The 576,716-nt window shown below is 37.8% G+C and overlaps 5 protein-coding genes across 10 annotated transcripts; 3 read left to right on the top strand and 2 right to left on the bottom strand.

Moving 5' to 3' along the window:
* The first annotated feature begins 125,249 nt into the window (after nucleotides 1-125,249).
* On the top strand, nucleotides 125,250-394,790 carry DAB1 (DAB adaptor protein 1). Of its 2 annotated transcripts, XM_063298018.1 has the most exons (18): nucleotides 125,250-125,481; nucleotides 155,098-155,218; nucleotides 191,558-191,760; nucleotides 270,727-270,866; nucleotides 277,602-277,700; nucleotides 327,421-327,552; nucleotides 329,388-329,507; nucleotides 329,984-330,022; nucleotides 332,876-332,941; nucleotides 341,276-341,335; nucleotides 368,394-368,450; nucleotides 374,280-374,342; nucleotides 374,938-375,046; nucleotides 378,742-379,290; nucleotides 380,505-380,632; nucleotides 382,372-382,470; nucleotides 389,172-389,222; nucleotides 391,326-394,790. In XM_063298018.1, exons 3-16 carry the CDS (start codon nucleotides 191,694-191,696, stop codon nucleotides 382,453-382,455), a joined length of 1,713 nt encoding a protein of 570 aa, XP_063154088.1. In that variant the 5' UTR covers nucleotides 125,250-125,481; nucleotides 155,098-155,218; nucleotides 191,558-191,693; the 3' UTR covers nucleotides 382,456-382,470; nucleotides 389,172-389,222; nucleotides 391,326-394,790. The 2 variants fall into 2 exon arrangements, with proteins under 2 accessions (XP_063154088.1, XP_063154087.1); XM_063298017.1 differs by lacking the exons at nucleotides 329,984-330,022; nucleotides 332,876-332,941; nucleotides 382,372-382,470; nucleotides 389,172-389,222 and having other exon boundaries at nucleotides 125,252-125,481.
* Nucleotides 394,791-401,899: 7,109 nt separating this feature from the next.
* On the top strand, nucleotides 401,900-428,963 carry C8B (complement C8 beta chain). Its single transcript, XM_063298015.1, has 12 exons — nucleotides 401,900-402,142; nucleotides 404,004-404,160; nucleotides 407,762-407,900; nucleotides 409,442-409,583; nucleotides 413,574-413,706; nucleotides 414,711-414,908; nucleotides 415,543-415,783; nucleotides 418,269-418,397; nucleotides 419,284-419,447; nucleotides 421,812-421,965; nucleotides 426,740-426,808; nucleotides 427,967-428,963. The coding sequence occupies exons 1-12, from the start codon at nucleotides 402,054-402,056 to the stop codon at nucleotides 428,110-428,112; spliced, it is 1,761 nt and encodes a 586-aa protein (XP_063154085.1). The 5' UTR covers nucleotides 401,900-402,053; the 3' UTR covers nucleotides 428,113-428,963.
* Nucleotides 428,964-438,415: 9,452 nt separating this feature from the next.
* Nucleotides 438,416-471,732, bottom strand: C8A (complement C8 alpha chain). 2 transcript variants are annotated; one of them, XM_063298019.1, is made up of 11 exons: nucleotides 471,551-471,732; nucleotides 467,857-467,950; nucleotides 466,270-466,414; nucleotides 465,485-465,623; nucleotides 459,368-459,557; nucleotides 458,152-458,352; nucleotides 457,279-457,519; nucleotides 450,299-450,430; nucleotides 448,677-448,834; nucleotides 442,045-442,267; nucleotides 438,416-439,494 (listed from the first exon to the last, which is right to left on the bottom strand). In XM_063298019.1, exons 1-11 carry the CDS (start codon nucleotides 471,664-471,666, stop codon nucleotides 439,343-439,345), a joined length of 1,791 nt encoding a protein of 596 aa, XP_063154089.1. In that variant the 5' UTR covers nucleotides 471,667-471,732; the 3' UTR covers nucleotides 438,416-439,342. The 2 variants fall into 2 exon arrangements, with proteins under 2 accessions (XP_063154089.1, XP_063154090.1); XM_063298020.1 differs by having other exon boundaries at nucleotides 450,299-450,435; nucleotides 457,284-457,519.
* A 19,956-nt stretch (nucleotides 471,733-491,688) lies between these two features.
* Nucleotides 491,689-523,221, top strand: FYB2 (FYN binding protein 2). 3 transcript variants are annotated; one of them, XM_063298012.1, is made up of 17 exons: nucleotides 491,689-491,802; nucleotides 495,563-496,328; nucleotides 499,636-499,773; nucleotides 501,086-501,119; nucleotides 504,266-504,360; nucleotides 505,265-505,296; nucleotides 507,387-507,504; nucleotides 509,597-509,729; nucleotides 509,847-509,887; nucleotides 512,363-512,438; nucleotides 513,778-513,867; nucleotides 515,707-515,735; nucleotides 516,445-516,505; nucleotides 518,509-518,608; nucleotides 521,960-522,119; nucleotides 522,393-522,426; nucleotides 522,572-523,221. In XM_063298012.1, the coding sequence occupies exons 1-17, from the start codon at nucleotides 491,794-491,796 to the stop codon at nucleotides 522,579-522,581; spliced, it is 1,926 nt and encodes a 641-aa protein (XP_063154082.1). In that variant the 5' UTR covers nucleotides 491,689-491,793; the 3' UTR covers nucleotides 522,582-523,221. The 3 variants fall into 3 exon arrangements, with proteins under 3 accessions (XP_063154082.1, XP_063154083.1, XP_063154084.1); XM_063298013.1 differs by lacking the exon at nucleotides 522,572-523,221 and having other exon boundaries at nucleotides 522,393-522,430; XM_063298014.1 differs by lacking the exons at nucleotides 509,597-509,729; nucleotides 509,847-509,887.
* An 8,103-nt stretch (nucleotides 523,222-531,324) lies between these two features.
* Nucleotides 531,325-554,680, bottom strand: PRKAA2 (protein kinase AMP-activated catalytic subunit alpha 2). Of its 2 annotated transcripts, XM_063298011.1 has the most exons (9): nucleotides 554,552-554,680; nucleotides 547,990-548,131; nucleotides 546,214-546,307; nucleotides 542,000-542,144; nucleotides 540,770-540,857; nucleotides 540,087-540,311; nucleotides 538,338-538,839; nucleotides 535,719-535,845; nucleotides 531,325-534,249 (listed from the first exon to the last, which is right to left on the bottom strand). In XM_063298011.1, the coding sequence occupies exons 1-9, from the start codon at nucleotides 554,652-554,654 to the stop codon at nucleotides 534,014-534,016; spliced, it is 1,662 nt and encodes a 553-aa protein (XP_063154081.1). In that variant the 5' UTR covers nucleotides 554,655-554,680; the 3' UTR covers nucleotides 531,325-534,013. The 2 variants fall into 2 exon arrangements, with proteins under 2 accessions (XP_063154081.1, XP_063154080.1); XM_063298010.1 differs by lacking the exon at nucleotides 554,552-554,680 and having other exon boundaries at nucleotides 547,990-548,143.
* Between the last annotated feature and the right edge of the window lie 22,036 nt (nucleotides 554,681-576,716).

Below are 576,716 nucleotides of genomic sequence, written 5' to 3'. Positions count from 1 at the left end.
GTCAGAGGCTCATTTATCTCAAATGCAAGAAAGGTTTTTTTTTTCTTTTTCTCTTTCAGAAAAGGCATAACAATTAATTTCTTATGCTAGGCTTTGATTAATTTTAGTCTTAATTTTTATTTTTAAAAAAATATTTTTTTTAACCTTTTTCTAACTGATCATTTATTCTTATCTGAGTACAGGTAGTCCTTGGTTAACAATGGTAATTGGGATTGAAAACACCATAAAGTGACACAGTCATAAAGCGTGATGTCATGTGATTGCACTGACTTATGATGGCAATTCTGGCAGTCCTGGCTGCCATTGTTAGGCAAATCCCATGCAGTCGTTAGGCGCGGTGTTACTTGATCACCATTTGTGACTTCCCCCTGGCTTCCCCATTGACTTTGCTTGTCAGAAGCTAGCAGCAAAGGTCACAAAAGGTGATCACTGGACTGTGGGATGCTGTGACTGTTGTAATTGCAGGCTGATTGCCAAGCTCCTGAATCGCAATCAAGTGACTGCAGGGATGCTGCGACAGACACAATTTCGAGGACTGCCTGTAAGCCTCCTTGTTCAGCACTCTCATAACTTTGAACATTAACTGAGGACTACCTGTATTTATCATTAAATATTCATCTAGGTAGAAGTAATATCAATTGAAATAATAATAATAATAATAATAATAATAATAATAATATCTGAAAAAGCATTCAAGATACTACAGCCTGAGTGTCCCCTTAGACACACATTCATTTATCAGGTTTGTGGTTGATACATAATACTAATGAGGCAAAGAAGAACATGCTAGAGGGCTGGGTACCAGCTCCCATCCATAGACCTTTTCAGACCAACATGGTATGATGAGAATAATGAAAGGGATATTTTGCAATCAAACCAATTAATACTGTCTATCCCTGCAGTAGCTTAGGTGGCAAGATCCAGTTATGCTAAAACAGTTTGAGGGGCTCATTTATATGTACAAAATGCCCTTTGGGAATGTGTGTAAAGCTGCCAAAGAGATTGCATACATTGTCTGCCTTCCAATATTATTTCCCTTTTCTTTTGTAAGCAGTGCATTTGATTTGCTTGGGCAACATCTTGTTAGCATCTCTCAACAGAAACTATGTGACCTTTTATGGAGAATAATAAAAAAAAGAACTTACATTCAACAGTGCTCTATGAATAGGTTGTGCTGGGCTCCTCCTGAGTGAATAACTTTATGACAAAATAAATAATGCAAGTATCCACTGATCACAAAGCTGGCAAATGTAAGGAACAAATAGGCAGAGTACTGGGTTTACCCTGATTGATTTAAAAAAGATATGTTCCTCACTCTTCTTATTCACTGTAATTCCGCAGACAACACTTTTTCAGCTTTGCAGCCATGTACTCCACAGTACTTAATCTTTCTGAAACTTTTGAATAGTGTCTTATGAAAAGGAAGTTGATCTCTTGTTATAGAATATGTAGAAGCCAGAATGGCAGAGTAAGATTGCATGAGCCCATGTCAGGCCTCTGGGATTATTACATTTGTATTCTGTGTAATTAGGGCCATATTCCTGCCTGTTTTACTCTATAAGTCATAGGTACAGAGATTGACCCGTTCTGTGGTGATCTGAGTTTTCTAAAATGATATTCTTTCCTTTAGGGCAGGATTGTGGCTCTGGAGCAGAACCACACACACTTTTCATTTTGCAATGTCTTTTTTTTTTTTACCATTTCAGATGATGTTTTTAGTGAGGAAGCTTGGCTTTCCCTTCATTTCCGCAGATCTTCCCATTTTTATAAAGTTAAGGATGAGCTCAGCCCCTAATGAATATATAAACATAACCATGCAATTTTCTTGGCATCAGCTTGGAAGTGGTTAGCATTTGTCTTCTTTTGGCTTGTTTGTCAACTTCATAATTTTTGACTAGTTATACTTCTGACTTTCCTGGCAGTCTCCCCTCTCAGTATTAACAAAGCCCAGCACTGCTTAGCTTCCACACCTAGTCAAGGTCAGTGAGGTGCTGCTACTGCTAATACTTCAGCTTTCTAGCAAGAGCATTAATATGCTGGAATCTACCTTCCTTTTTCCCAGCAGTTTTCTTCCTCTGAAAACAGAGTTCTGGTTTTTCTTTAAAAAAAAAAACCTAATTCTCAGGCTTCTTTAGAGTTTATTTCAAAAGTCTCTTTGATGGACAGCTCCTGTTGTTTTTCTGCTAAGTATCACTCCTTCCTCCCATTACTCTGCAACAGCTAAACCAGGGACTCTGAAGACCATAGGATATATACATAATGGCTGAAAGTTGGAAGAGTGCCCTGTTTTCATCATACTGAAAGTTAAACACAAGTACCCCACACCCTACTCATGAGAATTCAACCAATCTTTTTTATTATTATTATTTTAAAAAAAACATTTTCAGAAGAAATTTTCCATCTTGTGAATTGAGAATAACAAAATAAATCTAAAATAAATTGTTGGTAAAGCTCTATAAATTATAGTATATTTTACAGATTTTATCTTTAAAAAATCTTTATCTGTAGTTTTATCTTTTGCTTCAGCATTGGTAGGTCTTCCATTATATATGAAATGCCCACCTCTGGGAATCAGACAGGATGTAAGTCCTTTGGGAGTTCATCCCATGAAGCACTGCTTCCTTGTGTCATTACACTGGGTTCTTAACTATTACAAGAGACTCACTCAGGAAGAACAGAGACCGAGATTTCTGTCACTGGTTTGTTGTTATATTTTTTCTCCACTGGGGAAGAAATTTATTACATTGGTGGTGTCCTTGCATCCCACATTCCTTCTGTCAATTTTTTTATGAATTGGGAAAGCCTTGTGCCCCGGAGATGTTAAATGTGCTCTTATCATCTAGAATGTCTTAAAAAGTTATTCATCTTCCATATGATGAAAGTTAGTATTTGGCATTTCAATCTCATGGAAGTCTACCTATGTAGCGGGTGTCAGGCAACTCCTCAGAGTTCACAATTTCTTCTAAAATATAAGCACTGCCTGTTGTAAACAGTACCCAATGGCTCTTAGTAAGACAAAACATGTTAAAATGTACAGTTGCTAACACAAAATCAATAAAACAATATTAATAAGGCATTGTTTATGACAGCAATTGACATTAAAAATATCAAATGGCATGACAATTTTTGAAGAAGGCATTTTCCTAGTGAAGGCTCAAACTGCCTCATGCTTAAACAGGATTCATCTGAATTGTGAAAATAACTCTTCCAACACTTCCAGAACTTTCCTTCCATTTTTATTTTTAATTTCTGAAAGGGTCCTTTGGGCTGATATGCATTTCCATCTCAGTATGTATATACTCCAAATTTTGGTCTAATCTTGTTGAAGCAACAACAGGAGGAAACTCAACTGTGCAAGCATATTAGCATATAAATTCACTCTTATGAGATTACAGTTTCAAATATCTCGGGTTAACAATATATTAACAAACCTAAAGTATGAGAAAGTCCTGTATGAAAGCACAGAGAAACATCTTCGCTTCTCATGAAAAATGACAAAATCTAGAATTCTGCTGACTGTTCAAGTACAATGATAACATTAGCAAAAAAAGGGATCCATTGAGAATGTAATCAAAATTCTCATTTTGATGTGGATTTGTGGAAAATAATTCTGTATTGACTATGTGATGTAACTGTGTGTGATAAATTGAAGGCTGTTATGAAAATGCAGTATTACATGACTGCCATAAACTCAACAGAATCAAAGGGATGCTTTTGATCCATACTCCTAGTGTGTTCTATTACATAATTAGGAAACATATTCATAATAAAAGTAGTGCTTTTTCCATCATGTTAATGTGGCCATCAGTGTGGTCACATAGCCAGATCCCAATGACAGCAAGGTAATATTATTTGATTAATGTTATCCCAAAACAGTGGAATTATCTAGGGAAGATGGCCTAGCTAATTACAGTCTATTAAACTAAGACCAACAACTAGTTTTTAATTCAAACCAATTATCAATTTAATTATTTTAGCATATTGATTGAAATCCACACACAATCATTCATGTCTTTGATTCATCTAATTCAGAAACAGCTGCTCTGGAAAAAAAATGCACAAAGAATACATTGGTTTGAGATTCTTTTTGAACAGGAAAGAGGTAGAAATAAAGAGTAGTGGTCCCACATTCATTTTCCCATTTTGTACTGTTCCTTCACTGTGCTTATTACTTCTACTCCAGAGCTGAACCTTAGTACTGAGGTGTGTGTTTGGGGGTGGGGGGGAATGGACAGATTGTCTCAAGTTATGCTTGACTGTGGTGACGTGGCATTCATATAGAAGTGGCTGGCTCTTGAATTCTTCTGAGATGTTTTGTCTTCCAACTCTAAAGCTTTCATTCTAGTGAGCTGCATGGCTGAAAGAGGAGGAACAAAAGAAAAGGGAGGAGGAGAAGGAGGAGGAGGGAAAATAAGACAGGAATATGAATAAAAGGAAAGGGCAGCAAAGAAAGTGGAGAACAATACCAAATAGAAAATAGGTGAGAAATATTTTTCTGCTGTCTTCAGCAGCTTAGTTCTGGGCTGGTAAATGATTTTCACACTAACTGATTTCAGAGAAGCGAATACTCTACAGGCAGTCCTCATTTAGTGACTGCCTTATTTAGCGACTGTTCGCAATTACTATGGTGATGAAAAAGTAAGTTTGTAACCAAAACTTGCATTTACAACCTTTGCAGGCCTGTAAAGCAAAGGAAAGCTGAAGTCAGATCGCAAGCACAGTCATGATTTCACGTAGTGACCACTTCACTTAATGACTGAATTGCTGGTACCAGTTGTGGTCACTAAACAAAAACTACCTGTAATTAATTAATCAATCAGTGGAAACATGTATATGCCACCTTTTAGAACCAAAGATATCTTACAGATATTTTAAAACAGCCCCTGGACAACTGAAATCAGTAGAAATAAAACTGATTTGTGGTATAAATGAAAAGTTGCCATTAAAAGGTTTGGGACAATTAAAACATCTTTGCCTGGTGTTACATGTTTGACAAGCCACTTTGAAAAACGTATTTTGAGCTGAGGGGCCATCAGTGAGAAGAAATACTCCTGGGCATTGGGGGCATCAGGATTATGCAAACTCTTAGACATCATTGAAATCACAGGACTTCCATGTTGAAGTGTGGTTATTTTTCTTTCAGCATTGTTTGCATGCAATATTTAATGTGTCCTCTTAATAGACTTTAAGCTATCTAGCTGGACTATGTGATCAGACTCCTTTTTTTTTAATTGAGAAAACCTCAAAATTAACTTTAGATATCCTGGTGGGTTTGGCTATTTGGAGTTTGTTTATTTGCAGTCTTTCCTGATGCTCCATATGTTTCTATAATCTTATGGAAGATAATATTCATTAGACAACTTGTCTGCAAGAGTACTCATTTCAGTACACAGCTTTACAAAGAGATTTATGTTGTGTTGCATATTATGGGACATGAATAATCCATTCTACAGGTTAATAAAGTTTAACATATTTGTGGAGGCTTTTTTCCACCGCACGTCATTCACTTATGAGAAAATTTGTCTGTGTATACTGAAGATGATGTACATATGGCTCTTATTCCTTTCGATAGGATGGTGGTTTGACATTCAACCATGTCATCTCTCAAAATAAACACAGGGACAGATGTGAGCTTTTACAAATGAACAACTAGGAAACTGACCCAATTAGGCAGGTAGTTCTTAGCAATTAAGACAATTAAGCAGCAACGAGATGAAGAAAACTATGAAGCACCCCATGCAAAGTATGGTTTAGAATTTGAACTCATCAAATGAATCAATACTTGTCAATTCAACTATAATCCAAGGAGATAGTTATGTATTTAAGATTTTCTAACACACTCCTATTTATCGACCATTGATTTTAGTGGACCAAAGAAACAAAAATGTAGAAGAAAAATACTCTGGTATAGACGCAGGAAGAAGAAATGTGTGTGGTAGGAGGAAGGTTCAAATAAACATCCTGTCCCCGAGCTTCTCAAAATCTTCAAAAGGCCTGCCATATTTACATTCTAATTAGATAGTTTTGAACTTAAGTAATATTGCTCCTGTACTGAGACATTGCTTGGACACTGGACCTAGAATGTTTTAAACTAGGAATCTTCAGATAGGTTAGTCAATCATCAGCTTTAATAGTGCTAGCTACCTGCTTTGACCAATTGTTGTGGTCATTTCACACCCCATATAATACAGAGGAATACTGCATGCTGTGAAGGGCTGTCAAAATCTTCTGAATTATTGTTTCATTGTATTTCTTCTAATCTCTCAACTTGTTGCAGAAATGCTAGATATAATTCCTATGTACAGTTAGGACAGTAAGGTGTTATTGGTACTCTGATCTCAGTACTTATTTATCCCTGATGGGTTTTTGTGATGCTGATGATCTTGTTGAGAACTTCTGTCAAGTATACCATGTTCAGCATTAATAGCAGCAGTGAGAACAACAGGGCACTCCAAACAAACCTTATTGAATATAGTCATCTCTCGTTCTGTTCCGACAAACATTAAAGAGTGCGAGAGACAGCCCAGTAGTTGAAGTAAAACGAACTGCCTTTGTACTGAGTCATTGAATTAAGCCTTGGGATTTGTCTTGCAAGCAAAGTGAATACTTTCAGGATAAAATGCTTTCTAGAGTTGAATCTTATTAATTGAGAGATTTTCTTCATTTCCTAAGTGGCAAATATTATTACAGAGTGAAACCTCCTTTCACTGTAATGCCATTTTCTGTTTTCAAAGAAAAGTATTCTCCCTAGTATGTTCATTTTGTGATATTTACTCTCAAGCCCAATTTGCATTCCTCTTAATTTTAAAAAAAAATCTCAAAATTCTATTTTAGACAACTGTTCCTGCACAAGTTTTCTGTTCATAATGAAGAGAATTACAATATAGAGTAATGAATGAATAGATTACTTTACACTGTATCTGCTAATCTTAATGAATAGGTAGGGTATCTCAAAGCCTGGGCTACTTAGATCATATTTTACCTTAGAAATGGAGCATCCATTGGTGCAGTTATTTTAATATATATGCATAATAACTGCAAGATATGTGTATAAGAGAGTATCTATTTTATGTTGTGCTGTGATTTGGCAAGCTCATGACAGTCCTTAGGCAATTTTTTGAGCAGTGCAGTTGATGACTGCAGATTGACTGGATGCAGATCTCAATGAATTCAATTAAGATTCCCTTCGATCTTCACCAGTAATTGTGCAGGTAGTATTGCTGCCTTAATAGACAATTGAATTGTTGCAAATTATGCAGCATTACCATCACTGTGAACTAGCAACCTGCCATGTGTTATATTTTTATTCCTTTTTCCCAGTAGTGTACAGTATGTAGCAAACGTTGTGTTTTCTCTTTTTATCCTATCGGCATGCCTATGATGTTGTTTAGGCAGGGAAATAGTAATTTAGTCAACATCACACAGTAGCAAAAAAAGGGATTGGAATCTGCATTTCCATTATTCCAAACTCACTCAGGCAACTATACCACATCAACTCCAGGTTTCCTGTGCTATTTATTTTGTAATAACAGATTATATATAATTTTATATATAATTTTTGGTCTAGTGGTTAAGGTGCTGGGCTAGAAACCAGGAGACAGAGTTCTAGTCCCACTTTAGGCATGAAAGCTGGCTGGGTGACCTTGAGCCAGTCACTCTCTCTCAGCCCAACTCACCTCACAGGGTTGCTGTTGTGGGGAAAATAGGAGGAGGAAGGATTATTAGGTATGTTTGCCGCCTTGAGTTATTTATAAAAATAATAAAAAGGCGGGATAGAAAATAAATAAATAAATAAATAAATTATAAAAAGTGTATGTAAAGAAACAGAACAGTACCTGTGAAATAAGAGTTTCCAAATTATTATGAATAATCATATTAATGTTGTGAACATACTCACTGTGAAGCTTGAATTGCTGTTACAGAGTGGGGTGGGGAATTTTGATTTTCCAGATGTTACTAGATTACAACTCCTAGCAGCCCTAGCTGGTAAGGGGAATTGAAACTTGTAAATCAGTCATATATGAAGGACTTTCCCAACAGATCCCAAATCAGTTTAGCCTAAAGATTTTACCAGAAAGAAGTAGTCCTCATACATATAGTTCTCTTTCAAAGTAATTTCTGTTATTTTTAGGACCTTGGTACAACTCTTTTCCTCTTACTCAAATGGTTGTACTTTATTCTTCTATGCTGGGGCAAGGTTAGGCATCAATATGTAATGTTGTTTCTATGCCAGCATTGTTAAACCAGTGATATTGTCCCACCATTCATTCATACTAATCTGTGATATGCAAGTATTAACTCTTGTCTACAACTGCTAGAATATCTCATCTTCGTGTGTGTGTGTGTGTGTGTGTGTGTGTGTGTAGTACTGATAGATTATGTGACATCAAGTCAGTGTTGACTCACAGTGACCATATAGGTAGACTTCCTCTAGGATGATCTGTCTCTAACCTGGCTCTTCAGTTCTTCCAATGGTACACCCATTGCCACTGTAATTGAGTCCATCCACCTTGCTGCTGATCACTCTCTTCTCTTTCTTTCCTCCTTTCCCAGCATTATGGACTTCTCAAGGAAACTGGGTCTTCTCATAATGTGTCCAAAATATGATAATTTAAGTGTGATCATTTGTGCCTCAAGTGAGAACTCTGGATTGATTTGTTCTATGATCCATTTGTTTGTTTTCTTGGTTATCCATGGTGTAGTTCAAGTTCAAACACATCAATCCTCTTTCTATTCTGCTTTTTCAAAGTCCAGCTTTTGCATCCAAAGTGAAATATAGCCACTACAAAGTGCAAATTAATATTTTTAAAATAGTAAATTTGTAATTCCAAAATGAATGCATTTGAATAATGGATAATGGACATCTGTAATTTTTCATCTTAACAGATTTTTTTACACTTGGAGACAGCTGTGATGAAATTATATTTATAGTTTTCTTGATGCCTAATTTTCAGCCCAGAAGCAGACTTCAGATTCAGCTGCCAACAGGTGTCATCTTCTGGTGCGTGAGAATAATCCTATTTTTGGCAAAAGCAAAATATTATTTTCCCTTCTTTTGCTTGCTTTAAGACAATATACAGAAAAATGTTTATTCTTTACTGAACAACCTCTACACACACCAGAAGCTTAATTATTCTGACACTGGGATTATCTTCCTCACTTTTTTAATCATTGGACCCCTTGGAAATTTATACGGTTATATACCAGGGCAACACATATTTCAACCATGAATTTTGGCATGTGTTGGTGGGGCTGCTGTAGGAAGCCAGATTTATTTATTTATTTTAACAAATCCACAAAGTTCATTAGAAATGTAGACACTAATGTTTATTTTAACCATTGATTGGAAGAAATTAAGCTGTTTTTGTCCAAAGTGATAAAATCAACTAGAACTGCACTTAGACTGTGATTAAGCAAGGCTGTTAATCAGGCACTTACATATAAGCATGAGTAGTTCTGTTCCCTCCTCTGGGGTTGCTTGTGAACTTAAATGAAGAGAAAATATGCTTAAGTATTCTGTTGGGTCCTGTCAAGATTTTACTTCTCTCAAATCTTTGTAGATTATGGAAAATGTTACCTGCAAAATCACTGTTGTAGACACTGTTAAGGATTTCCAGATGTAAACAGTGGGGTCTCACTCCTGATGCTCAGTGTCAATGACTGTAATATGAATGACTATATTTCAGAATAGTTCTGTTGTCCCATTTTGTTTTATGTTTAAAAAATCTATCTAATTTCCCTATATCAATAACTCTTTAAAGATTATTTTAAAGATTATTTTAGGCTTATCAGAGCTTTAGATTTCTGGGCTGCCAACTCAAAATGATAACATTTTTGAAAACAATTCTATTTTTTCTAATGTAGTTCAACACTGGGGGTTATGCAGAACTTGATGGGGACTGATGTGGGAGCCAAGGACAGTCATACATCTATGTCTTTGCAAACTGGGGCAGATGAGCTAATTTGGTTAGTCATGGACGACTGTGAACATAAATGTTGACAGGGTCAGGACCACTGTGAATAAATAAGATGGTTGTAACTAGAGCTGTGGTAAATATTCCCCACTTGTGTATTCAGATTTTAAAAACAGCTGTTTCAGGGAACTGAAAGCTTGCTTCGCCTTCAGGCCATGTGAACATTCATCTGTCTTGTGCCATTATTTGCCCTGGCTGCTGACCAATGTTGCCATGGGTTCCTGATTTACTCTGTTTTGGGTTAGGTTTCCCATGGGCTGTTTTCTCCCACACAGAGCTCACAGCAATCAAATGATGTCGTTGCCTGTCACATTGCACAGCACAGTGCCATTGGGTGCAAGTGAGAGTGGGGGCAAGAGAGAGTAACTTAAAGAAATAACTCCTCACCCCAAAACCCCGCAAAATCAGAGAGTGAATAAGAAAAGACAGTTGTGGTATTTTTGTTTGAAGAACTTGAGAAATTTGGGATCAGTGTGTTTTCCTGAAATGTTTAGCCATCTCCTCACAAATATAGGTAGTCCTCACATACTGACTGCTCGTTCAGTGACCGTTCAAAGATACAACAGTGTTGAAAAAGATTTATAACCACTCCTCAAGCTTGCAGCTGTCACAGCATCCCCATGTCATGTGATCATGATTTGGGCACTTGGCAACCGGCGTGCATTTATGACAGTTGCAGTGTTCCAAAGTCACATGATTGCCATTTGCGACCTTCACAGTTGGCTTCACAGTTCCAATAAGCAAAGTCAATGGGGAAGCCAGCAGAAAGTTGCAGGTTGCAGTCATGTGATGTCGCACTTAACAACTGTGGCTGATTGGCATCATAACCACAGCCAGAACTGATGCTGTAAATTGGGCATGGTCACGTGATGTCTCACTGTTGTTTAGCGACAAAGTTGCTGGTCCCAATTCAGTAAGTGAAGACTACCTGAACACCAATATCCCAGTTAGAGGTTCAAAATTTAAAAGACTGCAGCAGGAAGGCTCCTACAAATTTATCTTACCCAAATGAGAACAGCCTCCTGAGGACATTTATCAATAAAACATGGACAACTGCAGACAGAAAGCTTGTGGGGATATTAGTTTTCACATTAACCTCAATATGATCAAATATGGAGCAGTACCTAAGTTCTCAGATGGTATTTCTTCTTTTGACTGTATGAATACAGCTAAATGAAATAAATAAATCCTATGTCATCTTCTCTTTTTTTAAAATCCATCTTTACATGCTCCTCCTGCATGCGATATTCTGGAAGCTATGTTGATATGATTAATAGAGTAAAGCTTTTTTTTATGGCACAATAAAAATTAAACAGGCTCTAAGTGTAAGGGCAAGTGTTTCTGCTTCATCCTTCAGCATATATCACTTGTCAGCTCACAGAAACACAAGCCTGAATAGTTACAGGTTGATAGTATCAAATTTGCCGACCAGGATTTCAAAGAGAATACATTTTAATTCATTTTTGTTCTCCAAGAGCTTCTTAAAAAAAGTAAGTCTGATGGGGACCCCATAGGATTTTGATCTACATTTTTAAAATCTTAGACCCTGAGGCTTATATTCCAAAATTTGAGATGCTACATAGGGATGAAATATGAGAGATAAGATGAGATGCCAAGCTTATGTTAGACTTTTGTCAGGTTCTCTGAACTTTACTGAACAGAAGTAATAGATTCATGAAGGAAATGGGGCTTGTGTGTAATTAACATTCCAAATGAAGCAGATGGATGGAGGAACATGTGCTTCCATCATGATGAAATGTGGCTTTTTGAGGCCCTGGAGCCATCTTAAGGATGTGGGCCGGCAGAGTTTCATCTCTGTCAGCTTTAATCTGATTTACCAAATGAGCATGTGAGATGAATTGCTAGTCTTGAGGAAAAAGCAAAGTACTACATACAATTCTGGTTTTGCTAGTAGAAATTGTTTAAACAGATCATTTAAAACAAACTAATTAACTTTAGGTAATGAAAGGTGAAGAGATATGCCAAATTTAGTATTACTAATAATGTCAAAAAAGAGGGAAATATTTGTATGTGTAGTGTGTGTGTGTAATTCTTGATTGTATTTAGCTGATATTCTGCTTTACTGAATATTCATCTACTCGACTGAACCCCAACTGAGCCCAATCCTTTTGTTATAATGTAATGCTTATGTGGAGCAACCTTCTTATTCTTCCATTTTCAAATGAGGTGCAAGGTAATGGCACAAAAAGGAATTAATCAACACATAATGATAATACATGAAATTGGGCAGAAAATGACGAGCAATGAAAGTAACGATCTTTAACAAAATGACCTTGAAAATGTGTTGATCTCTGAGAAACAGTTCAAATCTTTTTTTACTTGTTCAAGATACTGCCTGAGGCAATGGTTTAAAGAAAAGATCGAAGTCCAAGTTCCTTTACTTGGAGTCTAAGGGTATTTTTTTCAAGGGCTTAAGCTTTGACATGGAAAGAGATGGGAGTCCTTGTGCAAGATAAGCAAAATATACTTGGGAGAACAAGGCACACACATGCGTACACACACACACACACACACCACACCACACAAATTAGTATGAATTATTTGGAGGAAAGATCACAGAAGCAGTGGTTGGTTCATAAAAGTTAACCAAATAATATTGCACTAATATCGACATTTTGAACTTCCCTGAAATGTTTTGTCCTGATTTTACTTAGCACAGAACTTTTTCACACAATTAGGGTGTTTAAAATAGGAAAATATTTAAATAGGACCACCACCACCCCAGTGAAATCCCAGTGTTTTTAACAAAGGCTACCAAATTGGCACCTGTGCATGATTTCTCAGGATGGCTCACCATTGGAAATGAAATACATGTATGTCAAGATATAATCTTACAAAGAACTTATCATTTATTCATTTAGAGTTATTTATAAAGAATATATCTTGATTTCTCATCTTTAATAGCAATTAATGCTCCTTGCTGAGAAGTTTCCCTGTCAGAAATTTTAGCTAGTAACTCAGCTAATGTCTGCAGTTACATTCGTGCTTCTTTTTTAACCTTCGGCTGAACCCTGGCATTTTCAAATAGGAGGATTAGAAAGAGTTGTACTTGAAGCCTTGCAGGTCTGCTGGCAGCCTGGGTACGCAGTACAAGGTCACAAAATCTTTGACTAAATATAAGGAAGCTTCACTCTCTCTTTTAGTTTTTCCCTCTGTGTATGACATTATGCTATGAAACGTTGTTGTGAAAATATGGTCCTTATGTTCTATTGTCACTAAATTTGGCTAGAAATACATTATTCCATCTTGAGTGGAATTCAAGTGAATCAGAATATTGTATCTGATCCCTGATTATATCTACTTGAAGAAAATCTCTTAATTGTCATCCATGCTAGGGAGGAGGAAGAAACTTGCTTGGTTTGCATTTTACTAATTTGCACTGCCCAAATGAATCATAACAGTTCACTGAATATTTGTGATGCTGTCCTCAATCAAAAGCTGTAAACAAGAATGTCTATGTGAAAAAAAGAGAACAGTCTACAGAGAATTGCAAATAGAGAAATTTGGTTGAATTTAAAACTAACTTGTTTGGATGGCAAGTATGGATTAATACTATTCTTTTTATGTAACCTTTCAATCTAAGATTTATATTCATTTCTCCTGAGCAGACTTGTCTGGTCTTTAAAACTAAACCAAGTCGAGCCTTGTTAGCCAGTAGATGGGAGATCACCAGCATTTTCAAGGCTTTAGGCTAAATTAGAAATTCAAAATGATATTCTAGAAGAAGGCAATAACAAGCTACTTTTGTAGCATTGTCAAGAAAACTGCACTGATATGTCCATGCAGTCAGTGAGAATTGAGCTTGATGAGACAGGCATCTTTATCTTTTAATTATTGTGTGTGTGTTTGTTTGTGTGTGTGCGTGTGTGTGTGTGTGTGTGTGTGAGAGAGAGAGAGAGAGAGAGGAACAAGTGAGGAATTTAATAGTTTTGTGTTATGTTTCAAAGTTGTTACCCACCCAGGGTCCTGGAATAGAAATTGAACTTGTGCATATTAGAATTATCTCAAACCTAGTGTTTCAAATTGATTTTAATCACCTCCTATTTCTCAAACATACAGATTAGTTGACTGGAACATCTGTTCATTTAACATGTCTTCTACTGCAAATTATGGCTTCATTAATTTAATTCAAAGGCATGTCATAGTCAGAACCACTATGACAATTTTTCCTAAGCCTAATGCACAACAGTGGGTCACAGTTCTTCACAGATTAAAGATATTATAGTAACTGATTGTTGTAGTGGAGTAGAAAATTCTGTTGTTTATTTGGTTCCCTTCTGATTTGAGCATTAAAATACTACATACTGACCTGCACAAGGGGATCAATATAATCAACCACCACATACATTTCACCTTTTGCAATGTAAAAACAGGATGAAATTATAAAATTTTGCTGTCACTATTGCTTTCAGTGATGCACAGTGATCATTTTTTGCCAGCTAATTGGCAACTCATAGCATTTACATCAGTGTGTGTATGTTTTAAATGTAGTTTATGCTCTAGGCAGTTGCTCATTCATGAAATAAACATCTGTTAATATGTCAGAGATATAGTGTGCTGCAATGGTTAAGATGTCCAATTAAAACTTGAGATTCCTCACTCAGCCACAAAATTAAGTGGATGACTTTTGATCACTTATTATTTCTCATCTTATGGTATTTTCTGGAAAAAATGGGGATGGGGGTATCAAAGCCTTTGAAGAAAAGACAAGCTGAATGGATGCAAGATAATATTTTGTTCATGTTCTCACAGATTAACCACAAATGTTTGATAGCTGTGTGTGAAAATCAGTGAAACTCTTTCTCTGAAGTAACATTAGACACATTACACCCAAGTGATATTAGATAGCTTACACTGCAACTTAATTCCAAAGTGACATTAGATACCTTACACTGCAATTGAAACTAGTTGGTCTGCAGAATTGAAATAAAAAAAAGGTCAGTTATGGCTGAAAAGATACAAGAAAATGTGTCTGTTTTGATGGTAAGTAATCATTCAACTTTAAATTGCCGCAGAAATGTCAATAATATGGAGGAATTGCCATGAAGAGAAGTGGCCCAAGCCATCCCTAAGAGCTGCAGTTACCAATGCTCATTCAGTTACACGGATGACTACCACCTTGAGGTCTGTGCACATAAAAGTGTATTTTCCAGTGGGGAAGCAGATTGGATTTGGACTTGTTTCAGTTTACTAACTGAGGGAATTTCTTTCAGCTCAGAGTAATTCCTGATCTGTTCAGCCCAACAAGTCTGTATCAAGATCTGGTTTAGACTGGAAATCCAATCTAGTATACATGGAATCAAGACGAAAGGGACAATACATTTTGGGTTCAAGGCAGTGATGATGAGCAGACTAACATCCCCAGATTTCTAAGAACATTCCCAGTGGTCCTGTTAGACTTAAACTGCTTTGTGGGACTGAGGTCTAGTTGATAATGCTTATAATTGGATAGCTCCTAATGAAAAGACATTTAACTGGATTGTTACTTGAAACCAATGCTGCCCATGAGAGATTTCAATATGTTTCTGTATAATGGGATGGTATCTGGGTGAGCAATGATCATACAGCAGTTGCCTGTACAAAATCTAAGGTAATTTAAATACCCACTTTTAAGCTCCACCAAGCATTTTAATATAAGAAGTGTTTGTCTAATTCCTACTTCAAAAACATGGAGCCAAACTTTAATGTAACATTCCTTTCTCTATAATTCCATATCTTGTTGCTGAATAAGCAAATAGAAAGAACTTTTGAATATATTTCAGCCACTTCATCTTTTTTATATTTTTACTTTACATGCTTTAAGACTCTATGATTTTTTTAAAAAGACAGATACTTTAGAAATAAGAGATGAATAAGGGCTATCTACTTGAGATAGTGCATATTGATTATACAGTATGCTCTTCTTTTTACAATTTAGTCACATTTTTTGCAATCCAGAATGGAATAGAAGAAGCAGAAAGAGAAAGAGGTTTAAATTCAACCACTTTTTAAAAATGACCAAAGTGCACAAAATGAAACAATGTAACTGTTTCCAGACCCGCTCTGTTCTTGCCAAAAAGAACTAGAAGACTTAACATGGATTTAGGAAACAACAAATATTTGGAGATGGTATTTAACAGCAATCTCGGACAAACAGTGGCTACTAATGAAAAGCTAAGCAGCCTCATGTTGCCTTCTATTCTCTTGGGTTGGCACTAGCCAGATGGAAGGCAGCACAAGCAATCCGTCAATATTTAACTTAGGAGTTTTTAACAACCCTTATTCAAATTTCATTTTTTATCAAGAAACCGAAAATAAAGAACTTCAGATGGGACATTTTTAATGTACATACGTATAAACCTAAAGTTACATGTTTATTTGCTCCCCTTCCCCCATGAAGTTCAAGGGAACATTCACACGGGAAAAAAAAGAAGAACTAGGGTAGGTTGAGTGAGTGTATTGGTAGGTTGAGTGAGAGAGTAGTAGTAAGCCTTTCTGAGTCCACTGGCTCCTGATAAGCCAGATGGATGAGTGAAGTTTTGATCCTGAGTCTTTGCAATTCCAGTTTCATGCTTCCATCATTACACCACACTGATTCTTTTATATGTATATTAGTGTGTATAACCCTCATTTCTATTTGAATATATATACTGTATGTGTATGTGTGTGTATGTATGTGTGTGTGTGTATATACACACACACACAATATATATATATATATACGTGCACACACACACACAAACATACTATATTATTCAGAGATTTATATATATAATATGCAAATAAAATGATTGTATATATATCATTATAAAATATATAACTTATTATTATTTATTAAATTTATATGCCAGCTGGCTCCCAATGACTCTGGGCAGCTCACAAGTAAAATCATTAAAAAAAAGTACAATGAGAAGCAAAAATGAAATAATAAAAGAGACAAAGGTGACAGGAACCAAACAGGATTGAAAAAGAAACAAACCCACACAACTCAAGGTATATACTGTATGTATGTATGTGTGTATATATATATATGTACTGTATATATGTATATGTGTGTGTGTGTATTGTATTCAAATATAAATGAAGGTTATACATATACACACACAAATTTAAATACAAATGTTTCCCAAATATATTAGCAAACATAGAAATTGCATAAGTTAATGGCCCTAGCTATCAGCATTGCTTAATTTCCTGGATGTGCAAAGAGGGCTTTGGCCCAGAATCTGTGATTCCATGGAAATGAAGGAAATTTTGGGGGTCTGAAGTACTAACAGTGATTTAAAAACCTGGGAAACAGGCAACCCTCTTTTGAGTTTTATATTCCAAGCAGCCCTGAACCTGTCCACAAATCTGAAAGAGCAAAGTTGTTGGAATCAAGAAGAAATTTTATTTATTTATTTATTTCAAATTTTGTCACCACCCATCTCACATGAAGCGATTCTGGGCAGTTTACACTAAAACTAAAAATAAATACAGATTAAAATACACTAAAAAAATGTACTTCTAAAATACAAATATAAATACTTTGTAGGAGGGGTCCTGGCTTTTATTTGAAAATGAAAGGGTTAAACTAATATGGTAGCTGTCTTGTCAGCCCTGGCCACATTGCTCACAGGAGCTTAGGGCAGGAGAGAAATGAGAATAATAAACAGTAAAGCACACAGGTGAGAACAGCACCAAGGAATTCTGATTGGCTAGTTTCTCATTCTCTCAGGCTGTGACCACCTGACCACACAGTAGCCAATCACATTTGAGTTTTGAATATTATATAAACCCACCCAGAGTGGGCATATCTATTTTTATATCACCCTCACCCATACCCACCATTGTCCTTCCCAATTCCTATGGCTCTTTTTTCAGATTTTTTTTCTTTTTTTTGTATTCCAATCCTATGGTTTAGACTTTCCCACCCAAGGCCACTCCCCACCAATCAGACAATTTTCTGACAGCTTTGTTCTGAAGGGGACTTAGAATAGAGGAGTAGCCCAAGTAAAATGCTATGAGTAGCATTTCTCATAAAAATGGTTTGGGGAAATTTTATGGATTTTCTTCCTCAGCAACCCATGACTGGTTTTGGCCCATTTTTGTACTTGACTTTTCTTTCTTGCCACACCAAATTTGGTCCTGTTTGGTATATTTTCAGAGAGTCATTCTGCTGATGGACAGGCCATGCCCTGAGTGTTTACATAATTTCTTTCCAACATTTCTGTGGACTGGAAAGAATAAAAAGCAGTGTAAGAATTCTTAAAATATCAGAGAATATGCTGATATGAATATTTAACCCTGCAATGATACAATGCATTTGGCTTTAAATGTTGGACAGAAATAAATTTTGTAACCAGAGCAACGTTATGAAGCATTATGTAATATAGCTGTGATTTTGAAAAGGATCTTCAAAGTGTGCAGGAGTGCAAACATAGTACTGTTGGAGAGAAAACTCAAGTATCATAGCTCCCTCTCCCTTTTCAGCTGTTTTTACAGAAGGTTCATCCTGGTTCATTCATCTACTCAAGACCACAAAGCCAATATTCAGTCTCCAAAATAGTTTATTTGTAAGGGTCTGCAGAGCCTGGTCAGTCACACAAAGGAGACATCAGCAATGTTCCCAAGTTGAAAGACCCACTCCCATCACCAAACACAGGCTATATCTACTTTATAGGAACAAAAAGACTCAAATTACAAAAAAAATATTGGTTATAAGGTAGGCACCAAGCAACTCGTACTGAGATACGGATAAAGTCATAGTAACATTAGCATACGTATTAGAAAAATATGGACTAAGCAATTTCTTATCTCTGCTGTGCTATGTGCTAGGCTGCACCATGTGCACAAACTTCTCTATTTTCCTACAGTAGCCCTCTTCAGTACCTTAAAGCATCTGCACAACTGTTTTGGAGACTAAACTGGAGACAATGCATGGCCTAGTAAATACTTATTTTAAATCAGAAATGTAAGCAGAGGGAGCAAAAAATAAAATAAAATCAAGGCTTTGCTTAAGCTTATTAATTAATCTTTTGCATACTGCGAATTAATTCAGTGATTGCTTCTTCCAAAGGCTTCTCTGGCACCTACCAAAAATCGTTTCAACACCAGGAAAAAATCTCCTTATTTTTTTCCCCATGCCTTGTGATTCCTAGTCTGTGTGTTTTTCTGGCTGTTGATAGCTTTTAAACTGTTCATTTATATAGCCATATTATATGTACTCTGTTAGATTTGGTTTTTATTATGATGTCAGCATTTGAAAGTCATTCTCATAACCGCTTGAAACATGGGGCATAGATCCCTTAAGTCAGAATGAATGAATGATACCTTGGAGCTAACACAGACTGCTTAAAACTAAGCCTTTGTCTTTCATAATGGGACAAAGAGGGAATCTGGTCTCAGCAGATGGCAGCACCGCCTAACCCTTTTGGACTAAAACCCTTAATTTGTGGCTTCGAAATTAAGCAGGATCAAGCATGGTGAATGTATGGATAGGGGTCAGGTTAGACTGAGAAATTTTTAAAAGTCCAAAACAAGACAGTGGTAAGGGTCTTCTGTATTGTTGCCAAAATAAACCCCACACAAACATGTCCAGGACGTCAGCAGGAGTTAAGCTCAACTCAAAAGTGTATTTAATTTACTACGATTAGGGGGGGGGGGGAAATCACAATCAGTAAAATTCTCATGTTTAGAACAATACTGAGCAATGCAAGGGCGCTGTCTTGTTTGCCTCTTGTTCTATTCCATAAACTTGCAAGGAACAGCAGAGAAAGTGAAAGTGCCGGACAACAGTGATCAAGAAGACTCATTGGTCAACATAAACAATGAGGAAAATGATGATCGAAATCCAGTCCCAAAGTCAAAAGTACACTACTATATCAAAAAGAGGTTGGGCAAGAAGTGTGAGTGGGGTGGAAGTGGAAGTTGAGAAATCTGAGTAGCAAAGCAGGAGTTCTGATGCAAACTAGAATGTGAGGTTTTTCAGACAAAACTTTTGTAGCAATTAGTTTCACTTTCCAGGTATGCTTTTATTTCTCATTCGCTCTTTGTGATGATTCTAAATGAGACTATCACCTGCAAGGAGTCCACTCTTATAACTTAAAACTCCTGCAGCAACTCTCAGCTTGCTTTTGCATCACTTGATAGCATCAATGTGGCTTAGGATTCAAAGGATGGGATGTCAGTTCAGGATCACGGGCAAAAGAGTTGCTAGAGACAGAAAGAGGATCTCATTCCTATCTAGTGCTACAGGCCCTGCTTTTCCATTTTCTACTTCAATTTCCCCTTTCTTTTCCTCCTGGGAAGCTGACCTGAACATTATACAACTGGCCACCAGAGATGAATGTGGTTAAGGCTGTACACAACTAAATTGTGTATTATGCCAGTAAAGTCTTTTTGTCCATAAAACCAAAACAGCGCTCCCATTTTGAGCATTGAGAGGCTCTAGGACTAGAGCTTTGTGAAGGCTTTTGAGTAATTACAGGGCAGGTTAGAGCTGTCTACTGTTACTTGGATAAAATAAAATCTGTTCAGATTTAGCCCAGGCTGCCTTGAAATTTAGACTTTGTCTGGAACTTAGGATGTAGTTTTAGCCTGCCTGTATGCCTTTTTGACTGAGTACTGACATGAAGGCCTCCCTTCTCCATCATGATTGCCTGAAGAATGCTGAGATTCAGGGCCGCAACTAGCGTCTGTGTCACCCAGAGCAAACATGGATTCCACGCCCATTTTGGTGACTCCCGGCGCTCATTTTGGTGCCCCCCCCCAGTGCGGCACCCAAGACACATGCCCCACTCACCGCCACCACCACCCGCCCTCAGTTGTGGCCCTGCTGAGATCTAGGACAGAATTTAGTTTTACAGTAATGGTAATTTTTAAAGAAATAGAAATCAGAATGCACATTTTCAATACTCACTAGGATTTCTCTTTAAAACATATCACTGTGTTTAACTTATAATTATTTGAAACTGCTGTCATTTAGCATTAAGATTAAAACAATATAAACATATTTGCTGACAGAAATATCTATAAAAATATCAAAACATAGAAATGAATCCAACATATTATTAGCTAGGTATCTTTTATAAATCAGTATTTTGTCATTTCTGCAATGGATGCCTATGTAATAGATCACTTAAAACTTGCAAGAAAGTTAATTCTGCACCAGTCAAAGCACCACAGTAGAATGGTTAGGTAGCTTAAGTGGTTCTGAGTACACAGTGATTTTTTCATCTTCCCTTGCTGGAGATCTAAGTGGCAAGTGGCAGCTAGACTGACAGCATTACCATTCTCCTTCCAATGAATTCAACTGTTATTCTTTTTATGGTGAATTTATGCCTCCATGAAGAGTAAATATAAGCTCAGAAATAAAGAACCATAATTTATTAATGCAAATTTGCCAATCTAAATCCAATTTACTTTTTAATGATTTGTTGCTAAGACAAAAAGTGGTGCTAAGTGCTCTATTCCCCAAAACACTTTCTATGAGTACTGGGAGTGGTGGGAGTTGGGGGTGGGTGGCAGGGGGTGGAGGGAAAGGCAATTCTCGTGGTCCTTCACACCTAGAGAGGCCAAACTAAAATAAGGTAATTCTTGCTCAACAGCCACAATTGGGACTGGCAACTCCATCACTAAGCAAGTCATTAAGCGAGAAATCATGTGACTGTGATGGACTTATGACCTCACTTCTACTGTGGTTGTTAAGCAAATCATCTGTGGTTGTTAAGTGAGACATCATATGACCATAACTTACAGTTTTACTGCCGGCTACTCCATTGACTCTGCTTGTCAGAAACCAGCTATGAAGTGTGTAAATGGCAATCACGTGACTGCAGGGATGCTGCAAGGGTTGTAAATGTGAGGACCAGTCATAATGTTACTTTTTCAGTCATTAAACAGGGCAATCATTAAGCAAGGACTACCTGTATGGTTCGTTATTTGAGATGATCGAAGTATGGTTCATTATTTGAGATGATCAGATATACTGAAACTTTTGATTGAAGCAGTAGTGGTAACAAGTAATTTAAGAGTTACTTCAGTATTTTGGGTTTCTCCACATTCTGCCATTTATTAGACCATTCACCTTAGTGGATTAAAAGCAATAGAGAACAAATTACAGAGAATGCAGTGCAGAGTTGGACATCTCAAATGAATATCTCAGATTATTTTTAAAAAATGGAGATTGATTTTGGGTATGTGTGTTTTAAGAATAAGAATTTAAGATTTTAAGAATAGTTAAGTCATATATCACAAAATAAATCAGACAAATGTTTAAATTAATACATTTTAAATATATTAAATTAGCATTTACTGTACATAGTTAAACATAATATATTAATACTAATTAAATAAACAGTGTGTGCATTCTTATTTGTTTCAAGAATGCTCTAGAATCTGAAATGAAAGTTACTCTTAAAGAAGAGAAAACTTGACACATGCAAATGTGTGTCTGAATTATTGATCGGCATTTCAGCATTTGATTGGACAGTATCTGTGTGAAGACATTTATGCTCTGCAATAATAGTTGGCTAAAGACTGTAGATAAGTAGCTAATTTCAACTGAATTCTCCCTATTTCAAGTAAGATTTTATAACCTTTGTAACTTGCAGCTAACATAATTGCTAGTTTAGAAGATGTATTTTAAAATTTATTTATTTTAAAATTATATTTATTTTAGATTAGATGTTTTCCATAGCATTCAAGATATATGTATATACACAGACACACAAAGACACACACACACACAGACACACACACACATAGTATATATATCCATATGTATGTATGTGTGTATGTGTGTGTAGTACTTTGGGTTCGAAGAAGACACACTGTTGTGCAGTTCATCTGTGCACATGGAGGTGCTCTGCAATCCCAGTCTGGAAGCACAGAGTCTAGCACAATGGGGGCACTAGAAGTCCATTGTTGTAATAACTGTGGGTGTTATTCTGTGATGCTGCTCACAGTTTCCTATCAGTTTTTAGTGGCACTTGTCTTCAAAGCTGCTGGAGGCTTCATAGCACAGGGCTTGCTACGGGTTCTGTCAGCAGCCACAGCTTCTAGTTCCCTTGGCTGGGTATCACAGTGATGTACGGTTTCCTTCACCGCATCTTTGTAGTGCTTGTATGGATGACCTCAATGTCTCTTCCCAGTTTCCAGTACACCACAGAGCAACTGGTGAGGCATACAGTGGTTCTTCATTCTGATGACATGTTCCACCCACCGCATCTGGGCTCTGATAATCAGGGACTCAATGCTGGTGGACTTCACACAATCAAAGACCTCCAGGCTGGAGACACAGTCTTGCCAATGAATGCCAAGGATGGAGCGGAGAAAGTGCATGTGAAATTTCTCCGACTGTTTGATGTGTCATCAGTATAGAGTCCAGGGCTCACATCCATATAGGAGAGAAGGGATAACCACAGCTCTGTAGAATTCCAGTTTTGTGGAGATACAGATGTTGCATTGCTTGAGCACTCAAGTATGCAGCTGCCCCAGAAGCTGGCTGGCCTTGCTGATCCTGGAGTCAATTTCTTTGTCCAAAGACCCATCGCTCAAGATGATGCTTCCCAGGTATTTGAAGCTGTTTACATTTGTCAGCTGGGTGTCATCAACAGTGACTTTTGGTTCTTGGCCTGGAGGGCTGCTGGAATGGTCTTGTGGTTTTCATCAATCCAGTCTTGATGCACCCAGGTTTTCAGTCCAAGTACAATTTTAGCAGTCTGCATGATGATATCTTTAAACTGCATCCACTTTTCAGAACAGGTTCCTACAAGTGGTAAATTGCTGGAGAGTTTTTCATTAATCATATCTTGAAAATGTTGAACTTGGCCTGGACTTTGCAGTCTGCCAATGTTGAATGACATTCTGACAGTCCTTGGTTGCTTACGAAGTAAAGGGTCCATGTCCAGGTTAAGGACTGACTGGACCAGCCTGTGATCTGTCCAGCATGCAGTACTTCACATAGCTCAAGTGATGGTGACATCTTTAAGGTCATGCTGACATACTATGACATAGTCAAGAGGGTGCCAGTGTTTGGATCTGGGATGCATCCAGGTTGTTTTGTACTTGTTTGCAAGTCTGAACATTGTGTTAGTGATGTACAGGTTGTGCTTGGCACACTTGCTCAGAAGCAGCAGGTCGTTACTGTTTTGTTTTCCCACCCCATGCCTCCCAAGGACTCTGTCCCAGTTGTCACTGACTGCCCCCACCCTAGTGTTGAAGTCACCTAGAATGATGAGTTTGTTGCTGGCAGGGGTTGTTTGAATAATCTGGTCCAGGTCCTCATAGAAACCTTTGTTGTCTTTGTCTGGACTCATAAGAGTTGGTGCGTAGATACTGACAATGGTGATGTTCTGGAACTTGCTAAGAAGAAAGTGGAATTTCATAATACGTTCATTTATTCCAGTGGGTAGAGTAGAGATGTTCCTCAGCAGAGCAGTTTTGATTACAAAATCTACTCCATGAGTCCTGTTGTCAGTCTGTGGTTTTCCTTTCCAAAAGAATGTATATCCACTTGCTGCTTCCTGTAACGAAACCTCATTTGCAAGCCTTGTCTCACTGAGAGCAGTGATGTCAATGCTATAATGACAATGTTCAGCTGTATGAGCTCTGTTCATCTTTCAGGCCTTGACACCTTGTCTCTATCCAGCAATGTGCAGATGTTCTAGGCTCGAAAGATGAGTTTTCTTTGATTTGTTTTTCTTGATACTTGACTGCTAGGAGATGATCTGCCAGCTGCAGTTAGCTAGCCAGACGTTGTGGGGCAGGCAATGCTAAGGGTACCTTTTCTAACACCCTCCCTCATGTGAGGGTGGGAAGTGCTATCCTAAAAAGGGCTGCCCAGTCACCCTGGATGCTGCTGGATATCTCTACTGCCCTGGGTACTGAGACAATCGACCACTGCTCCAAAGGCTGTCCATGTGCAAGTTTGTGACTACAACGCCAGCAGTCATCTCTACTTGTTGTTTCACCATTCACCAATTGCTGCAGGGCTCAATGAATTAGATTTGGAGCTGAGATGAATTGCAAATGGGTTATAAATGAAAATGAATTGCATAAGAGAAACCTATGTGTGATGGAGTTTTAAGTGGAACAGCTGTTGCACAGAGGCAGTCCCACCCTCTCGGCAGATGAGACCTTAATCCAGTGGCACAGGCAACCATTACAGCTGGAGACCTCTCCTGCTGTAGTGAATGACCAGGACATCTAAGTGTCTTGTTGTGCTCTTAGCACTACACAATGCCTGCTGGATCTGCCTTCTTGACCATTGGACCATTGATCGGTCCCCTTTGCTCAATCTGCCAGGGCCAGACTTCACTTGCTGGGATAGACAAATCCCCTATCTCACCGAGGGCTGAAGAATCTCTCACCTGGTTTGGCCCATCTGCTGAGATGGTTTACTGGGGTGTGGCTGCTGCACATGTTACAGCTACTTGGAGCCACAGTTGAGAGACGAGCACCAGGTGGGGACCAAAAGTGAGCAAGCAGCCCTAAAAAGGGCATGACAGGCCCCTCCACCAGAGGTCCTACTGCCCCCCCCAGGCACCCCATACACCCCGAGTTCAAGATAAATGCATGTTATTTTCTCCAAAGCATTCTTTTGGACTTTCACAACAGAGAACATTGGTTTGTTTCTTAGTATCTATGGAACAGATGTTTGCCTTTGTAATAGGACCTTGCAAAGCTCAAAATCAAAGATTTGATGGTGATTTCATGAAATCATCCATTTGAATTAAATCTTCAAATGGAATATCCAGTTAGATTTGTAACTTCAAGTTCAATCAGATTCAAATATTTAATGAACTTTTGCATGCGTGAACGTGCTCTTTTTATTTAATCAAGTCACTTAATTGATTTTATGCAATTTATTTATTTCTCACATTTCTGCACCACCCACCTCACAATTATTTAAATTGATCATTTGATCAATGGGTTCTTACTCTTTCCTGATTCTCACACCCCTACTTTTTAATGTCAAGGTCAAATATTAGATGAGTATGCCAGATAGTGAAGCAAGGTACCAAGCAAGTTTGGGCCTGAGGGAATGTGAAAGGAAGAAGGGGGAAACTAGAAAGTTGTCTTTCCCACATATCTGATGTTGTGTTCTTCAGAGCATTCTAAAGCAATGGGCAAGGGGGAATCAGGGATATTAATACTCTTCCCCAGTTGGATAGCAGGATATGATATTTCTCTTCCCAGTCCAGTTTTTCACATCTCAGGTGTTCTGCTGAAAAGTACAGCACTGTTTCCCTTACTCAACATTCTTGGGCTATTAATGTTTTAGAATGCTCTGTGACAAGTCCTATAATATCTATCATGACTTCCATGAAGAACTCCTCTATTTACCGTAACTGGAGAGAAAACCAAAGTTGTCTGTGTTTTAATAAAATTATGTCCATCTAAACCTTCTGTAATGAAGAGCAAGCTCCATGAAATGTACGCTTTGAGTTTGCTTATGTTGTATTTCAGGCCTGAATTTTATTTTATGAGGTTTTTTTCACAAGTCAAAAGTAAATTTTGTTTAAAGCACCATCTCCAATGAGCAGGAAATAAATAAATACATATTGTGTGTGAGACTTTTTTTCCTTCAAAAGGAAATGTGAGCAGTCCTTTCCTGACTGCATGTGCTAATGGAAGCATATTATCATTTCCTAATGGCCCATTAATGCAGGCCATTCTGAAAGCACAATACATGCTCTCTCTCATCCTCAGAAATGAAGATATGTTTGGCATTCTACTCCCACAAAGAGTGCAAACTGTGCATAACACCAGTATGCATGTTTTTACTTTTGTAAGATCTTAGTAATATCTATCAATATTTTATAATCATTTAACAAAGCTGAAGTATCAAAAACTCTTCATGGGTCATAGAACAATCTGTGGCAAAAGAAAAAATGTTCAGACTTCTATTCATATCTCAGGTCCCCTGAGATTCTTGAATACTTTGTTGGTGCATTTCCATCTTCACATACATTTTTCCCTGTCTGAAAATATTTTTGTCAGCACTGGAGATTATGGAAGTGCAGTGATTAATGCTTTGGGCAAAGATATAGGAGTTTTCCCTGAAAATGCTGATGACCAACAGATGTGTGATTTCATACAGCAGAATTGGGGGATTTGTGGTCATCCAGATGTCTTTAAATTAAAGCTCCCATTAGCCCCAGCCAGCAGGGTGAATGAAGATGGGAGTGATAGTTTATTGACATTTGAAGGGGTGCTGCTTCCCAGGGTTGACTTTAATCTTTACAAAAGTCCTCTTAGAGCAAACTAAGGTTTATTCACTTTTTTTTTTCTATTAAAACTAATATTATATTCAACATTGGGGTGAAAAATTATGCCATCAATGAAAATGTGTGTTCAGAGTAGAACATACTCTGGGGTAGAAATAAAGTTAATAAACAAATGTCACATTAATCAAGAAGATGGAATTTTCTACACAGTGGAAACTGGGTGAGATGCCTGACTGAGCTAAAGAGGTTTCAACTGTTCTTTGGTGTCTGTATTCTATCCTTGTATCTTGCTTATCCTTGCCTTTTGTGAGTGCTGTCCTCTCCCCATCCTCTCATTTTTTGGTTTGAGTCATAGTATAGTTTACTGTTTCATCCAGATCAATAAACTATTTTTTGCACCTGCACTGGAAACCAGTGCCAAGTTTTCAAAACAATAACTCAGAAAAATAGAACAAGTAGATCTTTATTCCTTCCTCTCCAAAATCCTCTCTATCCATTCAGTACAGACATCTGTGCCCTAGGTGTCAAACTACACCATGAATAACAAATAATATATTTATCATATTTTGATTAATCATTTATATAGCACTTCAAAAGTGTAACCTATTTTCTAATATTTATTTCATTCTTGCCTGTAAAATGTCACTTTGCCACTCTGTCAATATTCCATTGTTAACGTAGTAGCTAGTTTGACCTTAAAAAGGTTGAAAATGTTAGTGATTTTAATGTTATAAACTTGGATAATGCAGTAGAGTCAATCATATTTATAGTTATTACATTTTCTACTCAATGAGAGTTAGACTTTTTTTACCCAAAGAGGTACAGTGAAAGAAACAGTTTTGATCAAGATGAAAATTTAGCTGGTATAAATATGATACAGAAAATGAGTACTGATTAATATATCCCAAAGTACTAAACATAATACAACCCAATTTCAGCAATTTGAAATATTATTTACTTGAATATAAAGTTAAGAACCCATTTTGTTTGTTATACTAATATCCTGCATTTCCTGCAGGAGTTCAAGATGGTGTATAAAGCATTCTCCCTATGTTGTCATTATACTCACCTTGTTGAGTAGATTAGGGTAAAAAGAGACTGAATTGCCCAAAGTACCACAGAAATTACATGGCTGAATTAACATTTAAATTTAGAGCTCCCTGGCACAGTACAACATTCTAACCTTTACACTGCACTGATGCTTTCCCATGACTTAGATTGAAAGCTGTTGAAACAGAAGGATCTGTCTCCTCTTTTTATCTGTCTCTTCCTCTTTTCCTCCATGAAGCCCCAGAAGAGCTTCATAGTAGGCCAGATACCTCCAAACAGTACAGATTGCAGTGGTATATGGAATCAGGAGCTATGATTGTTGTTTATTCGTTTAGTCGCTTCCGACTCTTCGTGACTTCATGGACCAGCCCACGCCAGAGCTTCCTGTCGGTCGTCAACACCCCCAGCTCCCCCAGGGACGAGTCCGTCACCTCTAGAATATCATCCATCCATCTTGCCCTTGGTCGGCCCCTCTTCCTTTTGCCTTCCACTCTCCCTAGCATCAGCATCTTCTCCAGGGTGTACAGATTGCAGTGGTATATGGAATCAGGAGCTATGATACAAAGGAAAAAATGCTGTTGGGGAGGGGGGCAATGTGCATTCTGTTTGCTTCTGCAATTTTGGATCTAATCCATTTAGTCAGTGAAACTTGAAAATGCCTGCTGTGATCTCAAACTTTTAGCAAAAGAGAAACCCTACCTTGCTTCTTTTAAATGATATTTTTTTCTTTCCAAATCTCTCTAAATGTATTGTTTTTTCCTTTGCTAATGAGAACTCCATTTACTTTCTCTTATACTTTTCATTCTCTTTAATCTTTCTGTCATATTTCTGGACTATTTGAGGAAAGATAAATTAATCCAGTAGCCCAGAATGGTGACCTTGGCTCTAAACAGAAGCAATCAATGATCTTTCTCTAGACAACTCTATGACCACTGTCTTCATTAATTTTCTTTGTGGTATGTCTAAAACTAGAGGGGACGCGGTGGCGCTGCGGGTTAAACCGCTGAGCTGTCGATCAGAAGGTCGGCGGTTCGAAACCGCGCGGCGGGGTGAGCTCCCGTTGTTAATCCCAGCTCCTGCTCACCTAGCAGTTCGAAAACATGAAAATGTGAGTAGATCAATAGGTACCGCTTCGGCGGGAAGGTAACGGCGTTCCGAGTCGTCATGCTGGCCACATGACCCGGAAGTGTCTATGACAACGCCGGCTCCAAGGCTTAGAAACGGAGATGAGCACCGCCCCCTAGAGTCGGATTCGACTGGACTTTACGTCAAGGGAAACCTTTACCTTTACCTATGTCTAAAACTAGACTGTTTTAAGTAATTTATTTACATTTTTCAGTATTGTGATGCCTCTTTTAAAAGTGCTGATGGTAGAATATAGGAACCATTAGCTAGTTAATTCAAGCTATATATTTTATTTTCATGTGAGCTTATGGATTAATTCCTTTGGCCCTTATTTACCAAGGAAGTCTGCAGGAACTCAGTATATAGAGCACCTAATCTAGTCTTTAGACTCCTGTTGTATATTTTCATTAATCATAATACTGTATGTGTATCTTGAAGGACTTTCTGCTGCAACTCTGTGTTAGAATCCATCACTGACTAAAATTGGGAATCAGGTTTTTCCCCCCAGAACAGGGGCATTTTAATATGCCTAAAACTCACTTGAACAGAATATTATACATTGCAATACTTGTTTTACCTATTCTTGCTTAAGACTTCAAACCTACCAAATCTTGTTTTGTAGAACTCCAAAGTGGCTAACAGAATAGTGTATGACAACGTAACAATATTACATATACAGGTCACAGCTCAACAAAAGAGCAACAAGTAATGCATAAATCCAACAGACAGGTCAATCAAAATACGAAACACCAACCAATTAATTTAATAATGCTTATTTCATTCACTTTCCCAAAGACCTTCTGCAACAGTGGGGAATCTGTGGCCCTTAAGATATTACTGGACTGTAATTCTCAAACTGGCTGGAGCCAATAGAAGTTGGAATTATAAATATAAATGGAACCATATATGATCTTTGAGCTAAAAGTCTTGTCATGTAATCAGGCCATTATTTTCATAGAAGAACAGCAATTTTATAGAGAACATATATTTACTAATTGTGATCCAAGCCTTCAAGAACCAATTCCATTTCAGTCTACATAGTTCAGGCTAAAAGACTGCCAGTGAATTCAGTCCAGAATGTGCTAGTGAGGACATAGAATGGAATGTTGAGAACTGATTAACGTAGATTGATAGATCACTTTTCCTGTGAACTCAAAATTAATCAATCTCAAGGATGAACCTTGATGAACCTATAGCAGTTCCATCACAGAAACATGTAGCACTCTTTCCCAAAGTCTCTTCACTTTTAGTATGATCATAGGCAGCTTAATGGAACAAATAAGGGCCAAATAATTTGGTGCATTGGTTAAGGCTCCAGGCTAGTAACTGGGAGACGCTGAGTTCTAGTCCCACCTTATGTACAAAGCCAGCTGAGTGATCTCAGACCAGTCACTTTCTATATGCCCTAGGAAGAAGGCAGTGGCAAACCACTTCCAAAAATCTTGCCAAGAAAACTTCATGGACTTGTCCAGGAAATCACCAGGAGTCAATACTGACTCAATGGCACTAAATAAATAAATAAATTGTAAAATAAAATACATTTATTTCAGTAATATTTTCTGCCCTTATTATTCTTTTACTAAGGGAAAAGTTATTTTTTTATTTTAAGTGATAATATAAGTAAAAGAAGTTCCTAAAATATGGCTTTTGAGCAAATGTAAAGGGTGTCATCGAATAAAATAATGGATTGGATAATATATAAACAATAGTGTAGATGGGCTTCCAGCATGCCAAAAACTGGTACTTTAATGTTATATTAGAGTTATCTAAAAAGTTAATGGTGCACTTACAGCTGCCAAAGGCATATTAAATGGCCTCGAACCACCTTTTAGAATCCTGAGAATTTCAATTTAAAAAAAGAGAGAGAATAAGAGTCTAAAGAAGCATTTCTAACACTTGTGGTTGCAGAAAAGGATAAAAAGGGAACTGAAAGATTACAGTGTGCTTATTTAATTATTTATTAAAAATAATAGTCCTGCCATGTTTTTTGTTTTTGTTTTTTTTAACCTCATGGTAATTGTTTGTTCTTCTGGGAACAACTGAGGTTCTTGCAAGGAAGGAGAGGAATATTTCTGTGAGATCATTCCATCTGGACAAGGTGATGCTTTTATACTCATCTCTGGGAAGTAGTAGAGTTTTCATCAAACTTTATATCTGACAACTTTGCCAACTATCCAAAATATCTCAATAATGTCCCTTGGGATAAAAATGGGATGCTACTGTTGTTGTTTTTCTTAGTGTTCATCCTGTGTGGTTGTAAGATCCATTTGTTTTTGCACTGCACTTGCCTAGTTCTTACAGCAAAGCTATCAATACACACTGCAACAAGGGCTTTTGTGCTGGTTAGGGTTGAAAGGAAGTGACTGTTCCAAGGTCACCCAGCTGGCTTCTGTTTCTAAGGTAGGATTAGAACCTGGTCTCCCTGCTCCTAGTCTAGCATCTTAACCACTACATCACACTGGCTCTTTAGCAACATTACTGTGGACCCCTTTATTTCAGACTGAGGACATCAACAGTAGCCTACCAATAACAAACAACCCAGAACAATCTTCCCCAAACTGGTGCTTTCCAGATGTGCTAGACTGCAAAGCTCAGAATTCTCAGCAAAGCCCAACAATCTAGAAAACTTACTTAGAAAGACAATTTGTATACTACAGTGACCTATAATCCATCTTTTTCATGCAAATTATGTTATCAGTGTATGGGCAGAGTAGGCAGGGGATGGAACATTTAGCTAGTCTGGTTCACATAGTTTTATTTAGCAAATGCAAAGCAGTATCCTATTGGCTCTGATGTTCAGCTTGGGTGCCTATGGATGGCTAGCATTCATAGATTTACTTTTCTTATGTAAGCATTATCTTAGCATGAAATACCCATATTTAAGCCAATGACCTGAGAAATGCCTTTTACTCTAGCCTGACTTCCCCTCACTCTCCTCCTATGCCATTTAATCTTTCTTAATGTTATTTACATGTCCTATCTCTCTTGAGAGACAATATTAATTAATAGTGTATCTTATTAATTCATGCTCTGTCCCCATCCTAATATTCTCCAAATGAACCTGATGCTGTGGATCAGGTTGCTGCATGGCTGCTTTTTATTTCAGTAAAAAGACACACATGACAAGTGGTGCATTCCAGGTGATTATGCCTTCAGGATTGTTAGGGGACACAAGGTCAAAAGGCTGAGTGATTTTAACTACCTGAGAAGAGCACTATAATCTTCTCAAAATAGGTTGTCTGGAGTGTGTTATGACTGCTGTGTGGAGCCATAATAGTGTGTGGGGGGGAGGATGTGTGTGCCTGTGTGTGTGTGTGTGTGTGTGTGTAATAAGGAGATAAGAGACAGTTTCAGATGCTTTCTTAGTCTCTTAATGGAAGCACAGAAAACAAAACAAAAATATTTACAAGCTGAAGCAGGATGTTGAGAACATAAAGCATATTACAAGTACAGGCTTATTTACTGTTTAAAGCATGCATAGCCCTGATGTTATAAAGCAGGCAAATAAAACAATATCAAGCATTGGAAGTTATTTGCTCTAGAAATTTATCATTCAGGGTGTTCCTTTCTCTGGAGGTGGACTGATTCTGGTACATGCTACAAGAGTTGGGTAACATCTTGCAACAGACTCTATGGGCACATTATATTTTGTTATTTAAACTTGGAGGGAAAAAATCCTCCCAAACCTGGTGTGATAGAAATATTTTTAAAAACCAGGTGCATCAGGTTATTGCTAATGAGCCAATTAACTCCAAGATTCTCTGAAATAGAATAAAGTATAGAGACAAATGAACTGCAGTAAGGATGAAATTCCAGAGCCTTGGTACTACCAACTGTGTCAAGGAGATACTCATAGCAACTCATAGCATACTATCAACCCAAACAAATACCTAGTCTTATTATGATAGCATGATTGAGAAGGTAAGTGCATTTGGAAGCAAGTGGTCCTTAAGGATCTGGCTACAATTTCAGTACTTTGAATTAGAGTGAGAACTAATTTAAAGTTGGTGATGGGAAAGGTTCCCTGTGCAAACACCGAGTCATGCCTGACCCTTTGGGGGGATGCCGCTTTCACGATGTTTTCTTGGCAGACTATAGCGGGGTGGTTTGCCATTGCCTCCCCGTCACCTTCCCCAGCGAGCTGGGTGCTCATTTTACCAACCTCGGAAGGATGGAAGGCTGAGTCGACCTGAGCCGGCTACCCCAGAATCCAGCTTCCGCCGGGATTGAACTAGGGTCACGGGGAGAGTTTTGGTTGCAATACTGCTGCCTACCACTCTGCACCACACGAGGCTTCTGTAACTTAAAGTTACAGAAACTATTTTTAAAAGCCAAGTAACATAATCCACTCACTAGCAGAACACTTCATCATTTGTTGTCTTGGACACATTTTCATGGGTAGCATGACACAAAAAGTTTAAATTGTTGCCATTGTTTTAACATATTTGACATTTTTTCTTCCTAAAATGTTTGCCACAACATGTTGACTTCTAAAGAGCTAACTACATTATGAAAAAGTCCCTGAACATATATAACATGCAATGCTGTGTGTGCAAAAGGAAGGGTGGGAACAGCCCATAGTTTGGGGCTACTTATTCTGAGTCATACAAAGACACCCTGGGACACCTCTGGATATGCTAAGAAGGCTGCAGGATCCTAGCAAAGCTTAAAATTTAAAATAAAAAAGGAATGACTTGTTTGCATGGAAGAATGGAGCAGCACTTAAAAATGCTAGCAAGAATTTGAGATTAGCTCCCTCCCTCGTGGACTTTAGGAAACAGCTAAAGACCTGGTTCTGTAATTATGCCTGGGGCAGGAGAGAGAGTAGCCATTCCTGGGGATGGTTAGTTTCTTAGAAGGACCCAGCTCTGCCTGAAAATCATAAAGAACTTCTAGCCATTGAGGTTTTTATTATATTTATTGTATTATGTATTATAGTGTTTCACAGTTTTATATTTTTATTTATGTTTTATTGTAAACCTCCCAGAGTCCCTTTTGGGAGATGGGCGGTGATAAATTAGATAGATAGATAGATAGATAGATAGATAGATAGATAGATAGATAGATAGATAGATAGATAGATAGATAGATAGATAAAAATGCTGAACATAAGAGTTGAGCATACTGCTCCATACCCTTATTGTCTTCCTGATTTGGACTGTCTGCCTCTATACTTTATTTTATATATCTATATCTATATCTATATATGGTAATGTAACTGGTTAGAATGTGAGGAAGATATAAAATAGCACAGTTTACTTTAGCATTTATACCAAAATCAAATTAACTGTTATTATATAACTTAAAATGAGTTGTAAACAGATTCCTTTAACATTACGGTTTAGATCAACTTCTTTAAAGTATTCTCTTAGCTCTTACAGCAAGATGACTTCTACTAACTTGTATTTTACAAAGTATCTCTAGCTGCTGATCCTTGCCTCCCCTTGCAATAAATATAGATCCCTAAACCTGCCATTCTGTAGGATTTCCTTGAGCTAAGACTTCAAACTCCTTTCAAACCCATCCTTCTACCCACAGCTTCCAAACCCATCTCCTTCAGTCTTCCTTCCTGTGGAACTTAAACTGGGAGGAGGTTCCTATGCTGCCATTATTTGAGTGACATTTCTAATGCTAAATCTTCTCATATACTGACCTGATTCTAAATGCTGTCTGTTTACTTGATTTTTGTACCTAGTGTGTAAGTCACACCTACCTACAGTATATCCCAGCAAAGGATAACTATAGAATGAAGGATGAAAATGTGTCAATGTTTGCTCCTGAAAGTTTGCCTGTCTGAATATTTGGATGAAAGCTACTGTGAATTGAGAGGCTGTTGGGATTGGGAGAACAGTTTTACCCCCAAAATTTAAATATGTCATTGTACTTTTGGCAAACATGTTTAGGTCTTCTTTCTCCATCCTAAAGACATCACAGTTGGAGAGGCAACACAGATGGCATGATGTAGCCAGTTGTATTTATCAAAATGCTGGTATGACACCAGCCAATTGGAATCATGTAGTGAATGTGATAATACCACTAGCCCTATTCAGGTGCTTGTCTGTCTGCTCCTGGTCTGGTGAGATGAGAATATGGTATGTATGATGTATGTATGTGTATGATGACTTCACCCCTTCAGATCCCAAATCAACATTGAATAGAGAGATATGAAGCTGAGCTGTACATGGTTTTGCTTAAATATAAGAGGAACTGTAGCCATGATTAAAGGTCCCAGAAGAGGATGGCCTTTCTTTTATCAATTCTGAATCTTCCTCCCGCTATCACTATCTATACTCATAGTCTGGGTGTTTCCCAGGTAGATTGCTGAGACGCATCCATGCACTATGAGATAAATGCTATTGTGCTTTAATTAAAAGACCTACAACTTAATAAATTAGCAAACTAATAGAATGAAAATCAAAAAAAGAACAGTTTAGAAAAGAGTCTGCCTGCTGTTTCTCTGTTCTTCCTGGCCTCTTTGTCCCAGTGATGTGTAAATTTGATTTATTTTTAATTGGGTGTGATTACGTTATTCAGTGATTCAGCTTATCTCAGATTAAGCTACACTTTGCATCCCTGAATGAATCAAATACACATCTCAAAACATTAAGAGTAGGAACTGAACAATGGTCTGATTTTATACTTTAAAAACAAATTTTTGATGGAAGAATGAAATATTTATAATTCTAATTACATTGCAAAGATAGTATCATGATATATTATATTAGCCTGATTTATATAATAGCAAATACCAAAATATGTCTAAACTAAACTATCAAATATATGCAAACTTTTATATTAAACTTAAAGGTCATAGCCTGCTATATGATTTTTGTTATAGAGGGGGCAGTTGAAGATATACAGATGTATCAAAGGAACTTATTCATTTATGATGGCAGCATGATTCTTTACAACCCAGAAATTTAGCATTGTAAAGTTTCTCTGTTTCTAAACAGAAGACACTCAATGGGAGCTAAATTTAGTTTAGTTGCTATCATTTCAAGAATCTTATATTTACTTTCACATCAATTATTTCACTTCAAAATTACTGAGGCATTACACTTTCTCATTAACCTAACTGACTCCTTAAACTGTTATGGAATCTTCCAATATCCACTGGAAAGAAGTGCAAGTTTATAGATATAATTAGATAATCACTAACCCTGCAGAGAAATATTTAATGTGACCCAGGAGGTATGGATCTATGGGAAAGTTTGCAACAGTGACTCTTATGGGAAAGTTGGACAAATGTAAATTAAGCTGAATAAGTGACCATATTGCAAGCAACCCTCACAGTCTGTAACATGATTACTTGGACACTTGCTCTGTTTCAACATAGGTATTGACAATAGACTTTCAAATGATGAGTGAAGTGATTGCAAAAGTCTGTATGTTAGCCCATTGTCCCCAAATTGCTCAGTTTTCAGCTGCTTCATTTGTAAGGACTTAAACTTTGAGCTCTCTGTGTTCATGATACAAGGCATTTAAAAAAAAAATCTATGAAGTGGTACTGGTGAATTATACTAATTGCAATGCTAGAGAAGATTCTGGAAAGCTTGTGTGGCTTTCTTAGGCTTGGTTTTCACCAAGAAGATAAATCTGAATCTTCATTATGTTTATAGAGAATAGTCCATAAATATTTTTATGGGGGAATATTTTTAATACTTTATGATAGAGGCCTGTGCCACATGGCTTGGATTTAACTTTGATGATGAGCTTTGTATCATACACATCCATACCTAAACACGATGATGCCCAAATGATGAAATGTGCATTGTAAAGTCACAGTATAAGCTTCTTCCTTTCAAAGTTGCATTACAATGTTGCATGCCATATGTAAGAGATGGAGCTTGTGTTGCAATGCCATGATGCCCATTTCATCAATTGTGGCCCTTATGCCCCCTGCCAGCTCCAGACTTTGTATTAGTTCATTGCTGTTCTGCCAAGTGTCCAAACAGTGATCAGATACTCAGGCAATTGATTCTTTTAGATCCAGAGATAATGAGCACACCAGTGGATAAAGAAACTTTAGCTTTATTATAAACTTAAACAGATTCAAACAGAATCACAGTTCAAACAGAAACACAGTTTAGGCAGATTATACAAAAGCATAAAAAAGCATAGCATAAAGATATAAATCATCCATACCAAAGCAAGGTGACACCCTATCTCCATAGGCTGCCAGGAGCTAATAAGGACAGTGGAGATACCCCAGGGCGGTGCTATTTCCACAGCTCCCAGTGCTCAGGTGTGCAGAAGCTCCCAAACTGCAAAACAATTCTAAGGATTTTATCCAAATCTGGCCCTCAAACCTCGTGACTATGTTTCCATGGTACCAAGGCTCTATGGCCTGACCTTGACTGGCCACTTCTCAGGGCGTACAACACCTGTTTCCAAGACCCTGGGAAGTCTTACAGATAAGCAATTGCTTTACAAAAACAACTGGGGGGGGGGGTGTCTCTCATCTCTCCCCTCCTCCTCCACACTTTCAGGAGGGCTGTTGGAGGAGTGGACTTATTCTCAAACTAACAATCTTGTGGTTTTATCTCCCCCCTCATGCCAAACAGAAATAAAAACAAGCCAATTAAACCAGCATAATTCAAAATAAATTCTAATCTTATTTGTGTGAGGGAGAAAATCAACATATGTCACTTAACTCCTAGAAATTACAAAGGTCTTCCACGTATTTCCACTACAATCACCTCATGCAGCATTTGCAAAAGCTGTTAAGAGTTTTCTGCACATATCCAACACATGTGCAGAAGCCTCTTCTGGTTATTGCAAGTACAGGTAGTCCTCATTTAGCGACCACAATTGGGACCGGCAACTAGGTTGTGAAACTCTGGTCGCTAAGTGAAAAATCCCATGACCACGACTGTGCTTATAATTTTACACCGGACAACGTGTACTAACTGACTATAATGGCAAACATATAACTGAAAGAGAGATACTGTGAAGGTCATAAATGCAGGCATTGGTTGCAAAGTTTCTTTTTCATCACTGTCATAACTGTAAATGATCACTGTCCAAGGCAGTTGCTAAATGAGGACTACCTGTACCAGTTAGGAAAGGTGAAGCCAACTATTGCAATTGCCTCACTTTGCCACTAGGGTTAAAAGCTGAGGTGAAAGCTACCCACCCATCTTGAAAACTACACTGCCTCTATTGCCAGTCTGTACTCTGCCTCTCATGTGTCTGTTTCAATTGATTACTGTCCTGATTATGCCAAGATGATGATGATTTTAGAGAGATCAGAGGTGAACCACAAGCAGCACTTTTAGGATTCCTCTCCTTCCCCCGCCCCCACCTCTTATATAACTAACAAATGTCGATTTCCAGATTTCTCAGTATTCTGCTTGGGAAGCAATTGGGAGGGGGTTGGTCATAACACTCACTGCCAAGTTAGTGAACTAGTAAATGGCATAAAGTAAAGGGGCTTACAGTACACTGCTGGCTGAGCAGTCTAGTGCAATTGCACGGTTCTGATAGACCACTGGCCCAGAGCTGCGGTGTCTAGCTCTTTAGGGAAAGCACAGAATGGCAGAGGAGGGTGCCACCTGAATTGGTCAGTGAGTACTTCCCTGATTCCATGAGCTACTGTCATGAGACATTGCCTCCAACATAAAAGATGGTAAGCATCTATGAAAAAGTATTTTCTCCTTTCTGATTTTCTGAAATTTTGCATATCTTTGCTATTGAATATTGTCAGAATTCCATGTGGCTTCCATTGATACATAAAGGGAGTCTCAGTGATCAAATAACATCAAAGTTTATTGCTTGTTTCATTTATTCCATAAATAAAGACTTCCAACATATGATGTGCCAGGGTAAGAAACTAATCCCCTTCTCCAGTTCAGTCAGTTCAGTTAAAGCAATAGCTAGGCTAGTTTTGTGAATACTTCATTAAAACAAACAGGGTGGATTTGGGCCAACCCTGCCCAGATTTTGTCTCCCCTTATCACAAAGAAGTTTTCACCACATCGTTTCTAGAAACACATCACAGATTATCCAAAAGAAATTTCTGAAGAGCTTTGTAAAAAGTAATTATTGATTATCATTCTGGAAAATATTACAAAGCCATTTCTAAAGCTCTAGGGCTTCATCATTTCATAGACACATGATCTTGAAATGAAGACAATTTGGGCAATAATAAATCTACCCAAGAGTGGCTGACCTGTTAAAGTCTGTCCAAGAACATAGCATACAATTTCCACCAAGTAACAAAGAAACCAGAAAAACCTCAGGGATTTGCAGGCCTTGATTCCCTAGCTAAAGTCAGTGTTCAAGGTTCCACCATCAGGAAAACACTGGGTAGAAATGGAAGTTATGGAGAGTAGCAAGGTAGAAGCCACTACTCACTAAGAAGAACACTAATGCTTATCTAAAACTTCTACACCTGGAATTACACTTCACATTTTTGGAGAAACATTCTATGCATAGATGTGCAAAAGTGGAACATTCTTGTTCTTCCACTAAAAGTGTTATACTAGTGTTATTTTGTTTGCTCAAAACCAAAGACTGAATTCCTCAATAAGAACCTCACACCAATTGTCAAACATGGAGATGGAAGGTGTCATGATTTGGGAATGTTTTGCTGCCTCAGGTTCTGGATGACATTCCAGAACTGAATGAAGCATGAATTCCATTTTGTATCAGCAAATACTTCAAGAGAATATCAGCCCATCCCTACATCAGCTGAAGGCAAAGAACAAGTGGGCTACAAAGCAAGACAGTGATTCCCAAAACACAAGCAAGTCTAAAAGAGAATGGATGAAGAAAAACAAATGCAGTATTTTGAATGGTTGGATCAAAGTCCATACCTAAATCTCATAGAAATGTTCTGACAGATCCTGGAATGAACAGTATCTGAATTGAAGCTGTTTGCCATGGAAAAGCAGGCCCAAATTTCTACACAGTGATATCAGAGGTTGGTTAGTTGGTTGTTTTTTCCATGCATCCATCCAATTTCAAGGCCTCCTGACTCCTTAACAACTCTGGGCACTTACAAATAAAAAAGGAAAACAGTACATATAAAAAATGTCATAGCCAACCAGAAGAGCAATACAACTAACTGTAAGAACCAACCTTAACTAATGGGGACTCCAAAACCACCCTCTCTCAAGTCCTGGGAGAGCAACCAGATTTTGAACAAGTCCTGAACATCATTAGTGTGGGAGCTATGTGAACCTCTGGAGGGACGTCATTTCAGAGGGCAGGCAGTGCAACAGAGAAGGCATGCTTCCAGGGTGTGACACTGGATGACACTGTTTAATCATTGGGACCCACTGTTCTTGAGTTTACTGGAAAGGCAGAATCAGTTGGAAATAAGCAGCTTTTGGATCATTTTCAAGGACAGCCCCATGTGGAACACATTTCAGTAATCCAATCATGAGGCGGCCAAGTCATGAGTGATTGTCTGAAGGCTTCCTGGTCCAAGAAAGGGCACAACTAGCATCCTAGATGTACCAGAGCAGAGGCTGTTTTAGCCACAGCTGCCACCTGTTATTCAAGAAGGAACTGTGAGTCCAAAATGACCCCCAAATTACACAGAAGTCTCAAATGCAACCCCATTGAAGACTAGCAATGGAATATCCCTGGAGTTTGGGGGCCCAAATAAATACAACCACTTGATCTTGTCAGGATTGAGCCTGAGTCAGTTCTTCCACATCCATTTCCACTACTTACCGGAAATGTTTAATTGAGTCTATTGCAGCTGAAGGTGGTACAACCAGTTATTGAATCTAAGGAATTTTTTTACACTAGCATAACTTATATTGGATAACTTTATTCATGAAATAACTTAAATATGTACCAAATGTTGGTGTTACTTGTTCACTGAGATACCCTTTATATATCAATAGGGCCCACAAGAAGCCCTGTCAATATTTATAACAAAGATATTGTATGCTAAAATGCAGAAAATCCCAAAGGCACCTAGTACATTTTCAAAGAGTTGTAACAGACTTTTAAAACTTTGTAGCTGTAGTTGGTTACTGCTGACTTAGGAGGGTTGTAACAGTGGTACAACCAAGAACAACTTAAAGTTGTCTCACACATGGGCTGGAACTGAGATGCAGGGAACATCAGGGGGAACATGTCAGAAAAAGATGTTGTCTGGGTACATTTGAGTTGTGGTTAGATACAAGTGAGGGTAGCCTCACAAACTCTCCTTACACAAAGCCTAAACATCTTGATTCATGTTTTTAATTGCTCTCTGAAATGGCATAGCCCAGATTTAGTACTGAAGTAGAATGAAGGCCTTAAAGAGACACTTGATACTGTTTCCTATTCCTGTCATTCCTCTTAGGTATATTTGAAGCCTGGCTAGGAAACTTGTGGCCTTGCAAATATTGTATTCTATCAACAGTACTGAGTATTATCACAGCTACCATAATAGTCAAAGAGGATGCATGTTTTAATCCAACAACTCTCAGATTGATTGATCGATTGATTGATTGATTATGTGACATCATATCATTTTCGACTCCTAGCGACCACATAAACAGATTTTGTCTGTGATGATCTATCCCTAACATGGTCTTTCAAGGGCTTCCAATGGTGTACTCATCAACATTGTAACTGAGTGTAACCCAGATACAGTAGCCATAATCATATATTTTGAACAAACCACAATAGCAGATAAGAAAAATATATCACTGACAAGAAATTCACAAAACCATAAAAGTTATGTGATAACTATACCTACTATAAGTTGCTTGCACGTATTATCATGAATCAGTGACACAAAGTCTGTGAAAGCTAGCTTATCAATAGATAAACTAATCATATGATTATGTGAATTGTCTATAACTGTTTTTCTTTCTTTTACATTGCTCTATCAGTTTGCTTCATGTTCCAAAACAAACAGACATCTACTGAAACCCGCTTCTGGAGATGCTCTGTAAAATTCTCTGACTTGCATTTGTTTCTTTTAAATAGCGACCAACATTTGGTACTAGCAAGGTGGATCTAGACTTCATGAGGAGAAAAAGATTGGCTTTTCCTGAAGTACTGAGGTCATTGGATTAATCTTTTTAATTATAAATCAAATCTACCAAATGTGGTTTTAACTACCAAATGTCACCCTGATGTCAGCAAGCAACCTGGGATAGGGAAGGGTTGCATTTCATGTTAATACACACTGGCAGAAAATATTATATTTCTTAATATCTTAATATTAAGAAACTATTTCTTCATATGTTCAACTGTAAGTGTGGTTTAATATAACTTTTTTTTTTCAACTCATCATCCTGCCCCTTCTATCTTGCTTCTGGTTGGAGATCTATCTATCTATCTATCTATCTATCTATCTATCTATCTATCTATCTATCTATCTATCTATCTATCTATCTATCCTCATCTCCAGAGGCTTTCTCCACTGCCATTTTTCATTCTCTTACAATTTAGTTGCATGACACGACTATTAGAAAGCTATTATTACAGATAGCACTTTGTCACAAGCTACTATTGATCAATTTAGGGACATTGTGGTAGTTTTCTACATTTGCCTGTGGTGAGATGTACTGTTCCCAGTGCAGAAATAAATGAAGTTTTATGCTTGTTTTATTGTGACTTTTAGGATGACTTTAAACATCTGGAAATTGGCACTGAGGTTATACTCTTTAGTAGCCTAGTCATGTTTTATGATATTGCACTGAATCATCTTCCATGCTGGGAGAGTGGTAACAACTTTTTTGGTGGCTATGAAAATATCTTTATAGTGATGGAAAACAAATTTATTCAGGTTGCATTTTATTGCAAAGAAAGCTAAATCATATTTCCTAAATCAGAAAGCAAATCAAATTAAAATTATTCTTCCATTTCCATCATGAGAGCCAGTTTGGTCTAGTGGTTAAGGGCTAGAAACCAGGAAACTTGGGGTTCTAGTCCCTCCTTAGTCATGAAAGCTGGCTGGGTGAGCTTGGGCCAGTCCCTCTCTCTCAGCCCAACTCACCTCACAGGGTTGCTGTTATGGGAAAAGTAGGAGGAGGAAGGAGTATTAGGTATGTTCACCGCCTTGAGTTATTTATAAAAATAATAAAAAGGTGGGATAGAAAATAAAATAAATAAAAATTTTCGGAATGTTGTGATGCAATTTTTGAAGTCATTCTAAAAAAAGATGTGTGCTCGGACACACAAAATATGTATAAATGTTAATACATTTTTTTTAATTGCAAATGGACTCAGAAACATACGTAAACCAGTTTAAGTCGGAAAAACAATATACTGAGTGAAACCAAACTCCAGATACATTCATGCATTTCTTCTGTAACAAAGTGTGTTCTAAGATTTGATTTTTACAGGCCACTTAATTTGAGAAATGCCTCAGCCTGCTGAATTTTCAGTTGCTATTTTATTTTATCGGTATTATTACAGTTTTATTGAATATTTTAGTTTTATTATATCTCTAGTGGTCACCACTTTGGAACCTATTTGATGAAGAGTGCTATATCAGTGTTTTAAAATAAGCCAATAAATTAAAACATGAATAAAGTCTCATTCTTAATGAGTTCAGTCTTCCTGGATATGTTTTCCTAAGGACAGAGATAAATTTGCCTAAGGTTTTAGCCAACTGTATTTTTTTTTTAAAGTACTCAGGTACCATGAGAATCACAGGTTGCAAGGTCATCGTTAGGGCTACCATACTTGTGCTGCAGACATCTGGATATCCATAGAAGGGAGCAAAAAGAATGTTCTGTATCTCTTTGCTGCCATCTGGTTCTAACCCTGCCTCAGGCACGAAGCCAGCTGGGTGACCTTGGACCAGTCATTTTCTCTCTCAGCCCTAGGAAGCAGGCAATGGCAAACCACTTCTGAAAAACCTGCCAAGAAAACTGCAGGGACTTGTCCAGGCAGTCTCCAGGAGTCAAAAATGACTGAAAGGTACCAAAAAAAAAAGTGATAGTCATTCCCATGTTATGGGAAACAGCAAAGGAGGAATTTAAAGGTATTGTGCTCCTCTCTTCTTTGTTCCACTGAAACATGGGAAAATAAGATCTGTACTCCAACAAACTAAGAAGCACGTTCCCAATAAAGAAGCCTTGTCAAATGCCTTTTATAGTTTTCTATTTCTTCGTAGTGTAGGAAGTTGTAGGAATTGTATGTAGTCCTTTACCTTAAGGATAGGCAACTTTTTCAAGTCCAGAAGGTGACCTGCACAATGCTTTGGATGGCTGAGGGATGCATCTGGAGGAAAGTGAGCCAGGCTGGGTTTGGGTTTTTCTAGTTCTTCCTTCTCCCATTCCCATTTTTTAATTATTTTTTTTAACATAGGTTAATCCATAATTGTTAGGATTCACATTAGCATTTGTGAGTGTTTCCAATTCCAAAATGTGGAAATTGCAACAAGTATTTTGGTTCGAGGGCTACAAAAAGAAGGGATCTGGAGCCACTGCAGATTGCTGAGCCCCACTCTAGCCAATGGATATGATCATGATCACCATTATCTATTTATTTGTTTATATATTTATCAAATTTTATCACCGCCCATCTCCCTTCCAAAGGAGGGACTCTGGGCAGTTTACAATAAAAACATAATCTATGCTATTCTTTTTTGTTAAGATGTCTATAACTGCCTCAAGTCATGTATCATACTGTATAGCTGTTCATCTATTACAGCTTCGGAGAAAAGGCATATGAATGATGTTGTTTTGTTCATTTTTTTTCCTTCTTCACTGAGATGTGTCCTATTAATAATGTCCTTGGCATCCTTTTCAACAGAGCTCATATTGCATAAGGTGAATACAGTATATCCTTATGCTGCAATTCAGTTGTGCAACAAGCACAAATAATGCTGAGTATATGTGATGATGATCTGAATGCATTTTGCAAAATAAAATGGTGGATAAGCTGCCAATAAAAGATTGAAATGTACTGAAGGAATTGAGGGAAGCTCAGGAAGTTTATTGTATAAGAAGATAAAAGCTGTAAAGCCTAGCTTGAAAAATGAAATAACTATGGGGTTATTATGTATCTATGCTTTTTTTGATAAAAATGTATCTGGCTGTAACTTTCTATAGCTTTTTAGATTTTTTTTAATTTTTATATCACTCTTTCACAAAGATTTCCAAGTAACATTCAAAAGTAATTTGATTGATGAAATTATTGCTGAAGTAATGTAAGGCATTTTCAAAGCATTTGTGGAGCTTTAGATAGCAAGCCAGATCAATTAATTTAATTCCATAATGAAGTTAACACCTTAGCCCTCAAAGAAGCTTACAGTAAAGATGAAACAAAATCAGGCAACATGAAATATGCAATATATATAAAACAGGAGAAATTATTTTGGTAACATAGTCACGAGCTCTCCCTATTGTACCAAAAATTAAATAAAAGTTTGCATATGTAATTAGCTATTTATTCTTCCCTCTCTCTTTCTCTTTATTGTTTATTGTTCTAATTTTTTATTTAAAACATATTTTTTCAAGAAAGGTAATATCTATAAATGGACACATAATTTCTGAAGTTATACAATTAATGTTCAACATAAATTAGCAAATTATTCCAAGCAGAGTACACTGAGTTGATAGGTAGGTAGGTAGGTAGGTAGGTAGGTAGGTAGTCAGACAGACAGACAGACAGACAGACAGAAGATGGGTGGCCAAATAAATTGATTTAAGTAAATAAATATATATGTAACCTCCAACCCCCCTCAAAAATTTACTTTTTTTGCAACCATTTTCACTCAGGTTAACAGAATTTGTTTTAATTAGATGTGATTTTTTTTAAAGGAGGAGATATTGATGAAGTATTCATCAGTGGGGTGCACTTCTCTTTGTTAAAAAATAGGTGAAAAAAAGTATCTATGACCATCCTTCTTTCACTGTACAGTTCTTTCTCCATTGTCCTGAAGCCTCCCTGGCTCCCTGCACTTCAGTTAAGTCCCAGAGAAGACATCAGGAATGATAACTCCTTCCATGGGACTTTTACAGACTGAAAAGTGCAAGTAGTTAGGGGCAGTGCAGGGTGACAGAGAGAGATGAAAACCAGCAACAGTATTTTCTGGCATCCAACTGCAATAAAGTATGATAAGTTTAGAAGCTCCATGAAAATAAATGAGATACAAAATTGGAAACCTCTTTTGTAGTGGAAGAAAGCTTTCAGGAAATTGGGAAAGTGTAAGTAACAACAACAACAATCCAATAAGTTTGTCCAGATGGACTGTGCAACTACCTCAATACAGCAGATTAAAAAAAAAATTCTAGCACTCGGATTGCTTCCACATCCATTTTTATGATTTATGATTCTTCTGAAGGCTACACACGTTTAAATTAATTATTTATCCAGATAAATTTGACACGGCACTCCACACAGTATCTGAAAGGAATCTAGGGCTAAACTCTTAGATCAATCCACCCTGAGAAATCTTCATGATTGTTTTCAAACAAAAAGAAATATTTTTGTTATCATCTGATTTTATATCGTATCATCTGATTTCTTTTTGTTTGAAAACAACCATTATGATTCATGTGTGGACTTCAAGGGGGGAGGGATTCAGCTAGATGAGTAGTTAAAGCCGATCTGTGCTAAATTGATTGATTGCAAATTCCTAGGAAGTATGCATCAATTTCATCCAAGGAGCCATGTTTTCCTCTCCGCTGTCATTGGATGATGGATTCTTGACTTGGGGGCAAGGCAGAAGTGTCAACAAATCCTTAAAGGAGTTACTTGCTCTGCTTTCTGGTCCCAGATTGTTCCATTTGGATCAGAATTGAAGAGAAAAAAATGGCTTGATGGTTTATGACTATACATTAGTTCTCAAGCATATGAGTACCTAATATATAAATATCTCATAATACCAGCAAAAGAATGATACTGTAGATAGATAGATAGATAGATAGATAGATAGATAGATAGATAGATAGATAGATAGATAGATAGATAGATAGATGCTTTAGGGAGCATGATTATCATCTGATAGTAATGACTGAAATAAACTGGATTTTTGAGAGTGTTACTGGTACATGTATGCGAACATCCATAAAACATTGCCCTCTCTCTCTCTCTCTCTCTCTCTCTCTATATATATATATATATATATATATATATATATATATATATGTTTATTTGTTTGTACATTATATTTGTCTGTCATTGGAATGCATGGTTTTTCACAACAATGTATATTTAGCAAATATAATTGAAGCAGTTTTATTTCTATAAGCCAGTACTCAAGGATATTAATAGCAGCATTATAACTGTAATAAAAATGTGATTTTTGCAATCTTTAAGTATAAGTACAACTACCACCTAAGCTGGTTTAAGATGTGTAATCTTTAAACAGTACCTGCTTATATTTGATCTATAAAATATTGTGGGAATAATGGGCTCATCTTCTCCTTGACTACTCTGGTGAGATACTCTGCTTCCCAGAGATCAAAGGTAAGGCTGATATCTGCCTACTTCTCCTGGTTCAAGATAATGGCTAGTTCTTTGTTTGGTTTCCCAATGTGCATTCATGGAAGAATGTTTTCCTTCCACTAGAAGCCAAAGATACAAGGATACCTGAATACTTAGATCACTGTAGCTAAAATATATCTGATGGAAAATTGGGATAACAAAAGAAGGAAGATACAATGGATATAACTGTAGATGTATTCTACATTGTGCTATTGTTGGACAGTCAGATCTGCTAAAGATAATAACTGCAGGCTAATTCACATATTATATATTGTAATCAGGGTGATATTCTCCATAAATAATACTTAGGTGAGTGTCCATTAAAATGTATAACATGTAAATGTGTAATACAAAATTGCCAGAGTAATCTAGTTTAAGTAACTTTCCCAACTTGATGCTTTCTGGACTTCAGTTTTCATAATCCCTAGCCAGTTAAACTTCTGTTCCTGTTCACACAACATTCAGTAAAGCAAATGCCACATTTTTGTTGGAAAGTATTCTGTTTAATTCAGGGATGACATCTCCCATGCAGATACCAGATCTTGATGAAAACATCAGAAGAATCTGTTTATGGACAGAAATTATTTTATGGAGACAGCAGTAAGTTGTTTTTCTGTCTTCTTTCCTGAAATCCTCAGACCATTTGTGCATATATAGTGAAATATATGGGTATCACTACTCATAGCCATTTAGTATTGAAAAAGATGCTTTGCAAAGCACACTGGCACTAGTTTAACACCTCTACACCTATCCTCAAAATGTTAAAGCAAGCTGTAATCTTCCAGAAGCCTTGGCACAATGGCCTGGAAAACTTTCATCTCACGTGTGTATTGTCTTCACATATATACACATGTTCAATACTTACACCGACACTGGTATAATTGGTGAAACAATGCACAGTCAGCTGGGGAGAGCCTTTGAAACACCTGTGAAAGATTCCAAAGGATGTAGCTGCTCTAATGCTTCAAGGAGAGATGCTCGGCAATGTACTTCTTTTCATGGCCCTAAAAACTGAGAATGGGCAGCTACATTTAAGGCCATGTGCAGAGAGAAACTGAGAATGTAATTATAACTTAATTGCATTTATAACCCCTTAGCTGAATTCGTGTTTAATTCATGTTCAATTTTGCATGTAAACTGTTAGGCTAGTTGGCAGTGGTGGTTAGGAATGTTGATTTCGGCTATAGTGTAATGCTTATATTCATTTTACAAAGTGCGTGGCCCCTAAACTTCCTTTCTAGAGGCCCTAGGACCCCAAGATTGCTAAATTTTTGCAGCAAACTGCTAAATAATGGCAGGATGGAACTCAGAAATAGATTTTGGGCCCTCACTGAAGAAACAGTTCTGAGACTTCAGGAGAAGAAAAGGAGATGCTGGGAGGTAGGAGACAGAATGGTAGATCCATGAAGTGTAAGAAGATAAAGAGAAGAGTCATAGTTGGTGACTCATTGCTATAGTTGGTGACTCATTGCTATAAGGGTATGAAACAGATCCGTGCATAATCCATTGGCTCACAAAGTGTGCTGTCTCCACTGACAATTATCCCTTCTTAGTAATACATATGGGGACAAACAGTACTGCAAAGAAGAGCTGTGACCAGCTTTTACGTGGGGTCTGAAGATTAGGAAAGACACTCAAGACCTTGAGGGCTCAGTTGGTGTTCTGCATATTTCCATTCTATGGAAAAGGACCAGAAATGGAAAGAAGAATTATTTTAATGAGTAACTGGATACCCAAATGGTATATATGGGTAGGATTTGGTTTCTGGCTCTGTGGCCTGAATTGCCAAGGTGGTCAAGATGCAAAAGAAGGGTTCTAAGTCCACCTAAGAAGGACTGGTAAAAATGTTCTTGACTGAGTCATGGTATGTCTGATTAGGAGGGTTTTAAACTGAATCCTGTGGGAGTTTAAGACAAAACCCTGAAGTAAATATCTCAGATGAAGACTTGAGTGTTGCAGAAAGAAGTGGGAGTGTTGGTACCATTGGGCCTATTAAAGTACACAGTGAAAAAAATGGAAATAACATTGCCTTATAAAATTCATGGTCTTTGGTCTTATACGTTAATGCTCAGAAAATGGAAATAAACAAGCTTAGCTTGAACTCTTAGCACTGGAATGGTTAGAGTTAGGATGCACAACAAAGAATAATGGATTTAAATAACCAGAAGGTAGATTTCAATCTAACTTTAGAGAACACTTCTGAGTAAGAGCAGTTTGACATTGAATACAACTAGCTAGAATGATGATGGGGTCCTCATCATTGGCTGCATTGAAGCAGAGGCTAGACCAGCATTTCTCAAGGATATTTTAATTGCAGGTAGTTAGACCCAAAGGCATAAATGGCTGCCTCCAACTTTATGTCTTCTAATGGATTTTTGAGAGGAAATCAAATAAAATGGGTATATTAATTCTCCAATAGGTATTCTCCAATACATGCAATTATTTTATTGTTTAAAAAAGCTATTCCTTCTCCCAGCAAAGACAAATATGTGAAAAGGGGCAAAAAAGTCTTCTCCTGCCCCCGTAGCAATCACCATTATATCCCACGTGGCCTTGGCCACTGAAAAAATAATAAAAGGATGGATTGCCTTAATTCTCTAAAATAACCTAAAATAGTTTGAAAGATTAGACTCCAGAACTTGCATAGAAACTAATGTTGAATATATTTGGGGTGACTATGTTACCAATGAAATCTATACTGATTTTTTTAGTATGTTAATATTTCTGCTTCTTCTTTAGATAATATGAATAACTACAGGTAGTCCTTGAGTTACGACCATTCTTTTAGTGACTGTTTGAAGTTACAATGGTGCTGGAAAAAGTAATTTACAACCACTCCTCACACTTATGACTGTCACAGTGTCCCCATGGTCACATGATCAAAATTCAGGCACTTGGCAACTGGCATGAATTTACGACAGTTGCAGCATCCCAGGGTCACATGATTGCCATTTGTGACCTTCCCAGCTGGCTTCCAACAAGCAAAATCAATGGAGAACTGTGTGATTCACTTAATGATCACATGATTTGCTTCATGACCATGTGAATCACTTAATGACCACCACAAAAACAACATAAAATCAGGTGCATTCATGTGATGCCTTGCTTAATGACCGCACCACTTAACAATGAATTTTCTGATCCCTATTGTGGTTGTAAGTCAAGGACTATCTATACAGGACACTGATAATTACTACAGGTCAGTACTCCTATACCTGTGAAGTATATTCCATATTTTTTCCTTGTAGAAGTCTTCACTAACCTGGTACTCACTCAAGATTCCCAAGTAGGATGGCTGGGATGTGAATTTTACTTCAGCACATATGGACTTCAGCAAGGTAGTGAAAGTTAGGTGACAGAAAATATTTTTATGCTTCATTCTCATACAAAAATGTGATTGGACAATTAGAAGGTCAGTGGACAAACTATAAAAGATCGTTGTTTGGGGCAGCCAAGATATGTATATTGGCAAAGTCTAGTACATTTCAATAAGGAAAGTTAGAAAGACATTTTTAAAAAATTACTAGCTAGAAAACTATGAAGGTGATTCATGTATTATATTTAACAATATTTGGTTGAACAAGCCATAAAGCATTACCTACAAAATCAAATAGATCCCAGCATGCTTAGTGTGATGTGTGAATCCAGGTATCATCTTGGAAGGGCACAAACAGACTTTGATGTTTCAGTAAATAAGGCAAGGGTTCTTCAACATATTTATACAGTATCATCAGGTAGTAAAATAAGCAGTATTGCCCAAAAAGAGTAAGCTGAAATTTTACAGAAATGAAAAAAGGGAATATATGTAGAAAAATTGAGTTGAAAGGAAAAGGTGAAAAGTGACACAGAGATTTCAGTTAGTATTGCCTGGAAGAGATGAAGAATGGCCAGGGAAACAGTAAAATATAGATGTCAGGAGAACGACCTTCAGTGGGAAGGTATTTCAGACTATGAAGCTGTTGAAATGCAAATTTTTAGCCTGCTGTTTGCATTATAGCGGATTTATCTATAAAAGCCCACTGATTTAGCAGAAAGTTTGTGTACTCAAAATATAAGCACTGTACCTAAAATAGGCAGCAGACGGCACAGAACATTGGATAGTGTAAGCATTTCTGGCTGTTTCTATAACACATTCATAACTTGCTGGGAAAAATCACACACAGTTATAGCAGCATGGATACACACATCCATATACATAACACACAAAGACTTGTATAAGATGTGATATTGATGGAGCAGCTTCTGCCTTAAACACCATATTATATTGTCTAAAAGAGGAGAAGGAGAATTTTGTATTGAAGATTACTATGTCATTCTTTAGACATTCTTTAGAATCAGATTTCCACGTTCTTGGTTTGACAATATTATATTGGAGATCTGAGAAGAACTAACACCAATTTCCGTAAGAGCCTGTTGAAGACCTGGATTAGACTTCAATAGATGTGCCTATCCTAATGATGTATGGTAGCATCATAAACTATCCAGGATTGTTTTCAAGATGCAGAAAAATAGAAAAATAAAACTTCTACAGCAGTTAACAGCTGTGGCTGTAGGATGTCTACATGGATATTACTGTATTCAGGTTCTCTGCATCACCAGCAAAGACAGCTGGAAGGCTGTGAGTTTGGATGTCACATTACAGAGTCCAATGACTAACATTTATTTTACCTTTTTCGTCTTAAGGTAATGAGTGCCCCCCTCAATCCCACCCTTTTTTTAAAAAAATGAAATAAATATCACTGAATCCAGGACTTTCTTCCTTTAAGAATCTGATTTTTAGGAAAGCTACACCATGGAGGGGTTTATCTGGGGTACATCAATAGCCCTTTTTCAGAGGCAGAAAGATCTTGCCCTGTTACACTTTGCCATCCTCTTACATCTTATTTTCACACCCAAAACAAATGGAACAGTTTCATCATGAATGACTCTCAGTAACCCTCCCCATCAGGCACCTCTCTGAAGGAAAGTGCATCACTTTACATTAACTTTTTCTCATTCAGTCCATTAGAAAAAGCAAATATGATGTGACTGCACATGCAAATGTATGAACAACCTCTTTGTAATATTTTAAGAAATAACAGAAAAATATTCAAACTCACGGAATGAAGATACATGATACAGTAAGTTAAGTAAGATTAAAGACTACCTGGGATCTGTCTCTCTGTTTCTCCACTGTTATGAGTTCCATGATGAAAAAAGTGGCCTCTCATACATGCATGAATAAAGCATGAAGTGTGTGTGTGTGTGTATGTGTGTGTGTGAGAGAGAGAGAGAGAGAGACTAATTTTTGCAATGTTTTATTAATATATTAATAATGTGCAAAGGCAAAAATATATAATTTACTGAAGGAAATGAAAGTTGAGACCAGTGAAATATAATGCCAAATAATAAATAGAGAATTAGAAATTATCTTAGATAAATCAAACTTCAGAAGAAATAAATCACAGGAGCTTGATAGAATAATAAAGGCATGGGACAGAAAGGATCTATTCATTCGAAGTGAAAACCAAACTAGTTTTAAAAAGCTAATCACTACAAGGAATAACATTTTTATTTTTTTTACTGAGGGCCTAATATAGATGACCTAGTTACCTTGTAAAAGCATTATCATGTAAACCTCAGCTATGTTAAGTATATTCGCATCCTGTTCTGTTAAAAATTCCCATACTAAATTTTAAAAGGAGCAGGAGAAATAATGATTGCTTTCTATTTTTTAAGCACACATTATTCTGCTTAATTATGAAAAGCCAGCAGTTTGTAAGGCTCCTGTTCTCACATTGTTTATCCTGGAATAGATCTATGAAACCATGATTATCTGAGGTCAATGAATCTGTTTAAGAAAAACAATTTACAGAACTATTTTCAAAAGTTGGGTTAGTGAGTGTGTGTAACATTGTACAGAGTGAGACAACCCTGTAGGAAAATGGTTGTTTAATATTCTCCAGTAGGAATTGCGTTACTGATGCTGAGATGCCACACCCATACAATTGCTTTGTTATACCTGATGAAGTTCTTTTATGATCTGAAAAACAAACGTAAAAAATTGTTTCAGAGACATTTCTGGCTGAAAAATAGACATGCTGTTGCAGAACTCAGAATATAAGCCAACAACAGAGCAGAAGGCTTTAAATAAATAATTTACTCTGCAAAAATAAAACAGATTGGAATTATTATTATTATTATTATTATTAAGCTGGGTAGCAGACTCTAATTCAGATTTTTCTTCTCAACTGTGTTTGTGGTTTCTTGGGTATCTCACTAAAAATGGCACTGATTTGATGCTAAGGATCCAGTTTTTATTATGGTTGTTTCAGTTAATAGAGAAGATGGGTGAGAAGAAGAGACACACTGCTTCAAAGAGAATATAATCAGATTTTCTTAATTTGTAGAATGTTTCTTCTTCCCTTATCATTTTGAAAGCTACTAATTGGAGTCAGTCTGGGGCAAGTTTAAATTTAAAGGACCCTTAGTTCTGAGCATATTTAAGTCCAAAACTAAAGCCACTCCTTTCAAAAAAAAATCTATTCCCTATCATCTACTCAGTGTTTCTTCATTTCAGCTTTAACAGGTAGTCCTCAACTTACGACCATTCATTGAGTGACGATTTGAAGTTATGCCAGCACTGAAAAAGTGACTTAGGACCAATTCTCACACTTATGACCATCACAGCATCCCCACGGCCACATGATCAAAATTCGGGCACTTGGCAACCGGCATGTATTTACAAATGTTGCACCATCCTGGGGTGACATGATCACTATTTGCAACCCTTCTAACCAGCTTTCAACAAGCAAAATCAATGGGGGAAGCCAAATTCGCTTAACAACCATGTGATTCACTTAAGAACTACGACAAAAAAGGTTGTAAAATTGGGCATAGTCACATGATGCCTCACTTAACAATTGCATCACTTAGTGACTGAAGTTCCAGTCCCAACTGTGGTTGGAAGTGCACAAAACCCTCAAATTCCCAGGCCTCGAGATTGAGAAAGACACATACCACCCATAGGGGTGAGAAGGGAATTTAAAATCTCTCTCCCTCTCCCTCTCCCTCCCTCTCTCTCTCTCTCTCTCTCTCCTTCAAGTCGCTGTTGACTCCTGGTGACTGCCTGGACAAATCCTGTAGTTTTCTTGGCAAGATTTTGGAAGTGCTGAGAGAGAGTGACTGGCCCAAGGTCACCCAGCTGGCTTTGTGCCCAAGGCAGGGCTAGAACTCTCAGTCTCCCAGTTTCTAGCCTGGTGCCTTAACCACTACACCAGACTGGCATGTGCACTCTCGCGCTCTCTCATTCTATATGTATATCCCTTCCATTTATAATAAAACCTACACCTTTACTTCCCTGCATATATTTTGCAACTTCACTGCACAATAGCAGAACACCCTCATACAGATCTACTGTATTACTTCCTTCCCCTTTCTCTTAATATCACAGACATATAATCTGTCTGTTTCTTTATTTCTTCCGTTACATTAATTAATTCACATTCCTTACTATTTACTCTGTCACAAACTTTCATATGCAATTGTCATCAACGGGTAATCTCCACCTCTACTAAGATTTTCACATAACATTCTAAGAGAAAGCAAAGACTAGGTTTCCAGCATTATCTTCCTGTTTTAGAATTCCTTTCCAGAATTTTTTATTCTCCAGGACAAAGAAGCAGCTTAGTAACTATTAGAACAAGTTAGGAAAAGCTAGAAGAGCATGGCTTCTGGAATTCTTTCCAACACCTTTTCCAGAAGTAGCCAAAAGAAGTACCTGCATTTTTTGTATAACAAAGTAACATGTGCATCTGTGTGTGTTTGTGAGCATAGGGAACCCTGGAGAAGGCTCCACTCTGATGGAGTGGAGGGAGAAAGAAGGGATGCATAGAATGGATATTAGCAGCATTTTGAGCTGCCGTCCAGCTGTCTCTTGCATTTGGATTCATTTGGATACATAATATTTTTCTGAAGTATTTTTTCTGCGGCCTCCAGTCAGATACAGCCCATTTTTGAACTGGATTTTTCTTTGCTAGCTTCTCCTCCAACACCACCACCAAATTTGGACCCATTCCAGTTTGTTTTCAGAGAAGTCTCCTGGACAGACAGGTGGATGGACATACATACAGATGGACAGATAGAATTCTGATCCTCTTTCTAACATTGCATTGAGTTAGAAAGAAAAAAAAATGGTGATAGGGCAAGAAACAACACTTTTTGCTTGTGAAAGAATGGCTATTTTGGTTCTCTGATCTCACCTATTGCTCCTTCGATAACTGGTGTCAAAGGACCACATCTTTCTCCTCCCCTGAGCTCTCTTTATTGAAAGAATCTGTGTGCTTTGGTTACTGAAGCAGAATAGGAGTCCAGAGTCCACTTCTCTGAGCTGGCATATTTTTGTGCTGGAAGCTACACTGGATAGCAGACTTTAGTTCTTCTATGAGGAAGAATGTTAAGTGGCAAATCATCTGGGATGTATGTATGTATGTATGTATGTATGTATCTATGTATGTATGAGAAAACAAATTATCTGTTATCCTGATCACTGACACCCACATTATACCTACTATTTAAACAGTAAAAACCAGACACATTTACTGCAATCCTAGAATTTCCAAGACAAATGAAATAATTAGGGATAAGACCATTTCCAATCCTCATTGTCTTGGTAGTCTCTTTTTTACAATCTTACATATCACAATGTAACACATTTTATCCTCCATCTGTGCAAAGGCAATCCATTACTTCTATTTTGCTTTTTGGTTTGAGATGATTATCTTTGACTCCAGCAGCACTTTTATCTTTCACTTTCCATTTCTACTGCCCACTCTTTTTTGTTTAATAGAATGACACAGAACATCTATATTGTTTTGAAGTCATTTGATGGCTTGCTGGTGGAGGATTAAACGCCAATTACTGTGATGTGAGTTACAGATTTAGAGATGGAAGGGAGGAGATGATCGCTTAATAAATTTATTATGAAGGCAAATGAATCCATCATAAATCATACCACCTCATTAAGGAAGGCATTCAGTCTTCTAAATACACAGGTGGCAGAGGTTAACTTTGCTGCCTTGACATCAACTTTGGCATCATTTCTTCGCAACTAAATGGGGAATCATTACTTCCTAATGTCCTGGATTCCCATTCTTACATCGCACAGTATTTGTTTACATCAACCTCAAGATGTGACAACTGAAATGAATGCTAGTGAAATGTGAAGACATGTAATAGAAATGGTGATGATAATAAATATGCAAGCTTATTATCTGGATTGGTTAATGGACATTATGCCTGAGTTCTGCAGTTAATGTGCAGCATGAATTAGGTGCCAAAGCCAGAATGCAAGAGGAGGAGTAGAAAGAAGGGACAGAGAGGAAGGCTTGGCCCCTACACTAATTTCTCATTTATAAAGCCAAAAAAATATATATTTTTTAATCCTGATCATTCTGTCACAGAATTTATCATCCACTAGGACAGACTCTCTCTAAATATACAGAACTAGAATACGGAGTGAATAATTGAAAGTAAGATACATTCATTTGTAGTTACACTGACTCTGTGTCAAATAATATACTTTCTTTTTGAAGAAGGAAAAGAGATCCAGTGATGGTTCCTTATAAAACAAAGCCTCCAGACATCATATGAATTATACAATGATTACAACATGTTAAAAAATCCAACTCACATGACTTCAAAGGTCTTCAGATTCAGTACGGGCACAATATAACCAAATATGCACAAATCATGGGCGCTAAATTGATGGTGAATGGCAAATGTTAAATATTACAATGGAACAAAATATTTGTTAATATTAATTGCATGCATTAAATGACTTAAGTACGTAATAAGATAGATTAAAAGGCTTGGGAAGATTTTTTTTTTTTTTAAATAGTGTTGAAATAACATGTATATGCCTGGCAAACATAGCAGTCCATAGGTGATGCCACCATAATTTTTCCCTCCCTTATTAAAACTCTCTAACCTTTACATAGAGGAGGCAAGGACTACTCAGATGACCCCGGAATAGTAAATATTGGATTCAGTTTCATTCTGACTGTTCTTCCTGTTGCCATTAGTCATTTCCAGAACTTGGCCAATTGCCCAAGTTATTCTATATTACACAAAATGACTTTTGCACGAGTATCAGGCATAGAATCAGTTATCGAAGCTAGGAAAACCTGTAGCTCTTAGGAATCATTCAGAATCTATCAACTTTGGGGAGTGGATTATCCTTATAATGATATTTTTTTTCATTTCTGCAAAACCAAATAGCCTTTCAGCAGGAAATAATCAGACCATGACAAGGGACAGGTTGTATATTTCCTTACCTTAAGACCTTTATCTTCATGCACTGTGGAAAAAGGAAATCAATTATGTGTTATGCTACAGATGCCGGGCCAAATACAAGTTGGGATAACCTCATTACAACATGGCAGTCGTAAATCCTAAGCTACCTTGATCCAATTGCCTTGGAATAACCTGGTGAAAGAGAAGGAATCAGTTTAAAGCAACCCTCTCATTGTAGCCAGAAAATGAGGAAATATAGGATCCTCATCTTATTTAGATTTCAAAATCTATCTGTACATGTAGCTTAATGTATGCAGTTCTATGTCTCAAGATTACCATAACACATCAACACACTGACTCTCAGTCTTAATTTAGTTAAGCCTATGGTGAAAAATATCCAGTCTCTGCACGACAACACAAACAACAAGGTACCATATGTTGTACATAATGACTTAGGCTAATGGGTGTGTCTGTCACTCTCCCCGCATATTTCTAGGTCCAAATGCCTTTAGCAAGACAGCTGTTATGCCTGGATTCCTCTTTTTGTTTTCCTTTTAGCTTCTGCTTTAGTCAGAGCTATTGTGGTACTGTCAAAATGCAGATGAGAATGAAATTGCTGCAACCTACTGTATCTTGAGCTAAAGATAACCTATAATAGTGTTAGGCTACAAGGAAAGCTGATGGTCAAAAGTTTGAACCTCTTTCCATTAAACAAGAGTGTCTCCTCTCATAACATGTTCCTGATCAAAAGAAACCTACAGTGCAGTCTTACTGTCTTTTTGCAGTGCAGGACATATTGTCTCCTGCAAAGGTATTTTGTTCTCACACTAAGACGCCTTATCCCTCCTAGCATGACTTGCTTTGCTAGACCCTTCCACTCTACAGGTAGTCCTCATTTAATGAGCATTCATTTATTGATGGTTTGGACTTATGACCGTGCTGGAAAAAACAACTTGCAACCGGTCCTCACACTTACGACCATTGCAGCATCCCTGTGGTCATGTGATCACGATTTGGGCACTTGGCAACTGATTGACATTTATGACTGTTGCAGCATTCCATGGTCATGTGATCGCCTTTTTCGACCTTCCCAGCCAGCTTCTGGCAAGCAAAATCAATGGGGAACTGCATGATTCACTTAACAACCACATAGTTCTCTTAACACCTGCTGTGATTCACTTAATGACCACTGCACAAAAGGTCGTAAAATCAGGTCAGCTTCACTTAATAACTGCTTTGCTTAGCAACAAAAATTCTGGTCCTAACTGTTGTTGTTAAATGAGGACTACCTATAGAAGTCTGATAGGTAGCCAGATCATTCCTCTTGTCATTTTTTTGCTTGAAGGCAAATGAGGGATCATTGCTTGTTCTATCTTGCCCTGCTGGTTAACATCATTCCCTGGGGTTCAAAGATGGTTTTTGACTCATTCCTTCAAGCCAGTTGACAATGAAGGGTAGACACACATGGCAACTCCTTACTTTCTTGTGCCTCATGAATTAAACTAAATAGCAAGGGTGATCTCTTGCCAGCTTTGTTAAAAGCCAGATCATCTGAATAGACCTACTATATATGAACTTGATAAGGAGAAGGCAAAAAAAGTACTACCAAAGCCAATCCAGAGATACCCTCCAAAAATTCTATGCTGCTTCCAAAGACAGAAATCTCTGCAAGAAGAAGGTGCAAGGGGAGCTGCACCAAATGAAATTAGAAAGAAAGAACTGCTCCTTGCTGTTTCTAATAAGGCAGGAATAGTTAGACCCCATGCACTCAGTGCAAGCAAAAAGATATGTCCTCCCTGACAAGTAGAAGAAAAAAAAATCTCAACTTTAATAGAGGATATTGATTGGCCAGTTATGAAAAGTGACCAAAAATCTTTCCACTCACCCCAAAAGTAAATGGCTAAGAAGCAACTTGTTACTGGGAAACATACAGAAATTATTGGCAACACAGTCATACTGTTTGAAAGAATCTCCTCCTGGTGTTTTGTGATGCTTCATTCCAAAGCAGGCATAGAATAAACCAGAGCAGAGAGTAGCATTTCTGCAGTACAGCCTACGTCTGGATAGAGAGTTCATCTTTTTGATTGCTTTCCTTGCTATTTTTGTAATCGTAGAACTAGGGGTCCCCAGAGTTTGTATCAGAGATATTGAGTTGTACAAAGGAAAACATAGACAATCCAGGAAGCACGTCTTACCTGCTTCTTTCAATAAAATATTGCTAACCCAGCTTTCATTTTTAAAGTCTGTTTCCAAAAGAAAAAGAAAAGAAAACTAGTTTCCCCCAAGAATATTCACTAGTGAGCTGCAAATCCTAAAAGAAAGTAGAAGGCATTTTCATATGTTGAAATAGATTTCTATATTCTTGTGATACAGTGCTTAATCAAATGACAACCTATCAAATGTAGGTTGTCATTTGATTAAGAATTAGAAGCTTGAAAAGAATTAGAAGTTTCTAATTCCGCTTAAGAATTAGAAGCTTGCAAACACTGTTGGGCAATTCAAAATGTTTGTTTATTGTTGCTTATTATTCCCAGGCCTGGGTTTGATGTTTGTCATTGTTTAATGACCCCCATTTTGTTTTGTGGGTTTTGTTAGCAGAGTATTTTAGTTTGGTCTGCCTGTTGCTTTAATGTTTCTCACTGTTTTTATGTCTTTTTTTTTTAGAGTCCACTGGAGTTGGGCGGCCAATAGGTTTAAATAAATAAATATTATTTCCGTGCCACCCTACTCCATATGTTAGCGGTAGTGAAAAACCAAAAATAATCATAACAGAAAAATGGAACAATACAAAAATAATAATGCTTAAAATTGTTTGCAAGTATTATAATAATAGTAATAGGCATACCAATGGCAGAACTTAAATAAATGCCCTTCTCAATATTTCAGATTTTAAGGCTTTTCTAAGGGTCAGGAGAGAGTTCTGGTGTGGTGCCATTGCTAAGGAAATTATGCTCTTACTTTTAATGTTCATACAAACAGAAAATAAATATATGCCCAGTCATGATATACTTAATGATATTTAACTACAGGCTATTGCATTATACAGCCCATGGACGGCATTATACAACCCAATACAAAGAAGCAAGCTATATCAAAATAGATCTGTTGGCCTATATTAGTATGAAATTCAAACTGATGAGCAGGATTTCTTTAATGTAAGAAGTTAAGATAACATGGCTATGGAAAACTAAAGTTCAGTAGTTTGGTTCTGGTTGAGAACTTGATTGATTGATTAATTGATTGATCATTTATTTATTTATTTATGGTAGGAAAATGAAGTTTTTTCCATAATGGACTGGTGCTGAACATTCAGATCCTTATAATTAAACTATTTTTTTCTTTTTAATAATGTTTTTTACATATAACCCCAGCTAAGTTATATGTATCCTGGCCAAAATCTAAGCAGAATCAGTGCTGATTGGTCCTTGGATAGGAGATATACCAGGGTTGTAAGATAGATTTGGAAGTAAGAAAAGAAATATCCTGAAAGAAAAACTGCAAAGAAACATTATTTTATAAAAATGATAGAACTGTTGAAAAACAGAACTTTAAGCAAAATGCTTTTTCTTTAATTGGTTAAAAGCATATGTGCTTCATGGATTTGGTTTATTTCTTGCAATATTGACTTATTTCTTGCAATATTTTCCAATATTAGTCACTTCTCCAAGGTTTTATACCAAAATTCCTTAAGGTTGTTTCAATTTTTAAGCAAGTTTTCCATTCCTATTGATCTGCCATTAATTTATGCATATCAAGACACTAAAAATTATATGCCCTCCTTTATAGGTTAATAAATCCAATTTCTGATAAGTGCATGCCACTTTGGATTGAAAACAATGTGATTTTTTGTTTCCTTTTCAAACTTTTGAAAATTTGAATTTTTGATGAATTTTTGCATGAAAACAAACATTTTGCTTTAATGTGTGCCTAGCTGATTACTCAAATATCCACACTAGGTTTCTCATGTGGAAGTCAATAACATTTTGATTGGGCTACTGCTGATATGTAAATACTTGTGAAAAAATGGGAACGCACAAAAAAGCTATGTGGAAATGAGCAAGAGCATCCCAAAGGGATTAAGATTAAAAGGAAAATGAAGCTGAAATTAAGTTCTGCAGAAACATGGAAAAAAAGATCTGACATCTTATTCTCAGATGTATTTTAAAGGATACTGTGAAATAATTAAGTATGGAGTCCTGAATTGTTCAAAATTGGTTTGGGAAGTCTTTTGTTCAGAATCACATTTGGGCACATAAGAAACCTAGGAAACTATTTATATTCTCCACTTCTTCCTGCCTATGCTACGGAATCACATCAAAGATGTAAAGTGATTTACATATGAGCTGTAACTTGACTATCACAGATTTCATCTTGTGAGAAACTGGGGCAGAGTTTACTACAGAGATTCAGCAGGCCCTGCAAAAGGTTCAAAGAAGAATGAAGCTATTTTAGATGCATCTCTACAAATGATCGAGCCACAGCAAGAACCACATCATATTGTAGGAATGGGAGGGACAGAAAATAGATCCAAAACAAAAAATATTAATAAATTATCAGAGTGGGTGAATAATCTGTTTAGGATTCAGACCATTCCAAAAGGTAAGGAACACTAAGCTATCCAGGAGTTTCAGCAGAAATCCAGCCCTCTGTATTTAATCTCTATCTGTGTGCCATCATGCAAAACACATATCTTCTTGCTTGAAGGCTTACAAATATGTAAGAACAAGCTTTTCAGAGAATTAATTTGTAGTTTAACAAAGCTAAGAAAAAGAAAAATGGGTGAAAGAAAATGTGTAGAGACTGAATAAAACTAAATTGAAAAAACAAGAATTTTGTTAGTGATGTAAAATGGTCTAAGAGGGTGTTTCAAATACTTGTATAAATATTCAGTTTCAGAATTCCTTTTTCAATAAATAATTTTAAAATGTTATGAAATACACCCTTGCTTTTTGGAATTTAAGCCATATCTTTGTGCAAAGATGATTTTTTTTATGGATGCTAATAGACACTGCTGTATATACAACTATCTTTGTTGTTGTTTATTCGTTCAGTCGCTTCCAACTCTTCGTGACTTCATGGACCAGCCCACGCCAGAGCTTCCTGTCGATCGTCAACACCCCCAGCTCCCCCAGGGACGAGTCCGTCACTCTAGAATATCATCCATCCATCTTGCCCTTGGTCGGCCCCTCTTCGTTTCGCCTTCCACTCTCCCTAGCATCAGGATCTTCTCCAGGGTGTCCTGTCTTCTCATTATGTGGCCAAAGTATTTCAGTTTTGCCTTTAATATCATTCCCTCAAGTGAGCAGTCTGGCTTTATTTCCTGGAGGATGGACTGATTTGATCTTCTTGCAGTCAGAGGCACTCTCAGAATTTTCCTCCAACACCACAGTTCAAAAGCATCTATCTTCCTTCTCTCACCCTTCCTTATGGTCCAGCTCTCGCAGCCATGTGTTACTACAGGGAACACCATTGCTTTAACTATGCGGACCTTTGTTGTCAGTGTGATGTCTCTGCTCTTAACTATTTTATCGAGATTTGTCATTGCTCTTCTTCCAAGGATTAAGCGTCTTCTGATTTCCTAACTGCAGTCAGCATCTGCAGTAATCTTCGCACCTAGAAATACAAAGTTTTTCACTGCTTCTACATTTTCTCCCTCTATTTGCCAGTTATCAATCAAGCTGGTTGCCATAATCTTGTTTTTTTTAAGGTTTAGCTGCAAGCCAGCTTTTGCACTTTCTTCTTTCACCTTCATCATAAGGCTCCTCAGTTCCTCTTTGCTTTCAGCCATCAAAGTGGTATCATCTGCATATCTGAGATTGTTAATGTTTCCTCCAGCGATTTTAACTCCAGCCTTGGATTCCTCAAGCCGAACATGTCGCATGATGTGTTCTGCGTACAAGTTGAATAGCTAGGGTGAGAGTATACAGCCCTGCCATACTCCTTTCCCAATCTTAAACCCGTCCATTGTACCGTGGTCTGTTCTTACTGTTGCTACTTGGTCGTTATACAGATTCCTCAGGAGGCATACAAGATGACTTGGTATCCCCATACCGCTAAGAACTTGCCACAATTCGTTATGGTCCACACAGTCAAAGGCTTTAGAATAGTCAATAAAACAGAAATAGATGTTTTTCTGAAACTCCCTGGCTTTTTCCATGATCCAGCGGATATTGGCAATTTGGTCCCTAGTTCCTCTGCCTTTTCTAAACCCAGCTTGTACATCTGGCAATTCTCGCTCCATGAATTGCTGAAGTCTACCTTGCAGGAGCTTGAGCATTACCTTACTGGCATGTGAAATGAGTGCCACTGTTTGATAGTTTGAACATTCTTTAGTGTTTCCCTTTTTGGGTATGGGGATGTAAGTGGATTTTTTCCAATCTGATGGCCATTCTTGTGTTTTCCAAATTTGCTGGCATATAGCATGCATTACCTTGACAGCATCATCTTGCAAGATCTTGAACTTCGATGCCGTCATCTCCTGCTGCCTTGTTATTAGCAATGCTTCTTAAGGCCCATTCAACCTCACTCTTCAGGATGTCTGGCTCTAGCTCACTGACCACACCGTCAAAGCTATCCCCGATATTTTTATCCTTCCTATACAGGTCTTCCGTATATTCTTGCCACCTTTTCTTGATCTCTTCTTCTTCTGGTAGGTCCTTGCCATCTTTGTTTTTGATCATACCCATTTTTGCCTGGAATTTACCTCCAATGTTTCTAATTTTCTGGAAGAGATCTCTTGTCCTTCCTATTCTATTGTCTTCTTCCACTTCCGCGCATTGCTTGTTTAAAAATAATTCCTTATCTCTTCTGGTTAACCTCTGGAATTTTGCATTTAATTGGGCATATCTCCCCCTATCACTGTTGCCTTTTGCTTTCCTTCTTTCTTGGGCTACTTCTAGTGTCTCAGCAGACAGCCACTTTGCCTTCTTGGTTTTCTCTTTCGTTGGGAAGTATTTTGTTGCCGCCTCCTGAACAATGTTGCGAACTTCTGTCCAGAGTTCTTCCGGGACCCTATCTACGAAGTCCAGTCCCTTAAATCTATTCTTCACGTCCACTGCATATTCCTTAGGAATATTAGTGAGCTCATATCTAGCTGATCTGTGGGTCTTCCCTAATCTCTTTAGTCTGATCCTAAATTGTGCAAGAAGAAGTTCGTGATCTGAACTACAGCTCCAGGTCTTGTTTTTACCGACTGTACAGATGTCCGCCACCTTTGGCTGCAAAGGATGTAATCAATCTGATTTCGGTGTTGTCCATCTGGTGAAGTCCATGTATAAAGCCATCTCTTAGGTTGTTGGAAGAGAGTGTTTGTTATGCACATTGAGTTGTCTTGGCAAAATTCTATCAGCCAATGTCCTGCTTCGTTTTGTTCTCCCAGGCCATGCTTACCTGTAATTCCAGGTGTCAACTGACTGCCCACCTTAGCATTCCAGTCTCCCATGATGAAAATAACATCTCTTTTAGGCGTGTTGTCCAGCAGGTGCTGCGGATCCTCATAGAACTGCTCTACTTCAGCTTCTTCAGCATCTGTGGTTGGGGCGTATATTTGGATCACTGTGATGTTAGATGGCTTGCCCTGAATTCAAATTGAGATCATTCTATTGTTTTTTGGATTGTATCCAAGCACTGCTTTAGCCACTTTACTATTAATTATGAAGGCTACTCCATTTCTTCTGTGGTCCTCTTGCCCACAATAGTAGATCTGGTGGTCATTTGATGTGAAGTGGCCCATTCCAGTCCATTTCAGTTCACTGACACCAAAATGTCTATCTTTAATCTTGACATCTTGCCAATAACCACATTCAATTTGCCCTGGCTCATAGATCTTACATTCCAGGTTCCAATGGTGTGTTGATCCTTAGAACATCAGATTCACCGTTCACCACCAGCACCGTCGGCCACTAGCCATCCTTTCGGCTTTGAACTAGCTGCGCCATCACATCTGGGGCTAGTTGAACTCATCCTTTGTTCCTCCCCAGTAGCATTTTGACCATCTTCTGACCTGGGAGTCTCATCTTCTGATGGTATACCAACACATCTCTGGTTGTACTGATCCATTCAGTTTTCATGGCAAAAATACTGGGGTTGGTTGCCATTACCTTCCCCAGGGATTGCATTTAGTCTGACCCCTCTGTCATGACCTTCCTGTCTTGGGTGGCCCTTCACAGTTTAGCTCATGGCATCATTGAGGTGCTCAAGCTCCAGCACCACGGCAAGGTAACGATCCTTTGCTGAAGACACAACTATCTATTATGTTTTATTTTATACAGTTTTCTTAACTATACTTTGTTTTGCAAATTTTGTTCAGAACATCAGACATCAACACTGTTCATAGCTGCCCATCTATACCATAAAGGTGTTATGAATCCACACAAGATCATAGTAATTCATGCTTTAAATTATTTTAATAGTTAAGTTAAATTAAATTATTTATTATTTTAAATTCAAGGCAGGTTTATGAAAGATCCACAAAGTGATGTAGTTATTTGAATATAACCTTTTTGGCCAGACAAAGCTCTTGGATGTTCAAACATCCTTTTTAGTTATACAACCTGTAATGTTTATGATATCTACTTCCCCAAAATATTTCAATGTATGAATTTGGTTTGTTTACTTACATATACATTATGAATGCTTTTATGATGATTTTATGCTTATTTTGACTCCCACAATATTGCCTGACAATACTGAGTTGCCCCATTAACATGTGGGCTGCTGCATTTTGCCCTATTTGCAGTTTTCAGATGGGCTTCAAGGGAAGTCCCATGTAGAGTACATTATAGTAGCCCCTGTATGAGATGATGAAGACATGAATGATTATTCTCCATACCTTCTGCTGAAGAAATAGTTAGAATTGGCACACCTGATGAAGATGTGACCTGCTGGCCACAGCTGTTTCAGCAAGAACTGAGAGTCTAGGAGTGCTCCAAGATTGCACACCAGCTTTTAATAACAATACAGAAGTGGTTGTCATTGCTTTCTTCTGGGCCATTTTTTAAATTCCCAGTTTAGCTATAGCCTTGGGATTTTGGGGGGTGGTTTCTCATTGAAGTGCTAATGGGACTAGAAATTTGTTAATGAAGAGTATGTAATATGTTGCCAGTGAATATCTCTAATGCTCACCAGCCTCCCAGTCAGATCTGACTTTAATTACAGGAATAAAATGGAAAGTAAAGGACCAGTTTCAACCAACATCTTTATTTAGAAGAATACCCTTGGGTCCCATAAGAATTTTAGAAAATAAAAATGGCTAGAAGATAGGCACATTTGCCCAGGGGAAAAAAAAAAAAAGAAACCAAAGGGAGCTGAGATGAGAAAAATGATGGTAGGGAGCAACCTAACTAGATTTTGTTCTGTTAAGTGCACATTTTGAGAGTATGACATATGCCAGAATGCCAAAGGTGCCCATTGGCTATGTACCCTGCATCAATTACTAAATATTTTTCAACCCCTGCATCAAATGAATCATTGTTATAGTAGGTGAGACATTCCTACAATGTGATTTAATATCTCACCATGCCTATGGATTGATTTCATCTAAGTATATTTGATTATCAGCATATCTCACTGCATGTGTTGATTTTTTAAGAGTGCAAACAAGGACATGATGCAGAAACTACTGTTGCTGAGAGAATGGTGGCTGCTGGTTGTTCTGTGGAGAATTAAGGAAAAAACTTAATCTGGTCTCTTGAAGCCAGAGCTCTGTCAGAAGGTTCTAGATACAGCATAGTACCTGACTATTTGCAAGTCAGGATCTTTGAAATCACATAATACCTTTTCATAAAAAGGTAACTGAAATTTATTTATTTGTCATATTTCTTTACTGCCCAACTCATATTATAACAATGTTATAATCCATGTTTCTATAAATAACAATAGTATTTTGTGAACTGGGCCCAGTTACTTCCTTAAAAAAAGATTGTATTTCTTTTTATAAACAAGATGAATAATATAATTCTTCTTGAGTAGATCTGAAAACTATTTTAGGATAGGTCAGTAATCATATAATTTGTCATAAAAATCTGATGCTGGTTACTTCACACTTTTATTGTTCTCTATACTTTTCATCATTATGAAATAATTAAATTATTATTTTATCATTGTTATTATTATAATGGTCCTATATTTTTTGCCTCACCCACTTCATAATTTGATGAAAATTCACAAAGCAAATGGACTCATACATTCTCATCCAATGTGTATGCACTTACAGAACATTCAAAACTTGTTCCTGAGTAGGGAATTTTCCTTGTATGGAGTGGCTTTGATTCCTTTAATCACATGCTGGCTGGAAATTTTGGGATTTATACTTCCAACATATCTGGAGGGCATAAGATTGAGAAGGCTATACTCTGCACTGATTGTTGGTTTGGAGCCAAATACATTATAACATTTAATTCTTCTTTCTTCCTTTCTGAAGTAAAACTTCAGATCTTCAAGGTCAGCTGTTAAAAAGAAAGGATTCCCTTTGTAACAGCTAGAGGCAATATTTGCCAGAAAGAAGCCAGTTCTTTATTATTTTTCTGAAGGTTATTTACTGGGAAGGGAGAAATATTGTTGACAAGGGATGCCCTCTGTGAACAGAGATAGAAATAAACATACCTCAAGTTGAGCATGCCTTTTGATTACCATATGGACACAACCATGCAGCTCTATTGGCAGCAGTACAAAAGTAGTTTGCCACTGTTTTCCCCTACACACACACACACACACACACACACACACACACAAACACACGGTATATTTTCAGCATCTAGTTTAGCCTACAAGCCCAAATATTCCTAACCACGTCTGAATTCTGAGCTTCTTGTCTGAAGCTCAGATGAGATTGGCCACCTGATAAGTACCACAGGTACAGCTTTAAAAGCCTGTATTAATAAAGAGGAGGTCATTCCAGTACACAAATGCTTGTTTTGTAATAAATTATGTCATAATTCATAAAATCTCATCCATATGCATTGCATATTAGAAGCTTTAACAATAAAGGATCCATCTTCTTTACTGACTTCATAACTATTTTAATGATTAGACTACTGCAAAGACAGATATCTAATGAGATTTTTCCATGTCTTAGAACAAGATGACAAGTTCCTTCAGCTGTTTCCAGCATAGTCCAGTAATATATTTATTCAGATCTGTGACCATTGAAGTATGGAGTGACTGTGTTCATGTTTCAGCTGGGACATATTTTCTCACAGGACATTCCATTTACTTTTTGTCCCATTTTCTATCCCTCGTCCCATATCATTCCACACTCAGCATTCGGTGACCTTTGAGAATGAGTTTGAATGTTTTTTCGCCCCAGGGTTTTGAGCCTGTTTGTGTATTTTGGACTGCTGCAAATCTTTTCGTTCATCTCAGCCCAATAACATCTATTCCTTGCTTATGAATTATATCATTGTAATAGTATAATACCCTGCATTTGTAAAGTGAACATACTATCATTATATATTATGCTAGAATGCTAGATATATTGTGTGATACAGTGAGAAGCATGGAAATTAACAAAAATTGTATTTCACCTTGTATACTATAGTCTCACACACACCTGGACACATATTATATCAAAGATGCACATACAGTATATAAATCTTCAAACATATGAAATGTGCATAAAAATGCATCTAAATTTTGGTGCATGTACACATCCTTAAAATTTCAAAACCTTATATAAAGCAAAATTGACAGATTCATTTCTACTTAGCAGGGACCAAAAGTATAACATTTTTTCTGCCAAACAAGCACATATACAACAGAGAGGGAGAATTATCTACTACAAAATTACTTCTAAAACTCTAGCAGTTAACTTCACAGACTTAAATCTGTTTATTAATAATACTTTGCTAAATCAAACTGACCATCCTTCATATTTATTTTTTATTTTATTTATTTTTATTCTGCCTATATTATTTTTATAAATAACTCAAGGTAACAAACATACCTAATACTTCTTACTCCTCCTATTTTCCCCACAACAATCCTGTGAGGTGAGTTGGGCTGAGAGAGAGTAACTGGCCCAAGGTCACCCAGCTGGCTTTCAAGCCTAAGGGGAGACTAGAACTCACAGACTCCTGATTTCTAGCCCAGCACCTTAACCACTAGACAAAACTGGGTCTCCATTTTATATATTTTATTTTATATATTTTATTTATTTTAGATTTGAATCTGGCATTTTAAGACAGAGCCTCTTACTGAAGTTAAGTGACTGGATACCATGCAGTAGAGAATGTTAGCTTTTCCATTCCATGCACAAAAAGATTACATAGGACTGTCATTTATTTCAGCCAAAAGATTGCAGTAGGATAAATCCTAAAACTTACATTAGTGAGTTTAAAGATTTCTATAAATCATTGTAGAGATCCAAATAATTAGCCCAGGTCTTCCTTTAATAGTTGTGTAGCAAGTTTCAATATAACTGTTTTGCTGAAGAAGATACAGAAGTTATTATTCTTCAGACATTTTAATCTGTCCTACATCCTAGCCCCTCCCCCAAAAAAAGAAAGAAAAGAAAAGCAAAAAAAGAAGAAGAACAAGTGCATTTGTTATATACATATGTACACAAACTCTCTTGTCTTGCATGATCAAGGGGTCTAAATAAATAATGTCTTAGCAGGCATTTAGGAAGCAACAGTAACCTGAAAGAAGATCTCTTCTGAGTTTTGCTCATCTGTCTGAGACCTTTTGTGTTGCTTTGGCACTGCATCCTGAAGGAACAGGAAACTTCTGAAATAATGAACCCACACAAATGAGTTTACCAAGACACTGAAAGAGATGGGCTCCAAACATAAGCCTTAGCAGTTTCCACCAAATAGGCCATTATCTGTTTCATTGAGCAAGCCAATATCTTTTCTCCAGAGATGTATGAAACTATTTAGCCATTCAAGGAATGCAACTAGCTGAACATTTTTAGGTGCTCTTTAACTTGATTTATCAGTCTTTGAAAGTGTTGCCTGTATGCCATATAGGGTTTTTCCTTTTCCTTTCCCCTGATAGCTATAATTCCTGGTGATCTTCAATTACTAGCACAGTCATAACTAAACCATTGTTCTTTACCATTTCCGAAATTTAGATGACAACTGGCCATTCGGCACAGGTGAAGTGGTCTAAGTATAACCAATCAACAGAACTGAAAAACTACGCATCCCAGTATAGAGAGAGAACAACCAAAGTATTGCAGAAAATAGTGTAAAAAAAGACATCTCAGATCCAAAGTGCATTTACATTGTCAATGTTCATCAACTCATCTATGGTAGCATTTGTGGAATGCAGATAGCTGTGATGCAAAATCCTAATGTATTCAGTGTTTACATATGACCCCTTGGTTATGAAAAATCCTGCATGTCTGATTTATAATGATTATCTCAGGTTCTGATATTTTAAATATTGACATTGTCTAAGAACAACGTGGTGACTGATCTACCCAGATAGATCTCTGCTCTGAAAGAATGATTATCTCAAAACAGACAGGTGGCATTTTGAGATAAATCAATGTTATGTATTAGGCCAACTCATATCAATGTTCATATCTCTAAAAACATAAACATGAGTTGATAGATGAACTCCCACAGTTGAGTTTAAATGTGCAGTGAAGTAGGAAATGTTGTTTCTAACCATATTATTTTAACCAAATCCTGAGTATCTCCCTTGTAGATCTGGTAGTGGGGATTTTAAAAGAAAAATAAACAAATAAGAGTAAACCAAAGTATCACTTTGTTTGCTGGTATATAGTTTAACAAAACAGGGATTCATGTGAAAATGCTCTATGCGCCAAAGAATATGAAAATAATCCAAAATATTGCTACTCATAATGAATAACTGAGCTGCAACTCACAACACAATGGAAATCATTTGAGTGTAAGTGCTCAGTGCCGATAAACAGGATATTAGCAGTTGTGATAATTTGAGCCTGGAATTTAATCTCCCCTTTTCATTTCCATACCATGAAATTGTACTGCATGACACAGTCCCTGTGTGGGTTAATCTCCTGAGACTGGAGAAGAAAATACAACTTCCCCCCTTTCCAAATATTCAGTATAAGCTTATTGCTTCTCTTTTTATTATTAAAACCACAAACTAGCCATTCACATCTTCCGGTGCCACATTTATAGTCTCAGTGCTACAGCATAAACTAAAGTAATGGACCAAGCTTTGACATTTAATGAGCTATCTGAGAGGTGACAAAATCCTGCAGCTTTGACTATGAGGAAATATCTTCAATGATAATTTTCTGAATAACCTTTAATATTCTGAATGTAACTGTACTTCCTTTTTCAACTTGAATTAAGTCAAAGTGTTTTTATTTTTGTTGCACAAATATAAGAAACAAACACACCCACTAGACTAGTCAAACACTGGAAGTATTTTTCCTGAACAAACCTGTCACACTTGGAACTAAAAATACTTCTTCTGATAATATTGATCAAGATGGAGATGTGTCCTGGTTTGTATGATATCTTAGAGAATGATTTAGTTCAGTAAATGAATGACAGACACTGGCTGCAAACTGTAGTGAAGGTGCTTATTTTTAATCGATATTTAATGCATTGTTCAGGTTCAGATGTCACATGCTAGGCCTAATCATAAGATGGCTTAAGTCCTGCATCCTATTTCATTGGACTCTTTTGGCTTGTATGATAGAAGATCTATATTTGTTTACAGGTATTATGATTGAAAGTGTATACTGTTAACCAGATGGTCTACAGTTCAAGTTTCTCATCAGTCATGAGCATGAAAAGCTTTAGAAAGAACCACCATGTCTTTCCCCCATCTTAGGAGTCTGTGTGGGCAGGTAGTAGATTGCCTATCACCCAAAGCAAGATCCTAAAAATCCTAAATATATAAATACAGATTTAATATAATCTGATGTATCCTTACTGTCAGACTACAGTACTTGTTTTGCTTTGTCAAGAATGTTCAGTAATCATGCAATTTGGACATATCTTTTAGAGATCATTTCCTGGTGCTGTTAATTAGGCTCATGAGAAAAGCAGTGGATGTCTTTAGCCTAGGCCTTCCTGAATGCAAATGCTTATTTGTTCTTTTATTTTAAATATTATTTGGTCACTAGGTAATTTAAACTGAGATGTTCCGATACTTGTTATATAACAGCTGAATGGAGAAGTGCATCATTTTCAGCTCTTTGGCAGTATTCAGAAGTAAATAAAGGCAATGAGTGTCTTAACACACTGAGGCCCCCATGCAAAGGGAAGAAAGGATCCATCCTTAAATTTTATGGCATGTGAAATCCCCAGCAGTTTCATCCACCATCAACCCTCCTTGGAATTTGCACTTTTATTCTCCGCTGCCAGAATGGCACCAACTTTAATCTGGATTTACTCCCACTTAATGGAGAACTCTTTGTGTTGATTGAGGCATTCTCTTCTCTAGATGTGCTGGAACAGGAACTCCCAGCATTACCAACAATATGGCCGGTGCTTGGAATTTGAGGAGTTGCAACAGTGTATGGATTCCTGATGTAGGACTAACTCACCAGGTAGCTGAAATAAGTGAGAAGTGAAGATTTAGTTTCCTTCAGGCCATACAATTACATGACAGAACTGGGAACTATACAAGACTAAAACTGTGTCATATGAGGAACTAATTGAAGGTTGATCAAGCAGATTATCATACCTTCCATCTTCCTTTGTTTCTCTGCTTTTGAAGCCATTGTAAGTTTTGAGAAGAGGCACAGTACTCAGAGACAATCCAGTTATTTCTAGTATCATTCCATTTTCAACAAAGGGATTTAATTCTGACTTTTGCAGGCAGGAGATATAAGGAAGCCCTCTCAGTGAATGTCATTGAGGAACATCATGTAATGTCTTCATAATTAATTAGACACAGTCTAATCTGCATCTGATATTTTAAATCTTGCCAACACTCAGCCCAGTTCCAAAAGCACTTTGCCAGAGCATGTCCCAGCCAATTCAATAGACCTTGTGCCTGTGAAGCACTTCGAAGAATCTGCTTGAGCTAGTTTCCCATGGACTTCTTTGGGCATCAGATCAAAGATTGCAGTTTTGTCATCAGAGTGGGGCTGAAGGACACTGTAGTTAATGAGGTTCCCTACAGGTGACCTAATCATTTCTGCCCACAAGGATTTTTTTTTGAAAACCAACATAAATCCATAGCTATCAAAACTATCATTGAAATATTCATTATGTGAACATTGCATCTTCATTATTTCTGCATGTCAGAATTTTATTATAATTAGCTGCTTTCCCTATTTTCTTTCCTAGTAGGTGGTTAATTTTAGAAAAAAATAGTAAATTACTGAATAAAATAGTTTGTAGATCTTTAATCAAATACTGTGCGGCATACTGAAATCATTCATCATCAGAACTACATCAAGGCTTTTGCAAATGAACCTATCATAAATTGTCTTACCTAACAAAGAGAAAACATCAGCTGTCATCTAATTATGTCTCTATATAAAGCAGAGATTTTAAATTATTTCTCTTTATTTTGCCTGACTCTGGGAAATGGATGTCCATTGTCCTGGTTAATTGGTGCCTAAATCAGCAGAGTAGGGCTGGTTACAATAGTGCCATTTCACTAGAACAAAGCTTCTATCACTTCTAATAATTCTGTTTTCATAATCCAGCATGTGTCAAATCAATTGCTTTGCAGGTGAACATACCATTGCATAACCTGTTTATATGCCATAACACTAGTGGTTGCACAAATTGTTCCAACTCCTATCAATTGCATGCCATCCTTTAGGAGGCACCATGGTTAGCATCACCCTTAACAGTTCTTGATGACATGGAGAAGGCTGCATCCTCCCAATACAGACAGATAACACCAATAATACTGCCATCTTCCAGACAATACTATCACAGGCATGTTTTATTTGTTTGCTTGTTTATCTAATTTATACAGGCATCCAACTCACGGAAGAGATTCTGAGCAGCTAACATGAAATTACAATCATAAGAAACAATAATCAATAATAGCAAAGATAAAGCAAAACATATGCTCAGGACCACCAAATCCAACATTCATGACCCAAGATGGGAACATCAAACCATATAGCTGAAACACCCAGGGAAAGAACCACATTTTTAATGCCATTTGAAAGGTTAACAAGATCGGGGCAAATTAAATGGGGGGTGAGATCATTCCAAAAGCTGGTCTGACCCATGCTTCTTAAGTCCTACTAGATGACATTGATACAGGGGACCTAAAGCATACCCAGCCTGGAAGAATGCGTGGGATGACTTAACATAACTGGAGAAATGTAGTCCCACAAATACTTGGTCCTGGGTCTTGCAGGGCTCTATGGGTGATAACAACCACACTGAATTGTACCCAGAAGCTCAGGAACTAGTGATGTTACCTGGACATAACATGTTACTCTCATAACTACCTGTGGTTCAACTGAAGTTTCTGGGTGGTCTTCAAGGGAGATATGAGTGACCAGGGTGATTCCAGTCCAAGAATGGGTACAACAGGCAGGAAGAAGGTGGCAGCTTCAGGATGTACCTTATCAGATGGCATACTAATCCTTAGCAATAATCTGTGTTCAGATGACACATGGAGATATCCTTTGATTAGTAAGCCCACTTTAAAAACTGTTTTCTGACTGAGATTAGGGCTTGCATTATGGAATGTATTATGATATTGTATGAAAGTGTTCATTTTTATCTGGGGTCACAGCACCATGAAGACAGCTACTGTCTCTAAATTAGATCTGAGGCCAATCTTGATGCCTCACTTACTCCTACCCCAAGTTTGTACCATCAAAATTCAGCAATTTTTGTTGAATTTGCTGGTTTGATTTCAACCTGCTTTCAGCCTTATAAGAGGCCTGTTGCTCTCATTCTCCCTTAAAGCCATATTCTTTCTGGTGATGCCACTGTATCTTTTTATGGTTTATCAAACATTCTGTGTATGTATAAAATAGGTAAATAACACTCCAAAATCGAAGTGAATATTTGTAGCTCAGGATTGAACTGTGGAGTCCTTGGTGCTCTCTGAGCCTTGTTGTTTTCTTGCAGATGTTTCATTGCCAGACTAGTCAACATCTTCAGTGCGAACAGGGAGAGGGCCTTGCTCTCTGTTTATATACTGTGGCTTGCCCTGCTTGTGTTGGTGGGGGTGTTGTTCTCTCCTTGGGAGTTCTTTGATTGGGCTGTTGTTTGCTGCTTGGTTGATTGACTGAGTTAATAGTTCCTTGATTAGGGTGTATTGTGCTGTTTGATTGTTCATCTGGTATTAATCCTAGTGTTGATTTTTGCATATCTGGGTGCATATCTGCTGGCGAGGAGGTATACTGGTCTTTTGGCTTTTCTGTTGTCTCTTCTGAATGGTATGTAAATGTTGTTTACCTCTATATGTCTGTTGATGGCTGCTTTGTCTGAGTGCCAAGCCTCCAGGAACTCTCTGGCATTTTTGGATTTGGCTTGGTTTAGGATGCTCACAGTTTTCCAGTTGAAACTATGGTGGAGTCTGTCCATCTGTTGTGAGATTAAGAAAACATCTCAGAAACTACCAATAGACTGTTACAACCACATGGCATCACCGTAGCACATAAACCAACTAAAACTCTTCAAAACATATTAAGTAACCAAAAAGACCCAATAGCCTAAGAAGAAGAAACAGGAGTTATTTACAACATACAGTGCAAAGACTGTAACAGCCACTGTATTGGACAGACAGGCAGAAGACTAGCAGAATGCATCCACAAACACCAACTAGCAGTCAGAAGACACAATGAGAACTCCTTAATCTCACAAACTGACCATCCTTTATATTTATTTTTTATTTTAGTTATTTTTATCCTGCCTATATTATTTTTATAAATAACTCAAGGTGGAGAACATACCTAATACTCCTTCCTCCTCCTATTTTCCCCACAACAATCCTGTGGGATGAGTTGGGCTGAGAGAGAGTGACTGGCCCAAAAACATGCAGCCAGCTTTCATGCCTAAGGTGGGACTAGAACTCTCAGTCTCCTGGTTTCTAGCCCAGCATCTTAACCACTAGACCAAACTGGCTCTCTATGGCTTGATGTCTGGATACCTGCAGGATTACCTATTCCAACCAATACTAGGGTGGCTGATTAGAACAATTAGGGAGAAACTGCTCCAAATCTCACACTTTGGGGAGGTTTGAGGCTGAAACGAGAAGCCACTACTTTTCTGTGGCACTGCTGTCACTGGGCAACAGCTTCCTTGTGGAGATCAGGCTAGGTGTCTCTTTGCGGTCATTTCAGAAATTGTTGAAGATGGACTTGTTACAGAGGGCTTTCCCTTGAGCTTATTTATGATGTCATTGTTCATCCTCCTTTTTATGGCCTTTGTTTTTGTGTTCCTTTTGGGTGATAGTTGCTTTTACTGCTGTCATGTGTTGTTTTATTGTTTTAAATGTTACTGTGGATGTCTCTATTTCTGTGTATTCTGTGTAAACCAGCAAGAATCATTTTGACTGTGGCAGGGTAGAAATGTGGTTAATAAATAAATAAAAGGCAAATAAGAAGTCTGCTGAGAATTCTCTCTTATGCTATTACATATATCTGATAGAAGACTTTTAAGGGAAGAAAACAGGATACCAGTTCCATCAACCTCTGTCAGACTAATATGGGTTATTTGACTTTCAATTTTCCATTATTGAGTTTGGCAGTCATAAGACTTCTAGAATTAAAAGCTTTTGATCAAAGGATGGGAAAAGATTTCACAGTTCTTTTCTTAGCACCACACTGCAAATGAGCCAAAGATGTCTTGTGACTAGTAAGACCTACTTAATGTGTTAAGTCTTGTTTCCTAACTAATGCCATGTGAAAAACATTATTTTAGTTCCAGACAACAAAATATCAAGAAGCTAATTAGGTGTCACTACATAGACTCAATTATCCCAAAAGCTTGATAAACAGACAACAAAAAAAAGCTAATCAAATATTAAGAGTGTTTTATTTTAAGCTTGACATGGCCAATTTTCAAACACTGAATGTATGAATATGAGTAAACCAATTCTGGATTCCACTAAATTTCTTCTCAGAGGATGGGTTTCCCAACCCCAATGATGATTCAACCTTGTGTTGCTAAAGATTTTTCTTAGTGCTTTATAATTTTAAAAATAGCTTAAACTTCTGCACTTCAAAATAAAATATGACTGGCATTTAATTATGTCTTATGAAACCCCTTCTATGAGGAAAGTCAGATATAGATTTCTCTCCTAAATTTATTTCCGAATATATGACATTTATTTTCTTCCTGAAATCTTTGAGCTATTCTTTTCAACCTAGCAAGAAATGTTTCATATATATTTTAAAATGTTTGATCTGTGTAATAGTCCTTACATAGTTGTCTATCATTAAAAAAAATTAACAGTTCAAAAAGGATGTTAGGAAAGAAATTATATTTCTTTTTATTAGCATCTTTCATGAAGGAGTCTAGCTGAAGTTTAAGACTTCTTTTAAAAAAATAGTATAATTTAACTTAATAAAAATAGAGTCTAAATAACTAGCTATTCTCATAGGAATTTGCCAAATGCTAAGATAATCCTCTGAGACCTGATGGCAAGTATCCTAGATGTTTTGGGATACCTTGAGAATTCTGGGAATTGTAGTTCTTGCATTTCAGGAGTCATGAATTTGACAAGGCTTTATTAGACAGATGGCAGTAAAAGAATTGTCATTTGTGTAATTTTAGAAAGTTCTTCTCAATATTACAGCTTTCTGATAACAGGAAAAAAATGGAAGTCCCCATATCTTCTATTGCCTTTCATCCAATTTTACATAAATAATTGTATTTCCCATATCTTGTACAATATTTTCTTTCGTTCTCTCTTTTTCCTGTCCCTTAGCTAGGCCTCAAATCCTCTCCAGAGGATCCTCCTTATGATGAGTATGCAGAGTAGTGGAGGTGAGAAGAAGAATCCATATTGCTAGTTGATGTCAGCACTAAATACAATCTATTTTCTTTTTTGTAAAGTTGCTTAATAATATATTAAGCTTTCCTCAAGCTTAATATATTAAGGGGATTGACACTTTAATCCAATACACAGACATTGAAAAGTAAGTGACAGTGCATCCACTTCAATTTATTCTATGATTGCAGTCTTACGTATCCTGGCCTGCGACTCCTAGCAAGTCTCACTGAAGTTAGGATAATTGATTCTGTCCTGTCCTATCGTACAATATACTGGCATCAAGCTGCACTTACCTATCTTTCCCAGGTGCAGAGGCCTGATTCGTTTAGTTGATTGTACACATGATTTCTGCCTGGCCTGTATCTTTCTGTATGCCATTTTATTTGGGACATTTCATATAAAACTTTTGTTACTATTTGTTATGAGATGGCTTCACTGATGTGTAGGGTTACAAAAGGTGGCATATTTTACATGAATAAAATAAAGGAGCAGAAATACAGCACTTGAAGCATCTTGTTCCATATAAGATCATAAGATGCCATATAGAAATAGCACCAAAAGGCCCTCCCAATATTTCTGCATCAAGTGACAAGTGGTGATCTTGTTATAGTTTTCCAAAATTGTATTTTTTATTTAAACAAGTGACACAAAAACAGAAATCCTGTCCTGACATTCTATTTCCTATTATCTTTTTGTTGAAAAATATAATTTGTATTTATAAAAGTCAAGTTTAATAATGAATATTTTATTGTAAACCGCCAAGAGTCCCTCCTTTTTGGGGGAGGTGGGCAGTGATAAAAATCTGATAAATAAATAAACATTATAAATTGGCACAACAGAGACTAGGACAGAATCGATCTAATTATTATTGCACCATTGTCCAACATAATATTGCAAGATTAGTTAAGACACTTCTTGCTTTAATGGGAAACTTCACTAAGGTCTATATCAGCTTATTGATTGTACAAATCATATTGTTCCCACCCATATCTACATTCTTTTAAAGGATAGCTATTTATTTCAGTAATACATTTTCATTGAACAATCATGTTCTGCACAATGTCATTTAATTTAAACCTGAAACAAAAAAGTCAACATTTAATGAATGGATCCTTTGGAAGAAAGAAAAAACACTTAGGATATTTTTGTTTCAAGTTTAAATTCAATGATTTTCTGTAATATAAAAGAATGACTTGCAGCATAACTTTTTTCATCAAAAGCCTTCAAAAACTACTGAGGCAATTCACACAAAGAAAGCATAATTGAAGAGCCAATTATATCTAGACAATTATGATGCGCTGCAAATGAACAAACCGATGGTTTTCAAGGACCTTGAAAAATAGCATCCAGCTATCTGATTTTCAGTTACTAAGGTCATTGTGACATAAAAGCAGTTAAGCAAATGTCAACCAACCCCCCCCCCCCCAGTGATATCTGTATTAAGTCCCACGGTGACATTTGCAAACATCAGTTTAAACCACCCTTCTGTAATCCGATAATATGCAGATGCCTTCCCAACAGAACTGATGGACTCCAGACTGGGACAGTTGATTTAAAGAAGTGTGGTGGGAAGAAAGAAAAATAATGTGAAGAAGAGGTACCACCAGATCTTTAGAGAGCAAACATTAGAGGCTGGAAGTAAGCAACACACAGCAGCAAGGCATGTTATATCTCCATCAGTTGTGTGGAACCAAATCTGAGCTTTAACACATCTTTAGTAAAGAAATGTTTATTCTTCAGAAGCTGGGGGCATAGTCTTACAGTTGAGGGGTGTTCTCCTGCAACACAGAGAACTCTGAGAAGCCATTCACAAGAATAGTAAAGCATACAAAGCTATGTCCTTCAGCAGAGCAGGATAATGGCTATTAGCAGATGTTTCTTCCCTGGCAAGGCAAGTATTTCTGGAGCCCAAAATTGTTATACAATCTATTCTGGGCATTTCTATCTCATATAAATGTCTCTGTGTGCATTTTAGATCATATTTGCTATTTGGCGCATTGTCATTTACAGAATCAATAAGCCAAAATATTGGTAATGCTCAATATTGTATCTATTCATATCTAATGAATTTGAATAACATTTTGCTGCAGATAACCAAATATAATCAATGTCTATTGATCTGGACTTCCGATGACAGATAATTCTACTATTAAGTTGGCAAGTCAAATACACCACATTTTTTAAAAAATTGAGAGCTCCCTTTTATTAATGCATTTTGTATAGACTTGGTATATTTATGATTTCTAACAAAAAAGAAACAAATGAAAATCAATAGTGGTTTATTAGTACTTTTAGTAATTTAAGTATTGCAAAATTGATATAATGAGGATAGTATATTTCTTACATTTTATATGATGATTATTCACTGATTTCCAGTATATATTTATAATACCTAATACAATTGAAGTTTGTTTTTACTATTAATGTTATTTTGCAAAACAGGGCACATTCAGATTCATAATTAGTGTTTGTGATATATTATCATTTTTCTTTAAAAAGAGATTAAAAGGACTGTCAATTACTTTATGGAATTCATTTCTTTGGTGGATTCTTTCTTGCAATGTTCAAATATACTAGTCATCTCTCCTGATTAAATGGCTCATTATTAAATGGAAAAACTTGAAACAGTACATTCATTTGCAGGAATTCTTACTTTCAATTCTCAACAGAACTTTTTCACTGCACGCATGGAACACATCAAGATTAATGGTTTGGAAAAGCTTATAGAGGGGAACCAACAGATTTTTCAAAAGCTCAGTTATTTCTAAAGAGAGCCCCAAATGCTTTTGTCCTTCATAAATGTAGATATCAGATATATACAGTACAAGGTAAGCTGTAATTGTCATTAAAAAAATAATTCTTTAAAGACACGGATCACTTCCCCTTTTAAAAACCCAGTTTCTTTGACTTCAATATCTTCTGTGATTTTAAAGAACTGACCTCCTCAAAATGTGGGTTTGTGGTATCATAGTTGAAAAGCATTATAGTGATGCACAATTGACTTGATTAGATAGATGCCATGAGTCAAAGATTTAATGGGGTGCTCTGGTGTGTAATCAACCTCACTAATGGGTACTCACTTTGAGTGTATTATTCAACAAAGATGAATTACTTACAATAGAAGAGTACAAAATGTAATATTTGTAACATTGTACAACTAAAGACTTAATGAACCAGTCCTGAAGCCATATCTTATTGCAATAACAACTATACTAGCTGAGGAGAAATTTGAAAGCTTGGTTTACTTTGCATATACCTTGTTGGCTGTGATTTGAACATCAACAAAATTTGGTTTAGTATGAGCAACAAGATCAATATTTTGATTTTGTACTGAATTCATATTCATTTAAAAAGCTGGACAAAATTATGTCAGAGAGCCACAGGAATAGTTTGATCAGATCACATCACACATACCCTGAGAAAATCTTAAGGGATTCATACATACAAGTCAGTCTCCTTAGGACATTTGTAATGTAGCAAAATCCTGTGCAGAGCTACTTGGAGGCAAATCCCATTATGTTCAATGAAATTTATTCCCACATGAAATGTGTAATGGGATTGGAGTCTGAGATTAACTTCATTATGTGTATAAAGTTTTGTATATATGATAACATAGTTCACAGGTGAAACTAGGCAATAATTTATGTACACATTTATTTAAAGTTCATAAGATGGGCACTTCCTTCACAAAAGCTTAACAACTAAAGGTTACAACAAGAAATGGGGGAATAAATGAGAAAGCAGTCAAATGGAAAATTCAGGCATTGATCCTTAACTTACAGTTATTCCAATAAGCAGTTAGAATGAAAAATACTCAGTAGCTTTTTCATTTTCTCTTCTCTTACCTATCGATTATGAGATGTCATGCAAGAATTTTATACATACTTACTGTTTTATGTACCATTAAACTAGATCTTTATATTACCTAAGCTATAGATTAGTCAAACATATATTTTTGAGGTAACTGACTAGCTTTACCCAGTCTGTTGTCTTTTAGATGTACTGTTGCCAGAGGAGGAATTGGTTGGGGTGAATGGGAAGGAAGCCCTCAGCCAGCTGGTGGGAGCAACAGGGGAGGGGTGCCTGTGAGTGCTAATGGGTGTGTGTGTTGTAGTGTAGTGGGGAGGTGGTTGCTGGGTACCCTGTTGATGCTGAAAGCTAGTGAAGCTAAAGTGCTCCAACCCCCCAGGGATGGTTGGAGAGGACAGTGGGATGTGGGGACAGGGCTCCCATCAGGCGGATGGGGGCAAGCCAAAATATTAAGATGGTGTTGGGCATGGGGAGATACAATGGGAGACAGGGAGCTGGCTGTTCTCAGGGAACGCAGGACCATTGTCTTACACCAGTTTCGCATTCTAGATCCTTGGTCTCAGCCCCGGTACCCTATCAGCAGACCTTCAGAGGCCCTGGCTTTCAGCTGCTGCTACTAAATGCCAGGTCAGTCTCCGTCTGGAGATGTGATTATGAAAGTCTGAGCATGATGTGCATTGTGTGACTGATCATGCAGCCTGGATTCTGGTAAGCAGGCACATTTAGAGCAGTATGAATTCTGGCTATCTAAACGAGACTCAGTAAGAGCTGCTGCTTATTCAAGTATTCCATGGGCTAAATTGAGCTTAGGGACTTACTGGGGAAATGATTTTTTTCCCCAGCATCCATTAATATTGTATTATTGAGAACAATCATTTTCTGCACTTCCTCTTGTTGCTAAGTCCAATTCTGCTTAGCTTTTTTAATCAGCCAAGTCTGGCTGGGTGCTGCTGTGATGGATACTTTTTGAATATCTAGTATAGGAAAAGATAGGAAGACCATACAACACAAAGTTTTTGTTATGATGATTATTAATTTTTGTTTTGCCATCTAGCAATGACCTTAATAAATATGTGAGACTGATAATTATTTCTGAAAAGTTTTCAAATCCTTTAAGCTTTTCTATTAATGTATAGTTTATACAGCCAAAAGGAAAGGCAAATAATCTAATAAAAATATTTTTGGGGGTAGTGGAATTAATCCTTCTGTGCCAAACTTTAGTTATAGAGTAACTTAATATAACTCAGAGGAAAAGTGAAGTTAATCTTGATAATTTAGAAGTTCTGCTTGAAATAGAAATGATTTCATCTTATCTCTATAGTCAAGGGATCTAATGAAATGAAGAGATGACTAAAATAATATTGAGGAGAAAGTCATATGAAGAAAATCGAGTTCCTAAGAATCCAGCTAGATATTTATTATTTTTCTTCATTTCTGCTGGCAGTTAACCCTCATGTACTTCACCATTTTTTTTTTATCTAGTCTCTTATTTCCCAACAGTTTTCTTTTGATCATTTCCTTTGGTTCTTACTCTAAGACTTTAGCTATAGTCACAGATGACATTGCTGTCAGTCACCCAACTGATTTCAGTAGAATTAGGTTAGGACACTTACAGCAGAGTCTTATAGTTGTCTATGTAGAAGTATGCCCCACTATGTAAGCACAGAAGAGCCACCTTTATACTAAGTGGACACTTCTGCTTTCCTATCTTTACACTGAAATTTGCACTAGCCCATTTTCCCTCTCACCCTTTATTTCTGATTAACATTCAGAGTTGCCTACCCATCAGGAAGTTACTAAGGTGAGATATACTGTTGTAGAGAAAGCAAAACTATGATATAACAAAAACTTGATGTGATCTGTTTTTCTGGAGAAATAAAAGTTAAATAATCTGATTGATTAAATTTGGAGACTTCACAGGGGATGTGGAAGAAGAGACATACAGAGTTTGCATTTGCTTTTGAGTCTTAAATTATATTTATCCAAGCTAATTATTTATGAAACTTTATCTTGGGTTGCTCAGAGGGAGGACAGAGAAAAAGAAATAGCCTTGCAATTGAGCTGAAACCCCCACAAGTAAACCTGGTTATGGTACTGTATCAGCATACCTGAAGGTTATACCAGAATGTATACATGTGAGCTTTTAACACTGCCTTTGGAGATTACAACTGAACACAAAGAAATTAGAAGTTTGTGAAGTGTGGTACATGAACTAGACAGTTTTCATCCAGAAATATTTTGAAGAGAGAATCTGCAGTTTCAAACTGTGTGTCATGTTCCCGTTCCGATGTTTATGGTTCCTCGTAACGTTTCACATGTCATATCTGCAGTTGCGTGCCTGCCTGGCCACGCTGGTAAATTTCCTTTGTGCTGACTTGTGATCTTCTGGAATGTATGTTTGGGTTATCTCTGCTGTTCAAGGTTACTTTCTCAGGCCGATTCTAACGGTTGCTAGCATCTGGGGTGGGTGGTTGCTATGCTAGCCTGAGGGGAGGGTTCGCAACGGGAGCAAGGCTTTTTAAGTTTGTAATTGGCGCGCTTTTGCTCATTCTCAGCTTTCTTCGTACTTTGCATACTATTCATTCAATAAATTAGTTTTCTCTAGTAATTACTGATGAGACTCCTTTTATTGGAATAGGCAATCATTACACTGTGCCTTTAAAGTAATAGCTTCTTCTTTGTAGAGCTTCTGTAAGCACTTACACAAAGATGTTTATAAACTCAATCGATGTAGGAAAGGCTCAGGTACTGAAACAAAAGTCTTCACTAGAGACGGCTACAAACCAAAGGGGCAGTGAAGATATTGATGTGTACATTAAATCTCAAAAAAAAAAAAAATGATTACCGACTTCTTCTCTAGAATTGCACCCCCAATAAACTCAGGTGAAAGAAAATGGAACAGAAAACAACATGCCATGTGAATGATCTTTTGGTCCTTACAGTTCTTGAGCTGATATTGCTCTCAGGGGAATAGGTGAAGAAATCACACTGAGTCATAGCTGCAACTCTAGTTACTTTATTGGTCACACCATATACAGAATTTTGCCAGACTAAAGTTTCCTTAACTGAGCTACAGGGAAAAATACTGTTGGGAATCTAGGGTGGTGCTAGTCTAACTTTCTTCCTTGCCACCCCTCCCCCCATCACCACTCTCCAAGCTGTGCAAGTTGTGAGAACATTTATCTGCCTGGTATGTGCTGTCTTCTCCCTCAGCTCCAAGCTACATCACATCACCCACCTCTTCAGGGACACATTCCATCACAATTGCCAACATTATAGATAAGAGGACCTCAAATATTGCAAATATTGTGGAGGAAATAGCTATTTCTGAGCAACAGCTAAACTCTGAGACCACACATGGACAGCTAAACTCTGAGAAAAACACATTGACAATAGCACATTTGCAGTACAACCATGTACAATAAATCTATAACAATAAAGCCCCATACCAAGGCAACTTCAACCCTTTCCAGCCACATGGCTTGGGATTCCTAATTGGCAAATGAGGCAAATGATCTGAAAGGTTCATAAGATTCATTTTTGCAAAGCCTTGGGAGACAACATGTAGCTTTTAACCAGTTTGCCATGAAGTGGTCATCTGATTTTTGTAACTGAAAGAATCTCTATCTACTTCAAATGATCCACTGATGACTCCTACCAAATTGGTGTCAAATGAGATTGGACCACAGAAAAACATAGTACTTGATGATAATACACTAATGCACAACCATTTATAAACTCAGACTCATCTTATAAATAAGAAGAGGAAAAATAAAGTACAGCCCCAGGTGAAGCCCAAGAGAGGGGAAAAAAAGGCACAAGTGGCAAACCAGGTAAGGAAAAGTAAGAACTGGAAGATCACTGTATTCCTAAGCAGGCATCTAAACTGAAGTATAGTAATCTTCTAAAACTTTTGGGAACAGCTGACAAAATAAACAACAGACCAACCAAAAAGCCACACAGAAGGAAGATGGAAGTAAATGAAGTACTTTATGAAGGAAGAAAGGTCTTTAATAAGATTGAAAAGACCAATCAGGTCTTCTAATTCAGCAATGTCCAATTGCTGCAGGGGAGTCTATAAATGAACAAAATCATCCAGGAAGTAACTCAACAAACTCTGTGGACTAATAGAGAAGTTCCATGCAGAAGATGGGCCCTGCAACTAATGAAAGTTAAATTGTTTTTTATCAACTTCCCAAAACCTAGAGGCTTACTCTCACAAATGGAAAGAAGATTGCATCCAATGCATCTGTTTCAAACTCTCTCACGCACAAACTCTTAGACTTCTTTCAGAAGATATTTTAAAGGTGGAGTACAGTAGTTGTATTATAGTTGTGTGACAGCAAGGGCACAGGTAACATTTGACTCTGTTAATAAGGCATAAATGGCTTATTAATTTAAGTACCTTCTTCAGGCAAGAGGTCTTGGAGTAACTAGAAGTTTTAGCAACATTTTTGTAACTCCTCTAAATAAACCTTGTTTACAATCCAATAGTAGACAGGAATTTCTTACCTGAAGCTTACAAATACTTTTAATGAATTTCTTACCTGAAGCTTACAAATACTTTTAATGAATTGCGCCCTATGGAACAAAATTGTGTCATAGCTAAACTGTCCTGGTTGAGAGAAGAATTGATTAATAAACAGCCACAGTTACCACCTATAACTTCATCCCTCCTAACCTCAAAAGCTCTGAAAAGGAGGGAACAATTCATGAGATGGTAGCAAATGTAAAAAAAGGGGAGGAGAATAAAGGCAAGCCCTGCAACATGGGACAATGCAGCCAAAAATAAAATGATCATCCTCCAAGGGAGGATAAATAGACCTTATAATCTTGACAGGGAAACAGGGAATAGCAGAGATTAATCCATTATATGAAAACAATTTATATGTCTCCCTGTCTCAAGGGACAGCAAATCATATAGCTTCTTGCCATAGAGATCTAGACCGTCACAATCACCTACATTTAATTCTTTAAGATCCAATCACAAGCAGGAGATCTAAACTTGCCTGGTGGATTTAATTAGCAAACAATGTGATCAGACTAAACATCTCAGATGGAATAACACCATGCCCTAATCCAACGGGAAACCCAAGACACAAAATTATTGGTATTCAAAGAACAAATAAAAACAATCCTGCCCATGTGTTAAATCGAACTAATACTAATAGTGCCCAAGTTATAAATGAGAAATGTTGACTGAACGTAGTGACAACTAAGTCTGGAATCTGTAGGTAGCTTATCCATCCCAATGTGGCATAGAGCAGGATGGAATGTTCAAGCTACTGACACAGATTCTCTATTTTCTTATACTGAAATTTATGATAACAAGTAAGGTTGTCCCAATAATATGAAATGCTTATTTGCCTCCCAGAGATGCTAAATTTCAAAATCAGGAGCACTGGGCTAGACTCAAAAACACAACTGATGCTATAGAAGACAAATTCCCACTGGATACTATTATCTTAGTGGGAGATTTTAATGCAAGAATAAGGGGTGATAAGCATGAAATAGCAAAACAGTTGAAACTTGACATTGATGAACTCCACCTTAGCTTCCCTTATACTCTGAAGGACTCCAAAGTAAATCTGGCAGGGCTTAAACTCCTAAATTTACTTTACAAATGGATTTTTCAAATTTTGAATGGCTCACACCCAAGAGATTCTCCCTACATACATTCAACAGATGGAACCCACAATAATAGACTGTATATACAGTATGTCCTCTGCCAAAATACAAAAATTTCAAAATATGGAGGTTTTTGCATGAGCCTGTACCAGCCTCTCACATTCCAGTTTACTGGTTTTTAGATCAGTGGAATGCTGAAAATATATAATGACCATATACCTGCACTAAAACTCTCAGGCCAAAAAAGAATTAAATGGTCCATTAATTTAGTTGATAAAATCACTGCAATACTTCACTCGAGCCATCTGGCAAATATTCAGCTTAAATTGACTATGCTGACCCAGCTTCTCCGGCTATCCTGAGCTACTATCAACAAATAGTTGAACAGTTAAACCAGAATTAAGGCAAGATGGCCCTAAGGTCATTTCAACAACATAGCTGCTGGTTTGATGTAGAATGTAGAACAGCATGTGGCATGGTTAGAAATTTGGCAAGGAGAACAAAAGATAGTTGTTCCCCATGGGTAATCACGGAACTGCTTAGGAAGAAAAGGGAATATAAACTTCTCCTAAAGCCCAAGAAAACATTATATAAAATGACTCTTTGGCACTCACTTCTGACAGCCATAGATTCTAAAGATACAACGTTCTTCTGGAAGGTGGCAAATGTCAATTTGGGCAAAGATAAGAATATCCTAGAGGCTAGAGTATCCAAAGATGTATGGAAGAACCATTGTGCTAGATTGTTGCTCCCTACTCCACTCCTGTTAATTGTCTAATTAATCTAAATCTTAGTAAAGTTTATTTATTTTTATTTTATTTATCTCTTTTCTATCCCACCTTTATTATTTTTATAAATAACTCAAGGCAGTGAACATACCTAATACTCCTTCCTCCTCCTATTTTCCCCACAACAACAACCCTGTGAGGTGAATTGGGCTGAGAGAGAGGGACTGGCTCAGGGTCTCCCAGCCAGCTTTCATGCCTAAGGAGGGACTAGAACTCACAGACTCCTGGTTTCTAGCCTGTTGCCTTAACCACTAGACCAAACTGGGGCCCTGTCTCTCTATCTTTTTTTTAAATAGAATCTCTGATCCTGGCTTTGCCATCAGGCAATGCCCAAGGAGAAGACTGTATCCCTGGTGATCTATTAAAAGCTAATATTGTTTGGTGGAAGCCCATTTGGGTTACATTCTTTAATAACATTAACTCCTCTGACCAACTTCCCCAGGAATGCAAACATTATCTAAGATGTGTTACAGTGCCACCCTTCTGAAAGGCACTCACGAAACTATGGTTCCGGCAGATGATGTCAGCAACTAGAGGGTCAATTTCTTAATATCCCATATAATCTGCACTTCTAAAGAAATTATATGAGATTTTACACTTTATTTATTGTACTGTCTTATTTCCAGTTCAGCACACAGAAAAATTTTGGAGCCTCTTTTGATAGGAAAATCATTCTGGCCTGATTCACATAAAATAGAACATTTGCAGAAAGTCCTCATTTAGCAACCACAATTGGGACTGGCAACTTGATCATTAAGTGAAGTGGATGCTAAGTGAAAAATCACGTGACTGTGACTGTGCTTATAATCTTACTTCAGCTTTCCTTTGCTTTACAAACCTGTGAAGGTCATAAATTTGGGCACTGGTTGCAAAGTTACTTTTTCATTACCATTGGAACTGCAAATAGTTGCTGTCTGAGGTAGCTGCTAAGCGAGGTCAACCTGTAATGAATGTAGACAAGGAGACACCATTATGGACGTTAGCAAGCTTTGCACAGGCTGCTGCTAAACAGAGAGATAATTTTATCAAAAGTTCCTAATGTTACTCCATTACTTTATCTGCTGTAATAACAATGTTTTAATGTTCTTACTGATTTTTGTACACTTTAGTGTATTTTATTAATGTTTGGTCACTTTAATATAGGTTTTATCTTATTTGTTACAACTGGCACTCAAAATAATAAACATATGCAACTGATTAACATTCACGGAAAGGATTTCAGTGGGATGACCCAAATGTTGGAACCGTTATGGTAACAGAAACAGTCCTCCAACATTCTAAAAGGTTTTCTTCTCATTTAAAAGCAGCTTCTGTTTTTTTTTTTTCTTGTCCTTCTCAAGTGCTTCAGAATTGCTTCAGAATCCTTTTCAATCTTTTTAAGCTTACTTTATTGCTGTTAAGTAATGGGAGATGCTGCTGGTGTTTTCTGGTAGTCATTTCTCCCTCACTCAGAGTCTCTAATCACTCTGGCTGGCTTGCCTTCCTGATCTGAAAAAGCCACATAGGATGAATTGTCTCATAATATTGTCTGTGTTGATGGAGTTGAAGAGTTGGAAGCCAAGGAAGTTGCAAGCTGCTAGAGCAGTGTTTCTCAACCTTGGGAACTTTAAGATGTGTGGACTTCAACTCATGCTGGCTGGGGAATTCTGGGAGTTGAAGTCCACACATCTTAAAGTTCCCAAGGCTGAGTAACACTGAGCTAGAGTAATGATTATACAAGGAAAAACATTTACTGCATTGTCCAGAAATCTCAGAACTGTGCTAAGAGCAAAAATCCTAAAACTCCCTTTTAGGAATATAATGGACATTTTCTTTCAAGTATTTTTCTCTCATATAATTGAATGAAATCCGTTTAAAAAGTGCTGAAGTATTTTTTTCCTCATAATTTGTTTTATTGTATTATTATAAAACATAAGTAGTACATTAAATTATTTGAGTACAGGTAGTCCTCACTTACTGATGCAATTGGGATTGGCAACTCTGTCACTAAGCAACACAGTTGTAAAGTGAAACATCATGTGACCTTGCCTGACTTACATCAGTTCTGGCTGCAGTTGTTAAGTGGATCACCCATGGTCATTAAGTGTGACATCATGTGACCGCAGCTTGCAACTTCCCACTGGCTTCTCCATTGACTTTGTTTGTTGGAAGCTGGCTGTGAAGGCTGCAAATGGCAATCACATGACTGCAGGATGCTGTGACCATCATAAATGCATGCTGGTTGCCAAGTACCTGAATCGTAATCATGTGACCATGGGGATGCTACAATGGCCACAACTTCAAGGACCAGTCATAAGTCTCCTTTTTCAACACCATTGTAACTTCAAATGGCTGCTGAATGCATGGTTGGTGAGGACTACCTGTACAGTGGTATGTATTCAATATTGACTAGAGATTATTAGCACTCTAACGTTTAAATAACTTAAACCTTTAGATATAAAAAAAAAGAAGAAATTATGATTTCTAGAATGTCAATGCTGATAAGCATAAATTGATTTAAATTTTGCATCCAAAGCTAAATGTGGCATTAATAAGTGCTGAAGGAATTTCTGGCACTACAATACTTGAAATTCTAATTCCAGATATGTCCTTATACCTCTTAGATATTAAGTGAATCATGTTTTCTTCTCATATATTCTAATAGTTGTTAATGGAATTTGGAGTTCCAGTGACTTGTATTTTATCTTCTGTGGTTTTTTTAAATTGTTTTTTCAACTGCTAATTTTATTAGCCTATTTCAATAGATTTATATGATATTTTTACTGTTACATGTCAGTGTGAGAATGATAATGTAAAAGCATGCTGAATAAACCTATAAATTCACACTGGTCTAAGAGCACGTCTGAAAATACTTCCTTAGTTTTGCTTGAATTTTCCCAGTATTGTTCTTGTCATTAAATGATCTCTATTCAGCAATAATAAAACCTCAATTATCAGCAGTAAGAAGAAAATTACGCATCACATTAATTCCAAAGCCTTCAATGGTAAGTGATAGCAATTAAAATATATCTCATACACCTAGACAGTTTCCTCCTGAATCAATAGAAAGCAAGTCTGATATGAATCACTGTATACAGTGAGTAACACAAACTCAATTATTGTCAAAATCCTTGTTCAGTTCTTCATACAGTTACCCATTATGGTTGTCTTCCTGGGTTCCCCTTTGTTTAACTAAATTATATTATTTTCCTACCGGAGTCTCTTCTGTCCTTGCTTGTTATGGACATGTATTAATAGTATCACTTGGTTGATTAGTTGTTATTTTTAATCAAGTTTGAATTTGATTATCTATTTACTTGTCAAGGTGTACATTCTTTTATCTCTGTGTGCTTTTTACAAATTCATTTCTTTCATCTTCCTTCCTCAAACTGCGGGTCACCATGGACTGTAAGAAATAGTTTTTTAATGCTCAGAAATAAAAGGTATAAGAAAAGCAAAATAGTGAATGAAAAGCTAAAATACAAAGTTTTTATATCTGCAACATAAAATGTTCCCTTATCAAAGTAGCTATCCTTTCTGCAAAAACTCCAGATTAAATCTACAGAATTATGGGTTTGAGCAGTTGCAACAATTTAAATTAGTTATAATAATGTCATACACAGCAAGCAGTTTCAAAGCTTGGGTATTCAGCAGTAGCAAAGAGCTATTGGGAATTATCAGTTTGGGCCATCCTCCCCTCATCGTGAAACTGTGAGCCTCTCCAAGCATTTATTTATATTTTAAAGCTTTTTTGTAGAAGAACCATCTGCAACAGTACTGCAGATATTGAACAACACTTAAAAAGCAGAACTTCTGCATCAGAGTCAAGATCCTTATAGGTGATGTATGGAAGCTTTATGGAAGTTAGCTTTTAGCTTATTCCTGTTTGTTTGTTTTTAGCAAGTTGTGCTACAGAGTTCTCAGTTGTTGGTATGGAAATTTTTTGCTTCAGACAAATATGAAGCAGTTTAGCAGAAGCTGCCCTCCATCTGTACCCAGACCTGAGGTGGCTGCATTTAAACATCCCTTTATCTGATTCTAAGCAAACTGATTGTTTGCTCAATAATCTAAGCAACAACAATTAAAGAAAAAACTGAAGTTAACCCTAAGCAAACTTAGCATATTGTGGAGAAGAAGCCAATATGTCTTTAACTGATTGGTTTTGAGCGCTGTGTGAATACAGTTGGTGTTCAGACAGCTTTAGTGGGAGAAGGAAAGTGATGTCATAGCTAGTGATTTGTTGCACCTCCTGTATATTTTTGAGTAAGATTCTTACATTGTTCTGTTTTGGGGATTAAGACTGCAATCAGTAACTTCTACAGGAGGAAGTCAAAATTGGCAAGATGGCAGATGGAACATTGCATTGCACAAATGGACGGGGCTTTCATCACAACGTTCTGTCCACCAACTTGCCAGTTTTGACCATTCCAGCAGAGACCACTGGCTGCAGTCCAAACTATCCTCGCTTAAGAAAAGGCCCCACTCAATACTTTAATAGAAAAGGCCAGAAGACAGCAACCTCATAACTATTAAGAGTGGAGTAACTCCCAGTAATCTCAGAAGCACTTCCAAATGTATCTTCAGAGGATCCTGTACATGGCTACCTTGTTATGCAAACTTACAGGGAAGAAAATTATGTTGAATACACTGAGACTTACATCTGAATAAGCCTGCATATGACTGCACTGTTATTTTAGGTTTGATTTAGCCTAACCTGCTTGATAAAGAATAAACTGAATGTTTATAAACTGAATTTTAAAATTGTCAAAAATAACATTTAATCTATCAACCTTAAAAATTACTTAGCATAATTACTTTTGATATTTTCAGTGTTGTAATTTTGACCTTAGCATTGAAATAATCACTTATTTTAAAATATCATATCAACACTTCTTGCTTCCTGTTTTTCTTTTAAGAAAAAAAATTACTGTGTCCTGGAAATCTGCTGAGTTGGTTTTTATATGGGCTTTTCTTGATAAAATTTGGGCACAATTCAGCAGATTTCTAGGATGCAATAAAAAAACATTTCAGAATTTCAGAAACTATCAAACTTTCATTTTTGCCCTCAGTTATTGGGGTCATCACTGAAAGCAAGTTGTATTAGCCAAATATAATATTTATTTTATATCTATTTATGTATATGCAAATAGCTGTCTTGTTTATCCTAACTTTTTTTAGGATGCTAACAAGCCATCCAAGTAAAAGAGATTACACAGAACAGCAACTCTCTTCTGGGAAAATAAAGTGTTCTGAGATTTAGATAAAAGCAATGAAAAACCCTAACGATGGTTTCAATTAATTGGCTTTAAATAATAAGAAATCTGAGCCTTAAGATGTATATAGTGTTCTAATGAAGTATGTATACAATAACTTCATTTTCAATTCCATCCAGTTTCCAGAATGCTCAGATGTTATAATAACTAGGAAATTAGAAGGCATAAACCAGGCAAGTAATTCAGCTGTTTGGAAATGAGAGTTTGGCAACACTGTATCCTCTAAATTTTTGTGTATTTAAAGCAAACTTATTTCTTTCAATAATGTAAATAAGTAAAGGCAAAGTTTCTTTAGCTCAACCGCTGGTGAACTTCATGGATAAATCCACGTAGTTTTCCTGGCAGCAATATGGAAGTGATTAGCTACCTCCCTATTTTTGTTTTTTGTTTTTATTTTTTTACTTCCTAGTTTAGCCAGTTGCTCTAGGATTTCCTGATAATCTCTTATCTAAATATTAACTAGGTTCAACCCTGCTTAACTTTCTGAGATCACCCAAGGTTATTTAGGTGCTGAAGATTAAACAGTTTAGTTACATTTGTAAGAGCAGGTTCACTTAAGTAGCATTCTGTAAATTTCCTATGTATGGTGGGATTTCATTGTCCACCAGAACACAGTATCTGATATTACAAAATATAAATGCATTAGATCCTGCATTTAGTTGTCTGATTCTGACATTTTGTGATACATATGGAGACTAGTAGGGCCTGGCACCTGCTCTTCCCAGATGGAGAATATTGTAAAATCTCTGTCATTCAACTGGATATCACAAAGAATGGGAAAGATGGAAATCAAGGAACATGGGAGTAACTAATAAACCTCTATATTCTTGTATGTTGCTAATTTGCTTATCTTTCTTCTCAGTAAAAAATCAATAGTGTAACTAAGAAAAGGCAAAGTGATATTTTCCTAGAGGTCACCCGCTAGGTTTTCTGACACCTGATAAAACTAAGACTGTTATGCTGCTGTTGACAGAATGTTTATCTCATGTATATGTCAGGAAAATAGATAAAGTGTCATTTTTAACCACAGTTGCTTTGGAAATGGAATATATATTAACCCTGTCATATCTCCAACACAGTAACTACTTGCTCATCATCCCCCTGTTTATTCCCACTTTTGGCGGGGAACATTTGAAAGGAGACATAGCGCTGAAATCTGTAAATATTTTCCTTAACTTTTAGCAAAACTTTTCCCTTGCAGTACTTTGTGAATTAATTAATTAAGTTTTGAAATAATTGGGGGCTGCCCCACCATTAGTCACAACTAGAGATGGGAGATACTGGGAGAGAGGGAGTGACACTGAGGTACTGAAGGGTGTGGCTCTTTTTGTACAGTCTTTGGAACAGCCCTGGGCAAAGGACACTGTCCCATTAGCAAGGCTGAAGTAAGGTGGGGAACTAAGATGGATATATTTTGCCCTTTGATTCAGGAAACAAAGTACCTGAAAATCAATTGCAAAACACTGAACTAATTTGCTTGACATAAAAACAGAGCACTCAGTCCAGTTTTGTTAATTAATATTTTCTTCTGAGCTTTGAATCCCATATTAACAGCTATAATTCTCCAAGCACTTTTTCATGCAGAGCATGATTAGAATTAGTTGGAATATCCTGGGAGACATCCAATGATCTGAATATAGTCTGGATAAAGAGCTATTTATAAAGAAATACAGCAATAATGGGCAGTGAAGCGCAGGTAACAATTAAATTGTGGAAGAAAGCATCTGCTGATCCACAACAGGAGCCTATACCTTTTCAGATTTCTTTTCTTGTAAAAAAAATGATTAATTTTGCTTTATTAAGCACTGTCTTTTAAAACTATTACAGTGTCTACTGAGCTGCATTCCTAATAAGACTACTGAGCTCCAATGTCACAAAATACTAAAATGAACTGGATCAGGAGGGCTTATATAACTAATGGATTCCAAACAATTCTGCTCCACCCTGAAATGCTCCAATACAAGGAGAACCTGACCTGTTCTAGTGTATTTTCTTCCTCTGGCAGAGAAGTGAACAGAAGAAAATTACTTTACTTCTAACTTGCTGGGACCCAGCGAAGCTTTAGATTCCGCAGAGACTGAATTTGGAGTTTTCTTAAATTATACATAGAATTACCCTGCCAGACACCTGGCCTGTTGTTGTCAAATCTGACTGTTAGCAAATCTTCTATCTGGAAGGAGATTTCCCCAGCCTTGCTAGTCAGAGTATTAAGGGATGAATATGGGACAATTTGCATGCGCTCCACCCTGATCTTTTACTCTCCCAGATATGAGCTTCTTTTCTTTTCTGTTGTGCAATATCACAGATTCCTATGATAGTAGTTAGGAAATGATCCCAGGATATTTCAGGCCAAAAATCAAAGATAGCATCACTACAAATATCTCAAAAAAAAAAAAAAAACCCTTAGTGACTCAGCTCCATGATTCTTCACTGTTACACATGTATTAGTGTCACTCACTCCCCAGGTCTTTTTGCAAATATTTAAGATAAATATAAGAGCTAGTTTGGTGTAGTGGTTAAATTACCAGGCTAGAAACCAGGAGACTGTGAGTTCTAGTCCCACCTTGTGCACAAAACCAGCAGGGTGACCTTGGACCAGTCACTCTCTCTCAGAAGAAGGCAATGGCAAACCACTTATCAAAAACCTTGCCAAGGAAACTGCAGGGACTTGTCCAGGCAGTCTCCAAGAATGAGATTGAAAGGGGGTGGGGGTGGGGGTGGGGAGATGATTTGACTAATCCTTCTAGTTTTTCCTTCCCTTAAACCAAAGGAGGATTTCTTGACATAGTTTTCCCCCTTGACATATTTTCCACCGTTAATAGATACTTGACCAAGAGAAAATCGATACTAGTATATAAGATTTCTCCCATGTGGATATAAGAGGGATGGAGCAGAGCATAAGATTTGCGTGGAGAAGATTGCCAGCCAAAGTAACTGGTTCAATAGACAGTCTGAGTTAGTTTCCTGTCTTCCTCCATTAAAGATTTTTTTTTTTTATCGTATGGCATAGCAGTTCGGTGTTCATGCTGCTTTTTCTTGCTGGGAAATCCTTGTGAGGTCCAGCAGCCAGATGTGTAGACTATTTAGCCGTGACAAGTCACGTTGCCCAGGGTGTACCATGAAGAGGCTAGTCTACATTGCACTGAGTTGGGCTGAGAGAAAGTGACTGGCCCAAGGTCACCCAGCCACCTTTCATGCCTAAGGCTGGACTAGAACTCACAGTCTCCTGGTTTCTAGCCCAACGCCTTAACCACTAGACCAAACTGGCTCTCTCCATTAAATATATAACAATGAGAAAAGCACAGCATCTTCCATTTCAAGCTTTTGTCAGGGAAAGTGGTCACTCCTGTAACACATTCCTATAGCATTCATTCACAGGAAGTTCTATCACTGAAGATCTATCAAGCCTTTGGGGACCATTGCAAGGCTTATCTGGGATATCCTTCTGGTCCTTTGGCCTATCTCATTTTTTATTTTAAAAAGACAGATTTATTTTTTTCTTACATTAATATTACTTACTTTCAGGGAGATATGCATAGAAATAAAAGCTGAAAAGGAAAATGAGATATGGTTTCTGATACCTTTTAAAAATCTTAAATCCTGCAATTAAATATTCCTTTAGCTTTTGGCCATGTAATAAGAAAAGAATAATCTGTCACTTTTACCCTAAGAACAAAACATTACTTCACCCTTCATTGTTTGATCTAGTAGCATTGGCATCATGTCATTATATATTTCTTACATATGTGGAAGAATTTGGAAGAATTTAAGGAAGATATTTTTTTAAGAAGAGCTTCAAAGATTTCCCTGGCAGTATAAACACTGACATTAATATCCAGCCAAGTTATAGGTAAAGGTAAAGGTAAAGGTTTCCCTTGACGTAAAGTCCAGTCGTGTCCGACTCTAGGGGGCGGTGCTCATCTCCGTTTCAAAGCCTTGGAGCCGGCGTTGTCCATAGGACACTTCCGGGTCATGTGGCCAGCATGACTCACGGAACGCCGTTACCTTCCCGCCGAAGCGGTACCAATTAATCTACTCACATTTGCATGTTTTCGAACTGCTTGGTGTGCAGAAGCTGGGACGAGCAACGGGAGCTCACCCCGCCGTGCGGTTTCGAACCGCCGACCTTCCGATCGACAGCTCAGCGGTTTAACCCGCAGCGCCACCGCGTCCCTTATATAGCCAAGTTATACTTTATGTTTATTTTTAAGTAGGAGGAACTGAGGGAAGTTAGAAGTTAGATATTGGTTTTTAAAGTGCAGTCACTTAATAATCAAATGTGACTTTGACAAATAGAGGTCTAAACCAAAGGGATGTTATGTATTTCCCTGAAATTGCTTTGAGTCCTTTCAGATGGAAAAGTGGCCTATAAATATAAATAACTAAAAGAAAAGAAAACCTCATAGTATATCTGGCACCGGAAACACTACTTGCTGAAGTGGGATTGATTACAATTTTAGGATATTACAGCTGCTAAATGAGAGGAATTGAGTTACCATTAAGTAGAGTGAAAGGGGCAGCACTGACAGCCCTTGAGGGGAAAAAAGTTCATGTTTTTGTGACAAAGAGAAACGTCTTCTATGAAAAGGGATCAAATATGAAAGGTCTATTTGCTTAAATGATGGTGTGAAGTGGAAAACACCATGGATTTGTGGGTTGCATGTGAAACATATCACATGGAAATATGTGAAAGAGCCTTCAAATGTCATTAAGAACCTCTGCGTATACTCAGTGACAACAGTTCCTGCCACGATCCTCATAAATTTGAAGGTAACTTGTAACTTGTATGACAAGCATGTTGTTGTTGTTTATTCGTTTAGTCGCTTCCAACTCTTTGTGACTTCATGGACCAGCCCACGCCAGAGCTTCCTGTTGGTCGTCAACACCCCCAGCTCCCCCAGGGACGAGTCCGTCACTCTAGAATATCATCCATCCACCTTGCCCTTGGTCGGCCCCTCTTCCTTTTGCCCTTCACTCTCCCTAGCATCAGCATCTTCTCCAGGGTGTCCTGTCTTCTCATTATGTGGCCAAAGTATTTCAGTTTTGCCTTTAATATCATTCCCTCAAGTGAGCAGTCTGGCTTTATTTCCTGGAGCATGGACTGGTTTGATATTCTTGCAGTCCAAGGCACTCTCAGAATTTTCCTCCAACACCACAGTTCAAAAGCATCTATCTTCCTTCGCTCACCCTTCCTTATGGTCCAGCTCTCACAGCCATATGTTACTATGGGGAACACCATTGCTTTAACTATGCGGACCTTTGTTGTCAGTGTGATGTCTCTGCTCTTAACTATTTTATCGAGATTTGTCATTGCTCTTCTCCCAAGGGTTAAGCGTCTTCTGATTTCCTGACTGAAGTCAGCATCTGCAGTAATCTTCGCACCTAGAAATACAAAGTCTTTCACTGCTTCTACATTTTCTCCCTCTATTTGCCAAGCTGGTTGCCATAATCTTGGTTTTTTTGAGGTTTAGCTGCAAGCCAGCTTTTGCACTTTCTTCTTTCACCTTCATCATAAGGCTCCTCAGTTCCTCTTCGCTTTCAGCCATCAAAGTGGTATCATCTGCATATCTGAGATTGTAAATGTTTCTTCCAGCGATTTTAACTCCAGCTTTGGATTCCTCAAGCCCAGCATGTCGCATGATGTGTTCTGCGTATAAGTTGAATAGGTAGGGTGAGAGTATACAGCCCTGCCGTACTCCTTTCCCAATCTTAAACCAATCCGTTGTTCCGTGGTCTGTTCTTACTGTTGCTACTTGGTCGTTATACAGATTCTTCAGGAGGCAGACAAGATGACTTGGTATCCCCATACCACTAAGAACTTGCCACAATTTGTTATGGTCCACACAGTCAAAGGCTTTAGAATAGTCAATAAAACAGAAATAGATGTTTTTCTGAAACTCCCTGGCTTTTTCCATTATCCAGCGGATATGGGCAATTTGATCCCTAGTTCCTCTGCCTTTTCTAAACCCAGCTTGTACATCTGGCAATTCTCGCTCCATGAATTGCTGAAGTCTACCTTGCAGGAGCTTGAGCATTACCTTACTGGCATGTGAAATGAGTGCCACTGTTCGATAGTTTGAACATTCTTTAGTGTTTCCCTTTTTTGGTATGGGGATATAAGTTGATTTTTTCCAATCTGATGGCCATTCTTGTGTTTTCCAAATTTGCTGGCATATAGCATGCATTACCTTGACAACATCATCTTGTAAGATTTTGAACAGTTCAGCTGGGATGCCGTCATCTCCTGCTGCCTTGTTATTAGCAATGCTTCTTAAGGCCCATTCAACCTCACTCTTCAGGATGTCTGGCTCTAGCTCACTGACCACACCGTCAAAGCTATCCCCGATATTGTTATCCTTCCTATACAGGTCTTCTGTATATTCTTGCCACCTTTTCTTGATCTCTTCTTCTTCTGTTAGGTCTTTGCCATCTTTGTTTTTGATCATACCCGTTTTTGCCTGGAATTTACCTCCGATGTTTCTAATTTTCTGGAAGAGATCTCTTGTCCTTCCTATTCTATTGTCTTCTTCCACTTCCGCGCATTGCTTGTTTAAAAATAATTCCTTATCTCTTCTAGCTAACCTCTGGAATTTTGCATTTAATTGGGCATATCTCCCCCTATCACTGTTGCCTTTTGCTTTCCTTCTTTCTTGGGCTACTTCTAGTGTCTCAGCAGACAGCCATTTTGCCTTCTTGGTTTTCTCTTTCTTTGGGATGTATTTTGTTGCCACCTCCTGAACAATGTTGCGAACTTCTGTCCATAGTTCTTCTGGGACCCTATCTACTAAGTCCAGTCCCTTAAATCGATTCTTTACCTCCACTGCATATTCCTGAGGGATATTAGTGAGCTCATATCTAGCTGATCTGTGGGTCTTCCCTAATCTCTTTAGTCTGATCCTAAATTGTGCAAGAAGTTCGTGATCTGAACTACAGTCAGCTCCAGGTCTTGTTTTTACCGACTGTACAGATGTCCGCCACCTTTGCCTGCAAAGGATGCAGTCAATCTGATTTCAGTGTTGTCCATCTGGGGAAGTCCATGTATAAAGCCATCTCTTAGGTTGTTGCAGAGTGAGTTGTCTTGGCAAAATTCTATCAGCCTATGTCCTGCTTCATTTTGTTCTCCCAGGCCATGCTTACCTGTAATTCCAGGTGTCATTTGACTGCCCACCTTAGCATTCCAGTCTCCCGTGATGAAAATAACACCTCTTTTAGGCGTGTTGTTCAGTAGGTGCTGCAGATCCTCATAGAACCACTCTACTTCAGCTTCTTCAGCATCTGTGGTTGGGGCGTATATTTGGATCACTGTGATGTTAGATGGCTTGCCCTGAATTTGAATTGAGATCATTCTATCATTTTTTGGATTGTATCCAAGCACTGCTTTAGCCACTTTACTATTAATTATGAAGGCTACTCCATTTCTTCTGTGGTCCTCTTGTCCACAGTAGTAGATCTGGTGGTCATCTGATGTGAAGTGGCCCATTCCAGTCCATTTCAGTTCACTGACACCCAAAATGTCTATCTTTAATCTTGACATCTTGCCAATAACCACATCCAATTTGCCCTGGCTCATAGATCTTACATTCCAGGTTCCAATGGTGTGTTGATCCTTAGAACATCGGATTCGCCGTTCCCCACCAGCACCGTCGGCCGCTAGCCGTCCTTTCGGTTTTGAGCTAGCTGCGTCATCACGTCTGGGGCTTGTTGAACTCATCCTCTGTCCCTCTCCAGTAGCCTTTTGACCATCTTCCGACCTGGGGGTCTCATCTTCCCATGGTATACCGACATATCTCTGGTTGTACTGATCCATTTAGTTGTCACGGCAAGAATACTGGGGTGGTTTGCCATTACCTTCCCCAGGGATCGCATTTAGTCTGACCTCTCTGTCATGACCTTCCCGTCTTGGGTGGCCCTTCACAGTTTAGCTCATGGCATCATTGAGGTGCTCAAGCTCCAGCACCACGACAAGGTAACGATCCTTTGCTGAAGTTGACAAGCATACAGAACAAAATAAAGTGGCCCATTCCTAGAAAGCTTTGAAAAGAAGAGGCTATCTTGTATCACTATTTAGAGAACAGCATTTAATTACACAGGTATCAATATTCAGTCGATTGCAATAGGTTTTAAGTTATAAGATAGACAGACTGGCAGGCCGACCAACAGACTGTGAGTATGTGTTTATAGGGATGCAGAGAAAAAAGAAAGAAATTGCACAACAGTATTAACAACCTTTCAGTATACTTATTTTGAAGAACAAGAGAAAAGATAACTCAGAATTTTGTACTGCAAGTAAGAACATGAAATGTCTTTCTATTTTTTCCCTGGAATAGGTAAAACTTCTTGAAGTTTTGCACATTTCTTTTTTCTCTGGCACTGCAGTCAGAAGATGTTAGCAAGAAGATGTTAGCAATCAGGATTACCACTGTCCTCTGAAAATACTTTACCTCTGCCTGAAAATATTCCTGTGCCTTCTTCAAATGCAATTGAAGTTCTTGACATTCTGAAGAAAACACTGAAATAGCAAACGATAAAAGTCATGAAGCACAGCTGGGACAAATGTAAATCCATAAAATTTCATTTGGTTTTTTAGCCTATGTGGAAAAAAAATCACTAATGTTTTCACATCTACCCATAAGAGAAAAATTTCCTGGTAAAACTTGTCCGTCACAGAAAATTTGAAGACTGTGCATTGCCTTGCACAAAATATCACAAGCAAAGAGTTACTGGCCAACAATGCTGTTACAGAATGCAATCAGTTAAAAACTCTTTCATTACAAGATTATAATATTTTTACATTGTAGCCTATCTTCCAATAATTTTATTAGATGATGATGATGATGATGATGATGATGATGATGATGATGATGGTGATGATGATGATGATGATGATGATGAATCAAATTTATCACCGCCCATCTCCCAAAAGGGACTCTGGGCAGTTTACAATTAGATGCATATCACATTGCTCTCAGCATAATTGGCACACGTATTATTCTTTTACTGAGATTACCAATGCAACTTGTAGATCTTTTTGTTTAGTTTGAATACAATAGGCAGTGGGCATATTTTTTTGTGTGTGTGTTTTTGGTTTGATCACAACAGAATTGTGAATAAATATATTGTTTCCCAAAAATGGGTTTTGTTTCCTGAAGGCAAGTTCTAAATAAAGATTCATGATGACGAATCATTCATTGTCAGAGTCTTGGCAGAGTATTCCATTTTGCAGTTACAATGACTGTAATTCAGAAATTTATTTATTTATTTATTTACCAGATCTATGTCCTGCTTTTCAATGAGGAACTCAATGTGTCTTATACAGTGCTCTCTCCTACAGGTTTTCGTTACAACAACCAAGTTGTGGGGTAGGTTGGACTGAGAGAGAAAATAAGTCATGCAAATGGGTTCCATATGCATACAGGTTCCTAGGGATATCTATGTGCATATAAGCCATCATGACATCTTGTGCATCATAACATCATCACACAATAACATAAATTATGTAATTTGTATCAATTGCATGTCTGATGCAAACTGCCTATTTCAGGTAATTTATATGATGCTGTCATGACATACATACAGTACATACATACATATAAAATCTTCATTATCTTTACTTACTATCCCTTTCTTAATAGTGTAACTCTGAGCCTCCTTTATTGCTGCAAAGTGATAAAGGTGCCTGTATTTTTCTGTTATATATTTCTCCACAGAAGGAGTCATTTCATGAAGACATCCCCTGTAATTTAATTGTAGAAGGGAAAACAAGCGAGATTGCTGGAAATATTATTGTATTAGGAAAGACAGGACACTTGCACAGCACCAATCAACCTTCGCATAAGGTATGAGCAAGAGCCCCATTCAGTACCCCATGAGAATTTGTCAAATTTTCTTCTCCTTTGAAAAAAAGAAAGCAATTTCTTTTTCATCAAAACGAATACAGTAATGGACCAAAAGAAAAAAAAGAAAAAAAAAATCAGGATAGCATTAATTTCAAGAAAAAGAAGCTCATGCATTTCCATTTGCAAGGGATGCCATTTTAAATAAGAGGAGAGAGAGAGTGCGCAAGCTACTGTATAGGTGTAGCTTGCAGAGCTGTCCATTTGCTCCAAATACTTAGAAGCCTGGAAAGACTTAATCTGTTTCTAACGAAGCATTAGATAAGACGCTCAGTGCTACACAGTGTAAAACAGCACAAAGCAAAGTATGCAGTGTACTCTGTAGAAAATAAAACATAAATCAGTTTAGGCCTAGCTGAATCTCATCTTAAGCTACTTTAGGAGTAATTTGAGTCCTTCCAAACTCCTTAGCTACAGCTTCCTGATGCTTCTTTGGTGACCAGCAAACGAAATCTATCTGCATTAATACATGCCAAGCTATAGATTGTTTCAAAGTAATTTCTTGACCAAACCATAATTGGCAGATTCAATAAAATACAAAGCCAAAACCAAATAAACCAAACCGTGAATTAGTGTGAAGTGTGAAATTGGCACTCTGCTATTTTGTACTCTGTTGTGAGTTTTCCATCAGTTTCTTTTTCCCATGTTGCTATCATTTGAAATATGCTATGCATGTACAAATAAACATTCAAAATGATAGCTGGGCAAATAGAAAGGAATGCCAAAGAAATGAATTTGAAGAACTATCGAAGCAATTCAGCTTATTATGACTTTCAGCTTCCAATCTGTGCCATGCCTATTGCTTTCATTTTTGCCATTCCCCTTGTAAATATAATATATAGAAAGCTTCCCCAAAGTGGGGATCTCTAAAGAAGAGGAGTTGCAGCTTAAACAAACAGCTAAGGGAAATACAACAAGCAAAGTAATCTTTATAAAAGTGAATAACTTTATTGAATGAAAATAAATTTCACTTTTGCAAGGAAAAAAGAGTAGACCCACTAATGATGCATGAAAGTTTCATGCATTGGCCATTAGGAAGAAGCATATAGAAAGCAGATTTCAATAAGCAATGCCATTTCTGAATCTAAAACAAGACAACATTGTAGATGGAGACCTGCTTTAATTTTGTGAATATCTTCTTGTGGGTAGAAGGAATTTCCCTAAAAATATCCCTTCTGGCCTTCTTTCAAACAATAAGCTGTTAGGAGTTTGGAGATCAGCCAATAGAGGAAACCAGGTTGTTATTGGCATAATTTTAATCATGATAGGCAATTAGCAAAGCTTAATTATGTTAAAAAAGAAAGCAAGCATGAGTGGCAATAATGAATTTCTCTAGTAAGTCTCTTGTGCTTCAAAATAAAATACTTGACCTATAAATAGATTGAAATTAGAAGAGATATTTGCCCAAATGGCCTAGCATTGTTTACTTCATATCAAGTGGAACTTTCATAGTGAAACCAGTGAGGAATCTAAAAGAGCAGGAATGAATAGATAAATACAATTATTTATTAGTCTTCTAAGGTGCTGCAACATTTTTTGGAATCTTCTTTTGTGTGGACATATCACCCTTGTGTTACAACAATCTTCTCCCATTGAATGAATTGAACCTTTGAATACAACTGGAGTTCGCAAATGTGTCAGTTTTAGTTTTTGGCAGTATAGCCATTTTTCCCAGTGTTAATTTTGCTCCCCCTCATTACTGCATTAGTTTGCAATCTTTTTAAACAAAATCTGCATGATTTCCAACCCTTACTGTATGATTCTCTGAAGGCAAATATCAGTTGAATGCTAGCAAATCTTACTAATAAGAACGTTCAGTGACAGCCTCCCTCCTTTAGCTGGCTCTAGGATATTTAACACAGTGTGGCTAGATAAGCATCTTTATTGCATACTAGAATAAATCAGATGATTGCCCTCTATAAACATGATGCTCAAGTCTTTTTTTATATCCTCTGTAATTTAAATCCTGTTCTCATATTCCTGATGTTCCCATAACTTTAGAGGTACCATGAGAGCCAATTTGGTGTAGTGGTTAAGGCATCAGGCTAGGAAGCAGGAGACTGTAAGTTCTAGTCTTGCCTTAGGCACAATGCCATCTGGGTGACCTTGGCCCAGTCCCTCTCTCTCAGCCCTAGGAAGGTGGCAATGACAAACCACTTCCAAAATCTTGCCAAGAAAACTTGCAGGAACTAGTCCAGGCAATTGCCAGGAGTCAAAACCTGATTTGAAAGCACAACAAAAGGAGGAGGAGGAGGAGGAGGAGGAGGAGGAGGAAAAGAAGAAGAAGAAGAAGAAGAAGAAGAAGAAGAAGAAGAAGAAGAAAGAAAGAAAGAAAGAAAGAAAGAAAGAAAGAAAGAAAGAAAGAAAGAAAGAAAGAAAGAAAGAAAGGCATCTTGCTTTAAGTTTCTCAGGCTTAGTACTAGGTGGCAGTTGGTCATTTACAGAATCAGCATTCCTATCCTAAAAAAAAAAAACTGTAACTCCCAAACATATCTCCTACTTCATCCTCCTCCTCATCTCCCAACCTTCTGAGAGCTATTTTGGGCAGCAGGAAAGAGAGTAATTTTCCCCTTCCTTCTCCATTGCTAAAGGCCCTTCTTTCCAATTTGGAGTGGCAGGAATGGGTATCACTTTTCATTTCAGAAGAACCCTCATTGGCTGGAGCCAAGAGAACTTATTATTTCAGAATTCTAATTCTCTCCTTCTGGTGATGAAATATCTTCCAATTTGGGGATCTGAAAGACAGTAGTATTTATCCCTGCACCTTCTTCCTTAGTGACCCAACCCATAACTCCCCCCACCTCCAAGTTCCTATCCTCCTCAATATAAGAATTGCTGGTAATAGTGGAGTCAGATGCCTCAGCCTGTATACCAAAGTGGGAAGGAAGTGAATGTCTGATCAAACTCTTCCTGGGCTTTGGAATCCCTTTGAAAGGAGACATCCCTTGCAGTAAACTGAGTCAGAGATTTGGCAAGAGCTGCAGAATTAGGAGTGAATTTATGATAAAAAGTGAAAAAGCCCAAAATGACTGTACATCTCTAACAGTATGAGTAATGTTGATAAAGATGTTGAAGAAGTGCACAAATATGATTGCCATGATGGGCATGGTCTTCAAAGTAAATAAGTAAATTGTCATCATTACCAAAGACCTCCAAGAATTCATGGAAAACATGATTCCTGAATCTTTGGAAGACCAATAGTTCCTCCAAGAAGGCAAAGGGCATTACTTTGTATTGAAACTTTCCATGGTGACAGACAGGCAGTCATGGCCCTCCTTCATACAGTATGTATGGAATTATTCCTTGCCCCCAGGTCCAAGTGTATGAAAACTCATGCCTTCTGCAACCTTTATAAGACTTTCAAAATCAAAGGGAGAAAATAGTGAACTGTACTGGAACCTTCCTGATAAAAAGGGGAGGTTCAGTGTTGGGTGGTGGGGGAGGAGAATCATATAAATCCCTTCTGTAGATTTGTGTTGATGAATTCTTTTAGACAGGCCAACTTTGCCTCTGAAATGAATAGGACAAAGAGCATGAATTTGAGTCCCAGGAATAAAGTTAATAGTGCAATAATATAACTGATGGCAGGCAAGGTCTGGGCCTTTTCCAAATAAATCTGCAGGGCCTACTATTTGGAGGGCAAGGGTGGAGAGTTTCCCCTCTTGCATAGTGATAGATAATGAGAACCTGAAGGTTTGCAGGATTGAAACAGAGGCTGTGCAGCATCTGTTGTAGACAGCTCACTTTGGATTCTTTCATAAAATATGACAGTGGCCCATTCCATATTTCCAGACTTAGGAAATGTAAAGTAATTACTGCTAGCTCCAATCCATGCTAGTTATGTTTGATCATGTTTTCATTTAGTTTCCCTCAGGTATTCTCATTTAGAAGATGAACATCTGCAGGGAGAAGAACTATGAACTGTGTTGAAACTCCTATTGGGCTTCCTGCTTGCATGGAAGACTCAACTTAAATATACTTCTTCATTCTTTCCTGCAGATGTTGGCACTTTACAAGCAGGCACCTGGAAGATTAGCTAAATGATTCATGTGAGTTCAGGAAGTAGAACCTTATCCCAGTTGATGTGTTGTTGCAGGCTCTTTAAATAACAACCAGGTAGGCTGGAGTCTATGAAAGAAGTCTGCTTAGCTGTTTTGTAGAGCTGTGCGATGCTTTGGATTTGAAGGCAGAAAGGTGTTATGGGAAATGAACATAGCACCTGTCTGCAATGTCTAAAAGCTACTGTGCTATTTCCTGGGATTACTCCAGTAATAGTAAGACTGTGCAGTGCTCAAAAACTTTTTTTTTTTTGCCTTTCAATCTGAAGTATTCTGCAATCCAGTCTCACTTCTTGAACACGTCATGCTGAACTGAATATACAATGTATAGTAGTGATGAAATGTTTTCATTTTGTGGTATTTAAAACTCAGATTCTTATGTCACAATGCCTATGATTATAAGGAAAGACAGTAGCTCACTCATATAAAACTTCTCATGCCCTCATTTTGTGAGCCAAGCCTGGATTGATGGTTATTATGCTTCTTTAGCTACATGGCTCATTTTAAAAAAATGTGAAATACTGTATTGTCATAATGAGCCCTGAGTTAAAATCAGAGCAATTACATCAAAGCATAAGTCCATATACTGTAAGCATATAATAAGCTTATATCTGGAGTAGTTTATGTGAATAAGTTGAAATTTTTAAAGCAAAAATAAGTCAAATCCAAAAATGGACAAATTGTGCAGAACTCATTCTGAGAAAACAGGCCTATGATACCTTGTGCAGTGTTAGATTCAGTGCTCCTTATGGTTTATGGGGATGGTGTCCATTGATTGATTGATTGATTGATTGATTGATTGATTATGTTCCAAGTTGGTGTCAGTCTTGGCAACCACATATAGTAGATATATTTTCTTCATGACAATTGTCCTCATGGTGTCCATAGCCAGGGAGTATTTAAGCAGCTTCACATCTGTTCTTTTTCCTAAAGAGAGTTGAAGTCAGTTCCACACAGGCCAGAGTATTTTATTGTACTGTGGACTGAAAGTTTATTTTAACTATAGCTTGCTGAAGATGACACAATGACAGATTTTCACATGATAAGAAGACATAAATTGTGGATTGCAGTTGTACATGCTTGATTCCTGCAACGTGCTAACAAAGACACGCTGCACCTGAGCTGCAAAAATCCAGTCAGCCAGTAAAGAACAGCAAAAAAATACAAAACTTCTGCTCTATGAAATAGTATAATACTCACCCATTTTTGCTTCTGATTTCTGGACCTAATTTTAAGTGCCAAACTTCATCTTGAAATTCTAGCTCTGCTTGCTTCCATATGAGCTACTCAGATATTAAGATTAGCAGTCAAAGTCAATTTTATGCTTGGAATTGATGACCTTGATTTGGAAGATATTTTAAATGGCAAATATGTATTTTTCAATTTGAAAACAAGGTCAGATCTGTTGGATTTGTCAGTCCTATTGCTGTTTCTGCCAGTTGGCTCAAAGTTCTCCTCGTTAGGTATCACTTTCTTCTTCACTGGTCCTGATTCATGTGCCCTCTTCACCAATAATTTGTGATGATCCAGGACATCTTCCTCAACTATAACATGTTTTGTTCAGATGTGGGTTAACTTAGCATGCTTCATAGGTCCAATCTGTGTGAGAATTCCCTCACGTATCAATAGGAGATGTGGATATGCCGATTCCAAGCATACCCTTTCTGATATAGTCTGACTTCACAGAAGAAGAAGACACTGAAAAATGTTTTTAAGCTAACATCTGAATGCAAATTTCTAAAATTTCTAAAAGTTTAAAAGTTGTTCTAGGCTAATATTTGAAGATAAAGTGAGCATATATTTTTATTTTTTTAATTAATAAATTATCAGAAATTACTAGTGGAGTAATGTTATCAAAGGGACGCGGTGGCGCTGCGGGTTAAACCGCTGAGCTGCCGATCGGAAGGTCGAAACCGCGCGGCGGGGTGAGCTCCCGTTGCTCGTCCCAGCTCCTGCTCACCTAGCAGTTCGAAAACATGCAAATGTGAGTAGATCAATAGGTACCGCTTCGGCGGGAAGGTAACGGCGTTCCGTGAGTCATGCTGGCCACATGACCCGGAAGTGTCTATGACAACGCCGGCTCTAAGGCTTAGAAACGGAGATGAGCACCGCCCCCTAGAGTTGGATTCGACTGGACTTTATGTCAAGGGAAACCTTTACCCTTTACCTTAATGTTATCAAATTTAACAATGAAGAATATGTAATGCACCCCTGTCAGCTATGAATAATAGCTACAATATTAGGCTTCTTATGTTGTGACTAATTAAATACATCAAAATATCTATACATGAATAAAGGTTGTAGAATTTACAGTAGGTTGAAAATCCTCCAAGCTAGGTAACTTATTTTTGGTATCTTCTTTATTGGTTTTATCAGTGAAGCATTTTTAGATAATGACTTGTATGTCTTTGATGATTCTTCATTTTGAAAGATGTCATTGTAGGATTTTCTAGAAGCTTAAAAACTATTCTATTGGAGATCTGATCTACACCAGAATGTCATTTCAGATTCTGGACTTCATATTTCACTGGAATATTCCTTTATAAATGTTTCAAATCACCTGCATTTTTTATTACTGCACTTTCATATGAATAGTAAATTCCTTATAGCTAACCTACAATGCCTAGTTAAAATAGACAGTAATTCAGGAGAAAAGAAGAAACAAATTACTTTATTGCTCTGTCAAAAAAAATAAAATCACCTAATAATTTCCTGCTGCCCAGTATATAAATAATATTATTCATATTTGTACAAATGCAGCTTTTATATTTTAACAAATGGAATCTTTACAGTGTAATTTATAAATCTCTATATTATAATTAATTCATATTCACTGAAAGGAGTGTAGTTTCTGTTTGCTACTCTATGAAATAATAAAATTATATGTTAATTCTCTAGTATCCTAAAACTTTATCAAACTGTCAAAATAATAACATCACTAATAGTAATATGAATATCAGTCTCCATAACTTTGCTCGGGAAATGCCCTTTCACGTTACTAGAAGTAAAATGGGTTGGATTAGCAAGGTTTGAGGACTGAGCTTCTATCAGACTTACAATGAAGAGAATGTGCCACCAGCACTGTTCATATTCATTTGGGCAAACAGTGGTAACTTTTGCATAGCATAATGACAGAGACATTTCTAAGCCATTTCTCACCCAACACAGGAAATCTGAGTGCCCTGGATAAAAAATGGCTGTTTCTGACACAATATTTCCTCTCTGTGGATGAATACTCATTTGAAAATTGTACATTAGGATGCAGCAGGATGCAGATTCCACAAAAAGGATTTCAAAGCATGAAGTTAATCTTCTGCTTATAATTTGTCTTTCAGATTTATTATACAAACAAGCAAATGACTGAAGCATCTTAACAGAACCAATCCTTTGGGTAGGGAAGGAGGCTTGGCAATGTGCAACTTCAGTAGATTTACCCAGTTGCTTGTATAATCACCACAAGGCCCAAGACGAGAAAGCCATTATTTTAAACTTATTACAGTTTGCGAGCTTTTAAAAAATTAAAATAGTGGTGCCTTGACCCAAATGCCTTGCATCTATTGGGAAACTACAAAAATAATAGATTAAAAAACAACAACATATCTTTGTATAGTGTAAATAGTAACATTTAATAGTAATATATATTTCATACAACTATATTACATATATTAGAATAGTAATATTGAAGTGTTAAAACAAAAATGGTGTGTAATTTAGTTCCACTTTTTATTTTATTTTATTTTATTTATTATAGTTCTGTATTAATTTTTTGGGTATACATTCTATTGAAAACATTGGCATCCTAGCATAGGATTACATCAGTTGTTTGTAATATATGATACCACTAAATTTAAAAGCATCCTAGGAACTTGCTTCATGTGTGTGAATGTATGTTTTCCAAACGAATTGCTCTGGAGGACCTGCACAAAATTATGTTCTATAACTACTTTGATCAACTTATATACTATATAATTGGCCTCTAATTTCCACTGACAGTTCCAAAATGCAACTTGATAAAATGTTACTTAACAGGAATAGTATGCGTTAAAATAACCTTGAGGACTGTACTTTTCTCCCTATGAATGAAATCCATCTTTTCTGAAAACACAAGACAACAACAACAACAACAAAAAAAGGAGAATTCCAAAATTAGCTGTAACTACCTATAAATGGCATTGACCAATTGCTTTATTTTCATGTGCCGATTTATACAAATCTAGTTTGAATAATGAGAGGCCCAGCTGGTGCAAATCGTTAAGAAATGCATTTCAAAGCCATCTCTAACAGAAGCACATTCATTCTATTTTAACCAAGAACAAATTGTTTCAAATCATGCTTGAGTCTCTCAGATGTACTGAACACAAATCCAAATGGCTGCTTGGAAGGGACAATTAATTTATGTGCTTATCTCATGCCAGATGTGAGCACTGACAGGTTGCTCTAAAACCATTCTCTGAGCATCTCCCAAGTGAGTACAATTTTGGGGAAGAAGGAACATCTCACTACCCTCATAATGCAACCTTGGCAAGCAAAGTTGCTCAACAACCTGTTTATTAGTTGCTCTACTCCTCCCCTGCTGTTCTATTAATATAACGAATTGTTCACAGGTGCTCCAAATGAGGTTTAGATGATCATTGGGAATGTTCTTACCAAGCACGCCAAATTAGGCGGAGCAGATGCATCGAAACCACAACAATCCCCACAGAAAAAAGTACAAAACATTTATTCATGAAGGTCATTGAATACAAATGGCTTGCTAACCCCAGGAATAACAGGACAATTTAAAATAATGCCTTTAAATTGTTTTGTGGAAAAGGACCTTTCCATATGCCCTGTTCAATGCTGGAGGTACCACAAACTATTATATCTTTTAAGAAAGTAACTTATTTCCCCTAGGGGACAGTACTGCAAACTTTTATTATACACATTTATTTTTTTCACTGCTTGAGCAAAAGCAAACAAGGAAATCAGTGCTAAATATTAGTGGGGAAGAAACATGTTCTAATACAGTTGATTCCACAAATCATATTTTAGTCTTAGACTGGTCTTCCCAGCTTTGTGTCTTCCTGATAACTCTCAGCATTCCCAGCCAGTATCAGTCTTCTGTCATAGTCATATAATTGGTAGAGTAATGACAGAGTAAATTGACAAATTACTGAACTGCATATTGCAGTATGAACAGGAAGACAGTATAAAACCCAAAAATCAGATCCAAAATCCAAAACAATAAAATATGCAAAGCAATTAATTTTATGAGACTTGAGAATTGACTTATATGGAACATGCGCTCATCCCTTGTTTGATTACCATTTAGGGCTCAGCAAACAAACCAACACAAGCTCTCAAAAATAATCCCAGATTAAAATAAGAGAAGAAACAGTCAGTACATTTTCTTCATTACTATGTACAAACATGAAAGAAGCATGGATAGAAATAGCAGAGTGGCAATGAGGAAGCTACGGTAAGTCGTCCCTGTCTCTCCACCATGTTTTGTGACAGTGGGGGAATGGCCACCTAATCAAGTTATAGGGCATATTTAAATTTAAACACATTTTAAACAAATAAACACATTAATGTAAACAAATTAAAATAGTGGAAAACTTAAAATTCACTCCTTTTTTAAAAAAAAAATTAACTTTTTTTTACTTAATTTGGGGTTACAAAGATTCCATTTGTAGGGTTGCAGATGCTGCATTGCCAATCTTTGCCTAATACTTCATCTTAATTTCATTATTTTTTCGGTGAAGACCAAATACTAAAACAAATACAAAATTGCATATGACATTGAGTACATCACCTTAATTTCTCCTGTATTGTTGAGGGGAGAAGAAGCCAGTATTTGTATCAGAGCTGAGAAAGACCCCCTTAATCTTTTCCTTTGCTGAATTTCCGATAAAAAGCTGGTGTATCTCCCGAGCTTATTATTTACATTGGGCGAAACACTTCAATTATCACTAATGAAAGCTTCCATTCCAATGAAAATATCAGCTTCTGAGAACAATTTGCCACCCTATTCTCTTAGGGATGCAGTCTGCAGTTTTAAAAAAAGAAAAACAAAAAGCAAAACCAAAGAAATCTTAGCAGATCATGCAACTTAATGTAACATGTTTAGAATAATCATTAGCATGGTTTCACAGTGTATTTCTAAAATTAGTCTCTGAAAGAGGAAACAAGTTTATAAAGAAATCACAATAGCTGGAGAGGGTTTATTAAAATTTGCCTGGATTACACTTTCAATATGGGATAAATCGCATTAGCAATATCTTGATGACAACCTGCTTTTGCTAAAATTCATCAGGTTGGCAACAGGAAATACAACTCTAGAACCAAAACAGAATGATTATATCAAAACTAGAGAATATTACAAATGCAGGTATATTTTACAAAGAAAGAAGGACATGTAGGATGCAAGAGAAAAAACAGTGGAACAAGCTAAAAGCAAGAGTAGAGAGAGAGTATATCTTCCTAAAAATTTACAATTTGTCTGTGTGTGCTATGTGTGATAATAAATACTCTATTTATTTATTTATTTATTTATTTATATCAGAGTTATGTATACTTAAATTATGTTTGGATGTGAAAGGGGTTTGAACCCTGTAAAAGCACAGCAATAAGAAAATATTAATAAAATATTGCAGCAGATGAAGATTCTGAAAAGTCACTTTTCATCTAGCAAGGAACCAGAAATGAGAAAGATGGGAATTTAAACTGATTCCTTTCACATTTGAGGCTAAAAAAGAGAAAGTGGGGAGTTCTTATAACCAGTTGAGATTATCCCATACACAGCCAAGACAGATAACATAATGGATAGTTTAAGTTGTCTTAATTCATCAGATTATAGCCAGACAGACAATTATCCTATCAAGGTGAGATACAAAATTCTCTTTTTAGAACACTCTGGTAAACAGGGGGAGAACTGTATAATTCTGTGTTTGAGCAAAAGCTGCTGGCTTTGGTCCAGAAGTATATTGGGACTGGCTTTTGTTAGTACTGTGCTGAAAATTTGTTCTGCAATTTCAATTACAAGGGAAGTTAAATGGCAGGCACTATATTTTGCTCATGGGAATGGCGTGTATTTGCACAGTACAAAGGGAGGCTTTAGGGGTGAAACGGATGGGTGCATAGAAGTACCGCTATGCTATGGCTGTTGTTGCTTTTAACTTGTGTGAATGGTGGTGATGGAGCAAACCTCTTCATCACACTGCTGCCTCCCTATCTATCCTTGTCTACCCTAGGGATGGGCTTAAAGCTCTTTAGTCCACCCTCCTGGAGGTGGGACTTCAAGTTGTAATTACTGAATTAGTTCACGTACTAGAAAGGAACAGTTTGTAAGTACTGCATACTTTAACCACAGCCTGTTTATTGGAACAAAACAAGGTCTCTTCATCACTGCTCCATTCGCAAAGTAAAAGATTTCCATGAAAGTGCAAGAAATCGTATTTCAAGTACTTGGCACAGAAATGCACAAGTAGATATAATGAACTTCTTAACCACAAGGAGCAAACCCAAGACAAACATTGTGTATCAAACTGACAGTGTTGTGAAATGTCAGGTTGTGAATAATCTTACAAAATTACATTTGATATTGTATTCTGTGGCAGACATGATATTGCTTTCCCGGACAAAAGCAGCACAACTGAAAATGTGAAAAGCCTTTTTGTTTTTTTCAATTGAAGCAGCAGATAAGATGCTATGAAAACATTGGAAACATCTCCAAGTAATGCTTGTTATACATCAGTCCAAGTGGAACATGAACCAATTACCTGTGTGAAGATGCCATTAGAGAAGGTATAGTTTCTGCAGCCAACATGTCAACCAGATTTTCAGTTATTGTTGATGAAACTGCTGACATACCTGGAAATGAGCAAATGTTACTAGGTGTACATTTTACACACTTCTGGTACTGAAAGCATTATTTGAGAGGAGTTCCTAGGTTTTGCTAGATTCAAGGAATTGAATGCTATCTCCATTGCCAATCTAATTAGGTATGAGTGCACAAACTCTTTCCTAAGTCTAGAGGTTACTTGGTTTGGTCTAGTGGTTAAGGCAATGGGCTAGAAACCAGGAGACTGAGAGTTCTAGTTCTGCCTTGGGCATGAAAGCCAGCTAGGTGACCTTGGGCCAGTCATTCTCTCTCATCCCAAACCACCTCATAGGGTTGTTGTTGTGGAGAAAATAGAAGGAGGAAGGAGTATTAGGTATGTTCACTGCCTTGAGTTATTTATAGAAATAATAAAGGCTGGATGGAAAACAAACAAATAAATGATGTTCTCCTATGGCAAGAAAAGACATGGTGCACAGCTATAATAAGGAACAGATATCCCATAGCTGCTTCTGTTCACTATGCAAACATAGATTTGATCTGGTGGTGAATGATTGCAGTGCTGCATCTGAGGTAAGGCATTCACTTGGCACAGTCAAAAGTATCATCTTTTTTTTTCAATGAGAATGCAAACAGAAAACACCTTATTCCAAGTGTGCTATTACTAAGTTAAACATGGTAGACTGCAAAATACAAGAATAACATATTTTTTTCCAGCATCTTTGAAAATATTTTTGATTAACTGAGCAGAGTAATTGCTACATCTTCAGGGAAAACATGCATAGGAGTTGCAGTTGTCTTCAAGCATTTCAGCTTTCCATTTCTTTCTCATTATAAGTTCAACCTATTCATCAAAATGGAAGTCAGTGACAAAAGTTCTGCAAGCTATTCAGCTTAATTCCATGCAAGTGTACAAACTTCGCCAGGAGTTCTTAAGTGTCTTTCATAGCCACAAGGAAACACAGAGGAGCATTTCAAATTAGCTGTTACCAAAATTCAAGAGTTAGCAGACAAGTTGCCCATTGACTTTTATATTCCCAGATGATGAGGCCTGCAGAAATACCATTCAAATCATGTGATTCAATGGTGGGAGAATACTTCCATCATTCAATCTATATACCATATTTGGACTGAATAATATCAGTGGAACACCAGGTTTCTGCAGAAAGCAAATAAGTCTTCAGTCTTTTCTCAGTTCACGCAATAAAGATAGCAAATCCTGGAGATAAAGAATTCAAAACAAAGATTGAAAAAATATTAATGAAATTATGGATTTGAAAATTTGGAAGCTGAAGTATTCACCTGGTTTGAAGGTCAAATAAGGTCAAAAGGTCAAAGAAGGTAAAAAGGTCTTCTGAATTTGCTGCAGCACACTCACCTATTTCCTTCAGTCCAGCAAGCAGTTCTGATCTCTTTGACATTACCAGTAACAAACTGTACAGTGGGAAGGTCACTTAGTACAACCAGAACTGTGAAAACTTGGTTGAGATCGACAATAGCAGATGGCCCATTATCTGGACTTTGTGTGATGAATGTTCGCTGAGGAAGATTAATGAAAGCAAGGACAAACTACTTCAAAAACTGATTGACAAATTTGGGCAAGATCCCAGGCATTTGCTTTTTCTCTTTCAGGAATAGTAAAGTATGTACACAATTTGATCACAGATTTGAAAAGAGATGACAATACATACCCTTCATACTGGTGCAGCTTTAAATATTTCATAGTGGAAATCCAGGCTGATTAAGCAGTGATTAAGTTTTCAGTTCTTGTTCAGTGACTTCAAAGATCCTGAAAACTGCTTAGGGACAATATATCACGTGTAAATGACTGAGAATAGGATCTCCTCCAGAAGACATTGAAGCCAATTTAAATATGTTATCATTTGCAATGATATTGTGAAACCTGTCAAAAAGCAAGAGTGACTATGTACTACTATTTTGTATTTTATAGTTTTATCTATGATTGCTTTAATCCTAGCATGTAAGATGCCTAGACGTGGTAGTAGGTAGGTAGGTAAAGTGTCCATATAGTTAAGGTATGAGATAGTTTTATGCGCTTCTAGTACCTTTATTGTACAGTTATGATGATTTGTAAACCTTATTATTATAGAAAACTGTCAGGTTTCCTAGTGATGCATTGCACACATTTACAGTCCTTACTGCATCCTGAGAAGTTCTTTGAGGTGTAGCAGTAACTTAAAAACATCAGCAATATCTTAAGTTCTCAGCCACCCTGAGAAAGGCCAAATTTACTTTTTGGCTGAGATTCTGACCTTTCATATTCAGTCTCCTACATCCGCTTCAGTATTTTAGTACTTCTACTGGTTGATGGCCTAAAAATACACGAGCACAAGAGGGATGGGAATGCCCTCTTAATACCTAGCAGTGAGGAATACACTGGGTTTAGATAGTAGTAGCATATAGAAAATGATATCACATGTTGCATGAGAGACTTTCCCAGCTGGAATACAAGCCCTATGCTGACACAGAATTCTACTTACTGAATAATTAAGAACCTTCTGCTTCCAGTTTTCCTTAGAGGTCTCCCATCCAATTACTGACCACTTCCCACCATGGTTAGCTTATGAAGTCTGACAAGAGCAGAGCCCAAGGTAGAACACCTACTTAAACATTTATTTGGGTCAATGACACATTTAAAACCTACTACTCTTGACTAAATATAAAAGGAGCAAATATGAAAATGGAAAATTGAATTTGACACAAGTGGAAGCAGAAGCCAATTTATTGCTAAAGAAAGACAATTGTTTCTTTGAAATATCATGTCTTTCATGGATGTGCAGTGTCCTGTTCAGACTATGAGATGGCCAGACAGAAGTATTATCAAACTCTTTATTTGAAACAACTGTTTACAACAGTAAAAGTCTATGAATAAATAAGGCAAAGCAATTTCAATCAAGTCCACCCAGGCAATGACGGATGAACAGGCAAGGCTGCAGGATCAGACTGTGGCAGAACAGCAAGGCAGAATTCAGCTAACTCTCTGGTCGAAGCTGTCAGACTTGGTGAAGCTAGAGTGCGTGGCAAGGCAGAAGCTGAAGGCGAGGTCCCATAGACTGGCATGCAGACAGGATCAGTCTGGAATGTGGAGGCTAGGCAAGACTGAACTGGAACCCTTAGACAAGGCTTGGCTCTGGAGGCTAGGCTGGACTGGACTGGAGAGTCAAGGCAATGCTGATCTCTGGAAACAAGGTTGAACTTGACTGGAGAGTCTAGGCAAGGCTGAGGACTGGAAACAAGGCTAGAAGCACACCTGGATTACACTGAAGCTCAGCAACAAGGTTTGGAGCTAAACGCAAGACGGTGCTCAGCAGGGACGGCAAGGAAAGACTTGACTGGAGCAGCTTGTGCAGAAGGCAGTTCCACAGAGGTAGAAGGTGCTGGCGCTGGTTCCACACTGGCTACAGGCAAGGCTTCTGATGCAGTAAGGACTCTTCCGCAAGTGCTGTGAGCTCAAAGGATCAGTTGCCCCCAGCAGCTTGCTCTTTGTGCGTCTGCCTTTTAAGGTGATCCTTCCTCCACCTTTTCTCTCCAGCAGCTAATTGGGCTGCTTTCTGATTCGCACGCTTCTCTGCTCTCCTGTCTCAAGCACTGATTGGAGAATTCAAATCCCCCTCCAGAGTTTGACCAATCCACATCTGCAGATTCTCCCGTTCTGCTGAGTCACTTTCTGGTTCTGCTTCTCCGAGTCTCTCCTGGTGAGTTTCGTTTTCCCCTTCTGACTCTGGATGAGTTTTGTTTTCAGAGTCAGAAGCAGGCTGAAACCTCACATGCAGCAAGAAGATTACTAATATTCTTATATCTGTTCTTTTTTATGCAATCTGATTTTTGTAAAAACTGTGTTGGCAAAAATGTTTTACAATATCCTATCATTTTAGGATCATATGTCAAATCTGAAATGTTCAAGTGACCAAAGTAGCCACAATATTTATGTACTCATTATGATATTTATATACCATCAACTCCACATGCTTTCCCAGCAGTTTATAATACCTTCATAAATCCATATAATAAACAATTAAAATCATTCAGCCCTCTCTTAGTATCCAAAGTTCTAGCAACAACATAAAGTAAGAACTCTATGAAATAGGTCCATCTTCACTGCTTTCCTAAATGCCACCAGGGAGGGCACTCTCTGGATCTCAGGGGGCACCAATCATCCAGTCCTGTAATCATCAAGCAGAAAAGAGACTTTGGTAGAAACCAAGAGCGAGAAAGAACAAAATAAAACATTACTTTGGTTGTGAAAATATTTGAAGAACAAACTGAACCTAATGTTGCCCCTGATATGGCTTTGATTGTGTGAAAATTATTTTATGAATGTATTGATCAAGAAAATGCCATTTTAATCTCTCTCTCTACAGACTAATAAACTGAATCTGTGATTATTTGTTTGTGTATGTCTCTACAAAATAATGATTTCTGTACACAAACCACTATCCTTCCTCAAAGTTTCTTTTAGGCTGCAATTCCACACATGTTCCTTAGAAATCAAATTTTATTAAATTAAAAATGTTACACTTGAAAATCAACATATATAGACTTTCGTAAGAGAACTGTGTAAGTGTAGTGCTTGTTTCTCCTGCTTTTGGGAGAAATATTCATGTGCATGTAAATGCCCTCATTCAATTATCTTCAATGTAAAGTTATGAAGTAAAAATATTTTGCATTAAATTGGAACAGATTGCTTATGGTATCTCTTGCATAATGAAAGGGTACAATGAAAAATTGCAATTCAAATTACTTTTCAAGTCTGTTCAATTTTATTTTAATTTTTATATAGAAAATTGCACAGTATAATTACAGCATGTTCATTTATTCATATGAAATCTCACGAGCAAATATGAAATATATTTATAAACTGTATAAAATATATATTATATATTGTGTGTGATTTGAATCAATGAATTATAATAGAGAACATCAAATTGACTATCCTCATTCAAACTTTTTATTCCTATTCATAAATAAGGTCTGGCATTGCTTTGTGTAACAAAGTTACAACGTATAAAAACACCACAATAACAACTGAAGATCCAAAGACATTAAAAATCACAGTAACAACTTAGTAAATAGCATTGCATTATATAATCACTGTCTAAAGCAAAATTAGGCACATTTAATTCAGTTATAGCTTGTATATAATAACAGGACTTTATTAAAACATAGGTGGGCAAGCTGGGCCCTACATACACAGCATGTTTTTATGTGTATCCTGCCTTCCTCAGGAACCATCCTGGTGGGGATGCTTAAAATGGCTGGTCCCAAATTTCAGTGGCACATTCATTGCCATCACTGACTCTTCCTCACATGAGGTAGAAAGTGGCATCACACACCACTCTGGACTTGGAGAGAAGAGATGCATCACAACACTTTGGGGGGGGGGGGGCGGGTTTTCAAACTGGACCTGTCAGCAACAACTTAAAGCAACTGCATCTTTTCCTCGGATTGCACAGTGCTGTCCATACCTGCAGCACAATCCTCGGAAAAGATGCATTCGGTTACCAACAGAAGTTTTATATGCAGCTTGTGTGGACTCTGAAATACCGTTTTGTCTGACTCTAAAACACTGTATAACCATCGAACAAAGGGCTGGCATCACTTATTACTGTGAACAGCATATTCTTCAACTTCTACTTTTAGTGTAGAAAGCTAGGACTAGCAATTGCTTTGGCTTCTACATTCAGAATCAGTCTTATATTAAAGCAGCTAGTAAGTAGTAAAATAAAAACAATTTAAAAATATTTCTAGAGTAGACAGATGGAGGAAAAAGATTAAGTCTTTTTCAAGTCATACTTGGTTCATACTGACTTTGTGGACATGTCTGTATAGTTTTCTTAACAATAATACAGTTTGCCATTACCTTCTTCAAAGATGTTTTTTACTTACCTGTCTCGTGGATAGCCCTGGGATTTTCTTATGGTCTCCCAACCAAGTACTAGCTAGGTCTTACTCCTTTTAATTTTCTGAGACCAATCCATGTCAGCTACTAAAAGATTAGTGAGTAAATGTGTACTGTAAAATGAATCTTCTAACAGAAAGTAGTTGAAGCTCTGGAAAAAATATTATAAAGTCAGAGAAGATGGAATGGAAAGAGTAGAATTCATGTGCAAAATCTGTTTGTTTGTTTAGTAGAGATGGTGAAAGAGGTAGATGCAAATGGAAACAAAGTTAAATGCAAATTAAAGAAATGCTTACTTTACCTGTAACTTTTCACAGACCACATTTCTTTTTAGATTTTGGCCAACCCCATTTTTGCATATAACATCTGACATATTCCTCAACACTAATGGAATCTCTTTTTTTTTCCCCTTAAGTTGCCTACTGATGATTAGAAGAATTAGGAACATCAGCTTAAGGTTTGGAAGACTCAGGTTTAAAACTTCGGTCATCCTTGAAGTTCCCTGAGAGACTTTTGTAAGTCATGCTTTTTTTTCTTGGAGGAAGAAAACATCTATTTTTTACAGGAAACATACAGTGGAATCTAGTCTCTGGGCTATATATTTATTCTTGCATGGGGAAAAGCATAGACAAAAAGCAGAATCATTCTAAAATGGCTACTGTCCATATATTAGCAATATATGAATGATTATTTCTGTTGGGCAATGACTTTCGTTTTACTGTTATGTTATGGTAGCACTATTACAATTTCCTTCAATAGCCAAATGCTACCATCTAAAAGAACCCAAAACAATGTCCCTTGTAAGACTGGATTTTAGGTTTCCCAAAATTCTTTTCCTAGTGACCATAAGTGTCTATCTATGGTAGGGCTGAAAAGGGGGCCTTTTCAGTTGCTGCTCTGAAACTTTAAAATTCTTCACCTGTCTCGCTTTCCATTTATGAACTTGCTCTGACTTACAGATTTATTTATTTATTTAATCAAACTTTATCACTGCCCATCTCCCTCCCAAGAGGGACTCTGTGCGGTTTACAATAAAAACAAAATTAAAATCAAAACAGTTATAAATACAATAAAGATAAAACTGTGATGGAATCTAGATGACTGAGAGTTCTTTATCAGTCCATGAGTGTAATAGGTCCATCAAAAGTCACTCTAGGGTGCCAGCCATCCCCAGATGTGGCTATTCCCCTTCCTGTTCCAAGCCTGCTGGCAAAACCAGGTCTTTAATCTTTTTCAAAAGTCCAGGAGCGAGGATGCCTGTCTCACCTCTGGGGGAAGAATGTTCCAAAGGGCAGGAGCAATAGATATGTTGTTATTTAGATAGGATTTTTATTTATAAGTTGAGTTACTTCTGGGGTACATGAATGGTAGAGTACTGTCGCACACAATTCCTGCAATAGGCCCTCTTTGAACTGGCATAAATATTCTTTTAAAAAAATAATAGTTTTTTAAAAAAAATATCCCTAGACTTTGCAGGAGCTGGAATATATTGCTTGAATGTTGAGAGGAGGGGAAGCTGGCAGACCTGCTACTCATTTAATCCTTTATGTAGCACTTGAAGGGTATGTGCATTTGGCAATGCTGGAAATTTCCATGTCTCTGAATTGGTAGTCTAAGATATGAAAGTGGTGTCATATTTTGCTACTTCAGAAGAAATTTGCTCCAAATTCATAGGCATCAGGTTAACTCCTTGTTAACCTGAAGATGCTTTTGATACTTTTTTTTTTTTTGCGTACTTTCTTTAGTACAGGTCCTTTCAGGAAGTGATAGGAACACACATCTTTTTTCCGCCTGTAGGGAACAGAGAAGGTGCTGTTTGTAGAGAAGCTGCTATAACAGAATAGGTTTAATGGGTCGTGAATTCTGCGTTGAAAGGATAGCTTCCCTCTGACTCCTGATCTGCTTGCTCAGGCCCAGTGCTGAGCTACAGATCTATACAGTAGACCTACTGCCTCAACAGCAAGTGCATTAGGCTACATATGCTCAGCTCTTTGACTCTGAAGGTAGCAGCCCTAAATGCCTCATTAAATTTTCATGGATGACTGAGAGAAGCCCGGAGGAAACAAAACAAAACAAAACAAAAAATCCCTTCAGTTTATTTGTTCTTATATAATGTTTTCTAGAAAAATAAAAATAAATAAATAACAATGCTCACATGTACAGCGACAATCCACTTCCCAAGAGTTGTTCCATTGGGAGGTTGTTTTTTTTTATCTCCACTCAAAATTTTATCTTTCTTCAACATGACTCATTAATGAATAATGACTGACTTGTTACCAAAAAGTGTACAAAGTGCAAGACTGTGAAATGGTGAGTCAGAGATCTGACCCCCCCCCCATGGAATATGTTCAGAATCAATAGATTTTCTCAACAGATCTCTTCAGAAATTTAGCTTTCTTTAGACATCACTGACACATGTGTGTGCAGGTGAATTCATTGTGGAAAGAAATAATCTCATTGAAGGAAATAGCATTCATTCTGTTTTCGTGTTGTAACACAGCATGTGTGACTATATATAATTTTCCAGCAACCCTCTTTAACGCCACTGCTTAATGAAATTGGCAAATTAAAGTTAGTTTTTTTTCCAGGTGTTATTAACACCTCCCCCCCCCCCTTTTTTTTTTCTTGAGTGGAGGGAGAGGGAGACAGAATGAAGTACATGCATTTATGCGGCCAGATGCGTCGGCAATTTGCTGTTAAGATGCCAGGCGGATGGAGAGTTTAGAGAAAAGTCTGTGTCCGCCGGCAAATCTCCCGCATGCCCTCCCCTCCGCCACTCCAGCGCGTTTCCCTCTACAGAACGCGGGTGGGGGGGAGAGAAGGCGAAGCTGCAATTTCTTGCAAAGTTTGTCCTCCGCTTAACATTGGGGCGAAAGGAAGGCGCTCAAACCGCTCGTGGTTACCAACAGGCTGGAGATAAGAGGAAAGACTAAAAAGGGTGGCGCGAGCTCGCTCGGAGGAATGCCTTTCCGGCATAAGGAAAGCGGAGCGGTCGCGTAATGGGAATCCAGCGTGGTTCTCTCCCTCCCTACCCCCACCCTTTTCACACGCCGGGGACATCCTCAAATCGCTTCACAAGAGGAAAAAAGGTGCTAAGCCCCCCCCCCCCGCATTTCTCAAAGGGGAGGAGGGGACATTAGCATCAGGCACAACAAGGGATCCTTCTTCGCCTCCCCTGCCTTCTTCCCCTCTTTCAGGCTGGCTTCGGCTTAACGCCGCCGTCCGTGGCCTGAGAGGGCAGAGGAAGCAGGGGGCGGATGCGCCCGGCGAGCGGAGGGGGATGGCGAGGCTGGCGGAGCGGCGCGCGAGCTGAGCCTCCGAGGCGCGCGAGGCGAGGGAGCAGGCGGACAGGGGCCACCTCGCTCGCCGACCCTACGCGCCATGGCCAGGAGGGAGGGCTTGGCGGGGCGAGGTGAGTCTAGGGGCGAGGACAGCGGGCGCAGGAGGGGTCGGGGAAGCCCGCGTCGCATTCCGGAGGGTCTGGCTGGCTGCTGGTGGGCGCGGATGTACCGTCTGGGCAAGTCAGGCTGCTCCCTGACCTTTGGAGTCTCCAGCGCGAGGTCAGCCCCCGCTCGCCTTTTGGGCCTCGCGGGGGAAATCTTAAAAGTCGAGAAGCCATTGTCCGCGTAGGAAGCCTCCCACCCCCAGTTCCCCGAGCCAGCCCCCTCCCTTTGCGGGACTTCGGTGGCAGATTCAGCTTCTGAGGAGCAGGTGCTGAGTGGCAAGCAGAAGGGCTCCCTTCTTCTGAATAACAGGTGTTGTTCTTTCTACCCTTTACTTCTTTTTCTGTATGAAAACAAAGTGGACACGTGTACGCGGGAGTGTGTGTGTGTGTGTGCGTGCAAGCAAGCGCGGATGTAACAACATAGGAAATGCATTTCATCTCTCCCCCCCCCCCTTCTCTTCCCCTCCCTCATTGTATTTCTTAGTGTGCTTTGAAGGTTTACTCCACTGGTTAAATACTGGTTGATCTCTCCCTCCCTTTGTGATAGCCGTTCCCTCTTTTCTCGACCTGCCTGCTTTGCTTTAGAAATGTGGGTGGCAACCGCGTTCTCGTGCGAAGCTATATAGTTGAGAGACTAGTTTCTTCTGGAAGGACACCCATCCTACAAAGTAGCTTACTGTAGTAATGTGCCGTTTCCGTTTTAATGTGTGGCAACTTAAAAAAACAAAAACAAAACAAAACTGGGAAATGTCTTATTTCTGCTGCCTTGAACTGCTAGCTCCCCAGCATAGGCATGATAGGGAGGAGGGTCCCCAGTAATTGCTCTGGTGAGGAGAAATGCTTCAAGCTGCTCATTATTTCCCCACTTCATTACAAAGCAGAGATTCTACAGGCACTGACAGCAGTGTTCATTCCGTACTCATTTCCAACTTGACTCTGTATTCTCTGTGCTCCCGCCCCTGCAAAGGAGGACTTTCTGCTGCTCATCTCTTTAAACTGAACAGTGGAAGCTTTCTCCCGGATATGTGACATGTATTTGTAATAAGGCAGATTTGTATGCTTTGTAAGACAGACTTCTTATTCTGCTCTATCTGTGAAGCTCCTGTGAAAATCAGCCTCATCTCCATAATTTTACTCCCAACTAAATGGCACAAGGGAGAGGCGGAAACAAAAACATGTGATTGTGTGATTAAAAGAAAAAGTCTTCAGCATCCAGGGTTCCTCTTAGAAGGTTGATGAGAGTGGAGTTTGTTGTGTGACTGAGTAATAGCTTCTTTTGTAGCCTTATAGCTGTACACAATGCCATGTTATTGTGACAGCCTGCAAAAATATGCCTTTCCTTCTTTTGTGTTTACTATTATGTACAGTTATGTTGCAGATGCTTTAGTAGTTCCCTAGGGTTGTTCATAAGGTAATTGCATATCAGCTAGTCAAGCAATCTCTCTCATTTCTGTAGCCCCTCCCATACAAGGAGTTCCAGGTACAAATAAAAAAAAGGAAAGAAAAGAAAAGAAAAAGCAAGTCCTTATTATTTGAAGTTGTGCTCATTTCTGATTTGAGCCAAAATTGATATATACTTAGGGATGATGTCGATTTGCAATCTGTCATTTTTATAATGCATCTCCTGTGCATCATTGTGCTGCTCCCTACTGTTCATTTTTTTAAAATATCCAGGATTGTGGAGACTCATATTTTTAAAAACAATGTTATTTGCAAATTTCCCTCTTTTACATGATATATTAGGGCATCTGTGTCTTCATTTTCTATATCAACAGGAAACATGAGGCACTTCAAGCTTCAAAACTAGGGTTGTCATGTTGCAAATGACTATGTCTTTAAGAACATTCCATTGCCTAAAAGTGAGTTGTTTAACCCTGTGTCATCAGAATAATGAAGGAGTGAAAGGAAAGCCCTTTGAGGACATGGCAGCTTGCCCTGTTCACCATTCACAGCTATTTAGTGATTTGCATAGACCAAATATCAATACTGAGACATGCCGTTTGCTGTACACACAGACCATGAGATATTTTTCTGCAGGTGAAACTCTCAAAGGGAGAACCTAAGTTCTATGTGTGCCGCTTTCTAAAAATATAGGCTTTATCTCTGGTTATATTCTTAGACTCAAAGTTACATTGTGTACAGTTATGTTGCAGATGCTTTACATCTGCAGGAAAACTGTAGAGAGTCTCATAATGGTAATTTGACTTCATGAACTTGCTAAGAAAAAATGTTCCAGGGATGATCTAATCAAAAGTAGGATTTGAGGGCTGGATCCAGCAGTTCATAATCAAACCATTCACTGTAGGTGATTTCAGTCCATTTTTTAAAATTTATTTTCTATCCTGCCTTTATTGTTTTTATAAATAACTCAAGGCAGCGAACATACCAAATACTTCTTTCTCCTCCTGTTTTCCTCATAACAACAACCTTGTGATTGGAAGTGTGATTCAGAAAAATGGAGGTCTAATCTGTATGGGGAGGACTCTCCCTGTATCAAAAAGTATGTTGTTCAGGGTTTGGTTTCTCTCTTCTTTAATTGAAAAAATATTTGGAATACAGAAGCCCTATACAGAGGCCTGACTACAAGCTACAAACTGCTGAAGGTCCTATCCAAATCTCTGTGATGCTTTGCGTAAGGAAGAAATGAATGGTGTATATTCTTCTTGCAAAGCATCATTTTAATTCTTTCCTGGCTTCTTCACTGAGTCAGTGTGGCCACTGACTCCCAAGCTAGTATAGTCCTTTGTCTGGCTATAGTACAACACATCATAGGCATTATAGACTATATATTTTGACTTTAGATCTTAGAAATCACTTGGTCAGACCACTTGTTCCCAAAGCTCTTGACAACTGCAGTTTGGCTGAGATCCTGTCCTGCCCTTCTTGATATTTCTGATCAAGGTTCTGGGAGGTTCTGTCACCATGATATTATCACTTATCCAAGATTAAGTGACTGGAGTGAATGATGGTAGTCTGATCACAAGGCTCATTTTAGAGCATTTGATGAAGACACGTTTTCATGGTCTCTGCCCATCCTAGACAGTGCAATCTTATAGAGTCAGCATGTTCCCAGTCCCACTGATTAAACAGTGTCATCTGATGGGACCTAGGAAGCTGTTGTGGTACTTGCCCTCTAGAACAACATTCGCCTTGACATTAATTGGGCCCCACTCTGATTTTATTTAAATGAGCTCTTACAACCTGGCTGTTTCCCCAGGCCTTGGGCTAGACAAGAATGAAACTAATGTTCTAAGCTAAGATTGGGCTTGGAACTACAAAACGGAGAGTTTAAAGAATTTTATTTTATTTTGAATATCACTCAGGGTTGATCCACTGATGTTACTAGCATCCTTGCCAGTTATTCTCAGTGTTATTTCATAAAATGCTCCAGATTTATTCAGTTTTCATATCCTGAATTGGAAGGAGTACAGTATTATGGGAAATTATATTTATGAAATCTGCACTTCACTGAAGAAGGCATATATAATGGGAGTAAGGAATGGAAAGGTTTAAGTAGGAGAATGCACCTAATTATGACTCATAAACTATATTTTCTTATGACTAAGGTTGCTGGGCACTGAATTCAAATATATATATTTTTAATTCACACAATCATGTCCGATTCTCAGTGACTGCCTGGACAAGGCCCTGCAGTTTCCTTGGCAAAGTTTTTCAAAAGTGGTTTGCCATTACCTCCCCTCTAGGGCTGAGAGAGGGTGACTGGCCCAAGGTCACCCAGCTGGCTTTGTGCCTAAGGCGGGACTAGAGTTCATGGTCTCCTGGTTTCTAGCCTGGTGCCTTAACCACTACACCAAACTGGCTCATATGGTAAGGAGTATTTAAATAATTCAACCGGAACAAGCAACTTTAAGATCTTGATGGTTCTGAGTAGCAGTATAGTTTATCGTGAACAGTCTCTGGAGAGCACTTGACAATTCTTATTAGGAAAAAGCTTTAATATTATGTCTTTCCCTGATACAACATTACATATTGTTAGAATTAAATCCCTGTTTCATAATGGGATATCCTAGCCACTAGGGCTGTGATTCAGATTGAATGCAGATTCAATTTTAAAAAGATTCTTCAATGCCAGAAAGGTGCAGGAAGCACAAATGTAGCATCTGCCTATAGCTCTTTAAAGTAGCAGTGTTTTTTTCCCTGGAATCTTCCATCTGCCTTCCCCAGTTAACATGTGATGGAAGTGATGTGCAGTCCTGGGAAAATACATGGCCACTTTAAAGAGTTGCATACTGGTGCTGTGTTTGTGTTCTGAATGATTTTTTGGCAGAGGTATGCTGTATTCAGATCCAGGCAAGGATCTGTAGGTGAGAAAAATGTATTTGAGTTAAGGAGGCCTTAAAGAGAGAGCAGGGTGATGACATGTGGTCATAACCCCCTGCTGGCTCCTTAACACCTCCTTAAAGCAAAATATGGGTCCAGCCCCAGAAACGAAAAGTCCCAAAAGGCTGCCTAACCTTTACCCATTTGGGAACCAAATATTTCACTCTTCTGTGTTTTGGAATTAAATCCAAAGCACTGCACAATCCTATCGGCTATAGTGTTCTTTACTAAATTTAACTGAATTATCTGATGATACAAAACACCTAATGGTTTAAATATTTGGTGATAATGATAAGATTTTAAACACAGAAATATGATGTCTTTAATAATACGTTAGTTTAATACTCTCTTTATGCAGTTTATCTACCGTCTTAATCCTCCTGGATTTTAGGTATTTAAAGTTATTAAAATAACAATAAGAAAAATACATTATAAAACTTCAGTACAAAAATACAACAAATAATATTTTACTTTAATTATTTGCATATGCTCCAACCATAATGCCTAAGTAAGATATCCATGATTTTTTACTTACGTTTTTTTTTTTTTTGGTAGCTATAAAGTCATTACAGATTTAGGTGGAATGGAAGTCCTTCTGGATTTATCTGGAACCAACTGCTTTGGGGCTGATGCAGACATACAGAGAAGCCTCTAATCTCTAAAGAAAAAAAAGTTTTTATTTCTCCATCTTCTCTAATAGCAGAGAACTTAAGATGTAGGCCTTTGCACAACTGCGTGTTGTATGCCAGTTGTGCCCATTCCTGAGCAATGTGCCCTTCTCACAGTCACCCATGCCATAGTCACCTCCCATTTGGACTATTGTAATGCACTCTACATGGGGCTGCCCTTGGAAAGTATCTGGAAGCTTCAGGTGGTTCAAAACATAGTGGCCTGCATAGTTTAGCACAAGTCTAGACTTGCCCATGTGTCACCTCTTTTGCGGGAGCTGCATTGGTTGCCGATTTGCTTCCAGGTCCAATTCAAGGTGCTGGTTATCACCTTTAAAGCCCTACATGGCTTGGGGCCAGGTTATTTGCAGGACTGCCTTTCCCCAGTCACATCCACCTGGCCCACCAGAGTGGGGAGGCAGGGCATGTTGTGAGTCCCTTCAGGTACCTCTAGTGGGACCAAGGAAAAGGGCCTTCTCTGTAGTGGCTCCCTCCCTTTGGAACATTATTCCCCCAGATATAAGATTAGCCCCCTCCTTGGTCCTGTTCCGGAAGGCCTGAAGACATGGTTCTGTCAATGGGCCTGGGGATCCCAAGCTGCTTCGGAGCCAATCAAGTGGCTGGTATGAATGTGTTTGTTGCCACCGGGGAGTGTCTATTGCATTTTTATGGTTTTTGATTGTGTAAGCTGCCCAGAGTCACCATGTGTGAGTTGGGCAGCCTTATACATTAATTAATTAATTAAATCTTCTTGTCTGTACCTGTTAAGCATATGTATGAACCTCTGTATGTATATGTGTTGATTAGGACTTCCCCCAGACTCCCCCCATCTGAAAGTAAGATGAAGTTAGGGCTTAAATTTCTTTTACTTGTATCTCTTTGGAGTCTATAGCAGAGAAATAATTGGAAAAAATAAATATAAAACAAATAAAAATCTCTAAAAAATTGTGTGGAATATGAGAAGAATTTCATCCTATGGTTTGGTTTATATATCATACTCAATTAAGCTTACGTTACTATCATTTATTGAATAAGCCATACTGTAGTTGGCTGGGTTTGCATGACATTCTATGTGAGTTTTGAACAAATCATATTATGGCTTGCACAGTGGGCTCTTGTTCATTTTTTGCTTGCCACTAGTGTTAAAGTCTCATGTCCAAAAAGTTTTTGCCTACCCTGAACATAATCAACTGGGGCAATATCTTTGTTGTGATATGGTATGGGAACATAAATTTGCATAAATAACTGTCAGCCATCAATTGATAACCCTAACCAATTCGGCAGGAAAAAAAAAGTGAGACAGATAAAATAAACAGACATAATCAATTAGTGTGCAAAATTCACTGGTGGGCAAAAACTTTTTGGTGGGCTAAAAAGGAACAAGAGCCACACAGTGTTTGAATCCAGTTTATATCTGACAATCTGAAAGGGTTTAAAAGGCTTGTTTTTCTTCTGAATCAGGAATTTTCCCTCAGTGTGGTCATTTAAGCATTCAGATAAAGTTTTATTAAAAAAAACTTTTTATCAGAATGCTCACTCTAATCAGGGTTTGTTCTAGTGACCAAGTTGAACAGTGAGTAAGTATGTTCATCTGAGGTTCTCAGTGTGTATGTGTCTGGAAAAATGGAAAAGGTACTTGTCTTAGAAACCGAGGATGGTTGTCAAAAACATTAAGAGAACTATTCCAGGATCTAGGTTTTCACGGAACTCTTAATTCTTTGTATACTCTAGAAGTTTTGCAAATAATCAATTGGTGGCTTTATGCTTGTCTGCTTTAAAATAGAGTAGAAAACAAAAAGAAGTGGAATTAGGACAATAAAATCATAGTGCAGATCCACCAGTGCCTTTTCTATTTTCTGAATAATGGTTCATCAAAGAAAGAGGAATACTGATGATCTTCTAAGAAAAATGAATTGTTTTAGAACAATACCATTTAAGGCCCTCTTCCCATTGGAGTATTTGAAAAAAATTAAAACTTTTTTCAGAAAATGTATAATTGGAAATGTGCATGAAGCCTGAATGCAGACCCGAAACAAGTTACTCTGAAAATATTGAAACCTCTGCTGAAACAAAGCAGATATTTTTTTTTTGAAGCAGTATTTACAAGGAGTCAAGCTTGAAGAATAGTGTACCGTTACTCTATGGCAAAGAGGGCTACATCTAAAGTTTTATATTCATTTTAAAACTTTGAAAGACAGTTTTAATGGTTTTTAACCGAGGCTCTCTCATGTTTCTGTGGAGTAAACTGAACTCACATTAAAAAAAAAGTCCCAAAGTTTCACTATTTTTTTTTTGCAGATTGATTCTGTTAGGAGTAAAATGGGTTAAGAGTTAATTGCACTTGCTAGAATGACTTTCTGTTCAAAATCTTGCAAGATGATGCTGTCAAGGTAATGCATGCTATATGCCAGCAAATTTGGAAAACACAAGAATGGCCATCAGACTGGAAAAAATCAACTTATATCCCCATACCAAAAAAGGGAAACACTAAAGAATGTTCAAACTATCGAACAGTGGCACTCATTTCACATGCCAGTAAGGTAATGCTCAAGATCCTGCAAGGTAGACTTCAGCAGTTCATGGAGCGAGAATTGCCAGACGTACAAGCTGGGTTTAGAAAAGGCAGAGGAACTAGAGACCAAATTGCCAATATCCGCTGGATAATGGAAAAAGCCAGGGAGTTTCAGAAAAACATCTATTTCTGTTTTATTGACTATTCTAAAGCCTTTGACTGTGTGGACCATAACAAATTGTGGCAAGTTCTTAGTGGTATGGGGATACCAAGTCATCTTGTATGCCTCCTGAAGAATCTGTATAACGACCAAGTAGCAACAGTAAGAACAGACCACGGAACAACAGACTGGTTTAAGATTGGGAAAGGAGTACGGCAGGGCTGTATACTTTCACCCTACCTATTCAACTTGTATGCAGAACACATCATGCGACAAGCTGGCCTTGAGGAATCCAAGGCTGGAGTTAAAATCTCTGGAAGAAACATTAACAATCTCAGATATGCAGATGATACCACTTTGATGGCTGAAAGTGAAGAGGAACTGAGGAGCCTTATGATGAAGGTGGAAGAAGAAAGTGCAAAAGGTTATCTTTTTCTGTGGGCATTGGTACCCCACCTTAGCAAGATCAAGTACTTGATTTGTAGAAAAAATGATGTGAAAGCTGAAAGGTCCCCTGTGCAAGCACCGAGTCATGCCTGACCCTTTGGGGGGATGCCGCTTTCACGACGTTTTCTTGGCAGACTATAGCGGGGTGGTTTGCCATTGCCTTCCCCAGTCGTCACCTTCCCCAGCAAGCTGGGTGCTCATTTTACCGACCTCGGAAGGATGGAAGGCTGAGTCACATAATGAGAAGACAGGACACCCTGGAGAAGATGCTGATGCTAGGGAGAGTGGAAGGCAAAAGGAAGAGGGGCCGACCAAGGGCAAGGTGGATGGATGACATTCTAGAGGTGATGGATTTGACCTTGGGGGAGCTGGGGGTGGCGACAACTGATAGGAAGCTCTGGCGTGGGCTGGTCCATGAAGTCACGAAGAGTCAGAAGTGACTAAACGAATAAACAACAACTGCTTGAATAGCATTACCATAAGAACAGCAAAACAAAACAAAACAAAACAAAAACCTAGCATGGACAGAGTGAATGCACACATTGAAGTTCAAGAAACAATCCAACAGTGAGTGCACTCTTAATAATCTAGAAGCTGATTAAGAGTGCACACAGAGTGCCTAGAAACTTTATTTGATATTTTTGTTTTGATCAGAGATATATTTTGTGGGTGGGGAGTCCTCAAGTTTCCTTCCCATCATGGACAAATCACTACCTAGTTAAGGTTGGATTAGCAGCTACACCTCACCTCTGTAGGGATAATAGATTTATTAGAGTGTTCTGTCTGAGATCTAATTTTATTTATTTATTTATTTTCTATCCCGCCTTTATTATTTTTATAATTAACTCAAGGCAGCGAACATACCAAATATTCCTTCCTCCTCCTGTTTTCCCCACAACAACAACCCTGTGAGGTGAGTTGGGCTGAGAGAGAGAGAGACTGGCCCGATCAATGTCCAATGTCCTGACAGGTGTCTGGGACAGAGTGTGTGTTAGGAGATTTGACATAGTTGCTACAAAGCTCCTGCTCTGACCTGTGTGACCTGAAGTAGCAAGTTAGCTAGAGCACAGCTAGAGCACAGGACGAAGAAAAACAGTTCTGCTTTGGATTCAGAAAGTTAGTTCTTCCCTGCAGCAGTTAAACTAAATTACTCCCCTATCCCAAAACACTGAATCAGTTTCCAAAGATGATTTTTTTAAAAAATAGGGCACTATGCAGATTGTCTGATTGCTGGTTAGAAATTCATGTAGGGTGCAGAGGTTTTGGGTCTCATCTACTGGTTTCATTTCTAATCTCCACACGTTGATTGTGATTCATGCACAGGCCTAGGGACTCTGCAAAAGCATTCCAAAGATCAGAAAATAGTCTTCAGGATTAAGCCCTGCAGTCTGCAAGAACTCCCCGGTGATCCCCAGAAGTGGAGAGTTGTATCTATTGTTGCTGAACTGCACTGTCAAGTACTGTACTGTTTATCTAAATGGCATTGGATGGCATTTTAAATAAAACAACTTGCCAGAATACAATTAACAGCTGAACTAATCTCATTCTGACTTGTATAGCCAATGATAATACCAGAGCAGTAAAAAGTCTGCTATTGTGCCATTCTAATCTGTTTGTTAGCCATATGCTTTCAAAGACAGTGTTTGATTGGTTGATGCTTGGTATTCATGTTTTGGACTTGACTACCTAGAATGCTGTATTAGTAATGTTCAGGTACAGATAGTCCTCACTTACTGACCATTCATTCAGCGACCATTCAAAGCCACAATGGTGCTGAAAAAATAACTTTATGGCCAATTTATGACCATTTACAACCTTCACAGCATTCATTGAGCATGTGATCGCCATTGCAATTAGTACATGTTGTCCTGTGCCTGAAGTGTGTTTTTTTTTCCCTTCCCCCCACCCCCTTGCAGAGCAGAGAGATTGGAGAGAAGGGGATTGCAGCAAAGTAAGCTGTTTGCTCTTCTACATGTTGAAAGCATTGCCTGGGGTTGGGAACCGCAGGTGCACTATGGAAACAGTTTACAATACTGTCTTGAAATCTCTCTCTCTCCAGTCTCTCTGCTCTGTAAGCAGGGGTGCAGAGAAAAAGCAAGCAATTTCTATAGTCAATCTCTCCATTGCCTGACCACCACCCCCTGCCCAGAGCAGAGAGATTGGAGTGGAAGAGATTTCAAGAGAATAAGCTGTTTGCTCTTCTACACATCGAAAGCAATGTGATCATGCCAGCAGTAAAGGGTCAAAGGAGAGATTGCCTACAGAAATCACTTGCTTTTTTTCTCCTCCCCACCTGCAGTAGAGTGATTGAAAAGAAAGGGATTTCAAGAGAATAAGCTCTTTGCATAGCACACCCATGGCTCTCAGCCTTGAGCTGTGGTGCAATCGCATTACTTTCAATGTGTCCAAGACAGTAAGCAGGCATTCGAGCATTCCAAAGAATGGGGGAATGATTAGAAGGCAAACAAAAGCCTAAGGTGTGAAACTGACCAGTTTTGTCTCTTTCCAGCCAGAAAGGACAGTAGGACAGCATACTTTATTGATTGGTCAATTGACCATATCAAAGCATAAGCATCAGCCACAGTAAGATACAGTAAAATGAAATAAACTAAGATATAATAAAATGAGATAAAATAGGCTATGGTAATATAAAGTAATGATAAAATAGTATAAGATAAAATAGAGTACAGAGATGTCTAATAAAATGAATATTAAATTCAACATTTAATTTAATTCAATATGTGTTTAGGTGAATTCATCACATGCAACCCCAATGTGTTTTGTTCCAGCTGGAAAGCACAGTCATAGTCACATGATTTCCCACTTGGCAACCCCTTCGCTTAGTGGTGGAGTTGCCAGTTCCAATTAGGGTCATTAAGCAGGGACTACCTGTACTTGTATTCAAAACAGGAAAGGTGCTGCAAAAGGGTATGGGTGTGGTTGCTTTACCAGTTGACACCTATTCCTGGGTTCACATGGTAGGTGCTGTTGTATGAGCACAGGAAAAGTCATGACTTCTTTAAGGAGATACGAGATTGCCCATATCCGCTCTGAAGCATCTTTTCTACTGTAAATCCTTAGGTGTTTTATAAGGCCTTATATTTCCTCAAGCACCAGGCTTTCAGTTCTGGAGTTATGGCTTGGATGTATGGCATGGGTTTCCTTTGAGGGGGCCTCAATCTATGTTTCATTGTTGTTGTTGTTTTCTGTTTGTGTAAGTGTGTATATGTTTGTGTAAGTGTGTATAGGCTGTCACTATTTTATACGTCACCATGCAGAGTTTTGTTGAATAGATGGGCAGCCTTATACATTTGCTTAATAAATATAATAAATTAATAATACTGTTTGTAAATAAATAATACTGTTTGGATGCTGGTCAGTTGCCAATGTGAAGGTGGGGGTACTGGGCCCAGCATGGTAGCCTGGACATTGAGAGAAATACCAGAAGTTAATAGTTCCGAGAAGGTACATTGTCCAGCACCTTCTTGATGCTGATGCCTACATGAGTAATTTGGATGTGTCATTTGTCACTGATTTGATTTGAATACAGGTAGTCCTCATTTACGGACCACAATTGGGACTGGCAACTTGTTAAGCAAATGAGATGCTAAGTGAAACCACGACTGTACTTACAATCTTACTTCAGCTTTCTTTTGCTTTACAGACCTACGAAGGTTGTAAATGTGAGGATTGGTCACAAAGTTACTTTTTCATCACTGTTGTAACTGTGAATGGTTGCTAAGTGAATCAGTCACTAATCAAGGACTATGTAATTGATCGTTGGTTCGGTCAAAATCATAGATTTTAGAGATTTGATTATATTGCTTTTTAATTGCGTCTCTGAATTGAACATTTGCACAGCCCTAGTAAATAGATGTTAAACTTCCATTGCTAAAATGGAATTCATGTGTTCATACACTACAAGTATTAATCATGTCTTTTAGCTTTATGAAAATAAATGACTACAAAGTAATATATGAAATCCATAGTTTTGCTTGATTGGGTGAAAATAAATTATTTTTGAGAGAGAGGAAAAAAAGAAAAGAAAAAAGGAAATAGACCATCAATATATTCTAATAAATTTGTTAGAATGTTTGGTCAAAAGGTTTTAACCTACAAAATAGCTAAACCTTTATTTCATAAAGGACTATTTTTATTTCTATAATTATTTCGCTAATTTCCTAAATTCTGACTATATGTCTGCAGTATTTAATCATCTTCATTGTTTTCAGCCATTTAAACAGAATAGAAATTACTTATTGTTGATGAAACTTATAAGCTGTTGCACAGTATGTTTCTATCGCTGGATTCAGAATTGTGGAAGCTGCAGAGAATATATAATGGATTCATTAAAAAAAAAACAGTATCGATCTGCTTCTCATATGATTTGCACTTAAAGAGAACTAATAAAATAGTCATAACTTCTTCTGTTAATCAGTACTTGAACTTTTACTTACTGCATATAGTATTTAATATTTGCCATTTACTGACTATTAAAGGTATAATAATTCATTAATTGTCTCAGAAGTGCTGGGTATTTCACTGACATGTGGATTTCGGCACTGCCACTGGTTCTCAGGTAAGCTGCCATGGGTCCATAGAAGCACCGGCTGAGCTGCTGCCGCCGCCGCTGGTTATTGGGCGTTGTGCCCGACCTGCTGCAACATCTGCATCGCTGCTGCTTGCAAGTTATTGACTTGTGCATCCACTTGCTGCTGGTGCTGCAGTAAGGCTGCCACCACATGCTGTGGAGTAACTGGTGGCCCCTGGGGATCCGAAGCCATGCTGTAAAAATTCCTCCCTCTTAAATGGGAGTTAGGAGTCTGGCAAGATAGATGCCAGGACCAGCCCAAGAACAAGGATGAGTCAGTGCATTCAGAACTCCAGTTCTTTGTTTGCTCTCACTGTACAGACAGAATCTTGCCAGACTAAAGCTACTGTAACTGACCTAAGGGGAAATAACCAGGGAGACTCTGGGTCGGGGCTATCCTGAAGCTCTTTGTTCTTCCACCATTGCTTTCCGGACTGTGAGTTCGCTTATCTCCTCCTTGCCTTGGAATGCGCTTCCTCCTTCCTGAGAACCAGTGGCAGCGGTGAAATCCACCACATCGCCCCCCCTCCCCTTTCAGTGACACATTTCATGACACGACATCAAATAATATACTTGCCATCAAATAATTGTTTTACTTTATAAAAAATAAAAGGTAGCCAATAGGATATTTATATATTCCATATAAGCAATAAGCACTCAATCTAAGTCACATTCACCTGCAATAATCTTTACTATTAGAGGAAAAATGATTTTAATATACTTTCTGTGTATATTTTCTTTGGGTTTGCATTTTAGAACAGCAAGGAGGCAGACTGCTGCTTTAATATTTCCTAGTGGGATATATTTTTCTTATTTCTGTGTGCACACATAACCAGTAGTTTCATTTTATGATGATTGAAATTGATTTTTCTTTTTTATCTCAGCTGGTGAAAGATCCAGTGGGTGCCCCTTGACCTGTGACCTCATATGATGAAGTGATACCAAAGATTGAGATTATCATCTAGAGATAGCAGCTATAGGGCACCAAGAAAAGAGCTATTAGATGAAGCAGTACGTGTACTTTGTTGAGGCTGTAAGTGTGCTTAAATGTATTTACAATCCATACCCATTAGCAAGTAGAATTGAGCTAAAAGAAGAGCTAGTGTTGATTAGGATTAAAGCTAGATCTTTCCTATGGAGGCCTGAAAAATGCTTAGAAAACTAACATACTAGGCGGGGAGGAGGGGGAAGAGAAAGACACGGGGGGAGAGAGGGAGAGAGAGAGAGAGGGAGAGAAACTAAAATATGTTCTTTCCAGTTCTCATGATGGAAGCAATTATGTATAAAGAGTAACTAATATTATTTATATGTAGATAATTAAAATTATCACCCACATTCTTAACAGTTACACACAATCCCAGACAATAAGGCTGCTTCAGTGTCTTTGGAAAGCAAGTGAAACTCTCATCAGATGAATTCTAGTGGTTCTAATTTTAGGGATATTGACAAAGAAGTCTTATCTTTAAGCAATACATATTTAATGTATTGCTAATACAGTTAAAAGTTACTCCTTCTTTGGCCTGCAGTAGATCTGCAGTAGAATGTAAAAACAAGGTAGTCCTGGGGAACCAGGGACAATCAAATATTTTGTATTATAACCATAATTCATTTAGAACAGCAGCAATGCTTTAAATGATTTGACATTGGTACAGTCTATGCCACAAGTGAACTTTTTTTTTGTTTTGAGGCTTAAGACTGGGTCCATCATGTTTGATGATCTTTGACTGCAGAGGATGGGAAGAGAATTTCATATCATTAAATCATTTTGATGGGCATGGTTATGTTTTGGGGGGTTGGGGGTTATGCAAGATGTATAGTATAGAAATTTTGTTTAATTTTTAGCCATTTAGTATAGGAATTACAGTATTGATTTATTTATATTTAAGAGGCTTATATGTCCTCCCATCTTATGTGCCATAACTCTTGGTGGCTCACACTAAGCAGTAAAACAACAACAACAACAACAACAACAACAAAATAAAAATAAAAACTCACATCCAAAAATGTATGTCTTAGCATGTGGCAGGGCATAAGCAACCCTGGCTGATCTCAGAAACTAAGCAAGTCCTCGGTTATATTAATGGAATATCCCCTGAGAATTGCAAGGCTGTAAGATAGACTGAGAAGTTTTTTAAAAATTGGAAAAAGGCAATGGCAAAACATTTTCATAACCTTGCCAAGAAAACTGCATGGATGTAGTAGTCACTGAGAAGTGAGGGTGTCTTAACCTTGCTCGGCTAAATAACAGTAGCTTGCTAATCTTGGCTGATTTCAAAAGCTTAGAGATTTGGATATGATTAATACTAGGATGGGTTGCCACCAGGAAATTTTAAGGTGTAAACTAGACAGGAAGGTGAAACCTATGTGGGAAACATTCCTGTATTGTAGCCAAGAAAACTATGTGGACATGTCTATGAAGTCACCAGGAGTTGACCTCAGGTTGAAGGACAATTTACTATATCTCATTGCTATGCTTCCTTGTATTTTGAGTGCCAGAAACTTCTAAAATGGCAGGTGAACTTGAGATAATTCTAGGCATAACTTGTAATCATCATTGTACCCACTGAATCATTGCAATTTTATCTCATGTTTTATCTTTAGGCTGTTACTATATGCAAGACTCTGGTTTCAGCATAATCTAGGTTTTTCTTTTCATTCTCCCTTGGGGGGAAGGGATGATAAACATTTTATTAATTGTTTTCCTTGCTATGGGAAATAAACACAAGGATTTAGGTCAATATCCCTTTGGAATCTTTGAGTTTGGCTATTGTTTTTCGGTGGTGACACATGTGAAATATGATACATATGTATAATTCTTCTGCAAAGCAAAATTCTGAATATTATCAAAAACACTAAAACACTATTCTGTGAACCCTGAGCTCATATTGCACTAAAATATATTTGGGGCTTTGCTCTAGAATAGAAATTGCACAGTGTAGATAAAAAGCATCATAGTTATGATCCTACCTAGAGGGGAAGACCAAACTTGATAATACCATTATTAAGATATTCAAATTATTAAAACATCATGTTTTGAGTTTTATCTAGAACATTTTCATACTCAACATTTCTGAAACGAGGCATAGAGAAGATGGAATAAATTAGCACAAAATTAGGCCAGATGCTTAAGGCCATGTCCACCTTGTCCTTTACCACTGAATCTTAAATTAGTGGACTGCAGATTATGGCCAGAGAATAACATCACAACTCCAACAAATAATTGTGGAAAAATTGTAATATAATTTTGCCTGTACTTACTCATTTAAGTAGTCATTATAGGCAGTATCAGATGAGAATTGGTAAAATAAGCTACTACCTTACTTTCTTATTCTTTGAATTGCATCCACCATTCAGTTTGGCATCAGGGTAATTACAGAAAAATATACTCCTATTTAAAATTTCATGTCCAATTTATCTTCATAAAAGCGAACTTCTGATTTCTTCATCAACAGCCATTGTGGCAAATAATTTATTAATATTTCAATTTTTAGTTCACTGTTACACAATAAAATATGCATTAAATTATATTATTTCTTCCTGTCCTTGCTTCAAAGTACAGAAGGAAATAAAGCCCACTACTTTTCATATATACCATTATTGTCCCTCAAGATGTGACATGTAAAGTACATCAGCAGCAAATAAATACTTTTCCACAAATGAAATTTACCTGTTAGGCACAATTTCATCTGGTGTGCTAATTATGCATCTGCCAAACTCTGAAATTAAGAATCTTTCCTGAATATATATTTTCCCCTTTTTATTCTGGAAAATACAACAAGGATGCTTTTCTTTTCACTGAAAGTACATCCTTATTTTCAGGTAAAATTTAGCCAGTCACTTTCTGATTTACAGTAACATACTGTCATACAAGTATCCTATTTTTCAGTACCTTGTTCGCCTATCTGGGAATTAATTGCTGAATGTATTTTTTTTTTCTTTTTATTAAGCTCTAATTAGTGCAAGATAAGATTGGAACAATCAGAAGCCATTTTTATCCACTAAGTTTGTAGTTAACTTGCAGAGGATTATCTCCTGTGAAGTTTTTAAAAGGATCGCTTTCTTGATTAGAGTAACTTTTATGAATCTGTTTAGTTTTATCAGATTTTTCTTTTTGATCAAATGTTATAATACAAAGTTACAGATTCAAGCTACACACTAAAGAAGCTGCTCAATTCAACAGCCTTATTAATCCAAGGATTTAGGTAAATATCCCTTTAAAGTCTTGGAGTTTGGCTATTGTTTCTCAATGGTGGCACATGTGAAATATGATACATTTGTATAATTCTTCTGCATAGCAAAATTTTGAATATTATCAAAAAGTATAAACAGCCTCCAGATGAAATCCTGGGATTTCAAGAGAGCAAGCTGTTTGTTCTTCTACACATTGAGAGCAATGAGATTGTGCCAGCAGCCCAGGGCTGGGAGTCATGGAGACACTATGCAAACAGCTTACAGTACTCTCTTGAAATTTCTTCCTCTCCAATCTTCCTGCTCTGCTGGGGTGGTAGGGTGGGAACAAGCAATTTCTGTAGGCAATCTCTCCTTTGCCTGACCCTTTCCTGCTGCGGCATGATCACATTAGTTTCAATGTATAGAAGAGCAAACAGCTTGCGCTCTTGAAATCCTTCTCTGATCTCTCTGCTCTGCAAGGTGAGGGGAACAATTGATTTCTGTAGGCCATCTCTCCTTTGCCAGACCCTTCCCTGCCGTCACAGAGTGGAGAGATTGGAGAAGGGGTTTCAAGAGAGTACTGTAAGCTGTTTGCGTAGTGTGCCCGTGGCTCCCAGCCGTGGGCTGCCAGCAAAATCCATTGTTTTCAATGTGTAGAAGAGTAAATAACTTACTCTCTTGCAATCACTTCCTCTCTAATCTCTCTCCTCTGCAAGGGGGGTGGGGAAGGAAAAAAAAAACACAGGTCAGGCCAGAAACACGCATACTGACTGTAATGGTGATCATGTGACTGAGGAACACTGCAAAGGTTGTAAATGGTCATAACATGGCCATAAAGTTATTTTTTCAGCACCATTGTAACTTTTAATGGTCGTTGAACAAGTGGTTGGTAAGTGAGGACTACCTATAGTTCTGTGGCAGGTTTGGAATCACATCACATGAATTGCTTTATGGACTTTTTAAGTCCTTTTAAAAGGACTTAAGTCAATGTGGACTCCTGGTGACTGCCTGGAGTAGTCCCTGCAGTTTTCTTGGCAAGTTTTTCAGAAGTGGCTTGCTGTTGCCTTCTTTCTGGGGGTGCGAGAGAGCAACTGGTCCAAGGTCACCCAGCTGGCTTTGTGCCTAAGGCATGATTAGGACTCATGGTTTTTGAATTTCAAGCCTGTGCCTTAGCCACTACACAAAACTTTCCTTTGTGGTTTAGATAAATATAAAATAAAACGTTTTAATTAATGTTACTGTGAAGTTGGATCACATTTTCCTTTTTTCACCCAAAGTGGTCATTCCCAGCAAGATACTTGTATTGCCATCTAAAAATCAGGTGAATTGATTTACAAGAAAAGCCTGACACTTTTTTTTTTTTTTTTGAGTAGCAGCATTCATCTCATTATGTTGGATTGAGTATGTCTGATAGGCTACCATCAAATTCAGTGATTAATCTTAGTCTTCATGAATGATAAATTACATCTTGAATGACAGCTTCATTAAAGATGCAGCACTCATATATAAAGTTTAGGGAAGTTGTGGAATGATTGTAATTTAGATCGTTATGTCATAAATACTTCTTATTTCCAAATCACTGAATATTTGCAATATATTCATTATTAATATCTGCAATTAGAATATGTATATTTCCACCTAAACTGGAAGAAAACTTCATGCATGTATTTTTTTCCAGTAACACTAGATCTAATCCTGCCTTCAAATTATGGAACAAATAATTTCAACATTGCTCCTGCCAGGAGTCATTTTGATTGTGGCAGCATAGAAATATGTTGAATAAACAAATAGATGACAGACATCATCCATTCTTCTTAATAATATAAATCAGTTTAAGCATAAATGTAAATGTTTTAGTCCAATAAATTTCCAGTATTAGTATTATTTTATGGAATAGGAATATTCTGAAATGTGGTATATTTCCTTAATAATTATTCAAAAACTAGAACTTGTGGTGTCTCCAGAAGCTATTAGAAATGTCATCGGCATTTTTTCCGGCAATCGAGTGGTAAAAAGTGTCAGCTTTTAAAGAGATACTGAAATCAACCTCTCTTTTAGTTATCAGGGTTAAGGAAAGGAGCCTTTCTTATTTTTATTTTTAAAAGGATTGATGTGGTGTCTTTTATTGATCAAACAATGTTATATTAGTCAGAGTAAGTTTTTTCAGCTTCTTGCTTTCCTGAAACTTCTAGAAGCATTAACTCCAGTGAGTGTGCAACAACAGGAATGCCAAAAATTGTGACCGAGTCAGGTGACTTCTTCATGCAATAAATAAATACATAACTGTACAAGTTCACTGGCATGCTTAATCCTCCATAACCAAAGCAAATAACCCCTCCCCATATTTAAAAATGTAAGTGCTGTGGTACCATTTGTATGCTAAGAGGATAAATCTCTTACCATGAACAGGAATGCTCAGTGTATCTGGCCTTATTGGCAATTGCAGAGTAACTACCAGTTGTGTGTCTGCTTTGTGGATAGATGCTGTTGGTGGTAACTCAGAAATTACGTCTGAATCTCCAACCACATCAGTTGCAACTTTTTTCTATACCTTTGTTCTCTTCAGCTGCTCAGTACATCTTAAAATGTTATCAGGAACGTTTTCTATAGTATGAGAGAGAGGTCTAGTTCTTTCTTTGATCTTTCTGGTTGTCCTCTTACACTCCCTTCGGTAGTGTAGTTTGTTCAGTAGAGAAATGTTGTGTTTCTCTGAATCATCTCAGCTGTGATGGGAAAACTCTCGGTCCCTGTGGGAGAAAACAAGTCAAAATAATCCATAACTGATCTGGATTTTTCAGTTTGTTTTCCCTGTAAAGAAAACAAGACAATCCATCTGCATCTGCATGATTGTGTGTCCCTTTGAATTCTATTTTGAGTCTGTGCCCTCCAAGGAACAGAGTCCAATTCTGCATTCGAGGAGGTACTGTAAATGGAATCTCATTTTCTGGGTTGATGATTGACAGAAGTGGCTAAAGAGCAGTGATGAGAGTAAACTTCGTTCTGTGTAAATACTGGCAGAAATGTTTGATGTCCCAAACCAAAGTCAGTGCTTCCCTGTCTATTTGGGCATAATTTTTCTTCTCAGCCATAAGCAAGCATGGTGCAAAAGTTATCAGGTGTTTGCTGCCTGTCTTCATGACGTATGTCAAACTAACCTGAGACTATATTGGGAGGCTTCCCAAGCCAGTTTCACTAGTAAATTCAGATTATTCAGATTATAATGTATGAGCAGTATGTCTGATGTCACCATTTTCTTTGGTTTTGTGAAGTTTTTTCGCATTGTTTTGTCCATTGCCATGTTCTTCCTACTTATTGCAAAGTGTTCAACACATGAGCATGGTGGCTAAATTTGGCAATAATCTATTACAGTAATCTTAAAAAGGGCCCAAGGTATGGCATTCACAACTGCTTGAACTTTGTCTGTGCACTTGTCTAGTCCTTATACATCAATGGTGTCACCCCAGTATGTAATGCTAAGTTTAAAGAACTTGCATTTCTTGCATTATGCCCCCAAACCATAATCTGCCCAGGCTGTGCAGGGCTGCCTTGAGATGTTTCAGATGCATCTTATTTTCTCTGGTGGCAACAGCACAGGTGTCTGGAGGTAATTGTTGCACTTGGTTTGTGGTTTCTACCAGTACTGATACTGATCCTACTCCAAAACCAAATCTCTTATAATGATATGACTCTTTGTGTGTATTTACGGTGAGAAACACCTTGAAATATTCCTCTATTTCCATCCGCTTGGTCTATTTTGCTGAAATTTGTCTCCCAGTGAAGACAAATGTCTCATCAATTCTGGACAAATGGTTTTGTTCAACCTGCAACAGTAAATTAATGGCAACTTTAAAATTGCCATGGATCTTGACAGCTCCATGCTTCTTAGCTTCTTAGAATCACAGGAGCACCTCCTGGGTGGCAGCCAATTTTTGTGAAACTGGGTGTGGCATTCTCCTGTATGTTGTCTTTGATGTCCTTGAGTGTGCTGATATTATCCTTGAATACAGGTGCAGCAACACCTAACCCCTTTTCAGTGTATTCTCTGTGTTCTCCATGAAAGAAAGTGTAATACATAGGCTGTTTATAAAACTTCAGTTCAGCAGCAACTTCCATAGCCATGCACACCCCCAGTTTGCTGCTTGACCCGTTTTCACAACATGTATGTCCTTCTTACTCTACTAATTATTGTATTTTGCTGTTACAAATATCAGATAAGTTCAGTATTGGTTTTTAATTGCATTTCTGTCAGTTGACTTGCCAAAATTAACGTCAGGGTCTTTGGCATCTGCCTAAAACTGAAAGTAATTCCTTTTCCAAGCGTAATTCTTACAGCAATTCTTTAACAAGATTTGTAAAGATGAAGGATGTGGCGTTACAAGAATTCTGGCAACTGAACTATTTTCCATCCACAACCAATATATCTCAAAGTACATCAGGGCAAAGTTTTCCTCAGTTTTTTTTTTTACTGCCTTTCTTTGAGCCAGCACTGGCAAATCTATTTATTAATAATGAAGGAGCCTGCAGGTAATTGTTTATAAAACTATCTCCTAAATCCTTATCAGTCTGGGAACAAACCATTGCATTTGTCCTTAGCCACATCAGTCCTCTAGGAGTCCTTAGAGATTACCAAGAATGGTTCTGCTAGTCCATTTAGTCCTGAAGACTTAAATTCATTTAAATTAGCTAACTTCTCTCCGATCCTGTCTTATCTAAGCTCAGTTCTCTCTCTTTCCCCTACTGGCGTAACAGTGACGATCTAATGCTCCATATCCCTTCTAAGAAGACAGGTGCAAAATAGGAATTAAGAAGTTCTGCCTTTTCACCATCACCAACACTTTTCATACTGTTTTAGTCACAATTACATCCCACTCCTATACAATTAGTTGTGTGCATGTTTATTATTTATTTTATTACAGCAATTTATAAAGGTGCCCAAGTCTACAATCATAAAATCCTTTTTTTTTTAAAAAAAGTCACCCAAAAAAGCATTAAAAGGCAAACACAGAGGACCTACCACCAGCTCTTAACAAAGAACCATGTTTTCAGAATACGGCCAGGGTATTCTGGCCAAGCATAACTCAGGGGAAATGCATTCCAGAAGGCAGATGCTGCAACAAAATGCCATAAAGGGCTTTAAAGGTAATAGCCAGCAACTTGAACTGTACCCAGAAGCCTATTGGTAATCAGTGCAGCTCATGGAACAAAAATGCTACATGGGCTTTATGAGATATACCCATAATTTCCTGTACCACTGAATTCTGGACCAGCTATAGCTTCTGAGTGGCTTTCAAGGACTGTCCCATGTAGACTCCATTGCAGTAGTCAATATATGAAGTGACCAAAGCATGATGGTCCATGTAAGGACATAATTGGCACACAAGATGGATTTGTGCAAAGGCTTTCTTAACCACATCTGCTCCTGAAGTAGGAGCTATGAGCCCAAGAAGACTTCCAAATTGACTACCATTCCTGAAGTGGATAGCACAAACCCATTGAGAATTAACAATGAAACATTCCCACTCAGTCTTGTCATGGTTGAGTTTAAGCTGGTTCCTCTCTATTCAGTCCTCACAACCTCCAGGCACTGAGAGAAGTCTCTGACAGCAGCCCATGATAGGTCTCTGTTGAAATGTATAATTGGGTATGATCTGCATATTGATGAAATCTGATCACAAACTGGTGAATGACCTCACCCAGCAGCATCATGCAGATGCTAAACAGAAGCAGCAAGAGTGTAGAGTCCTGAGGTAACCCATACACCAGGGGCCTTGAGCTCAATTGCTTCCCTCCAGCCAAATTGACTGGACCTAATCACAGAGAAAGGAAATTCTGATCTCTTCAGAAGCTACTAGGTGACTCCCCTTTAGCCTATTTTTGACTGTAGTTGACTTCTTGATAGTTTAAAAACGTTATGGAAATGAACTGCTTATTCAGATGAATGAAGTGGCATAAATGCATTTGTAATAAATAAGGTGAATCCCAATTTGATATTTCAAACTGTCATTTTGGATTAATAGATACCCTTCAATTGAAATACTGTCCAGTGAGGGCAGGATTATACTGTAACAATTTTTAAACATGTAGTGTCCACATCCATTCTAACTTATTTATTTACTCAATTTTTAAGGCTACCCTATTTTTATTGACTCTGGACTTTTCTTACCAGTTGGACCAGCTAAATTAATTAAAAATAGGAAGCTTAGCTTGTTATTAAATCAGAGTGTCTATATAGTTGTACCAGAAGTCCAGGCTGGATTTAGAAGAGGACGTGGTATGAGAGAGATCATTGCTGATATCAGATGGATCTTGGCTGAATGTAAAGAATACTAGAAAGACGTTTACCTCTGTTTCATTGGTTATGCAAAGGCATTTGACTGTGTGGACCATAACAAGTTATGGCTAATATTTTGAAGAATGGGAATTCCAGAGCACAATTGTACTCATGTGGAACCTGTACACGGATCAAGAAGTAGTCATTAGAACAGAAAACGGTGATACTGAGTGGTTCAGAATTGGAAAAGGTGTGCTGCAAGGTTGGTGGAAGACTCATTAACAACCTCCAATATGCAGATGATACAACTTTGCTTGCTGGAAATGAAGAAGACTTGAAGTACTTGCTGATGAAGATCAAAGATTGTAGTTAGCAATACGGACTACACCTGAATGTGAAGAAGACGAAGATTCTCACAAATGGACCAGTAAACAATGTCACAATAAATGGAGAAGAAATTGAAGTCGTCAATGATTTCATTCTACTCGGATCAATGATCAATGCCAAGGGAAGTAGTAATCAAGAAATCAAATGACGTATCGCGCTGGGAAAATCAGTCATCAAAGACCTATCTAAAATTTTCAGAAGTAAAGATGTCAGTTTAAAAACAGAGGTCTATCTGACTCATGCCATGGTCTTCTCAATTGCCACATATGCCTGTGAAAGTTGGACATTAAAAAAGGAAGATAGAAGAATTGGTGCATTCAAATTGTGGTGTTGGTGAAGATTATTGAAAATACCATGGACTGCCAGAAGAACAAACAAATCAGTTTTAGAAGAAATACAACCAGAATGTTCCCTAGAGGCGAAGATAACTAAGCTTAGACTCTCATACTTTAGGCACATCGTCAGGAAAGACCAATTGCTTGAAAAGGTAATGTTTGGTAAAATCGAGGGCCAGCAGAAAAGAGGAAGATCTCCAGTGCGATAGATTGATACAATCACAGCAACAATGGATGCAAACATTGGAACAGTCAGGCATATGGTGCAAGATTGAACAGCGTTTTCTGTTATACATAGGGTCGCCATGAGTCATAAACGACTTGACGGCAACTAACAACAACAACAACATGTAGTTGTACCCATTACAAAACAGGATAATATGAATTTTGGCTTGTTTGCTTAATTGTTGATCCATATGCCTTGAAAAGCCTGTAATTTCATGTAGCTTCAATCTTTGAATAATTTCTTTTAAATATGTGAGATGTTTTCCTTTATTACATTGTGCATTATACTGATTTATTCTGTTTTATTTTCTCTTATTTGAAACATTAGATTCAAAACTAATTTGAAAAACTAAAAACAAAACATGAGAAAAAAGTGTTTAATTCTATATTTATTGCATTGCATTTCTGTCCCACTGTTCTTGGTATTTAAGCAGCATAGATAGGAGTCTTCCCTTATTTTATAGCTACAGTTGCCAGAACTCTGTGAAATCTGTTGGATGGAGACTTGGGCAGCTCCTTGTTTGAATGAGGTCTTGAACCTGGCTTTTCCAGTCTGAACCCAACACTTCAACCATTACATTGTGCTTTTAGCAGAGCCGTCTTCAGTTTGCCATTTCTTCCCCGGGAGTCCCCCCCAGCCTGTTTTCAAAGCAATTATGATTTTTTGATTTTTTTCCCCTCAAATACACTTCAACAAATGATACCACACAACCTCTTTTGGTATTTGCTGGATATATTAATTTTTGCAAGATAATAAACATTGTTAATGTTACCTTTTTAGAAATTTAGAGCATAAATTTAAAAGAAAAAGAAATTTGAAGAACCCCTTGTGAGTAGCTGCCCCCCAGCGTTCATGTGGGCAGTCTCACGGCTTCTCCTTGCCCGGAGAAGCTCTGTTAGCTCTGGCATATCACCCAGCTGTGAGTCTTTGCCTCTGCATCACCCCCACTATTCTACGAAGATGTGCTAGTCTGCCATGTTTCCACCAGGAAGTCGAGGATCAATATTTACTCATTTGTTGGATAATTTAGTTTAATATGATCAGAGACCAAAGCATCAAACAAATTACAGTCAAATTTTAAAAGAACTTGGGGGGGGGAGGGGGGGAGTGCCCAGGAAATTAATAGGATTGCATATTATCCTGGCAGAGATATATCAGTCATCAGACATTGCCAAAAAGAAATCCAAAGTCTTTTTACATAATTGATTACATAAATGATTATTCATCATCATCAAACAAAATTTGGCATTTCTGTAGACATGCCTGCTAAGACACATAAGAACACTGTCCTTATGAGACCACCCAAGTGTTAAGTTAATAGGAGCACTATTAATTCAGAGTTCCATGGTTGATAAAAAGTACAGCACAACAGAATGTGCAAAACTCTCTTGATTGCCCTGTCTGGACAAGGGTACCAGCTATCTTGTGGTGGTGTACTGTTGAACTTTCCTTCTGTGACCATAGATGGACTAAAGGCCAAAATAATTTAGGCCTAGGGTTAATTATTTGAATGAATGATTATTCAAACTCTCATTTGGTGTTTAGGCTGTAGGGAATATGTGCTTGCCCCTAATGGTGCACACATTTTAGGCTTCAAAAGAAAGAGTAGTGGCACAAGTATGTAATGGCAAGTAGAGAGGGATGGACCTGTTTAACTTTGACCCAAATTAATTTTGTATATATTTATTCAGAGATCTCTTAGATGCTATTTCCACCTTAATCTGATTTTTTAAAACTAAATAAAAAATGGCATTTTAACTTTTTTTTAAAAGATAAATATTTCTTGCCCGGGTTCAGAAGCACTGGTTTCTGCCTTAGCGCAATATACGACTCCATAGTAGCGTACCACTGTTATCGTTTATACTGGCACAGTATTTTCAGTATAGTAAAACTTGGAAAACCATTGGAGTCCAAAAGTGAATAATTATTATGGTTTTTAATTTAATAAATTTTCATCAGGTTAAATATCATTTTCTGTTTCTTTTGGTTATTTAGTAGAACCGAGACCTAATGTGAGAATAGTTTTCTCCATAACAAGGCTTTGTTGCCAACAATTATTTACTGTTTTCATGCCTGACATAAGGTTGAAATAGTTCACCTAGTTAATGGCAGAACGGTCAGATGAGATCCTTACTAAGCACCTGTCAGTCTGGTTAAAATGTTAATATGCAAACCTCTTTGTAGTAATCCACATATGTTTTGCTTGCTGGCTGACAGAATTACAGCTGACCTCTTGCTCAGAATATCTGGAATGGTTAGCAAATGGGAGTGATGTTATCTGCCAAGGAAAAGATCAAAATAGGCCTTTAAAAGATTAAATTCCAGGATTATTTGAAAGTAGAGGATTTGAGTGTGGTTTTCCTTCAGTTGATATTTACCAGGGAAAGAGACAGATATACTGTGTTTTAGTCTATTATTACAATGGTTTGACTACTGACAAAGAATAGATACGAGATTCACAGAAAGAGGTCACTTTGAAATGATTCCAAGCAGTGTTCTCGGAATGCCTTAGATTTTAGCACCCAATATATCCCTGATTTAAATGATCTGAGCTCATGATTATTATTTCAAGATTTTTAATATGCAGTCAATGCACCAAAGTGTGATCTACCTTGCAGGGATGCAAATAAAGGCAAGCTAGGATTTTACCAAAAGTTCTTACCTAAGCTTCTCTCTGCAACTGTTTTTATTGTGAATGCTAATTGTATCACTCTCATTTATTGTTTGCTTACATCCAGATGTACCCTCAGTGTATTTTTTGTATTGCAATTAAATTAAAAGCATAATTTAGATTCCTTGATTTTATCAGATACTATTTCTTAAAGAAGTAGAATATAGTGAAGATAATTAGAAAGCAGATATCAGAGTTGGTCCCCAAAGATCACACAGAAACATTTTGAAGGGGCTTCAGTTTTAGACCATGCACTTGTTTCAGGAAATCCAATATCTGTTTGAAGATCCTAGAACAACCCAATAGGTGCATGAGCTTAGCTCTAGGCTCACTATATAAATGAGAAATGCAGGGAGAAAAAAAGGGAAAAGACATTTTCAGGTAAATTATTTCTTTATTATTGCCCTATGTGTTAGAATTACATCCACATAAAGGCTGCTTCTGGACCAGCTTCAGAGTCTAAGAGTGAATGGCACTGTGTTGTGCTGTTTTTCTTCCTTCCTTCCTCTGAGGCTGGTTCCAGTTGATGTTGATGGGAAGGGAAGTGTTCTAGCACACAGCCCCTGATTTCTGGATTGCCTCAAGGCTCGATATTCTCTGCACTGCTAAGATCTACATGAAGCTGCTGGGTGAGGTCATCCCATGGCACAGGGTGAGATATCATCAGTATGTTGATGATACAGCTTTACGTTTCTGCCCTGGGCTGAACAAGTGATGCCATGGAAGCTCTGCTTGGTGTCTGGAGACTGTGGGGGTTTGGATGGGGAAGAACAGGTTTCAATTCAACCCTAGATCTGAATTTTAAGTGTCCTTGGTTCTAAGAATTTTTCCCTTCTTGTTCTGAATGGGGTTGTACTACCCCAAACAGAATTAGTGTGCAATTTGGGGGTCCTCCTGGACTCATGGCTCCTGTTTGATGAACTGGTGGTGGCTATAGCTAGGAGAGTTTTTGCACAGCCATTTGTACCCTTTCCTAGACCAAGAGGCTCTGCACACAGTCCCTCATGCTTTAGTCACCTTCTGATTGGGTGACTGCAATCTACTCTGTGTGGGTCTGCCCTCAAAGAACATATAGAAGCTCCAGCTGGTCCTAAATGTGGCAGCGTAGGCAGTTAAGGGCTCCCCTTGGTGTGCACGTGTTACACCTCTGCTCTGTGAGTTGCATTGGTTACCAGTATGCTTCTGAGTGCAATTCAAGTTTCTGGTGGTTATCTATAAAGCCCTTCATGGCATGGGGCTGGGTTATTTGTGGGACTGCCTCTCCCTGATGTTTCTACTCATCACATCTCACAGAAGAGGCATGTTATGAGTCCCATTAATGGAGAAGTGTCATCTGGCTGGCCCCAGGAAACAAGACTTTTCTGTCATGGCACCTTCCCTCTGGAATACCATTCCCCCTGAAAGTAATTGGCCCTGATCCTGCTGGCCTTTTGCAAGGCTCTGGAAACGTGGTTGTGATCCCAGGCATAGGAGTTGGATTTTCAATTAGAGCCCATGGAATGGCTGTTTTAATTGTCATTTGATTGGTTTTTACCGTGGATGCTGGTTATATATTTTATTTTGTTGTTTGTGTTTTTAATTGCTATTAGTAGCTAAGAATCATCATGAGATGGATGGCCATATACATTGAATAAAATAAATAAATGATTGGCTGAAAAATTAGTTGGATTTTATTTTGGTTCAGAATATGGAGTAAATATTTAGCATTTAAACTGATGCTTAAATACTAGCATTTAAACAAGAGAGTGATTTAATTTACATCACCTTGTTTGCCAGCACCCTTTCCATCATGGCCCTTGTTCAAAGCAATTTTTTAAAGAGATGCCTGTGCATTCTCTGGGCTAAAGTTGCATTAATTCCTGAAAATGTCATTTTATTGGGTATTGATATCAAAGTATACTTAGCTGTCATGCTATAGCTTATCTATCTGGCCAAATGTAGAAAATGGGATTGCACTAAGAAACCACTGTAAACAGTTTATTAAATGATGACTTGCGTAATATAAGCACACTTTCATTCTTTGAATTCACATTAAATAGACTTGAAAACCTGAAGAATTATGTCCTCTTTTTGAAATTATTCAGATGTTCTAAATGCTATGATTATATTTAAAATAATTTTTATGACATTCTGCCTTTGCAAATAAAGTTACCTTATATTTATGTTAGTTTCAGGGTCCCAAAGTTAGAACTTTTGCATAGATATTCCATGTGATTGTCTAAAAGAAGGATGGCAATCCTGAAGAAGGAATACAGTCCCATGGAAAAAAACAAAACAAAAATACTCCTGAGTCTTTAATCCTGTAAAATTCATCTCAATACATAAATAATTTTTTACAGTGAAATCAATTTATTACAGATTTTTGTGCCTGTAAATGAAAACAGACAGCGATATTTTTCTGCTATACAGTCTGCTTCCTCCTCTTTGCTGTAAATCTGTGCTTTAAATGGAACTGAACGAGCTCCCCGCTCCAGCCCCTGAGTCTTAGAAACTTACTGATATGCTAATATTAGAGGAGGGAGAGAAATAGTGAAGGAAGATGTCTGTTAAAAAGAAAAGGGGGATAACCCATCATTCCTTCCTGAGTAACATGATGAATTGTGGAAACTCTGATTGAAAATTCTAATCACAGCCTTGCAGTCCTTCAGATTTCAACTGCTGACAGTTGATTCACTCCTTTTCATGCCCGCTGCTCACACTGCTTATGGTGTCTCTTATGCATGAATCTATCATTAGCACACAAAGCATGATGGATTGGTTAGAGTACCTCTGTCCTCAAAACCTGGGAAATGCTTCTTTTTCAGAATTGCAGAGCCTGTATGTGACATCGTCATGAATGAAAGAAGAAAGTAATACAGCTTTGGATGCGCCTGCTTGCTGCCAATAACAAAAAGAGAGGGGAGAAAATGATGCATTGTGGGGAATGTGAGTATATGGCCTGTTCTGACCTCACTAGCAACCGGTGCAGAACATCATTTTCCATAATCAGGGCAAAGTACTCCAGGCAAAAATATTGGGACTCTGATGTTCACTCAGAAGTAAAAAAAGTAAACTGCATCCCCTTGCTACATGAAATATATTCAAACATTTGGAGTTTGAGAGCAACCTTGGGGCCAGAAAGACTAATTGATTATAATGTAGATGAGATTTTTTGTCAAAACTCTTTTACCTGACTTTACCACCTTCCTATATTTAGAGGCTACTTTTTAGTTGTGCGCTGTTCTGGTTGGTATGCCGTGTCTTGGAGACAAACATAGCTATATTTTGGCTGAGAGGGAAGGCTAAATTTTCAATGAAAACAGTAAAAAATATGTTCTGCTTCATGCTGCACTGAACTGTCTTGTAATAAATGAATCTGCAGAGTTGACAGAAACTTGTTTTAAAGTTTAGCACTGTGTACTTAATCTCAAAATTCAGTAAGAAAAAAAAGATTGTTAAAGAATAGAAAATAGGGTACATACAACTGTTCTGCAGTATTTTCCAAAAATATAGGATTACATTGTAGAGAATGGATATCTCATTCCTTTAATTGTAATGTTGAAAGTCTCTGTTGGTACAACCAAAATAAGGCCCCATCTCTCTGTCTTATGTTACTGGGTTTCTTGTTCTGCTTGTTTTAAATCTGGTCATGTAGGAGACATTGGGATGTACATTAGCGGACAATTTGAAAATAGGTTTTTTGTGGATTGATTATTCCTATACTCACTGACAGAAAGACATATCTACATTCATGTATAGACTAGATAAAATATTTCATATGAAAAACAAGGAATCAACAAAGTCAAATGTATAACGATCTCTGATGCCTGCTACTGCCTCAGACTACCACTATAATGATTACTTTTTAGAATTGCAGAAAACTTGGAGAGGAAAAAAAATCTTTCACACCAAGCTTTCACCAGGAGAAAGAAATATTTCTGCTTCATCTATGCTCTGCAAAAGCCCAGTGTAAAGTGAGAGTAGAGTCACCCTTACTATGAAAGGATCTAGCACCAAGCAGAACATTTGAGGAACTGCCAAATTGGGATGGATTTATGTTATATTTTCCGTTATTTACCTACATAGATGCATAGCAAACTTTTTTTAATAAAAACCCCAGAATTTCCAGTCTGAATGTACAGTATATAGCAGCTTGTTATGGATGATCAGTGGTTTGAAATGTAGACAAATCAGAGGTAGACAACAGGATTGTCTTATGAGTACCAATGTGTACACAAACATTTCCCTTGATGCCTATCAAGCTTCATACCTCATATGACTATTATTATTGATTCTTAAGTTAACATATATAAATGGGAAGCAAAGGTGCTGCAAAACAAAGCAAAGCAACATATTTGTTGCCTCTAGCATCATATTTATACATCTCCATCCCAGGTGAAGTAAGTGATGCTGTGACCACTCTCTCTAGGTACCTGGGGGCTGTGGGGGTCTGGATGGGGAAGAACAGGCTTCGGCTGAACTCTGGTAAGATGGAGTGGCTGTGGGTTAACAGCTCCTCTGTATCCAGGAATTTGCCATCTCTAGTTCTGGATGAGATCACACTGCCCCAAACAGACCTGGTCTGTAACTCGGGGGTCCTCATGGACTCACGACTCCTGCTCAAAGTGCAGGTGGCAGTCGTGACCCGGAGGGCCTTTGCTCAACTTTATGTTGTGCGCCAGTTACACCCTTTCCTGGATCAAGAGGCCCTTTGAATGGTCACTCATGCCCTGGTCATCTCCCATATAGACTATTGTAATGCTGTCTACATGGGGCTACCGTTGAAGAATATCTGGAAGCTACAGCTGGTCCAGAATGCAGCCACATGGGCAATTTTAGGTGCCCCAAGATTGGCACAAGTAATAGCTTTGCTGCGCAAGCTGCACTGGGTTCCAGTCTGCTTCTGGGTCCAATTCAAGGTGTTGGTTATCACCTTTAAAGCCCTACATGGCATGGGTCCAGGCTACCTGCGGGACCGTCTCATGCCCATTACATCGACCCATCCCACCCAGTCATGCAGAGAGGGCATGTTATGGACCCTGTCTGTAAAAGAATTCCATCTGGCAGGGTCCAGGAAGCGAGCCTTCTCTGCAGCAGCTCCTGCTCCCTGGAACATTCTCCCTCTGAAGGTGAGACAAGCCCCCTCTTTCCTGGACTTCCATAAAAAACTGAAGACCTGGTTTTGTCATTGCGCCTGGGGCAGGGATGGGAAGTCATTCTTGGGGATGGCTGGTGCCCTAAAATGGCCCCTTACATATTCATAGACTGAAGTAGGACCTTACTGCCATCTGGAATTTATTGCATTTTATATTTTTACCTTCTATTTGTATATTTATTGTATTATTTATAGTTTGCATTGAATTTTAAACTTTGTTTCTATTGAAAGCTGCCCAGAGTCCCTCCTTAGGGGGGAGATGGGCAGTGATAAAACTTGGCAAACAAACAAACAAACAAATAAAATAATGTTTTTTGGCCTCACGTAGCCCCCACAGCCTATATGAGACTTAATTTATGTAATAGAACTTTGTTTAGAAGTAAGTCTACATGCCAGAAGACAAAAAAGCCTCCGCTGTCCCTGAAGTGGTAAAGGAAGTGTCAGGAGTCTCTCTTTTGGGAGATGTGATTTTTATCTTCCTTTTCATGGCAATCTTTTTATGAATAGTCATGGACTATTCATAGTCCATAATAGCCGTTTTGAGAAAATAGCCATGGTATGCTCTCAACATTCCACTGGGCTATAAAGGTTACCTCCTGTCTACAGCATTCACTGCAGAGGGAGTATGTTCATGGTAGGAACAAAGGAGAAATATATAAAGAAGTAGAGCATCTAGTAAGACATATGTTTTTATGGCATATTAATGATTCACAGATTGAGTATGAAACATTAATTTGTGTCCATTTACTTGGCTGGGGTGAAGAAGAGTGTTCTGCAGTTATTTACTAATTGCAGTATGTACATATAATAACTTTTTGTAATTACAAATAATATATTTAGTCTCATATGTCAGCTTGCCAGTGGTGGAAGCAAAACTAAAACTATAATAGCTTGGCCATCATTTAAGTGTAAACTCACCCTTAAATTATCTTGGAACATGGAGTAGGAAGCTGTTTATAAGTAAGATCCATTCCCATTAGCCTCAGCGTGGTAAACATCATATTTTCTAATACTGCATTTGAAACACCAGGGATCTATGGCTGTATAGTCAGAATGTTCAATGATTGCGTGTAACAAAATGTCGGAAATTGGAAGTTGGAATTCCTCCCATCTAGAAAATACTATGAAAGATGAACATGCATTAATCACACAGTGAATAATAGCCACATTCTACAGTGACTGTGATTACCTGAATCGTTTTGCCTAAATTTTAGGGTTAGCAATAGAGAAACTTTCTACTTTCCTACCTTTGAGGGCAGTTAAATAAATAAATACAAGGAGCCAACCCTATTCTATTGTACCTCTCATTGTGGTATATAAAATGGATAGTCATTAACAATCACATTTTAAGAAAATCCCAAAAACTCATTTTCTGCTGTCTTTTCTTCCTTGGGTTTTATTCTAGGTTCTAAACTGAATTTCAGTGTTATATTCCACTGCTATCTGGGTTGTATATTCATTAATTCTGTAAATATTACTATTTATTTTTCCTTATTTTTGAAAAAAAATAGGATTATATTTTGAAAACTGTCTTGGGAATGATTTTACCTTTACTGTATATATCTCACATTGCTTCCTTTTGGGATAAGCAGTGTTATGCAAAGCACAGAAGTAAGACAAAGAAATTAAAGTTATGAGATAAGAAAAATAAAAGGAAATAACTAAATCTAGTTTATACCAATATAATTCACTAGACACCTTCATACCTTTCTGTCCTTGAAAGTCACCCTGGCTTTCACTGTGTACATATATCACTCTGTATGTTATCTTTTGTTCTTTAAACTTCTCATCTCTATCTTTATGAGAAGCTTTACAACTCTGTATAACCATGTCTTTCTCATTCTTCTCCTTCCTCTTGACCCATCCACTTTTCCTTTATATTCACTTTTCCTTCATATTTAGTTGTATGTATGTTTGTATGTATGTACTGTATGTATAAGTGATTCGTTCATCATTCATTATCTGTATATGACCAAACCACTTCAATATTCTCCTTTGGTACCTGTATATATACAGTATATATATTTGGTCCACATTCATTCGGTACCCATTCAATCTTGACACTATCTCTTCTTCTTTTATCAAACACAAGTTGATAAAACTCCAAGTTCTGAAGTACCTCATTCCCATCTTATTCTGCTTAATATGTTTTGCCTGATAACAAACCCAACTCTTTTATAAAAAGTAGCCAGAAGCTTACTGTTATACATATTATACATAGACTATATTTTATCCACTATATTTCTTCCAACATTTGTATATCGTAGAATTTTTCAATCCATTTTCCCATTTTTAATAAGCATTGTACTAAAGTATGCAAATTCACCTACTGTACGTGCTCTGTTTTTTTGCCATTTATTTATAATTATTCACTCCGGTTAGCCTGTCTAACACAACTACATTGGATTTTGATATTTCAATCTTCAGATTCATCATACAATCCAACATTTGCTGCAAATTAATCAGGTTCTTGGCCAAATAATATCACACTGTCTGCATACAAAATATCACCACAAATGTTCCTTATAAGATTGTCCATAAATATATTCAATAACCAAGGGAACATCACACATTCTTGTCTTATTCCCTGCTCAGTGTTTAAACTATTCACCAAGCACTAAGTTCATTCTCATATGTATCTTATTTCCATTGTATACATATCATGTTATATTCTGTATACAGAACGTATTGCATTCAGCAACCAACTGTCAGCTCCAGATTAACACAAAACATTCCATAAATAAAGCCTATTCACTTTATCATATGCTTTCTCTAAATAACAAGCATACTATATATTTCCTTCTTACAGTCATGTGTTTTTCAGTGACCTGAAGAGTAAAAATTAGGTTTGTACCTACCCTTAGCATAAAGCCATACTGAACTTCCTATACTTGCTCATGGTACCCTCTCATATGTTGTATGATGAACACCTTCTTAGGTATAATAAACTTAATGAACTAATACTACTGTATATTTTGCATTTGCTAGTGCTATCTTTCCCATTCCAGTTGTCATTCAGTCATCACATACACATTAAACAAGTCTCTACAGCCACTCCATAAACAAACAACATTCATATTTTAACATTTATTCAGTTAATACCATCTACACCTTTAGTCCTGTCATCTTTCAACATTCTCATGGTATTTGATGACTTCATTTTTTGGACGTTAATATTTGTAGCCTTCATTTCAGTGCCACACTTTGACATATCACCCATTCCCATACAGCTCTCTAAAATACTCCTTCCAACATTTGTTCACTTCAAGTTCATCCCAAATAATTACATCACTTTTATTTTTATTTTCATTCATTCTGTGGAAGTTCTTGTTTAAATGTCTTCACCCCCTTTAAAATATTTACTTCCATCTAAATTATCTGCATTTTATCTGCCTATTTTAATCTTGATCATTCCTTGCTCTCCTCAGTAAATGCTTTGTAAATATATTTTCTTTCCATACATACTACATAGAGTACTCTCTTTCTGTCATCTTTGTTTTTGTAGCAACTCTTCTTTTATATGTATTTTCTGTCATCCAAACTCTTTTACTGCCTCATTTTAACAAACATCCTTTTTCAATTTCCCATTAGTATAATTCCATTCCAGTGTAACTTCTTTATACTTGATAACATTTTTTACTCTATTCCTTATGTTCACTTTCATTCTGTTGCAAGATTAATCTGTTTTCTGATTTTTTTTTCCACTTAGAACTCATTCTTTCCCTTCTTTTCATTGCTGTATTTTTACTTTAGTTGTTTCAATTTTTTCTCTTTTCTTGCGTGTCCATTTTTCCAAAAGACTGATCCTGATACTAGCAATGGATAGTCTATTTCATATTCAGAACCTCTAGTCATCCTTATATTCTTCACTAATTCTCTCAGTCTTTCACCATAAATAATCAAATCAGTCATGTTTTTAGATTAATATTCATTATTTTACTATGTGTGCATATGAATAGACTTAATGCTTAAACACCTATTCAAAACAATGAGACCTTTTTTTAGGCAAATACTCCCTCATCATCAATCTATTCAATTTGGAGTTAATGAATGTCCCAATCACTTTCTGAACCTTCTCATCTCATGCCAACTCATACAGTCAAGTCATCTAACCAATCCCCCCCCCCCGCAATTCTACTGTTTTCTCCAAAATTTATCCTTACTGGAGAGTAATATATAGCTATCATCAAGTTATGCACTCACAAGAATCCATACGTAACAATTCATACTTTGCAACATACATTTTAGACCTCTTATTTATACTTATACCTATAGATTCCCTTCCCTTCATGTATTCATCAGCTCCACTCCATAAATTCAAACCACTTCATTTAGATTTATTACATCCTTAAACCACTTCATTAAGATTTATTACATCCTTCCCTTTTGTCTTAGTTTTACAGAAACACAACATAATCTTTTTTACATACCTTCATTTCATGTGTTTATTCATGATCTTTATTGTTTTACATCTCTTATGATCCAGGTTGCAGTGATCCATAGGCTTTGGTCATCACCAGATTGGCTGATAGATTTTTTTTTTTCCTAATCAAGGCATAAGTAAGACAGAGAAGGCATAGCTTAGGTTGCCAGCTTTAGTCCTGCTTGTGCCACATGCATCATTCCCTGTTAACATTAGGGATGGTACCTGTCGCTTTGTGCTTATTGCAGACAAGCCTAATTTGCCCAATCAAAAGACAGTTTTACCCCAAGCATGTCCATGGTTTCCTATACCAATTAGGATTGCTAATCTAGAGAATAACTTGCAAGGCAACATACCTCTTGGTCATGTCCTGCTAAGTAGGATGTACAGGCAGCATATAAACATATTAAAAAGCAATAAATGAATTGCAAAACATTTATTTGAAGGAATTGTCTTCCTTGTAAAAACTTTATAATATATGGATAATTGAATAACAGTTTAGAATTATTCTTGATCCATCAGCATGCTTTAAAAGGGTAGAAAATCAATTTTAAGCATGCTGATTGCACGTACAATGGATGGTTAAAGATAAATTCATAAACATTAAATGGTTATGAATAAGTGCCTAGAATTTCTTTCTTGCCCATAAACCTTGTATAATCTCTGTATTGTTTATTATTTTTATATTTGTTCTTATTTTCCTCATGAATTTAAAATTCATGTGTTACCAGATTTTATCTAACATAAATGTCATGGAACCATACTTTTCCCCCCTTTCTGTTGCTATTTTTATGTTGCATAGAAATGGGATTGTATTAAAATTGTATAGAATTTATTCTAAACTTCCTAAAATTCCTTTGGGAAAAAGTGGGATATAAATATTTTTCAAATAAAAAAAATACTAAACGATATTTAGCAAATTGTATGTTATTCAGCCAAATGGAACAAACAAGAAATCCTAATTTTAAAAGTTTCTATGGCACCATGATTTCTGTTTATACTTCTGGTCCTGTTCCAATCAAGTATTGGCACGAATGTTTCTGACTTTGATTTGGTTTATATATATACAATCTGTAAATAGTGAGTTTCTCTTTAGACTTTTTTGTTTCTTACAAAAGCATGTTTTTTAAAAAATGTGATAACACTTTGGAAATACCTAGCTTAAATCTGACAGGGCTAAAATTCTTTAAACAGTCTTCTACCTCTTATTTTCATTCTGTTCTGCCAAAGTGTGTAGCAGTTTCAAGTGTTTTGAAGTACCCCATATACTTTGGTTATGACGGTTGAATGAAAAGTTATGCCTCCAATGTCATGAATGAGAGTAGATGGTGATACTGAGATGGCAGTACTGATGTGCTAGAAGCTCTGACATATTTTTTAGCATCTCTTCTTTAACTTCAGTTGCCAGGAAGTTGCTGTGAGAAAAGGTTATATCACTATTGTTTGTGAAATGGAAACCTGCAGTGAGTAGTCATCAGTGTACTTTAAGCAATATGTTGTGACTAAATTCACTGCAAATGCAGGTGGTTTATAGTAATGACTGTTTTAATGTGAATACTGTGCATTGCTGGGCCAGAAAATGTAAAGGTGGTGAATTGGGAAAAGATGATTTACGTGTTCTAAGAATGAAGTGAATGGCCTGTGACAGCAACCAACAAGCTTCACATGATAAAGGTTGATGAATTGATTAATGAAAATTGGTGGATCACTCAGAGGTAAATTGCTGTCAGGCTTAGCACTTCACAGGAAAATCATCTTACTGATGTTCTTTCATATCAGAAAGTTTATGCAAGATAAGTTCCTTGAATGCTGATGGTGAAGATGAAAGTTTTGGATGTTGAAATTTGCCAGCAGTTGTTATCAAACTATGAGAACAAAGGTGAAGATTTTTTTCACAGCATTATGACAGCCAACAAAACATAGGATTATCAGTTTTGGAAGTACAAGAAGGCCATTTTATTGCAATATGATGATGCTAAGCCTTAACCTCATGAGCCACCCAAGAGGTAATTGCAAAGTCTCACCATCTTACCCCATTTGCCATATAGTCCAGACTTGGAATGATGTGACTTCCATCTTTTCTCAAAATTGAAGGTATATCTTCATGGACATCTGTTTGACTGAAATCAAGAATTTGAAAGGACAGTCAGAACCTGATTGAAGAGACGAAATGTGGTGTTCTTTCATAATATCTTTAGGAAGCTTGTCCATCTTTGGCAGAAATGTGTAGCAAATGACAGTGATTATGTGGAGAAGTAAATAGAGGTAACAAAAAAGCTAATTTCAAGGATTATTGTCTTGTTTCTTTTATTCAAATATCCGTATTTAAACTCTAGTTATTTAAACTAAAGTTGGAGATGGAGGCATTACTTTTCATTCTACCCTCATACATGTTTTCTTCCTTTGTTTGCCTGCATTTTTAATTTTGTTTCAGAATTAAAAACTTAGGATATATGTATCAACAAGTGTGTGCAATGACAGGGCTGAACATAATATTTCAGGCAGTGGCTCACCATTAAGAGGTCTCATATTAAAAGTGAAACAGTATCAGTAGGCATACATTCCAATCTAGTTTTCAGATGATGCATTTTTACTAGAGATGCAAAAGAACATTGCTTATTTGTCACTAGCAAAATGGGTAATGATATTTCTGATTACTATTGATTTTCCTAATAAGTCTAATCAGACAAACTCATTACTGTGCTCCACAAACTTCTTTTTCCCAATGTTTGCATTTCTTCCTTCAGCTCTGTGGCTTGACTCTTTTAATTCTCCTTTGCTTCTCTTAAGAATAAGGAATGCCTATGGCCTTTCCCTGCCTCCTTTCCTGGTTCAATACTAGGAGTAGAATTAATTTAATGCAAGCAGACATTGGCATATGGAAATGAGATTGCAGACACAATACAAGCATTGAACAGTTGTTAGGTGGTCACAATTTCTGAATCTGGAAGGATTACAGTGGTGACCTAAGGTGAAAGGTTGTGGATCTCATTACAGATTGCCTGACCACTCGTTTTCATTAAAAAGTTCTTTAAAAATATTAAAGATTTTTAAATTTAGGGATTTTAGTATGAGAATGTTTGCATGCTTGTGAAATACATCTGTTCTTATAGAAATCAACTAGTTAACTGCAAAAAATCTCTAACAAGACATACTATATACTAAATGGCATGGCTACGCATAATTTGTCTATTCTTCTGAGTATGCACCAGTTCATGATATATCTGGTATGCAAAAATTGTTGTTTCATTCATTATTCAGAGTCCTAGTTGCCTAACAACTGTTTATCCATTGATTGCTTATTAAACATTATACAAAATGCTAACCATAAACTGTGTTTCACAAATCTGTTTGGTTGGATTCACACATGATGCTAAGCCAAAGCCACTTACGTTACAATAATGTAATGTGTGAATCTGGTCAATGCAGTAAGTCAAATTTCTTTGAACCAGTCTTCTTAAATCTGGTGCTCTTCAGATGTCATAAGGGATGGAGGAATTCTATTGTAAGTATCAAAGTCCAACAAATCTGGAAAGCACCAAATTGGGGGAAAGCTATCCTAAGTCATAAGTAATAAAATTCAGAGATTTTTATGTCAGAAAAGTATGCCTAATGGTTTGAATATTATTATTTGTGAGTTCACACACTGAAGTAATTTTCAGTGTTTGTTCCTAGGCTCTGGAACTCCCAAAGTACATCTGTTTATCTTGCTCTGAAGACCTATTTAATGATCTTCTGTCAAGCCATGCAGACTGGGCCTTTGCTCTGTTAAGTTGAATTGTGCTGCATCAATTATACGTTTTCTGCCTCTGAAGATGGGGTTTGTTATATGCTGTTTATTATCTTCTGTGTCAAGGTATAAGCTAATAGCTGGTGCTGAGACAGCTTTGTGTATGCAGTTCTATTATGCCATAGTGGGCTTGCCACTGAATCTGATTAATCTTTGTGTTCTTATTCAATGTGGATCATTATGCACACAAATCTTGTTCACATTTGTGATTTGGTCATTATGCTTCAGATTACACACACACACACACACACACAGACACACACACTTGAGGTAGAATAAAGGACAAAAGACTTGTAATTCTGTTACTTTGTGCATTTAAAACCACTGGTGGGAGGACACCACTTTGAAACCAGTCCATGTGACAAACTCAGAATTAATTCATTGTCTTATTTTGGGCTGTTTACTAGCTTTCCTCGTCTAGTTTACAGTCCTGGATTTTCCAGATGGACCCTATTCAAGTATTAACCAGGACTGATGCTGCTTAGATTTCTGATCTGTAATGATGCTCCTATTGTTTCTGATTCTTACCAGTTCTTTCAGTTTATTGTCATTTATATCTGACATTGTTGTTGTTTATTCGTTTAGTCGCTTCCGACTCTTCGTGACTTCATGGACCAGCCCACGCCAGAGCTTCCTGTCGGTCGTCAACACCCCCAGCTCCCCCAGGGACGAGTCCGTCACCTCTAGAATATCATCCATCCATCTTGCCCTTGGTCGGCCCCTCTTCCTTTTGCCTTCCACTCTCCCTAGCATCAGCATCTTCTCCAGGGTGTCCTGTCTTCTCATTATGTGGCCAAAGTATTTCAGTTTTGCCTTTAATATCATTCCCTCAAGTGAGCAGTCTGGCTTTATTTCCTGGAGGATGGACTGGTTGGATCTTCTTGCAGTCCAAGGCACTCTCAGAATTTTCCTCCAACACCACAGTTCAAAAGCATCGATCTTCCTTCGCTCAGCCTTCCTTATGGTCCAGCTCTCGCAGCCATATGTTACTACAGGGAACACCATTGCTTTAACTATGCGGGCCTTTGTTGTCAGTGTGATGTCTCTGCTCTTAACTATTTTATCGAGATTTGTCATTGCTCTTCTTCCAAGGATTAAGCGTCTTCTGATTTCCTGCAGTCAACATCTGCAGTAATCTTTGCACCTAGGAATACAAAGTCTTTCACTGCTTCTACATTTTCTCCCTCTATTTGCCAGTTATCAATCAAGCTGGTTGCCATAATCTTGGTTTTTTTGAGGTTTAGCTGCAAACCAGCTTTTGCACTTTCTTCTTTCACCTTCATCATAAGGCTCCTCAGTTCCTCTTCACTTTCAGCCATCAAAGTGGTATCATCTGCATATCTGAGATTGTTAATGTTTCTTCCAGCAATTTTAACTCCAGCCTTGGATTCCTCAAGGCCAGCTTGTCGCATGATGTGTTCTGCATACAAGTTGAATAGGTAGGGTGAGAGTATACAGCCCTGCCGTACTCCTTTCCCAATCTTAAACCAGTCTGTTGTTCCGTGGTCTGTTCTTACTGTTGCTACTTGGTCGTTATACAGATTCTTCAGGAGGCATACAAGATGACTTGGTATCCCCATACCACTAAGAACTTGCCACAATTTGTTATGGTCCACACAGTCAAAGGCTTTAGAATAGTCAATAAAACAGAAATAGATGTTTTTCTGAAACTCCCTGGCTTTTTCCATTATCCAGCGGATGTTGGGAATTTGGTCTCTAGTTCCTCTGCCTTTTCTAAACCCAGCTTGTATGTCTGGCAATTCTCGCTCCATGAACTGCTGAAGTCTACCTTGCAGGATCTTGAGCATTACCTTACTGGCATGTGAAATGAGTGCCACTGTTCGATAGTTTGAACATTCTTTAGTGTTTCCCTTTTTTGGTATGGGGATATAAGTTGATTTTTTCCAGTCTGATGGCCATTCTTGTGTTTTCCAAATTTGCTGGCATATAGCATGCATTACCTTGACAGCATCATCTTGCAAGATTTTGAACAGTTCAGCTGGGATGCCGTCGTCTCCTGTTGCCTTGTTATTAGCAATGCTTCTTAAGGCCCACTCAACCTCACTCTTCAGGATGTCTGGCTCTAGCTCACTGACCACACCGTCAAAGCTATCCCCGATATTGTTATCCTTCCTATACAGGTCTTCTGTATATTCTTGCCACCTTTTCTTGATCTCTTCTTCTTCTGTTAGGTCCTTGCCATCTTTGTTTTTGATCATACCCATTTTTGCCTGGAATTTACCTCCAATGTTTCTAATTTTCTGGAAGAGGTCTCTTGTCCTTCCTATTCTATTGTCTTCTTCCACTTCCGCGCATTGCTTGTTTAAAAATAATTCCTTATCTCTTCTGGCTAACCTCTGGAATTTTGCATTTAATTGGGCATATCTCCCCCTATCACTGTTGCCTTTTGCTTTCCTTCTTTCTTGGGCTACTTCTAGTGTCTCAGCAGACAGCCATTTTGCCTTCTTGGTTTTCTCTTTCTTTGGGATGTATTTTGTTGCCGCCTCCTGAACAATGCTGCCAACTTCTGTCCAGAGTTCTTCTGGGACCCTATCTACTAAGTCCAGTCCCTTAAATCTGTTCTTCACCTCCACTGCATATTCCTTAGGAATATTAGTGAGCTCATATCTAGCTGATCTGTGGGTCTTCCCTAATCTCTTGAGTCTGATCCTAAATTGTGCAAGAAGAAGTTCGTGATCTGAACTACAGTCAGCTCCAGGCCTTGTTTTTACCGACTGTACAGATGTCCGCCACCTTTGGCTGCAAAGGATGTAATCAATCTGATTTCGGTGTTGTCCATCTGGTGAAGTCCATGTATAAAGCCGTCTCTTAGGTTGTTGGAAGAGAGTGTTTGTTATGCAGAGTGAATTGTCTTGGCAAAATTCTATCAGCCTGTGTCCTGCTTCGTTTTGTTCTCCCAGGCCATACTTACCTGTAATTCGAGGTGTCATTTGACTGCCCACCTTAGCATTCCAGTCTCCTGTGATGAAAATAACATCTCTTTTAGGCGTGTTGTCCAGTAGGTGCTGCAGATCCTCATAGAACTGCTCTACTTCAGCTTCTTCAGCATTTGTGGTTGGGGCGTATATTTGGATCACTGTGATGTTAGATGGCTTGCCCTGAATTCGAATTGAGATCATTCTATCATTTTTTGGGTTGTATCCAAGCACTGCTTTAGCCACTTTACTATTAATTATGAAGGCTACTCCATTTCTTCTGTGGTCCTCTTGTCCGCAGTAGTAGATCTGGTGGTCATTTGATGTGAAGTGGCCCATTCCAGTCCATTTCAGTTCACTGACGCCCAGAATGTCTATCTTTAATCTTGACATCTCACCAATAACCACATCCAATTTGCCCTGGCTCATAGATCTTACATTCCAGGTTCCGATGGTGTGTTGATCCTTAGAACATCGGATTCGCCGTTCACCACCAGCACCGTCGGCCACTAGCCATCCTTTCGGCTTTGAACTAGCTGCGTCATCACGTCTGGGGCTAGTTGAGCTCATCCTCTGTTCCTCCCCAGTAGCATTTTGACCATCTTCCGACCTGGGGGTCTCATCTTCCGATGGTATACCGACATATCTCTGGTTGTACTGATCCATTTAGTTTTCACGGCAAGAATACTGGGGTGGGTTGCCATTACCTTCCCCAGGGATCGCATTTAGTCTGACCTCTCTGTCATGACCTTCCCGTCTTGGGTGGCCCTTCACGGTTTAGCTCATGGCATCATTGAGGTGCTCAAGCTCCAGCACCACGACAAGGTAACGATCCTTTGCTGAAGATATCTGACATTGCAATTTAGGATTTTACCAAATAGGTACATTTGTTTCTGCTGCATATATGACCAGGTTTAAATTTAAGGTTATACCGTGAGCAACCAGAACTTCTAATACCATTTTTGTGGTTTTTCTGTAGCCCAGGATATAGTAATAAATATATGTTGTAAGTCCACAAAGTATACAGTGAAGGCTAGAGCATTTTGTGACTTGTACTAATTGCATGTAGCAATTAGAAAGTTCTTAGATATTTGAACCAGCTCACTGGGCTTAATTAATCCTGCATGCATAATATATTACTAGACACTTATGCAAACTTTCATGCAGAGTTATGATTGTAACTTGACCCTACATGTTGAAATGGGACTCATATATTTGCATAGTGGGAATTAGTCTTTTTTTTTTTTTTTAGAGCTAGAGGGAATTATTGCAGCTATTTTCGAATACGTAGTCCCCAACATCTGGTGGATTGTGAAAGTAGGTACACCGGTATCTCGGATCATGGGACCTTTAGTCATTTGGTATAGGAGTCAGAAAAGAGCAAAGTTTGGCAGCGCCATCTGTGCCTCTATATTTGTGGTACAAAAACTTCATTCCTGTTCGCAGCCCTGGACCCATTAAAAAGCTACATTCATCCCTTCTTGAATTCAAGCTATTATATAGTTACATACAACACTAAAGTCAGCAAGATTTCACTGATACAAAGTAAGGTACGGTATGCTTTGAGTCAAGCTCAACTACTGACAAGCCCATGTAATTTTGTTGGGCAGCAGTACTGAAGTGTTCTGCTACTGCTGTCTTCTAGAAAGGACACAATACCCAACTTGTATTGTGAATGCTCGGTAATAGTTAAAATAAATAGCCTTTGGATTATTCTAGGGCCAGGTTGTTGTCAGGGAGGAAAATAAATCCAGTGCCAGTCTACATTTGTTTTGCATGAATCAAACTGTGAAACTAATTTAAGAACTTTCACACTTGGCTTGAATGAAGACTGCAAGTACTTTGATCATATTAAATTGTACATGATTAGTTCCAAAAAGTCCTGGCTTAGATAGTATTCATCAGAATCAGAGTGCCAAAGCACAATGAATGCTCTGATCAGCTAGCACAAAGGTGACCAATATGCTGAGAGAGTTTAAGGTTAGAGTTAATCTTTAAAGCAAAATTAATGCATTTTATAAGTATTGCATGCTGGAGGATAGAAAAATAAAATAAGATTCTCAGGCTTTGTGTTGCTTAGACATCCTAGTTCTTTGGGTATTTCTTTCATGGCATGTTTATATTTATTCTTTTTTCCTGTTTGAAAATAGTTTTGGAAAACATCCCAGACACTATTAACTCCTGTCTCATGATTGAGATGATTAAACTTTCACCTACATGTTCTTAATTAGCTGTGCTTTGTTTTACATATTTCATATGCAGACATTCAGAGGAATAAAATTGTTGTTCATCGGCTGTTATAAAGGATATTCTGAACAATCTGACAATGGAGTAACAGTGATCTAGGGTAGCCGGAGAAGCAGTGTGGTCAATTCTGCCTTTGGAGTGATAGTAACATTTTATCTATATCAAATGGAAGATAGGAGCACTGTGCCTTTCTGTCAAGAGGACAATTCCTCAAACCACTTAGTTTTAATCTGAGGCTGATACAAATTATCCCAAAGATGGAAATTGAGTCATGTGCAAATGCAAGCCAAAATAATACCCCCTTCAAAATTGTATTATTAAAAAAAAAACAATGTAAGACAATAGGATGTGCAGTGAGTTTCAATATTAGCCGTATGGGTGGAGATAGGAATAATTTTCTTTTTAAGGTAACATTTCTCATGACATTATACCTAAATGTCCTCTTTCCCTTATGTAGCTGCAAAATGCCATATAAAACAAGTGCTATAATTGCCCTGCCTCACACAAACATCAGAAAAGTATCAAATGCCATTTTATAACTTTTAAGAGCATTTCTGTTTATGGTTCTTTTTTGTATAAAAATGAACAGCTCACATAAATTGTACTGTTTCTTGGAGTTTTGGATTGATTGATTACGTGGCATCAAGTCATTCTTGACTCTTAATGAGTACATAGATAGATTTTCTCCATGATGATCTTGCCATAACCTGGTCCTTCAGCTTTTCTAATGGTGCACTCATCGCCACTATAACTGAGTCTATCCACCTTGCTGCTGGTCGTCCTCTTATTCTTTTTCCCTCCACCTTTCCCAGCATTAGAGCCTTTTCCAGAGAGCTAGGTCTTCACACAATGGGTCCAAAGTAGGATAATTTGAACCTGGTCATTTGTGCCTGAATGCCTCTGATTTGTTCAATGATCCATTTGTTTTCTTGGCTGTCCACTGTATTCTTAAGAGTCTTCTCCAACACCAAAGTTCAAAACCATCAATAATCTTCCTATCTTGCTTCTTCAAAGTGGACCTAACCAAAGTACAGAGTCTATATAGAATAGAGACATCTATTTAAGAATAACTCACTATGAAGTTTGCTTGCTTGTTTGTCTGTTTGTTACAATAATTTATTGTCCAGTTTATTTATTATGATAATTCTGTTCTTTGTATCATCCTTTTAAGGATAAAAGGTACATAAAGTTGCAGGTCCTTGAAGTAGTAACATAGGTATCATGATTCTAGGAATTTTAAGATTACTGGGTTGTAAGATTGGAAAGGTGGGTTGTTACAGACTAATATGACTACCATTCAGGAAATCTTTACATGATACATAACTGGGCAGAAGAACAGATAATAATACATATAATTGTTACAAATTGTTATTGTACTGATTCTTTATCCTAGACAAATGCCTACTGGAAACTACAGTATTTGATATTTTATATATTTATTTATTTTTTATATTTTTTATCCCGCCTTTATTATTTTTATAAATAACTCAAGGTGGGGAACATACCTAATACTCCTTCCTCCTCCTATTTTCTCCACAACAGCAACCCTGTGCAATGAGTTTGGCTGAGAGAGAGAGACTGGCCCAAGGTCACCCAGCCAGCTTTCATGCCTAAGGTGGGACTAGAACTCACCGTCTCCTGGTTTCTAGCCTGGTGCCTTAACCACTAGACCTAACTGGCTCTTATCTTGAACCAAGATATCCACTTGGTTTGGAAAAGAGAACCTTTAGGCATTGGCTTTTGTAGTTATTGTTGTTTTAAATGATAGAAGGGACTGCTTTAAGTGCCAGGACATTAAAGAAAAAGACATTATTCTAGAAATATTTTTTTAAAAGCCTGGAATAAATAAGAACTGATGGCAAGTTTTTCAGACTTTGACATTATTAAGCCTCATTAAATTGAAAGAGCAAACTCAGTTATGTCCAAGACCATAGAAGAATGAGTAGGCTATCTAATATTCACAAAGAGGACTCCATTTACCTCAAGCAGTTAGTCCCCACAAATGCAGAAACATTCAGATTGCTTGAGTTACAGTTGCTACAGGTCTAGGGAATGAGCACAGTGTTGGAAAATAGAAAACGTACAGTGACAGAAGATTAAACTTTTCTTAGTAACTTTGAGCTTAAATCATTAAGGACTTTTTAAAAATCAGTCTGAGTTTTCTGTGGGTGTGCACACGTTTATATACTCATGTAACTTTTATATTCAGGAGCTAATGTTACTTATATCACCTGTAGCACTGTTGAAAACCTTTGATTCCCTCATTCCTAATGAGTCTTTGAAGCTGACTGAAATTGAGTAAAGTCTCTGTAGTGCACTGCAATTAGTATTTTAAATACAGACTACCAGTTTAGTCACTTCAACCCTCCATTCTGTTCATAGTTGATTTGAAACGAATAGATATAGTAAGTAACAGTATAGTGCTGAGTTTAACCCTTAGAGATATTGAGATAAAAAGTTAACTTTTGGAGATGGTAATCACATCAGGATAATTGGTTGCTATTTAATAATGCAAAAACAAATGAATGTAGGTCATCAAAAGAACAATGAAGAAAAACTATAAAGTGAGATTACTACCCTGCTATCAATTTGAAATAATCTGGAATGTAAAATCAGGTTTCATAGCAACCTTATGTGCTTTGGAATGACATATCTCGATATATTTTTATAATAGTCATTCATATTCCTAAAAATAACATAAATCTTTACTACTTAGTTATAAAACTAGATTATAAACTAAGCAGTAAGGATTTATGCGGTTCTAGGGCAAAATATACATATATGAAATTTCTAATCTGATTTGGAGTAGTGCTTCCTTCATATAGTGTAATCATGCACAATTTCCATTAACTGCATTTTGCATTATTATAATATTTTTCATTAATCTCTGTCCAGATTCAATAGTAGAGTCAAAGAGTTGCATCAATCAAATGAAAGCACAGATCACAGTCTTGGATGGTAACAAAGGAAGACATTGAATAAAAACAAATAATTAAATAACATGCTGTTAATTAGATTTTTGAACTAGTGCAATGTTCTGCATGTAATGATGAAGACTACTTTTTAAGCCAGAGCAGATCAGACTGTTCTGTGAGCCATTGGCTAAATGGAAAATACATTTTAGGCTTAATAAACAATTTAGATCAGATCAGATTAGTCATTCTGTTTCTGCTATGGAATACTATTTCCTCTTAAAGTTTCCTTGTGCCCTTGCATGCCCCCCAAAGGCCTTTTAAGTCAACACTTTCTGAAACAGACCATTCATTTTAATTCCTTAAAAGTAAACCATATGGATCATGATATCTAGGAAGAAGGTGCAGCCAGAAAGCTTATGCAGAATATTATTGTGACTGACACCAAATTCTTAATTCTTCAGCTGTCAGTAAATTGCCCAGGGAATCTGCCAAGAGACCAGATGCTGCTGCCACTGTTGGGGCGGGGGGAGCAAACTATACCTTGACATTTGTCCTGTAATTGTTTTCCATCAGAAAATAAACTGTGACATGACAGAAGGCAGTAAATGTCTCCTCACTGCAAGCTACCTCGGTGACCTAAAAATGTGTTCCGTTTTTTATGTCATGTTATCATCCCATACTGTATCATTTTGTAAACTACTCAAGCTGGCTAGTTCTTGATTTCCACTACAGTTAGTTATTTCTGTTGATGATTGTAGCCTTGTGCAGATGTTCTTATTAAATGGACAGCTTCTGCTTGTTCTTATACCTGCAAGTTCTAAAGTTGATCAGAATGTCTACATAAGAGCCGCAAACACACACACATACACACAAACAAATTCTTTGATCTTTATATTGGAGAAATAGAAAACATACAGTGTTTGCATATTTATACAATATGCATTGTATAAATAGAAACAAGTATCCATAGATGTTTAAGCAGGTGTGTGTTTGTTTTTCAACCAAAAATGCTGGCTGTGTATATAGCCATGGCCACAACTGTGAGGATACAAATTGGCCTTACTGTTGCTAAAAAACAAAAACAAATCATAAGCATAAGGTAGGTGGCAGTGAGTTTTCTTTGGGTTGTCAATATATTTTTAATTGTAACTATTTAAAGCAGTACACATAAAATAGTGTCAGGGTAAGTTTTTTTTAAGAAACTTGAAGCTGCCACTTTTCCGCCAGTCTAAAATAAAATGGACTAATAGCTGTTGCACTGACCATGGATAATATTATAAAGCCAAACAGGGTTGGACCTGGTAAATATTTGGATGGAGACCATCAATAAACCATTAGGACAATAGGCTAGACTGGAATATTGGGGAAAAAAAATAATATAGAGGTGGTTTGCCACTAGATGACAGTGGCAAACCACCTCTATATTATTGCCAAGAAAACTTCATGGATATGTCCATGGTACCCCCTTCTTTAATAAGAAGACTTTATTAAAAGGAATTTTCCTCATCTAGTGTTTTACCTATATAATGCTGTGCTAAATATTTCCTCAGCATTTTTCATCCTTCTTCAATTTAATAGATTATTTTTTATTTTATTTTTATCCGTTACATCATGCCTAATTCTTGGAGACTGCCTGGACAAGTCCCTGTAGTTTTCTTGGCAAGGTTTTTCAGAAGTGATTTGCCACTGCCTCCTTCCTAGAGCTGAGAGAGACTGGCCCAAGGTCACCCAGCTGGCTTTGTGCCCAAGGTGGACCTAGAACTCATGGTCTCCCGGTTTCTAGCCTGGTGCCTTAGCCACTACACAAAACTGGCTCTGTAATAGATTATAATTTGCTTTTAATTTATTTTCAGAGTGAAATTCTCAGGACAAAAAACCTGGACACTTGTATATTCTTGTCTATATTGTAACAAAGGACAAAGAACTCATAACAAGGAACAAGGAATCCTGCTTCTTATTAACCATTTCTTCTAAAAATAAAAACTTAATGCAATTTCTTTTCTGTGAAATTGAAGAAGGTCAAAAAGGTGGAATAGTTTGGGCTCATTACTTATTCAAATACTTAACTTAACCTTAGTAAAAGTATCCCTCTACTAAGTAGAACAGCCATTACTGAGAATAGTTGATGATTCTCAGTAGTGGATCATAAAGAAGAATGAATTGAAATATAATATTGGCAGAATCATAATATCACTGAATCATTTTGTATTATTCTAAAATTATGTTTTGTTCTGTTTTTGAATCATGATCTTAGTAACTTTTTAAAATAATGCAGCAGTGGAATGGGGTTGTACTTCAGAAATGGATAGACAGGACAAAATGAAATTTGATGAAATTTACATTTAAATTAAATTGATCAAATACAGTTATTCTCTTTGACTTTAATTTCACTGTTTGTCACTTTAAAAATTTAACATATTGTTGGCAACTTTGGTAGTGGACATGGAGACCCCATGTAGGCTTTGGGATGCTGCTGTTTAAGCTGGGGCATCTGGTTGTACACCCATACTATAATGGTTATATCAAATACCCCAGCAGCAGGTATTTATTATGAAAACCACAGGAAATAAGTTTGCATTTTTAAAAAGTTGACTCTTCCTTCTCTATTAGTCTAGCAGCTAAAAAGGAGAAGCAATGAAACAATATTTAACTTTAAAAAATGATAGAGTTGTGATACAAAAAAATTAAGAACTTTGCTGCCCTTTGTTTTCATCTCACATGCTATTCGAAGTACAAAAAGCTTCTGATACTTATATCCTATATTCTCTTGAAGATTATTTTGTGTCCCTGAGATAACATTCATGTTTCTGTAGCACAGGTTCACTTTAGTAGACATTTAACAGCCATAATTACAATACATTCTGATCTCAGCTGTGTACTTTGTTCCCTCTAGTTTCCTTGTGTTGCTTTCATTTTTTTCCAGTAGTATCAAGAGCTTCCCAGGAGAGGAAAAAATAGTGTCGGCTTGTCACAATAAATTCCAATAGCACAGATTTGGTAATGTACAAAATTGTTTTTCCTTCGTACTTGCTTTAATGTTCTTCAGGCATTTTAGAGCAGGAGTTCACAATCTGGGTATTCTAAGACTGTTTTTCTGTTTTTCTTTCATGTTCAAGTTCATAATGTATTTCCAGACTAATGCAGTCTTTAAAAGTCTGTGGATGGCTGATATACGTATACTATAACTACAAGATGCAGGGCTTGATTTATATTTATGCAAGCACTTGTCTCTGTGTTGCCCTTTTTAAAATAACAGGTTCTTCTCTCATAAACACATATATCTAACCATCCACACTTATTAAAATTACTGAGTAATTACTATACCCCGGAGCCAAATGCCTGAAGCCCAATGCCTGGATAGGTAAGCTATGGGAGAAGTATGTGAAGGCAATGGCATTAGGTAATATGAGCTGTCTAAATGGGTTGTGAGTAGCATTGCAGAATGAGCTCTGGGAATAACAGGCCAGTATCACAGAAACAGGCAAGTGTATAGGCAGTCTTCGAATACCACATTAAACCAGTTTTGTTCTTGATTTATGACTTTGGATTGTTAAGAAAAGAAAAGCTAGACTTTCAGTTTCACATAACACAATAAAAACCTTAGCAGAGTTTCTGGGTTCATTAATTACTTCTACTGGCAGACAAAGCCAGACGTGAGCAGTACAGTGTGTGCACCAGTCTGCTTTATGTTCATCTTGTAAAATATGTTGTAATGTGACATCCGAACAATAATTTAGTAGCAAATACATAGTTTCCAGGAACGAAGGGATACCAAAGTTCCAAATCAGGAAATAAGGGAAATTTAGAGATAAGCTTCATTCAAGGGATTCAGGGCAGGAATACTTGACTCAGGTAAGAGTTTTATCTTGTTTTCAGTTCAGGAACAACCTGAATAAAACCAAATTGTGCATTCTGTCCTTTGGTTGCTTGAATTTACAGCAGGATTAATTTACTAGATGTAACTTACAGTTTAATAAACCAAGTATTTTCTCTCTAGAGGTGTTAGTCTAAATTGCTACATTGATGGTGATAACTGGACAACAAAGAAAGTGTAATGTCTGCCTACCCCAAACACTCAGACTCACAAGAGGTTACTTAAATGAAATCTGATTTATTAGGGAAATTATGGCAGATACAGAGAAAGCTGAGAATGACTAAAAGCATGCCAAATACAAACTAAAAACCCTCAGCTCCCAACGTAATCCCTCCCCTCTACCGGCCATAGCAACCACCCCCCTCCCAAGTGCTGGTAACTGTTTTCCACACATCCTGGGAAAGTAACCTTGAACACATGAGATAACCCAAACACATTCCAACCCGGCAGCCAACAGATAACAACTCCCCAAAGAGGAATCTTCCTCCCTCCCAAGATCAAACACGTATCAGGGAAATGACATGCGAAACGTTACGATGTACCAAGCACATTGAAACGGTGAACATGACAGAAAGGAACTGAACTGTTGATTGAGAATGGAATTAGAACAAGCTGGTGAGCGATAGGTTGAGTATGCTTGGGCAATTTGATAAGTTGTAAATAAACAATACCATGTTCACTCTCTGAGATCATCATTGATCTTAAATATTTCATTTTGTTTTATTCATTTGGCTTAATTGTTTTTATTCTGGTATGAAGAGTTCTTGGACAAGGTTTTATTATCCCATTTCTTTTTTCTTTAAGGATGATTTTTTTAATTGTTAAAATAATAGAATACAAAAGAAAGTAAGAAAAAGAATACGATGGAACAAAAAAATAACTACTGAATGTAGATTTAAAAAAAAAAAAGCACAGTGAGAAAACTTTCTGGTAACACATCCTCCTCATCCGTTCTATTTGTGTCCTCAATTGCTAACCACAGTTTAAATATTTATTATTTACTATTTATTTATTTTGTTAAATTTATTATAGCTGCCCACTCCAGCAGACTCTGGGCAGCTTGCAAAATCTAATACTAAAAACAATTAAAAACATAGAACAAAGCAGAACAGCCTGGACTAAAAAACAGCAGTTAAAACACAGTATGACAGGGACCCTCAAAACACATTAACTCCAAAGCCAGGTTTACAGGCTTTTGGGAGCCCCAGGAGAGTGGGCTCCATCTGCATCTATGGAGGGGTGCTTTTCCAGATGGTGGGGGCTACCACAGAGAAGGAATGCTTTATGCTTTACATTGAACATTAATGATTGTTGTTGGTTTCCGTTTTAAGTCCTAGATAACAATCCCATTTAACTAAATCTGCCATGCTGTGTAAATTGTTCTATCAAAGGGAGCCATTCCTGCTTTAATTTGGTTAAATTTCTATTATGGATATATACTGTCAATTTTGCTGTTGCAGCGTATTCTCCAATTTTGGCCTCCCAGTTTGATATGACCAGCGAAGTTACTGTTTTCCAGTGTTGTGCCAGATTTATTCTTGTTCCTGTCAACATATATCTTAGTAAATTATGGTATTATTTATTTATGTTTTCTGTAATTATACCTACTAAATATATCTGTGGTTTAAGCTCAAATTCTATTTTTAGGACTTTTTAAAATATTTTGGTGTATTTCTTTCCAATATTTTTGAGTTTTTTGCATAGCCACCATATGGTAAAATTTTCCTTCTTTGTTATGGCATTTCCAACAATTGTTGTTGCATGGTTTGGCTATCTTGGCAATTGTTGACAACATTATGTACCATCTATAGAAGATTTTATACCAATTTTCTCTTCAGCTTAAATTTAAGTTTAATTAAATTTATTATTTTTTCCATAACTCTTCCCATTGATCCACTGTGATTACTTCTCTCAAATTTTGCATCCAATATATCATTCAGTTTTTAACTTGTTATTCCTCCATATTTCAATAACAATTTATAAATCTGTCCTATGGATTATCTTGATTTTGTATAAGTGTTTCAAATTCTGTCATCTTTTTCAAGGTCCCTCCTCTTTTAAGATCACTTTTTATTTTCCAGTTATTTGCAGATACATTAAACATGATAGATTTCTTCCTTCATTGAGCAGTTCCTGTTGTGTCTTTAACTTGTTTTCTGAATCTGGATATGTCATGTTGTCATGTGTAATTAAGTCTTTTTTACTACAGCTGTCCTTGGAGTAAAAAGCATTTGATTGTAATGCTAATGGTGGGATTGCCAGCCTTATCCTTGCTTTTAGAAGATTTCAAATTTTTAATAAACTTTGTCTTATAATAAGTCCCTTCAGATTCTTTTCTTCTTTTGTTTCTTTGTACTATAAATACCTGTGAAGTCCATTGGCCAGGTTTGCTCCTTCTATAAGCCTTCTAGCCTCAGCCTTAGGCTTTTTGAAGGCCACATCTGCAAGTGTAAAATAAAAACACAATAAATTAATCCTAATACACTTAACACAATAACTGATAGCATTAACCTGTATATTGAGGGCTCTCTGAAAAAGTTCCATTTTTACTAGCCAGTGGAAAGCCAACCACGTACAGCTTATTGAATACCAAGGGAGAGTCTTTTCCAAAGTGCACCCAATTAGTTGGTGGGATGGAGGCAATGTTGTCTTGCAAGATAGTTTTTCTATTAGCAATCCTAGCTTGTTCAGTTTAGTGTAATTATTCATGGGGCAAAACTGTGCTCCAGTTGTGCTTGTGACCTAGGATATAGCTTGTACCACAAGTGACTGGTTTTACCCTTATCATTAGTAGGATATGCTGCATGTGGCATAGGTATGACCAAGGCTGATAATCCAGTTTACACCTTCTTTATGTTAGTAAAAACATCATATGCCAGCTTTAGTTGACCGAAGCCATGATGGGTAGCAAAGGTCAATATCTGTGGGCCATTTGGTAAGAACTAAGGTATATAGTAGTATGTTGGGAACAAAAAAGTAAGTTGAATGCTGTGGGAGTTCAATGGGATACTTAAGGGCATGTGATAAAACAAAAGGTGACAAGAGTCAAAAATGAATGGTTGATGACTGAATACAGAGTGAGAAAGTTGTGATTGGATGAAATTGATGAGGTCCTCAAAAAGAGGTGAAAAATTTAAAGAACAAAATTTTAATCTATGAAATGGTATATTGATGTAGTAGAAGCAAGGACAGATTGCAAGGATAGAAAGCGATGGAGAAGTAGATTATTTCCTTCGATTTCTTTCTCTTTTATCTCGTGACTTATTTTCTTCGTATTTATTACTTTTTTTATGAACTTCACATAACATCATTTTTCCTTAAAGTGACTAGCCTGGTGGGTACATACTGTCTGTGTACGTTTTGTTTTCCTTGAGTAGAAACTTGTTCATAATATAGACTGGTGTGGGAAGAGCAGGTGAGTGTAAATTTCACAATACATTGCATACATACACACATGCAGAAACACAGAGGCTCTCACTGGCATTCTGTTCTGCAGTAGCTATTCTGTGTTTGTATAAGAAACGATACTAGATAATTTAAAACCACTGTTTTTTTAAAAAAAATAAGACTTAGAATATGTTATGAAATATAACATTAATGTTTTGCATAGCTGGGTGTTATTGAAGGTAGGGTTGTCCATATTAATAATTCTGCTATTCTAGTTGCCCAGAGTTGTTGGGAATTGGTTAGCATAAAAATTTGATAAATAAATCAATAAACATTCTATGCATATTTGCTCAAAAGTAACTGTCACTGATTTCAGTATGACTCGGGTAAGTTGCAGCTAAAGTCTTAAAATGCTTATGGTACTTTTCCATTTTTTAATAGAAAATATATATGCTTTTTTTTCTTTTACTATTTTTATTATTCCTGTGATTTACTTTTGTAACTTTTTGTATAGAAATCTGCAAAATTATATTTTTTGAGGCTTCTGCAAGAAGATAGATAGGACTGGGATTTTATGGCACAGTAGCATCTGGGCAAATTGCATCATCAAAATTATGGCAAAAATGTGGCAGAAGGATAAGACTGATGTGGCTTGTATGTATAAATAAATTACACGTCTCTGCTAAAAACATGTGGTAACTAGGGAAAGATCTTTCCACTTGACTCTGTTTTGTACTTTAACAAGCAATATAGGGCAATAAAGTTCTAGGAAACTCTGTTGCTCTCAGCTATCCATCAGCAGGATAATCCTCTGAAAACAGAAGAGAATGCAGCCAAATTTGGTGTGACAAGAGAAGCCACTCCAAAGGAAGGAAGGAAGGAAGAAAAGAAGGGAGGGAGGGAGGGTGGGCTTTAAAAAATGGCTGGATCAGGTCAGGGGCTACAGAGAAAAATATTCCAGAATTATTTTTTCCAAGAGCTTCCCTATGGGAGCGATGGTTTGGCCGTAGCTCAAAATGCTGTCTCCTGCTGGATTCTTAACCCCCACCCTTCCTGGTCACCTGCCCAAGAGTTGAGCATATGCAGCCCATTCATTACTTCTTAATACATGCATTGATGCCATATGAAGGAAGAGCAAAATCACCGAGATAATAATATTCAGCTGCCCTCACTGAACTTTTCTTTTACGTACCAGAGGCAAGATATATGCACCCTATCTTTCTTCTATTTTTAAACATTTATTACAATTTTTAAGAAATATACAGAAAATGTATAAAAAACAAATGTAAAGAATGATATACCAGCTATCCTGATTAGACCTTCATACACATACCTGATATATCCTGATTAGTCCTTAGAAAGAAGTGCACCTTAAGCTAACTTAAAAAAATGACTCAAGGCATTTATTTAAGTGTCAAGGCAAATGGTAATAGTCAATCATAATTTATTTTAATTAGTAATCAGAATTTCAGAAGAGAAAAGATGGAGAAAGGAAAGAAATGAAGAAAAGTTAAGATGCATTTAAAAACCATTATAAAAAAACTAGAAATATAACCCATTATCCATAGACACAGTCTTACATTTGCTGGAACTAGGGCATTTTCAATAATTACGATGGCAACTGAAATTGATTTCATCCAATAGGAAGAAGAGGTTATAATCCTCCTTTGTCCTACCAGAACATCTATTTAGCAGAACTATAAGGTCTGTGTGAAGAGCAAAGGAGAGGGGGAGCACCATATGTGTGTTGTTGTTTCAGCATCTCTGACTCCATAAAGACAGATCCGTTCAGCTGCTTTGGATATCTAACTGGTTTTCAAAATGCTTAGTTCACTAATTGCTGGGTATTCTGTCACCATTAGAGGCACTCAGGATATAAGCAGTCCTTTTCCAGGAATTAAAAGTCAGTTAATTAAATTCTTTAAAGAATTGCTTCTGCTCAGTCCAAAAAGAATCCACTTTTTGATAATATAAAGAATTTTTGTAACTTGCAGGAAAATCAGTGCTGTGGACATGGTAGTAGTAAGTACTGTAGCAAAAATTCAGAGTTTAGAAAAGTCAGTTTTAAAAAAGGAGTAACAACATTGGATCGCTTTAACATGGACAGCAAAAGATCAGAGCTGAAATGACATCACATTGCTGCTCCTTTAAAAAAAATAGTGACAATGACCTATACTAGCAGAGACAATGAAAGCTGTTATTTTGAATAGCAGTTTGCTTGTCATTCCAGTTTGGATACTAAAAATGGAATGTGGACAATATTTTAGAGTTGACTTGCACAAGCCACACAAAGGCCTTAGGTTTAAAAGGCATTGAGGAATAGAGCTTATTCTGAGGCTTAAATTTTAATGTATTGATACCAATTATCCTTGCCCTCAGAGCTGTTTGTTAAAAAGTAATAGAATGTGATATTTGGTTTTTAATAAATTTAGTGGAATACATCCATATTATTATAAAGCAATTAACAGGGTCTTGTATGCATATTTTATTGAAATTATTAATTAATTAAACAGTTCCTACAAAGGGTGGCAACTTTGTTTTAGGGATGTACATTGATCAAAATAATTCAGTTTGGACAATGATTTGACATTTTAGAGAAAAGTTTTTTTTTTAACTACCTCAGAGGATGCTTTTACTTTGGAAAATAATGGTTTTTGAATGTCCATTGAATAACGTCAGGAAAGTGTAGTTGAGCAAACTGAGTAAACATTGCAAGGGTACTTGAGCTGTTGAAGAATGAAGTAGGCCAAATTGTTCAAGAACCTTTACAGTACGAACATTTAAAAAAAACAAAACAGATTCTCTTACCATTCCTATAGGATTTTGGTGATGGGAGGAAGGTAGTCAGAATGAAAATTATGTGAATCATAGAAATGTAACTGGAAAGACATTTCAGAATGGTAGTTGGATAAAGTTTTTAAGGTCAGTGCCTTAGGGTTTGATTTCTCAGGGAGTTAAAGTGGAGTTTCCTCTCTAGGGTGGATTTATATGTGTATTGCAGAGGGGCTCCTTAGGGATTAAAGTAGCATCAGTTGCCATCAAATGAACAAGCAGTCGTGAATACATCCTCTGGTGCCATGGGCATAGTCCCATAGTGAAGTAAAAGCACAGTAGCTTTTCGTAAGTTGTTTTACATCCTTCTCTCTGCTTTTGCCATGGGAATGGCCTGCATGGTACTTACCACAAGCACTGATTGGGGGATTTCCCTGTTTTCTTACCCATTCCACCCCTGCCAGGAAAAAAAAAACACCAATTTCTTTGCTTTCAATGGGTAGTTTTTTGAGGACATGTGGCTTCCATTGATACATTTTTTGTACTTTGTACTCAACACCTGCTTATCTGTACATCCATCAGCAGACTGGCAAGAAGGGAAAAAAAACAAATCACATTTTTACCATTCTTTCTTGGTCTAGAAAGGTAAAATGGCAGAACTCTCACCTGGTTAAGAAAAAAAGGTCTACCCTTTCGCCATTCCATCAGTGAATCTAAAATACGCCTCCAACTTTACCCTTCCATTCATCCATTTGTGAAATGGTGTTTTTTTTTTTTTAAAGGAAAAGCCAGTGGTAAATCTAAAAGTGCAACCTTATGGGGGTGGAATGGGGATGCATTATGGAACTGATGCTTTTGCTTTCAATTTTATGTAGGACTTAATGTCTCCTAAGCATGTTATTTAAAAATGACAGACAGTATCGAAGCCATGCTATTTCTTTTTTCAGCTTGAAATTCTTATTTCACAAACAGAATGCCATTCTATATTGTAGTCTAATGGTACTTTAATAGCTATCGTGCACTCTACTTCTTAAGATTTCTGCTTAAAGCTAGTGCTGTTTGACTTGTAGAAAGTAATCTTCATCAGTGTGTTTTTGTTTTAATCATTTCCCCCCTGTGGGAAACTGAGGTTATTTATATTGTGTTTAAGCAGCCACTCCTGTGAAACAGTTTCATTGTTGTCATCTGAATGAGAGATCAGTTAAGTGAATGCTGTGTACCTGACAGCGTCTTAAAAAGAAATAATGTGCCATGATAATTAACGGGGAAAAGCTTCCTTCCCTTTAAGTTGAAATGACTTGAAAGACAACTCATTGGATCTAGACTGGGGGGCTGTTAAATGCATCCTTCCCCTTGTCAATCTACTTCTACATCTTAATAAAACATGGAGTACAAAACAGTTTAATCAAAAGAAAGAGGCCACTTCTGCTCAACTCAAGCTAAATTATGATTACCATTGTCACTTTCTTTTAAGAAAAACAATATAATTATACTTTCAGTTAAGGAACCTGCTTTACAAGTGTTCCTTATGTCCCATAACCTGGATAGGTTTCTGACATTTCACTGTTTTTGACAGTCTTGATTGGATTGTTCTCCATAACAATTATTGCTGCACCCATTTTACAGCATTGAATTTGAGAATTGGAAGAAGATTGTCTAAGGCTTAAACCTTGATTTCTACCTAGCTCTTTTGTTTCTGCACCATGATATTTTTCTTCACATGTGCGAACAGCTTATTTGAGAATTTCTTTCTACAGTGCCTTCTGAGTTTAATTTTATCAATATGGTCTGAATCAACAGTGTCCTAAATACTTGTTTCTTTTTTAAAAAAATAATTGTGAGTATATTTTTGTTGTTGGTTTTGTTGTGGGTTTGATAGGATATTCTGTGTTGTGTTTCCTTGGAATGGTATTTCTATGCCACTCTGTATTACTGATGTGTACAACTGTTAAAACTGTTGCAAAATCAATACTGATGTAATTATGTATTATCAATGCAACATAATTTATGCTGCTATGATTGACAGTAAAAGCACTGACTAGCCTGATTTCCATCATAGTTTTTTGAGAATAATCTATACCAGAAACTGGAAAAAAGGAAAGTATTCTTGTTGGTTTTGCTGGGCTTCTCGTTAGTTTTGAGTATCGTGAGTATCGTTCAATGGCATACCTTGTGTTGATTCTGTCTTATATGACAAGACTTTGCTGATGTAATGCTAGATTACTGTAGAAAGCAAGAGAAATGCATTGTAAAATTGTATATAGTAGTTTAGAATGTAAGCATAGGTGGAAGCAAAGTCTCACTTCTACCTTGTGTTTATATATTGAAGGTGGATGTGGAATAGATAGAGAAGTTTATAAGTCAACTGGACTTTCACACAGTACATAATGAACAGATAAGATTGTTTTGGTATACATACTGTTGCATCTTTGATGAGTCCCCTGGTATCCTTCCATCAGATATCTTTCCAAACACATTTTGCTGCATAAACTAACAAGATGATGTTATTGTTGGTATTATTCAGAACAGTATTTAAACACTGAAGACAATATGCCTTCAGGAAGGCTTGATGTAGCTGCTTTGAGGACTTTCTGAGTAGGATGACACAAGAAATTGGTACATCCTACTTACATAAGCTGGACGGTGTTTGTTTTTTGTTGTTTTTTAACACTGTAAATTAATTAGCTATTAACTAGATGTATTAAGATAAAGTGAAAAGATTGAAAATTAGGGACTCTGTTTTGCTCTTTGGGAATTTGGGAGTTTGTACAAGACAAGTGAGTGCCTTAAATCTTGCAAATACTTTAAGGCTTTGCTAAGGTTGCCTGCAAAATTTTTGAGAAAATGGAATTTGAGCTGTATTGCAGCCAAGCTGGAAAAAGAATCAGATCACCTACCAAGAAAAAGAACACAGTGTCAGATTAGCATAAATGCAAGGGGCCTTAAGTCTAGCTGGATCTTTTCAAGGGTTAGGGTTTCAAATTTATTTTATGGTTGCTGCCTAATTTTGCCTTATTTAAAACATAGTTTTGTCAATATGTCTACATTAGCTCAAACTTATTTAATTGCATAGTTTAATTCTTCATTTTCTTTTAAGATTTACAATCTTAAATTTACAATCCATTTGGAAGTTAATGATTTTAGAAATGAGTATATTTAATTTTGGGTCATTTAGGTGATTTGGAAGTTAATTTTATTTATTTGGGTTTCTAGGAAAGATGGCAGAAATTTTATCCTTCTAAGCCAGTTGTACAGACTTTGAAGATTGGTTTTTGAAAATTGCATAATTCACACAGATCTGAAGAGCTCATTAAGGAGAACCATATACAAACCTTGACACACTAAAATAATATTAAATCATTTCAAATTGTGCATAGCCATGTAAGGTTATTGAAGCATTTCAAAATGTTGAAAGAACTTGAATTTGAAAAGGGCAAGTAGTTTTACAAACTTAATTTAAATCACTTATTAAAATCATCCTGAAGCATTGAGAAGCTTTGTAAGATTGTTGTTGTTTATTTGTTTAGTCGCTTCCAACTCTTCGTGACTTCATGGACCAGCCCACGCCAGAGCTTCCTGTCGGTCGTCAACATCCCCAGCTCCCCCAGGGATGAGTCCGTCACCTCTAGAATGTCATCCATCTATCTTGCCCTTGGTCGGCCCCTCTTCCTTTTGCCCTCCACTCTCCCTAGCATCAGCATCTTCTCCAGGGTGTCCTGTCTTCTCATTATGTGGCCAAAGTATTTCAGTTTTGCCTTTAATATCATTCCCGCAAGTGAGCAGTCTGGCTTTATTTCCTGGAATATGGACTAGTTTGATCTTCTTGCAGTCCAAGGCACTTCTTCTTGCAGTCCAAGGATTGTAAGATACTGCATTTCTTAAACCACTGTTAGCAACTGAGATGTGAAGAGTCTTGTTTGGGTTGAGTCACAGGCTATATTGAATTCTGGGAGGAATAAAAGGACTTTAGGGGCATTCAGCTGGTGGCACTTTGGGAATGCTGAGTTTTACTGAGAAGGTCGTTCTGAATGACTAAATCCCTGTTGTAATGTCTATTTATATGAGGTCACAGAAGTCAAGGTTTATGCAGAAGAATCTGTGCACAGAAAGCTGAGCTCAGTACATAGGAATGAGGGAAGTTGTCAGGAAGCAAGGCTCAAGTAGGGTAAGATGCTAGAGAAGAATGTAGTTGATGATCATGACATTAGCAGGAAGAAAGATGCTACATTCAGGAAAAAAGGAAGCTAATCAACAAAAATGCTAAATGACAAAAATGTTTTAGGAGCTGGCTATTAAGTTCTTGCAGTCAGCTTCTTGATTTTATATTTATTTTTTCTACTTTATAAGAGTTTGATTTCTATAGTTGCAAATGTAATTGGACACAAAGAATAAAGAAATTGTAGCAGAAAGCGAACCTGATAGAATAAGATGCATAAAACACACTGTCTCAACATAACAGAATACTGGAGATTGTCCTAATGGATAAAGTGCAAGTCTAGGAAATACAGGTGATAGCTTTTTTCTGTAAGGGCTGTGAAATCTAAAGGAAATACATTTCTAGGCAGACAAATGCTTAGAAGCAACTCAGAGGAAACAGCATCAAGATGTTTTTGTTTTTGTTTGTTCTTTTGCATCATGCACAGTACTATGTAAAGCATCAGTCATACTGATAGCCTTACCTGAATTATTTTTCTAGTAGGACAGCAACAATAGCATGCTTATGAAGGTAACAGCCAGATTTCTCTGTGCAACCATAAGTGCTTTTCCTGTGAAAAAGAAAATGGTTGATACGTTGTTTTGGAAAGAAATGCAAGATAGATATATGATGTTCATAAATGGTGCAAATAATTGATGCAAGAAGCATTTCTACTATGTACATTTTAGTTTCAAATCCAGTAACTCCCAGTGATTGCCTGTGTTTTGTTTCATTTTCATTTGTAACTCCCCATTCTACAATAATGTATTTTCCCTTTTCTGTCTGTTCTATTTTAATAACTTCCTTATATGGTAATAACTTTAATTCACATGAATTGTTTCCGATGCATAAAAAAACATCATTGTTTTGGTGCATGTCAAGTGGATACTATATTAATTCCTGTAATACTTCTTTAATGCTAGTAATCTTACCTCCTTACGATTTTTTTAATATTTGATCATATTATTTAACATTTCCCCCTTTGCAGATCTCCTTGAAGAAAACTATTATAATAATATGGAACAGTCCACCATGCATGCTTTTATAGAATCTAGTAAAAAAACCTCCTGGAAGTTCTAGACAATGTATTCTGAAGACTTCTTTTGCATGTTATTTATACAGATAACAATAATATCTGCTCTGAAAATTGAAGCATAGTCAATTTCCATTTTCCATAAAGAGATTTATCCTAGACAATTAAATTCAAATATTTTATACTGGTTATGATAGCAAACAGAGCAGGTATTGAAAACTGTTAAATTGTGGATAAAATAATCAAATAACTTAACCTGCCTAGGTAACCTTCCAAGTAAATATAGTTATTAGTTTCCGTTGTCTATTCTCTTCAAATTCAACAGTTATAAAAAATAACCATGCCAACATTTGTTTTGTGTTATTACTACAGGTAGTCCTCATTCAGCGACCACTCATTCAGCAACTGTTTCAAATTACTATGGTGCTGAATGAAGGGACTTAAGAGCATTCCCTGTAACTGCAGCTATTGCAGTGTCTCCGTGGTCACTGATTGCAATTCAGGTGCTTGGCAACTGGCTTGTAATTATGACATTGCAATGTCCCTCAGTCGTGTGATCACCATTTGCGACCTTTACTGCTGGCTTCCAACAATATACAGGTAGTCCTTGCTTAACATCCAGTGGCTGTTCAAAGTTACAATGGCACTGAATGAGGGGTACTTATGATGGGTCCTCTTAGTTGCAGCCCTTGCAGCATCCCTGCAGTGACGTGATTGTGATTTGGGCTCTCGGCAACCAGCTTGCAATTATGACATTACAGCATCCTGCCATCATGTGATTGTCTTTTGTGACCTTCACTGCCAGCTTCTGACAAGCAAAGTCCTTTGGAATAAGCTACCCCCAGAGATAAGGCAAGCCCCCAGTTTTCTGGCCTTCTGAAAGGGGCACAAGATGTGGCTGTGCCACCTTGCTTGGAGTAGAATGGGGGACAGTTCATCATGGGGGTGGCTGGCCCCTTGACATGGCCCCAGGAAATTTTAACAAGGCTGTGATTTCACCATCTTGGGTTTTATATTTTATATTTTAGAGTTTTTATTATATTTGAATATTTATATTTTTATAATGTATCTTTTTAATTGATACTTAATTTTTACTGTTCTAATTTGTTTCTAAACTGCCCAGAGTCGTTTTCAAGATGGGCGGTGGAAAAATACGATAAATAAATAAAGTCAATGGGGAAGCCAGCAGGGGGTTGCAAAAATGTGACCATGGGATGCTGTGACCCCACAGGATTCACCTAACAACAGCAACTGGAACTGCCGCAACTGCTGTCGTAACTCAGTGTGGTCATGTGACGTTACGCTTTACCACCATGATGCTTAGCGACAGAGTAGCTGGTCCTAATTACAATCATTAAGTGAGGTCTACCTGTACTTATTTCCTTTAAGTCTCTCTGGGTAAAGGTTGCTTCTTCAATACATTTTTCCTCTTTCTTCAACACTTTTGGTTGCTGCTGATATTTACAATTAATTATCGTGTTCAAGAATGTGATTTTATTCACAATGTACAGTTTTGTTGACATGCCATGATGGGTTTAGATGGTTCTCTGTTTTGTTACCATGGTGTTTACAACTTTACCTTCAAGCAGTAGCTTGGTACCTATATATAAAAAGGAACTGCATGCAGTCAGCTGGGCTAGTGGAGGAGGGACAGAAGACTGAGTAGTTCTGTGCTTCTGTTTGTATCTTTTATGTATGATAGCTAACACTCTGTCTATCTGCTAGAGCTGTGTGAAGAAAAACCATTCTGTTTTTGAATTGATCTAGGTGATTATAGTAATCTAATTTGAGACTGTAGTTTCTAATTAGTTTAGAAATTGAATTGCACCATCTCACCTCAAAAGTACTGAAATTTACCATCTTGGTTCAGACTTTTATTCCAAGCCTTTTTTAATATCAGGACTGAAGCAGGATGACTCTTCTAATTGGACTGACGGTGCTTCAGTCTAGGAGGATGCTTTGAAGGAAAGTTTCTATTGGATTTCCTGCAGACTGAAGCACACTGTCAAAACTCCTTACAGCCCTAATACTGTATATAATAATATACAAGATATAAACTAGATAGATATAGATATAGATACAAATATAGATATATATGATTGCCAGTAAGTTGCTGTTATGGTTGAGGTGTTAGGAGCAACAGGGAGAGCCAGGTACAAATCTAACCTCAGGCAAGGGTTGCTGTTGTGGAGATAAAATGAAGAGATCCCATTATAAGCCACTTTCAGTTCATAGAGGAAAATTGAGATATAAATTTAACAAATTTTTCATACACACAAACATACACCTGTAAACATTGTATGTTTTGTGTGTAGAAATTGTAAGAAATTCTCAGGACTTTAGTAAACTTCTATGTCATTCATAGTATTTATTTGTTACATTTGTATCCTACTGCAATTAATATAACTCTCATAAATGTGAGAAAGAGAAAATAGGAGTTATTTCTCAATGCACATGAGAATTAACGTACTTTAGACAGGAAGTTTCAGCTGAACCTTAATATGTCTTAGAAAATCTTATTTTTAAGATGGCTTAATTATGTTGTTTTTTTATTGTAGCACTCCAAAAGGGTGAATGAAATGAGCTCTTTCGATTCTAGTATTTGAAAAGCTAAGTAATTCTCTGGAAGAATTGTTCTAAATGAGCCTGGCCAAGATACTGGATCTGTGTGAAGAGGACTAAGGATACAATAGGATGTCAACTGAGACAGAACTTCAAGTGGCTGTTAAAACCAGCACAAAGAAAGAGTCTAAAAAGAAAGGTAGGAATTCCTTGTACTTTACAGCTTAGTTAAGGTTGGTTCTATTTATACTTATAGGATCTTGTATTGTTGTTTTACTAGAAACTAACCTCTGACCAAAGAGGTACACCAATTCCGTCCCTCCATTTTATTATTAAGCCTGAATACGTTGATAGACGTAAGCAATATGCAGAAGGCTTATAAGTTCCTATATAAATGGCATTCATTCTGTATTTTCCTATAAAATAGGGGAAAGGGAGAATTCTAGAAGCTCCTGGTATATTTTCTCAAGTCCTTTAAGTGTGCCTTTTTTATTGTTATAGTAATAATTTCGACTTTGTTTATTGATTTGTTTTCTCCTGTGGCTTTATCAACTAGTCTAGATTTTAGTAGATACTGTAGCTAATCATATTTCAATATTTTTTGATGCTATGATGTCCCTTCATAGTGAGGGTAGTGCTTCCTGTCCTTCTTATGAATAAGCTTTTTTCGCAGCTCACACTATCCTCTACTTCTACCCTGTGCTATAGATATTTAGTTCTTGTTTATCCATGCTATCTATGCGTTTGTATTATCTTATAGTACAGACTCTATTAAATATTTTTTGCCCTGCTTCCATGTGTATATATTGAGGGGTATTCTCAATATATTTATGTGCATACATTTTTAGTTTTTAAATATTCAAAGTCTTTATATAGCTTAGGAACTGGGATTTCGCTGTTATAACACATAACTTCTGAAATTGTCTTCCCCAGAGATTTATATGGCCCCTACCCTGATCCTTTAGGGGTTTAAACAAGCCCCTAAAACCTGTCTCTTTCCCCAGGCCTTAGGCTAGAATGGTTGGTGGATCCCTCATGGGATCTTTGTTTTTGTGGTGTTGGTATTCTTTTTCTGGATGTTCGTTCTGTAGAATCTCTTTATTACTCTATTTTTAATTGTCTCACATCATTCACTGTCCAGAAATGGAATGGGGTTGAGTAGCCTAAAAATAAAACATAACAACATAATGTAACATAACGTAATGTAACAAAGGGAGGGAGGGGCAGGATAGGCAATACCATGACTCTTTTTGTGTATGAATTCTCACACAGTTAGCAAATGAAGTGAGAATTATCATGCTCCCCCTGTAGAAGACACATTTTAAGGATGAAGCAAAATTATAAAAACCCAGTAGCTTAGAATAATCAAGTTAGTAGAGTTCAGGGGCAATCAACACTGATTTCAGAATCCTTTTGGATGCTTCAGGCTTTTTGGACTACATTTATAAAAATATGACTGGCATTATTTTCCTTGTTTCATGACTTCTAATTCTTCATGATTCTTCTGGTCAGCCGATCTTGGGACTGAACTTTATGTTCTATTTCTTGGGCTGAAACACCCTTTGGACTGTATCTTGTGTTTGCCAGCTGTCAGCCCCAGACAGGCTCTGTTTTTCTGTTACTGATCAATGAAGAAAATATATTATGTAGGCCGTGTAGTGCATTAAAAGGAGTGCTTTGCAATTGTTTTGAGGTCAGTGGTACAGTCTTCTTTCTTCCTGTCTATCTCCAAACACTGGAGGAAATGGGAATTACTATGATCCCATCTGTGCCTTTTCCACCTATCTTACAGAACAGCAGTGCCTTGTTTGCTAAGCTAGCAAAAATTCCTTTCTGTCAGTTTATGCTAAAATGAACATTGAAAAGAAATGCAAGTTTCCTTCTCTCATCCTTGTTGCTTTGAGAGAAAATCCTTGTAACTTATGCAAGGGATAATATTTGAGGAAAAAGAGGTGTCTCCAGGCTTGACATCTTGATCCTATTCCTTTCTTAAAAGCCTCTCAAAGAGACTTTAGAACTGTGTACTTTTCCCAGTATTACTAAATATAGTTGCATGTAGCTAGTGTTGGGAGGAAAGGGAGGGAAGGAAAATAAATGCATACTTAAGGATATAAGAATGGGACACTGAACCTTTATGGGTGCAAGGAAACAGTTAAACCTCCCTTGAACCCAAGACTCTGAAGGTGAAGTAAGGTAAGAGTTCTCGACAAGCAGAATGCAAACTATTATAGGTTGTATTCAGCAGTAGCAGCACAGGAAAAAAAAAAAAAGCTTTGTTTTGATTTCAGCTTACAGCAACTAAAAACCCAGTTCAGCTTCCCAAACAAAGGAACTTCATATAATCAGGTGTGGTCTTGGCTTCAAAGTGGTTAAAAATCCTCTTATGGAGGTGCTCTGAGTAAATCATGCTTATTTTGTCCTTTTCTTGGGCCTCTTCTTCTGCTGTATTGGAACAGTATGAACTATACTTGCACGCTGCTGAGAAGTTGACACTTTCATCTATAGCTCCTGTGCTCTTCAGTGATCGAAAAAGAATTAAGTATCTGAAAGCAGCTGCTCACTGCAAGTCTGTAAAGAATAAAAAAGAGTGTTGTGTAGTTCCCATTCTTCTATTCAAGTCTTGCTGCAGACTGTGGTTTAGTCAATAAATTATGCTTAAACAGCATATGACTTAGTAGAATTTATGATTGAAGTCTATGAAGAATTTTGTTTAATGCCTTTCTGTAAGGCAGGATTCCTGGAATTAGCAGATGGCCATCACCTTTCAATGGCTTGCTTAGCAACCTGATACATATTCTTGGGGGATATTATGTACTTTAAAAATTATAGGCCAAGAATTCCTTCTGAAACATAAATATTATTTCACAGTCTACAGAATGTTTAGGAAATTGAAAAATCACACTTTGTCCACTTCCACCCCCCAAGATTACCTGGAAGTATTAAAAGACTGTGGCCAATGATATATCCCCTTATCTATCACTGAATGTGAGCATCAGCACTGGGCACAACTGTGTTTATTAGTGTTTCCCACTAATTTGTTAATTGTAGTTGTTAGGGTATATATTTTAAGCCATTAATATAATAAAATAACTTATGAAATTGTTCATCAGAGCCTCTAGAATGTAAACAGCATTATCTATTGAAGTCAGAATGAAACCAATAAAACTTTAGTTTGAATGCCAGCATGTTTTACGGTATTAAGCAACCTATTTTCAGCTTGATTCCTCACTTCAGTAAGTGCTCAGCTTTATGGCCATGGCACAGAAGTTGCATGCTGATTTTAAGGGATATGTTCTCATGATACAATTTGTATCTCCATAAAGTTGTCTTCAGTTGTTCTGTAAGATTTTGCTGTAAGAAAAATCCTCAGTTCCTTGGTGATGAGCTTGCCTATAAGATGGTCAGTGTTGAGGAACTGCCCACTTTCCATTCCATCTCTGGGCACTCTCCTTTGGCCATGTTGTTTTAGGGTGTAAGAGAGACAAGATAGCTGGATTTGTAGCCATCTTTTGTTTGTTTTTTGTTTTGACAAAGGAATATTGATCTCCTAAAAGATCAATATTTTAAAATTAATATTTTTTAATAACAAAATACCTATCTCCTGTTTTTCCTGCTGATTACTGTCCCTGTAATCATTATGGTATGGGCTGTAAGGGATACTTGAACACTTGGCTTTTGCAGTGTAGTCCTGTAAAACAGGATATTTGTTTGTTTATTGGCTGTAGCATTTTTAAAGGTATCCTAAAGGTATCTGAGATCACAAACTAAATGCAAGTGGAAGTAATTCTAATTCTTAATATAAATCAGTTCATATTCTATCCTAACCTCAAATGGCTATTTGTATAGCAAAGAAATGAGGACAAAGAGATTTGAAGGAATCCTCTCAGGGTTTTAATTAAATTTATTTTGGCCATTTCCCCATAAAATGGGTATCCTATTGTAGGAGTGTGACAATTTTTTAATATATCTGACTCATGAGTTGTCTGCTTGTCTGCTTAGTTTTGGTTCTGTAGAGTGAATAAATCAGGCTGTTAATAACCTTGAGAAAGGAAATTGCATGGTTTTATTAGTCATACTTGTTAAAAATGTGTAATCCCTGATGGGGATTATAATAGTAAGAGAAAGCTCATTGATGTAAATATTTATAGATTATGAATAAAGTACTAAAGATTTATTTCCTCCACTTGAAACTTACAACATTATTTATGTTTTGAGATGTTGACTTCGTCAGCTGAAAAATACTGGTAATTTAAAGTAAACTAGCTCCTTGCCTTTCTAGTTCACAGCCTGCTTCTCATCCTGCATTTGACAAAAGAGCTGTTTTTGCCCTGTTGGAGAAGGAACAGTTTACTCATAGACAGACACATCCTTCCATTTCATTCTACAGATGTATGCTAAGATGTTCAGTGAAGAAGCTATGGATCAGTGTAAATGTATGCTTATCCGACTGAAACAAATATTTTGCTCCTGAATAGGGGAGTAAATTGTAAATACTTGGTCTTCTCTCATTAAGGCCATGATTAATGAATCATTCTTCACACTGCCCTTAACAAAGAACTAGATGCTTTTGAATTACTGGTTGCAATGGTTATCTGAGAGTTATTAAACTGTAGCATTTTGTGATTCAGAGTAACAACAAATTTGTTATATAAAGAGACATCATATTTCCTTTCAGGTTTGCAACTGAAATAAAAGTGTGTTAAAAAACAGTGAATTGGATGCTTTCCTTTCCTTACGTGCTTGCAAATACTGCCTCTTTCTCCTAGTTCTAACTAATGTGAATTGACTTCCTGAAGCAGGAGGAGAGTTATGATACTCAGAAGAAGAGGAACAGGCATTTCCCAAATTTTCAAATCTAATGAGAGCCAGGTTGGTGTAGTGTTAAAGGTGCTGGCCTAGAAATCAAGAGTCTGAGAGTTCTAGGCGTCCCTTAGTCATGTAGGCCAGCTGGGTGACTTTGGGCCAGTCATTCTCTCTCAGTCTACTCCACCTCACAAAGTTCTTGTTGTGGGGAAAAATAGGCAGGGGTATTAGGTATGTTCGCCATTTTGAGTTATATATAAACGGCAGGATAAAAATATAATAATAACAACAGCAATGTGGGGAGGGTGGTCACAAATACCAGCCCATCATCTTTCCCTTCTGTGCTTTGTGGTTGTAAATCACCTCCACTTGCCTTGCAATTTCCACCTCACTACAATGAAATATGCCTTTTCCTTTCCCTTCCATTATGATTCCTTTTGCAAAGTGTCAGTTGGGAGGGACAGACTTCTGCACAAAATCATCATTCCTTCTAGGCATGATTACACCTTTCTTGAAAGTCAAATCTGATACGTTAAAATCAAAAATAAAACATACAGGACTCTGGAACTACCATGTTGTAAGAGAAACATATGACCCATGTGGTATGAGAAGTTGCAACCCACAGCATGGGAAACACTACACTAGATAGGGACAGATAGAATGTTACTATGACTGCTATAGTATAATCTATATTTTCACCATCTATAATATTTATGTTTTAAATTTCTTACTCATTTAGAAGTCTGATGTCTACTAACATGTGGCAAAATAATGAACTTGCTAATAATAAGTTGGCAGAGCTCACTGTCAAGAACTGTCTTTTGTTTATATGGAGCTATTTAATACACTTCCCACAGTAACTTACATGGCTATTTCAATAATTCATAAATGCATATGCAGCAAAATTTAATTGATTGAGTTCAGATAGTTTGCAAAAATAAACCTCTTGTGTGAATGAGTTACTGACACCAATAATTAGAAATGCTCTGAGTCGTAGTGCAAGCTATGGAAATTTTTCCCAACTGAGTCACAATGGAAAAAGCCATTTATCTTCCTATTTTGTTACAGGATGATGCTTTTCATTGGGCATATATTTTGACTTCATTTTCTCTGTGGAATACAAGTGATTGAGAAAAAAAGAAAAGAAAATCACGAAGGGCACGATTAGAAAGTTACTGTATGACCCTTTTGACATATTGACATGAGTTTAGCTCCATTTGAGCCATAAAAAGGCAAATATTTATTTATTTATTAATTTCGAAATCCTGAGCAAACAGGGCTATTAGATCAGCTCATTGCCAATCCATTTAATATCAGTTTGTCATTATTGTTGATGAGAAAGTCAGAGTAGTGAGCTGGCAGCTTCCTGCATATCCGATTAGATGATTTGGAGGGGGGAGCTCAGTATGGCAGATGTGTTAAGTTGGTGATGGACTTCCATATCACTACCAGCACTGGGAGGGTACACCAGAATTGTTTTGATGACTGCTAATTTTTTCCTCAGATTAATGAGTTCTGTGTTGATAGATTTTACTTCTTCCCTTGAAGTCTTGGGTTGGCTGGCCAAATTATGACTCGTATCTGCAGGGTCATGACCATTTGTCACTTTCCCAGTGAAGCGGTCATGAACTAATTCATCCTTAAAAGTGGTGAGTCTGTCACAGGAACTTGCTAATTTGTGCGAGCATGGTGGGGAGAGATGGCTGGTTGAAAGTCAGGAGTATATGCTTAACATTTACCCATTGGCTGGGTAAATACTGAAAATCTTTCAAAGCAGTCATTCTATTTTGGCAGTTTAAGAGCTGAGATAGAGGGGTCACAATAAGCTTGCAGCTGTTCCATCTGTGGGAGTTCTGGTGGACTTCTAGGAGTTGCTTTTTCTGTAGCACACAACGGTGGTTTACCCATAGCCCTATGGGTGTTGAGGGACAGGCTGCCAGAATGCCGACATGGCCATTTTAACCCCCTAATTGACATGGAGGATTTGCAGATCAAGGGCAGGGACTTTCCACCTTGACTGCAATGTCATTTAGCCGTTGCAATATAAAGTTCAGAGTTTCTGCAGACAAAAGGCAGACCGTATAGAAAGGTTGAATAACCTAATTGTGGGGGGTGCAGGAGGGTTGTTCCAAAAGGTTATCTCCATACGTCCCTCCTCTGGGCAGTGACTTGGGCTGAAGCTTTGGAGGGTCGGGGAGGAGGCCTGTCTTGTTACTGGCATATGTGTTGTCAAATTCTTTTTCTTTGGGGGTGAAGGGGCTCCTGAAGCTGTAGATCTGTTACTCACTTTTTTTTTTTGGTCTCTGTGGTGGGGAGATAGGAGTCCATCCTCATCTGTTTCTCTGCTTTGCTGGATTTATGGGCCCCAGTATCATTACTGGGGCTGGTCTGGGTTTTCTTGCCTCTGGATGGCATTTTTGGGTTGTAGGCCTAAATTAGAAGGGGGGAGGGCAGTCACAGATCAGGAGCTTAGTTCAGGAGCTGCTAGTTTGTCACCATCTTGGCTCCTCCCCCCATTGCCAACCAGTTTTTTAAACCATTTCAATTATTTCAAGAAGAATATGTGGATTTGAATTGGGAAATGGCATTATATTCAATTAAAATATTTACTGATTTCGAAGTTTGGTCTAGGTGAATTATAAGTGTATTAGCATTGGTATGTTTTTTGGATGATTCTAAATCGACAGTATTTTTCTATAAATAATTATGTTTCTAAGTTAGATACTAGTTATTTGCAAGATCTCTAGAACCAAGTTGGGTCATTCCATATTAAACGGAAGGCTAACTCTATTAAAAAAATATTAAGTATGTGTCTTATGATCTTAAGATGGAGACTAATACAACAAAAAGTTATTTTTAGTGTTTACAGGGCACTTGGTGAGGGGACACACAATATGGGCTTATTCCACTAATGGTCCAACTTTGGTTTAATTTTGGTAAATTTGTTAATGTAGTATTACAAAGATCAGTATTGTTTAAATACGTGAATATACCAAAAACTTGGAAATAATCACAGTATGATAAATTACAGATTTATTGAGCATTGGGAAGCAGCAGAAAAGATTTTTGGGAAAGATAATGTGATCTCAGGTTTATGGTCTTAGATGACCATTATGTGTTCCTTAGATGTCATAAGTATTTCATAAATGTTGTGATGGGATTTCAAACAGCTGTAGAGTAAACCTAGATAACAGCAAATGGCTGCCTAAATTTCATTGATCTTTATAGCATGTAAGCAATTCTTCTATGCACATTATTGCAATAAATAAAATAAGATTTAAAAACCTGAACAAGCATTGTAATTTCTAGTCTTTTTTTTTCCTGCAAGACTCAACATAACTGTCTTATGAAGTCTTAAAAATATTTTATGTATGTTTAAAACAACATACACAGTAACACAATTCATATAAGTTCCTAGAATAAACTTATAAAAGTAATATGAAGACCTATCTTGAAAGCAGGACAAGTAAAGTCCCTCCTGGCATGAAACAATAAAAGGACAATTTCTCCTTTTCTGTATCCCAGCTGCAGTTGATAGAATATCATCACCTCTTTCGGATGTAGCTCAGAAGAATAATTCTGTTTAGTAATTTATTTCAAAGAGAATCAGGCACATTAAGCTTCTTTTCTAAAGAAGGTACGTAGGCAAAACATGAGCAATTTGGGAGGCACTGACATTGGCAAACTATCCAAAGTACTCATCAAAGGTTGAAAGTGGCAATTTGTCACATTTTAAATCTGTAAGCTTATCATTTGAAAATACTACAAGTAAGTATTCCTGGAATCCATGCTAGGCATTCAATAAGCTATTCAGACCTTGTCCAGCTCACTCATTCATCATTACATGAAAAGAATGTTCTAAGAAGAGAGTTAAAAATTAGTTTGAGCCACGCTCATTAAAATGCATGTTTTAATTTCCATAATGACACCCCAAATTATTTGTATTTTCTCAATCAAACTCTTCATAACACACACATGTACACACAAAAACATATGCAGGGTACAGCTGTAACAGAAATACATATTTTAAGAAGACATTTCTAACACAAACCCACATGCATTAAAAAGTTCCTTGGAAATATTCTAACTTGAAAAATGAGTCTTGTGTGCTCATCCAATGAATTTGAAAAATACGAACAAATAAGTGCATGGAGTTGACAGCACCCTAAACAGGCATGACAGCATCAACAATTGTTTAAAATCTGCTGGCGGTTTCAGCAAGCACTGTCATCATAAATCAAATCTCTTCCGTTATAGCTGAGTGAGAAATGTTAGAATGAAGCATTGGAAATATTTGCATTTTCTGATAGGGAATAGAATTGCATTGTTACTAACATCTTCACATACTTTCTTCCTAGGAAATACCCTCTTTGCCATTTCTATGGTTGGTGTCAGCAACATGAATCAAATTGAAAAAGTGCACATTTTTATTACTTACACTTTACGAAGGTTGGCATGGAATAGACACCCTAATTGAGCACATTGGCTGCTGATCAATTTCATTATAAATGAATGGAGAGTCATAATCTGACCACAGTAGGCCAATCCAGAGGCCATAGCCAACCAAGACTATGCACCTCATACAATTCTTCATCTCCCTTGTTTGTTTTCTTTTTTGAAGACTCTAGACTTCTTCCCAAAACATGCTAGTGAAATTCTAAACACAAAAGCAATTACAAAAGAAATTCACATCCTTGGAAACGTTTTTTAAATTGCCCCAAGATTTGGTAGCAAATTGCCACAATTAATTGTCATACTGTTTCATTTAAAAAAAATACATGCAAAATAGTTATATTAAAATCTCTGCTGCATCCAATGCAACTTTTGCTTTGAAGGTTTTTTTTTTTTTACAAATATTTAGAATATTTTTGAAGTATTCTTCTCTGGACCATTCAATGACATCACCATAGTACCTGAGACCCATGAAGGCTAAAAATAAAAGAAGAACCTGTGGAACTATATATGGTATACATTAAAGCATACTGCCTAAGTATGTAGCAGGCACACTAGTCATTGCATTAAGGTCTTGAAGAAGCATCCCAGGATCCCATAAAGATTATACCATTGAGAGGTGGGGATCAACACCTGCTTCCCCCATTATGGATCCAGAGCAGTGCTTCCAGCACTTAGGGTAACATATAGAAGTATGGAAACCATGCCCTTAGACTATAATTTTATGAAGAGAAGAAAAAAAAACCCCATACACTTAGACTTTAATTTTATGAACAAGAGAACTATCCTACCTCTCTGAGAAATTATTTGTAGATCCATTGATAACTAGCCTCTGATTGTAACAATATAAGTGAAGTAAATCTAGGGAGGCTCAATCAGCAAAGCAGGTCTAGGAAACAGTCTTCCTCTGGTTCCCAAGCCCTACTGCAAGAAGTAACTGACTGGCTTCCATCTTTTTCGAAGCCATATTTATACCTGAGTCACATCCAGGGTATTCAGCCACCGAACATAAAAGAAGAGTGAGATTGTTTCCTGTCATGTCCTCCCTCTGTTTACCACAAATAGAGCTATGGAAACAGATGCTTTGCACAGCTTGTTAGTATAGGCAAAGCACTGCTCCTTCAAGTATTAAAGCAGCTGTGTTCTTTGGAATTGTCGCACAACTGTTTTGGAGGCTGTCCCTGGTTATCTGCATGTGACAATACTCCCACTGACAACAAAGTGGCTGCAAATGTACATATGTGTGTAGACAGCTGGGCGTGCAAGCCTTCCAAAAGATGTGGAAGGCTTGCTTCAAAGAGAAGCATTACTGGTGTTAATACATTTTGTGAAGCATCTCTTTTGAATGTCAATAAATAGTGATCTTTCTTACATGGGAACTTAGAAGTAGAAAAGAAAATATTGTAAATACTAGAAATTATAGTCATTTTTTATATATTTATTTAAATTACTTATTGCAATCTTTGGTTTTACCAATTCCTTAATAAAATTGTAATGGCATAAAGATAAACAAAACCAAACATCCCTTCATTGTACCATTCCTTCATGTTTCTTGTTGTTTTATGTCTACCACTACCAGGTGATACAAATTTTGTATAACACAAAGTATCATTTTTTTCTAACAGTTCTGTGATTATTTAAAATTTTGATTGCTTTTATGTGTCATGAATTTCTTGCATGAACCCAAATATGAGCAAGTTTGAGATGATCTGTGACAATTCAGTTTTTAAAAATCCCCAAACTTCCTCATGCTGCCGTATAATAACCTCAGGATCTGTGTATCTTAATTTGTTCTGTAAAAGTAGAACACAACGATCCATTCATTTAACCTACATCCCACATCCTTATCATCCTTTTCATACAAATTGTGGTTTGTAGGTTTTTGACTTAGCATGACACCCATTATAGTTTAGTGTTGTGTGTGTTCCAGACTAATATAACTTACAAATTGTGGATGAAAAAAAATATGACTAATATTTGTGAGCATAGATAAAAGGATAGTTAGAAAGTTTAGTTGGTTTCCTCAGTCTCTTATCTAAATATCGCCAACCTGATATGCTAGCTATAGTTATTGTATATTGTCTATAAGCCTACAATAAATAAACTCTGGAAATTGCCACATTTACAATGTAATCTGAAAATATCAAGCACGGATTATAGATTGACCCATGTCTTATTAGTGTGTCAGTCAATATTTGCTACGATTATTAATCAGAAATTTATGTATGTATGTATGTATGTATGGGAACTTCAGGGAATGTTTGACTCCTTTTTTATGTGTTGAAGACCATAGCTTTGCCTCACTTGGTGCTTCTTATTTTAGGGCTGCCCTCTGTCACATGAAGATAACATCTTTTATTACAGACTAATAAGATGCAGAGACATTTAAGACATAGAACACATGGTTGGGATTTATTTTGATGCTGCAGTGAAATTCATGTTTTGCATCAAGTTATTACCATTTAGGGAGGGTCAATACAGAGCTAAGAGGGTTTACTAAAGTTCTTACAGATATAGAGACAGTCAGCGCATTAACCTTTTAATAAATAGCTTTGGTGATCTTTTTGTGCATGACCTACATATTGATAAATATAGTCCTGACACATTGCAACAACACTGAATTTACGTCTGTCACCATGGAGATAAACAGGAACAGTATTTTAGGCTGTATTATTGATTGCAGGCCAAGATTTTTTCTGACGAACAGAAACTAATATAATAACAAACTAAAATAAGAGAGCACAAAATACATAAATAATAAATAAAAATCTATCGGCTGATCTTAAGATAAAACAGAGAAGAATATTAAGTAGAAGACTGAGTTGAAAGGAGAAAAGCCTCTGTTGAATCATGTAATACTGTTTTGTTTCATTACATAAAAGTTACAAATAGTCAAGGAAAAAAGGTGATTCAGTCAGATCATATACCATAGTATTCAGGACCAGACACCTTCACATTAGAAATACGTTCTATGGAAAACTAACAGGGTTGGGAGAAGGCTTTTAGCTGATACTTTCTAACATATTCCAGTGATACTTGTTGTGTGGCTTTTATGGAACACATTCTCAAACCCTTTGATCTGCAATTTGGCCTTGAGGCTACCAATATTTTGAATAAAAGAAATGTGCATTGCTTGTTTTGCTGAGGTTAGAGAGAAAAAGGGCCAAATGCAGCTTCTGGGAGAATGCCTTCTATAACCTGGGAATGACACAGAAGAAGATCATCTTCTGCACCAACACTGTAAATTATGCCCATAAAACAATTAACAGTTAGTGCAAATCTGTCAACATGGACATCATATGATCCCTCTAGTGTCTGTTGGTGCAATTTATTTGGTGCATTTAATGCCAGTTGAAACCTCTGGATATTTTTCAAGGGCAGCCTTACATAGAGCATTTTGCAAAAGTCAAGTTGAAGTGGAAATGAGGAATGGACAGACTTTGCCAAACCTTCCTGGCTCAGGAATAGTTGCATCTGGCACACTGGATGTAATTGCCAGATGGTCAACCATGTTCCTCATCAAAGCTGACACTGGGCAATCTAGTGACAGCTGGGGACTGAGGTGCCTTTTCAGACTGTGGACTGTTTTTTTTCTAGGGACAAGAGCAGTCCCATTCAAAACAGCAATTGAAAAACAGTCCTCTATTTATATCATGTGGATAAAGTGGGGTCAGATGCTGTTGACATACAATTTTCAGCATTGCTGCCTGGATTATAGATTATGTAATTTTAATTTAATTTGAACCACATCTCTGCTAAAATCATTTTGTCAATTTTTATATCAGATTGGCTTCCCAGATTGACCTCAGGTCTTAGTAATGAGCTGTAGTTGCTAATATTTTAACTTCTCAGTGTTATTCTGCTGTTCCTCAAAGTTGATTGGATACAAATACTTACTAAGGTGTCTTATGCTTTTCTAGTGTTTATGTACAGGCGCCAAGGGTGGATTCTTGAGACAGGATTTTCTAAAAAAAAATACTCAATACATATAACTAGCATATACACTTAGCACACCGTTTGGTCAATTGCACATTGCAGTAGCTGCATCTAGAAATCGGTACAGAATTAACCAAAATAAAAAGAAGAGGAAGTACTCACAGCCCCGAAGCTGAACCTGAACATCTAGCATCCTAACAAAACCACTGGGCCACGGTGGCTCAGTGGTTAAGATGCTGAGTCAGAGGACCATTAAGGTCGGCAGCTCATTAGTTCAAAACACAAGAGCGTGAGCCACCTGATGGAGTGAGCTCCCGTCAGTTTGTCCCAGCTCCTGCTAACCTAGCAGTTCGAAAGCATTCAAATGCAAGTAGAAGAATAGGTACCACTTCGATGGGAAAAATAAGAGGAACATGAAAGGAGCCCCCTCGGGCATCCCCCCAGCAACGGTGATGTCACCGACAAATCCTTTCAATACAGAAGTGCCTTGGTAGGTGCTTCTGACATGAAAAAAAAAATCCTAACAAAATGTAGATGTAGACATAAAAAATCCTCCTGACTGAATGACTGACTACTCTTGCAAGTCCAGACAAGGTGGGCCAAGGAGCTGGGCATGTACTCTGACCCAAACCAGACTAATAAGGGAGGCTTCTTCCTGAGCATGTGTCTCAGTCTCTTCTTCATGAAGTTCCTTGTTGGTCCATGCACAAGTATCCTGCATATGTGCCGTTCTTTCCTTTTCCTTGTTCTGGGCTTTTCAGCACACCTTGGGATTGTTTCCAATTTTTGTAGGCTTATGGGACTTTTCATTATTGTTTTTATGCTCTGTAGACTTCTTTATGCTTCACTAAGCTTTTGGGAACTTCCCATGACACCTTTTCTGCTTCTTAGGCCTCGGTTCTCAGGTCTACCCATCCCTGCCATCCAGCATACAGTACCTTGCTTTGGAATTTTAACCTGCTTTCCTCTTTTCTTCCAAGTCATTTGTTATCAGTTCCTCTGCTTTTTACACAAGGAGGCTTGAATTCATCTGCATCCTTGTCCTCCATTACTTTGTCCCAAGTTACTGTGGCAGTCAGCTTCCTTATCTCACATGCACAACTAATATTCATGTGGCTTCTTGATTCTTGTAAACCCAGTGCCATCAGGTGTTATTTATTCTGTACAAACACACATTATATCTAACTCAGAAATAACATCCAAAATTGTTCTTTTCAAAGGGAGCCCCAACATTTCACTGTAACAGAGACATAGTATTTTAGCAAAATCTTAGCTTATTTAGCTTTTTGCTGTTTATTTCAGATTCTTTAAATTCTTAAGCTTATGGTTAAAAATTTCGTTCATTCAGGATTGAAGGCATACTCACCTGGCATTTTCAAACTTGTCATTCCAAAGGTCACTAATAGCTTAGAAGTAGTTAATGAGCAATTTCCAAAATTAGAATTAGAAATTCTATGATTAGAAAGTGAGGTTTGCAAACTCAGTGTCCTTTAAAAGTCTCTGCTGTGGCTGTGAACAAGATGGCTAATTCTGTCTCCCGGTGCTCAAACTAGCAGAAAACCGCTGTCCTGTAGTCTTCTCAGGAGAAGCAGCTGTCCAGAGCACATATGGGCAGTCTCCTGCCTTCTGCTTATCTGGAAAGATATCAGGCCTGCATGATGGTTATGACAGTAAAAATACTGAAGGAGACTTTTGAAGAATGGAATCAGAAAATAGTAATCACAATATCAACCATGTCAGTAATGATGTATTTCTATGGATAGATTGTGTCCAAAAGATGTTATTGAAGAAATGACAGATGTAGAACAAATTTTATCTGATGGTAAGATTGTGATGGTATCAAAAGTGGATTTACAACTGAGAGGCCAAGAGAATGACTTAGAAAAGGATGTTTCCAGTCGAAGTGAATGTTTCACTGGATCTACAAAAGAAACTAGCTGAGGTTTTAATATAAATGGAAATACAAATGACAAACCGAAATCGTGACCTGGATAATTTTTCCTACTGGATTTACAAAAGAGGCTTGTTAGAGTCTTGAAGAACTCTGTGCAACGGTACGAAGAAGAAATAAAGAGAAATCAAATCTTTTGACAAAATTTGAATGAACTTATTGAATAATAAGTTATTATAATTACCAAATGAAGAAAAGTACTCAGACATTTTGTGTCATTGTATGCAGCACAGTGAACATGGATAGGGGAAAGCAAAAACAGAGTTATCTTAGGAGGAAAGGAAGAAGAAAATAGCCAAGCATGGTAAAGGTAAAGGCTATAGAACCATCTCCAAAGAGCTTCACGGTCTTGCTAATATTAACGGTTGCTAATATTATCAAGAAGTTTAAGGTCCATGGGATGATAGCCAACCTTCCTGGATATGCAAGAGGAAAATTGACTCCAGATTGAAAGGAAGGATAGTTTGAATGGTGGAGAAGGAACCAAGTAAAACTTCAAAACAGATCCTGGCTCAACTCCAAGATCAAGGTACAAGAATGTCACATTGCACCATCTGTTGCTGTTTGACTGAAAGTAGCTTCCATGGTAGATGACCCAGAAAGACCCCACCTCTGAAAGACAGTCACAAAAAAGCCAGGCTGGAGTTTGCTAAAATGCTTGTTAACAAGCCACAGTCCTTCTGAGAGAATGTCCTTTGGACAGATGAAACAAAATTAGAGCTTTTTGGTAAGTCACAGCAGGTCTGTGTTCTCAGAAGAAAAAAAAAAAACCGATGCTTTTAAAGAAAAGAATACCATCCCTACTGTGAAACATGGAGGAGGCTCCATAATATTATGGGGTTGCTTTATTGTATCCAGCACCGGGTGCCTTGAATCTGTGTAGGGCCCAATGAAATGAGAAGATTATCAAGGCATTCTGGAGTGAAACATAATACTCAGTGTTAGAAAACATTGTCTCATTCACAGATCATGGGTCCTCCAGCAGGATAATGACCCAAAACATACAACCAAGAGAATCCAAGAACGGTTGAAAAGTGAATATTGGACTGTTCTGAATTGGGATTCTTTGGGAAAAAACGGAGGAGTACCAATACTTTTGACTGCATCTGTGGTTAAAGTCTGGGGATGTTTTCCAATTAGAATTGAATTCTACTTCAAATCTACTTTTAAGATATGGAGTTAGTCTGGACATCAAAGCATGCTCTCTCAGCATGATAGCCATTCTTTCAAGGAGAGAATCAAATAGTCTTTCTAGTAAATAGCATATAATATCCTTTATAGCAATTAACATATACAAAGCTTATTCAGTATATTTTGAAGGAATGGTTTAGTAAAGTTTAATAAAATATTGCAGGTTGAAATGGGAATTCAGCTATTAAAATTTGTTTAATTCTAATCTGGATCATTTTCCAAGATCGTTGAGCTTTACAATATTGCCACCAAATATGGGAGGTGGGGTGTGTGTGGAATCTGAGCTGCTCATTACATTTCAATTTTTAGAGAATGGATTGTTAATTTTACCAGTCAAGACTGGAGTAATATAATATCAATAAAACATCTTGTACCAATTTTCTCTCAGTATGATATTTCAAGTAAGTTATTTGGAATTGTGTGTTATAAGATTTTGTAACTCAGTCAACTCTATATTCCCCCTTGTTTCTGTAATTCTTTTTATGCTGTACTATTTAAGTTACTCAAACCAATCAGGTAGAAGTAAACAGTCTCAATAGATTTTATCTTTGTATTGTTGACAGTTAAATCTTGCAATCTGAACAAGTTATTAACTTTCCACTGAGCAAATTTCTTAGTATTTTCCTCTTCATAACAGTAAACATTTAATAACAAGGCAAGGGGGAAGAAACCTGGGCTTATTATTTTCCTGTATTTGTTTCAGGTTTTCAATACATTACTTACTATTCTGTGATCTCTTACAAGTAGTTTATTTCTATTTGTATCAACCCAAACATATTCACGCAAACTATCGAGTTTCCTGCTTCCTTTCTCTTCCCTTCCTTTTTGTTCCCATTGTCACTATGCTTCTCTCTCACTCTATTTCCATCTTATTTTTGTCTTCTTTTTTGCTATTTCTGCTTGAAGGAGGGAGACAAGTGTGTGTGTGTGTGTGTCTACCAGTGTGTTTCTTTGTGAGAAAGAGTAGCTGGTATCTGAACAGGGTTAGCCAATTAATTTTATAAATGGTGTGTCTTATTTAACAGGCAATTGATTTTAATCAATTGTTATGAATTAAATAATATATGTGCATATGTTAAATATATAGTCCTGGTTCTGCCAGTTCTTGGAGTGTGGCTTGTGTCAGGTATATTTAATTGCATACATATGTGCCACACAAGTGTGGCACATACATGAATTAGGGAGGTGAAATATCCAGGATGATTTCAGCTCAATTGACAAGGTGGGGAAGCTGGAACAGAATTTTTGTCTGAGTTTATTATTTTTTTTCTGTCTACTCTTTTGGAGTTGGACAATTATCTTAAATTCAAGACTTCCTTTCCTTTGGTTAAAAGTGATATGGATCAATATACCTGTCCTCTCTCTTTTTGTTCTACTGATTATTTAAATGAAGAATATGACCAGATGTACAGAGACCAAAAATGAGTCAATGAGTCCATATGCTTGACTTGCCTTTTGCTAACAGTTTTAGGTCCTGCAGGAATCATCTGGAAGAAATTGATCTAGTGATTCAAGGGGCCAGTTTAAATTTCTTTCCTTGGAAGTTATGCCCATTTTCATCTTCATAATAATCCTAGTTTTGTAAAACTTTTATAAAACTAATTGACTGGTGAAGAGTTATGATATGAAATCCCAAGGAATTCTCTTGTAAGTATTGTCAAGAGTTCCTGAAAGATTTTGCTAACTCTGTGTTTTCTTTTGTTTTTAAAAATTGGCTATTATGGACTTCTCTGTGCTTAACTGTATAATAAATATATCAAAATTTATTGAGAATTGATTTAGTCTTTTCACCTAGTTGGCAAGCAGTTCTGTGTGAGTTGGCCTGATGGATATATACCCTTGCCTGCTTGTTGAGAAAATTAAAGAACAGAACTGGAAAAGGGGCCTAGCCATCTCTGTATGTGCAATCCTTGTGCCTGGCTTTCTGTGTTCAGACTGGAATTTATTAATTGATATAAAATACATGAAGAGCAGCAATGTATTTACCTTGGCAGTATACCTCAAAAGAATCTGGCAGCCTATTGTATTGTTAGGATTGGAAGTGCAGAATCTCTGCATTGGCCCAAGCATTAATACTTGTGACTCAGGAACATTGGATGCAGCTGAACCTTTGTTAAGGAAAGAGAAAGGGAAGAGGAGAAATAAAATAATTCAAAAGGAAAAGGAGAAAAGGAAAACGGGGAGAAAGTGAGGTGTCTTAGCATAGGCCCAAACTGCCTTTTGGCTTGTGGGATACATTAAAGATCTGTCGGGCCAGAATCAAAAGGAAAGGCAGAGGAGGAGACCTGCCTTCATCAGTTTGCATTTCAGTTTCTACAGATTATAGATTCTAGCATCACCCCTAAAAATAAATATAAAAAGGGCTTATAACTGTGCTGATTAAAGAAAACCCCTAATCTTGAAGATGAGATTTTTGCAATCCAATTCTACGTATATTTGCACCTCTCACTTTCAGAACACAGTTATTTAACAAATAAGAATAGCATAATTTCTGACCATGTGGCCCATTTCATTGTCTCTTAAGATTCGTTCCTTTCTTTGTATGTAGTTCCTGTACTTTGCATGGTTTTTCAGTCAGTCATCATTCTCAGTTCCTATTATTACTTGTTGGCTTTCAGATCACTTGCATGGTTTCCGATTCACATTCCTTTGTTTTAGTATCTGTTCCTACAGAGTTAGACAACCTGCTTTGCTTTGCATTCTGCTTCCTTTGTCTTGTTTCAAGCAAAGGAAGTTAAATAAAAATACATATAATATAACCTGGTGTCTCCTTCAAAGTTAACCTGTGATGAGAATACTTGGCTAGCAAGTACTGTTTGTTTGTGCTTTGCCCACTTCGCCCCAAACAGGGGTGGGGGGAACAAAATAACATATGCACAGTGAGTTCATTTCCTTCAGATCAGCAACAACATTATGCTTGAGCACCTACATTGTGCTCCAATTACAGTAAGGTAGTAAGATAGATGAGATGGGTGCATATATGTTAATAATAGATTACATTGAGTTGAGTGAACTAGTCTTTGAAGGAACAAAAGCTTGGGAGTGGCTAAAAGCCTAACTAATGCAATTTATCTTAAAACAGCAACCCATATACTTATGTTTTCCTTCCCTCTGATGAATTTTTACTCGCCTGGACTAGGAAAGTGTTCCTTATTAGTATAAAGTATGACATTCAATACTAATCTGACCTAGTCAATCATATTTCTGTGTAGAACAAGTCTCAAAGAATTGAGGAATATTCTGCTGTAGAAGAGTTCAGTGTTTTAAATAATTGAGGCTTAATGTCTTGATTAATTAGGGTTACTGATGATAAGATACTGGTGATGCAGAATGACCCTTTTTCTTCTATATATAGTGGTTATCTATGCTTTTGTGTGGATTATTTGTATAAACGTGACCTTTTCTGACTTCTGTTTTGGTGCATCTCTCATGTTGGCTTTCTCACACCCTTTCCACATGTCCTTCCATACATTTCTTCATTAGGACACCCCAGCTTATAATTCATCCTCCCTGTTTATGAGTTACTGGATGTGCTGTGCAGAAAAGTCCCAGCTTACCACCCACTTTCTTTTTGTTTAAAATGGACCAGGAGGGTGGTGAAGAAATAAAGATAATAAGTAGAAACTTTGTTTTGAAGCTACAGCTGTTGTGATGGAGAAGAACATGCCATGTTCTACCTGTACTCAGGGGAGTGCTACTAGCATGTAGTCATCCCACAGGCAGGAAGGAAATAATTAGGCATGTTCAAAGAAATCCAGGAACTACGGTAGGTAATACTTACTGAAGAAAGTAGGAAGCCATACCCAAAGGATTTTTAAAACTGATGCAATTCAGGAACGAGCTGTCTCTATAAAATAGTGTTTAAACCCTCTTATGATTTATTTTCCTTCCCATCTACATAATGGACTGCTTGGTGACCCGCTTTTTACTGGACTGGTACATCTGTCTCCATCAGTCCTTTCATTTTCTAGTGGTCAGTCTTGCTGTAATACTGGGTTTCTTTTGGGGGGGGTGACTGCATAAGAGCAGATTCTCAGATATGAGCCCTCTGTGACCCATTTTTTAAATAACATAATTTTCCTTGAGAACAGATTTAGTTGCATTCCAGAGGATAGACAAACCTAGATATGGGGTTACCCTTTGTTGAATTTCTGATGCAGTTGCTTCATTAATTGATGCAGTTGCTATAGTTGGGGTTAGATTTGGACTGAATTTTCAAGAAAATAAGTAGTTGTGAATCTTAAGCATAGCATTTGCTGTTACTAGAACATGGTCTAAATCACAATCATTCTACAGTAATAATGACTTACTTAACATTAAGACAAGAACCTCAAGTCAGAAATGCAAGTATATTCAATTATATAGTAAAATACTATTTTTTTAATTCCAGTATTAGGCCTCTGGGTATATATATATTGACTGATGATATAGTTTTAGAGATTAAGGATACTTTTACAGTATCAATATTTCCATTCCCCAATTGTCAGTAAGAGTTTGAAGACAAATCTTAATGGTCTAAACTCCTGCCAACCTCACAACACTGAAAACAAGGAACAAAGAATTATTGTTCTGCCCCAGACTGCATACACACACAGACGCGCACACACAAAGAGTTTATATACCTTTCAGCATATGACCCTGTTGATTTGAGAAACTCTGTATTATACCCATTATTTATTCTAGGAAGCTAGATCCTCTCACTCATTTCATATAATACTTTGTGGATTAGCTGAGACTCATGTTCTGATCTGTTTCCAGTTTCTACAGTTTCTTTAATAATTGGCATGTGCACATCTTCCTGCAGTTTTCAGTCTGTTCTGTTTCTTACTGGTCATTATTGTGCATGAGTTTGTTTACATTCATTAAAATGCTGGCTAAAAAAGGAACAGGAATGATTATATTTTCATGTCAAGCTTTGATCTTTGTACAATGATTTAATTGTATTTGTAGAACACATCTGTGACAGTGCAAAAAGGAACCTTGAAGACTTTGTCCTGACATCAGAATTCCTGTTTGATCAACATTTAAGCCATCTACATGACTACTCAAAGGCACAGAGGAATGTGAGTGAAAAAGAGGTGTAGAGAGAAAGGTCCAACATGTCATAGCAAAGTCCAAGTGTGTGAGGAGCAGATCACTGACACATCTGTACTTTTCCAAAACGAGACTGAGTAATTTGGAGTTAAAATCAGGGAGGAAAGAGTAGCTTTTCTTAAAGCATAGCTCAAAATATGTCTGTTGATTAGTGCTAGGTTGCCACTTTTATATTTTGAAATATTGATAGAATTACTGTTTGGGAACTGTTAGCCAGATTCCAGAAGGAAAAGCTCATGCTTCATGGAACTGCTACAGAATCCATTGCTGCTTTGTTGATAAAGCAAATACTATGCTTGTGGTTTGTCTCTTTTTCATGATTCCACAGTAGAAATTAATTGAAAAAAATAGTCAAAGGACAAGAAATGAAATAGAGTTCAGGGAAAGAAAAATTTGCTGGAAGGAAACCTGACAAAGTAGACTTGGAAGGTAACTGCACTTAGTAAAAGGTTACAGAATGATACCTACAGTACATCAAAAATTAAATGTAAAACATTGATGGTGTTTGAAAGAAATAAAGCAAACTAAAAACAACCAAGAGTCATGATAAGCAGTGCAATCTAGTTTTGGACCCTAAAATTAATGATCCCATTAATGATCCAAGCACTATTTAGATAATAACATATACAGGAAGTCCTCGCTTAACGTCCACTCGTTCAGCAACCATTCAAAGTTACAGTGGCACTGAATGAGGGGTACTTACAATGGCTCCTCATAGTTGTGGCCATCACAGTGTCTCCTCGGTCATGTGGTCACAATTGTTAATTGAGAACATGTCCTCAGAATAGGGCTTACATCTCCGAGCCAGATTGCTAAGGCAAGCTAAAGGCACTTCAGGATGATTCAGCGGGAAAGGGGTTTCCATCAGAAAACAGAGCAAGACGTCCTATGCAAGACGTCTGCTGTAGGACTGCCCCTCCCACCTGGATGCAGCTGGAGCTTCTCTGGCACACTGCCACTGCCCTGACAGAAGCAGCAACTACCACCCTTGTTCTAGACATATATGGGTGTATGTGTATTTTTTTTTTAAAAAAAAACAAGACTGTGGGAACTGTCCTAACAGTCAGGAATCATGCTGAGACGAGGAATAGGTCTCTAGTGTTTATTACTGCTACATAAAACAGAAAATCCTAACAAACTGAAGAAGCGTGGGAAAAACCCAGACAGCTAAACCCCAAAGTCGAGGCGGGTCTGATCTGTGTCTCTCTGAATGGCTGCTTAACTCCTCAGTACTACGCATGCATTTTCCCCCCTGGATAGAGGCCTCCTCCTGCTCACCATCAGTACTCATGACAGGAACAGTGGTTTTTAGACTGACAAATTTCCTGTTGTCTCATGAATAGTGGGAAAGCACATCCTGAGAGATGAGCCCCAAGGGATGCATGAGAAAGACAGCCACGTATACTCCTCCCATCCTTAGTACCAACATACTTCTGCCTATTTATTTATTTATCTTACATGTGATTCTCTACCCAAAGAACAATTCTGCTAAGTCTGAGATCTACTTGCACAAATGGCAGTTTATGTGGACAGAAAAGGCCCTTTTTAGATATGCTGCATGTATAAAAAAAATGGGAATGTAGCTGCCAGAAGTATAAGTTCCTCCATATTCTGAGAGTGGCCAAGAAATGAAGTGGGCAATGCCCACTAAAAGTAAATTGCTAACCTGTTAAAGAGGCAGGAAGTCATAGTGATAGGAGACCTTAATTACCTTGACATCTCTTGAGAGACAAACTTCCAGCTATGGTCCTTATTTTGCTAATAATTTTCTCCTTCAGGATGGACCTAGACAACCATTAATTTGCTTTAATGCTTTAATTTGGATTCTTGTGCTGAGTGAATGGTTGGACTCCATAGCCTAAATGGCCTCTGATAGCTATATAATTCTATGATTTTCATCTCAAAGTTTACCTTATATAAAGACAGAGTCTTTATTTTGCCATCCTAAAGAATAGCTACTCTGGACAACAGACTTGGTATAGGGTTTAAAAATGCAATTTTTTTCTATACCAAATTGAAAGTATCCTTCAGTTTTTCCACCATCTTGAAAGTACTCATTGGTTGCTCTCCAAAATTGTATTTGACAGCTCAAGAATGACAATTATGCTGTCTTTATTTTACATAAGGGTAACTTGACATTCTCAAAAAATGCTACAATGATTTTCTTTTTTAAAAATATATATTTTATTAGAATTTTTCAATACAGTAAAAGTATACAAAACAAAAGATAGAAAGTAAGAAAAAGAGAAAAAGGAAGGAAATTAAAAAAGAAAACATACAATTAAGCTTCTGCCCTTCTTTCTATCAAGTAATTATCATCTTAATCTTTTCCCCATCCTCTTAATCCCTTTTTAATCCCCCAAAAAGGCTACAGTGATTTTCATCAGCATAGATACTTCACAAATAAAGATGAGCTGAATTCTACATATACTGGAACAAAAGCATAGAAAAATATGTACATTTGTTACAAAAACAAATAATACCTCATACAATATTCAGTGCATTAACTATCAATATATTACATACACATTTTTGTATCATTATGTATAAGTAAAATCCCCAAAGGGATTGATTATATCTAAAGATTGCTAGGATATATAAACAAACAAACAAACTGAAGTCTTTACAAAGAAAATATAGTGACAAGTTAAAGAAGAATGATAAATGATATCTGTGAGATCAATCAGAAATTTAAGTTGGTTGCAATTTCTAAGAGAACAGTAACAGAAAATCATGAGCAAGCAAGAGATTTAACTATGATCTTTGGATTGCATAGGATACAACGTGACAAACTGCTTAAAGCAGCAGTCTACTATTCCCTATTCTGTTCACTACAACTTCAAAACATACCATATTGTTGCATCAGTATGTATTCATTAGGTTGCACTGGTCTAATGAGTAGCAGCCAATTAAGTGAGGCAGGATTAAAAACAATGTAGCTATTTAAACTTTATTTATGGGCCAAGACCATAAAGCCTAACCCATTATTCCCCCAAATCACAGTAATGATTGCACAAAGGTTTGTTACCTTTCTAGGTATTTCTGCAAACACATCAGCCAATAAGGGGTGAACTGACTCCTTATGATACCTGCAAGGACAATTTAGGAGCACAAAGACTATTACAAGATATATAAAAGGGGTGTGCAATAATATATATATCAAATCGAGTTATCCATCCAGTCATATTCAGCCCTTGGCGATTCCATAAGCCAGCTCTCTCCATGATTTCCAGTCTTGTACAGCTTCTTTCAGTTGCTTTATATTTTGGCCTGTGTCTGCTTTGATTACATCCAACCAGCGCGTTCTTTGGTGTCCTCGTCATCTTTTGCCACTGACCGCTCCAAGCATAATGTCTTTCTCCAACGATGTTGATCTCATGACATGACCGAAGTAACTAAGTCTAAGTTTTGTTATTTTTCTTTCTAGTGACATGACCGGTTTTATGCGCTTCAACACTTCTTTATTTGTTATCTTTGCAGTCCAAGGGATGGGCAAGAGCCTCCTCCGACACCATAGTTCAAATGAATCAATTTTCCTTCTATCCAACTTTTTCATCGTCCAACTTTCACAGCCATATGTAGTTATGGGGAACATGATAGTGCGGACTAGTCTACACTTAGTCGTCAAGCTGACATCCTTGTTTTTCCAAATTTGATTCATACTCATCATTGCTGTGTGACCAAGCATGATTCAGCATTTAATTTCTGGGCTGCATTCACCATTTTGATTGACCAGTGACCCTAAAAAGGTGAATTCTTCCACGCATTCCACCTCCTCTCCATCAATTACTATTGTGATGTTTCCATTCCTTGCAGTTGTCATGAGTTTGGTCTTTTTGATATTCAGAAAGAGGACAAACTTCTTGCTTTCTTTGAGTCTCATGATTAGGTGCTTTAGGCCTCCCTGTGTTTCTGAGAGGAGGGTTGTATCATCCGCATATTGAAGGTTATCAAGGATTATTCTGCCAATTTTACCGCAATTTTTGATTTGTCTAGCTCCAGTTTCCTGAAGATCACTTCGGCGTACAAGTTGAATAAGAAAGGTGACAGAATGCAATCTTGTCGCACACCTTTCTCGATCTTGAACCAGTTAGTGTCTCCATATTGAATTCGTACAGTGGCTCCGTGATTTACATACAGTGATTTTACCAACTTTACCAAATGTAGTGGCACCCCAAGGTCTGCTAGGGCTCTCCATAGTTTGTCATGGTCAACACAATCAAAAGCTTTCCTGTAGTTGATGAAGCACATTTAAATGTTACTTTGAAATTCGTGACATTTTTCCATTATCCATCGTACATTTGCAATGTGATCATGGGTGCCACGACCCCGTCTGAAACCAGCTTGGACATCTGGCAGTTCTCTTTTGAAGATTGGAGCCAGATGTTGTTGTATGATTTTCAGTAGAATTTTGCTAGCATGAGATATGAGAGCAACAGTGCGGTAGTTGAAACACTCCTTTGAATCCCCCTTTTTTGGCAATGGAATAGACACTGATTGTTTCCAGTTATGTGGCCATGTGTTGGTTTCCCAAATTTTCTGACACAGAGCTCTGATAAATGCAGTTGGTACTGGTCTTAGCAATTCTGCAGGGATGTTGTCAACTCCTGGGGCCTTGTTGTTTGGCAGTTGGTTCATTGCCCACTTGACTTCCTCATCAAGACCCAGCCATGTACACTTGTTCAGCCAAGTGTACATGCTGGTCCCAAGCCTGGATAAATGGGGAGGGTTAAGGAAAGACCTGGCAATGTACCTTGTAAAAAATTTAGCCAAGAAAATTCCATGAAAAGTCTCTCTCTCTCTCTCTCTCTCTCTCTTTCTCTCTCTCTCTCTCTCTCTATATATATATATATACACTGTATCTCATAGCTGACAGGGTGGTAAGGTGTTAGAATGTTGTTTTATCCCCATTCTACTAACAAAGATGACAAATTGCGGAGTCCTTGGTGTTCTCTGAGCTTGGTTGTTGGCTTGCAGATGTTTCATTACCCAACTAGGTAATATCATCAGTGCCATCATCAGTATGCCATCAGCAGTATGGTAATTAAATCAGTTTTGGCCAAAATTTAAAGTGACAAAGCCTCATATGATCATCCCCTAGAGAAGCTAGTCCAGATTCCAAATGTAATAAGGAATTGAATACATTCTGAGGAATTCCAAGTATATAGATATGAGAGATTTGGATTGGACTGCATCACGGGTTCTTAAGACTTTTTTAAATGCAAATCTGGGAATCATAAAGCAAAACTTTTATCTTTATAGATGTTTATTGCAGTGGGCATATAATTACTGCCTCTGCTGTCTGCAAAATACAGAATAGCATTAACGGTCTTAAGGGCACAATCAGTGACAGTTTTTATTTGTTCCTCCAGGCAGCAGAAGATTGAAAAGCAATTCCCAAATATTTAAAGGCCATAATTTATTTTGTGGAGACATTATTTATTTTCTAGTCAACTAAATGGCTGGCAGGCCTTCTGGTGATAGCCACCACTTTTGTCTCAGTCTTTTGCTTTGCATAAGACCAGGGCTTAAAGACTCCGCCTATTTGCATCATGGCGAAGTTGGATCTTCAGTTGAAAGAAGAACTCAGATGGATTTTTTGACCAATCTAGGAGAATAGAATCCACTGTTTTCCACAGATTTGGCTTATAGTATTAAGATAAACTTTTAAAAGGAGGGGAATTAGTGTACAACCTTGCCTCATTCCTTTTTGGATGGGGATTAGCATAGACAGGCCTCCCAAGATACATCTAACACTGTTGATGTCTCATCTCATACTAAACAAAATCAAGGTGAGGTTATTTTATTTTGAGTTTCTTTCCCACACTTTCCTCTTACACAGGACTTAGTAATATTTTCACAGAGTCCTATTGTCACTTTTAAGCCAAAAAAGATAAGGGTAGATCTTACTATAGATATTCAGTGTGTGCTTTATAAGGAAACACTTCATTTCCTTTTACTAGCCTGACATGAAAGCAAAGAAATAGTTGAGTGATTACATATTTTATCTAGTACAGTGGGATTAGAAGCTCTCTCTCTTTTTTACTCATTTGTATTTATTTTGTATTTCAGAATCACTTTAAGTTTTTATTTTTTTCCCATATCAATATGTTAACAGTATATCAAACTTATAAATAGGTGCCTTAGGATTATACCTCATTTGATGCCTTAGGACTATCTTGAGATAACTATCGATGTATATGAGGTGGTCTTCTTTTCCTTAATGATACCAAATTTATAGTGCCTTTAGTCTTTTATAAACTGTTGTATTCCTACTGTGGGATATACTATCTTATTTCTGCTGGTACAAGTCCTGCTATATACAGAAAAGGGTAAATTTTTCAAAGTATTCTGTCTTTGGGAAATTGAGCAAGGTCAGTAATGAAATTTCCATTTCAAGCAGTTTTGTTCAAAGAGGAAAAATCCGCCCTTAAGATAAAATCATAGGTTCTAAAAGCTTAGAATATGAAAATGAAAAAGCACTGACTATGAGCGTTCCTCAAATTATGTCTCTTTAGACTAGACAGAAATATTGTTAAACTTCTTTCTGACTGCTTTAAATTATTTAGATTATTGCCCAGTATTAAACCCTTTAAATGCCTCCTGTGCTGCAAAGTTTTGTGAGAAGGAAGGTCTCTAAGAATTGGGACTGGAATTTCCATATATGTCAAACAATTGTTAAAATACAATTTAAAATGGTAGTGATATTAATAAAATGTAGTGAAATAATTCTCATTTTGGATAACCACATCTGCAAGTAACCAATTATAAAGTTAAAACTAATAAAATAATATATTCATATATTAAATAACTTATCTGATACATTTAAAATAACTAAATTTATATTCCGAGTAAGGATGTACAATATGGAATTACATTTACTCTATATTACTTCCCAAATTGTTTTTCTTTGTTCCTTTGATCCATTGGAAACTGAGTGCTCTATTTCCTTGTTGCCTGTCTGTATCTGTAGTTTTCTGCAAATAAAGACTAGTGTTCATCACTGTCAGACTAATTCCCCTTTTCTGTAAGAGTTTTGTCCATTCTTTAATTTGCTTTTTAAAGATGGTTTTGTTTTATATTTCATTGAATGACAATTTTCAGTGCTGAAATAATTATATTCGAAGATAGAACCTCTTGAAGCAGCAAACCTAATCCTTCTGCAAGAAATATTTTTTTGTAACCCCTATTGTTATATAATTTTCCTACCTCTTTTTATTATGAAATAAAATATACGAAATAATCATATAGATAGAGAGAAAAGACTCAGTTTAAAGAGAAAGGTGGCAGTGGTGTGCTGAAGTTAAAATTAGAGATGTTAAGATCAAGGGAAATGTATCTTCCTGTCCTGCTGCCTTCTTTCTCTAAACACAGTACAATCAATCCCTTTCTCTGGTTAGGGAAAGTTACACAAGCAATGGCAGGGAGAGAGGAAGAATAAACTTTGCATCCTCCACTCCTCCAATATTTTGCTGTATTGCCTTCTGTGTGGTTATATCTAGGACTACTGTAATAGCATACAAAGGGAGAAGAAGATTATGGTTCCCCCTTCATTCTTCTATCATCTTGGTTATGCAAGTCACACTACCACTTTTCTAAGGTAGAGTTTTGGGTACTAGTGTTACAGGAATGGGAAGGAAGGGAATTCTCCCAACTCTACCTGAATACAGTAGTGGTTCAGACCTGGAGATGTCAAGCTTCTTAGAAAGGAGCATTCTTTTGGAACTGAATCACATATTGGTTATTCAAATATAATTCCTTTTGGGTTCAAGTAACTGGCTGTGTCTAGTGTGTTTATAAGATGTTAAAGGAGGAACCCGTAGAAGAATAGCAGCAAGGGGAAACATCTCTAAATGAGGTGCCTTTAATGGTAAAGAAAGGAAAATGATAAAATAAGCCAGTCACATAGCTCTAAAGTTCACTATGTCTTGATTGAATAAGTACATTGGCTTTGTGATTGATTGTTTGATTGATTATGTGCCATCAAGTCATTATTGACCCTTAGCGACTACATAGATTTTCTCCATGATGATCTGTCCGTAACCTGGTATTTCATATCTTTCAACAATGCACTCATTGCCACTGTAAGTCCATCCACCTTGCATCTGGTTGTCCTCTTCTTCTCTTTTCTTCCACCTTTCCCAGCATTAGAGCCTTCATCAGAACTAGGTCTTTGCATAATGTGTCCAGAGTAGGGTAATTTGAGCCTGGCCATTTGTGAAAACTCTGAGTTGATTTGTTCAATTATGCATTTGTTTGTTTTCTTGGCTGTCTATGGTATTCTCAGGAGTCTACTCCAATAACAGAGTTCAAAAGCATCAATACCCTTTTGGCTTTGTAGCAACTTGTATAAAACTATTAAATAGATAAAAATGCATATACTTAATTGACTGTATAAAGCTGCTCTATCCACAGTTTTTTCCCTTTCTTATTTTAGTGTTACCTGATATAGGAGGAGTACATTTGTGAAACTTCAATTACTGACAGAGTCATAACATTAGATTAATACATAAGTTCTAGGAATATTGCTGACATTACTAGTTCCCCAGTATGTCTGAACTATTTATTTTGTATTTTTGATTAATATTTAAATGTAAGTTTGTCAGTCTAACTTGTTATAATTGCCATGTATATTCTGTATTCCTCACCAAATGAAAAATCGTGTTACATTAGAGTTGATTAATCTTAATGATATCAATAATAGTTCACTTTATATACTTAAGTGCTTTTTATTGAGAATATAATATTGCAATTAAACATAGCCATTGCATAGAATACTCTTTCATTACTTTTATAACGTAAAACTATAATTATCATATAAAGCAGATTTTGCCAAAATGTAAAGACTGTTCAGAACAGACTGTATGGAACAGAAGAACACCTTTTCTTTCATGTTGTAGCCAGATTTTGAAACTGGCTGTTGCATTGAAGGGATTTAGGGACACTTTACCATTTAGATAAATAAAATTGCCTTGTGCTTCTTATGCTATCAAGTAATTCTGTAAGTAAACAGATATATTTACATCTGATGACCATTAGCTGGTACTAGATTTGGTTCTCTGTTGTTTCTGATTTTTTTAAGTGCAGTATTTATTAGGACCAAATTGTGAGTTTTGGTAGCAGGAGAGATGGGGGTCAGAGGAAAAATTGCTGAACTCTTCATTAAAAAACAAAAGTACTAGCCAGAGAATTAGTTCAGAGGTAGGGCCTTCATATGTGTCAGGTAGATCACCATTCAAAAAAGAAGGGCGATGCCATCACCAGTCATGGCAGAATCAAGTCCCACAGCTCCTGACACTGCTTCTTTAAGTCTGGTCCTTCTCTCATAAATTGCCTGTCCAGCCTGAAAGAACATTGGCACTTTTTTATCAGGAGCAAAAGGTCAGAGAAAGCAAAGAAGAGTTAGAAATATGACAGTTCACCTGAGAGTAAGCTACTGTTCTCAGCTTCAATAACTTTATTATTATTGTTGTTGTTGTTGTTATTATTATTATTATATACATTTTTGATTATTAAGTTTATTCAATTTCAACTTATATACAATATAAAAAATGTAGAAAAGCAAGAAAAGATAGCTAAAGAACAGAGAAGAAGCTAAAAAAGAAAAGAAACGAAAGATGGTTTCCCATGTCTCCCATGTACATAAAATTGTACATAAATACAATTTGAGATGTAATCTCTTACCCGTAATTAGACCGTATTAATATTGTCCCTTTCAAAGCAAACCATTTAGTCACTAAAACCCACAGTTAAGGCTTCATTTTTTTCTGTCACACACAGGTAGTCTAAAAGTGGTTGCCAAGTGGCAAGGAATCTGGAGACAGTATTCTCTCTTATTAAAGCTGTTAGCTTCGCTATGGGCCAAATCCATTAGTTTAGTATCCAGTCTTCCGCTGTAGGTCTATGTGGCTCTTTCCATCATTGTGCATATAGAAATCTTGCAGCTGTATATTTCCATGTTGCTTCTCTAACTCCTTCTCCATCAAACCCAAGAGAAACATTTCTGGGTTTCTTTTTTCGTATGTCCACTTTGAGAATCTTTTGTACAATATTACATATTTGGTCCCAAAACTTTTTAGCCTTCTCACAGGTCCACCAAAGATGATAAAAAGTTCCTTCCTCCTGTAAACATTTCCAACAGACATTCGTTATACCATTATACATTTTTGACAACTTATCAGGGGTTAAATACCAATGATACATCATTTTATAAAAAGTTCTTTTAGATTATAATTCAGCATGATTTTCAAACCTTTGATCCACATATTTTCCCATTGCTGCAGCATAATATCATATTCAAATTCTTGGCCCATTTAATCATACATTCCTTGACTTGTTCATCTTCCAGATTCATCTGTAACAACTTCTTATACATCTTAGTAATAACATGTTCATCATTCATGCAGAGTTCCATTTCAAATTGGTTTTTTTCATTAACAAATTTATAGTTCTTTTTATCTACTTTAAAACATTCTGACAATTGTGCATAAGTAAACCAATGGCATGTAAAACCTTCCAACTCTAACTTTTCCCTTGTTTTAAGTTTCAGTTCACCCTCTTCAAAATTTAAGAAATCTTTATACTTTAGCCAACTTGTTCCTTCCACATTTTCTCTCCTAACGAATGCTTCCTGAGGTGATAGCCATAATGGTACATTAGGAGACAGTCTTTCCTTATATTTGCTCCATATCCTCAATGTAGCACCCCTGAAACAATGATTTTTGAACTCCTTATTTCCTTTGATTTTGTGAAATCTTTTTTTACCTCATTCCACATTTTAACATAATTGTTCTGAAACAACGTGCTGTTCTTAGTTGACAAGATCACCCCCAAATATCTAACCTTTTTTTTTTATCTTAAAACCTGTCTTACCCATCAGCAATTCTTGATTGGACAGGGTCATATTTTTAATTAACATCTTTGTTCTTTGTTTGTTTACTTTAAGCCCCACCAATGACCCAAATTCTTCCAGTTTCTTCATCAGATGCTCTACTGTATCCAGTGGATCCTGTAGTATCAGAACTAAATTGTCAGCCAAAGCCCTCAGTTTAATAACCTCTTGTTTGATCTTTAAACCCTTTATTTGTTCATCTCTTCTAATGTCTCTATTGAACACTTCCAGTACCAAAATGAAGAGCAGAGGTGACAAAGGGCATCCTTGTCTTGTTCCTTTTTGTATATGACATGTTTCAGTTAACTCATCATTCACAACAATATTTGCCTCTTTTGAGGTGTGTAAATGGATTTAATTCCCTGTATAAGATGTTTTCCAAAGTCCATGATTTCCAGGACTTTAAACATAAAACTCCAATTCAGGTTGTCGAAGGCTTTCTCTGCATCTAGGAAGATTAGAGCCGCCTGTCTCTCATTATGATATTGTAGATATTCTGTGATGTCCAGCACATTACATTGTCTTTTAGCTGTCTTTTAGGTAAGAATCCACATTGTTCTTAATGGATAGTTTCCTGCAGAATTTTCTTCATTCTTTCCGCCAGCACTGAGGCAAATATTTTGTAGTCATTATTTAACAATGAGATTGACCTGTAATTCTTAATTAAGGAGATATCTTGTCCTTCCTTTGGTAAAAGTGCAATGTTAGCTTTTTTCCATGAATCCGTCATTGGGGACCCTAGCAAAATAGAATTCATCAGTCTTTTGAAAGGTGGCAGGATCTGATCTTCAAAACATCTGTAATATAGTGCCAATAAACCATCAGGGCCTGGTGCCTTTCCCAGTTTGGTTTTCTTTATAGCTTCAACTATTTAAAAAATAGCTATGGGGCTATTCAATATTAGCTTCTGTGCTCAGCTGCAGTAACTTTTGAAATCAGGCCTAACCAGGGTCAGCTGTGTTCAGGTGGAGGCTAGGTGCTTCCAACGTAACAATCTCTGCCTGAGAGCAGAAAGATGCTGGAAAAACTTTTGTGACAGTCTGTTTTCATATATGCTGCACCTTCTCACCAAATCTTACCTGATTACCTAAAAACACAATATTGCTTTGTTCTTTGAACCTTCACTGCTGATACAGAATTTTGGGTATCTTCAGTCATGGACCAGAGTGTAACTTTTGTCTAATTCTATAATATGTTCCTCAGTAATATTGACTTTGAACCATTTCATTACTCTGTTAAGTTTTGGGGACAGGAGCAAACTCTAAGTACCCTTTATTTTTGTCCATGGTAGTTGAAATTGCTGGAATTTGTGCTCCATCTTTAATCAGGTGATCATGGGAACCAATGTCCCCTAGCTTCCCTCCCTCCCTCACCTCCAAGTTTCCAGCTCCTGATTAGATAAGCATAATCCCAAGTGTTCAGCTCCTGATTAGATAAGCATAATCTTGCCATTCTGGATTTTTGCAGAATAATTAGCTCATTTAAGTTCAAAGCAGAATAGAAAAGATTCCAATAATAAAAGGAAAGATGGGATAGATAGCAGATTTAAAGCAATACAGCAAATGCAATCTGAGCAAAGAACAATATTTTAAAAAGATATTCTAGGAACATGAATCATTGTATCATAAAGAAGTTTTAAAAGTGGGTGAATATGATATTGAAATATGATACTGAAGTTCCTTTATTTCCATGTGCCTGATATATGATCTTCAATACAGGACTGCTAATCAGTTATCAATAGAAAACTGTGGATAACCTTTTGTGTTCTCTACATGATTTATATTATGATTGAACAAGTTATTACCATTGTCTCACTCTAATTGGATATTAGATTTTCAATTAATCTAATTCTAAGGAAGAGCAGTGAAATAATAATAATAATAATAATAATAATAATAATAATAATAATAAGCTAGGCACAGAAATGTAAAACTAAGTATTTTATTTTTGTGAATTTCATTCCCTTGATTACCATGCAAGGTCTGCAGAGAGTAAAACATCCTTGCTTTTCAGAACAATTTCTCCATATTTTTTAATCAAAATACTGAAGAAAACAGCCAATATGTGTGCTTGTTATAGTGGAGGGTCAACTAAATGTGTTGTTATTTTATTGGCAGGCATAAACACATGAATATTTTTCATGATATTCTTTTTCCGGGATGGCAATGAGCCAGTCCGATTACATTTCCCTTCAACTAAGTGGCCTATACTATTTATTTTTAGTTATTCGGTTTTAAAAGTCTTCCCCTGTTTCATGTATTTCAGGGGTTTTTAAATATGGTTTCCTCTGCTACAATTCACATTATTAGTGCTTCATGCATAATGTATAAACCCTGCCTACCTGGAAAAGTGGTGAATTTAACAAATTTTCAGGATGGTGGGAGAGGTCCCTTCACTATAAAGGTAACATTGATTATAGAATTCCTTTTCTATTCATGTTCTCTTTGCCACTTATATCAATAATAATCTGAACTTAAAAAGTATTCTTAAACTTAAATAAGATTTTGCTTGATTATTGCTGTTTTAAAACCAATATTTTTATATTTTCTATTAATGTAGAAGTAGTAGTATGTTATGTATTTATGTGCTTATAATTAAACATAGTAGAAGGTCTACTTTAATTTTATCAATCATAAAAGATTGATTGAATGAATATGTGTTTCTAGTTTAGCCTGGGAGAAACTAGATCGGATAGAAATGGATGTAAGGATGACCTAAGATACAAAGTGAGAGAAAATATGTGAACTGTTTAGAATTATCTATAATCCTATAGTACTGTGACATACCACTGTAAGGAGAACTTCATTTAATTCCTATTAATAGGCAAAGAGGTTCTAGTTAAACAAGCAACACTCCAAACAATGTAGTATCTCATCTGGTTCCAGGAATTCAGGCCTTTCTTTAATACTCTGGGTACCAACTTCATTTGCATGTGTAATCTTTGACAGTACAAATCCTCAAGGGATTAAGGTAAGTCCTATAGTACCAGTGGAAAGCAAATCAAATGTAGAAATTGTTTGAATGCATGCAACTAATAATACAGCTTTCTCTGAGGAATAAAAGTAACATAATACTACATCCGTTGGAAAGGATACATTGATGTATTGTTCAGAAAGTTCTTTTTGACAGGTTCCATTTGTTTTACCAGTTAAGTGGAAAATATAACCTGCAAATTGCAAACATTTAGTGAGATAGTAGAGTAGAAAGGAGACTTCCTAAGTAAAGCCCAAGTGAATTACAAATATCCTCACTCTTAATATCTGTCTAGAGGAAGAAGAGTAAAGATTTTATGTATTAGTTTCTTATCATGTCAGATAAGAGAAGATTTGCCTTAATTACAGTCTGAACTGTTGTATTTAGTTTTGAATAACTTTACCATTCTGCTACTTAAAGTAAAAAGTTGTTTAAGGCTGCCCATAGAAAAGTTCTATAGATCTTAGTCTATGATTTTTCTACATCATCATTCAGCACACAAGTCTACCCTGTTCAACATATTTGCTCTTAAAGATGCACAAGATAATTTAGTCAGGATATTTACTGTGGTAGTATTTTTTTTAAAGAAATACAGCATTTGTGAATTCATGTGCATCTGCGTTACTAGTCAGCTCTAATGAATTAATAAGGGCACCCTTCCTCACACTTCAGCTTGAAGTGCAATTAGTTATGCTAACTTCTACATGCCTGGAAAGTTTATAAAAATATGTGCAGACTGTTGACAAATGATTTATTTTAAAATATAGATTAGATGATAAAAATTAGTTTAGCCAACTCTAGGCTGTCTTGAATTAATTAAATAGAAAGCTGTTTCTCTCATGGCCTCTGATCATATCCCCTTTCTTCTGCTTTTCTTCTGTTATAGCAGAAAACCAAAATACCTATTTAAGAGGGAAAGGGAAAGAGAAAGAACATTTGCTTGCCTGGTGCTTATATTTCTCGAGGCTTCAAAGCAAGCCTGCCAAAGCTAAGGTGACTTTTTTCATTCCTTTGCAAATATACCTGAAGGAAAACCACAGGATCCTTCCTTACCTGGACAAAGGAAATGCTTTCATGAATCCATTTTGTGCACTTCTGTTTCTCCCCTGGACAGCTTCAAAACTTGTCAAGGAAGGATAGAGGAAGCCATAAGAGATTTAGTTGTCTTTGACTTGTTACTAACCAACAGGGGAGAAACTGGAATTATCATATTATGCTGGAATTCTTGGTTTGAGGGAAAGTAAAGCTGAGTATAGACAAAGTATAACCTGAATTTTAAGAAAATGGATTTGATAAACTTAGAGTATGATGCTGAGAATGATAGGGGAAACTAATGGGAAAAGAAGAGTGCCTGCCCAGAGGATAACTGCAAATAATTCTGGTGATGAAAAAATAATGAAAGACAGCAGAAGATGCAAATGTGACTGCATTATAAAGAAAAAAAGTTGCATAAAAGAAAGGTTGGTGAAGGATATTAAGAACAATAGAAGAGGCATCTTTATATACATTCAAAAGAAAAAGAAAATCCATATGCAAGCTGCCTATTGAGGCTGTCAAAATTCTCAGTTATACAAAAGAAAAATGGCAAGTACTGAACTCTTACTTTTGCTCAGTCTTTCCTGAGAAGAAGGTATGTGTTCTTCCAGGAGCTATGAAAAGGAGGATAAAGGGGAAGGATACACCCAAGCTTTGAATGAGTTTAAATCTCCAGGTCCAGTTGAATTTCATCCTAGAGTACTTGCCTAATTTTTGTCTGTGGCTTTCTGGATCATCCTTTCCCACTCTCCACCATTTAAAGGTAGGGAGAATATTGTGTGACACTAGAAACATAAAACATAGCTTTTGAGATCGGCCAAGGTTGGCTCCTTGCTGATATTTAGCCGGACATTTGAACTTTAGGAAGGCAGATTCCAGTTGAATATGGAATGGAGGGGGGACCTTCCTAAGAGCATTTCAGTTATGGATTAATTACCTAGAGGAGGATAGGCTCTTCTCTTTTGGATCCTCCACTTTTCTGATTTGGAGTTGTTGTTTTTTTTTAAATCAGTAAAAGTGGAAGCTAGATAATCATCTGTCAGGACTGTTTTAGCTAGCATTCTTATACTGAACAGAGGCTTTGATTTCATTGCCTAAAAGTCCCCTTTCAACTCCATGTTTGTGTGAACATTTCTGTTGCTTTCTTACAATTTGCTTCATAAAGCTTTTGATCATTCTGCAAAATGAACCTATCAGAAATGCGTAGAATATTCATCCATCTGTAATTTATTATCCCCATACTGCTGGAATGGGACCTTTTTGTATATGCAAAATAAGTATTAAAGAGAATAATATGCTAAGGTTTATACAGAATTGGGAGGATATTCTAATGACCTAAAATACATTGACAGGATAAAGACAACAACTAAAAGGTATGGCATAATAGTGATCCACAATAATTAGATTAGTGCCAGTATATTACTATCACACCTGAAGAAAACTAAATTAGAAATTAACCATCATTTCACTGCTTTCTCTGAAAATACCTTTTCATTTCTTTATTTTCTATTATAAACTGATAAACTTAAAGGTTGTGAGAAAAATCAGGCTTACATACAGTATGAAAATCTACAAAATTATGACTTAAAAAGAAATCAATTTAAATAAGCTTTCTTGACAATGTCTTTGGGTAGACTCTGTTGCTTATTTGCTTCCTTGTTCCATATATTTATGTGTAAGCAAGATAATAGTTCTTGTGCAGTGCTACTGTCACAGACCATAATTCCAAGGGAAAAGTGTCATATAGCTTTATTAAGTGATGCCAACAGAGCTGGTATTTTTTTTTTAACCTATTTTATCCTCTGTGGAGATACTGCTTTCTGGTTTGATGTGTTGCATTCCCTGCTTAAAGCATTTCAGTACTTGAGAAGCTGCAGCTGTTCTCCTGGAAAGATCTATCACCAAAAGGCCTAAACTAACTCTGAATGTTTTCATTGACTTTTCTGATCTACCAACTTGAGTTAAAAGCATCATTTTATTTTGCTGTCATTCCATTTCACTTTTGTGAAAAAATTCAAGACGTATAAGCTCCCTTAGGTGACAGTTCCCGCATGATGCTGTCACTCTAAGCTAGACCATATTGAATTCTGTCATTGAATGAGAGACAAAATGAAATGCATTGAGGTGTAAAATTTGACTTCTTGTTCTTTTTTATCAGTATCATATCAGGCTATTAGTAGCTATGACTTCAAAAGCGATGTGTTTTACTCTTTCAACATGCTGCAGCTAAACTACATGAACCATAAATAAAGCACATCAACAAGTTTTTTACACTGTGTACAATAGCGGTGTTTTTAATTAGCCTCAGAGCTGATACAACTAAATATCATTGATTTCTTAAATGATGAATTATTAGGAAAAAGTTAAAATAGTTTTGAAAATACTGTGTCCTTTAATCCCAAATATTAATTTTTCAAATTAATAATGTTTTATTTCCAGTGGGTTTTCCACAGTTAAATTAACTTTTTGTTAATGCATCTTCTGCACATATTTTGGGATATAGTTTTAGAAGATTTCCTTTTATTTCTTCATTGCAATCCTGAGCCTAAACTAAGTTAGCATTATATTTAGATAAAACAGTAAAAACATCTTCCTCCTCCATGGGGGCTCCATGACCCCACAAGCATTCAACTCCCAAAGGGGAGACATAAATTGCATTACTGTATTGCCCTTTTTATTGTTTGATGTATGAAGCAAAGTTGAAGTTGACTATAGAGGCAGCTGTTCATCTTTCTTCTTGATTGAGGAGAAGTGAAAGGCACAATAAATAGCAAAGAAAAAGATTCAGCCTGAGATCATGGATATTTGAAACAACTTTAGCAATAAGAGCCAGAAAATTATTTCACGACTAGGGTAGATATGAAATAGAATAAGTAGAATCTAATTTTCATGTGGAAGAAGAAAAACGAACTTTCTTGTATCATTTAATTCAGTATCACCTTCATGTTAATAAACTCCTGTAAGGAAAGTTCATTGCTATGTCTGCAAAGCCAGCCAGTGATACAAAATCTTCAACATTTCAAATAATAATTTATGGCAATCTTTAATTCTTCATACCAAAAGCTTTATATATACTTTGATATTTTTATCCCCAGTGCAATATAAGATGTGCTAGTTATTCTGTAACTCATTTACTTTTAACAGTTACTGAAGAATAATGAGTTAGTGATCAGTGTATCAACATATGATTCAAATTGTAAGTGTAGAGTAGTCATTTTATGTATCATCAAAACAAAGAAAACACATTGCTATAAAATGGACAGAATTGCAGCTTGTGTAAGTTTGGCCCTCCATTTCAAAAAAGCCTTGATCCTTTAAGCTCAATATTTCCAAACCTAGGCCGATCTTATCATTAAAATCCCCACAAATAATTAAATCTACACTTGTGGGATGATGTGACACATATCAGCTAATGACTGTTCCAGGTTATCCCAATTTACCTGTTGTCTAGGTAGCACATAAATGTTAACACATATTAACATTCTCCCTTTAGATTTGAGTCTCAGTATTTGAATTTCATCTACAGTATATCATAATTTCCATGATTAATGTCTTCTATTATCACATCAAGATGTATTGCAATTATGCTCTTAAGCCCCCTTTATTTAGTTTGATTCTTGCCATTCAATTAATGTTTGTTTATGAATTGATCAACCAATGGCCCTCCCTCTCCTTTATTACAGTCAACGACTAGAATTCCACAAATAGACTGAATAACTAAAAAGACTATTACACTAAATACAACCCACAATAAAAACAGGATCAATTGTACTCTGTGTGTTTATGTGTGTAAAGGTATATAAATTGTGGTTTTAAATGCTAGTTGCATTTTAATTTTAACTGAAAGTTTAATTATGTTGTAAATATTGTTACTGGCCATTTAAGGTGCTTTTTTAAAATAAAAACAAGGAAAGGGGATACAAATATTTTTCCTTATCATACCAAACAATTAATTAACAAAATCCATTTTGAAAATTAACCATAATATATAACTAGATTCCTTCAGCAAAGGATCGTTACCTTGTCGTGGTGCTGGAGCTTGAGCACCTCCATGATGCCATGAGCTAAACCGTGAAGGGCCACCCAAGACGGGAAGGTCATGACAGAGAGGTCAGACTAAATGCGATCCCTGGGGAAGGTAATGGCAACCCACCTCAGTATTCTTGCCGCGAAAACTAAATGGATCAGTACAACCAGAGATATGTCGGTATACCATCGGAAGGTGAGACCCCCAGGTCGGAAGATGGTCAAAATGCTACTGGGGAGGAACAGAGGATGAGCTCAACTAGCCCCAGACGTGATGACGCAGCTAGCTCAAAGCCGAAAGGACGGCTAGCGGCCGACGGTGCTGGTGGTGAACGGCGAATCCGATGTTCTAAGGATCAACACACCATCGGAACCTGGAATGTAAGATCTATGAGCCAGGGCAAATTGGATGTGGTTATTGGTGAGATGTCAAGATTAAAGATAGACATTCTGGGCGTCAGTGAACTGAAATGGACTGGAATGGGCCACTTCACATCAAATGACCACCAGATCTACTACTGCGGACAAGAGGACCACAGAAGAAATGGAGTAGCCTTCATAATTAATAGTAAAGTGGCTAAAGCAGTGCTTGGATACAACCCAAAAAACGACAGAATGATCTCAATTCGAATTCAGGGCAAGCCATCTAACATCACAGTGATCCAAATATACGCCCCAACCACAAATGCTGAAGAAGCTGAAGTAGAGCAGTTCTATGAGGATCTGCAGCACCTACTGGACAACACGCCTAAAAGAGATGTTATTTTCATCACAGGAGACTGGAATGCTAAGGTGGGCAGTCAAATGACACCTCGAATTACAGGTAAGTATGGCCTGGGAGAACAAAACGAAGCAGGACACAGGCTGATAGAATTTTGCCAAGACAATTCACTCTGCATAACAAACACTCTCTTCCAACAACCTAAGAGACGGCTTTATACATGGACTTCACCAGATGGACAACACCGAAATCAGATTGATTACATCCTTTGCAGCCAAAGGTGGCGGACATCTGTACAGTCGGTAAAAACAAGGCCTGGAGCTGACTGTAGTTCAGATCACGAACTTCTTCTTGCACAATTTAGAATCAGACTAAAGAGATTAGGGAAGACCCACAGATCAGCTAGATATGAGCTCACTAATATTCCTAAGGAATATGCAGTGGAGGTGAAGAATCGATTTAAGGGACTGGACTTAGTAGATAGGGTCCCGGAAGAACTCTGGACAGAAGTTGGCAGCATTGTTCAGGAGGCGGCAACAAAATACATCCCAAAGAAAGAGAAAACCAAGAAGGCAAAATGGCTGTCTGCTGAGACACTAGAAGTAGCCCAAGAAAGAAGGAAAGCAAAAGGCAACAGTGATAGGGGGAGATATGCCCAATTAAATGCAAAATTCCAGAGGTTAGCCAGAAGAGATAAGGAATTATTTTTAAACAAGCAATGCGCGGAAGTGGAAGAAGACAATAGAATAGGAAGGACAAGAGACCTCTTCCAGAAAATTAGAAACATTGGAGGTAAATTCCAGGCCAAAATGGGTATGATCAAAAACAAAGATGGCAAGGACCTAACAGAAGAAGAAGAGATCAAGAAAAGGTGGCAAGAATATACAGAAAACCTGTATAGGAAGGATAACAATATCGGGGATAGCTTTGACAGTGTGGTCGGTGAGCTAGAGCCAGACATCCTGAAGAGTGAGGTTGAGTGGGCCTTAAGAAGCATTGCTAATAACAAGGCAACAGGAGACGACGGCATCCCAGCTGAACTGTTCAAAATCTTGCAAGATGATGCTGTCAAGGTAATGCATGCTATATGCCAGCAAATTTGGAAAACACAAGAATGGCCATCAGACTGGAAAAAATCAACTTATATCCCCATACCAAAAAAGGGAAACACGAAAGAATGTTCAAACTATCGAACAGTGGCACTCATTTCACATGCCAGTAAGGTAATGCTCAAGATCCTGCAAGGTAGACTTCAGCAGTTCATGGAGCGAGAAATGCCAGATGTACAAGCTGGGTTTAGAAAAGGCAGAGGAACTAGAGACGAAATTGCCAATATCCGCTGGATAATGGAAAAAGCCAGGGAGTTTCAGAAAAACATCTATTTCTGTTTTATTGACTATTCTAAAGCCTTTGACTGTGTGGACCATAACAAATTGTGGCAAGTTCTTAGTGGTATGGGGATACCAAGTCATCTTGTATGCCTCCTGAAGAATCTGTATAACGACCAAGTAGCAACAGTAAGAACAGACCACGGAACAACAGACTGGTTTAAGATTGGGAAAGGAGTATGGCAGGGCTGTATACTCTCACCCTACCTATTCAACTTGTATGCAGAACACATCATGCGACAAGCTGGCCTTGAGGAATCCAAGGCTGGAGTTAAAATCTCTGGAAGAAACATTAACAATCTCAGATATGCAGATGATACCACTTTGATGGCTGAAAGTGAAGAGGAACTGAGGAGCCTTATGATGAAGGTGAAAGAAGAAAGTGCAAAAGCTGGTTTGCAGCTAAACCTCAAAAAAACCAAGATTATGGCAACCAGCTTGATTGATAACTGGCAAATAGAGGGAGAAAATGTAGAAGCAGTGAAAGACTTTGTATTCCTAGGTGCAAAGATTACTGCAGATGCTGACTGCAGTCAGGAAATCAGAAGACGCTTAATCCTTGGAAGAAGAGCAATGACAAATCTCGATAAAATAGTTAAGAGCAGAGACATCACACTGACAACAAAGGCCCGCATAGTTAAAGCAATGGTGTTCCCTGTAGTAACATATGGCTGTGAGAGCTGGACCATAAGGAAGGCTGAGCGAAGGAAGATCGATGCTTTTGAACTGTGGTGTTGGAGGAAAATTCTGAGAGTGCCTTGGACTGCAAGAAGATCCAACCAGTCCATCCTCCAGGAAATCAAGCCAGACTGCTCACTTGAGGGAATGATATTAAAGGCAAAACTGAAATACTTTGGCCACATCATGAGAAGACAGGACACCCTGGAGAAGATGCTGATGCTAGGGAGAGTGGAAGGCAAAAGGAAGAGGGGCCGACCAAGGGCAAGATGGATGGATGATATTCTAGAGGTGACGGACTCGTCCCTGGGGGAGCTGGGGGTGTTGACGACCGACAGGAAGCTCTGGCGTGGGCTGGTCCATGAAGTCACGAAGAGTCGGAAGCGACTAAACGAATAAACAACAACATAACTAGATTCAGAAGTGACATCCTATAAAGTATATCACATTGGGGAAAAATAGATAGCTTTTTAATTTAATGAACTATTTCTGTGAGATCTAAGAAATACCGAAATGTATGATAATGTTAAGATTTAAACTAATGTTCATTAGTGGGCACATATCTGGAAGATTGATTGATTGATTGATTGATTTCCCGCCTGCATTATTTACCTCATGTGGTAAATTTACCACAGACAGCCTCTAATACTTAAAAAGTGTTTTATTATAAAAGTGTATCTGTTTAGATACACTTTTATAGCTTTGATGTAAACTCTTAGATTTTTAAATGTTTGCTTTTGTAATCAAATACAATTAACTAGCTTAATAAGTGCATATTGGTTTTGAATTTCAATCCTACTGTTATTATAATACGACCATCCTTCTTTAAGAATGTGTGTTGCCCCAATTTCTGTTACAAGTAATGCTTCAGCTAGTGTATTCATTAGTTGAAACATTATTTGAAAGAGGTTTCATCTTCCTTTAGATATGTACAAGAATAAAACAAATCAAGGAATTGCCAGACTCCTAACTCTCCTATCAGTCTTAAAGGTAGCAAAAATATTTCATCATGGCAAACTATAATTTTCCCAGATCTTTGTATAGAACTTAGTCTTGGGTAAAGCTGTGTTACTGTTCACATACCTGTTTCTTTCATTGTAAAGTATGAAGAGGTATAATAAGTGCAGTATATTTTAAGGAAACTTGTGATAGATTTCTTGTGCTTAATCATTCACAGTCCACATTCTTTTATTATATTTTGTTTATGGTATGCATGATATTTCCAGTGTTTATGTGGATATGTTTGGTTCCCTAGCATTTAGAAAGGTTTTTGTTTTTACTTCTCCTTAAATGGATTTCAATTTCTAACAATTGCAATAATCTCATTAATTTATTTGTAGGATTCACATTCACTTTCTGGAATGTTTCAGTCAATCCTTCTTGTAACTTAAAACATAACTTTAATGATTTTTAACAATTATTCTATATAGACCTGTCTAAAAACAGAATCAGTGTAACAGTTTTTAGAAGCAAATATTTATGTCCACTGCCATGAAAATAAACCATGTAAATTTGGCCTTAACATTCTTACATACTCTTTACTGTCTAACTTATGTCAGCCAAATATTTAGTCTATAAAATAACTATTTCTAAAAAGTTAATGGCACAAAGTAATGGTAGCATACTTTCTTGTGTATAACACAAGAAGATACATTACATATTTGAAAAGAGAACAATTAAATTTGGCTGCATTCCGTAACAAGTAGATTTAGTTAGATTTTTATCAATAATGTCCATTTAAGCTGAACAATGGATGGATATATTGTTCATGTAAAAGTATACATTATTTTGTCCTATATACCAATGAATTTAAGAGAATATGTATTAACCACACTTTTTCTAAAACAAAACTATTTGGTGCCTTTGTAATATAGAATAGGCAATTTGGAGACAGAATTTACCAGTAACCACAGAAAACAATCAGTTCATTCAGGTTGCGAACTGAATGAAATGCAGCAACACAATGGAATTACTGTACTACTTTGTTGTTGTGTATATTCATTTTGCAGGTATGTGCTGATAGTTTCCAAGCACCTGACATAATGATGCCTTCGCTGATAAACTGTTATGCTCTCTGGTGTTAGGCACAAAATAGAGATGAATATTGGCTACGATGTAGAAAATACATGGCTGTGCTCCAAAGCTTTGGCGATTTAAAGAAGATAAAACGTGTGGTTTCTCTTGAAATTGTGTAAGTGGGATTTGTGCTGTTAAATTGTGTCCCTATTCCTTAACAAAGGGTTTATTTATTTATTTATCTATCAAATTTATATAGCCTCACGGGAAGCTCCTAGCACTCCTAGTTTCTATAGCCACTAGTGCAAATCACTGAGTAACACTCCATATTGAAGTCCTAGATTTCAGATAGCAATTCAAGTATCTCTGAGTAGGGGAAATAGCAAGATAGGAAGGGATATAAAAGTAACCTTTTTCTCTCTGGATTCTAAGCTTTAAGGCCCCAGTCATTTTCCTGGGTTTGCATATTTTGTTGAATCTCATTGATACCGGTAATGATAAAAGTTTCAAAGGAAGAAACTTTGGGGCCTCCCCCCTTTTTTGGGGGGGGGTAGATTTTTAAGAGAAGTAAGGAAAGCAGGATGTGTCTGAGAATTAAAGTGCTCCTATTCCTGCCTTTAAAACTGCTCTCCAAATACTAAAAATGGCCTGAAATTGGCCTGATGTACACCTTAAAGCATACATACACAAACAAAGACTCCAAAACAGCTAAATTTCATTCCCAAAATGTGATCTTGGACTGGTTTGGGATTTTTCAGAGGGATTTGAGAGTAGAAGTGAGAATTGTTTGCCTTTTAGAGGCTTCCATCCACTTTCCCGCCATTACATTTATACCACAATTTTGTCAAAATTTGGAAGGGCAATCTCGGCTGTAAACACACACAAACTTTTTATGAGAAGGAAATACATTAAGCTGATTTTTATTTTAATATTTTCTGAAGCAGGTCTGGGATGTCAACAGAGGACATTTTGGGAGAGATACTGTGGCTGTAGCAATAAACCTGAAAATGTATACATGCATAGCTACATAGATTTAAAACTATACCTGTAGTAAAGTCTTCCCCAATTTGTTGCCCCATTATCAGGCCCTGAAGAAGAGACCAAAGAAAAGTACTTTTGAGGAAATGATAGATTAGCGTTCCATTATCCATCAATATTGGAAGCAAATGATAACAATTGTGAGATATGTAGACTGGAGAAGAATAGAGAGCACATTCACCCTTGAGTCTTTGTATTTCGGGCCTGGTCTTGGATTCAGAATATCCTTAGTATGAAGGCCTCAAGTGTGGGTGAAATTTTTCAGGGGTGTCTGGGGAAGGAGGAATTGAGAAAAATGGCATGGCCTCCTTCCTTTTCTTGAGTGACAATGTCCTAGGAGCAGAATCTCACCATAAAAATTCAGGAGCTAATCTAAAGCTTATTTCTGCAATTGGTCCATTAACTGCCCAGATATTTTGCAACTATCAGGAATGTTTTGTATTGTTTTGACTGAAAGACCCGTCTTCACATTATGGTGCTTATGTTGCTTGAAATATTGTTCAACTGCCTGCAACATCTGCAGTGTACAGAGCTAACTACTCCATTGCACTTCTGTATTATGTGGAGACATACAGTATTATCTGCCCCTATAGCTGGCATTTAACAGCTTCCTGCAATGTATTCGTATAATTGTACTTCCATATCATCACTGTTTCTACTTTCCAAAGCTGTTAAAATCATGAGCTGTGGTCATCTTCACTTTTGCCAGTCTCAGAATGCTGAGGACATATAGGAACACTAAGTTCAAATCTCTGCTCCCCACAGCTGACCAGCAGGAGACTGTAAAAGCAGCATGCCGTCAGTGCTCTACCCTCTGAATGGGGGAGAAGGGTGGATACATTCTAAATGTTGCCTACAAACTATACCAAGAGGAGGATGCTGAACATCTAGGGACTCAAGGGTTAACAACTGGGCTCCCAAAATAAGCTGATGTATGATTGCACAAGTGTGGAGCCGGTTCTGAACTGGCACAAAACCTGCATGTGGAGGTGCTTTGTACTGATTATAAATGTTTGGTATTAGAAGTAGTAAGTGATCATAGACAGCTCTTGGAGATGAGTGCCATTTCAGGTGACATTGGTGGCAAATGGGATAAAAGTAATTTTTACCGTCAGTTGTGTTAGATGAAAAGCTGTAATGTGGACCTTTTAAAATCACAATATATTTGTCAGAGTATAGGTTACATGAATGTTTCCCTTAATCAAGTTTGATTAAACTGTTATCAGATGCATCTGTTCCCCCAGGAACATTTCAATCTTATTATCTCCAATTCTCTTTCAAGAAAGTTTTTATTAGCTTTTCCTAATCCCCAAATAATTATTCAATACCAGAACTATTTGTAGAGACAATCATGTCAAAGGACAAAGAATCCTATTAAATTCTTCAGTGCTGTTATGTACTATTTTTGCAGAATGACCTTCATTTTATATGTGCTAATCTACTTGGAAGACTAGATTTTGAGAATGATAGGTCTAGTGTCTGCTGACAGAGTACATGGTTTACATGGGTAAGGTCCCTGATTCAGCTGCTGTTTTCTGTAGTTTTTAAAATGAGATCTCTGATGGCAAGGTTTGAAAATGCATATGCTTGAGACCTTGGATTGCCATTGCTATTAAGAGCAGAATATGCAAGAATAGGAAAAAGAGTTCCCCAATTTGGTATAATGCAACTTTTTATGTCATACGTTCATTTATAAGGGATATGGAATAAGCGACACGGTTATCTGATTATTCACAAGCAAATGAGTACAATAGAGTCATTCAGTAAACATTGGTTAGCTTGAACAAAATTATAAAGGTGCATGTAGAACCATGTGACTCAGTGTATAAGAAAATGCATTATTCAAAATACTGATTGACAGTCCTCTAGATTCAAGTTTTCCAGCCTTTCCTTGATTGAATGTGTGACCTTCTACATACCAACTGCATACTCTGCCATTGAGTTATAATCTCTGTCATCAGCCTAACACTGCAAATTCCATGATTTGGTCAAAGGGACAACTTCTCAAATGCACTATTCTATTAAAGTAATATAAAGAATTGCATATGTAGGAGCTTTCCAGAAAACTTCTGTAGCATAACAACTAAAGACCTGTTGGCTTCAAAATCCTCAGATTCAAATACAACCTAGCAGAGTAGATAGTCTTAAATATGGTAGACATAACAAAGTGTCTTATGTCACCTTAAAGAGTTACAGGTTATATTTTTCTAGACTTGGGCTTATTTTGATTGATGCGTAAAGTGCCACTTAAGAGGGTGGATATTAGCTGTCCTGAGTGCAGAGAGGAAAATGGATGGAGGCAGATACATACATATAGTGTTTAAAATTAAGCTTACTCCAACCCACTCTCCTGGGATATCAGGATGATAACATTGCCGTGAAATACAGTGTTGTTTTACTATATTTGAGGTGATACATGGACCTTTTGCACACTTAGAATGTGTTAATAAACATAAAATAAAATATATATTTCTTTACATTAGTCCTTATTCCACCATGATCGAAATTGTAGATTATTGTTTAGTGGCATTCAGTGTGGGATGGCTTTTAATTTTATACAATATTCCATTTGTATGTTTTACTCTGTTATATGCCACCTGGAATTTATGGGTTGGGACAGGTTACAGTACCTGTAGAAAAATTAATGTTAAGTAAAGAGCTCTGAAGGCTTTACATAGTAAAGGCCACTTTATTTGTAGAGCTGTATTAATACCTGCAAGAGAACAGTGGAAAAATCTGCCTTTGCAGGTAAAGGCTTGCATGTCTTTTCTTGCAAGCGATACCCTGGATGTTTTAATCCTGTGCTGCTGCCAGGATCATTCTGTTGATTTAATAGGGGAGTTCTAGGTTCCTTTTTATGATCCCTCCTCTTTTTTATTTTATAGTGTATAATTACAATTATTTATTCAGTCAATTTTGTTGATACAGTATTGTGTATAGTGGTGGTGGAGGAGGGAGTAATTTGTTCACTTGAACTACTAGTAACATTGGCTAGATTCTGTTATTTTGCTGGCATTATAGTTCCTTGAGTTGTTTTTAAATATGATGGAAAGTGAACACTTAGCTGTATTTGGCATTTTATCCTTGTCTGGAAGCATGATGTTTGACTTCACAGAAAACTGATGACTATTCTTTATGAGAAGGAAGAAAGCTCTTAGAAAGAGGAATAGACCATGACTGACTTGTTCTCCAACTTCTGTTCCCAAGGGGATGCTGATTTAGGCTTCCTCCCGCCTAAAGAACGAAGCTTAAATTACTTAAGGGACTACTTAGCTGCCGCTGGTGCAATTAAATTAATGTAGAGAGGGTTTTGATTTATTTCTGTAGATGGGTTTTTTTTCTAGGTCACTAATGCTCATATGCAAGAGGAGAGAACAGGAATTAAATATTAGGTTAAAAGTATTTTTTCTTGTTTTAGCCCCCTTTCAACATCCTTGGTTTTTTTTTTTTTTTTTTGAGGTCATATACACAGATATACTGCAAGAAAATTAATATCACTACAAATAATTAATAAGCAGTTGGATGAATAAATTATGATATTTTTCCAACTTTTTAAGATACATGTAGTACAAAAATAAGAGGAAAATAAAGCAATGCTCATTCCTTTAGGATATTGTTGTATAAAAACAAACATATAGGCATGGATGGATACTATCCATTTACTTTTCTGACATTGTCATGATTATTATCAAATCTATTTTGTGTAGAATTTGCTAAAACGACATCCTGCTTTACAGAAAATAGTTCTTTTGTAAGACAAAAAAAGTCCTCTATTTAAGCCAAGCTCAGCTGGAGCCCAGTTTAAAGCATTCTAAGAAAGAATGGGAGCCTTGAAATAATGTATCAATAGTTAAGCCTCAAAATAGAAAACTGAGCAGGCATTTTATCACATGGCCATACCCTTTCCCACTAAATTAAGAATTATTATATATACTTTCCAAATGCGCACTTTTAAATATGCACACTTAAATCAATTGAGGCCTCTTTCATCCTTTTTGTGTGTGGCATTCCTTCTTTTGGGGTAAACTGGAGGTCAGAAGCAGCTTCTGAACATACACTTTCACTTTCTCACAAACAAAACAATTTATTTGTGCCATTTTTAATGCTGTTTTAAATTCACACTTTATGTCTACCTTCTAAAGTCTCATCTGCTTGTGAAATTGAAATGATTTGCCCAGGACTACCCATGAACGTCATAGAATTTTAATCTAAGTTTTTCACATTAAATTAATAAACAATTCCAGTTCATTTCTGATGGTCAGATCTTAATTCCTGATGCTGAAGTTCATAGATCTCTCCTTAGAAATGTGTGTTCATTCAATAATAACATTAAGACTATGCAACAGACAAATGTATTCATTTGTTTCTTTAACTTACATAGCCATACATTCACCAGGCAACTCAGCCGTAAGAGCTTACAGCCTCATCCTTTGAATGTTTACTTTCAAGGAAACTTATTTATTTTTATGTTACTCCTATTAACATTTGCCTTAGTTTCCTTTAGGAAATACTTAAGGTGGCCTGTGTGAATTCTTGAAATTTAGTAATATTTCATATGGGGAAAAGCATGTTATATACACACTACAGTACTAGGAAATCATCTTCATGTGATTTAAAAAAAAACCCTCTGTCATTCGCAGTGCTAAATAAGCAACTTGTACAAATTGAAAGGACTTAATCCCATTTGATTTTGTACACATAATTTTAAAAATAAAATTTAAATAGCTGCAAACCAGCATTTCAAACATTTGGTTGGATTAATAGCAGAACTTCCACAAATGGAAAGCTTATTCCATTCAGAAAGGAATATTTTGCTGATTCCTTATGAAAACCATAAAATACGGAGATATTTTTGTCTGCATAGCAAACAACAGATATTTGTTATAATAAACTTTTTACAACTTTGTACTTACTTTGTTTGCCTGTGTTCATAACCATGCTTAAAAGTCATTTTAATCACCAATCATTCAACAGAACTTTGCTAATGAATTGTGGGTTAGATATTTAATCATAGTTTATCCATTGCTATTCATATTCATTCCCATTCTCTCCTGAAAATTGGCAACATAAAATTTAATATCTATTGGAAATAATTAGACACCTAATTTAAAAATAAAAATCTTTTGAACATCACAATAACAGAAATGTTAAGGCTGTGTAGTTCTGTGGATGTGATTTGGAAGAAGTGCTTTGGAATATATAGGAGTGCAAACAGCACCTAATCCCATAAACTCATTAAAGGAACCATATCTGTTTTTAGGATTATGTGGCTGCAGTGGAAACCTCTTTCCAGTAGTTGTGTAATCCTGGAAAAAGATGCAGCTGCTTTAATGAGTCCCAACAATTCTGTGTTCATGAACCTGCACATTTTAAAGCACCTCTCCTGAATCAAAACATTGCAGCACTAATTTTTGAGTAGATGTGATGTCTTATGTTCAACAAAGCTGAAAAATGTAGCTTGCAATGTGGAAAATTAGCAGATGTTTTGTAGTTAAAAATTTATTGAGAGAGATAAGGGTTTAGCTGACTGGTGGTAAAATTTCATGGACAAAGTAGTGATGTTTTATAAATAAAAAAAATATTTGTTTATTTTATTGGATTTAGAGGCAGCCTGACCCCCCAGATAACTCTGGGCAGCTTCCATGTTAAAAGTAAGAAACTTTTAAAATGAAGAGGGGAAAAAATGTATGTCTGGAATGTGGGAGTAAGGTAAGGAATAGGAAGGTCAGAGGCAGCAGAGTGAGATGCCTAAATCTGGTGAACAATTAGGAAAAGAAACTAGGAAAGTGATGAAATGAGAAACATCCACAACAGATTTCCAGTCACTCTTTTAGATGCTCACAGTCCACCACTTGAAGACAGTGAGCTGCAAAGCAGTGAATTTCTGGCCATAATTGGGAATGCCTTTTGACTTTATGAGTTGAAGCTCTTTAATGTAGTCTCCTTAAAAGTTGAAGAAAAGTTTCACAATAATCTGGTGGGTTTGTGCATTACTTCAGGATGAGGCAGAGAATGAAATGAAATGATGAAGGAAGATGCTGTTCAGTAGAAATCTATTGCCCACCCAGTCAGCTTAAGTATTGGAATAAGGGAGAATTGGGTGAGCATTCCAGACTATGATTTGGATAGTTTTGATATCCTGCCACCAACACCATCTTCCTAGTTTTTTTCTGTAATCCTGGTGCCTTCCTTTTACCACTGCTGCTTACATGCTTCCTGATCTTCCTGTCACTTACAATTTCCCATATTGTGCACTTTGCTTGAATTTGAAGTTAAAGTTGATGACCATATCACATTACAGGGTGCCTAAAATGGAGAACATTCTCAAAAACGTATGCTTTATCACTTTGATTGTGGGCTCTAGAGTGAGACAAACCTTACATCCATGCAGTTGTATTGCAAGCAACTGATCTTGAGGCTAATTGAATTTCCAACGTTAATTTTAACTCTGATATAATACAATATGTATACTTTAAGCAGATACAGTGTTAATATTGAAATATCCATTTTTATTCAGTATGTACAAAGAAAATTAAAGAAAAATATCGGCATGTTTTTAAAAAAAAGGATTGAAGAATAATTCTAATACTGCCCTTATTAGGCATCACTGTGGATGCTATAAATGGGTTACTAATTGTTACATTAGGTAGTTAAATAATAACTATGTATATAATCAGCAATTAGATTCCACTGAATGCCTACAGACACTAGCATAAAGGTCTTAGAAAAATGATTAAAGAGGAAGCAAAACATACGATTTAAATCATAGCAGGAGGACTAACTAGACAAAAAAGGATAATGATTACAGTTGATTACTATAGCAGGAAATTGTAAGTAAATTCACATTAGGACCCTGATAATTGAAAGTATTTAAAAATAAACACAACCTCTGTTTTTTCTTGATTAAAAAGGTCACTGGCAAACCAAAGTGCTAACATTCATTTTCTATCCAAACCCAGTGGAGCAAATACATGGAAATGGTGCAAGTAAGTTCACCCATTTATTTTGAGTGATTCCTCTTCTGAAACAGAGTCAAACTGTGATTTTAAGGGCCAAAGAAGCAAAACGTTGTATTTATCGTTAAGTTTTTATATATTACAGGCTGCTTTGCACTATTTAAATCCTCTGTACTGGCTGTGGGTAATTGGTAAGATCATGGATGTACTTTTTATTATTTCCAACTTACTTTAAAAAAAAATGGTAAAGGGACTCAGAATTCTTGTCTGCCTGTCTGTCTGCTAGCAGGAGAATGCTCTGAATACTGAACATAAGGGGACTAAATTACATATGATGGAGAGGCTGGCATAACTTTTGAGTGAAAGGAATGGGCTGGAGCTTGGGACAGTGAGGAAAAACATTCCGGGGAGAGGGGACTCCAAATGCACCCCTGTGTGATAGGCAGTTGGACAATGGCTCGGAATGGTGATGACTGCTTCATCCTAAGCCCCCTCCCTCCTGGTCATGTGGCATCCAGTTTCACAATACCCACCAATGCAAATCAGAAAGAAGCAAGAAACACACACAGAGAGACACATGTTATTTCATTCACCGAAGAAAACAAGACTTCTCTTATGGCCAATGTTGGTAAAGGGGGTTGGAAAAAATTCAAGAAGCCATGTTTCACATGTTTTCCCTAAATTGTTTTTCCTAGCAGCTGTGATTATATATTTCATGGTTTGGTCCCTTGGCATAATCATCACAGCTGGTATAAGCCTTTATTTACTGCATGGAAATGTTTATATATAGATAGATTGTATAGATTGTACTCTTTCCTCAGTTTAGAGTTCAGCAAATACTAAGGTTAAGGTTCTGAAACATGGGAAGTCATGCATTCCATTTGAGCCAGTTCAGTGGTTTATCCAACACAGTATATAGCTATGACTAATTTAAAGTGCTTCTGAAGTAAAAGCTGAGTGTTTTGTTCCTTGTTCTTCATAATTCACTCATACTTCAGCTGTTCAATAAAGTTTAGGATTTAAGGCTTAAAATGAGGTTGCTCTGAATGATCTTCCTTATTAGAAAAGAATATAGTATACCTATATTTCTAATTAGAACTTTATTTCTCCAAAGCTATGTGGACATCGTATAAAATTTTGCAGGATGTCATCTAATTTAGACAATTAAATTTTTAATCTTTGAATTTAAATTAGTGGAATTTGCTTTTTAAAATTTTGATATTTAACTATGGAATTGAAATACACACTAATTGTGTGTCACAGCTGATGTTGGCTGGTTTTCTTCTAAATGATTGAACCTTACCTAAGAGCTTGGGAATCATCTACTTATGCTTGTTTGTAGCTAGGCTATCAGAAATTGTTCCAAATTTAGCCAATTCAAATTCTTTCTATATCCTCATGGTGTTGCATCTACTGCCCTAATAACAATTGGTATCAATGTCAACTTTTTCCAAGTGTTTGCAATCTCTGTTTGCAAATCTTAGTATTTTGTAATCATTTCCAATTCCTTATCTTCAACATTACTGTCTCGTGGAATGGCTACATCAATAAACCAAACATATTTCTTTTCAGTGTTAATGTCTGGTATGTTATGATTTGCATATCTGATGTTTCCAAGATTCTCACATATCTGTAAGCTTGCTCAGGTGTTAGATCTTTGATGGTTGTTTCATTTATGAATTGAATACCTTCTTCTGAGTTAATGATGTTTCCTTTATTTAAATGATAACACATTTATCAAGTCCAAATTGCACTGCAATAACATTACTAAGTATATGAACAATATTTACTAATGATTCCATTTAAATTTTTGATAATGGCACATACTTTTAAAAAAGGGAGGGAGTTTTTTATGTTGCTTTGGAAATAGTCATGTTTTGTCTTATTCAGTATCCCTATTGATGGTGCCATCACCAAAATGAATAACAAATGTGACTATTATTATGATTATGTAATAAACATAACATTATTTGGCATTATTATTTACTAAGGGTATCCACTGTTTCTGCTTCCCCAAAGTCTAAAATATTTGATGAAGTCATAAAATTACTGAAAGATCAGTTTTCACCTGCACCATTGGTCATTGTAGAGATTTAAATTTCACAGCTGAGTTCAGTAGTCTGGGGAATGCATTACTGTTTATAACTTAGAGTTGCATAACTTATTTCAACATTACCATTTTGGGGACTTGGTAGGAAGAAAACTGAAGGATCAAGTTGTATAGGTGTTCCTGGTGAAATGCTGCAATGGAGACTCTTCTCTGAATCAAAATTAACATTTACAGTAGCTCAAGAAAGTCAGTGAAATTGGAATTCCAGTGGAGATAATGGTGGATTGAAAAGGTTTTTCTGCAAGCTACATGGATTGACCTGACAGCCAGCTCTTTTTTTCGGGCTCAGGCAGTTTTTCCTGGAGCCCAGACGAGTTCTCCAGATTAAGGAGAACCCCAGAAATCACCCCTCATATCCTCTGGATGGCTGGTCACAGCCAGAAGATTGCAAAACAGGCTTTCATGTTCGACTGGTGAGTGATCAGCTGGGAAGTGGAGTTGTCATCTTTTCCCAAGCCGCTGAAGCTGAAAATGGACTCTAAAGCTGACCACCCCATTTCTAAAACACTAAGTTTTTTTCTTTATATTTGTTACTGAGGAGAGGCTTTCTACAGCAAAGAAATGTGGAATCTCTTGGTGACTTATTATTTTTGGATTTTTTAAAATTTGAAAATCTGGGGGTTTTTTGTATATAAATTATAACATTAAGATTAAAGATTTTTATTTTTCTATTGCCACTTTTTAAAAAACTAAGCTTTGAGGATTATAAAAGGATTTTTTCCTACTTCACTGAATCTGCAGAGCTGAATTTCGTCCTGTGTTTACTTTCCTGTGGGAACTGTCTTTGTTTTCACTTTCTATTATGTTGATTGGTCATTTCTGAAAATAAAGTGCTGGAGGATATTGTTACAACTGCCTGAATGGACTTTACCTTCCTGAGTCACTAGAGGGTGCCATAATCTACTGTGGAGAGACATGGAGGAAATGAAAGCGATTTTAAAAGACTTTTATCTTGAAATCACTCAAGTTCTGGACCATCTCTCAGAAATTGTGGAGTTCAAACTGTGCCAACAGTTGGAAGAAGCTGACAAGGTTGACAATTACCCTAAGTATAAAGGAGCTTCTCTGAAGATGAAGATGAGGATTACTGACTTGGAGAAAAGGGAAACAATGAATTCTGGATATTTGAACAAGAAAGAGATTTGGTTTTTAAAAAAAAGAGCTGGGAAAGATTGTGTTCCTGAAACATCAAGATCAAGAAAGAGAATTAGGCTTCTAATGCTGGAAGGTTATTGAAGCATATTTGGACTTTTCAAGGCAAACTCCAAAATTGGAGACTTACAAGGGGAAATGTGTATATTGTTGAGATGAGTAAATACTTTGGTTTACTTTGAAGTGCGATACTTGTTTAAATATGGTTATCAGGATGGCTTTCTAAGGGTTTAGATGGATGCTTTTGCTTTTTGAATAACACTTTTTTTTGTAAAAGGATATTACAAATATGTTTATTAGGACAGCTGTAATGGTTGCCTATCCTAACAGAGTCAGACTCACAAGCAGGTACTTAATGATATCTGATTTATTGTGATTATAGTATGCAAATACAGAGAAAGCTGAGAATGAATAAAAGTGCGCCAAATACAAACTAAAAACCCTCGGTTCAAAACGTAATCCCTCCCCTCGCCCAGCCGTAGCAAACTCCCTTCCCCCCCAGGTGCTGTTAACCGTTTTCTACTGATCCTGGGAAAGCAACCTTGAACACATGAGATAACCCAAACACATTCCAAACCAACAGCCAATAGATAACGACTCCCCGAGATGGAATCCTCCTCCCTTCCCAGATCAAACACGTATCAGGTAAATGACATGCGAAACGTTACGATGTACCAGGAACATTGGAACGGTGAACATGACAACAGCTTTTTAAGGGTTTAGATGGATGCTTTGGGTTTTTTGGATAATATTTTTAAGGAAATTAACAAAGTTATCTTTTTATATATATTACAGTAATAAGATATAGGCAGGTTATTTTTGTTAGTTTAATTGGCAGAGAGGAATAAAATTATAGTGAAGGATAATATTTAACTATTTTATTATTAGGTGAAAAACTGGCTGAAGGAGGTTTTTATTTTGTTAAATGGGAGGGAGAATTGTTTTAGAGGGGAATGTCATATTGAAATTTGAAATGCTTTATCGAAATGTTTTTTCATAGTTTAAATTGGAGTAAGAGATGGATATTGATTTATGTATATCTTTGTTGTAGAAGGTCGGAAGTCACTCTGTAGTAGTTTTCTTTGTAATTTCACACCTTTTTGGTTTTATTTTTTTCTTTGTAGGTTTTTTGTTTCACACTTTCTAGATTTTATTTATATGTTAAAAATTAATAAAGTTTTAGTAAAAAAGAAAAGAAAGCCAGTGAAATTGTATCCATACAAGTCAGAGAAATCAAGGAGACAGCACCTAATGTAAACTCTTCCCACATCAAGCAGACTGAAAGTTAAGACAATTTCAGCTGAATATAGGAAATAACCTAGACATACTAATCCTAGTTCAAGCGATAGAGGATTACATCCTCACTCTGCAAATTCAAGGACTTGGAATGCAGATTTTCTATGAAAATGTCAAAGTCTTTTAGTATGAATTCTAGGAATTCTAGTAAAGAAACATCTCTTTGTCTCATATGAATTTGAATCTTCATGGAATAATGAATGTCAGCAGCTCTATCGCATTCAGAATGTTTAGCAAGGAGCCTCAAGGTGATAACAATATTATTTAACAGTAAGAGTAATTTGTGACAGTACTACCATCCAGGACTACAAGATGGAAGTTGACTTTGGATCTGGACTGTCCATTATCAACAAGGACACACTGCAGTTCCTGTAGTTTGAAAGAGCTGAGGCTGTCAGACAGAATTTTGTTAGCAGCCTTAACAGCTTGTTCATAAAGAAATATTGAGCATGGGCCTACGAATGCTATTTAAATTCTTGCTGTTACAACATTGTTTTTCTTCTTTATCCTAAAAATTGAAACAAAACCAGTGCAAAACTGTGTGTGTGTGTGTGTGTGTGTGTGTGTAGTGATCATTATATTAGTCCAGAAGATTTCAGACACCACTTCATATAATTTTGTTACTGTATTTTTTGATGGTCAAATGCCTTTTCCTGTTCAAAATGTCCCAGTCTGACCCTAGGAGATACGTATCAGGTCCATTGATATTAAGAGTTCATAGAGTTCCTCACATTCTGCCTGTAGAATGTGAAGAGATTGTACATTCTACAGAGATGTACAATTGTGGATTGCTCGACATATTATAATTGCAAAATACAACACATTCTAATCTCCTAAACTGCACATTTACAGGTAGGCATCTTTTTAAAAAAAATATATGGAAGGGAATTATCACCCTGGTATTAGTATAAAGGTTCCTTTCTTAGCTCCATTTTTACAAATTAAAACACCTCTTTAATTATTCCTAAGATCATTATTTTAAGCAAGAAAATGACTAATCGAGGTAAGCAACCTCAGTTGATGTGCAGAAGATAAATCTGAATAGGCAACCATAATTTAAAATATAAGTATACAACATAAATATGTAATAGGTTGAATTAAGAAATGGATGAATAAATATAATCAGAATAATATCACTAGAAATTGACCTACTTAGCATGGAATATGCCTGTGAATCCTGTAGCTAATAGCATAGTAACCTAGCACAGTGATGCTCTATCTACTGTGCACTAATCTGCATGCAAGTATTAAATTATTAGGCTGTTTTCTCACAAGAGTAGATGCAGTTAATTTTGTTCCAAAAGGAAGAGAGGCAAGTATGTGGAAAAAGCCAGCAATTAAAATGTGTGTGTGTGTGTGTATGTGTGTATGTGTGTGTATGTGTGTGTGTGTATGTATATGTGTGTGTGTATGTGTGTGTGTATGTGTGTGTGTGTGTGTGTGTGTGTGTGTGTGTATATATATATATATATATATATATATATATAAATAATCTGAAGATCTGAAGTTGATGGCTCAGGTGGGATTTATAGAAAGAAATTCATGGCCTCATCTTGTCATATCAAAGGCTTCAGTGTTGTTCCTATAAATAGTGTGGGAAGTGAATGCACATTTCATTAAGTAGATGCATGAAAAACATGTTGGCATGGTTATTGCAAAGTAACCTGTGAAGCACACTATTTCTTTTTTTATGGAAGTTCAGCAAAATCTCCATAAGGAACAAAGACATACTGACATAAATATATTGCCCAAAGTGTTTTATTTCAGTGCTGTCTGAATTACAGAATAGTGAGAATTTTTTACCTTCAAAAGGTAAGTCTTTTGAGAGTAGTTTAATTATTGTTCTTGTCTAAAAAAGAAAGGAAGCTTAGAAAAGTGTTTAGAAAATACTTTTTTTCGAATTAGAGGAAGTTTAAATTTAGCAATACAGAGTACCCATGGCATTCCTTCTGATTTGGATTACTTAGAACTGAGGTCCTCTGATTTATCTTCAGTCTCACTTACCTCACACTTTAGATAAACTGAGTATCTTCAGCTCAACTCTTAAATGTTAGCATTTCCTGTTTAAACCAATCTTCTTCAGTTCAGGGCTCTATAGTTCTTTGGATTAGAACTTTGCCCCAAGGCAGAATATTGTCTCTGATGCTTCCACGTGTAAATCTAGCTGGAGACCCTAACTACTTTTTAGATAACATGCTATTTTCCTCCCTCCCAGAGAGACTTGTCATTCATATCATTGAACATGATTTAATTTTTTTAGAACAATATCTGTGTACATATATAACACACTCTTTCTCTCTTTGTAGATGTTCTTATATATCTGAATGTCTTTAACATCAACAGCAAAATATATAACTCATAAAAGTAGGCTGTTTGGAATTAGAACAGGAGGGAAATTATATCTCTAGAATGATGAGAGTGCCCATGTTGACTTTTTCTCAGTTGGTTTAACTGTTTTTGGTTAAGGTTGTTGAGATGATAGTTCAGAACCAAGCACAGAGCACCCTAGAAGAGCACCCATATCAGTCAGGTTCAGACCCAGGCATGGGCAGAAACGCCATTGGTTAAGGTTGATAATCTGTGCTGGGCCCTAGATGGGGGTAGTGCTCTTATCCTGGGCTTTTTGCTTATTTCAGCAGCCTTCAGTACCATTATCTGGGGTATCCTCCTGGGCTGGCTGTAGGGATTGAGGTTTGGAAACCCTGTTTTGCAGTGCTTCCTTTCCTTTCTTAGCAGTTGGTTCCAGCTACTGGTGGTTATTGGGTGGGGGAGATCAACACTCTGCTTTCTCCCTTGTGGGATACTGCATGGTTCAGTTCTTTATCCCTTGTTATTTAATATATACATGAACTGGGAAGAAGTTATCCAGTGTTTGGGGTCTGGTGTCATCTATATGTTGATGGTACCCAAGTATAATCACATTCCCAAGCCATGCCAGAGACACTTATGAAGTCCTGCCTGGAAGCTATGCAGGTCTGGATGAGAGAGAACAGGCTTGAACTAAACCCTAGCAAGATGGAACTATTGTTTATATACTGGGATTCCTCTACACCCTCTGTTTTGCCTTTTGATGAGGTTGCACTACCCCTGAAGGAGCAGGTCCATGACTTGGGAGCTTCCTGGACTTGCAGCTCCTGCTGGATTAGCAGGTGGAGGCCTTGGCCAGTGGGGCCTTTACCCAGCTTTGGCTGGTTTGCCATTTGCAGCCTTAGTTGGAACAGGAGGACCTGTAATGGGATGTGAGAATGACCTTGGGAGACAGGAGGAAGAGATGCAGCTGAGACAACCATCATGCAAAAGATATCTCAGCCCACAAAAGAAAATGGGGTATAGGAAGCATCCCAGAAGGGACCCTCCCTAGTTTTCTGGAAAGTAAAAGTAAGGGAGAGGAGAATTACTTTCAGACTTGCAAGATTATGTTACTGTAACCTTACAATAAAGGTAGTGTTACTAGTCATGGTTTGTGCTTCTTGTCTGAACCACCTTGAAGGGCTTTCAGGACCTGACTACAGTGGCTCATGCCCTCTTAGTGCACTAGACAACTGCAACATGCTTTACATGGGACTGTGTTTAAAGACTACTAGGAAGCTTCAGTTGATATAAAAATTAATGGCCTGGGTGCTTACAGGTATTGACTGTGGTTCTCATATTACATGTGTTCCTCAGGCCTCACTCTGGCTTTGAGGTACAATTTAAATGCTGGTTTTACACTATAAATTTTTTATGGCTTGGCACCTGGTTATCTGCAGGACCACATCTTCCTCCAAAGTTGGCCTGACCATTTTGATCATACTCAGAGAAGCACCTGGATGTTCCCCACTTTCAGGAGGTCAGGGGGCCTAAAGCTCAGAAGTGTTTTTTGGTGATGGGACCAGCCCTCCAGAATGGCCTCCCTTTAGAGATTAACATCATCTGCCTTCTGGAAAAAGCTGACAAAGAAAGCTTTTCTGGAGAACTTATGGGACTTGATGCCATGTGCTGAGTGTGGATATTCCTACTTTGTGAGCTACTGTCATGATCACCGTTGCGATGCTTGTGACATCGCAACGGCTCGCATGACAATACAGGGAAATGGGTCCCTGGCAGATTAAGGCAAAGGCAACTATGAAACACAAAAGAAAGCAACAGGTGCAGGACACTAAGTAACAACCGAGACCGGCTGCGCAGAAGACAGTGATACAAAGTTGCCAACAAGCAATTGACTAACAACAAGAGAGGTTCGCCCGAGCTGTCAAAGGATTAAGAGCCTGATCGCCCGGCAATGGATCATTACCATTCAGGAAGGCGATCGAGGCGACGCCCGGGGCGCAGGGGGGATGAACGACCTCTCACCTGACAGGGACGAAACCGGTGGGACTCGTGGGACGCACCTGGAATAAGGTGGGGTGGAGCGCTGACCAGCGCGGGCTATTTAAATCCCGTTCCGGTGCGCTCCCCTCACTCTCAGCTTTTTTAAAGGCATGCACTCTGTTCTTCAATAAAGCCAGAACCTAAGCCTACGCTAGCATCTGTGTCTTTACTGGATCGCAGGCAGAGCCTGACAGCTACCTAGAGTCCTGCAATTGCTGTGGGATGCAAATTTGGTAAACAAACAAAACAAACTAGCATTCAGCCAGGATATCAGTATTTGGTAGAGAGAGATGAATGCTGTTACCTAGAAGAGATGAGGATGAGGATACTTCGGAGGATAAGTTGTGGGAAAAAAATTTGGTTGTGAGCAGGCAGCTGCTGTTATTTCAAATGAGGCAGCAAAGATCTTTCTGTGTGTCCCATTTTCTCTTCATGATACAAATACTGTGCTATCATTTCAAACTGTAGTTAACCTGAAATATAAGGACCTCCCAGCACGCACCATTTCTCAGGTTCTCTTCTTATTCATGAATTTTTGGCAAGTCATACTTGATTCACGAATGAAGACTGCATGCCATAGTTAGAATTTTTTAATTTACCATTTTAATGATTGTGATATAATATATGTATATGTTTCTGTTGCTTTTTCTACATTCTTCTACCTTTCTCTTAGATAGCTTTCAGACTTTTAAGTACTTCATGCATAAAGGGCCTGTTACTGTATTGGTAGTCTAGAAATAAAGAAATAAACTTGAATTTTAAATATTAGAATAAGATGTGTGTGGTATTGCCAATTTCCTGAGTCCTAAATTATGTTTCTTTTTCTGAATTAAAGTACCTGCATTTAATACCTTCCAGCATAAACTCTCATGTACAATTAAATAATAGTATTATACATTATTTATTCCTTGTTCTATCCCATGAGAATTTTGCATATTTGGGTTATTTTTAATGGTGTGTGGTTGTTGATTTCTTTTTTTCTCATCAGTTGTCTATTTTTGTGATACACTGCCCAGAGTCACATTGTTGTAGTTGGATGGCCATATAAATGCTTAAAATAAAACAAATTAAATTAAATTAAATTAAATTAAATTATGGGTCCTTGGTCTACAATGTTCTCAGTTTCTGCTTCTGAAGAGTCTGTGTAACAGCTAAGCACTTAGGTTCACAAATACCATTTTAAAATACAACAATATTTCAAATCCAAGTAAACTCTAGACTGTTAAGAGTGTGCAGAGTCCTTCTTTTGGCCTTGGGATGGACGGTGGGAGGGAGGGAGGGGTGTGTGTGTGTGTGTGTGCATGTGAGCATATCTTGTAGGATGAAAGCCCTGTCATTAAATGACAATAATTCACAATACTGATCCAATGTGGGTTGGTAGGTAGATGTTTTCCAATTTCCTAGTCTAGGGCTGAGAGAAAGTGACTGGCCCAAAGTCACGCAGCCAGGTTCTGTGGCTATGGTAGACTAGAACTAGGATCTCCCAATCCTAGTCCAGTTTATTAACTATTCACCATGCTGACACTCTCATTCACACATGTACATAGACACATACAGTATTTGTGTGCATGTGTGTATACATACATACACACACATTTTGTGTATGTATGTGCAGACGTGTGTGAGTGTGTGTAAGGCTTTGCTTTGTTTAACTGTCTCCTGCTGCCCCTTTGATAATAGGAATGACAGTAGGGAACAAAAATGAAAGGAACCTATTGAAAGAAGCGCTTTGCCACTGTTGCAATTTTGAATTTAACAGCATTTATAGCCCAAAGTCTCAAGGAAAATGCAGTTCTTTTGGATTCCTGTTGCTTCTCCAGCAGAGAAAGACATTCTGTAATGTTGAGGAGACAGTTGGATGCCAAAATGAAAATAATTTCTTGTTTGAAACATTAGATTGCAAAAAATAAAATAGTGATTTTTGCTTGCCTCTGGAACATGTTCTCAGGGTACTTGACGAGCCCATTGGTGAATAAAAGGTATTCTATAATTTTAAAGTCCTTGTTGAGGATCAATTTATTAATTCAGTTTTGTGTTTCCTTAAATACTCTTGGATTCATACTGTCCTTGAACACAAAATGTTGTTTTTACAATTATAACAGCAAAAACTATTCTTGTAAATAGCTGCTCCTGTGTGAAAGAAGTAGGTACAGATAGAATAGTACTGAATGCATTAACACATTATAAATATTTAATGCACTTTTGTACAATCCAACTACGCAATTTGTATCTTGCCTGTGAAAAACAGTAATTGTCCCCGGATGATCCTCTATGTGGCAAATTGCACTTTACACACTACCAGCATTTCAGTGCAGTGTGATTAATAAACGGCCACAATATGAGTCTGAATATGTTTCACACCTCATGTTAAAAAATACTAAGGCTAAAATGGGGAGGGAGTGCATAATCTCTGAAGATGTCTAGTTCTGGCATGGGAAGATGTTTATGCCATGACTTTATTCTGTGTGAAGTTTTGTTTTCTTTCTCAACTGTCAAAGTTCCTCCCTGTTTCCCTCATACTATCTGGTTGTGCCCTAAGGCAGGCCCATTGAATCACTGAGGCAGAATCCTTCTGACTCTCATCTGAATTGGTTCCTTCTGCATTCAAGGCACTGAATGATTTCCCCAAAGACTGGGACACAACGAAGTCAGGTGTAGTGTGTAAGCTCTTTATCCATCTTCTGAAATGCCTTCACAGCAGATTTTATAACTTCAGGAACATTTAAGTTCTTCTAAAACTGAAGATAGATAGATAGATAGATAGATAGATAGATAGATAGATAGATAGATAGATAGATAGATAGATAGATAGATAGAAGAAATGTTGCATGGTTAAAAAGGGGGTTGAAAGATGTCCCTAATTTATCTCTTTCATAGTGTATCTTTTGCTCAACTATCATCACATATTTTTGTGGTCTCTGTGATGCTGATGTTCTTGGAATGTTCTTGAGGATTGGCAGGTATCTTTCTCTTTCCTTATTTACAACCTGTGAGTAAGGGAAGAATGCACTGTCTTCATTTTGATTATTTTCATGGTGACTCTACATCCGTCAGTCTGAGTGAGGGTAATCATGCTTAGGTTCCGAAGATACCGTACATTAGAAGTTCAGCATGGCAGAAATTGAGATTTTAGAAGAGTTCTTGCTAGTTTTTTCTCCTTTGCATCTCTGAAAAGTAAAAGCTGTTTCCCAAATGTACATTGTATAAATGGTGAAGGAAAAGAGATCAAGATGCTGAGCTGTTTCAGTTTAGCTCTAGGTCATTCTGTTACTCAGACAAAGTCTTCAGGTTTCCAGAGATTGAATCAAACATTGGCGTTTTTTTTTAAAAAGCTAAAGCAGCAGAGCACATTCTTAGAATATGCAGAAGCTTAACATTACTGTTTATGTATTCCTTTGCTCCTTGTTTATCAATTAGGTTACCTGCCCTCTGGAACTATTCCACCTGAGATTCATACATCCCACATTTTAACCCTGTTTAAACGAGTCCTTAAAACCTGTCACTGCCCCACATCCTGGGTTAGAATGGACGTTAGATCCTTTGTGGGATGCTCTGATTTTTTAAATTGATTGCTCATTAAAACTGATCAATTGCTCATGCACTCTCTTTTGGATGGTATATTCTATGCTTCTGTTGTGTTTTAGTGTTGCATTTTGTAAGCTGCCCAGAGTTTTACAGATTGGGCAGTCTTTAACTCTAATATATAAATAAATCAACAAACAAATAAATTTGATACACAGTTGTGATTCGTGCAATTTTAAGCATAGAAATGTTAAGGAAAAAAAGTTTGGTATGCTCACCCTGGTCACATGCCGTTTCTTGATCACAACCTTTGATTCTGCTTACATGCAAATTCAGAGAAAGAGATGCCAAATTCTGTGCCACATATATGTCCATCCACTTGAGCCAAGCCCCACCTGGACTTAGTCCATTTGATTGTGTAGACAAAGGCCGGTCCTGGGAAATGCATGTGTTTACAAATATGCATAGATTTATTGTCTTGATACCACTATTGATTAACCACAGTTGAGCTAGATGTTAAGTATTATTAAGCTTCTTAATAAGACTTGCTTTCACAATTCTCATTTTAGAAATTAGCCATTACATTCAGCCTACTTAAATTGATTTATCTTTTCGTTTTCTGCATTGCAGTAGGGAATAATTGATCTTCATCAAATGCACACTGTTTCTTCTTAAATGCATCTTGGCTTTATGGACTGCATTTAGCTGCTCAGACTTTCACTGATACTGAATATTATGTATGATTATAGAGAAATAAATACTACTAGAAATTATAGCATTTCCTGTAAGTAAATTTCCATGAGAACAGGGTGCATGTTCTTTCATTTTTCACACAAATAGCTTAAAATTAGGTTTGTATCTACACTTCAAATGCTCTTCTGTGCACAGGAAGATAAATGATGTGCCCAAATCAAGTGTTAACAAACATTTGAAGAAAAAGCCAAATTGAAGCCTAATAGCTTCTAGCTGAGATGATATTTCTGTGAATACTCATATCTTTAACATGAAAGTCATGAATTAAAACTACTTAGTGAGCTCTTTGAATAAAGGATTGGAATGTATCATTATCCTTTCCTTCATTAGTCTGAAAAGTGTGTCAGTGACTCTTCCTGTAGACTTCTACTAAATATAATTTCTCACTGAGATTTGCTTTAAAGTTCCATCAAATGTAATTCATGAGGAGGTCATCCCGGTAAATTTGCCCTCTTGTCTTAATTATGAATTCATCTTTCTGCTATTAAGAAATAATTTAATCAACCATTAGTCTAACTCAGAAAGAAAAGATGAAATGTACATCTTGGCTTTCTTCTTTTATTTGCTTAGAGAAAAATAGAAGATACAACAAAGAAAAAAATTACAGAACAATAAAAGAAACAGCAATAACAGAAATATACACTGTGATGGACAAAGTTGACTTCTATATGAAACTGAAGTCTGTTATGATAGGAAAGTTGCAGCAAAACAACTGATTACAAATACAGAGAAAAATGTATTATTTGAATATAGTGCCATTATTTTAAATGCTAATTGTACGAAGTGCTATAAAAACGGATGCTAAATGAAATGGAAGCATGCCAAGATGATAATCTAATAACTTGATGACATAGATCAGGTATCAATGTTATTCACACATAAATACGAACATTTTTTTAAAAAATTGCAGCCTTGATGAAATTTCAGCAAAGCTCTGAAATAATGTTTGTATGTATAAATTTATTCATCACAAATTCTCATCCTCTTTAATTCAGTGAGAACTTGGAATTTAAAAAAAACAACAGATGCAGATTCAGTTGGGTTATCTTCTTCCATACAAATAAGCACTTTAAACACGTGCACACATGTGGATGTTATGTAAATAATTAAGTTTCCCATTGCTTGCTTCTAAGCAGGTGTTAGAGATCTACTGAGAGCAATCAGTTGATATTCATCAATACATGGAGATAGGAAGAGTTGCTTAGTTATGCACCTTGAATCTGAAGCAAGCGTCAACTACTTGCTAAAGCAAATAGACTGCATTACTGGACAAGTCCCAAGGGAAAGCCTTGTAAGGAGTGAAATAATGCTTCAGGAAAGATTTAAACCTATGTATTATAATCCCTGCACTGTTTTAGATAATTACAGGCCTGCTAATTAAGCAGATGCATTTTTATATACGAAAGCGTATGATTACGTTTTTCGCACTTGAGAAATTATCTGCTGTACTACTCCAGCATGCATATCCTCTAAATTGTACATGGTCTAAAATTCACCTGCTCTTGATATTTTAAGAGTTCAGTTGTAAATGCTGATCTCAGATACCTCCCACTACATTAAATAGGACTTTTTCCCTCTGACAGTAGCTTAGATTTCAGCCTTTCAGCTAACTTGAATTCTGCATTAGTGACATTCCTGGGTCATCCTTCCTTAATATGCTGGAAAATATCAATGCAATATCTCTTGTATTCGTTGCTTCTCAGTCTTGCTCAGCGTTTCCCTTCACTGCCTGACCAACGAATCTTATGACGATCAAAATTAACCTCAGAAGTTAATTCCAACACAGTGTGAAAGTTTTTGATTGTATATTTCTGTTGTTTAGGATAGAGAAAATTAGACTTCATGCATATCCGCCCAGAGTCCCTTTTGGGAGGAGGGCGGTGATAAATTTGATAAATAAATAAAATAAATATCAAGAATGTAATTGTATTTGGATAGGGGAAAGGTGATGAATATAAGCCAATGTGGAAATGTTTTAATTAATATTATTATTACAGCCACTATAGTTTTTTTTAACTTCCTGTTTCTGTCTTGGGGTTTAATTTACATACACTTCATTGCATTTTAATTAGATATTTGCAGTTGGTAAAAATTACTCTTAGATGCTGGATCTATAATATGAATTCAATTCCACATTCTGGAAGGCATTAATCTATAAAGCTTTCACATTTTGTGCCCATGGTATCCAAAGGAGATCTTCTTCCCATATAATATTTTCTTCCAGTATCAGTCCTGAAAACATAATCAGAAGGCTTGTTTTAATCTCTTTGTATGCTGAATGGCTTAGAATCAGGCTTTTCAATAATAGTTAGACAATACTTTCCTACAGTAATACGTTTTTAAGGCAGAAACCTATTATGACATTTTGGTTCTTTAATTAGAAAGTCTGCACTCAGAGACTTCGTAAAACACCTTCTTAAAGACCAAGCTAATAGTAGATACTTTTCTGTGCCAGAACTGCTGGCTGCTTGCTTGCTTGCTTGCTTGCTTGCCTGCCTGCCTGCCTGCCAAAAATATAGCAAGCTGCATGTTTGCCACAATCCAGTGACATGTAAGTTCAGGTAGAACTTTTAGAAGAAAAGAGCTCTTTTTACTTATATCTCAAGATGACGACAGTATACAGATTGGCACAGGTCAAATCCAGGAATCCAATAAACACAAAAGACACGGTAAGATAGAATACAGAGTTCATGGGAAGGAAAACGCAACAGAGCTGAGACTTGAAAAGTTGTTCCCAGTGTTTTCTCTCAGGGAGGGAGGCCAATAAATAAGCCAAGCTGAGCCACCACCCAAATGTACAGCTGAGGTACATTATTCATTAGTATACTCTCCTAGTAGCCTGGTTTTTGGCCTGTCTATCTGACCGGCATACCTCAGACCTCCCCTGTTGTGTCTGCTTGGGACTGGGCTGGGTGCACTTTGGAGGCTGAGAGGCGTCAGTGGGAGCTGCTGGGAGCCCTGGGGATTTGCTGGATCTGCCTCAGCAAGAATGGAGTTATTGTCTTCAACACTGCTGTAAACGCCCCCTCCAGGATTATTATCTCTAGCTGCCCTTGGATGTACTTCCCCCACTTCCTCCTCCTGAGAAGATAAGTCCAACAGGGTCATAACAAATACCAGATAACACCTATCCATGTGATTCTTGGAAATATTAATGGGACTAGACTTACTATTGTTGGAGGAAAATTCTGAGAGTGCCTTGGACTGCAAGAAGATCAAACCAGTCCATCCTTCAGGAAATAAAGCCAGACTGCTCACTTGAGGGAATGATATTAAAGGCAAAACTGAAATACTTTGGCCACATAATGAGAAGACAGGACACCCTGGAGAAGATGCTGATGCTAGGGAGAGTGGAGGGCAAAAGGAAGAGGGACCGACCAAGGGCAAGGTGGATGGATGATATTCTAGAGGTGACGGACTCGTCCCTGGGGGAGCTGGGGGTGTTGACGACCGACAGGAAGCTCTGGCGTGGGCTGGTCCATGAAGTCAGGAAGAGTCGGAAGCGACTAAACGAATAAACAACAAAACAGACTTACTATTGCAGAAACTTGTTTAATCTCCTTTGGAAAGAAAAATCTTTGCATGCTTGATAATAATGGGTCATTGACTCTGTTTCCAATGCTTTGGAAAGCACAAATAAGTGCATTTACTATAGCATTCGCCAAAGGAAGAGGGGAGCAGTACCCATTAAAATCTTTGTCAAGTGCTACAGAAGATACATTGCTCACCTACAAAAGACCACTCATCTAAGTTTTTGGCAAACACTGCAAGTCATCCACTGTTCACTTCCTGCGTCAGAAGACAAGGTGAGCAGTGGCTCACGTAGACCACTCACCAAGTACTGTAGGAGAATAAGCTGCTTGCCCACTTCCTCCCAAACTTTGACAAACCATGCTAAAGAACAGATAGCTCAGCCTTAACAAGGCACTGCCAAAGCCCAAAGAGACTTCTTCCCATATGCCATATCTGCATAGAAGTTTCTAATTTGACAAGTGTTATGTAGAAAGAAACTCTTAAGAGCCCATCAAGTCCAATCTTTAGTATGTGTATATATTTCAGTGCAGAGAGGATTAATCAGTATATACAATCGCTATATTTCCTAAATTCTGTTTTGGATCCATGATACAAAAACCACTATTCGGTGGTAAAATCCTTTATAAGCTTTTAAAATACATAGTTGGTAGTGCAATTGTAGATTCCTTGTAAAATATTTGATTTGGCTGCTAACTAGATCTGCTTCCAAGTCTTCAACCAGAATCAGCTCCTTTTATTTTTCTCAGCCAGCATCCAACTACGAGAGGTAGAAAACTTCCATAAGCATAAAGTGTCTCCTTATACTCTGGATCACCATTGTTATAGGAGGTCCAGTTATTTCCTCCAGGCATCTCCCTCCTTGGAGAATCTCAGAAAAAGAAAACTAGATATGTATCAAAAGTGATTTGGGAAAGAGCATGAGATTGGCAGAAGTAGTAAGAATACTAGACTGTCTGGCAAATTAGCTTCCAACCTTAAAAGTTGCCTAGCTCTGATCTCCAGGACAGGCAGCTGAATTGTAGTGTGCATGATGAATATGATATAAATTTTACACAGCTTATTTATTTGATGTTCCAGTAGTGCAAATGTATAGTGTGTGTGTATGTGTATGTATGTGTATCCAATAGAAGAGAATACATACGTGTGTGTGTGTGTGTATGAACACACACAAACACACATTCTTTAAGAAAATGTTGTGGAAAACATATCAGTCTTTCCCCCCCCCCGCTATTTCTCTCTTTTAACTAAGGTGTTGAAATGCCTTTGAGGTTATTTGCTGCAGCCATGTTTTTCATTCTCATTCCGACTCTGCCATAAAAATGCTAATTGCCTCCATGAAAATTCAGTGTTTATAATTTGGCAGTGTGTGCCACTGGATCATACTTTCTCTGTGGTTTCAAAAAAGAAGTCATCTCATGATTATAACTCAAATGTATGATAAATTGTGCTTGGGCACAATTAGGATAGAAGATAGGGTAGTGCCATCCTGTAGAATTTTGATTGCTATTGACTTAGTTGGCAATATCATTATATACTTCACAGTTTTAAAATTAGGCGATTCACATTATACCCTGAGGGGCATTCAGATTTAAATAAAGGAATGTAGCCGTTTATAGGATTATTGTTGTAAATTACTGGCTGCTGCTGAGAAATGTTTAATTCAGTTTTTTAAGAAACAAGAGATGTGCAGGATAGTGTTGTGATTGTTTTCCTTTCCTTTCTGCAGTATATATCCATCTCTTTCCACTATATCTGGGAAAATCTAGGGAAAATGCTCTTTTTTTGCTGACAGGGATTTAAATATTCCTATTTGCTCTCAGAGTAATGCTGCTTCTCTTACATCTTCTCAGTGATAATGAAGTTATATGCAGCATTTTGATACAATGGCTTCTCAGTGGATTCTAGGCTAAGTGATGGCAATGGTCTAACATCATCTTAATAAGCAAAATCACAGCCACAATCTTGCTAAGAAGAGCTTATTCAAGTTTGAATATATGAACACTGGGCTCACACTCCTGATTTACAGAATCCAAAGGGTGTTCACACCCTCCCCCCATAGGATTTGGATTTAGTCTCAGTTTCTTCATGACACTTTTCCACTCTGCCTCTGATATGCACCTCCATTTACTTACCTGGAATCCTACTTCTTAGTCCTGAATATTGAACCTTAGAGTCTGGTTTAAGCCGTGAGCCACATGTGGCTTCTGATCCCATTTTTTTAAAATCCCCAGAGCTCTCAGAAATCACACTCTTAAACTTTGATGGCAAATGGCCAAGAAATAGAAGTTGACAAACGAGGATATACACAAAAATATAGTGTACCTATACTTTAACTAGGCCCCAATGTTCTCTGAGGGGAAATCTGTACAAGTGACATTCACAGTGTACATCCATGTTTTGAATGCCACTTGTATAGCAATGTTTCCCTGACAAAAAGTTTCCCCATGAAATATGTTGGAAGCTTATATACAATAAATATATAGCACTTTTTCTTCTCCAAGAAACAGAAGTACAATTTCCTGCTATATTGTGAAAGCAAAAGTAATGAAATGAAGAAATGAAAAAATGAAAAAATGAAAATGAAAAGCTGCTAAGTTTAACATACTGGAAACACTCTAAAGCAATGTTTTTCAAACTTGGCAACTACAGATATGTGGACTTCAACTCCCAGAATTCCCCAGCCACACATCTTAAAGTTGCCAATTTGAAAAACACTGCTCTGAAGTATCCCCCTGCTCTCATGCTCTTAAAAGAGCATGGGGACAGGGGGATATTTTATTCCTTATAATCACAGGAATTCCCACACCAATCCTTGTCACTCAAAAAAACAAACTAACCAAACCCGTGGGGAAAATGTGTGGAAACTCAGAATCTGAATTCATTGTGATAACTTTATCTCACTATGCCTTGGTACCCAAGCGTCAGCCAAATTTGGCACACGTCCCTAATTATCATTAAACATTTCCAAGACTTTGCATGAGTACTGAGATATTAATTCACTGGGTCTGTATAAAATAATTTGCTAGGACAAACCAGCTCCCACAGATCACAAAATCCTGCAGAGTGAGAGACAGACTATGTAGTGAAAGAATGGTGAAACTAAGCACTTTGTCAAACTCAAAGATCTTTCTGTCAATAAAAGTTGTGATTAGAATGACCAATAACAATGAAGGATCACTCTGCTTTTAGCGATTCATTGAATCCATTATTTTTATACCTTGCTTCACCTCCCCACTGTATCTTTTTACATAAATTATGAAAGCTGCCTACCTGCCTGCCTGCCTGCATTGTTGGTGTTAAGGAGAAACAGAATAAGATCAGAATTTCATGGGGGCCAAGAATCTGAATGAATTGTGGTAAATTGTCCCATAGTATTCCAGCTCTAGCCAAACTTCTAATGAGTGCTAAATTACATCAGATTTATGCACTGGGATTGGTTATTAATCCACATGTTAATTTAATTTTCATTACCTACCTATCTATCCTGTGCTCACATACAGTACCTCAAAGAAAACACCAGGGAACTAAGTGATGCTTACTTCTTAAGAGATCTATGTAGAATTTTGTCCAACGAATGTAATTTCCATGCTGTATTCAATGTGTAAATGAACACTTTTGTTTTAAAAAAACTAGGGATAACAGTGTCGCCATAGCTTAACTTGCCAATTTTAAAAAATGCAACTAATATTGAAGGGTGGAGTTCTTTTCTTTTGTTTTAGTTTCCTGCAAGGGACTAAGACAGCCATGTGTGCTGTTTTAATTCAATAGCAAACTACATCATTCCTTGTCTCAGAGGAGAAATGTTTCCATATGGGACATACATGACTTAAAGGAGAACACTTCCCTACATAATCTGTTAATGGCAATGTTTTGTATGTTTCTTAAAATGTTCCTATATTAAAGTATAGAGAAAAAACTGTACTTCTTTATGATTGCACATTTTAACTAGCCAGCCAAGTCTGGTGAATACTGTGTTTCATAGTTCCGACAGATTCATCAGCAACTGCATCATCAGAGACAGGACTCCTGAATTCCACAAAAGTGCGACAAGAAGAAATATGTTCACTTGATTTAGATCTAATTCTTGATTAGATCTAATTCTAATTCTGTACATAGGCTGCACAAGCAGATAATCATCTGAGATCTGAAATCTGTTTTGCCTTTTTTTTTAATATATTCAAGGAAGTTTGCCATCAGGAAGGTATACTTGGACATAGACAGAAAAAAAAAGTAAATTAATATTCATATATAATAGAATAGTGACAAAGAAGAGGGAAAGGATCTGTGGAGGCATGGAAAGACAAAGCGAATACAGATGAAAAACTGAACTAAAATGGCTGTATCTACCAGGGACAAATAATTGGTAAATTCTCTCAACTCTAGGGTTTCCATATACCATTTTAGATTTATTGATCTGGTTAATGTTTTTTCCACTACAGTATTCTCCATCTCATTTAGTATTGCAATATGCTATAATTCAGAATGGCATTATTTATACTGCTTTTCAGTCATATCCAAGGATGGGCCTCTGTTAAATGATCCCATGCATAGGTATTATGTTTTTTCCTGTTCCTTTATTTATTCTATGTGTGATGCAAATACATATATCTCTCAGGCTTAAAGTAAATTGTGAAACAAAAAAATCCTGATTTATTTCATGTGAACTATCCTGGGCCCTGTCTCATAGAACCTTTTCTAATATCCCAGTTCTACTCTACTGTGTAGAACAAAGAAGCATATAAATATGCATCATTTCTGTAATTTATAGATCAAATCTTCAATTGTGCCACAGTATTTTATTTTCTACATGTGCATACTGTATATATGTCACGTAACTGGGTGTCACCAGATTATTGAAATGGAAGATAAATTAAGCTTGCTGTTAAAATCAACGGTGAACAAAATCTAAGTTCCAATATAGGCTCCAAACATTGTTTGGGGAATATAAGTACAAACCTGTAGCAAACATGATTGCACATTTCAGAATCTCCTCTCTCACATACAATGACTTATTATTATTAGTAGTAGTAGTAGTAGTAGCAGCAGCAGTAGTAGTAGTAGCAGTAGTAGTAGTAGTAATCTGCAGTTAGATTCACAGTCTAAGACTGGTAAAAATGTAATAATTCAAGTCCTAACCAAGGACCTAAGAATTATTAAGTTATTATTATTAAGTCTAAGAATATAGGCAATTCCAAGCAAGGTGGTTTTTTGGAAAATTAAGGCGTTCAGAATTTCCAGATATTAAGAAGTCCTTTAGGTATTGCTCCAAGGGCTCCAACCATGATTGGTATAACAGCAGATTTCTTTTCCCATGAGATTGAACTGCAAGAACCAGTATTTTGTAATTTTTTCCGATTGCTTTTCCTCAATCATAGCATCAATAAACACAATGACTATTGTATCAGGCATGTTATAAACAAGATGCCTGTCTGTTTGGATCTTAAAGTCCCATAAAATCATAAACCCGCTCATTTTCCAAAACCTTCTCAGCTTGATGATCTCAGTAGTTCATTATTATTCTTATTTTTTTTTAAAAACTATTCTAAAACTGCAATTTCTCCATGTCTGAAATTACATCATTACTTACACTGATGCTTTTCTGTCATGCCATCCTTGAATTTAACATTGTTGCTGTTTGGTGTTTTTGCACAATATTCAGACTCAGAAAGAATCTTATTTTTAGCTGTTTGGTTAGTCCTAGTTAGTAGGCTGTAGAAAGGTCAAGTTTGTTTTGAAAAAGTATGAATGATTAATTACCTCTTGATTCTTTTTTTATGTTTTAAATATTTGATTTCTGTTTATAGCCAAGCATGCCAGTATTGGCTACAATGATTATTTAGATATACAACACCAATTTCATTGATCCTAAGGATCAGTGTCCATTATTATAGAGGATCCAATCAACAGCTAACTTTGCCTCTGGCAGTGCACAGTGAGCTCAGTGTTACTCTTGGATTGCTTCTGATTAGCTCCAGAAGATCAGATCTGGTACAAAGGTACAGGGAAACATGTTTCCATAAATAGTCTAAAATATAAGCCACAATTTAGTTTCATTTATTTTTTCACCTGAGTAAGGAGGTTGCAGCTGGAGAAGACTGTTGCAAGTCCTTGGGTCTGATTATTTATCTATCAATATGTTAATCAGTGTTATATTCCTTTTTTTTTTCTTTTAAGATTGCAGTTGGCATATATAGTACTTCCTTCTCCAATTTTCCTCACAGCAACTTTGTGAGATTGTTTGGTAGAGAATGACTGGCCCCAATTCAACTAGTGAGCTTCTGTGGCTAAAAGATTACTTAAATCTGGGTCTTTCTAGTCCCAGTCCAACATTTTAATCACTTCTGTAGAGTTGAATTATATTTTATTCCCTCTCCAATATAGTTTTGTTCCAATAACAAATGAGAAGCAGTTGTTGTAAAACTGAAGAAACATGTAAAAGGATATATTTGAGGAATAGCATGTATAATGACATCGGAAAACTGGAAATTATTAACACAAAGAGTTTACAAATTAGGTTTTAGTTATTATCAAACAAATTGAAATGAATGTTTACACACAGAAACAACATATAGAATAGTCTGATGGTTAACTAAAGCATTGTGGTGCATCCAGATGTGATTTTTTTTTCCCTCAGAGCTTAGTGTTGCTAATGTTCCTTTATTGTTCTTAATTCTCACTAGTTACATCTGCCTCAGCATTTCCCTCCCGCATAATTTAAACATTACTTACACTTTCTGACTAGTAATCAATGTGCCATTAGTCTTTTAAATAATATTGTTCAGGAGCAGGTAAGCACAGCCCTTTGATAAATCCTATTTGAAATTCAGGGGTAAACCCAGGGCTTCGAAGGACCAAGATAGGTGATAATTTATTGGTGTTGTTCAATTGCCTTTAAATTTGTAAACAACTACTAATATTTTAAGCTATCATGTTCTTTCCCACAATGAAAACAGAAAAGGATTTGGATGTGTCTATGTATATTTCAAAATAATATGTGGTGTTGGGATAGGGGAAGCAAATACCAAAACTTTAAAAGAGACTCTAGTATTTATGGATTTTAAAGCTGTGGAAAAGTGTTACCATCATTGCTAGCTGAGTTTCTTGATAATACTGAGTGTGGATTCAGGATAGTGTACATTCTACTTAGTGAGTAGATCATTGTATTTTGAGCAGAAATTAAAGTTCATTAAATTTAAACTTGGGAATGTTTAGATACTGTAGCTGTACACATGCCCATGTACTAGGGCAAAGATATGTGAACTAAAGATTAAAAAAATAATATACCTTATAATATATATAATGATCACAACCTTCTCTATGAAATGTTGATAGTCTAAAAAAGTCTTATCTCCTGTTCATGCCTACTTCTGTATTAGCTCATTAGAACAAACAAAGAGATGAATAATGTTTAATAGAAGCCCTTGTCTTCAGTCGGTTCAGAAGGTACATAATACAGCTAGGGCACATCCTTAGTAGTAAAGTCTATAGCTGCTCAAACTCGGAGTGCCCCTCATTTATCAATTCTAAGGAGAGTGACAAACTCCAGCACTGGAATACCTGAGGTATGATTAAGGCACCAGGGCTCATTTAGCTAACTCTGCTCACATTAGCTTTTTTTTATTTTTGAATAAAAATACATTTTCAAATTCAGATCATTTTCATCTGTCATTTTTGACAAACTGGAAACAACACAATAGGCATTCAAGGACACAAGAGCTCTGACAACAAGATTTATTGTAGAAAAGTGAAAAAATCATTATGAAAGAATTCCAGCAACTGCTACATCTGAAATGTAAGCCCTATCTAGAGTGAAATCTAGGTTTAAATTCCTGTGCCCTTTTCTTCCACCCACATGGCATAATAGTTTTGAAACCACTCCCTCTTGAGTTACAATTTCCACATTTCCACTGTATGGCTTAGAGAGTTGTCTGGTTTTAGGATGTTTTATTTTGATATTGTGAGATCTAGCTAGCTCTGGTACAGCAAAGTGGTTTTGGACCCTAAAATAATGGTCTTCTGTCACCATCTTTTAGAAAGCCACTTCAGTTGCAAACTGCCTAACTAATTTCCCTTTCTCCATTACTATCCCATGTTTTGTGATTTGTTTTTATTTTTTATGTCTATATTTTAGACCAGTCTTCTAAGCATGTGCAATCTGACATTTTGTATTCACTCAAATCAGCCTCATGTAGCTACAGAAATAATTTGGAGTATATTTCTGCAGCTCCCTCCCCCACCTCATCCCCAACAAATTTACTTGGGGAGAAACAAAAATGTTATGTAAAAATATAAAATCTACTTTGACAGAGCTCAGCTTCTACTGACCATGTGGAAATGTCTATGCAGGGTGGTGATTGTTGTTGATGTTGTTGACAGCAGTAAGAAAGTGGTTTATCATTCATTGCCTTCTGAAATGTTTTAGACCTCTACAGCTTTACCTACTGCCTTGGAATTTCTGCTTTTCTTCCAATTCAAGCACTAACCAGGTTCCTCCTTGCTTTGCTTCCAAAACAGAAAAGGATACTATAATAGTAAAACAAGGAATTATATTCATATGCAAGCTTCATCAGATCTGATGTAAATACTGTATGAAAGAGTTTTTTTTTTAACTTATTTACTTGTTGCTTTAAAAAACTTGCATGAATAGGACCCAACTAAAGAGGACTTAAGATTTAGTCTGTGACTTGAAAATAAAATATTTTTAGCATGTCAATGAACAAGCATGGCTGGAAACTAGGAAATGTTAGCATGTGATTTGAATGGTAATTTTAAGTGCTACAAAGATCTAACAGTGTCAAATTCCAAATTTTAATTCCCGTATAGACTGTGTTATTATCAAATAAGGATTATATACTGTATAATAATTTAATTAGTCTATAGGAGAAAAGAAACATTTTGCTTGATTTGAGAAACTTATGACTGGTTTATTTTAGATGTGATCTTGATGCAATAAAGTTCTAGCATCATTAACTGAGTCTTAGGATAATAAAAGAACAAGGATGTATCCTTTGATATTATGTCTTCTTCCCTATCTGTTCATTCAGAGACTGGTGACTAGTTTAAAGTGTTATTTGGTAAATGGTTTTTATTGAGAAATGTGACACTCTTTTAATTTTTTTACCACTCTCCTTCTTCCATTTGCTATGGCCAGAACAAGAGGGGACTGAAGAATAACAGATGGGAGTGATGTTTATAGATGCAATGTATCTGTATAATAAATTTAAACTTGACTATAAGTATTTAGCTTTTGATATTTTCATACAACTGTGTGGGTTACAGGCTTACACCTCTCTTTTCAGGTCAGGATCGCAGTGAAGCAACTTTAATAAAAAGGTTTAAAGGCGACGGTGTTCGATACAAAGCAAAACTCATTGGGATAGACGAGGTTTCTGCAGCACGAGGTGACAAATTATGTCAAGATTCCATGATGAAATTAAAGGTGCTGTGAAAATATTTCAATATTAATGTTCAATATTATTTATAATGTTTATATAAAAATTATATATGCAATATATATGTATGTGCATACATGTGTAATTATAGTTTATGTGAGTTAACTTAGAAGCAATCTAAACATTATTTGAAATAAAGATATGAAACCTTTTTGGACAAGGTCTTGAAGAGTGTGATAGCATTCTTAACTCTTTGAGGTGGAACAGAATATCTAGATTCTTTACAAACCAGCTTCAGGTCTTGAGACAGCGTTGGAATGCCTTGTATGTTTGGTAAATGACCTCTCTTTGGACAAAAATAGAAGTCCCACCCTTTGGATTCTATTTGATTCTATTTTGATACCGTCAACCATGGCACCTTACTATACAGGTAAAATTTTACAGTTTAGATGTAGGAGGGCATGATATTATTTAGAGATTTCTCCTTGGCCCCATGTGATTTGTGTTTTGGAGTCTGCAGTTTTTCATATTAGCCCACCATGTATTTTAATGGCTCTGTAAAGCTGCTAGGTGACATTTTCTCAGTCAAGTAACACCATACAGCTATAGAACCCATATCTTGATGTAATCATGGGTGGGATGATAGCTGCTAAAAGGAGACTGAATCCTGAGTAGATGATTCGTACATCTCAAAATTATGTGTGTACGCTTGTTACAGCTTCTTCTTTCTGTGGTCCTGACTAATGTTAATAATAAACAGATGTTTAGCCTGATTCAGATGGAGCTACACTGTTGTCAAGCTCTCCAAAGAGCTTGTGTCACTATTTGTGTCACTTGAGATCCGAACCCATGTAGCCTTGGTTGCTAGGAATGCCAGTTATCATGTTTATCTGGATCTACAATCATTCCTTATAGAGAAGATTAGACAATAGTACATCATGCTCCCAATATGATAAATGTACAGGTAGTCCTCACTTAATGACCAATTGTTCAGTGACTGTTCAAAGTTATGACAGCACTGAATGAATAGTAGTTATGACCAGTCCTCGAAGTTATGGCTGTTGCAGCATCCCTGTGATCATGTGATCAATATTCAGATGTGAGGCCTCATGAAGGGCCAGCAGCTGCCTCAGCCAGGCATGCCTCATCAGCAACAGGAGAAAGAATAGATGGTGAAGGTCAGCTGGGTCTGGCAGGGATAGGCTGTGGTAGTGGAGTGCAGGGCAGTCAGAAGGGCAGAGATGGGGAGGAGATAGGCAGGTGGGGGGAATTGAAGCAGAGGCGAGCAGGGCAGGAGAAACATGAGGTCATCACCTAATGACAGCGCAGTCCTCGTCTAATGACCACAACCAGGACTACTGGAACTGCCATCACTAAGTGGTGTGATCACATGATGTTTCGCCTAATGACCACTTTGCTTAGTGACAGACATTCCAGACCCAATTAGGGTTATTGAGTGAGGACTACCTGTAGTGTATTGTGTATTGAGTGTAGATGGTGTAACTGGATAATTATTAAATATGACTATAGCATGCTTATGGGTTGATTTTGCAACTTGTTAAACATGTGTGAAGGCTGTATCTGTGCCTGAATATTGAAGGAATGCCATTATTGTTCTCTTATACCAAGAGAAAGGTAGCAAGAGTGAACGCCCAAACTACCAGATTGTGGCAGAAACCTGATTAAAAGGGTAAGTGAGGAGGCAGTGAATAAATATGGGAAGTGCTGTATAGCTTTATGCTAGGGACTATACAGACCAGCTTATTGTTCTGCAGCATGTCATTGAGAAATGCATGAATCTTAGTTAAAAGTTATTGTGAATTTGTTGATTTATACAAATAATATGATAAGGTCAGTGAGCTTATGTGAATTATGGAATGTTGTGAGCAAATGTAGAATTAATCATTGTTCAGTAAGTATAGTAACTGCAGTATATGATGGAAATAAAGTTTGAGCATAGATGGAATACTTAGTGAATGCTTCAACACTGAGCTGGAAGTATGGCACGAAAGTGTGATATCTCTTTGATTGTTTAATGTATTTATGGAGTAATATATTTGTGATGTTGTGCTCTGGGGCATGAATATGGATATGCATATTCCTGACTAAGAATCCAAGTAAAGCAATGGTAGATACATTGTATATTGCAATGAGAAGTATGGAACTGAAAAAAATATTTAATATATTTATATGGCTTCCCATCTTGCAGACGCAGCTCTTTTGTTAGATGGCTAACCAAATTTTAAAATTATTTGAAAGCAAAATAACAACAACAAAAAAGTACAAACAATATACTTTGGCAATTGAGACTAGAAACCATCCCACCTAAGCTCAACTAACTCCCCAACCCCCATGCCTAGGAAAATAGCCAAGTCTTAACAGCTTTCCAGAAGATTCAAGGCTAACCTAATGTTGGGTGGTGTGGTGTTCCAGAAGTCAGGCACTGTGACAGACAAAGCATACTTCCTGGGTTCCACAAAATAGCATTCTCTAATCAATGAGACCCAGAACATGCCCCTCCTGCCAGTTCTGATGGGATGAGAGGTGACAATTGGAGAAAGGCAATCCCTTAAATAACCATGCCCCATGCCATGAAGGGCTTTATAGGAAACAATCAGCACCTTGAATTGCACCCAAAAGCCTATTAGGAGCCAGTGTAGGTGTAGCATAGTTGTATCTAGGTATATCCATAATTACTTGTGTCACCGCATTCTGATCCAATTGCAGCTTCTGGATGTTCTTCAGTTGTATCTAAGCAATGTGTCATGGAAGACACTAGGCTGGAAACTAGGAGACCATGAGTTCTAATTCTGCCTTAGGCGTGGGACCAGCTGTGTGACTTAGACCAGTCACTCTCTGTCTGCCTAGGAAGAAGACACTGGGAAGAAACTTCTGAAAATGTTGCCAGGAAAACTACCATTAGTCACCAGGAGTCAGGTTGATCCAATGGACCATAACAACAAGAACACTCTTCTCATTCATTCCATTGATCCTTCCAACAATTGGTTTGGGAGGCTGCTGACTGTCATTTTCATTTTACTAGAGAGAATAGTCTATCTGTTTGTGTGTATTATGATGTAATCAAAGCAAATATTTGTAGCTTAGGGTTGAACTGTGGAGTCCTTGGTGCTCTCTGAGCCTTGTTACTTTCTTGCAGACATTTCATTGCCAGACTAGGCAACATCAGTTCAAAGAGGGAGTGGGCCTTGCTCTCAGTTTATATACAGTGGCTTGTGTTGGTCGGGGTGTTGTTCTCTCCTTGGGAGTTCTTTGATTGGGCTGTTGTTTGCTGCTTGGTTGATTGACTGAGGTAATAGTTTCTTGATTAAGGTGTATTGTGCTGTTTGATGGTTCATCTGGTGTTAATCCTAGTGTTGATTTTTGCACAAACAGGGCAAGCCACCGTATATAAACTGAGAGCAAGGCCCACTCCCTCTTTGCACTGAAGATGTTGCCTAGTCTGGCAATGAAACGTCTGCAAGAAAACAACAAGGCTCAGAGAGCACCAAGGACTCCACATTATGATATAAATATTTGAAATACCTAACTCAGCCAATTGTATTTTAACTGATAGCTATGTCATGAACTATTCCTTTAAAAAAATTATCTGATCAGATTCTGTGAATATTAATTTATAAAAACAGAATAGATCAGAAATGTATACTGAGAAATGGATGGATATTCCTATATGGATATATACTGTATTTACATAAGAAGAATCCTGCTGGATCAGGCCATAGGCCTGACACCAGCATTTGGTGTCACATTTTAGCCAACTGGATTAATTTGAGAAGCTCATAGGCTTGGATTGGAAGTCAACAGTTCCTTCCATTGTCGCTTCCCAGCAATCAGCATTTATGGCATGCTGCCTATGATTCAGGAAGTAGTAAACAGCCATCAATATTAGTAGCTATTAAAGCCTGATCCTCCAATCCTTTTTCAAAACCATTCAAATTGGCTGCTATTACCACAGCAGCTGGCTGTGAATTCCATAGTTTAACTGTGTTGCCTGAGAAAGAATTTCCTTCTGTGGAATGACCTTGAGTTATAACCCTGTAAGAGCAGAATTCCTTTTTATCCATGCCTTATTTCTGTATGCCTCCATATAAATGTGAGTAAAATTATCAGTTTCCGAGAATCAGACACAATTGAACCGATTAAAAAATGTTATAAATCATATAAATGTAATATTTAATAGGCCATCTTGTTCCAAAAGAAAAAAAAAAAGGATGGGGAGAATATGCTGTAGGGAATATGCATTTCTTTGTTGCCTTGAGTTTAAAGTAACTTATGAATGACTGGCTACCTCAGGGATGTATACACAGCTAACTCAGTTGTTATACTAGGCAATTAAAGAGTTTACCTCAAATATAGGGCTGAGATTAGGAATTTGGAAGCCATATATACTGTAGTCTGACAACGCTGCTTACTTCAGTAGACAAAATGAAATATTGATGAATTCAAATAAAGCATACCAAGTATGGAGCCTGTATCTTTCATATTCATATTACAGGGAATTATTGCAAGGAAAAATTAATCCAAGAATCTGTTTCCATGGTACCAATATAATGTGAAATACCCATGAAAAGGCGTCCAAGTATTGAATCTAATTTGCAAAACATAAATAATGAGTATCCAATTGGAAGAAAAATATGCTAACAGTTCAGTATATATGCCCAGAATTTATAGTAGAAACCTACAACTGTCTGCCCATTTTGCTATCGACTTCGATTTGTCTACTTTCCATATTTCCTTTATAATTATCATTCTTTTCTATAGCTGCTCTTCTCCCATAAGCTTGTATTAGGTTCAGTTTGAGCCAATTTAACAAGCATCCTAAGCCACAAATATTTGGTTAGGAATTGCTGACCAGTCTGTCAACAGATTGTCAGGATCACTGCCTACATGGTAAATTGCATAATGAATATCCAGTTATAAGGATTGACTCTACCATATATGTTAAGTATGGGAACTTTCTTAGAAAGGAATATAAAGGGAATCCTATTGCAGTCAAGAGTTTCATAGGCAGGATCAATCTGGTCTCTGGCATGTCTTGTTTTCAGCGCTGACTTCAGCATTTTCTATAGTCCTTCCTTCTGGCTTGCCTTCTAATCCTAATTGCTCATTACATTACTATCCCTGTGTATCAGCCAGTTCCAGACCTAGTCAACCTAGACTGGCCAACCCCAGCTAAAACCAACCTGAAGATTATTATTTAGTGGAGGTTATTATATATAGTTGCTGTCATGAGACGGGCAGCCTTATAAATTACCTACCCAAACAGACATGTCTATGTATATGGTATATGTGTGCTTGTATATATTAGGGCTGTGGAAATAATGTAAATAAAGTATTTACAATGCCTTCTTCCAGTCTCACCTGGCTATTCATAAGGGAGAGAAGTGGCAATACATACACACACGACTTATACAGAAGCCTTATGAACCTGGAAAAAGTTATGGCCACTCTGTTCATTTGAAGCAATGTGCTCAAGTGTACTTCTGTGCTTTAAATGATTTCTACAGGCTTGGACAAAAAAAAAAAATAGTAATACTGAATTGAATAAATAACTATGGTTTAGGATTAATTGAAAAATAATAAAATTCATGGTCCATTTACATATACTAACCATTCCCTCTCACACACAGAAGTATGTATGGATACAATCCAGAGAGCTAGTTTGGTATAGTATAGTGATTAAGGGGCTGGAGTAGAAACTGGGGTATCATGTATTCTAATCATCTCCTAGGCATGAAAGCTGGGTGACTTCCGGCCAGTCACTCTCTCTCAGCCCAGCCCATTGTTTTTGTGGGGAAAATAATGGTCCCATTTATGTAGGCATCTTGAGTTGTATAAAATAGATAGGATATGATGATTGTTGTTGTTATTCCCTTCCAATATAGTCAACCAAAAAGCATAGATAGATAGATAGATAGATAGATAGATAGATAGATAGATAGATAGATAGATAGATAGATAGATAGATACAGAGTGAGGTGAAGGGGTAAATACTATAAGGGAAGGAAAAAGATATGGAGGGAAAGAAGTAGATGAAGATTTGGGGAAGGCAAAAGATTAGGGAAAGAAAGAATGAAGTTGAGAAGCTTACTTAGGTATTACAAAATGCCTTAAGCAACTCTATCAAGTGATGGCTAATCTTCAGAGGCACCCATGTTTTTCAGCAAATACATCCTCAGTCTTTTGTATCTCTTTTCCTTTGTTTTAACAGCATATTCTGTTGTCAGAAAATATCAAACAATTATTATCCACATTTCACATACTTGTATGTGCATGTAAAGGATTTCTTCTATGAGTAGATAGGATATTCTGCTCAGAAGTAGAGTTATCCCTGTAGTTTAATAAATAGTGTTACAAGCTTCATTGCCCAAAAGTGAAGTGATAGAAATTAATCACAACATCCTGACTTAGCCCATTAATTAGATAATTTTCATATGTCAGAATCAGCAGAAAATCCTGGATTAATATGGTATGCATTCACTTAGCCCTTTTTGCAGCTTTACTCCACTTGCATAAATAGTGTGGAAAATTTTGAAAACAAACATACACATTGAAACCAGTGTTCAGCCCAGTCTTAAACAGAAATAAATATTGTGCATATTAAATAGAAGTTAAGTATTGTTTTATTCAAATGAATAAAATACATTGCCCCAAATATCCAACTTGAAGGCAATGGGAAGCTGACAGTTCTTAATATGAGAACCCCCAGAAAAAAACCAAAATGAAATTATTTTGAATGTGAACCTTTTGTTTTCTCCCAACAGGGAATTGTTGCAGCATCTCGTTCAAAAGGTGAACATAAACAGAAAATATTTTTAACCATCTCTTTTGGAGGAATCAAGATCTTCGATGAGAAGACAGGAGTAAGTAAAATAGTGTTATAACAAAACAAAACAAAAATTCTTGGTAGCTTTCTCCTTAAAAGATATTCAAGGAAAGCAATAATGTTCCAAATGAATAATACCATGAAATATTTCATAAATACCTGTAGATCAAAGCAATTATTTGAATGTATTAAGATGCAATTTATTGAATTTATTAAGATGGCAATTAACACAGATGCACAAATTTAGCAATTCTACAGGTAATACCATGACAGAGGTCAGCTAATAGATAATGCCAGTAGTATTCAGGATTCCTGGAGTTCCATGAAAAATAAGATAAAGCAGCAGAAGCTACCAATCCCTCCAAAATGAGTAATAAAGCATTATAGGTCTTAGCATTTTCACAGGATCTATGTCACAAGGGCATAGGGCATTATAAAATATGTAGCTTTGGATCATTTTCCTCAATAAATAAATGAACACATGTAATGTTTTTGATTCATTTGTTTAATTGGGTTCTCTTTATCTAGTTTTTTTTTTTGTGGAGAACAGATCGTGTTTTAGATCATATTTATGCAGAAATATTGAAAATTAAAAGAGTTCACAGACTTTTAAGCACCACTGTATATTGTCTAATAAGACTGTTACCATCATTGACACCAAAGGACAAATACTATTAAGGAAGAAACTCAAGTAATGGCGCATCTTCATCACATTTTTAGCCAACCTGATTTGAAAAGATCTCATGGAATTACTGGGGCAAGACCTACTAGCAAAAAAAAAAAAAAAAGGAAAGAAAGAAATAATTTCAGAAATAGAGTGAGAAAATAATCCAGGCTATGGCTTCCAGATAAACTACCACCACCTCAAGGCAAATACAGTACTTGAGATTTTCACTTCATTATGAGGCCTGAAAGAGCACCCCATGTTACTTATAGATGAATATTTGTTCTGTTTACATTAATTTGGCAGGTGAACCTTTTGGCATTTGTTTTTGTTTTAATCAATACTTTGCAAAAAGAAGCTAGATGCTTTAGTGCTTTTGTCACGTCCACCTGCAGACAATCAGGATTGCTGCAATATGTGGCAGAGTTGGAACTGCTCTGTCCACCAGAAGAGAGAGATGGAAGTTTGTGTCAGATTTTGCTCAAGTGGGTTGATATATACTTTGAAGAGGGACTACAATACAATCATTTGTCACCCTTTTTAGGGTGGGATGACATAATGTAAGATGTTCGTGAAATCAACAGGAATGAAGAATAGCACACAACCGCTATATTTTGCCAAAGCACACAGAAGCTCAATTTTGTCAATGTTATTATAGTATACAGTGGGTTTTCTGGTACTTAAGTAATTTTAGGACATGGAAAGATTTAATTCTTTCTTCCCCTGCCATTATGTGTAGAAAAAAATAAATCTTTAAAGTTATTGTCTGCATTTTAGGAAAGTTTTTTGTGGCACAAATAGAGGTTTTCCTTGAGATGCAAATAAATGTTCTGAAAAGAATATTTTGTTGGGCTTACAACAGAGAGTGGAACAACTCCCTTTTCCAAAACTTACAATAAGGCTGATTGTAGTCTCTGCTTTTGTAATTAAAAAACAACAACATGAGAGATAATCACTGCATTCCTACCATGAGTGTTGGATCATTTGGCACTTCTTTGTAACACTGGAAGAGCCTTGGAAGCTAGATAGCATGACCCTGAAGAACTAATTCCTCCATTTAGATGTATTGAGATCAGCTTTTTTTATTCATAGATTTTTGTTGTTGTTTATTCGTTCAGTCGCTTCCGACTCTTCGTGACTTCATGGACCAGCCCACGCCAGAACTTCCTGTCGGTTGTCAACACCCCCAGCTCCCCCAGGGACAAGTCTGTCACCTCTAGAATATCATCCATCCACCTTGCCCTTGGTCGGCCCTTCTTCCTTTTGCCCTCCACTCTCCCTAGCATCAGCATCTTCTCCAGGGTGTCCTGTCTTCTCATTATGTGGCAAAGTATTTCAGTTTTGCCTTTAATATCATTCCCTCAAGTGAGCAGTCTGGCTTTATTTCCTGGAGGATGGACTGGTTTGATCTTCTTGCAGTCCAAGGCACTCTCAGAATTTTCCTCCAACACCACGGTTCAAAAGCATCAATCTTCCTTCTCTCAGCCTTCCTTATGGTCCAGCTCTCGCAGCCATATGTTACTACGGGGAACACCATTGCTTTAAGTATGCGGGCCTTTGTTGTCAGTGTGGTGTCTCTGCTCTTAACTATTTTATCGAGATTGGCCATTGCTCTTCTCCCAAGGATTAAGTGTCTTCTGATTTCCTGACTGCAGTCAGCATCTGCAGTAATCTTCACACCTAGAAATACAAAGTCTTTCACTGCTTCTACATTTTCTCCCTCTATTTGCCAGTTATCAATCAAGCTGGTTGCCATAATCTTGGTTTTTTTGAGGTTTAGCTGCAAGCCAGCTTTTGCACTTTCTTCTTTCACCTTCATCATAAGGCTCCTCAGTTCCTCTTCGCTTTCAGCCATCAAAGTGGTATCATCTGCATATCTGAGATTGTTAATATTTCTTCCAGCCATTTTAACCCCAGCCTTGGATTCCTCAAGCCCAGCATGTTGCATGATGTGTTCTGCGTACAAGTTGAATAGGTAGGGTGAGAGTATACTGCCCTGCCATACTCCTTTCCCAATCTTAAACCAGTCCGTTGTTCCATGGTCTGTTCTTACTGTTGCTACTTGGTCGTTATACAATTCATAGATTACAAAAATATATTCCAGATACATTCAAAGAAAGGGCACCCTTGCTTTCACTTTTTGATTATCTGTCTAATTTTTCTCCACTTCCATACAACTGTTGCTTTTACCACAGAAGCCCTTAAAACATTTTCAGAGCAGTCGTCATTGGGCTAACTGCAGTCCTCTTCTAAACAAGAAAAACCTCTGATGAACTTATCCACACTCCTTCCAGCGACCATGAGGAGAGTGCAGAAATCAACATCCAGACATTACTACTGCCTGTTTCCATTTTTGGGCTCTGTGCTTTTTGCCTTGATTTTTCTTGGCGACTTCAAAGCAAGCCAGTCAGTTGCTGTAAGGAAAGCTTCAAATGCTGTACTCATTTTTAAAAGGAAAATGAAGCAATGCTATGGCACCAAAATGACAGTCTAAATTACATTTTTGTAGAATTGCTTGAATCTACCCTCTATAAAAAGAGAGCAAGCATGGAGAAACGTAGGACAGAAACTGTATCTAATATTACACCGTGAGAAATGTTGATGCTTTAGAGGCCAGCTGAGTGCTATTTTAAGAAGGAGATCCTATCAGCTTCAGGTTAAATGATGTAGAGAGTAAACAGATGGGCAAGCTCCTAAGACATTTCCTTTTTTTGCAAAGATAAAAGATATGCGGTGTTTATGCAAAATAATTTGTTAGTTCTTTTCATCTGTATTTGTTAATAGCAAAAGAATTCTTTCTTAAAACCTTTATTTTGTTGAATACAGCTGTAATTAGAATTAGCTTCAGTATTAATGCAAATAATCATATTAATGAAAGAAAGTCAGTAAAATATAAGTATTAGCATAAGGGTTTTGCATTTATATTTACTGTGTTGGAAGTCTATACAAATCTACATACCTGCTTGATTTCTTTGGGGACGCTCATAGCACAGAGACTAAGAGGTACTGTATCTTGTAGTCAGGTCATAATATTGCTATCACTAAAACATTTTTTATTCTATATTAACAGGGTCCTAAGGTAAACACTGCAGATATAGCCAGAACATACATGAAAACAGCTTTTTCTTAACTATAATTATCTTCACAAAAGCTTATGCCCTCTCTTGAATTTTAATAAGGAACTCAATTAAATTTTATATAAATTAACTACATAACATGATGCCAAAAATAAACCAGTCTGATGGCAGTTAAAATTAGCTTTCTTAATTAATATTGTGTTACTGGATAACCAGGATCATTAAAATTACAACTAAATAATTCAGTGTCAATTACAAAGAATTATAGGAATAAAATTACTATACATTCAAAATATGATGCATTATTTGTCAATATAAGCTTGAAGCATTCTGCAAGTAATTCCTGTAGCATACTAGATAAATGGTCCTGAGCAAAACTGTCGATGTCAGTTTTGTCAACCATTCTTAGTGTAGAGCTCTGCAAGGATCATGGCAGGGTCTAAAATTATTTGGTAGGGTAGTCCCAGATTATATCAATTACTGTGGCTTTAGGGATTGTTTCCCCATAGATCTCTTGGGGTGGGATGGGGATTTCATTATCAGTTGCTGGAAGAAGGTTATGAGAAACTAGCAGCCTAGAAAGTATCATTCATAGATTATATGATCTAAACAATAAAGCTGTTGATTTAATCCAATACATGTCATAAATCAAGGGTCATCTTTTGTAAGTCTCAGGAAAGGACTGGTAGAAAAGGTTATTATAAAAAATGGAGCCACCTCAATGATTCTATTTGTACATACAGTAGTAGTTTTCTTCTGTTGATTCTGACTTTTCCATCCTGTACTGAAAAACACAGAGAGAAATGAGAAGTAATCAATTAGCTTTACGTGCTTTAAAAAAAAATTGAGCACCCCTAACTTTCCTTGCCACTAACACTCTTATTCTGAAGGATCCTTGCCTTGTCACTCTGCTTGAAAATAGGTTCTCCTGCTTCTATGATCAAGCAAAAATATTAAAAACTTTCCAAGGAATAACTTCCTTTACAATGCTCTAGAATTTCTTACCAATCTGTTCCTTGCAAAAAGTCTCACATCACTTTCTACAAATGCTGGGCAGAGAGATTAATCATGTTGTCAGCCACAGATCAGATTAAGATGTACAGAAGGGGTCCTGTTTTGGGTTAAATAGACAATGCTCACTGTTAAAAAAAAATAAGCATTCACATATTTGAGATGAATATGTGTAAACAGTTTCAGTTAATGACAAACGTCCTTCATACCATCCCCAAATATATTTTTGTTCAGCTAATTATGTTCACTAATGAGCAATTTTTACATCAGAATAAAAAAGAGAATATTCAGTGCAGCCTTAGTTTATACATTCAGAATATGATGACAGATTTCCAGTCAGAATGCTGTTTTTCTCAAAATGTCCATATGCAATACAACAGATTTATGAAACCTATTTATTTCTACAAAGCTTTTATTTTTGTTCCTCAAAAACATCCCAGACACACATACAGAGTTCTTCACTATTTACAGTGATATTTAATATGTACAGTGTCCTTAGCTTAACAAACTATTCATATACAGTTCTACAGGTAGTCCTCGACTTATAACCTGTATATGTTATAAGTTACAACAGTGCTGAATGAAGGGAATTATGACTGGTCCCTGAGGTTATGGCCATAGCAGTGCCCTGTCGCGTCGCGCGACCTGTCCTTCGCCCTTCGGTCTATGGGATTCCCTGGGGGGGAATGAGCCAACGATTCCCTCGCAAGGGTGAGGTCGAAAAAACAACGGTAGGTACAGGATTCTTTTGTGGTGAGAGACGCCACATCTCAGGAGGTTGCTGGTACTGCCTCCTCTGTGCCACGCCCCCACCTCCTTTTATTCAGCAGTTCTATCAGGGCGGGGGAGTGAGTACAAAGAGAATAGGGAAATACAAGTCATGCCCTTATAAGGGAATATACAGCATTCTGAGGCTACGTGAGAGACGTGCAATCTAGCTGTGCAGTAATGGAGTCAGGTTCGTCACATTTCCACCTTTTTTATTTAATTTTGTCCTCCCCCCAGAGGGTCTGAGTCGGGGAGCCAGGGACTCTTCAGTCCAAGGAGACCCATCCCAGCGTCCTCTCTCGGGGGGTAGTGTGACTGGGGGTCCTTGTCCATTTCCGATTCACTATCAGAGGACCATCCCAAGAGTGGTGTTTTCTCCATACCTACAGCAGTGACCAGGTGTTGAACAGCAAGCTTTGTCTCGGATACCTCTGAGTCCAATGTATGAAGTCTCTGCTTTAAGAAGCGGAGAACGCGACCCAGCACACAGGGGCCTATGGTGCATGCGAGAATCAATAACAGGAGGGGCCCCAACAGAGTGGACAACAGTGTGGTTAGCCATGGAGAAATGCTAAACATATTTTGATACCATGACATGGATTGTTGGCGCTCCAATTCCCTTGTTTTTAAACGGGAATTGAGCTCTTTCATGGAGTCCAATACTACTCCTGAGTTGTCAGCATAAAAACAGCAGTCTTCCTTTAGAGCAACACACAGTCCCCCTTGTTTGAGGAACAGAAGGTCGAGACCCCTACGATTTTGCAAAACCACTTCGGATAGAGAGGTAAGGGAATCTTGTAGCGCCACAATAGATTGTTCGATGGCGCGAAGGTCAGTGTCAATGATAGCACTAAGGTGACGCAGGTTCTGATCATTGACAACAAGGGCTGACACACCGGTGGCGGCTCCGGCCGCACCTAAGCCCAGTAGGACTGATAAAGTTACAGCAGTCACTACTTCGCGCTTAGCCTTGAGGGGGTAATGAGGGGGTTCTAAAATGGAGATAAGTTCGTCAGGGGAATAGATAGAGATTTTGGGGAGTAGGAGCACCTGAATACAAAAGGCGTTAGTTCGTAACAAAGTATCACCGTATACACATGCGGTGAGGCCAGAAGAACATGCCCAAACAGAGTTGTTCCCAGGGATAAAGTATTGCCCTGTCAAGCGGGCAGAGATATTACCAGAGGTAGTGTAGAGTACACCGTAGCCACCATGGCCGGTGTAACCGTTGATGTTCAAGCGATTATGTGGAAGATAGAGGGCACAGTGATCATGAGAAGAATTAAGGCAATATTGAGTATAGTTAGCAGGAACACGGCCAAGGCAGCAGCCCTGCCCTATTATAGAGGTGATAGTCAACGTGGTGTTTTGCCAGCGGCAGGAGGAGGCTGAGGTAGAGTTTCGGATAGGGTCAGGAGAACCGACTGCTTCATAGAATGGTGGAGAGGAAGACAAGCAAAGCCAACATTGAGATGTGTTAGAAGCGGTGTGAACGAGGGAAAAGGAGGAGTTAAGAAGAGAGACAAGGGGGTTTTTTTGTTTGTTGAGGGGTTTAAGAAAGGTGGAGTGAATGTCGTCGGCATTGGGCCCAACAGGTGGGGACTGAGGGAGAGTGACCTGTCGTTGGATGTAGAATATGTTGCCACGATGAACCCCGGGCCATCTGGCATACATACGACCTCCCCATTTTACACCTGAGTCCCAGGCATTCCCCAGAGCTTTCCCCGCAGCAGTGAATTGTACAATAACCGGATTACATTTATTCCAACCCTGATTGGTCGCGGTGCACTCAATGTCCTCTCTCAACCGAGTGAGAGTGATGTAATCAGTCTTATACGGAGGGGTCCAGTAGATGTGGCCGGTGGAAACGCAGGACCAAGACTTGCAAAAGTAATCTGCTAAGCCTCCGCAGTCGTGCACGTGGTCAGGGCGGGTGTCATGTCCTGGGCACACATACAGGGGATACCTTTTAACGATGGAGTGGCTGGGCGGGGTGCCGTCCAGCCTCCTGTAGGCTGTCACTCCTAAAAGCATTTCTGAAAAGTCAAAATACAGGTTAGGGAAACAAGATACAATTGGGCTATAACAAAAGGAGGTATTCAGGATCTGACCCAAGGCATCGCAGATTGTCCAGGTGATACTGTAAGGGCGATGCGATCCCTGGGCGTCAGATGCCAGCAGGCGTCGTCCCTGCCAACGGGCGGGCTCAGGAAGGGAGAGTTGAAACAAGGTGAGCGTAAGGCGAGATGAGGTGGCGAACCCCTTAATTAACTTTGTTATTTCACAGTGGTATTGTCCTAGATCGGTCAACTGCACGTTGGTGACAGCAAGGGTAGTTTGGCGAAAGTGATAAGTGATGGAGTAGGAATCGCCATCTTGGAGAAGGGTGTTGTTGCGGAACCAGCGCCAGAAGGTGCCTTTGTTTTTGATGGGAGAGCGTTGAAGACATTCCATGGCGTTGGATGCTGAGCTGCGGCCGATGATGGCAGGGTAGCGTAAACGATGGGTTCGAATGAGAGAGGTTGTTTTAGGGTTCGTTGTGAGGGGAGCAGAGATGGAAGAGAGATAACAGAGAAGGAGGATCAAGGAGGTGCTTGTCAGGAGGCTGCCCATGATATGGCCGGATACAGCGAGCAGGAACCCAGAGCACTCGATCAGGAAGTTGCACAGCAGCGTAGCCTTTTCCCCAGGTGACGAGTTGCGCAGGGCCTTTCCACTCAGGGCTGGGCAGTTGCCTAAAATAAACAAGGGGACGGGAAGAGGGAACTACTGGCTTAGAGAAGTGTCGAGATGCGGCCGTAGCAGGGGGGGTACCGGTAAGATTAAGGAAATTTAAGGTAAACAAGGTGAGATTAAGGAGATTTTGTAACATCGGGAGGCTCGGGGGGCCTAAGGCCTTTTTCCCCGTTTGCCGATCAAGGGCATTCTTTAGGGTCTGGTTAGCCCTTTCCACAATAGCCTGACCTTGGCTGTTGAATGGTATACCGAATCTGTGGGTAATGGACCACTTACGGCAAAACTCAGCAAAGGGAGTGCTGACGTAAGCAGGGCCATTGTCAGTTTTCAAAGTTTTGGGACATCCCGATGTGACGAAAGTGCGAATACAATGATTGATTACGTTTTTCGTGGCTTCTCCTCTTTGCAAAGTTGCCAGGATGAATCCCGAATAAGTATCCACAGATACATGGATATACTTCCAAGGTGCAAAAGAGGGATAATGAGTGACATCCATCTGCCATGTGTCACAAGCTTGGACACCCCTGGGATTAACTCCCTCAGGGATGCACTTTGCCTGCAAACTGCAGGTTGGACATTGTTGAAGAATGGCGGTAGCTTCTTGATATGTAATGCCAAATTGGCGCACCAAGGCCTTTTTATTTTGGTGGAAATAAGCATGGCTGTCCCCTGCTAAAAGCTGCGGAGGAAGAGGGGAAGAGGCCATAATTTTGCAAGCCTCATCTGCCATGTGGTTGCCTTCGGACAGGAAACCGGGTAGCTGTTGGTGGCTTCTAATATGCGCTACAAACAAAGGGGATGTTCTGTCCTTCAGGAGAGTTTGAAGCTGCAAAAAAAGCGTCATGAGAGAGGGGGGGGTAACAGGGGAAATATATGCATCAAACATGGCCACAGCCATTTGAGTGACATACATACTATCTAATATAACATTCAAAGGCTGTTCTGGGAAAAGAGACAAGGCTAACAGAAAAGCGGCTAATTCAGCCTGTTGGGCGGATGCTTGTGGGGCTGTTAGGCGTTTTTGCCATTTGCGATTATTTTGCCATATACAAGCCCCTATGGTTTTGGAGCCGTCTGTAAAAACAGTGAGGGCTTCCTTGAGTGGCTGCTGAACGAACGGTGAGGTTAGTGTGAAGGGTACTGTTCGCAACAGTTGCAATCGAGGATCAGGGGGAAGATGGCATGACACCTGGCCACACCAGTCCTCCAAGGCATCCTGCAATGCAGTGGAGTTTTGTAGGAGGGGTTCCCATTGAGTAACCTTAAGGGGAATGTACAGGGTGGAAACATCCAGTCCCATTAGGGCTCTAATCCTCTTCCGGCCTTTCTCAACAAGAGAGGCCATTTGTGCTGCTCTGGTGATGATGGATGTCTTAGGTGTGTGTGGCAAGTGTAGCCATTCTAAAATATGTAGATGTTTTTTATCAGACGTTTGGACAATGATGGCAGTCAGTAATTGATGTGTTGAAAGAATGGCAAGAGAGGGTGGTTTGTCAGTGAGCGCACGGTCCACCCATTGGGTCGTAAGGGCGGCATTAACCTGTTGTAGGGCATGCAATTGTTGTTCTGTAAGGTACACCTTGTCAGCTGGATTTGTCAAACCCACTAACGCTTGGAATAAAGGTGATAACATGGGTGTAGTTAAAGCGAGGTATGCGCGGGCCCAGTTAATGACCCCCAGACATTGTTGTAATTGGACCAAGGTGGTCGGCTGGGGAAGCGTGAGCATAGGTAGAAGTGGGGCAGCCGTGGAGGCTAAAACTTTGTGGCCTAGATATTGCATTGGATAACGAGACTGGACCTTTTCTGGTGCAATGTGCAACCCTGCCGTTGCTAGGGTGGCTAAAAGAGTAGGAAAAGTTTTTTGAACTGTCCCTTTCGGGCCCTCAGCAGCGACTAAAATGTCATCCATATAATGATACACAAGAAAATGCGGAAATTGGGATCTATAGGGTTGCAATGCTTTATCAACAAAAAATTGGCACATTGTGGGTGAGTTCAACATGCCTTGTGGGAGGACCTTCCACTGGTACCGAGCAGTAGGCTTTGAATTGTTGAGCTCCGGTACCGTAAATGCGAAAATAATTCTGTCCTTTTGTGCCAAAGGTATGGAAAAAAAACAATCCTTGAGGTCTATGACAATGAGGTCGTGTCCTTCCGGAATCAAGTTGGGGTTGGGAAGTCCACACTGCAAAGGTCCCATGGGCTGAAGGATGGTGTTGATAGCCCTAAGATCCTGTAGGAGGCGCCATTTGCCAGACTTCTTTTTGATGACAAATACCGGAGTATTGTATGGGCTGGTGGAGGTTTTGATATGGCCTTCAATTAACTGCTGCTGGACCAGGATATGTAAGGCGTCCAGTTTCTCTTTGGTGAGTGGCCATTGATCTACCCATACCGGCACAGAGGTTTTGAGAGAGAGAGAGAGAGACCCTAAAGGGTCCTGTAAAGCCATTAGGGAAGTTGAATAAAAGCGTGGAACTGTGAAAGCAAGTCACGGCCCCATAGGTTACAGTGCAAAGGCAAGATATAAGGCTTTAGATAAGCTGTAATATGAGAATGAGCAGTCACAGCAGAAAGCCAATGAGAGCTGACCTTAGCGGCCTGTGCTCCGCCTACTCCTTGCACCGAGGAGGCTTCGGCGATAGGCCAGGAGGAGGGCCATTCAGCGGAACGAATGACAGAGACGTCGGCGCCGGTGTCAATCAAGCCTTCGAAAGAGCGACCATTTAGTGTGACAAGGAGGGTGGGTTTAGAGGTTTGGACTGGTTGCTGCAAGGCAAACAATGATGGCATATCAGGAGAAGGGAGAAGTATGAGCGTGGCGACAATTGTTCCTTTATCTAAGGAAAAGCACCTATCTCCCACTCCTGCCAGAGCAATTTGTGTCAAATCTGACGAGTCATACAAATAGGGAGCAGCAACCATTCCCTCAAGCGTGAGCGAGGAGTTGGGAATAAGCAAAGCAGGGGTAAAAGGAGGGAGGGGTTTATGCAGCGTGACAACAAGAGGAAGGGAAAGGACAGCCCCCGGATCGTCATACAAAAGATCCTCTGCCAACTCCACAGGGAAGCTGGTGATGGGTAATTCAGCCTTTGGGGCGGGGTTAGCTGACAACCCCCGATCTAGTTTTCCGAAGGCTGGTGAGGGGAGGAGTTGTTGCGACATTGCGAGGCCCAATGATAGCCTTTGCGGCACCTGGGACAAGGAGTTTTAGGTTTGGAGGGGGGGGGCGGCCCCCTTTGAGTGGAAGGGGGCGCCCCACCTCCCCCGGGTGCACGGCATTGATTCTTAAAGTGGCCCGGCTTCCCACAATTGAAGCAATTTCCATGACGAGTGATTGCGAGGGCTTCCGGGGAATGGAGCTGAGGGGAGGGGTTAGTAGAAGGTAGCGAGGTGGTAATGGCGGCAGCGAGAGCGCTCACTTTATGAGAGGTGGTACCAACGATTCTGCAGAGTTGCAGGAAGTCTGCAAGCTTTACACCCGGTTGATTGACTGCGGGTTGCAGAATGGTCTGGCAGTCATGATTAGCGTTAGAGAAAGCAAGTTTCATTAGCAGCTCTTGTTTAGCCGTGGCATTATCAATTTGTCGGTCTAAAGCAATCTGAAGGCGACTTATGAAGGAAGCATATGGTTCATTTGGTTCTTGCATTATTTTCAAAAACGTTTGGGTGGATTGAGAGTCGGAATCATCCACTCTTTTGAGAGCATTCATGGCGCACATGTGAATAATAGCAAAACAACGACGGGGGGAGTTCTGTTGCTGGACTAAGGTTGCGAATTGTCCCTTTCCTAATAATTGATTTGCGGTCACCCCTGCGGGAAGACCTCTTCTAATTTCTACTTCCACCCCTTTGTCGTATTCAGATTGCCACACAACGTATTGCGCCGGGGTCATAAGCATAGAAAAAAGCATTTTCCAATCATACAATAACATAACAGTGTTAGCAGTAACTAAAGAGTCTAAAACTCCCCTAGTAAAAGGAGAGTGCAAGCCGTAGGTGGTTACAGCATCTTTGATTTGTTTCAAAACCTTAAGTTCAATATTGTTATACAAATTTCCTCCCGCCGCCCCTAGGCCGATGGTCATGGGAAAGGCAGAGGGACTCTCCATTTCCAATGAGAGGGGGGAGGAGAGGAGTTCAGTGATGGCGCCCCCGAGGGGGTGGTGTTGAGGGGAGTCGGGGGTTGGAGCTGAAGGGGGAGGAGGAACGGCTGGGTATGGAGGGGGTGGTGGTGAGGCAGCATCGAGATGGGCGGCAAGAGGGGGTGGGATTTTTGGGTCGGGAGGAGAAGGGCAAGTCTCCGGGGAAGACGGGGGAGGGTAAAGAGTGTTGATGGCCGCCATGACAGCCTTCCAGGCAGTCAGAATAGGCACGGGTGCTCGTGGGGTATAGTTGAGTCACCGATTTTTTTGAAATGGGAAAGATGGTCGTACCGTTAGCCTTTTGACAAGAGTTAGCCTTCTTCACTAAATCATAAAGTTCGTCCCTATGAACTGACGAAACTTTGGAGAGTGGGGAGCCCATTACTTACGATTGCAGAGCCTTTGCCAGGTGCGTAGTAACGAGAGTGAAGGCAGTGCACCTCTAGACAGAGATCACACTGTGAGACCGAAGGGATCCCGGACGAGCCCCCAGTTGTCGCGTCGCGCGACCTGTCCTTCGCCCTTCGGTCTATGGGATTCCCTGGGGGGGAATGAGCCAACGATTCCCTCGCAAGGGTGAGGTCGAAAAAACAACGGTAGGTACAGGATTCTTTTGTGGTGAGAGACGCCACATCTCAGGAGGTTGCTGGTACTGCCTCCTGCGTGCCACGCCCCCACCTCCTTTTATTCAGCAGTTCTATCAGGGCGGGGGAGTGAGTACAAAGAGAATAGGGAAATACAAGTCATGCCCTTATAAGGGAATATACAGCATTCTGAGGCTACGTGAGAGACGTGCAATCTAGCTGTGCAGTAATGGAGTCAGGTTCGTCACAGTGCCCTTGTAGTCACATGTTCACGATCTGGTTGCATGGTAACCCGTTCACACTTACAACAGGTTGCCAAGCACCTGCAATTACGTGATTGCCATTTGCAACCTTCCTGTCTGGCTTCCCCTGAAAGTCAATGAGGAAGGGAAGGTCACAAGTTGCTGGGGTAAGTCTCCCCCACCCTCACACCTTCCCCAGCTAGTCTCCCCTACTTGCACCCCCCACCCGCCCTTCCCAACCCACCCTGCACCTCCACACGATCTCTCCAACCCGTGCGGCACCTCTCGTACACCCCCGCACATCCTTCCCAATTCATGTGGCATCTCTCAGGCACTCATGCGCACCCTTCCTGCTCTGCCTCACGCACCCACACACCCTTCCCAACCCATGCAGCGCTTCTTATGCACCCTCACACACCCTTCCCAACCCATACCACACCCCCACACACCCTCCCCAACTCCCGTGGCACCTTTCGTGTACTCCCACGCACCCTTGCACTTTACAACTGCATTGCTTAGTGACAGAAATTGTAATCCCTACTGTCATAAGTTGAGGACTACCTGTATATTGACTAGTTACCAGCATATCACACATGTCCCACATTGAACTGAGTCTTGCAGACATTGCAGTCATTCATGCAGCTTACATGCAAAATCCGGTTTTTATTCCTGTACACATTTAGCATTTGTTCTCTCTGCTCTTGTTCTAGTTTGATCTGTCATTCATCCAAATTCAAAATGTGAATTTTGTCCATTACTTCTGAATGTCAGCCTCACCAGGTAGACCAGACCAGGAAATCAACTCTACAGAAAAGCTGAAACTACTTTTATTGAGATTGCATATAATAACAGAATCTTGCAAGTCTGATTGTGCTGTACCTCCTCCCGCTTCTGATACTCCAGTGAATTATGGGGGTTTCTGCATGAGGTGCTTCTAAATGTCATCTGATTGCAGGGCCGCAACTAGGGTTTGTGTCACCTGGGGCAAACATGGATTCCATGCCAATTTTGGCACACACCCCCAGCACTCATTTTGGCGCACACACACCCCCAGTGTGGTGCTCAGGGCACATGCCCCACTTGTCCCCAGCCCCCAGTTGCAGCCCTGTCTGATTGCTCTGGGCTTTAAAAAATGTTTCAGCCCCTTTTGCCTGACCAGGAAACAGATTCTACAAGAAGACTAGAACTATGTTCTATGAAGACAGGCTACTGTAACAGAATCTTGCAAGCTTGACTGTGTTTTTCCTCTCCCCACTCCCCATTATATCCCAGGGAGTCAGGGAGGAGCCAATCTGAGTCTCTCCCTAGTGCTGTCCCTGCTTCCCAAGCTCAGAGCATGTTTCTGCACATGGCTTTGTTGTGGTGGTCCCTGAATAGTTTCTTCAAGGTCGTCTCCATGGCTCCCTGCATCAATCTAATTCATGCTTAAATTCTCCCTTGAGTAAATCTGTATTATGCATCATCCCACCTGCAACTTTTTCTACACTTTTATCTCACTTTTACAGTCCTCTCCACTATAAATTTCCAGTGTTATTGGCTGTTATTCCATGTTAATTGACAGGAGGAGAACTTCTCTATAGAATCTTTGTTTAGGTTCTATGGCTGTTGGGCATGTATTTTGGGGGGAAGCCGGGGGTGAAGGAAGGAGTAGTTTTAACATTTAATACTTTCAGGTTCCCCACCCCCAAAGCACAAATGCTTCCTTGCCTTTAGCATGTACTTGCTGAGTCTCCATAGCTATCTGTAAACTTAAAGTTCAGCCAAGTAAAACTAGATACATATAGATACAGACTTCAGCCAAGATGAAGTATTGAATGGAGTGCCGCAGGGCTATTTTATTTTATCACTGATTTGAATGAGGGAGTTGAGATGATGTTTATCACATTTGCAGATTATACAAATCCAAAAGGGTAGTTATTACTTTAGAAGAGAGAAATAATATTCAAAAAGTTCTAGACAGATTTGAGCCTTAGGGTGAAATTAATAGAATGGAATTTAACAGGGAGATATATCAAGTTCTGCATCAGGAGAGGAGAGGAGAAGAGAGAAGAGGAGAGCATAAGTACAGAATAGGCTGGAAGAAATGCTAAGTCATCTTAGCAGTAGTATGTGAGAAAAGGATGTGGATGTCTTATCAACCACAAGTTAAACATGTGCAAGCAGTATGAGACAGCTGTTGAAAATGCAAACAATATCTTAGGATACATGAACAGAAGGGGAGTCCTGATCACAGGAAGTAATTGTTCCATTATACTCTGCCCTGGTCAGACCCCAATTTGCGTCTGGCAATAAGAGTGACCAAACATAATTTCTTTGTATTTAGACAACTTCCCATACCATCTTCGCCAAATCCATCCTTTCTGGGGAAGATGAAGGTAATATGACTTCAGCTGCAGAAGATCCTAGAGGAAATAAATTATCAGGGCCCCTGCCAGTCAGATTTCATACCAGAGGCATGGAATTAAGACAGCATAGGTCAGGCTGCTAGATAACTTTGGATGGAAGACTATTGGCATGGTATGTCCCTGTACCACCCGCAAGATTTAGGGGTTGGAGTCAACATGTCATAGTGATTCTATTTCTTCCTGAGCCAGGGGTTCTAATCATTGATTTTGGGGGCAAAGCAGTTAAGCCTGCGGTAGTTCCATTGTGGACTGCCGCAGGACTTGGCTCTCTCCCCATTATAGGTAGTCCTCATTTGATGTCCATTTGTTCAGCAGCTGTTCAAAGTTATGACAGCACTGAAAAAAATGGACTTGTGACCCGTCTCTGAACTTAGGACCATCACAGCACCCCTGCAGTCACATGATAATTCAAGCCAACTGCATTCACCACCACTCCCCCTGCTACTCTACTGCCTCCTCCAGTTGACCTTCATCATCTTTCTGTGCCTCCCCTCTGCTGGGCTCACCAGCCCAGCCACGCACCAGGAGGCGCAATGGAAACATCCCACAGGCCAGCAGGTAAAAGCTATGGATGGGTGGGTGTGTGCTGCCACCCCGCCAGGAAGGGACCAGGGCCCTGCAGGCTGGGGCAATCCTTCACACTGCACCTTGCTGCATGCTACTGCCGGCTGGGACGATCCTTTGCCACAGGGCTGGGGCTTCCTGCCACACTATTTTTTTCTGTTCCCCCTGCCCTAATTGCACACTGGTAATGTCAGGCTGGGGCATGAGGACTGCTTTCGGAGGCGTGGCTCTTGGAAGACTGCTCCTGTAGTGGCAGAGTCATGGGTGAGATGGGCCCAGGCAAGTGAAGCAGGGTAATTCTCATTGGGTAGGCTGCCGATGAGGCACAGGAGGAGGTGGGCTCCTAACCAGGTGCTTCTCTAGGGCTTGCACACAACGGCACTGAAGCTTCCTGCCCCCTTGCACACCCTCCCCCACCCAGCAGCAGCCACCCACAGCCCCCTGCATCTTGCTGGCCACTTGTGCATCCTCTTCCACCTGGCAGCAGCCAGTTACCTGACTGCTAGGCTGCTTGCCACTTCCTGCCAGCTTCCCCACTGTACCTAAACCTAGACTGTAGAACACCTTTTCCCCCTGAGGTTTGGGGGGGAGCAACTTGCTAGTCTTCCACATGTAAAGACTCACTTGTTCCATCAGAATTTGATGCTAACTGTGATCATGGGCTGCATTGATGAGAAGATTTATGATTGCCTCACTCACTCACTCACTCACTCACTCACTCACTCACTCATTCATTCATTCATTCATTCATTCATTCATTCATTCCCTTGGGCTTGTCTTACTGGGGTCAAGATTTTAATGTATTGATTTAATAGATAGCGTAAACAGCTCAGAGTCTCTGGAGTAGATGGTAGACAAATGTTTGTAGGTAGGTAGGTAGGTAGGAAGGAAAGTAGGTAGATAGATAGGATATGCTGAACAGCTGCAACTAATTGATTTTCTTTGTAGAAATGAAATCCATTAATAACACATGGAGTGTAATCTATCCCTATTCAACCTTATTTTGAATAAATTCATTGTTAAATCATTTGCAAAGTTATTACTTGTTTTTTTTTAAATGTTCATAGCTGATTTGTCTTTGTTGCCTGTGTTGCTCATCCATTCATGTGTATCTGACTTAATTTAAAAGAGACAAGTGTCGATTTTACGTGTGGTGTACCTTGCTGACTAATATTGCATTTTAATTTATCATTATTAAAAACATCAATTTTAGCCACTAACTAGAAAATTGTCTAAAAATTGTTATTGGCAGACCTGATTTTAGATAGATAGTTTTAGAGGAACTACTCTATAAAGAACATATTTCACTTACAGTCAGAAATGTAGTTTATTCTTTTTTTTTAATTGCTTTTATGTTGGACAAGTCAACTTTAATAAAGTATACATTTTGATTATGAGAAAATATTAATTGTATTTGCATATGCACTTAGATAGAAGGTATAATTCAAGGCAACTTCTAACAAAATCAGAACAATTGTCAGTGAGGTTTCTTCAGTGGTTTCTTCCCATCCAATAAGATTTGGCAGAGTAGGGGCATTCCGGGTCCCCTCAATTAAACAGTATAATCTAGTGGGACTCTGGAAGCATTATTCTCTGTTGTAATGCTTGCCCGCTGGAACAGCATCCCCTTGGAGATTTATACTGCTCTCACCCTACAGGGATTCCACAAATCCTCCCAACTCTTATCATTCCACCCAACTGAGAGATACATACACACACACACACACACACACAGCCCAATTTTTGTTTAGCTAACCTCAGATTTCCCTGAAAATAAGGCTTCTCTATGTCATAAATGAAAGCAGAGATATTATTAACCCTCTTTTCTCTTATGCCTGATGGTTCGGAATTATAATTCTTTGCCCTTACCAAATAGTTTTATTTAACCAATTCTTCCATTTCACATTAACTTCAGGAATTTGTATTTGTCACCAATTCCAAAAGAGCAAAACAAATTTGTCACCAATTCCAAAAGAGCAAAACAAACATGCTTCTTCTTAACCATAGTAAGGGAAAATGACATCAGCAAGAGGCCAATAAATCAGGACTTTTTACAATCTTTCCCCAGTCAGCCATTCACTTAACTGATAGGAATCTCTGGAATGTAGAGCCTTCAGTCCTCTCAAACTGACATACCCATAAATCCTCCAGTCCAGTTGCCTTTACAGTTTCAGCCATTCTCATCCACTTTCCCCAAACCTCCCTCCTTTTTCCTTCCATCATTCATCCTAGGTAGGCATTTTTTCCTCAGTCTTGCCCCTGCCCCTCTTTTTCAGCTGTGGCTGTCAAATCATCAAGGTTGTGCTGTTAAAGCTGAGCACTGCTCCTTTAATTACTGCCTTTTCTTCTGCTGACACATCACAGTCTGTCATCTCAACCTGGATCAGGAACTCAGATTTCAGAACCTCACTTCTGTGAATGTTCTAAACCCAAGATTCAACTCAAACTACACGTAAATGATAAATTATATCGATTTTATTGATTTTGCTTGAATCTGGATGGGATTGTTATCATCCCCCATTTGTGTTTTTCCTCCCTTCCATCTATACAAGCTCATTTTTGTATTAACCATTGCCAAATACAAAAGTCTCTGTTTTTAAAAGGCATTTCTCATTAAATGCTTCCCTTGTGCAGAATTGCATTGGTTGTGTTAGACTGCCCCTTTTGTTCTTGGAGAGTTACTGATAGAGAGCTAAAAGATGTTGGGTATCATTTTATCCACTTCACAATTCCTTTTTATGTTAACAATCACTGTTTAAATTTTATAAAAAAATAATTAACATTATAATTAACGTGATATCAACTGCTTCATCCACATTACCGTAGCCATCACTATGTCATTGTTGCAAGGTAAGCTAGTATTATTCATAAATTTTGAATAAGGGGCTGAGGGTAGGTAAATATTTTATTGCGTATAGTCCTGTCCCTTCTTCTGATGTAACAGTTGAACAAGAATCAGGATTCACTTTGTGGGACTGTGGAATTTGAAGGGACCACAAAAATGATCCAATCTAACCTTCAGGGTGCAGGAAAATCAATGAAGCCACCCTCAAGAGATGGCTATACAGCATCCACTTAAAAACCTCCAGAGATGGAGAATCTGTAACCTCCATGGGTAAACTATTCCGCTATTTTTCCTCCTTGTACTTAAATGAAATATTTGAAGCTGCAACTTGTACCCTTTATTTCTGGCCCTAGCTCCTGTCCATCTCCCCTATGACACCCTTCTATGTATCTGGACACTAATTCAGTACCTCCCATCAGTCTTCTTTTTTTCAGATCAAGTACCCCTGGTTTATTCAGTCTGTTTTGGTAAGGCATGTGTTCAAATCCCTGTACTGCCTTTGTTATCATTCCCTGCACCTGTCCTAACCTGTCAGTATCCAATGGAAGAGAATATACATAGCTCAGTCAATGGTGGTCTCTGAGCTTGGTTGTTTGCTTGCAGGCGATCCATCACCTGACTAGGTAACATCATCTGTGCTAATGAATGCCCTCAGTGCTAGTGAGTGCACATGCACTAGCACTGGCGATGTTGGCTAATCAGGTAATGAAACATCCGCAAGCAAACAACCAAGCTCAGAGACCAAGGACTCCACCTGTCAATATCCTTCTGGAGATGCAGTGCCTAGAATCATACACAGTACTCCAGGTGTGATTTTCCCAGTGCAGAATAGAGGGGAATAAAGACATTTTTAGCCACTGTGTTCCACCAGCTCTCAGTATGACACTGCAAAGATGGGCCAAAATGAATTCTTAAAGTTTGTGGTTTGGGTTTATTGTCACAGAATCTAAGCAGACTCAACCCCCCTTTCTTTTCCTGCTTATTAAATGTGCTGAAAAGAAGAATTATGAACCTTTATCATTTTTAAACATTTCTAAGATATTACTGATATTAATAAATGTTTTCTATTTAATGTACAATATTAGTTCAGTGACTTAATTTCTTAAATAGGTTTTGATGCACAACGGCCTCTCTAGCACGGAAGGTTATTTGGATTTTAGCAACCTCCCGGAGTGGGAATGGGCTAAAGGTTCCCATGTACAATTTATTTGTGAGAATACATCAAAGCAGGTCAAAGTATGGCTAACCAGAATAACAGTTTCTTTCTTGCTATTTTGACATCGAAAGCATGCTCAGTATTACATATTCTATAGTTTCATTTAATAGCATTATAAGTCCTCTAATCTTCTCAAAATTATGTGACTGCTTCTGGCGTTCACGAGACAGCTTCTCTGGAATATACTCTCTAATGAGCTGGGGGAGCTGGTTTCTTCATTGGCCTTTCAAACATCAAAGCAAAGTAGCAATGCAAGCACATGCATATGGGGATAGCTTGGAGCAGCTTATGGTGGAGCGTGAAAACCTGAAAAAAAGTATCGAAGAGATGTTTTGCACATTCTCCTGGGTTTTGTGAAGCACCACATTAAAAGGATTTGTAGAGTCATATAAAAAGCTTATCTATTTGGAAAGGTTTATAATTGTTGAAGATTATAATTTATTCTTAATACTTTTGGTTTTTACTTTATTTTATTTTATTAAAGCACCAAGAAGCTTTGGTAGTTCCAATATAAAATATCTAATAATAAATTTGTTCATTTCTGAGGGCACAGAAGAACTGAATCTGATGGTACCTGGGCAGATTTCTTATGGAATAACCTTTTACGGACTTGCTTGTGCTATAAATCTTTTTAGGTTTTAAAAGTCCCTTGGACTGTTGTCTTCAGCTGGTTCATGTGCATGTAAAATAAACAAAAAATCAAAATGTGCCTACATCACATCATCTGAGAGATACATGCAGAAAACTAGCACACACTTACATACGTAGGCAGGTTTACCAATGCAAAAAGTAAGTACTCTGCAGGGGTATTGATGCTGAAGTGAATCTGTGCATTGTTGTTGCTTGTTTGCTAGGCTCAATTCTGTGGCTGTTGGCAGTTGGAGACAGGCAGCAAACAGTGTACTTAATACAGCCTCTATAATACTTTGGTTTTGAATTGGAAGAGGTGCTTTGGAACAAGCAGAAGCACCTGTTTGTGACTCATTACAACAGAATATTCATGACTCATTAAAGTGGAAACTTCCTACTGCAGCTGTGTGAGCCTGGAAACAGATGTGGTTTTAATGAGTCACAGACAGATGCTCTATTCATGCTCCCATGCATTCTAAAGCATCTTTTCCAAATTAAATCTGAAACATTAAATAGCTCTAATACTTTTAACTATGTTTTCATTGGTGACTAATAGAATTTTTAAAATGCGTACATTTTTAAAAGTAATCTTTTTGGTCGATTTTTCATTCAGTTAAGTAATAGATAACACCAAATATGTTGTTTGTTCCTTGTGATGGAATGCTCAAAATCTCTCAAGTTCTGTTCCATCAGAACATGAGTAATGTTTTGACAACTTCCAAAAGAATCTTCCAAATGGGATAGAACAAAGCATCTACCCCCGGTCTCCATACCAGCTATGATCCAACATGGACAAAAATTACTTTGTGGGGATTATCTACATTTTGGTAACTTCTCATTTGTAGTGGTTAGGGAAGCAGGCTAGAAATGGGAAGACCATGAGTTCTAGTCCTGCCTTAGGCACAAAGCCAGCTGGGTAACTTTGGGCCAGTCACTCTCTCTCAGCCCTAGGAAGAAAGTGATGGCAAACCATGTCCGAAAAAACTTGCAAAGAAAACTGCAGGGACTAGTTGAGGTAGTCGCCAGGAGACAAAACTAACTTGAAGGCATACAACAGCAACAACAACAAAAAAAGTGATATATATGCAGCAGCCTTTAAAAAGACTGAAAATGTTAGTTCAAAATAGAGTAATTAAGCTGGTACTTTGGCATTTATATTGACTGTTTCCAGGTCCTATTCAAAGTACTGGTAGTAGTCTATAAATCCCTAAATGGTTTGGGTACCTGAAGTAATGTCTCATCTTAAATTTATCCATTAGAAGCCTAAGAGCTTAACAATAAAATCCTTTTTAGGACTCCCCCCCCCCCCCCCAAAGAGGCAACCAAGAAAAATGGCCTTTTTTAGTAGTGGGGTGTTCCTTCCTAAAGAGGTTTGCCTGGAACCTACATTATAGCCTTTTTAGTTCCAAAACAGAGACATAATGGTTTCTTGGGCATTTTAAGAACTATATGGATATTACAGGTTTCATACTTCATTGTGATTCAGTGCTGTATTTATTGCTATTCTTCTAACTGTCCTGCTTTTATATTTTTTGTCGTACTGTTGCATATGGAGGTGGTTGTATCACTACCTAGGGAAGTCTCTGATTCGGTATAAAATTATATCAGATAGATAATTTATCTTTTGGTGTGCATGGTTATAAAACAACTTTAATTTTGACCTGGTGTTACACTTATCAGTATTGATCTGACCTTGTTCTTCTTACAGTGATGTCAGAAAAATGTAGATTTGGATCTGTTAAACCAGTGATGCAGATCACAAGGATAAAGTCAAAACTAATATAAAATGTATACTTTTATTTATGTGATGATTTCACATCATTTTTCCTCCAGTTTTGCTGACAGACGCTAGATTTTTTAGAAAGGACATTTTGACAGTTGTGTTTTCCTGCATTAATTGCCATATGTAATATCTACCAATTTAATATGTTTTATTTTTATTAATATGTTGGAAGATCCATTGGGAATCAGATTGGATAAAGCCATACAGAATTATTTTGAGAGATTGTTACAGATTGATCATGTATTTACAAGGAAGAAATAAATATTTCTTATTTTAAAGATTTATTGAGGAAATTGTCAGAGTGCTAGAAAGCGTTTGGCCCAAGAGATCAGAAAAATCACACACCAGGCATTTCTATAAAAATAAATTTATTTACAGAAAGCACAAAAACATATTTTACAAGCTGTGCATTCACACGCGCTCAGAGAGGACAGGGAGGAACTGGGCTGCAAGGCTACAAAAGCAAAACTAAACAAGCCCAGGCAAGCTGCCCTCCACAGGCAATGCAGCTATTAACATCCAAATTGAGGGCATTAGTTCGACCTCTTCACCCTGCCGATACTTGAGAAAGTACTCAATTACCATGGTAACCTAGTGGCTTGGTCCGGGCAAAAACAAAGAAATGCCAACAGAAATTACTTTCTTTTGGCAGGATTTGTAATATTTTTCTTATTTATTTTTATGGAAAGTTATAAGCAAGTTTTCTATCAAAAAAGGTCCTGAAAGCAAGTGACAGTAAAGATACATTGAATGCTGTCCAACGTTGAGATTTAAATGTTGCTTAAGCATGAAGCTATACCTCAATTTCCTCTCTGGTGCACTTGGATTGGAAGGACAGTCTTAGCATGTGGGAGAAATGGGAGTAATTTGTGTTTTCATGGTTGTCAAACTAAAAGTATTGCTGATCGTATCTAGAGCAAGTAGAGATGGAATGATTCTTAAAGGATTTTTTTTCCCTCTTCGTCCTGGCTATTTCACCAATATATACAGAAGTGGCATTATTTTAATAGTAACAGGGGGAAAAAAATCTGTCTTCTGGTTACTGACATACCTGAAGTGTCTGTGCCTGCTGTGATTTTATTTAACTTGAAATTTTTATTACATGTTATTTTACATGATATAGTCACAGTGCCTTAGGTAAAAAGCTATACAGAAATAAATGTCATCCATTTTCTTTTAATTCTCAGATCTTTACAGAGAGTCCAAAAGGGAGAAAACTATAGGATGTTTTCAAGAACAGAGACTCCATATTGCAGGGGACTAATTCTGGCCCACCTCTTATTTGTCTATACAGAGGGCTTGCTGCAATCACCTGTTTTGTCTTCTTCCTTCCTAGAATTTTCTTTACAGGAGGCCCTGACCATTTCAATGAGCCTTATCCAGAGGTGTGCTGGGTTGGGAACTCACTGATTATGTGCCATCAAGTTGGTGTTGACTCTTAATGACCACACGTTCTTTCCAATGGGGGCTCATATGAGACCCTTATTAATTTCAGAGGAATTATCTGTTACTTGCTTAAAAAAATAGTGGTGAGAAAATGCATAGAGGAGTATTGAGGAAAAATCTTCTTACCACTGCCTGGTCACATCTGCAGAAAAGAAGGTGCTGAGACAAGCACTCTCAGCATTTGAGCTCAATACTTCACAAGGGACACCAAGTGGGAGAACATCTGAGGAAAAGCACAGAGTGGGCAGCATCACATATAATTGTTGGATGGCATTGATCATTCTCATCTTTTTTGAGTAACATGGTTGTAGATGAAGAGCAGGAAAAACAAACCAAGAGAAACAGGATGTGCTTGTTCTTTTGATCATGAAGTACAAACTTTTCTCTCCCACTTCAACCTGCTGTCTGTGTTTAGAGAGGTAGCAATTGGTTGGGAAACTTTTGGCAGGATAGAGCAAGGCAAGCACATTGGCAGCACGTCCTTGGTCTTCTCTACAGTGATGTACTATAAACCCTGATACTTGGAGAATAAAATTATAAAATGAATCATATTGTACTTGAATTAAGTCATAGTTCTGCTTAAGAGGAGATAAATCAATGCAGACTATACAAAAATTGTAAACTTGGAGAGAACAAAGGCTATATTGCCACCTGAAATAGATAATGAGTGGGGAGCAAGCACTATTCTATCACAGCCATGAAATAATAATTGCTTCTGCTTAACTACAAGGTGAGAACAGAACAGCATTAGAGACTTGCCACTTATTTTCCAGCAAAAAGCCAGTTTGGTCTAGTGGTTAAGGTGCTAGGCTAGAAACCAGGAGACTGTGAGTTCTAGTCCCGCCTTAGGCATGAAAGCAGGCTGGGTGACCTTGGGCCAGTCACTCTCTCTCAGCCCAACCCACCTTACAGGGTCGTTGTTGTGGGGAAAATAGGAGGAGGAAGGAGTATTAGGCATGTTCTCCGCCTTGAGTTATTTATAAAAATAATAAAGGTGGGATAGAAAATAAATAAATAAAAAGAAAAAAGAAAAGATCAAGACAAAGGAAAAGATACTGTAAGTGAAGCAGCTCAAAGTCTGCCTGTCTTGAACTAAGTGGATGTACTGAGTATTTAACTATGTTTGTAGCTTTGTGATTCAGATTAGAGGAGGATTGAAACTTAATGCCAAACCTAATTTACATGAAAACAAGAAAGAGCCAAGCTTGGCTTTTGCATTTAAGTTCTGCTCTTGAAGTCCTTGGAACCTTATGTTGTGGGATTGCTGCCTCAGCATAGGTTTCTCAGTACACCATCTTGGTTTAATTGAAATAAAGTGATATTATAATTCAATGTGACAAGCTCCTTGGGACAGTAGAAATGACCACCTCTGGATAATATTCAAATTACTTTTTAAAAGGCACTTTCAGACTGTTCTGTCACACAAACTCTTTGAGATATCCTTCCTTCCTTCCTTCCTTCCTTCCTTCCTTCCTTCCTTCCTTCCTTCCTTCCTTCCTTCCTTCCTTCCTTTTTCTTTCTTTCTGTTTTTTAATATATGAAATATGTCAATTTTAATTTCTCTGCAACTGAACTTAATAAAATAAATTAAACCTGGGCAAAATCATAGAGTGGTATAAGTTGACTTCATATGTAGCACTGACCTAATATTATTTCAGAAATTCTTACTCAGTTTTACTGGGGGGTTTTTTTTTCCTTTTTCTCCATGATTGTGCTCTTAGGTATCTTTTAAAAGAAAAGGAAGAGAGAGAGAAAAAGATCCAAATCATAAAGTTATTGAATTTAGGGCTAGAAGCAGTAAGAGCAGCCATCAGCTCAGCAGGATAATATTGCTATAATTTATAGAAAATCACCAATCCCCTTTCCATTGCTTGCCGTGGAGGTTCCCACCACAGATCACAATCCCTTGTGACAGGCAACATTCTAAATACCTCTCTCCTCCATATCAATTCATACTGCTTGGAAAAGTCCAAGTCTTGTAATTTAAAGGGTCTTGATCAGCTCATAGGGTACAATGCAAATTTCTCCTCTGACACTATTGGCATGCCTTCAAACATACCCTTAAACCTCCCTGATCCTTAGTCTAGACAACCCTGATGCTATGCAACAGATAGGCTTCTTACTCCTTTCAGCTACTTTCATTTATATTTCAGAGCTGTGCAAAAATTGTATTCTTTTTGTATTTCCTTTGTAAGTTGCATCTCCTACTTTCACGTTTCTTTTGACCCGTATACGTAATGAGCATTGTACTTGCTAGAGCAGCTTTTTAAAAAAAAAAAGAAAAAAAGTACTTCCCCACAGTATTTAGTACAGTTATATATAGACTAAATTGGGTTTTTCCTAAGACATGTGTTGATATTGCACAGAAGCAAGGATTTGCATTCTCAGTTTCAGACGTTTAACCTGAAACAAAAATAAACAGTCCTTATCCCCTAAATGTCAGCAGGGAACGTACAAGTGAAAAAATAATGCTTCTCTAGAATTTTGGCGGTTTGATATCATTTAGAGGTGTAAAGACAACCTGATCCAGTTTAGGAGAAGCAATCCAGGACAGAGATCACCCAGTGGCCTCATGTAGATGTTAAAGAGGAGACGAGAAAGCACTAAACCCTGTGGCACCCCACATAGTAGGGACCAAGGGTGGGACCTCTCATCCCCAATTATCACTGAGTAGAATCAACCCCAAAGAAAGCAGATGAATCAGCACAACATCATGCTCCCACCTCACAATTGTCGGAGCTGATCCAGAGGGATACCATGGATGTATTGAAAGCTGCTGAGAGGATGGATGTACAGCCCCCATCCTGCCCATGTCAGAGATCATCCAAAAGCACAACCAATGCCGTTTCCATCCCATACCGGGTCTGAATCCTGACTGAAAAGGATCCATAATCTGCTTCCTCCAAGGCCCTCTGAAGCTGTGTGCCACCACCTTCTTTACCATCTTTCCCAAGAAAGGGAGGTGAGTCCATTATGGTGGGGTTCAGCAATGACTTCTTGGGGAGGGGGCGAACCAAGGCCTCTTTAAGAGGTAAAGGAACAACTGCCTCACTCAAATAAGAATTATCCACCACTAAAACCCACTCACACAATACCCCCTCAGGTCGCTTTAACAAGCCAGGAGGGGCATGGATCTAAAGAGCAGGTGGCAGACCTCACAGTCTTGAGGAGCCTGTCTATTTCTTCAGGTCCAACAGGTTCAAACCATTCCTAAATAACCAAGACTTCTCCCCAGGCATCTCCACTAGACCTGCAACAAAGCCAGCGTCCAACTGGGAATGAATCTGGCAGATGTTGCACAAATTCCTCCACATGTCCCTGTAAGAGGTTCTCCACAGCCCCTTTACCCAAGAGGGCTTGTGTCACCTGAAACAGGGCTGTGGGGTAGCAATCTGTGGATGCAATAAGAGTGGAGAAGTACTGACATTTTACCACCCTTATTAGAGGCTCTAACCCTTGTTTGGTCGAGTTTGTCCTTTGTTGAGTGTCAGGGATGCTGTAGAACAGGGTTTCTCAACCAGGTTTCTGTGGAACCCTAGGGTTCCACAAGAGGTCACTAGGGTTCCCTGGGAGATCATGATTTATTTAAAAAATTGTTTCAAATTCAAGTAACTTCACATTAAAAAGGTAAGTTTCATTCTTTATTTTTAATTTAAGAACACGGTTAATCATATATACAGCCTACACATGAAATGAATATAATAATTTTGTAACTCCTGGCCTATATTTGAGTGTGAATGTTCAGGGGTTCAAACAGAGGCCTGAAAAAATATTTCAAGAGTTCCTCCAGGGTCAAAAATTTGAGAAAGGCTGTGCTAGATAGTTTTTTCCCATTTCATTTTCCTCAACTCCTCCATGAAGCAGGGGGGAGTGATGGGAACCTTGAGAGGGGAGAGGTTGCATGGGTGTGATCCAATCCAAGGCTTCAGTGACCCCCTTATTCCAAGTGGCAACCAAGGCTTCGGATGGACTATGCAGCAGACCAACAGGGACAACCCCCAGCTCCCTCTGAATCTAATGGGTCCAGCCTCCCCGCAGTGGTGCTGGAGAATCCCATAGAAATCATAGAGACATTCATTCATTCATTCATTTGCCACATTTCTTTACTGCCCAACTCGTATTATAATGACTGTGGGCAGTTTACAAACAATTAAAAATAGAAGAATAAAATGTCATTAAAACAATACCATATAAATATATATAAATATAAATATAAAAGTATAAAATATATAATATATAATATAAAATTCAAAATGGTGAATAGCGATATTATCATTGACCCCATCAAGGAGCCAACCAGCCCCCATGATTGGCTATCCCCCTCCCACACTAGGCAAGGTGGCACAACCAGGTTTTAACCCCCTTTCAGAAGGCTGGGAGAGTTGGGGGTCTGCCTTACCTCAGGGGGAACTTATTCCAGAGGGCGGGTGCCATGGCAGAGAAGGCTCTCCTCCTGGACCCTGCCTGTCGAGAATCTCACATAGGTAGGGTCCGTAACATGCCCTCTCTGCCTGACTGGATGGGATGGGTCAATGTAATGGGGGTGAGGCGGTCCCTTAGGTAACCTGGATCCATGCCATGTAGGACTTTAAAGGTATAATCAACACCTTGAATTGGACCCAGAAGCAAACTGGCACCCAGTGGAGAATGTGCTGAGATTATACTTCTTTTGCCTCCTATACGTGTCTTCCAAAAGTGAAAAATTATCTTGCCTATTGTGAGCCACAACTGAATTAATGGCTCTAGGTCACACAGATTCAATGTGGTGCATTAGTTTCCAGTCAGACAGTACTTTGCCAATTTTTGAGAAATACAGCCGTTTCTCGAGTTCAGTAAGACAGCCTATATAGGTCCTGCTGCTTGCCCAGTTTTAGTCAGTTCTTCTATTGTCATCTTGTTCGTTACTCAATCTTTTTTCTCTTTCTATATGCTATCATGATCAATTTGTCCTCTTTTATTTCTTTATGAGGTAGGCATCATTGTGATCTCAGTCAGGTTCTGTGTCTAAAATCATAAACTATTATTTTCATTGTAATGAAAGCACCAAGGAGCCCTTTCCTTTCACTTTATACTAGAGGATCTTATCCTCCATATGCTTCATTAAAACTATATCTCTTGGGGTGGGTGGGAAATCTATCAGCATTTCAAACAGGTTACTCATTCCTGATTCATTATACCTCCCTATGGTCAATATTGAACATTGTAACAATAAGTAGTTTAGACAGCAGTCAGGGTTTGTGAAAGTAGAGTAAACATTCTAAGAAAAATGTATCCAGAGATGCCAATAAAATACTTCAATACTCTGGAACATTTTTCAGATTTTTTAAAAAAATAATAATAGAGTCACCTATATCACAAGGTATAGTAAGAATAAATTTATAATAGCTCATACAGCTATTTGGCTTCAAGTTCTTTTTTTTCCCCTCAGAATCAGAGGGCTTAAGCATTTTTCTATTGCATGACATCCATTTAATCATGTTCTTTTATGTGTTAGTCCTGCAGGAAGCAGGACTGATTTTTCCTTCTTGATGTACTTTGTGCCATGAAGGTGCTATGATGCACCTCCTCAAGGCAAAGAAGCAACACGGTTTGCTTTGATGGGGTGGTTTGCATCATCTTTCAGTCTGTGTCAGCTAGCATTCACAGCATGCTGGTAAAAAGCTGTGGCTGCATGAAGCCTTGCTTCACTTTTATAAGCCAGGGTGCTATGTTGCATTATGAAGCAGCGTCAAGATGGTATTTTGTGAGCCTTCACCACAGAGTGAAGCACCCCACTGAAGATCTGCATAGCTTCACCATGGATAAGGCATGTGGTAATATTTTTATCTATCTATCTATCTATCTATCTATCTATCTATCTATCTATCTATCTATCTATCTATCTATCTAATTTATCCCCGCCCATCTCCTCCCATCGGAGGACTCTGGGCAGTTTACAACAATCGATTAAAACCATCACAATAAATACAAAGAGTAAAATACAGTAAAAAATAATACAAATAGAAGTAAAAAATAATATTATTTGTTTATAGCTAGCAAATAGAAATTGTGACTCCCAAGTGTGATGATTTCTGCCCAAAATGTGTGTCCTGAGAATGAACAGGTAGCACTGAAAACTGGGAACTTCAGCAGACCTATTTAGCCACTCTTCAACAATATAATTATGAGATCTCCATTTCATTCAGCTATCAGTAGGGTACTGATGGATCTTGAAGGGAAAAATGTCTTTTTCTCAGGGTGCAGTCTATTCTGGAACAACAAGACACAGACAATGAGGGAATACTTTAAGGCTGACGTTTTTATGGCAAGTTGCCTGGATGCCTATGGCAAGCAAGAAGAGCGGCCACAAGAGTGACCAGGGAAAGCTTTGAAACTACAGTGTTATCTAGGAGCAGTGACAGATGTTGCGGAGGTTGGGGGCAGGGGTTGCTGGCTAATAAAATATATAGGATCCTAGTGCTTCTTACTTTTTAATACAGGTTTAAACTGAAGTCTCCTTGTGTTTAAGGGAATTCATGTCTTGATTTTTTTTCATGATTTGTAATGGCTGTTACAACAAAATGTGTTTAAACAGAGCAGATGGCTTTTTTTCTGAAACTGAGACAGATGCTGTGGATGTGACAATTGGAAAAGAACTACATCTGGCATGGCATCCTCTCTGCTTATATGTTTATGTAAGGCATAATACATTAAAACACTGGCTGTTTCTCTCTTTGTCTATTTGAATTGGATATTCTATGACTAGAAGTGTGCTCTCTCTCTCTCTCTCTCTCTCTCCCTCCCTTCCTCCCTTCCTCTCTTCTCAAGATGGATAAGACAGTGTTCTGAGAGAGGGGCTTTGGGAGGCATCTTTGAGGGGTATTATATCACTTTATGTCAGTAATGTCTCACAAGTAGCAATGGGTAAATACTTTATCTACTTGTTAACCCAAACTACTAAATTGGGACAATGGAACAAATATGAAGAAAACATTACTTTTCCCGTTTCATTTTCATTGCAGATCTGATACTGATGAAGATGACTTTTAGTGGTGGAATAGAGAAATTGGAGGAAATGATTTCACTCAGTTATTTGGGAATATGTCTACTACACCCCCTTCATAGAGTGACGATTAGGGGATTACTTAAACTCTAGTGTATAGTATTAATAATGTCCACAGAGGAAAAGTAAAATGACAGATCTCGTTAAAAATATAAGCTCCCTATGCTGAAATTTCTGCACTGTTCAAGAACATGACAATGATCTAACTTAACTCAGTTTTGAACCTCAACCCTCAGGGAAACTTAGCTGATTGAAATCTACAGCTGCACTTTCTGCTTCAAAACTCCAGTAATTGCTGTTACTGCCTCTAGAAGGCTATGGTTTGTCATGGCTATTAATGGGGTAATTTTATTGTGACCTACTGGTGTGATTCTTTGCATCAAAGCCACATGATGAATAGACAGGACAGGACTTGTCTACTAGAGTGGAACAGAGAAAAGGTATATTCAGGTAAAAGTAATCCAGTAAACTAGGGTATTGTCCCTGTACAAAGCACAGAGAGCCCTTGAAGAAAATAAATATCCTCAAATTGCTCATAATCTATTTGAATAGTCAATCACATAGTTTTATTTAATAAAAAAATAAAGTGATTACAGTATCAAAGCTAACAAATTTCTTGTAGTGTTTAATATAATACTAGATTTTTGTAGCTTTACTACAGTTGACTAACAAAGTGACGTATCTTGCAAGCATAGTTTTTTTTGTCATTTTATTTATTTATTTATTTATTTATTTATTTATTTACACGGCCACCAATTTATATACAACTCTGAGTGAAACAATGTGTTTTGTAAAAATAAATAAATCAGTAAAGTTATCTCAACTTAGTGATAACTTCTGTGGATAGCTTTGGACAAACCTATAAGCTTCCATTTACTATGTGCAAATGTATAAGTTATCCTAATAGACCACAGAATGTTTTTGTAATGATGAGCAATATCAAGTCAACATGAATATATTTATCATGTTTCCATGGCATTCTCATTCAGGAATTTTGGTTGTGCATACTGTGGAAGGCTGTAAAGCTTCCAATTTGTATAGTAGACAGCAAGGTTGGTTGGTTGGTTTATAACTTTTGTGTGGCCGCCCAACTCAACCAAAGTGACTCTGGGTGGCTTATAAAAAAATTCAGCATATTTTTAGAGGCAGTATGAAAATGAAATGAACACCATATCTTTGGAGCTTTGCTCTGCAGATCTCAGTAACTAGCATCAGCTTCAATGGAACCCATATTTATTTGGTTCTGATAGCAAGTTGATCTGAAAAAACCTCCGCTAATTTATATATTTCATCTTCTTAATCCTTGCAAAGATACTATAAGGTAGATGACAACTATTTTGATTTTGTATAGGGAAGAGATTTAGAAGCATTTGAAAAAGTAAGGAGCCAAAAAAAGCTGTATTAAACGTATCAAAAAGCAAAAATAGCTATTCTAACTGTTACCTTTATGTGTTTTTGAAAAATATAACCCATTTATTATATATTTTAAAAACTTCCAAGTATAGGCAGTCCTCGCTTAATGACCATTCATTTAATGACCATCCGAAGTTACAGTGGCGCTGAAAAAACCAACTTACAACAGTTCCTTGCACTTACGACTGTCACAGCATCCCCATGGTCACATGATCACAGTTCATGTGCCTGGCAACCATCATACATTTATGACAGTTGCAGTGTCCCATGGTCACAAGATCGCCATTTTTGACCTTCCCAGCTGGCTTCCGATAAGCAAAATCAATAGGGTAATGCATGATTTGCTTAACAACCATGTGGTTCACTTAACAGCTGCATTGCTACCTGACCTAAGTTCCAATCCCAATTGTGGTTGTTAAGCGAGGACCACCTGTAGTTTCTTCCAATTTAAGAATAACTATCAAGGGAAATTGATAATCTGTGGACAAGGTAGATTAGAAAGCCTTACTCATGCTCTGATAAAGGTCTTTTCCTTTAATATGGCTTTTTTATAGTCTTCTTGATGAAGAATGGCCTTCTAAACACTTCGAGACTTGTCCATGAATATTTATAAAATCTATGGCTACCCTTCTGTGGTGTTCTTAGCCAGAAGCATTGTTACAAAGGGCATAATCAATATGGTTTGCCATCAAGTTATTTTTAAGATGCAAAAAAGGAGAAACAGTAGCTGATCATGAACTCTCAAATAATGTAGGTCTTCCCTTAAAAAGTCAGCCTAGCTTATGATTTAAAAAGAGAAATGAAAGAAGACTGCTTCCCAGCTGCCAGCCCGCTAGTTATAATCTTATGTACTGCCAACCCATATATGCAGAAACTAATGATATACATTGTGGCAGGCAAGGCTCCCATAACCACACACCCTTCTCTGCCATGGTATAGTTAGCAGTGCAAAAAAGCCATTGGTAAATGTAAGGCTTTATTACTGTCAAAGGCATTAAAAGTGCTGTATAAGCTATTTAGGTAACTATGAAAGCCACAGGGCATCTGTTTCTCAGGTTCCCATCATTGCAGTTTTTAACAATACATTGCATGAAGTGACATTGAAATGGATAGACTATGCCTGTAGATATGCCTAAGGACTTGTTTGACATTACATTTTATTCTGTAACCTAGATTTTTCTAAAGCAGTATTCGGGTCCTACTAGCAAATATACAGATTTATGTGCAACTCTTAGTGGCTAAGAACTTGGATGTTCTTAAATCTTGTATAACAGTCTTATTTATGTATTATTTGAAATGTTTGCCCTTTAGTTTTCAATTCTAGCATATTGTACAGTGTGTTAAAAAAAAACATGAAAATATATTGTCACAAAGTAAAACTGCAGATAAACAACAGCAGCAATAATCAGCAATGGAAATAGCAAAGGTTTTATGTCCCGCAAAGCTTTTGATTTTGAATATAAATTCCTTTTGAAACCACATTTTATTGTACTTTTCATATTTATGAGAGAATTTTTAAAAAAGCATTGCAAGTTGCATTCTTCATTGCACATTATTGTTCTCTTATTTGTTGCAATCCAGTGGAAGTTTTATGTGCTTGCATATCCATGCTCAGAAAACCAGAAAAGGGCCTCAGGTTGGCTTTAATAAACCATTGAGGGATGGACCTCTTCAGTGCTCCAGACAGCAGGTTTATGAGTCACCCTTGCATATGATTTGCACAGCTTACTTTGCACATCATTCAGATAGGAAATGTGTGACTACTGTATTTTTCAAACAAGGCATTGCAACAAAATAATAAAGGCAGGATAGAAAATATTTTTTTAAAAAAAAATACATAACCATTTAATAGAAACGAGAAAATCAAGAGATCTTTGAAGCTGTAAAACCCATTCAGTAATTTGTAAAGTGAGAGAGGTGGAAACTGAGAATAAAATTAATGTTTATGTGGATCCATAGGAATAAACTTCTGTCAAAGTAATTTCAGGATGGATGGGACAGATATGAGGAAGGGTAATTGATTACTAGATCTTTAGTTCTTAGCCAAAATTATATGGTTAAAATCAAAATGTTACAATTTATATCCAAGTTATTCTTACCCAATCTGGTTCCCGTACTATAATTCTATAATTGGTCACTAGATTGAGAAGGTTTACCTTTTAATTATAAATAAGAATTACAGTTATAGTCCATTAGAAGCCTAATATTTGCACATCAAATTTAGGAATTCAGAGCATGCCAGAACAAAGCAAGAATAGAAAAGCAGGTCAGTCATTTCACAGAAAAGTACAAGAGATGTTGAATATTAAAAGCTTTATTTCAGTGAGGTTATGAGCTATGCAAACTTATCAAAATAATTGTTGCAGCATCCTGAGACCAAATTTGGTCCCTTCTTTCTCTCCATCTCTTTCTGTCTTGTTCTCTCTGTGTCTCTGGCTAAACCATCATCAAAATGTCTGGATTTTTGCAACCCAAATCTTGTAGCCCTGTACAGAAATAGAGCCATAAGCATTCAAAACAGATGTGTAACACAGCCCCTTTGTATTGACTTACTTTGATTTTTATACAGTATTTTCACAGTGTTTGCATTTGAATTTGCCACTGAGAAGAAAACCATTCCCATTCCCAGCATTAAAACACCTTCCAAAACATGGCCTGAAAATGGAGTTTAAGAGCAGGGATGAAGCAATTTGTCTTCTAGGGGACTCTGATTCCTCCTCATTTGATCTCAACATGAAAGAACACAGTGGGTTAAAAATGTCATCCCTACCCCTCCAGTAACATCATCACATAACCAGATGGCTTTCTGTAACCCTCCAAGACACATGGAAGCTGAGCTGCAGCCCTCAATGTCTTCATAAGGAATTTAACCTTACATTATATTGTTTTTTATTCATTTTTATTGTTATTGTTTTTATTTATGTTGTGGCCACGAAGAGTCTGTGTATGATTCTGGTGGGGTATAAATGTAATATATAAATATAAATAAAGTATATATTTCTGTCTGGCTAGCTAGTTAGCTATTTTGGATAGTCTAAATCTCTTCATCATAGGTGATATACCTCAGTTTGAAGAATACTGTGAAAGTGACAATAATGTTATATATAAATTAATAATTGTTGGATATTTAATTGGTTGTATATTTATTTATTTATTGGAGTGCAGATCAGATTATAAAATTGGTTGTGTATGTTGAAAAACTGGCTCATTTTGCAATGTGAAGCCCATTCAAAGTTTTAGATTGTGCATTTTTTTTGAAGTCCAAAATATAGTTACAATTCTTGAAAATTTCAATATATATACCATAAACTAGACATGATATGTTCAACTGGCATTCCATTAATCAGGTACGGGTAGTCCTCACTTACTGACAGTAATTGGGACTGGGAATTCCATCGCTAAGCGATGCAGTCGTAAGGCGCGATGTCACATGACTGCGCTGACTTACGTTGGCAGTTCTGGCAGTTCCAGTTGCCATTGTTAGGTGAATCCCACATGGTCACAGCAACCCATGGTCATGTGATCACTATTTGTGACTTCTTGCTGGCCTCCCCATTGCCTTTGCTTGTTGGAAAACAGCAGTGAAGGTTGCAAATAGTGATCACATGACTGTGGGATGCTGTGACAGCCACAACTACAAGGACCCATCATAAGTACCCCTCATTCAGCACCAGTGTAACTTCAAACAGCCGCTGAACAAGTGGACATTAAACAAGGACAACCTGTGCAGATTTTTTTTCATTAGTATGTAAGTGTCCAGTATTTTTAAATGAAGATTAAAAATGCAGAGAGGTTGTAGATGTGCATATAAATGTTTCCTCAACATCTCTGTCCCTTAAACATGTCAAAGCTTCCTGTATTGAATGTAAGAGTCCACAGTGTACATCTGTTCACTTGACTGCTAACTATCACTTTTTGTGATAGTGAATCTGAGGGAACAGTTTAGTTCATGGAACAGCTTCTACTCAGGTCCAGGTAACTATGAATAGAGCCTCACTACCTTAGTCTGTTCAGTACAAGAAGACTGAAGACTGATGAGACAAAGTCTTTTAGGTGTGTGCCTACATTCCATTTCCTCTTTCACTTTCATCAGAGCAAACTGAACAACTGTGCAATGCTTTTATCTGTTGGAAATCATATTTTTCATGTTCTTGTATATCACCAAATAAATGATTATATTGTGTTTGTGTGTGGGGGTGGGTGGGTTATACACCAGTGGATAGCTACAGAGTATTGCTATATAGAGATTACCTTCATAAATCCTATTTAGGAAAGAAATAATACACTTTGTTTACCATGTGATAGATACATAAGTTTACCTATCATGCAATGTATTTAGAGCAGACCACAGTAATACAGTTCACCCAGGACCTCAAACCTGGGGCTCTCACACTTGCTCCTTGTTGAGGACATTCACTAGGTAGGTCATTTATAAGTGTTCCTACCTTCTTATTGTAGTATATCATAGATTGCATGGGCTCATTTCTGAGCTGGCAAATTGCCTTTAGAAACACAAAATGAAATTATGGAAATCTAAAATTATGCGGTGCATGGTATATATTCATTGTTGCAGCACAGCCTTCAAGTCTGGAATAAAGTCCTAAGATTCGTCATAATCATTAATCATATTCATAATCCAATGTCAGTAAAGGTCATATCAAGAAAGCTGTGAAATAACTTATAAACCAACATACATTTATGCAAGAATGAAGAAGTATTAAGTATCTTGATTATAAACTTGTATAAATCTGTAAATGTACTAAAATGCTATTCCTTTGTTCCCTTCAAAATACAGGAGAAGAGTTAGAAACCACGCTGAATATTGCAGATGGGGTAAATAAGATGTGTATAGGTGAAATGTATCAGGATTAGCCCATAGACCCATAGATCTGAATGTACACTGTAGATGTAAGATAAGGAAGCTAACAGCCAAGGTAATTTGGGATCTGGCCATGTGGAGAATAAATTATACAGGTTTTGCTTCTTTAATCTTCCTTCTTTCAGAAATATAGTGGGGAAAGACATGAATGTCAGGGAAGAATGGAGGGCTAGAGATTGGGGTGAAGTATACTAGATGGCAGAGAAGGTATAACTGAGATCCTGAGAGAGCTCGAGGCCTAGAGAACCAAACTGACATCAGGAAATGTCCGTAGAAGCTTACCCACCTTCTAGAAGTTTTTGGAACTTTTCAGAAGTTATAAATAGGCCTTCAGGTTATCTAGGTTGCAAACAATTCTGAAAAATCCCCCAAAAGTCCAGTAAAGGGAAAGGGAAGTACACATGTACTGGACATGTGATCTTGGGGCAAGGAGCGACCTATCTGAGGAGGACATCATGAGCAGTATAAAAGCAGACTAAGACCTATGTTCAAGAAGAAACAACATTATCAGTTTGGTTTGGGTCAGAAATTGTCATGCGCTGCCTACCTCCGAGTAATACACAGACGCTGATTCCGTGAAACAGGCTCTGGTTTATTCGCAGTGTAGATACAGTATAGGAAAAAAGCTGAGAGTGACAGGAGCGCGCCGGTGCGGGGTTTAAATACCCCGCGCCGGTCAGCGCCCCCTCACTCGCGGCCACGTCACCCCCCTCTGTCCAACATGCTGTCCTGCCGGTAGGCGAGGGGCCGCGAGGCCCCGCTGGCGCTCCGGGATCGCCCATCATCGGTTTCCCTATTCCTCCGGTGATTGCTGTCAGCTGGGCGATCTCCGTTGCGCTAGCGCCAACAGCTTGGGTGTGCCTCGCGATCCGCTTAGCCATTGTCTCTTGTCCCTCAGTCTTTGTAAGTTGATGGCTACTTATCTTGAGCCCCCTCCCCTGTTTCCTTGTTATTGTCATGTGTGCCATTGCGCTCATGTCTTCAGCTCAACGGCACTCATGACAGAAATGAACATCAGACTTGATCAGACTGAAGGATAGGCAAGTTGTTTGTCCAGATCTAAATTCAGATTAGGATGATATATGTTAGTTAAGAATATCTTCATTTTGGGGATAAATTGGGGTTCAGAGTGTTTTCTGCTAACCTTGTTGATCTTGCATACATTTGGAGGGGTACTATTGTTAGGATTACTATGTGAAATTGACAAAAGTGTGTACCACATTTGTATGCTTGCTCCACACATCATACGTATTGACGAGGTTTCAAAATAAATCTTGCCTCAAGAAATCATTCCTGAATCTAGTATATCAGCCCAGAAATACCACTAAATACTGCTAAATAAATAATTTCAAAAAATTATAAGGAAACATCAAAAATGATAGGATGTGAATTATTCATATTCAGTCTGTGCGCTTTTGAAATGGTTTGTAGGATATGATGATTTAAGTATTTTATTATACCCTTGAACATTCAGTTCAGAACTAGAATAAGGAACATTTAGTTTTATTTTACAATGCTAGATAATCTGTTAGAACTGAGATAAGACTGGCTTTTCTCACAAAATGCAGTTACTCCTCATTGGCAAAGCTCATGTTTGTGTCTTCTGTACAACACCATGTAATGTTTAAACATTATTAGTTATATAGACTAAAATCAGCATAGGTGCAGGGCCAATACAGGACCACTCTATATGAAATAGTAAGGGTTGCAATATATGCTCAGAAGTTTAGAAATAGGTAGCCATTAACAAGTTTGGGGCACAAGAATAAAAGCTTGAGTATACCATGGACCCAAGAAAACAAACATGTGGATCATAGAGTTCTTATTCAAGGCACAAATGACCAGGCTCAAATTACGTTATTTTGGACACATTATATGAAGACCAACTTCCCTTGAGAAGTCCATTATGCTAGGAAAGCTGGAAAGAAAGAGGAGGAGAAGAGGACAATCAGAAACAAAGTGGATGGACTCAATTACAGTGGTGATGGGTGGAACATTGGAAGACTTGGGGGCAGATTATCCTGGAGACTGTGTTCTTGCTAAAGAGTTGCCACTGACTTGATGGCACATAATCACTACCAAACGCTGAATTTTATGGTGCTGCATAAATATTCCCTTGCCGATTTCTTTTTTCTTTAAGATTATTGATCTTAAAAAAATAAAGCTGAGTAAAATTTAAAAGAAGAAAAATGTTTCCCTTGGACTTCTGGAAAAGCACTTTTCTAGTCCTTTAAAGTGGAAGAGAAATATGCTAGCATTTAGGAATTCTGTGGACACGAAGCATTCCTGAATTATTGTTTCTACTCTAGAACTGAGCCTGAATGCTAAATTTTAAATTATGGACAACCAAACATTGTATAATAGGAATGTATTTTTTTCCTGAAACTAAAGTATTCCAGGAGTGCTAAACCCTTTAGAAGTGAATAGAAAATGATGATACACTAAAAAGGCTGTTCCTATGGACAGATCTTGTTATAGCTGCATTCCATTTTTTAAGATTTTTTTTTATCGTAGATTATCTAGCATTATAAAATAAAACTAAATGTTCCTTATTCTAGTTCTGAACTGAATGTTCAAAGGTATAATAAAATACATAAATCATCTTATCCTAAAAACCATTTCAAGAGCTTACTATGCAAAGTGCACAGGCTGAATATTAATAATTCACATTATTTTTATAAATAACTCAAGGTGGGGAACATACCTAATATTCCTACCTCCTCCTATTTTCCCCACAACAACCCTGTGGAGTAAGTTAGTAATTCCATTACTTTAATCCATTTCACAAATCTAAAAATAGTTCACAGGTCTCCTTTACATACACATAGATTGAAAACATGAATCAGTAGTAGAAAGCTAATTTCAATCAAAGTGTGTTCTTCTTGTTTTTAAAAAAAACACTGTTAATTTTCTAGCAGAATAGTAACAAGCAGAAAAGTATGAAGTGTGAAGGTTGTATATGCATATGCACTGAATAATATGAATCATCTCTGTATTGTAGAAATACTTAAGACATCTGAATTAAATGGTGTAACTAATTATTTGAAGTAGTTCATGGACAATTGATAAGTTCTATATATAATGAGGTTTTGTTTGAAATTAGAAGTGTCTCATCGCTAATTGTTGTCTAAACAGGGATGTTCTAAACCAATATGAAGTGCTACATTCTATACCTATTGTGTCTGGACATAAAATGCTTAATAGATTCTAAGAATCTTTTGACAGCCATTTATCTAAATTCCCTATAAATACTGACAGGATAGTGGCTGTAAGCATGCTTAACTGCTTCTTAATAGCCTGGTACAGGTTACAAGGTAATACTTTGGCATCAGCCATTGGAAATATAATGATTTTTCAAGAGTTAATGAGGTTCCTGAATAAATAAAAATGTTTCCATCTGCAGTCTCTGCATTACAGATGATATTTTACCATAGTGGAATAATCTTTTTGTCTAATTCCACAAGTAAAGAATGTGATCATAGTTTAATTTCTGTGCAAATATTGCTTGGCAATCAATAAGGTAATGACAAAGAATTTTGATTTAATAGGAGCCTGAGATAAAGAAAGGAGGATACCTAATTTTACAATTAGAGGGAAAGCATACAGCCTGAATGCAGAAGAAAATCTAATAAATCAATACAATTATATTATGTAAATAAGATAGTATAATTAATACAGCAGGGAATATGCAGCTCTCATGAAGAATGCTTATCCCTTCCAACAAAATTAACTTACTCTGCTGAATTTATTGGCAGATATGTCATAATATATGATCAGTACACTATAAGTAAGCTTCTGTGAATTGTGTCATTTTTCTTTATTTGTTTGCTTAGGATTTGGGTAATTACTAAAAACTTTGGAACCTTAGAAACATCAGTTCAGGTCTCTAGAAACTCATTCATTCGAGTAGGGGTCGGACAATAGAGTATTTGTTCCATTATGTTCCATTATTGTGCAAATGTTTAAATAATTATAGTTCTTAAGTGGTTTGTGTGGCATTCATCCAAAATATCTTCAGCTATCCTTATTGCAAAGCTCCTAATAAGCAAGTTAGGGCATCACCATCTTTTATGCAGTTACTATCACTGTTTGTCTTTCAAGTTTACTTTGTACTGGAATAAAATGACTTATGTCTCTCTGTTTTGCTTGTTTATGCCCTGTAAAGAAATAGAGCTGTAGAGAGTAGATAGCCTCTTTGTACTCATTCTTCTGTAGGGTTTTAATAATGTTTGCAAATTATTGGCAAGGTATGCAGGAAGCTTCCCTTTTTTCCTTTTTTTTTTTTAGGATTGCAGTTCTTATATAGATTCAGATTTACTTTATTTTCTCTGTATTCTGGCTTGCTTACCCAGTTTCAGAACTGAATAAAATTCTTTTAAACCCTGAAATCCAACAAAAAATTGCTGACAGAAGGTGATTCCTGTGGAAGAAGGATATAAATTATAAATTATAAAAGAAGGATATTTCAAATCTATCTATCTATCTATCTATCTATCTATCTATCTATCTATCTATCTATCTATCTATCTATCTATCATAGCCAGTGTATATTTTAGCTAGGATTGGGCTACATTGACAAGAACATCAATTAAATTGCATGTTTAATATTGTAATCTAGTTTGGGAACACTGCTGCATCAAAATAGAGCTAGTCTGGTCTAGTGGTTAAGGCAATGGGCTAGAAACCAGGAGACTGTGAGTTCTAGTCCCCCCTTAGGCACAAAAACCGGCTGGGTGACCTTGGGCCAGTCCCTCTCTCTCAGCCCAACTCACCTCACAGGGTTGTTGTTGTGGGGAAAATAGGAGGAGGAAGGAGTACTAGGGATGTACCCCACCTTTATTAATTTATAAAAATAATAAAGGTGGGATAAAAAATAAATAAATAAAATATGACTAAGAAAATCCATTATAGAAACAGAAAAATAAATACTAGGACTAGCACCCAACTTTGTACACTGGAGCAAACCACTTTGAGTAACCCAATATTTTCATAAAGACTGGTTAAGTGGGCTGTTTTCCCATTAACTTCAGTTTGTCAGAAGTGTCATTTGTTTATGCACACAGCAGAGGCATGGGGTTTTTTATATGGCCCCTAGATATGGCCTTTGTTTGCTTCGTGGAGTTAAATCAATAGATGTTTTGCTAAAGCCTGAACCAAAGCAAGGCATCTGTTTGAGGTTTTATATAGGGCTGATATATTCCCCTCTTTAAAAATCACACTGTAAAACTGTTTTAATTAGGAGATCTTTGGTTAATTCTGAAGTTGACCCCAAGGAAGACAGACTTGCTGTTGATGCATTGTGGCTCTCTTGATTGCCCCAATGTTTTCTCTAGATGGGGAAGCACTACCCCTAAAGCAGCAAATCTGACTCACAGCTATTGTTGAATGGGCGTGTAGGGGCCTTGGATGGAGATGGGAGAGAGAGCCTTCTTCAACTTCAGTTGCTGTGTCTGTTGCAGCTGTTCCTGGAGAGGGAGGAAGTAGCTGCAGTAAGTCGCACCCTAATCATCACCTGCCTGGATTACGATTATGTGTTGTAACTGGGAATGCCTTTGAAGACCAACCTGAAGCTGCAGTTGATTTAAAATGCAGTGGCCTGCTTATTCACTGGCACACATTACACCTGTGCTGTGGTCCCTGCCTTACCTTCTGTTAGGCTTCCAGGTACAAGTCAAACAGCTGCTTTTGTCCTAACAGTCAGGAATCACGCTGAGACGAGGAATAGGTCTCTAGTGTTTATTACTGCTACATAAGACAGAAAATCCTAACAAACTGTAGAAGCATGGGAAAAATCCAGACAGATAAACCCCAAAAGTCAAGGTGGGTCTGATCTGTGTCTCTTTGAATGGCTGCTTAATTCCTCAGTACTACGCATGTGTTTTCCCCCCTGGATAGAGGCCCCCTCCTGCTCGCCATCAGTACTCAGGACAGCTTTTGACCTAAAAAGCCCAGTGTGATTTGGCAGTTAAATATTTCCAGGATTGCATTCTCCAACCTGGATCAACCTAGTCAAATCAATTGTCCTGGGAGAAGCTGTTGCTAGTACCCTACTTCCACAAAGTGAGGGGGGCTGAGGCATGAAGGCACTGTTTTTCTGTGACAGTATTTGCTCTATTGATCAGCTCCCTCTCAAGAACAGCCAGTGTCCTCATTTTGGAAGAAGATTATACAGTACCTCCAAATAATTTTTGTGGGGTGAGCAGCTGCCTTCTGGATTTTTGAATTGTTGCTGTTTTTTGTTTTTAACTTTGGTTTGGAATGTTGTTATTTAACTACTTTATTTATACCTTTGAGTGTGGTGTTTGAATCAGAGTTGACTCCCAGCAATTCCATGGACTAGTCCTGCAGTTTTCTTGGCAAGATTTTGGAAGTGGTTTGCCACTGCCTGTTTCTTAGGGCTGAGACAGAGTGGCTGGCCCAAGCTCATCCAGCTGGCTTTGTGCCTAATGTGGGACTAGAGCTCATGGTCTCCCAGTTTCTAGTTTGGTGCTTCACCAGACCAGCTCTCCTATTTATACTTACCAGAGATGTTTTACTTTGAGAGTCTTACTAGTGGATTACAAATCAAATAAATTCTGCAATATATTTAAATCTTCATAATATGTGGTTCATATATTTTTATGATGACATAAAAAGCTGAAGAGTATAAATATCTAGAAAATTCATCCTTGAAATAAATGTCAGTTTAGCACAGGATCTTAATCTCTGCTAAACTTTCCTTCTTAAATTCATTTTTCTGTGCTAAGTAAAAAGATAAAATTTAGCAAAAGGTATATTTATCTTTGCTTTTCTATATTGCTATTGCCATTGATTGGCATGTGATTTTTTAATCAGTATAATTTATAATAGGGTATAACAACTTAATGAAAAGATTTTTGCAAATTTAGTTACTGTGATCTCTCTGCACGTGCATTCTGTTGAGCTTTATGAAGTGTTTACAGGTTTAAATTAAACACACAAAGTCTGTACTGGCTGTAAAATCAAAACATTTTGCTTTTATACAAGATAATATGCACACCTTTTTAAAAAATAGGAATAATAGTCATCTCTGAACATTAATCATTTGTTAATTAAATTATGCAAAGCCTTTTTTTTTAATAAGAAAAGAGAATGAATTTGTGCAAAAAGATTCTTATCCTCATTACCTAACATTATTGTGCTGGTATAGTAACTCTTGGCAATAGGCATAGACTAAGTTGGACTGTCAAAGGAATAGAGAACAAACTATCCAAACTAGAATTAAGTCAATAGACCAAAAATAGTATATAAAAACAAAGAAGAAATTGATGGCAGTTTTTAGGCCACCCAATCCAAGAATTTTGGACAAAAAAAATATAAAAAGTTATTCAGTGATTGCTTCAATTAAAACTCAGTTAAAAGCTCACAATACAATAAAAATCATGCTTACAATTATGGTCTAATAAGGACTAAGAGTCAAATTCTTATCTTAAAAAGAAAGTTTTTAACTTCATGTCTTCTTGAGTGCCAGAAGTGAGTGAGCCAGGTGCACCATTGGGGCAGGGAATTCCATAATGTGGGTACAACTTGGGAGACGGCCTTCTCTCCTGTCCATGCTCTCACCTCCTACCCAGACAGCACCATCAGCACCTCATTAAGCAGCAAAATCAGAGTGAGGCAATCAATCCCTTAAATAACCCGGCATTGTACCTAATCAGCACGTTATATTTATATTATTGAAAGCTGGCTGTTAACTAATGCAGCAACTATGGAATATTAATGTTTTCCTGGAGTAGTGGATTCACCAAGTCAGCAGTCTGGTTGTTACATTTTGTACCAGCTGTAGGTTCCTAATTGTCTTCAGAGACAGCCCTCATACTGTAGTCCAACTACCTGGCCATAAGGATTTTTTTTTATTTTTTATTTTTTTTATTTTATATCCTGCCTTTTATTTATATTTTATTGAGTTACAACCATCAAACCTTCCTGGACTAGGTTGGTCTATAACTGGTGCACCAGCCCAAGCTGAGCAAAGGCCATTCTGGTCATGACTTCCACCTTCTGTTTAAGCAAGAGCCATGAGTCCAGGAGATATAGTAGCAATGCATTCTCCCTTCTTGTTCTTGTTTATTCATTTAGTCGCTTCCGACTCTTCGTGACTTCATGGACCAGCCCACACCAGAGCTTCCTGTCGGTCGTCGCCACCCCCAGGTTCCCCAGGAACGAGTCCGTCACCTCTAGAATATATCCATCCACCTTGCCCTTGGTCGGGCCCTCTTCCTTTTGCCCTCCACTCTCCCTAGCATCAGCATCTTCTCCAGGGTGTCCTGTCTTCTCATTATGTGGCCAAAGTATTTCAGTTTTGCCTTTAATATCGTTCCCTCAAGTGAGCACTCTGGCTTTATTTCCTGGAGGATGGACTGGTTTGATCTTCTTGCAGTCCAAGGCACTCTCAGAATTTTCCTCCAACACCACAGTTCCAAAGTATCTATCTTCCTTCTCTCAGCCTTCCTTATGGTCCAGCTCTCGCAGCCATATGTTACTATGGGGAACACCATTGCTTTAACTATGCGGACCTTTGTTGTCAGTGTGATGTCTCTGCTCTTAACTATTTTATTGAGATTGGCCATTGCTCTTCTCCCAAGGATTAAGCATCTTCTGATTTCCTGACTGCAGTGAGCATCTGCAGTAATCTTCGCACCTAGAAATACAAAGTCTTTCACTGCTTCTACATTTTCTCCCTCTATTTGCCAGTTATCGATCAAGCTGGTTGCCATAAGCTTGGTTTTTTGAGGTTTAGCTGCAAGCCAGCTTTTGCACTTTCTTCTTTCACCTTCATCATAAGGCTCCTCAGTTCCTCTTTGCTTTCAGCCATCAAAGTGGTATCATCTGCATATCTGAGATTGTTAATGTTTCTTCCAGCAATTTTAACTCCAGCCTTGGATTCCTCAAGCCCAGCATGTCGCATGATGTGTTCTGCATACAAGTTGAATAGGTAGGGTGAGAGTATACAGCCCTGCTGTACTCCTTTCCCAATCTTAAACCAGTCCATTGTTCCATGGTCTGTTCTTACTGTTGCTACTTGGTTGTTATACAGATTCTTCAGGAGGCATACAAGATGACTTGGTATCCCCATACCGCTAAGAACCTGCCACAATTTGTTATGGTCCACACAGTCAAAGGCTTTAGAATAATCAATAAAACAGAAATAGATGTTTTTCTGAAACTCCCTGGCTTTTTCCATGATCCAGCGGATATTGGCAATTTGGTCCCTAGTTCCTCTGCCTTTTCTAAACCCAGCTTGTACATCTGGCAATTCTCGCTCCATGAATTGCTGAAGTCTACCTTGCAGGATCTTGAGCATTACCTTACTGGCATGTGAAATGAGTGCCACTGTTCGATAGTTTGAACATTCTTTAGTGTTTCCCTTTTTTGGTATGGGGATAGAAGTTGATTTTTTCCAGTCTGATGGCCATTCTTGTGTTTTCCAAATTTGCTGGCATATAGCATGCATTACCTTGACAGCATCATCTTGCAAGATTTTGAACAGTTCAGCTGGGATGCTGTCATCTCCTGCTGTCTTGTTATTAGCAATGCTTCTTAAAGCCCATTCAACCTCACTCTTCAGGATGTCTGGCTCTAGCTCACTGACCACACCGTCAAAGCTATCCCCGATATTGTTATCCTTCCTATACAGGTCTTCTGTATATTCTTGCCACCTTTTCTTGATCTCTTCTTCTTCTGTTAGGTCCTTGCCATCTTTGTTTTTGATCATGCCCATTTTTGCCTGGAATTTACCTCCGATGTTTCTAATTTTCTGGAAGAGGTCTCTTGTCCTTCCTATTCTATTGTCTTCTTCCACTTCCGCGCGTTGTTTGTTTAAAAATAATTCCTTATCTCTTCTGGCTAACCTCTGGAATTTTGCATTTAATTGGGCATATCTCCCCCTATCGCTGTTGCCTTCTGCTTTCCTTCTTTCTTGGGCTACTTCTAGTGTCTCGGCAGACAGCCATTTTGCCTTCTTGGTTTTCTCTTCCTTTGGGATATATTTTGTTGCCGCCTCCTGAACAATGTTGCAAACTTCTGTCCAGAGTTCTTCCGGGACCCTATCTACTAAGTCCAGTCCCTTAAATCTATTTTTCACCTCCACTGCATATTCCTTAGGAATATTAGTGAGCTCATATCTAGCTGATCTGTGGGTCTTCCCTAATCTCTTTAGTCTGATTCTAAATTGTGCGATAAGAAGTTCGTGATCTGAACTACAGTCAGCTCCAGGTCTTGTTTTTACTGACTGTATAGATGTCCGCCACCTTTGGCTGCAAAGGATGTAGTCAATCTGATTTCGGTGTTGTCCATCTGGTGAAGTCCATGTATAAAGCCATCTCTTAGGTTGTTGGAAGAGAGTGTTTGTAATGCAGAGTGAATTGTCTTGGCAAAATTCTATCAGCCTATGTCCTGCTTCGTTTTGTTTTCCAGGCCATGCTTACTTGTAATTCCAGGTGTCATTTGACTGCCCACCTTAGCATTCCAGTCTCCTGTGATGAAAATAACACCTCTTTTAGGCGTGTTGTCCAGTAGGTGCTGCAGATCCTCATAGAACTACTCTACTTCAGCTTCTTCAGCATCTGTGGTTGGGGTGTATATTTGGATCACTGTGATGTTAGATGGCTTGCCCTGAATTCAAATTGAGATCATTCTATCGTTTTTTGGATTGTATCCAAGCACTGCTTTAGCCACTTTACTATTAATTATGAAGGCTACTCCATTTCTTCTGTGGTCCTCTTGTCCACAGTAGTAGATCTGGTGGTCATCTGAAGTGGCCCATTCCAGTCCATTTCAGTTCACTGACGCCCAGAATGTCGATCTTTAATCTTGACATCTCACCAATAACCACATCCAATTTGCCCTGGCTCATAGATCTTACATTCCAGGTTCCAATGGTGTGTTGATCCTTAGAACATCGGATTCGCCATTCACCACCAGCACCGTCAGCTGCTAGCCTTCCTTTCGGCTTTGAGCTAGCTGCGTCATCACGTCTGGGGCTAGTTGAACTCATCCTCTGTTCCTCCTCAGTAGCATTTTGACCATCCTCCGACCTGGGGGTCTCATCTTCCGATGGTATACCGACATATCTCTGGTTGTACTGATCCATTTAGTTTTCACGGCAAGAATGCTGGGGTGGGTTGCCATTACCTTCCCCAGGGATCGCATTTAGTCTGACCTCTCTGTCATGACCTTCCCGTCTTGGGTGGCCCTTCACGGTTTAGCTCATGGCATCATTGAGGTGCTCAAGCTCCAGTACCACGACAAGGTAACGATCCTTTGCTGAAGGCATTCTCCCTACCCTTGGCATTATGGTGGCTGCAGGACCTGACACCTGGAAGGTAGTTTTCCAACACAGACACATACTGCAAAAATGCATGCTAAGTCACTGGATAGTGACCTGAGTTAAGCAGAGGTAAGCTACTTTATAAATGACAGGAATGAATGAGAAGTTCTTTCCATCTGAATGTGTATACAAAATTTGCATATTCTGAGTATATAGGAGAACCATATTTTGTGATGCAGTTCATATCTGAGAAAAAGCTGTATATAACTGAAATAAAATAAACACATAAGGATATCACGTTGCCTTGTTGTCCACGCCATAAACATGTTATTTTAAAAATCCAACTAGAGGCTACAGGTGTCCACTTGCACGCCCTTTACCTTGTAATATAAATAAGTATATATTAGTGCTGGCATCTTCTCTGTGCAGAATTTGCCCAAGATTTTTTAGAGATAAAGATCCAGAAACCAGCTGGACTGCCCTTTAAATCTTATTTAAAGACTAGCAATAATAATTTCAGTGCTAGTTCAGGATATACGCACATGTTCATCCATAAGGTAGGTTTTTCTGAAGGGCCAGTTGAAAGATACTAAAGAATGGTAAAGGAATTGTTACAACTCAAGCTGTCTTAATGATCACAAGAAAAGCAACCCGTCACTGAAAGATCTGAAGTTTGACACAATAGTCAGAGAGCTTGTGATAACAGATGAGGAAGGATCATCTAACTGAAAACAAACCACTAGATGAAGCACCTAAAGCATGAAAATGATTATAAATATGATCAAACCATTCAGATGTAATCTTGAAGAAAATGTGCTGGAAGCATTGCTTTTCATTGTGGCACTGTTGTTTTTCACATCTGTCCTTACAAAAATAAATCACACGCCTCAGTCAAAACCTGCGCTTTTCATTGCGAGACTTTTGTTTTTCAGATTTATCCTCATAAAAATAAATCATGTGCCTCAGTCAAAACCTGCGCTTCAATTAAAAATGTCCTTGTACTTTGTTTATTAACAGCTACTACAGCACCATCATGCAGTACATGAAATTTCATACATCGCAAAGGATATCACAGACCATCGGGCTTTTGGATATGTGTGTGGAAAGGAAGGGAATCATAGATTTGTGGCAATAAAAACAGCCCAGGCAGTAAGTATCAAGCTTATTGTCATTTTCTATAGATTAACTTAATTTGATAGCTCTGTCTAGAACACTGCTGGTTTGACAGGGCAGCCAGCAAGCACTGTTTATGTAGTATATAATGTTGTCAGAAGTGCCTGCATAAATGTTCTGAAATGATAGTTTAGCAATATTGGTCTCAGAAAGAAACGAGCACAGTCATCCTTCCCAGTTTTTTCTTGATGTATTCCTTCTAATTAGTAATTATTTTCCTTTCTAATTAAGCTGTATACACTAGCTGAATACAAATAAGTTTACTTAGTCCCCTCCACTCGTTTAGATAGAAAATAGTGGAAAACAAATAGCTATTTTGCATGGCCTACTCTTGATTTCTTTTTATTTAAAAAAAGTTAATAAATATAAGCAACATCTTTTATGCTCATAATTTTAATTACCATTAATTTGCAAATATAATTAGTTCACAGTATATAGAAATGAACCTTCACCCAGATAAAATTTGCAGCTAGACCAATATAAACAAAGTACAATAAGTACTTAGTTCAATAAGTATAGATGGGACTCCCTCCCACTCATCGTACAGAGATGCCTAAGGCTGCATTTGTAAGTTTACAAAGCCAAGTTAAGGTACAATATTTACTGATGTGAATACACATCAGTTTCAATCTAAGATAATATGTAATCAACCAATGTTATTGCTATCTCTTATAATACTTTTAAATTGAAAATTTCATTTGGGATATATAATAAGTTAAATTTATGCTTAAATAGCATGGACTATTAAATAGAATCACAACTAAAACATTAGTAAGTCTGATAAGTAGGTGGCATACAAATAATAAAAATATATTCAGCTGTAAAAATGACTTAGCTGGGTTAATTATGCAATTCATGGAGTAAGAGCAAGGAATTTTTCACTGAATTTTTCTTCACAAAGAAATTGGTTTGCTTTGTAAGTCATGTTGCCTCCCTGCCAGCCGTGAAAATTTAGCTGAGCATAAGGAACTAACAAGAAAGTAGTTCTGAAAATGTGCACACAAAGCAGCTCATTTTTACAGTAATTCGTTGAGTACATGGACAGAACATGCCAAGCTAGGAAAAAAAAATACAGATCAAATAGTGCTCAGTTTGTAATATAACTAAATGTCACACACTAAACAAATTCCATTAGTGAACGAGATAATTTCAAATTTTAGCACCATTAAACATTCCTGCTTAATTTGTTTACAGGTAGCCCTTGCTTAATTATGGTAATTGGAACTGGAATTTTTGTCACTAAATGATGCAGTCTCAAAGTGCAACATCACGTGATTGTACCACTTAAAGGTGGCAGGTACGACAGTCCCCAGTCACCATAGTTAAGCAAGGACCATGTGGGTTGTTAAGAAGGACTTCATGTGATTGTGACTTCTGATTTCCTGCTGGCTTCCCCATTGACTTTGCAGGAAAGATCACAAATCATGATCACGTGACCGCAAGACGCTGGGACAGTCAGAAATCCTGGCTGGTTGCCAACCTCCTTAGAACTTCAAATGTTGTAAATTCCACTTGTTCAGTGCTGTCACAAGTTCAAACAGTTGCTGAATGAGTGGTCGTTAAACGAGGACCACCTGCAATGGGTAACCCTTTGCAAAACAATACTAATTTCATTGATTTCAGTGTAGTTGTAAGAAACTAAATGGTTTGATTATTGTCATTTAGACCTTATCTAAAATAAGGTCTAAATGACATCAGAAATGCCGTATTTTATTAGCTACGCCATATACTGTATACATACTTTATATACACATATACATACATACATACATACATACATACAATATTCATTGTTTCTGTATTGCATGTAGGCAGAACCTGTAATTTTGGATTTGCGAGATCTCTTCCAACTTATTTATGAGTTGAAACAAAGAGAAGAACTGGAGAAGAAGGCACAAAAAGATAAACAATGTGAACAAGCAGTATATCAGGTATTTTAATATTTTTGGTAGGCAAGTACAAAAAATTAATATGCATTTGATTTGGTTCCATTTCGTGATACAGAGCCTGTGATGCAAAAAACTGAAAACTGATCTTTATACAATATCCCTTTCTGTATTTGAAGATGATAGTGATGGTGTTGCTACAATAATGTTTGACAGTGATTAAAACAATCTTAGCTGTAGTGAGAAACTTAATAATGTGAACTTGTTGACTTGGCAATAAACATATTATATTCTAAGACTTGGAGATTTTTGGAGTAATTGTGTGATGCTTTTTCTGGTGTTATTTCATACATAATTATATACATTGTAGGTTGAGAATACACATGCAAATGTGAATATCTATTTTACATCTATCTATTATGCAGTTCCCTTATGCTTTAAATCATGAATATGGCTCTTAGGCATCTGCTGTTCATATTCTCTCCTTTTTTTGTCTTTATCTTTGACTTTCTTTGTGATAGACAATTTTGGAAGAAGATGTAGAGGATCCTGTTTATCAGGTAATTTTTAATCAGGTAAAGCCATTTTTTGTGAAGTTTCAGAAACAGGGTTATGATTTAATTATAAAATAATATAAAATTATAAAACAAAACTTCAGCATTTCAAAAATATATCAAAAAGGTATCAAGGACAGGACTAAAAATTATAAAAAAGATTTCAGAATAATGTTTTATTTTTTTTAAAAAAGCAACAAAAAATTAAAAATAGAAAATTTCATAATAAAGAACAAGAAACATGTTGCTAATACTGAAATGTAAACATAATGCCTAGCAATAATACATAGCATCAATTGAAAAGTAATTTCAAAAATATTAACTCCTTTTTGACAGGGTTATTTATAGTTTTTTACATGTGTGATGAGATTGTCCTTTTAAGAGATTGACAGTTGCACTTAACTACTTTAAAGCAAATAAACCATCTCTTTAGAAAGCTTTAAGTTCAAAGATGAGTCATTCTGAATTAATTTTACTGATTTGGGAGGTCATTTGAGGAATGACACAGCTGCCAAGCAGGTATTCTCTCTGTACCAGAGCTGGTGAGAGTCTGCCTATGATCATAATCTAGGACAGTTATTGAAATGGTATGAGAGGCTACATCTGCTCATGCTAAAGATTAATTTGATTAATAAATAAATTAATACATTGATTAATAAATAAATTAATACATTGATTAATAAATAAATAAACAAATACACACACTAAGAAGAAAGAATGAGATTTATGCTTCTCCAAAAGACATACATACAGGGACGCGGTGGCGCTGCGGGTTAAACCGCTGAGCTGCCGATCGGAAGGTCGGCGGTTCAAAACCGCGCGGCGGGGTGAGCTCCCGTTGTTAATCCCAGCTCCTGCTCACCTAGCAGTTCGAAAACATGCCAATGTGAGTAGATCAATAGGTACCGCTTCAGCGGGAAGGTAACGGCGTTCCGAGTCGTCATGCTGGCCACATGACCCGGAAGTGTCTATGACAACGCCGGCTCCAAGGCTTAGAAACGGAGATGAGCACCGCCCCCTAGAGTCGGACTCGACTGGACTTTACGTCAAGGGAAACCTTTACCTTACCTTTACTAAAAGACATACAAAAATCCAGTTTTCTGTCCCTGAAATAGGGTGTCCCATATCTAACAATTTGCAGGCAGAGAAAGAAGTCCAAAGTATGTATTTTGTAAGTAGTTGTAAGTAGTTGTGGCAATAGGAGAGAAGACAGGTGCTTCAAGGTAGATCAAGGAAGACCTTAGTTCCAGCTTTTTTAGCCAATCCTCCATACATTGTCCAAAAATGATTTTTTAAAAACTGGATATGGTAATTAGAAGATCAAGAAATTCAATTCCAAGGACAAAGTGAGACAAAAGATTCTAGGAAGCTTGGAAACCTGTACCACAGATTTTCCCCTTTGCTTGCTGTAAGATTGTTCTCCTTACTCTCTTGAAATTTTTTAGTACATTTTGCACCAATTCTCTGGTATGAATTAAGATTCTGCTAGTTGCATTTAGGCCCTCAAAATCAATGGCCTGGTTTGCAATGCTGAGTTATAATGTTGGTTTGGGAAGTGTGTGTATGTTTGGATGTGTAAACTCTTCAATTATGGCTTTGCATTCAATGAATGCCATGCATATTGTTAATTTAATCAGCGATGGTTAAAAATTCTGACTTAGCTTTTGTGAGTGAAGCCAATGTAAAAAGACAGGTATATAAATCTATATACCATCTTAATTAAGATGGGAACCAAGTAAAATCCATGTAGCTTTGATCCTAATCACAAGTGTTTAAATAGCTTAAATAAAAACTATGAACATAAGAAGAAAAGAAAAAATGGTGCTAACTAAAATAAAGGACAATTTTTTTTAATATGGTTGAAAGATCAGTAGCAACAGGTCTTCACCACTGAGAAACAAATCTTTAAAGTTGTTATATGTTTTTATGAAAAACAGAATTCAGGCCTTTAGCAGTATTTTCAAAACAAAAGAACTATAGAAACATGTTAGAAGGAAGGAATGTTTTTGAAAATACAGTATAAGAAAATTGTATTTCCAAAAAAATAGAAAGAATAAGTAGATGATAATTAGAATTAGTATTAGTACTGTTGTTTCCCACAGAACATCTTCAGAATCAGTACAGAAACCAGGCACTTAAAATAAACTGACTGCTGAAGTCCATCTCCATTTTTCTTAACTATGATTAAAAGTACTAAAAGGAATATGTACAGGTAGTTCTCGACTTAGGATCACAATAGGGACTGGAAAATTCATCATTAAGCAATGCAGTAATTAAGCAAGGGATCACATGATCACACCTGATTTTATGGCATTTTTTGCAGTGGTCATTAAGTCAATCACAAGCTTCTCCATTGTCAGAAACCAGCTGGGAAGGTCACAAATGGTGATCACGTGACCTCGGGACACTGCAACCCTCATAAATACATGTTGGTTGCCAAGTGCCCAAATTTTGATCATGTGACCATGGGGATGCTACGACAGTCGTAAGTGTGAGGACCAGTTGTAAGTAACTTTTTTCAAGGCCATTGTAACTTCAAATAGTCGCTAAACAAATGGTTGTAAGTTGAGAACTACCCGTAAGCTTCTTTGGAAACAATGTTGAATGGTGTTCATATCTGTTGAGGAAACAGCAGGAAAGTTGTCCAATGACAATTAGTGAAGTTTCACATCTCTTTTATTTCTCTTCCATAAAAGAAAATCATATTTTTGCTTTTTAGAAAAAAGTAAGTTGCCCTTTTGCCAGCCTAGACTGCTGTTCCTTTACTGCTGATGGTTATTTTCTTCTAAAGTTCAAAACTGCCTTTTTCTCCTTTCTGTTTCACCTCTGACCTTTCTTCTTTTGCTGCTGATGTAATAGTACATTGTGTTTGAGGCTGGACATGAGCCAATTCGTGAGCCTGAAACAGAAGAAAACATTTATCAGGTATAAAATTTGTACATTTGTGTTCTTGTTGCTTCCAGTAATTCATCAAGCATATTTTGTAGACTAAAGTTTCTTTTAAGCTCCTTTATTTTTCCTGAAGACATGAATTCCATTTCATACTAGTACAGATTTGGATTTTGGATTTAGTTCATAGAGCATCATTTAAGATATCATTTTTCCCCCAGCCTTTTAAAAAAGTTTAGCATACACACACACACAGTTAGCAAATTGATCAGTGAAAGTTGGAATCCACATTGTATCCAAAATGAGATAAAATTATTTTTACTTAGCCAGCAAGATTTTGAGTTGCAGTCTGTTCTTTTCATGGAATTAAGAACGAAGGCAAAATTCTATTCCTGAATTCAGACTACAGTTGTAATTTTGGAAGCCCTTTATAATACTAACAGGTTTTGATCATAAGAGGTATAGGCTTTCATGGCAATTATTTGACTGTATAATACTTTTCCTTTGCTACAATAATTATTATTGCCTATTTATATTTAAGTGCTTTTTCAGCTTTGCAGCAACATTTATTATGGTATTATTCATTCATTTATTTATTTGTGTGTTAATAGAACACATTTCTAGAATGGCTTACAAACTTAAAAAGGCAAGAAGCATCACAACATCAGAAAAGAGTAACAGTTGCTCTGAAGGAACAATAAACCCTCTTCTCCATGCAACACCCAACCTAAAGGGGCCACATAACCACCTTAGTCCAAAGCTTGGGGAAGAACCAGATTCTCATTTAAAGGCTGGAAGGGTATAGGCTATTTTAATCTGGGGGTGGATGCTATCCCTGAGAGAAGGTGCTACAATAGAGAAGTCAGTCTTCGTGTGTCCTTCTCAATAACACAGTTTAGTCCATGAGACCTGGAGCATGCCAACTCTGTCTGATCATACAGATGAGCAGAGTCCCTGGGAGACAGACAGTAATAACTAGGCCCAGGACTGTGTAAAGCAGTGTTTCTCAACTTGGTGGCTTGAAGATGTGTGGACTTCAACTCCAAGAATTCCCCAACCAGATATGCCAAGTTGCCAAGGTTGAGACACTCTGGTGTAAAGTTTTATATGAGATAACCAGTATCTTGACTTGTACCTGGAAACCTGCAGGAAACAAGTGCAGCTGATGGAGGAGCAGTAGTGCAAGGGCATAGTGAAATCTGCCCATGACTCCTCATACGGTTGGAATTATTTCTATTTTTTTTCATAAAGTTTTATTAATTTTCAAGATATAATTAAAACACAAAATACAGAATATAGAGCAGATAGAATACAAGCCTAAAAAAGAAACAAGAGAAACTAAAACAGTGCAAGAATAGGCAGAAAAACATAAAAGACAGGTGACTTCTGACCTTCTCCAGCACAGATATAAAAGCACATAAAAGTTAATCTCTTGCTATTAATTTAACATTTAGCAACATTATTTCTCTAAAATCAAACCACATAAACTTCAAAACCCAAAATCAGAACTTCATTTTTTTCCGTTACAAGCAAATAGTCCAAAAGCAGCTTCCAAACAGAAACAAATCCAGTTACAGTATTTTCTCTTATCAGTGCTGTCAGTTTAGCCATTTGCACCAGTTCCATTAACTTAATCATCCAATCCTCCATTGAGGGAACTTGTGCATCCTTCTGTCTTTGAGCATATAAGAGTCTTGCTGCTGTTATCATATGTAAGAACAGAGTTCCATGTTGTTTCTCAAGCTGTTGGTCCATCAAATCCAAGAGAAACAGCTCTGGTTTCAATTGTAAGTCCACTTTGAGAATCTTTTGGAATTCTTTCTAGAGGTGTACGGATGGTTTAAAAAATTTCTATTTTACATACAGATCCACAATATTATCCCATTTTACATCCAGCTTTTCAGATTTAGTTAATCAAATGCCCCTCTATCATGCATAAATAAACATCCTCCATCTTGACTTGTTGCTAGTACTAACTTGTAGTTTCCAGAGAAAATCATGTAATCTCTTTGATTGTGTTCATCCCGTTTTTGTCCTACCCTTCTTTGTTTCCCACAACATTCCCAAGCATAGTTGTTTTTTCCAGTCCATCATCCTTTTGCAGCGTGTTCAAAATAAGTGAATTTCAGTTTGCCAGTCATCACCTTACAAAAGTAGTCAGACTTTATTGGTCCAAGATTGATTAGTTTTCACAGTCTATCATACTCTTAGTAACAGTCTCCAAATCTATAATTTGAAAGTACCTTTTCTGTCTCTTCTTTCTCACTGTCTAGCTTTCACAACCATACATTTCCAGTAGAAAGACCATTGTTTTAACTGTTCTGATATTTGTTCTGATATAAATATCCATATCCTTCATGATATTAAGTTTGTCATTGCCTTCCTTCCTAGGATAAATCTTTACTTCTCCAGCAATTTTTCCATCTTTATTTCTGAAACCCAAATTCTCTGTTACCTTGACTTCATTGTCAACTCTAGGTTCACAAAGCATGTTTGCTGGCATTATCTTTGGCTTTTTAATATTTAACATTCACCCAGATTTTTAACTTTCAGAATCAACCCTTTTAAGCCTTTATTACTTTAAGCTAACAAGTAATATCATCTGTACATCGCAGACTGTTAGCACTTCAGCTTCCACTTTTGATTCCATCTGACATCTTTTCTAATCCTTCTAATTTTATTATGTATTTGCTGTTCAAGATAAACCAATGAAACACGATGCACCCTCGTCTCACCCTTTTACTTTTCCTGAACCACTGTTTCTACAAATTCAGTTATTTCATACTAGCTGCTGCTTCATTGCAAATTCATTGTACTGAATCTTACATTGATCTTATATTCTTGTCCTCAAATCTATCTTTAACCCCGCAAACCCATGATCTGTTCCACAATTTCTACCTGGATGGTTTCTGGCTGACTGGATTGCATTTCTCCATTTTCTTTTTCCTATTATTTAGTGAATTTATTTCTGATGTACATTCAGTTATGTCCATCTGTGGAGTCTGAGTTAATGCTGTGAAACTGGGATTAGAAATGCTTTTTTTGCAAACTCCTACTGTATATCCTATCTCCTTCATTTCATTTCCTACATACCCAATCTAGTTTTTCATATACTTTCTAGTTCCTTTCCTTACCCAATATTTGGATTCTATCACCCATTGGTAGTACTACATCTTTTCTGATGTTGTATTAGAACCTTTCAAATATAGAATTCTTAAATATCTTTCACCCTGTGTAACTTGGATGTCCCATGGATAGGCACTGATTTTAATAGATATAATCATGCCCTTTATTGGGTCTGTAGTTGAGCACATACTTAGCAATGTCTTTCTTAAGTGCCATAACTGCTTCATCCTTCAAAGGAATGCCTCTGTCTTGTAATCATCTGATTTAAATAACTCATTCCATTTAACATAAATTCACTTACTTGCTTTAATTTAATAGGTTTCATTTCAACTTTCAATTTTTCCTTGGTTCATGGTTCTCACATTTCAGGTTCAAACTGCATGTGCCCTTATAGAATGAAAAAGATTTCTTTCAATAATTGGCACTATCTGTGGTTAAATTTCTTTGAAGCTTTGGTCTACCCACATCACTGTCTCCAGAGCTGCTCATGAAATGTCAGAATTCTTCCTCAGTAACTAGAGAAGTGATGCCTAAGCTCAAGTGTCTCATCCTCTTTCATGTCAGCTTCTCTGAATGTTTCAGCCAAATCTATAGTTTTCTTGGCAACAATATAGAAGTGGTTTGCTATTGCCTTCCAAATTTTATTTTGCAAGTACATTCTCCTTGGGTCAATTGTTTACACACTTGCAGAGGCCCATCTGACTTTTAAAGGTAAAAAGCAACATAATTGTAGCTGGACTCCTTTTAAAAATCAGTGCAATACCTGAAATATTGCTGTATCTCAGCTATAACAGCTCTTGCCCACTTCACCAGTTGCAGCTTCCAAGTAGTCTTCAGCGGTACTATAGCTTCATGTAGAGTGTGCTACTGTGTTGCAGTAGTCCTCTTTAATTGAGAGATTCAACACTTTTCACTGCTATAAATGGCCTGGCACAAAAGAGTCCCCCTCTTTGGGGGAGATGGCGGTAACAAAAATTTGAAAAATAAGTAAATAAATAAATAAAATATTGCATTGAATAATATCATAACTGGCAAGTTAAAACTGTTCTTGGTCAACACCTATAATTTCTTTTTATTTATCTTTATTTGGACTCCATAATAGTAATCTAACAAGACTTGTTCATTGCACAAAAATTTTCTGTACTATTGGAAAAAGGCAGATATCTTAATCTGTTAGATTTATGTCCTGCTACTTCTTCAGGGGAGAGCCAGTTTGGAGTATTGGTTAAGGCACCAGGCTAGAAACCAGGAGACCATGAGTTCTAGTCCCACCTCAGGCACAAAGCCAGCCTGGTGTCCTTGGGCCAGTCACTGTCTCTCAGCCCTAGGAAGGAAGCAGTGGAAAAGCACTCCTGAGAAACCATGCCAAGAAATCTGCAGGAACTAGTCAAGGCAGTTGCCAGGAGTCAAAACTGATTCGAAGGCACCAAAAAGAAAAAGAAAAAAAAATCAAGGAAGCTTACATGGAAATCTCTTTTCATTTTATCCTCACAACAACAAGACTATGAAGTAAATTAGGCTAGAAAGAAAGTTCCATTCACCTAGAAAGAAACAATGGTCAATCTGAACCCAGATCTCACCAGCCCTAGTCCAGTATCATAACCACTACACCACTGATTTTTGAAAACACTTATAGATAAAACAGCAGTAGTATCACTCTATTTTGCTACTAATATTGCTATTATCATTTTATGTTTTTCTCCATAAATATGTCAGTTTTAATACTAAACCTGTACAGAGTAGATTCATTCCAAAAAAGGCAAAGGGATGATCAATATTATTAAATATATCTGCATCTCATTTTAAGCAATCTCTTGGTACAGATCTATATTTATAGGTTGAAAAAGCATTAAATTGTAGCAATTGGCAACTTATGTTGTTGAATTTAAAATATTTTTTTAATAAAGAAACGTTTGTTTATTTGTTTAAAATATTTGTATGCCCGTCCCCCCTCCATATTATATAAAATAACTCTGGGCAGCTAACAACAATTACATAGTAAAAGACAAAAAAAAAATTTAGAAACCTTTTGAGCCACCAAGTGCCAAAACAATCCCATCACATAACCACAAATGCCAGGCTCTTCTCCCCTCCTCACCCAGTTCTTCACCCATGGCCTTCCAGAAAGCAAGGAAGGTAGGGGCCCTCCACACCTCAGTGGGGAGGTTGTTCCACAAACTAGGTGCAGCTATGAAAAATACTTGCCACCTAAGTCCCATGACAACATTTAAGAGAGGGGACCTGAAGAGAGGCCACCCTACCCAATCTAGTGGGAGGGGTAGATGTCCTCAGGGAGAGATGATCTCATAGGTATCCTGACCCCTGCCATAGAAAGCTTTAAAGGTGATAACCATTGCCTTGAATTGCACTTGAGAAGAAACAGAGAGCCAGTGCACAGGCAAACCATGGGGCACCCAAAACAGCACGCACCATCACATTCTGGCACAGTTACTGTTACTATAGCCAATCTCAATAAAAGTAGTTTCAGCCTTCCTGTGGAGTGAATTCCTCGGTATGGTCTACTTAGTGGGATAACATCAATCCTGCAAGTCTGATTATGCTGTACCTCCTTCTACTGTATATAGTTCAAGTGAACTAAGGAGGTGTCTGTCTGAGCCACTTCTGAATATTATCTGTCGGTTGTAGACTTAAAATACGTTTTACCCCTCATCACCCTGGTAACAGAGCTTGCGTATCTCCATCAAGGTTATCTTCCTTACTCTCTACAGAAGAAGTGGGTTTCATCTTCTGAAGGTGGTGGAGCTCCTTGCCTGGAATAAAGAAATCAATAGACATCGCAATAGCTTATCAAAGATACAGATACCCAGTAAATATACATATAGCAATCAGCTTATCAAAGGGACACATAATAGGTTGCTGAGTTCTGGCCACCAGTAGGTTGTCCATCAGATTGTGGTGGGCTGAAGATCCTTATTTTTCTCTCACTAATGTTAACCAGCATGCAAACTGCTGCTGATGATTGGATCTATGCCCTTTGCCACTGACAAACCTCTTGAGCTGTGACCAATAAAGTTGTGGCCCTTTTAACCCACTCTTGTTTGCATTTGTAACTATAGCTTCTTTTCTCATGTAAATACTTGGTGTGGACACAAACTGGATAGACTTCTTTTAATGAAACTATTACGGATAGAGCTAAATAACTCATTCATCCTTTATTCCAGAGGAAGATGTAACTCATCCCATATCCAGTAAGAATAGATCTTAGCCAATTTTATTAGCCAATATTAGCCAAAAAATACAAAGTGAGACACTTCGTATTTTTAGTATGACACCTTTTACCTCATTGTATCAGGCTAAAACTAGCAGTAATTTATGGGTCCTGGGCAAGTTGTAGCAAATACGGTTATAGAACTGATTAAAATTTCAGTGCTGTGGATATATTTTGAGGAGTGCGTTACTGTGATTATTTTTATTCTCTTTCATACTGTATTTGTATTTTATAACTATCTTATGAATTGACAAAATATCAGCAAATTTATAATATTAATTTGACCTAAAAAGAAGCTGAATTCATAAAGCTACCCCATTTGGTCACCTATAGCCACTTTTTCCTTCAATTATTTACCCAATTAAGCATATCTGAATGAATGCTTTTAGGATTGAGATAAAAATCTGAGTAGAAAAAAAAACCCTCTTCATTTTGTAAGCATTTCAGAAGATAGCAGAAATTCTTAAATATGAAATATAGTGAGAAGTAAGCCAGAAACACCTCTACTTAAGAACAAAAAGCAGAGGAGAAATGTATCATAGCACTTATGATCCAGTCTTCCATGACAAAGTAGCTATCATCACAATGAGTGCTATAAAATGTTGAAAGTCCCATAAGGAATCTGCTGTTCTGCCTTCTAAATATTTGAAAAGGACTTGTTATTTATAAATCTATCATATACATTGTGTATCATAAGTTTGTTCCTGAACAGTATAGGACAAAGCTTGTACATGCATTTGGCTTAGGGTGCCCAATAGATATTATAACTCTAAAGCATCTGGAATCTGTAGAATTAAGATCTGTGAAATTCTAATGAAGGAGACAGTAGAAACAAGGAAAGTATCTGAAACACAGTGTTTCAAAACGAGATGCTCTGCATCTCTTTAATGACTAAGAGGAAAATTCCCTATGTTCTTATACTAGCTTTGTGTCCTTTACTTGACTTTTCTGCCCTTACCAATAGATAATAACCCAGCCTTCTCAAGAACAGACTAATGCCTTGATTACTTTCCCCTCTTAGTGTTGTATACAGACTTGTTTCTCTCGTAAATTATAAGATGTATTAATAAGACACAGTTCACATGATCCAGGCATTACATTCTGCTTCATTGAGTTGTTTTCCCTTGACAAAATGTTCCACAGCACAAAGCAACTCTTCCAAGTTTCCCCTCCATAGTCCTTGGAACTATAATAGTACATGTATAAAGTAATATAAAAATCCATTCATAAATAAAATGATGTACAGTTTAACTGGCTAAATAAAAGGTCTCCAGATAGTTAAACATCTTAGTGGAGTATATATTCAAATAAGTAACATACCTGCAAGTAATAAAATAAGAGATTACATGGAACTTGATGAAATATAAAACCTAATCTAATAATTAAGGTCAGAAAAAGTGAGATGAGAGAAAGGTGGTGCTGCCAGTTCAGATAAGTCTAACAAGATGTAAGACAAACTAAGCAGCAGCACCAATAAATAAAATTTAATTTCTAGAGAAAGGATCAGACTGTAAATGAATACATTGGGACAGAAGGGAAAGGACCAATAAGCTAGAATAAGGATTCATTGGAAGGATAAGAAATCAGGAAAATGCACAAGTTTCAAAAGCATCTCTTTTATTGACTCCACCAAAGTTCTTGAATTATTCATCCTCAAATGGGGAAAAAAACCCAGCTTCTAATGAGTACAGAGCAGATGTGAACAAATTATAAGACTCAAATTTCTCCTACAAAGCACTAATTGGACAGCCATTAGTAAAGCATTACCCACAAATAGAAGGTTGACATATTGCTCACCTCCTTTTTCTTCCCAAATAATAAATTTGAGCAATAAATACTGTATGAATCAGGGCTAGTGGAGTTCCAAGAACTACGGAAAAAGGGCATTCATCTCATTCATTACAAGAATGTGTCAGTTTTGCCCAAATCCAGAGTCATGCATATCATCCATTAATCTCCCAACAGAGCTTCCAATATTTTTCAAATTGATCCTAATTACATTTTTCCTCCCACAGGTTCCTACTAGCCAGAAGAAAGAAGGTGTTTATGATGTGCCAAAAAGTCAACCTGTAAGTGTAAGTAGATAATATATTTACAGAAGAAACATTTTCCCAAAATGTGGATGTTCATAAAGTACCATAGCAGAGTTATCACAGCAGGTATTAAAACACATCTGCAGCATTTGCTTACTTTTATAAGCCATATTTACTATATTTACATTTGAGGAAATTAGAAGTAGGAGAGAGAGCATGGGAGCCCTTAAGGGTACAGTCCTATACAAACATTTATGTGGGATTAAAGTGCATTCTAAATCCCACTGCATAGATATCCATAGTGGGGGACAAATGACAAAATGTGCACTATGACATCTTCATGCAGCTACCTTGATTTGCGTACTAGCATCAGTTGTTGGGATGCAAGTATGTAAGGTCAGCATCTGCACAGTAACAATGCCACAGTGTCCTGTGGATCTCATGGACCCATTTTTATAGTAGATGCATTGGGGGGAGTTAGCCCTTCTTCTGTCCAATTAATTTCAGTGGGCCTACTCTAGATCTAGCTTAGTATGTTCTGAACATCTTTATAATATTCATGTTGTCAGAAATTAAGGGAAATATACTCCTTTAAAAGAAAAAAGAAAAATTATAACAGAAAAACAAACGTGAATGGAATAGCCACTTCGATACTTAGTTTTTCTATAGATTATTAAAAAAAAAGAAAAGAAAATGAAGCATGCACTGAATTATTTTTTTATATATACGAACAGGTATATTTATATTCATTTTCTTCTAGTTATTGCTTTCTCTATTAGGCAATTATTTAAAATTCAGTTTGTCTCAAGGTTACCTAGTTTACCTCTGTCTGATTTACATACCCAAGGATATTTAAATAATAGTAGATCCTATGACTGTCTAAATGACTTTGCCTAAATAACTTAAGCAGCAGAAAATTGTTCCCTTATTCTCTCCTTTTAATGCACTGCACTTTATAACAGTGCAGCTGATTTAAGATAGCACTTGTTTTCATTTTGAGGAAGGTTAGCAAAGCTATTTTCTTGTTCTGCTGCTGTATATGAATGTCAGAATTAATCTGCTGTGAAAACAAATTGAATTTAACAGCTACAAACATTTGTATGCTACAAAACTGATTTGTTGTCTATACTGGCTCTGGATATTATGCCACTTTATGCTGTTCCTGAATTTTTTCCTGTTGTGATTATGGTCAGTCTTCCCTAACCTTTTCACGATCACCTTCAAACCAAAATTTCCCAAACTGCTTCCCTCCAGATACGTGGACTTCATTTTTCAAAATTCCCAGCCAAAATCTGGGACCTGAAGTCCAAGACATGTGGAGGGCACCAAATCGAGGAGACCTGCTTTAGATAAAACTTCCCACTCTTCAAATAGATTTGAGCAAAGGCGAATAAAGCAAATTTCACCAAATGACATCTTTCAATATTTTGCATATCTTCTGAATCTTGCAATTCTATCATCATGTGAAATTAAAACTTGCTGAAGTACAAGCTTCTTAATGAGCTGTTTCTCATATTTCCCCTAAAGCCTTCTGATTATACACACATGTCAGGTTTTGCTTGTCATTGGATTTTAGCAACAGGAGGCAAACCACAAATATCTTTCACTGAGCCTGTCACTCAAGATACAATAAAACCTAATCTTCCCATCAACATGTCCAAATTATCTGTTTACAATTTTATGAAGGTTTTCAAACGACTCACAGTGCTATATTAAGATCTATTCATTCCCCATTTTCCTGATTCAGTCCTGGCTGCAATTGATAAATCATTTATTTCTACAAAGAAAAGGTAACCTCTGTCTGCAAATGAGGATATCCGGACTCAAGACACACTAATTTTAATTTTAATGAGTATAGATCCTCTGTAAGATTTCTGTCAGTCTAGATTTTGCTTGATTATAGAGTACTATTAGTGACACATGCAAACACATTTCCACATATTTAAAAAACAAAATGCATTATAGGACAAGTGAGGAATGTGAACCTTCCTGGTGTAGTTGAACCACAGCTCCTATCAGCCCAGCCAACATAACCAAGGGTGAAAGCTGCTGTGAACGGTAGTTAGCATCCTCACAGGTGCCATAGGTTTCTCATCCCTATGAGAAAAAGGGACTACTGCATTTATCTAACTTATTTGACCCAGTTATGGCTGATACCAGTTGAATGGTTTGATTTAAGAGTAGTAGAGTTTATTATGAGAACCATAAAGTTTTAAATAACAGTACATGAATTCTAAAGGTGAGATGTTTGTAATTTTGTGGTTCAATACACAATGTAGCTCAAGGCCATTTTTAAAACAGCAGCAGCATTTTAACAGAGGAATTCATAAGCAGCTAAACTTTTTCCCCTCCTATATTATATTATGCTCTATATGTTTTCTCTGAATGTTGCTAGGTGATCTCTAGCAACATGCATCTCATTTGCATTTGACTGCTTGTACTCCCTTGTCATATTTTAAGTTTACCTTGCTTTGCTTTTCTTGTATCTTCAAAAGTAGCATCCAGATGGCATTCTGAGTAGCATCTGTATGCATTGCCCTCCAGCAATGTAGGCAACTTGCTTAAGCGAGCCAGGAAACCTATTCCACACTCCATACAGATATTTTATCATCCCATTAGTGATGCATTTATTTTTCCTGGGAATTTATATAACATTTGTTGGATGACTATTCTATGAATGCAATAATTCCCAGCTGCAAAACTTACACAAAGAAATAAAACTATTTTTTATAGCATTTGCTACCCCATTCCTTTTAATTTCTACGGGCAAAAATGACCTTTAAACATTTATTCTTTCCTATCTTTCTTCATCACACTTTGTTTATCAGCAAGAGCCAGTGTTATTGGGAGGGGACATGCAGCATGAAGATATGAGGGCATAAAATAAATTTGAGTGAAGGAGAATACTGATCACAGACTTCTTGGCTTTAATAAATCTCTGGAAAAAGCCAAAAACATGGAAGAGTTAAATTTAATTTAATTCAATTCAATTCAAGGGTGTGGGGCTATTCTTGAAGACCACTCAGGAGCTGCACCTGGTCCAGAATGCAGCAGGATGGCCTATTATGGCTACTTGAGGGACCACCTATCTCCAGTAATTTCTGCTTATCCCAAACATTCTGATAGAGTAATCATGCTCCAGGTCCCACAGATTAAACAATGCCACCTGATGGGACTGAGGAAGTGGAGCTTCTCTGTCATGGCACCTGCTCTCTGGAACACCATTCCCCCTAAGATTCATATGGCTCCTATGAATCTAGAATCTATGTTAGAGTGGGTGATGGACCCCTTGTGTGGTGTTCTGGTCTTTTGAATGGTTGTTGCCTTTTTTCGAGACTCTCTTTTTGGTGACATCATGTCTTTGTTTTGAAGGTTCTGTTTTTTATTGTTGTATTTTGTAAGCCCCCCAAAGTCATGACCAATTGGAGTGGCCTCTGAATTCTATAAATAAACAAATATATAGCAAAAATCACTAACACACATTCTCTAGTGTATGAAAAAGATCAACTAACTTAAGTCAGGTCTGTTTTAACCTTCCAAAAAGCACTTGAGACCTGGCTTTTCATGCAAGCATTGGGATAGAGTGAGACTGGACTGGGAGGAGAGTGTTGTGGATTGCATCGGGAAGTCTGGTTGTGGTGCCAGGTTTTTGTCTTTTTGGTTTTACTGGTTTTTGGTTCTTATTGTCTATATATATTGTTTTTATCCTTTGGTTGTCAGCCAGCAGAGTTTGGAGATACACATTTTGTAAATAAATAAATATATATTTTATTTGCTTGAGTATAGTTTTGCGCTTCAGAATTCTTTGCTGATGAGAGTTTCTGAGAGAGTACATGTCTTTGCAGAGCACCTTTGTCTACTTAGTTATACCGACACAAAGAGGCTGTCACATATGTTGGGATTTGAGCCCATTAGAAGCTGTACGCTTAATAGGGACAGATTGCCACTTGGACTAGTGGGGGAGAAAAAATGAGTGATGCTGTGTCTATCTAGCCAGATTTATTTAAAGGCTGATCATCTTAGTTCTGAACTTTCATTTTAATTTATAATCCTAACCATGTCATTGTTGCTTGGCAGTGAAGTACCTTTTTAATAAGCCAGAAGAAAAGGCAGGCGAGACCAGAATATAACAAGCAGAAACTGCAAAACCTATTTAAGTTAGAATGAGGTGTGTATTCACATTTCCATTATGTATGAAGGGTTTCTCTGCAGCTAAACCTCTACTATTAATGACATACTTCTTTCTGCCAGTAGCATCCTAATGGTGCTCCTGTTTTCCTACTCTGGAATCTTGTAGCTTGCCTATTTCCCTGGGCATAAAATGGTTGACTAAAAACTCTGATCTTATTGACATTCCACAATCTGACTTCTTGAGCAGCGGTTTCTCGGGCTTATTATCTCTCTTGGGATCAGTCTTGGCCATTGATGCAGAAGGGTTTCAAATACCTTCTTGCTACAGCACCAGAATTTGCTGTCCAAATCCCAGCTCTGACCTGTCACAGTTGACAAAAAGGATCATAGAGCTTGCTGGGTAGTGGTGAGAGTAGTGCAATGTCTCTCTGTGCAAATAGAACGACAATAATTTTAGTTACACTTTTTCCCTTGGGATTAAAATCTTTACCCCATCTCAGATCTAAACCTTGTTCTGACATTACATATTTCTCAATCACACTTAGTAAGCCTGCTACAGTATCTGTAGGTTTGGAATATAAAAGTTTTAATAACTAAACAGGTAAAAGTGCGTTACGTTTAGTTTCCTGATTTTGAACTATGATATATTTATAATTTATTAGTTTTGCTTTTTGTTTTTGTTTTAACCATCTGCTACCAAAGTCTATGGTTGGTGTTCAAAAATACTGTTCTATGTAAGATCAAATTATATCACAAAAATAGCTGGTGATATTGCATTTCTACAAAAAGTGATGAATAGACCGCACTGTAATTCTTTTAATAATTCAGGAAGAGCCCAAAAAATTTCAGTGCAAAACTGAGCATAAAATACCATTTTAAAAAAATATATGTGGAAGTGCCTTAAAAATAATGTCCATGGGAATACAAACTAAACTTAATTCAATGTATTTATCTTGAGGGATTTAGGAGAAGGAGAATACTATATTTCTAAGACTGAGATGGTCGCAGTAATATCAGATATAGAAGATGTAATCTAACCATAGCCATACTTTATCAGAATCAAATGTTTATTTAAAAAATATTATGGCATTAAGACATTTACTGACATTGCTAAAAAGCAAATGCCACTTTTGCCATTACGTTTATCCTTAAAACATGCATTGTATTCCCATGTTGATGATGATCTTAAATGCAGATGTCCTTTATCTGAGCATTCTTCCTCTGAAAACTGGAATAAATAAATAAACAAACAAATAAATAAATGATAGAGAGTAATTAAGATATACCTTCTTTTATTTAAATTACATGTAAAGGTAAAGGTAAAGGTTTCCCTCGACGTAAAGTCCAGTCGTGTCCGACTCTAGGGGGCGGTGCTCATCTCCGTTTCTAAGCCTTTAGAGCCGGCGTTGTCCATAGGACACTTCCGGGTCATGTGGCCAGCATGACTCACGGAACGCCGTTACCTTCCCGCCGAAGCGGTACCTATTGATCTACTCACATTTGCATGTTTTCGAACTGCTAGGTGAGCAGGAGCTGGGACGAGCAACGGGAGCTCACCCCGCCGCGCGGTTTCGAACCACCGACCTTCCGATCGACAGCTCAGCGGTTTAACCCGCAGCGCCACCGCGTCCGTAAATTACATGTAAATGAAATGAAATCATGTTTTGGCTTTTGACCTGGCCCATTCCATTGCTTTTCAGACTGAGTTTCAAAGGCCTTCTGCATTTCAGACCAGAGAAGGCTGTGCATCCCTGCTCTTCCTGACACATTAACCAGCCTCTTAATACAATTGCTGTTCAGCAAATTAATGTCGCTATACCTTTCTGAAACAACTCCTTGAAAATATGCCATTCATTTTTTCCTATGTTGGTCATTTCTAGTTCTGATATCAGTCCGACCGTGTTGCGTTGTATTGCAGAGACTTCGTTCATCTGTGTCTTCCTTCTCAATATATTTACCAGCTCTGAATCTGGACACTGCTTCAGACAGAAAATTGGTATAGGAAGAAGAGGCATAGAATGTAAGAGCAAGGGAGGAACAGTAGGAGAAATGGTTTATGGTAAGAAAAAATAAAGGCACAGTGGGCAGTAAAGCCAAGTACCAAATATGTTGAGGATTCATTCTTCTTTTTTATGTGATGGAACTTCAATTTGCTGCACAACAGACACCCTGTAATAGTGGGCATACTCAGAAAAGAGGGCACGAGCCCAGATTGTAATGGAAACAGCTATCTTGTCTAAATGACAACAATCGATAAAACTCCTGTGAGCATGGCAGTTCAGAAAGGCAAACCACTCTTCATAAATATTTTTTGTGTGTCTAGAATATTGTGTGATTTCTTTCAATTTTTCTTTCTTTTCAGATTTGCTGAGAAAGATAGGAAATTGTAACATGCATCACTTTTTAGTTTTACAAAGCTTTGAAGGGATGTTTTTCTTTAACAGAACGTTAAGTCAATGACAAGTAGATCTGCAAATCAAAATAGGGACTTTATTAAACGAAAGGGCACAGCGGTGGGTTCCCTGCTGGGATTGGGAGTTGACAGGTGTGGTGGGATCTCTGATATTAACATGGGTAGTTAACCAGTGAATTTTACTGCCTAGTGAAGCCTAACCTCATTGCCTATCAGAGATATTTTACTGTGGTAAATGTTTCTGGTTGTCATGCACTTTCTCCGCTCTCAAATTTCTTGAATGTGGCCAGCCACAACTTTGCTATGTCTTGTGCTAATGGAACGTTACACTTCTGATCTGATCCTGCCAACACAACTGAAACTGCAACTTTGCTTATAACACTTTGAATGTGGGTTCAAGGCTGGCTAGTCTGCTGTGCACGGTTAGGTCAGACAAGCACACCTTCTTGGGTCAAACCTTACTTTTAAATTCTGAGTTATATTTTGTACCAGTTAGTAAATAAATGCCTGGCTAATACCTGTAGGCTTTGGTCTAAATGTTTACTCTTTTTAAAAATAAAAAGCAAGCAGGCTACAAATGCCATTCTTTCTCCGTGGCCTGCCTATCTCTGTGGCATCTCACTGTGTTTTCATATTTCTGCCAATTTAGCCCCTAAAATAGAACAACTTAGGCTTTTTTTCTGGATAATTTGGAGGCTACCATCCTTCTCATCCATGCGATCTCTATCTTACAAAAAGCACAAGGATTTTAAAAAAAATTCTTGAGTGCACTAAAATCCTTAAAAATAATAGTTGGAGCTAAACAAAACATCCTCTAAAGCATCTACCATTCCTGCTGTTTTCACTTCATGCTAGCAGAGAGAAAATACTGCAGATATTCCCTATTACAGCCTATGGGCCAGCTTTTTTTTTTTCAAATCTTGAATCTAATTTAAATTTACTCAGAGCTGATTCAATGTAAATCTAGTTTCAGGTCCTTTAAACCAACCATTGCTACCTTTTGTCTTTGTTTAAAATTTTTCCCATTGTCATGAGAAAGGAAGCAGAGAATAAATCTTCTTGAGACTTTCCTAATTTGGCCCAGAACTGATGGAATTCATTCCTTCTTTTTGCTCTAGCTGAACAGGTTATAAGAACACCATTCTTAATGCAATGTATTGAATAAATATATTTAATCTTAAGATGGTATGTTTCGCATTTACTCACTTGATTATCTATCCTATTAACTCAGAAGTTTAAATTTGTACTTGAAATATATATTAAGAAAAGTAAATAGCATTAAAGAAACTGTTCCTCTTATTTGTATCTTGAATAGAATATAAACATATAAATATATGAAATATAAAAGAATAAAATAATATGGTTGGTAAAATTGAAAAAAAAAGCAATTTCATGAAATGCTGTAGATCCTGTCAACCTGGACGTTTGTTGTTTATTCGTTTAGTCACTTCCGACTCTTCGTTACTTCATGGACCAGCCTACGCCAGAACTTCCTGTTGGTCGTCAACACCCCCAGCTCTCCCAGGGACGAGTCCATCACCTCTAGAATATCATCCATCCATCTTGCCCTTGGTCGGCTCCTCTTCCTTTTGCCTTCCACTCTCCCTAACATCAGCATCTTCTCCAGGGTGTCCTGTCTTCTCATTATGTGGCCAAAGTATTTCAGTTTTGCCTTTGATATCGTTCCCTCAAGTGAGCACTCTGGCTTTATTTCCTGGAGGATGGACTGGTTTGATCTTCTTGCAGTCCAAGGCACTCTCAGCATTTTCCTCCAACACCACAGTTCCAAAGCATCTATCTTCCTTCTCTCAGCCTTCCTTATGTTCCAGCTCTCACAGCCATATGTTACTACGGGGAACACCATTGCTTTAACTATGCGGACCTTTGTTGTCAGTGTGATGTCTCTGCTCTTAACTATTTTATCGAGATTTGTCATTGCTCTTCTCCAAAGGATTAAGCGTCTTCTGATTTCCTGACTGCAGTCAGCATCTGCAGTAATCTTTGCACCTAGAAATACAAAGTCTTTCACTGCTTCTACATTTTCTCCCTCTATTTGCCAGTTATCAATCAAGCTGGTTGCCATAATCTTGGTTTTTTTGAGGTTTAGCTGCAAGCCAGCTTTTGCACTTTCTTCTTTCACCTTCATCATAAGGCTCCTCAGTTCCTCTTCGCTTTCAGCCATCAAAGTGGTATCATCTGCATATCTGAGATTGTTAATGTTTCTTCCAGCGAATTTAACTCCAGCCTTGGATTCCTCAAGCCCAGCATGTTGCATGATGTGTTCTGCATACAAGTTGCATAGGTAGGGTGAGAGTATACAGCCCTGCCGTACTCCTTTCCCAATCTTAAGCCAGTCCGTTGTTCCGTAGTCTGTTCTTACTGTTGCTACTTGGTTGTTATACAGATCCTTCAGGAGGCATACAAGATGACTTGGTATCCCCATACCACTAAGAACTTGCCACAATTTGTTATGGTCCACACAGTCAAAGGCTTTAGAATAGTCAATAAAACAGAAATAGATGTTTTTCTGAAACTCCCTGGCTTTTTCCATTATCCATCGGATATTGGCAATTTGGTCCCTAGTTCCTCTGCCTTTTCTAAACCCAGCTTGTACAACTGGCAATTCTCGCTCCATGAGTTGCTGAAGTCTACCTTGCAGGATCTTGAGCATTACCTTACTGGCATGTGACATGAGTGCCACTGTTCGATAGTTTGAACATTCTTTAGTGTTTCCGTTTTTTGGTATGGGAATATAAGTTGATTTTTTTCCAATCTGATGGCCATTCTTGTGTTTTCCAAATTTGCTGGCATATAGCATGCATTACCTTGACAGCATCATCTCACAAGATTTTGAACAGTTCAGCTGGGATGCTGTCGTCTCCTGCTGCCTTGTTATTAGCAATGCTTCTTAAGGCCCATTCAACCTCACTCTTCAGGATGTTTGGCTCTAGCTCACTGACCACACCGTCAAAGCTATCCCCGATATTGTTATCCTTCCTATACAGGACTTCTGTATATTCTTGCCACCTTTTCTTGATCTCTTCTTCTTCTGTTAGGTCCTTGCCATCTTTGTTTTTGATCATACCCATTTTTGCCTGGAATTTACCTCCGATGTTTCTAATTTTCTGGAAGAGGTCTCTTGTCCTTCCTATTCTATTGTCTTCTTCCACTTCCATGCATTGTTTGTTTAAAAATAATTCCTTATCTCTTCTGGCTAACCTCTGGAATTTTGCATTTAATTGGGCATATCTCCCCCTATCACTGTTGCCTTTTGCTTTCCTTCTTTCTTGGGCTACTTCTAGTGTCTCAGCAGACAGCCATTTTGCCTTCTTGGTTTTCTCTTTCTTTGGGATGTATTTTGTTGCCGCCTCCTGAACAATGTTGCAAACTTCTGTCCAGAGTTCTTCCGGGACCCTATCTACTAAGTCCAGTCCCTTAAATCTATTCTTCACCTCCACTGCATATTCCTTAGGAATATTAGTGAGCTCATATCTAGCTGATCTGTGGGTCTTCCCTAATCTCTTTAGTCTGATTCTAAATTGTGCGATAAGAAGTTTGTGATCTGAACTACAGTCAGCTCCAGGTCTTGTTTTTACTGACTGTATAGATGTCCACCACCTTTGGCTGCAAAGGATGTAGTCAATCTGATTTCGGTGTTGTCCATCTGGTGAAGTCCATGTATAAAGCTGTCTCTTAGGTTGTTGGAAGAGAGTGTTTGTTATGCAGAGTGAGTTGTCTTGGCAAAATTCTATCAGCCTATGTCCTGCTTCATTTTGTTCTCCCAGGCCATGCTTACCTGTAATTCCAGGTGTCATTTGACTGCCCACCTTAGCATTCCAGTCTCCTGTGATGAAAATAACATCTCTTTTAGGCGTGTTGTCCAGTAGGTGCTGCAGATCCTCATAGAACTGCTCTACTTCAGCTTCTTCAGCATCTGTGGTTGGGGCATATATTTCGATCACTGTGATGTTAGATGGCTTGCCCTGAATTCGAATTGAGATCATTCTGTCGTTTTTTTGGATTGTATCCAAGCACTGCTTTAGCCACTTTACTATTAATTATGAAGGCTACTCCATTTCTTCTGTGGTCCTCTTGTCCACAGTAGTAGATCTGGTGGTCATCTGATGTGAAGTGGCCCATTCCAGTCCATTTCAGTTCACTGACGCCCAAAATGTCTATCTTTAATCTTGACATCTCACCAATAACCACATCCAATTTGCCCTGGCTCATAGATCTGACATTCCAGGTTCCAATGGTGTGTTGATCCTTAGAACATCAGATTCGCCGTTCACCACCAGCACCGTGGGCCGCTAGCCATCCTTTCGGCTTTGAGCTAGCTGCGTCATCACGTCTGGGGCTAGTTGAACTCATCCTCTGTTCCTCCCCAGTAGCATTTTGACCATCTTCCGATCTGGGGGTCTCAGCTTCCAATGGTATACCGACATATCTCTGGTTGTACTGATCCATTTAGTTTTCACGGGAAGAATGCTGGGGTGGGTTGCCATTACCTTCCTCAGGGATCGCATTTAGTCTGACCTCTCTGTCATGACCTTCCCGTCTTGGGTGGCCCTTCACGGTTTAGCTCATGGCATCACTGAGGTGCTCAAGCTCCAGCACCACGACAAGGTAACGATCCTTTGCTGAAAGCAACCTGAACATAGCACATTTCAAATTAAAAATGTAGTACGGTATTTTGCTTACTTTTTGGAAGATCTATTTGGGTGGAAAAGCTGGTTTTAAGGATCACTAATCTGTAAAAATGAATTTTAAACTCCTTTCAAATCGTATTTAGACTATAAGATATTAACAATGAATAAGCACTATAATACACATATGTGGGCTGTTCACACTTTGAAAATTAGTCCGAAGTAGAGCTTCACATCTCATGCAAGCCCAGGCACATTCTGTCTCCACTTCATTAAAGCAGTCCATATTCCATATCAGCCTTAAAAAATGAAGTAGCTGCTTTAAGAGTCATATAGAATTAATCCTTAAAGCAACCCACCTTTTTTTGTAGATGCTTGAAAAAAAGACAGGATGCTTTAATTAATAGCAGAGACATGCTATGCTTACTTAAGGTCCACAATACTTCTTCTAAAACATCCTTAAGCTTGCACAGCTGTAATAGATATACCCTAAGACTGTTGAAGATAGAGGATATCCTAGACAGGAAGGACTCCTCTGAATGTGACTATTAATTTTTTCTTAGACAGCTTCTTCCCGTTGAGTGGGACTTTTTCAGGAAAACTTCTTAGTGGATAACTGCCATGCTGATTTCCAATTATGATGTTAAAAGCATAGGTATTGGAATAGGATGAATGAATTTCTGTGATACAGAAGCTATAGAACATGGAGAACACATCTATTGTGATTCAAGGAACTTACAGAATGAATGCCTTGAAATCATTTAAAAACTTTGTTATGAGAGGAACAATGGCAACCCTGGGAAAAAATATAACACAGGATCCTTCCAGTGACTTTGATTTCCTAGCATAGGATTAACTAGCATAGCCCAGGCATAGACTACAATAGCCCCATACCCCATATTGTACCAATAAATATCACTTATTGATAAATTGTCAAGGCCATCTCTTATAGAAGCAATAATACATTCAACTGAATTGTTTAAATATTTACTATTGATACATTTCCTGTTTTTCTTTCCATGTATTAATATTAGTTCTCTTACGATATTGCTATTGATATAGTGTGCAAATTGTGGATTATGAAGGAAGTCAGATATGTCATCCCTTAAACTTTCTGTGAAACAGCTTTATGAAGATGTCTATGTTTCCTCTGACATAATCATCTGAAGTTTTAATAGCATGCTGTTCTACTAGAAGCAGCTAGGGGACTTAGAGTTCTGTATACAGTAATTAGATAGTGTCTTGTGAATATTTTAGTATTGGTTCTTCAGTAACTATATGTTGTTTGATGAAGCAAGTAATTTAGAAATCCAGCTCATCCTGGAAGTAGACTGTTAGGATAGATTAGGTAATTGAATGCTAAGATGTGCTGGTGGACAATACCTCTCAGCTATATGAATATAAAACAAAAAAGAAATTTATGCCTTCAAGTCAATCTTGACTCCTGGCAACCACCTGGACAAGTCCCTGCAGTTTTCTTGGCAAGATTTTTGGAAGTGGTTTGCCATTGCCTTCTTCCTAGGAGTTGAGAGAGGATGACTGGCTCAAAGTCCTCCAGCTGGCTTTATGCCTAAGGCAGGACTAGAACTCACAGTCTTACCAGTTTCTAGCTTTGTGCCTTGATCACTACACCAAACTGATATATATGTGAATACAGCCACCCCTTGTTTATCGGCTACCTCGTTTAGTGACCATTTGCAAATACGACAGTAATAAAAAAAGAGAAATAATTTTTCCAGCCAATGCATACACTTGTGTCCAAATTTCATGCCCCTGAAAACAACGCATGCCAGAGTGAAAGTAACACTGGCATAGCTATTATAAGAGAACTTTATCTAAATGAAACAGCAGCAACCAGTGATCTTTGCAGTCAATCTCTCTCTCTCTCTCTCTCTCGTGTTTGCTTAGTGAGCATTTTGCTTCTGATTTAAGGAACAGATTGATGTCACTAAATGAGGAGAGGCTGTATAAAAAGGGATATATATATATATATATATATATATATATATATATATATATATATATATATTAGGAAGGAGCATGGATTACTACCACTTCCCCCTCAAATAAACACCCTGAACTTAGACCTGACCTGACATAGATTTCTTGAGACATTGACATTATTAAAATATTTAATAAGACATTGACATTATTAAAATTAAAATCACTGGCAGTGATGGACAAAGCAATTTATAAAAATCAAGCTATGGAAGAAGAATAAGAAGAAATATGGCAAAATTTTGTGGAAATAATATGCAACAGAAAAAAGGAACTAGTACTGAAGACCATCTGTTGCTGTTTCTCTATATCCTTCTAATTTTTTTATATCACTTCCTTTTCTGTTTTTCACACTTCCTTACGTTTCTAACTTTTTTTGTATTAATTTGATTTTCTATTTTATTATGAAAGAATTTTTTTTACTGAGCAGGTTGTAATTCTTTCATTATGTGGAAAGCGTAGTCATGGGAAAACTATCTTTCTGGAAATAATACAGAGACCAGAATTTAGAGGTGAAATGGACAATGGCTATGTATATTTGAAAATGATTCAGAAGTGCTTAGGATCTTGCTGTATCTCCCTGCTATTCATCAAACTAGCCCAACTTTTCCAGGCTTCTGCATGACTCTGAAAAGAAACTGTAGCTGCTTTAAGAGTCAGCTCATTAAAGTAAATGTGCTTCTTAAAGCAGCCACAACTGTTATTCAGGCTTGCACAGTAGCCATAAAAAAAGTGGGGCTGTTTTAATGAATAGCAGAGAAATGCTGTCTTCATGCATGCATGAGGTCTGAAGCACTTGCCCCAAAACATTTTCAAAGTATATTCAGGTCTATTATGGAAAGAAATAAGTACTGAACCGCACAGAGTGTTATTTCCGAAGCTTCACTTCCTTTCTGAGCTGGCTCTGCAATGTGTCTATACTTATTCTTTTCATGACTTTCCATTCTAGACATTCTTTTCTCAACCCCAGTATCATGTTGCAGTGGGAGGGAAATTTTGCTATACATCATAGTTGAAAAGAGGAGAAATGCTTTTTAGGAGCATTATTCATAACTATCCTCCTTTTCCGCTCAGGTTTCCACATTAACAGAGAATTAGGATGAGATTGGCCATTTCATTTCTGTTCAGAACACTGGAATCCAGTGCAATCTCTCGTCTAGAGGCAGGAGGCAGGGAACTTGACTTCACTGATCCTTCTTTTCCATGAAGACCCTTGTCCCATGCTGCTCTTAAAGTTCCTGAGGCCTCCACTGTCATTAGTCACAGATCTTGTAGATAATCAGAAAGTTGTTTCTCTCATCCTATGAGAGCAGAACTAAGTGCTATTTTAGATTCACCCTAATATATTTTCATGTACTCTGAAAAGCCATCTGCTTTCTATGTGTATATGGATACTAATTGCAACATAGAGAAAGCTATGTGAAAGCCCCAGTGCCCTTCACTTTCACATGAAGAACAATAGGAGGATGGGGCTGGAAGCCATGAAGATTGTTGAAGGCTGAAAGTTTGTTGAAACTTGAACCTCTTACCATTATCAGAAGGATTAATTGCAGCCAGTTTTTTCAGCTCTTAGGGTTTTTCCCCCCAATATATGAAACTGCCTTAATTTGATCTATCTAACTCAGTGTTGTTTTCACTAAAGGAAAGAATTCACCAGGATTTCCTAATCACAAACAGAGATTTCTGAGATGGAATCTGGGAATTTTCTACAGGAAATCATATTCCATATCACTGAGTTTTGGTTCTTGCTCTCTACCTAAATTTGCAGTTTGGTATGATTAAGGAAAGAAGAGAGAAAGTGATGTCAGGAGATTTGCACCACACCATTATGTGTCTGTCAAGTGGAAGACATTTGGCTTGATTTATAGCATCAGAAAGGTCAAATGAATCTTTTGAATTTCCTGTTTCCAAAAATTGTTGCCATTACTAGTAGCAGTTATTATTAGGCTTGAAGTATTCTATCTGAACTCTTCTGGTACATGTAGGGAGTCAGGGGAGAGTGAAAATTAAGGTTAAATTCATCTTTGGAAGATCTACATTAAAGAATTTTAAGGGAGGGAGGGAGTTACAGTGTCAGGCAACAAGCAAGTTGAGTACATGTTCTTTCTTAAAATTGAAATATTTTAACTGTGTGCAAATACTTTTGCATGTAGGAACAAAGCATTTCTGCTTAGCCCAGCAGAGATTCTTAGTTGAAAGTGATAAAATGTCCTTGGGAATGCTGCAGCATCATGGTCCACCTTATAATAAGGAACCTGGAAATAAATTGCATCCAAAAAGACTCTTTCCAGACTGTACCAGCAGGAGCTCCAACCATTTATTTCTTAGAGGAGAGTAGAAATAAGAAAAGAATATTAACCTTTTGAAATGTCTCGGCATCATAGCATGGAAAAGAATCAATTAGACAAGAAAATAGTGCTCACAGAATTTAACTAATCAAAAAAACTCAGTCAATCACAGGGTCTTGAGGGAAATGTAGTGTAAAGACAGCAACACTTTAATAGTATTATAATATTTTCAGTGTGGATTTTGGTTTATTTTTGGTCAGAAGTTTATACGATGCAGGGAATTACAAGCATATTCTCTTCAAAATGCTTGCTTCGTGCCTAATATAAACAGGCCTGCATTCTCTGCCTGATTTCATCTACCTTTACTGCTCTACCTTTACAGCCATTTTTTTTGAAAGAAGAAAAATACCATTGTCACAGCAACATTGCTGTAATTGTTGAACAGAAATGACATTTCTCTTCAATATAAACTGCAGAGTCTATTAATAAGCAGGCTGTGTTGGTGTAAATAATGTTGTTCAGCTTTGTAAGAAATGTATCTATGCTTTCCAGAGAATGCATACATATCTGCAGCACAGTCATTCATTCATTCTTAATAATCTGTGAGTTACTTTCAAGAAACATTCCGACTATATGAAGAGTGAAATAGGTAATTACAAATAGCACATGGCCATGCATATTCATAGGAAGTGTTATCAATTAATGTTGGATCTGAATCCACCGTATTTGTATGATATTCTGGGTGATTGGTTTTATAGCAATATAAAGTTGTAAACTGAGCTGTCCTAACTGTTGAGCAGTGTGAGATAATCACTCATATAATCACAAAATCACCCAGGTAGTGATTTTGAAGTGTGTAAACAGCAATGCAAAGGTGTTGCTACCGAGTCAGTTCAACACTCTTAAATTAAATTTAAAGAAGCAGTTAAACAGCTGCTCTCAGATGTTTTAGAGGATGCTGTCCTGCTACCAGTACCATGCAAAATTCAACTACAAGCAATTTCTGATATACTGTCCTTAATATACCATCTTGACTTTTTCTTCGGGCTGAAAATCTTGGTTGTGAGGCATCGGTTATCAGGCTTTGAAGCAGGCACCACTAATCCACAGCAAAATATATGTATTTTATGCTCAACAAAAAGAGTATAAAGGGAAGGAAGAGGTATGGTAAAAACAGTAAATCCAAGTTCATTTACCTCAATAGTTTTGCCTGAATCTTCAGCATTAAAAAATACTTAAGGATCAAAACCCTGCCCATACCATCATTAAGTTAAAAAAACCAAGATTTAGCCCTTTATTTCCTTTGCAGTCCTGCCACAAAATGCTTGAACAGCCCTCTGAAGCTGCTTCCTTGCTGATTACCTGCTTTGAGAAAACAGTCAAATTATAATATTTTCTAGCATGCATGTCTTTTGTTGTTCACTCATTTTTAAACACTGTCCTTGGTTCACAATGCTTAGCCTGAGGATACATTTTACCACCTCACAAGCCTGATAATTGATTCTCATTATTGTTACCATATATAAATCTTCAGTACAGCAAGGATACATAAATGTTTAGATTTCTCAAAGTGCCTAAAGGGAATTAGACCAAGAAAAGTGGTATAAAGATTTTAGGGTAGTTACTGCTATTGCTTTTAGTATTATTTCCTGGTCTTAGTTCCTACCTTTTAATGAGACTCTGATTTAAAGGTAAACAAATACAACACAGAGGGACTTTAGAATTAATTTGACTACAGATTGTGTTGAGTAGTACAAACCTAAATGGATCAATTCACATTTTGATTATCTGAAGAACTTCCATAGAAACAAGTCAGCAAATGAGCTGCAATGTTAATCACTTCTTGAATAGCTTGTAACTTGTGGATATTAATCTGATCACCTATTTATAAATACATTTACTCACCTTTCAGAAATAATCGTAGTTAGCTGACCTAGTCTGGATGTTCAGCTGCTTGTGATGAATGTCTCAAGCATAAGTGAGAGATTGTAATTAAAAATAAGAAAGAAGCACTCCATGAAACAAAGTTTGCAGTAGTGAAATCTTTACTCAGTAATGCAGTACTTATAAGCATGCAGTGCTATAATTCTTCTGCACTTCGTCAGCTAGTGGTTAAATACATATGTCTAGATTCTGCTAAGAACAATACATATGTCTTGATTCTGCTAAGAACAGATACGAACTTTTAACTTATATGGCATGAGCTATGAACAGTGTAGTATTTGTATTTTTAAAAAAAACTACAGCGCAACTAGTCAGCCAGATATAAAGCTAGTCAATGAGCAGATGTGAAGGAAAGGAATTTGTGAAGAGAAAGAAGACGATGAAAAAAATCAGTGAGATGCTTTTAAATACACAGGCAGTTCTGTTATTAAGTGGACCTTGAAGAAGCAGGACAGAAAGAGTATTCATGCTTTTTAACTTCGGTTTTGGGGAAAACTCCTGAGAATGTCACGAACAGCCAAGGAAACAAACAAATGTATCACTGAACAAATCAACCCAGAGTTCTCACTCAAGGCACAAATGACCAGGCTCGTATCAACATACTTGTGTGAAGACCTAGGCCTTTGGTGAAGTCTGTAGATCTGTGAAAGGTGGAAAGGAAGAGAAGAGGAAAACCAGCAGCAAGATGGATCAACTCAGTTACAACAGCAATGGGTGCACCATTGGAAAACCTGAAGGACAGGTTTTCCTAGGAACAGATCATCATGGTGAAAATCTATATGGTTACTAAGAGTCGACACTGACTTGATGGCACATAATCAATCAATCAATCAATCAGCCTTCCTTTCCTCATGTCTCTGTAACATAAGAATCCTGGTGAATCAGGCCAACAGTCCATCTAGTCCAGCATTGTGTGTTGTGTAATGACAAACCAGATTCATTCAGGAAACTAACAAGCAGCCTCTCCTCTTTCACTATTGTTCCTTGGGAGCTAGTACTGCCTGCCATGATTCAGGAAGTAGTCGGAGCTATCAAAACCATTAATAGTTCTCTCATACAAGAATTTCTCTATGGCCTTTTTAACACCATTAATTGTTGGGCATCATTTAATGACAACAAATGTTGCTGTTAAACTATGAATTGTATAAAGAAATATTTGCTGTTAGCAATCTTTAATTGTCCTGTTTTTAGTTTCAGTGAATTATCCTAATGTTAATACCTTGAAGAGGAACAACAACAACAAAAAAACAGATTTATTCACATTTCTGTACCAAGCATGATATTTGGGTTCTCTGACATGTTTTTCCTGTGCTTTCTTTGTTATATTTCTATCTGAACTTTCCTCTGGGAACTCAAGGAAGCTTATGTTGTGATATCCTTTATTTTATCTTCGTAACGATCTTGTGAGTTTGACTGGGCTGAGGGAATAACTGGTCCATAATCAACAAGTGAGCTTCCATGGCTATAAGTGGACTTGAACCTGGTTTTCCCCAGTCTTAGACCCTTAACCCAATCATCACATTTGTTCTCTCAGTATCATGTCTGGTTGTCTGTAAAGCTTCTAAATTCATTTCTTGTTATCATTCTTCGTCTTATTTGGCAAGCGAAAACAGGAATTTCCCCTTTTTTAAAAAATTCTCAATTGTTTGTTTGTTTTTAAGACTGTGACACCTTTTCTAACATAAGGTATAGATAAGTTGACAGTGGGTATAGTGTGAAGAATAAGCCAAGTTTGATGCAGTCTACTATGTAATAGCAAACCCTTGTTTATTACAGTAGTTAATGAACCTATTTTTATTTGCTCATAGAAATGAAAATTACATTCAGGTACTTTGAGTGTATCCCATTCTAGGTAACAATAGCTTTCTTAAGAGTGTGGCACTGTATATTCCTATGTACTGTATGTACTCACATTTTAATATAATCGGCAGTCCTATTACTAGACTGGTGAAGGAGGTTTTCAAACAAAGCATGCAATTCAGTATTGAAAATCCAGTAGAGTTAAGAAACAGTTTGTTCTCATCTTCCAGAGTTTGCATTTCTGAAATACGTCAGTTTTAAAAAGGTTTTTTAATAATGCATTATTGAGTAGAGAGACAAAGCAATTAACTACTTTATTGCATTTTTGAATTGGTGTCTCCATCCATTAGATCAAGACAGATTTTTTTAATGATTTGCTCAAATGTTTCCTGTTGCAAAGGTCTTAAGTATTAAAAACTTAATTAATTGCTTAATACATATTCTGCAGCTCGGAGGCAGCATATAGACCATTATATGCAAAAAATTATAAATAGCTTCCAAATTGTGAACTAAACAACACTAATCTGTAGGACATGTTATATAATTAATAGCACTTTAACTCATTCCACTGAACAATAAGAACACTGGGAAATAAAGCATATAAACTATATGAGAGCCAATTTGGTATAGTGGTTAAAAGGCACCAGGCTAGAGACCAGGAGTCTGTGAGTTCTAGTCCCACCTTAGACATGAAGCCAGCTAGGACCAATCACACACACTCAACCCTAGGAATAAGACAGTGGCAAACCACTTCTGAAAGTCTTGCTAAGGAAACTGTAGGAACTAGGCCAGGCAGTCACTAGGAGACATAAAGGCACTCGCAGACACTTATCCAAAAGTACATAAAATACTTTAAGCAGTCCCTATTTAAATAATACCTATAGCAAACTTGCAGCAGTAAAATCTTAGTTTAACTATAAAAAGAGAGGAAAGTCCTTCAGAACATTGTATAATTAATTGAAAAATGAAGTTCTTCTAGCCTTGAACTTTTTTTAGAAACCAAAACCATGCACTGTCCATTATGTTGCCCTCCTGTTCATTTCCAAGCCATTGATAGTAGAAAAGACCATGAGTTCCTTCAGAAACAATGACTCTTCTAGAATGTCCAGAGCTTTGCATAAGCTATTCAAAGCTTCAGATAATACATTCCTGACAAACACACATACACACTTCCTAAATGGCCAACCGAGCTAAAATCATTCCTGAAATTAAGAATGAAAATTGCCCAAGAAATTGAATGCTCATTTCCATATGGAATTTTGTGAAGAAATATTTCCTGTTACCAGTTTTGAATTGCCCTATACTGTATATAGTTTCACTGAATGATCTTAATTCTAACTACGAGAGAGAGAGAGAGCGAGAGAGAGCGAGCTTTCTGGCTATTCCCATTTTCTAATCTATGCATGATTTTTGAGATCTCTTTCATGTTCCTTACCAACCTTTGCTCCAAGCTAAAAAGTCTCAGATGCTGTAATATTTCCTTGCATGGCAGTAGTGCTAGCCCAGTAATCATTTTAGTGGTCCTTATTTGCACTTTTTCCAGGTCTATAATATGCTTTTTGAGTGGTGATGATGAATAGAACTGTACACTGTATTCCATGAGTTGTCTCACCACTACATTAGCTATTTTCAAGTATTTGGGAACAAATGCCCATGTTAAAGAGAAGTTCCATATTTTAAGATAACAGCAGTGTATTGGTATTGTGCTTATCAGGTTCAGACTGATAATTCAGTTTGAAGAATATTCAGTGGCATCATCCCTTCGAATCTAATCCTTAAAACAGTTTAAAGTGTTGAATGAAGATGGGGCTTTGAATCATTTCAGATAGATTCAGGAGTGATTTGGGGTTTCAGTGACCTCTCTGTAGATCATGACTCTCAAACATCGTTACAGTTTTCCTTCAGCATATGGACAGTGGGCTTTCTAATATACTGTATTTATGAGTAGCCAACCAGTGAATTTTATTACTACGGCAAATCCTGCCTATCGGGGTGGTTAAATCATACACTCATAGAGTTGTAAAAGTAACACAGAAGTCTTCCAGTCCAACTCTCAATGCAGAATCCACTAGAGTATCTCTAACAGATAACCATCCAGCCTGTGTCTGAAGATCTCTTGTGATAGAGTTTCTTGGGGGACTGCTGCATAAAATACCAACTACTTATTTTTATCATAAAATATTATATATACAGTAGTGATAACATACATACCTCAGGCTTTTTAAAAAAAATGTTTTACAAGTATCATTCCCAGAATAGGCTAAACTTGCTAGTAAGCCCTAAACCTAGCCCATTCTGCCAAAAAATATAATACAATACAGTAAAAATGAAGTAGCTAAAGCATTTATATTCTTCCCACTATAAGGAAGACTGTTTTATCAAATCTCAAATTGGTTTGAATCAAATCTTTCTGTACATTCAAATCTCATATTCAAATCAGAACTTGCCAAATCCAGTAATCAAATTTAAATTGGGTCTTAGCTAATTAATACACCCTAGTATCCATCATTAGTAGCCCATTGAGGATTCTCATTTCTTTTGAAAATGTAACATTACTGCTGTTTTGTAGTGGTAGTTTTTGGTCTTTTACTGTTTTAATGACTCCACCAGAGATTCCCCCCCCCCCAAAATAGAATGTCTGTATTTTAATAAAGAAAATTGTATATATTTATATTTTTTTTAAATACAAAGATGTCCTCAACATTTTAGCATGACACACAAAGTCCAGGACAAAGATACTTTGGATACAACATGTAATATCTACCCACCGAGACACAAATACAACTAGTAGCACAAATAAAAAATTACAATCTATTTCTGATATGCTGATACAGGAAGGTTCAAAGTTTGTTGCCAGGGATTCTCTTTCAGGCAGTTGTAACTTGGTCATGTATTCTGTACTGACTTAATTATAAGATGCGTTTGTATATATTTTTATCTTTGTGAGACAGATTGCCAAGCAATTAAAAATGATCCTAAAGAACCTATAGAAGGATTGTGCAATCACATATCTTCTCATTCTCCTCATTGTTTCATGGAGGGTACTGGGAGTAGGATTATTTACTTTAATTGGCAAAATCTTTTCTATTGAAATGTCGAAGTATAGACAGACAGAGAGGGGCAAATATTTGCCCCCAGTTAGAGCAATGTGGCCCTGTGAAATCTCAGCTGAAGACATTTCCATGGTCTAATAGACACTAATGGTTCACCCTTAGGAAGTGTCTCCTCAGCAGCAAGTGATGCAGAACAAGAACTGATGGAAGATGCTGCCCAAGGGCTACATGATAATTGGACACTTGGGACCTGCAGTAACATACTAGGCAACTGTTTTCTGGGAGGTCTCGCCATTGCACAGTCCTGCCGTTGCTAATGCTCTGTTGAATGCTGCACTCATGTTCCTCCCTAGTTAGGCTGTTCTGCTTCCCAGGACATCTTCAAAATAGCAATCAGTGTTGTTTCACTGACAGAGGTGAGGATGCCCTGTGAGACAGCATGGCAGCATGAAGAATTGGGGCAAAATATGAAGTGCTGTTCAAAACAGAAGAAATAAAATAAAAATAAATTCTATTTATTTTAGCAGAGCTTAATTTTAGATTTGATGAATGACCATGATTTAAATGAAAGTAATTAATGTCTCTTTGGTTTCCTGTTTCTTTCAAAACTGGTACAATTTTTGTCTTTGCATAGCCCTTCCTTAAAGTTAGTCCATTAATTGCACTGATGTGTTATTCTTTATACTTCATTATTATGAGTATAAATCAATAGGAAAATGTTTGAAAAAAGATTTTATAATATAAGGGGGGGAAGTTGTGCACCCTCTCTTGACGCCATCCCTGAATCTGAGTTTTGAATGCTTGAGCCTCCCTCTATCAGTTTGGGGCGCATTCAGCTATGTATAGCCACCCCAGACCAAGCTGGAAAAACTGTGGAAACCCTCAGTGTCTTGAGGTTGTTAGGCTGTTAAGTCACTTAGGTGAAATGGGTGGCTATACAAATTGAATAAATGAATAGATAATAAGCTCAGCAATCATACCAAGACAAAGTCAGCAACCATCTGGTAACATCAGTCTTCGTATTTACTCTAGATGGGGTCATTAAGAAGGTGGTTCATTACTTGGAAGTTCTCCTGGATTCACAGGTCCTGTTTAAGCAGAAGGTGAAGCCACGATCAGGTGATTTTGGCCTAGCTTCATCTAGTCTGCCAGTTACAATCCTATCTCACCCAGGATGCTCTGGTGAATGTAATACTCACCCTAATTATACCACGCAGCTAGACTACTGTATCATACACTACATGGGGCTGCCTTTAGAAAGGACTTGGAAGCTGCAACTGCTACAGAAAATGGTGGTCAGATTATTGGCAGGACAATCTTGCCAATGGAGAATAATACCTATTTTATGCTTGCTGCACTGGTTCCAGGTGCATTTCAAAGTGCTGGTCGTGACCTTTAAAGCCCTAGACAGTGAGGTACTAGGATACATCAGGCAGTATCTTGCCAAAACTGAATTTGTCTATATAATCCAAACATGTAGAAAGGGCCTGCTGTGTGTCATCTGTTCTCAACCCCCATGAGGTATATGTACAGTGACCCTATTTTCTAAGAAAAAATAAAGGACAAACCTGAAAAAGGGACAAATCTGAGAGATTAAAAAAAAGTTTATAACTTTGCTTTATGAAGGAAAATGGAAGAGCAAAACAAAGAAAATAAATAAATCTGAAGGACAGCTTTCTGAAATAAAGGACTGCCTTTATAATAAAGGATGTATGGTCACTATAGATATATGTCCCATATATCTATAGTGACCATATATCCTTTATTTGTTGGTTTGTTAGATTTATATCCCATCTTTATTTTGTGCAACTTGTGGCAGTATACATAATGCTCCCTCCCCTTATTTTCCTCAGAACAACAACCTTGCAAGGTGGGTTTGTAGCCCCTATGCAATTGAACACACTTATCCTAGAGTTGTGGTTGGTTCCATCCCTCTGAATTTCACAAGGATGCAAAAACTGCTTTCCAGTGCACAATTGGCCTAAGTTGATTGTGGGTACCATCACAGGAATGTCTGTAATCTTAGGATGATATGTGAGTTTTTGATTTTATACTGCTTCAGTTATTTTATTTTTGCTTTCCTTTGAACTACTCAAGTCTTGCAGCATTGGGGGAGTCTATAAATACTGTAAAGAGTGTAAATAAATAAAATGCCATCAGTCTGTTGGTGACACAAGGCTGTAGGTTTCCTATGTATCTCATCCAAACTGAAGCAGTTTTATGCCAGCTTTTTTACAATTTTTACCTTCCACTTTTTTACAATTTTTTACAATTTTACAATTTCAAGTTCTTTTTCTATCCCAATTCAAGGTGTTAATGTATAAAGCCCTCCTTGACTTGGGCCTACAATTTCTAAAATAATGCCTTACTCCATAAATACCTACCTGTTCACTTAAGTCATCTTCAAAGGCCCAGATGTGTAAGAATTGGCTATCCAGAAGCAGTCCTTATTTATCTGTTAGATTTTTGTTCTACTTTCCACCAGGAGCTCAAGGTAGCTTATGTGGGGATCTCCCTTGATTTTATCCCCACAACAACAATCCTGCAAGTTTTTTTTTTTTTCTTTCTAATTGTATGGCATAGCAGTTCAGTGTTCATGCTGCTTTTTCTTGCTGGGAAATCCTTGTGAGCTCCAGCAGCCAGATGTGTAGACTATTTAGCTGTGACAAGTCACATTGCCTGGGGTGCACCACAAGGAGGCTAATCTACACTGCACTGAGTTGGGCTGAGTGAGGGGGACTGGCCCAAGGTCAGCCAGCCGGCTTTCATGCCTAAAACGGGACTAGAACTCTCAGTCTCCTGGTTTCTAGCCCAACGCCTTAACCACTAGACCAAACTGGCTCTCTATCCTGCAAGGTAAGATTGGCTGAGAGGGAATAGCTGGCCCAAGGTGACATAGCAGATTTGGACAAGGGTGGTCCTGGACCACAGTAACCCCAATCCTACTCCATCATCTTAACCACTATACCACATTAGTTTTCCAGTAGTAGCTCCCCACTCAGGAATAACTCCTCCAAAGAGAGTACTAAATTTATCATATTTTTGGTGCAATGAAAATACTTTTTTTGTTATATCATGCATATTATTGATTAGTATCCTAATTTTTCATTTGTATGCTGCATGAAAGTTTTTAACTGCAGTAAAATCTTGATTGTCCAAATTTAGCAGACTTCAGATGCAACAAACAACAATTAGTTCAAATTGAATACCTAAAGAATGTCTGTTCTTTCTGAAGCAGTCCAGACAATTGACATAATTGACATAACGTTATTTGAATAATGAATGTACTTGTTCTTTTTACATTGTGAGTATCATTTGTGTGATGAAGCAAATGATATAAATTGATACAGATGGCCTAAAAGCCTCAATTACATAACTGTGTAAATGATATAAATTGATGACATATATTGATGCAAATAATGTCAATTCGGATTTAACAGACATTCAGAATTAACTGGCATTCCTTCCCCAAAATGTTCTGTTTTAATTTGATTAAACCTTTGGCTTAAGGTTTTACTATACTCTAGCTTTTGCTTTTATCATTTACTATTCTGAATTTTAATTACAATTATTGTGTATTTTAATTTCTATTCAGAGTGTTGATATTCTGATTAAAACTCAGTTTTGAAAGGTAGCCTACAATAGTTAAAAATAAAAGAAGGAAGCATATAGATTTTGCTGAATAATTGAATTAAATTGTATTTTTCAAAAAACAAATTTCGTATCATACTGATATCACTGAATTAGAATGATTTAGGAAAATATTTCATGTAATAAATCAGCTCAGTATACCCAGGCTCAACATGTGATACCTTTAAGGAGAAATCCAGATAGCAATGGCTACATTCACTTTAGAAGAGTAGGAAAATACAGTATGTATGTCTATATGTATTTAAGCAATTGAGCTATGTATTTATGCCCAGTTGTTCAGCTCTTCCCTGTTAAATTCAGAAGAGCTACTTAAAGACATTACATAGCAACTTCAGTGTTGGCATTTCTGTAATAATGAATTGTGATTACTATGTAATTCTGACCTACCAGATCAGCTAGGATGGATGGATATATTGCATAATCAAGCGGTCATGATAGGAGGAATATGTATGAAATATGTACGAAAGAAATATGTATGAAAGGAGCCGTATGGAGGGTGGAATGCATTTCTCTGAACTTGCCAGAAAGGCATCATGGAAACACTATTAATAACATCAGATGAGCTCACTGTAACTTCTCCACAGGATGTTATTTTTCTCACACATCCTCTTATCTTTTGAGGAAAAAAGTAAAGGATACATATGAAAAACACAAGTAGTGTGAGCATAAAATGGTATATAGAGAACATGGCCAGTTTTATCCCTTCTCAACTTTCTTATACAATAAACCACTTACTCCCATACATTCACAGGAAGAGATTGAGAACTGTACCTACTTACCTACTTACTTAGTTACTTTATTTAGTCATTGTGTTTCTATCCCATCTTTTCTCTGAAAACACAAGGTGGCATAAATAGAGGTCATCTTAAATTATATCCACAGAAGAACTCTGGATGCATTCTGAATTCTAATATACACCTGTGTTCATGCCCCATTTTCAGTTCATTGCATTGGCACCAAAATAACCTGTATGTACTGTATGTATGTATGTAAGTATGCATATTCAATCTAATTAAATTACCATTAACATGAGTAAAAGCATCTTACTCAGAACTATGGAATGGCTTTTCTCAGATGTTAAATCAATAATTGCTCAGCTCATCAGTGCTGTGTCCAGTAGTATGTACCATTTTTCATCAATCATCCATTTTCATTTTCATCAATCATCCATTACAGCTGGAGAATGGAAACCTGTTGTTGGACATAGATGAAAATCTTGGTAGAGTCACTCAGGTAAGCTAATTCTATGAACAGATTGTGAAAGCAATTGTTTATAGATTTTTCGGTGGTCTAAATACTACTTAATGTAATATTTATTTATTTATTTACTATCCCACCTTTATTATTTTTATAAACAACTCAAGGCAGCGAACATACCTAATACTCCTTCCTCCTCCTCTTTTCCCCACAACAACAACCCTGTGAGGTGGGTTGGGCTGAGAGAGAGTGACTGGCTTAAGGTCACCCAGCCGACTTTCATGCCTAAGGTGTGAATTTTAAGTTTTTTATGTTACGTCAAAGCACATCAGGAAATATGGGTAGGGAACTAACAGGATTCATTGTGAAAGATCATTGAGTTACAATTTATAGAATGTAATTTTAGTACAGTGTAATGCGACCTATGGATTATCTATATGGTCAATTCTTAATGACCTGGTGAAATAGATTTAAAAGGAATTCTAGGCCACCAAGAATTTCATTTAGATTTGAATTCTGACCTTTTGTCATGGAACAATGCTCTTATTTGGTCATTGGCCCATAATAAAGGTATATGTGTCTAAGTAATAAAATATTGGATTATAGCCTATGATGGGGAAACATCAAAATGCCTGCAACTGCTATCTTTTTTTGGCAAAATGAAAGAAAATAATAGAGAAGGTAGACCATTTAGAGGATATTAATTAAACTTTCAGTCAGATAGCTTCAAGGGTTGGATGCAATACAATTTTAAAATGTTTCCCCTGCATTTCTTTTAAGACACGTACAACAACCTGCAAATTGTCCAGCAAAATTCATAGAGAAGTTGTGTTGAAACAATAAAAGTCTCATAGTCCAACTTTTTAAAATAAAATTTAAAAATTGTTTAAAATGTAAGCTCTTTTACAAACTTGTTGGCTGGCTCAGTGGCAGAGTTAATGAAAATAATACACTATGTGCTTATATAGAAACTTAAAAAAAAAGTCTGAGAAATGTTAGTGTATTGTCATTATTCAGTATATAATTCATTGTCCTGTAAAAAAATGTTATGCAGAATAGTCTAAGAAGATTCCAAGTGTACCCCAGACCAAGACATGTAGACTGACCTACTCAGGACAAGACAAAATAGAGGCAGACAAGTAGCAGAAATAAAACATGAATAATTATTATGATTATGATTAATGGGAAGGCAATAAGGCAACAGAGGGGAACTGAAAAAAGCTACAGACTAGACACAAAGATGAGAAGGATCTATGCCTCAAGTCAGAGAGATGGATAGTGAATTAAAGACAAATAAGAAGGTATCATGTAAAACAAAAATAAACAAACAAAAAGGATCACACAACAAAAAAGCAAATCAGATTTTAAAAGTCCAGCTAAATAAATATCTTCCCCTGTCCCTCTCCTTCTCAGTGATCCCACCTAAATTGAGGGATTGTGTGAGTACCAATTGAGTGAGATTGTGAGAGTAGCACTTCTATATTTGGGACAGTGATTACATTCATTGATCAGGTACTTTCATTAACATCATCCCTTTCTCCAGCTTAGTTTATATATGAAAGGGAATCTGCAAGCTTTCTCTACAAAGCTATAAAGTCTGCGAATCTCTAAGACTTTCAATCTTTCCAGAGCTATTCAAAGGGACTTTTTCTTTTTTAAAAAATTACACTTTCATCTATTTGAAGATTCAGTTCAAAGGGGTATTTTGGTCTTTGAATTAAGTTTACATAGTCATATTTTATATAGTATTAATAAGGTATCCTTGCCTTTAAATGCAACCTGTATATGCCATTCTTCAAATATTAATGGTCTTAAATGATTAGATTTAGTGCATGAAGGAATTATTGAACTTGGCTTATGTTAAACCAGGTTGGAAGTTGTGACCAATTTGTTTTCAAAATACTATATGTTCAACAGTAGCAGAGTAACCATCCATAATTCTCTAATTCTGTAAATTCTCTATCTTCCTATTTGTTGTAAGATAAAGGTAAAGATTCCCATTTAGTCATCTCTAATGACACACTAGGGGCAGTGCTCATCTACATTTCCATGGCCGAAGAGCCAGCATTGTCTAAGGACACATCCACGGTCATGTGGCCAGCATGACAATCACAGAAACGCTGTTACCTTCCCACTGAAGCGGTACCTATTTATCTACTTGCATTTGCATGCTTTCGAATTGCTAGGTTGGCAAGAGCTGGGGCGAGTGCGGGAGCTCACTCCACCGCACGGCACTCAGGTCTCGAACTGCCAAACTTGCAACCTTCCAGTCGACAAGCCTGGCGTCTTAACCACTGAGCCACCACACACACACACACACACACCCATTTGTTGTACTGAAAAAAAAATCCTCATGCCTAAAAAGAGGATGATCAAGTAATGGGCAAAGAAGTAAACACAATGTGTATTTCTAAAATATATAAATTCATTGTTCTATCTATATGGAACTTAGGATGTTTACTGACTGATGCTTTAAACTTTTAATACATAGACTGTAAATGTTAGCATATTCAACTACATTGACAAATTTTGGACTAGAAAACCTATGCAAAACAGGGAAATGTTTATATTAATTATATTTTATTATAGATTCATATTCAGAAAGGTCCAAGATCTAAAATATGTCCATGCTTATGGATAGTTACAAGGGCAGTGAAAGATCCGAAAGTAAAGTTGTCCAGATGTGAATAGTTGAAAGCAGGAGTGGGCAATCTGATGCCCTTCTCTTTCAGTACTTAACAGTCTCAGCCAACGTGGCCAATAGGAACTTGTGTGAGTTGTAGCCCACAAACAGCTGTAGTGTACCAAGTTGTCTATTCCTGGTTAGAGAAAGCACCTGTTATCAAATATTTAAAATGCAGCAATGTGCTTCAAGGAAGGAATTTCTGCTCATAATTCCTGCATGCAACATATCCCCTGTGATCACTTCCCAACACAAATAGGGGCTAACTGCTGGGCTTATTAGTTTGACTAGGATCACATATAATATTGTCTTATGAACAAATGATGTTTATATGACTGTCCAGTTCTCATTATTGCAGAAAGCACTTTGATATGCAATTATCATAGGAATAGTTTCTATTAAATTAAGTTCAGATGGAAGCAGGCAATCTTTTAATTTACTTCAAATAAAATATGTACTTGCCGAGAAAATTATTAGCTTCTAAACAGACCATGTATTTATATTGTCAAGTTAATTTTCTTCAGTTTCATTATTCGCACACTAATGCAACTCCTCAACTAGTTCATCAGTTTGTCATATCATGATGTTTTCTTTACATCATTCCCTAAATGTCTAATAATTCACTGTGCAGTTACAATGATAATATAAACAGATGTGCTACATTTACAAATTTAACTGAAGGCTGAGTTTGCTAAGCACTATCATTCAGAACTAGAGAAACATATAACAAATTTCACCTTGCCAAATATGCTTGCCTTTACAAATCATTATGTTCTTATAATAGTGAGGATTATCTGAGTTTCAATTTCAGACATAACATTGCACAACCGGTTCTTTACCACCGAAGCCACAATTTTTTTATAATAACCTACTTGTAACCTGATTGTAAGATGTATGCCTGTACATGATGTTTTTATTCTTCTTAGAATAAAAATTTAATTAACTAAAGCACTGCTTTATCAAAGCACTCTTGAATTCTAAAAGCTGAAGAAGTATCTTCCTGTAACAATTGGGAAATAAATGCCTCTGCCACATCCTTCTAAGGATTAGGGTTTTTCTGCCTTCTTGCTACACAGGAAATGCAACCTATAAAATGAGTGGCATCTTATTAAATGAAGCATTTCATAACACGAAGGATCATCCTCATCTATCCTATCTGGTATTTATATAAGGAAGGACTAGTTGTATTTTCAATTTCTGTGTGGAAAAGCAAGTAACTGTCCCTTCAATTTCAGAAAATACTGGCATTCTTCTGGATGCAGAGAAACGGGCTGCAACTCAACTCTAGCTAGGTGGAGCCGTTGTGGGTTTTTGCCCCCTCCCGGGTTCAGGGGAGTTGACATCTTTGACTCTGGATGGGGTGATGCTTCCCCAGAGAGATCTGGAGGACAATTTGGGGGTCCTTCTGGACTGAGCAGATGGCAGTCGTGGCCGAGGAGGGCTTTGCACAAATTTATCTTATGTGCCAATTGTGCCCATTTCTGGAGAAGGAGGCCTTGCTCACAATCATACATACCTTAGTCACCTCCTATTTGGATTACTGCAATGCGCTCTACATGGGGCTGCCCTTGAAGACTACCTGGAAACTGCAACTGGTCCAGAACGAAGCAGCACATGGAGTTTTGGGTGCCCTGCAGTTCACCTGAGTTACACCACTTTTGCATGAGCTGCACTGGTTCCCAATTGCTTTCTGGGTGTAATTCAATGTGCTGGTTATCACCTTTAAAGCTCTACATGACACAGGGCCAGGTTAGTTGTGGGACCACCTCTGTCTGAGGGTATCTGCCTGCCCTACTAGGTTAGATAGGATGGGCACACTCCAGATCCCCTCCCTTAAATGTTGTCACTGATGCAACTTTGGAGGCATGCCTCCTCAGTGGCCACCACAGCCCTGAAATCTGAGGGATCCCCACTCTTTTAGCTTTCTGGAAGGCTGTGAAGATCTGGCTCTTCCCCCAAGCATTGAGCTAGGATGGGGGTTGAGCTGGGAGGTTGTTTGGTCTGGTGGCTGGGGGGAAGGGTATTTTTGTTTTTGTCTTTGGATTGTTGTGAGCCACCTGGAATCATTATGTGAGATAGGCAGCCATATATGTTATGTAAATAAATAAATACATTTTGTTTGGTTCCTTAAAAAATGCTACAGAAAGGATCTAATTGATTTTTTTCCTCTGAAGCCCTTTATTTGCATTACCTTAGGCTCAAACAGTTAGCATCCTTTCCCTGAAAAGTATGCATAAGAAAACAAATAGCTTCAAACTTGAAAGCCACAAGAACAGAGAAAATGTTTTTTTTTAACGTAATAGTTACTTTGCACATTTTGGCCAATGAAAAGATATGAATTATGTTTTAAAGCTATATTTGGTTTTTGGGTAATTAATTAAGATGAAAAGTCCTGTGAACATGGCAATTAAGAGGATGGTACATATTAAGCATTATAACTGTCATTTCCTTTCATATCTTTGGTTGGTATTGTTTCAAAAGCCTTGTTTCTGAGGTTCAATCCAGTGTTCCTCAGTCCAATTATACAGTATATATATATTACTGTTTTCATATTTCTTCTGGACATGAGGTAAAAAACCATTTTTATTTACACTGATTTCAAATTGTTTTATTGGAATTGGACAGAAGGCAGTCTGTGTTTACTGTTGGTTTTGTTTACTTGTTTGCTTATTTACTTTGTCATATTTATACACCAATTTTCAGTGGCTCAAAATGGGAAAAAAACAATATTTTGATAATGGAATGAACTGTTTCAAACAATAAAAAAATAAAATAAACCAGTACAGAGGATTGGCAGAAATCACTGCATAAGTGATGGTGTAAAGCTTCACAAGGATGTCCTTCACCACAGGCTGGTTTCTCTGTTAAATTCAGTTAAATATGGAAATCAAATTGGAGATTTGATATTCTTTTCATTCCTGCTCTGGGAGAATAATCCCTTCCCCTGTGAAAAATGAACAAACAAATAATATAATTTCTATGAAGAAAAGATACAAAAAATTAAAATGTAAAAATGTTATCTACCTTTTTTTAGAGTGTCCCTCTAGGTACCCAAAAGCTGGCAAACAGTACCCAAATAATTTACTTTACAATAGATAATGTTGATAAGTTGAACTTGCTTTCCATCTTCAGTGGATAAGAAAAATATGACTGATTCTTTCTCATTTTGAAATTATTTACAGGCTGTTCCCCAACTAGAGTTGTTTGGGGATATGTCCACGCCTCCTGATATAACCTCTCCCCCTGTAAGTATTGCTCTTAAAAGTCTGGATAGTTTTTTGCTTGCCAATGTCAACATCTTTATAATATCAATGTATAATGCATGTTGATATTCATGAGAAACTATGAGCCACTACTAAAGACAGAATTTCAAAAAGGGTTACAGTCATGTTATCCAGTTTGAATTTCTTCCTCTATAACATTGTTAATTATCTTACTTTTAAAATCCTAATTGCTTATGCTGATCCCCTGTGAAGTTACTAAAATTATACACCTTAGACTTTTATGAAGAAACAGGTGCTGAAAGAATTTGCATATATTTTAAAAGTTGAAAAAGAGCCCTTTCAATTTTGCCAAATATCTACAAATTACATGAGAATTTGGTGATATCATTTCTCACCCTGTTTCTAATTATAGGTAGTTTTTCTTTGTTGCTCGCTCACATGTACCCCTTCTCTACTATTACTCCCACCCATCATCCACTATTGGCTTTTCCCTTTCATGCACTAGCTCTTTTAATTAGGGAAAGGATGTGGAGCTAGTTCTTGGCAGTGAAAGCAGCAAATGAAATGTGACCAGTGAATGCTTAATAAGGCATTTTAATTTTTCCTTATTTTACAGACCCCTGCAACTCCAGGTGATGCCTTTATCCCATCTTCATCCCAGTCACTTCCTGCTGGTACAGAGGTATTTAGTTCTGTACCTTACAGCCCTGCTGCTGTACCCTCAGGTGAGTCATTTACATCAAGCTATTAAACTGAAAACCTGAAGCTCAATCTGGCACCAAGGGATGTTACTGTGTTACACATCAAAACATTCAAAGCCCTAGACAATAGACCTTGTATGATTTGTAATTGTAGTAATTAGGTACTGATTCATACCTGCTTGCTCATATATCATTATCTGTAACATATGAGCCATTGCAGACCTAACACGACAGATAGAACGTTCATCTCATTTCCGCCAAATTATTTTTCAATTATTTTTATTTTACAAATTTTGGGAAGCCCTTGAGAATTCGATTTCACAATCAAAGTAATAAATCAAATCACTCCTAATCATTAGAAGGCTGGTTGATCCTTAAGATCATTTTTTTTTTCTTTTGATTTATCTGGAACGTCAGTAGCAATCAAAGATGAAAACCATTGTTCAGTATTTTTCAGCATCCAAAATGCAGATTTTGTTAATATTGTGCCCCACTTTTGAAGCTCAAAAATGTTTACAGATGTTATGTTTGCTTGCTCCTGCTATGAACTGTTAAACAGTTGCCATTGACCTATTCCTCAGTAAAGATACAATTTCATACTTATGCATAAGATGTCAGAGAAATTGACGAAGAAACCACACTGAGTTGGAAATGTAACTCTAGTTCATTTTATTCTTTCTACGTACACAGAATCTTGCCAGACTAAAGGCTCCTTAACTGAGCTAAAGGGAAAAATACTCTTGGGAATCTAGGGCAGTGCTAGTCTAATTTTCTTCCTCGCCCCCCCCCCCCCACATTCTCCAAACTATGCAAATTATGGGAATATTTATCTGCTTGGAATGCACTCTCTACTCCCTCCTCTCCGAGCTCCATCACATCACCCCCCTCTTCAGGGACAGATTCCATACATAAGCTATGCATATCTAAGGCTGTACATAGCCCATAATCAGAAAGCAAAATTCTGAAACACTCGTATGCGAAAACATTTGAATTATTTGGATTTTAGCAATTACTAATTATAAAATAGTCAAAAGCAGGGATTTTACAAATACAGTCTGAGTGTCTATGATACTATGAGTATCTATGACTTAAGTACTTAGACTATTATTTATTTATTTATCTATTTATCTATCTATCATATTTATTCACCACCCATCTCGTATAATGACAACTCTGGGTGGTTGTTATAATCCAGGATGCTTGGCTGTAGTCCATCTTAATCTGGATGATTTTGAATCACTTGCTGTTTTTCAACTAGACCTACTTTATAAGGTTGCTTGGAGGTAAAAAGGTGGGACTATTTATCTGAAAAGAAGACAACCCTGACAATCTCTACCAAATGAAGATTAGACCAAAAAAGGTTATAAACACATAGAAATTATGTACTACAACAGTCTAAAACATACCTTCAAATCAGCCATGAATTGCTTACAGAAAATAAAAATAAAAGGTTTTAGAATGACATTCATAATCCTCAAACTTGAGTATTACTGAAAATATATGTGTAGTACATATAAGAAGACCTAAGAATATCTCTGAGCCAGAAGGGTTTGGCAAGGAAGAAAATTCCAATCACAAGAATAGAAAGACTCTTATTTGGCTACAGAAAAATTTGGAAAACCTTACGTATGTCTGCCAAACCAGGTGTTGCAAAGTATTGACTTAAAGGATGTCCAAACTTCTATACCTGCCTAGTCACTGTTTTCTTATTTTAATCTGTAAACAGCTGTACATAAATAGTAAATATGCATTCAGATTTGCAGCAGGATGACTTTTGTACCTAGTAGAGGTGTTAGATGACCTTGATTTTATACTGATGTTAGTTATTGGTTCTGTTCATTTTTCTGTGCTTCACACAGAATAGAAGCAGGTGGTAGCTATGTCATCATCATCATCATCATCATCATCAAATAATAACTTGGTTTTTATTCATCAAAGAATAACTTGGTACAAAGAATAAAAAGAAAGAATCACATATTTGACTGATATTCTTTGGATATTTGAGTTCCAGCCAGGAACCTGGGAAATACCCAAGTAATGTTTTAAGATATAACATGTGCCCAGCAAGGTGGGTTTTTCTATAAATCAAAAGTTGATATTGATGATGATGACGACAATGATTCAAACATTTGGAAGTATTATAATCATTGCACTCAAGTCTCCCACAATCATGAACAGAGAAATTTGGTTGGTTTTAAACTGACAGCAATGTTAATTAACTGCAGTTATAAATGCTCACGTGGGTGATACTGTGGCCTCTCAGTCCTATCCTACCAAGGCAATCTGAGATAGTCAATCTCAAACTTCTTATGGCTTAAGCTTTGAACAAACTCCCATGTCTTTGTGACCCAGAGTAATATCAATTTTAGCAAATTTTATCCCATAACAAACAATATTAAAGTTCAGGGATCCTGGAAGTATAGCACTAACTGTCTTTTCTAGCTTCACAGGTGCAGCAGTTGGGTCTAAGGAAGTCCCCTTGCCTTCAACAAGTGGCTTGATTCACTAAATTGTTATTGTCTTTTTTTTTTAATGTAAATAACACTGCACCTACATTTGTTCTACTCACATTGTTAATAGTTACCTTAGCTAAGCTCTTCTCTGCCCATTATAGGAGAAAAACAAAAAAGCCTTAGGCCCTGGGCATCTATAGATCTTTCAGAAGAAATATTATATATTGTAACAAACTGTTGATGTTTTCATTCTGTACTCATTAGCACTTGGGTGTCAAAATAAACATGACTGAGGACACTTTGTTGCATCTTGCTTGCAATGAGAGGTCAAAAGCAAAGTCCCATCCATTCCACAGCAAGTTGGTGGGTGAGGAATGCAATTCCATTTGGTATGGAAACTGGCATATGTGCACAATACACACACTTTGGAAAATTATGATTCTGTCATATCATTATCACTATCTCTGTCTGAAAAACATTTTCTGCTTGCAGCTTGTATGAATATATGTCTGGATATTTAGTTGTCATTTTTCCAAACAGGAATAAGGAGCTAGTTTCTGGTATAAATCAGGACCAACTGCATAAGTCTTTTCAGACGGTCTTTTCAGTATCAAAATTATTCCTTAGGTGGTGGAATAATGTTAAAAATAAAAGAGGAAATAAACAAGCTTGGTTGTTAAGAAAACAAATGGGCTAAGAACAACTTGGAAAAGCCTTTTTTCCCCAGGTTATGAACTATTATGAATATGCAACAGGTAAAGGAATATTGTCAGTTAACCAACTTACTAAAAATAAAAGAGTAAAGCAAATTTATGAGCTGCTTACAATTGAACATCAAGGTACAAACACTACAAGCACAGTACAGGTTGCTATGATCTGTGCCAGGCTGGAAAATTCAGTTCGGGAGTGGTGAGTATCTCAAGTACTCTGGAACAAAGGAACTCTGATCAAGTAGATTGTCAAGAAAAAACATAATTAGGGTCATTCTTGTCTTGCTGTTATGTGCAGGGATATAGTCTTGTTAAGGCCAATGTAAATTTTGTAGTAGTCTAGTCATAACTTCTCAACTTGATCCTTCTCCTTATAATTTTGGCCATCTGTCCAGTAACATTTAAAAAGTTTTGGTTATATAATCAGTGAAGCAAATGAAGTCACTGATTCCTCATTTGTATACCTGGTCAATCTGTGTTTTGTTTTTTTCTGCCCTGTTTTTGCCATTCCTGTTCTGCAGTTGTCCTCACTGCCCACTCTCTTTTCCTTCCAAAGGTTATGTTGCAATGGGAGCTGTCCTGCCTTCCTTCTGGGGACAGCAACCACTTGTTCAACAACAACTGGCCATGGGTGCTCAGCCTCCAGTTGCTCAGGTGATGCAAGGAGGACAGTCAATTGCATGGGGACAGCCTGGGATATTTCCTCCCACCCAGCAACCATGGCCATCTGTAGCTGGTCAGTTTCAGCCTGCTGCCTTCATGCCAACACAAACTGTTTTGCCTTTACAAGCAGCCATGTTCCAAGGTACCATTGTTCCCACTGCTACTGTTCCACCCTCAAGTGATTCCACTAGAGCAAGTCCACAGACAGATAGCCCAAGGCAGCAAGCAGGAAAAGAAATGTTTAAAGATTTCCAGATGGCTCAGGCACCTCCAGTACCATCACGAAAACCAGATCAGCCTTCCCTCAGTTGTACCTCAGAGGCCTTCTCCAGTTACTTTAACAAAGTTGGAATGGCACAGGATGCAGATGATTGTGATGACTTTGATATCTCTCAGTTAAATCTGACTCCTGTGACTTCTACAACACCATCAACAAATTCTCGTGAGTACCTCAGTATTTTCCCTCTAGCCTTGTTTCTCTTTTCTGAGTCATCTGCATGTGTTTGAAAGTGGGAAAACATGAATTTCCAATAACTCCATCAGATTTATGGAACTCTGAACACACTGCTTTAATGAATTTCCTTTTGAATAACAGGGTAATGCTACCTTAAATAGGCATAAGAATTAGAGCTAGATTTGTATCCACTACTGATTCAATACATTTTTTTTCCCAATAGTAACTGTACTTGATGCACTGGTAACTTGCTGGTTTTGAATTTCCAGCCTTACTGGAATTTGGAATCTCCAGCCTTACTTGATTATAGTGATAGCATTATTGCAAAAACATTTTGTGTGAATCACGAAGAATTGTATGTACAGTATGTAAGAATTCTTGTATGAAGAATTGCAGGTGAGAGAATTTTCCTTCATGGATGTGGATATCCTAGATTGAACGGCTGGTTAAATTTTTTTATTTTATTTATTTATTTATTTATTTATCAATCATATTTTATCACCACCCATCTCCCCCATGTGGGGGACCCTGGGCGGTTAATATTTTTGATATAAAAATAAATAAGTTTGCAGGCTAATGATCATACTGTGCTGTATGTACTTGGAATGTCTGTTTTGCAACAGTTGCCTATCAAGATAGCCAATGCATTGTTGCTGATTTTGGATTTGATTTCTTTCACAATATAGTTATGGAGGTATTGCAGCTGGTATCAGCAACAATAGCAGTAGTTTTTAGTGTAGAAAACTGTAAATATCACGGTAATATGTATTATTCTTTCTAAAGATGTTAGAATCAAAGTGGGAGTGCAGCAACCTAGTTTGCTTTTTTCCCTCCTGATTATATCAGTCCTTTATCCATGTGCTTTTCATTTGAAGGATAAAAGATTTATGAGTACAATACAATACAATAAATACAATACAATAAAAAGATTTATGAGTAAAGTAACATTTTAAATCCTATTGTTTTAAAAATCTTGTTGCATTCTCAAAGCGAGTGGTCCCTAAGCACTTTATTAAGGAGAATCTTAACTTTTAATCAAGCCCGCTTGTCATACCTACATATCTTTCATCACACAATGTCTCCAAGTTCACAGGCCACCCGATTTTTCCTACAACAGTTCAAAAGGTTACTAAATGGTATTTAGAATTCACAGATCTCTTTCTTGATATTTATTTGTTTGTCTGATTGGTTGGTTTTGTTAGCCCCAACTCCTGCTCCTAGACAGAGTTCTCCATCTAAATCCTCAGCATCTCATACCAGTGACGCTGCTGCAGATGACCTCTTTGAAGAGGGCTTTGAAAGTCCAAGCAAAAGTGAAGAACAAGAAGCAGTAAGTAGCACAGCTCCCGTTTATTAATATATTAATTCATTTATTTTGGCAGAACTGTTAGCACAATTCTTAAATTTGTGCTTTTAAAGTTTTAAGAGAAATATACACAAGTAGTTAAATTTAGAGAAATCATTTAGCCCTCCCCCTTCTTTTCCCTGTCCTTCTCACTGCCACTCAAAGTTCTTTCAGTATTCTCTTGATTATTCACAACTAATAGCACTTGCAGAGTATGGTGTGCCAGTCTTCTCACCTCAGTTTTACACCTTCCTTAACAGCCCTGATGTGTACTAATATGACAGAGTGGTATGCACACTACAGAACAGTTAAAACTGAAGGCTGTACACAATAGCTTGACTTTTACAGCAACAAAGATGTCAGCTTATGCAGTCTACTGGAGTGTTTCTACTTATTATATGTTTGTACTAAACTGGACTTTCTTGGCCCATTGGTCTAAAACTACCTTTTCTTGCTACCTCTTAAAAGAGAGAGGATTCAGCAAGAACAGAAAGAGTGTGATATGCAAGGATATAGAGTCCCTTTTAATTTAGGGTTCCTAGCTGATAAAGACATGGATATGGGAGCAGAAGAAGCATAGGCAACTTAAGAAGAGTGCAAGCAGGACCCTTCCACTTAAAAGTATGGCCATATTTTAAGTTTAGCCCTGTCTAAATTGGGCTACCAGATCTGGCTTGCATAAATCAAGGTGACCACTGGTTGGCAGCAAAAATCCTGTCTCTTTCCTGCCATCAAATGGTTATCATTTGTTGTGTCGTTCTTTGGTCTGCAATTCAGATCACCCAGCGGCAGCTGTATCTATTAACTTGGTTAACCTTAAGATCCGTACCACTACCTAGACCTCATCACGGTTTCCTTAAACAGAAAAGGAAGTAGGATTTGAATGCAAAATAAAACACTATATTCCAGTTGCAGAGAAGAGAAGAGCTTCTCTGTATGTGCTTAGACAAGGAAAGAGATTAGTTGGTAGCCATACTTCATTTGCATTCAAATTCGGAATGTGTTAAAAGTTAAAATGGTTTTAGATAGATCCCAGGAGGAGGTACATATAATTACGACTATTTTAACTTCATAAAATGACACAAATAAAACTGGAAGATGATTTGAAAATAATATAAATATATATTATATTCATATAAAATAATATATTAAATCATAATAACAAAATAACAGAGGTTAGTGGCTCTGTTAAAAAATGTGCTACCTTAAAGAATTGATATTATATCCAAAAACTAAATTCCCCCTAAAAGTTGCCTGCCCACTGATAGCAGTTGTTTTACTTAATAATATTTACAATGCTAATGTTATCCACACACATATGGACTGAACTAAAACATCCCTTGAAAATTGGTTTTATAATCAGGATAGCAATTTCTATTTTCTTTCAGAATGATCTTATTTTTAAATATTAAAAAAATGTTCCCACAGACTGCAATTTTAGAGTGATTTCCCTTTGGGAACTTTTGAACATTATTCTATCATTCTCAAGGGCTGTCACCGGATTCCCCCACCCATTCCCAAAAGATGTTGCACACTTTCCCAGCAATACTATCATGGGGACTGAATAATCCCATAGAATCAGGGTCACGGATATTCTGTCCATTTTGGCCTTTCATCCCCAGTGGGTAACTCTGACGAAATGCATTGATGGCATGAAAATAACCTCTGATGTTGTTTTCCTTTCTGCTGTTGAAAAAAAAAGGTGTTATGTTCTTATATTCTAGCCTGATGGATCTCAGGCCTCCTCCAACAGTGATCCATTTGGTGAACCCATTGGTGATACTGTAAGTCCACAGGGCGATAGCTAGATAGCGCAGGTTGGGGTAGGTATCTGTCCTTCTCTCTGTCTTTTTCACTCACTCACTTTTCAGCCATTCCCTTTCACTATTGCTTGCCTTCATTTATGTGATTGCTATATGTGCAGAATTTTATTTTTTCACTTCACTACTTCTCGCACCATAATTCCATTTGCAGGTGATGTCAATATACTGACTTTTGAAATTACAGTATAATAGTAAGGGAAGCATGTGGTAAAGTGAAACTGGAGATCGTTATCATTAACCAGGGAGGAAACCATACATTTGTTGTCAGTCTCCAATTTCTGGTATTCATGATGAGTTATAAATATTCTATGCATTTATTAACTGTAATAGTTGGTTAAAATGACATAATCAAAATTGAAATATGCCTTTCCTCTCCATAGCCATATCAATGATCTCTTGAAAAGCTTATTACCTAACAGTTTGATCCAAATTTTATATTGATATATAAGTTGTTAATTCATGCTGCAGTCTTTCTATCATTTCCAACTACTGTTTAGGTATACATTTTCCATTACAAAATTTAAAGTGACATGTTGCTCAAATCATTAATAGCTCACTTTGCATGTTGATAGTTTTTTTTAATTGACCGTAACTGTTTTTATACTGGTGTATGTGTTTTGTCCGAATGATTGTGAAGCAGCAGTGCTTGTAAGTGTTGAACATTCCCATCTGATTTCAGTGCATTCTACTGTTGCCATATGAAAAATATTTACTTCGTACACTGTCCATCGTGATTTGAACAAGTTTGAACATAGTGTGATTTATTACTCCTCTCTTTGAATAAAGCATTTGAAGGAAATCAATAAAAATGAAGGAATTATTTTTAGTGCATAAAGTGTAGTGATTTCCAGACTTAAGAATGTGTATGTGCCGGGGGGGTAGCGGGTGGGGTGGGGATGTTGCTAATGTGTGACAACTGTCACAATATGTGAGTGCAGCAGGCTTTCCTGAACCACAGGTCCTTGAACTTTAGCCTTGAACCCCATCTTCTTCTACTGAAAACTACAGCCACTCTGGATGTGGGGGGAGGGAAAGAGGGCAAATGTTGAAACAAGTGATGCAACTTAGCTGGTATTTGATCTTTCTGATGAAATTGATGAAAATGCATCCACATCTGAAACTTTTGTTATCCCATTTTTGTTGCTTTGCCCAGCTGTTGCCAATCCTATCAACGGATTACTTTTTTTTCTAGTTTTAAGTAGCACAGTGCCAGTGCCAACCATTACTAGCTTTACATTGCCATAAGTTTTCGGAGGGCTTAAGTATGTAATCTAATTTACTTTGCTCCATGATGGCATTATGATTTTAAATTTGCCCACTACTGAACTATCTGAACTATTACCTCCCCCCCTCTCCCAGTTAGCCATTGTAACTGCATTAATAGAGAAAATATCCTTAAAAATCATGAGCAAAGCATTTGTTTGCTGCCTTTAATTCTGGCTTCTGAATGTGGAAGAGGAATTGCTAGTCTTTCCATTCTGAAATACATCAGTGGAAAAACTATTTTGAAACTTGTGTTTTGTCTTAATAATTATTAAACCTGTGAATTTGGAGGACAGAAGGGCACACTAATGCTTTACATTCTTGTGAGTGGATTTCCACTCACAGGATGCTCTTACTAGTGAAACGATAAAAGCAATATTTATCTATCTATCTATCTATCAAATTTCGCCACCACCCATCTCCCCCCAAGAGAAGGACTCTGGGTGGTTTACAACAAAGCTAAAAAATCAGAATACAATAAAACACATATAGCACATAACATATAAATATAAATACAAAATATAAATATAAAATGAGATCAAGATGGCAGTTAAAAGTTCTAATTCAATTCATACATATATGAGGACCACTTTAAGGCACCAGCTGTCCCCAAGAATGACTATCCGCCTTCCTGCCCCAAGCGAGATGGCAGAGCCAGGTCTTTAACTTTTTCTGGAAGGTCAGAAGAGAGGGGCTAGCCTTACCTGTGGGGGAAGAGTATTCCAAAGAGCGGGAGCCACAGCAGAGAAGGCCTGCTTCCTGGACCCTGCCAGACGGTATTCTCTTATAGATGGGGTCCATAACATGTCCTCTCTGCATGACCGGGTGGGACAGGTAGAGATAATGGGGATGAGATGGTCCCTCAGGTAGCCAGGACCCATGCCATATAGGGCTTTAAAGGTAATAACCAACACCTTGAATTGGACCTGGAAGCAAACTGGTAGCCAATGCAGCTCTTGCAACAAAGGTGCTACATGTTCCGATCTTGGGGCACCTAAAATTGCCCACATGGCAGCATTCTGGACCAGGTGTAGCTTCCGGATACTCTTCAAGGGTAGCTCCATGTAGAGCACATTGCAATAGTCTATATGGGAGATAACTAGGGCATGAGTGACTGTTTGGAGGGCCTTTCGATCCAGGAATGGGTGTAACTGGTGCACAATATGAAGTTGTGCAATGGCTCTCCTGGCCATGACTGCCACCTCCTCTTCAAGCAGGAGTCATGAGTCCAGGAGGACCCCCCAGATTCCTCATGGTGTCTGTTTGGGGCAGTGCAACCCCATCCAGAGCTAAAGATGGTAAATTCCTGGATACAGAGGAGCCCTTAACCCACAGCCACTCCATCTTACCAGGGTTCAGGTGAAGCCTGTTGTTCCCCATCCAGACCCCTACAGCCCCCAGACACCGAGAGAGGGCAGTCACAGCATCACTTACATCATCCAGTACAGAGATGTATAATTGGGTATCATCAGCATATTGATGATACCTCATCCCATGGTGACAGATGATCTCACCCAGTGGTTTCATGTAGATGTTGAAGAGGAGTAGACAGAATACCGAGCCCTGTAGCACCCCACAAAAGAGGGGCCATGGGTCAGATTTCTTGCTCCCTATCATCACCAATTGGGACCAACCCTGGAGGAAGGAGGTGAAGCAGCGCAAAACCACGCCACCCACCCCCAACTCCCTGAGTCACCCCAAAAGGATACCATGGTCGATGGTATTGAAAGCTACTGAGAGGTCAAGAAGAGCAAGGATGGATACACTGCCCCCATTCTGCTCCTGCCAGAGATCATCCATAAGTGCGACCAATGCTCTTTCCATCCCATATCCGGGCCTGAAACCTGACTGGAAGGGGTCTAGATAATCCATTTCATCGAGAATCCTCTGGAGCCACTTTCTCAACCACCTTCCCTAAGAAGGGGAGGTGGGAGACTGGATGGAAATTGTCCAATACAGTCAGGTCCAGCGACGGTTTCTTGAGGAGGGGGTGCACCAGCGCATCCTTAAAGGCAGCCAGGAATACCCCCTCTCTTAAGGATGAATTCACCATCGCCTGGACCCAACCACACATCACCTCCCGGGCTGCCTTCACCAGCCAGGAGGGACATGGATCTAATTGACAAGTGGTGGCATTTATAGCCCGAAGGATCCTGTCCACTTCCTTGGGCCCAACAGGATCAAACCATTCCCAGATAACCAGGTAAGTACGATCCCCAGGCATCTCCACAGACCATGCATCATACTTGGAATCCAACTTGGAGCGGATCTGAGCGATTTTATCCTGCAGATGCTCAGAAAACATCTCTGCACAGCCCTGCAGGTGGATCACTGAGCCCACCTTTCCCAAAAGGGGTTGAATAACCTTAAACAGGGCCACTGGGCGGCATTCTGTGGATGCAATAAGAGCGGAGGAATATTGACATTTCACCGCTCTTACCGCCACAAGGTAGGCCTTAATAGCGGCTTTAGCTTGTGATCAGTCGAAATCAGTCCTTGTCTTCCTCCAGCGGCACTCTAGATGTCTCTTAACCCTCTTCAGAACCCTCAACTCCTCTGTAAACCACGGGGATTGTCAGGTTCAATTGGACAAGAGAGGTTGCATAGGCGTGATCCTGTCCAAGGCCCCCACCGCCTCCTTATTCCAGGAAGCAACCAGGGCCTCTACTGGACCATGCAGCAGATCCTTGGGTATAACCCCCAGCTCCCTCTGAAACCCTACTGGGTCCATCAGTCACCAGGGGCAGCCCAATCAAATGGGTCCTGCCTCCCTGCAGAGGAGGGCAGCATAGGAGAATCTCAAGGTCACCAGGGCATGATCTGACCATGACAAAGGGGACAGCTGTAACTCTCCCTTCAGATCATGTTGCCACTGTTCTGACAAGGAAACCAAGTCTGGTGTGAGGCCACTGTCCCAAGTTGGGTCCCGAATAATCTGGGACAGGCCCATGGCCACCATGGTGGCCATGAACTCCCGAGCCACCTCCAAGGCACACCCCAGGGATGGCAGGTTGAAGTCCCCCAGAACCATAAGTCTGGGGAACTCCACTGCCAACCCTGAGACAGCCTCCAGCAACTCAGGCAGGGAGGTTGCCATGCAGCAGGGAGGCTGGTCCAGCAGCAACACTCCCAACTGTTCTCAGAGCCCAACTTGAAAAACGGGGTCTCACAACCAGCCACTTGTGGATCAGTGCCCCTGAAGGCCACTAGAGATTCCTGGATGACAACAGCCACCCCTCTTCCCCTGCCCTGGAGTCTCGGCTGGTGCCATACCGTAAACCCGGCCAGTCCCATCTCCAAAAGGGGTACCCCTCCTTCCGGGCCCAGCCAGGTCTTGGTAATACATGCCAGGTCTGCCTGCTCCTTGTATGCTACCTTTTTGCAGCCTTCTTGGGCTGATAAAGAGCTTGCCTGGAGGTTGGGATTTTTATGAATAATGAGGGAGTGGTCTTGGGAAACACAGTGAGTATCAAGAAATAAATACTTCCTCACATCTATTGGATCCTGGTTCTTTCTGTAGAGGAAAGTAGACTTTCTGTTCATGGAAGAGACACTCTAGATCAAACTTCCAGTTTCCTAACAACTTTATGATAATTTACGTGCAAGAATAAACTGTCATTCCCCATTTGGTTTTAGATTTGCTCCACGTTGTTTGTGATCTTGTTTATACTCATTCTATCTGTTTACACCTGATAATCCTTAATGTCATGTATTTTCAATGTTATTAGCATTTCTTTTCTTTTAGTATCTTAAAATCTTTGGGTATTTTTAGTAATTGGGTGCTTTATCAGTTGCCAATTCCTAGATTGTTTTACTCTTCTCTACTTACAGTCTTAAACAGAAGCTTTGCAGCTTGGATTCCACAGCTATCCTTTTAAAAAATAACAACAGATCTCTTATAGCCAAATCTGGAATCTACTCATAAATGAAATCTTTCCCTTGGTTTGTTTTTCAAAGCAGAAGCTGGGAAAGTTGTCTGAATACATGCACCGAAATTACAAGAGCTGTTCTTGGATAACATTATCAATTTCTAATTCATTGTATGGCACACCATATAACAATTGTATGCTTTTATTGTTTCTTAACATGTTCTTGTTTCATCTAAAGTTTATCCTGCATATTTATAGCCATCATGAAAAATATGCAGCATTTTATTCTTTTGTCCATCAAGCCAAAGCAAGAGTTTTATAATATGGGAGATCTTCACATTTTGTGTGTCAGATCCTATCAGGATTTTTAACGTAAGACCTGGACCCCAGCAGTAATTAGCACCCACCGTTAGAGTGCGTCCTTGATATTTTTTCATTAGCTACTGCTAAAACTGCCACTAGGCAGAGAAAGAAGATAAAATCTATGATACTATTACACATCTTTAGACCTGGTTTTTCTTACTGAAAGAAGGCTTGTCACCTGTAGGATAGACTCTAGTCTTTTACTTTACTTGTCTGTGAACCTGTTAGAGGAGTTGTACTGGTTAAACAAAGTTAATCATAAAAGTAATACTGTTCCAAAGTTTCTAATTTCTCCAAAGCTTTCTTCCCTTCTGAGAAAAAGCTTTAATTTCTTTTTAAAGCTTGTAGTGTATTTTTTCCTATCTTTGTCTCCGCAGCCTCCCTAATTGCCCACCTCCGCATCTATAAAAATACTTAATTAACCACTACATAAAGCAAGATCCCTTTACTACGAAAATATAGGAAAGGGCTGCCATTGTATCAAGCTCTTTAGGAGAATATGGACTGTAAAAAGATACTTCCTCTTTTAGACAGAGGTGCTATTCCCTTGAGCTTCCTTATCTCCTTTCTCTGCTGTGAAATATTTTCCTTCTGACTGGGTGATTAGGAAATACAGTAGAAGACTTATTTTCTCAGCTTATTTTCAGCTTATTTTTCAACCAGCCAGAAGGAGAACATTCTGCTAAATATCTGCATAAACATGGACAATCCTTTGGAGAACTGCAACTTTAAGTTCATTATATAAATCTATTCTGCCATTCTCGTTACATTAGTAAGAAAAATCCATCTATCCTACAGTATACATGTCCTTTATCTTAATAAAGAGTACTAGTATAAGCAGATCAGATACATCACATCCATTATCTATTTAAGTTGCTTAAGTAGAATTTCCTTGGAATAATAATAGTGAATGCAACATGTTCACTAGTTTGAAAGCCAACCAGTATAAAAGTTTTGAATTATCGTTTTGAGGCTGATACCTTAGGAAAAATAATGAGAGGCAGAGGAAAACTTGAAAAAAGAGAAATGTTTCTTATTTATGCCAGACAGACGTGACAATGGAGTATGTGATCATAGTAGCAGAGATTTGTTAGGAAATACGTTTCTTGCAAAAGCTATGAAGAATATTAAATTTTGAACATAAAAATCAACTGATACTCTGGAATAATTTTTCCATGTTCAATTTTGTTTAATATTTTCCTCCAGTGTCTTATTTGAATCTGCATTTACTGTAACACAGAGCTACTGAACAAATTGGTTAGTATTAATATGGTTTTTCTATTTTACAGTTTATTGGCAATTCTTACTTTTGGAAAAGATGAAAACTTTAATTTTACTCTTTGGAACTTCCTAAATGTCAAACACAATTATAGTGTCATTTTTCTAAGTTTATTAATATTGATGTTTAATAACATTTTACAATATGCTGATCTAGTGGACAGATCTTCTATAATCACAGTTATTTCCATCTATATATTAACATTGTTCAGCAACATTCTGAACAATAATTTTTGACAGTTTCTACTTGCTTCTAAAGCTGTATTCATCAAGAACTGTTTGCATGGAGAAGAGTTAATTGGATCTTTTTTGGGGAGGGGGAGAAATAATGAAACCTTTGTTCCAGGACAGGGGTTTTCAAACATTTTCAGGCCATTGAACCTGTTAGTTAAAAAGAAAACTTCCTGTACCCCTCATCAAGACACAAAACTTTAGTAATAGAAAATTGGTCATGCTTGAGTGAACATTTTTTCCCCTTTTAGTCTATCATGGAACACAATTAAGTTCTCCTGGAGCCCTCAGGTTCTGCGGAACACAGTCTGAAAATCTTGTTCTATGGGATAAAATTGAGATTATCCCAGAAAAGAGTAGAAGAGCACTTAAAGAGGCAAAATCCAATTTCTTTTAGTACTTTAGTAAAGTGGCCAGGGGTTTTTTTTGTCTGTAAGCGAAGTCTGTAAGCAAAATCTATAAAGGAGATTACTACTTGCTGTCTTGGACAAGTACCTCTATTCAAATACTCTCTGTGCAGTGATTCACTATTCCTTATTAGTTTGTAGATTCATAAAGATTGGATTTAATAAGTGTATCTTGTTTATTATTGAAAGATGTGAGTGAGATGCAAAATTTGCTACCCTTGTACCTACTCATAGGTTGTTTAGATTACAGCTCAGAAAGCACAAGTCTACTCAAGAAGAGAAGTACTGTATTATCATCAGTAGAAATTCTTAAAGAATAAGCGAACAGGATTTATGCAACTATACACAGAAAAATAGGACTTGCATTGCATCAGAAAAAAAAATCCAAATGACAGATACTCTTTAAAAAAAAAAATTGTGAGTAAGCTTCCAAGTTCTCCAGAATCTTCACTGCTTGCATTAATAAATTACTAAAACCAGATGGGACCAAACCTGTCAGTGCTGTATCTTAGAACAGCTTCCCACAACCAGGTACCTTCCAGATGCATTGGACTTTCTCATAACTCCAAGGCTAGCATGGTTGCCAGCAATTATAGAAACCCAAATCCAATTTATCTAGAAGTCTGGCTTAGGGTATGTTCTCTGCATTGCACTAAGATTTCCTAAGATAATGAGATACTGATTTTAGTTTACTGTAACGATTTACCAAATTGTATATTGCTGCTTCACGTTCATTAAAACTTCTTCACATTGCTTGACATTTGCATAATCAATACTTGCCAACATTTGTAATGCACTTCGTCTATCATAGTTTTGAAACATCAGAGTTAAAATTACTGAAGTCTTGAATTTATATTGTATTTTGGAATTCTAATGAGATATTTATTCTGTTTTTAATTCTGGTTGTTTTTATTGTTTTTTACTCTGTTTTAACTGTTAGCTGCCCAGAGTCATGTACTGTATATGAGATGGGCTGCCTACACATTTATTGAACAAACAAACAAACAAACAAACAAATATTTTGTGTGTCAGCCTTGTTTTAGACATCATTCTGAACTCAATAAATCATGCTTGTATTGTAAACCTGGGTGAAAAAGATAGGATGGAATAATTTTAAATCTAATACCAACAATATATTAGCATGAAAGCACATAGTTTAAAATGTTAAATATTATACTGAGTCTAGGAAAACAATTTATTCCTGCAACTGAGTTTTTAACAAATACCAGTAGTCTAGAGTGATTGGTTTTTTGTTTTTTTTTAAAAATGTCTTTTTGGATATTATCATAATTCAAAACTATAGGATTGTGTGAGAGAGAGAGAGACAGTTTGTGTGTGTGCGTGTGTGTGTTTATATCCAACTCTAGCTATGTCCTGTGGTCTGCTGTTCACATTCAAATGACTAGAAATATCTCTATTCATTCTCTCTTTCTATTGTTCCTAGGAAAGAGAACCACTCTATGCCCAGATCAACAGACCTAAGACCTAAGAAATAGCATTGACCCACACTCGTGGCACTTCAAGACTCAAATGAAAGCTACAGTCTTGACAGGCCTTTGGCTCCTCCTCCTCTCCTCCTCCTATTATTATTATTAATATTTAGTTATCCCAGTTGATCAAGGATAATCACATCACTGGATTAATTCAACGAACAAGATGTTTTGGCGACTCTGCTTGGCAGAACATTGCTTTTCTTTTTCTTAGTTTTTAAAATCCTACTTTCCTAGAGGAAAAAATGCCCATCTGCATTCCTGCAACTTTGAACTATCCAAACACCTTTTCTTCTTGTCACCTTTTGTTGTTTCTAAGACTCCACATAATGAAAATAGGTGATCCAAATCTATTAGATCACAACTCGTTGTTTTATAGTACAGAAACACAGAGAAAACAAACACATCACAGTCACCGGTTATTGAGCTACACAGCCACACATCTGAGGATATGGTCACTTTTTTACTGCCATCACAAACTGATCCTTCTGCATTTTCACCCATTATGCCAGCCTATAACAGCATATATGAAAGAAAAGTATTCAAGTGTTTCGTTTCCCCTCCGTTACTTAAAAACTGGTGACAGACACTAGCAGCAGAATGCCTCCAGTGAAAATAATTCTTAACTTGAAGTCATGGAATCCCATTCCACCAATCATCTATTTTGATTGAATATGTTGCCAAATGGACCTTTTAATTTTCAGTATAACAAAGAGATGAAATGCTGCTTTTCTGTTTTGAATACTACTGCTATGAGAAGAGAAGGACATCGGATCTTTTGATGGAAAAACAGACTGTGTGTTATTTCCTAGGGAACTCTTGAAACAAAAGATCAGTAAAGGATATTTTTTATTTCTTTGATATCTTGCTGCTGTGATGCTATGCAGACAAGTGTTTTTTTCTTCTCTGTGTGCCATTTTTGAAGAGGAAAAAACTGTTTGCCAAATACTTCTACATCTGGATTTGATTCGGTTGGACTTTAATAACAGGATGGAGATGGCATGAATTTTGAAATAATGAACTTATTCTGCGATCAAATTGTTCATCTTTATCACTTTTTGTACATCAGAAAAATTCAAATGGGATTTTTATTTTATAACTTGAAATTTAAAGAAAAAAAATCTTACTGTTAAAACTCTTTCAATGTTTAAGGGGAAATGGCTTTAAAGAGTCCAAATGAAAATTGCCAGGTTTTGTTTTGTTTTGTAAATATAAATGTTAGGAGATTTTTTTTTCATGATGCCATCACGCAGTAGGGAAGGTAGTAAATGATGGTATTTCGAAAGCGTGGAAACCCCCATTTTGTGGTCCTTGTATCACGTTTGTTTGGTTTTGTTTTCACATACTTATAGTTAGTGGGCTAAAGCTTAAGTGCATTTCCCAACAGCAATTTTGTTGCCTGAAACTAGCTAGGTTGATGGAGATCCCGTAATCCTATGATCTTGCTTTTATAACATAACTATTATTACCTACTTTACATTTTTGGAGAAAAATCACATTTCATACCCATTTCCTAATTTAATAAAAGCTGTTTACACACCACAGAAGCAAGTTTTTTAAAACTGTTTTTTTTTTAATATATTTATGAAAGAAAAGTGCAGTGTTTGGTTTCTATTCTTCGCACATGATTTGCATAAAGAATCTATATATTTTTGCCCTACAGAGAATTGTTATACAGGTCAGATATGTTTTCCTGATGTTCCTATGCAGATTACAATATATTGAACTTTAGTGGTTTAGCACTAAAAAAAGAAGAGTTAAATAATTCAAATGATGACTTGTTTCAAGGATTATGCAGATTTTGTTTTTAAAATCAAAATACCAATATGCTTGTTTTCTCCTTTGATTGTATAGGCCTGGAGTTATATTTCATGCATTTTAATGATTAAAGCATTTTACAAGAGTAGCTGAAAACTGGTGATTTGGTGATATTGAAACTGAACTTAATATTTCCAGTTGGTTTTTTCGAAGTAGGTACTGAAGCAAAATGTGTGTTGAACAGTCAATGAACTATAGGCTTTAATATCAGTGCAGATCTAATGTACTTTTCCAGTCATTTCCTTTCTGTAGTCCTTTGGTGTGCAACTTTCTTTCAGTAAAAGACTCCATGTGAATTTTTCCAAACATGAGTGGTGATGTGAGAGAGGAACAAAGGCAAAAATGAGTCCGATTAAAGCAGCAAGTAGTTGTGCCCAAAACAAAAATTAACATTTTTCTTAAACCCCAGTCATTTTTTTTTTCATTTCCCCTTTCCCCAGCCTGTTTTTATCCAACCTGGAAATCAATTTAATTTAACTTTAACTTGCTTACCATACATCTGTGAAAGGTGAAGATGGCCTGGGCCTGCACATGTCCTCTCCCAGCCCAAAATATTCATCCATGTTGTAGTCATTGTCAGGATCTCTGTGGCAAATTTGCATCAGAATAAAAATGCAAAAAGCTATCTCTTTTGCAACATATACATCTTAAGTTTGTTTGTTTTGGACCTAAGCAAGAAGATGACATCATTTGAAAGGACATTTCTTTATAAAAAACCTTTGAAATATTGATTTATGGTCAGTAGTAAGATCTTTCTAAACTAAGGTTTTATCTAGAAATATTGAAATACAAACATACAGAATTTCAAATATTCATTCACAGGTATTTGTAGGATGGTGTGGACTTTCATTCAGTTCATTGATGATGGTTGGTGTTACTGGGTTCCAAAGGACTTATCAAGATAGGAGAAGTCTACTTAACCAATACAGTATGTATCTATAAAAAGAAATAAAACTGAGATTTCAGACTTAGAATTCATAAGGAAATTTGCTCCATACAAACCACAAGGCTTTTCTTGAGATAAGACGTCCCATAATTAACTTATCCAACATTAGATTATTCCTTTTTACCATAATCTAGAAGAAAAACAATATGGAAGCCTGCACTATACAAGTATTGTAGATAGGAAATATATCTACAGGAACCCTGCTTATTCTTCACTAGCACTAAGCTTGTCACTTTAAACTTTAAACCAGGGAATTCCATCCCCATCCTGTCCTATTTCCAATAGTTTCTTGATTCTTATGTTATTACAATATTTTGATTCATTGTCGTCATTCAATTGCCTGATGAAATCTATGATTGAATAATGTACTGGGCACATTCTTTGCAAAGTTGTTTACTCTCTACTTTGATTTGTTTGATTTTTGTGTTCTCACGTGTTTGTTTTTTAATAGAAGAAAGATGAAAATGACTGTTTTACAGTACATTTCTAGATCTACTTTAACTTTACCTCAGAGGAAAACCATTTGTTAACATTTGTTGAACATCTTCTTTCCCCTTATGTATAATGCATTCATAAGAAGAAATTTTTAGAGATTTTCCATTGATTTCTGTAAGACACCATGTAATACTGTTACAAATAAAAATGTTTAAAATCATGTGTATTCCTTTCTCTTATTCTTATGCAAGTTGAATATAATAGAAGAATGCAAAGCTGGGCATTTCTGTTTCTTTCACTGCAACTGCAATACATAATATTGTGCTTTCTTGAAAAGCTTTCATTTGAGGTTTATGACCAGTTCCTTGTGTGTCCCACCATTTTCATCTTACAGTTTTTTTCCAAGAGAGAGAGCAAGAATTAAATGTTTGGTAAGCCAAATATTCATCAAAAGCCAAACTGAGTTTGATGTTGTGACTCCTGAAGAAGTAGATAGGATTCTCTTCTCTATTAGCACAGCCATCTGTTGTTAGGTCCAGGCCCTTCCTGGATGGTTAAAGCTGCCTGGCAGGTGACCTGTGATTGGGTCGAAGTGGTGGTGTTAGTTTCCTTGTAAAAGTAGTCCTTTTAGCCCTAAAGGAGACTTTTGGGTATCCTCTCTGAAGAAACCATAGTTGGACCCAATAGCCCTGGACAACTATTGTCCAGTCTTGTCCTCTTTATCACTCTCAGACCTTAGTAAATCATGGAGATTTTTTTATCTTTGAAATAAAGAAGAATGTTTTGGACCAATAGCATTTAAACACCTAAGCTGTCTCCATATTCAACAGTTCATCAAAGGCTTCATCAGTATCACTGATGGACAAGGTGCAAGAATCCTCAAGTGCATTCAGGAAACCATCTGTGCCCATTAGATGCTTGAGTTGGACCATGTTAAGTGGTTCTCTCTCCCTGCAGAAATATGTATCGGCCGCTAATGAAAAACAGTTATAATGGTTTTCATATACTTTATAAAACTTCAATTACTGCAATGGATTACTCATTTTACTTTCTACTTAATCCATAGATTTAAACAAAATCAGTGTCCCTACAGAATTATTCAAAGAATTATAACATGATTTGAACATGGTGGACAGAAATTAGGGTTTTTGCCTTGAATTAGTGATGAGTGAGATCAGTAACTGTGCAATATCAAATTTTTGTTTTACAAATACATGTTTTGTAAAAATATGTATGTCTTCAGTGAAGTGCAGTTTTGTTCCCATTGTTTACAAAATGAATTGTGTGAAAACTAGATTATATACATCATATGACTTTTCTATCTTTCCATGAGACAGTGAGAAATAAGGCAAGATACCCTATAGTGATTCACTGATTAGCAGGAACATTATCTGTGTTCTTGTGAAAATCTCCTGCTGGACAAAAGGTTATCAGACTCATTAATGAAACATATCTGGCAATTAGGTTTCTTTCCTCCAGTTCCAAATCGTCTTATCTCCATGGAAATGTTTGTCTTGCAGCCCATCTATCAAGTACAAAATAGTTTTATCAGCAAACTGAAACAAATGGCAGATTCAAAAGGTATGTCTTTTGGAGGCATTAGCAGTGGAATCTCTCTTTGTAACTTAAGTTGACCAGTAATAGATCACTGTGATCCTAAAAATGAATGCAGATAATTGGTTAAAGGGGCAGGGGGGAAATCGTGAGACAGTTGAGAAGAGCAATTATGTTATATATCCATAAAGTAACAGCAGTTCAGGCCACTGGAGGCAATCTGATTCACTTCACCAAAGCAAGTATGCCATCCAATCTGTAGCAATTTGGATGGCCTTGAACCTTCAGCATGCATCAATGGGACTCAAGCAAGGTGCAGCTTGGAATCCCTGGGCCAGGAGCTCCTCTAGGACATGCCGATAAGCTTTGGCCAGCCAGTGGTGAAGGGATGGCTGAAGTAGCATCATCAGACTGCATCCCCAGGGCATGTTGGCCAGGACAGCCAGTTGGTGCAGAAGGAGGTGGGAGAGGAGCATTCCCTGAGATATCCTAGTTGAGGGGGAGGAGCAGGAATGATGGCAGGCATGACAGCACTTGCAGTTTGCCTCCCCCTTGTAACCTGCTGACCAAAGGTTGCAATGACTACAGCAAAGAAAGGTATTAGGAAAATTGGCAAGAGGTGTGAGTTGGCTGGTCAGGTGGGCTGGGCTTGAATTCATGTGTGACAATAATAGTAATTTTTTAGCAAGGCACTAAAGAATTCAATGTATGGGCTGGTAGAAAGGCCATGTGGAAGAGGAGGAAAAAGAGTGGCAAGATGCACTAGCCTAGCCTTCTTTGCCCATAAGACCTTGCTGGTTTTTTCTCAGGTGAAAGATGGAACAATCAAGTGTTCCTGGCTTCAGTTCAGCTGGACCACAACCCACCCACTGGTCTGATTGAACTTCCAACCACAATGTGTTTGTTTCATGCATGAAACAAAACACACTTTCAGTTCTTGTATGCCGCTACAGGTGACTGCTGTGCCATGGCCCATAATCAGGGTTAGTAGGAAGCATAGTACAGCAGAGACTCACATATTGCTCATCCCTTGACTAGTTCAAGTGAAATCTATATGTGTAATCTGTTCAATCCAGTCACCACTATTTTATGCTCTCATGGTTGTGAACCAAAGTAGGTATAACCATTAGTTAATATTCTGTGATACCATTTCACTAGAACATATACTACCTAGTCCAGTTTCTTGAAAAATGAGTTTGCAAAACAGGCTTTGGATTTTCTACCTCATTCTTAGAATTTTGTTTACAAATTCTTTTCTGAGCTTTTTGTTCCAAAGTAATGGGTATTGTAGTTTTGTGCTACACAGCTCACCATAAGCCTCCCTGGGTGTCCATGCCTTCTGATATAAAAAGTCCAAGGGGATTTCTTTCTTCCTGATGTTTCCTTTTGGCATTTAGTTGCAGTAGTTGGTGGTAGAACAATAGTAGTTTCTCACTAATATAACTGCACAACCTTTTTTTTAAATAACTTCCATTAGTTGGCAAGTTTGAAATTCCATTTCATAGCTCCCTTAGACCCCTTAACCAGACATGGCTAAATTTAATTAACCTGCATTACACCTATGAGAAGTTTTGTTTTGTTTTGTTTTGAAAAAAAAAAGTTATTTTCCCTTAAGTTGAATAGGTATAGTAGAAACATACAGAATAAAATTTGGCACTTTGGCTATTGCAGCTATCCAGTGTTGGTTTTCACTGTACCCTTGGTATACATTCAGGACAATGAAATATTCTGCACACATCAGAAAATATATATAATTTGAATATAAGGTGCTGATTTGTTACCACCCTACACTCATCCTGTCATCAAACTCAGTGCTGGGTTTCTTTCTTCTTTTCTGTATCTATATTCTCAATTACTAATGCATGCATTTGACAGGGAGGTCCACAGACTTTTCAGTAAATATTTATTTTTGCAGTAATGATTAATAAGAGAAACTGTTCACATCAGAAGTTAAGCCACATTCAGAAAAATCTTTCTTAGCCACTAGACCAATGGGACTGAAAAGAGACAAACTCTTTGGAAGGTCCAAAATAACTTGTTTAATTATTAGTCTTTTTTGAACAGAGATGAAGGGAAAAGGTTCATGTGAGACCATCAGCTGATAAACCAGTTGACAGATTTTCTTGAATGCTTCCCATACTGGACTGGCAGATGTGACACATGTTCTGTCTTAATTGGTTGACACTTAAGTTACTTATTCTTGTAGAAGAGCAAAAGGCAGTGATTTGTTTTTCAACTTCTTATCTCTATGGGACAAGTTAAATTGGATGCACTTCAGTACAAGTACATCTATGAGCAACAAGATATTTGGGGGGTGGGGGTAGAGAGTTGTCCTTGGCAGATATTATTTAAGCAACTCTTTCCTATGTATTGTGGAATATAGTAATTACTATTAGTAATTATTTTAAAGGAAATACTTTGCTCTTTCATCGTCAAACAATTTTACACCTTAGAAATAAATGATTAGACCATTCACACATAAAAACAGGAATGTACAAAATATCAAATTATTCCAAGCATTCAAAACAAAATGCCCAGTGTTCAAGGCAAAACTGGGTGTTTTCTTTCAAATGGTTTTAGACATTCTGCCAAAGAGAAAGTGGAGTAACTGTCCAAGACACTGGTAGTCCAAACCAACTGACATCTATGATATAATCTACAGGAAAAAATGACTAAGGAGATTATTTCAAATTTTATAAAATATTTTAAAATTTTCCATAGAAATAAAAAAAAATAAGCAGGTTTTTGCAACTTGCATAGAACTTTTTTTTAAAAAAAAGTCATGATCAGAATCATCGTCATTATTTCTCTCTCTCTCTCTCTCTCTTGATATTAGCAGCCTATTTTTTGTAGGCTGAGCAGTTAAATCTAGTGCCTGGCTGAAAAATGTTCCAAAGGTTGCTGCCTTTTTTTTAACCAATTCTTATTAAATTTTATGAAATGGAATATACTTTTGAAAAAGAAAAAAAGTGAAACATTCTTGTAGATAAAGCATATTGCTCTTGCACTTATGAGTGCAATAGGCACATGTTAATATTTCATGTTTCATTTTACAATCATTTTTTGTTGTAATCAACCAATTCACTTGTATCCTACATTTCAATCAAATTCTAAAGGAAAATATGAGACCTAATATTGGACTTTTTAGGTAGTGGTGCTTCTGTCCCTGATAATTTCTTATTCCCTTACAGCAGGGGTTCTTAACCTGGGGTCCATAGGCCCACATATAGATTTCATAGGGTCCATGAGCCCAAAGTCAGCCCTGTTTATACCTTTTATATTATGCATTTAAATACATTTTTCTGAGAAAAGATCCATAGGTTTCATTAGCCTCTCAAAGGAGTCCATGGCGTGAAAAGGTGAAGAAGCCCTGCCTTGGTGAACATCCAACTAATTTCTCCATCCACAAAATTGGTAGGGAATTTTGAAATCTCATTTCTTCTGAATAGCTGAAAAATGTTCCAAAAGTTGCTGCCTTTTTTTAAAACCAATTCTTATTAAATTTTATGAAATGGAATATACTTTTGAAAAAGAAAAAAAAAGTCAAACATTCTTGTAGATAAGGAGTTTTGCATCCATGTGGATTTCTCACTCAAGGGAGACATGCTGTATCTATTCAAAAGAAAATCCAAATAAAAGGAGTTATGTTCAATCAGATCATAGGTAGCATTCTATCCATCCCAAATAATGCCTTTACCTCTATAAATTTTAAAGGTGTCCGCATGGATGGATTTCATTACACTTTATAGTACTGAATTTCACATTTAACATGAGCGTTTATGAGTTTTTCCCAATTCAGCTTCATTGAATGATTCCAGATTCTAAGGTTTACAAAATACCTTTTAATAGGAAGGAAGGAAGGAAGGAAGGAAGGAAGGAAGGAAGGAAGGAAGGAAGGAAGGAAGGAAGGAAGGAAGGAAGGAAGGAAAGGAGGGAGGGAGGGAGGGAGGAAGGGAGGAAGGAAGGAAAGGCCTTCTGTCCAGTGCTTTGTTTGGAAATGTATCCATCAGTTCTGATAAGATCTGTCTGTAGAAGTGAATTTCCTCCAAAAAGCAAATTGTTTTCCTTGTGATTGTTTTCCTTGTGATTGTTTTCCTGATTTTCTTCAGCTGTGGCAAGCATTTTGTAAATAGTCAAGCCCTCTGGTAGCCATCTTTTTAGAGCACTGACAATATGTTCTTTTAATCCCACAACTGCTTCGGAATCTTTGGTGAGGACACTGTTAAACAGCTTTTAAAGTTGAAGTGGATCATATTTACCAGATCATCTGGTCCACATATTTTAACATTCTCACAGAACTCTAGAAGGCTAATCAGATAGGGCTTATCTTTGCAAAAGTCTATTGATTCTTCTTCAGCACAGTTAGCCATACACTTCATAATCTTGTATTATTATTATTATTATTATTATTATTATTATTAATTGCATGGCATAGCAGTGGTGTTCATGCTGCTTTTTCTTGCTGGGAAATCCTTGTGAGGTCCAGCATCCAGATGTGTAGACCATTTAGCCATGACAAGTCATGTTGCACAGGGTGCACCACAAGGAGGCTAGTCTACGTTGCACCGAGTTCGGCTGACAGAGAGTGACTGGCCCAAGGTCACCCAGCCAGCTTTCATGCCTAAGGCGGGACTAGAACTCACAGACTTCTGGTTTCTAGCCCAGCACCTTAACCACTAGACCAAACTAGCTCTCATATTAAATAATGTTTAAGGATTAATGTTGATTAATTGTGATTTAACATGGATTAAAGGGTTGCAGTTATTTACATCCTCTATAAAGCACATTTTAAGAAACTCTTATCTTGTCCATTTCCCAATCATGGCCAATCTTAGAGACATGCTATTTTGTTAGAAGATAAGCAATTTCACATTTCAGTTATTTTAAACCCTCAGATGGATACAATCTGGACCTGGTGGTTTGTTTCTTCTCAATTTGTCAATACCAATGTCACTACTATTTTCATCAACTCCTGAGATACCAGCTGTGGTGCTGATATCAGTGCTACATTTTTTGAAGTGAAGATAGATGCAAAGAATTCATTCAGTTTCTCTGTAATCGTTTTATCTGTTTTTCACCAAGCCGTGAATTCCCTTGTCTTCCAGCAGCCCAAATGACTCACAAGCTGGTTTCTGGTTTCTTGTGCAAAGATTTTTATTTTTACGTATTTGTTTTGTGTTATGGGCAACATGCTGTTGAACATCTTTTTAAAAATCTCTTTCCAGCTTGGACAATGAAGATATCAACAATTAAATTTGTACCCTGCCTTTCTGCTTACAACAATAATACAAAATGAAATACCCAGCAATTAAAATCAATATTAATATTAATATCTTTCAGATAATTTAACAAAAGCTTGGTGAAAGGAAAGCATTAAAAAAAATGGGAGAATTGAAGGAAGGCACCAAGGAAGACAGTCCATAGCCTGGGAGCTACGCAGAGAAGGTCCTCACCTGTATAGCAGATAGATCAGCTTCTTCCAGTTGCAGCAGCTTCTAAGAGACCTTCCTGATTAACTTACCACCAAGCAGATTCATGGTGGATTTCTCTAGCGCTAGTATGTATTCCTGTTTTAACTCTGTAGGAAGCTGCCAGGAAGAAGCAGAATAACCCCCCAAACCTGCCATCAATATGATGTCTTAACAGAATTCCCCTTTTCAGATCTGTGTTCCATTATGGAACCTTAGGACTCCATGCAGTTTAAGCAAAGCCAATAAAAGCCTTTCACTTCTCAGACTTTCTCAGACAATATCATAGTAAGCCAGTAGAAGGCTCTGTGCTACAAGTAAAAAAGGTCATCGTAAACTGGTTTATCTTCTGTTTGGTGAAAAACCTGGCTAATAATCTGCCTGCCCAACTGCCTTCAGACACAATAGCAAAGTGATTAGAAAAGGATGTTGCTATAAATTAACTACATTACTGTAAAGCTATGAGCATAACATCTGTGATGTTTCTTTGCCCGGCAAGAATTTTTCTAATCTGTGCCATCATAAGCGGCTTAAATTTCCACTGCTCCAGGTAAGTCAATATTGTTTTTCAGACAACAGAACAAAGACATGATAGATAATGGTATGTAGTTCTAACTTTCTGGGATTTTAATTTTTTTTGCCTGGTAGGTGAGATGTACATTTTGGAGTTACTTATGGCTTAACAAAACAAGCTCACCATACTGAAATTATTGTGCTGCAAAGCGAAATGCATCTTAACAAACTTGCTACCTTGAGAACACCAAAATCTGTGAAATCATTCTCTAATAGTCAGTAATATATCAGATGAAAATGGATTCCTGTAGTGCCTTAACAAAATTGATTTAAATTTTAAGACATACAAATAAAAATTTGGATCTTGTGCTTAGCATGCTACTATATTGTGTCTTGTCAAACTGACATTGTCTCTAATACTGTACGTGCCAGGATTTATTTATATTTCTTTTTTCTGTTAGTTTTGAAATGATTATCATTTCAATAATTCTAAAAGTGCTTTTTTTCCTTGAAAACTAAAATTCCTACCAAATTAACACAGCAGGTTGATGTATTTAATATGTATGTATTAAAGTATATAGAACTTCTTTCAATGGCTCACTTATAAAGTCCTCACTGAAGAGAAATTTGATTATTTTATTATAATAAAATTAATGTGGCCGTGAATAGTATCTGTTGTCAGTGTTTTAGCCAGCTGAGCGATGATTTCATCTGGTGGACTCTCTTCCTTTCTGCAACTCCCTGTTTCCATTTTTCTCTCCCCAAAACAGATACTTAATATTCTGTATCTACTGAATATTCTCTGTTCTCAGTGGTTTCCTTAGGGACCAGCTTTCCCTTTTGGTTTGCTTTACTCTAAAGTTTTCTTCAACTTCTGTAAACTCTGGATTTCTCTCAAGCACCCTTGTACCTTCCTTAGTTTCTTCTCAGTACCGTGTCAAGGTTCTATGGCCCTTTTACCTTAATAATAATTCCCATCTGGAGTTGTATTCATGATTTCAGTCAAGCTGAAAATGTGCATATAACCTAGAACACCCAATGGCAAAGTCAGCTATGGAAAGATGGTAGCATGTGTATTATCATTCAGTTGTTATAAGCAATGATAGGAAAAAGAGAAGCTGCTAGACTACTGCCTTTCTGCTGCTGCCAAAAAAGGTCTGTTGTGAATAACGGCAGCTGCCGCTTCCTCAGGCATGCAAAACAAAAATCATTTGTTGATTTACTGAGGGCTTGAATCAAGACTTAGCATGTATCATGGCCTCAGAAAAACTCAGAAGTCAAGGTCCATGAGCAACAGTATCAAAAACTCCAAAGGGGACATGCTCCCCTGTTCTCCCTGAATGGATCCTATGTCCCTTCTACTGAATTATCAGAAAATATAATTCCCATTTTATTCCAAAAAACAGAAATCTGGGTCCAAGGAGAAGAAAACTTGAAAAACTTTCCTCACAATTCACCACAATTCCTCAAGAACAAGTGGCCAACCGATTGGTCACATATACTTCTTAGGTCCACTTGAGTGTCACCTCTCACCCCAGTTCACATCATTAGTATTTTAGAGGAAAAACACTGATCCTTAGTGACACCCTCGGTTTTTTTTTAATAGCAATGAAAATAAATGCATTGAGTTTCTAGTAGGCTTAACACACCTATTTTTCTTTGCTATACCATCAGTTTCCCCCAGGTTTTGTCCATATGTGGAAGCTGTTATGCACAGTAATTCCTATGCTCAATGTCGTTGTGCAGCTTGACCTTCATTGCTGGTAGAATTGCAAAAAAAAAAAAAAAATTCCCTCCTATCAATGGCAGGTACTCTGAAGTGCTTGACCATATGAATGGTGGGGTGAAAACAGAAGGGTGCAAACTGACATATATTAGCTTTCCCCCAATTAATGTAGTGGCAAATGGGATGATTCTCTTCAACTAAATGGAGCTGATGTCAATGTGACCAAAGGCAGATGGCGCCGCTCTTCAAGCCACGTGGTACAGCCTATTGACTGTGTCCTTTCCAGTTGGTCATCATGGACTGCTTGTGATGCTTGCCAGAAAAAAAGAGTAAGTCTGCTTGGGATCTAAAATTAGATAACTGTTTAATATACAGTTAATTCCAGTATATTAAAAAGTGGAACTTGGCATCATAACATTGGTTGTTGTCATGTCCATATGACTTCCTTTTGGTTTCTCCCATCAATAGCCCTGTTTTCAGTATTCATTACTGCATCCTTTTTCATTCAGCTGACCACTGCCCTGGGCAGATCCTTCCCATTTTGTTCACAGACAACGAGGTATACAAGAGCCTGTTTCCTGTGATGTTCTTCTTCTTAAAAGAAATGACATGAAGTTAAAACAAATACAGTCCAGAAATAGGAATCTTAGTTCCCCTTGGTGTTTTCCCTGAACTTGTCACATATACTTTCTCAGGGGTATTCTTTCTCAGTTCATCCTCTTATAGATAGCACCCTCAAAGCAGCTACAGTATGTTACCTTTGGGCTGTTTAGCACCTGTATGTGTGATACCTTTTCCTAGACTTTTGCCATTCCAATACTTGGAAATTGTGTGATATTCTAATTTCTGTCAGTCTGAGAACTTTTCCTTTCCTCAGAAGGTGGTCTCCAAGCATTTTGCCAGCTTTATTCCCTAAACATTCATGAGATCCCATGCAATCATGCCTTCTTGATCAATTGGTGTTACAAATTTCGTTGCCACAGACATGATATACTATACATAGTATTATTTTGATGGTAAAATAATTTCTTGGCATTCCATCATAGTAAATTGCAAAACTACAATTTATTAGCATTCTTTGCTGGATTAAAAATGCATAACAGCAATACACTCAGCTTTAAAGCGAACTGCTTTAAAAGTCAAAAGGATAAAGTGTGACAGAAGTCTTGATATATCTTAAGAATATTTTCAACTTTCCTCTAAAGTTAGAATAAGAACCTAACTTTCCAGCCATTACTACAGTGAAATTCACCAATGGAAACTTCTCCGATTGTGTTGGATTATAACTCTCAAAACTCCCAGCCAGTGTGTTGCCCAGACTGGGGAGGGCACCAGGTGGAAGAACATTGATTTATGGTCCTAGTTGAACTCTTTAGGTTGTATTGCACAACATACAGACCCTTTGAAAGGAGCTGGCCTGCCTTCCTGTCTTATCTAGAATGTGGTTGGTGAGCCACTGTTTTTTCTTCACTCATGTTGAAGCTCTCCTGATGTAAAACTCATTTGTGTTAAGTGACCTCAATTTCCAGTCTTTGACTAAGGGATGATGATGTGCAGCTGCTCGTTTTTTCATTGTTGAATTTTTTCTACCTAGCAAGTGCCTTCAGATGAAGGCTTTTGATTGTTACAACATTAGTGGCAAAATTCCCATTATTTTCAAAAGTGCAGTATAATCTTGTCCTGTCACCATGCTAAGACAATCATTTTTACAATATCCATTCCTCGGCTTTGCTCAAAGCCACAGCTTACATATCATTATTTATCATCATTATTCCTGCTATTGGAATAGCAACTCAATGCTTTATGACCGCTAGATTTGATTCCTCTTCTATTTATTCCAAGAATACCTTAGAAAAATAAATACAGCAAATTGAGGAAAGCAAAGATAATGTTGAACAAGTAACTGAGATGGATCTATTATTTGCAAGCATTTGCATTTAAAGGGTACATGGTTTCCTGTACTTTTTCAGTAGCTGTTTAGCAAATGGCTAGGAATATGGGATCTAACATGAAAAGGAATAGATTTTCTCCATTTCCTCCAGATATCCTCCATAGAATTATAGTGAAGGTGTCAATGCTAACGATTCATTACATTCAGATCTCTAAACACTCTGTCAAGAGAAGCAGATCAGCATGTTTGACTTCATAGTAGATGTGAAACTCAGAAAAGACTTCCATGAATATACCCGATGCGTGAAATGTACCCATATGGTATGCCAAGGAAATGAGGTTCTTCTTTTTGACCCCTACATACAATGCTTTAAGATGGTAAAATTTAGAAGACTAAGGTTTCTAAAAACCATTGCAGAAGCTGAGGGTGCAGGTAATCCATCAAATAAGCAAAGGGATCTAAACTTTAGAAAACAACCCTCAGAGCTGGAGAGATTAAATGAATTAAAGTGAAGCACAGGTAGTCCTCACTTACCAACTGCCTCGTTCAGCAAGCATTTGAAGTTATGACAGCACTTCAAAAGTAGGTTTACAACCAGCCCTCAAACTTGTGGTCACCACAGTGTCCCCACAGTCACATGATTGCAATTCAGACACTTCGCAACTGGCGCACATTTAAAACACTCACAGCATTCAGCGGTTATGTGATTGCAACTTGCAACCTTCACAGCTGGCTTCCAACAAACAAAGTCAATGGGGAAGCCAGCAGGAAGTCACAAGTCATGGTCACATGATGTTGTACTTAAGACCTGCATTGATTCACTTAACACCCACAGTGGAACTGATGTCATCAGTCCAGCATGGTCACATGATGTTTCACTTAACAGCTGTGTCGCTTAGCAATGGAGTTGCCAGTCCCAACCCTGATCAGTAAGTGAGGACCACCTGTAGGGTCATCAGAAGAGAGGAAAGTCTGAGCAGAAAGGCAGATGTTATTCACTAAGAACAGAGGGCCTATGCTGTGAGATCAGGTTGTTCAAACAATTGCTGCAAACTAGCATAGAATTGAGTACCTGAAGTCATCCAGCAAAATGTGCTATTGTGAAAGATATACTCTGCTTATTCCTTGGTAGTCCATGGGGCAAAAGAGAACTGTGATGGGTGTAGTGGTCTGCAGCAATTGGTCCTGTTAGCATGCCACTTAAATGGATGAGCTTTCCATTCTACTGTCATTATCAAACTAGCTCTCTAAGAAACCTAATTGCTGATTATGGTCATAGAATTTTTATAGGTAAAAGTGAAGTATAATTGGCCTCCTGCATTGTCACTCAACAAGATGTTATCCAGAATGCCAATATAGGATGCAAGTGGAAACTCTTGTACAATATTATACCTCTTGTTTTCTGATTTTTGCATTTCTTACTTTAGGAGTAGGTTATACTACTGAAATGTTTAAGTAGTATGTACTGCTGTCTTGCTCTGTTTCAGATTTCCAGGGTTCTTCCCTAGACAACCATCTGTTATTCTTAAAAGTCACCTTAGCAGAGTAAAGTGCAGGTTGTATCTTATATTTAGCTAACTGTGAACTGAGGCACTGAGGTTGAAAGCTGAATTTTCCTCTCACACACATAGAGATACAGACAGACTAATGTGTCAGCATTTCCAAGATCATGGGTTGGCCAAAGAATACATGGGATTTTTAATTCAGTATGGAACTTTTCCATAGAATGAAGTTATCAAGGACACCATTTCTACCCAAGAGGTAGCTTACTAAACTTATACCTTTTCTCAAAATACCTTTCACCTCTGTATGCATATACAAATAATTCTACATTAATTCAGAATTATAGATAATAATTCTATATTACATTCAGAAAACTACAATCAAATTACATCTCACATAATAGATGGAAAAGAGAAAGATACCTTACGTTTCCAGTATATATTTTGATGTTCCAGCTAGCAAAGATCTATACCCATCTGTGATATTTGGCTTTTAATTTAGGAGGCCTGGAATTCATAATATCTATTCTACTACAGTACAGATTTGCCCATGTGGAACAGCCTTCTCAGTTCGGTGGTGACCCGTGTGATTACACTGACAGTGGAAGTGAAGACTGTGTTATAAACAGACCTTGCAGAAATACGCTTCGGTGTGAAGGCTTTCTCTGTGCCACAGGTTAGAGAATTAGAGGGCAGCATTCCTCAGTTCAAAACTAATGGTTAACAGTATAGCTATTGAATTAGGTGTGCCCTGAATAGATTGAATGGAAGAATATGGAGGTTTGGCTTCTTCAGCTATATGGTACAAGTTTATATTGCCTGGTTTGTCACAAATGAATGTTGATCTTGTTTGCTTGATGGACATCATAAAAAGACATAGCAACAGAATCTGTAACAGGAATGGATCACACAGACAGGCAGGAACACTAGGTAAGTAGCCAAAAAGAGGTCATATTTATGGAATCATATCTGTTTTCTATCTGTTCAATTATTTTGTAAAGAAATATGCAGGTTATTAATTCCTATTTATTTATTTATTTATCATATTTTTATCACTGCCCATCTCCCCCACACGGGGAACCCTGGGCGGTTCACAGTAAAAACAATTTAAAATTTAATAACATTATAAATAATACCAATACTCAATAAATATAAAATACAATAAAATTAATTAATTCCTCTTGCATGTTCTCTTGAAAAGGCCCATCTAAATGAGAAAAAGGATCACATAATTTCTGTCACATCCTTGATGCACATAATTTGTCACATCCCTGATGAACATTTTTAGGTTAAATTAAATTGAATTTGATTCTCATTAACATTTCCAAACAGCATACATGAAATTATTTTGAAGGCTTAATTTCTGATCTGATGGATTATGAAATGCAGCAAAAGAAAGCAGTGAACTGTCTTTCCGTGTTATTATCCCCCAGCTATATACTGCTAATTAAAAGAAAAAGAAAAAGTTTTTTTCCAACAAACACTTTAACTACAATAATCAGCATTCCTTGTGTATTAAGAATTCCTCTGAACCACCTTGTGTTATCAATCTTCACTGTAAACCAGACAGTGTGGATTTATAAAGCCCATTACTGTTGATCTTTCTCTGGCTTTGTCACTTAAAAACTCAAGATTCTGCTCTTCCTCAATTGAGGGGCAATAGCAACTTTTAGAGTTTACAGAAAAAGCTTCCATCTGGAAGTTCCTGTGATTGATAAAGGAATCCATGGAACATTAAATTGTTGAGGTCTATGTGAAGATCAAAAAAGTGTACATATAATTGCCACATAATCTATTTGAACATCACAGCCAGAACAAACCCTTATGGACTAGAGGTAGAGGAACTTCCAGAGGCAAGCAGCATACCAGGCAACTGCATTTTCCTTTTAGGTCCAGCAAATTTTGTCCATTAAATGCAAAGTCCTCTAAACATACGGTCCATGTTGGGGGCAGTTCCTAGGTAGTCTTATTTAAATGCAATATAATCTGCTTCTAACTGTAAAAATAATTCTGTCCAAAAACAATATTTTTAAAAATGTATGCCTCCATAAAAAAACACTTAGTCGATTAAGTATGAGGAGATAAACAGGAGCTTTCAATGGAAATAAAATGTCTGTGGAACTAATTGTTTTAAAGGATTAGGAGTGTAACATTGCACTTATTAACCTGAAAAGCCTGTCCAATGAATGAATAACACAACCTCGTTCTATGTTTTAGGCCGATGCATCAATCGTAGGCTGCTTTGCAATGGAGATGATGACTGTGGAGATCAGTCAGATGAAGCTGATTGTAGGAAGGTATATCGGAAGTGCAATCAGGTTTTGGAACAATTTTGGGGGATACAGATGCTATCAAGTGGGTAAGTACAGAATTAATCCCAAAGTTAGTAACTCTAATTACTAGGATTGAGTTAGGAGATTAAAGCCATGAACTATTGAAGACACATGAGTGCATATCCAATTCAGACCAGCTTTGCATGTGTTCATTCATAAAACTATTCCATCATCACAATCTGTTTTTTTTAAATACATTAAATGTATGTCTGCTGTATGCATATTTCATCGTCAAGTGATAAAATGTGTGATATTTTAAAGAAAGACAAAAAATATCAAGTATAAAATATGCCGCATTGCTCATTTGATATGCAATGTATTGAATACAGAGAGAGAGAGAAAGAGAGAGAATAGTTTTAAACCCCAAACTGCATCACAATATTCAGAGAAGTCAGAAATCAGTCTGATAACTGCTCAAGAGACCCCATTCATGTTGGTTCACTTTTGAAAGTAGATGAAACAAAATTCTGAAGCCTCCAGTCATGTGTATTTTTTTCTAATCGAAGGAAACATTTTGTATGAACAGTAAGAGAGAAAGAATCAAAAGCAACTCATGTCTTTAAAGAGTTATCTCTATTTTCTGCCTCTATTTTATTGGCATTAACATCCTGAAATCTACCCAGGTGGTCCAGGAAATAATGTTACCTCACCCAACAATTCCTTCATCTCTATTCTGTAACCGTCTGCTGTGCAGGTCTATACAGAAAGCCATCCATCTTCTGATATAAAGTCTATCTATATTTATATCCACAGGTAGAGAGGCCATTACCTAGATCCTATTAGATTCCTCTAGGCTGTTAGAAGCTTGCCAGATATTAGCCATAAAGATAGAAACTTCATTTGCTTCCCAAGATAAATAATAAATTACAGAAAATGCACTGATGATTTTTGCTTTGCAATTTAGAAGGAATGTTGAAATTAACCCCCCTTCATAGTTAAGTGGCTGACCATTTTACTGAGCAGCAAAAATGGTCTCTCCATAAGCAGAGTTGATCTTCACCCCATCCCAACTTTTCTTGCATTAGAATGGATAGATTCAATATCAGAACTTACCATTCAGAATTTTCAGTCTGCTCCACTCATAATAGGCAATCCAATTTGAGATGCATTTGAGAATCATCATATATTTAATATAATTTCAAATAAATAGCCTTTGTCTGATGGATATCTATATAAATGTTTTCACAGAAATACACATCTTATTGTACACTGTTGTTTTGCATTCCCAGTACAAGTTAAGGACAAGTGTTAACTTACTTTGAAAGTTGCATTGGTATGTTATCATTGACTTGGCATGATAATTAGGGATGGGGAATTAGGGAATTAGAATTATTGTTCATGTGTCTCTGTTAATCGGTAAGGTAATTTTTGATGTCCTTCTCCGTGCTTTTTGCTATACTTGAATAGAAGCTGAAGAGATTTCTCTTATACAGTAATCGTTAAAGTTGCAGTGGTAAAGCTGATCCAGGTACGGTAGCTATTTACCTGATCATATAAAGAGAAATAGTTGTGTTAGGAAAATAAGGTAGTACTTCTGAAAATTGCTTGCATCAAATTTTAATGATTGTTCTCAAGCTTCTTAAATTTAAAGCTTTTACTGAAATCATTTGAGGCATGATGAAAAGAATGAAATAAGAGGAGATTCCTGTGGCTGTTTTTCCCCTCTGTCCATAAAATGCTTTAGCTCCAAGGAGCCCAGACAAAGATGCAGAGTCAGATATCAGAAGAGCTATTCTTCTCAGAGTAGTCCAATGTCAGGCTGAAGCTCACTGATAGAACATGTGGTTTGCTAAAATTAAAGTTATTAAAATGAGCATTGTCCCTTGTTTGATTAATGTCCTTAGAGATATTCTTGTGTAATACCAAATACATATTTACTTTGGATTGATAGGTTATTTAGGAAATTTATTTGGGATAGTGGACCAAGGTTCTCCTTAGCTAAATTGAGGCTACCATTTGAGGAAGGTGGTTTTACTTTATCAAATTTGCAAAAATATCATTGGGCTAATATTTTATCAGCCACCAGCATGTGGAATGAAAATATAGTTAAATATTACCCATGGGCTACGTTGGAAAGTTATTATCTTTTGCAATCATGGCAATTGCTTGGAACAACACACTCTATAATAGAAAAGGTGTTTTATTTCCATGAGTGCACCTGGTGAGAAATCTTTGGGCCATGTTGGGATGTAGATTGGTTTTTGATAACGAGACTCATGAATATTTAACTCTTTGGAAAAATTGTACTTTGAAAATTGGTAGTAAAACATTTTATTAGGAAGTTTGGGTGGAAGCCAGGATCATGACTTTAAATCAAATGTTATGTAATGACTGTTTTAAGGATTTTCCACAACTTTAATTGAATTTGATCTTCCCACTTTGCAAGAGTGCTGGTATCTTAAACTGAACGTGTTTTAATAGATCGATATGGGCCAGATACTTTGGCTGCCTCAAAGGCACCTGACATGCTTTGTTACTTGAAAGAATTCAAGACAGAATTAAAACCTATAACATATCCCTATCAAAAGCTCAAGAATATTTTTAAAGTGGACATTTCTGGGATATTTCAAGCATGGATTAGAAAACTAGAATCTCCGATGATACCCCATCAGTTGATTCATATCCTTAAAAATGTTAAAATAGTATCTACAGATCTGAGATTAAAGTTTATTGATCAAAACATTGTATATAGGGTGTATTAGACTCCCCAAAGAATGTATTTGAAAGGATGAACATCAGATTTTCTATACTGGAGATGTAAAAACATTGAGGGTGCACTGACCCCATATGGTATGGTCATATGATCATTTGGTATCTTTTTAGAATAGCAATAGTGTTAATGTATATAAGTAGATTTATGGGAAAATCTTTAAATGTTAAAGATGTTAATGTGATGTTGAACTATGTACCAAAGCTTTGGAATCTGTTTATAAGGAATTTTGGTGTATTGAGCCAGGGACTGGCTAAAAGAATCAAACTGAGAAATTGGAAATACAATATTATTCCACATGTCAAAAAATAGTTGTTGGAAATGAGGAATCTATCTGTTTTGGAAAAGCCAATAATTTCTACTAAGAAAATTAAGAACTTTTAATATCACCATCCTGGATTTATTTATATTTATATTTATATTGAAGAGGTACTGTTTTTATTGTATTTTAATCTGCATTTAGTTTTAGTTTTGTTGTAAGCTGCCAAGAGTCCCTCTTTTGAGGGAAATAGGCAGTGATGAAATTTGAAATATAAATAAATAAATAAAGGATGTAGCAATATGTGTTAGTATGGCAGAGATTTTGTGATATTTTGCAATAACATTTTGTGCTAAGTATATTATAATAGTGTATTTATTAGTATAACAGTGACTATTGATAAGTATAACATATAAGATAGAATTTTCCCCCTTTTTTTCTTTCTTAGTTTTTTCCCTAACTTTTTTCCTTTCCTTTTGTTTTGGTTTCTATTAATTTTTCTTTTTTCTTTAAGTTGAAAGATTGTTTTGGTAATTGTGTAAGTTAAGAACATAAAACAAAACCGAAAACACCTGGTTTGCATGCAGAAAGCCCCAGATTCAATCCCTACCCTCTCCAAGCTGGACTGAGAAAACTTTAATCTGAAACCTTAGACATCTGGCACCCATCAGGTCTACAACCTGAACTAGAAGAACCAAAGGACAGTCTTTATACCAGGCAGCTTTCTATGTTCCTGTTTTCATAATTTATAGATTACTACAAGTTCAAAATGACAAGCTTGGACAAGTTGTTTCATCCAACATATCAGTTTATGTGATGTGGTGAAAACTGAATTCTCCCTGATCCTTCCAAATATACAGTATTTCAGCTTTCTGTTATCTAACATACCAAAGAATGACTTACTAATTCAATATTTAGTTAGAGTCTAAAGCTGGGTTGCTAGGTCCTAACTGAAGAACTAAAACGTACAGCCCTGAAAATGTACTTTCTGTAGAATTATTACTAATGTGCAAATCTGTTGACTCTACCTATGTCCTTTCTTCCCAGCTTAAATGCTTTCACAAATAATCTGGAAGGAGTGATTCTTGACTATAAATATTATGCAGGAGCATGTCGCCCACAATATATTGGTAATGTTGGTTTTAGAAAACCATACAATGTAGAAAGTTATTTGGCTGAGGTATGTATCTAAGAGACGTTTTTGCAATTAAACTTTGAGTCATTCATTTATTTAGCTTATTTTAATACTGACTTCCTGAGATTGTTCAATGGTTTACAGTAAATATGGTGTTGATACACTGTATTAAAGTGAAAAAACCATTCAACCTCTCATACATTTTGTTTTAGATTTAGCTGTTTTAGCTGGATTTCAGATGATTTGGGCATTCTCAAATATTATCTGTCAATCTAACTATCACTCAGAGGGCCTCTTCACAGATGCTTAGTTGGAATTAGACCTACCCTTCTGTATATCCTTTCTGTAGGGAATTAGGATCAGGTGAAGTATTTTTGAGTAGAAGAAAGACAGGGCAACAAACTTTGTTAATTCTCCTTACAATTTTTCACCATTTGGAACAGATTTTCAGAAGTCTCATGATGTTGAGGGATGTTGATGGTGAAGCAGGAATCAGAAAACATCTGTTGAGTGCAAATAAGGAGCCAACCTAGATTTTGAATGGGATTACTCTTTTTTTTTTTTTTTCCTAATTTTAACAAATGCTTTAGTAACTTCTATGAACAAGCAAGTGATATTCCTATAATATCTGTATTGTTGCATTAAACCATATACAACCTGAATATGCTTAAGGACAATTATTTATGTAAAATTAAAATGACTAAAAGCACAATGTGGTACACCCATGGGTGAGAAACCTACATGCCCAAATTATATTTACCTTAAGCAACAAATTAATAATATTGAGTAAGTTAGCGTGTAACAGTAATCCATCAAAATTCATTCAGAACTAGAATTTAAGCTGGTTTTGCCTATATCTAAATAGATTGTAAAAAAAAATATGTTGCTGTATTTTTATTGTTTATCTACCTTCATAGATGAATGATCTGATCCTAATTATAGCATGTAACCTATTGTGGACTACTTTTCATTCTCAAATTTTCCTTTGTTCCTTCCTACATTTCAAACATGACACTTGAGATGTTATTTTCTCCTTGCTTTGTGTTTAGACCAAAGGCAAATATGAATTTTCAATGACTGCATATGAATCGTATTCAAGTTTTGAACACAGTGTCTCCAGGAGAAAAACAAAAGAACAAAGTTTTGGCATTGGACTAGTTATACCAACAGTATTTACACTGGGTTACAATATGAATGACAAGCGATATCAAAAATATGCTAGCAGGACAAAAAGATTTTCTTCAACGGTAAACTTACTTTTACTTTGGGCAAGCCATGCCAGACCATCTCCATCTGTAGCTGTAGCTGTATCATCTACCGTATATGTTTCTACATTTATGAAAACTTTTATATTAGATCCTGTAAATGGAGATACTTAGGTAAGTTATTTTATACTCTAGGAGGAAACGCAGGATATAATCTAATAAATAAGCCATAAATATATTCATAATCATTTAGAGGTTATTAAATGTAGCATTTACTGTACTTGGGCACATTGGTATGTTTGTAACATTTTTGAAAATGGGTTTTTTCTTCCCAAAAATATTCATTGGACAAAGGTGGCCAGGGGCATGGCAGTGATATGAACATATCTTTGAAAAAGAGCTTTCTGAAAAAAAAAAAAACCTATCAAAAGCAAATTCATACAAAAATGGGGTTGTAGGAGACTGTGTTTGATATAGCATTATTGTGGGACAATAATTCTGTAACTTAAAAATGAATGATCCAATATCTAGAGTCAAATTCAGTTTGACTCTAAATATTGGATTCTTACACTTAACAATGAATTTCCAACATAGATTTAATGCAAATAGCAGATAGGGTGTGTGATGGACCACATCCTAATCACTCCTCTGTATCTCTTCTGATGCTTTCATTTAGTCTAGCAAGTTTATTCATGCCCATGCAGAGCTGGAAGTTGCCCAGTATAAACTGAAGAGACAGGACTTGATGCTTCATTCTGAGTTCCTCCAGAGAATCCTTCACTTGCCTTTGGTGTATAGCTATGGAGAATATCGAGATCTTTTCAGAGACTATGGAACACATTACATCACTGAAGCAACTCTTGGTGGCACTTATGAATATACTTTGGTCATGAATAGTAATGAGCTTCAGAAGGCAGGTATGATTGCAGAGAGGATCAATCAGCCAGATGATTTATGTAAAAAACCTATTTTAAAAGGTTTTATCTTAACTTGCAAAGGCATGTTCAAATACTTAACCTGGCACAACATGGCCTAAGGTGCTTTCATTGAAAAAAATGATGGATTTGGGTTAGTTAACTTTCTATTGTGCCATGAGTTTTGGTTTGTTTGACCTCTCTATATGCTGATTGCTGGGCTCTTACAAAAATGGGACCACTTCAAATTCAACTCTCTTTTTTTTTAATTCTGAGACATTGGTATCATCTATCTTGTTTGATGTGATAATCATACATCATGTAAATTGTGCGAAATAGCCCACCTAAATGAACATCTTGTAACAAACTTTATCAAGCTCTCGTTTTCTAAGAGACTAGGAAAGAATTAAGAGAATATGTTCCACTGTATAATTCCTCCTGAATAGCCACTTTTCTGCCAACACTCACGGAAATGCCTTCATTTTGCTTTTGTAGACTTATTTTCCAAGAAAGACTGACCAGTTGCGTGCCACTGGAACTTTTAAATGGAAAAAAATAACAGCTTTTAACTCTGCCAAATTATTGAACTGATTTTTGTTTCTGGTTTTCATGAGACCACCACCTGTTTTTTAAACATGGGATTGAATCTTGGTAGATCGATGCAAGCAATTTTAGGGACTAAAAACTTAAACAAACACTCATGTAATTAGCCATAATGAAAAAACTAAAATTTAGTTATGGGAATCATATATTTATATCCATGCAGCAATAGGCAGCTGGTGGGAAATCTGGGCGTTACAGTGTTAAGACAGGGAGTGAATTGGCTGAGTAAGAAGTCATCTAAAAGCTGGCTCCTATATCATTTAGGGTTTTTTTTTCCTTGTTGTTTGTTTAGTTTAGTTTAGTTTAGTTTAGTTTCTGTGATGCACCTGTGCATATCACTGGAGGTTATTATCATTTAGAGATTCTTCTACAGCCGTGTATATGAGTTGGCAACATCCCCTTGGGACAATTATGTGATTAACTCAATTGATAAAATCTGAAAGTCCAACACCTTTACCAAACATTCTAAGACTTCCATTTTTTCTTTTCCTTTCTGTAAGCATCCAGATTGTCCACATCTCAGAAACAGTAAATAATTGACTGGGATGAGTCCCCTATCTGACATTACTCTTTCAGTGTGATGGATGCTGCTTTTACAAGGCCAGTGTTCTCTGGGCAGAACAAAGAGAGCTTTGGGCTGTTAATCAATAGCTTCAGTCTCTTGTTTACCCATTGGCAAAGGGAAGTTGACAAACCATCTGTACAAGACCTCCTCTATAAGGCATGCTTCTCGGCAAGCAGCATTTCCCTTGGGGCTGAGAATATAGATGCTAAGTTTTATTACTGCTGTAGTTCTATCCTCATAGCGAAAGACAATAGGCTGGAAAGAATGTTACATTATGGGTTTCCTTTACTTAATTAGTAAATAGTTCTAGTTCCACTCCAATTGTCTAACTGGACCATGTCTTCTACTCTATTCCTTTTCCCTTTTCCAACCAACTGTTAGCATTCTGCATACACTGAGCAATGTTCACTGTTGTTTGGATGTTGTGTTCAGCATTTTTCTCAAAATGTTTTTGCCATGTCAAAAAAATTCTCTGAGTGTAACCTGCCAGAGTGATTGCAGAATTATAGACTCCTAGAAAATGTGTTAATTATTAATCACATGATATTCCACTAGTGATACTAGTGGGGAAGTATTCCTCCACCGTAGTGTTCAAATCTGAGCAGTGAAGCACAACTGGTTCTTATGTGATAGCTTTTCACAGGGATAATATATGAAGGAATCTTCATGTTATGCTTGAACTGAGAAAGCCCTTCCATTCACAGAGGACTGGAACTGGTTTTCTGTTACAGCCACCATTCCTGAAAACTGAATCCTGAGGTGTAAGACTAGGGCTATGGGGAGTCCAAGTTCAGATCCACCCTCAGCCATGGAAACTCACTTGGTGATTTTGGCCAGTCATCCTGTTCAGCCTAACCCACCTCACAGGGTTGCTACTGTGGGGTTAAAATGAAGGGTGATCTCTGTATAGCTGTCTTGAACTCCTAGACGAAAGGCAGAATATTAAGGTAACTGTCAAAGCAGGTATGTGTCCTAACAGTCAGGAATCACGCTGAGACGAGGAGTAGGTCTCTAGTGTTTATTACTGCTACATAAGACAGAAAATCCTAACAAACTGAAGAAGCGTGGGAAAAACCCAGACAGATAAACCCCAAAGTCGAGGCGGGTCTGTTCTGTGTCTCTTTGAATGGCTGCTCAACTCCTCAGTACTACGCATGCGTTTTCCCCCCTGGATAGAGGCCCCCTCCTGCTCGCCATCAGTGCTCATGACAGTATGTGTGTATACAGGGTTGCAAATTAAGGTCACCTGAATTCTTCATACTGCCTAGATTCTGAATACAATCTGGTGTTTTTAATAAATATTTCTTCTATTTTTCAAAGGGTACAATTTCAGAGATGTCCGATCTTGTACACAAAATGGAGTTAAAGTTGGCGTATCTATTTATGAAGTTAGTGTATCAGCAGGAATAACTGTTGGAGGGTGTGACGCCATTTTAAAAGAAATTGGAGGTGAGGATGTAACCATCAGGTAAATGTCTCATCCATCCATCCATCTATATCTATCATATCTATCTACCTACCTACCTACCTGCCTGCCTACCTACCTACCTATCATCTCTATCCATCCATCCATCCATTCATCTATCTGCAAGCAATTTTACAAAGGTGCATTTGAAGTAAACAGAGAAATGATAAAATGTTGTAAAAGCAACCACTTTGTGAAACTTATTTTGTTTGAAATTACCCAATCTGTTTCAGATAGTAACAGCATTAATAATGATATTAATCATGTTGTAATTTTCTATTGTAACAAGGGGGGACAGAATGATGACACAAAGGGAGTGGAGCTTACAGCACAATGGCTCAACACCGCTCTCACCATTTTGACAAAACCAGAAAGCTTCTGCAAGTGCCCATGTATACACATCCAAATTTAAGTTGTCTCTGTTAAAAACAAATCATTGAATCTAAAGTGGGCAAGTAGGACTTGCAGCACAATGTTGCGATATCTAAAACCTTTTCTGGATAGCTTGGAGCAGTCTGGAGTCTAGTAGCACTGTCTGGACTTCAGGAAAGGGTGAAAGCTCCAGAAAGCAGTTTGTATGATTTTCCTTTGCTGCATCACATAGTTCTAGAAATCTGTCATTTGCAAACCTAATAGTTCCAAACCAGAGTACTACAGTCCAGGAAAGTGAAAATTCTGGGGAAAGGGACCCCAAGAGCTACCTGCTTTCCTTTCCTGTATTATTAACATTGTCAGCCTGCTATCTGAAGGATAACAATGGCATGATCTGCACCATTATGTCGGGCAATTCAGTTCTTGACATTAGAGCTATCACCAGGTGAACATGCAAGTACAAATCTCTAAACCGATGCCTCCGTTATTTTTCCACAGAAACCACATCAGAAAAGAGATTTGTGGAAGACTTTATTGCTCTTGTTCATGGAGGGGCCAGTGAACACATTACAACACTTGCAAACAAAGACCTGCCCAATGCAGAACTGATGCAAGAGTGGGGGGATGCTGTTCAGTACAACCCTGAAATCATCCAAATGAAGGTTGTGTAAAGGATTCATTCCACAGCAAATTTATTAACCAACCTCAACAATAGTCAGGATGGGGGGAAAAATAGAATCAAGTGGGTGGGGTGCTTTTTATTACCCGATTGAAAACAATAACAACCTTTTAAAGTTTGGATACAGTTCGTTGCTAGTGGAAGCCAAAACAACAACAAAATTCCTGAGAACCAGAGGATTCTACTGAACGGAGTGGGATGGGATGCAAATATTGAGGATGAAAGAATAAATGCTGAACATTGAATAGAGCCACAGATAGCAGCCCTGTGTCGTTTTTAATAATCTTCCCACTCCATTTAGTTGGCCCCTTTTTGATTCACAGTGGCTGCTGAAGCATTGGTGTGGATAAGTCCATTTTTCGTTGAGTGCTTTTGCCAAAGCCTTTCTGGATCTTAGCCTAGGAGTTCACACATTAACCGTACTGGGAGTGGAAATCAAATACGAAATATGTAATCAGTCCAGAATTTAAAAATGGGTAACTTGCCTGATTTTGAAATCTGTTGGCAGTGTTGAATAAATAAGGAAATCAGCTGATGTGCTTTGGAAAAAAACAATTCTCTATATATTTTTCTTTAGGAGAAGAAGATGAGCATTTACAGGGTAAAAGCAGCAAGCAATTTTACTCAGCTCTTGAATATGCAACAGGGAAAGCATTTTAATCCAATGATGGCAGATTCATAGATTTAGCAGTGTTTGAAACATAAGCCCAATAAACAAGCTCTGTCTCAAATGAATTGTGCTGTATAACTAAATTGCATGCCCAGGTTGTTACCTATTGCTTGATCCAATTTTTCTCTACTGAGAGTTTGTCGTTTAATTTGCCTAGCGTACATGTAATCAGAAAAAGTAGGTGGAGGCAATTACAGTTATATGTAATAGGAAATGTTCCCAAGCTGGGAATATTCCAATTCTGGGGAAAGGATTAGACAAGACTTTTAAAAAATGAGATTATTTTCAGGAATTCGCATCAGGGAATATTTAGCATAAAGCCAGAGCTGCTTTGCTTGCGGAAAAGCTGTTGCTTGGGCAGGTTGTCCAGTTTGGTTTGGAGACTAGCATCGAAGCTGATTTAACCAAAGCTGTGAAATGAAACTTAATACTGAATCGAAAAGTTGAACCCAACTGGTGAATTGAACTGGAAATCTCTGGATCTATTCAAATGATTCAGATACTTTTGCTTGTGTGTGCAGAAAGAGCTTTCTCCAAACTGGAAATTTGAATTGATCCAGCTCAGTCTGCATTTCTGAATCAAGTTGGACAATGATTTGCTACTGAGAGTAGCTACTGTCTGTACAGACTAGGAACACAGTTTGTCTTCTTAGAGGTAGATTGCAAGGGGGGGAAAGTAATGTATAATTAAATGCTCATTAGTTTAAGCACTGCAGCAATTTTTTAAAAAAGAAATTTACAGTTAGTTAGCATGGCCTGAGATCACAGGGGACTATTAAGCAAGAACAATTCTAATGCTTATTTGCACTTGCAAACATCTTATTCCTAGTGCTTTTGAGGTGCAGAGACTGGCTGGGGCACCACACGATGCACAGACAATTATTTCATTGCTTCAAAAGAAGATGCAGCCATTAATGATATAGCACGCTGCCTCCTCTGTATCGCCATGTTATGAGGCATGATCTTAGTAGCTGCTGTTACCTTTCAAATGACTTACCACCTTATTCTCCAGTCTGTACCTTTAACAACAAAATATGACTTCCAAGGCTTCTGTAGAAATGTCTAATACTCCTTCATAGTGAAGAGATGTGATGAAACCATCTTGATAGGATAATATTTTGTTTGTTTATTTATTTATTCAATTTATATAGTCACCCATCTCACATCCGTGACTATATATACATACATAGCTCCGTATTTCTGCTTGCCATCTGTTTCAAATTGATTGTAGGATATGGTAAATTGCGTTTGCACCACTTCCCAGGGATAGGTAAGTACTACATTCCCAAAGAGATCACCTTGGTGGATTTACTGCTTCAGTCCCTTTAGACATTTGAGTCCTGATGATGTCTGGAAGCTTCTGGCACTTATGGTCCCATGAAAGTTTAACGCAGGCCATTAGCGAAATGAATTATTTCTGCATGTCAATTCTAATGCACTGTCATTGGATCAAGTCTCAATCCACCCACAAATGATGAAGTTGTCTTCATCTTCATCGCCTAGAGGAAAGTGTATTTCTTGGTAGGGCTGGGAAAGGCCTGTGTCTGAAACCCGGGGAAACCTCCATCTGTTATCATGAACTATATGGAGCTTTGTAGACCATATCCTTTTGTCTGGACATATTTAGAGATATTTATGCATACACAGAAGACATTAACATCCCTCTGCTCTTGATAGGTGCAGCCTCTTTACGATTTAATTACTGCAAATACTTTTGCCAATGCGGCTACACTGAAACAAAACATGAAGCTTGCCCTGGAAGAGTTCCATCGGGAAACAAGTAATTGTAGATGTGCTCAGTGCCAGGGCAATGGAAACCCATTTTTGAAAGGTAAGTTGCGACCTCTGTTGACCTGGCTGAGAGCTGTGGTGAGAGTGCAGTTTGCTTTTGGTTTCTTCAGCTTCCCCATTGTTCCCATTCTCTGTAAGCTTCTTTAAATGCCACAGTTGTTTCACTGGCAGCATAGCAAGAGAAGAAACGTTACCACTTTGGCAAGTGCAATGTAATCCTAATCATTTACATTTAAGAAGGTCTCTTCCAACTCAATTAGGCATCAAACGCAACGTTGCAATCTGCTTAAAATCTCTTTCGGAAATAACTTTGCTAAGTTTACTAGCAGACTAGCTCTCTGGCCATTCGTTAGTGTTTCTCCCATCTTTTGGAAGTCGAAACGCCATCTGCAACTGCTAAAAATTGTTATCATGATCATTACGGGAGATTCTGCGCTGGGTGTTTTTCCCTGTTTCCATTTTGGACCATTCCTGTGTTTCAGATGACACTGGCTTAGATGCTGGTGGAGAGGGGAGAGGGGAGAAATCACTTCTGAACCGTAATAGGCCTGCGGCTGGAACAAGCAAAGCTGGATTAAGGCCAGACAGATGTTCTGTAAATATGTAGTATGCCGTTACATATCTTGTTTTGCTTTAGTTAATCGGGGGAATGCTTTCTCTCATCTTCTCAGTAATTAATGACACACCTAGTTGTTGTTGGATGGCATCAACTAGGCATGTCATAACGACAGAGAAGAGGAGAGAAAGCCAGCTTTGTTGGTATGGACATGTCCTTAGAGAGGAATCTTCCACTGTTGCCAAAATAGTTCACCAACTTAAAATCAATGGCCGGCAGCCACGTGGGTGACCAAAACAGAGATGGCAAGACACCATCAATAAGGACATGCAAATTGAGGGCCTGCACCATGAGGATGCAGACGATCGGGCAAAGTGGTGTTTCAGGATCCAAAAAGCAGACCCCGCGATAGTGGGAAAATGCTAGGAAGAAAGAGGAGGAGGAGGAGGAGGAGAATTATTATTATTATTATTATTATTATTAGGGGAATGCTGAGGCGATAAACTTTGCTAAGCAAGAGGAGGAAGGCTGGTGTCCAGATCTAATCAGCCCCTTCCACACATAGCTACAATACAGAGAGAAATATTCCCAATGATGCTTTGTGGACCCCTGTCAGACCATTTGATATCTCAAGCCAATTCTTATCTCAGGACAAAGGAATGGAAACATGGAAAGCTGCCTTTAGCCAGCTTGGCTTCTTTGTCCCTCCAGCCCAGTGTTTCTCAACTTCAACAACTTTAAGATCTGTGGACCTCAACTCCCAGAATTCCCCAGCCAGCACTAGGTCTTCAGTTGTGGGTCTTCAGTTCCTCCTTCTCCATGCTACAGTCACCTCCCTGCCCTCTCCCTGCCTCCCTACTTACCTACTGGAGTGACTGAAACATTTTTTTTCCTGAATTGCCTTTGCAAAAACTACCCAGTTGGCTGAGTTAAATGACTAGTCCCATATGTGCACTCCCATGTACAACCTTTAACCATGGAAATACAACTGCTTAAAACTAGATGCTACATCAGCAGGTGGACCACTGCTCCTTTTCAGTGCTCTTACTGCTTCTTACTTCTGTTGTGTTATTATTTATTTATTTATTTATCTAATTTATCCCCACCCACCTCCTCCCATCGGAGGCCTCTGGGCGGTTTACAACAAGTGATTAAAACCATCAGAATAATACAAAAAATAAAATACTATAAAAATACTATAAATAGAAATAAAAATAAAGAATAAAAAATCCAAGCGATGAAACATCTAAAACAGTCCAAGTGTGGGAGGAGTGGTCTATAACAACCATCCCCATGTAACACTATTCCCCTTTCCACCCCAAGCGAGGTGGCAGAACCAGGTCTTCAGACTCTGCCGAAAGGCCAGGAGCGATGGGGCCAATCTCACCTCCAGGGGCAGCCTGTTCCACAGGGCAGGAGCTACTGTGGAGAAGGCCCACTTCCTGGACCCCTCCAGATGAAATTCTTTTACAGACGGGGTCCGTAGCATGCTCTCTCTGCACGATCGGGTGGGACGGGTTGATGTAATGGGGAAGAGGCGGTCCCTCAGGTAACCTGGTCCCATGCCATGTAGGGCTTTAAAGGTGATAACCAACACCTTGAATTGGACCCAGAAGCAAACTGGTACCCAATGCAGCTCGTGCAGCAGTGGTGTTACATGTGCCCTTCTGGGGGCACCAAAAACAGCTCACGCAGCTGCATTCTGGACCAGCTGAAGCTTCCGGATACTTTTCAAGGGTAGCCCCATGTAGAGTGCATTGCAATAGTCTATTTGAGAGATAACAAGGGCATGAGTGACTGCTCGAAGGGCCTCCTGGTCCAGGAAGGGGCATAACTGGTGCACAGCACGTAGCTGCACAAAGGCTCTCCTGGCCACGGCTGCCACCTGCTCTTTGAGCAGGAGCCATGAGTCCAGGAGGACCCCCAAGTTACACACCGGGTCTGTCTGGGGCAGTGCAACCCCATCCAGAACCAGAGATGTTAATGTCCTGGATACAGAAGAACCATTAACCTACAGCCACTTGGTCTTACCAGGGTTCAGTTGAAGCCTGTTGTTCCCCATCCAGGCCCCCACAGCCCCCAGACACTCGGAGAGGGTGGTCATGGCATCACTTATTTCACCCAGGATGGAAATATACAATTGAGTATCATCAGCATACTGATGATACCTCATCCCATGGTGACGGATGATCTCACCCAGCGGTTTCATGTAGATGTTAAAAAGGAGAGGGGAGAGTACTGATCCCTGTGGCACCCCACAAAGAAGGGGCCGCGGGGCCGATCTCTCCTCCCCTATCAACACCGACTGGGATCGGCCCTGGAGGAAGGAGGTGAACCAGCATAAGACTATGCCACCCACCCCCAACTCCCTGAGCTGCACAAAAGGATACCATGGTTGATGGTATCGAAAGCCGCTGAGAGATCAAGGAGAGCGAGGATGGATGCACTGCCTCCATCCTGCTCCCGCCAGAGATCATCCAAAGTGCGACCAATGCCATTTTTGTCCCATAACCGGGCCTGAAACCTGACTGAAAGGGGTCTAGATAATCCGTTTCCTCCAGGACCCTCTGGAGCTGCAAAGCCACCACTTTCTCAACCACCTTCCCCAGAAAGGGGAGGTGGGAGACTGGATGAAAATTGTCCAGAACAGTAGGGTCCAGCAATGGCTTCTTGAGGAGGGGGTGTACCAATGCCTCTTTAAAGGCCACTGGAAACACTCCCTCTCCCAAGGATGTATTAACCATCGCATGGACCCAACCACATGTGACCTCCCGGCCTGCTTTTACTAGCCAGGAGGGACACGGGTCTAGATGGCATGTGGTGGCATTTACTGTCCATATGATCCTGTCCACTTCCTCAGGTCCAACAGGATCAAACTGCTCTCAGATAACTGGATAAGCCTGTTCCCCTGGTATCTCTCCAGGCCACGCCTCACGCCTGGAGTCCAACTTGGAGTGGATCCGAGTGATTTTGTCCTGCAGATGCTCAGCAAATTCCTCTGCACAGACCTGTAGGTGGGTCGCTGAACCCACCTTCCCCAAAAGGGATCAAGTGATCTTAAACAGGGCCGTCGGGCAGCATTCTGCAGATGCAATAAGAGCGGAGAAATATTGACGTTTCACCGCTTTTATCGCCACAAGGTAGGCCTTAATGGCGGCTTTTACCTGTGTTCGGTTGAATTCAGTCTTTGTCTTCCTCCAGCGGCACTCTAGGCGTCTCTTAACTCTCTTCAGCACCCTCAGCAACTCCGTAAACCATGGGGAGTGCTGGGTTCGATGAGACAAGAGAGGCCTCACAGGCGCAATCCCGTCCAAGGCCCCGGCCGCCTCCCTATTCCAGGCTGCAGCTAGGGCCTCCGCTGGACCATGCAGCAGATCACCGGGTATAACCCCCAGCTCCCTCTGAAACCCACCGGGTCCATCAGTCCCCGGGGGCGGACCGATCGAATGGGTCCTACCTCCCTGTGGAGGGGGGTGGCATAAGAGAATCTCAGGGCCACCAGGGTATGGTCTGACCATGACAATGGGGACAGATCTATCTCTCCCCTCAGATCACATTGCCACTGCTCTGACAAGAAAACCAGACATATTTTTTATATTGCTGTCTCCTCAGGGTTATGAAAATGAGTAGAATGTATGAGGTTATCAAACCTTCTGGGAAAAACAACATAGAACTAACAGAATGATAGATGTCTAAATATATTCTTAAGTAGGTCACCCAACATCATTTGAGGTACACAAAGTTCAGCTGCCTTCCCACAGAACTTTGAAAATATTTGACATAGCAGATGGGAAAATTGAATAAAAATTATGTATTCATCTTTAATTAATTCAAATGTAATTATATTTGAATTTAAATCATGTTTAGGGATTTTTTTTTCTAGCTCTATCAACTTCTTGAAGTGAGCTGTCCCCTCTATCCCAGCATGACACTCAAAAACCAAGTGCAGCCCTTAACCCCAAAACACTTGCTCACCGTCTGTGTGGTTTCTGGGTCATTGGATATGTGGATCTATGACAGATAACATTATGTGCAATTTTGTACTGAGTTGCAGATATGAGAGATGCATTCCCCTGGTTCCTTTGCTCAAATACCATGTCATCTGTCCTCTTTGTGATAACCATATCTTCGGGCAGCACTGAAATTGTTTCCTTTGCCATCTGCACTATGAATCCTTTCAATTACATCTCAGTGGTCTTTGTATGGGTCTGAAAGTTGCCTTGGAAGTACCTCTAACTCCACTTTTTTTTTTTTTAAGGGACTCGCTGTGAATGTATTTGCCCCCTAGGACATCAGGGTACTGCCTGTGAAAAAACACAAAGAACAAGTAAGAAAAAGCAGGGTGACACCCCTCCACCCAATTTATTTTTTTCTTCAAAGCAAGTTAACTATGGACTGCTTTGTTATTATTTATTATTTATTTATTATTCAAATTTCGTTGAAGTGCTGCCCATTCTACTTGTGCTGCACTTATTATTTGTGTTGCACATATGGTTTTATTATAACCATGTAATCCCCAAGTGGGTACCAAATGGGATTAAAACCCATTAAAATTGTTTCATGTGAAAAACATTAACACATGAACATCATCACATGACAAAGTGTTAAAATGTTTGCCAGAGCAAATCCTCATTCTGGATACTGGGTTGAAAGATTGGGATCTGAGTCTGTGTCCTTTCCTTTTCATGATGTTCATCATTCTTTGGCCTGTGCTATGTAAACCATTTCAAGTGATGCTTTGCCAAGTGTGTTGCTATAGCAAAGTGTGCCTTCTCAAAACTTCAAGGCAAAGCTACTTAGAAAACTTCCTCTATCCTCTGTACATGCGTGTGCACAATCACTGGGCAAATGGCTCCAAGATGATATTTGGCCTTCCTGTTTGTCCCACCATTGAAAATATGAAGTCACAGACTGAGTTTACTACTTAATCGTTAGATAGATAGATAATATGGATGATATAGATGATATACCTATACCTATAGATGATATATAGATATAGATTAGAGATAGAGATAGAGATGACATAGACAGACATAGACATAGATGGTAGAGATAGAGAGAGACAGAGACAGATAGTTCTTCATTCAACAAAGTCATTGGGATTGTTAGAAACCACTTGCTTCCCTTGCATTGAGACACTGCATCTACCATCTTGCCAATTTTGACTCACCCTGTGGATGCCACTGCTTAAACCCTTTCCACTTGTTCTAGAATTACAGAAGGAGGTGATAATCTCACCCTTATTTGTTTCAATCAAGGCAAGACACTCTTAATAACATGAGTGGCAAAATTACAAAAATTCTGGGTATATTTTTCCACATTTTAGGAATTATTCTGCTGTAGCTTATATGAAAAATAATAGATGTATGATTATGATTTCATTTATTAATCTGTATAGACCAAAATGGAATTGTGGATTGATATTGCCTTGTTGTTTGACCTCATAACATCACTATAATTTTATTTCTCCTTTTCTTCCCCCCAGATGTTCCAATAGATGGAAACTGGAGCTGCTGGTCCGGCGGGGCTGCAAGTAGTGGACAACAACAGTCTAGAAGCCGGGAATGTAACAATCCAGCACCCCAAAATGGTGGTAGTCCTTGTCCAGGGCCAAGTAGTGAAACTACTTAATGATTGGTTTGAAAAGCTGTTTGGAAGGGAAACATGCAGGTTACTGAGTTTTGTTCACAAATCCTAACATACAGTAAGCAAACATTTGGATGATTGATTAAATGTTAAAATAGCTTAGGCCCAATCTAGAAACTTTTTTTTTCAGATATGGAAATATGTTTGAAATACACATAAACTTTGGAGCCTACAGATCAGGTACCACATATTACCTTTTGGATAAAAAAGGCAGACCAAATACTGTAGGAAATGTTTTAAATATATTTAATGCATGTTTATTATACCAGTCATGAGAGAGCTTGAGGGTGCAAATATACCTTGTAATATTAAAGGTCATCATCTGCCCATTAAGAAATATTGACCTTTTTCAGATAATTAAGTAAAGCAACCGATAGCAAGCGCATGTTACTTATTTTCCTATCAATGTAAAAATATAGCTTTCCTAATAGTCACTGGGGGGTATTTCAAGCTGCTGAGATACCTAGGGTAAATGAAAGCTTAAATTTCAATCAAAGCAGCCTCATCAGATGTGAAACTTGAAAGGATTGTGACAATATATCCGGTTTCCATTTATTGCCTCAAACATAACTGATTTAACCAATTAGATAGTGTTTTTTTAAAGTAAATATGGATTGTGAACTTCTCTCAAATACCTCTGTGACCCTGTAGTTTCTTGGCTGTGAAATAATGAAATGCTTGTTCATCGGATGAGTTCTCCCAGCAAATTACTTTTGAGAAGTATATATTCACAATCATTTTGGAGCTCCATGTAAAAATAAAATAAAATTAAAGAAATTCATAAAGATCATAGGAAAATGCTTTCAATTTGTGCAAAATAAAATATATTAACCATTGCCTTCTGCATTAAGTATCTTGCATCTGGTGACTATTGTCAAAGGAAAGTAGAGATCCTGATAAGTACCTTGAATGTTACAGTTATCAAGATTTACAGCTTCTTTTCTGCCAGCAAGAAAGAGAGAAATCATATCAGTCCTCTCCTCTTGTTGCCCTGTTGTATAGCACTTGCAGAGGCCAGCAGATTTAGTCTCAAACAACAACGCATGGATCAACAAGCAGAACAGATCATAAATGGAGCAGAACGTGGCAGGAAGGCAGGGCCAAGGAATAAGAGATAATCCAAATTTACTCCATAATGTAGGAAATCCAGCAAAGCTTGAGCTAATGTCTCTTTCCATGTGAAGGCTTTTTTGCACCAGCTCAAGAGTATCCACTTATTTTGGCCAGTCTTTATTCAGAATGAACTAACTGGGGGAGGGGAGTATTCAGAAGTAGGATTTACGAACAGAGAACACTTCTTGCTTTCCTTGTAATCAAACTTAGGCTTTAAAATCTTCAGGTTGTGTTCTTAAAGCCTGATGAGGTTTTAACTTACTGTATAGAGCTGTCTCTCTGGTGCTAAGAAGGGGAACTTCGGGGCTGCTTACGCTTGGTTAATGGGGTGCAGGGGCAGGCGGGGGCTCTATATTTTCAGAGGTCTTTTTCAGAAGATCCATGCTATTTCTATAGCTGGTCAATTCAGCTGTTAAGAGATCACCCACATATTTTAGGTATTTCTATTCTAGCATTCAAAATATATAGAGATATATCCAAATATACGGAGATAGAGGTATGGATGGGGATTTAGCTTTTGCACTGTGGTGCATATAGTATAATCTCACAGCTTCCTTTGCACGGGAAATCTGTATGCTGATCTGAGTGCATATAATCTTTTGTCAGATCTGTAGGGCCAATGCTATGATTCCTTATCACCCAAATTGCCTTCTTTTTGGAGGAATGGGTTTCTGCTGCTAAAGGAGATCCATCTGGATTAGTCCCATCAAAATCAGTGGGATCAGTGCAGTTAAATGCTTAGAAGGCATGTAGTTAGGTTGGGTATATGCTAGCTCCTGATTTTTTAGACCAGATTGGCGGAAATGTGTGCAACACAATTGTACCAGCTTGCATTATATTTATTGCAGCACAGCACCATTCTTCTGCAAAAGCCTCATTTGGAAGCCTCAATGAACTGCATGTTTTAAACATTCCTAACATTCATTTGGGTCACTGATTTAAAAAAAAAGCTGCAAAAGGCTCCATCTGTCATCATCTTTTGCATTGTATTTTATTTCAGTATGTCCATTTGTAATTTTTTTTTAATGGCATTGCTCATTTTTAACAGAGGTGCTCATTCCATCTGTTTCAAATGTTCAGGCGGGAATGTTGGTTCATTATGTAGCACAAATCAGATCCATTTCATGTGTGGGAGGGAATAGCAAATGTTAGAATAACCTTAAGTATTGCAATAAGGGATAAGATTGTGGAGGATCACCACGGTCCTCGTGTATTCTTTTATGGCAATATCAATTGGTGGACAACCCCTCCCTTTCCTTCTTTCTCTTTCTCTCTCTTATGCACACATGCACATATAGGCATTCATTCTGTCCCTGTAATGGTATGTGGGAATGACCTTGGGAGACAGGAGGAAGAGCCACAGCCAGGGAAATGGTTGGACAAGAGGCAACTCAGCCTGCAAAAGGAATGTAGGCATGGCAAACATCTCAGAAGGGGCCCTCCCTAGTTTCTTGGGTTGTAAAGGCAACGGGGGAGAAATGTACTTTCAGACTTGCAAGATTGTTGTCAGCTTTGTGAGGTAGTCCAGACAAGAAGCACACCCAGGAGTACTAGCTCTATCTCTATTATAAGAACAGAACAGAATCTTGCCAGTCTGAAAGTACATCTCTCCTCCCTCATCTTTTAGAGTCCAAGAAACTAGGGAGGGTCTCTTCTGAGATGTTTTCCACATCCCCATTACTTCTGTGGGCTAAGCTTCCAGGGAAGCCACAGTTCCCCTGGCTGTGGCTCCTCCCTCTGTTTCCCAAGGTCATTCCTACATACCATTATATTCCAATACTATCTATTCTCAAGTTCTCACCCAGAGCACTTTCCTCTGAATGATTTCCAGAGGACTATGGATGAGAAGCATTAATTCTTCTTCTGTTCTGAATGTTCTTGATTGTAGCCCTCAGAGTGCCAGGAAAAATCATCAGCTTTTGACAACAGGCAGAAATTCAGCTAAGTCCTTTCCTGGACATACCAGATCTGGTCACAGGATACATTCTTAGTTTATGATTTTGGAAATTTCAGCTGCTTCATAATGCTTTGCTGATAGGATCCACTCCTGGTGATGGCATGGAGACGTGCAGTAATTTGTCACTGCTTCCTCTTTTTTTAAGTTGAAGGTCTGGCCTATAGCTCTGATACACATACTCAAGGAAACCTATTTTACTGCCAATCACACATGTGTTCATATCTGAAGCAAAATGTCAACATACCTCTTTTCCTTTCAATGTCGTATCAAGACATCCAACTGCTGTTCCTATGGAATCTGTTCCCAAACTGCCATTTTCCATGGATTTATTTTAGCAATACTTATCTCTGTTTCCTTATTAGCTTTCCTCCATTTCAGAGATGCTCATCACTTTTCAAGCAAAAACTGGAAGCTGCCCAGTTGGACAAGAGAACAGTCTCTTATGTAAATTTCCCCATCTTCTCTAGTCATAAATATGAAGCAGGACTGCTAGGAACTCAGAGGTTCATTAAGTATCTATCAGTTGCATCTGATGTTTGAAACACACCCCACATCATAATGCTGAATGGCTCACTGAACTAAAATAAATCAGGATTCTTGACAGCAGGGCAGCCCTGGAGAGGTGGGTGGGAGGGAAGAAATAGAGCAAAGAAACTTTTCAAGGATCAGTAAAGCATTTATCTCATTAGACGGGTACTGTATAGGGGAAAAAACAGCCCAAAGGACAAGGATAACCAAAATGTTTTTCAGGGTTTCCCCCCCTCCCCCCACACTTAACATTTCACTGTCTTTCTAGGGCCACAGAATTCTGCAGATTAATTGGTCAGACAAAATCAATTTTGAATTGTCCACAAATATGCCCTAGTAAATGTGACTAATTGATTTATTTATGTGCACACTGTTGCCTGACTAGAAGGAGATCCCAAAAACTAAGCAGACGACGTACCCAGGGTGAGAGAAAGAGAAGGGTTTTATTTTTTTACTTCAACCATTTTGCAGCATCCCTTTGGTGTTGTTATGTTGAGTCTGCACCTTGAACATTGAAGCCATGGGGCTACTTTCCATTATCCAGATCTCCTGCTTTTGCTAAGCAAGCTCTTTCTTCCTATCCATACAAATATCTGCATCTGATACCTTTCTAGCATTGTATTTTAACCAAGGCACCACCCATCCATTAAATGAGTCAAGAAAGTAGTAAGGTCCTCCAGGCCATATTCATTGCACAGGAAGCAAGAGAGCATTATAGGTATGTGTATATGTGTTTGTGTGCGTCCATGTGTGCGCATATGTGTATCACACACACATATACATACACACTCATGCACATGCACACACAATAAGCAGCTGCCTGAAATGTGCGTTGATGTTTATGAGGGATAAAGTTCTTTCATTACAAAGAGACAGTATGGCAGTGTACTCTCTCTCCCCCCGCCCCCTCTCTTTCTGTATATCCCCATTATGAGCTTTTAATTTAGGCCAGCAAATGGCTGGAGCTTTATCTCACTGGGTATGGCTTACATGCTGAGCCCTTCAGCGCTGCTTATATTAGTTTCTTTGACTAGCACAGTAACTGTGTAATTGCTCATAATCTTTTACAGGCCTGGCAGGCAAGATCCCCCTCCTCCTCCTCCTCCTCCTCCTCTTTTCTTCTGCCTTTGCACTTCAGCTCTCCTTGTACAAACACCCTTTTTTTATTGTTGAAGATGGCGTGGGGGAGCCTGGGGCTCATGGTGATTTCTCAGTGACATTTGAAGAGCACCTCAAAAGCAGCGTTTTTCCGCCAGGTGTTACGTGGCCGTAGCGGACAGATTTCCTGAACGTTTCCTTGCCTTTATATGGGTGCTCAGACATTGTCCCTCTTCAGGAAGATAAAAGAGCTAAATTCCATTGAATGAATTAACATTCTTCCCAGGCTGGTTTCTGGCTGTCTGGCTTCGCATGCCATTGCAATGTCATTACCATATCTCTCCTTGTTTTTTCCAACCGTTGCTAATTATTTCCTTTTTCAAAATTGTTGTCAAGTTCTACTGTGCTTACAGAAATGGCTAAAGAAATATCTGTGGGAGAATAGATTTGCCATTTGTATGAAAACTCCAAGTTTGCATTTTACACTGTACATATTTTTGAAATGTATGTTCTCTTAGAATACACAAAATACACGCCTATATTTTCTCTCAAAACACACATTGTGAAATAAGACATATTTTTCAAGCTTGTCCACAAATTCCAAGGGTGCAAATAGAGCAAGAGCTCTGGGTTAAAAACTTGGGCCCTGAACTTGACAGGGGACTCAGAGGAACAACCTCCCACCCCCATGCCAAGTATTGCGATCAGTGGCCCACCAGTTTGTAATTATCAGAAGGTGCTGTGAATGTATAATTTTAATGTAACAAAACAAGAAATGTTTAAATGCATGGAAGCTGCGTTCACACAAAATGCTCTATTTCATGAATTAATTCAGTTTTATGCTTTACATAATATGTTGCATCATCAACTAATCATAAGCTGGGTTCATAGAGCAGGCTACACCCCCCCAAAATTCCCTGCACTAAGTCTAAACACTAACCAAGTTTACTGTAGTCTGAGAATGCATCCGCTAAGTCTTTAAGTGTTAGGTAGATACAGCTGGAAAGCAGTACAGGTAGTCTTCATTTAGTGACCATAACTGGGACTGGTAACTTGGTCATTAAGCAAAGTGGTTGCTCAGTGAAACTGCAACTGTGCTTACAGTCTTACTTCAGCTTTCCTTTGCTTCACAGACCTGCAAAGGTCATAAATGTGAGGATCGGTTTCAAAGTTATTTTTTCGTCACCGTCATAACTGTGAACAGTTGCTAAATAAGGCAGTCACTAAATGAGGACTACCTGATAATATTAACTCTGTTTCATTCATTTTATATGAATTATTTTACATTAAATACAACATTCAGTTAAATCTGCTTTTATTGTTTGGTACTGGTCCTTCATCCTTTGTGGAGTCCAGCCACACCACCTCCAGCATGATACCTAAACTTGGCTTCCAGCCTCCAAAAGCTGCATGCCCTCATACTCAAGGACCCCACGATTAGATTTGATTACTACTTCTCCTTTGCAGCATCTCTAGAGATTGCTTTTAATATTACACTTTCTATCTTCTTGCATGTCTGTTTGCTAGCTCTATAGCTTTACATAGGTTATGTTGAACTATATATGCAAGTTTTAGTAAAATCTTTAGCAAGTGTGGCCAACCTCTTTACAGGGAGACTCACTTTATTATGATTATTTTTTAATATCCCATGGACGGTGAGGGACATGGCCATGATATCATAAGATCATGTAGTATTAAGGCCAACATTTTCAATCTGTATCTAGATCACTGGCCTTGGAAGTGAGGCAAGATTCACCTTCCATTCCCTTCTTGGTCTAAAGATACTTCTGGAGAAGTCCTTTTCTTTCATCTCACCTACTTTATGGATTGTGGACTATAGTTAAGGTTCATGGAAGCAACCCTAACCCTTGGGAGTAAGAGGCTCAAATGTAAGTAAGTACTTAGCTGGAAAAACTACACAGTTTTGCAACAGTTTAATTAAAATTGCCTTTAAAAAAAAGTTGATATTTTAATAATTGTAACCCAAGGCCTGAGTATGATTTTTCTTGGGTTTCCTGCTTTTGTTCCCTTCCCTCTTCATATACCTCATACCAGTGAGGCACAGATTTTAGTTCTTCAGAATCAAGAATTTATTTACTTATGTAAAAGATTTGTAAGGCTGCCCAAAACAACTCTCGGTGGCTCAAAACAACAATAAAACCAAGAACAATCAAAACCATGAAACCAAAACCAAACACCAGATGCCCCAGTCATCCTTGGATGCCTCCAACAAAACCATCCACAGGCTCCCATCTTATCCTATTCCAGTTCCTGGGGAAAGGTTACTGGATACCCCGGGGAAGGGGGTCCCACAGGGTAGGAGCTGTTCCAGAAAAGCCCCCCCTTCCTAAGTCCCACTAGATGGCAACGTTTAAGGGGACCTGACTCTATAACCTGGCCCTGTGCCATGTAGAGCTTTAAAGGTGATTACCAGCACCTTGAATTGCACCCAGAAAGAAACTGAGAGCTTCTTCATGTCTCTTGTTAGACAGTGGCTGTAGATACCATATTGTTAGGAGTACACAGACTTGAAATAAAGAAAAACATTATTTCCTATCTCTGTGAACTCCATATTGTATTATTACAATATTGCCAGTAATTGTAAATCATAGAATAACGAGGCCCCCATATGAATATTTTGCTCAAAATTCCATCAAGAACTGGAATTAATTGGGTTAGGGTTACATGTGGAACCACCTTTAGAATCAGAACGTCGAAACAACCGCAAAAACACAGGCTTGAAATAAGCCAATATTGTAAGGTTGGGAGCTGATCTAAGAACTGATCCAAACATGGCACATAGAGCCTCTCTGTATGTTTTTTGTCATCTGTAAACTGCTGTATGGTGCTTTCCAGGTGTAGAAATGTATAAATAAACAAGTCAGGATGCTGTGTTTGCTGCAAAATGCTATTTATTGTTTTAAGCCTTTTTGCTGCAAAGTGGGCACGTAAGCCACTTAGCATTGGTTACGAGTGAAGCTGAAAAAAATAAAAATAAAAACAATCAGATAGGCATAGCTGGAGTTAAGATGGGTTGTTTCATACTTTTGGGAAAGCATACATACTTTTGTTCTTAAAAATAGCAAAACATTGATCATTGTCAGTTTGAAAGCGTTATGCTGTTTTCTGTCTCTACAGACAGATCAAATGTTGGTACTCGAACAGCAGCGTATACAGCAGCCCTTCAAACGAAAGAAAATTGCTTTCATGAACTACAACAGTTGAAAAAACATGGGGGGTAGTATTTATGGAAAGGTCACATGAGGCATTGTTTTAATCCTCCAGGGTGTAAAGCAGTATTAAATCAGGTTAGTGAAGCTACGAGAAACTTGAAATGTCCATCAAGGCAGTGTTGTAAAGCATGTATCTGAAACCTGCTGCTATTAAAAAGCATTTCATTTGTTCAAGTCAAGGAACCATTCTCATGTCCTGCTTTAGTTCTCTCCAGCTAGCTTAATCAAATATGGAAGCGGCACCGTTGCCACTGAAGGATTATTTTCCTTTATTGCTCAGGGCAAGATTGAATCATTGTGCTTCAATCATGATCTCTGGAGGAATGTAATTATCTGAGGCCCAGACTCTGCAGGCAATGTATTTATTTTGTCCCAACACTTGGTCCGCCCAAATTAACCCCACCCAGAAGATGGTGCGTGCCTCAGTAATGAAGCCTTATCTATGTTCTCAGTCATGCTGCAGTGAAGCATCTCTTAACAGCTTCCCCGGTGACTTTTGGAGAGCGGGGTGGGAACAGAAGAGGCGTGTCTGGAAGTTTCATACATGGCAAATCCAAGATTGATTTTTGCCCTTCACCTTGTCCTTTAATTTATTATTGCCACCTAAGTTAATAGCACAGTTCTGTAGCCTTTGCATCCTAAAGCCTGGCTCATTCAGATGCAGCTTGGTTGATATTTACTAGGTCTACTTATGTTCATCTGTGCCCATTTTCACCACAGTTCATTAGGAATATGTTATTGTTGGGCTCCCCAGCATAGTCTTTTAAGTTAGTTCAGTACTGTGCATATTCTTACCCTGAGATTTATGTTCTGCATCCATGAAAGAGGTCTTAAATCAACCAGACTGTTAACATCTCCAGTTCTGGGATCCTTGGAGATAAAATGCTGGTGTACTAATAGATGATTCATAGCTAGTCTTAAACAGAAAATAGCCTCATTTGTGCGCCATTGTCCTCCGTGGAGGGGCTGTGTCTGTGTGGTTATGAGTCCTTTATCCATCATCGAATTGTACAAAGATTATACCAAGCTAGAGTTAGTGTCTTTGAAGTTTACATTGGCAACAACTAAACAGAATTCACTGCAAGAAAATAAAATACTGTTTAGCTTTCTTGTGTCTGTTGCTATTTTTTTTCATTATTTGCTCTGTGAGCTCGAAACATGCTTTTTAAAAAAAAAAAAAACCTCTAGTATGTAATAAAAAAGATGAGTGTGCAAACTAATTTTTTAGTGATTTTCATGTCTCTGTTGAATTCATGGATGTCAAAGCTGGATGCCTGAGATGGAATTCTCAGGGTTTGTCTATGGAAGACCTTTTTTCCACCCACCAGCTTTCATGTAGGTATGCATGGTGCTTAGTGTGCTGCATTATATCCTGTTGTTATATTGAGTTTCAGACTTTGGAGCTTCATGGAATGATCTATAGCAGAGCTGATATGAAACATGAATGGTAGCTAGTGGGGCTTGAAATTAGAACCACTGCCATACAAAATGGTATATCCCATTTCAGAACACTCTCTAAGCAACCTTTGAGGCTGTTCTAATTCAAACTGGATCCCATTCATCACCATACTTGCCTGTCAATAAATGCTTAGATTAATTTTGTTCAACACTTGAATTGATCAACCAGCCCTACTCTGCCTATTGCCGTCCTTCGAACGCAAGTTCTTTTGTCTCTGCATTAGAAGAGGAACCAAACAGTGATGGAAACAGCTAATAGGCAGATACTTGTCTGGCCTTAATCTGAAATAACTTGCTAGAACCCCAAGAAGCACCATTTCTGACCACCGTGAAGTTCATCTCTTAAGAGAAATTGACAAACCCATCCTCCCAGCAGGAAATGACATTCTAGATCAGTGTTTCTGAACTTCAGCAACTTCAAGATGTGTGTGGCTGAGGATTTCTGGGAGTTGAAGTCCACATGTCTTAAAGTTGCTGAGGTTGAGAAGCACTCTTCTAGATCATGCTCAGAAGGATCACTTTCAGGTCAGATGCTGATAGCTAGCTGTCCCTCTGTAAAACCTCCCTTTGAAGTTTTCCCTTCCACTGGATAAAGATTTTTGTAGAGTGGGAAATCTAAAAGGAAAGTATGAATTGTGCAAGAGGTTCATTTAGAAATCTTAAATACCTTCATTTAGAGGTATATAACACATTACTAATAGGTTCTTTTCCAGCCTATAGGCCATACTCACAAAGATCACAAGTTGTTTACCCTACAGAAATCACTATGAGGCATTCCAGACATAAATTGTACCCAGGACTGTTGTTATCCTTATTCTATCTGCCATTGCACCATTAAACAGATTAATTAGAGTATCTTCTGTTTTATTGGATGTTCCAAGTAAAAGGCAGTCAGTTCACATGGTTTTCCAAAATGCTTTTATTTAATTTGGTTTCTAACAGTTTGGATAGATTTTTTATGGTTAAAGAAATGCCTTGCTTCCCCCAATATTTCAGAGCTGGATCTGTGAATTAATAGGCGTGCTTTGATTTGACAGTTGCTTTGAATTCTGATGCATGGATGTGGTTTTTATGACTCCTAGAGTTTCAAAAGCATTAAACCAAAGTATTATTACTATTGCTGTTGTTTAAAAAGCTGAGGCTACCTAAGTGACAGAATATATAGATGATTTATATCCAGAGGTAATTTATCATCTTAGTTGCACCAAGAGGACTGTTTTGGTTTAGAAATTTGTTTATCTGAAGAAAAAAGGCTGTATTGTAAATTATCAGCTCTCAAGACTTGTAGCTTCAGAAAAATATCCTTACATGATGGTGAGAAGAAGAATCTTCATAATTTTGGACCCAATTGTTTCATAATTACTTTGGGAACGAATTTCTCCAGTAGGCAGAAAAAATATTTTTGTTGCCACGGTAGTAAATTAGAAATTCTGGGAAGGAAGCATGTTCTGTTTTGCATCATACACTAGGTATCCACATGAAGAGGAATTCTCTGTATAGTCCTAATATGTCAGTAAGTAATATTATAGGACCAGCAATATTGCAAGTTCTTTTCCTTTAAATTTTTTTGCCAAGCAAAAATATCTTACTTATGATGGACTTCTGCATTCAACAAAAATAATTACTATAGTTACCATTCTTATGCAACTAAGCCCTTTGCTAATAGCCCTTTCCATTTCTTTTTCTTTATATTCTTGTTACTAGGAGTTTCCACTGTCCTAAATGTAAGGAAGCATTTATGGCCCATTTGTTTTGACTCCATTTGCATCAGAAGTCCCAACATTTTCCTGCCTGGCAGCACAACCCATTAATTCACTCACAGCAACTATTAACATGTCTCTGTCTGGATATTCCTGCCTGGACATGCTGTTCCACCATTTTCAGGAGCTGGGTTTGCACACTGTCTTGTGCGGCTTCTAGATCCAGCTTGACAAGCTGCCCATGGAGTCCAGCAACTCCAGCTACCATGGACTGGATAGCCTGTAACACAATACATCATTATTTCAGATAAAGCTAGTTACAGATCTGCTCAAGATTTAGAATAAAGCAAAGAAATCAAATCTATCCCTGTTTATGGATGAGGCTGGACACTACTGGCAATTATTATATAGGTAAGAACACCAGCAACATTATATTGCGTTGCTATATACTTGCTGCATTGCACTGCTGTATACTTGTGTATTTCTGGAATTGCTGAAGCTGCCACTTACTAAGTTCTGAAAATCTGGACAATCCTTGATCTAAAAGGAACTTGTTCCAAAAAGGAACTAATACTATGATATGATAATCAAGACCAAGAGTCTTTTGGTATACAGGTACTCCTCGCTTAATGACCACAATTGAGACCAGCATTTTGGTTTCTAAGCAAAGTGGTCATTAAGCGAATCCAACCCAATTTTACAACCTTTTTGTGGTCGTTAAGTGAATCATTTGGTTCCCCATTGATTTTGCTTGCCAGAAGCCAGCCAGGAAAGTCAAAAATGGCAATCACATGACCATGTGACACTGTGACAGTCATAAATGCAAACCTGTTGCCAAGCACCCAAATTGTGATCACGTGACCGTGGAGATGCTGCAATAGTTGTTAGTGTGGGGACCAGTTATAAGTTGTTTCTTTCAGCACTGTCATAAACCTGAACTGTCACTAAACAAATGGTTGTTAAGCAAGGACTGCCTGTAATAAGTGCTTAGGAAGAGTTCTGTTGGACCAGTCCAAGGTTTCTCCTAATCCAGTAGCCTATTTTCTTCCATTAGGAATTCATTAGCAGGATATGAGGTCTCTATCAGTGGGAAAATGAGCAGAATCCTGCTTCTAAAAGTTGAAGCATCACACACACACACACACACACAAATATTCCATCAAAGGCAGAAGTCAGGACAGCCTTATCTTGCTTAATGACAAGTATATTCATTGCTTCCCTTCCCATGCAAGGGACAGTCTGCAAAGTGCATGGGAGGAAATTCAAAGCATACTAACAATATAACTCCCTTTCCATTTCATTGTGTTGAATGTTACAGTGAAGAGGCCAGAAGATAGACCTGGAAATGTTGCACTTAGTGTGAGCCATGTGTTGCCTGTAATATTCACAGTCATCAAAATGCATAAAATATTTCTATCTTGTCTTTCAGCTCCAAAAAAAAAAGACCCCTTAACGTTCTTTGGAGTTTCAGCTTTAAACTGCAATGGGTGGAGAAAGATAAGCTGCTTTAAGATTTCTTTGTAAGACACTCCTCTTCATCTCTGCCTATACTGATTAGAGTGACAAATTCATTAGGGCTGCTTCAACGTCATCCAAAACCAGCTCAAAGGCAGCAGCAGCACTCTTTTCCTTCAGAGCAGTGTTTCTCAACCTCAGTAACTTGAAGATGTGTGGACTTCAACTCCCATAATTCCCCCATCCAGCATGCTACCTGGGGGAATTCTGGGAGTTGAAGTCCACACATCTTCAAGTTACTGAGGTTGAGAAACACTGCCTTAGAAGTTACAAAAAACCTTGTTATGTAACCCAGCATTTTAATGGGGCAGGTGTTCTCAAGTACTATCTGCTACATTTTTTTCTGTGGAGCCTTTTTCCTGTTGATTATTTATTTGGTTCACATGCCACTTTTCAGGTATTCCCTATTCTAATTTTTCCTCACAACAAAAAACCTGGGAGGCAGGCTGGGCTGAGACTGAGTGAAGCTCGTTGTCTGCAGCTGGACTAGAGCCTGGATATTCCTGCTTTTAGTCCGATGCCTTAAGCAATATGCCACACTAGCTATACCCCCTTTTGTTTTTGTGCTCTCTCTCTATATATATATATAGATAGACATATGCAATTTAACTTTGTTCTTTGCAACCCAGCTAATGTATACTTTAGCTGAGTGTAAGGACTGTACTGAAAGTTCCAAAATGCATGCTGCTTTTTGCACAACCACCCTAAATGTATGCATTACACCCCTGGCAGCAAGAGAATAATATCTCCCCCACCTCTTTTCATGGACTGACAGAATTGTAGGCAAGCAAATAATTGACAATAGGGGAGCATCAGCTTCTGCTATATATCTATATAACTGGTCTTTGCTGGTACAGTGTGTGTGTGTGTGTGAGAGGGAGAGGGAGAGATTCCACATCTATATCAAAGAATTATCTGGAGAACTTGAGAATGAAGTGACTGACCAGACCTGACACAATCCCATACTGAGTTAAGTGTACCCAGATCCACTGAAATAAATCAATTTAACTACACTTAAATCTGCACAGGGTTAAGCTGCAAGTCTTGGACATTCCCATTAATATTTATTGGGGGCTTTCGTTGGCTCTGCCCTTGCAGTCTCTGATATGATTTATGCCACTGCACCTCCACAATGTCTTTAGTTAACCCCTTGTATTTACTATAACAGCCTGAACTACAAGTCTGATTCCTGAGTAAGGCTTCTTTGGCAGCCTGGCATATAAGGTGATCAGAGGTGTTAAAGGTAGGTGTTATTTAAGACATAGAGATCTCAGGAGGTATCATTTAACAATCAATGTTTCCTCAGAGGTCTTACCTCTCCTTTTTGTCTCTCCACAGTCTGGGCCTTGGAAGCCCTGCTTGCACTCACAAACACAGGTAGACCCCAGCAATATTGGTTCACCGTTGTTCTTACATGGACCGCAGCGGCAGGTATTGAATTCCATTAAATACTGATATGTAGCCCTTTTCAAGTTCTTCCTCTTGGTCTCAATATTAGCAAGGTTTGTTCTAGACAATAATTCATGTATGGGCTGCAGCTGAGGAAGAACAGAAAAAGGAAGGTTGTTAAGAGACTATTTTTATATTCCTGTTGTTTTGGTGTTACCTCAGCCTTGGGAAAGTTGAGATATAATGCCCAGACAAGTTCCAGGCTGTCTTGGGAAGATGGGATTTGTAAACCAATAAATTTAAGTGATGCAGGTACAGGATGACTGGAATGGAGAAATACTTCTTTTGACAAACATCTTGATAGATTATCCAAGGTATGAATGGCCACACCTGATTTATCAAGGATTTACTCTCAGTTTTCCCCTTCTTCTTATAAACTGCTATATGGACTTCAGAAAAGAAATCCTGAGAAGCTGCATAAAAACTCATGTGTGGGCTTCTTATAGAGAATGGAGAAAACAATGCAGTGCAGGAGCCAAAGACACCTTGACATTGAGCAAATGGGTCTTATAATTGAAAACAATTGGGTTAAATACAGAACAAGATGTAAAAAAATGTGGGTAATGTCTACAATAAGTCAGGTACCTGGACTTCTCTTACTATGTGTTGGACTGTTATGGAAACAACTGGGATTAATGCTATAGTAATTCATTTGGGGAACAAAAGTGTAAACAAGAACTTTGGTAGGGTAGCATTGTCAATGTCCTTTTTAAAAAGCCTATTGTTATCTCTGTATATTTAGAAACAGGGATAAAGAAGGGCTGTTTGCTGATTTTAGGCTCTGATGATACTGTAGACTACTCTGCTAATCCTCAAATAGGTTTACTTACACTTCCTATCCTGGATCTTGTACTCTTAAAGGAAATGATGATATCCTATAAAGGATATCATCCTATAAAGGAGATGTTCTGAAAAAAGGATCTCAAAATCTTGTTGGAGATTTCAGCTAACTTCTCTGGAAAGCTGTTTGCTGACTTGGAAGATATGGGCAGGACACAGGTGGCAGCATTAATAACAATTAATAAATACCTTGTGGTGACTTTAAAAACTGACATTTTACTCTGACTTTTAAGTCACAGTGACTGCAGTGATTTTGCTGTGATTTGTACAATGCTTCTAGTCATGTGTGGGAGAAGAGGCAACAAGCAACATGCCATGAGGTCTTTTAGCCCCTATATTTCTCCCTGAGGGTAGCCATAAGTTCATTAAAAAGCTGCTCACGTGTACCCAGTCTGACTTCCCAAGTGAAGGCACTTCCTGGGAGTACGTAGAGTATCAAGTCTCTGTACCAGTGTAGTATCCAATGCAGCTTTTGAAAAGAAGGAATGAATCACTGTCTTTCTGTAGCCTTCCCCAGTCTGGTGACTTCTGACACCAACTTGGCTAAGATTGCTGACTTATTTCTGGGAGAGTAGAATTGATGCCAGGGTATAAGTATGTAAAAAGCTAGTGTTGAAAGAGTTCAGATGATCTAATTTCTGAGGCTGTTAGATTTAAGTGAGAGATTGCTCAAACTATTTGCTGTTTTTTCTGCTTACAGGGCAAATAGGTAAGGTGAGTTATCCCAACAAATGAAAGTACACATTGCAAATCAAAGCAAAAACCAAGTCAAAGAAAACCAAGATCGTTGCAATATAATATGCAATATGGATTTCCCCTGCACTAAAAATATTAAATATAGCCATTTATCTAATCATTATACAAAAACGTTGTATGTTAGGTCAGACTCTGTTTCTGCTGTAGCCACCCAAATGACTTTGGAAAACCCAGAAGTTCAAGATGAAGGCAATAGGTCTCTGCTGGTCATGTGTGTCTTCCAATGATGTCTGAAGGCAACATTGGAGCCACCTTGGCTAATAGTTATTGCTAATCTTATACACAGTGAACATCTATAATGCACAGCCATTCATGTCTATGGGAACAATTTCCATAATCCCTGTGTTGGAAGTCTTGCCTCTTGTCTATCTGAATCTCTCCCCACTTAGCATCTTCAGTGGGAGAACTTTCCCCAACTCGTCTGATGACAGTGGGAGGGAAATATCTCACAAGCCACTTTCTCCACACACTGCATTATTTTAAAAATGCTTATTATACTCCCTTCTTGGCCTGCCACTTTTCTTGAGCTAAAAGCATAAACCTTGCCACTATCTGCCCTAAGGAGATGTTCTAGTTCCCTTTATTGGTCTGGTTGTCTTTTTCTGTAGGTTTTTTTTTTTTTTTCAGTTTTACAATATCTTGTTGGAAATGCAATGAACAGAACTATATGCAGTATGCCAAGAGTAATTGGCTTCCCCAATTGATTTGTATAATAGGCAATACCCTTTCAGCAGTTTTAATTTTATACTTTTAAAATTTTGTATTTTTGCATTTTGCACTCTTTTTGCTGCTGTAAGCCACCTTGAATATTCCATGCAAATGGAGAAGCAAGATATACCCTGAATAAACAAAGAAACAAATGCATTGATCCTTTTCCAAATGATTAAAGATCTCCTTTCATCCAAGCTTACAACTGAATACAGACAATTTGTCATTACCATCTGAGGTTTTGTTTTTTGTTCTTCAGTTTCTCAACCTAGACGATAGTCCATGAATTCTCTGCTGGTCCCCCATTCAAACTGTTAACTAAGCCTGACTCTACTGAGCTTCTGAGCCTAGACATGGCTGGCCAAGTCCTGCCATCTGCCAAGACTTTCTAACTGTTACCCAACATGGAATTTGCCTTTTACACAGCAGCTATATGCTGGATAAATATTTTCACAGAGTGACAGTTTGCAAGTTCAGTCAATCATTGGCTGAGATCAAAATGAGCATTGTTGGGCTGCAAAGGAGGTGGGCTCTGAGACTCTTGTGGAATGGGGCTACCTAGCACATCTGGGTTGCAAAACTCCTGCTGACCACCAGATGGTGACATACAGGAACCTCTAAGTCTTTGCTTCTCTTTAGTGGTGGCATGGAGTTTTGCAGCCCAACTTACAGAAGCCTTAGTGTGGAAAGAGTGAGCAAGTGACAGAAGTACAAATAGTGTACAGAGCTGTCAGGAATGCTGACATATGTACAGGGCCGTCTGTTTGCAGAGGTTTTGCTTCCTGTAATTCAAGTAGATGAGAGGGATTGCTGCATAAGAGATCCTCCATGGCCTTGAAAAAATGATGTTTTGAAACAATATTTACACAAGACACTTTAGCAAACAACCATATGTCAAATTAAGAGGACATTCAAGTGGACATAAGTAATTATTGGATGCCTGAATCTACTCCAAAACCATTAGCACTTGGAATGCTCCTGAAGCAGTCTTTTAAAGGTTATAAACTAGATGACAGGCAAGCAATTTCATTCAGAATTCATGGAAATTTGTCCACCCAGGATTGGAAAGCTGATCTTGCTTCAGTTAAACAAAGGAAACGGGGAAAGATGAGCATTGGCCTCTACCAGCCATACCCAAATCAGCACCTTCTAGATGTGCTGGGATTACAACTCCAGAATTCCCAGGCAGCAAAGGTTTTGTAATTCCAAAACATCTGAACATGCCAGAATTGGGAAGCTGAACTATACAGTCACCCAGAAAAGTTAATTGCATAAAGGTTTTCCACAAGAAGCTGGCAATTAGAAGATCTCCAGAACTTCCCTTCCCCCCTTCCCTTCCCTTCCCTTCCCTCCCCTTATTATTGTGAGCTGCCCAGGATTATCTTGTATAAAGTAGGCAGCCATATAAATGTCTAAATAAATGGAATATCTTTCTCTCTAACAGTGAATGTGAAGGACAGGAATATCTCTCTGCTGCAGCACACACATTGCTATTCATGCCCTAAAAAGAAAACTCTAGGGAAAAAAGCTAGAGGGGACAGCAGGATATATTCAGCAGCATAAACTCCGAATACTTTATATTCAAGCTAAAATGAATGGTAGCTTAAGGTGTTACTTTAGGTAAACTCCAGGGGAAGAAACAACATTGCTTAAGAGCAAGATATGCCATTTCAGATATTGTTAAATGGTGTCATCTTCCAAATGTACAAAGTAAGAACCCAGTCTGCCCCCTGAACAGATGCATAACAACATCGTTCCAGGGACTTTTGCCTGACAGGTTTAATTTTTTGGATATGGTATCTGCAGCCATTTAATCGTACAGGTGTATCATAATTGTTTTCCACAAATGGCATTCCACAATAGAAAATGTCCAGCATACAACTGTGCCATCAGAAAAGGTAACACTGAGAAATGATAACTTCAGAAGCCCAGCAAAGCCAAAATTGGCAGCTGGCAACCAACTTATTTGGTTGAAAACTATGCTGATATTAAAGCAGATGTCCAGCCAGGTCCACCAACTTCAAGAATGTGAATAATAAGGTTGACTTATTACTTCCAATTCTATTACTGCAAGCAAGTTTATTCAAATAAGTTTCTTTTCAGCTTTGACAGCTGGGCCATAGTTATTTTTGGGATTAAAACTGGAAGTGAACCTCACTCTGATTTTAAAAAGAAGAATGCATTTTTTGGAATGGTTTAAAGTTATTATAGTGGTCAGTTCCCAGACTGGAACTGGATTCAGGAGATAGTTTTGTAAAGCTCCCTTGTTATCTGCAGTCTTCTTTACAAACAGTGAAGACACCACCCAGTTCACTGCTTCATGGAAAGGTAGTAAAAAAAGAAAATGATGAAGACTCCACTCTAATATACGTGGTGGATAGATGGATTGTTGATGGGAAACAGTTCAGTTGCCAGAATTCCTGTAACCCCATCCCTTTCTTGTTAATAAATCTCACTAAAGAGAATCGTGCTTGGTTTCAGGCAGAGGCAAAGAACCTGATAGCAATGGAAAAGGTATGAGGGGATAGCTCATAGTATCCCATCACATCCTCTGTGTCTGTTAATTCAGTCAACTCAAGACTGATTACATTATGAGTTCCAGACATCAGCAAAGTTGCAAGGATTCTACACAGTATAGTCTACTGTTTACTGTACTTCAGGTGGTGTCCTGGAATCCTAGTATCCTTATTCTCTCTTGAGTGATGGTATATCTGAACATGGGGAGGAAAATGATGGCAGTGGAGAGTTGGCCAATTCAATATCGAGAGGTATTACATGCCTCATTCATCCAGTACAGCCTGACACATTTTACACCATCACATGAGTAATATGCAAAATAATGATCAAATTCCTGAATCAACTCAAGAGTGTTTTACTTTGTGAACATATTCCTGCCTCCATACCTAATTGTATCATGCATTACAGAATTAATCTGCTTTATTCCTTCTCAGTCTTCCATTTCCAGTGACCTACTATCAAAGGGAAGTGGGGGAGGAGTGATGTCGTCCAGATATCAGTTGGATGCTAGTCTGAGAATTCTAGGATTGTTTTGTCTTTTGTTTCAAGACCATATGAACGAACTGATGTCATACTTGCAGCCATAGCTGGGGACATACTGTGGCAACCCAACAAAATACCCCTTTCATATGGTTAGCTTAGGGAAGTCTTAGCTGCATCACTCTGTAACCAAATGAACTGAGCCCTCTCCTTTTGGGCAAAACTGGAGTCCTGTTACAGTTCTTGGAGATCTAAGCATGCTGCTAGGTACAAAACCTGTGCAGAAGAAAGCCAGAAAAACCTGTGTGGAAAAGCTAATGGAACTGGTGCAAATGGCTAAACTGACAGCACTGCTAAGAGAAAATACTGTAACTGGATTTGTTTCTATTTGGAAGCCGCTTTTGGACTACTTGCTTGTAATGCAAAAAAATGAAGTTTTGATTTTGGATTTCATGATTAAATGGTTTGATTTTAGACAAATAATGTTACTAAATGTTTAATTAATAGTAAGAGATTAACTTTTATGTACTTTTATAACTGTGTTGGAGAAGGTCATGTCTTCTATGTTTTTCTGTCTATTCCTGCACTGTTTTAATTGTTCTTGTTTCTTTTTTAGACTTGCATTCTATCTGTTCTATATTCTGTATTTTGTGTTTTAATTGTATCTTGAAAATTAATAAAGCTTTAAAAAAAAGGATATACAAAGGCAATTGACTGTTTCCACCTCTTTAACTATTTCTCAACTAAGACAGGATATCTAAACTGTAGGATTGTAAATACTTAGCAGCAGGATTAATCATACCAGTACCTATGTTGAAAATACAACTCATTTTTCCTTGTTGGAAAAAAAAAAGAATCTTCAATGTCATAAAAATGAGTGTTCCTGTTCCACCTTTCTTTTGACAATCTAGTTCTCTCTTATTTTGAAATCCTGCTGCCGCTGCTGCTGCTGCTGCTGCTGCTGCTGCTGCTGCTGCTGCTGCTGCTCCTCCTCCTCCTCCTTCTTCTTCTTCTTCTTCTTCTTCAAAAAAGCATTTCTATCATTGTGAAGCAGGGAGAAGGTCAGCATATCTATGGCCCATTACATTTAAGCCTGTTCTAAGATGGAATCACTATCAAAATATAAAACGATCTGCTCCAGTACACTTTCAATCCTTTAGAAATGCAGCATTTCTACACCTGAAAGCAAAGGCTTACCTCAAAATCAATAACGGTGGGATTAAGTTTTAATGACCTCCCCCAGTAACGGTATGCTATGGAGCTCTTATTTTCCATGATCCTGGCAATGGATGAGGCATCTCCACCTTCAACCCGGGGAATAATATCTTCTATTACTGATTTTTTGTCATTGGGATCTGGAAAATTGATCAGTTGAATATTTTAGAGTTCATTTCTATGAATTCCCTAATTCTACAGACATTCACTAATTGAAGTAACTTAAAGGAGGACATGTCTTACAAGAATTTGGAATAGATAACAAAAAAAATGTTAGTGCTATCTATCTACTGAGGAAGATGAGGATAATCATAATAATATGCATAGCATTTGTCACTAGAGATTGCAAAACCTTTCAGAAATCTCTGTACCAATCACCACACAATTCAAGCTTTTCTTTTTGTTGTTTTGGAATTTTTAAAAAGAAAATTGGGAGACATAAACATTGAAAAAGAACATTTTTAGTTATGCATTTATTATCAATATCTTTATATCATAAGATATCTTATATCATTTGCTGCTATGAAACTACCAAGATCAATAAAGTACAATTGCACATCAATTAAGTACAATTAATTGGCTTGCTGTCAGCCATGAAATGTTGTGGTGCAATGAATTACAATTCAGATGAATAAATAAGACCTGTTATGTGGTTTGGTTGATAGTGACAGACTGATCTCAGAGTTTATCATGCAACCTTTCTCAACCTGGTGTTCTACAGATGTGGTGTGCTTCAGTTGTCAAGATATTGACACCCAACACAACTGGATGGCAATAGGCTGGGGAAGGTTATTCTAGGCTTTATATCACTAATTCATAAGCTCACACCAAACTATAATGTGGCTTGTTTGGCTTTGCCTTACAAAACAACTGCAATTTTTCAATAAAGCCTGTTTATGAGAACCCTATGGTTTACACAATGTATGAAATAATGTCAAAATGAATTCTGTCTCTAGCATATATGATATTGTTTACTTGCCATAAAATATTATTTTTACTGCCTCTTTCAGAGGGAATACAATAATTTCTGGGGGAAAAATTTAGTGGGAGGAAGGAGGGTACCTTGGAAGTGGCCAAGGAAGGAGGTAGGTCTATCGTGTGTGCTAATGATTATTTGGGGCTCTTTTCAACTTCCTATTTTCTTCTTCCTTTCTTATTTGAAGAATATATATATGACTGCACCATAGAATTGTCCTCCTTCTTGTGAATTCATAATAAATCCCTTCTCCCATTATTTTTCCTTCCCCTTTAAGTGGCCTTCCATCTTTATGAATGAAATAAATTAAAGGCAAGAAACTAGTATAATGTAGAATGATTCTTATGACATTCAGAGCTCTGAAGATATTCCTATATACCCCTTAGTCATTTCATGACCAAGCTGCCATGTGCTCCTCATAAACATTTCTCCAACATTTTCTTCTCCTTTAAAATAAACCTTAATTTCTAAAACAAATTTTCTTTCATCAGATGGAATGAGGATTGGCAACAAGAGAATGCAGGAGACTGTGTCTATTTTGCTCCATCAAGAATGATTTTTAGTGCCTGATTCCCCTTATGGAAGCAAAACAATTTTAAACTTACAGTTGAGAAAGACTATTTCATACCTTCAGCCATGCCTCCTTCTATGGCACATTTATTGAAGTTCACCTTGGCATTTATCTCCAAAGTTTCTTGAAATGGAAAGCTAAGGCCAATCGATGCCCCAAAACAGCTATTTACATAATCCGTTTTAATATCTACGGTAAAGGAAGAAATCATGAATATCATTAACATGTTTATATCCATGGATAATTGATGAACCTTCATGTCTTACTTAACAACAGAAGCACAGTGAGAACATCCATATTGGCATTTCAACATGTTTTCACTGGTCATTGTCTAAAACTGTAGCTGTCAGGGGTATCTGCAGGGGCAGGATCAAAAGGTCAAGATGGCAGCCCCAGCAATATGATAAAAGCCCTGTCCTTTTCCATGTGCATGGAAGGGTGGGACTTCGCTCTTACATTGTGATGCACATAAGCAAAGGTGGGACTTTAATTGCATAGCTGTGGCTGCTTTCTTTACCTTTTTGACCCCATCTCTGTTGACACTCTGGCAGCTGGAACATGGAAAGCTATTGCCAGTGAAGAAGTGAATGCAGTTGTGCTTTCAGAAAACAATATAAATTGCATTTCAGTAGTTGCCACTGCATAAGCCATATATAGGTTTTGAAAAATTAGAATATCTAAGAAGAAATGTATAAAAAGTACTGAAATCTCATGACATTTTTGAAAAAAAGAAACTCTTCATTTTGAGATAATTTGTTGCAATTATCTAGGTCAGCACATATTCAATTATACTGCTGTTGCTACAAGCAAAGGAGTAGCTGAGCTTCTGTCCATATTTTTGGTCCTTCAAGAAATAAAGGAAATGTCCATGAAATTTCTTTGGTTTTCCCTCATAACTGGAAGGGCTGCCATATTTTGGAAACAGTTTGTAACAATTCTGAAGAAGTGCTGTGATTGAGGTACCTCCCTACTCTTTCTTGAAGGAGCTTGACCTTTTTCAAGGTTCTACATAGCGTAAGCCTGAAAAAAGACAACCCTGCTTTCAGGAATCCACTCATCAAAGTTAGAGCAGACTCTTGAAGCAGCAGCAACATTAGAAGCCTGGAAAAGATTGGGTTTTTTCATGAACAGCTAGCAGACGCTTTGGTGGCTCGAGGTTCAAAGACCATCTTCCAAATCATTTCCCAACCCCTCTAAACTTGGGTTTATCTTTAACAGAAAATATTGCCTTGTTTCCCAGTATTCTCTACTACAGCCTGTCCCCTTTCACTTTCTAGTAGTAAAAATGCCTTGAGGATCAGATAATAAGACTGAACCCAATAGGGTTCTGTTCTCTCACCTCAGAAGATATGAGAGCTTGGCGTACCATCCAACAATGCTTTCTAAACCCATAAAGACTAGCACTTTTAAAGGCTGTCCTGCTTCCTATGGTGCTTTATACAGTGAACAAAGAACACACAAAATGAATTGTAAGCAGACACGTCATTGCAATATTGGGAATACAAGAACCATCAATCACTTATTCCACCCCAAGTCAGAGCCCTCATGCTCTTTCCACGTATTCTTTGTGCAACTTGCTAGAAACATATTGACATCAAAGATATTATACAATCTACCAGTTTTCTCTAACTTGCCACCTTCAGATGTAAACTTGTGATCCAACATGTTTGGATAGCACCAGATTAGGGAAGATAGAAACCAGGATAGGTTTCTCCTGCAGAATCTGATCTATTTTCTTTTAGACCCCAAAAGTATTTTTTGCCAAATTTTATGAAATGCTGTTCAGTATTTTAGCAGTTTATTTAACAGACACCAGATTGATCTTTTTTTTTTTTGGATGTTTCTCGGTGAGGAAAAACCATATTCTGTGTTTTGCCAAGTTTGCATTTGCACATAATTTAAGCCAGTTTTTATTTTAACCATGGTTTGTTGAACAAGCCAAGGGCAGCTGAAGTCATTGTTACAGACAGCAGAATAATCACTGCTTGCTTAGATAATGCCTCACTTATTTTCTCAATGTCTTCCACCGGTACCCAGAGGGAATAGGTGGAGCACAAGAACAAAGAATAAATTGGAATTCTGGGATTAAATTTAATAACAAATCATAATTTAATTAAGCCCCGATTCATAAATCAATGACCAAACATAATGTCATATTGGGCCTTTGTGGGCAAAATAAAGCACTATTTCTTTATTGGGCTGGGCTTGCACACCATGGTAAGTGAAAACTCTGCACACTCTATTGTGGCTTAGTATTTTGTATCAGCGTTGCTTCATGTAGTTAGGGAACCAAAGTTTAATGTTTCCCAGTGAGCAGGCATCTTCCATAAAGCTGTAACCTGGACTATACTTTGCCACACCTAATAGACAAACTCCCCCAGCTGCAGAATTTATATGCATTTGCTGCCAACTGACAGAATATTAATAAATCCATAGTACTGTTTGTATTTAACTACTCCACCACTGTTTAACAACACACCTGGGTGAAATCTATTTACTTTAACCAAAAGGAATGATTAGTTTTTTTCTCAGTGTTTGAACAATATATTGTAGTACCTCTTAAGTAATTATTTTCAGCAAAGGCCTGTCAATACAATTTGTTATTGGTTGCCATGAGAGGGTTGCTCCTACTTTGATCAATGGTATGTGGTGGATGCCATAAAATGATGATCATACAAAATATATTGGCAGTATAGGAAAAGAGCTAACAAGATTACTTATTGTCTTATTGTAATTCCAGGGAGCTAAATATGGTACACAAATTAGATGGATTTCTGCTTTTAATTTCTGAATTAATCACAGTGTGGGAAAGTCTTTTTCTGTTGTATAATTAGAAATCACAAACAAATGGCATTGCTCTTCTGTGAAACCACACAAGAATAATGATTTGCTCTGAAAGAAAAAATCAAAGATAATCTTTGTGCCACTCCCAAGGATTCAGAACTATATTTATTTCCATTCTTTCATTGTTTCAGGTGGAGAAAGCCTCCTTCAGAATGAATTTCCATCCTTTTTTTTTTGCTAATATATTAGCAAATATAATTCACAGAGAGCATTGCCTAATTAAAAAGAAATTTAACAGTGTATGTATGTATGTACAGTATGTATACACAAGCACACACACACCTTCCCCCCCCTTCTCTCTCATTCTCTCTATATCTGAAAACCAGCATGGATGCAAATACAGCACCTGCTTTTGAGCACCTAATTTGACATAAAGGGAATCAGAATTTTCATCAGAAGTTAGGTAGATAAATGTAAGTAGCTAATCTTTTGGATTTAGTCCAAAATCTCTTACATACAAAACATGCATATTTTGCCTCATTCTCTCTTTCTCTCTCCCTCCCATACAACTCTTCTTCCCAAAGAATCCCTGAAAATCATCTATGAAAAATAATAAAAGCAAATTTCAATAAAATGAATGAAACAAATTAAACAAAAAAGCAATAAAATAACTAATGCTAAAATAAGGTATATCTATATATGCCTATAGATACTGTATATATCAATAAACTGATACATATGAATTGAAACAAAATTATTTTTTTTAAAACAATAAAGGCTTAGTCAGAAGGTCAAGAAAATTATTATGTCCAAGAGAAATACCTGTCTGTCTCTCCTTCTGTTTACCTGCCTGCCTACCTACCTACTTACCTTCATTTACACTTTTGGTTTTCTAAACACATACTGATAATATATGAATCCTTACATATAACTGATATATAATGCCTATAATGGCAGGAAAGATCCACATGAACCAACCAACTGGTCATGTTGCATTCTAGAAAACTTTGCTGTCCAATTTTAATCGCATCATATCCATAAAGAAGACTGTCTGGTACCACAATATAACATAAAAACTAAAAGAAGTATTGCTGGATCAGACCAGTGGCTCAGCTAGGCCACCGTTCTAGGTCACTGTCTATTCACTACTGCAAGAAGTTGGGACAGCATGCACAGCAGTCATCAGGTAAGACAAAAGACCAATAAAGACCTACCTGATGTCCATATAATGCTTTTGAAAGCTGCCTCATCTCCATAGCTCAGCAGCTCCTAGATTACCTACTATACATGTCACAAATCCTCTGTTCCTGAGTTCTGTGAGACAATCTAAGGTCCAAAAGGCACGCCAAAGTCATTTTGCCGCCTGAGGCAAAGGACAAGATGGCATCCTATTCTGCTTCCCATTCCGAAGACAACCCACAATAAGTCATACTTCAACTGACAGGGAAGTTAGCCTTGGAGAGAAAAAGGTCTCCTGGTGGTTACAGAAGTAGAATCCTAAGCATGCCTACTCAGAAACAAGTCTCACTGGGTTCAGTAAAATGTACCCCTACTTTTAAGCACCATTTGGGAATTAACCTGCCTGCCAAGGCGACGATCAGCAATCTTTGATGTAAATAATCTTTACCTCTTAAGATTATATTTCTGCCTTCATTTCATCGGGTCATCCATGCTTGATAGTGATTGCTTCCATCACTGGCAATTTCAGAAGAAGGGAAACAAACCCATAACTCTAGAGAAACATTTGCTTTCAGACACCATGAGCAGTGCTGAAGCAAAAAGCTGACATTCACTGAACCGCAGATTTGCTTCTCCTGACTCAACAAGGCACTTAACTATAGCACTATCTTGATAAATGTATCTCTTTTTTATGGTCTGCACTGTGGATGAAAATTATACAAGTATCCTACATAAAAGCAAAAATTATTTTTCTCCTGGGGCACATTTTTTTTGTCTGTTTTAGGGCTCCAACGTCCCTCCTCCTTCCAAGGAGCCCACCTTCTTGCATAAATCACACCATTTCTGAAATGCAGTGAACAAAATGTAAAATAAATAAAATGATGGCTCTGTTGAGATATTGCTGGCTAATGTATTCTTCCTCTTCTCTTGGCAGCCTTGCTTTCTGCAGCCTTGAATGGCACATTCGTCTCTCTATTGGTCGCCCTTTAAGACCAGGAAAGACACACACTTGTGAGTATTAAAGTCCACGGAAGTCATAGCCCGACTGGATGGACACCATTCAGTATTGTAAGCTCTGAGCTTATACTGGGGGAAACACAACAGCCATTTCCATTCCATAAATGTAGCACCTCAGCACCATTCGTGGGCACTGATGGTTTTCTGTTGTGTGAGAACTTGCACTAATAAGATATTAGTTTTGTAGAAGGCTGGAGTAGTGGGGAGTCATGCCAATAATTAACCAAATGCTCAAAATGTAAATAATCTACATAGTACCATGCTGATGTAAATGCTTTTCCCCGCTTCTGCTTGGAAGAGCTCTCCACCCATCCTTGAGTCAGCAGAAGACCGTAGAGGCATGGCATTTGTTGCTGCCAGTCTGTCCTAATCTGTTTCAAGTCATTGCAGATACCTTACCTCCCTCAAAAGTCAGGCAAAGTGGAACATATTTTACACCCTTTGAGGTTGCCCTTGGATAGTGTTGGAATAAGGGGGAGAATAATACTTTAACAGCAGTACAGCTAAGAATGAGTTTAGCCTGTCTCAGTCCTGACCTGGAGATGAGATGAAAACAATGTTGTAGGGACACAGCAAAAAAAAAAAGTGATCACACGGCAGCTTCGAAGGGCTCTGGATGAAGTGGATTACCCCCCTTTCAGTCAGGATTCAGGCCAGGATATGTGACTGAAATGGCATTGATTGGCTCTTGGACGACCTCTGGAAGAAGCAGGATGGCAGCAGGTGCATCCATCCTTGCTCTTCTTGAGCTCTCAGCCGCCTTTGATACCATCGATCATGTTATCCTTCTGGACTGGCTTCTGGAATTGCGGGTGGGCGGCATGGTGTTGCACTGGTTCTCCTCCTTCCACCTGGGTTGGTTCCACTCAGTGTTGATAAGAGGGGACAGGTCCAGCCCACAGCCCCTAGTTTGTGGGGTGCCGCAAGGCTCGGGTCTCTCACCCCTCTTACTTAACATCTACATGAGGCTGCTGGGTTTGGGGTGGGGTATCATCAGTACGCCAGTTGTCTCTACCCATTCAATCTGGTCCGGCAGGATGGGCATGCTCCAGGTCCCATCAGCCAAGGAATGTCGGCTGGCAGGGCCAGGAGATGTACTTTTTCTGCCATAGTGCCTGCCCTCCGTGACATCCTCCCTCCTGAGATTAGGATGGCCCTGACCCTACTGGCTTTTTGGAAGGCCTTGAAGACCTGGCTATGTGCCCAGGCCTGGGGTCCTGAGTATATGAAGTGTGCCGTTTCCTGGTTGTGCTAACACTGATGGATTTTAATATCTCTTGGCTGCTATTTGTATTTAATTTTTTTTGTACTGCTTTAATTGTTTAATTGTTTTTATGATTGTTAGCCACCCAGAGTCACTGGTTTGAGGTGGGCAGCTATATAAATCGAATGAATGAATGAATGAATGAATGAATGAATGAATGAATGACAGTGCGTAGATGTCAAATCTGTAATTGATGGCCATGGCATAATACATCCAGACAGAATCTATGGGGTTTACTTCCAGAAAAAATGTTGCTTAGGACTGCACTGGCAGAATGATTCCAAGAATAAAGAGAGGCAGAAAACCCAGGATTATAGGACTGCCAAATCCAAGCCCTTCTGGGTTCATGTAGGCAAGGCAGACACAGGGAAACAAGTGCGCTGGCCTAGATAAAGTAAATAAGGGTGCTCTTCTCCAACACATAATAAAATAGGACAGGTGAGCACTTTGTGCTGAGTTCCCTGGAAACATTGTCTCTCTTTTGGCAAAGACAGCAATCATTAGTACATGTGCATGACATTTCCATACATAGATCTGCAGAACAGATGTCTTTTTCCCTACTAGACAACCAGAAACCTGGCCATCAAATATTAAGCCTATATTTTCTTTTTCTTTCCCTGTCCTCCATTCCTTCACTGTGGCACCTTTTTATGGTAAATCTGAGAGCAGGGACCATTTTTGGATAGAAACATGAGATACCAATCCTGGACCAATGGCTTTAAGCATATAGATGTGCTTAGGTGTATAACGTCCTATCTCTCAATAGTATATGAAGTAAACAATCCATGCAAACCTGAGCTCCTCATTTTGTCTTTGTTCACAACAAGGATATATTCAAAGATGCCTCCAATGGTTCCAGATGTCATGAAATGGGTGCCATAATCATAAATAAAACTGCTGTACATCCCATAGTTATACTCTTCTGGGAGCTCCATCAGAGACTGTAACATGTCTTCATCCAAATATATATTATTGCGTCTCATCTTGAAACGGGCTGTTTGCACTTTGGTTTTAACTCTAATAAATCCTACATTCTGTAGAGAAAGCATAGGGGGTAAGTAGGCCTGCTTTAGTAGCAGACAGACAGAAGTCATACCCACTTTTTGAAACAAGCTGTCATAATAATACGCACAGTACAATTGCTTTTCTAACCTCAGCAAATTATTCCAAACTCCTGGGTTGTAACCAGTTACTCACACAAGCCTTCTAAAAATTGATCGACACCAAGCTGTTCACATCTCTTGATTTCTAAGCTTTTCTAAATCATAAACAAAGTAATGGCTTCTTGCAGCTCTGGTTTTCTTACATTAATGTAGGGAAGATAAATTTGCTGTTGGAACATTTTCTCTGAAGACAACTGTTGCCTGATGAATAATTCTATATATTTTTCATCCATTCTCTTTTATACATTTAATGTCAGGGAAGCAGGATGGAGGGAGATAGTATGCAACGTTCTTCATAATTCTATTCCATTCCCCATTATAATGCTTCTTATTGCCTCAGTGTAATAAGAGCAATAGCATTGCTAATGATCACACATGTGCAATTACATGAATAAATTAAGGTCTGAGCATTCATGTTTCAAGGGGGAAATGTGAGCTGAGTGATTGGGCTATTTGATTAAAAAAACAAGGAATGAGAAAGGAGATCTTTACTGTTTTATTACCTTTTCTTTGTATTGTGTAAAATTGTTCAGGGTCCCTGAACCCTTTGATAAAGTGAAGCCTAGCTCCAATGACACGGGCACTTCAGCAAGTCCTATGCCAACTGTAAAACCACCATTTCTAGAGGTGTCTTTTTTGATGGCATCCAGTAAGTCTGTGGAATCAGCATAATACTCAGAAGAAACACCAGTATCAGCCTGAGCCTGAAATGAAAAGAGAATATGTTGGATTAACGCCAGTGGATTCTCTTTTGCCCTAGAAGCTCCATAAGATCCAAGTTGCAGCATGCGCACACATAATTTATGCCCTCTGAAGCCTTTTCTGTCCCCTGGGCCATTTGGTAATCAAGATCAATGAAAATACAACCGCTTCCACTTTTTAGCTTCTGCCAGCCAATGTGATGTTGCCTTACAGTTATTCAGATAATCTGTGGGACACTCTGGGCTCAGTCTTTGGTGAGTGCAAGAGATTCCTTTGCTAAACGTATACATGTGTATGCAAACTACCATCAGGGTGGTTGCAGCTTCTGTGGGGAGGAGATCAGAAAAGTCACGGTGGTGTTAGCAGCTACATGATCAAAGCCCATAGAAATGGTTGGGGCATTGATTGCATGATCGTAACCACCATTTTGACATTTTTAACCACCCATTGCAGATGCCGCTGCTCACCTGACTCTTTGTCCCAGTCCCTATATATTCTACTAGCCATCCACTGAATTTGGAAGCAAAGGCCCTGTGAAGCATTCATAGGGCTCCAAATCCAGGTGATATATTGATGACAGCCTTTTAAAATCTGGAACCAATGGTACACAGTCCCACAACAGTGCTAATGTGCTAGGCTTTGCAGTACTTCAAGTAAAATTGCACAAGGCAGAAAACTGGCATGAGTCCTGCAATAGGTCACTCAGAATCTTACATTATAGCATCAACAGGAGGGGACCAAACCCTGGCCTCAGTTGCCACATTAAAAACAGGCAAACACCGAAGAAATAGATCATTATGTCACTTAAAATCAATCAAGTCAGAGTAGACCTTCTACCTGGAGTCTTGGATGATGATGATGAAGATGATGAAGTTCTAGTTATATTTGTAAAATATAACTCAAGGCGATGAACATGCCTAATACTCTTCACATATAACTCTATGGCATTAGGCCTTTCCTTGCATAGATCCAGTGCTACTGAACCCTTAATGTTAGGCACATCCTGCAAATACTTACTAGAAAGTGATAGAAGTGAACATTATAGGGCTTTCGGAAGTATTTCTCATCATCCCCATAATACAAACGCTCACATGCCGAATCATACTTCAGCTCTCGCCATTCTCCATTGTAAACAGATTCGCACTGGCCTCCAAAGTACTTAGGGTCATAGACGAACAGTGCTGGTTTTTGTGTAAGGATATTGAATCTTTAATAAAAAAAGAGAAAGGCAAATAGGTACGCAGTGTTGGTGTGTTCTGTGGCAAAGAGTGTGCCGCTTCTTAAGCATCTTAGAAACTCTCTAAAAAACTCTGGAGAATGACTCGGATGCAGGCCAACTAAACCTGTGATTCTCTACTACCTTACTTCTAAATATGTGTTACTGGTTTTTATTTCTGACTAGACATGTAGATGACAACACAATAAATTGGTACAAGTTGTAAAAGATCTCAGTTTGCACCAAAACATACTAGAATGAAGGCCTTTTTAATACTGAATGTATCTTATCTTATCCTATCCTATCCTATCCTATCCTATCCTATCCTATCCTATCTTATCTATTAAACAAATTTATATCACCGCCCAATTCACACAAAGTGACTCTGGGGGGCTCACAGATTTAAAAACCAGTAAAACAAGAAAAAACCAATAAATCTCCCTATCCCCAGCCCCGGTGGGAACAGACACACTCTAAATTAACCATTTAATCAGCTCCGTGTTGGCCTGGGGTCCCCAGGCCCGCTGACAAAATCACATCTTCAGGGCTTTCTGGAAAAGTATCAAGGCGGGGGCCAATCTTATCTTCAGGGGGAGAGCCACCATGGACAAGGACCTTTTTCTCAGTCCCACCAGGTGTACCTCCCTCATTGATGGAACCTGCAACCTGCCTGGCTGAACTGGGGTGAGGCGGTCCTTCAAATAGCCTCACCCAAAGCCATGTAGGGTTTTAGTGGTAATAACCAGCACCTTGAATTGGACCCAGAAGCAAATCGGCAACAAATGCAGCTGCCACAAAAGAGGTGTCACATGCACAGATCTAAGCTTGCACAAAATTGTGTGGGCTGCCACATTTTGAACCAACTGAAGCTTCTGGATACTCCTCAATGCATTACAATAGTCCATACAGGGGTGTGCTACAATAGTCCATAAGGGAGGTGACTAGGGCATGGGTGACTGAGAAAAGGGCATGTCAATCCAGGAAAGGGTGTAACTAGTGCATAGCTCGCAGTTGTGCAAAGGCCCTCCTGGACATGACTGCCACCTGTTCCTCAAGCAGGAGTTGCAAGTCAGAAGAACCCCCAGATTATATACTGGGTCTGTTTGGGGTCAGTTCAACCACATCCAAGACCAAAGATGGTAGTTGTCCAGAAACCAAGGGGCCCTGAACCCAAAGCCACTTCATCTTGTCAGGGTACAATTTCAACCTGTTGTTCCCCATCCAGACCTCTACAGCCTCCAGGCACCAAGAAAGGCCAGTCAAGGCATTGCTTAAATCACCATGGGCAATGATGTACAACTGAGTATCATCAGCATACTAATGATATCTCACCCCATGGTGACAGATAATCTCACCCAGTGGCTTCATGTAGATGTTAAACAGGAGTGAAGAAAGCACTGACCCCTGTGGAACTCTGCAAAGCAGAGACCGAGCGCTGGACCTCTCGCCCCCAATCAACACTGACTAGGAATGGCCTCAGATGAAGGAATTAAACCAGGACAACACAGTGCCCCCCACTCCCCACCCCTGAAGCTGGTCCAGCTGGGTACCATGATTGATGATATTGAAAGCTGCAGAGAGGTCAAGCAGAGCAAGGATGGATGCACATCCTGCTCCTGCCAGAGATCACCAAAAAGCAGGACTATGCCATTTCCATCCTATATCTGAATCCTGACTGAAAGGGGTCCAGATAATCCGTTTCATCCAGGATCCTCTGGAGCTGCAGCACAATCACTTTTTCAACAACCTTACCAAGAAAGGGAAGGCTGGAGAGAGGACAAAACCCCCTCAGTCAAGGATGCATTAACCCTCACCAGTACCCATCCACATGTCACCTCCCATGACACTTTTACTAGCCAGGAGGGATATGGATCTAGAACACAGGTGGCCAAGCTCACATTCCCTAGGACCTTGTCTACTTCCTCAGGAGCAACAGTCAAACTATTCCCATGTAACCAGGCAGGAACCTATCCCAGGCATCTCCACAGAACCAGTATCCACACCGACATCCAATTGGGAATGAATCCGAGTGATTTTATCTGCCAGAAAATCAGCAAATTCCTCAGCTTGCCTCTGCAGGTAGACCTCCAAGTCCTCCTTGCCCAGAAGGGATCGGGTCACCTTGAGGAGGGTTGCTGGGCAATTATCTGCAGATGCAATTAGTGCAGAGAAGTATTTCCACTTTGCCACACAAATCGCCACAAGGTAGGCTTTAATAGCAACTCTTACTCGTGAGTTCGTTCTTCATCTTCTGCCAGCAATGCTCTAGACATCTCTTGATCCATTTCATCCCTCTCAATTCCTCCATATACCATAGGGAACGATGAGGTCCACAAATTGGGAGAGGTTGCATGGGCGCAATCCTGTCCAAAACCTCAGTCACTCTCCTATTCCAGGCAGCAACTAGGGCCTTGGCAGGACTATGCAGCAGATCCTCAGGTATAACCCCCAGCTGCCTCTGAAACCCATCTGGGTCCATCAGTCACTGGGGGCAGACCAATCTAATAGGTCCTGCCTCCCTGTGGAGGGGTGCAGCCCTCGAGAAAGTCATAGCCACCAAGGTGTGATCTGACCATGATAAGGGGACCAAAGACAGGTACACCAATTCCATATCACATAGGCAGTGCTCCAACAGGAACACCAAATCAGGTGTGTGACCACTATTCCTAGTCTGGCCCTGGATGACTAGGGATAGGCCCATGGAAGTCATGGCTTCCATGAACTCCTGAGCCACCTCCGACCTCTCCCAGGGAAGGCAGGTTGAAGTCCCCCAGAACCATAAGCCTGGGAAACACTACTACCAACCCCACAGTGAAGTCTAGGAACTCAGGCATGGAGGCTGCTATGCAGCAGTGAGGCTGGTACAGTAGCAGCAATCCCAGCTGGTTCCTAGAGCCCACCCTAAGGAAAAGGGTCTCATAGCTGGGCACTTGTTGAGCGATGCCTATGGTAGCCACCAGGGATTCTTGGATAATAACACAGCTACACCATCTCCCCTGCCCTGCAGTCTAACTGGGCACATCTCTGAGAGAGGAAGCCCTCCCTCTGGCCATTTGAAGTGTGTGTCATAGTGTGGATACATTTTGAAGCATACTTTGAGATGTTTTGTGTTTGGCACAAATTAGTTTGTGCTATAATCCTATGCGTACTTATGCCTACTTATCTAGGAGTAAATTCTGTAAAATGCTATGGAATGTACTTCTGAGTAAACAGGCAATTAACATTTTAACATGCTTTCATTACCAACATAAAACCCACAGTATGTCATCTTTGTATCTTGTACCTGCAGTATCTTTTGACCTCTCTTCTTTGGCCGACCTGAACTGGAAAGCAGAAGTCCACTCTTGTTCCTTAAACATGAGATTATCCTGAACCTAAAACTATGGCAACACCTTCCCCATAGTTGCAGTTACCTCAACTGTTACTTATAAGCAGCTGGTTATTGTTAACCTACAATACTGTAACCTGCTACTGTGAGTAACAGCTGAGGCAGTTGTTTTTCAGTTCTTCAGTTGCAACTATTTGATTGACCTTTGGACTTGAACCACTGGGCTTTTTGGTTGGCCTGTGAGCCATTGGGCAAGGAGGCATTTGTGGCAACAAGGAGTGAGGTTGCAATATTCTGGCCCATCTTAGCAGCTACAAACTGATCCAAGTAGTAGAAGCAAGGCACATAATCTGTCCACAGCAGGACAGACACTCAACAATGGTGCTTTATGCTGCATTGAACTGCTTATAAGTAGTAACTAAGGACGTTGTGGCCAAATTATTCCCCAAATCTATTTTTGTGCATTCTTTATTTTATATTTTTAATTAAGCAAAACAAACAACAAAAAAGGGAAAAGAAACAAGGAAAAGTATGCATATACATTCATAAAATGAACTTTACACTAGAGTGAAATGAAAATATGATAGCTATAAAATGTTTTGTTTAAAAGTGTTTTTTTTTAAAAGGCAAACAAACAAAAAATAAAGAAAAATAGGAAAAAACATTCTAGTAGCTCCTCTCTGCCCCTACCCCTTTTTCCCCCTCCAGCCACTAATTGCTACTTAAATATTTTTATATGATAGTTTGGACATCTGCAATTATTGCACATTTCTATTTGGTTCATTTATATATATATATTTAAAAAACAGCTTCTCTTTTGCTTCAAAAACAATCTCTGTCTTCATTCATTCATTCATTCATTCATTCGATTTATATAGCCGCCCATCTCACTTTTACATGACTCTCGGCACCTTACAATAAAACAATTAAAAAACACAAAATACGCAAGATAAAAACAGATAAAAATGGAAACACAGAGCAGCTGGGCGTAATCTAACCCAGTGTTTCTCAACCTTGGGAGAAGTGCCATGGCTGTGAATATATACCATAAATTGTTCAACTGCCACATAATCTTCCAATCCTGTACTGATGGCAAGGTTTCTCTTTTCCAGAGCTGTGCCAGATTGATTTTTGCTGCTGTCAGCATATATCTTAATAAATTGTGACACTTCCCATTTATATTTTCTTCTTTCCAGTACCTTTGACCCATTTTGCATAACCACCCCATATGGTAAAACGTTCCTTCTTTGTTGTGGCATGTCCAGCATTGTCCATCTTGACAACCGTTGATGGAGTTATGTATCATTTGTAGAACATTTGATACCAATTTTCCCTCAAATTGTAGTTTGATGTAAATTTAATTGATTTTCCATAGTTCTTCGAAGTTTTGTATCCTTCATATCATACAACGTTTTGAATTGTTCTGTTTCCGTGTCATATATGAGTAACAATTTGTAAAAACATCCTAATAAATGATGTTGACTCTGTATAAGTATTTCAAATTCTGTCCTCTTTTTCAGGGTTCCTCCTTTATTAAGATCACTTCTTATTTTTCCAGTTATTTGCAATTTTTTGTGCATTCCTTACAAACCCTCCTGTGCTTGTGTAACCCTGTATATCCTTGCTAAGAGAAGATTGCCCAAACCATGCAGATGCTGCATTGTCATACTCATACTATTTATCTTTGGGCCACTATTATTGCATTGCTAATAATTTTAGTACATCCTACAAATCAGATTTTTTAAAATCTGATTTCAAAACATATGGGTGCTGAACTGATGATGATGAGTCATCAAGTCAGTGTTCACTGTTACAGACCACAGAGAGAGATTTTCTGCCACATGAATGGGTGCTGTAGATGTACTGAATAACATTCAGTATTTGAAACACAATGAAAAACAAGATAAACTTGCATCTATCTCAAGAACAGTCCTACTTTTGGAATTTGATATATTGACTTCTTGCCAATGTGGACTATTATAGGACAGATTAGATGAAGAATCAATTCCTATGGCATTTATGAATTCCCTATCCTAACCTGGCCGAGTACTAAAATGTTTATTTCAGAATATGGCACAATATGATAGAAACATTTTTTTCTGGCATATAAATGAAGCTGAAATAATTAATGCTGCTCTAGAAAAAAAAAATTCTGAATTTTTTCAACTAGTCTTAATTTGATGAGGAACAGAGCTTTGGGTTTCTTTTTCAGGGAAGATGTCATTGAAATATTGATGAATGGAATAAGAGATCTTGCATATACCTGTGAAATGGCCAAGAGACATGTTTGAATGTATTGTTTTTCCTTATGTAGTCATCTCTTAAGCAGTCAGCGGCCTGAATCCCAACAGAAGACATCTGACATCTCAATTCCTTCCACTGGGTTTTTAGTAGTAGAAAGGATGGGCATCCACCTTGCAACTATTATGTACAGCACCAAAATAAATTCTAAATTCACAGGAACCATAGGAATGAGCTAGTAAAACTGAAACTATTGTCACATTGGAAGCAAACTTCCCAAAACTGGAAGTCAGATTTTCGGTTCTATTTTACAAAGAAGCATGATCTGGGGAGAATGAATGCTACTTACCCCCTTGAAACTTGTTCAATTCCTGGAACTGGATCTGGATTTTCACATGTACTTACAGGATCATCACAACCATCCTCATCAGACCCATCCATACAGTCTGGCTCTCCATTGCATAGTAGGTGACGTTTAATGCAACGCCCTGCAGTGCAAATATGGATTATTCTTGTTATCTGATTATTTCTGGAATCTCTGCTTGGACTAAGGTTGGATTGAAAGGTCTTTTCCACAAATCCATAAAGATAATTTGGGACAGATCTTTCATATTCTTGCTCACCTTGTGCTTTAACACCTTTGACCTAAGCCAAAAGTGTTTATGAAGAGTATCCTAAGTGGAATAGCTGCTCCACTTAGGAAGAGGTACACCCATGTTACTAAGAAACCTTGAACTTTGCATATAATGTTAAGCTAGGTTGTTTAACTGTGGTTTGTGACCAAGCCATAATTTTCTGACCTATATATCATGCTGATAATGAATTAGCACTTTAGATGGGTCTGTATACGCAGTATAATGCTGAGCCAAAAGGAAACCAGTCACATTATGGCTCATAATGTATGAACTAGACCATGGAGTGAAAAGAAATGAAGCATAAACGTTTTCCTTGTCCTCATTTCAACAGAAAGCAGCAAAAACCTATCTTCAAAGCAACTTCACCATCACTGTATCTTTCAAGACTGGTTGCCTGTAGGCAACAAAAGAGTCCAGTGCCTCACTTAATGGGTATTATGGAAACTGAAGTCATCCAAAGGCATCAGATTGAGGAAGACTGTAATGGAACCAAACTCACCAGTCTCCTGACATTGAAAGTCATCTCCACAGCTTTGTTCCGCAACACACGGTTCTTTTGGCTTACATGCTTCTTTGTCCCAAAGATTACCATTACAGGCACTCCCTCTGTATTTGGCTGGTTGCACCAGTTGCCTTGATCTGAACTGTAGAGTGCATTAAAAATAGTTATATACAAAATGATAAAAATGTGGAATTAAACATTAAGACAGTCCCACAAAATAATTTAACCCAGTAAGGGGGGGCATTAATTATTTAGCCATTAATTGAATCTTTCTCAATGCAATGCAAATTACTTAAAGCACAGCTTGCAGTATGCAATGATGAACCAATCAGAGATGATTTTTTTTTTTAAAAGCAGAGGTAAAGCCTGATTGCCGTCAACATAAATGTGCTGGCTTTTTTCAGGTCCAACTGCTCTCTTGTTTCAAGAAGGAAAAGTAACTCTGCATCAGCCCACAGCCAACTCGGATCAGTTTTCCGTGACTTGGAATTCTATATAAACATCTGGTGCATATGAAAGCCCTCATTTTAATAGTGCAAGCAGGTCTGCATGTGACATGGCACTGCATGTTCATCCAGGAGAAGCTCCCATTTATACTGTTGATATCTCAGGTTGTTATGCAAGGAGCACGTCATAGAGGCGCCAGGTATCCATGGTAATTGAATAGTTTCTTAAGTATTTGGCAGGGTGATAAGGTCACGACTCATTTGGTTAAGTGTCCAAATGACCTTATGTGGGAAACTGTAGTTTGAAACCATCCTCCACTAATTTGCATTTAAATAAGACAGCTCTGCCAGAGCAAGAGCCAGCCTCTTCCCTCCTCCTGTTTATAGCCTCTCGTTCCTGCTCAGCACATGTTCATGTGTATGAGCTTGTAAATACGTTTTCTTTGTATTTAAGAAGCTTTTGAGCCTATCCAGCTCTGGATAAGGAAACTGTTTATGTTTTATGCTTTCTTTAAATACACTTATTTTTATAGAAATGCCTGGTGTGTTCTTAATGATCTCTCGGGCCAAACACTTTCCAGCACTCTGACAGAAATGCCAACATATACCTCATATTAGTGCATCCAATTCAGCAAAGAGAGCCAGTATAGTGTAGTGGTTAAGGCATCAGGCTAGAAACCAGGAGACTGTGAGTTCGAGTCCTCACTTTGACATGAAGCCAACAGGGTTACCTTGGGCCAGTTACTCTCTCAGCCCTAGGAAGAGGCAATGGCAAGCCACTTCCAAAATCTCACCAAGAAAACTGCAGGGACTCATCCAGGCAGTCACCAGGAATCAACACTGACTTGAAGGCACCAAAAAAGAAAGAAAGAAAGAAAGAAAGAAAAAGAAATCCAGCATGTCTTTTCTACATTCTTATCTGGCATCTTGGTGTGCTGTACAAAGGAGCACATTGGCCACAGTCCAACACAGAGCATAAGTACATGGATTTCAAAGCCTTCATTCAGCCTAAATCTGTTTTTCATTTTGGCTATGGGGTTGGATATTGCCCCTATATTAAACTATGTTTCTACCATCATTGCAGGTAAAAAAATAACAATAATAAAACTCTTGAATATATAAGAATGGAACCCCTTACTCGTTTTCCTTGGCAAGGAAAGCATATCGTCCATTGTGACCACGTGCTCAGGTGACAATCAATGGGAATAGGTGCCCCGGCTTGTCTTCGTGATCTTGTAATAGAGTGAAAATGATTAGCAATACTGAACAAAAGTGTCCATTTTGCACATCTACTTTGTGGAAATCAATTTCAACAGAATATTCTTGACTGCAACACGGGGCTGGATTTAATATCTGTTAAGTGCATCAGGCTCAAGCATGGGTAAGTTAGTTTCAAGGACTGCTTTCAGATGTTCAAGGAATCTTGTGCAGCCGCTTCTTGGTGCGGACTTGCTTTTTGTTTGTACCCTAACAGAAAACAGTGGTGACCTATAATTATTATTTATTTTTTACACTTCTACATTCTCCTGTTATGTTCAGGAGAAAGGGAATTCCATCAGGCTGTGTTTGATCGAACCACAGGCCAATGGCCATACATAAGCATTAAATACAGAAAGTTCCAGGTCCACTTCTTGTATTGCTTATTAGGGCTGCAATGCTAGGGAGATGCTAACATTCAGTGTAGAAGATATGTCCAGCCTCAACAATAGAAATTCACTGGGTGATTATGGTCCAGTAGCATTTCCTCAATAAACTACCTCCCAAGGTGGTGGTTGAGGGATTAAGTTGAGCAGGGATTGCATACTACGTACACCGCTGTGAGCTGCTGGAGCAAAAGTGAGATATAAATGTAGCAAATAAATAAATGTTAAATAAGGCAAAGGTTTTTCCAAGTACTGTCTCATAGCATCATATTGCCAAAGCTGAATTAGTAACAGAAACTCACACTTGGAAAATACTTTGGTGTATGTTCTGTCTACAACTGAGTTATATTTGAAGCAGTGATGTGTGTCTATGGTTTGGCTTATCTAAAACCAAAAGTAGTTCTCACAGTGGTTTTAACTTACCTATTTTACTGAAGCAAAATAAAACAAAAACACCAAATCCCCATAATTAAAAAAGGATTTAAAAACGGTCCCTTCCCTCCGGTTTTATCACCATGTCACTATCATGACCTCTGTGTCCCTTGGAGGCTTAAAAATAGCTTTTTAAAAATGTGATCCCTGGATTGTTCACTCCAATGTGGAGTATTTCTTACTCTTGCTCCTGTCTACTTATCTATATTGGGCATGAAGCCAATGTAATATTCAAGGCTAGTACGAATTAAAGGATTTCTAACATTAAAATGCTTCAGTAGTAATTACTATGACATGGTAGCTTGCAACATTCTCCAGATCCTGGTCTATTAGGACTTGCTCAACCTTGGAGAAGCTGGATAGACAACCAATGCCCATTAATATTTCCTCCAAAGAAATAAGTTATATGCAACATCAGACTAAATTTGAAATCAGAGCTAGCTACTCAACAGTGAGAGTATGTGAATGTGCATGTGCATGTGGATGTATATGTGTGTGTGAAGCTGCAAGGTTGTGTTCCTTGAGAAGCTACAATTGTAGCGCACAGCCTTACCTTTCTCCTCCCTTCACGTGAGAAACTATATAGGCAACAACTTTTATACTTTGGCAAAAATTAAAAATCTATTAGCATAGGAAGAACTATAGATTGGTATAGAAGACCCCAGCATTTCCTGTTCCATCGAAGGCACACTGCCAGAGGTCCCAGGTGTACAATCACTTGAAAAGGTTGTGGGATTCAGAGGCCTTCAAAAGTTGCTACGAAATAATAATTTTTGATATGATAAAAGGGAGAAACGATAAAATACATACTATTCCCCCTAATTTTGTTTTGCTGAATATTTAATTAAATCTAATTATACCCACATGAATTAATTTATATTTGATTAAATAAATATCCTTGTATATTTGATTAAACTTAAATATATGCTCAGCTCTGATTTAGAATTGTGTGTACAGCTCATTCCTCTTGAAGAAAACTTGTTAATATAAATGCAGTGAAAACAAATTCAGGTTTTGACTTGGAACCCCACCCTTCTTCTTGGAGCATGCTCCCCAACCGTCAAGAGCAGCCCTCGATTCAGAACAAGCTATGCACCCCACAGTTAAGACAATCATGCTAAAGACCTCTGCCTCAGATGCTGGGTAGCCTCTTCCTAACAGAGTGGACAAAATCATCAACAAGGTATTTGACCTGATAATCGATAATCTTCTTAGATTACTCTGATAATAAAGTGATATTGTTCCTTCGAACAAATCACTTTATTATCCAAGTAAATGTCCCACTATACACAACTCAAATAGCTCCTTGGTCTTTTTATTTTCTGATTGTTTTTTCAGTGATACACAAGCAAAATGCATGATCAGCAAGCGAATTTCTTTAGGGTATATTTTCTGGAAGGAGAGTAGAGTGAGGTATGATGCTGATCTGCATCCAATGTATTCCTTAATAAGGTATATCCAGTTTAATTATTTATGGAAGGAAAAGCTCTGAGCAATGCTTGTTCTTGTCCCATTGCTAAACACAGAGCCTGTCATTATTGCTTATCTTCTATTATCATTATGACTGACAGACTAGGAGAATGTAAGGTGCTTCGGCACCTTAAAGACCAGCAAATTTAATACGACATGAGATTTCACAGGCTATAATCCACAGTCAGATGACAAGCGGACCTTTTACTTAGGAGACTCATTTTTTGTAGGGAGGAAGACTACTAATAATTAGAACTATGACAGAAGACATCTGAAGCTGGAGAAGAAATACTACTCTAATGCTCAAGAGATGAATATAAAAGTACCGATAGGTTGTCTCTATAGGCCAGTTTCAATTTCAGAACCAGGCAGTTAGAGAGGACTTTAAAAACAATAATAATAATAATAATTGCTTATTTTATTTTTGCTCTTGATGCAGAAATAAATGATGCCTCTCTTCCCTCTCCTCTTTCTTTTTCTTCCTAAAAATCAAACTATAGGCTACCATTTGCACTGAGGAGCAAGTGATGAAAGTATTAAACATTTGGCTGGGATGGGGAGGGGAAGGGAAGGGAAGGGAGGGCGGTGGATGAGTGCAGTGACAAAAATATGTCATTTGTGGTTATTGCAGAAATAAATCAATAAATCCTAATAATTCAGAAATAATATATTAATAATCCAAACATATGTACTCTTGCTTTCTCTTTTGCTTTCCAAAAAATGTTTGAAGTTACCTTCATTACATTTTCCCCTTGTTTGATGTGACTGCTTTACCTAGCATAAAAACATTCTGTTCTCCATTTAGTTTCAGTCAGGATTTCTAGAATAAGCTTTCAAAATAGGGAAAATGTCCTATATGCTTCGATTTGGAAGTAAGTTCCACTGAATTTAATGGAGTTTAACTTGGAGAAGATTAGCCTAAGCACTTTTGTCTTTTGTCTCTCTTTTTTTAAAATCACCCAAATTATATGGGATAGCTATCAAATGCATTGTTAAATAATATGGTTAAAAGTTCATCTTGATTTAGTATACACGCAATGAAGAATTGTCAGAAGAACAAATTGTGGCACAGGAGGAACTGTCTTAAGCAGATATAATTATGTGAGTCACAAAACGATTTGCGTGACTGCCCCATAGTGATGGGACAATTGTATAAACCATTTTTTGTTAACTGCTTTAAGGGAATGGTACCCACATGGCTCATATCTGAGTCTGAACTGATGCACTGACCAGATAGCAATTTCTATCTGAAAGGTAGTATCTTAAATTACATGGAGGTAGACTTACCTGTGGGAAGGCAGTCCGGTTAGCTTACTGTGTGCTGCATCTGTATCCTGACATAATAGCAGGTAAGCTATGGAGAGAATTATAGGAAAAAGTATCTTACTTGGGTGGACCCTCATTTTCTTTTAGTAAAACCAAGTGCTTTTCATTTTTGTTTTGCAAACCTTTGAGTACCCACTTGGGAGTGATCTGATGATTTTTTTTTTAAGTGTATTTTGTGCCCTGAATGTTCTATGGTACTATGAATCATTGACAAAAAAGAAAACAAACAAAACAGAATTTTTTAAAAAAAAGAATACTCAAACCGGACTGTATTCCAAGGGCAAAGATTTCAAGATAGCAGACATATTTAAACAAGTTTTTCTGTTCATGCCAAAGTCCACTATGTTTGATTAATAGAACTGAACTCTTAGTTATGAAGCCCATATATTAGAAATTGAAGATTTAGCAGCATGAACTTGAGTACTGTTTGTTTCATCTGCTTGCATTGTGATACTAAGGAGTTAAGGACAGCATTATTGAAGGAAAAGTCAAAACAATCAATTTTGTTCCGATGGTTTTTTGCTGCCTTCTTCCAAGTGCAACGTTAACATATGGGATATTTCCAGACATAGATGCAGAATTTCACTAATATTAACACTATTTTGAGAGGTGTAAATTTGATTAGAAAAAAAACCTGGCCATATGTAGCAATGCATTCATCTGATATGTATGTACAAGACAGACGGACCTATGAGATGCTGGATTGTGCCACATAGATGACTCTGCAGTGCTTACAAGCAGGAGACAGAGATATACCCTCTCTCATTGCTTCACTGCAATGGGTATTTAGTGGCATGCCCTCCCCAACCTGTGATAATATTGGGTCTTCAAAACTAATTGCCCTTGACATACATTTTTTTAAAAATTATCTATCTATAAGATCTATCTTCAGCAAAGGATCGTTACCTTGTCGTGGTGCTGGAGCTTGAGCACCTCAATGATGCCATGAGCTAAACCGTGAAGGGCCACCCAAGACGGGAAGGTCATGACAGAGAGGTCAGACTAAATGCGATCCCTGGGGAAGGTAATGGCAACCCACCTCAGTATTCTTGCCGTGAAAACTAAATGGATCAGTACAACCAGAGATATGTCGGTATACCATCGGAAGATGAGACCCCCAGGTCGGAAGATGGTCAAAATGCTACTGGGGAGGAACAGAGGATGAGCTCAACTAGCCCCAGACGTGATGACGCAGCTAGCTCAAAGCCGAAAGGACGGCTAGCGGCCGACGGTGCTGGTGGTGAACGGCGAATCCGATGTTCTAAGGATCAACACACCATCGGAACCTGGAATGTAAGATCTATGAGCCAGGGCAAATTGGATGTGGTTATTGGTGAGATGTCAAGATTAAAGATAGACATTCTGGGCGTCAGTGAACTGAAATGGACTGGAATGGGCCACTTCACATCAAATGACCACCAGATCTACTACTGCGGACAAGAGGACCACAGAAGAAATGGAGTAGCCTTCATAATTAATAGTAAAGTGGCTAAAGCAGTGCTTGGATACAACCCCAAAAACGACAGAATGATCTCAATTCGAATTCAGGGCAAGCCATCTAACATCACAGTGATCCAAATATACGCCCCAACCACAAATGCTGAAGAAGCTGAAGTAGAGCAGTTCTATGAGGATCTGCAGCACCTACTGGACAACACGCCTAAAAGAGATGTTATTTTCATCACAGGAGACTGGAATGCTAAGGTGGGCAGTCAAATGACACCTCGAATTACAGGTAAGTATGGCCTGGGAGAACAAAACGAAGCAGGACACAGGCTGATAGAATTTTGCCAAGACAATTCACTCTGCATAACAAACACTCTCTTCCAACAACCTAAGAGACGGCTTTATACATGGACTTCACCAGATGGACAACACCGAAATCAGATTGATTACATCCTTTGCAGCCAAAGGTGGCGGACATCTGTACAGTCGGTAAAAACAAGGCCTGGAGCTGACTGTAGTTCAGATCACGAACTTCTTCTTGCACAATTTAGGATCAGACTCAAGAGATTAGGGAAGACCCACAGATCAGCTAGATATGAGCTCACTAATATTCCTAAGGAATATGCAGTGGAGGTGAAGAATAGATTTAAGGGACTGGACTTAGTAGATAGGGTCCCGGAAGAACTCTGGACAGAAGTTGGCAGCATTGTTCAGGAGGCGGCAACAAAATACATCCCAAAGAAAGAGAAAACCAAGAAGGCAAAATGGCTGTCTGCTGAGACACTAGAAGTAGCCCAAGAAAGAAGGAAAGCAAAAGGCAACAGTGATAGGGGGAGATATGCCCAATTAAATGCAAAATTCCAGAGGTTAGCCAGAAGAGATAAGGAATTATTTTTAAACAAGCAATGCGCGGAAGTGGAAGAAGACAATAGAATAGGAAGGACAAGAGACCTCTTCCAGAAAATTAGAAACATTGGAGGTAAATTCCAGGCAAAAATGGGTATGATCAAAAACAAAGATGGCAAGGACCTAACAGAAGAAGAAGAGATCAAGAAAAGGTGGCAAGAATATACAGAAAACCTGTATAGGAAAGATAACAATATCGGGGATAGCTTTGACGGTGTGGTCGGTGAGCTAGAGCCAGACATCCTGAAGAGTGAGGTTGAGTGGGCCTTAAGAAGCATTGCTAATAACAAGGCAACAGGAGACGACGGCATCGCAGCTGAACTGTTCAAAATCTTGCAAGATGATGCTGTCAAGGTAATGCATGCTATATGCCAGCAAATTTGGAAAACACAAGAATGGCCATCAGACTGGAAAAAATCAACTTATATCCCCATACCAAAAAAGGGAAACACTAAAGAATGTTCAAACTATCGAACAGTGGCACTCATTTCACATGCCAGTAAGGTAATGCTCAAGATCCTGCAAGGTAGACTTCAGCAGTTCATGGAGCGAGAATTGCCAGATGTACAAGCTGGGTTTAGAAAAGGCAGAGGAACTAGAGATCAAATTGCCAATATCCGCTGGATAATGGAAAAAGCCAGGGAGTTTCAGAAAAACATCTATTTCTGTTTTATTGACTATTCTAAAGCCTTTGACTGTGTGGACCATAACAAATTGTGGCAAGTTCTTAGTGGTATGGGGATACCAAGTCATCTTGTCTGCCTCCTGAAGAATCTGTATAACGACCAAGTAGCAACAGTAAGAACAGACCACGGAACAACAGACTGGTTTAAGATTGGGAAAGGAGTACGGCAGGGCTGTATACTCTCACCCTACCTATTCAACTTGTATGCAGAACACATCATGCGACAAGCTGGCCTTGAGGAATCCAAGGCTGGAGTTAAAATCTCTGGAAGAAACATTAACAATCTCAGATATGCAGATGATACCACTTTGATGGCTGAAAGTGAAGAGGAACTGAGGAGCCTTATGATGAAGGTGAAAGAAGAAAGTGCAAAAGCTGGTTTGCAGCTAAACCTCAAAAAAACCAAGATTATGGCAACCAGCTTGATTGATAACTGGCAAATAGAGGGAGAAAATGTAGAAGCAGTGAAAGACTTTGTATTCCTAGGTGCAAAGATTACTGCAGATGCTGACTGCAGTCAGGAAATCAGAAGACGCTTAATCCTGGGGAGAAGAGCAATGACAAATCTCGATAAAATAGTTAAGAGCAGAGACATTACACTGACAACAAAGGCCCGCATAGTTAAAGCAATGGTGTTCCCTGTAGTAACATATGGCTGCGAGAGCTGGACCATAAGGAAGGCTGAGCGAAGGAAGATCGATGCTTTTGAACTGTGGTGTTGGAGGAAAATTCTGAGAGTGCCTTGGACTGCAAGAAGATCCAACCAGTCCATCCTCCAGGAAATAAAGCCAGACTGCTCACTTGAGGGAATGATATTAAAGGCAAAACTGAAATACTTTGGCCACATAATGAGAAGACAGGACACCCTGGAGAAGATGCTGATGCTAGGGAGAGTGGAAGGCAAAAGGAAGAGGGGCCGACCAAGGGCAAGATGGATGGATGATATTCTAGAGGTGACGGACTCGTCCCTGGGGGAGCTGGGGGTGTTGACGACCGACAGGAAGCTCTGGCGTGGGCTGGTCCATGAAGTCACGAAGAGTCGGAAGCGACTAAACGAATAAACAACAAAAAAGATCTATAAACCACCTTATTCCAGAGCCTCCAGGCTATACAAGACAAACACAGTGCAAAGAACAATATAATTAAAATAATAATAAAACAATATAAATAATGATTTGGAAAAGACAGACTAGTTTGGAAAATAAACAACTTTTAAATGTTCATTTACAACAGTAAATCAATAGCTATTCAGACAACTGCAGTGGAATATAATTTTTAAACGAAACAAATATAATAATTTATAATGCACCTACTTGTTCTTTATTGTTATTTTTTATGGAATTAACTTTATAAGATGTTCCCCAATGGAGCCAATGGGTGCCTTTCTATATCGACCTTCAAGCATTTGGAGCACTATTTCCCCATACTATGGGGATGGCCTTTGGGGATGACTATTTACCCCAGCTAATTATTTCATGAACATCAGCAAGACTGAACTCCCTAACTTATATGCTAACAGAGGGGAGATAAAACACTATTTACTAACATTTTTATGTCATTCCGATCCAATTCTGGACACTCTGCATGACTTCCAAAATAATGCAAGAATTACTATAAAATCACAGTGGAACCACCAAAAAAGAAAAAAGAAAAGAAACAAAAAGAAAAAGAAAAAGAAACAAAAACAGTGCCTTGAAAAACTACTGAAAGCATTCAGGCCAATACAGGAGGGTTCCCCTTATCACAAATCAACTCCTAAGGTTCTCTAAATAACCAGGCTTTTTGGCTTTCTGAAAAACCAGAGGGATAGGAGTCAGTCTAATCCAGTGTTTCTCAACCTTAGCAAGTTTAAGGTGTGTGGACTTCAACTCCCAGAATTCCTCAGCCAACTTTATTGGGAGTTGAAGTCCACACACCCTAAACTTGCTAAGGTTGAGAAACACTGGTCTAATTTCTAATTGGCCTTGATAGAATTCTTTTCCATGAACTCTTGACATTTCTTTAGCCAGCCTATGGTACTGATATTTGAAGAATTTTGCAGAATCAGAACTTGGATCACCTGAGTCAGTCAGAAGCAGAGGGTCTCATCACTTTTATTTTGTCTAGTTTTCCGAAGTCTGAGGAGAAATTATTGTAAGCTACAAATTTATATTTTAATGAGCAGATGGTAAGGTTCAAGTAGGAATTTGCCTGGTTTGGCATTCTACAAAAGAGATGGAACAATACTACAAATAAACAAATTTACATAATCCAACATAAGCCTGCATTATAGAAGATAGACACACTTGATAATTTTTAGGACATATTTGAACCAATGCACAATAAAAAGTACCCTTACATAGTTGGCAGAATAATATAGAGAAGTAGCTTAATAAACAAATATATAAAAACAGACAACCCTCTGTATGTCTGTGTCCATTTTTAAAAAGTTGATAATCATACATCAGTCCATGTATCCAGTGGTTAGTGTTGCCAGAATTAATGCCATGGCTTCTGGAAGCCCCAGCCAGTTTACCAGGGAGTGGACTGTGATAAATAAATAGCCAAAGATTTTTTTTCATAATTATTACTCTGCCATATCCCATGGTGTTACAAAGTAGACTGAACCCCTATGCTGGTCTATGACCCTAATAAAGATTTGATTTGATTTGATTTGATTTGATTTGACTGAGCCCTAGCTACGTCTTGCTCAGATTAGACTTAAAACAGGTTAAAATATTGAAATGGATCTGAATAGTAGTAACCTCAGTGAGTAATGAAGATGACACAAACTCAGTCTGAGCTTAGTTTGGGCTATATGAAATCAGCCATTGTTACCATCTGTTCATGTGGAGTTTGCAAGCCAGATCTCATTGCATGGCAAAGCTTTAGAAAATAATATGCTGAAACCCACCAATGAATTCATTTAGGAAAAACAAAACATATCCAGCACAGGGCCCTAAAGGAAATGGCAATTCATTTTTCCCCATTGCCTGTCTCAATAAAATAGTTTCTAGCATCCAAGGCGGAGTGAGTTATTGCTTAGCACATATTGGCTGTCATGTTTGCCTACTCAGTCACTGCATCACTAGGACCTAAATCTTTGATTTCTAAAGCAATTGGAGAGAAGAAAGAAGTAACTGACAATATAAAATCTTCCTTTAATTTAATATGCCATGTGAACCAGCCACAGAGAATCACTCCAGCCCAAAGCCTGACCATCCTCTAATACAAACGGTCAAATATTTTCCTTCTCAGCATCTAGCGAGATTACTGAAGCATTATATCTATTTTAGCTATGCTGACAGTGGCATCAGAAACACACTTTATATGATTAAAGTTATTTGTGGCTCCTCCAGAAATAAAGCAATCAAGCACATCTCCAGTTTCCAAGTGATGGGATGCCACTTTAGTGAGTGTGCTGTGCTGTCAGGGAGGAAAGTAGAAAAGGGCTGAAGAGATTCAAGTCACAAAGCATATTACAGATGAAATAAAACACATCTCATGTTGCAAGAAGTTACATATTAAAAATGATGGCTAAAAGCTATACTCCCATATGTATTAAAATTAGAAATGGAAATAGCTGCAAATAAATGTTGGGTCCTACGCTATCAAGCTGTTCAGCTGGTGCAGTGACCTTCAAGGTAATGTCCCTGAAGAACAGCCTCTCTCCCCAGCCTCAGGCTCTCGAAATGTGTTGGATGTCACCTCCCAACATTCCTGGCCCAAAATGAATTTGACTAGCAATTCTGGAGGGCAACCGACTGGAGCTGCTCCAGCATGTGGGTTAGTTGGCACAGTCTGCCATACTAAAGGCAAAAGGCAAAAGAAGACAATCTTTGCATAACCACATGTCTCAAAACTGCCCCCATAGTAAAATACTATCTCACTAAACAAACCCTGGACTGTGTGAGATACAAACGAAAAAAGGCAGGGGAAAGAAACAGATTCAGTAGCAGTTAGTAATGATTTTCAACACAAAGAATAAACTTGACAACCCTCTTACTATAGCCTTACACCCGATTTACCCCAAAGAAAGATGTTCCTGAATGTAAGATGATACCTGCAAAAGGAAGGAGAGACAGAACTAAATTATACACACAAAAACATCCCTGTCTTGTCAACCTAGGCTTACCAATTCCATTTGCAAGCAAACCTGGAGAGATTTCTGTTTCCTCCAATAAATATCTCTGTGGGAAACATTGTATATTTATGTGCATATATGTATGTGTGTATATAAAAATGTCAGTGTGTGTATATAAAAACGTCAGAAGCTACACTTTCAACTCAAATGCAAAACAGTAAAATGTAATATAGGTGTTTTTAAGAACCTTTTTACATTTAAACACCAAATCACCTGAAATGTGAAAACAGATTGAAAAATTCAGCCCTGCCCTCTATAATGAGGCCCTCACTCCTGGATGCCAAAATAAGTAAATAACAATTAGTGCACCTCCTGGCCACAGAAAGGTTGCCTATTTAGTACAGGTTGCCCCTAAGGCATGGTCCCTCTGTGTTTTTACACTATACTATTACTTAGACTACTGCTGTTAGTAAGATTAACAGAAAGCTCATTTCCAACTTCTAAGGCTTTGTCTTATGATCCCAATGTTAATGTTCAGCTTCAAATTTTAGTCTGCAGCAGAAAAGATCATGATTCAAGACAAGTCCTGTTTGAGAAGACAAGTCCTTTCATGAGAAATAATATGGGATAAGCTGTGCCTTAACCTCACAAGCCCCATTGCCCTCCATATCATCTAGACTGAACATCTCAACTAGTAATCCTTCATTTATTTTTGTAGTTTTGTAGTTTGTAGATCATCTGGTTACAAATTATGTGGGGAGACCACTTGAATAAAATCAGCTTCTTACTGCAAACATTGGTCCTCCATCTTATGTTAGGGATGGCAGAAGCAGATATGCTTTCCATATCCTGAAATGTAGTTAACTCTTCCATACTGCAGAAATCCTTTGGGTTACACTTGTAGAGCTCCAAAGCCTACTGAGACAAGAAGAAGTTGATGCGTTATGTGTCAGAACCACAATAGTATTTTACTCAACTATGACAACCTTGCAGTGCATTAAATTTTAATGTTTATTTATTTGGTAGCTCTTGTACAGCTCAGAAATAAATGAGATCTATGAATAAGGCATGTTCCTAGAAAATCAGCAGTAAGTTAAAGCATGATAAAGGAATAATGAAGATGGGGATGGGTTATGTGGGCAGAAAACAGTCTGAATGATAGAACAACACTACCAGCATTGTTCCCCCAGTCTCTAGTGAGTAACACTATAAGATCGGTTTTAGGTTGTGTGGGCTTTTGGGTTCTCCATAGGTAAGGATGTGGGATATGGGATAGCTGAAAGGATAGTTTTGGACAACTTTGAGGATGAAAAGTTTTTCTCAGCAATGGCCTAATCTATGGAGAAGTAGCATGTTAGAACCACCAAGTCAGGTGGTGGAAAACTGAAGCAATTGACAACTATAAAGTTCGTTTCCACTGCAACGTTTTATTGCCCTGTTTGAGTGGACCTCTCTTAAAGGTTGCTGAAAGGAAAATTATTAGATGTGCAGTAAATTCCATCAGTCTGGCATATAATAAGTTGCTTCAGTAAAAGTTGTCATTATTCACCTTGTCTGGTTTTAACCTGAAGATCAATAAACACTATGAACATTTCCCCCTGAAAGCTGTAGAGAACTATCTTGAAAAACCCTGATGCAAATAAAGCTAGCTTAGCTCGTCCTCTAGTGGAAAACTGTAGCAAAAAAACCCCTTTGCCTACCAAGTCTTAAGTAGAAATTTGCTAGTACTAGATACTGTGGAATTTGCAGAAGTTATATTGAAGGATTATTATATTTCACTCTGTAGAGGATATTGAATATCAGGGGATTCAGCCTGTTCAAAACTTAGTGATAATTATCATTACACTGAATGCAAAATTTATTTGCCTCCAAATAAATACACACATGGGGTTGTCAGACCTCCTTCACAGAAACATCTGCAGGGGAGGATGCACAAATGATGAAAGCAGCATCACACCATTGCACTTTACCTTTGTATATATGTTGTGACATTGCACACTTGTACAAAAGAGGTGGAGCTTGTGGCATAATGGTGCAAAGTTGTTTTTGTCATGTTGATGAAAGCATCAGATCATGCACTCACCTCTATTCCTACCCCAATAATTATCTATTCCTTGCCCACATTGGGTTTGTGATGAATCTAGTAAAATGGCATTGACTAGATTGATAATCTGTATTATAATTTCTTTTAGTGTTTGCAATAGTTGAATGTTAACATGAAAAGAGTCAATGGCATTTAAGACCCATGAAGAAAATGTGCACCATCCCTGGCCATGACACTAACTATATGTATGTATGTACTGTATGTATTTATATCTCACCTAGTGATGTGAATAACTCACAAAAATAATGGCTAAGTCATCATTCTAAAACAGTAAAATATAAAATACAAAACAGCAGCAGAAAAAAACAGCAATATTTTTTAAAAAATCAAAAATAGCAATTGATAAACCAGCAAGAAGGATTATATCATGAAAGATTTTCCTGAAAAGGAAGGTCTTCCACCATGTTCTACAAGTCTGCTAGGGAGGTGGTGAGATGGGTGTTCCTCAGAAGGGCATTCCAGAAGGTGGCATGGTCACTAAAAAGGACCTCTTTTGATCTCAGGGACTGTTGGAACATAAAAGGTGGACCTCTGATAGCAATTTCAATAACCAGGCTAGTTTGTACATGGGGGAAAAACAAAACAAAACAAAGCAGTCCTTCAAGTATCCAAACAATTGGGACACGTGGTATTCATTCATGGTGTTTTCTAAAAACTTGAAATACTATGTCCTGTAACTGGGCCTACAAAATTAGAATGTTCAGGGTTGTTCTCTTTTCTCCTTCTAAAACTTGGCTATTTCTGTTTCCAGGGTTTCTTCCTGAAATGAAGCTTAGCCTTTTAAAATTCTACATTGGCTCCTTTTTACCATCTAAATTTTGTAAATCAGTCCATGAAAACCACTTTCTTCCACATTACCATCGTTTCACATTCATATTGAAGGCATGCTGCAAAAAACCCCTATTTTTCCCATTGTATTTAACAAGACTTTGAATGTATGTATGTATGTATGTTATAGCATGAGAAATTGGACACATAAATTTCTGCATTACTATAACACTGAACAAAAAGAACCTTGAAGCAATACTCATATATATAATAATACCTAAATACTTAAAGAGTCATTGGTGAGTGGGCAGTCATGGAAATTCAGATTATAAGGAAATAAATATAAATAAATAACAAATAAGGTTTTATTATTCTTGTTTTCCACAGTTTTATCAGGATAGACAAGCCAGTCATAAACACAACTTTCCTCGTTACACTGAAAAAGAGGAAGAGGGAAATGTAAAGAAAGTGAAGTGGGGGGGGGGGGAATGGAACAAGTTCAAGCATATCTAGTATTACAAATGCATCACCCAATAGGTTTTGGCAGTTGAAGTTTCTCCTAGATTAAAGGAGGTTCCTTAGCCTAGCCATCTTTAACTGTGTTGGAGTTCTGGGAACCAAATTCAAATATACTGTATAAGGAGTAACAATTACAATTTTGAGGGAGTTTCCTTTCAAAAGAGAAAGAACATGTAACTAGTGTTCCAAGAATGATTTCTATAATGGAGAAGACTAGTTTATAGGCATTGTTTTACTGCTTCTCTGTAGGTATCAGCTTATCCTTAGATTTTCATTCACTCAGGAGATACATTCACCTGATACAAGATGTGATTGTTATTTAGTTCAACTTCATATGAATTGTACATTCAAATCTAAATATTATTTAAGCCCATCTTAGAAGAAACACAAATCTAGGTGGGTTTACTAATGCTTACTTTGAAACAAACAAATATTTCAAAATTTGAAGGGCTTTTATCCATTTAAGATGAAAATGTACTTCTCCACATCAAACAAGATATGATAGGTTTGTGTTACCCATCATTTTAGGAAGGAATATTTTATTATTACTTTTTTGGGGGGAAAACATTTTAATGAATTGGCACCAAGTCTATGTTTTCTCCTAAAATGAGACATATTTTTCATTCTTTCTTTTTGATTATTGAGATTGCAAACTGAATTTATTAGACTCAGCACTGTCAGCTGTGCTTCTAAACCCTTGAAAATTAGACTGCATAGATATTAGGACAACTAGTGCCTGGAAATATGGCTCTGTTTTGCTGCTGAAAGCAAAATCTTGAGGACTAAAAGTGTTCATAGGGGGAGGAAGAGAAAGAATAAATTCCTCAGCTTGTTCAGGTTAAGAGGCAGTTGTCAGATAACACTGCGCCTGTAACAAGCCCCAGTGCTTTGTCTCCTTGGCATTTTCTCTGCAGATACAAGCTTTGACCTGAGAAAACAAATGTTGCTTCCATGAGAAAAATAGACCTACCATTCAGATATAGAGCATGGGAACATACACAACTTTAATCAGGCAATGATTGGGCAACTCTTTTTAAGACTTGGGCATCACCGTAATTTAAAAACAAATCTGTGCAGCTTGCATACAATCCTACTAGCTTCCCTTTTATGGCTGGGCATACCATGCATGTGTATTATCCATTCTGTATAATTCACAAACTAATGGTTATGGTGCCTGTGAGATACAGAGAGTAATTGATAAGCTATGCCTTGACAAACAGGGAGGAATCATTGGCTTCCAAAACAAAGTTTATTTGTTTTGTAGACCTCTACAAAAGGGGGCATTTTTAGAGTTTAGAATTTTTAGGTTGAAGTGACAGGGATGATGCTGTAGCATCATCTGGAGTACTGAAGCCATTTCTGGCTGTGCCACATTTTAAGATGATACTGAAAAACTGGAAAGCATCCCATAGCCAGTAGTTTGTGGCAGCTGTGACAAGAAAGGCCCCAGTTGTGGTTCCTCTAAGTCATGGGGGCTCATTGGGTGGTTTTGAACCAGTCATTCTCTCTCTATCCAACCTATCTCACATGGTTTTGCCCCTGTCTGCTTTAGAGAAAACACAAGATATGAATCTAACACATAACCACAACAGAAACCAATAGGGAAAGCAGTCTGAATCCATGTCCTTAAGGAATCTGTGACAGATCTGGCAATTATTAGCTTGGGAAAGAAAAGGTTAAAATGGTAGATAATAGCAGTCTATCAAAAGTTTTTTGTGAATGAGATGCTGCTCTGAACTAGAACTAGCACATGGAAAATACCAGGGTGTGGGAAACAACTTAAATTCACTTTAATGAAGTGATTTACATCATGAAAGCAACTTGATTTATTTTGCTGAAGAGCTGAGCTGATTCACCTCAACAAAGTAATTTCTGTGGCCTCAAATCACTTCAGGCCAGTTCAGTAGAAGAAGGCTCATGTCAATCTTCTTCCCTACTCCTGGCTGAAGTACTTCCAGGCTACTGTAGATAGCTTTGTCACAAGCTGGGAGATCAACATTGGGCTTTGAATAAGTTCCTGGGTGGTATTGTGGGTTATCTACATTGGTCATAAATTGCTCACAAGCACAGAGCTGAAGAGAAAGAACAATAGACAACTTGGCACAAAAGCAGAAGTAAGTCAGAAAGTCAATGATTCATATCAACAAGTTCCAGCCATAGGAACAGCAAAGTCCAGAAAAATATCTGAGATCTTGGGAACAGAGCAGAACTTCTCATTCAGAGGCATATGAAGCCACCACAAATAGTCAGAAGCAGCTAAACATTAACCTTAAATTTGTGGCATCAGTTTGAAGCTTGTGATAACCTAATCCTGCAAACTATTTGTCTCAGTTAATTACTAGATCTTACACTTACAAATATCAGAACTGTCAAGACCCAGGGAGAAAGCAGGTGGCATTTGATACTAACTCCTTGTCTTCAGTATTGCTTGATTCTTCTGGACTGTTCTAGAGGTTGCTCTACTCCAGTCTCAACCTTTCTCAGACTTTTGGAGGAACCCTTGAAATATTTTTCAGGCCTCAAGGAACCCTTGTACATTCAGGCTCAAATATAGGCCAGAAGTATTTGTTTCATGAGCAAGTCTGTATATATGCATTAACAGTGTTCTTAAACTAAACATAAAGAATGAAACTTACCTCTTTAATGTGAAGTTGCCCAAATTTGAAATAATTTTTTAAATAAATCATGATCTCCCAGGGAACCTCTAGTGACCTCTCGTGGAACCCTAGGGTTCCATGGAACCCTGGTTGAGAAACCCTGCTCTACTCCATCTTCTCTGAAGATTTATAAAAAAGAGGCATGATAGCTGTCCACCTTTATCACATGCAGCCTGGAAGGCCTTTGGTGCCCAAAGGTTTTGGCAAGCTGGAGGAGGGGAGCAGTGTGTCAAACTGATGACTACTGCAGAGGACACACTGCTTGGCTCCTATGGACCAATCATCTCCTCCTTTGATGAATGCTGTAGAGGATATACTGTTCAGTTTCTCCCAACCAAACGAGGGGATGGGTAGTGCATTCTTTGCAGAACTGGCCAAAATTTTTGTCCAGTGGTCCAGAGGAACTCCAAAGTGAGCAGTTCTGAAGTGGGTTGTGGGACTGCCCGCAGCATTTGCTAAAGCTACCTAGCCTAAGAGACCAGTATCTGCTAAAAGTACTTCAGTTTGGCCATCTTTGCTGTATACAGCTGGCTATCTTTCAGCGACTTTTGCTGAAACCTTCCAGCCTTAGATGTTTTCTGGCCAATGTTGTGAAAGAAGGGTCCTCTCCGCCTTCTCCCATAGTGCAAACGTTGCAGGAGAAGACTAAGTGGAGCTCTGAAACACTGAGGCTTCAGCTACATGGTTGCTGTTAGAAGCAAAGGTGGCCTTCATCAGAGCAAAGGCCCCTTCAATGATAATGAACATACTACAAGATGGTGGGTTCTTTTTTTTTTTAAAGAATTTTATTAAGTTTCAAGACAAACAAAAAAGCTACAAAAAAGACAAAAGAACTAAAAAGATGTGAAAACACAAGATAATTTTTTTTCAACATTATAGAAGGATGTGACTTCCGACTTTTAACAGCAAGGGTATACAAAAATTTTCCATAATCAATCTCTTACCAAAACCACACTATTTATATAAATCATTCCACTTTAGCACATTATAAAAATCACTAAGTACAGTTACTTCCTCCCCTTAAATTAAAATAAAGAAAAAAAAAATCATATAAACCACCTAAATAACTTCCCCCCCAAAAGATAACACTTATTTAATTATTGCTTTCCTACCACTATTCTATACATTTCTGTCTACTATAATAAAAATCAAACTAAAAAGCACATAAATTGTCTGCCATTATACTTAATAATACAACAGTCTTAATAATCTTAATCAACCCAAAAAAGAAATACAATTCGAGACAGTAACCTTAAATCAAATCCTTAAAACCATCCAAATAATATTCTTAATCTAAATCCTTAAAAACAAATAACATCAATCAAACCCTAAAAGCAATCCAGATAAACATTCTTCAATTCTTATCCCACTTCAAAATAAAACAGAGCATTTATATATCCCCACAATGTGCACAGAGGTTTTCTCTTGAAAAAATCAAAGAGCCCAACTGCCCCCCTCAAAAATTCCAGCTGCTCTTCAAAAAACCTCCCACACATAATGACCCCTTCTTTTTCATGGCATTCCACCAGAAAGTCAGTTTCACTTACTGCTTGCAGATCTCATTCTCCATTAAATTTCTCCAACTCCATTATCCAATCTTCATCCAGTATCTTGATAAAAATCCCAATCTCAGTCTTAAAAAAAAAAAAACCCTATCTATCACTCTTAAATTCCTTACTTTCATCCACCACATCCCCAACCTGATGGTACATTTTAGATCTTATGTTTTCCACAATGTCCTGGATATCTTACATAAAAGTTTGATAGAAGTCAGAAGAAATCTGTTTAAAATCCTGGTGAAAGTCAGAAAGAATCCATTTGAAATACTCCATGTCTCACGCTGTAGATTATGGCGCCCCCTAGGAGCTTAACCAGTGAAAGTCAAAGATATGGAAGAGTTCCAAAGTGTGTTTACATAAGCAAGAGTGAGATAAGCAGAGACTTCTCATAGGGAATTAGAAACAGAAAGCTGAATGTTCAAATCAGCTGATTCAACATTTAAGAAAATGCTAATATCTTCAAATTTAGTACAAAAAAAATAACAGGAAGATACTTGTTTACTCTCAATCCTCCTTTATATTTAGAAGGAAAATAAATTCCAAAACTTAAAAAAAGATTTTTTTAAAAAAAAGTAATCCCAAAAATAACAATAAGCACCAAGAAAGCCCTCTTCTCCTCACTGTAGAAAGCCTCTCTTAGGGTATGCATACTTTAAAAAGTATATAAATTTGAAGATTAAGAAATGGGGTGGCCAGTCTTAGTGTCCCTTTAAGGCTACAGCATGGCTTAGAAATTGATGATGTCCCTGCCTCCCAGCTGGCTCTTACCAGTTGAATGTGAAATGCTGTTTGCAATCTTCTGACTGCAAGCAGCCATCTGGAGGACAGATGGGGTGATTCCAGGGGTTTTCCTTTATCTGGAGAACACTCCTGGGCTTCAGGAAAACCTGCCTGAGCCTGAAAAAAGTTGTCAGCTCTGCCTACTTAGTCCATGGGCACAGCTGCTCAGTCCTCCATATCCCACTGGAAATCAATGGTGGATTCTTTTTTGTTGTATTAATTTATGTAGACAGTAGACAACATCTGTTAGATATTGTTCTTGCAACTAGATCTAAGAGATTGGGTTAGATGACCTCCAAAGTCTCTAATTTTGTAGCTGTGTTCACACAACATATTCATACAATACTTAATTTGACTACTGAACTAATCAGTACCTGGACTTGAAGAGTTCATAAAATAATAAGCTTACTAAATGGGTTGGGTTCACACAATACTCTTAAGCCACAATTCTAACTGTTGTTAAAGCTATCCAAGCTTAGTACGTTGTGTTAATGCAGCCACTCAAGTCTGTAACTGAAGTAAATTAGATGTGTTTTGTGAACACAGTCCATAATTATAAATACAGATGTATTTACCCTTATGCAAACCTTGTGAGTTATGTCAGAGAGACTGTGCCTTCAAATGAGCTTCCAGTCTATTGAAAACCTGAAACTGGGTCTCCCTCCCTCATTCAGATTATATTTTATCCATTATACTACTCTATGAAATAAGTGTTATATCTGTTATCGAGAAATAAAAGCAAAACTCTTCTGCTCAGAGAAAATGTTTACTTTTACATATTTCCATCTATTTTCTTTGGGAGACATCATTGTTTGGGAAGATTTATAAGAGAAAACATGTTTACATGATGACTGTTGCACTTCAGGCTTCTTGCTGGTAAGGAGGAAAAGAATGGCCTTTAAAAAGAAAACCTTCCATCAAAGGTCAGGGAAAGGATGAAAGGAGAGTAGTTTACAGTCATATCACAGCTGTACCAGGTTGGATAGCCGATAGCTTTATACAATGGCAAGAATGCATGGAGAGAAATACTGAAGATAGGAGTGCAACTTCTACAGAAAAGTATTCTTGAGGCTAGTGCTTGCATGAAAAAAATAGAGATAAGTTTTATTCAGGACATAAGCTTACTCTCTTTCTTTATAAAGAGAGAATAAGTGAGATAAGTATCTGAACTGTACAAGTCAGAGTGGGAAGGAAGGAAGGAAGGTTTATCCTTATTATCTGGTTATACCATCATGAGAACAGTTAAGCAACCATTTCTGGAGAGCAGCAACAGACAATGTTGCCCTTTATTAATCCCCCATTCACCACTGGAACAACCTTAGGGCACATTTTTTGCTATACCTCTGAAGTATACTTGTTCATGTTATTTGCCTCAAGGTTCCTATCTATTACCAATAGCACACTTCATTTTATTGCAGGCCAATCCTATCAGTTCATTGGTTGCTTTGTGGAGGAAGCAACTTCTCTTCAGATGAATCAATGCCTTTTATCAAGAGTGCTGCACTAGTACAATGGCTATAATTCTTGCCTTGCAAGTAGAAGGTTCCTGGTAGAATTGTTTTTAATTACCATTTTCTTTCCCAAACTTCCTACTTTTCCTTGTGCTCTTTGAAGACAAAGAAAGAAAAGAAATCCAGTGCTGTATCATTTTACCAGTCACCTGAGGTAGAAGAAGTTTAACCTTAGTTACCAGGTAGCCCAAATAACCTAATATACAAAACCACTTGAAACTACATGTATAAACTGTAGCAGGGTCAACCTCCTGTTCTTACCTCAGTTGACTTGTATAGCCACTTGTATGACTTCTCAAGCTCTGCATGTTGCCCTAATTTGGTTGAATCACGATACAATCATCTTTGTAATCTGATATTATTGATATTTAAAAACAAATAAAACTTTACCAAATAATTTCAAATTATTTCTGACCTTTGTTGGAGATCAGTACTGTGGCATTCAGTATTAACAATAGGTCAATTGTTCCCTTATAATGCATGTTATTTATAACACATACTACACAAAATCATTAGTTAGGGCTTCATTTGGGAATTTGGGGCACAAAAGTAAATTTTGTGAGCGCTATCATTTCTTAAAATTATTTCCATTCCCCAACCTGGATTTTCTACCACTCAGATAGGTAGACTTTAACCTTCAATTCATTGTTGAGAAACAGGAAGGGACATATAAAATAGGTTTAGTCATACATTCCACCTATTTAAACTGGTGTAATATAGTGCTTTATTTCAAGCTCTATTTAACTTTCCCTATTATGAATAATGGCATTTTAAAAAAAGGAACCACTTTTCATTGGCATCTTTCCATGACCATTCCAAAGCTCTTTAGATTTTCCTGAATGCATTTTGTTCTAGCTTCAGGAGGTTTTAAATTAACACAGACTCACACATAAAGAAAATGAGCAGGGCTCTGCCCATCAACCTAGTGTGACAAATCCCTAGTTTTTGGTATGGCACAGCAGTGCCTCCTAAAGCACCTAATAAACTGATCAGAAATTGACCGGCCTGAATAAAGCCTGCCAGTCCCCTAATTTCCCCAATGTGATCCCATTTCTAGAATGGCACAAATGGTAAAAACTAGGCTACATTTTTATAATTGCATTAAGGATCATTAGGAAGATCAGTGCATAGCCACTAGATTTGCAGCTGGACCCAGGACTTCAGGAACAGAGCATTTCCCTTGATTAGGCAAAGCAACAGTTGATCTCTCCAAAGAGGCCGATTGCCATTCTGAAAAACTGAGATTAGTGCTTAAGCAGCAGGAATTGAAAAGAAAAAGGAGGAAGAAGGGCCTGCCTACCAATATCCAAACCAGTGGTGGAGAAGCTCTCTCTCCAACCATCCTCTTTGTGATGATTCTGAACCTGTGCTGCACTCCAAGAGCTTATTCAAACGTGTAATGTGTAAGTAGTTTAGCTGGGCTGTTTGTGCTGAGTTTATTTGCAGTTCTGTGTTTGTTGTCTTCCGTATCCTTTACTGAATAAACTATCTAAAGAATTGTCTTCATTGGTTTAATAAGTGAATTTCTTGTTACAACCTTGTTCACGTACTGCATAAGGTCTCATGATGGCGCAGCTACCCTTTGTGTTTTGGGATAGGCACAAGATTTAAGTTCTGTGTTTCTGGGCCTGGGGCAAGAAGACCCCAAGTGCCTTCCTTTCTATTTTTGGGCTGAGTTGGAAGAGGGAGAGTCCTTTTAAAAAGGTTAAGAACTTTCCAGCCAGTCAGACTAGGATGTGTCAAGAGATTCAGCCTGACTTGGGACAGCTTGTGGTAATTATCTTCTATTGAGAAGTTCATTCATGGATACTGAGGGGGCAAGAGGGCTGAGGGGAGTCATATTATGCACTGTACGCATTTTGTATGTATCATCTTGACTTACATGGTATGTGCTATTTGCACGATGGTATCATGGTGCATGTGATGTCATTGTGGCAAGTCCAGTCCCCAATGTACTGAGTGAGTCCAGTTGATGATTTGAGATGATCATTCCAACTCCTGAAGAACTACTAATATCAATATAGACAATTCTGTAATCATTGCACTATTGATATGTAAGCTGTGTTTGGTCTTCATGAGGGAATGTAATTCTTCTAATCAGAATGAACACATTCTAGTCATGTAGAACATTTTCTTGACTTACCTGGAACTTCAAAACTGAATGCCAGCCTGTCATTTAAGGCTGCACTAAAGCTGCAGTTGTAAACACACTTTCAAGCCAACAGTAAGTAAAACAATAAAAGAATGTACTCCATAGTTTGCGGTTATACAGAGATATTAAAAATATGGCCAAGACTAAACACATATAGAAGCTAATTTATAGCTAAATATTGGAATATAGCTTGGATCTGTTCTTAGCTATTCTAGGCAAGCTTTTTAACACCCCATCGGTTTCCATGCAAAAAATTTAACTACATCAAAACCAATAAGGATAAATACTGTTTAATTCTGGCTGGATAGTGCCCTCTGCCTAGACAAAGAGCAATTAACTTGTCTCAATCTCTGGCTAATTTAGAGTCTGCCTCAAGCCTTTTCATTTGATATTTGTTAAAGTATGTTATTGCCTTTTCAAAGAAGCCAAAGGGAAAAAAAAATGTAAGGAGAAAAACACCATGAGGCAGTTGTGCTTACGCTTTGCATCAGGGTAGACATCTGTGTTCAGACCCAAACAGATTAGAATGTAAGAATAACAAGAATACATTTGATTATTTCACAGAATAGAAGACCAACTTGCACATATCTCTGGCCTGGAGTGTAAGTACCTCTTGGTAGTACCTTCGTTTGCCAAAAAGCCTTCAATTGGTTTGCTGCTATGTAACTTGGACAGTGCAATCTTTCACTAAAATCCCCCGGCTGCAGAGCTCTGCAACTCCCGGATGCCTTGCTTTCCAGAGTGAGGTATCCATTGGTTGTCTGGGAAAGCTGTGTGCTGAGAGAGTGAGGGGGAGAGAGAGAGAGAGCTAGCTCTGCTGGCAGGTGAGCGTGATCTGGCTGCACAGACACCCCCCAGGCTTTGGACAGGGAGGAGCTGAATGCCTGAGCTCAGGTGTACTGTAATTCTTCTGCATAGATGCTCCTCCTCTCTGCAGGCTTTCCTTTTCGGGATAGAGGAAGTTGCTCAGACTCCTTTGCTTTGAGCTGAGGCATGGGCTGTTTCGGAAGAATGGAGCCAGCTTGGGAAGAAGTATGACAAAAAGAAGGAAAATATGGACATGGTAACTGTTCATGCCAGAGGCTGGGTTTGTGGGGCTGGGAACAAAACATTTCTTCTGTTTACCATTCCATGGCTTCTCGATTGGAGGCTGGCTTGCAGCTTTTTATGGATCGCTGCCACACACGGCAGGAAAGTGGGGTTGGGTTGGGGGGAGTGCAGTGGACTGGACCAGACAGGGAGGCCAGAAAAGGCTTTGGCGATGAGTTGTACTTTTGATTAGTTTCTAGAGCAAGGCACAATCTTCCTGCCTTTGCAGGGCTGGGGATTTTCTTTCCCTCTGCCAAAAGCACAGCACGGCATCTGGACTGGTGCCACAGTTGTGCTCTAGAGAGACCCTTACTTCCTTTCTGTGCTGGGCTTTAGTGGTATGTTTCTGAAGTGAACTTTATACATCCGCACACATGGCCTCTCTACAAACATTCCTAGCACATCAGAAGGGGGAAGGGGTTCCTAATTCCTTCTAGGTGGGCTTCTCTTTACAATGTACTTGTACCTGTCCTCTTTTATAGAGTGCCACCACAGGCTGTAAACATCTGGCATGCAGCAAAAAGTTGGAGCTGTCTGTCTCTTTTTACTGCCACCTTTTTTACTGTTATTCGGATTGTGCTGCTCAGACGCTGTAGCCCTAGTTTCATTATAATTCTGCTGCTGAACAGGCAGGGGACGAGACTGCGCCATTTTTTACTTTTTGGAGCTAAAAGTACACAAAGTAAGATCTGAAGAATGGGATTTGTTTCTGAGGAAATACAGACCAGATTGTACTAGTAATCTAAGCCCTGAGACAGTCAGTCTGCCTCTACGCTTGAAATCTTTCAGTTTACTCTTCTTTTAATTGTGAAACTATCTGAGTAATCACTTCTTTTCTCTTCCTTTTTCTTCTTTTCTGATATTTTGAGAACCTCTGGGTGGATTGGGGGGGAAAACCTGCATGAGCAGATACTTCCGAGCTGCAGCGTGTGTCAGGGTTTATTGTAGTCCCTGAAGCATGTGGCAACATGTGCCTCTTAAGGTCAGAGTATTTACTACCTTGATGAAGCAAATGATTGTCCCAGCATGTTCCTCTTCAGATTTACAAAATTAACACTAGATTTTTAAAGTGCAGCTATAATGAAGCTCCCCTTATGAAGCTTTGGTGAGTATTGCACTGTTCTTGTACCCATGGTCTTACCCTCACCCAAAATCTCATAGTAAACTCCTTGGACAAAAAGATCTGATTTTCTGCACTCATAGTTGTGTGTAAGGACAGTTTCCATCCATCCTGCCCTGATGGTGACTTCATAGGGTTATTATGAGCTTAATTAGAACTTGGAGAGAAAATTCACTTGTATTGCTTTAAGACGGGGGAATACAATTAGGAGCAAACAGCTCTAACTCTGATCTTGTTGTCATTGTAGAACATAAGTGACTTACGTATTTCTAGTTTTTCAATAACATATGTTTGTACCAAACCATAGTACAATTACGTATCGTAAAGTTGTACTGACTTGTAATGTGTCTTATCTGATCTTGTTCTAGTGGGTAAGAGAATGCAGCCATTGTGGCTTGTAAACCCTGGTTTATGGCTTTATGTTAATTATAAACCTTATCAGTCATCTACTGAACTGAGGTATCAGGAAATATTCTAGGATTATAATTTATGTTTGGTGCTTTCTACAGCAATTTCTGGTGAAGTATTACATTACCACTGAACTAGGGGGAATTTATAAACAGAATTTATATCAGAGGTGTTTGTGTATGGAAAGGATTTATCATTAGTAAAATAGATTCCCTATCTATTTCTACTCTACAGTGAGTTGCTATCTCTTGGTTGGAAAGATGATAAGGTGAAGGATTGTTTGCATTAGGCCCTCTCAAGTTTGATTTCTGGGTAGGAAAGAAGGGAATTTCCCCTTCTGAATCTTGCATTAGAATATCCTGCTTCTACCATTAACATTTAACAAGATACCATAACAATAAATCAGATTTGTAAAAGAAAGGATCGGAGTGGATTGGAAGGAAAAAGAAGGATTTGTAAACTTTCCCAGATCTGATGGAGTATAGAGAATGATCTGCTGCGTGCACATCATGCCACTGCAGAATCCTTGGTTTTGTTAGAGCTATGTTCGAATTCCAGCATGCTGTGGCTGTGCTGCACGGAGAAGTGGTGGCACCTGTGGTGCTCTTTAGAAACAGAGGCATCTCTTCTGGAGCCAGCTCTGTTGTTTCAGCTGTGTTTTAACCCATAATACCATAATTCTCCTCAGAAATACAATCCCTCTGGGATGCCTTGTTGCAGTGTTGTGACCTGGCAAAGGCTTCTGTTTTCATTGGGCCATCTCTCTGCATCATCTAAAAGAACTCAGAAATAAAGGAGCACCTGGTTTTCAATAAAGAACCATAAACAGTGCTGTGTGTTTGGGCTGTTGTTTGGTTTTGTTTTTTTTAAAGCATGCGGATATTGTGCCCATGCTGCAGACACAATGCTGTTTATTTAATCTCTGCTGCCATTGGTTACAGCCATAACTCCACATGGTGTTTTAGATGAAGATCAGTGGGTTTCATTTATCTTTCTGGTATGGCAGTGTTAATTGCAGATAGATTCCAGTTTCAACTGGAGTCTTTGGCTTGGGTGGTTGTATTGTGCAGCTGGCTGCTCTAGGACAATCGGAACAACTGAAGTATCCCCTAGATGCTTTACATCACACTGTTTAATGTGGAAATAATGGAGTTGACTACAAGGGGTTATTCAGGGGAGACTATTTGGTATTTAATAAGTTGGATGCAATTATACAGAATTCAATAACATCTCAGGACAAGGCTCAATTGTGTTGCTTTCTCATTAAAGACATCAGCATGTCTCTTTCAGCATAATGGAATTTCTATCTAAGGTTGTCTGTTTCCCCAGATTTTCAGATCTCTGATGCTATTTTAGGATAACACCAGGTAACATACATGTTCCTCATCCTAAGCAGGTCCATTAAGTCCATCAAGCCGCTCAAACTAGTACCACTGTCTTCCTCAATGTGGTGGCCTCCAAATATGCAAGGGCTATAATTCCCAGAGTTTGCTGTCAGTTCTGGGAAAGGTAGTCCTAGCACATCTGGAGGACATTTTTAAAACAGGAAGAAATAAATGGTTACAACAAGGTTCTGGGCCATGATTTGTGGGAATTGATTTCTGGTGCCAAATGTTATGGTTGCAAAATGTGCCATGGTATTTTAGGTGCATTTTTCCCTTACATTCTCCCACCCTCACCATACAACTTTAAATTACATGTAGCTTCCAGCACATTAAGGGCAAAAGTTAGAGAGACAAGCAAGGGCAGTTGTCATTAAGATAGATTTGACTTCACGTACTCAACAAGCAGACTATCAGGAACTTTCCAGATAAGTTTTGGACTTAAACTCAACCAACCCTAGCAAGGATGGCTAATGGTAAGTAGGAAATACAATTCAGGAGTTCTGGAGGTTACCAGGCTACTGGAGTAATCCAATGAAAAATCCCTTCTTACTAATAGTAGGCAGTTGGACATCATTATTTTCCTCGCTACAAGGATTTCAGTCTTCCCTTGTCATGCTTTGGTTCTGCTTCCCTTATTTATATTAGTATTAGCTCCAATATGCTAATGACTAAGCTATAGCTGTGATACAGTGGATATTCAGATGAGGCCTGGGAAGGCTTTAAGACAGTTCCAGCCTGAGTGACAGCCTTTTTACTTGGTGCTATAGTTCAGTGTTAGCAGTGCAACTGACAATTGCCTTTCCTCTTTTTGTCTATTTTAGGAAAAAACCAGAGACTTTGGTGCCCTTCGAGCAATGTTTCAAAATGATTCCCATTTTTCTAGTATGCTCCTGGAGTCTGCAAAGAAGTCTCCTGCCAAATTCATTCCACAGCAAAATACTGATGGCTGCTCTGTATCCTGCCCCACACCAAAGCCCTTGCACCAAAGGCGAGTTCCAGATCCTGAACAGCTAACCAAACAGTTCAGTTACACATCACAGAAATCGGAAATCATGCAAGTCAAACCTGTGGTGTTCCCAAAAGTCAAGTTTCATGACTTGTCTGAAGTAGGGAAGAAGAAAGATAGGAAAGACTCAAACTTCTCTGGGGCCATTTGCAAGAGTGATTCATCAGTGGAAGAATCACAGAAACCACATCCAGGACCTTGTCTTTCTCCTCAAGCGTCTGAGGGAGCAAGCAGTTCTTTTCGCAACACGCTGCACATTTGGGAAAGTGCTTTAACACAGGGTGACCAGAAATGTAGTGCAACACCACCACAGTGTACAAACAGGACAACTTCTCTTGCAATCCCACAAATTGTTAATATTGCTACTTCGACAGAGGACAAAGCGAAAATGGCTGAATGTAAGCAGGGGATGGTCCTTGATGTGTCAAAGCTGCCATCCCACCTACAAAGTGAATCTGGTCCACTTCCTGCAACATCACCTCCGGTTCCTCCCAGAAGTCACGCAAGCCTAGGAAAAGTGGTTGCCGGTTTTTCTCCAAGTAGTTTGAACAATTTGAACAGACTAAGCAAAGTCTCAAATGGTAAATCTCTTGCTTTAATATGTTTTCCTTTTCCGATACTAAGCCAGTTATATTTGCTTCAGATAGGTGTAAGAAGAGCAATCTGAAAGGTTATAGCCAGAGCACAGGCAAAAGTGAACAGTTTACAGCTGCTTCCTGGACTTTTAGAATTATAGTATCATATATCCATCAGTGATAACTGTCTTTTGAAGTTGTAAGCTGGGGACAGTATGGATAGTTTTCTTTCTATGTTGTTCAAGAAATCTGGAAAATTGAAGATGCTTTGGTCATGCTTGTCTCCCGACTTACAAATGTGAGAGAGTCTAATGCAAGTAGGGTCTGCTGAGATTATTTGTATTATTAAGCTATTAAAATGGATATTCACTCTTATCACAATTGGGGAATGGCCAATAACATTTTATTGGCTATAAGACCTGGTATTAATGTTTGAGTGGTGGTAGAAGGTGGTGGTAGATGAAGGTCCATATCACACCAGCCAGCATAGAAGGCACTCCCCTTCTTGTTAGAATTCCAATTTTTAAACTGGTGTAACTTTCAGTTCTGTTTGGGGGTATTTGAGGGACCAAACTCATAGAGCTTTTTCCAACACATCTGCAAATCAACTTGCTACATAGGCTCTGCCAATGGAGTAGCTAATGCAACAGTGAACTACACGCTCTGTTTCACAGACTACAGCCTAACACTTGTAGGAGATAGATAAAAATTAAGCTTTCTGACTGTGTCACTTTATTTACTTATTTATTTATTATTCAAATTTAATTACCGCCCATCTCCCCCAAAAGAGGGACTCTTATTTCTTTACTGCTTGGTCAAAGCCTTGAAGTGATGGCACCCAACTAGTTACTAATCAGCATAGGTTCTTCATAAATATTAAGCAATGTGCCTGCTCTTATAGTAACCATGGAGAAAGAATGTTGTGGCTCCCCAGGCAAGCATACAGAACTTGCTGTTGTGGCTGCTGAAATGAATTTTCTCAAACTCAGGAGGAGAAACCTACTGTCTTCACAAAAGCTTGACAGTCTTCACAAAAATTAGGACCAAAGCCAACACTGAAGGAGATTAACATTTAGTTGTTATTGGTTTTTTTCTGACTGGAAAAAGTTGCCTTACAGGAACTTAATATTAAATGGCAGTTTTGCCAACTTACAATGAATGCAGGTGATTCATATGATAAGATTTTGAGTGTAGGTTCCAGGATGTTCTCTCAACTGACCTTTCTAGGCAGCCTTTCAGTGCTGAATCACAGGTTTTCCAATTTTTTATGAGCATAGTATACAATGTGGCTGTGATAAAATAAGAACATCAAAAAAATTCTGCAGTCCCATCTTATCAGCCGATTGTTTTCCAGTCTGCATGCAGGAGAGATGCACCATCACATCCTCTTAGTCATTTTCCTCAGCAAAAGAATATTGAGAGACTGACTTGATGTTGAAAGGTGTCATACAGGTTCTTAAAATCAGTAACTCCATAGCTATCTTGGCTTTTGGTTGCTGATGGCCTTATCCACCACGAATTTGTCCAATACCTTTTGGCTCCTTAGATCAACTACATAACTGTGTGAAGAAGTATTGTATTTGTCCTGACTTTCCATCCTGCAGCTTCATTGGATGACCTTAGATTCTTTTGTTATGAGAAACATCCACAGCATGGAGAAAATAGAATTTAATTTTGCTTAGGAAATGTATATGGCCATCCATCAAATAACTCTGGTTGGTTAACTAATTTTTATTTTATTTTTTCAAGTTTATATGGCCTCCCACAGTTTCACTGGACAGATGGGCAGCCATATAAGTTTGATAAATAAATTGAAAGAAACTTCTACTATTTTGTCCATGTTGTGGTTGTTTTTGTTTAGTGGTGCCATGCTTTCTTCTCACTTTTTTTTTTAAATCAAAGAAGTCCTAAATCTAGGGAAGTTGCTTCAGGCCTTGGATGATTTAAGTTGAACCATTCTCCTCTTTCAATTCTACAACATCCCAAGAATAAACACACCATAAATGTGTATAAACTATTGCCCATGCAAGACATGCACAGGTTTTGTTGTTGTTGTTGTTGTTGTGTTTCAAATATCACTTTAAATTTGCTTGCATTGAACTGCATTTTCTGTTCAACTGTCTACTGCTCCAGTTTGGAGAGCTCTTTCTAGATTTCTTAAGTTACCTTTTTTTGTCTAAGTATACATAAGTTAGCCATCTTGGTGCTTCTGTTTAATTTGAGATTGTTAATGTTAAGCCACACAAGTTCCAATCCATCTTTTTCAGGGCAGAACTAAATCCTGATGGGCACTCATTTCATTAAGCACCAGTTTCCTTTTGTGATTATTTTGTCACAAAGAGCAAGTCGCATCACAAAGTGTGTCTGTTTTAGACCATATAGGATGATAATTAGCACATCCTATAGTTCCTACTTGCTGCTGCTTGGAAAACTGTTGCTGAGCATGTTCTCACAGATAGCTTGGGAAAATATCAGATATATAGCTTAAATCACTGAAATGCAAGACAACACTTTTTTTTTTCAGTAAAAAGGCCTACACTTTATTTATTTACCACATTTATATTCCAGGTTTTCTCAAAGAAGGGGCATAGATGGGGAAGCAAGTCTCTTAATTTTATCCCATAATAATTTGATATAGTTTGGGCTGAGAAGGAATGACTGGCCCAAAATCATCTAGGGATCTCTCTGTGTTAATGGAGTCTTGAATCTGGGTCTCCCAATTAAGTCCAATATATTTAAAATTACCTGACTTGCTGCAGATTAAATGGAAGTATGATTTGCTGCCAATTTTCAGCAGAAAAGTACAAAAATTAAAATCTAAGTATAATCCTTTAAGGTGAATGTACTTTAAGCTACCCTTCCCCCTCTGAAACTTCATGAGAATCCTGGCCTGCTTTGCTTGAATGCTGTTCTTGCATCACTGCTCACTCACTGCAGTGTTCATCCATCAAAATAAATAAATTGGAAAAAGAAGTACAGCTCCTATGATCAAAACATTGCCCATTTGTGCTGTAACATTCAGATGAGTGATTCTCCCCTTTCCTCAAAAACACTAGGAATCAGTGTTTTGAATGCTTTAAATGATACCCAGAATGTTACTCTGGTACAGATGCTGTGAGTTCTGCAGCCAAAAGGCCAGTGCATGTGTATATTGGCATATACCTTTCCTTCATAATTAGGCAAGGAAGGTGCTGGAACTAGAAGAAACCAGTTTATTGTTTCATGAGTATGGTTTATTTCATGGATCACAAATTCCACTCTGCTGGTTTTCCACCCCTCCTTTCTCAAGTCTTGTCTCATTTCTTTGGTACAGAAAGATGGCATGATGGTGAAGATGCCAAGCTCCTAAAAATCAAACCCCTTCCTCCTATCAAAGAGCTTGGTCCTCCTCCAAAGAAACCGCCAAGACCTCCTAAGGTAGATCTTGGTGCCTTCCAGAAGAATTTTCCAGGTAGGGTGTTTAGTTTGCGGCATTGCAAAGAAATGGCTAGTAGGTGCCCAGAATTGCAGTTATTTCTAGCGAGGTACTTATTTCAATGTATCCTGATGGGTATTGAAGGATAAGGATGTCATGAATGACTAAAGCTCAAATCAGTACTAACTGCGACTCAATCTTTCATACCCATGTCAGAACAAAGTAATTGTTTTTAATTGTGCTTTCTCTTTTATCTCTTCTCCTCTCCCCTCTTGTCCCATCTCCTTCTAGTTTTGGGCTTCTGGATAGTTTGTTTTTCTGTGTTTAATTTTGAAATAACAAAATGAAGTAGAGAAGCCAGTTTAAAAAATACAATTACAACAATGGGCTATTCTCTTAAAAGGTTAAAATAATTTGTGTTAGCTATAGGAAGTGCCTTGCATTATTGGGACTGTGTACCTCTGAGAGTATTTAAATATATTTACATACGTACCATGTATCCAAGGAATCAGAGGATCACAACAGAGGATCGTAATAGGCAAGTGAATGTATTTCACCTGCTTTGCAAAATGAACAATGGTAGAATGGTAATCAAGTTATCAAAAGATTGATTTTTGTTCCTGGTACACATGTGTGAACACGTATCTTTCTTAATTCTCCCTTAACCATTAAAAAAATCTTAGAAAGGGAACTTTGCTGCCAAAATATGTTTGACATTGCATTAGAATTCCACTGTAAAACTGAACTTTATCTTAACTTACATAGAATTAATTTAGTAATCTATAGACCTAAGAAAATAACTATATCATAATTTAAGTGCCTTACCAAGCTGAAAAGATGTCTTCATTTGAAATCATAAAGAACTCTGTGAAATTTTCACTACATCTATTTTTGCTTACTCACTAATAATTAACATTCCTTTAGGAATTTGTTTACTTAAACTGACATTTGGGGTTGTTCTTCTTTTGTCCCACAATTCAGTAAGTGATGTTCTTGACTGCTCTAAGGCTTTCCCCCTCTCGCATGTTCTTCGGTCTGTGGTGTCCTGAATCACCATGACTTTCAGTATTAATTGACATCAAGTTCCAAAGAGTGACAAACACCCAGTTTTAACCCCTTTGATCCTATTCAGGCATATAATGAAATTTCTATCTGAACCATTTTCTCATAGTCTTCTCCAATATTAGCTCAATAATTAGTCCAAAGTCTGGAATAAATTTGTGGAAAACAAAGGACCTCTGGAAGTCTTACTGAAAATGGATCTATTCAAGAAATACACTGATAAATTTAACTTCTTTGTTATATTGTATGGTTGCAGTAATTATTTCCTTTAAATGTTTGTTTTCAGATGAGGCAGATGATACATACTTGACTCCTGAAATGTAAGTGAATTATCTCTTTACTGCTAAGGAATTCAAACCAGAGCAAAATCTAGATTTCTTTTATGTGTATGTTTTGCCTATAGTTTTGGGATTCTGTGAGTAGCAGCACTAAGCTGCCTTTTGTAAAATGAATGTTTTAAGTGTTTTGTAGGTACATATATACAATCTTAGAAATGAGATCCAGGAACTGCCTATGTGTGTATGTGTCCCACCCCTAGCTTTGTATGTATGTATGCAACAACTGGTAGGTTTGCAAGAAGGAAGGGAAGTTAAGGTGGACAGACAAAATTTATAAACACCTAAGTACATCCCATCATTACTGGCCTTCTAGAGTGGACATGATAACAGCAGAATTTTTTGCATTTAAACGCAGAACAGGAATAAATTTATGGGTGCTATATCTCTGCTTTATAAAACATAATGTAATTTAAAAGAAGATTTGCTTCAGGAAATATTCCTAGTGTTTTACCTTTCATTACCTGTTGCAAAAATCATTAATGCAAAGCACTGTTACGAACTACTGGCTTTGTCTTGCATTTCCCTGCTCTCTGCAAAGATGGTGGCAACTGGGACAATCCATCAATCACAACTAGCTTTCTTGACTGGTATCATCATTTCTGAGCAGCAGGCCTCAATGTAATGCCATTAGTTTGACTGGAAAATAGCAAGCCTGTATCCCAGTCTAATCTATTTCATAGGCTAGATCTTCCTCCCTTCCTGCTTTATACTCAGAACAATAGAAGAGGAGAATTGGAAGAAAGGCAGAATATAAGTGTAATAAACAAATGATCACTAGCTGGCTTAAACCAAGGATGGAAATGTTTTTTCATAGACAAAATTGAAATGGTAATGCAGGTATTTGGCAAAATATTTCCTTGTTGTGGTTTTTTTCTTAAATGTTACAAAATTACTACTTCTATTTGGACTTAATCCCTTTTGTACCAAGCTGCCTTTTGCTGGTACTCCTCTGAGCATGAGGTATGCATGGTCTGTGCATGTGAAATAATGTGCTGCTTTTCCTTTCTCTCCAACAAGAGAAACTGTTTCTCCTTCCCCTGCATTCTCTCTGGCTTGAAATTTCTGAAGTTCTATAAATTGAGGACTGCAGATACTTGCATCAGTTTGATCCCCAAATGCTTAATCCATAGTTACTGTTATCAGTGAATTTCAACAGCAGATGTGGATTTTGATCTCATTTGTTTGCGTGTCTGCAGCGAATGTGGGGTTAAGATATATAAGTTGTTGTCTGGTAGGTTCTGTTTAGACAGCTTTTTGAACATGGCTTGTGTTTCTGGACCTTCCTTGCTATGAACCTATGTGGCTTGGGTATCTGGTGCTGTGATAAGCAGACAACTGTGTCAGCACCAATTAAGACTGCTCATATCAGTGCAGCACGATGTGTATTATAAGCTGGTGAGTAAACTTCAGAAAACTGACTTAACTGCATGAAGCTATTGCTTCTGTAAGGTTGAGCAGAAATTGTCCCAGTGATGATTGGATGAGTGAGAGTCAACATTTAGCAGTTAATCAGTTTTTCTAGATGTACAAAACACAGCTTGGGGGGGGGGGGCGGTTAGGTAGCTTTCTTAATTTATACTTCAGCTTTATGGTCATATCAATAACAAAAAATACCTTTTAAAACAAACTGGCATGCTGCTGCGTCCAGTCCACTTTGACATACTGTATGTTGGGTACATTATAATGCTTAATAACAAAGATGATTGGCCATGCTCACCCAGCAGTAAACTAGCTAAGGTGCATGCCTCAGCTCCTGTCAAGTCTACTTTTGGCATCGTGGAGGGATCAACATACACTTTCCTTACTTGTAGATGGGTAAAATGCCATTTTTTCATTCCCTGTGCTTGGTATTAGATTTTTTTGTTTGCTTTTTTTTTTTTTTTGGTGCCTTTGAGTCAGTGTTGATTTCTGGTGACTGCTTGGACCAGTCCCTGCAGCTTTCTTGGCAAGATTTTGAAGTGGATTGCCACTGCCTCCTTTCTAGGGCTGAGAGAGAGTGACTGGCAGGACTAGAACTGATGGTCTTCTGGCTTCTAGCCTGGTACCTTAACCATGACATCAAACTGGCTCAGTGGGTGCTGGGTATTAGATAGATGAGATGCTGGGTATTAGGTGATTTATTTATTCTAGTTGTTTAAAACCCTCTGTTAAATTCTATATGATCTGCTGCTGATTGGTTAGCATATGTTGACTACATAGCTGTCGTCTAGGATCTGGAGAACTCAGTGTATCTCCATTCAACTAGATGGAGCTGGCATTCTCAGTCTTGGATGTCTGTGTTTCTCCTGAACTGATTCACAAAGAATCTATTGAATTATCAGTCAATTAGTCTTCTCCTGTGTCCATATGCTTCATATTCTACATACAGTTTTTGCAACACATTGTAAAAAGAGGTGTCAGTTTATCAGTTCAATTTGTATAATCAAATCAATTTGATTCAAATTAGTGATTTGAACTGTATTTCCAAAGGGAATGGTTAAATCAAGTTGATTTAAGTATCTGAATGAGACTGTTGAATTGAGTCACTCCAATTAATGTTCACTTGATACAGGAAGAAAGTTGTGTACCCATATACAAAATACCATTGATACATGGGTTCTCTTTGGAAGCGCTTGGTTTAGAAATTTGACCAAAATTAATGATCTGATTTGGAAAGTTATTTGACATTTCATCAAATTGCCTTTTAATTGAATTTCTGAACTGATTGTTTGCATAGCCCTAACAAGCAGTGCAATTTCTCAAAAGTGTAGGCAACTTTCATTGTTGCAAAATACTTGAAAACTTGGCAGACTTTTTTCATGTTCTTTTTGGGATTCTCAGTGCTGCAGAAGTTACAGGGAGCTGATCCAGCAGCACTAGAGGTTCTGTTGAGTTGCTATCTTACTTTTACGAGTAACTTTCCATGCAACACTGAAAAGCAGTACATAGTATAAACCACTCAGAAGGCTTCTTGGCTAGTAGAACCATTACCTGGTAAACTTCTATTTATGAAGAGAAGCAGGACTGATTCCAGCCAATATACTCTGCAGCTCTGAGATGAAGGCATCAGAAATATCCAAAAGCTTTCATTGTTTTCAAATTTCTTTTTTGTGAGATGATAATGGTACGGTATCTTCCTTTATTCTCAGTACTGAAATGGAAGATTTGAACACCTATGAAGAAACCATATACTACCAGAAACAGCAAGTGAACTGTCCTAATTCTACTCAACGGCCTATACACTGTGAGTTTTATCTGTTGTTTCACTTATGCATGCTGTTTGGTGTACTTTGCTCATTAGATGTGCAATTACTCCCAAGGCTCATTAGCTTGCAACTTGAAGGAATTTGGTGATTAATACTGCAGCAAGTATTAATACTTTGAGAATTTAAGTAGCAGATGCAGGAAAAATGCTAGGAAGGAAAAAATTGAGAAATTAGTTGACAGTTAAACTTTTGCTTCCAATAGAATATATGTAGTTCAGGGTTGAACTGTGGAGTCCTTGGTGCTCTCTGAGCGTGGTTGTTTGCTTGCCGACATTTTATTACCTGACTAGGTAACATCATCCGTGCACTGATGATGTCACCTAGTTGGGTAATAAAACCTCTGCAAGCAAACAACCACACTCAGAGAGCACCAAGGACTCCACAAACTTTTGAATGGTGGCTTGTTGGGTATAATTTTATTTTCACTTTCTTTGCTGTGACTGTCATTTTGGCTTTTATATCCTTTCCTGGTTATGCTTCAACCCATTCATCCAGCTTTTCTCCTGCTGTTTTTTTTTTTTTTTTGGTACTATTTAAACAGGTTTAATTTCTTATGTATGTGACTCTGAAAGGAGGTGATCTTTTAAAAGTTTTTTGTTACACAAGTTTTCAACATTTAAGATTTGGATGTGGGTGGAATGATGATTATTTGTATTACTATGCATGGAATCTTGCAGTTCTAGTCTTAAAAAAAAACTGAGTTTAGGTTCACTTTGTTTGTCATGTGATCCTGAACTGATAATTTAAAAGAGCCCAGATGGAAAATATAAGTCAATACAGTGGTGTATCTGTAACTTCTTATTGTTGTTAGCAGTTTTATAAAGCTAGTTAAATGAAACTGCACAGTAGAATATACTAACTTCTACAAAACCTTGATTCCAGCTTCCAAGCCTGTGAAAAAGGAAGATACCAAGGTATGTGCTCTCAAACTGTAGTTTTATGAGATAATCGGAGTGAGAAACAACAAGCAGAACAATGGGTCAGCACACAAAAACTTGGTTTGCTATTGCAAATATCCTTCTTTATGGAGGACACCCCTCTATTTCAAGCAGTACATCCTTTATCTTATGTGTTATTTTCTGTCTATAGCTAACACAGAGACAGTAGAAGATTAATAAGTAGTAATGCATCAAACTTAGCCCTTGTTGTTTTGGAACAAGTTATCTTGTTATTTCAGGACAAAATACTTTCTGTTATACTAGAACTTTAATCACATTTAGGATAATATACATGAGGCAGTATATTACAAATTATAGCAAATTACTGGCTCTTTTCTCTACATACCAATTTCATTATTTAAAGCAGATGAACTTAGTCCTAAAGCCACCATGGTGATAATTTCATGCTATTGGCTTCATCCATCCATTGTGTTGCATGTTACAATTATATAACCCAAACTGTATAATATTAGCACAATCTAAACATGTCAAATTTAGTCTACCGATAGAACTGAAAGTTTGTTGAATAAACAGGACAATTCTCAAGCAGTTGTTCTAGGAAACTAATTACTTTTCTTCCCAAATGTTCCATATGAGAATAGGATGAGCTGAAGCACCTGGCGTGTCTACAAGCATTAAAGGACTGTTTTTGAGAACAAAACAAGGGCCTTGAGAAATAATCTGACATTATATATTCCTCCATATAGGTTAGATGAAAATATTGGCTGTATCCAAATGAGTTATCTTGCATGAAGGTTATTTCTCTCATAACTTTCTTGCCAACCTACTTTTCCTTGTGCATCAAAGGTTCCTCTGGAAGATTGACTAATGTTTGAAATGACAATCCATTTGGTGTCACGGATTAAAGTCAGGAAGGAAAATTTACTTATGTATATTTCTCTGCATGCTTTGGAAACTTTGAGTAGTGTCTTTTGGATTCTGGCCACATTTCACTAGATGGACATGGAACACAGATGCAGACCAAGATATTCTTTAAAACAGTGTTCCTTCAAGTCAACAAAGCTATTGTTTTGTGACCAATCTGCAAGAACTAAAGTTTTCTTCTCTGTTTTGCACAGAAGCAATGTTATTGCTACAAATAGGTTGAAGGAATATCAAGACAGGAACATTTGTTGGGTTTTTTCTTAAAGTCTTTAATAGAAGCATCAAGTTACACACCTATATAACTCTGTGTCTGGTTAACACAAAAATGATCACAACATTTGAAGAAGGAATAGTTGAATATTCTGAATGGCAAACAGCTTCTGGTAGAGAATTTCTCAAGGATTTCATTGGTCCTCTGTTATTAGTCTCTTGAAATTCCCTGTCCAATTATCTACAGTGTTGGATGTCCTCAAAGTGTAATCCTCAGAATATCAAATTTATTCATTCATTCATTCAAACTTCTATTACCGCCCATCTCCCCCAAGAAAGGGGGAGTCAAATACTGTATATATCACTACCAATTATTTTTCTGACTTTGTAAAGGGGTAATTCTTATCTTAATTAGTGCTGATTTTCTGATTGGATTAAATATGCACAAAACTGTCTCGTAAAGGGTGGTGTGTCTTTCTTGAAAACCTTGAAGGCTGCTGCCCACTTTACTAATTGATGTTACAGGATATCTTTTAACTGGGAAAATTGAATTGCTAATATTGAATATGTGAAATAGTTCTATTTCCTTCTTTCTGCATTGGAATTTTCCACTCATTTAGTGTAGTATTGCCTTCTCCTGTTTTTTTTTTTTTGCTTGGGAAAGAAACAGGCCATGCAGTTCCCTTTACTTAAAGGTCGTATGAAGTTCGGTGGAATTCAATCTTAGGAATTCAGCTTAGAGAATGTTTTCTTATGAGGAAACATGTCTATGATGTAACATGAGTAGAAGGTGCAGGATGGAGACACATTTGGACCTGGACAATCCCTGATCAAAAATTATTCAATACTTTATTTAAACTGCTTTGAATTCTATGGTAGAAGAAGGTTGAAGTGCTCTGTGTTATATAATGAATTTGGCAAGGAATGTTTTGAAAGGGCTCTAACCCAGGCAATGTAATGTATGCTAACAGATTTGCAGTCCCAGAGGTATATTCATTAAACCCAGAATCAGTAGGAGTGAGAAGAACATGCCTCAGGAGGAAACAAATCAGTCTTTCTCTGAAGAAGGATTGACAAAAGATGGAAATCGTGAGTAATTTCTTCTTGCTGCTGCTGCTTTACTCTGAGTTAAGTGAGACTTACTCCCATATACGTCTTCATCCATAAGATCTCTTGACAAGACGTCCTTTGTATCTCTTGACTTCCTACCAAGGACTGAAGAATTTATGTTTGTATACCTGGGTTGAAAGATGAGATACAATTGCAAGAACTGGTTTACAATACTGATGAAGCGTGCGGGTTACAAATCGAAAAGCTCCTAGTCCAGGTCTCTTAGGATGCCAAAACCAGTTGCTGTGATGCCACATGCAAGTATGCAAGAGTTGGACTTGGCACATATGCCCCCCACCATTGGCTTTCAAGGAAGCAGCCTCCCTGTGTTTCTGAGCTATAAACTAGGCTGTGGTTACATGTTGTTATCTCTCTTCCGAGTATAAAATACTATGATGTTAAAGCCTAATTCTGCTATTAAATGCTTATGTAACCCTCACAAAAAACTATTAGTCTCCTGCAGCATGATTGTATGAAAGATAAAAAAAATGGAATGAAGTAATGGGCTTTGGGGAAATGTTTAAGATGCTCAAGGACCAAATGGAGATCCTCAAGTATGCTGAATAGCATAAGGGTACTGTAGGAATAAAAAAAAATCCTTCTCTTTGAAGGAGAAATCTACAAAGCCATTTCTAGTTCATAGAATCATAGAATTGGAAGGAGTCTTTCAGGTGATTGTGTCCAGCCCTCATCACAATAGCCTAGTAACTAATCTTCCACTCCATTCTTCCCAAGGATGGGTCCCTAAAAAGGAATTTGCATTTTTAGCAGTCATAGTATACTGCCAACTCATATACAGTTTTTGATGGAATATAATCCTAAAATTCTCACTCCTGTTTGATGAAGAATCATTGATGAGCACATTTAAGTACACTTTTCAAACCAGCTTATATCCACCTAATAATCCTTCCATCCAGTCCTTAGTTAACTAACTTGCTAATGGGCCAAGGGCTACTTTGTCACTTGCTTTGCTGAAGTCAATATGTATTATGTCCACAGCATTCCCACAATCTAACAAGGAAGTTACTGGATTAAAAAAATACAATAAGATTAGTATAATAAGACTTGTTATTAGAAAATCCATGCTAACTTCTAGTAATCACTGCACTGTTTTCAAGGTACTTACAGTCTGAGTGGTTTAAAATGCCTTCAGATATTGACGTCAGATTGACTGGTCTATACTTCCCTGGATTCTCATTTCACCCCTTCTGGAAGATGGGGACAATATTTGTTCACCTCCAATCATCTGGTACTTCTCCCATTTGCTAGGATTTCTCAATGATAGTTGGTAGAGTTTGTTTTTTAGATTATTTTTTATTTCCCATTTTAGCTATCTTCTGCAGGACAACTACAGTGGTGTGGTGGTTAAGGTGTTGGACTAAGAGCAGAGAGACCCAGGTTTTAGTTCACCCTCAACCAGGAAAGTTCACAGGGTGACTTTGGGCCAATCACTCTGGTGATTGTTGTGAGGAAAAATAGGAGGGAGCATTTTGTACACCACTTGTACAAGAGGAGACATAAAGAGGACACATCTATTGAATAAGAGAACAAATAAACTATTCTAGTTTCAAAATTTGGACTAATCAATGTCTCTGAACAAATTTAACTGGAAAGGGCAGATTTAATTTATTTCATATGTTCTTGGGATATGCTTTTGTCTTTGGGAGGAGGCTGGTACTGTATGGACAGTGAAAAAGAAGGAAGGGTACCAGATTCATCACCTGCATTACTTTATGACAGTGTTTTGCAACCTTGGCAACTTTAAGATGTGTGGACTTCAATTCCCAAATTCCCCAGCCAGCACACTTTATAGCCACTGAGTTCCGTGAATGTAAGTGTCATTTTGAAGGATTGCTTCAGTCCACTGGTAATATAGATGGACAATCATGGCAAAACTGTTGGCTGCTTTTCCCTTGATGGCAAATTTGGGGGGAGCGTGCATAGGAAAACAGATGCACTCTTCATAGCTTTCTCTTGGATCTTCAGAATACCATGTTGCAGTTTTAGCATTTAGGCATTTTACTCATTTTATATACATTCAGGAAAGCTTGAAACAAGAATTCTGCTCCAGTTTCAGATGACTATGTATGCCTGGAGTCCTTGAAAACAGATGAAGGGAAACGGAGCCCAGATCTTAGAACTGCTAAATTGGAGCAAGCTGCAGCGGGAGTGTACGATGATGTGGAAGGAATAGAGAAGGACCTGTGAGTGTTTCATAGACATTTAGAAAGTAGATGTAGATTTAAGCTTTTGAAAAATTTAGACTCTTAAAATCTGAAATATACCTTTGACACTACTCTTTTGAAAATGTTCTATTGCAGACGATCCTCTGATGCCTACAGATCATTAGCTTTAGATTCCAGTAAGTATGAAAATAACACTTCTTATAGAACGAAGTGGGGGTGGCTGTATAAGTATCGAAAGAACTTATGCAAAGGTAGTTTTAACTCTTGAAAAATCTTCCAGATTCCTAGTAAATTCTTGCATTACCCAAATAATTGGAAAGAGCATCAAAATTGGAGAGTCTGTAGACAGAAACAGTTTTGTATTTTTTCTTTCCTGGTTGACACCCTTTTAGGAAAGAAATATCAAAAGCTTTTGAGTAGTGTGCCAGGGGCCACACTCTCAAAAGTAAATGGGGCCAGGACCATAACAATATTTAGTTTAATTTAGGTATGTTAAAATTCAGTTAATATGTATTTAATAATGCCCCCCTTCTGTCACATGAAAATTTGAGGCAAATTTTGGAAGGGCTTGGGGTCTAATACTCAAGGTTTCAAGGACTGCATGGGGTTCTAGAGCTTTAGAATTATGTACACTCTCCCGCCAGTTGGCCATAAACCAAGTCAGAGTTTCATATCTAGCAGTACACAGTATGCTTTTCTGACATTCTGAATGTTGCCTCTGTCTTACTCCAAACTTTCTGCTTGTTTGGGGTACTTTTTCATATTCATTTTATGTTTTTATATATATTTTTTGGAATCCTGGTGTTTGGTAAGCTTGGTTTTCTCCTAGGTGACAATGTTACTAGATTGATAATAAAACATTTGCAAGAAGAAAACCATGTTCAGTAGACACTGAGATCCCAACATTTCAACCTTGAGCTACACTTATTCTTGGTTTATTTTTATGTTTTAATTTTTACCTTACAAACTTTTCATAATGCCAGTACAATAGTAAAGGAAGTCGAGTAACATTCTCTAACTAGTAATTAAAACCTGTTTTTCAGATTTCCTGGTTATATAATAAACTTACACTGGGGATTTCTCTCTGATTTGTGGCACAGTCAAGCTGCAGATTTGTTCATGGGTGTCTGATATATTTTATAAAAGTAAAAGGACCATAATACTTATATATGCTAAACACTTCTATTTAATATATTTATGAAACATTCTTTGTTGCTGTTGTTTTGCAATTGTTATCCAGTGGCCTTCTGGGAAGTCATTGGCTGATTGTGATCCATTCAATGGGATTATATGTCTGTTCTGTTTCACAGCACAGCAAACTATTCTAAGAAGAAAGTCCACCCCCCCCCTTTCTCACTCTACTAAATATCTAGAGTTTATGTGGAGTTGTTAATCCTCAAAGCCTGAGTAATATATTCGGTCTTTTCCCAGTCTGAACTCTCCACTTTGCTCCTTAAACTAGCTCTGTGCTTGTCAGTACATGGAGGGTTGATTAGCTGCTTTTTCCATTTTTTTCTTAGTATATTATTCATTTCTTTCTCCCTTGTTTCAGAGGAAAGATATATGGGTCTCTTTGAACTCATCCTCATTTTGTTAGGTTAGGCTGATTGATAGTAACTGGCCCAAGATGGCTGAGTAAACTGTGTGTCTAAGCAGGTCATGCTTTTTATTGACAATCTTATTTGAAACATCCCCAGTTATAATCTCTGGAGGTTGACATTGTACTGGAAAATTAAAAAATCACCCTTAATGACACATTGACTTTCAATGATAGTACTCATTCCACATGGTGGCTAAGTTATGGTCACTGAATTTTTAATGTTGATTTATGTGAACTTTCCTCATCAGGAACAGTCATGGTTTTGAACTCATCTTTGATTCAGTTGATTTATAGACTCTTATTTATTGGTTGATTGGTTTTATAGTATTCATAACTGGCCCCAATCCAAAAGCTTTAGGTGACATATGACAAAATGGGTCTGTATGTGTAAATGGTCTTTTTAAAAAAATCCAAACTAATTCCTCGTTCAGCCATGCAATTTACTTGATGAGCTAAGTTGACTCACTAAGCCAGAACATTTGAGTACTGTTAAGATAGAAATGAGATCATGTTTGGACTATACTGAGCTTCTTGGAAGAAAGGCAGGATATGAGTGCAACAGATAATAAAGCCCAGAAATTAAAATATACAAGAACGTGAAATAATCTGCTAGTTAGATTAATAACTCTTTGGGGTTGATCTTTCAGGTGATTTTCCCGTTCTACCCTAGTGTATGCTACAGGATTGCCTCAATTTGAGACAGTTGCAGGAAACAATAAAAGCTACAGAATTGTAGAATCTTAAATCATATTCTTTTGACATATTTTCCAATAGAAAACATGTGTTTGCTTTCATTCCACATTCTGGTTCATAGTGTTTCATATTTTAGAGTCTGTTGAAGTTTGGAAGTCTGTTTTGTTTAATTCAGGCACTGCTCTTGGATATTCCAAAAAGAGCTTGGTTAGTTTATTAATGAAGCGCAATAAACGGATGATGCAACAATTTAACGTTTTTGCTATATTCCCAAATGTCTTCTTTTCTTACTAATACTAAATTGTTGGCAACGGGTTGTTTAGCCACAAATACTGTTTATTATTGCTTTCCCTTTCAGATGATACTGATGAAGAAACATATGAGGATATTCAAAGTGAAGTTCAAAGGGAAGGATATAATTTGGCCAAATCAGAGTGAGTAGGTAGTTTTTGACTGGTTGTCTGAACTTTTAGTCCTTTATATGACTGAGTGCCTTGGCCTTTTTATATACAGTTGAGGGAGAACCTGGTGCGTTTTGCTATGGGCACACTAAAAAAGGAGCTGTATTTAGTCCTGTCTTCTTGGCAATGGTCAAATATGTTTACTGTTTACCCTTTTTAGAGTATATGAAATATCATAGAATCATACAGTTGTAAGGAATCTTAGACATCAACCCATCCAACTCCCTGCTTGGTATATGATCCACTATATTATCTCCAATGGACGACTATCCAGACCCTATTTGAAGACCTCCAGTAAGAAGAACTCACCACTTAATGCAGAAACCTGTTCCACTGGCTGGCTGCTTGTACAGTCAGAAAGTTCCTCCTGATGCTTAGTAGCCATATTCTATGAACTACTGTAGAATATCCATGGAACAGACTAGGCCAAAATTTCCTGACCTGGTACCCATTAGATGCATTGGAATAACTGTTTATAGAATACCTAACCAGCATGGACCAACAGAAAACCTTTAACCCAATTTTGGGAGCCTAAGGCAGAAAGCCATATTACCTGAAATAGTCTGGGCTATCCTTCCCTACACTGGTGCCCTTTGGATAATTGGGAATTGATACCTCCCCTGCCACCACCAATCCCCAGCCAGCATGGCCAAAAAAGAATTTTTATCTAATAACTAGTGGTGAAACTTAGCTCAGAACTAACTTCTACCCTAATAGCAAATGAGAAACAATTGCTTTTAGTAATTACCTATCTTCTCTCCTATCTTGCCCTCCCTGAATTTCTAGAAAAGGAATTATTCATTCCAGGAATTATAAAAGGTGGGTGTTCCTCAGAGTAATAATGCTAGAATATAGGCTGCTTCTGACTTGTTTTGGTGCCAACATGGTTGTCGATGCATGGGAAGAATGAACTCCAAACAGTCTGTCTTCTGCTTTTACATATGAAGGTTTTCTTTCAGTGTGTATCTACTCTAGCATTAACCAGATGCTGAAGCACAAAGAAGTTGTTGAAATTAAAATGGTCTTTGCTCTGTCCTAGCCTGAATTCCTTTAGGAGATGCCCTGAAATTGTCTGCCTCTGAACACTGATCCACATTTAGATTCAACACCATCTGTTCCTCTAACGTTTTGTAAAGAAATTCTAGAGAAGCAGCAGTTACATGTTAGGGTGGTGCCAGATGCCACAAAGTGCATCCACATTCTCGTATTTTCTTTTTCCAACTTCACGTTCATAAACAAAGACAATGGATAAATGGACATACGTATGGCATCTTCACTTTGCTATTTGTTAATATCTCATTTTTTGTTCTAGAGATATCAAAGCTGAAAAACTCAAAGGATTTGGAAAATTTTTCAAAGGAAAATTCAAAATAAAAAATGCACACATGAAAGATAATTTTCGGTATGTAATATATTATTATTATTCCAATAGTAGAGAATATACGTAGCTCGGGATTGAGTTGTTGGGTTCTTGGTGTTCCTAATCAAGGGACCATCAAGTAAGAAGCACCATTGCAAGCAAGACTGGCAGGGCAAGCTACTGTATATAAACAACCAGCAAACTTCAATCTCCCATGCACTGATGATCTTACCTAGCCTGGTAGTGAAACATCTGCAATAAAACAACCAGTCTCAGAGAACACCAAGAACAACAGCAACAACTGCTCCTCCTCCTCCATAAAAGGCAGCTCTTGATTAATTTAAAGTGGCTGTCCCTGATTTCATTCCATTTTGGTCACTGCAGTGGCTGATGAACCTTTGAAATGCTGGGATACTGCAATACAAATCACAGCGCTGTGAAGGTTGCAACTTCTTAATTGCTAGTCCATAATAGCAGGCACGTCACTGAAATATAAATGGACAGCAATACAAAAGCTTTTAATAAATTTACAGGATGGCAAGGTAATCATTCTAAACAAGCACTTTCCCTTCCATCCTACCAGAATTGAGTGGAAAGGGCAGAAATGTTAGTGAATGAGGAGCAACGTTAAGATGAAGGAGAAAATGGTAGATGGTATGTGGACAAACCCTTCACCTCTCGAAATACAAACATGGATCCTGAGGGTTGCTTAACTGCATTTTTTGCTCTTGGCATTAGCCACAAATAAGCCTGACATTTGGTAAAATTTAGCTTTTGGCTTTATGTTTGTCTGTATGCAGTTTGGGATGCTGGAAGAAGAAAGTGGTCATATTTATATGCAAGGAATTTGAACTGCATTGCTTAGCTCTTCCTCTCTTGGCTTATGTTTAATTAACTGTACTCAGTTAATTAATGCCCAGTTTTCTATTAATATTGAGGACGTGACCAGGAAATGTTAAAGTCACTTCTGAGACCCTAAAGTGGCTCTGTCAACAGGTACATCAATCCAGATAGCTGTCCAGATGTCCAGATAATATCTGAACTGAAAAGTGTCTGGCAGCTCCCCTTTCTAGCATTTGGGAGAAAAGGAGGAGGTTGATATGTTAAATATTTCCAAATTAAAAGATAAGCAGTGATCATTTTGTAATTCTTTGGGAGCAGCACTCAGCAGCCAACGTAATTCAAGATGCAGTTCATGGAGTGTATCATGCTGCTGTCTCAGCTTAGAGACTTCCCAGCCATGTGGTTTGAAGGCCACACATCTGGAGAATGGCTGAATAGGAGAAGGTTACTATAATGTGATTCATGAAATAAATACCTAATTCTTATTTGGCTGTTTGTGTGTTAAGCTGCCCGCTACTGCATGTGTATTTTTTGGTCTGGATTTCTTTTTTCATCTGTTAAATATTGCTGGTTTATTTGAGATTAGAGATTAATATGCTAGTATTAAGTTCCAGTCCCCTTTTCCTCTTTACTTCCATTAGTCCTGAGATCTGAGAAAGTGCTCTCTGGTTGAATATTTCCCTAAATTTTATGAACAAACCTCAGCTGAAACCATGCTTCTTCTCTAGGCTCCAAAAGAGTGTAATGCATTTCGGATATGTAAATGTGCTACTTTCAGGAGTTTATAACAAAAATACTGGTGAAGTTCAAACTTTTCTATTGGTCCAACTTTTCTCCTTTATTTTCAGCATGATTTTTTCTACCCATAGCTTTTTTATTCAACAGAGGTTTGTTCAGTCACTTAATCTCCAAAATAAAATGGAAAGAGGGGTGTATGCTAATTCCTGTTAAAAAAAACCTTGAGTGTACATGTGCAGCCAAATATTGTTACTTATAAACCATGCTGAAATGCACATTTGTTTTATTTGTCCTCTGCAGCAATCTTTCCCGTTCTGTACCAAACCTAGGTAAGTTTATATGTCTAATAGATAAACTGACTCCCTCTTGAAATAACATTTTTGGTCCTGGCGTGTCTTAGATGCTTTGGGATAGGCAGATCATATGGCACCCCTCTTTCTATTTTGCAATTGTCAATGGAAAATATAGTACCTGTTTAAAACACTGCCCCTCATTTGTAACAGATCATTCTTTATAGTCAAGTGCAGCTAAGGACAACTTTTGGCATGTCTCCCATTGCTAGTCTCTAGCTCTATGGATTCAGTCTGTATAAGAGTAAATTAGCCCTGTATCTACTCTTTTACACAGTGAATCTGTAGAGCTGCTTCAGACCAGCTGGATCCTGAATTCTCAGAAGTTACAGCTTTCTTAGTTATTTTAAAGTATATTACATAGCCATTATTCTTTCAGGGATTCACTTCCAGGGTGAGAAATTCTTTAAGAGACAAATGACAATACAGCCAGAGTCCTCCTACAAGGAAGTCACTTGGGCTTTCAAAAGTGGCTTTGGTTCCTTATGTATTCAAGGGCTATTCATTTTCTGGGACACCCTGTAACTTTTTAGAGGTTGGTGTTTGAGTTTGCCTATTTCCTGCTGTTACTCCATTCCTTTTTCCTTTCATGTTGTATTTACTAGACTATAAGATTCTAGATGTTTCTTTTTTTATTTCTGGGAAATTGTAGATGGTTAATAATCATGCCCTCTGGTTTTAATTGCAGATGTTATGGCCCAGGAAAGCATTATGTATGATGATGTTGATGCAGAACAAAATGATACAAAGTAGGTAAAATAATAGTCATAAAGCTATTTTTCTCTCCTATCTAAAATTTCTCATGCCAATAATATTCAGATCTGTAAATTATAACACTATCCTTAAAATGTATGATAATTTCACTGGCTAACTTAATGTACAATGCAACATTAAGGCCAATTGAATGAGTGATTATGTACTATTAAGTCAGAATTGACTCTTAGTGGCCACATAGATAGATTTTCTCCATGATGATCTGTCCCTAACTTGGTTCTTCAGGTTTTCCAACAGTGTACCCATTACCCATTTTGGTCATCCTCTTCTCTTTCCTTCCACCTTTCCCAGCATCAGAGGTTTTTCCAGAGATCTAGGTCTTCACATAATGTATCTAAAGTAAGATAATTTGAGCCTGGTCATTTGTGCCTTGAGTGAGAACTCTGGGTTGATTTAATGGAGCAGAAAGAAAACGTTATTACCTGAATGAATGAAAACCAATCATTGTACATTTTATGAAAAGCTAATGTAAACTAAATGAAACAAAATTTAATTTCTGTCACGGCTCCACTGACTTTTTGGGAGTGCAACCTTCACCATGCAACTGCAAAACCTAGTGTGGCCTTCAGCTCAGAAAAGATATGCATCTGTGGTTATGGCTTAGCCTGTTATGTGAATCAGTTGTGGTTTATTCATAAAACTTGAATTAAGCTGGAAAATTCCGAGCAGGCCCTTTGGTTGACCATATAGAACTGAGTACAAACAATAATGTGTAGTAACTTTGTTTATTGGTGGGCACTGTGGCTCATTGAATAAAGACACCGCAGGTGATATACTGTATGGCAGCACCTATAATAAAACTGAACTAGTTCTTCAGCAGCATGAGAATAATTGAGTATTAAATGCCTTTTTGTGGGGGATGGAATGCTCTGGAGTCAAAAGGCTGTGTGGAATTCAAATAGCATTTTAATTCTAGCATCAGCTTTTTGCTTGCATAAAAACAAAATCCCTTGTAACTTTCTGGCTGGGTGAAAGCTGCTTGGTGCTCTGCTTGCAACCTATTGAACTACAGGTCTGGGTAGTGCTGTAACTACATGATTCCTATTTGAAAATGGTTTTGTGATTCAGTGGTGCATGAAATGAGGCCTGTTGTGTGGTATCTTAGTTGATTGTGCTGGTACTCATTCTCTCTCTGGAACCTCAGCATTTTGTGACATCCCTGACATTAGGAAACCATGTTCTCTCCCCCTCTCCTTTTTCAAGAGAGAATATTTGTCATAAAACTGGACATTAAATTTTCTTTTGTTGAAAAGAAGAGGGGGAGAAAGAGAGAGAGAGAAAGAAAGAAACAACAATGATGCAGAAAGGCAACAAAGAACATATTGGGTACATTATTATTGAAGGGATGGAACTTTCTAAAAAAATATTATTTACAATTCTATTACTTATGTGAGAAGCAAAATATAAAGTGGTACACAACATTTAAAAGATCAAAAAGCTGTTCAGCAGAAGTTTTTTACTGTTGCATGATATTTCAAGCTGAAATCTTACAGTATGTCTTTAACAGCACAAAGCTGGAAGATCTGGGTGAGAGGTCTGAGAAGCTCTATCATAGTGCCCAAATGAATATTCAGGGACATTGATTCCGAGTTAGGGTGATCTGTAGTAGCCAAACCATAGTTCACCCTAATCCAAATTGGAACCAGTCGGTGCCTTGCTTCCTCTGCCTTGGGGGCAGAGCTTAACACACAGAAGAAATTGTAGCTGAGCAGCTCAGGAAGCTAACATCTGGGGGAAAGATCTATCTTCTTACTAGCAGTGTGCCTCCAGGCACACAGTTGATTTGTTCAGTTTACTGTTAGCTCAGGAAAAGGTTAGGTGAATGGCTTCAAGGTCATTTGAGGATCTTTCCAGACATGGCACCTGGTCTATGATGCAGTTTTGGCAACCCCACTCTGAATAATCCCGACTTCCCCCGCCCCCCATGATTCCTATATGCCCATTTGCTAGATTTATTCTGTATATGTGTCTTTCTTAGCAGCCTTCGTCCCAGAAACCCCTTTAAAGTCAAGAAATACATTTTAGAAAAGAATAACAAGATGACAAAGGAGGAACAATCATTTAGAGAGAGATTTATGGTAAGTTTCTTCTTCTTTTAAATAGCTTGGAAGATGTTGGCATGGTTACTGTTGTGTGTATGATATATGAAAATATACTGTGCAATTTGTCATCTCTTGTCATGACACAGAACTATGAATAGCAACTTTCCAGAAAACAGTTCTGTTTACACTATATTGTCATTAAAGGCATACATACATTTGTAGTGGTTGCCAAGAATTCTGAACCTTAGTTTAGAGAAAAATCTGTAGGTTGTGGAGTATATATTTTCTTTTTTTTAAATAGTAATTTTATTAAAGATTATAATTGCAACAGTAAAAACTAATACAAACTAAAAAAGAAAAAGAAAAAGTAGGTGTAGAAAAGGGGGAAAAAAGGAAAAAATAGAAAAAGAAAAAGTAATATAATAAAAAGAAAAGAAATATATAAAGAAGTGACTTTCCACCTTCATCATGACAAGTATAAAGAATTTTAGTAACTTACGCCTTCTCTTAAAATACAACAAATGATCTCTTCTTCCCATATCCCCTCTCTACCTATAAACAATTCCATAAAGTCTTGTCATTTCAGTCCTGATGTCAGCAAAAGTCATTAAGGATTACCAGAGATAACAATGTATCTATTTTAACCTTGATCAAATAAACCAACTTTATATTCCTTCCTTTTACTTCTAAGAATCTTGATCTTTAGTCCCTTCAAATAATGTCATAGAACTTGACTTCTTTTCATTTTTTCTTTGTCCCTTCTCACAAAATTCTCCAAAACTTCAACAAGCCTCTTCTTTAAATCCACTATAGGAAAATTATCCAGGTGACTCTCTTGGTTTGTTGTTTGTATATCCCTTTTAATTATTTAGACATCAGTTGGTTTCTTCTGTATGTCCAGTGTAACATCTTTTATCACGTCATAAAGGTAAAGGTAAAGGTTTCCCTTGACGTAAAGTCCAGTCGAGTCCGACTCTAGGGGGCGGTGCTCATCTCCGTTTCTAAGCCTTGGAGCCGGCGTTGTCCATAGGACACTTCCGGGTCATGTGGCCAGCATGACGACACGGAACGCCGTTACCTTCCCGCCGAAGCGGTACCTATTGATCTACTCACATTTGCATGTTTTCGAACTGCTAGGTGAGCAGGAGCTGGGATTAACAGCGGTAGCTCACCCCGCCGCGCGGTTTCGAACCGCCGACCTTCCAATCGACAGCTCAGCGGTTTAACCCGCAGCACCACCGCGTCCCTACTATCACGTCATAGCCTGTCATTTTTAATCCAATTTCATGTCAGTCTCGATCTTGTCAGATAGAACGTGTTCCTTTTCTATAACATCTTTTAGACATAGTCTATCTATACAGGCAGACACTCTTAAAATTAACTTCTGGGTCCATTGTTCAAAAATATCTTTCAGTATGCCTTATGTTAAAATATTTTGCTTCAATCTGTAATTGTAAGTAAAAATTGAGTGTTCTCTTTTAATTGTAATCTTTAGTTCCCTCTAGTGTCCAATTTTTAAAGACTTATTTTTTAAAAGACAAAACAAAACAAAAGCATTTTCCCACACAAAGGAATCTTTATATTTAATTCCGAAGTCTTATTTCAAATTTACATGGACCTTTGGTCCAGCTGTAACTTTCTAAAATGAAAGTTTTAATTACCCTTTTGCTGTTCATTCCAAAAAATTTTTTTAAGTTCTTAAACTTGTATTTAAAAGTTCTTTCGCTAAGGATTGCAGGAAAGTCACTTGGCGTTTTCAGATTTGTCGATCCAAAGGTTCCTTATAGTGAAAAACAGTTAGCAAGGAATTTCTGAAAGTGATTAGAAAAGGAAGTATGTGAACTTTGTGTCCTTTCAAAGGTGCCAACCACCATTTGCGCAAGATGGTTATTTCCTCATCTCCCAGAGCTCTAAATCCACCAGAGACCCCTATCTTGCCGTCTCCTTGTGAGGAGCAGCTGTCTGGAGTACTTGTGGGAGATCTCAAATCCTCTCCTTATCTGGAAAGGAATTACTTAAGAGCCAGTCTACTCACTGGCTCTTCACTCTGCCATGGTCGTCAGCTCCGCTTTCCATGGAGCCATCTTCAGTCCTCCATTTCTTCCCTGGAAGTTGCATGGTATATATTTTCTTGAAGAATTATGGGCTCCAGAATGTGACATACTTGACATTTTATGGGTCAAGTCTGGCAGAAACATATTGCAACTTTTTATTATTATTCTTATTGTACTGGTAACGCTATTATATGCCTTTTGGAAGTTAATTGTTCTGAGTCCAACCAGATATTCTGTGGGTGGATGGATAATTGGTAGGTACTGACAGGTACTTTTAATCACCCACAGACATGACATTACTCGGCAGTCTCCCTTGCTAGCAGCTGGACACATTGTGTGAAATTTTCATTTGTCCTAATATTTGAAGTGGTGATACTTAAGATCTAAAATGTGGAGTTTAGGACAGTCATGAAATCAGTGTTCCCAATTTCTCCTCTACAGTATTTTCATAATTTCATGTATCTGAAACAAATCACTTTTTAAAACTAGTATAAACCTACCGTTAATCTTTGGAAAATTGTGTTCCAGCTCTTGTTGGAATCCAGGTCTTATCATTTCTCACATTGTCTATGCTAGTGAGGGCTAATGGAAACTGAAACTCCACAACTTTTGGAGACCCACATGTTGCTCTTCCTTAATCTCCCTTTTTTTTTTATCAAGTTGATTTCATGGAATATTGCAAAGGTGGGCTACTGTTGTTGAGGGAAAAAGTTCTGGATAAGTTCAGCTAAAAGGTATCACATATAAGATTTCCTCTGTAGATCTTTATTAATAAGTAGAAAATTCAAGGTTCTGATATAATTTGGGTTACGGAATTGTAGATCTTTATCAAGAAGGAGTTGGTCTTGAGGTTCTCATTCATACTATACTGTACAGTATGTCAAACCACTTTTGAAACTGGAGCTTTTAAAGGCAGTTAAAAGTATGCTGGAGAGCCAGTTTGGTGTAGTGGTTGAGGCACCAGGCTAGAAACCGGGAGTCCATGAGTTCTACTCCCGCCTTAGGGACAAAGCCAGCTGGGTGACCTTGGGCCAGTCACCCTCTCTCAGCCCTAGGAAGGAGGCAATGGCAAACCACTTCTGAAGATCCTTGCCAAGAAAACTGCAGGGACTTCTCCAGGCAGTCTCCAAAAATCAGACATGATTGAACGGATTTTTTTAAAAAAGTATGCTTAAAGTGTATTTAAAAGCTAACTCTGCAAATGTTTAAAATGTTTGTCATTCTCAATATACCCTATCCATATTGTACCTGAAATAAGCTCAGGACTTGCTCTCAATTAAGTTTATGTAGATTGCAGCTTGATTTACACCCCCCCCCCTTTACTCTGCCACAGTACAATAAAGAAATCATAGTAATTAATACTGCAGTCGCACATTGCTCAAATACTCCTACCAGAGGAAATCTTGACTTGAGGATCTCGCCTGGAGAACAACTTGAAGTTATAGACATCACTGAAGGGAATCAACTGATCTGTCGGAATTCTGAAGGCAAATGTAAGTTCTCAAAAGGAGTGAAATAGAAGAGTTGAGCATAACAACTAAACAAAAACCTTTTGGGTGGGGTGGCAGAAAAGCTATTAACTCAGCTGATTACAAATTGGCCATTTTGGATGTGACAGAGAAGTAGGGTATGACTGCATACACAGTTCTTTGCACTTGAATAGTGTTTTTTGGTTGTACGTTTGAATGGTTTGTCTGTAACTCTGTGACTAAAATTCCTAACAAAACTCATCATATTAACAGTGTATTTTATTTCATCTTTCCTAGATGGGTATGTGCTAGTAGAACACTTGAATTTCAGGTAAGATTTAAAGTGACTCAGTTTTGAGACATGGGATTAACTAAGATCAGAACCTGTAACAATTGAAAGCTGTATTGGCGGGGACGGGGGGGTTGACACCATTTGTAATGCTGGAGTAAATGTAGCTTTGTGTTCTTTCCTATACCAGGCACTAGTGTTGTTCATCTGAAGGCTAACAGTTACTTACGGAGGGCTGTTGTATGAGGAGCATAGTGAAAATAAGCATCTGAAAGAATCTTCCTTGCTTGGGAAAGAAAATCAAAATGGAGTTGTTGACAGCACACTAAGTCTGAATTCTTCAGAAGGCTACAGCTGCTATTTTTTTGAATGATCATCATAAAAATGACTGGGTTTTTTTTTAGTAACTCCTGACATTCATGCTATCCTGCCCAAAGTTTAGTAATCTAGGTACACACTGATACAAAAAACTTACTTAATATCATTCCCTGTGATAACACTTTTTCAAGCTACAGCTCCTTATTAAGGTTTATCAAAGCAGCATTTTTTTAAAAAAAAAATGGTGATACAGTCCCAGAAAAGTTGCGAATGTCACCTTGGTTCTTTGGATAGTGTGCAGCAATACTATTTGTGTACAAAACACATTACCTTCTGTTGACACACTTTGTGTATGTGTTTTGTCAATGTTAGGAATATCACACTTGGCATTTATACTCAATCCTGTATTTAATTAGTGTAAGAATTTGTGGACTTTGCATATTGAGAAATACTGGAAGTCCATTTGAGACACTACTTTTAGATATAAATAGAAGAAATAAAGTATGGATTGGCAGTTAACACATTATTGCTAAGTGTACTGTTTAATATAAAACTTCAGAACTGACAAGCAAATAATTCAGAGTTTCTATCATTCGCTGTTTCATTCATTAAAAAAAATCAGGATTATATGCAACTGTGAGTATCCACCAGTGGAATTAATATTGCAATCAGAATGAGTTTCCTCTCTGCTGGACCCTCCTGTTTGCTTTAAATCAGCTGCCAAAGGATGGAAGCAGAGGGCAGAGACATAAAGGAGAAGTCCTATCATGAAAATAGGTATCTGCCTGAGCAACTCTGAATGATACCCAAAGGAAGTGGATTTATGTTGTATGATCAAATGATCTATGACCATTTGCAGTTATGACAGTGATAAAAAAGTAACTTTACAACTAATCCTCACATTTACAACCATTGCAGGTCTGTAAAGCAAGGGAAAGCTGAAGTCAGATCCTAAGCACAGTTGCAGTTTCATTTAGTGACTTTAATGACCAAGTTGCCAGTCCCAACTGTGGTGCTAAATGAGGACTACCTGTAATGCAAGTTTGAATAGTGCAATATCAATTTAGTGCAAATTATAAATTGATACCTGGTCACATTTAATGGCCACATAATGAGAAGACAGGATACCCTGGAGAAGATGCTGATGCTAGGGTGAGTGGAAGGCAAAAGGAAGAGGGGCCAACCAAGGACAAGATGGATGGATGAGATTCTAGAGGTGACGAATTCGACCTTGGGGGAGCTGGGGGTGGCGACAACTGAGAGGAAGCTCTGGTGTGGGCTGATCCGTGAAGTCATGAAGAGTTGGAAGCGAATGAACGAATAAACACCATCACATTTAATGCAAGCCAAAATTCAATTAATATGAGGCTAGTGCATACTCAGTTGAGTCTAATGCATGCACAGTTGCCATTGGGGTTTGGATGCTAATTGCTGTGTGCACAAAATGGAGAAAAGGAAGGTTCCATTTGAGGAAAGCGCAAAAAAGAGGGCTCATTTTGAAGAAATACAGAATATAGGATAGCAGGTATGCTTTGGATATGGGTTTGTCCTCCAGCTTGTCCGGTTGTTCACTTGATTTATTTTAAATATTTATGAGATCTATCTAGAAGATCTCATGGCAGGTTATAATCCACATTTAAAAAATTTTATTGTTTCTGTCAAGCTGCAACCAATAGTCGGAACATATTTTTGATATAAATATCATTTTGAATAGTGCAAATTTAAATAATGTGACCATTATCAGCATTAATAGAGACCTACTTGCATTAAAATAAGTCGAAGGAAAGCTGAATAACAACATGACAATGACAATTTGAGTCTGCTGCTGTTCAAGTCACTGGGGAAAAAGTATAGTAAAACGAATACAAGCTAGCAAAAAGGCTGAGCACAGACATTGTAAATATATTATTCTTTATTTTTATTTCTATTTATAGTATTTTTATTGTATTTTATTATTCTGATGGTTTTAATCATTTGTTGTAAACTGCCCAGAGGCCTGACGGGAGGAGATGGGCGGGGATAAATTAGATAAATAAAATAAATAAGTATTGTTCAAGGTTGTGAACTATCCTTTTTCTGTGAAGAATATTACAGTTGGATAGACGAAGTGAATCTCGTATCTATGGCATTTATCAAATGGACAACATGTGGAGGTAGATCCCAGCTAATACTTGTCTTGCTCCAAAACAGAGCAAGGCAAAACACAGTAGGGCATTTTTATTACCTTCCCAACAGGTGGTAAGAATTAAGTGCCAATATGCTTGCTCAAGGGAGGCAAAAGTGAAGTCTGTCAGCAAAAATAGCTTGGAAGCAAACTACTGCCAGCAAAAAAATTGGAAAAATTGGAAGAATTTAGAAAAATGGTTTTCTGTGTTTGTTCTGGGTCACTCTGTGAACAGTATTATGTTTTTGCTTTTAATAGCTATTTCCTGGAAGCTAACATTTTCTCTCTGAGTACAGTTAATGAAAAAAACATACAAAACCTTTCTCACCCAACCACGGTATCTATATTTCTAGCTTTTTTTTTAATATAAAAGGAATGAAGATTTCACAAGAGTAACTCATGAGTTTACAAGATTATCATCTGTTTATTAAAGTGCAAATGTCAACCATGAAGTAATCATCACATGCAATGAGATACAATAAACTTTTTTTTCAGCATAAAGATATGTACACGAAACTTCAAGTTATCCTTTTTTTTCTTTTAAATAACAAAACTGAAAAGACAGTGGGGTTGTGCTGCCTTCTTCCAAGTACTTAATTAAGCCAAACAGAGATCAGTTCAAAAGGATCGGGACCACCTCCTCTATAAATAGCAGTACAGCATGAAAGCATTCGTGAACATTATTTTGTGAAATACTATCTCTGAGTACGGATATTGGTAAAGTTTGCTGAGCTCAGGTACACGAGTCCTCCTATGAATTTTCTCATTGCAAACAAAATTTGAGGCAGAATAACTTTCTTTTCTTAATTCCACCAGCTGCTGTTCTCAAAAGCCACTTCTGCTGACTCCTACTTAATAATAATCAGTCCCCTTACTTACCTTTCAAGGAAGAATAGCCCCTTTCATCACCCGGTTCTTATGAACAGATTAGTAATGTCCAATGTGAAATCCCAGAAGATGAAATTCCTTCCAAGTCTTTTGTGCATTGGGATAGTCCATCATATATTGTTGGACTACAAACTTTCCATAATTCCAGGCCACATGGCCAATAGTGAAGCTTTTGTTCAGCAACGTCATTAGAGACCCAATTTGTGCACCAATCTTTTACATGGTAAATAAAAAGATGATTCTGGGGATCATTTTTGAAGACCATGAAGACTGACTACAGCAAGGAACAATTTACAGACTCTCTGGGCTAGCTCACAAACTATGTCAAATCATTTCAAGTTCAATTCTTGTTAAGCTTGGGAGACTTGCCCATTTCTCATATCCAAATTTCATTAGTTGGTGTTAATGGAGTAGTTTTATTTTACATTTGTAAATTACAAATATAGCACTATCTAGTCTTCTCAGAGTTTGTGTTAATAGTGCTGTTTTTCAAAATTACAGTAGTTCAGGGATACAAATTTATAGTCTCATAGCTTGTATTTTGCACACTGAAGAAAAAAATAGTGCTAGATATACCATACATACATACAAATGTGCCTTAATACAGAAAAAAAGTGATTTCACTTAAAACTAGGGATGAAATAATATTGGAAAGCTGGTAACCATTCAAAAGTTTTATGAGCTTTACAATAATTAGGAAAAATGCACAAACATGTAAAGTTTTCAAATAAACTACATAAATTTAGATTACTTAAGGCAGTTTCAGGAGCAGTTTCAAAGCATTTAGGGAGAATTTAAAGGGTGATACTAGAATGTTTAAACTTGTGATTAACTTTTTGTTCATTAAATCTGTTTACAAATACTATTACAGATACCGAAAGCAGCATTTCCATTTACCATTCCTTAAAAAGCTCACTTTCCCAATTCACCTAGAGTTTTTCCATAAACAACATAATGTTTGCAGTGACAGTGGAGCTTATGAAATTATGAGATCCAGGTATGTGATGATCCGGAGTCACTTGGATACAAATACAGGAATGTTTAATGGTAGGTTTCTTTCTCCCTTTCCCAAAAGCAGCTTCCACTTTTGAAGAGATGAGGTACCTTTGAAAATACCTAAATAATGACTTTTCTGTCATAGGAATAGGTTTCTTTGTCAAGTAGTCCTGTTCGTTTACATCATAGGTAAAACCTATTCCATTAACTACCACTCAGGAGTTCAATTATCCTACAGCTGTTTTCTTGAAGTTCAAAAACTAGATAGCACCCACTCCCCCCAGTACAAAGAAATATATCTGTAAATTGTTATTGGTCAGGAGCTCCTTATATATGCTGCAATGTGCATCCAACTGGGTTATAGTTATATTTTTAAATTTTACATTTGCACAGAAAGCCATTTGAAAGTATAGATGAAGTGCCATTAACTCCTAAAATAGTCAAGATATATGGACTGGAGTGGGAGAGGAGGAACAAACCATATTAACATTTTAGCCAAATGTGAATGCTGCTTAATTGCATTTACATTATTGTTAAGGCAAAGAAATACAAAAAGCTGCCTTGTATCAAGGTTTTTTTTAAAGATTTTTTTATCCTGCCTTTATTATTTTTATAAGTAACTCAAGGCAGGGAACATACCTGATACTCCTTCCTCCTCCTATTTTCCCCACAACAACCACCCTGTGAAGTGAGTTGGGCTGAGAGCGCGCGACTGGCCCAAAGTCACCTAGCTGGCTTTCATGCCTCGGGCAGGACTAGAACTCTCCGTCTCCTGGTTTCTAGCCTGGAGCCCTAACCACTAGACCAAACTGGTCTACATAGAAAGCCTGGTGAATTAGCCATGGGCTTCCTTGATGAGGTACTTTGGCCCAAGAACATGAATTTTTATGCCCTGATGGCCTTTTCTCAAATATAGGCTCCTGTGTATGAGCTGTACAGAAGACTCTGTTAACTAAGTGAAGTGGTACAGCTAGTCTACAGATCAAAAGCAGAGTGCCACTTTGAAGGGGCACTTCGCCTGACACTCTGATCAAGTGAAGCACCTCTCTGAAGATCTGAATACTCCTATGATCAAGCTTATTCTTAGCTACAATGTGGTTTCTGAACTGATTGGCAGTAACTCTCTAGTGGATCAGATGGAGTGTTTCTAAGTCCCGCATACAAAAACACGCACCCTACCACTAAGCTATAACTCATCAAGAATAACACTTCAATTGTATAGCATGATAATAGTAAGTGTTGTCACATGCAAATGTCATCAGTTAGGCAAAGTGGTAACAGAGACAGTATACTTCAAGTATTTTAAATAATCTGTACCTATGGTAATGAAGGTGATAAGATTTTTCTGTAAAACGAGCAGACATGATACATTCTGTCATTTTTAGCTGCTGGTGCAAGAAGGCACAATTTTCTATATCTAACCTGGGTCACAAAAACAGTGCTAATATGGAAGATGAATTGCCAAGATTTAGTAAACTGTATTTTGACATTATGTTATATACCCAGTAAGAACTGTGTGGAAGAAATTAGGATAATGTAATGGCCATTGGAAGATTTTTCTTGCAAGGAAATTAACTTACTTAAAATTCAATTTAAGTAGCCTTATTTGAAATCTAAAACCTAAAGGATTACAGCACTATTAGCTGTGAATGAAAGCTTGTTATATGACCCACCACTATCACCGTCTTTACACATTCTGTATTGATTCTAAGAGATGGTGGGGGGAGGAATTAGTGATTTTCTAACTGGAACATGCCAATAAACCAGTGGCTGAAAATTGTACTTTCACTTCAACAGTGTAGAAATGCATTTATCCTGTTTGTTGGGGGAAAACAACACCACTATCAATCCTCACTTAAACAGATCAGTAACAGCCACCTGAATCTATACTGAATACTGCATTAGCTGTATAGCTGAAGCACTGCCCTTTCAGAAGGCAGAACAGTAATTCATCTTAATTCTAACAATCCTTTTGACAATTGAGTAGATACCTGACATTTGGGTACATCCAAATTCTAATCCTAACTCCACAATGAAAATGTAATAGTGAGGGTATCTCTACATGAGCAAGCAAGAATAAATTTCATTTGGCTATAACACTATCATTGTCTTGCAATCATTGATTATTTTGTTAAATTTATCTTTCACATGTGATATTCCTGACACTTACTGTATTAATGAGCATCACTGGTGACCTGAATTAATATTTGTGTTTTAAAAAAGAGATAAAGGGCAATATGAATGCAAAATAATAACATGGAAATTAAAAATTTGCATCTTTTCTGAAAACATCTGCTTCCACCCAGATGGAAGAAAAAAATTTAGCAGGGCAGAAAAAATTTACATGCTGCTTAAACTAGTAGTGATAATAGCAAACATTTTTATTAATAGAGCTTCTCTTACCCAGCTTCTCTGCATCTCTATTTTCAACTCTTATTGGGAGCATAGAGGCTATTTTTCTCATATGGAATGTACCTCTGCCTTTTTAGAATTTCAAAAGGTTGAGAAAAGTACAACTAGTACAAGTATCATGCATATTGTAGCTCAACCTTGCTCCAGACGTGTTGAGACAGCAATTTTCAGAATTTCAGCTAGCCTAGCCTTTGACCTTGCTGGTTGGGAATTCTGGGAGTTTCTGTCCCAACACATATGAAGGGTGCCATGTTGAAATATAACCTATCCAATTAAAGGGAAAGCAGATGGTCCCTATGGTTTCCATATATGGGCTGCAAACACAAATGCAAGAAAATACTTTCTGCTGCCATCTAGCAGTCAGCCAAATTTGCAGTCCAGCTAAGTAGTCTTAAGTATCCCTTGGGTTTCTTTGTCCCTGCATTAAGTGTTGATGATAGGAAAGGCTGCATACATAGGCTTCTGTAAGAGCAAGAAGCATGATCAGATGGCATTCCTTAAACTCTGAAACCATACATCCCCATACTCAAAAGTCTAGGCACACAGCCTTTCCTGCTACATACATCCATGTTCGGCAAAACAGTGGCTGACCCGCTATTCTTTTAATTGTATGAAACTCCATTATATGAAGGAAATCCTGCAAAATCAATATCCTACAACAGAAAAAAAAAAAAAACCCATGGGCATCTGAAGAGCTGTTTTCAGATAAATTAATGCCATATCAAGAATTGAGAAAAAATCACAATTTTAAAATTATTTGGCAAAATATTCATGCAACGTTATCTGGCTAAAATTGTTTCCCCATTTTTTCTAAAATATTTTTTTTGGTTCTAAAATGGTTTATACCTCCTTGCCTATATTTGAGCCTATGTTATTTTTAATTCAACCTCAATTAGCACTTACTAATATCAAGTATTAATAAGTATTCCAAATAGTTATTGTAAAATTAAACAAAGGGCAGCTATGATTAGAACAAAATATAAATAACAACTCTAAAACAATGTACTACAGCATCTACAAAGTGTGGTTTCACCCTCGCTTTGAAAGAATATTACCATTTCCAATAATAAAGTGTTTGTTACTACACATTTAGTAAACCTGATGCCTTGAGATAGCCTGAAGAAAAGGAACACTAAACAAGTTATTCCTGCTTTATCTATACCCTAGCAAAGTCACAGGCAGTTAAGCTTTAGAAGTACACCAAAGCCCTAAGGTCTGGAACAGCATTGTCAAATTTATATTCCGGTTCTCATGAAACAGTATTCTAAAAGGATTCTGTCAGTAATAGAAGGGCAAATTTAGCTGCTTTCCTATTGAAGGGGAAAATGGCAAAGCCTTATTCATAAAAAAGCATATTTGAACTGAAATTCAAAACTCAATGAACTCCTTATATTTCAAGATAATTAGATTGTGTAGAAACTGCTCATTAATCTGTTAAAAATGTACTGCAGACAATCTAAATGCAACTGTCACATGTGACTCCCTAATGGTAGACATACTTATCTGGTTTAGATAATGCAATGACCCTCAACTGCTGTGTTTGTGGATTTAAAGAGATGGACTTTTTATGATTAATAAAACAACACACATCAGAATGTCAAGATTTCTGTTTATCATTATAAAGAAACACATCAGGACCAATGTTATGCCATTCATGATGGAGCATATCATCACACAAGACCACTCTGGACTGACTGTGTTGCAAAACACTTGATTATACATAGTGCTTCACTGACAAAAATATTCACTGCAGCGTCAGTTACTGGCAACATCAAATTAGTTCTAGTGCATCTCTCTGTTGCACAATTTTTGCCCCCATAAATGATTCTCAGATGCTGGGGATGAAGGGACGCTAAAGCCAACACATTCATAATATAACAAAAAGGTGAAGGTAAAAGGTTATGGAAGGTGAAGGTGAAAGGTCCCCATGTCTGACCCTTTTGAGGGGACGCCACTTTTGCGACGTTTTCTTGGCAGACTATAGTGGGGCTGTTTGCCACTGCCTTCCCCAGTCATCACCTTTCCCAGCAAGCTGGGTGCTCATTTTACCAACCTCGGAAGGATGGGAGGCTGAGTCGACCTGAGCCGGCTACCCGAGAATCCAGCTTCCGCTGGGATCGAACTCGGGTCGCGGGGAGAGTTTTCGGTCGCAATACTGCCGCCTACCACTCTGCGCCACAGATGTGAAAATATCAAGATGCATATCAAATTTTTAGCATGTGCTGAAAGGTCCCTAACTGCCTGGAAGTGAGAAATCAGAAATGAAGATAAAAAACAAGAAAATCTGTGCATCAGTAACTGATACTAAGGGGATAATTTGTTTGTTTTATGTATTTTATTGGTCAATGACCAGAATAAAGTTTATCTATGAAAGAGATTGATGATTTGACCAAAGAGTAAACTGGGAAACATCCTTGTCTGTTGATATTTTTCAGCTATTATTCATCACAATTATATGATTTAGGACCAAGACAAACATACATTCTTCAAGAGATACTTTTGTTTCTAGTACTTCCCCTAAAAGGAATACACCTCTTTCAAGAAAGAGGAATCTACTTAAAAAGAGAACAGAGACCAGGAGTAAAAAGTTCCTATTCCTAAGAGAGGCTAACTATGCAAAAGACTGCTAGCCTAGAGCTTTGGGAAAGATCTCAAACCCATCCCCTTCCACAGCTGGCTTCTGTGGCAGTCCCAAATATGCTCCCCTCTCCCTTGTATCAATGTTTAAAACAGAAGAACAAAACAGATGGACTCCCCCACCTTTTTAAAAAAAAGGATGAATACTTTAGATAGCAACGCTATATATTCTTACTTGGCCTAAAGTGTACAAGTGGGACTTACTTTCTGAACAGACATGTACAGGATTAATCTGCAAGTGAATAAATATGCTGTGTCGGGAAACCTTTCTTCTCAAAACCTGTCCAAAATTAGCACCTAGCAAATATTGTAACAGACAACTAAAGCTATGGAAGCGTTTAAAAACTGACTTGCTTCTGAAGCAATGAAAATTTGTCTTGAGTGCCATGTTCTTTTTTTCACTTGAGCCTTTTCCTGAGTGCAGTTAATGTTCTCTGCTACCCTCTCTTCTCTGAAAAGCTTGGCTTCTCTGTAATTACCTTGCTTTATCAGTTTATTAGCCTTTTTTCTGACACAGAATATTGCCAAAAGACCTCACTCCTGAAGAAAAATAGTAAGTTTTTGTTCCTTTCCCCACAGTTATGAATTTTATACTAGATTTCTGTGGCTACAGAAATTTTGATCTATTACTGTTACGGGATTAATAAATATTGTTAATTTAAATATGCAGTCCCAGCATTTTGATATATTCGATGCAAAACATGGCCTGGAATGATTGATGGGAGAACTAATAATGCGATTAAAAGCAACTGCAAATTTTGCTTATGAGATATAGTAGGTGGTCTGAGTCTAACAAGTTAGGACAATAAACAGCAGCAAGGACAAAGTGGTTATGAAAGGCTGCAGTAAAAAGAATTCCTTCAGTGAAAACAGAAACTCCTTAATAAAAAACTTTAATTAAAACTGGGGAAATGTTACTGCAGAATAGCTTGCAAAAAGAATTGGTAACCCCGACTACCATCCGCCTCTCAAAAGCATTGTATTCAAGTGATTTCTGAATTTGAATGGTTGCCAGCTTCTGGGTTTGGGGGATTTTACACATCTAGTTTGAGTCATCTCTGAGGACAATTTTCCACTGGGGTGAGTAACAGGTATGGTGTACAATCCAGTAGCAGCAAAAATTCAATTAAAAACGTGTTGAGTTCAGGCAGAGGTTACTACCTAATAACTGAAGTAACAGATGTTTGTGCAGTATTTGTCACTTGCTACCTCCAATAAAAGTAGTTGCTTTATTTAATTTCACCACAATGTAACAAGAATATAAAATAATTGCTTTATAATTAATCATCTAGCTCAGGTTTAGAGAACCTGTGATGCTCCAGGTGTTCAGTTCTAGTTCACTGCTCTCGAGTCAGCAAGTCTTGAATCCTGTTCTACACTGTTTTAGGAGGTAGGTTGCAATAATTCATTCAGATGAATCCATGAGTAGGATACAAAAGCAATGTTGACTTCTAAGCATTCCAAAAGCACTTCCATAGAAGAAAAAAAACCCCATCAAGCTTGGCCAGAGGCTTGCCATCATATATTTCCAAACTTAAATAACTAGGTCTAACTTATAATTATTTGAAGTCTGATATCAAAAAGATTTCAAAATTGCACTTCTTACTGAGCTACAGTCCTACCCTATGGGTGATTTTGCATGTTATAATATGTGGAAGAACAGCAGATACAAACTTTTCTTCCATGAGTATTAATCTAGATCAATTCTATCCAGGATTCTATTGCCTTTGTTTTCTAAAGTCAGTTTTGATGGTCAAGTTTTCAGGAATATTATTGCACTGTTCATTCAACATGGCATGAGTGTTACGGATTCTTCAACTGTAGATATTTTCAGATTTTTGGTAGCTGTTGCACTGTTGACTTTTGAGTGGCAGCTAGTAAAATCCAACAGCTACCAGCTATTGGCTGGGGCCCTCAGTCCTCACTCCTGTTGAGCGCTAACTCCACTGCTCCATCTTTTCTACCATACCTATGAAATAACATCAACAACTCCTAATTCCTGGCAAAAATTAAGCAAAATCTGCAGTTAGGCTTACCTAAATTGAACACTTTTGTCTTCTCTCCTAAATATGCAAAATATTTCCTGGGTGCAATCTGATATTTCTATGTTCAAAATGAGGCTTTCCTTGCCACACACTTCCAACTCAGCCTTGAGTACAGATATTCCCAAGGCCTATGATCTCCCACTGAAATCACGCTTCTGAATTATACCTGTCAGCGAGCAAGAGCCATAATGAGACTGGCACACATTTCAAAGAAATCCATTGTGTGGCTCCCAAGGCGTGGTGTCCCAGAGGACATGCTCCCAGTCAAAGAGCCAGTAAGGGACCCAGGAAGTGACTGGCAATCAACAGCGGCAGAGTCAAAACTTAGTCTTGGTCTGTGCAAGCGAGCTGCTGAGCCTGAGCGCTGAGGTGTAGAAGAACCCGATCTTTGCTCCACGACATCATCTTAAAAGTACAGAGAAATGATTTAAAACAACGGCTTGAGTTGGCAGGAGGCTAAAGTTTCCCTCTACTCTTTTCTTTTACTCCTGGCTTAGCTTTTGTGATAGTGGTCAACTCACCTAAGAAAGGGTGTTTTGGAGAATTGGCTGAGATAATCCCATGCTCTTATTTTCCTCCTCCTCCTCCTCCTCCCCATTCCATGAAATGAAAGCTGCTTCTTCAAGTGGCCGCCTATATAATGTCAAACACCTCAGGCCATGTGTAAATGTCATGCAATTCCCCACTCCTCTCCATAAGGGCTTCAACTTCTGATGTCTTCTTGGGAGAAGAGGAAGGAACTGTGCTGCCATGATTCCTATGCTACAGAAGTAACACGAGAAGAGGTTTTAACTGTATTGCTACACTTATTTCCTTCCAATCATACTTTTCTGCAAATATTTTGCCATATTTATGCTACTTCTATATTCTGTGCTCAATCAGTAGACTCTTCCCTATTATATATTTTTACCAAACCTGACCCTTTTCCCTCATTCTATCTTAAATGTCTTTGTAGCTGTTTTCAAGACTACTTACAGCTATCTCAACTTCAATCCCATTAGTCTCAAACAAAATGTTGTGCCCAAGAATAAAACCATATATGCATGTTCCATTAATGTCAGGAAGAGTTGCTATCAGATAAATCACCCTTTTCCAAACTTGGCAAATTTAAGGTATGTGGGCTTCAACTCCCAGAACTCCACAGCTAGCATGCTTGGTTGCCCAGTTGCCAAGTTTGAAAAACACTGAGATAAAATATATAGGAGTGTAACTTTTGCTGAGCCCTTTGATTTGATTTATAAATAGTTCTGAAACTGAACTGAATTTTCACAAATTTTGATCACCATTTTAGAAGTCTGGGTAAGCAGAGAGTAAATCTTTTATGAAACAGTTTTATGAACAAATTGCATGCATATATGTTTCTCTAATCCCTTTTAGCATCTAGGATTTAAACACCCCACCCTACCAAGAAAGGGGGGAAATCACAAAACAGCAAAAAGAAAAGCAAATAATTGAGGTGATTTTTGGAGATGATAGAACTGAAAGTGACACAAGATAGTTTCAACTAGTAGTAATAACAGTAATGAAATCATCTGGGGTGGGAAGGAAATGCATCACTTGTGGAGAAAATGCTATTAGGAGTCCTGAAATGGTCTATGATCAGAAAAGGCTTGCAAGAATATTGCCTGCTGAGGGATTATTGTAATCTTGCGAGAAGCAGAAATCTCTCTTTTTACCCACATGTGTCATTAATCTGTCACAGTTAACACTAAGTGATGACAAATGGACTGAAGAAGTGTTACTAAAACAACAATTGTTCTGACTAGCAGAATCATAAAGTAGATATAAAGTGTGATGGGGGAAAAAGAGAGGGTGAAGTTGTTTGGGTTTTTTTTTTAAGTTTTCCTTCAAGCTTGGGAGTCTTTCCTACATACCATCAATGCTTTTAAAGTCCAACAGATAGCTGCGATTGTCAACCTGATACAGCTGCAAACTCATTTTCACATAATTTCCTGTAACTGGATTCTTTCTACGCACTCGAAGGTGATAGGCATTCACCACCTAAAACACATAATTGCCATTTGAGAAAAAAAGAATTATGGAAAAGGAAAAATAATTTTTATTTCATATTTCAAAAAAATAATTTTGCATAAAACAAAGGAATATAATTCCAGACATTTCTCCTCAGTAATAAATCCAGTTGAGTTCAATGGGATTTACCTTTCAGGAAACTGAAAAATGCATTTTAACTAGCTTAATCTCAGTATTTCAGTTTAAGGACAAATTATGAATAGGGTTTTCCACAACTCTGCAAACTTATCAAATAACATTTCCCTGGAGATGCTTTTTTATAGAAGTATCTTTAACAGAATCCTGTTTCTGTTTCTTATCACTAACATTTTCTGTCTTATATGTTGCTAGTATAGATTAGGGACAATGAAAGATGAGCCATTCATCCTATGTGGAAATCCTCCAACCAGCGTGCTTAATTATAGTTTTGTTCATACATGGCCTTTACCATGTTGCCACTCTGTATAAAGGTAAAAAGTTGTTGGGAGGCGGCGGCTTACAAATTTAAAAGGTAAATAAATAAATTGATAAATGCCGGATAAATAAAAAGTTAAATAAATCTTTCCTGAACAAATTATGGATTCTAAGACATAGTTCTCTAGGAAGTAAAACTGCACACCAAAATGTAAAATATTACTTGGGGGCAGTCTGTGCATGCTATTAAATATTAACTTACAGGGAGAAAGTCAGGATGAACAGAGATTAAGAAATATACTGCCTCTATTCAGGAACTCTGTCCATGAGATTTTAATCAATTAGACAAGAAGTTTAAGTTATGTTTAAGCTTTATTCCCATGTGCTAAACTGTATACTTTCAACATATAGACTAACCAGCCTGATTCTTTATCAGTGATTTTCAATGAACATATATAACAACTATAGAAAAGGGATTCTTTTTCACCGTGTTTATCAGGCAGTGGAACACAATTGCTAGTGAATGGATTGGCCATCTCCTCTGCAGTTTCCTGTGTGACTGTCAAATCTATTCAAGCAAAGTATTGTGCAGTATCAAGAAATATTCTTGTTGTGATCTTAAAAGCCAGCTAATTGTAACTTATGTAATAAAAAACACTGTAGAGGGTATGTGTGTATGGGGGAGGGGGGGAAGAACAATAGCTTCTCCAATAAAATCAAAATTCCTTTGAGCCAAAATTAAAAACAACTCTATTAATAATTGCATGACTTGATATAACTATGTCTTAAATGCAATCAAATGTCTATCCATTCAGAATTAAGCCCAATGGGTTCAGCGAGACTACAGGTAGTCCTCGACTTATGACCATTCATTCAGCAACCATTTGAAGTTACGGTGACACCAAACGAAGGGACTTATGACTGGTCCCCGAAGTTACAGCTGTTGCAGCGCCCCCTCAGTCACATGATCAAAATTCAGGTGCTTGGCAGCCTGCCTGCACTTACAACTGCAGGGGCACTTCAACTCTCCCCGCACGCCTATCTTCCCTGATCTCTGCCCTTTTGGGTGCTCTGCATTCCACCACATACTCCTGCTGCTGCTGCTACCCCCTCCCCCCAACTAACCTTCACCATCTTCTTTGTCCTGCTGCTGGCCTGGGATCCAGGTGCTGGGTGAGGATGCAGCCCCGGAATGTGCACAGTGAGCTTGGCAGGATGGCAGAGCCTCAACTGCCAAAGGGAGCTTGCTAGGCCTGGCCGGGGAGAAGGCAGCAGGAGGCCCAGGCACAGTGCTCTCCATTGCTGGGTGAGCAGGAGAGCAGGCGGTGGCTCTCCGGGTGAAGGTGGAGACTGTGTGGGAGGTGCTGTTTGGGGTGGTGGCAGAAGTGGAGGGATGCGGGCTTCCCAGAGGCACAGCGGGCACTCTGCAGCTCATGTTGTAAGCACTTCTAGAGAACCGCAGAACTGCAGGCTTCACCGAGGGGTGGAGGCGAGCCCAGCACCGGCAGAGCCTACCCGCAGGTCCTCTGCTCGGTCTCAGCCCAGCCTTCTTCCTGCAAAGCCTCACAAATAGCCAGCAGCTTCGAACATGAGCTGCAGAGCACAGGCCGGAAGCCTCCCTGGAGAACCAGTCTGCAGGCTTCACTGTGTCTGGTTCCAAGACACCCAAAGGAGTGCCTGAACTTGTCCAAGTACCAGAAACGGGGCCAATGGCAAGCGGAAGAGGGTTATCTCCGATGTGATACTTAACTCTCTCCCAAGGATGGCTTCCTTTGGGGCCTATTTTACTACCTTTTCAACACCAGGCAGAGATTTTTTTTTGAGCTTCCTGCTTCTGCTAGTTTTATTTGTTTTATGACATGTATTATATCATTATTTAATCTGTTTTATGGTCACAAGCCTTAGCTGATCTTTGATTGTAACCAATAAAACTAAACCAATACAAGCCTCCCTGGACACATTCAAAGGTAGTGTTCACATGCTTTAAATCCATGCATAGATAATTAAATAAAATTTATGGATTACTTATCTGAAAAGCCTTCAAGAGCCACGCAGCACTGTATTCTTACCTTCCATTCAAAATCCAGCTGTTTCATGGCCCGATAAACTTCAGCCATGATTTCGTAAGGCTTGCTTTGACTCCGTATTCCTAAATGCCACTTTGCTTTTTTTACAGTCAATGGCTTTGGCTTAGTGGTGTTCAGTGCATCCAAGGAGCATTTTGCTTTGGGACTATCTGCAACTAGAGGAGGCATCCTTTCTGGGTGAGGTTTCACCCCTGGGGGGATATGCATAGTGTCATCCATAAAAGAACCACTGGGTGGGCTGGAAGCGAGGTAGAACTCACTGGCCTGATTCATGATTCTCCGGTTGTCAATGATCAGGTGATAAGCTACTGCAAGCTGATCTTGAGGATCTCCACTGTACAAGCTGGCCATCACTTCTGACTCAGTGCATTCAAATTTCTCACAGACTTCTCTCACAGCATCATCATCCATGACATTGGCATCATATGATGGATCTTCTGGAAACAAGTAACTGGGCAGATCTTGTTTGAACCATTCATGTTCTCTAGAAGAAAATAAAAAGGTTGCTCCAATTATAACAATGCCATTTGTTAATAATGTGTTGAAATCTCTTTCAGTCCCCCAAATTCCCCACATTATGAAAGTTTTCAGAGCAGCTGGGGGAGGGGAATTGGGTGGTCTTTTTGAGATTATTTTATTGTAGTGAGTAGCAGATGGGCTGTTGCTGTGGTTTATTATTATTATTATTATTATTTATTACATATCTCTGAATCACTTTGCAGTCTTCCTCACCGCCCATGAAAAACGATCTGAAAAAGTTCCTGCCTAATGTCTCCCCTTGGAATTTAATTGAAGTATGAGAATCCAGAAATACTGCAGTATACTGGAAAGGTGACTGTATAAAGAAAGACATGACATTTAATCATAACTACATTAATGCAAGATCCCTGCATCTCCCTGAGGATTTCACTGAAATGTTGTTATCCTTTGCAAACAAGAAATGAAAACAATTTCTTTTCTATCAAATTAACTAAGTATTGTAAAACAAACCAATCATAGAAGAGAATATGTTTAATGATGATAACAATTATGTATGCTTGCACATTTTCAGTGGCCAGAGACTTAAGATACCTCAGTACTGATTCATATTTTGATAAGCTTCTAGATATGAAAAATAATTGTGGAATAATCTCCTGCAAGAAATTATGAGTTCAAGGACAAGGTGAACTTTAACTTGACAGACCTAGAGTTCATTAATATTAAAGAGATCCCTTGTATGCCCTAACAGAACACATGTGCACAATCAATTGTTCAAGCCACATATTGCATGAAGGTTTCAGAGCTTTAGGATATGGCACACCTGGAGATCTTGAAATGAGGCTGAAACAGAGGAAAGAAATCCAAGTCATGGAGTGGTGCATTTGTTATATCATGATTAACTCTAAACCATATACAGTACATGTTGTGATGTGTTCTTTTTAGCTAAACAGATTTGGCTACTTGTGTTCAAAAGTACCTTCACTACCTGCTATTTCCTTTACCCGCTATTTTATTATTCAAGATTATTTTAAATCTCATCTCGGTTTTTCCTATTATCTGTTTGTGATGACTCCAAATTCAATTTATTTGAATTAATAATCTTCAGACTATGTTTAATCAGATTGGAAATGATTGTCCAATTTCTTTCTAGTATCAAATCACACAATAAACAAGGTACTCTGGCAATTCTCTTCTTTTTTACTTTAGAAAATGTTAATCAGTGGCATGCTAGAATTTCTGCACAGACCTTACCGTATGTCCTTGATGGTGGCTCGTTTGAGTGGGTCAACCTGCAGCATATGCATCAGCAGTGTTGCTATTGAATGGTTGAGGTATTCAGGAATGTAGAAGACACCTCCACGGATTTTTTTAAACAGGGTTGGAACATGCTCATCATCAAAAGGAAGAGTCCCACAGAGGAGAGCATAAAGAATAACACCACAGCTCCAGATATCAACTTCTGGGCCAGCATACAATCTGAAGAAAAGAAAAATATCATTAATCTATTTCTTAATACAATATTAGGTAGTGCTAAATAATTGCCTTCATGCAAAATGATGACTGGAAATTATGGTACCCTTCACCTCCTCCTCTTGATTATTTTGTGTTTACACCTCTCCTCTTTGATCTCTCCTCTGCCTTCTCCAAGTATCCCTAACATATTCTTTGGTACTCCAGGTTGTTGATATTTAGCAACATGGTATAGAAGAATCTGTCTGGATGTGTCTTTATAAGGTAATGGAAATAAAATGTTTCTACCTATTGGCTATCTCATGGTATCTGCCACCCTCTTTACAGTGCTGTTGTTTCTTCTTTAAAATGAAATCATGTAACCCTCATTATCTAAGTAGATTAATAACACAAACTATTCAGTTATTAGAATGCATCTCATTCCCTAAACATTTCAATATGCTATCATTGCCTTCATCTTCTACCTTCCAGAGATTACTTCTGGTGCTGCATAGTTGGGTGAGCCACAGCTGGTTCTCAGGAATTCACCATCTGACATCATGTTGGACAGCCCTAAAAAAAGAAAACTTTTCAGGTACTGACCTATATAGACGAGGGAAAAACATGTCTCAGGCAGCAGAACTCAGAAACAGAGGAAAAGAACAATGGAAGCAGAGCAGAGGACAGAACTACTAGCTATACAATAATACAAAATGTGATTCCTAGAACTATGCCACTTTTTGTTTACAAATTAAACAGTCAAAGCAAAAAAGCTGCTTGATTATGGTTTGCTTCATGGTGTGGATGTGAGCTTCTTCTAAACATTTCCTTGATGCATACAGAATCTCATTTTTCTACTGAGTCCTGTATCCAAATTAATCATACCAGTAATTGGGATTAAATTTTATAATAAAGACCTAGAGGAAAAAGTTTCTGGATGTCCAGACAAAGAGGATAAAGGCTTTGTGTTTTATACCTGACCTGAAACACTGTTGTATATCTAGCATGAAGATGAGCACTGCATTAAGTGAAGTATTTCTATATTCTGCCATCTCTGCTTGAAGGAACAGTGAAACAGATAAATGAGAGGAAAATATGTATACTAGTTTGTATTTAAAAACCAGTGAGTTATTTTGCTCAATTAAAACCAGTAGAATGACAGGAGGACTACCACTAGAGTTAAATGTCAAAACAAAATAATTTTGTAAATATTTTTTATTTTATTTATTGGGGTGGGAAAAGGAGAGATACGGGAAACACTCACCACTGACAAATTCACAATCTATTTTCCGATGAGGTGACTAACAATAGCATTTTAGACAATAGATGAAGTTCACATGGCTGAATGTTTCTCCCCATACGATCGATAGATAGATAGATAGATAGATAGATAGATAGATAGATAGATAGATAGATAGATAGAAAATTACTTTTCTATTTTCTATTAGGCTCGGAATCTGCCTGGAATCTAACTTCCTAATTTTTTTGCTGTTCTATGGAAAACCCTTCGGCCAGGGGGTTCCTCACCTACAGTCTACTACCTTGGAGAGGATTAAGCCAATGTTTCCAATTATGAGAACTGTTGACAGTAGCATAGAAGCTTCTAGTGGTGATGGAAAATAACACTGAGTTCCCTGAAGGATGTTAACATTGACACAGTCCAGGGAATGGCTCATAGCCAATTACATTTTTGGAATGCTATTGGGGTCACATACCAAAATCAGCTATCTTGGCATTCATGTGTGCATCCAGCAGCACATTCTCTGGTTTCAGATCTCTGTGAACCACCATATGCCTATGGCAGTAATCTACAGCTGACAGAATTTGCTGAAAGAGACGCCTGGCTTCAGCCTCTTCTACCTGCAACAACAACAACAACAACAACAACAACAAGAGCAGCAGCAGCAGCAAAGAAGTGCTCTAGGTTCTTCTGTAGGCCACTCAACGAGGCAGCAATCATTTCTTGGGTGAGCCACAAGAGAAAGTTAGAATTACGGTTAACAGCACTAAATAGAAAAGCAACAATTCAAGAAATGATGTTCTTGTACTGTCTCCAAAAATTAAGGCTGTCAGACAATTAAGTTTCTCCTCACCTGGTTCACTCTGGGTATATCCTATAAACACCAGGTCACTTCACCTAGAGGAGCGGGTGGGCCTAGAGGAGATACTTAACTTTGGATTAAAGTTGAATTTTTCGTCACAAAGTCTGGCCCCTTTAACCAGGGTAGATCTTTTCTATGCATCCTGGCAACTGAAGGAACCATGAGAAATTCTCCAGATGCTGGTGGGAATGGGTTATGGTTAAGCAAGGGGCTTACTGATGAGGATACTCAGGAGGATCAAGGTAGCACTTCTGCAAGTGCAATTGCCAGAATCTGGTCACACAATCCACAAACAACACAGTAAGGCAAAGCAGCAGATTCCTTTCCCAAAGTATTGCAGAGTGTTTACCACACTTTGACATCTTTCCTTCAGCAATTCTTGATGATACATGTAAGAACACTCCACTCAGTAAAGTCCTTCGCCCAATGGAGAAAATGAGATGGAAACACTGGCCTACATCTTTGTGTAATGCCTTTTTGATAAGGACTCCATAACATCATGATAGCCCGCTTAATACCACATTTTTGGGTGGTCTGTACAACTTTTATTTAAACTGTTTTCTTGCAGACAAAGTCCCCAAAATCATGTAGCAAGTAGCAAATGGTGCTGTCACATGCAAGATAGAAACCAGTGGTCTTCCCTGTTATTTTTGCATGTTACTGTATTTTATACTGTTTTTATGTAATTTTATGTAGCTTAAATATATTTTATTTCATTATAATCTAAAGCGACATAATGAACCTTTGATACTGGTCTGAGACTGTAATTAAATTGATTGATTAGCTGACAATTCCAGTCATTCCCAAATCACATGCTCACTAGCTCAACTGAACCGGGATGGAAAATAAAATGCAACACATCTTGGGGCAAACAAGATGGAGATTTTAAAACTGTGGTGCTCAAAGAATCAATTTATTATTGTATAATCCTCTTTAAGATCTTTCCAAAGATCTATAGAAGCTCAGAATGAACTTGAACGTGTTTGTTCCTACTTCTTATTAAACTGCAGTCTGCTCCTCCCACCCTTAATTTAAGCCAGAGTCAGCAAATGCAGGGAAGAGCTTTTACATCTTACATGTTTATGATCAGTGCTAATGTCACTGGTCAGCATAAACAGGCATTTGCCTTGCTGATATTGTTGCTGCTATCTATGGGCTCCTTCATCCCCTGACACAGCAGGATGAGAACAAGCAGTGATGGCACAAGGATGAAGATCAGCAGCTTCTATGACTTGCTTTCATGATCAATCATTCCCAGGCACACAGACAAGCAGCAGTAATGACAGGTGAAGGATTTCCTAAAACAGTGCCCCAGCTTCAGCAGCAACCAACATTTTCTGAAATCTCCCTTCAAGAATAATTGTATGCAGGATAGAGTAGGCACATGCTAGATCAGGGTTTCTCAACCAGGGTTCTGTGAGAGGCCACTAGGGGTTCCCTGGGAGATCACAAATTATTTTAAAAAATATTTCGAATTCAGGCAACTTCACTTTAAAGAGGTAAGTTTCATTCTTTATTTTTAGTTTAAGGACACTGTTCATGCATATATATGAAGGCCTACACATGCAAGAAATATAATGATTTTGTAACTTCTGGCCTATATTTGAGCCTGAATGTGCAGGGGCTCCCTGAGGCCTGAAAAATATTTCAAGGGTTCCTCCAGGGTCAAAAGGTTGAGAAAGGCTGTGCTAGACTGTTATTTCTGAAAACAGACCTTGGTGTCTGAGAACAAATTTCCTGATGCCTTATGTTTACACCCCCATTCTTTCGTGTGCAAAGAGTATACTGAAAACTTCTGCTTCTGCTACAGAACCAACTATTTATAAAATGTAATCTCAAGGTATTGAGTTTTATTCTAGCTGTGGTTTTATTCTGTTTTATCTTAAGTAGCTACTATTAAAACAAATTACAGTTCCTTGGGCTCAGACATCTTAAGAAGCTGGGCTCAATTTTAAAGCCACCAAACTCTTGCACTGCAGCTGTGGCCCTGTCTCTGATGCAATTGTTGATTTCAAAATACAGAAAAAAATTGTAGTATAAGCCCTAAATGTGGCCTAATACAATTTGAAAAAAACCAAAATAATATAAAATCTACACTTAAAAAAAAAAGGTGGGGAACCACATGCATGATTCAGCTCTGTCCATTTTGCATCACTGCTCGCGTGAACAAGCCTTGTGTTCTTGCAGCTTGATTCCTGTAGCATTTTATGTTAAAAAAATAATGTAAATTTAACACTGAAAATTAGCTATGCATATGTTTTACACATTGAAATAATAAAAAAATACATGCCCCAGTATTCTGAAGTAGTACAGAGTAGATGAAAAGTAGAATGAAGAGACAGAGTACTATTATGGTAGAAAAGACCACAGTACTTCAGGCAATAGGTGTGTGAGATTACATTTTTAAAAATGTTACTATGCATAACACCCAGAAGCAATTCCCTGGGGAGGAAAAAAGCTCAGCAAGGGACAATCTAACTCAAGTCTTTCTAAGTGATGTATCTGCAGGGAGAAGTTCACTTTCACACAAGAGGCATTTAAGTATGCTACTGCAACTTCAAACTACAAGATGCCATCAGTTGTAACAGGACAGCCTCATTTGGCTTCATATGTTTATAGAAAATGCTCTAGTTTAGTTCAAAACTAAAGTGGAATTTAGTTCATTAATTAATGAGCCTTATCAGTTGCTTATAATGACAGAATAATAAAATAACTGCATACTTTACATTTTATAATTAACTATATTATATAACATATTATAACATTCATCACTGACTAAATTGATAAACAGTGAATTACAAAAATGCAAAATTATGGTAGAAGAATTCTAATCCTATACTTGATTTATATAATATGCATCAGGAAGCATTTTGCTTTCCTAATCGCTTCCAAAGATTAGAGAGGGAGGGAGGGAGAGAGAGATGCAATAATCCAACCTATGAACTGGAACAGTAAAAATTAAATCTGTTATTGATATTGCTTTGCAAATGAGTTAGATTCCATATAATGTTCATCAGTAATTCTATTTTGGAAAAAATTGAAAAAATCCAAGCAATAAAAATAAAGTACTCATGAATTGTACTACTGTATAAAACATCTTCTTCCTGAAGCAAGCATTTGTGTTGTTCTTAGCCTGAACTCTTATTCATATTATATATATGGCTCATTTGACAGCAATTATATCACTAACTAAACATACCAATAAATCTTACTACAACACCAAATGAACTTTAGGATTGTGTGAAATGACAGCTGTTATCTATGTTTACATGTCTGTACATACCCAGATGAACCATTATCTCTAAATCATCTTTTACTGTGGATCTTTAACAGAAATCAGTAGTACAATGTAAAGTAAACCATGTGGCTATAGAAGACTTAAAACAGGGTGATGGAGGTTGCTTTTGTTTATCATTTATATTCATTACAGATCATTTACAAATATATTCAGTTTGAGGCATGATGATTGGTAGAATTGCTGAATTGTAATACTGTATACCACCCCTCCCCAATTGGGAGTTATTTGATGCATTGGACTTTAACCCCATCATCCAAGTGAACATGGTCCCTTGGAGTTGTTAATCAAATGCATCTATTGGTTACCAGATGGGAAGGGTATTGCAGCCAATAGTTATCAGGAAGAAATATACGACAGTGATTTGAGCCAATAGCAAGCCATTTTATATATAGCTAATAGGCTTGGCCTATTTTTGATCTTAATAAAAGAATCATATTTAGCAAAGCAATTCTGGCAAAGCAATTTCCTAGTATTGTCTCTTTGTCCTTTCCCCACATACATATTTATTCCAACTGGATAAGATACTTACATGTCCATGTTTACAGATATAATCAAACAATTCTCCACCAGACACATATTCCATCACCATGAAAAAATCAGTGGGGGTGCTGATCACCTGATACCTATTGAAAACATACAGAAAAATAATCACATCTTAAATTTTTTTGCTTGAAGAAGTTCTTAAGACCTCTTATCTTAAGGACTAATGCAGTCCTTAACAAAAACATATATTGGAATTTGCTTTCCATATAATTGCTTTTCACTTCTGAAGGACAAATTGGTCACTTTTTTACAATATAAATATAAACTCCTTCAGGACTCTACTCAATTAAACTGTTTGATAGATCTTCATCCCCTTACTCCACTCCCTACATTAAGCTTCTTCACTCCTCTAGGATCTTTTTTCAATAAACCTTCTTACAACTAATATTCTGAATGTTGTTGCCAAGAGAAAATTAGGAAATTTCAGATACAAAAGTCAAAAAATGTTAGTACAAATCTAATAATTACATAGGAGCAAGGGCTCCTGTTTAAAACAAAGTTAGTTAATTAAGGACACCAATATCTTAACAATTTGATTGATTTATTAATTGCATTTGTATTCTGCCCAACCCCAAAGACTCTTGGCAGCTAACTATCTTTTCATAAAATAAAAATAACACCTGTTTTTTAAAAAAATCAATATATATATATAAACAATCACAATCAAAAATATAAAAACTACATGCAATAAAAATAATATATACATATACATATACATACACAAGATTGGAAGAGAAGTTTTATTTGTGGGAGTAAGGATTAGTCCAGATGCTCCCTCACTTCACCATACAGAACTGGTGAAATTTTCATAAGCCTATTGATTTCTCATTCATCCCCAAAATATTGTGCGATAACAATGATTCCTATTTACAATCTGTCTGGATCTATAGTATAAAGCTGATATATATATATACATACATACACACACACACACACACATACACACACACATACATACATACACACACACACATATACATACATACATACACACACCCCATTATAAGAACATAAGATACATGTACGCATGTATTTACAATAACTTAGTCAATCAAATCAAGGTCCAGAGTGGCCAACCAACCTTTCCTAGAAAGATCTCAACCATGCTATAGGACAAAAAGGACTTGCTTTTTCTTCTTTAAGCATTTGCTTTCAGAAGTACACAGCTTCTGTACTGGATGTAACTGAGTACTCCCTTTTCATGTATTGTACTATTCAGTGAAATCTGAAGAAATTTCAGTTGTGCCCTTGAAATTTTAATACACAAATATATAATCTAATTAGTCTATTTAGGCTGAAAGATCTATTTTTAACCATGAATCTCAGATGAACATCTAAGATACTTTTTTTTCAAGCAACTGTCCAATCATGCACCAATTATCCCAGAAAAATATAAGATATTGCGTCAAACCGAAAGTCAAGATTTTCTTGTTTGTCAGAGAACAAGAGGTATAATCTAGCCAGAAACAGTTTGAAGGACATTTTATAACAATTAATCTGGTAGTAATAAACTAACTGAATCCCAATATAGATCTTGCTTACTGAGTTTCAGAAGGAAGAATGTCCACCCAAGTATTCTGCGTACATGGGAGTAAATTCAATATGAGATCAGTGAAACTTCTGAATTCAAGGGCTTAGAGACAAAATTTATATTATTCTTGAACATACTATAAACACAGTAAAATATCTGCAGTACAGAAATACATATTTCATGTGTTTTATATGGCATACTACAAAGAGAATAGTAGTTAGCAACACTTACAATTTGATAATATGGGGATGTCTGAAAAGTTTTAAGTTTTGGATTTCTCGTTTGATCTTTCCAACAACATCCAAACTACGAATTTTTTGTCTGTTTAAAATTTTGACTGCTACTTTATGTCCAGTAAGCTGGTGTTCTCCAACTAAATAAAAAAGAAAAGTTAAATGTTAATCACTACTTAGATAAAATGATGAGGTTACTGAATTGTGATCTTCATTATTTATGTACTAACAGTACAATCTTTACTCAGAAATAGGTTCCCCTGGGTTTTGTAAGAGTAACTTTCATATAAATACTTTAAAGATTGCAATCTGTGCAAGGCTGTGAAATCCTACCTCTACAACTCCAAAGCTAGTTGGAGTTAATGGGACTTATTCTTGAGTTGGCATGTATGGAATTGAATTGTAACATACATATAAAATTACTGTTTATTCCAAATCTGTCTATTTATCTTTCTGGAAGTGACATGATTCAAAGAACAGCAGTTAAGATATAGGTTATGAACAAATTTGTCTAATAGTAATTGCTATAACAAAGATAAGAGTAATAACAAAATAAATAAATTAAGTCTGAGTTGACATATTTTGTCTTACATCAAGTGCAGCATAGAATCCATAGGTTTTGAAGAGCAATACTATCTCATGATTTTTAATAGATGCTATCAAAAGGAGCAAATTCTTCAGTTCACTTACTAGCAATGACAACTGTACACCGAAAGAAAATAGGTACCAGTTTTCTTCTCTATGTACATGAGACAAAGGACATCTCACTGGTGACATGACATTGTTAAGAACTAAGGCAGAGTGCCCAACAAGATTTGTCATATGATGACTTCTAAAGCTACTTTAATACTTACTGCTTTGACTTTAATTTAAAAAAAAAAGGAGAGAAAGACAGTACCCTGCAGCAATCTGGTTATCACCATCCTCAAGATCACTAATAATGAGAGGAGAAAGCTTTCATCATTTCTTCTTTGGTGTATGCTATTTTCAACTAATCATTTGCATTAATTAGGGCAGCCTTGCTTTGCCCACCTTCTTCAATAATATTTTGTATTGCAATTCCCACTATCCTTGACCAATTGGTCATGCTAGTTCAACCTAATGGGAGTTGTAGTTCAAAAATATCAAAAGATTTTTATACAATGCTGAATAACTATTTCTGTCCGCCTGTCTTTTGGCAGGCCATTTGCTCCATAAAATTATTTACAACATTTCTTATTGTATTTCAATTATTTAATTCTGTTCTATTAAAAGCTTTCTATCATCCATTTGACAATTGTCGCAACACTTTCTTACATTATGCATTTTATAAGTTACGAACTAAAATGATGGCATGTTTCAATTAGCTTTTAACATACATAATTAAGAAAGAAAAAAATCAGAATTCTTACACCATGTTTATTTAGAAGTAATTCCTATTTGAGTGCATGGAATTCACTTCTAAGTAAAAGTACATAGATTAGATTGCAATCTTATATGACTGTCTTGTAGGTTGTTAGTTTACATTTAGAAAAGAATAATCTTTTCTAAAGATAAATCTAAAATATTTAGTTTTAGAGCAATTTTGTAGGTGGAAATAAAAGATACAGAAAATAATTCAAGCTCAACTAAATCCAAACTACTTCATAATAATTCAGCATCAATAGTAATTTCAAAGGTTGTTCTGTAGGATCAGAAAGCAAGGGTCTTCTTAGTGTTTAGGACCAGAGAGGCACAGGTTCAAGTGCACCTCATCAAAGAAGCTCACTAGATAACTTGGGTCAGTCACTTTCAGCCCAATTTTCCCCACACAGTTTTGCTATCAGGAATGCTATGTACTCTGACTTGAGTTCCTGGAAAAATGTTAGAATATAAATCTAACAAATACAAATTATGTATAAGGCTGCAACTGTAGACAATTTACCTGAGAGTCTCAACCCTCACAGGAGATACAATATATTACTGCATCACTACTAAGCAGTTGATTAAAGTTTATTATGCATTATTCCCTTTTTTCTTTAGGAGCATTATTGCTTGCCCATCTTAGAAATTAGTTATGTATTCCTTATGTTTTCAGACTAATACTACTACTAGCCAGTGCCCACTAGAACTTCCACATATTGCAGGGTTTCTCAACCAAGGTTCCGTGGAACCCTAGGATTCCATGAAAGGTCACTAGGGGTTCCCTCGGAGATCACGATTTATTCAAAAAAATATTTCAAATTTGTGCAACTTCATATTAAAGAGGTAAGTTTCATTATTTATGTTTAGTTTAAGAACACTGTTAATGCATATATACAGGCCTACACATGAAAGAAATATACTACTTTTGTAACTTCTGGCCTATATTTGAGCCTGAATGTGCAAGGGTTCCCCGAGGCATGAAAAATATTTCAAGAGTTCCTCCAGGGTCAAAAAGTTGAGAAAGGCTGACATAATGTGTAGCTTATTAGCTTTCAATCCAGTATTTTGGAACTAACTGTTTTAGGGGGAAAAAAAACCGAGCCAAAATTTAACAGGTAGTAGTAGTAGTGGTAGTAATAATAATAATAATTTAAAAATCTAAGCCAAGGCAGAGATTCCCAATAGGCTTTGCCCTTGGTAGTATTCCATAAACTGACAAAGACAAAAGGCACACATTTGGAGACACACGCACTCAAATATGCATATAGATTTCAAAGCATAAGTTTCCTTCTAGTATTAGGTTTATAAAAAAACACTAACATAATACTGATACTGGAATTCACAGAATCCTTATGATATTCTAAAAGGAGGGAGTGAATAAATAGATTACATACAAAGTTTAGCATCCCAGCTTAAAAAATCATTACATTTTAAAACCAGGTGAACTATGAACTAGAAAATCTGCAGTTAAGAGGTAGCCTGACTAAAGAAGAGGGTGGAGTGGTAATGTGGTAGCTGTATAAATTGAGCAAGTCACTATTATTAGCAGAGATAAGAGCAGCCTGAAATTCTTTCCTCAATAAGAGTGTTCTAAAAATAAAGCTGCTTGCCATGCTTCAAAATAAAAATACTTTGGCTTGCTTCTTTTTATGTCCTTATATACATTCAGAATGAAAAGCAAATTTTAAGATAAATTATGCTTTGTAACACACGATATGCATATCTCTATGTTCCCTCACCTGGAACATACTATTCTACTGATGCATAAGGATCTTTCCAAGAAATGTAAACCAACTTAAGAAATGGTCCAAATGATTACACAGAGGAAACTAGCAATTTACAACATCACTCAGACATTGCTGTGGTTGTAAACTGCTAATGCAGACAGGTTGCATACCATCATGGCAATGGCTGAGTGATACTGTAAGTTAGCATTACGGAAACACACACAAAGGCCTAATAAGAACTATAATTTATTGTCCAATAAATGATAGTTTATCATCGATTTCTTCCATTTGTAAAAAATCTCACCCCTTGATCAGCTAGGCTAGAAAGCTAGCCTGTTCCTGAAGTGCCAAAGAGAAACCTGTATTAACCAGGCACAAGAATTCTGCAGTATCTTGAGAATTAACATGAATATTACGGCATGTAATTTTGAATAAATGATAAATTATGAAATTTTGGAAGTCTGGAAGACTCTCCAAGTCTTTACTGATTTTGTTTTTTATATCATTTTTGGTCTTTTAAGAAGTGTTTGCTCCTTACTGGCTGGTGTTCTGGGAATTGTAGTAATATTGGGAAGGTACCAATAGATATTTTGTAGATACTTATGCGCAGAAGAGGACATTTAGAAAAGAAAAGATATAGCCTTTCTTATCCTGGAAGTATGCCCATTCACATTTCATGGTTTCTATTAAAGTGATAAAAAGTAAAGAGCAGTATCTTCCTTTGTACCTAGTCATATCTGTGCAATTTTTCTTAAACTGAGCTCTCTGGATCCTATCAAACACCTGGTTTTAACACCCAAGCTGTAAATTAGTACAGCCACAATTTTCTTATTGCCTCTTCTTCCTATTAACAGTATGCATATGGGCTACAAAAATCCAGAGGACTACTAGATAACAGCAAAGAGTTAAGAATTTGCAGCCATCTAGTAAGTGATTAGGTTTTTGCACCCCAGATATGGTAGTCCTAATTACGAGTTACCTGTTTTGCAGACATTAGCAAGTGTTTGTGGTCATCTATACTCTCCAAAATGCTTCATCTACCAATTTCTGAATATTGGGTTTGTATCCATGAGAAAAGGGGAAAACAGGGCATTCTTTTCTAGTAACCAAACCAGTAATATTTGGCTCTGGGAAACGATACAACAGAAATGCTAGTTATATACATATCTGAAATAAGCTATGTCTCAAAATAGCAGAAACAACACTCAGTGCAATTAAATTAACCAATCATCTGTGGGTATGTGTCTATAGCTTATGTCTTCCCTCTCCATCCTTTTGCCCAAATATTTCTGTAGCTGAACAAAGTGTCTGCTAATGGCAACAATGCAGCAGACTTTAGTTGTTTGCTATAATGTCAGAAATGATGATGATGATGATGATGATGATGATGTAATTTATTAAACTTGTATGCCGCCCAACTCTCAGTGAGTCTGGGCAGCTCACAGCAATCAAACAAACCTCCTCATTCACTTCCCTAGCCCCACGAGAAGGTGGTCTGATCATATTCACGAATCTGTCATCTCTGGTAGCACTTATGGAAAAATATTCCACACTGACATAACCAAGAATGAAAAGTCCCATTTGTAAGATCTGATGACAAGACTAGCCTCTGCCCAGCTCTAAGGTGATTATTTGTGTTTTATTCAGTGACCTTGATTAAAATAATTAAAAACCACTGGCTAACTCTAGCCAGGAAAATAAACAAGCTTGTATGTACATATTCCTGCTGAGTAGTCCATTTATAAATGATATGTGTCTGCATATTCTTTTCTAATACATTAATCATTAACAATAAACAGCCTGCTTTGTAATCCATCATTTGCTTACAGTAAGCAACAGATACAGAGATATTATTGTTTCACTCCTGTGGGACTTGTTAAGTCTACTTGAATGTCTTGTAGGATGAAGTAACAAGAGAGGGTATTATTTGTTGTGTAGTGTAACAGCTTAGGTTCCTAATATGGAAGCTTCTAACTCTACAATCATAAGCAATGCTTCAACATTTCCAAAATGATTTACCATGTTCCCCTGTGCATGTATGTATGCTGCATATAGCTGAATACTATAAAATAGTGAACAGTGAAAGACAGAATCTCTTTAAGCAGTTAAACTCAATTATTACACTACATCTTAGAAAATTAGATGTTAGTTAGTGTTCTGTTCTCTAAAATGCACATAAATGGCATTTCATTTTTCAAATATGTCCAAAAATCATTAACCCCACATACATTGTGTTAGAATTCTAATTCTAGAATTAGAAAACCAGCAAATAAGAACTAAATCAATCATTTTTAATGCACTGATCAATAAAGCAACACTCCAAAGTATATTAACTTGAGACTAAGACTCACTGATCCTGCCTCTCAGGAATTCTGTGGGGATAAAATGTGTATCACCTAAACTTTTAAGGAGAATAGTCACAGCAAAAGAAGATAAATAAATGTGACTGCAATCCTGTATTACCTAACTGGGAATAAAGCTAATGGAACACAATGGAATTCATTCTAGAACACAACAGGATTAGTTCTGATTCTGAGTAAACAAACACTGAATCCCAAAGGCAGTGTTAGGAAATGCATTTTTTTGAGGTAAAGATTCTCCACAGATCTGTGGAAAATAAAACTGATCTGTGGGTGACATTTTCTTCCAAAAAACTGGAAATTGCTTACACACAACCTTGACACAATGTCTTATTTCTCAGTGGGTGAGAAATGAGTACTAAATAGTGTAGTACTGTTGGAGCAAAAAAATGTTGCATTATCCATCAAGTGGATGGCCTAAGACTTATCAATGCAATTGTTAGCATACCCATTTGCTTCTGTTCCTTTTATAACTCCCCCAATGTCACATTTATTGTACAATCCACAGTATTGTATATTGCGTCTTCCCTCAAAAAAAAAAAAGATAGGAAAGAAGAAAATTCCCTTTAAACTCGGCTTCTCCATTTATTGTTCTCCGAATGAACTGATTTCAAGCCCCATCATCCCCAGCCAGCATGGATAATTGCCATGAGCTTGGGATGATGGAAGTCCTAAGAGTCGTGATGGGAGACCCACTCCGACCCGGTCGTGGAAGGCTGTGTGTGTGAGACTCGTGCACTTTAGCACATGCCGAGGAACAGACAGGTTGCTCCGCTGCTCAAGATTTCCAGCCATGGCCCCCGCAGGCCGCCTCTTCCGCCTTCCCTTTAAACGCAGCCGCTACCGGAGCTCCACCGAACAGACGGACCCCCCTGCGGTGGCTACCATGGAGGATGGAGAGGCGGGAGAGCCCCGGGGACGATGCCTGGCTGCTCGCTGGCTCCAGTGCTGGGCAAGCGCTCCCGCTTGCTGCTGCTGTCGCCGCCGCCGCGCGCACTCCTCGGTGGGAAGCGACCCTCCGCCTCTGCCGGCCTCTCCGTCCAGCAGCCCGGCGCCCCGACCTGCCCCGCCCCCGTCCCCCATACTCAGCTCTTGACTTTGCCGAAGGTGCCGACCCCCAGCGTGTCCCCCAGCACGTAGTGGCCGATCTTCACCCGCCCGTCGTGCTTCGGCGGCTGCTTCATCTCAGCCATCTTCGCTTGGCTCGGCTCCGCTCTCGCCGCCGTCCGCCGCCCCCGCCGCCGCCGGTCCGGCCGGACCACAATGCAGCAGGGCCGGGAGGGGAGGCGAGAAGGAGACAGGCGGCGGGATCGCAGGCAGCGACGAAACAGGGAGGGGGGGCTGGACAGGTGAGTAAGGAGAGGGGTCGGTGCGTGGCGGCGAAGGGGCTACAAGCGCTCGGGTTTAGCTCCGGAGAAAGGGTCCAAATAAATAAAGCACTCTTAAGGAATGGCGCGAGCTTTGAGGGGTAGACTGCCGGCGTGCACTCGGCATACGTTCAGGGGCACTTCATGTCTTGCTATGTTCCTGAGGTAAATAAAACGAACCGAGAATCTGACTTGATCAAACCCTGGAATAATTTGGAGCTGCTGGATACAGAAAATCTGGAAGTGTGAAATTTGCAGATGTGTGTGTGCAGTGATGCGTGGGAGAGAGACTTTGGATGCACGTGTGGTTGTACCTCAAAAGAACACACTACATACATACATACATACATACATACATACATACATACATACATACATACATAAATTTGCCCTATATAGATCCCACCTCTCCTTCAGGAATGGCACACTTTATAAATAAATAAACAAATAAATAAACAATTTAGATCCTGCCTATCCTTCAGGAATGGCATAAGCAGGGCTCCTCCTTTTTTTCCCCACAACAACCCTGTGAGGTAGGTTTGACCAAGAGAGAGCAGGATTGGCCCAAAGTCACCCCAGAGAGCTTCCATGGCTGAGGATAGATTAGAAACTGGATCTCACTAGTGTCAACCCAACAAAGTAACCACTACACCCCATTTGAACGTAGTTAGACAATTATTCTCAATGTATCCAATAGCCTTCACCTCATATCATGTAAAGAGTGATGCTGTAATTGTTAACAATTTTGGGGTATCTCTGGTAGCTACACTGAAAGCTTCTGGGAAATACACGTGACTTTGTGGCCTCAAAGTGGACATGGATGAGTAACCTTTTTGGGAGAATATACACAGGTGCAGATATCTTAGAAGGGTTCTCACATGGGCTGACCCAGTGATGAGTGGGGACATCTGTCTAGAATCAGGATATGTTTACACATCCAGTTATACAGTCACAGTCACAACCTCATTTCCCCCACAATAAAGTCTTATTCTGATCCCAGCGAGTCTACAGTAATTAGAAATGCTGGGAGAGAAACATGTCTATCTGTCTGTCTATTTTTCAAAAAAAAAACCAACTAAATATATATTAAATATATGGCATCTGTTTGGTTCTTAAAAACTTATGCATTAACATTAATGTTCAGTGACAACTATTAGGCAGGTTTTACAATTACATATTCAGACATTCTGTACAGACTTGAAACTACCCAATGCCATTTTAGCCTAAACTAATGTGTTGTGAAAACCTAACCAATTGATGACCATGATGCTATGATGCAGTAGGAAAAATGTGGTAGAGGAGAATGTGGTACAAGGAGATGGCACAGTAGTGGGTAGCAGTTAGTAACTTTATTATTTCTCTGAGGCAAGGCTGGGGAAAAAATGGTGGTGGTACCAGTAGGACTACGAAATATGAAATAAAAAACTCTAGATGTCCATTGGATGGCAGCAAAGAGATTCAGAAAGCTCTAGTCCCTTGCTGCCATCTAGTGGCAAATCTTTGTAGCCTACACTGAATAGTCCTATGTACTGGAAAGGAATAAACTTCAAAGGGTTAATAGAAATAAAATCCCTTTCTGCATGTGGGTATATGACACCATCTGGGGGTAACTTATGAAGCAGGACCTTTTGTTAAAAAAAAAAAAAAAGTCCCATGAAGACCAACATAATAGTAGATTATGGTGAAAGATCTCTGAAACGTAGCATGCCAGAACTCAGAATAATGCCATGAAACATTTGAAGCTGGAAATGAAACATCAGAATAAGATGATCACAGACTGAGTAGATGACCTTCCAGGAGCTGAACGACATATTGAGTGTTCATAGAATCACAGAGTTGGATTTAATTTAGCTTATCAACTCTAATCCTTCGCTCAGCAAGGAATTCAAATTAAAGCATTCCTGACAGATGGCTTTATAGCCTTTGTTTGAACATGGGGGCTCAGGGGAGCCCACTCTCTCTCTGGGTAATTGGAATCTGCTGTAATTTCAGCGAAGTACTCCAGGACATTTTGATTCGCCTGTGGGCTTGATGGGATGACAGTTAAATGAATACGTAGCTGACTTGAAAAGTATTGAAAGGGTGTTCATCAATGGCTCCTCACCAGATTGGAGAGAAGTATCAAGTGGGCTGCCACAACATTCAGCCCTGATCCCTCTATTCTTCAATATTTTTATTAGTAAATTGGATACAGAGATAGCCAGACCACTTACCCAATTTGCAGTGGATAAGATACAAAATTGGGTGGGACAGTTAATACCCTGGAAGAGTGAAACATTCCTATGTGGAATGTTTGAAGCTACTATTCTAGTTCCCCTGGGATGGGCTACTTATTTCTTAAATGGTTACTTTAATGTCATTGGTATCATTTCCTCTGATGATCCCAAAAAGAAATAATTGTTAAATACATAATAAATAATGCTAATAGTAACATTTTTTTCACACTTCCATTGAAACGAGCTGCTTATGCAATTTTACCATATACCAGCAACCTATCCAAGTTATGGCAGCGCTGAAAAAAATGGACTTACGACCAGTCCTCAAAGATCCAGCTGTCACAGCACACCCGTGGTCACATGATTGCAATCCAGGTACTCAGGTACCCAGCTTGCAATTACGATATCGCAGCAAGTTGCGGTCATGTGATTGCCATTTGTGACCATCCCCGCCAGTTTCTCACAAGCAAAGTCATTGGGAAGCCAGCAGGGAAGGTTAGAAGTTGCTCCAGTAAGTCGCTCCTGCGGCTTTTCTCCTGAGGAGTCTGCTACAGAGTATGAGATCCCAGGGATCTTGTACTCCATAGCAACCACGTGCTTGCCCGCCTCCTTCCATAGTGTGCACCTACCTGCAGCAGCCCCCCCGACCCTCACACTAGATCAGTTTTTCCCAATTTGGAGCCAGCCAAAAGTGGGTTTACATCATCCCAGATTTTCCAATAACAACAACAACAACAAGGTATCAAAAAGTATGCATTGAATTTATATAGAGGTAGTCCTTGCTTAATGATGGTAATTGGGACCAGAATTTCCATCGGTAACCAATGCGTCCTGGCAGTCCCCATTGCCATCATTAAGCGAGGATCACAGGTCATTAAGTGAGAACCTTACATGACCACAACTCGCAAGTCCCTGCCAGCTTCCAACAAGCAAAGTCAATGGGGAAGCCAGCAGGAAGTCATAAGTCCTGGGAAGATTGCAAGCAAGCTGGTAGTGCAGCTGGGTGTGGGGTGGCTGCTGCGGAGTACAGGAGGATGCACAGGTGGCTGGCACAGTGTGAGCACAGCCTGGTGGGGGCTGGCTGCAGCATCCCAGCCTGAGTGCGACCAGGTGTACAGGCATGCTGATCTCCAGGATCTCATACTCTGTAGCCAGCTTCTCGGGAGAAAAGGGGGCAGGAGAAGAAGCAACTTACAGAAGTGACTTGCAACCTTCCCTGCCAGCTTCCTCATTGACTTTGCTTGTGGGAAGCTTGCAGGGAAGGTCACAACTGGCAATCACATGACCATGGGACTCTGCAACCATCATATGTGTGAGCCAGTTGCCAAGTGCCCAAATCACAATTACATGACTGCAGTGGTGCTGGGACAGCTGGAACTTCTAGAACTGGTTGTAAGTACCACTCGTTCAGCACTGTTATAACTTTGAACAGTTGCTGAATGAGTGGTTGTTAGCCAAGGACTACCTGTAAAAGGTATGGATTTCATGCCTCCAAAGTATTATATGGTCATGTCTAAAAAGTGTTCCAGAATGACCATGTAAAAACGTATAGGATTTCTGAATTTAGATGGACTGATATCTAGAACACAATACTGAGGACATCACAATGATTGAAGAAAAATAGGTTTTACTCATAGATGTGACAATACCAAATGACACTAGAGTAGCTCAAAAGGAACTGGAAAAGTTTGTAAAATATCAAGGCTTAACAACTGAAATTATGGAATAAACCAGCAAAATTTTTCCCGTAATTATTGGACCATTAGGTGCTGTAACAATATAATTGTCAAAACAGCTAACAAAATTAGAATTATTTGACCTCACAACATTCAGTTTATAAAAAAACAATTTTGCTTGGAATCTTATATTATGGTGATATTTGGACAATTCTTAGCCTTCAGGACAAGGCTTGAAGTCAGCAAATTTTCAACATTTGCCAACTATTCTTCTGAAGAATAATGATAACAACAACAATAATAAACAGTACCTTCCCAGAAGCAATCAATTTAAGAGATATCACTGTAGAAAAAAAAAGTTTGGAAGAAATGGTGGGGGGAGCAATCTCAGGCCAGCTTTATTAAATTGTAAGTGTCAGTTACAGTGGCAATGAGTGCACCATTGGAAGACCTGAAAGATAAGGTCAGGGATAGATCGTCATGGAGAACATCTATCTGTGTGGTTGCTAGGAGTTGAAACTGACTTGAAGCCACATAATCAAAAATCAATCAGTTTATATAATGGCTAGCTGAATATAGAATACAGAGGCAGTAGGAACTTGATGGAAGAAGCCGAAGGTAACGATTCTCATTTTCTCTCCCTCTGCTGCATCCTACTGAATTAGCTGCTTCTTAATGGCAGTCAATAGAAGGGCCTGAAAGAATTCATCTTCCAGTACAACTAACAGAATGGCACTCCTTTCCACTCTTTTTTAAATACTACTTGATCTACCACATGGATAAGCAAATCAGGTGTCCTCTATATGCTTTACTCTTGCATTCCCTGACCACTGAACATGTTAGATGGAGCAGATGGAAGTTGTTTCCTAAGAAATTGGGAGGGCACCAAGTTGTCTACCTGTAAGGCAAGAAATGTTCAGCAAAGAATCTGGGGTCAAAAATGATCAATCTGACAGTAAACCCAATAGGCAAAAGTGTGGTCAAGATCTGGTCCATGGATTAAGAAAAAATCCTCAAAGTCAAGTAATCCCAATAGCAACAACTTATTTTCAAGTAGATTGCTCCCGTGGAAGGCACTCTTCCAAAAAATCAAGCATGCCTTTGCTTCTTTGCCTTTGGCTTTTGACATAGCAAGGTCAATGTTCTCATGGGTTTGTGGGGTATATGGTATTATCAGGATCAGAATCTGGAATTGAAGAATTGGGGGCAACGCAGCAGAGTTCCACCAAGATCTTAATACTAGATACTAGCAGCATTGGATCAGAATTTTCAGAGTCTTTATTTAGATGATGGGCCATGGCACAGATTAGCCTATTAGATGCATGGACAATTGTCTAATCTATATAATTATTGCATTTATAGACAAAGATGGTCACAGCATGTGGTAGCATCTGATCAACCCTGTCTGGGCTTGAAAACTGGCAGGCTTGATCCTGAATAGTATTTGGAGGGTGAACTCTTGGGAATCCTGCTATTATAGGCTACACTGAGAAGCTGAGAAAATGTCCTGGAAAAGGTACTAGAAGACCTCTTTCATATCATGGCAAAAAAATTAAAGATGTCTTTATGTAAATCACCTGGGATCAAGCTTGATGTGGATATATGTATTGATGCTGGCAGTGGGCAAAATTCTGGAACAAATTATTAAGCACTGAGTTTGTGAGCGTTTAGAAAAGGATGCAATGCTTGGCAGAAGCTAGCATGATTAGATGAAGAATACATCATGCCAAACCAATCGTATCTCCTTTTTTGATAGAATGGCCAGTTTAGTTGATTATAGGAACGTGATACACATATGACTTCAGCAAAGAATTCAACACGTCTTCCATGAGATTCTGCTAGAGACAATAACAAAATGTGGGCTGGACATTAGATACAGAGGTGGTTGAAAAGTCATATCCCACAAGTTTATGTTAGTGATTTGGTTTGGTCCGGTGTGCAAAGGATTAGCTGGCAGGATAAATTCACCATTGCCCAGGGTACACCCGATTGTGAGATAGCACAATATTTTAGCTTAAAAAGAAAATCTCACCATCTTTGAGGAGGGTCCTTCTGTGTACCACCGAAGTATCTCAGTGTGACACTTGATTGAATGCTTTCCTTCAAACAGCACTGCCTGAATATTAAGGCCAGGAATGACATTATTAGGAAACTGACAAATTATACATGGGGAGCCCGGCCATCCACATTACGAACATCAGCTTTGGCCTCCAGTGTCGCTGCAGCAGAGTATGCCGCTCCAGTATGGAGTGCGTCTACACACGCAAAACAAAGTTGACATTGCCGTAAATGAAGCAGTACAAATAGTGACAGGATGTCTGAAACCTACACCAATTGAGAAAATGTACCCGCTTGTTGGTATTGCACCACCCAAGATCAGGAGAGAAGTAGCAGCAGATGTTGGTAGAACAAAACAAGAGAATAATCCCCGGCACCCTCTGTATGGGTACGAGCCTCAAACTCGTCGACTAAAATCTAGGAAGAGTTTCATGGCAAGAGCAGATACTCTTAAGGGCACACAAGAGCAGAACTGAATTGGAAGATGGAGGAGGGAAATCACTGACCAAAGAATAGTCCCAGAGGAGAACATGGCTGAGGGATTTGACCTCCCTTAGGTTATTTGGAGGACTCTGAATAGGTTGAGGGTTGGAGTGCCTACGTGTAAGACAAATATGCTCAAATGGGGATTGCTGACGGATAATAACATGCTGTGTGAATGTGGAGAGATACAGAATTCGGCACACCTGCTGACCTACTGATTATTACCAATAGTGTGCACTGAAAATGACTTGTTTTTGGCCAGTGACGAAGCCAAGAAGGTGGAGTCATATTGGCAGCTTAAGGTTTGATCTGGATATGAAAGAAGAAAAAATGTTAGTGATTTTACATCAAGCTGGAGGAAAATTTCAAGTGGCGTACTCCAGGGCTCTGCTCTAGGCCTCACGTTGTTCAATATATTTATAAATAACTTGGATGTGAGAGGTTAAAAATATGATTGTCAAATTTGCAGATGACACAAAAATAGCAACAACAGCAAACACCTTGCTGGACAGAATCAGATTCAGGACCATTTTAACATGATGGAACATTGGGCCAAAATCAGTAAGATGAATTTCAATAGGAATCAATGAATTTTATTCCTACTGAAATGTATTTATTCCTAGTACATTTGGTCATGAAAAATCAAAAGCATGAGTATAGGATGGGGGAGGGGGATACTGTAAAATAGCACATGCAAAAAGAATCTAGGTGTCTTGGTGGATCAAAAGCTGAACATGCACCAATAGTGTAATACAGTTTCAAAATCAAATGCAGTCCTAGGCTGCATCAAGAGAATTACAATGTCATGCTGAAGAAAAGCCATTGTTTCTCTATTTTGTGTGGGTCAGATAGCCTCTAGAACACTGTGACAGTTCTGAGCACAACATTTTAGGAAGGACATTGACAAATTGCTGTGTTCCCAGAAGAGAGCAGTCAAGACGGTAATGGCCCAAAAGGAAAAACTTCTGAGGACCAGTTGGAAATACTGGATATGTTTAGCCTGGAAAAAAGTAAAATCTTGATAGTTGTCTTTAAGCCTTTAACTGTCTGAAAGCTGTTACATAGAAGATGATGCAGAAGTGTTAAGAGTTGTTCCAGACAGAACAAGAAACAATGGTTTTACATTATAGGGAAGTAGATTTTGGTTGGACATCGGGAAAAAAATCCTAATAGTAGGAAATATTCAACAGCGGAACAGCCTGCTTCAGGAGGTGTTGAACTTTCCTTTGCTGGAGGTGTCTCAACTAGATCTGAGGGCCCAGTTCTTGGAGATGCCATAGCAGCAGAGTCCTGAATGGAGCAGGGTGATCTCCAAGGTAACTTCCAATCCTGTTCTTTGATTCTGTGGAACTTCACCTAAATGGTATTGTTTGTACAGGTAGTCCTCACTTAATGACCACAATTGGGATCTGGATTTTGGTTGCTAAAATGAAGTGATCATTAAGCGAATCTGACCTGATTTTACAACCTTTTTTGCAACATTTGTTAAGCAAATCACCGAAGGTGTTAAGTGAACCACATGGTCATTAAGTGAATCATGAGGTTCCCCATTGATTTTGATTGCCAGAAGCCAGCCAGGAAGGTCGGAAATGGTGATCATGTGACCACAGGATGCTGTGATGGTCATAAATGTGAACCAGTTGCCAAGCACCCAAATTGTGATCACGTAACTGCAGGGATGCTGCAATGGTTCTAAGTGTGAGAACTGGTCATAAGTCAGTTTTTTCAGCACCATTGTAAGTCCAAACTGTCACTAAACAAATGGTTGTTAAGTGAGGACTACCTGTAGTAGCTGGTGAGGAAAGTATCTATGATCAATTGCCATGCCATGCCATGTTAATAACATACCTTATTTGAAAGTTCTTAGAAACACTTCCTTTTTTACTCTTTTAGAACATCTCTTCCCACCTCCATTCCTTATCACTATTAATAATAAGCTAAATGTAAAAATTGACCCTTAGTCATTGGATGAAAAAGAATTCATGAATAAAAATAATACACATTCCTGCTAGAAGGACACATTTCTACTTTTTTCTCTGTTTAGTAAACCAACTTATTGTGGCACTATGCCAGCATTTTTATAAATAGGAGCTTTACTTTCATCAGCTGCTAGGAATTGGCTTGAAATATTAATTAAAGTGAAAATCTTATCCAAGGCACTCAGGGCTATGCTATTTTTAGTCAGAGGCTTAGTGGTTTGTAACTAGGGATTGGGTGATTCTTTGAAATACTGTTAAATAGAACAATAATTGTTGCTTATTCGTTTAGTCGCTTCCGACTCTTCGTGACTTCATGGACCAGCCCACGCCAGAGCTTCCTGTCGGTTGTCAACACCCCCAGCTCCCCCAGGGACGAATCCGTCACCTCTAGAATATCATCCATCCACCTTGCCCTTGGTCGGCCCCTCTTCCTTTTGCCCTCCACTCTCCCTAGCATCAGCATCTTCTCCAGGGTGTCCTGTCTTCTCATTATGTGGCCAAAGTATTTCAGTTTTGCCTTTAATATCATTCCCTCAAGTGAGCAGTCTGGCTTTATTTCCTGGAGGATGGACTGGTTTGATCTTCTTGCAGTCCAAGGCACTCTCAGAATTTTCCTCCAACACCACAGTTCCAAAGCATCTATCTTCCTTCTCTCAGCCTTCCTTATGGTCCAGCTCTCGCAGCCATATGTTACTACGGGGAACACCATTGCTTTAACTATGCGGACCTTTGTTGTCAGTGTCATGTCTCTGCTCTTAACTATTTTATCGAGATTTGTCATTGCTCTTCTCCCAAGGATTAAGCGTCTTCTGATTTCCTGACTGCAGTCAGCATCTGCGGTAATCTTCGCACCTAGAAATACAAAGTCACTGCGTCTACATTTTCTCCTTCTATTTGCCAGTTATCAATCAAGCTGGTTGCCATAATCTTGGTTTTTTTGAGGTTTAGCTGAAAGCCAGCTTTTGCACTTTCTTCTTTCACCTTCATCATAAGGCTCCTCAGTTCCTCTTCACTTTCAGCCATCAAAGTGGTATCATCTGCATATCTGAGATTGTTGATGTTTCTTCCAGCGATTTTAACTCCAGCCTTGGATTCCTCCAGCCCAGCATGTCGCATGATGTGTTCTGCGTACAAGTTGAATAGGTAGGGTGAGAGTATACAGCCCTGCCGTACTCCTTTCCCAATCTTAAACCAGTCCGTTGTTCCGTGGGCTGTTCTTACTGTTGCTACTTGGTCGTTATACAGATTCTTCAGGAGGCAGACAAGATGACTTGGTATCCCCATACCACTAAGAACTTGCCACAATTTGTTATGGTCCACACAGTCAAAGGCTTTAGAATAGTCAATAAAACAGAAATAGATGTTTTTCTGAAACTCCCTGGCTTTTTCCATTATCCAGCAGATATGGGCAATTTGGTCCCTAGTTCCTCTGCCTTTTCTAAACCCAGCTTGTACATCTGGCAATTCTCGCTCCATGAATTGCTGAAGTCTACCTTGCAGGATCTTGAGCATTACCTTACTGGCATGTGAAATGAGTGCCACTGTTTGATAGTTTGAACATTCTTTAGTGTTCCCCTTTTTTGGTATGGGGATATAAGTTGATTTTTTCCAATCTGATGGCCATTCTTGTGTTTTCCAAATTTGCTGGCATATAGCATGCATTACCTTGACAGCATCATCTTGCAGGATTTTGAATAGTTCAGCTGGGATGCCGTCGTCTCCTGTTGCCTTGTTATTAGCAATGCTTCTTAAGGCCCATTCAACCTCACTCTTCAGGATGTCTGGCTCTAGCTCACTGACCACACCATCAAAGCTATCCCCGATATTGTTATCCTTCCTATACAGGTCTTCTGTATATTCTTGCCACCTTTTCTTGATCTCTTCTTCTTCTGTTAGGTCCTTGCCATCTTTGTTTTTGATCATGCCCATTTTTGCCTGAAATTTACCTCTGATGTTTCTAATTTTCTGGAACAGGTCTCTTGTCCTTCCTATTCTATTGTCTTCTTCCACTTCCACGCATTGCTTGTTTAAAAATAATTCCTTATCTCTTCTGGCTAACCTCTGGAATTTTGCATTTAATTGGGCATATCTCCCCCTATCACTGTTGCCTTTTGCTTTCCTTCTTTCTTGGGCTACGTCTAGTGTCTCAGCAGACAGCCATTTTGCCTCTTTGGTTTTCTCTTTCTTTGGGATGTATTTTGTTGCCGCCTCCTGAACAATGTTGAGAACTTCTGTGACCCTGTCTACTAAGTCCAGTCCCTTAAATCGATTCTTCACCTCTACTGCATATTCCTTAGGAATACTAGTGAGCTCATATCTAGCTGATCTGTGGGTCTTCCCTAATCTCTTTAGTCTGATCCTAAATTGTGCAATAAGAAGTTCGTGATCTGAACTACAGTCAGCTCCAGGTCTTGTTTTTACCGACTGTATAGATGTCCACCACCTTTGGCTGCAAAGGATGTAGTCAATCTGATTTCGGTGTTGTCCATCTGGTGAAGTCCATGTGTAAAGCTGTCTCTTAGGTGGTTGGAAGAGAGTGTTTGTTATGCAGAGTGAGTTGTCTTGGCAAAATTCTATCAGCCTGTGTCCTGCTTCGTTTTGTTCTCCCAGGCCATACTTACCTGTAATTCCAGGTGTCATTTGACTGCCCACCTTAGCATTCCAGTCTCCCGTGATGAAAATAACATCTCTTTTAGGCATGTTGTCCAGTAGGTGCTGCAGATCCTCACAGAACTGCTCTACTTCAGCTTCTTCAGCATCTGTGGTTGGGGCGTATATTTGGATCACTGTGATGTTAGATGGCTTGCCCTGAATTCGAATTGAGATCATTCTATTGTTTTTTTGGATTGTATCCAAGCACTGCTTTAGCCACTTTACTATTAATTATGAAGGCTACTCCATTTCTTCTGTGGTGCTCTTGTCCACAGTAGTAGATCTGGTGGTCATTTGATGTGAAGTGGCCCATTCCAGTCCATTTCAGTTCACTGACGCCCAAAATGTCTATCTTTAATCTTGACATCTCACCAATAACCACATCCAATTTGCCCTGGCTCATAGGTCTTACATTCCAGGTTCCAATGGTGTGTTGATCCTTAGAACATCGGATTCGCCGTTCACCACCAGCACTGTCGGCCACTAGCCATCCTTTCGGCTTTGAGCTAGCTGTGTCCTAACAGCCAGGAACCACGCTGAGACAAGGAATAGGTCTCTAGTGTTTTATTACTGCTACATAACAGAGAATCCTAACAAACTGAAGAAGCGTGGGAAAACCCAGACATATAAACCCCAAAGACTAAGGCGGGCCTGATCTGTGTCTCTTTGAATGGCCACCTAATTCCTCAGTACTACGCATGCGCTTTACAGCCTGGATGGGAGCCCCCTGCTCGCCATCCTCACTCATGACAAGCTGCGTCATCACGTCTGGGGCTAGTTGAGCTCATCCTCTGTTCCTCCCCAGTAGCATTTTGACCATCTTCTGACCTGGGGGTCTCATCTTCCAATGGTATACTGACATATCTCTGGTTGTACTGATCCATTTAGTTTTCACGGCAAGAATACTGGGGTGGGTTGCCATTACCTTCCCCAGGGATCGCATTTAGTCTGACCTCTCTGTCATGACCTTCCTGTCTTGGGTGGCCCTTCACAGTTTAGCTCATGGCATCATTGAGGTGCTCAAGCTCCAGCACCATGACAAGATAACGATCCTTTGCTGAAGAGAATAATAATAATATATAATTATTCGGGGACTTGATTCTAGTATCAGCATGGGCCTCTATGCACTGTTCTTAAAATAGCTGATAGGAAATATATTGGTACCTGTTTAAATAATCAGTAAATATTTCATAGATGATCTTAATAAGCAAGCCAGTCTTAGAATAGAGTTTTATTTTTTAAATAAAAAGTCTGTATATAGTGACATTCACTGAACTGGAAACTGACGTATTACTTTTTCATGAGGCATGATTAAAATTGAACAGTCCCTGGCTATTTGGTTTTGTCCCCTGGAGATGTAGTGGCAATTTTTTGTAAAATCCTGCTTTTCCTAAAGCTTGGAAAAGAACTCTACATTCAATGCACTCTCATTTTTCCATCCGCACCAACATCACCATGTGCAAAAATGCAATCTTATCTAGAATGGGCAGTATAAATCCTTACGTTAAGCTCGTCCTCAACATTTTTTTCTGAAATAGTGAAGAAAACATACTGTTTGTTTTGCTTCTCATACAGTGGTGATATAATCTACAACTACTGTATACATCACAGCTTGTAAAAACATTGCTAAAAAATAAATTCAAAAGGGGAACTTCACTAAACCATTCAGAACTAAATGTGAGCAGCTCAGCAATTAAAAAAAGGTTGCACTAAAAGTAAATACAAACAGGGGTACCACTTTAATCCCATTTATATTTTACCTCGAGAACACTGAAACATAACATTACAAAATTAGGAAATGTAAAGAAAAAGGAGACTGTCAAATAAACATAATAAATTATCCATCTTTTAAAAACAAACATAAAATACAACAACAGTCTGTTTTCATTTAAAAAGTAAATGCTGGCTGGAATAATATCATCTACAACTCACATAGTGGCAACAAGAATTAAGCTTGGTAAACTTCCCTTGAAAAAGCATTTCATGTTCTAGGGGCCACCATTAAAAAAACAAAAAAACCTTTCAGGTTGATCTGTAGCACATCTTGGACAGGTATATATGAAAAATTATAATTCTTGCTTTTAGGCACCCAAAATTCAAATTAGCTGCACTTTTCTATCTTTTTCCTCTTCAAAGCATCATGTTTTGAAATCCGACATACTAATGTCTGCCTAAAGCTTCATCAAGGTCACAGCCTGATTCCAACAAAATCAAAACCGAAATCCCATGGGCTTCAGTGTAATCAGATTTGTATACCAATTAAGGCTGAAAATATATCTGTAATGAATTAGTAAGTAGTGTCTTTCACAGCTGTTAATTGGGGTAGAAAGAATGGTGCAGTCATAAAGTATTTGGCAGAGGGGTGACTTATTTGGGGGACCCTAGTGTGCTCTTCCCCCTCTCTCCTGCTAACCCCACATTCAAATCATCTCAGTTCTCTGGCATGGTAGCCTGCATTTCAAAAGTTTTGGTTTGTAGAGTGACAGTCCAGAGACTAGCTTCTTTGTCTAGCTCATGACCCAGGACTCTGCACCAGACTGGCCAGACCCAAGATTCCATTCTTATAAACCTGATTTCCAAAGTGTTGCAATGATTAACCAGCTTGTGTCTTATTGCAACTTCTTTCTGACTTTCATACATCACTTCAAGCACCCAATGGGCAAAAGGGCAATTTATAAAGATGACAAATCATCATCATGATGATCAAAAAATAAAGTATGAGAATCCGGGAAAGGACTTTAATCATGGACATGCCCTGTTTCAAGCAAAGCCTGGGATTATACAGCATTGGAAATAGGTATGAAGATAACAGCAGGCTTCCAGGTAATTTCTAAAACCATTCTCCCTCCCCCCTGCTTTTTTTTTTTAAAGAAAAAGTGGCTTCTGTTCAGCAATAATTATCATACATTTGTGTGCAACTGTATATGGTGATGCAAGTGTATATGGTGATATAGGAATGGTTATTATTTTGCATTATTGGTTCTGTTTTTCCTGATTTGTTTATATATTTATCTGCTTTAAATGTTTTGAATGAGGCATGCTGCAAAGGATGTGAGAATGTATGGGAGATGTGAAGAGTATATTGTCAGGATGCTCAGAGTGCTCCTGCCTCATTGTGGCTTAGTCTAACAGAGGGATGAACAAAGCCCCCTGGCTTGTTCATCCCTCCGTTAGACCAAGCCACAGTCAGCTGTTCTACTCTCCAAAGAAAAGGACAAGCTCTAGTTCCCAACTGCGAGGGCAGGGAGACGGAACCTGAAAACCCATGATCACTTACCTTTTTGCAGGGGTCATGATAAGCATGTGTGTCAAAAGCCACAGACTTCAAAACAAGCCTCCCAAGTTGTAATGTGATATGTATACCTCCTTGCTTTCTCGGCACCTGTCACGTTACCAATTTCGTCCACCACACATGGAGTTAATGCTGAACATGTTTGGGTCTGGATATGCACATTAAGTAACACTATGTCCTCGTTAGTGTAACTTTTCCATTATCAGATCATGTCACCTTGTTCTGGGCATAGACAAAATACTCCAAGGGTGGCACCAGACATGTTTCCTTGGCAAAACACAAAACCTCCCTAAAAACCTTTCAGATGCATCCTTCCCATAACATTTTTAATGCTTTGTATTTCATTTCACCCTAGCTAAGTGTTTATTGTCCTTGTAACATTTCATTTCACTGTGAATAAATGTAGCTTTGAAAGCTGGAGCTTTGAGACCACAGACAGCAGTAACTGTCAGCATGAATTCCAGGATTCACTCAAGAACCCAGAGGTTTCAGAATACCCTCAGGAGTGGAGCAGGAAGCCATATGTCTTTGGGGTTATGACAGCCTTTCCAAGTGGCACCTTCCAGAAGCGTTGGGACTGCAACTTAGAATTGCAATCCAGGATGACTGAATTGCAATCCAAACATATTTGGGGCATGCCAGATTAGGAAGCCACACAATTACAGGATGAGTATATGGAACAAAAAGACATGGTTTTAATTGAAGTATTAATGAAATACTCTATCCAATGGTGGGATGCTGATGAGATAATTTTTTGTACTTAATATTTTACAGATGATTTTTCAATAACTAGTGCTATTCAGTAAAAACGGGATCAGATTTTACACTCATCCAGTCTATTGCCCTTATTGTTGTGCCTTAAATGTATTGATCTTCATCCACCTATAAATTCCTGTAGAAGACAAGGCTATATGTACACAGTATAACCCAAACTAGATAATCACTTGTTTAAGAAATTGCATGGCTGGGGAACCTGGTTCCAAATCAAGCTTTTTCTCTAGCTCTGAATACCAAATGACCATAGCAATATCTTCTAATACAATGTATGCCTATGTCCTGGAACTTGGAAAGAGTATAGCCCATCTACATGCATGTTTCCTTGTCCAGCTTGCTTCCTGGCTGGACTGTGGATTTAATTTATACTTGTATTCCTAGCCTTTAGTCAAGGAGCTTTAGGTGACATACTATACATGTTACTTCTGCAACTGCTCTACCTTACTTTAAGATGTTCAAGGCCATCCAAGCTTGCCTGAATTTGAACTGTAGTCTCTGATGCAAGACTACCATTCTATATACTTCCTCCCAGTGGGTCTCCAAAATAATATCCCCTCTGTTGATGCACTGCAGCATTTGAGTTCATGCTGGTTGCATATGAATATTCATGTGTAGGTAATGAATCTCACTTGCTACTGTTCGATGCTGTTTTACCAGATCTGCTGTCTATCGATTGTGGGCCTCCCAAAGTCTTTAAAAAAGAACATGGCTTAATTACACTTCAGATCCCACTGCTACTGAATGCAACCCGCATATGTTGTCATGCACATTTCTAATGCCCACAGGTTTGTATCAACGCTTGTCTGTGCCACTAGTACAGCCTTGGCCTTGTTCAAAGAACAAATAAATACTGCACTGCTTTGCCCCCCTATCTTGTAGCTACAAGGATTTTCATATCCAGAAAACAGCAAGGTCTTTATCCTAAAACTGCCTGTGTGGCCAAGAAATGGAAAACTTTTGCCCATGGAAAATTACAGAACTAAGCTGGTCATACAAGATGGACACAGCTGTGAGTGGAGGGAGAAGACAAAAAACACTAGCTTTTTTTTTTTTTCCCCTTCCAGGATAAGTAAAAGAAGAACAAGTCTGAAATCCTATTTATACTGTTTTGGGAGTAAATCTCAATGAAATAAATGGATGTTTATTTCAAGTAAATACAGTAAATTTTATTTACTTATAAATAAAAATGTGGATGATTGTTCCATAGGTCTCAGTGAGCTTGGTGCAACGTACAGGATAATGTCCAGGCAGATGAATGCAACATATCGTAGCACTGCACTGAATTTTGAGCACAAAGGCAGCCATGAGGAGGGGAGGAGTTGTTATCACAGGAATGATTTATTTTTTTAAAAAAACCTCCATTCCTTCCCATATAATGTGTATAACTTGTTCCAGTGCTCCTTGTTTCTTGTCAGCTCTAATGAAATGAAATGGAGAGAGTTCACTAAATTTAGAATTCCACAGTGTTATATATGCTTATTTATTACACTGACATAGTTAGGCTGACATTCTGTAACCATGTATCTGGGAATAAGCCTCCACTCCACATTTTCTAATTATCGTGCTGTACAGGGTGATCACAAGCATGCAATTTACGACAGCTGCTAGTTGTAAGTGTGTTGCTATAGCTTGTCTATTGTAAGCTCCGCTGAACTCACAGGACTTGCATGTAAGCAGAGGCTGCCATAAGGCTGCATTGCAGAGCTACCTCATCAGAATATGTGGGCTTAAAAAATATCTAAGGTAACTTGCTTCAGTGCCTTTTAAAAAGAGAAAAGAAAAAAAAATATGTTGACTCTACTGTATTGATTTTCACAACCAGGCTGTATCTCCACAACAGCTCATAAATCATAGTAGAGCATATTTGGACAGTGTAGTTATTGTACCTAATAGGAAAAGGGAGAGCTTATTATCTCTGACACTTCATGTTCACTGACATGAATGGAAAAAGAGGATGGGTTGTTGGGTTTTTTATTATTATTATTTTTTGTGAACAAAGGGGAGGATTCAAAGACACAAGCTGTCTTAGAGAAGTTTCAAGGACAGCGGTGTCATTTTAGATTCACAAACTTGATGCTGTAAAAGATTGATGTACTTTGACATGGCAGAGACAAATTAGCCTAGATTACTATGCCAGTATGTTTAAACCAGCCTTTCCCAACCTGATGCCTCTGAAAGTTTTGGATTTCAGCTGCCACAATCTTAGTTATCATGGAGAGTTGAAGCTCAGTACATCTAGAGGACATCAAACTGAAAAAGGCTGGTTTAAGGCTGCAGCATTAGAGCAAGGAAGAAATAAAAATTACAAATATTCTGGACTAATATTAGTGTTCTGTTTTATGCAACTAGTACTCCATTGGCAATTTTATGCATAATTATTCAGGGATAACTCCAGTTGTATTCAGTGAGTATAGAGCTACTCTCTATATCAACGATTAAGTTTCCCAGCACTGAACAGTGAACAGCAGAAAATCTGTTTTGAAGAAATTTATTTTCCAGACCCTTTGTTAAAAGCATTGCTACTGTAAAATCACAAGTCCTACTATATCAGATGATGCTGTGCCAAAAATTTCTTCTGTATTGTTTTTTACCATTCTCTTATTTGGCAGCAACTTGCACCAAAGCCATAATAATTAGTCAGGGGTTCACTCTTTCATTGGATACCTGATTCAAACTGTGCAGAAAATATTTTTTAAACCTCAGATTCCCTTCATCATCATCAGGAAGAGGGTGTCTTCCAAAGGTACTAAACAAGAGTCATGCAAACAACATTAATTTGCACCAATATTCAGAACTATGAATAACCATGAAAATGCATTGGAGATTTGGAAGCCAATGGTAATTTATTATAGTTCCTGGATGCTAGTACAACAATTGTTCAGTGTGATCCCCTCCTCTTTCAGTTCATTGAGTGGCCCAATCCAGCATTCAGGCTCAGCATCCAGATGCTAGTTTTAAACATGTATAATCTCTCCTGAACTATCGTATCATATTGATGGCACCCAATCCCCAAACCCTGACATATAGATGTTAAATAGCATTGGGACAAAATAACATTCAGTGGTACCCCTCATCTTAGCTACCAGGGTCCAGAAGCACAGACACACAATACTACTGCCTGAGATCATCCCTGCAAGTAGGAGCAGATCCACCATAATACAGTGTCCTGAGTGTCTTAATTAATGAAGATGGTCCTGGAGCATATGGTGTTCAATGATATCAAAAACCATTGAGAGATCAAACACGATCAATAGAATAGCATCCTCTCTGTCTCTCTGCTGTCAGAGGTCATCTATCAAATGCCATATCTGATCTGACTGAGAAGGGTGAGGATAATGAATCTCCACCAAGAAAGTCACTGTGGTTGTACAGATACCATTCTCAAGCAACTTCACCCAACATGTGTATTTGTGATTCAGCAGTACTTGGAAAAATCCTCTGGATTCAGGGAGTACTTCTTCAGGAAGAGATGGACCCCTTCTTTAAAACTGATAAATTCAGCAATGCCTAGGGCAGTATTTCTCAACCTCAGGAGTTTTAAGATGTGTGGACCCAGCCAGCATGCTGACTAGGGGAATTCTGGGAGATGAAGTCCACATATCTTAAAACTGCTGAGGTTGAAAAATACTGCCTTAGGGAATGAAATCAACCCTCTTGGTAAGTATGAGTAAGCCAAGATGTGCAAGGATCAAGAAAGCAAGACAAGTTCAAGTACTTGTCATCGTCATTCAACCCCATAAAGTGTAATGACAGGAGGAAGAGCCACAGAAAGGCCAAAAGAAAATTTTATTCATAAGCTTAAGAATTTAAAGAATCTGAAATAAATAGCAAGATGCTAAATAAGATTTTGATCTTAGAAAGTTATAAACAGACTAAGGGTCCAGATAAAATTGAAATACTGAAACTTTTACAATAAGATTTTGGGATTAATTTTAAAGAACAAACAACTTCTTGTAGGAAATAGATCCTGTTTTGGTTTTTACAAGACATAACAAAGATAAGCAATTTCATGAGTTAAAAACTGGATGCTAGAGGAGAGTTTTTAGGTAGAGGAAAGATTTACAACCCTGTAAAATGTTCCAAAATGTTATAACAATAAAAAATACTGAAGGAGACTTTTGAAGAATGGAATCAGAAAATAGTAACCCCAAAATAAACAATGTCAATAATGATGTCTGCTTCTATGGATAGCATATGTCCAAAATACATTGTTGAAGAAATGACGGATGAAGAACAAATTTTATCTGACAAGATAGAGATGGTATTGAAAGTGGATTTACAACTGATGGGCCAAGAGAATGACTTAGAAAAGGATGTTTCACTGGATCTACAGAAGAAACTGGCTGAGGTTTTAAAATTTTAAAGGGAAATACAAATGACAAACCAAGAGAGTGACCTGGATAATTTTTCCTATTGGATTTACAAAAGAGGCTTGTTAAAGCCTTGAAGAATTCTGTGAGAAGGGACAAAGAAGAAATGAAGAAAAATCAAATCCTATGATAACATTTGAATGAACTAAAGATTAAGACTGTTAGAAGTAAAAGGAAAGAATATAAAGTTAGTTTATTTGATTAAGGTTAAAACAAGATATGTTGTTACTTCTGGCAAGCCTTTATGGACTTTCTGCTGAAACCAGGACTGAAAAGATGATGTTTGATGGATTTGTCTATAGATAAGAGATGGGATATGGGATGAAGAGATAAATGTTTGGAACCTTAGAGGGAGTGAAGAGTCACTAAAATTTGTTTACACTTGAGACAAAGGTTGGAAGTCACTTCTTTATATATTTCTTTTCTCTTTATTATATTATTTTTCTCTTCTCTTTCTTTCTTCTTGCACTTTTTATTCCTTCTTTCAATTCTCTCAACTTTCTTTAAGTTGAAACTCTATAACCTTAGTTGCAACCACACGAAAATGAGGTTGACACACACAAAGACACACACATTTTTGAATTACCGATGTTTATTTCTGCTGGAATGTCTAATGATTTGTTCTCCTATCTGCCTTAGTTAATAGCCTGCCGTAGTTACTCTAATTTGGTTCTAGATACTTAAATTTTACAGCTGAACTATCTTGGATGCCACAAGAGATTAATTTCAAAATGCAGATATCATTTATTGAAATAGAAGCTGAGGGGGTAAAAAGCTTTGGAAGATTTAAGTAGTGATAGGTATATTTAGTGCCCTGGCAGAATAGTAATTGTTTCAAATGCAATGTAACAAATACAATTTTACAAGCAAGTGTTCATTCACAAAGGATTTTGGTAAAACTGAATTCTTGTACATCTTGGAAATGTATGATAATACCATTTTTTAAATCCATTCATCATAATGTTATCCATCTTTATCCTTTCTTTTCATGATGATAGTTTAACTTTTGGCCATAACAAGTATTACTAGGCGTTAGCTTACTGCAATGTGTAAACCATGCAATTGTTGTTGTTAAATCACAATTTAATGTTGAGCATTATGAATTAACCAGGGGCACTATAGCTTGTTCAAAAACCAGGGTTAAAACAAACTCTGGTTAGAACGTTTTACATTATGCTAGGTTCTCTGTTTGCTTTGTCAGGGTATACCCAAGGCCGAAGGAAATCTTACTGTGTGAATGTGGAAATGCCAAGGCTGTTGTACAGCTGAGAACAGTAAGTAATCAGGGAAGAAGGCTCACAAGATGAGATTGCCAACACCTGTAAAGTGACTCGGCCAATCATATTTGGTTATATAAACAGTATGGATGAACAGGTCTGTGTTGATTAGGTGGTGTTGAGTGTTATTGTGAGTAGGAACTTGCTGTGTATAATTGCTGTGTAAGAATTAGCTTGTAAAGTGCTGTATATAGTAAAGACTATATAGTTAAAGAACTGGTCTCAAGCTGATTTCTTCCAGCTCCACTCAAGGGTTGTGGTGAAAGTGCAGCTCTGATATGCTTACCATACTTCAGTGGCACAGGGATGGACTCACATCATGTAAAGATGTCCAGCACATATTGGTCCAGCACATGTTTATAAGTATCATTTAGAAACATGATTATTTCAGATTCAAACTCTTAAAGTGTTTGGTTTGAACAAAGAATAAAGTGAAGTCAAATCTTTCATTGAGCATATAAACTGTGTTGCAAATTAAAGAGCTATAACAAGCACAACAGAACATGTGAAAAATCACAAAGATTGAGTGTTTTAGTTCTGCAGACAAAACCAGCACATATAATACACATTCAGTTGCAATCAGTGTTACATTTCCTTGGACCTGTTGCACATTTGGAATTATAAACCCAAGAGATTTGACCTAGGAACCACCCAAGTAAAAGTGTTGTCCCTATAATTAAGTTCATAGACAATTAGCTCCATTAGCAAAATACCAAATATCCAAAAGTGATAGAGTTGGAAAAATGTATACATTTGGTTGATAGTTTAGTCTGTGTGCAATATTGAGTTTTCATAGATATTGAGTTAGAGAAAGAGCTGGAAAATAAAGAATCTTTGAATGATTTTTCAGAGTTTTGGTTCATTTTCTTAATAAATTAACCAGGCTGATACCTGTTCCATCTTTTTAAGGTCTTTGGGGCTAATCATGCAAAAGGATATGAATGTTGCTATTCAATACCTCCTTCAGTCCCATATTCCATTCAATCCCATGTCTTTGTCAACTGATGAATTAAACAGGATTTTGTATTGGACTCCAACAGCCAGAGATGGAAGATACATCGTGAGAAATATAAGAGTAGCAGAATTTACATGCATACATGCATATATACAT

This window comes from Candoia aspera, chromosome 3 (genome assembly GCF_035149785.1).
Source record: "Candoia aspera isolate rCanAsp1 chromosome 3, rCanAsp1.hap2, whole genome shotgun sequence".
Lineage (NCBI taxonomy): Eukaryota > Metazoa > Chordata > Lepidosauria > Squamata > Boidae > Candoia > Candoia aspera.
Note: the sequence above shows the minus strand (reverse complement) of the source record. Positions and strands in the feature narration are given on the sequence as shown.

Bases quoted from the DNA above. Each gene is read 5' to 3' on its own strand.
- DAB1 (XM_063298018.1), top strand. From the start codon at position 191,694: ATGTCAACTGAGACAGAACTTCAAGTGGCTGTTAAAACCAGCACAAAG. The intron at 327,553-329,387 runs GTAAGTATCAAG...TATTGCATGTAG, and splicing joins CAATAAAAACAGCCCAGGCA to GCAGAACCTGTAATTTTGGA. The intron at 368,451-374,279 runs GTAAGCTAATTC...AATTATTTACAG, and splicing joins ATCTTGGTAGAGTCACTCAG to GCTGTTCCCCAACTAGAGTT.
- C8A (XM_063298019.1), bottom strand. From the start codon at position 471,666: ATGAGGGTCCACCCAAGTAAGATACTTTTTCCTATAATTCTCTCCATA. The intron at 450,431-457,278 runs GTTTGCATGGAT...CCTTTACCGTAG, and splicing joins AGACAAAATGAGGAGCTCAG to ATATTAAAACGGATTATGTA. The intron at 442,268-448,676 runs GTAAGCCTTTGC...GTTCTTCCTCAG, and splicing joins CCACCGTTATTGATTTTGAG to CTGCAGCCCATACATGAATT.
- FYB2 (XM_063298012.1), top strand. The intron at 509,888-512,362 runs GTAAGTATGAAA...TTTCCCTTTCAG, and splicing joins ATCATTAGCTTTAGATTCCA to ATGATACTGATGAAGAAACA. The intron at 513,868-515,706 runs GTATGTAATATA...TGTCCTCTGCAG, and splicing joins CACATGAAAGATAATTTTCG to CAATCTTTCCCGTTCTGTAC.
- C8B (XM_063298015.1), top strand. From the start codon at position 402,054: ATGAGCATAACATCTGTGATGTTTCTTTGCCCGGCAAGAATTTTTCTA. The intron at 407,901-409,441 runs GTTAGAGAATTA...TCTATGTTTTAG, and splicing joins AGGCTTTCTCTGTGCCACAG to GCCGATGCATCAATCGTAGG. The intron at 426,809-427,966 runs GTAAGAAAAAGC...TCTTCCCCCCAG, and splicing joins TGAAAAAACACAAAGAACAA to ATGTTCCAATAGATGGAAAC.
- PRKAA2 (XM_063298011.1), bottom strand. From the start codon at position 554,654: ATGGCTGAGATGAAGCAGCCGCCGAAGCACGACGGGCGGGTGAAGATC. The intron at 540,858-541,999 runs GTATGTGACCCC...TTCTTTTTTTAG, and splicing joins TGCCAAGATAGCTGATTTTG to GGCTGTCCAACATGATGTCA. The intron at 540,312-540,769 runs GTAGAAGATGAA...TCTTTTCTTCAG, and splicing joins CCAGAAGTAATCTCTGGAAG to ATTGTATGCTGGCCCAGAAG.